The 481358-nt window shown below is 35.8% G+C and overlaps 11 protein-coding genes and 2 long non-coding RNA genes across 16 annotated transcripts; 8 read left to right on the top strand and 5 right to left on the bottom strand.

Annotated features, from left to right (window-relative positions):
* Positions 1–71582: 71582 nt before the first annotated feature.
* Positions 71583–85856, top strand: LOC128549780 (uncharacterized). The gene is made up of 5 exons (XR_008367941.1): positions 71583–71706; positions 73053–73451; positions 74912–75052; positions 75986–76272; positions 81641–85856. It is a non-coding gene; the product is annotated as an uncharacterized LOC128549780 (long non-coding RNA).
* Positions 85857–92191: 6335 nt separating this feature from the next.
* Positions 92192–98344, bottom strand: LOC128549241 (uncharacterized). Its single transcript, XR_008367536.1, has 3 exons — positions 98213–98344; positions 93612–93791; positions 92192–93288 (listed from the first exon to the last, which is right to left on the bottom strand). It is a non-coding gene; the product is annotated as an uncharacterized LOC128549241 (long non-coding RNA).
* A 2191-nt stretch (positions 98345–100535) lies between these two features.
* LOC123540365 (prolyl endopeptidase-like) lies at positions 100536–143114 on the top strand. Its single transcript, XM_045325341.2, has 19 exons — positions 100536–100671; positions 113075–113202; positions 113592–113687; positions 114997–115165; positions 118310–118411; positions 121974–122116; positions 123229–123394; positions 124883–124978; positions 125478–125582; positions 126414–126518; positions 126843–126923; positions 128118–128231; positions 128632–128780; positions 129334–129450; positions 132709–132804; positions 133559–133660; positions 137665–137821; positions 139242–139310; positions 140262–143114. Exons 1-19 carry the CDS (start codon positions 100603–100605, stop codon positions 140343–140345), a joined length of 2148 nt encoding a protein of 715 aa, XP_045181276.2. The 5' UTR covers positions 100536–100602; the 3' UTR covers positions 140346–143114.
* Positions 143115–149061: 5947 nt separating this feature from the next.
* On the bottom strand, positions 149062–435024 carry LOC123540187 (dolichyl-diphosphooligosaccharide--protein glycosyltransferase subunit STT3A-like). The gene is made up of 17 exons (XM_045324998.2): positions 435020–435024; positions 165582–165600; positions 163100–163214; positions 162760–162942; positions 162242–162387; positions 161761–161958; positions 161269–161379; positions 160859–160939; positions 158965–159121; positions 158315–158467; positions 157414–157496; positions 156642–156806; positions 153081–153269; positions 152519–152635; positions 151900–152002; positions 151128–151316; positions 149062–150002 (listed from the first exon to the last, which is right to left on the bottom strand). The coding sequence occupies exons 3-17, from the start codon at positions 163206–163208 to the stop codon at positions 149857–149859; spliced, it is 2130 nt and encodes a 709-aa protein (XP_045180933.2). The 5' UTR covers positions 163209–163214; positions 165582–165600; positions 435020–435024; the 3' UTR covers positions 149062–149856.
* Positions 175640–178831, bottom strand: LOC128549779 (uncharacterized). Its single transcript, XM_053527345.1, has 3 exons — positions 178604–178831; positions 176644–176970; positions 175640–176148 (listed from the first exon to the last, which is right to left on the bottom strand). The coding sequence occupies exons 1-3, from the start codon at positions 178719–178721 to the stop codon at positions 175685–175687; spliced, it is 909 nt and encodes a 302-aa protein (XP_053383320.1). The 5' UTR covers positions 178722–178831; the 3' UTR covers positions 175640–175684.
* On the bottom strand, positions 192249–194994 carry LOC123541212 (uncharacterized). Its single transcript, XM_045326624.2, has 3 exons — positions 194759–194994; positions 192883–193209; positions 192249–192343 (listed from the first exon to the last, which is right to left on the bottom strand). Exons 1-3 carry the CDS (start codon positions 194874–194876, stop codon positions 192249–192251), a joined length of 540 nt encoding a protein of 179 aa, XP_045182559.2. The 5' UTR covers positions 194877–194994.
* LOC128549388 (cytochrome P450 2U1-like) lies at positions 195724–197055 on the top strand. Its single transcript, XM_053526019.1, has one exon. It carries the CDS (start codon positions 195724–195726, stop codon positions 197053–197055), a length of 1332 nt encoding a protein of 443 aa, XP_053381994.1.
* On the top strand, positions 249932–251900 carry LOC123540382 (cytochrome P450 2B19-like). Its single transcript, XM_045325367.2, has one exon. It carries the CDS (start codon positions 250038–250040, stop codon positions 251502–251504), a length of 1467 nt encoding a protein of 488 aa, XP_045181302.2. The 5' UTR covers positions 249932–250037; the 3' UTR covers positions 251505–251900.
* Positions 307850–319524, top strand: LOC123540167 (C-type lectin domain family 10 member A-like). Its single transcript, XM_045324976.2, has 5 exons — positions 307850–307977; positions 309715–309815; positions 315371–315461; positions 318012–318228; positions 319240–319524. The coding sequence occupies exons 1-5, from the start codon at positions 307914–307916 to the stop codon at positions 319271–319273; spliced, it is 507 nt and encodes a 168-aa protein (XP_045180911.2). The 5' UTR covers positions 307850–307913; the 3' UTR covers positions 319274–319524.
* LOC123541286 (cysteine-rich, acidic integral membrane protein-like) lies at positions 344764–370907 on the top strand. Its single transcript, XM_045326702.2, has 8 exons — positions 344764–344880; positions 345692–345755; positions 346477–346866; positions 347471–347564; positions 352828–352947; positions 353574–353660; positions 354866–354934; positions 366268–370907. The coding sequence occupies exons 1-5, from the start codon at positions 344764–344766 to the stop codon at positions 352841–352843; spliced, it is 681 nt and encodes a 226-aa protein (XP_045182637.2). The 3' UTR covers positions 352844–352947; positions 353574–353660; positions 354866–354934; positions 366268–370907.
* LOC123540629 (transmembrane prolyl 4-hydroxylase-like) lies at positions 397832–400540 on the top strand. Its single transcript, XM_053527346.1, has 3 exons — positions 397832–397974; positions 398450–398578; positions 399046–400540. Exons 1-3 carry the CDS (start codon positions 397954–397956, stop codon positions 399193–399195), a joined length of 300 nt encoding a protein of 99 aa, XP_053383321.1. The 5' UTR covers positions 397832–397953; the 3' UTR covers positions 399196–400540.
* LOC123540760 (uncharacterized) lies at positions 403697–426432 on the top strand. 4 transcript variants are annotated; one of them, XM_045326024.2, is made up of 2 exons: positions 403697–403864; positions 424035–426432. In XM_045326024.2, the coding sequence occupies exon 2, from the start codon at positions 424226–424228 to the stop codon at positions 425396–425398; it is 1173 nt and encodes a 390-aa protein (XP_045181959.2). In that variant the 5' UTR covers positions 403697–403864; positions 424035–424225; the 3' UTR covers positions 425399–426432. The 4 variants fall into 4 exon arrangements, with proteins under 4 accessions (XP_045181959.2, XP_045181961.2, XP_045181960.2 ...); XM_045326026.2 differs by lacking the exon at positions 403697–403864 and adding an exon at positions 403981–404129; XM_045326025.2 differs by lacking the exon at positions 403697–403864 and adding an exon at positions 415495–415738.
* A 31364-nt stretch (positions 435025–466388) lies between the features above and the next one.
* Positions 466389–472024, bottom strand: LOC123540171 (piggyBac transposable element-derived protein 4-like). The gene is made up of 2 exons (XM_045324979.2): positions 468903–472024; positions 466389–467740 (listed from the first exon to the last, which is right to left on the bottom strand). Exons 1-2 carry the CDS (start codon positions 469080–469082, stop codon positions 467411–467413), a joined length of 510 nt encoding a protein of 169 aa, XP_045180914.2. The 5' UTR covers positions 469083–472024; the 3' UTR covers positions 466389–467410.
* Positions 472025–481358: the final 9334 nt, after the last annotated feature.

The raw sequence follows: 481358 nt of genomic DNA, 5'->3' as shown, positions 1-481358 counted from the left end.
GTTTTTCTGTTTATTTTGTACGAAACGAGTCATTCTGTTTATTATGTATATTTTGTTTGATACCACTCATTCTGTTTATTATGTATATTTTGTTTGATACCACTCATTCTGTTTATCATGTATATTTTGTTTGATATCAATCATTCTGTTTATCATGTATATTTTGTTGATACCACTCATTCTGTTTATTATGTATATTTTGTTTGATACCAATCATTCTGTTTATCATGTATATTTTGTTTGATACCAATCATTCTGTTTATCATGTATATTTAGTTTGACACCGTTAATTCTGTTTATTATGTCTATTTTGTTTGACACCCGTTCATAGTATGGGCTGAATTTCTAACTAAATTTTTATTTAATTCACAAGCAAGATTTTTCCCATTTCTTCTATCCTTTGGTCCATATTAATTTGATACAAATAATAATAAAAAAAAGATAAACTGAGCGTACAAATCAATTATGATTTAACAACCACGGTTTACGTAATCTACTGTGAACGGATGTCCCTAACTGTGACTTTTTTTGCAACTGTACATGTAATTCTCGCACGCTATTTTTAAATTAATATAATTAAATATTTCAATAAAATAATATATATATCATTTTACAATGGACAAAATGCATATGCAAATGTTTACTTTATTGGGTTTGGTTCATTTTTGAGAAAAAAATTGAACTATCTTGAAATTTACATTGTTGTTTTATTGCGCAACTAATTTTAACTGCTTTATCATAAATGTCAAAGCGAGAGAACAGAACAGAACAGAACAAAAGTTTATTCAGTAATTTGTACATATAGTACCTCATTACATAATATACATTGGCATATAAGATATGATCATGTGACAATGTTGTTGAAAATTTAAAATTTAAAAACAAAATTCAAAAAGGAGAACGGATCGTAAAAGGCCGTAACAGGCTGGCCTTTTTACCCCAAGACACCCCAGAACACCCAAAAAACTGCAACCACCATGACACCCAGCATCAAAATAATCACTTATTTGATACTATATAATATATGATAACTCAAGGGGAACAACCTAAAACCACTTAACTTTAAATAAGGATGTTGCAGTTATTTCTCTTTCAATTGGTGTGATTTGACAGACAAACAAACCTAAAAAAGTACAATGGGAGATCCTGGGGCAAAAAGACCCGCGAATCTTAACGGTCCTAAAATAAAGATGATGATGTTGCGGAGGAACACAAAAACGTTACAGTAACAATATCAGTGATTGCTATTAAATATTAATATGGTAACTATCTGAAAGAATGAACTATGTATAATTCACTATGACAAAAAATAACTAGTTGTTAGTACTGCTGATATTAATATTTCCATGTACGTATAATTGTCAATGCCTTTGATGCAATGTTGAATGAGCACAAATGATCTTAATTTCTTTTTGTTTCCATGGTAACGGCTAAATCTTGCCTTTAAGTAATACTAACATTGTTTTTTTTCTCTCCATATTTTAAAGGATGTTTTGTTTTATATTATCTTACTTGCATTCTCTCCACAGCAGCATATTGAAACATTGTTGTTATTCCACTACCAGTGTTTAGCCAGAGGGGGTTCATGGGTTGCCTCTATATGCGGGTCAATACGTCAGCCATACAAAGTGGGATATTACAATAACTTTATAACTACAGCAGATGTTTTCATGATACATGGTAAAAGGACAGATGGCAATGTGGAGAATGTCAATAATGTCATTTAAATTTGGTCATATGGCAACAAATAGTGCACGAATATGACAGACAGACAGACAGACAGACAGATATTTTATTGAAGACTTGTACATTGTACATTGTCTAAAACAAATAAGTTATATAAATAATATCAACGTGAAACTACACATAGATTTCGTAAAACGTATCAACGTGCAATTATAAACAGTTTGGATAAGACATTATACAAATATAGATGGAAAATGAATAAGTAATTGTATAAACCTTTATAAACATTGTATATGGATATTCGATGGATATGAACAAATTTAAATTTCAACATTTAGAACATTAGAACGTGCACACAATGCTTCTTTCACAAATAAAGCCAAATTAACAAGTTCGGTTCTGTTGGTACTAGTTAACAATTGGATTATCTAAAAACTGATGGTCTAATATGATATAGTCTACTGACATATTTTCGTCTAAATCAGAATAGTATGGGCATATACATATAAAATGATACTCGTCTTCTAAATCATTTGTATTACAATGAAACAATGTCGTTCGTGTCTGGGTATACTATTACCGCTATATCTACCAGTTTGTATTCGTAAATCGAATAAGTACCCGTTGACAAACATCGATTTTCTTCTTTGGTTAGAGACAGTAAAATAGTACAATTGTGACACGTCTCTCTTAGTCTTATTGCTAGTCCGTTTATTTTCTTTATTGGTGTCTGTCTTTCATTTGTAATTTTGTTTTTGAAAGGCAACCATAGAAGTTTATTACGTCGTTTCTGTTTTGTGGAAGACAAATAAAATTTTGTCTTTTCCTAGCCAATTTTAACGTTCTCTGTGATTTATCTCTCTGAAAATAAATGAATATGAATGAAAATATGTACAAACAACTGATCAATACTTTTATCATAGACTAAACTTTATTTATTTAGTATGAACAGCTTAAATGCACAACAAATCAGTAATGAAATCGCAATGTATTGGTTATAAGGGACTAAAAAACTAACCAACTGTAACTCTACTGATTTAAGGAGTCAACCAGCTCTTGGCATGCTTTTTGTGTTGATTTTTTTTTTTTAACAATTTCCGCAAAATTATGTTAAATGTTAAGCGAGCATAAAAAATGTAAAAGTACAATAATTGTATTAGAAATGGCGGGATCATTATAATGATATAAAACTCTCTAAATGTATTCATTGTTAGGCTTTAATGACTGTTTATAAGACGGATAAGACTTCGCAAGTAAGACACAGAACGGTATCCACTTGATTGCGTTGCATAGCGACCCACTCGAAACGGCGTTGCATTAGGTTTTCGGCCGAAATTTTAGAAACAACCCTGAATAATTCTATGAAAATACACACGCTTTGTTTTAAGAGGAAGCTCTTTACATAAAAAGTGTTTGAACAGTTACTTGTTCCCGATAAACACTATATTTGAGGCGATATTGTCAAAAACTGTCAAAAATCTCCTTCACCCTCCGGACTGTACAGAAGTGTTTGAATAAACGGCAAAAATCTCAGCTAAATGAACACATGTGATAAAACATAGACATATTTGCCCTCCAGATGCACCCATTGGTCCGTTATTTAACGGGTAGAAATTCCTTTAAATCATACAATACCGGAAATTTGTAGTATCGGCCATATTTCCCCATCTGATCGGTGTAAAATATACCGCTCAAACAATGTTGGAACCACTTGATCTGATAAAGCTATGGCCAGTGTGATAGGGGTTCTGGATCACAGCACTGTTTACACTTACATGACGAAGATAATAATTTAGTTCTTAGCATGATTTTTTTGTTTCAATAAGAGAAATAACATACCAAAATGAAAATTTTACATATCGCTGGAATGCGAAGAAAATTCGTATTTTTTCAATCCATCTGTATATATATATGTTCTGTTATAACTTCTGCTTGCTTTAGCTAGCTTTTTTAAGATAATTAGATAAACATTATTTAGATATCAACACTAACTATGCGTGGTTATATTTAAATAAAGTATACTGACTTACAAATCATATATTTCGTGTAATATGCGTATTTTTTGAAAGTCGATATAGTATTAATACGTTTCGGAAAAAAATAAGAATGTAAGGGCATTTATTGCAAACTAGACGAAACTTAATTTGCAAACAATTTTCGCTTTAAAAACTAATTTTATTAATTCACATCTCGATTGCAATTATTGGTAATTTATTTGATTAAGACGGACGATTAATTACAAGTATCTGATTTTAAAACGTAATAAAAATGATTTGTAGTAATAATAATAAAAAAAAAACATCAATGTTTCGAACTTTTCAAAGAATATACTGATTTGGAATCGGTCTTGTAACCAATATAGATAAAGTTTTTATTATTTAACTAAAACAGCATGTGACGGGTATTAACATATTTCAGACTTAACCCGATGGACAAGATGATGCTCATAAATAAATTAGTAATTTTCCTACAATGTACTGGATTCCAAAAGTACATAAACAACCATATAAAGCTCGTTTTATCGCTAATTCAAGCTCCTGTACCACCACAAATATGTCCAAGTTATTAACATTATGCCTTAGTGCTGTTAAGACCAACGTAAAAAAATAGTGTGGCAAAGTATACGAAAATTCTAGTAAAAACTTACTAGTATTTTGGTCGGTAAAAGATTCGGGCGAAATCCTGGATAAATTTAGAATTAAAAATTACAAGGTGTCTTCAGTCAGTAAATACGATTTTTCTATTTTGTATACGACTTTACCTCATAATTAATAAATGAAAAACTAACTGCTCTAATTCAAAAGACTTTTGCCAAGGAAAATGCTACTTTTCTCGCTTTCAAATGCCAATATTTATGACAAGAGGGATCATTTTAATTTCAGTATTGTAACCCCACCTCCCCCCCCCCCCCCCCCCCATTTGGATGGGGATGTACCCCAGGCTACATCTTATAGGATATATATTTCTCAGTTATTTCGGTTTGCAAGAGCGTGTAATCGTGTTGAGGATTTCAATGAACGTAACTTACAAATTATTACAAATAAGCTTCTTCAACAGGGCTACCGTTTTGGCAAATCAGATTCATGTTATTCATTGTACACTTTAGACCACGTCGTATGCCAGTTACGTTCAGTTTTAAATGTGGTGATTCATGTTTAGAATTGGTTGATAAATATGTATATCTAGGTCTTATGTTAGACCAATTTTTGGATTTTAGTATAACAGCGGCCCATGTAGCTAAGGCAGCAAGTAGAGCTCTAGGACTTTTAACCGCCAAATTTAAAACATTAGGCGGTATGCCATATGATGTATTTACTCATTTATATCACTCACTGGTGTGGTCGGTTATAGCATATGGGGCGGCAGTCTGGGGCACCCAATCATTTTCATGTATAGATTCTGTTCAAGAGAAGGCTATGTGTCTATTTCTTGGAGTATCAAAGTTTGTCCCCTCTGCTGCAGTGTCTGGGGAAATGGGATGGAAACCCACATCAGTGAGACAAATGGATGTAGTGTCCAATTACTAGTTCAGGTTGTGTAAGATGCCTAGAGAAAGAATAAATCATGTTGTATTTTTCTATTGTTATGGTCAAAGTGAAAACAGATGTAGGATTGGTGCTACAGAGTTAGACAAAATTTAAGGCCAATAGAATGTGAAGATTTATTTAACATTATTCTGCAAATGTCAAAAATTGAATTTGTTGGTAGAATAACAAAAGCTGGTATGAATAATTTTATAAGAAAATGGAAAAATATTGTTAATTCACCTATCGGAGTTAGTAAACGAGGAGGCAATAAATTACGGAACTATAAATTGTTTAAAGCAGAATATGAACCAGAAAATTATTGTAAAATTATACTATCTTGATTACATATACATGTATCTGTTTTAGCTAAATTTAGGTGTGGTGTGGCACCATTACGTATTGAGACCGGAAGGTATGAAAGATTACCTGTTGATGAAATATTATGTCCCTTCTGCAAGGATCAAATAGAAAATGAAAAACATGTTATTATGAAATGCGAGTTATATAGTGACATTAGAGATAATTTGTATAGAAAAGCTAAATATATAAATAAGATATTTTTGGATATGTCAGAAAATGATCAGTTCATATTTATTTTTATCAGTAGAGAAATGACATATTTTACGGCCAAAACCTGCTTTTTTATTCTGAGAAGGAATGAATTTATATATAGATAATGTCTTGTGTATTTTATGTAATATAATATTTTAAAGGTTAGAAAAAACAATGTTAATAGTTCTTCTTGATCATATCTGTGTTTTAAGCTATATATTTAATAATTATAACAGCCTTTGCTTAGATTTTCATGATCAGGTCTTACACTCCTTGTTTTAACTAGTTTTTAACAGACAATATTTGCTGTTTTCTTCAGAATATGTAACAATTACTCTCTGTAAGATTAACATTGTTATTATGTTTCATAAGTGTTAGTATGTAAATACTTAAAAAAAGTAATTATAGTGTACTAGAAAGGAATAACACAATGACCTTTTTATTGTATCTTAAGAACGGATATGCACAATTAGAAGTTATTTGCATAGATGATACTACAGAAATGAATAAATATAAAATGTAATCACCGGTCACTTACTCAACATTTATACAGGTATTATGCACTTACTCGGTCATTTACTCTACATCGGTACACTCGTGTACTTGCTCGGTCACTTAACATCCATACACTCGTATACTCTTTTAGTCATTTAAAATTGTTGAAAAAGACGTTTAACCTGAACACACACATATACACGCACTTACTCAACATCCGTACATATATTCATGTACCCACTCGGGCACTCATTCAACGTCTGTACATTCATACACTTACCTACCCTTGTTACCCGGATAATACAAAATGATGTGATAACTCCAACATGCTATAAAATGGCCGATCAACGATTTTGAAAATTTCACGTTTTTCGGTAAGTTGCTGTGGCTTGATAAGTGATTTTAACCCCCAGATGTTGCAAAAAGAACGAATGGCAATTTGTTTCCATGGAACTCGAACTATTTTACTGTATTTTGTGAATACAATACACAATATGTTAAATAGTTTACAAAAAACATGTACGTTTAGTTTGAAAAATCATAAGAAATATTTAGAATTGTTTTCATGCTTGTAATTCAGTGTATATACGACTCTACCATTTCACTATCTGTCATAGTTTACAGTAAGTTGTTTACTTTTGCCGTTTTAATGTCAAAACCATTTATATTGATCTGTGTATGAAAAATGGATAATAGCCAAAAATGACCATGGATAATGCCCTACATGCGTTGTCTTTGAAAGTGGATAATAGCCATAATTGATTTTTTTCATTGACATCCCCTAACAGATTAGCCAGTTTTGTGTGCGTGGACATGTTTTGATAAATTACTTTGTAACAACATGATGATATGAGCCTGTTAACATTTAAGCTGGTAACAGGCACAGTGTACAACTTGCACCTTCCTGGTATCAAATACACATATGCATATGTATTATTTCCCCCCGCTGTCGCTTTTTTACCCCACGGTCTCCATATTCCATATAAAATACATGTATACATGTATTTGATTGTCCACTACCTTTTATAATCACTAATAGCACAAACCCTGTTCACATTCTGAATACCTAGGTGTACATATTGGTACACCAAGACCTCTCTTACTGACCACGTGAATAATACATTGCGTTGAGCATGCTACAGCAATAAGTTACCACATTTCATGCGTTTACTTATTTAATATACAAAATTCTATCTTAAGAACAGCATATGCAAATATCAAACTAAACGTACACGAAAAATAAACGCAACAATTATATTTCCTCACCATTTCGTTTTAAGAGCATACATCAATACTTATATTCCATATTTCGCTTCCGGTCATCTAAATGGCGCTGCACAAAATGCTCGTGAACCTCGTGCTATTTTACCACGAGGCGAATCAATACAAACTTTGCTGTGTATAATTCAATGCCAATTAGGCGTGACTTTACCGCTATTTTCGGTGTTTACCGCAGTATTGTTATGACCTAAAAGTGCAGACACGCTTCGATGCACGAAGTTGATCTATACATTGCCTCATTTACAAGGAGTATACTCAACACCGATTAAATTCCTTATTCAAATACCAAGGCTAAATATGGCAGAGAGAAATCGAATTTTGGGACTTTTATCCGGTGGAATTTCACAGATAAAATGTTTGAAAATTAACAATTTCGACGTTAGTTGAACGTGTTAACATTGCAGTAACAGCTGGTGACCGTCCACGTTCAGTTGCACCGCGTCTGACAAGCAAAGTTTCAAAGTTTATTGGTAAAGTCAAGGCCCGTTAAGGGCATCTGACAACAACAACATGAAATGTTAAACAGTAACAAAATAATGAAAATGGCAAAAAAAAAAAACAGCAATGATGGCATGATAAATGAGTGTGACAGCAAGAATTATTGCTGATCATTGCATGTTTTCAGTGAAAGTTTGGAAAATAGAATGGTGTATTGCCAGTAACTTTAACAATGGAAACAAAAAACTAAAGGACGAAGCAATTTTCACTGAAATAGACAATTTGGATAAAACATGCAACAAAAGGAAAGGAAGTTTGCCTGCTGTACATGCGAAACCCAAACATCCCTACCCACAAGCACCACATCCCGCATCCCCAATACCAAGTAGTATAGGCGCCACTTTGGGGGTAAACAATCGGGCGCCATCTTGGATGACCTAGTTACTATAATTAGTAACTCATTTGCATATAAGAATTCGTAATAAGTGCGCGTGTGCGGCGGCCATTTTGAATTCTAATGACGTATTTATGAAAATGCTTAGGAATGTCTTGTATACTTATCTAGGGCGTGTTCGCGCACATCGAGGGTCAGCCCTACAGGTCACAATAGCCTAAATAGTTTTCCCTATATATTCTATATAAAACTGACTTTTTTCAAAGAGCTAGCAAACATAGCTAGACCCATTTCAGAGAACAAATCCTTTCCTCATTTTAAAGAGTTATGATAAAACTGATTTAAAATGAAGAGAAAAGTAGGGGTCATGTATCTTCTAAGAGAGATTTCTCTGGTCACATTACTGTAAACTGACATCAAAATCACACTTCTGCGACCCGGAAGTACTACTCATACTAAAATTGAGCTTGACTTCACCGAATACAACCTGCTCTCCCATGTTTCCTACCAAAATGTCAACAATACATCCACAGTGAAATCTAAACAAAAATTAGCCTCAATTTAGACCTCTGTTAAGCGAAAAATTAGTATTCAAATACTTGACAGCCATTACGCGACTAGACCAGATGGCTCACACGCTGGTTCCTTTTAGTTTAATAAGACCGGGAGATAACACGAAAACAAAGCTATTCGCATGCGGTATAAAGAACCTCTAGTATAAAAATCATTCGAAAGAAAATGTATAATATAATTACGTACTGCTGACCAGTCATTAAAACTATACGAGAATACCTATTTATAAAATGAAATTAAAAGACAAACTATTACGCACTCAACGGATGTAAACCCGTCGATATCCCACGCTAAAATGAACCAACACTCTTTATCCGTTTAGAATACAGATTAATACCGTCGTTTCTAAACATAAAATAGCCAATCAGAAGGCAGGGAAACTAACCAATAAAACATCTCCAATAAAGTCGTTTTGACTGATGAAAACGTCGAAATTTTAACCAATCGACGCTCAATATTATTAACGAATGACATCGCGAATTCAGAAAGCGAATCGTATATAAGAGAGTGCACAGCCGTCATCCATTGGAATTCATACGGGTGACATGGAAAACTTTACCGTTAACACTTTCACCGGCGCAGACGAATTTTGCGGGGATCAGGCGTTCTCTTCTGCAAATGACAACGGTAAGTCTGAATACTGATCAGAGAATAAACTATTTTGACAGGCTTAAATCCGTACTATAACGTACAAATACGATGATTTTACATAGCGCGATTTATGAGCGCATTAATATAATGATTACAATTTCTTTAATAAACCCGATACGAAATACAATAGAAATAATTAACTAAATTTTTCATACAACTTACCAGTCCGGATAAATTCGCCTAATGAATCAATGGTTGAATAGAAATATCGTTTCACTACCAACAACCGATCGGAATGCATTATTTTGACAAGCGGTAACGTTTTTCAAATACAGGTTGAGACACGTATCGCTTTACGTCTACTCCACGCTACACATATATCGATTTTTAACAGCGCCGTTAAAGCTTTATACATAATTATAGAAATGATTATAGCAAAATGTCATGAATTTACCCGATACGAAAATGAAACAGAAATACCTAATTTAATCGTTCATACAACTTACCTGTCCGGATGAATTCGCCTAATGAATCAAATCTTTAGATGGTTGAATAGAAATATCGTTTCACTACCAACAGCCAATCGGAATGCAATATTTTGACAAGCGGTAACGTTTTTCCAATACACCTGACAGGTTGAGACACGTATCGCTTTACGTCTACTCCGCGCTATATATTTATCGATTTTAAACAGCGCCGTTAACGCTTTATACATAATTATAGAAATGATTATAGCAAAATGTCTTTAATAAACCCGATACGAAAAATGAAATAGAAATACCTAATTTAATCGTTCATACAGCATAAACCGTGATGTGCGCTTTACTGGATCCTCTATTCGAATGATATTTACCTGTAGAACTCCAGTATATAACGCATCACTACCATCAGCCAATCGGAATGCAGTATTTTGACAAGCGGTAACATTTTCCCAATACACCTGACAGGTTGAGACACGTGTCGCTTTACGTCTACTCCGCGCTATATATTTATCGATTTTAAACAGCGCCGTTAACGCTTTATACATAATTATAGAAATGATTATAGCAAAATGTCTTTAATAAACCCGATACGAAAAATGAAATACAAGCACCTAATTTAATCGTTCATACAGCATAAACCGTGATGTGCGCTTTACCTGAGATCCTTTAACCGAATGATATTTACCTGTAGAACTGGAGTATATAACACTTCGCTACCTACAACCAATCAGGAAGCAGAATTTTGACAAGCAATAGCGCGTAGTTTAACATTTGGCCGCATTATTGAGCGCGTTTTATAATTTCAGTGTATAGCTTTATAAATACTAACGGAATTAAAAAGCTAGGTTATTGAGTTTATTTATTTCCACTAACGGTTTTTAATGCGATAATAGAAAGGAATGTTTACTGTTCTTTAATACAAAGATGAATAACTATTGACACGGCAGTCAATTAAGCACGATGGCTGTCTTACCTTACCTATCTGTTAAAAAACGTAAAGTACAACATTTCTCTATTATGCTTGGAACGGCTTTAGCAGTGTTTGGTATCAAATGAAAGTTTTTGACGAGTACTATTGACAAAATGATTTGTTTTATCACATATCCAAAATGGCAGCGAATGAATTTACATGGCGAAGTATAATAAATAAAGCCAAAGCAACGTTCTGATTAGTTAATATAACTTATAGCATTGCTTTGATTTGCTAGCGATACGGCGCATTTTGATTGGTTTAATTCTCAAAGGAAGGCTAGCTTACGTGTTAAAACTTGTCAATTTTTGCGATATTTTGGTTCAAAGCTGTTCGAAACTGGTATGTTATTTTATCAATTAGTGAAACGATGTTGAAGAAATAAAACACAATAAAGGAATATGTTGTTTTATTTGTGTGCACCACCACACCTACCGACGCTTCATCTTTTCCGTTAAATCAAATTCGAATGTATAGGTTATAAATAACAAAGACATATTGTACTTTCAATCTTTTATTGCCAAAGCTTGTAACACATATACAGACTACATGTATCAACTAAAATAAGACACAATAAATTCATCATTCGACTTCTTGCGATACGCATCAAACGGTTTTAAATGTCCTTCATTTTTCGTCCGGAACATCGGTTCATAATGTAATATACGCAATACAGCCCGCATATGTTTGAATCCGTATCCTGTATTTGACTGAAGTTCATCCAATAACGCTTCTTTAACGCTTGCTCAAAATGAACTTTGTAGTGCTCCGGTCTATTACCTAGTGAATCGAAAAATTCGTCGGGCCCTCTTTTTGGAAAGTAAAAGACCACCCAATGTTTTCCTGATCCCTGGCTCGTGTCTGTATTCGAAATGATGTATTGTCCTCTACGTATTTGAAGTTGGTCCGCGGCGCATATTGTCACAGGGTACTCTTTTAACATTTCCTCGAGTTCGTAGTTATCCATTTTAAAATGTATAGGTGTTCCAATCTATAGTATCTTGGGTCATGCTTTCGCGATATTTCTTACGTCTTGGGCTGTCTAAATCACGACTTAAAGGTGTGTCCATTTTATACCTATGTCGCTTCAGATCACTATGCTTTCGTGACTGTCTTATTTCCGACCTAGCAATATCAACCGCTTGGGCTACGGGTGTCACAAGTTTTACTACGGGAGATCTTCCCCTTTTTGTTCTTGTTTCATTGCTTCCCTGTCTCGTTCCTCTTTTAATTCGGCCATTTTTCTTCGATATGCACCGCTTCCTACAAAAGTAACGGCCCATATGATCAGGCCGTACGTATCCGTCCCTCAGGTCTTTGAAATGTTGTATCCATTTTTCAGGGTCCGGTTTATCCGGGACCCATTGTTCTTGTTTATAATCGTACACTTCTATGGAACCCATTTTGACACGGTGAAAGTTAAAGCACGCCAATCCTTCTTACAACGTTCATTCATCATCATCCGATTCTTGATCGTCATCACTTTCTTTATTATTATCCTCCATTGAATAGTCTCCTTTGGTTTTATGATCGGGCCACAACTCAACAAAAAGGTCTTTTCTAAGGGCAATGGCTTGCCGAATAGATTCTTTGACAGTCATCCCGTGCTGATTTTTAAGTTTCTTAGCCGACTGTATAATCTGCTGCTGAGTAGGGTCGTTTTGTAGCTCATAAAAGTCGATTAGAAATCGGGCATAATTTTGTCTCAGTCTCTTTCTTAGTTCAGGCAGCACGTCATTAGTGGTGTGACGGTACGCGTCTTCAAAAGAGAGCCCTTGTTCCGTATAGTTGTTAACTTTAGCGCTGAATTGTTCTTCAATAGATTGTCTGAGAGGATACTGAAAACGCTTATCCCATATCTCACGGCGTGATCGCTCTTCTATAATCTCAACTTTTCTACGTTTACCTGGAGGTCCCTTGATCAAAGATCGTTTCTTTACAAAGCTTGTGACATTATTTCTATTTTCTGTTTCATCATCACTATCATCATCATCATCATCATCATCATCATCATCATCATCATGGTCATCATAATCCTCCTCCTCATCTTTAGCCTTGTCATCATTTTTGTCAGATAAGTATCCTTCTCCACTGAAATTGTCTTCTTGTTTATATTCATCATTCGTTCGTTTTCTCTTTTCTGGATTGATCGCCTCGAAAATGTTTTCGCGTAACTGGTGTTGTTCTGGGGTGCTCGATTTTAAGTCTATTACCAAATAACCGTGCGGTCTTGATGTCACTCGTTCAAACCGTTTCATAAAGCTGTTACTAGACGAAGGGTAAATTCTTCTGGCCAATGTAGCAACTTGTTGTCTGTCAATAGGATTATTAAATAGCACCAGATACTGCGTATTCAAAGCGATATCCCTACAAGCATTACCTTGAGGGAACAAATTTTGGGTGAGATATACGACAGATATGTTCCTGTGGTGACTGCCCTTGGTATAGAGATCAGCAATTCTTTGGTCGCATTTAGCTTCAGTCATCAAGTCGTCAAAGACCAGCAGGTTCCTTCGATTAACATTTATATATTGGGAATCGTTTAGGTAGTCTGGAATACCGTGTACAAATTCGACCGCGGGAATTTCACGTCGAAGTTCATCATACAATGGTTGCCATTGTCCAAAACACCATATGATACGCTGAGGCTGAGGTCTTACAAGATTTGATGATAACAGTTTTCTTGTCCATTCAGTTTTTCCACTACCACTTGGTCCTGAAACGACCATAGAAAATGGATGTTGAAACGTGATCTCTCTTGAGATGTCCCATGCTTGTAATGGTGGTGAAAAACTGCTGTCAGTGGCTTCGTCATTTCTGTGGACATAACGTTGATGTCTCCGCATGTTGTCGATCCTAGAGAAAGACTGATGACAAACAGGACACTGATGCATTTGTGAAACCGATGTAAGTATCTTTTATCAAAAAGACACTGCTTTATTCTGTTTGCCATTCTTACGCTTTCTTGGGGCAGAGGACAAGGAAGAGGAGGAGGAGGAGGAGGAGAGGAGGAGGAAGTGGAGGAGGAGGAGAAGTAGTGGAGGATAAGGAGGAGTGGAGGAGGAGGAGGAGGAGTGGAGGAGGAGGAGGAGTGAAGGAGGAGGAGTGGAGAAGGAGGAGGAGGAGGAGTGAAGGAGGAGTGGAGGAGGAGTGCAGTTGGAGGAGGAGGAGTGGAGGAGGAAGAGGAGTGAAGGAGGAGGAGGAGGAGGAGGAGTGGTGGAGGAGGAGGAGGAGGAGGAGTAGAGGAGGAGGAGGGAGAGGAGGAGGAGTGGAGGAGGAGGAGGAGTGGAGGAGAGGGGGAGGAGTGGAGGAGAGGAGGAGGAGGAGAGGAGGAGCAGGAGTGGAAGAGGAGGAGTGAAGGAGGAGGAGGAGTGAAGTGGGGGAGGAGGAGTGGAGGAGGAGGAGGAGTGGAGGAGGAGGTGGAGTGAAGGAGGAGGAGGAGTGGTGAAGGAGGAGGAGGAGGAGGAGTGGAGGAGGAGGAGGAGTAGAGGAGGAGGAGGAGTGGATGAGGAGGAGGAGGAATGGTGGTGGAGGAGGAGGAGGAGGGAGAGGATTGATTGGTTAAAATTTCGACGTTTTCATCGGTCAAAACGACTTTATTGGAGATGTTTTATTGGTTAGTTTCCCTGCCTTCTGATTGGCTATTTTATGTTTAGAAACGACGGTATTAATCTGTATTCAAAACGGATAAAGAGTGTTGGTTCATTTTAGCGTGGGATATCGACGGGTTTACATCCGTTGAGTGCGTAATAGTTTGTCTTTTAATTTCATTTTATAAATAGGTATTCTCGTATAGTTTTAATGACTGGTCAGCAGTACGTAATTATATTATACATTTTCTTTCGAATGATTTTTATACTAGAGGTCCTTTATAACGCATGCGTATAGCTTTGTTTTCGTGTTATCTCCCGGTCTTATTAAACTAAAAGGAACCAGCGTGTGAGCCATCTGGTCTAGTCGCGTAATGGCTGTCAAGTATTTGAATACTAATTTTTCGCTTAACAGAGGTCTAAATTGAGGCTAGTTTTTATTTAAATTTCAATGTGGATGTATTGTTGACATTTTGGTAGGAAACATGGGAGAGCAGGTTGTATTCGGTGAAGTCAAGCTCAATTTTAGTATGAGTAGTACTTCCGGGTCACAGAAGTGTGATTTTGATGTCAGTTTACAGTAATGTGACCAGAGAAATCTCTCTTAGAAGATACATGACCCCTACTTTTCTCTTCATTTTAAATCAGTTTTATCATAACTCTTTAAAATGAGGAAAGGATTTGTTCTCTGAAATGGGTCTAGCTATGTTTGCTAGCTCTTTGAAAAAAAGTCAGTTTTATATAGAATATATAGGGAAAACTATTTAGGCTATTGTGACCTGTAGGGCTGACCCTCGATGTGCGCGAACACGCCCTAGATAAGTATACAAGACATTCCTAAGCATTTTCATAAATACGTCATTAGAATTCAAAATGGCCGCCGCACACGCGTTCTTATTATGAATTCTTATATGCAAATGAGTTACTAATTATAGTAACTAGGTCATCCAAGATGGCGCCCGATTGTTTACCCCCAAAGTGGCGCCTATACTACTATACCACACCCGGTGCTCGCAGGCAAGAGACATCCCGCCCACACACCCAAACAAACAAACTTCCCCCTTTATATATATATGTATACAAGTGTGTAATATAAACGGGGAATGAGAGAACTGAAAGAAGTTACTTGAATGTGGACATAATATGTTTACAAAAGATTGATAGTTTTACTAATACTACTTTGTCGGTGCTGTTCATTAACTGTGAAAATTTAACAGCATTTGGATTTTTATAATAGTACTCCTGTAAATATTTCTTTCTTTCAACTGTTAAATTATTGCATTTAAAAAGATAATGAAACTCATCACCCAAAGCATTTTGATTACACAAATTACAAGTTCTAAGGTTTCTATCAATGTAAAAGAATCTTCTTTTTTCAGTAGGTAATTTGTGATTCATGTATCTAAAATTACAAAAAGTATTAGATAAGTCCAAGGACAAAATGCTAAAATATTTTTATTGACAGCTTTGTGACGTCGCAATCCACGTCACATGTTGTAATTGGAAATTCCGGACGACCAATTCACCGTGACACAGTCATAAATTGTTTGCGTAAACGCGGGATTCATTTCTGTCGTCTAACTCGATGTCAGACTCTTGTCATCATCAAGAAAAGCAACGCTGGGCTCTAAATAACTGACGACGTCAGTGGGGAACTTTTGTATTTAGCGACGAATCAAAATCTAATCTCCATCACGCTGACGGATAGGTCAGAAAATACAGACGCCACAACGAACTTTTCGCAAATAACTTTGTGCGTGAGGTATATCCGTACATGGTGGCAGAGTCATAGTATGGGCAACAATAAATTCCACCTTCAAATCCACCCTTGTATAGGCTGTCATACAAAGAAATGGTGGCTATAAGCGTTATTGACTGCACTGACGTTGAAGCATGGAAAGAAATATGATCTCAGACGATATTCATTTTTTGACGATAAAATTTTTTTCTGTTATGTTTACTTTGATTACACATATAAATGTGTATGGCTAAACATCAGTAGGTTATAAATATTGACTATTACAGTACTTGTTGCGTTTCTTTTTCGTGTCAGTTTACACTGTTGACTATTATCCATATAACATTTTGGGCTTTATCTTCGAAATTTCTATGAACAATTTGGTTAGTATCCATCGACTAATACATATGCTTATATATTTGTAAATTGGAATTATCTGATCTAAGATAAAAACTTCCTAACATGTTCATATCATTGTTATATATTGTTTAACCTAAAATTACAAAATAACATTCATTACCGAAAGTCCATTAAATGAGGTTGACAACAGTTTGAATCGCCAAACTCAAAAGCAAAACGTAAACATTGTTAAAGGGTTTTCAAAGTGAATAATATGTCCCATATGGTACAGCTTGTAAACTATTTTGAATCAGTTATAACACTTTAAACGATCAGAATGAGTAATTAGAAAATATTGAAATAAACAATGTCCTTACCAAGTTTGACAGTTCATCCAGTTTGAAGTATTTTGGAACTATCATATCATTTCGTATTATCCGGGTAACAAGGGTGTTACTTGTTCAGGTACTCAACATTAGTGCATTCATGTACTCACTCAACATCCACACACTCATGTACTCATTTGGTCACCTACTTGAGTGTGGAGAACGCGGTCAAACTTTGGACATGTCCAAAACAAAAGTAGTGAGCACGTGGTCGAATCCGGAAGCTGGGAGAATTTAATAAGGACGTAGTAATGTCGTAACTAAAACTTAGTACAGAAGGATATATAGTACAAGCGGGTTATTAATAAAACCCGGCCAGATCCGGATCGGCCGAAACAACGGAAATAGCCGAATCTATATCTTAATTACTGTACTAAGTTTTAGTTATCGGTGTCTACTGCATTCCTTCTACATTGTACAGGTTCTTACTGCGTCCTGCCAGTTTTTAGGACATAGTGGGAACGTGGCTGAGTGTGATGGGGGTATAAATTAGGAGCAGAATCTATCATTTCTACAAAAAAATGTGCTCTAATATCTATACCGGGACATTTTACTGAAATTAAAATATATTAGATAAGGACATATAAAATGTGAGTACTTGATGATTTATCTAATGAGCACATGTATTCGAAACACAATCTTAATATCAATTCTACTAGTTTTAAGACAACAAATATTATCTATTTACCATTTGTAAAGCTATGCCACTGTCAGTTAAGCGGTCCATTGTAAGAATAACACTTGTCAAACAAAAACTAACAAGTACAGCTCACACTTACTGGTAAATCCAGCTTTTAAATGCATTTTCTACATCTTCCTACAAACAAACTGTTCATATATTTCTTAGTTTTAGATAGAGGCTTTTGATACTCTTCTTTACAATAAAACATGTCAAGTAGCTGATCAACCATCAGTTCACACAAAGATTAGGGCTATAATGTGCATTCATGCATCGTCTGCTGCACCTCTCGAACATACTAAAAAAGGTTGCCCATTAGGCCAGGCACATATGGGGAGGGGTCAGGTGTTCTATAACTTCTCTAAAATTCCAAGTCAAGATAACTAAGGCTGACCAGAGGTATAAACTGGAACCTTTCTTCTAGTTTTTGCCTCAAGTACCTGAGTCTCATACCAATAGCTCCTCAAGTGCATTTGCAACCTAGATAAAGGCCGTTGAGGAAAATGTAATTTGTCGAAAGTGCTCTAATGCTCTGCACTGCCTTATGCAAGTTAACTAAAGTTGTCTACAATCTCGTATATGTGTGTGTGTGTGTTTACAGGGGTATCTGACATGTACCTTATTTCGGATTTCTGCTCACTGTTCTAAGTAATATATTTCACAGAATAGTTATTAAGAGTTGTCTGTGAAAGTAACTTTAATTTTTTCAGTCTTACTCTTCTTTGTTACACAGTTAGCATAACATAATCAATGATTATGTGATCAATTTATTATGCAGATATTGTGAATCCGGGTGTATAACAAGGAATGCTGTTTCATTTGATCCTGTTAGCCCATTGCTATAATCTATTCTTGCATTTCGAAGTCCCAGACCGATAGGGGTAGTTGTCATACTTGATGTCACAGGAACTACAATTCTATATAGAAACAAAGTTAATTGACCTTCACATTCTCCATATTACCTACCATCTATAAACAAGGTTTCATAAAGAAGTCTTTATCGCCTCGATAGCCTAGTGGTAGAGCGTCCGCTTCGATTGCGGGAGGTGTGGGTTCGATCCCCGGGTGCGTCATACCAAAGACGTAAAAATGGCACCAGTAGCTCTCTTGCTTTGCACTCAGCATTTAAAGGGAAACTGGCCTCTTCTCTCATACCCTCGTGGCGATGGATTCCATCAGGAATGAGGTGTCGAGAGTGATTAATATAAGTTATAGTACTTCCTTCACAATCAACATAAAATAAATTATGAATAAACTAAAGAAGTCTTTAGAATTTGCGCTTTTGAAGTTACTGAAGAATCCACAATTTGCGAATGACGGATGGACATACAGACGGACAAAATGATGTACAAAAGGAGAAAATAAGATAACAAGCATTTTTTTCAATTTTTCCTCCTATCTATATACAACTTCTCAAGAAAAAATCTCTCCTAGTTTTGAAGAAATGCAGGATGACACTTTTTGTCATAGTTTCTTTCTTGATATTTTGGTGCTTGAAGTTGGAGTTAGCAGAATTTTCGTTTTTGTGTGGGGTTTTATTCACTTTGAGGACAAGGAGAAAACGCTCTTAATCGTTTGCTTGGTGACACGTCTCTCTTACTATTGCTGATCCGTTTTGTTGTTGTTGTTTTTTCATTGGTATCTGTATTTCATTTGTATTTTCAGTTTTGAACGGCGACCATAGAGATTTATTGCGTCGTTTCTGTTTTATGGAGGAGAAATAAAATCTTGTATTTTCCCTGGCCAATTTTAACGGTCTCTGTGTTTTATCTCTCTGGAAAAAAAATGAACGTTTCACCTGGAAGTTGAATGAAAATGTATACAAACAACTAAACAATACTTTTATCTTGGATCAAATTTTATTTATTTAATATGAAGAGCTTAAATGCACAACAAATCAGTAAGGAAATCGCAATGTATTGGTTTTAAAGGACTAAAAGTAACAAACTGTAGCTATACAGATTTAAAGAGTCAACCCGCTTTTGGTATGCTGTTCAGTACCATTCGTGGAGGAGATAAATATCCGTGAACTGGTTCTTGTTTTAACGAACTAATACTATTATTTACTTAATCATACTTAATGATATTGTGCAATGTTCATCCTTGCTTTATGTTTTTGTGCTGATGTCGATGTCCGCAAAAACATGTTAAAAACATGTTAAATGTTAAGCGGGCATAAAAATGTAAAGGTACAATGTATTAGAAATTGCGGGATCATTATAATGACATAAAACTGTCTAAATTTATTCATTGTTAGGCTGTAATGACTGTTTTTAAAGGGGGATGTTGCTAGCGGTTGGTGGTCATAGCATGTGACTTATTATCAGATTATTATGAATCATCGGTTCATATGTTTTATTACCCAGTGACTACTGGAAGCAAATATGATCATCTATTTCCAGCTTGACCATCTGGCCTGCTGTGATTATCTATCAGTCAGAAATATGTATTATATGTATATACTATATAATTGCAATGAAAAACAAAAGTACATTGATATACTAACTGGTCAAAGTAGCCGGTATGTACCCAGCCAGAACGCATGTGATCAAGAACCACACTTCACTAATATGCCAGATATTTATTTTATGCATTTCAAGATCAATTTCTACAGTGACGAATAGTTAGGTTTTTATCAGTTATAGGTGTTCTCATTATTGTTTATTTGATTGTTTATTCATATTTTTTTTTCATTTACCCTGTTTTGAAAATATAATTCAAAATTGACGGGCAGTCCAGTCTGAGTGTACAATGTATTGAAATCATTCTATGTAATATATTGTAAGGAATTTATACTGCAGATTTATTCTAAAATAAGATTCATAAGAGCTCACTTAATTATAAAGATACAAAACGTGCCGTCATAATATTATAAAAGGGAATACCAAGTAATGCTGAATTATTAACATGGACACGGAATCAAATGTCTACCAATCGGCGTGATTCCAGTTCAAATGTTGACCTACCCTGTCTCATCCTCAAAAGTGTACGTCAACTTACGATCTAGTACGAAATATAATTTAACTTAAAAAGTCGTATATACGGAACATTTTCAGACAGTGCACATACCATTTATGATTTGATATTGACCAGCGTATACATATAGTAATCTCATAATTAATTAATATAATTAATCATTGATTACATCAAGCTATTTTTATGAAATGCATCCATAATAAATTGAACTATAACTAACTTGGTGCGTGCATTTTTTTTTCAGTAATTATATACGTTTTGTGACTACACGACCTCAAAGAATTGATAGCGAGACTTGCATTGCAAAAACATTAATACTACACTGGAACAACTGATACGTGTACTACAGCAGCAAAAAAGCATCGTTTTCATAATCTCCTTTTTATCTTGAAAAAAAAAGAAAATACTGATAACACCTAGCCAAACCATAAAACACATGTGATGGTAATTAATATGCAAGATAAATATATTTGGCTGACCACTAACCGAGTATCCAATTTGCAGATGACTATTAATTATTGACATGTTGAAGTGCTATGTTTCCCTGGGAAATGAACATCCCCCTTTAAGACGGATAAGACTTCGCAAGTATGACACAGAACGGTATCCACTTGATTGCGTTGCATAGCGACCCACTCGAAACGGTGTTGCATTAGGTTTTCGGCCGATTTTTCAGAAACAACCCTGAATAATTCTATGAAAATACACACGCTTTGTTTTAAGAGGTAGCCCTTTACATAAAAAGGGTTTTAACGATTACTAGTTCCCGATAAACACTATATTTGAGGCGATATTGTCAAAAACTGTCACAAATCTCCTTCCCCCACCGGACTGTACAGAAGTGTTTGAATAAACGGCAAAAATCTCAGCTAAATGGACACATGTGCTAAAACATAGACATATTTGCGCTCCAGGTGCACCCATCGTTTTCATTTGATCCATAATAGAGCTATCTCTACATAATATTTGCCGAGATGAACTGGTATAACAGATCTAGTTCATGTATAATAATACTGTACTGGTTGGGAACCATTAGCAGGGTCTAATATTAACGTTAATTAGGTCTAGAACGGTATAGATTGAACTGTCTTAGTCTGGACCGTCTTGGATTTAGGCCGTCCTGACCATTCGTGTCACGTGATCCTAAGCTATATAAAGGACCCAGTAGCGGTCACACTTCAATTGCTACATAGTTCTTCGAACGTTGGTTACGCAATTGTTGAAAAATGGCGTGCATGAGTTTCTTGCGTCGTGCTGTCAGTTTTCTTTGTTGTGGGCTTGTCCCTCCAGAGGAAGAGCTTACGGACCTCAGTAAGTCTGTCTATATTGTATATGCAATGTATAGGCTTTAAGGGCTTGAGTAGGTTTTTGCACTATTTTTTATCACATTGTCAATGTCCTCCTGGGTGGATTGAGTAGCTTGGGAGGCTTGATAATCTTTCACTTTACTAACCCCCACGCATGGCCATTATAGTCCAACAGGACTGCTTGCCATTATCAAAGATGATGATGATGATGATGTAATCTTTTTTTCAGCCTTCCCCAGAAATATTTTGAAAAAAATCTCTCCCTTACCCCACCCACCTGTGAAATTGTTCCCGCGCGAAGTGGTCTATCATTGAAGCGAAGCTGACTGGCGTCTTACAGTCTCTGTGTTGTGACAGGGCCGATTTTGCAAGTGATAAGAAAGTTGTGTGTCATTCACCCCCAAGACTGTCCCTCCCAAGACTTTTCCTCCCGAGACTTTTCACCCCCAATTTGGGGGTGAAAAGTCTGGTGTTTTATAGCATATGAAGACTTTTCACCCCCTATTTGTTTTTATTATTAATATGATTATAATGTTGTTGTTTTTATGGAGGGAGGGGGTTGTATAGTTTTGAATAATTTCATATGTATTTTAACTAGGTGAATACATTAAAAAGAATTTTTTATGATGTTTGTTAGTAGAGATGACCATAAACTTCAAACATAAGTTACTTACAAGGTTATCTTTTAATCCATTTGTTTTTTCAATGATTGAAAATGTGACTTTGATGATTAAAGGTACTTTTGATAATAGTTACAAAACTAAAAAAATATTTTAATCCCTTTGTTTGATGTTCAGTGATTGAAAAAAATAAAAGTACATTTGATAATAATAACTACAAAGTAAGATATTTTATTGATGTTAAAATTAGCCTTGTTGTTCAAGGTTTGAAAATTTGCTATCAGCAGTGTTGTGACATTAAAAAAATACATTGCTAAAAGCCACTATCAAATAATTTACATCATAGTATAGAAATATTTAGACATTTGCAAATTTTGTACAATAAATTAGCAATGGTAAAAAATATGATTGAATAAAAAATTGACACATTTGTCTTGTTTGTTATATTGTGAGAAAATAAATTATATAAGTCAATCAAGTGTTTATAGAAGATTAATGATTTGGCTGATTAAAACAAAGTTTGGGATTTTCGGACATTAATTAATTTTGTCCAAATATTATGCTGATTTTGTGTAGGAAATAAGCAATAAATCTATTGTGGAAAAAATGTTATATTAAAATTGTTTGTATCGCACATCGTTTGTTATTGACAACTTAATTGTTAGATTTTGTTATCCTTAATAGGCAAGTGATGCAAAATTTATAAATTAAGTCTATCAACTGTTAATTAATTGGCAGCATTCTCTTGCATGTTTTTATATTAGTATATTTTGTCCTTATAATGATAAACTGTACATGTTCAAGTTATATCAATAAATTGAAATAATAACAAATTCTCGAATATCTAATAAGTCGAAGTGGTTTGATGAATCTTTTTAAATATATAGCAAAAAATAATTTCAAGAAGGAAAGAAATACATTTGTGAAGACGGGTGATTAGCCCAAATATTTTGAAAAATGGGGAATAGAATTAATTTTTAAAACATGCGTATAGGTATAATCGAAAAGAAAAACAAGGGTAAATAATTACTTTGGTAGGCCCCGGGTTCCGTTTACTAAATTCAAATTAAAACCATTTAAAAAAAAAGATTTTTTAAAAACTGCGTAACGATGAAAATTTAAAAAACTTACTTCTTAAAATAATTAAAATTTGGGCGTTTCAAAAAAAAAATGTGTTAGAAAACCTGGGATTGGGATATTGAATAAGAAAGTAGTAACGTAATTCTTTATTTTTCAGAGAATATGGAAAAATTATTATCAATTTATGTAAAATTTAACAATTTACGTTTACTTTTATATAGATTTAAACTTTCCCTTTTATTTGAAAAATTTTTAAATTAATAAAGAAAAAAATTTTCAAATTGTCTTGTGTTTAGTTTCTTAACATATTTTAAAATAAAAAGAGGTAGATATAACAACACGGATCTTTTTTTTTTTATATATTAAATTTTGTATTTTAAATCCTTTAGAAAAGAATTCACTTTCCCCTTTGTTTTCCCGTTGTATAAAGAATTACGAAAAAAATTGTTTAAAACCATATTATTGTGTTGCCCTCGAAAATTGATAATTTGATGATAGGGAAAAATAGGAAGGAATTATGATCTGTAAAAATTTCACTTTTTTGAAATAAATTTAGAAAAGATATTGAAGTTGTGTCTTTTTGAAGCAAAAATTTTTTGGTGAGAGTATAATTTTTTAAAAAACTAGGTCAGTGGGTCAAAATGAAAAAACGATGTCATATAAAAAACGGGGTCATGGGGGAAAGGGGTGAGGTTCGGACCATCAGGGTTCCTCTTGTTTCTTTGTATTTTGTCTAAGTTCGACTCAAAAGCAAATAAATGTTTAAATAAAAATATGTTCTAAGAGGTGAATTATTAATTGCCCCCTCCCAGGTTTGAGTATATGTCTATAATTCTTTGCTAATGTATTATAATTTAACAACATAGTAAATTGATTTGCCACAAATACGAAACCTGCTTGATTAATATACATTTTACTTGATACCCCCCAATTTGGGTTTTGGGTTTACGTAAGCCTTTTCAACAAAGTCTTTACATAAATCGTTTAAACAAAAAGAAGTATTTTCTGTTGAAAAATTTAAAGCCAGTTTTTATAATTTTATTTTCCCTATAAATATACATGGGGATTTTCCTAATTCCCCTAAACAGCCCCCCCCCCCCCCCCCGTTGGTGGAATTTCTCACCCACAGTTTGTTTTGACAAAAATTTAGAGGCAAAAAGTTCGACTGGGGGGCTCTTTGATCCCCCAAAATTTTGGGCATAATTTAATTTTGGAGTACAAGTGTGTCAAATAAACCCCTAATTTTGTGAACTGGCGTTTAATGATTATTCAAAATAAAAAAAGTTATGCATGGAAAACAAAGCTGTTGCGAAATTTTTTTTGGTGGTTTAAATTTCCTTTTTTTAATAGATGAACGTGATTTTTAAACATTGAAAAACCCTTATCGTGAATCATAAGATAAAAAATCAGGGGGGTATGACCCCCGTTTTCGAAAATTAACTTTTGTTTTGTTTAATTTAAACGTAATCCCCATGTATTACTGTAATTTTTTGTATTTAACATTGATGAAAAAAAAAAATGGTCAACGCAAATAAATTGCGTCTCGGAAAATAATGAAAAAAGATTTTAAAACTTCTTTTGAACAAAACCATCTAATTGCTATTTATGTGTTAATGAATCATTTAAGAAAAAAAAAATTAACAAGTACTTGAAAAAAATCACGCTGTTTTACGGCAAATTTAGAGTGTATATTGAAGTTTTTGCCTTGTATGCCTTTCGATTTTGCAAAAATACATAGTTTTTATCCCTTGATAAATTTTGAACTAATTTTTTCCCTGCTTTTAATTTATGCCAAAGTACACCCTAATTTATTTTGTCGAACATTTTTTCCCAATTTAAAAGCAGCATACAGTTTTCTTTTAGACGCTTTTTTTGGAAAAATTAAAGCATGAAAATTTTAAAAGATAAAAGTTCTGTGACTTGCTTCACTGGAACCAAATTGTTTTCTACGTTTTCATGTTTTTGGGCCCCATTTTTGGGGGTGCAACCAGAAGTCTAGAGTATGTTTAGACAGGATATTATTCAAAGTGATCCTCGTATTTTTTTGTTTCGGGGGGTTTCCCCCTCTTTAAAAATAGGTATTAAAATTTCCTTCCCCCCAAGTTTTGAGAAAATACCATATCAAATATTTTACTATAAAGTTTTGCAAAAAAGGGAGAAAAATGTAAAAAGGTTTAAAAAAACCTCAGAGATCAATTGATCTGTCCTGGTTTTTTGGATTTACTTTGCGCAAAAACAGCTGTTTTTTAATTTTTGTAATGGAAACTCTGTGTCCAAGCTTTGGTCAAAAACTTTTCCCCTTCAATATTCGTGTCTGCATTTTATTTTCAGTTTCATAAAGGTTTAAAAGGGTTGTTATAATCATTAATATTTAAACTATTTGTTTCATTTTTATTTTGTTTATATGCCGCTTAACATTTTTCCAAAAAAGATTTGGTTAGTTTTAGTAAATTAGATTTAGTGTCCTTTTTTTTGTAAAAAAGCCTTTTATACTTTGTTTTGTTTTAATGACGTTTATTTTTTTTTCAAGAAATTTTTCTTATTAATTAGCTTTTTCTCAAAATAATGCATTTTTGTTTTATTGTATTCTTTGCGTGTTCATAACTTTCTTTATTTAAACCCATTTTCTCCTCTGTTTTGTATTTATACTTACATTTTATTTAAAATATATACGGGTTACCCAGTTAATCCATTTATATTTTAACATTATTTCCTTCAATAAAAAGGGGTTTTGTTAAATACAACAGCTATGAAGGTTTAAAATATTGACTATTTCTGTAAATAAAAAAAGGTGTTGTTTGAGCAAACCCCTATAAAAGATTTTTAAAATATTGCCTAAATTGAAAAAATGATTTTAAAAATTGAAAAATTTTAGTTTTTTTATTTCAGTTATCGCATACTTAATAAATACGTACTTAATGTATTCGGTACTATAAAAAGGGACCCCTTAAAATTTTTCTTTGTTTCCCCACCCCGACCCAGCGGTAAAATATGGGTGGTGGGTTTGGTAAAAATTTTTTTTTTGAAATTTGTAGGAATCTGCAAAGGGGAATACCAAAACCCCAAAAAAATTTTAAAAAGGTACCCAAATTTAATGATTCAAATTTAATGCCTTTCTGCAAAATGACCCAAATGATTCTTGGAAGCAATTACATTTTTGCTCATGGCAATGCTCAGGTGGTTTTTCGATCGCTGATGTCCGGCGCTGTCGTCCGTCGTCTTCGTCTGTCGTCTGTCGTCCTCGTCTGTCAAATTTGCTTGGTATGCGTGAGGCTGTATTTTTCATTAATCTTATGAATTTGGTCAGAATGATAACCCTTTTGAAATCTGGCCGGTTCGAAAATGGGTCATCCGGGCAAAAAAATAGGGCATAGGTCAAATCAAAGAAAAAACCTTTGTTTTCGATAGAGGCTGTATTTTTATTTAATCTTTATGAAAAATTGGTCAGATGATAACTTTGATGAAATCTAGGGGGAGTTCCAAAAAAGGGTATCTGGGTCAAAAAAATAGGGGCCCCTAGGTCAAAACAAAGAAAAAACCCTTTTGTAGCATAGAGGCTGTATTTTTTTATTTAATCTTCATGATATGGTCAAATGATAAATTTTTATGAAATCTAGGCCGAGTTCGAAAAGGGTCATTTCGGGGGCAAAAACTAGGTAATGGTCAACAAAGAAAACCTTGTGTATGGTAAGTTTTGGGCGGTATTTTTCAATTAATCTTCATGAAATTTTGGGCAGAATGAAACTTGATGAAATCAGCCCAGTTTGAAAATGGGTCTCTCGGGTCAAAAACTAGGTACTAGGTCAATCAAAGAAAAACCTTGGTATGCGATGAGGCTTATTTTTCAACTTCTTTAGAATATTGGTCAGAATGATAACCTTGATGAAAAAAAACTAGGCCGAGTTCGAAAAATGGGGCTCTTGGGTCAAAAACTAGGTACTAGGTCAAATCAAAAAAAATTGTGTATGCGATGAGGCTGTATTTTTCAATTGATCTTTATGAATTTTGGTAGAATGATTGCCTTGATAAAATCTAGCCCAGTTTGAAATGGGTCTCTTGGATCAAAAATAGGTACTAGGTCAAAACAAAAAAAAACCTTGTGTATGCGAAGAGGCGGTTTTTTCAAAGATCTTCATGAATTTTGGTCAGATTTATTACCCTTGATGAAAAACTAGGCCCAGTTCGGGAAAAAAGGGGGGCTCTGGGGTCAAAAACTGGGCCCCTAGGTCATATCCGTAAAAACCCTTTGTAGCGATAGAGGCTGTATTTTTTAATTTATTTCTGAATTTTGGTCAGAATGATTATTGATGAAAAATTTGACCAAGTTCGAAAAAGGGTCATCTCGGGTAAAAACAGGTCCCGGTCAAATCAAAGAAAAACCTTGTTATGAAAAGAGGCTGTATTTTTCAATGATCTATGAATTTAGCCCGAATGATTACCTTGAGAAATTGGCCAGTTCGAAAATGGGTCTTGGGGTAAAAAACTAGGTCACTAGGTCAATCGAAAAAAAAAAAATTTGGTGTATGCAATAAGGGGGTGTATTTTTCAATTGGGAAAACTTCATGAATTTGGTCAGAGTGTTTTCCTTGAGAAATCAAGGGCGATTTTGAAAATTTGGGTTTTCTGAGGTCAAAAAATAGGTATAGGGCAAATTAAAGAAAAATCTTGTGATGCGATAGAGACGTTTTTTTCAATTTATTTTTTTTTGAAATTTGGTCAGGTTTATTGCCCCAATGAAATCTAGGTCGAAATTTTAAAAATGGGATCTGAGGGCAAAAAAAAAGGTCACTTGGGCAAAAAAAAGAAAAAAAATTTGTATGTGATGGGCGTATTTTTCAGTTGTCTTCTGAATTTTTTTCAGAATTTTTTTCCTTGATTAAAAACTGGTCGGTTTGAAAATGGGGATCTGGGTCAAAAACTGGGCATGTTAAGAAAATGCTTTTTTTATCGCAAGGCCAATTTTTTTGGTCCAATCTTAATGAAAATTTGGTCAGTATTTGTTTCCATGAAACCTAGGTCCAAAAAGTTTTTCACTGTTATGGAGTGTTTCTTGGTGAGCGCCAGGGCCATCTTGGCCCTTTGTTTTTATTTTTTCCTTTTTTAACAATAAGGTATTTTTGGTTTCAACTGCAATTTTAAAGATGTGTGGTAGCTCGATGGTGAGCACCTCGGCCTTGCATTATAAATGGGTTTTGAGGAGGTCGCGGTTTTCGTTGTCAAAGTAAAGGGTTCACTTTTTTTGGTGGTGGACGTTTTACGCTAAAAATGGCTTTAAACAATTTTCGTTTTTTTTGTGGTTTCAATTTCTCTTCACCCAAAAGCTTTGCCCAAAAATGAGAGTTCCCTCACGTAAAAATACTACGTAAATCACGTTTAAAAAATAAAATTCACTCAAAAAAAAAATTTTTTTTTCCCGGTGCGAATGGCGTACGAAACTCGGGGACGGGGAAACGCTAAGTGGAATCCCAGCTATGTGTACAAAAAATTAACTCGGAAATAGCAGCAGTGCGTCTCTGCAAATCGATTGGGGTTACGCTGTCTGACGTCAAAAATGTGTGGGTTGTATTTTTAACGATTTTAAATGAATGTACCTTTTTAAACGGTTACCGACTACTCCGGGTCCCCGGGAACTGTTCTTCTGAAGAATGCCGCGTCGAAGCTTTCGGGGTTTGGATCTTGAATTTTTACCCCCAAAATTTGTTTTTTTCCCCCGTTTTTTGTACAAGGGGGGGGGTTTACCCCTGAAAAAAAAATTGATTGGGAACACTGCAATGTCAACATTGTCAACTTCCTCGACAACTTGAAATTTTCTTGTTAACCCGCGAACGATTTGTGTTTCCCTTTTTAAACAGTTTTGGAGATGCAAACTGAATGCTCCCCCATTTTTGATTTGTCTCTCCAAGAGTTTTTTTCCACCGACTGTTCTAATCTTACTTGCGCCAAAGCGATAAAGTAAAATCGGTTTCGTACTCAAACTAATTCGAAATATGATTTTTTTTTCCGTTTTTTTTCGTACCAAATAAAAAAAATATCATTTCGGTTTCGGCGATAAAATTTTTCGGGTCGCGCCGATTTTTTCGAGATAAGTTTACTGATAATCTGTGAAATTAGAGGCTTAGATCTCGAGTCTACTGAAAATTTAAAAACTTGAGATTTTTGTAGAGCTACCCCGCAAACAACACAGGTGTTGAAAGGTTTTACTGGTATCAGGTTGTCTGTTTGTACGGTTGTCTACCCCCTTAGACGCAATCAGTTCTAGGAAAGTGGTAGGCCTATATTTACAAACTATCTTATTTACTTTGTTTCTGAGTTATCAGTGTTGGTAAAGTGGTCCAAAAGACATATTTATATACCATACATCAATATTTCTAGACCTTTTTAGCTCGCCTGAGCCAAAGGCTCATGGTGAGCTTTTGTGACCGCTCAATGTGCGTTGTGTGTCTGTCAACAATTCCTAAAAAATTCTTCTTGAAAACCACTGGGCAGTATTACACCAAACTTCAAAGTAATGATCCTTGGGTGGTCCCCTTTCAAAATTGTTCAAAGAATTGAATTCCAAGCAGAACTCTGGTTGCCATGGCAACCAAAAGGAAAAACTTAAAAAATCTTCTTGTCCAAAACCACAAGGCCTAGGGCTTTGATATTTGGTTTGTAGCATCATTTAGTAGTTCTCTACCAAGATTGTTCAAATTATTCCACTAGGGTCAAATATGGCCCCACCCCTGGGGTCACATGGTTTATATAGACTTGTATAGGAAAAAATTATAAAAATCTTCTCGTCTGAAACCACAAGACCTAGGCCTTTGATATTTGGTATGTAGCATTGCCTTATGATCCTCTACTAAGATTGTTCAAATTATGCCCCAAGGGAGAAGAGGCCCTGCCTTGGGAGTACCAAGTTTTACATAGACTTATACCTATATAGGAAAAACTTTAAAAATCTTTGTTTGGAACTGCAGGTCCTAGGCTTTTGATATTTGGTATGTATTATTGCCAAGTGGTCCTTTACCAAGATTTTTTAAAATTATGTTTCTGAGATGAAAAGAGGCCCCACCCAGGAGGTCCCAAGTTTTACATAGACTTATATAGGAAAAAAAACTTTTAAAATCTTCTTGCCTGAAACTGCAAGGTCAAAGCTTTTGACATTTGGAATGTGGTCCTATACCATAATTGTTCAAATTATTATTATGCCCCTTGGGTGAAAAGAGACCCTGCCCTGGGGGTACCAAGTTTTACATAGACTTATTTAGGAAATTTTTTTTTTTAATCTAATTATCTGAAAGTTCAAGGCTTAAGCCTTTGATATTTGGTATGTAGTATTGCTTACTAGTTCTCTAACAAGATTGTTCAACTAGTGACCTACGTTTTTGTTTTTTAAGATACAGCCTTGAAATTCGGTTGACATATACATTTTTGCACACCAATCTTAAATAACAGCATAGAAATTGGACCACGTCAATAACTTACGATAAAGATTTCAATACTCATCTTTAATGTTGTCAGGGGTGTGGAAATATAATATTTTTCACTTGTCCATGGACAAATGAGACTTAAAAATCTACTTGTTCGCAGTCTAAACTTAATTGCCTGGATTTTCAACATTTTAGCATGCAAATAATTCTCTATTTTGGACAGTAATCTACAAGTAGTAAAAAAAGCAAACATAATAAAATGTAATAGTGTAGCTGTTTCAAAAAATAAGCTTTTGACATTTTAGCTTGTTTGTCCACGAGGCCGTCGAACATTTAACAGAAATACCTAAAAGACTATCATGCCATGCAACATGAAACCTCCTGACTCGTATTAACAAGCTCTTTGTGCTATGACTGTTGCCTTCCATTTCTGTTGGCAGACAGGAGTTGTAACAACCAATTTGTCCAAAACTTTGTGATAATTGTTTGTAAACGTTTCCAGTTTCTGTTTGCTGAGTTATTGTGTGCAAAAATTACGCGAGATTGTGACAGGGAACCGATGAAAACCCAGAGAAAGAGATGCTAAATTTAGATGCAGTAAGATTTTCCCAAAACTGGAGAAATCGAGAGGACTTCAGCGGGTGAAGCATCCGTTTCATACGTTAATGGAGTAGCAGACAAACGGAATGCGTAAACTCACTTGTCCGCTGTCAAAAAGTCCAGAGTCAGACAAGTCGGACATAGGATACCACACCCATGGTTGTTGTGACCTACTGACCTACTTTCTTGTTTTTGAAGCTACAGTAAAATGATTTGGACCACATGTATAATGTTTGATACTGATTTCAATTCTCATCTTGAATAGTCGTTATCCTGACCTACTGACCTACTTTCATGTTTTTAGCTCCACTATTTGGAAAATAGGGGCGTCAGCGACGGCGTGACCCTTCTTGGTTAAAGTTTCTCAGCAACCTTTGTTTTTCTGTCATATCATTGTTACTATTGCTTATATCTTACTGTAACTTCACATAAACATTGTCCAGTGTACAAACAATATATGTGTGTAGGCTGAGCCCATTATACAGAAGGTCAAGGTCACCAAGCTGTTATACTTAGGTTATTTTTAAGGTTAAAGTTTTTCGGCAACCTTTGTTTTTCTGTCATATCTTTGTTAATATTGCTTATATCTTACTGTAACTTCACAATGTCATAAACATTGTCCAGTATACAAAGTGTGTGCAGGGGCTGAGCCCGTAATACCAAAGGTCAAGGTCACCAAGGTGTTATAATTAGGTTATTTTTAAGGTTAAAGTTTTTTGGCAACCTTTGTTTTTCTGTCATATCTTTGTTATTGTCCGTAAGTATTGACCTGGCACTCATGAATATTCTGATATTTCCGTAAATTAATGCTCGGTGTCCAAACTTGAATAGCGGTACAACTATAACATATATATAATTTCTTGATAACGTAATGTCACATGTGCAGGTAGCTATGCAGACAAAGCGTTTAGCTGCCAACCACAGGGTTGTGGGTTCGAGTCCTACGTCTGACCGGATCTCTTTTCTTTTTTTTTTAATTTTATACGCAAACTGACCATTTATTGGATTGAAGATTGAATGTATCGTGATATTTATAGTCCATTTACTGAATGTTATCATATTTAACTGTTGAAGAAAGAGTGGAATAATAATGGTTTTAGAAGGATCTTATACAAAAATACAAAGTACTTGTCACCAGCATTTCCAGAAAATAAAATTACTATAAGAAAAACAATTAAATAAAAATATGATGCTTGAAAAATGTAATAATAAAACAGGTGTCTATAACATTATATTACAGAAAAAATGATTTAATGTGATTTCGAACCTGTGGTAATATGCTTGGAAGTGAAACACCTCACCACTGCTCCACAGTGTAAACGATTAACGTATCTGTTACTTTCTAGATATTTTCAGAATACAAGTATTGCGTAAATCAACGAAAACGTCTGAAAATATTGGTGAAGATTAATGAGTGCCAGGTCAATACATATGGACAATACTATTGCTTATATCTTACTGTAATTTACATAAACATTGTCCAGCATACAAACAAAGTATGTATAGGGACTGGGCCCATTATACTAGGGCTGTGGATTGTCAGACAAGTGGTGATCCGATCTGTGAGTCAGGGCTGACGATTCACAGATCGAACCACAGGTCACAAGCAACAACTTATAATGATGCAAAAATGCAAGCCTGTTATATAAGTACCGTTTTCTTTATGGAATCTAAACTTTACAGTTCTCATAATGCTCAGTTTAATAGTTATTTTTGCCCTGTCCATCCGTCCGTTTGTACGTCACACTTCATTTCCGAGCAATAACTGGAGAACCATTTGACCTAGAACTTTCAAACTTCATAGGGTTGTAGGGCTGCTGGAGTAGACGACCCCTATTGTTTTTGGGGTCACTCCGTCAAAGGTCAAGGTCACAGGGGCCTGAACATTGAAAACCATTTCCGATCAATAACTAGAGAACCACTTGACCCATGATGTTGAAACTTCATAGGATGATTGGTCATGAAGAGTAGATGACCCCTATTGATTTTGGGGTCACTCCATCAAAGGTCAAGGTCACAGGGGCCTGAACATGGAAAACCATTTCCGATCAATAACTAGAGAACCACTTGACCCAGAATGTTGAAACTTCATAGGATGATTGTACATGCAAAGTAGATGACCCCTATCGATTTTGGGGTCACTCCATTAAAGGTCAAGGTCACAGGGGCCTGAACATTGTAAACCATTTCCGGTCAGTAACTTGAGAACCACTTGACCCAGAATGTTGAAACTTAATAGGATGATTGGTCATGCAGAGTAGATGACCCCTAACGATTTTGGGGTCACTCTATGAAAGGTCAAGGTCACAGGGGCCTGAACATTGAAAACCATTTCCGGTCAGTAACTTGAGAACCACTTGACCCAGAATGATGAAACTTCATGGATGATTGGTCATGCAGAGTAGTATGACCCCTAACGATTTTTAGGGTCACTCTGTTAAAGGTCAAGGCCACAGGGGCCTGAACATGGAAAACCATTTCCAATCAATAACTTGAGAACCTCTCGACCCAGAATGTTGAAACTTCATAGGATGATTGTTGGTGCAGAGTAAATGACCCCTATTGTTTTTGGGGTCACTCCGTTAAAGGTCAAGGTCACAGAGGCCTGAACATTGATAACCAGTTCCAATCAATAACTTGAGAACCACTTGACCCAGAATGTTGAAACTTCATAGGATGATTGAACATGCAGAGTAGATGACCCCTATTGATTTTGGGGTCAGTCTATTAAAGGTCAAGGTCACAGTGGCCTGTTCATGTAAAATCATTTTTTAGAAATAACTTGAGAACCACTTGACCTACAATGTTGAAACTTAATAGGATGATTGGACATGCAGAGTAGATGACCCCTATTTATTTTGAGGTCACTTGATCAAAGGTCAAGGTCACAGGAGCCTGAACAGTGACTTGAGAACCACTAGGCTAAGAGTGTTGAAATTTAGCGGGATGACTGGACATGCCAAGTAGATGATCCCTATTGCAGCCAACCATCAGTGTCTCTTTGACTTTCGCTCCTGACCCCAATTGACTTCTTGCATATAGGACTTTGTATTGGGGGAGACATGCGCTTTTTTACAAAAGCATTTTCTAGTTTTGACTTATGTTTAATGTTTTGCTCATTAGCTAAAGTCTGGTTTCACGGGCAGACTTCTGTAATGTTCGGCCATTCTTGCAGATGAACGATATGACATCAGTTAATAATACCACAATATTTAGTAATAGTTTAGCATTTTTTGATAAGAAATTTTTATTTATTGGAAAGAAATTTCTTATTTTTCTTTTTATTGAATTTAATTGCTTAAATGATAAATGTTTATTCATTGTGTTGACATATTTCATATTAATTTTAGTTTGAATGTAAGACCAGTGCTAACTCTACCTAATTAAGACATTTGTTTATATTAGGTTTAGCATCTGACAACACGTAATCGTCTTAGATGTGCAAGAAAATTCATTGAAGACGTTTAATGTAGCTTTAATTTTGTTTTATTGATAGAATTTTACATATTTCATGTATTAATGAAAAGGATCACGATCCAACGATCTTGACAATGACGAATATCTGTACTCGAACTTTTGGCCGAATTTGTGAATATCCAAGTACTTGGATACTAATTACAGCCCTACATTATACCCAAGGTCAAGGTCACCAAGGTTTCATATTTTGGTTATTTTTAAGGTTAAAGTTTTTCGGCAACCTTTGTTTCTCTGTCATATCTTTGTTACTTTTGCTTATATTACTGTAAGTTCACATAATCATTGTCCAGCATACAAACAAAGTATGTGTAGGGGCTTGGCCCATTATACCCAAGGTCAAGGTCAACAAGGAGTTATACTGTGAATTATTTTCATGTTAAATTTTTCTGAAAGCTTTGTTTATAGAGATACCTTTGTACTTCAAAAGATAATGACTTGAAATTTAAAAGTATTTGTTTATAATTATCTGCATGTGTGGCTACGTACCCCATAACTCTAATTTGTTTTTGACAGAATTATGCCCCTTTATTACTTAAACTTTTTTTTTGCAATTTTCGCTTCTGGATACTACTTTAATGCAATATAAGATAAAAACTTGAAATTTAAAATGTATCTTTATCATCATCATCTGTGGTAACAATCCCCATAACTCTGATTTGTATTTTTGACGGAATTATGCCCCTTATGTATACTTAAATTACAAACTTCGTTTTCTGGACATAACTTTGGTACTATATAAGATAATGACTTGAAACTCAAAATATATCTTTGTCATCATCATCAGCATTTGTTGTAACAATCCTAATAACTCAGATTTATCAATTTGATGGAATTATGCCCCTTGGTGATCTCCCTTTTAAAGTAGAGATCTCTTATTCAGAAATATATTCATTTTACTGCCAAATCCCCGAATAGTGGAGCGCTCTGTCTTACGAACAGCTCTTGTTGAAGATACAGCATGGAAATTTGGACCACATGTAGAACTTCTGATACAGATTTCAATTTTCAAATACTATTAACAGTAATCCTGATCTACTGACCTGGGGGGGCCTCCGTGGCCGAGTGGTTAAGGTTGCTGACTTGAATCACTTGCCCCTCATCGATGTGGGTTCGAGCCCCACTCGGGGCGTTGAATTCTTCATGTGAGGAAGCCATCCAGCTGGCTTAAGGAAGGTCGGTGGTTCTACCCAGGTGCCCGCTCGTGTTGAAATAATGCACGGAGGGGCACGTGGGGTCTTCCTCCACCATTAAAGCTGGAAAGTCGCCATATGACCTATCATGTGTCGGTGCGACGTTAAATCCAACAAAACAAACAAATGATCTACTGACCTACTCTTTAGCTCACCAGAGCCAAAGCCTCAGGGTGAGCTATTCTGATAGTCACCGTCCGTCATCCGTAAACCGCTAGGCCAATTTCATCCAAACTTCACAGGAATGTTCCTTCGGTGAAGCTGTACAAATTTGTTCAAAGAATTGAATTCCATGCAGAACTCTGGTTGCTATGGCAACCGAAAGGAAAATCTTAAAAAATATTCTAATCAAAAACCAGAGTCCTAGAGCTTAGATATTTGGTGTGAAGCATCGCCTAGTGGACCTCTACCAATTTTATTCAAATATGACCCTGGGTAAAAATTTACCTAGGGAACTCTAAAAAACATTTTTCTAATTTTGACCCCCCCCCCCCCCCCAGGTAAAATTGACCCGCCTCAAAAAAACCCAAAGGCCTAGATCTTAGATTTTTAATAGTAACTTGCCTAAACTTCTCAAACTTTGTTCAAATCATGACCCTCCACCTCGGGGGTCCGCTTAATTTTACATGGAAAATCTTCAAAAATTTCTAAAAAAAACCAAAAAAGCCTGAGTTTTAGATTTTTCACATGTGCTTCCCTAGGGGACTTCTAAAAAATGTGTTCATATATGACTCCCCAGGTCAAATTACCCCGCCCCAGGGGGTTATTGATTGTACATAGGAAATCTTTAAAATTTGCTAAAAAAAAACGAAGGCCTAGATTTAGATTTTGATACGTAACTTTGCCTAGGGGGTTTCTACAAACTTTTTTCAAATAACCCCCCGGATAAAAGGCCCCCCCCAGGGGTCACTTGATTTACATGGAAATTCTTAAAAAATTTTCTAAAAATAAAACCAGGGCCAAAGGCTTAGATTTTTTAAAACTGTAGTTTTGCCTAGTAGACTTACAAATTTGTTAAAATCATGACCCCCCCCCTTGGGTTACAGATTGTACATAGAAAATCTTCAAAATTTTTAAAAAAAAACCAAAAGGGCTAGAGCTTATATTTTACTGTAGCTTGCCGAGTAGACTTCTACAAAATTTGTTCAAATCTGACCCCCCCCCCCCCAGGGGGTATTGATTGTACATGAAAAACCCCGAATTTTCTAAAAAAAACCAGAAGGCCAAGATTAGATATTTGTTTTTGTGCATTGCCCAGTAACCTCTACAAAATTTGTTAAAATCAGACCCCAGGGCCCAAATTTGGACCCCCCCCCCGGGGGTCACTTGTTTTCACATAAAAAATCTTCAAAAATTTTCTAAAAATAAACTAGAAGGCCTAAAACTTAGATATTTTACATGTAGTTTGCCTAGTGGACCCTACAAATGTTTTAAAAAAAATCTTGACCCCCCCCCCCCCCCCCCCGGGGGTCAAATTGACCGGGCCCGGGGGTTACTTGTTTTGAATGGGGAAAATTTTCAAAAATGCTAAAATAAACCCAAAAGGCCTGATCTTAGATTTTGATCTTTCATGCCTAGAGTAGACTTCTACAAAGTTTGTTCAAACATGCCCCCCCGGGGAAAAATTTGGGCCCCCTGCCCCAGGGTTCTTGAGTACATAGGAAATTTTCCCAAAAAATTTTTAAAAAACAGTTTGCTTTTAAAAAATCAGCTCATAACTCGGTGAGTGATCAGGTCTCATACCCTCTTGTTTGTTTTTGAAGCCGCAAAGAGTTTGGACCCCCGAAACAATTTTAACAATTTAGTACTATCTTTGAAGATCCTTTTCACCATGACCTTCTCCCCTATTTTTTTTTTTGTTTTTGAAGCTTTAGCAAAAAATTTGTTCAGGGAAACATTAAAACTGTTGAGCATAAGGGCCATTTGGCCCTCTTGTCTTCATTTTTTCAATACATTATTTTTAAGAAAAAATTTTGCATTTTTTTTTTTTTTTTTTTTTCCTAGACCGTAATGTTATGACGTTACATGATTTTCCAAATGCAAAAAATTAGCTTTTACTTGAAAAATTGGCATTAATTAGAAAAATTTTTTTGTCAAAAAAATGCGTTAAATTAGCATAGGTCATTAGCTTAGCATCTTCAAAAATATTTAAAATTAAATATTGAACCCGGGAAAACCAAAAAAACCAAAAATTTTGTTTTGTCTATAATCCCTATCTGTTTTCGAGAATACACCCTAAAGCTTTTAATTTTTTCATGTCCCCCATCTGCACCAATTAAACCTTACCTGTAGGCAGTTTTTGAACATGTGATTCGAGATTTTAGACTGTGATTCAATAAATCAAACCCCTAAATTTTGATTTTCAAAACTTATGTAAAATCTTTTAAATTACCTTTTTAAAAAAAAAACCCGCCCCCCCGCAAAGTGTATATTTCGTTTTCACTGACCAAAATATTATCGAGCCAATCAGAAATCTGATAGACGGTTTTAGTCAGTATAACCGGTTCATTACTTCAATCATGAAAAAAAACCCCTTTGATTTAACAAAAATGCAGAAATGTCGACACACAGTTTTGGATAAGTGAAATAAATTGCAATTTTTACCCCCAAAAGAATTAAACGCCATTTCCCTTTTGAAAAGGAAAAATACATGTATTTTATATTAGTATGGTTTTGGACATAAATTGTCCGCAAATTTTTTGAGTATTGTATGCTTAAACATTCAAAAAGATCACTTCCTAGTGCGAAGCACAACACAAATTAACAAAAAAAAAGTTCCTGGTTAAATCTTTCATAAAATTCTGAATTTAAGTCTGCATAAGATAACCTCCTTCTTTACACAATTTTGGGCTCCCCTAATAAATTTAAAAATATAAAAAAACTTGATGATTTTTTCATGAAAACGGCTATTTAGAAACAAAAAAATGCGCGGTTTTAAGTCTCCCTTATTTTTTTACTAAAAAATCTCCTTAAAAAAGCCCGGGTTTGAGGCAAATTCCCTTATTGCCCGTTTGAAAATATGGCATGTAGATAAACTGGGGTCAACTCAAAATTAAAACCCGAATTAAAAAATTTTGCATACTGTGTTTCTGACTATACATTAGGTTTAAAAATCGTCTTGGGGAATTTTTTGTTAGTTCACTTGAACAAAAAATAAGTAAATAAAAAGAAAAAAACAAAAAAAAAAAAATTTTTCAAAAATTTAAAAAGAAAGAAAAATGTGATGCGAAACTCTCTTTTTAAATAACGCATAGGCATTCCTTAAATTTTTTTTTTATCCCCCCCCAAGGGACCCCCATAGTTTTTGAACGGCTGTCCTCTCCACAATCTTCGTGGGTCGTCAGTCTGTCCGAAATTTTCGTGCCCGGGTCCATATCTTTGCATCTTGGTGGTTTTAAATAATTGGCATGATGTGTCCCACAGTAAGACATTTTCGCGCGCAAGTCCGGGCCGTGCCAAAGGCCAAGGTCACACAAAACGTTAAAGGGTCTTTTTTTTCTGATGTGTTTCCCTGTCCGGCCCTATTTTGTCATCCATGGAGGGTTTTTTAAAATAACTTGTATGAATGTGTACCACAGTAAGTGACATGTGGCCGAAGCCCATTCCGTATCAAAAGTAAGGTCAACTTGACGTTAAAGGGTCAATTTATTTGTGCAAATGGGGCTTTCCCGTTCCTTATCTTTGTCTTTTGCATGGATTTTAAAATAACTACGCATGAAGGTGGAAAAATAAGACCAAGTCCGCGCAAACCCGGTCCTGGGGTCAAAGGTCCAAAACTCAAACATGGGCCAAACTACTTCAAATGCCATGGGGGGGTTTGTATCCTATGGAGACAGCTCTTTTTTTTCTGTTTTTTAAAAGAAGCTTACTTCACTTCGTTGAGAACCTAAGTAGATTTCCCCCTCCCGACCACACCGGGAAGTATTTTTATGGATTTAAATGACAAAAAACAAAAAATAAACTTAACACCCCGGCAGGAAATTCTCTTCAACAGGGTCAATGATCTTAACGGAAAGGGCAATAAAAAGAAACTTAACATGAAAAAGTTAGATTCCACCAAAAATATTCTTGTTGCTTTCTTTGCTGATCGTCTGCTAAAATAGAATTTTTAGTTTTCCTATAGTTTTGTGAAATTTCTGTTTTTTTTAATTTTATGGATCATGATTTTCAGGGTTCCACGGCTTAAAAAGTACTTAAAAATGAAGGGCAGCTTGAAAATCCTTGAAAACAAAATTTTTTTAAAAATTGCCCAAAGACCTTGAAAAATACTTAATTTCTTTTTTTGGTTTGTAACAAAAACTCCGAAAATCAAAAAAAAATCTTTTTAAAAATAAAAAAGGGAAGTTTCGAGCAATGGGCAGGCTATAAAATGCCGTAATAAAAAGGTTAATTGTTGGGCGAAAGCGAAGTTTGGGTACGAAGTTTCCCCCTTTTGTAGCGTTTTTCTCCCCCGCTAAAATGGGGTCAATTCGCAGGGCATGAAACGGCTAAATTTAAAAATTGGTAAATATTATTTTTAAAAAAGTCCTTGAAAACATAAAAATGCTTGAAAAATCCCTTTACTTTGACTTGGCCTTGTCGTATGAACCCCGATTTAAAAAAAAGTAATTCATTTTTTTTAGAAAAAATTCCATTGAAAGCCCAAATTTTTTTCCATGCCCCAGAGCATAGTATTTTGGGGAAAAACAAAAAAAAAAAACTTTGGTACATTTTTTTTTTAGACTCCAGATTTCATTAAAATCTTGTAGTCACCATTTTGGATAAAAAGTAGAACAAGCCTGTCTCTTTTTTAAAAGTTCAATTTTAAAAGTTTTATTATTATTAAAATGATATTTAAAGCAAATTTGGTTTATCATATTATCCCATTCGATCTGCAAATTTTTAAAAAGATAGTAAGAGCTTGGAGATACAAGGGGTACAAGGGGTATATAGAAAATTGTTCATTACAAATTTAAATTTTTTTCTGCCAGTAAGTGAAAGGACACATTTAAAGTCCTTTTTTTTCAACTTAATGTTCTTTTTTAGTTTACCTTTCCCCGTTGATGGAAGTTTCGCCGCAAAAAGTGCACCAAAACTGGTCTGCCCGTTCGATTCGGTCAGTTTTGTTTTTCAGGAACATGAATTAAATGGTATGCCCAAAATTTAATGAGCCCATTTTTTTTTTTTTTTTCATCGATTTTTGAACAAAAAAAAAAGAGTTTTGTCATCCTTTCGACCTGTGTTGCCTGGTTAGGGTTTTTTGTTTGGCAGCTTTTCTCCAAAAATACAAAGCTGTTGCTTTGAAACTTGCAACACTTTTCACCATCTAAAAATGACCCGTACGCAAGATACATTACCATCCCCTTTTTGCAAGATTTATGGCCCCTTTTTGTACTTAGAAAAAATCAGTTTTTTGGGTTAAATTTTTGTTTAGGTCGCATTTCTCCTAAACTATCAAAGCTAATTTCTTTGAAACTTGCCCAAAAATTTGTTCATCTCATAAGCGCCCCTTTCGCAAAAAACTTAACTCGTCCTGTTTTTGCAAGATTTTGGCCCCTTTTGGATTTAGAAAATCAGGGGAAGGAAATATTTTTGTTATACAAAAAAAAAATCAAATTAAACGTCTCACCCCCCCCATTGCGGTGCTCGTTATTTTTTCCCTAGGGAAATTTGTTTTTGCCCTGTCCATCCTCAGTAAGTACGTCCCCACTTCTTTTTTTCCCGGGAGCAATAATGGGAAAACCCTTTTACCTGAACCTTCAAACTTCATAGGGGTTTTTAGGGGTGCTGGATAGACACCCCTATTGTTTTTTGGGGTTCACTCCGTCAAAGGTCGGTCACAGGGGCCCCGAACAGAAAACCATTTCCCATCAAAACTAAGAAACCACTTGACCCCAGAATGTTGAAATTTAAGGATTTTTGGCATGAAAATAGATACCCTATCGTTTTGGGGGGCACTCCGTCCGGGCTGGTCCAGGGGGCCCGAACATTTAAAAAAACCCTTTCCGATCAATAATAGGCCCCCGACCCGATGTTGAATTCAAAGGATGTTGTCATGAGATAGATGACCCCCATTGTTTTGGGGGTCTCTCTTTTTAAAGATCAGGGCACGGGGGCCGAAATGAAAAACCCTTCCGATCAAAAATAAGAACCCCTTGCCCCCGAATGGAAAATTCATGGATGATTGGCAGAAGAGTAGATGCCCCTATTGATTTTGGGGGGCATCCGTCAAAGGTCAAGGTCACAGGGGGCCCGAACATTAAAACCCTTTCCCAAACAATAAATAAGAAAAACTTTACCCCCAAAATTGAAACTTCATAGGGTGATTGTACAGCAAGGAAGACCCCTATCATTTGGGGTCACCCCCCATTAAAAGGGCAAGGTCCAGGGGGTAACATTTTAAAAACCCTTTCCCCGGGCAATAACTTAAAAACTTTACCCGAATGTTGAAACTTAAAAAGGAGATTTGGGCTGCAGAGTAGATCCCCTAAAAATTTTGGGGGGTCCTTTTAAAGGTCAAGGTCACAGGGGGCCCCCAAAATTGGAAAACCCTTTCCGGGCATAACTTTAGAACCCTTTACCCAGAATAAAGAAACTTCATAGGATGAGGTCTGCAAATAGAGACCCTAACGATTTTTGGGGCACTCTTTAAAGGTCAAGCCACAAAGGGGCCGAACAAATTTTAAAACCATTTCCAATAATAAATTTAGAACCTCTCGGCCCAAATGTTTTAAACTTATGGTGATTTTCAGCAAGTAAAGACCCCTATGTTTTTGGGGGCACTCTGTTAAAGGCAAGGGCCGGGGGCCGAAAAATTTATAAACCCCCTTTCCCATCAAAACTTGAGAACCCCTTTTACCCAGATTTTAAACTTCATGGTGATTGAACTGCCGAGTAGATGACCCCCATTGATTTTGGGGGGGTCTATTAAAGGTCAAAGGGCACAGTGGGGGTTTTAGTAAAATCATTGTTTTTGGAAATAACCTTGAGAAAAATGTTGAAACTTAAAGGATATTGGCTGCGAGTAATCCCCCATTTATTTTGAGGCACTTGATCAAAGGTCAAATCACAGGGGCCGAACATGACTTTTGAACCCCTAGGCCAAGAGTGTTGAAATTTTTCGGAGACTGGACTGCCAAGTAGGAAAACCTATTGCGCCAACCATCATTTTCTCTTTTCTTTCGCTCCTGCCCCGTTGACTTGGGGTATAGGGCTTTTTCATTGGGGGAGACTCGCTTTTTTCAAAACATTTTTTAGTTTTGTTTTTGTTTGGTTTGGTGTATGTACAAAAACCTTCATTATGTTTGCTTTTAGGTTCAGGTCTGATAGGATGCTGGCTCTCTCTCTCTCTCTCTCTCTCTCAGTATATTACACTAAAAACATATATTCATTTCTTTTTTTTCTACAATCTTTACTATTTTCTATTGGCTGTAAAATCCCTAAAGGTTCTTTATGAAGTTTGTTCTTATCCCCAGGGTGAAGAGGCCCAACCTGGGGGCCCCAAATTTTTTATAACTTATATTAAAAAAACTTTTAAAAAAATCTTTTTGTTTTAAATCACAAAACCGGGGCCTTTGATTTGGTATGTAGCTTGCCCTTTTGGTCCTCTATCAAAATCTTTCCCAAAAAATAAACCCCGGGGAAAAGAGGCCCTTTAAAACCCAGGGGTCCCAAATTTTACATAGCTTTGTATAGAGGAAAAAAACTTTTTAAAAATCCTCTTGCCTGAAATGTAGGCTATTTTAGGAAAGGAAAAGAGTCAATATAATTCCTTTCCCAATCCAAGGTGTTCTTATTACAAAAATGCTTCTTTGTACATTTTGATACAAGCAAAATGTATTTCGCACTATAAAAAACTTCTGGTATTTCAATTTTTTATGGTTTTTAAAAGTTAATTTTTACCATAAATAAGTTGACAAAACATGGGAAACGGTGTTTCAGGGGTAAATCAAAACATTTAAAAAACCTAAACCTTTTGTTGTACAAAAATGTATAATTTTTCTTAAAAAATTTTTTTTTTCTTTTGGGTTTTCAAGGGGTAAACTAAAAAAATCTTGCTTTTTAAAAAACTGCCCAAGGCAAGATTAAACTTTCGGAACAAATTTGAAAAAAAAAATTTAAAATTTAAAATTTTTTGTTTTTGATATTGCAAAAAAACCCTACATTTCGCATTTCGAAAACATTTTTGTTAAAATTTAGGGACTTGGAAAACAATTTCTAACTTTTTTAAGGTTTTCTATCAATAAAATTTTTGGGTCTATCCCTACATTTTTTTTGGTAAAATTTTTTTTTTTACTGCCCATGTCACAAGGTTTTCCGTACATATTTCTCTCGGAAGTTTTAAAAGGAAATTTTTACCTGATTTTTTTTATTTTCTCAAATTTCTTTTTAGAAAATGTATTTTCGAAAAAATCAGATTTTTTTAAACTTTTTATTATCCTCTTAAAAGATTTTTACGAATTTCAGACTATTTTTAAACCCGGGCCTAATATTTTTTGCTTTTATGTTTAATTTTATTTTGTTAAAAAAAATTGTTTTTCCATTATAAAGTTTTTTGGAATACATAATGATTATGTAATGAAAAATTTTCTTGACTAATTTTCCTTAAGATCTTCTTGTTTAGAAATGTTCTTTGGCATATTTCCCTTGCCAAAATAGTTTCTATATAAGCATCGTTTGGAAAAAGAAAAAGAAAAAAAAAATTTAGGAGCAAAGTAAGAAAAAAAAGAAATCTCGCAGGTTTAAAATTTTTTCGGAATACTGTAGTTGTGTAAAAAAGTAAACTTTTCCCCCGCAATGAATACTCATGCTTCATGAAGTATTTTTGAAGTTTGCATGATTCTTTTGCAGGAATTTTGGGAAATCTTCATGAGGAAGGGTAACGAAAATAGACAGTTTTCAACTCTCATGAAATGTAAATCATAATAATTCATGAACAACAAAGGCAAAAAATGCATAAAAAAACAAGCATTATTGTTTACATGAAAAAAATTCTGACCTATGCATTAATTTTTTTTCATGTTTCAAAAAACACTTTTCCCGCAATGCAGAAGTTTTTTTCTAATTTTATTTTCTCATTTTCAGTTCACATGTTTGCCTGAATTTTTTCAGTAAAATTTATGGATGCATAAAAATGCATGAAATCAGCATGGGGATTTTGCATGAAAAGTTCTTGAAAAATTTTCTTAAAAATTCTGAGACTTTTGTAAAAATTCTTAAAAAAAAAAAAAATCATGAAAAATGCATGAAGTTTTTTTTCTTTATTTCATTTTCTTTTTCAGTTTTCCCCTTTTTGGCATGTACTTATGAATTTTTTTTAGTGAAAACATAAGAAAATTTTTGAGCTTATCTTTAACTTTTCATGAAGAATTTTCTTTTTTTTACCTCGATTTTTTTAAAAAAAATGATGAGTTATTGTCCCTTGAGCGGTTTTCGGGGTCGGGGTCCCGGGGTCGGCTCTCGCGGCGTTCCCGGTTAAGTTTTTTGTTTGGTCAGCTTTTCTCCTAAAATCAAAGCAAATTGCTTTGAAACTTGGAATACTTGTTCACCATCATAAGCTGACCCTGTATAGCAAGAAACATAACTCCATCTTGCTTTTTGCAAGATTTATGGCCCCTTTTGTACTTAGAAAATATCAGATTTCTTGGTTAAGTTTTATGTTTAGGTCAACTTTTCTCCCAAACTGTCAAAGCTATTGCTTTGAAACTTGGAATACTTGTTCACCATCATAAGCTGACCCTGTACAGCAAAAAACATAACTCCATCTTGCTTTTTGCAAGATTTTTGCCCCTTTTGGACTAGAAATCAGTTTTCTTGGTTAAGTTTTATGTTTAGTCAGCTTTTATCCTAAACTATCAAAGCTATTGCTTTAAAAACTTGCAACACTTGTTCACCATCATAAGTTGACCCTGTACAGCAAGAAACATAACTCCATCCTGCTTTTGGCAAGATTTATGCCCCTTTTGGACTTAAAAAATATCAGATTTCTTGGTTAAGTTTTATGTTTAGGTCAACTTTTTCTCTTAAACTATCAAAGCTATTGCTTTGAAACTTGCAACACTTGTTCACCATCATAAGCTGACCCTGTACAGCAAGCAGCGTAACCCCATCCTGATTTTTGCAATAATTATTGCCCCTTTTGGACTAGAAAATCATTTTCTTGGTTGAGTATTATGTTTAAGTCACTTTTCTCATAAACTATCAAGCTATTGCTTTAAAACTTGCAACAGTTTTTTCACCATCATAAGTGGACACTGTACATCAAGAAACATAACTCTATCCTGCTTTTTGCAAGAATGATGGCCCTTTTTAGACTTAGAAAATCATTGGTAGGACAATATTTCTATTACACAAAAAAAATCAGATGAGCGTCAGCACCCGCAAGGCGGTGCTCTTGTTTATACGCCCGTTTGAAAAATGGGACGTATTATGGGAACGCCCCTGGCGGGCGGTTGGCCGGGCGGGCGGCGTCCACAGACTTTGTCCGGAGCATATCTTCTACATGCATGAAGGGATTTTGATGAAACTTGGCACAGTTGTTCACCATTATGAGACGGAGTGTCATGCACAAGAACCAGGTCCCTAGGTCTAAGGTCAAGGTCACACTTAGAGGTCAAAGGTCAAATTCAAGAATGACTTTGTCCGGAGCATATTTTCTTCATGCATAGAGGGATTTTGATGAAAGTGGCAAAATTGTTCATCATCATGAGGAGTGTCATGCGCAAGAACCAGGTCCCTAGGTCTAAGGTCAAGGTCACACTTAGAGGTCAAAGGATACAAGAATGAAAACTTTGTCCGGAGCATTTCTTCTTCATGCATAGAGGGATTTTGATATAACTTGGCACAAATGTTCACCACCACGAGACGTAGTGTCATGCGCAAGAACCAGGTCCCTAGGGCTAATGTCAAGGTCACACTTAGAGGCCAAAGGTCAGATACAAGAATGACTTTGTCCGAAGCATTTCTTCTTCATCTTCTTCATGCATAGAGGGATTTTGATATAACTTGGCACAAATGTTCACCACCACGAGACGTAGTGTCTGCGCAAGAACCAGGTCCCTAGGTCAAAGGTCAAGGTCACACTTGGAGGCCAAAGGTCAGATGCAAGAATGACTTTGTCCGAAGCATTTCTTCTTCATGCATGGAGGGATTTTGATGTAACTTGACACAATTATACACCATCATGAGACGAAGTGTCATGCGCAGTTCCCTTCTTTAGAATTACTTTCCTTTGTTGTTACTATAAATAGCTTATATTGTAACTTTTTCATTACTAGTCGTAGGGAAAAATCGAGACCACTTTTCTGTAGTACAACATGCATGCTACATCCAATTTTGAGGTGTATTTTTACCAGTCTGTACCTGGTAAAGATTTTTGTGAGGACTTGCAATTATTTTTTTTTATTTTTTTTTTATTTTTTTTTTTTTTAAGATTAACTTCCCTTAGTTGTTACTATAAATAACTTATATTGTAACTTTTTTATAATTGACCGTAGGGAAAAACCAATACCACTTTTCTGTGGTACAACATAGATGTTACTTTCCAATTTTAGGTGTATTTTAAGGTATCTCTACCTGGTAAGGAGTTTTTTGTGGACTTAGAAAAACAAAACACTTACAGTTATTACTAAACAACCACAAAATTAAAATTCCATTTGCAAATACAGGTGCTAGAGTAAAGAAATTTGCTGTGACGGGCGTATATTGTGACATTCTGGCACACTTGTTATATATAAATTTCAATGTGAAGGTCAATTTGATTTTGACCTAGGTGACCCTATAATATTCTCATTTAGGAGCAACTTTGGTTCTAAGGATTAATTAATTGTGGCCAAGTTTCATTGAAATTCACCCAGTTGTTTCAGAGGTTATGACAAGAATTTTCAATGCATGAAGGAAGCACTGAACAAAAGTGATTCGATAAGCCCACTTACTGTCTCATTTGCACTTCATGTTTTTTCCATGAACACTTCAAGAATAAATATTCTTATAACTTCATGAAGACATTTGTGCTTAAATTCTTGAATATTTCATGAACAATACAAAACATTATAAAAGGACTTCTTTGCCATAGATGATATAGTAATCCATCATATTTTCAGTTACTAAAATTAATAATACCTGTACTAATTAAGTAGTATCCATGCACTTGTTATTAAAAGCTGAGATAATGTATTGAAATTCATGAAACATAAATTTTGAATTTCATGAATATTTATTCATGAACTATTTTTGTAAAAAAAAAAAAAAAAAAAAAAAAAAAATGAACTAGTCAATGTAACCAGTGGTAGGAGTGAAACCTGAGAGATCTGCATGTAATGGGATTCTTTGAACAATATCGGTATAGCTTGATACAAGAAAAAATCCTGTAGGTCAAAGTGTTGTTCAGTTAGTGCCTAGAGATTGTTTTAGTCTCTGCTGAGTCACTGTGACAATGACATTTTCCACACTCAACAAATGAAATGTTGAGTCAAACTGTAAACTGGAGTGGGATTGGGAGCCTAATAAAATGTATAATACAATTGAAAATGGAAGAACAACTTCAAACTGGTTTTTAATTTATTTCCACTGTTAATCCATAGTGAATGAAGGATCTATGTAGATGCTATGTTCTTCCAGTATAAGATATAATACAATTGAAAATGGAAGAACAACTTAAAATATAAAACATTAAGTTAAACAATGTATAATTTACTTTAATATCAAGATTGAAATTTAGATTCTAGTTTTCAGGGTCGTGAAAACTTGAGACGTTTTAGAAGGATTTTATATTTTTGAAATGAAAGATTTATAACAACACCATAATTACTTATCTGATATTTAGTATACGGTACTCATGCACCTTTTAAACCATTCTTAACTGTAGTATGATAAATATTTCCTTCTCATTTGCTGCACAAACATTTAAATGTTCATGAACATTCATGAACTTATTCATTTATTGTAAAAGGTAAACCTAAGTTTTGTGTTTAATGAATGGATAGTTCAGAAACTCACAGATGGGTTCAAGAACTGGTACTGAACTAGAAAAGGGTTTTGAATTTTAGTACTTTTAATGAATCATAAATATGTTCATTGAATATTCATGACTTTTTCTTTAAGAACATAATTATAAAAACTGTTTTAAGAATTTAATATTCTTAAACTGCTCATAAAGTGTTCATCATTTTTTTTCAAGTATTTTTCTTTAATTCTATAGGTATATTGACATTTATGAAAAATCTTGATTCATTCTTAAACTAGTTCATGAATATTTCAAGGATTTTATGAATCTGTCAGTAATGCTTGATATCTTCATGAGGTTTGAGCCTTCCATTTTGTGTCTGCTCTATTTCTCCTAAATCCCTTGAAGGAATTTTATGAAACTTGGGTCAAATGATCACCTCATCAAGACGATGTGCAGAACCCATGACTCAGCCATGATGGCTCAAGGTCAAGGTCACAACTTAGGGTGAAAGGTTTGAGCCTTCCATTTTGTGTCTGCTCTATATCTCCAAAACCCCTTGAAGGATTTTCATCAGACTTTGGTCAAATGATCACCTCATCAAGATGATGTGCCGAACTCATGAGTCAGCAATGCCGGCTCAAGGTCAAGGTCAAAACTGAGGGTCAAAGGTTTGAGCCTTCCATTTTGTGTCTGCTCTGTATCTCCTAATTTCCTTGAAGGATTCATATAAAACTTTGGTCAAATGATCACCTCATTAAAGTGATTTGCAGAACTCATGAGTCGGCAATGCCGGCTCAAGGTCAAGGATTTAGTCTTCCTTTTTGTGTCCTTCCTATCACTCAAACTCCTTGAAGGAATTTTATAAAATTTGGGTCAAATGATCACCTCATCAAAATGATGAATCAGCCATGCTGGCTCAAGGTCAAGGTCACATCTTAGGGTCAAAGGTATGAGCCTTCCATTTTGTGTCCACTCTGTATCCCTAAACCAACTTATCCGACTCATGATTTTTTGCCAGCGGACAAGTGCATTTTTCATTCTGTGTGTCCTTGGACAAGCATACATTTTCAGGTATAAAATGAGAAAACATAAAATATCATTTAGATTGTGTGTTGCTTCAAGTGTATGGAGGTGATAAAGATAATGGGTTCTTTGACTAGGTCTCGTGCACACTGTAACTCGGTGACTAGAATAAAATAGAGAAGATTTAGATACAAGAAGATTTATTTAACGTCGGAAAAGTATAAACATATAACACTAGCTTAAAGCTATTTTCCGACAAACACATGTAAATAAGCTCAACATAAGTAAAACAGCTGTAATAAAATGCAAATATGTTAAAGCACATTAAAGCAAATAAAGCATCTGGCTCTAAGTAGATAAGAAGCAAATCGCAAATTACCACATACATGTTACAGCGCATTAAAACAAATAAAACGAAAAAGTAATTTACCACATAGATTTAGCACATTTAAAGCAACATAAAAAAATTTAGCTGACACTACACAAAAATAAGAAGAGTCACATTTTACAACATGCATTTAAAAAAAAACACACAAAAGAAGAAACCATATACATGCTAAAGGGAACATAAGAACTACTTAGTGTGGCTGAAGAAAAATATATGCATCATCAGCATATAGCATTCTGTAACTAAAACTAAAAAAAGGAAAACAAGGGTTACACACAGAGAACTAAAAGGACATTTAAAGACATCAGAAACGTAAACAACTTAAAAAAAAGTATTATGACAAATTTGTAAGTAGAATTCCAACTGCTGAGACAATAAGTCACTGTCAAAGGAAATATTTGAACCAGTAGTCAGCCAAATTAAAATCAAAAGCACACAGAGATAGCAAGTATGACTAAAACAAGTCGGAACGTTTTAAGAGCCTTTCTCTGAATTCATCTGGCTTTGCACCATTGCGTGCAGGGTTTTTTTTCGGCCGTTTTTATTGCCGTTATTGGGCTATATTCCCAATGCCAAATAGTATGTTTTTTTCCCAAAATGAGTGCAAAAATTCCCAGTCTACATTCTGAAAAAAAAAATCATCAAAATTGCACAAACATTGACCAAATTATGGACAATTTTGTAATGACAGTATGTTCAATAGGTTGTACAATGTGAAACAAGTGTATGAGAAAGTGCTTAAACACATCCTTACTTTATTCTATGGGACTAAATATTTCCCAATCTGGAACATTTACGCGTCAAAATTCCCAATTTTGGGGGTATAAGCTATGTTCCCAAAACAGCAAGAAAAAACCCTGGCATGGGCAGTGTTTCGGGCATGACCTCAAAAGATCCCGAACACTGCTTACGCGATTTCAGACTTTTATAAACGTTAAAAGGCAAATATTTCAACAGCTTATATTTTACCACAGTTACTGTGATATGCTTTTCTTTTCATTGTCCTAAATAAAGAACTCGATCTCCAGTCTATAAATTTTCGCTTTCATGAAGGTTTAATATTACAAATCAGAGCAAGTGAAATTTGACTATGGACAAGTGGATTTTAAGTGTCCGTGGACAAGTGAAAAATGTAAGGATACCCACACCCCTGTCCCGTCAGTCCATGCATCACTCCCCCACCCCACCACACCACACACTTTTCTTCCCTATTTACCGTCTGAAAAATATCATATTTAATAATTAATCATAAATCTAATCCCATTTAAACAATATCAAAAATATTCCATTAGCACCTATATAAAAATCTCTTACACTATACAAGATTTGAAACAAACACATTTCTTCTGAAACAGTGTGTGTGTGTGTGTGAGAGAGGGAGAGAGGGTTGGGGACTACAGAACTTTGAACATCGGTGGTATTAAATAATTTCTTATGTAAAAATAATAATTTTGACTTTTATACTGAGTTATTTTTTAGGGTTTATCCAGATTTGCCAAACATTGCTTGCATAATATTAAAATTATGAAAAAATATTTGACTGTAGTGGGCATACATATAACATCTTAAAATTAATGACAAAGTTTGAAGACAATACCGCTTATAAAGTAATGTTTACAATAATCAGACCATGTACATGTCAACTCATTCATTTCTATAGAATACTAGTCAGTTAGGTGTTTATCCGTCACACAATTTCGTGCAAGTTAGGTTTTTATCCATTCCTCATGTAAACTGAGTTCGGTTTTTATCAAATCAAAGTAAGGTTTTTATCCCTTTTCTCGCTGTCAGTACATTTGAACACGTATTGTGTCAACATGTAGTGGGTTAACAACATAGTGTAAAGGGGCCTATAAAGCAGTATATCTTTGCTTTCAAACAACAAAAAAGTAGAGGCATCAGAAGCATATAAGTATTTAAAGGCCTACCTTCCGTACCCGGGGGAAATGGTTATCACCTTAGCATGATCCATAATATTTTCTAATTGTCACCTAATTATCAAGTAATTAATTGTAGCTTATGATAAGCAGAACTCTAGTATACATTATCAAAAGCAAAAACATACGGCCTTTGCCTACAAACCACCACTATCAGGTATCTAATTACAACAGGAGGTCCATCATGGCCAAATGATTTTATTTTTTGTACAAAACATGGGCGAGTTATGTGAATAATGGAATATAAAACATTGTCAACGAAATAGTAAAAGTTAGAATATTTATTTCAAAATAAAGTGACACATATGAGTTCTAATACAGAATGAAGTTCATTAATAAGTACATTATGTAGGCATACAAAGTATTCAGGAGAATTGTACTGTTTGCATACTTATTCTTCAAAACACAAATATGCATGGCCACATAAATGAAAACTAATTTGATAACTTTTTCATTTGATTTATTCGTTGACTTTTTTTCCAAGAAAGGAGTTCCAGCTTTTAACAGTATCATTGTGAAACTTGAAATTATGTATGGATACTATTGACCTTTATATCACTAACAGATAATAAATACGTTCCTATACTTTATCAGTAAATAAAATATAGATGAGTTCGGATGCGTAGTAATAAAATCCCGAGTACGCAGCACGAGTAATTTAATAAATCGCACCGGAAGGCACGGTGGTGTAGGGGTAGAGCGTCGGACTCCTAACCCATAGGTCGCAGGTTTGAATCCTGTCTGCGGAATTTGACCGCGGCCTTCACAATCCATTCTTTCGGCACGAGTACTGGTCAGCACTCCAGGAAGCAGTCACCGAGAGTAGTTTATATAATGATTTGTAAGAACTTAGCTCTACAACTGATATAAAATAAAGTTTAAGATAAAAAATAATAAATTGCATCCAAACGATTTGCCGTTTTTCATTTACCAATAAAATATAGGAACATATTCATTATCTCGATTCTGAAATGACATTTTTAAAGTCAGTATCTCTTTAAAATTTCAGGAAATATTGTTGAAACCTAATTTTGCCAAAAGCACAATTTAACACAGTTTTGAAAATTTTGTCGCATGGACCCTGTTTCAGCCGGTGATAGTTGAATGTAAATTTTACACATGTGTAAACAACACTAACAATTTGCTAAAATAAAACAACAAAATGTTTCCGAGCAGCTATAACTTTTGTACATATATTACAAATGTTTAAAAAAATAGTGTTATCTTTTGCCTATTAATCATCTGCGTTATGTGTGAGACCTGCAACATTGTATTGTGATGTATATACAAACATATAGGGAAACCATCCAATACTTTATTCTACGATAAAATATACTTAGCTTCTCCACAAGTAATGCGTTCGGTAGGTATGACCTACGACATGAAACTTATGTAAACAAGCGCATCCAATCACAGTCTGTATTTGGAAATTACAATGAAATGATGCGTTCAACATAATTCAGGATATTTCTAAAAAAATGTTTTAGAATCAAAATAATAAAATATTTTCATATATTTTATCACAGAATAAAATATAGGCAATCGTTGGATGCAATTTATTAAATCACTCGTGCTACGTACTATTTACTCATGATTTAATATTATGGGTCCGAACTCCTGCCTATATTTTATTCACTGATAAAATATAGGCAACATATTTATTATCTGATATAAATGTCAATACATGCTTTTCATAACTAAGAAATGCACTGCTAAGGTATAGAATGCATCTATAATTTCATTTGACAATGTTAAATGCTGGAAACTCTTGCAAGTGGTTCTTTTTTCTTAGAGAAATAAGTTACCAAACAATTCGGATAGAGAAATTAGTGTGGCTTCATTAAATTAAATGCGACCACACATATTTGTGTTTGGAAGAACTGAAGTAGACACACAAAACAATTCTCCTGAATATTGTGTACGAGTGACTACATAATGTACTAACTTTTAAATTTCATTCTGGAAGAACTCATATGTGTCACAACTGTTACAAGGACATCCATTTGATTTTGTAATTATTTACTCTTACCCTTACTATTTCATTGACAATATTTTATGATTTTATGATTATTCACCTTACTCACCCATGTTTTGTACAAAAAATAAAATCATTTGGCCATGATGGACCTCCTGTTGTAATTAGATATCTGATAGTGGTGGTTTGTAGGCAAAGGCCATATGTTTTTGCTTTTGATAATGTATACTAGAGTTCTGCTTATCATAAGCTACAATTAATTACTTGATAATTAGGTGATAATTAGAAAATATTATGGATCATGCTAAGGAGATAACCATTTCCCCCGGGTACGGAAGGTAGGCCTTTAAAGATTTTTTGTAGAAGTTTTCATTGAAAAAGTTGCCTTGTTCATCGTTTTTCCACCTGAATACACAAAGGTTGATATATTTAGCATGATGCATTTTGAAATAAATATACACTTGATCAATGGAGATAGATATAACAACAGAAACATTCCTTTATACATCGTAATTACACAGAAAACAAAGTTGTATCGGCTTTACTTCCGCCATGTTGGCACTGAGTTAGGGTCGCTGAACAGAGTTAAGATTATCTGGGTACAATGCGTGTTCTAAGGACCTTGTCCTTAAGGGCAAAAATAACGGGTTAGCGATATAGGACTTCAATATTTGGTTTTTAGCTTTTTATTTGGCCCTCTCCAGAAAGGGTTAAAAATTTTAATTTTCCCCTGGGGTTTCAAATACGTGAAATAAATTTTTATTCGGGGGGGAAAAAAATTTTTCCCGTGGTTTTTGCCCCCGAATGAATCACAAAATTTAATACCAACGAACAAGTAAAATTTCCCCATTCTTTTCATGTTAAAAACTTAAAAATCCACAAAATTCATTTTCCCCAACAAATAGCGTTTTAAACCAAAACCACAAAAATTTTCCCAGGCCCAAAAAATTTAAAAATATTTCACAGTATGGTGCCACCCCCAGGGTCCCCGGGTTTTTGAAAAACTTTTTAAAAGGGAACCTTTTTATTTTTTTTTTTAAAATTTAAAACTCCCTCTAAATATTTATCAAAAAAAAATTTCCCAAAGTTTAAAAGATTTAGGCTTTAGATCATATTGAGGGTTAGTTCAATTTTTATTTTTATTTTTTAAAAAAGGCCTCGGGCCCGATCCTCTAAACTTGACCAAAAGATCCAGGTTGGGGTGAGGACCCCCCACCCCTTTCCTGGCTGCGGAGGGGAAATGACAGATGAAAAGCCATGGAGGTTGTGCCCTTTGGGTGCACCCGGGTCCCCAAGTCGTGGGGGGATGGTTTTTTCTTTTTCTGACCCTACATTTTGAAAACCTTTTCCCAGGGCGTTGAGGTCCATTTAAAGGATGTGGTAAAGGCTGTTTTTAGAAGATTTCCCCCTCTTTCCTTTTGGATTGAGCCACACCCCCATAGAATAGTTCAAAACCAAAAACCCCACAGCCCCACCCTTTTGAGGGGCAAGAGCACCAGGTCCCGTGTTTTTTCGGAGTTGCCCCAACAAAAACTGTTTTTTTTCCCCTTGGGCCCCTTGAAAGGAAAAATTTGGGCGAGGTGGGGAAAAGGGACGGGGACCGGGCCGATATAAGAAAGGGGAAAAGCCCCATTTTCTTTTTCTTATCCAACGATTGAGACCCTTTTTCCCCGTGGCGTTGAGTCGAGTGGGCGGATTTTTGGCAGGCGTGGGGGAGGAGACATCCCCCCTTTTTTCCCCATCTGTGAGTAACCCACAGCCCATAGAGAGCCCCCTAGAACCACAAAACCACCAGGTCCTGTGTTTGTTGGGATTTTGTTTCCAACATTGATTTTTTAGTTTCCCTTTGGGCCCATATAAGGAGCAAGTGATGTTGGGGGGAACAGGAAAACAGGGATTTCTGGCGGGTTAAAAAATGAAGCTGACCTCCAACCCCAGGATGATATTAAAGGTTTGTGTTGGGTATAAAGGGTACGTACAACAAGTATGACAAAGTTTTTTGGGATCAAACCCCCTGTCCCTGAGCTGGTTAAATGTAGGAGCCCTTTTGGCGGGTTTGGACACAATGTACGTGAAAAGGGGCCGACCTATAAAAAGGGGAGATCTTAACACCACGTCCCACGTTAGTGTCTTTTGGAGGACGTTTAAAAAGGGACGTTCCTGTTTCCCACTTTAAAACGGAACACCATTAGTAAATGAATATACTGTGTTTTTTCTAAAACAAAAGGGGTTTAAACCAAGGAAAAAAAAAAAACACAAGGAAGGAACAAAAAAGTGCAAAAGTTCTTCGTCATTGTAATATGCATGTATGTTCCAAAATGTCACCTACTTTATTTTGTTTGAAAACATGTAAAGTATATTTTTTAAATGAATTTAGAGTCTCATGACATTTGACAATTTTTCCCTAACCCCCCTAGGTTTTTTAAAAAGGAAAAACCTTTATTCTTAGCCACAGAGTAAAAGGGGGGAATTCCCTAATTTATAGCAGAAAGTTGGAAAAACCACTAAAATAACCTCACTTTCTTACACAGCAAGTTTGGTTTTGAACACATGTTGGTGGATGTTAAGAGATTCGAACACCATAGCTTTAACTACATAGTTATGGATATTGAGAAGCATTGCTTAAGGCATGGGCAGACAGGCACACTGGTAGAACCTTTCTTACCGCCAAGCAAGGTTTGGAACCTACATTGGTGATGGCCAAGTGAAGGAACTTTGAAGAAAGTGACCCAGAGTAGACAACCTTAACCACTTGACCGTGGATATTGAGGAGAATTGTTTTCCACCATGGGTCCCTTTGGAGAATTTGGGAAAGGAAGTTCCAAAACCACTCTTGAAAGCGTAAAATTTTTCATTTTGGGGAAAAGTCCTTGGGTTGGGTTGCAAAAGGTTGGGGTTTGATTCCCAAAACCACTCTTGCAGCGAAAAAATTTTTCTTGTGGGGAAGCCCTTTATGGTTGGTTGCAAAAGGGTTTTGGGGGTTCTTACCAAGGTCCTCACCTTACGGAACGTTCCCTCATTCCATGAGGGGGTGGTTGGGTTTCCCTGCTTCACAACTCTTTTCAGAGTGGTCTCACCTGAACCATTCAGCCACATTGCTTCAAGCATGGGCAGCACATGGGTCTACTGACCTTACATATGCTAGTTGAGTGTCCCTTCAAAATAAGGTTCAAAACTCCAAAAAACCCCGGGATTTTAAACTGGTATCTATCACGGGTGGATAAATACGAATTCAAAAACCCTTGGGCTACCCCACCAGTACTGGGGAGCATTGTTCGGGCCCTGGACAGACTCCCCCTGAACGCTGACATTCAGTGGGCCAGTCGAAGGTTCCCGTCCCCAAAAAATTAGACCCACATATTTAGGATTTGGATAAATTTAAAGAAAGGCATTCTTGACCTGCAGTAACAATTTTTGGGAGAGCATTTTTTCCCGCATTTAAGGGGAACACTTTTTTTAACAGCGAATTTTCCTGTAGCCAAAACGTATGGCCCCCTTTGCATGGGAAATTTCCCCTCACTTCGGGCCGGGTTTTTGACCTACTATGGTGGGGGGCATTTTTGATTCGAGGTGGGAAAACCTTTGGGGCACCTGCAAGAATGTTGGGGATTTTTGTTTTGGGCATTTGGGGGGTGCCTTGGGGGGAATGCTGGCCCCTGTAGGCAACTGAGGGCATTCTCATACAAGGAGATTTGCATGGGGGGTGAGGTTTTTGAACCAGAAAGGGTTTGGGACAGATGTTTTTGGTGGGGTGGCCCAGGCAAACTCAGCCGCTGTTTTTGGGGGAAATATCAGTTTTTTGAAATTGGTTAGGGTTCCCAAAAATTTGAAAAAATTGTCCTTCCCAGTTTTGGGTTTAAAAGTTATGTGTAAAACAGGCCTAACCCTGCTCCCCAATGTCCATGGCAGGGAAATTTTTGGATGTGATTTCCCAAAAACCCAACTCTTGCAGCGAAAAATTTCTTAAATTTTGAGGGAAGTCCTTTTTTTGGGGTTGCAAAAGGTGGGGTGATTAAAAAAAAACCCCACTCCTGCACGTAAAATTCTTCTGTGGGGAAAGTCCTTTTTTGGGGTTTTCGAAAGGTTTTTGGTTCTACCCAGTGTTTCACCGTACCTGGAATTTTGGGTTTGACTTTAAATTTAACTTTCCTTCCCCCAGGGGTGGGTTTGAAGTTTTTGCTTTTGGGTGGGGAAAATTCTTCATGTGAGGAAGCAATCCACTGGTTGAAAGGGGGTTTGGGTGTTTCTGCCAGGTGCCTACTTGTGCCCTGAGAAAGTGGTCAAATTGGTTTAAAGGGTTTTTGGCCGTTTAAATCCGGGGCCATGGGTTCGAACCCCCACGGGGCCCACGCCCAAAGATTTTCCAAAATGAAAAACCCAAAACCGGGTTTTCCCCAGAAGGGGACCCGAATTTGGGCCTTTAAGCTTAAACCCTAAACAAAAACGACTAAATAAAATTAGTATAAACTAAATTTGGGCAGTGCCCCCTTTAAAACAAGGGAAAATTTTGAACGGGGAAAAATTTCATTAGCGGGATCCGGGACCAAGAAAGGGTTTTGGGAAACCCTACTTTTGGTGAGGGGCCAAATGAAGGAATTTTAAAGGGAAGTAAAACCCAGAAAACCCAACCCTTTAAAAACATTGACCATGGAATTAAAGGAAAAATTGTTTCACCATGGGTAGGAAAATTTGGGAAAGTGATTTCCCAAAAACCCAGTCTTGCCGAAAAAATTTCTTCATGTGGGGAAAGTCCTTTTTTGGGTTTTGGCAAAAATTTTGTGGTGAGTTCCAAAACCACTCTTGCAGCGTAAAATTCTTCATTTTGAGGAAGTCCTTTGGTTGGGTTGCGAAAGGTTGTGGTTCTACCCAGGTGCTCACCGTACCTGGAACTGTTCTCCTCAATTTCCATGACGGGGTGGTTGAGGTTTGCCTGCTTCACAACTCTTTTCAGAGTGGTCTCACCGAACCATTCAGCCACTTTGCTTCAAGCATGGCAGCACAGGGTCTACGCCCCTTCCAAAACTAGTTGAGTGTCCCCCTTCACATAAAATGGTTCAATTTCCAAAAACCGGGTTTTTGGGAGCTGGAAACCATCACGGGTGGATGATACGAAGTCAAAAACCCTTTGGGCTACTCTTTCCATTTCTGGGGAGCATTGTTTCCGGGGCTTTGGACAGACTCCTCGGAAGCTTTGACATTCATGGGCCAGTCAAGGGGCCCTCCTTTTCCCAAAAATTTAAGATCCACAAGGGGAGGAGGGGAGTTTTAAAAAAGGCATTTTTGACCATGAAAAAAACAGATGTTGGAAAAACCCTTGTTTCCCGAAATTTAAGGAACACCTTTTTGGGGAACAGCTGAACTTCTGTAACAAACTGTAGGTTTTTCCTTGCAGGGGAAAATTCCTCACTTCAGGCCGGGTTTTGACCTACTTTGGGGGGGCCCATTTGATTCAGGTCAGCAACCTTGGGAAACTCTGTTTTTAATGAATTTTGGGGATTATTTTTTTGGGGCATTTGTGGAATGGGGCCCTCTGAAAGGCCTAGCTGTATGGCATTCCATACAAGAATTTGCATCGGGGGTGGGGTTTTTGAACCCATTGGTGGGGACAGATAAATTTGGGGTTTTTGGGGCCCGGGCTACTCTTCCGCGATAGGGGGGGAAATATCAGTGTTGTAGGGTTGGGGTTTTTAAAAAACTTTGAATTACTTGCCCTTCCCCCGTGGGGGTTTTAAAGCTTATCCCGTGAATCATGCCTGAAGCATGCCCCCCAATGTCCATGGCGGGGGAAGTTGGATGGGGATTTTCCAAAACCACTTTTTCAGCGAAAAATTTTTTCATTTTGAGGAAGTCCTTTTTTTGGGGTTTTAAAAAAGGGTTGTGGTAAATTCCCAAAAACCACCCGCAGCGTAAAATTTTTCCCATGTAGGAACCTTTTTTTTTTGGGTTTGCGAAAGGTAGTGGTTTCAAACCCGGGTTTGCTCCCCGAAACCGGAAACTTAGTGCCTTTGAATTACTTGCCCTTTCGCCAGTGGGGGTTTGAAGCTTTTGTTTTGGGGTGGGGAATTTTCTTCATGGAGGAAGCTATCCAGTTTGGTTTGCAGGGGGTTTGGGTGTTTCTCCCAAAGGTGCCACTTTGTTTTGAGGCAGGGGCCCCCCCTATTTTTTTAAATTTGTGGGCCACTCAATCCAGGGGGCCATGGGTTCGAACCCCATTTGGGTCACGACCTTTAATTTCCCACATAACCCCCCACTTTTTTTTTCCCGGGAAGGGGACTCAAAGAGGGGGTTCCCATTAAGCTTAAAGTTTTCATCAGAACGAGCAAAATCAAATTATTATAAACTAAACTGGGGCATGCTCCCTGAACCCAATTTGTTTTTTTGAACTGTGAAATCATTAAAAGGATTTCCGGAGCCCAAAAAAAAAGGTTTGGGGAACCTACTTTGGGTTAAAGGCCAAATGAAGGAATTTTAAAGGGAAGTGACCCAGAGAAAAGAAAACCCTTTAAAGGGCACTTGACCAGGGAAAATTGAGGATTTGTTTCACCATGGACTGGAAAATTGGGAATTGATTTCCCAAAAAACTCCCACTCTTCAGCGAAAAAATTTTTCCATGTGAGGAAGTCCTTTTTTTGGGGTTGGGCAAATTTTTTGGGGTTTATTTTCCAAAACCACTCTTGCAGCGAAAAATTCTTCATGTGAGGAACCCCTTTGGGGGGGGGTTGGCAAAAGGGTTTGGGTGGTTTTACCCATTGCTCCCCGACCTGGAACGGGTTCCCCCTCAATTTCCATGACAGGGGGTTGAGGTTTGCCCTGCTTCACCAACTTTTTTCAGAGTGGTTCACCTGAACCATTCACCCAAACATTGCTTCAAAAAGGGCAGCAAAAGGGGCTACTGACCTTCCAAAATGCAAAATTGATGTCCTTTTCCCACTGAATGGACCCTACTCCATAAACAGGTTTTTTTGGGAACCCGGTATCCATCCCCGGTGGATGATACAAAGGGTCAAAAAACCCTTTGGGCTACCCACCAAATGTACTGGGGGCTTTTGCCCCCGGGTTTGGGACAGCCCTCCTCATTGAAGTTTTTTTGCCCTTTCAGGGGGCCCCATTTCTAAGGGCCCTTGCCCCAAAATTAATCCACATAGTGAGGAGGGATGTTTTTAAAGTAGGCATTTTTTGCCCTTTCATTAACAGATGTTGGAGACCCTTTTTTCCCGCTTTTAAAGGGTGAACCCCTTGTTGGAACAGCTGAATTTCCCTGTAGACAAATTTGAAGGGTTTTCCCCTTGCTTTGAAAATTTCCCCTCACTTCAGGCCGGGTTTTTAAACCTCATTTTGGGTGAGGAGCAGTTAATTCGAGGTCAGAAACCTTTGGGGCACTCGAAATGAATTTTGGGGGGATTTTTTTTTGGGGGGTTTTTGGGGGGTCCCTTTGGGGGGAAAAAATGCGGGGCCTCGGGAAGGCTAGCTTTAGGGCATTCTCAAAAAAGGAGTTTTTGCATCAGATGGGGTTTTGAACCAGCATCGGTGGGGACAGATAAATTTGGTGTTTTTGGCCCCCTGGCAACTCCCCCGGATGGGGGGGATACCCGTTTTTGTAGGGTTTTAGGGTTGCTAACTTTGAATTACTTGTCCTTCGCCAGTTTTGGGTTTTGAAGTTTTAAGTGTGAATAAATCCCCTGAAGCAGTGCTCCCCAATGTCCATGGCTGGGGAGTTGGATGTGAGTTCCAAAACCACTCTTGCAGCGTAAAATTCTTCATGTGAGGAAGTCCTTTTGTTGGGTTGCAAAAGGTTGTGGTGATTCCCCAAAACCCACTCCTGCGCGAAAATTTCTTCATGTAAAGGGGCCCCGGGGGTTTGGGGTTGGCAAAAAGGTTTTGTGGTTTTTACCCAGGTTTTTCACCAAACCTGGAACTTGGCTGACTTTAAATTACTTGCCCTTTTCGCCATGTGGGTTTAAATTTTGTTTTGGGTGTGGAATTCTTCATGTGAAGAAGCTATCCAGCGGTTTTGGGGCAGGGGGTTTGGTTTTTTCTCCCAGGTCCCTACTTGTGTCTGAGCATTTCCCTAGGGGTTTAAAGGGTGTCGGCCGCTAAATTTCCAAGGGGGCCAAAAGGGTTCGAACCCCCAACGGGGGGCACGCCCAGATTTCACATAAACACCATTACGGGTTTTTTTCCAGGAAGCGCCCTTTGAGATGGTTCCTTAACTTAAAAAACCCTTTTCATCAAATCGAGTTTAAATAAAATTAGTATAAACAAAACTGGGGCCCAGTGCTCCCTGATATAAAAGGATTTTTGAACTGTGAAATAAATTTAGAAAGGAGCCCCGGAGTCCAAGAAATTTTTTGGGAACCCCCCATTGGTGGGGGCCAAATAAAGGAACTTTGAAGGAAGTAAACCCAGAGTAGAAAAACCTTAACCACTTACCATGGATATTAAGGAAAATTGGGTTTTCACCAGGGGGTACTGGGGGGTTTGGGATGTGAGTTCCAAAACCACTCTTGCAGGAAAAAATTCTTCATGGGGGAAAATTTCCTTTTTTGGGGTTTCAAAAGGGTTTTGGGGGGTTTTCCAAAAACCACTCTTCCCGCGAAAATTTTTTTTCATGAAAATTTCCTTTTGGGGTTGGGGGTTGGGCAAAGGTTGGGGTTTCTACCCAGGCCCACCGTCCCTTTAACTTTTTCCCCCTCAATTTCCAGGGACAGGGGGGTTGGGGTTTTGCCTGCCCCACAACCCTTTTCGAGAGGTCCCCACCTGAACCTTTTCACCCAAACTTTGCTTCAAGCATGGCAGCCCCTGGGCTACTGACCTTCCAAAGCATTTTAAGTGTCCTCTTCACTAAAGGGGGGGCACTTCCAAAAACAGGAAAAATTTGGCTGGTACCCACACGGGGGATAAATACGAATCAAAACCCCCCTTGGCACTCATCCATGTACGGGGGACATTGCCCCGGGGCTTGGAAAACTCCTCAGTAAAAATGTTGAAAATTCATGGGCCGTCAAGGGTCTCCTTTTCCCCCCAAAATTTAAAACCCCAATGAGTGAGGAGGGGAGGTTTTTAAAGTCGGCATTCTTAACCCATGCTGTAACAATGTTGGAGAGCTTTGGGGTTTCTCGCATTTAATTTAAAACACTTTTTGGGAAACAGCTGAACTTCTGTAGACAAACTGTAGGGGTTTTCCTTTTCATGGGGGAAATTCCCCCCCTTCGGGCCCGGGTTTTGACCTCACTTTGGTGAGGGAAATTTTTATTTGAGGTCAAAACCCTTGGGGCCCCCCCTGCTATGAATTTTGGGGGAAATTATTGTTTTGGGCATTTGTGGGTCCTTTGGGGGGAATCCCTGGCCCCCTTTAGGGTACGGGTATGGCTTTCCATACAAAGGAGATTTCATCGGGTGATTTTGAACCAGCATCGTGGGGACAGTTTTTTGGGTTGTTTTTGGCCCTGGCTACTCGGCCCTAAATTAAGGGGGAAATCAGTTTTGAAGGGGTTGGGGTTTTCTAATTTTTAAATTTAAATTTTGCCTTCGCCAGTTGGGTTTGAACTTATTTTGAATCAGGGCCAAAAACAGGGGCCCCCAATGTCCAGGGCTGGGGATTTGGATTTTATTAAAAAAACCCACTTTGCAGCGAAAAAATCTTCATGGGGGGAAGCCCTTTTTTGTTGGGTTGCAAAGGTTGTGGTGGTTCCAAAACCACTCCTGCAGCAAAAAATTCTTCAGGGGAGGAAGCCCTTTTGGGTTTGGGGGTTGCAAAGGTTTGGGTGGTTCTACCCGGGTTTCTCACCCCCCCTGGAATTTTGCTGACTTTTAATTACTTTTCCTTCGCCAGTGTGGGTTTGAAGCTTTGTTTTGGGTTTGGGGGAAATTTCTTCATGTGGGGAAGCTACCCAAACGGGTTTTTGGCAGGGGGTGGGGTTTCTCCAAAGGTGCCTACTTTGTGTCGAGGCAGTGGTCAAAGGGGTTAAGGTTTTGGGGCCCGTAAATTTCCAGGGGGCCCATGGGTTTTCGAATCCCGCTGGGGTCACGCCCAAAGATTTCCTCAAAAGACACCAGTATTTGGTTTTTCCAGGAAGCCGACCCCGAGAGTGGTTCCTTTAAAGCTTAAATTTTTCCATCAAACGGGGCTAAATCAAATTAGGTATAAACTAAACTGAGGCAGTGCTCCCTGATATCAATGGATTTTTGAACTGTGAAATCATTAGCAGGAGTCCGGAGTCCAAGCAAGGTTTGGAACCTACATTGGTAAATGGCAAAACGGGGAATTTTAAAGGGAAAGTGACCCAGAGAAGAAAACCCTTTAACCCCACTTGCCCAAAGGATTTTGAGAATTGTTTAAACCAGGGGAAACTGGAGAATTGGATGTGATTTTTCCAAAAACCCAAACTCTTGCAGCGAAAAAATTCTTCTTGTGGGGAAAAGCCCCTTTTTTTTGGGGTTGCGAAAGGTTGGGGGGATTCCAAAAACCACTTCTTGCAGCGTAAAATTTTTCTTGGTGGGGAAAGCCCTTTTGGGTTTTGGGTTGCAAAGGTTTTTGGTTCCCCCGGGTGTCACCGAAACCTGGAACTTTTTTCTCCCAATTTCCAAGACAGGGGGGTTAGGGTTTTGCCTGCTTCAAAACCTCTTTTCAGAGTGGTCACCCCAAACCCTTTTCGCCACTTTGGGCTTCAAGCATGGGCACCCACAGGGGGTCTACGACCTTCCAAATAAAAAGTTGGTGTCCTTTTCACATAAAAAGGTTCTCCCCCATAAACGGGGGGATTTTTGAGCAAAAAACCTTTACGGGTGGATGAAACGAATCAAAACCCTTGGGCTACTCACCCAAAGTCCCTGTGGACATTCCCCTCTGGGCATGGACAAGCTCCTCAGGGGAACTGCGGCCCATTCTTTGGGCCATCAAAGGGGTCCCGTGCCCAAAAATTAGATCCATTTGAGTGAGGATGGAAAAATTTAAAGTCTGAAATTTTTGGGGGGGGAACCAACCCAGAAACAGATTTTGGGAAAGAGCATTTTTTCTCCGCTTTTTAAGTGAACCTTTTTTTGGAAAAAGCAAAACTTCGTAGAAAAAACGAATGGTTTCCTTGCATAGGAATCCTCACTCAGGCCAGGTTTTTGACCTCACTTTGGTGAGGGGAAATTTTAAATTCGAGGTCAGAAACCCTTGGGGCATTTCGGGCATGAATTTGGGAAAATTACTTTTTTGGGGAAATTTGTGGGTGCCTTGGGGGGAAAGCGGGCCCCTGGGGTTAGGGTAGCGAAAGGGCCCTTTTCTCAAAAAGGAAAAAATTTCCTCAGGGGTGGGGTTTTTTAAAACCCACACTCGGGGGGGACAGATGTTTTTGGTTTTGGTGGCCCGGTTTACTCTCCCCGCGATATTGGGGGATATCTTTGTTGTAGTGGTTGGGGTTGCAAAATTTTGAATTCCCTTTTTTCCTTCGCAAGTGTGGGTTTGAAGCTTTGTGTAACCCATGCCTGAACATGCTCCCCAAGTCCAGGGCTGGGGATTTGGGGATGTGATTCCCAAAAACCCAAATCTTGCAGCGAAAATTCTTAAAAGGAGGAAGTTTTTTGGGTTTGGGGTTTTGCGAAATTTGGGATTTTCCAAAACCACCCCGCAGCGAAAAATTCTTCATGTGAGGAAGTCCTTTGTTGGGTTCAAAAGGGTTGGGGGGTTTTCCTACCCGGGTTGCTCACCGCCCTTTTAATTTTTGCTATTTTAAATTTTAACTTGTCCTTCACCAGTGGGGGGGGTTTTGAAGCTTTGCTTTGGGTGGGGGAACCCAAATTAAGGAAGCAATCCATTTTTTTTTGGGCAGGGGGTTGGGGGTTTTCTGCCAGGTGCCTATTTTGTGTCTGAGGGCAGGGGGTCTAGGGTTAAGGGTCGGCCCCCTAAATCCGGGGGGGCCATGGGTTCAAATCCCGCTAGGGTCACGACCATGACTTCTCATATGACACCGGTATTTTGGTTTTTTCCAAAAAAGCGGACCGAGAGGGGTTCCTTTAAAAGCTTAAATGCTTTCATAAAGAATCGAGCTAAATAAAATTTAGTAAAAAACCCTAAACTGAGGCAGTGCCCCTTTATCAAGGGTTTTTTGAACGTAAAAATCAAAAAGCGGGAAGTCTGCTGTGATTTTTGAATTTTTAAATCTTTTCCGGGAGTGCCTGTGATTTTTGAATGTGAAACCTTTAGCAGGAGTCCGCGGGAAATTTTGAACTGTGAAATCTTTAGCGGGAGTCCCTGTGATCAAAGAAACGTTACATTTTTAAAAGGGAGTCGCAGGGTTTAAAAAAAAGGATGGAAATCAGAAAGCAAAATCACGGGGAAATTTAAAAAACCCGTATTTTTTAAAGCGCTAAATTCTTTTAAAGGGGAACTGTGAAATCAGCAACGCAGCTGCTGTGATCTATAAAAGCTGTGAAACCCAGAAGCACCATTCCACGGGTGTTATTTAAAAAGGGAAAGTTTTCCCTCTTGCATTTTTTGCCCTATTAATATCTTTACAAAATACGTAAAGAGATTTTTTGTTTTTCCACTTTTATGTTTTTCTTTTTTTTACCTGCAGAAAAATTGAGGTTATTAAAAAATTAAAGTAAAACTACAACAGTGAAAACTTTTTCTGGCTGTGAAGAGTTTGAGGCTCAAAAAAATTTGGGGTTCTTTTTTTGTCAGAAATTAAGAACAAGTTTAAAAAGGATCATCAAAAAACTGAATTTAAATTTCCCTTTTTTCTTGTTAATACTTAAATTTTAGGTTTGGCATAATAAAAATCGGGAATATCAAATTTACATTATATTTTGTACCAATACTTTAAAAAAGATTTTTAAAAATTTGTTGCTCCCCCACTGTAATGAAATTTAAATTTTGGGTTTTTAAACACTTCAATTTTACTAAAAAAGGGGAAATTTTTAAATTATTGCCATGAAATTAAATTTTAAATTTAAAACTTCCAGTTGCAGAACTTTTCCCGGCTCAAAAAGAGGTGTTACTTTCACCTGCCATGGCCCTAGCTTACAAACCTTTTCAAGCCCCTTAAAAATTTTTTACAATACTGAAGTGGGGGTAAAACTTTTTTCAAAAAAAATTTCCACTTGCTCAAACAAAAAACATAGCTTAGTTTGAACTTGATATAATTTTGTATAAAACACTTTACTGAACTTTCCCCAATACGGGTTTCCCCTTGATTTTAAAATAGTTCGCTGTACCCCCCTTTAGTAATAAAAAATAAAGTGTTTGGGAAAAATACTTTGCTTTTAAATATCCTCTCAAAGCATTTCTGTACATTTAATAATGCATTTACAGTTTCAGTTGCATGGAGACTTTGCAGGCAACATGTAAATTTTTTAGTTTCAATTTCTACATAAAAAATTAAAACCCCATGAAAATTTTTTCCGTTAAAAATTTTTTATGTAAAATTTTGTTATTATGCTTGATAATTCTTTTTTGTTTGTTACAGTTACGGGTTTTTATCTTGAAACATATTGTAAATATTTTTTAATAAAAAGGGGGAAATGGAGAGATATAGATTCCAAAGCTTCCAATGACGTTTTTTGGGGGGAAGGGAAGGGACTTTTAGACCCATTGCCAGATAAAATAGGAAACAAGGGGCTGGGAAATTTTTACAGTAAAACCCCCTGTAGGAACAACCCTTTTTAAAAGTGTATGTGAATAACTTGCTTTATTCAAACAAATTTTCAAAAGTTTGAAATATTTTGCGGCATTATTTCCCCAATCTGACATTTTTTTTTGAAAAAATTTTTTGTTCTTGAAAAGTAGTTCTTTTGGCAAATTGTTAAAATTACAGATAAAAAAAAACGACTAATGGGGACTAATATTTGGGTTTTGGTAAAACCAAAAAATTTAAAACCAAAAAACAAGAAAAATTTTCCTTTTCCCATTTTAGTTAAAAAGTTAAAACCCCACAATTCATACCCCCCAAAATTTTTTCCCTTTTTTGACAAAAACCATAAAATTTTATGCCCACGAAATTAAATGTTTTCTACAGTAACATCAAAACCAACATTTTCAGTATGACCCCAACAAAGCGTAAAATATTGACCCATTACCAAAACAAAAGACTTTTTAAAAGTTTTTTTAACAAATAATACTGTTAAATATTGCCCAGAATTGGGTGTTTTTAAAGACGAAAGCAAAAAAATTTTTGCAAGGCAACTTACATTTTTAACGCCTTTTAAGGGCATTAGTGTTTTGTAGCGTTTTCTGCTGTAACTTTTTTAAATTATTTCTAAAATTAAATTAATAGGGTTTGGGTATTGCCACAAAAAAGGGGTATTGCGTTTAAAATTGCAAAAATTTTTTATTTTGGAAATTGCAATATCCAGGGATTATTTGTTAAAGTTTTTTAATAAAACAAAAACTTTAACGAATCATAGGTTTTTTTTTCAAATTTTTCCCTTTAAAAATGAGTAAAATGACAATAACAACAACAACGAGTTTTTGCTCGACCCCCTCAAAAAATAAAAAAAAACCACAAAAAAAAAAATTAACGCCTTTTAACCAATATTCAAAAGCGAAAGTTAACGCGTCAAAATATTATTTTTTTTTTATTGTGGGGCACAACTTTCTTTTTGGATAAAATCAAATAACACAGGTTGCTCAATTCACCAAATTATAAACAAGGAAAGGGTATCTGTTTTTACGAATAATAAATTCAATTTTATAAAAAAATTTAAAAAAAAAGATTCGCGACAAAAATACAAAAATTATTTTTATCTAAATTTTCTTATTTTTTTAAATTATGGGGAAATTTGGGGCCCCGTAAAATAGCTGAAACCAGCTGCCCCCCTGCCCCGGGAAATGAAAGGGAAAAAAAAAAAAGAAAAATCGTGCTGGCAAAAAAAGAATGTTTTTTTTTTGTGAATCTTCTTGGTTCACGTTAGTGTTACTTAATGTTATAAAATAACCGGTATTCTAAAATCATATAGCAATATCGTATCGTCGGAAAAAACATCGCAATAAGGTTATAACACACTAAATAGTTGTTGTTCTTTATTCTATATAAAATTGACCTATTTCCAATGACCGCAGCACACATCAGGACCCATTTTAGATTTCTGTAACTTACATTTTCTTGAAGAATATTGTCAGTTCTAACTAAAAATCAAAAGAAAAGTGGGGGTCATGTTTGATGCAAGAAAAATAATTTCAGTCAAACACACAAACTGCAAAATCAGCTAAAATATGAGACCCCAAATTATACTGGTGGTGTATGATCTAAGTTTCCATGAAAAATTTTGTCATGGTGTTATTTCATGATCAAAATGCTATCTTCATGTCAAGCATAGATCTGTCATGTGATTTTACCAAAAAAATTGCAAAGAAAATAAGGAAAATAGCTCTACACAACGAAAAAACTGAGGACTATTTGTATCCGCCATTATGCGACTACCTTTTTTTTTGCGCCATTTTTAGCTCATCTGATTTTTTGAAAAAAAATGATGAGTTATTGTCATCACTTGAGCGGTTGTCGGCGTCGGCGTCGGCGTTGCCTGGTTAAGTTTTATGTTTAGGTCAGCTTTTCTCCTAAACTATCAAAGCTATTGCTTTGAAACTTGGAAGACTTGTTCACCATCATAAGCTGACCCTGTTTAGCAAGAAACATAACTCCATCTTGCTTTTTGCAAGATTTATGGCCCCTTTTGTACTTAGAAAATATCAGATTTCTTGGTTAAGTTTTATGTTTAGGTCAACTTTTCTCCTAAACTATCAAAGCTATTGCTTTGAAACTTGGAATATTTGTTCACCGTCATAAGCAGACCCTGTACATCAAGAAACATAACTCCATCTTGCTTTTTGCAAGAATTATTGCCCCTTTTGGACTTAGAAAATCAGTTTTCTTGGTTAAGTTTTATGTTTAGGTCAGCTTTTATCCTAAACTATCAAAGCTATTGCTTTGAAACTTGCAACACTTGTTCACCATCATAAGCTGACCCTGTACAGCAAGAAACGTAACTCCATCCTGCTTTTTGCAAGATTTATGGCCCCTTTTGGACTTAGAAAATATCAGATTCTTGGTTAAGTTTTATGTTTAGGTCAACTTTTTCTCTTAAACTATCAAAGCTATTGCTTTGAAACTTGCAACACTTGTTCACCATCATAAGCTGACCCTGTACAGCAAGCAACATAACTCCTTCCTGCTTTTTGCAATAATTATTGCCCCTTTTGGACTTAGAAAATCATTTTCTTGGTTGAGTATTATGTTTAAGGCAACTTTTCTCATAAACTATCAAAGCTATTGCTTTAAAACTTGCAACAGTTTTTCACAATCATAAGTGGACACTGTACATCAAGAAACATAACTCTCTCCTGCTTTTTGCAAGAATGATGGCCCTTTTTAGACTTAGAAAATCATGGGTAGGACAATATTTCTATTATACAAAAAAAAATCAGATGAGCGTCAGCACCCGCAAGGCGGTGCTCTTGTTCTATTTAGTGTCTGTATGCCATAACCGGTCTACTGCGGTATATCGCCCACCCCTAATTATTAAACTATTTAGCATAAGATCATTATTCAGAGCATAAGACTTTTTAGGTAACTTACCTCCATAAGTATCAGTAAGAAGCTATAAGATAGATAAGTTACACAGGCTGGAACTTATTTACTTTTTACTTGCATACTTCTTGCCAGAGTGCTGAATGTTTTTCATGTTTTATTCGATTTCAAACTCTAGGTTCCAATTATGTTAAATGAATCTGGGATTAATTTTTAAGAAGTCTTCTGTTTTTTAAGATATTTATAATTAGGTGCACCATGACGTAGTGCATTTGCAACCAGTATGGATCCAGACCAGCCAATGCATTTGAACAAAAAAAGTCTTTCAAAGCCTATTGCAGTTAGAGAAACTGCTAGTGAACTTCATGGATCCTGTCCAGACTGTGTGAAATCACAGGCTGGTCTGGATCCATGCTGGTCGCAAATGCACTATTTTGGTTCTCATTATGCGGCTTGTTATATAAATGATCATCTGTATTGTACTATTACAGGTTCTTCAGAACATCTTGGATTTTATGGATGAGGGGCCATTATTTAAAGGTTTCATGAAGGACTGTGAAGCTGGTGAGTTGAAAGTGAAATTAATTAACAGATTGGTAATAGCAAAATTATGATAAAATGGCCAGTAACATGATATTTGCAATGAAATCTATTATTAGATGGAAATGTTTTACAAAGATAATATATGCTTACTTATTGGCCAGCAAGTAACAATTATTAGAAACACACAATTTGACATGTTTCATAAATATTAAGAAATGATATAGTCAAACCTGTGAACAAAGACCACTCTTCGGAAAAGTGGTCTTTGTTCACAAGTGGTCTTTATTCGGGGGGAAGGGTCACTTCTCAGTAAGCCATTATCATGCTTATACATGCAAGTATTTTTACAGCTTCTTGCTTTCTTTATGTTCTATGTATTAATTTGGCCATTGCAAACTTGCAAATTTTCAATCAAGCAGTAATGATAATGTTTGCTATAATGCGAAAGTCGTGAAAATTCGGTGGATTTCAAATATTTTCATGTCGGAACGATCCAGCTTGGTCATTATTGGGGGACAAATATGACCCTTGGGAATGACTTAGGCAAGTCGTTGGTCACGGTCGCCAGGTGGTCGATATTCACAGCCTTTTTATGAACATTTCTCTACAAGGGGACCAGAGGCCGGTCGTTGTCTACAGGTGGTCGCTATTCACGGGTGGTCACTAGCACAAGTTTGACTGTAATACAAAAAACATCACATATGTCTCGATACTCTATATACCAATTGTGTTCTAGGTCAGAGGTTGTTACAAGATGGACTGGTTGAAAAAAATGTAGATTCAATGAGATGTATGCAGATTGGATAAAAATGTTATATTTACATATTTACAAAAAAAAAAGTTTGTGTCAAAATCGAGCAATATAATGTTTTCTGTGAAATTTGGAATATTTTACTAGTGCCTTGCTGAATGGTTAGTAATGGCAGCTTTGATCTTTGGCCCTTAGAATAATGGCCAGAAACTGGTGAAAACAACTGCAGTGGGTCTTTATTTGAAAGACCTGTAAGTCCTAAAATATTGTTTTGATAGTGTAAATAGTGTTTAAGCTCTGTATAAACATCAGCTAGTGTTTGTTTATAGTCTGTTAAATGCCTAATTCACTTTCAGTAATCCCCTTGCATGAAAAAAGTGATGGGTGGGGTATGAAAACAGTACCTGCTGCAGCATTTATGCTATTAGGTGTCACCCCGGTATAGAAGTACTTCCGGGTCGTTGTATCCTAGAAAGTAGTTCTTTGAAATTTTGAAGTTCCCAGTTAAATGCTATCCCTACCTTGACATGTTAAATTCCAAATGTATTTATTGATACTGTGTACATTTTTTGTCATTTCTGATGTCTTTAACAGTTGTTTTATGTGTGTTTTTCAGGATTATATTTCTGTGCAGAAGGATTAAAAAACTACACCAGACTGGTGGCCATGACAGATGTCAGTGGGAAATTTAAACATGGACTAGATACTTTTAATGTGTAGCAAAAAAGTTCATCGTTGATGGTGGTGTTTTTATGTGATATATTGACTGGGATAGTATTACTCTTCAGAAATACAGAGCTGTCAATGCTGTAATTTTATTGTGAAATTCACAATCCATGTCCAGAAGTGCTTGTTTAACTATACAGCAAAGAAGGAGAAATTGTACTGGGTCGACACCTATATGGCAAATTCAGAAAGTGGAATATCTCAACAACCATAGGGTTTACAGTCATGAAACTTCACACACTAGTAGCTGATAACAATACAAATCAGTGGCTAAAAGGATATTTCCAAGGTTTGTGAAAATTTAATTTTATTTAAATTTTAAAAATTCAGTAGTTGAAATTTCTTTGAAATTTGAGTAGTAGTTGTCTCCTCTTGATTTGTCAGTCTTTTACTATAGTGCAAAGACACTGAACAAGCAGGAAGCTTTAAAAAGGCTATATAAAAAGAAGACACATAGTTTTTCACTTTAATTTTAAGAAAAAAAATATAAATTTAAATTTCTTAAATTTTTTTTTTTTAAATTCTATTTCGCATAGCGTCTCTTTTCCGAAGAATTTGTAAGTATATATTTATATATGTGAACATGTTACATAGTGCCGCAATAGACCATGGATGAACAGTGTCGTATTTATGGAAGCTGTGCATTTTGGACCGGATGGGTTTATAAATGAAGCTGTGGTCGGTTTCATAACGAGTCGTAGAGACTGACTGCTTGTCGGGCCTGGATCTCGAACCGGTCACGGTGTTACTACACATACAGCAGGCGTCTCATATATGATGTAAAGAAATTGCGTGATTGTTCGTTCCCTTGCGTATGAGACGCATAACTAATATTACACGAAATAATTATTTTTCTCATTTCAATCATATTCAATGTGCTACCGGCATTTTGGCATTGAAGGACATTGCTTACCGGTGTGCCGAGTGCATTTGTCGGTATTATTAATGTATAACAAGTTTTCTTTACTCTGACAGGACATTGGTTGTATTACAGGGAATTACACGGAGGTTGCTTCAGTGTGATAAAATAGTTGTTGTTGTTTGTGTATTATTTTATTTATTCATTTGTTTTTTCAGTTTAGAACATATTCCAAGCTTTCAGCTTCAGCCCGCATCGGGCCATCGTCAGATACATTCTGCCTTGAATGGGATGCTTCTATTCTGATTTCCTTTTCAGGTTTACAATGCAGGTCTGTGTTACTAAGAAACTATTTAACCGGGCTGATTTCCTGGGTCAGCCTCGTGCAGTTTCCTTAATATGTATTTGTCCTGGTACCGACTGGAAACATAACTTGACGGTATTTGTATTTAAGTTCTGTTCGATTCATTCTACTTCATTCTTTAGATGGGACTTTTCCTGTTGGGACTTTTATCCATGTTTTTCTGTATGTTGTTTATTCATAGCATTTATGTGTTTCAATTCTTTTAAATGTGCATTTCAGATACTTTGTTGTCTGTGCTGAAAGAGGTTGTCTGGTAATACTTATTTTAATATTCTTTTCACTATTTCAGCTAACATATATGTAGAAAATTATTCAGTTGCAGTGTTTTAATGACAGACTTCCTGTAAAGTTCCTGAACCAATTGATATCAGAATGATAAAGAAATGATAGATAGTACCAATCTGTGAATATTATGTCACTTTTTTCTATAGGTGTTCCTGATCACACTTAGAACTGTACGCACACACTCAGTTGTTTCTCAAAAAAGGCCGACACCGGTTCACGATCTTTCTTTTGTCATTTGCAGGCGATGCATTCCATACATTAGAAGGAATTTAGAATCATACAACCAGTCAGCAGCTACCCATAAACCAGACCAACCTATTAGGTCGAGTGGGCAGAAGCTGTGATTCCCAGTGTAACACGGCAGACTGACGGCTATTTTTCGGTGAGCGATTTACATGTTCCACCGGCACATTTCCCTCTGGTCCTAATGTCTGTAGTCAGAATGTAGTCTTGTCAGTAACTGCTTGACAGTTTCAGGGGTAAACTGAGCTGTGTCTGGCTCCAGTTGGAGTTCTTGACCTTCCGCACTTGCCTGCCTCCAAGATGGCGCAGATCGACTTTGCATTTGACGTTTCAGGCATTGCCCGGCTTAGTCGAAGAAATAATTCATTTTAAGATCGGCTGTGATGTATTGATCTGTTTTACTTCTAATAATTGTCATAAATATAATCACATATTGGTCTTTGCTTGTGGGTTCTGGTCTTTCAATCATTAAAATGTTCATTTTTCTGCAATAATTATTGTAGTGGGTAAATTATGCATATTTTACTAAAAATTGCATATTTTTGAAGTAAATACTCATTTTGATACATCATTTTACAAAATAGATAAGCTTAAAGTTACATAAAACATACTATAAGCATTAACTAGTGATACCACAGTTGATTTCATGAAAATCTGATTGAAATTTTCAGAAGGAAGGCAAATCTTGTAATGTGCCTTTTTTTCTTCAAAATTCTGGTTTCCGAGCCAATTTCTCCGCAAAGTAGGTCTAATGTTTGAAATGTTTCTGCGGTACAAAATTTTCTTTGGGATGACAATGTCTTGTGTAACTTTTCTTGCAAAACCCTAAGTTACAAGATTTTGTGGGAAAAATTTGGCTAAATCGAAAATTTGATAAGATTTAGGTGTCACCCCGGTATAGAAGTACTTCCGGGTCATTGTATCCTAGAAAGTAGTTCTTTGAAATTTTGAAGTTCCCAGTTAAATGCTATCCCTACCTTGACATGTTAAATTCCAAATGTATTTATTGATACTGTGTACATTTTTTGTCATTTCTGATGTTTTTAACAGTTGTTTTATGTGTGTTTTTCAGGATTACATTTCTGTGCGAAAGGATTAAAAAACTACACCAGACTGGTGGCCATGACAGATGTCAGTGGGAAATTTAAACATGGACTAGATACTTTAATGTGTAGCAAAAATGTTCATCGTTGATGGTGGTGTTTTCTGTGATATATTGACTGGGATAGTATTACTCTTCAGAAATACAGAGCTGTCAATGCTGCAATTTTATTGTGAAATTCACAATCCATGTCCAAAAGTGCTTGTTATACTATACAGCAAAGAAGGAGAAATTGTACTGGGCCGACACCATTAGATGTGAGTAGTACTGTTTGTTTAAAGGGGACTACATGCACTCAATATAGGTGGGTTTTTAGCTCCACAATTTGGAGTTTAGGAGTGGGGTGGGTATTCTACTCACCCTGGAGTCGGCGTGACCTTTCTTGGTTGATGTTTTTCGGTAATCTTTGTTTTTATGCCCCCGAAGGGAGGCATATAGTTTTTTAACCGTCTGTCGGTCTGTCCGCAATTTTCGTGTCCGGTCCATATCTTTGTCATCGATGGATGGATTTTCAAATAACTTGGCATGAATGTGTACCACAGTAAGACGACGTGCAGTGCGCAAGACCCAGGTCCGTAGCTCAGAGGTCAAGGTCACACTTAGACGTTAAAGGATAGTGCATTGATGGGCGTGTCCGGTCCATATCTTTGTCATCGATGGATGGATTTTCAAATAACTTGGCATGAATGTGTACCACAATAAGACGACGTGTCACACACAAGACCCAGGTCCGTAGCTCAAAGGTCAAGGTCACACTTAGACGTTAAAGATCATTTTTCATGATAGTGCATTGATGGGCATGTCCGGTCCATATCTTTGTCATTCATGCATGGATTTTAAAATAACTATGCATGAATGTGTGACACAGTAAGACGATGTGTCGCGCGCAAGACCCAGCTCTGTAGGTCAAAGGTCCTAAACTCTAACATCGGCCATAACTATTCATTCAAAGTGCCATCGGGGGCATGTGTCATCCTACGGAGACAGCTCTTGTTCAGTCTTATCTTTGTTACTGTTGCTTATATCTTATTGTAACTTCACATAAACATTGTCCAGTATACAAGCAATGTATGTGTGGGGGCTGAGCCCATTATACCCAAGGTCAAGGTCACCAAGCTGTTATACTCAAGGGTTATTTTTAAGGTTGAAGTTTTTCGGCAACCTTTGTTTTCCTGTCATATCTTTGTTACTATTGCTTATATCTTACTCTAAGTTCACATAAACATTGTCCAGCATACAGAAAAGGTATGTGCAGGGGCTGGGCCCATGATACCCAAGGTCAAGGTCACAAAGTTGTTATACTTGGAATTATTTTCATGTTAAATTTTTTCGAAAGCTTCGTTTATAGACATATCGTTGGTACTTAAAAAGATAATGACTTGAAATTAAAAGTTTTTCTTTATAATCATCACCTACAGACCCCATAACTCTAGTTGTATTTTTGACAGAATTATACCCCTTTGTATTTAAAGGTTGTTTTTTTTTGCAATCTTTGCTTTCTGGATATAACTTGAATGCAATATAAGATAAAAACTTAAAATGTATCTGTACCATCATCATCTGCATGTGTGGTAACAATCCCCATAACTCTGATTTGTATTTTTGACCAAATTATGCCCCTTTCATACTTAAATCTTTTGAAAAACTTAGTTTTCTGGACATAACTTTAATACTATATAAGATAATGATTTGAAACTCAAAATATATCTTTACCATCATCATCTGCATGTGTGGTAACAATCATGACCAGCAGATGACCCTTACTGATTATGAGGTCATTTTGTCAAAGTTCAAGGTCAGATTGGCCAGGAACAGTTAAACGGTTTCTGGACGATAACTTGAGAACGCTTGGGCCAAGGGTCATGAAAGATGAGAGGTTCATCATAACCAGCAGATGACCCCTATTGATTTTACGGTCAAGGTTACAGTGACCCGGAACATTTAAACTGTTTCCAGATGATAACTTGAGAACGCTTGGGCCTAGGATCATGAAACTTGATAGGGAGGTTGGTCATGACCTGTAGATGACCCATATAGATTTTGAGATCTGTAGGCTAAAGGTCAAAGTCACATTGACCCGGAACATTTAAACCCTTTCCGGACGATACCTTGAGAACACTTAGGCCTAGGATCACTAAATTTAATAGGGAGGTTGATCATGACCAGCAGATGACCCCTGTTGATTTTGAGGTCAATAGGTCAAAGGTCAATATGACATTGAACCAGAACAATAGAACTTTTGTTTACAGTGAGCAAATTATTTCTGTTCCTTGTGCAATTACTGAATGCATCAGAGGTGGGGGGGGGGGGGGGGGGGGGGCATTTCGTGTTCGACGAGCTCTTGTTTTCAACTTATCTCTGTAATTACTTGATGATTTGATTCAAACTTGAAATACTTATTCCTCATCATCATCTGACATAAGGGCCATAACTCTGGCACCAATATTTTATGAATTATTCACCCCTTTTCACTTACTTAGATTTTCAGGTTAAAGTTTTGATGCACTTTCACTCTGTCTCTGTTATTACTGAATGGATTTGATTCAAACTTAAAATAGTTGTTCAGGCTATTGTACAATATCTTCATCCACAATTGGAGTTATTAAACACTCCAGTGACAGCTCTAGTTTTCTCAGATGTGCCCAGTTTCACTATCCAGCATTGAAATAGTCGAGCGCGCTGTCTCCTGTGACAGCTCTTGTTATGTCTCCCCCAGGAGACATATTGTTTTTGCCCTGTCCGTCCGTCCGTACGTCACACTTCATTTCCGAGCAATAACTTGAGAACCATTTGACCTAGAACCTTCAAACTTCATAGGATTGTAGGACTGCTGGAGTAGACGACCCCTATTGTTTTTGGGGTCACTCCGTCAAAGGTCAAAGTCACAGGGGCCTGAACATTGAAAACCATTTCCAATCAATAACTAGAGAACCACTTGACCCAGAATGTTGAATCTTCATAGAATGATAGGCCATGAAGAGTAGATGACCCATATTGATTTTGGGGTCACTCCATCAAAGGTCAAGGTCACAGGGGCCTGAACATTGAAAACCATTTCCGATCAATAACTAGAGAACCACTTGACCCAGAATGTTGCAACTTCATAGGATGATTGATCATGAAGAGTAGATGACCCCTATTGATTTTGGGGTCACTTAGTCAAAGGTCAAGGTCACAGGGGCCTGAACATTGAAAACCATTTCCGATCAATAACTAGTGAACCACTTGACCCAGAATGTTGAAACTTCATAGGATGATTGGTCATGAAGAGTAGATGACCCCTATTGATTTTGGGGGTCACTCCATCAAAGGTCTAGGTCACAGGGGCCTGAACATGGAAAACCATTTCCAATCCATAACTAGAGAACCACTTGACCTAGAATGTTGAAACTTCATAGGATGATTGTACATGCAAAGTAGATGACCCCTATCGATTTTGGGGTCACTCCATTAAAGGTCTAGGTCACAGGGGCCTGAACATTGAAAACCATTTCCAATCAATAACTAGTGAACCACTTGACCCAGAATGTTGAAACTTCATAGGATGATTGGTCATGAAGAGTAGATGACCCCTATTGATTTTGGGGGTCACTCCATCAAAGGTCTAGGTCACAGGGGCCTGAACATTGAAAACCATTTCCAATCAATAACTAGAGAACCACTTGACCCAGAATGTTGAATCTTCATAGAATGATAGGCCATGAAGAGTAGATGACCCATATTGATTTTGGGGTCACTCCATCAAAGGTCAAGGTCACAGGGGCCTGAACATTGAAAACCATTTCCGATCAATAACTAGAGAACCACTTGACCCAGAATGTTGCAACTTCATAGGATGATTGATCATGAAGAGTAGATGACCCCTATTGATTTTGGGGTCACTTAGTCAAAGGTCAAGGTCACAGGGGCCTGAACATTGAAAACCATTTCCGATCAATAACTAGTGAACCACTTGACCCAGAATGTTGAAACTTCATAGGATGATTGGTCATGAAGAGTAGATGACCCCTATTGATTTTGGGGGTCACTCCATCAAAGGTCTAGGTCACAGGGGCCTGAACATTGAAAACCATTTCCGGTCAGTAACTTGAGAACCACTTGACCCAGAATGTTGAAACTTAATAGGATAATTGGTCATGCAGAGAAGATGACCCCTAACGATTTTGGGGTCACTCTGTGAAAGGTCAAGGTCACAGGGGCCTGAACATTGAAAACCATTTCCGGTCAGTAACTTGAGAACCACTTGACCCAGAATGATGAAACTTCATAGGATCATTGGTCATGCAGTGTAGATGACCCCTAACGATTTTAGGGTCACTCTGTTAAAGGTCAAGGCCACAGGGGCCTGAACATGGAAAACCATTTCCAATCAATAACTTGAGAACCTCTCGACCCAGAATGTTGAAACTTCATAGGATGATTGTTCATGCAGAGTAAATGACCCGAATTGTTTTTGGGGGTCATCCGTTAAAGGTCAAGGTCACAGAGGCCTGAACATTGATAACCAGTTCCCATCAATAACTTGAGAACCACTTGATCCAGAATGTTGAAACTTCATAGGATGATTGAACAGCAGAGTAGATGACCCCTATTGATTTTGGGGGTCAGTCTATTAAAGGTCAAGGTCACAGTGGCCTGTTCATGTTAAAATCATTTTTTGGAAATAACTTGAGAACCACTTGACCTACATGTTGAAACTTATAGGATGATTGGACATGCAGAGTAGATGACCCCTATTTATTTTGAGGTCACTTGATCAAAGGTCAAGGTCACAGGAGCCTGAACAGTGACTGAGAACCACTAGGCCAAGAGTGTTGAAATTTAGCGGGATGACTGGACATGCCAAGTAGATGATCCCTATTGCAGCCAACCATCAGTGTCTCTTTGACTTTCGCTCCTGACCCCTATTGACTTCTTGCCTATAGGACTTTGCATTGGGGGAGACATGCGCTTTTTTACAAAAGCATTTTCTAGTTTGACTTAGAAATTTTTGGGTAAGATTTTGTTTTGCATGTAAGCTGGTATCTCAGTACCCAGTAATGGGAATGGATTGAAATTTCAAACAATTGTTCACAGTCATGATGTGACATGCACTGTGTAGGTTCTACTCTACTTTGCATTTTACAAAATTATGCCCCTTTTTTGACCTAGTAGTTTTTTGTTAAGTTTTTGTATGTAATCAGGTATCTCAGTATCCACTAATGGGAATGGATTGAAACTTCACACACTTGTTCACTGTCATGATATGACATGCAGAGCACAGGTTTAACCATAACTCTACTTTGTATTTTTACAAAATTATGCCTCTTTTAATGACTTAACAGTTTTTGGTTAAATAAATAGGAAACAAATATATATGTAATAGACATCACAGGAGGCAGTAAAAGTTAAATGTTATACATATATTTGTTTAAATTACACATTTACTCATGAAGTTTTCTAAATGTTTGAGGTACATGTAAACTTTATGCAATTCAGGTTTGTGAGAGGAAGCCCTCCTGCTGGCTTCTAGGTCAGTAGTTGTATTCAATAACAAAAAGCCACAAATATTATGCTGAAAACTAATATCCCACCCACAGTCCAAGAATGAAGTCAGATTGTTAATCTTAGTTCTCTGTATTTCAGCGTATGCAATTTGGAGATCTCAACAGTTATATGCAGTCGGGGATATTGTTAGTTGCATGCAGTCAGGGGATCTTGACAGATGTATGCAGTCAGGGGATCTCGACAGTTGTATGCAGTCAGGAGATCATAACAGTTGTATGCAGTCCGGGAATCCCGACAGTACTTTGCAGTCCAGGGATCTTGACAGTTGTATGCAGTCAGGGGATCACGACAGTTGTATGCAGTCTGGGGATCTTGACAGTACTTTGCAGTTCAGGGATCTTGACAGTTGTATGCAGTCAGGAGATCACGACAGTACTTCGCAGTCCAGGGATCTTGACAGTTGTATGCAGTCAGGAGATCTTGGATCTTTTGTACTGTTGACATTCTCAAGATTCTGTCTTAAAAAAAACTTACTTGGACAGCTTAAAAGCTTCTCTATAACTTGACTCTGACATTCTAAAGTAGAAGACATGTGTATGAATATTTAGTTCCGGCATGCAGTACTTGAGCAGTTGAGTTTTGGAAAGGTGGCAATTTGAATGTTTACAGTGATCTCTGTAAACTATTAATTGGCAAATTGACGGGGATTTTGGTAGTAAATATGTTATCAGTGGTGCAAGACTGGAATTTTGACTCTAAGGTGAAAAAGTGGACTAATCGCATGATAGGCATCTATACCTTTGCGCAGGCTATAAAGAAGTGTCATCTTTTTCATGGGTAGTTTCGAGGACTTTTATAACTTATTTTTTTTTTTTGCAATTTGTGTATTTTTGAATGTGTTGAAGCACAATGAGGAACCTTTGGACTTAACAGCAGTGTCAGAACAGGATAACCGGTTTGGCTGGCCGGTCTGGGACGTCCAATGCCCAGACTGCTGGTGCCGCGAACCCCACTGATGGGACAACTAGTTCGGCTGGCTGGTCCGGGTCCTCACAGACCCAGACAGCTAGTGCCGCAAACCCCATGGATGTCAGCAGGAATGGAGTTCACCATATGGAGTCAGAAGAAACTGAAAATACAAAACTGTTTTGATGACAACTGCACTGACAAGACAACTGGTTCGGCTGGCCAGTCTGGGGTGTCCAATGCCCAGACTTATAGTGCCGAAAACCCCACCGACAGAACAACTGGTTTGGGTCCTTACAGACCCAGACTGCTGGTGCCGCAAACCCCACGAATGTCCGCGGCTCTCATCTGGCAGAAGAAATAGCTACAAATGGTGAGCTGCATAGAAGCAAGCATTTTAGAAAACGAGGATGTGATTCCAATCGTGACCAGGCTGGTGACCTTGATCGTGGTCATTGGGATACGGAGGATTTGATAGACAGGCGGGGAACTGCAAAAAAGGGCATGAATAAAGGACAGGGCGGGTATTCATGGAAGAGGTGCATTTGATAAACAGGGCGGGAGTGATTGTTCTATGAGATATTGTTCTGAAGATCACAGTGGGTGTGATTTTTATCACCCACACCCTAGGAGTTCTGTAGTAGAGGGTGGACAGAGATGATAGGAAGACGTAGAGAGGACAGACAGAGAAGATAGCCGTCGAAGCCACCAGCAACTCGACTGAGACTTTTATAATTATTGTAATAAAACTTGGTAGTTAGAATGTGAATTGATGGAACACAAATGGCTTCTCAGATAATTTTAATTTTAGAGCAAATTTTATTGATAAACTTCATTTTGATGTGATTGTTATTTCAGAAACACACCTAACAGCTGATAAGATAATTGAACTGTCTATGTATTTTATGGATACAATAGAAAAAATATTTACGTAAATGCGCAAACTGGTTCAGGTGGAGTTTGTATTTTTGTAAAAAGGTCTTTTGCAGAACATTTTAGTTTTGAAATTTTAGACATAAGCTATGAGGGAATTTTATGGTTAAGTTTTAAATCTAAAAAAGTTTTGAGAAAATTGTTACTGTTTGTGCTTGCTTTTTGCCACAAATGGGATTTTCTGCATATGTGGAGATCATGATTATTTTGACCAACAGTTAAGTAATATGTATGAGTATCAGAAATTTGGTAAATTTTTTATTCATCAGTAGATCAGGTGTAAGAGATGACCGGCAAAGTTCTGTACCATTTGAATTTGTAGATGATTCTGAGATTTGTACTTGTAGCCCTGTTTTAGTTTTAAATATGTGGAAAACAGACTTCTATAACTTACACTGAATACTGACATGTTTGTTGAGGGATTGCAAATAAGGAAAGCAATGTATATATAGATAAGTTGTACTGATCAAGACATATTCACATTGTTTGATGTTAAAACTGCTATTTTTAATGTTAAAAATAATAGAGCAATGAGATATGATGAAACACCAAGTATAGGTTTTAAATATGAGGCACAGTATTTGCATTTGATGTTTAATTTCTTATAACACCGACAAAGTACCAAAAGCTTTGGGTAAAAGTATTATTAACCCTGTACTGAAAGGATCTACAATCACTACTAAGGATCCATTGTATTACATGGGTATTTCTATCATACCAGTCATACACAAAATTAGTGTTCATTGTTAAATAAGAAACTTACCTCTTTTGTTCAAACAAATTGTATTTTATTTGAAGGCCAAAATGGCTTCAGTAAAATTGGAAGTACCATTGATCATCTATCTACTTTAACAAGTATTGTTGATACACGGCGGAAAATGAAGTTGACATTGTTCATTTATAGACTTAAGGAATACTTACGCCTGTATAAAGAGGCAAATTTTATGGTGTTAATTAGATAGCATTTTTGGGAATAAGTTATTAAATGCCACAAAACGTAAATGTATAGTGTAGTTTTAAGTGGTAACTTTAGATTTTAAGTGTTGTTTGTTGTACATATATCTCCTATAACTCTGTTTACAGTGGCAGTACTCATTTGTACTGTATAAATATTAATCTGTGCTGATGATAATAAATAAACAAATAAATAAATACAATGTCACTGTAAATTTGAAATGAAGAGAGTGTGAAATAAGAAATCATCATTCAGTGTTTTTTTTTAATGGAAGTAAGCTGTGAATATATTTGAACAAAGATCAGTCACTTTTTTGGTTTTGACCTGTCGGAAATAATGTTGGATGACTTTGACTGAAAAAAGATTTTCATATTTTTTAATTTCTTTTACATAAATTTTGAACTGATTAATGTATTGTGAAAATGATACACTTGAGCGAATTATAGGGAATTTTGTCAGTCTTTGAATTTTTGTATGTCAGACTTTGAATTTTTTGTATGTCAGACTTTGAATTTTTGTATGTCAGTCTCTGAATTTTTGTAATATTGCACACCAACTGACAGTCGGTATATACACGGAGGCTTGTTGTGTGCCGAAATAAAAAGATCTAATTATATTCTTTCTACAGTAGATATTGAGTTTACATGAATAGAACATACAGCAAAAATAATGGATTGGCATGCTTGATTTTTTGGTGAATCTGCTTTGAAAATTCACAGCAATTCACCATTTTCCTAATAAGAGTCTGATGTAACATCATATTTTAAGGATTTACTGTGTAAAGAAATGTTGATTTTGACATAACAGTTGTAAAAGTACCAATATTGCATCATGTATTGTACTTAAATTATAACCCAATGTAGTGACTGGCCAATGGCTAAAGCGAACAACTGAAATTCTGGCTGATTTTCCAACACATTTAAGAACTGTTCATGTTAGATGGTCTGTTAATCTTGAGAATGGATTCATTGTTGGCTATACAGACAGAAAGATATTTTATTAAGGTCTTACTTTCATACATAAAAGTATAAAATACATTAATATACAAGGCATAATTATGAGATTCTAATTTTCAGACATGTACATTTACTTATTTTTTTATTTTTATTTTTGTATTTTGATAATTTTCAAAATGAATTAAGAGATGTATTTGAAATTGCAGTGTGTAATTACTGAGGATTAACTTGCCTTGAAATGTGCATGGTAAGTCTACATAAGTATATCTGTCCTTCCAAACAAATATTTACATTTTATTATTGAATCTTGCAAAATATTGCAGAAACATCTGTCCTGTAGATCATTTGATATAATACGCTTTTTAAAACAAGAGTTTGTTCTTTGTTCAGAATTGAACACATTGGCTGTTATAAGATCCATGAATATATGTATTTTTCTTAATGTTTTGATAGGATATTTCTCGTTCTTGGATATACATTGTTGTTTGTTCAATATGTTTAAATGAAAAAATATAAATGACTAAATAAATGTACATAATTTTGATTTTGTTTTATTTCTACCATTCATTTCCATGGCATCAGTTATTTTCCAGTGTGAAGAGCTTTAATCCTTTAACATACAAACCTGTTATTTATCAAAAAGTTTCATTTAAAGTATATGACTGGGTAGCAATATCAGCTAAAACAAATGTAAATTTAGGATGACTTATATTTTTTTCAATACAAAGTGATAACTGTAACCATGGCAGCTTGAAAAAAAAACAAGTTTTTAGATCGACTATACAAAGTATAAGGAGAGCTATCCTATTCGACCCGGTGTCTGCGTCTTTCTGCATCCCCATCTTGGTTAAAGGTTTTTAACACTTTCTCTTTTTTCATCATATCTCTGTATTTACTTGATGGATTTTACTCAAACTTAAAACAGTTATTCCTTATCATCACCCACATCATCTGACATAAGGGGGAATAAATAAAAAAATACTGGTGCAAAAGTTATAGCCCTTAGATTTTCAGGTTAAAGTTTTGCACTTTCACTCTATCTCTGTTATTACCGAAGGGATTTGATTCAAACTTAAAATAATTCTTCATCATCATCACCCACATCATATGACACAAGGTGCTTAACTCGCACAATTTTTCATGAATTATTCCCCCTTTTTACTTAGCATTTCAGGTTAAAGTTTTGATGCACTATCACTCGATCTCTGTTATTACCAAATGGATTTGATTCAAACTTAAAATAGTATTTCAACATCACCACCCACATCACATAACAGAAGGGGCATAACTCTGGCACATTTATTTTCATGAATTATTCCCCCTTTTACTTAGAATTTAAGGTTAAGGGTTTGATGCACTTTCACTCTCTGTTATTACTGAATGGATTTGATTCAAACTTAAAATAATTAATCAACATCATATGACACTTGGTGCATAACTCTGGCACAATTTTTTCATGAATTATTCCCCCTTTTTACTTAAAATTACAGGTTAAAGTTTTGATGCACTTTCACTCTATCTCTGTTATTACTGAATGGATTTGATTCAAACTTAAAATAATTGATCAACATCATATGACACATGGTGCATAACTCTGGCACAATTTTTTCATGAATTATTCCCCCTTTTACTTAGAATTTCAGGTTTAAGTTTTGATGCACTTTCACTCTATCTCTGTTATTACTGAATGGATTTGATTCAAACTTAAAATAGTTGTTCAGCATCATCACCCACATCATATGACACAACTTGCATAACTCTGGCACACATTTTTCATGAATTTTTCCCCCTTTTTACTTAGAATTTTAGGTTAATTTTTATGCATTTTCACTAGGTTAATTTTTATGCATTTTCACTATATCTCGGTTATTATGAAATGCATTTGATTCAAACTTTAAGTAGTTGTTCCACATCATCACCCACGTCATATGACATAACATGCATAACTCACCAATATTAAATGAATTATGCCCCCTTTTTGCTTAGAATATACTTGTATAGTGTTTTGATATACTTAATCTTTACCTCTCTTATTACATAATATTTTTGACATAGACTCGGGCTATTGTGCAATATCTTCATCCACCATGGTAGTCATTAAACACTCCAGTGACAGCACCAGTTTCCTCAGATGTGCCCAGTTTCACTATCCTGCATCGAAATAATCGAGCGCGCTGTCTCCTGTGACAGCACTTGTTTATGCCCCCACTTTGGTGGGGGTATAGATTTGTCCTTGTCCGTCCTGAGAATGTTGTGTCGCACCTAGCTCCAAAAGTATTTGACGTAGAGGCACAAAACTTTACAGGAATGTTGGTCAGCATGTGTAGTTGTGCACCTGGGTTTCGTGTCGGGACTCATTCAGTCTTGTAGGAGTTATGATCCCTGAGTCAGCCTTGTCCGCTCCAGGTCAAGGTCACAACTCGAGGTCAAAGGTTTTAGCCTTCCATTTTGTGTCTGCTCTGTAACTTCTAAGCCCCTTGAAGGGATTTTACAAAACTTCGGTCAAATGATCACCTCATCGAGACATGTGCAGAACTTATGAGTCAGCCATGCCCGCTCAAGGTCAAGGTCACAACTTTGGGTTAATGGTTTGAGCCTTCCATTTTGTGTTCCCTCTGTATCTCCTAAACTCTTGAAGGATTTTCATCAAACTTGGGTCAAATGATCACCTCATCAAGGCAATGTGCAGAACTTGTGAGTCGGTCATATTGGCTCAAGGTCAAGGTCACAACTGGTCAAAGGTTTGAGCCTTCCATTTGTGTCTGCTCTGTATCTCCTAATCCCCTTAAAGGATTCATATGAAACTTTGGTAAAATGATCACCTCATCAAGGCAATTTGCAGAACGCATGGCTGACTCGAGGTCAAAGTCACAAATTCGAGATCAAAGGTTTTGGCCTTCCATTTTGTGTATGCTCTATAACTCCTAAAGCCCTTGAAGGAATTTTATAAAACTTCGGTCAGATGATCACCTCATCAAGACAATGTGCAGAACTTATGAGTCAGCCATGCCGGCTCAAGGTCAAGGTCACAACTGAAGGTCAAAGATTTGAGCCTTCCATTTTGTGTCCACTGTATCCCCTAAACCCCTTGAAGGATTTTCATCAAACTTGGTCAAATGGGCACCTCATCAAGAACTCGTGAGTCAGCCATGTCAACTCAAGGTCAAGGTCAAAGGTTTGAGCTATGTATCTCCTAAACCCCTTGAAGGATTTTCATGAAACTTTGATCAAATGGTCACCACATCAAGATGACTTGCCGAATTCATGAGTCATCCATGTTAGTTCAAAGTCAAGGTCACAGTTCAAGGTCAAAGGTTTACCATTTCACTTTCGTAACAGTGGCTTGGGATTGAGCTGTCTTTCAGACTGCCTTGATTTCAGTTGGTTTCATACTCCAAATAAGCTGACATAAAAGAAATCGAAGCAGATTAAGACTTATGAAGACACGTGTAATAATTTTTTTCTGCAGCCAAAATTTTTAGCTCGTGGTAAGCCATTGTGATCAGACTGTATCTGTTGTGTATTTGTGTGTCCATCATCAACAATTTCTCCAAAAGCACTATATGGATTTCCTTTATCCCCTGCTAAAGTCGGAGGGATATGGTTTTAGCGTTGCCCATCCATTAATTGATGGATTTGTTTCAAGCTTAAAATAGTTATTCCTCATATCCCACATCATAGTTGTAACCACAAACACCCACCCACCCCTTGGCCCCATCACTATACACATTCCAGATTTCTTACTTGATTGTGCTTTCCTTAAAGGACATCTGTTCTTCTAAGTTTAAATGTATATGTTAAATAACGACACTTTGTGCTAAACTACTGGAATACAACATTTTGTTCTAGTTACACTTCAAGCTCACATTTCAAATAACTCTGTATAATTCTGAAAGCTAAGCTTATTACAGTAAACATATTTCATTCAAATAATTTCATTATACATTAGATCTAAGTGTAACATATTTGTATTATGTACATGTAATCAACATTTGTTTTCTGTTAAAGTAATCCTGACTAATGAAATTATTTGCTTCTTAGCAACACTCTTAATTTTTTGCCTGATATATTTCTTTGCCATTCCTCACCACAAACCCATTCGACTGGGGATACCAATTCATCAAATTTGCTTGTTATAAACTTGGTTTGGAAATTCCTCCAGTGGCCTGCTACAAAAGTTGTTCAAATAATTCTCCTTGGTTGCACAAAGGGTCTGCCAGAGATGAAAGTATAAAAATCTTTAAATTACTTGTATGATTTTAAAATAAGTTTACACAAATGGACTGTGTAACACATAGCCTGGCCCATCTTAAAAAAGGATATCTTGCCTTCTGTTCTTAAGTGATGTATAAACTACAAGAACCCTAAGTGAAGTAGAGAGATATTTAGCTTGACTATACAAAGTATGGAGAGCTGTCCTTGATCCAGCGTTGGCGTTCTTCCATATCAGCACTTTGGTTAAAGTATTGATGCACTTTCACTTTATCTCTGTAATTACTTGATGGATTTGTTTCAAACTTAAAATAGTTATTCCTCATCACCCACATCATATGGCACAAGGGCCATAACTCTTAACACTAATATTTCATGAATTATCCCCTTATTTTACATAGAATTTAAGGATAAAGTTTTGATGCACTTTCACTCTATCACTATGACCGTAATTACTTGATGGATTTGATTCAAACTTAAAATGGTTGTTCCACATCATCACCCACATCATATGGCGTAAGGTCCTTAACTCTGGTACCAATATTTCTTGAATTATGCCCCCTTTTACTTAGAATTAACTCCTCAACGGTTGTTCAGAGATTCTGTCAAAATAACATTTTTCATGTATTTAATGCTACAATTTTCTTGTATCATCGTGTTTCGTGCTTTTTATATATTTCACGCCTTTAATGATTTTACATGTTGTTGTACAAAATATTCATTGTGCAAACATTTGACTGTATCATAGATCAGAAACGTAATGCCAGAAAAAAGTCTAATAAATCTACTTTTAAGTTAAAAAGAAAACCTTACAAAATATAATACCAAGTTGAAAACATTTAATAACAGTTTTTAACCAGGTTTTCAACGAAAACCTGAGTTATTAGATTGGGGTAGATGTCGGTCGGGCGGGCGGGCGGCGGCGGCGGTGGCGGCGGCGTCAAACTGGTATTTCCGGTCAATAACTTTTGTTTTGGTAAAGATATTTGAATAAAACTTGGTATGTATGTAGCTTATATCAAGACAAAGGCTGGGATTGATTTTGGGGTTTCTGGGGTCAAGGTCACTGTTACTTAAAATAGAAAAAGGGTTTCCGGTCAATAACTTGTTTCGGTAAAGATATTTGAATAAAACTTGGTATGTATGTTACATAATAATGTAGCTTATATCAAGACAAAGGCTGGGATTGATTTTGGGGTTTCTGGGGTCAAGGTCAAGGTCACTGTTACTTAAAATAGAAAAAGGGTTTCCGGTCAATAACTTAACTTAGGAATGAGCTATTATGATGAAACTTGGTGTATAGAAAACTTATATAAAGTTGTAGCTTGGGATTGATTTTGGGGTTTCTGGGATCAAGGTCAAGGTCATTGTTACTAAAAATAGGGTTAGGTTAGGGTTAGCATATCTTCTACATGCATGGAGGGATTTTGATGAAAGTTGGCACAATTGTTCACCATCATGAGACGGAGTGTCATGCGCAAGAACCAGGTCCCTAGGTCTAAGGTCAAGGTCACACTTAGAGGTCAAAGGATACAAGAATGAAAACTTTGTCCGGAGCATATCTTCTTCATGCATAGAGGGATTTTGATGTTACTTGGCACAATTATACACCATCATGAGACGAAGTGTCTTGCGCAGTTCCCTTCTTTAGAATTACTTCCCTTTGTTGTTACTATAAATAGCTTATATTGTAACTTTTTCATTACAAGACACAAAGAAGTATAAAATACACAGAATGGCAACTGGCTATAATCTCGCCTGAGCTCGTGTCAGAGCGTGATTCGGCGTTATCTTACTAAAAACAAACATCGGCGAGCATGGAGTTACAATTTGTACGTTTAAAACTACATTTAAAATACATGTTACTTCTAAAACAAAATTAGTTTAATGTGAAATGGTCTTAAGACACGAAGTACACGTTTATTTTTGCCATCGAAAGAAGCGTGGTCATACGGTGATAATTATTTTACCGATGAACAAAATGGCGCGTGGAGAAAGCGCCACTTCCGGTAAACGAGATCTCGTTTTTTTGTCACGGGAGGTTGGCGAGATTTGCTCTATATGCCTTTCAAATTGCCAATCTATTTATTTTATAGATCTTTGCTAGACATAGGGAAAAATCGAGACCACTTTTCTGAAGTACAACATGCATGTTACATCCAATTTTGAGGTGTATTTTGACCAATCTCTACCTGGTAAGGATTTCTGTGTGGACTTACAATTTTTTTTTTGTATTTTTTTTTTTTTTTTTTTTTTTTAAAGATTAACTTCCCTTAGTTGTTACTATAAATAACTTATATTGTAACTTTTTTATAATTGACCGTAGGGAAAAACCAAGACCACTTTTCTGTGGTACTACATAGTTGTTACTTTCTAATTTTAGGTGTATTTTAAGGTATCTCTACCTGGTAAGGAGTTTTTTTGTGGACTTAGAAAAACAAAAGAATTACAATAATTACTAAACAACCACAAAATTAAAATTACATCTGCAAATACAGGTGCTAGAGTAAAGAAATTTGCTGTGACGGGCGTATATTGTGACATTCTGGCACTCTTGTTTATTCTTATGAAAAGTGTTGAAAACCTGGTTTCGTGGCATTGCCGCGTTTCTTGTTTATCATTTTATATAAAGCAGCACAAAATATTTGCTGAAAAATTATATCGGGTATATAGGCCGTTGAAACGTCTTTAGAGTACTGATATAATAATTATTTCAAGAAGTCCTTTTAACTGGCTTGACAGAAGTTTTATTACCCAAAATCTTCAAGTGTTTATATTTTACGTTTTCTATTTTTAAAGAGAAGACATTTTGAAAGACCACCATAATTTTCTGGTTCTCGAAAAATAGGAACGAACTTTCTGGACACCTGTAAAATTTGTATTTGCATAGAAACTCCATAACTGTTCTTTTTATTCTTTTTTTCTTTTTTATTAAATTTATCAATTACAAACTAAACTTATAAAGGCATGCATTCTTCATGATTTGTTCCAATTAAATCAACACACATACAAGTCATCCATTTGGGTGTTTCAAACGTCAAGGCAGGAACACTAGATGAAACTGCCATGCGTATTTTAAGAGTCCAAATAATAGTTGGCATATAGAATTTTAAAAATTCATAGATCATTTCTACAAAAGCCCTATTACTTCAAATATATAATTATGTGGTCATGTGATAACTTCAATGTTATACTTAATGTATTCTGTTCTGTGTTCACGACTTTTGTCATAATCTATTTAGGTGCAAATTACACATCATTTGCGCAATTCGAGATTTGTTCAGTAAAATTACAAAATTTACGGACATTACAGGAATTCTCAAAATGCACAGAACAGATCAATTCTAGGACGCTCCGTATTTTCATATTGTATAAAGTATACAACAACTGTGCATTCCAAAATGGATATACTGTTGCTCCAGTTACTGAATATTAATAATATGTCCATGACACTTTTACTGTACTGTATAAAATAAAACCTATTCAAAGCACACATACAGTATATAATAATAGTTAAACATTATATATGGCAAGCTGTTTTTATGTTATCAACGCCTCTTTTTCTCAACTGAACACCTTACTTTCCGCCAAACTATTTGCATAGAATTTCCTCTTCTTAGAGTGACACGCTGTTTTCCGTTAAATCAATCATCCATGGATTCTTGTGGCCACACATATCATATGATTATTATCCTTCCACGTTTGTTTTCTTGCCTCATGCTACAAGTCTCTTATACTTAACTCTTTTCCGAAAGAAGGTGCACCTATAAATTAAATAAATCAACATTAAAATATACTGATGTGTTTTGAAGGGAGGGGTTGAGAGCGCGCTTGTATGAAACAAATAAAAAAGCACAGAGTTTTCATGTAACAAAAAGCACAAAGGCGCCATTGCCTTATAAAGATGTAATTTAGCTATTGACATGCTAAGAGTACAATATTAGTGCTTCTTTTTCTTATCATTCGGAACCCGATAATAACTTTTTATCGCCTTGAAACATAAAATTAGATGCAAACAGATGGCGAAATTTTTATGGGGAAAATTATCAAGAATTTTAAATGAGCAAATAACTACAGAACGCTGTACCTATACTTATGTAGGAGTCGTTGAATAGTATTTACAACAACACTTGAACAGTAGTGCCCCGCTGTGTGTTAATTCATGGAAGTTCATGATGATGATATGCGTTCCTGCTATGATGATATGCTCCCGTTCATTCAGAACACATATGCAAAAGTATGTTCTTCCTCTGCTAAAGCCGTCGTACTGAAATATATCAAACATATATACAATGCATAACTTCTTCAGTAGGTGGTTACAATTTGGGATGTATTCGGGAAGGTGCACATTTTTACATTATAGCTGTTCCGACTTAACATAATCTGTTTAATGGTTTGCGTGCAGTGCTTTTCAAGAATTCTCTTCTTTCAGAAAAATATTTTCTTTTTAACAGCATGTATTGATATCATTTGACTACATTAAAGTTTTATACTTTCTGGTCCTACGTGATCATCGATTTCAACACCTAGCTCACCTAGTTTTAAAATTGAATACTATAGAAGCAGGTGCTATAAGACGTGAGCAGTGTTGCATTTTTCATGTGAATGCTTTCGAATGATCCACTTCTTTAAGAAATTGATACATTTCTACTCAAAGGGGTCCGACACGTGTGGGTCACCTTAATATGGCATAATAAATAGTCCTACGGCACTGGGGGCAAAAACTATCACAGTTACATATCTATTGACCAATGTTTTTGCCCCCAGTGCCTTAGGACTATTTATTATGCCATATTAAGGTGACCCACACGTTTCGACTGTGGTAGTGACTTGGTTAGGTTTAATTTTGATGTGCTCGTCTGTGAAGTTTATATTTTCCGACGGGCAAAGTCAGCGAGTAACTCGCAAGAAAACTGTGGGACATGAATTTCTAAAAGTATAATATAATCAGTAGTTTTTGAAAATTGATGTAGTTATGGTAAGCAGTAGAATTATCTGCTTTGGAGAACATCGAATGACTGTTTGCTGAGAAGTGCGACTCATCAGACGACAAAGTAAAAACTGGCTTGCCGTATTAGCGGGCTTGCCGTCAGTATCGGCCTATTCTGTATTTTCCGCATTTTTCAATTAATTCTGTCTCATTATTTCCATCTAATATCTCCTAAAGATCCTTAAATAAGTCCCTGTGAGTCTCAAAGACGCAGAACACCCATAGTGTCCACATTGATCCGTTTTTCTGTCAAAAGGAACAATTGCTTGCCGTCTTAGCATGTTATTTTTTTCTAAAGAGAACAGTTTTCCCGTTTTCAGACCAAAACTGCTCGTTTATTCATAAAACCTGTTACTTCAGTGTGTAGTAGACACTTTTTGCCTTAGCCTGCGCTATATTTGAGTAAATTGGACTAAGAGGTAAAGAATTTACATTGCTTTAAAGTTTTGAATAGACGAAGTTGTTGTCAATCAGCAGAAACAAGGACGTCAAATAAAATCTGGAAAGTCACTTAGTATATGGGTACATAATTATTATTCTTGCAATGAGACGCTGGTCAGAAAATCGATAGTGTACATTACAAACTCTATTGAAACGTGGGATTACGTTCTTATAATAGCACATATTCAGACTATTATTGATATAACCCGAAGTAACTTCATCATTCACGTGTATTTAATAATTAAGGAAATGAGGGTATCCGTCCCAGACAGCAATCGTCAGGTGTATTCTTGCTGCACCTTCTTCCGTTTCACCCAAAAATATGACAGCACTCCAATTATTTGTCAAAATACATACATATAAATAAATATATAATCAAGCGGACACAACCAATTACCAGTAGCAGAAAAGTGAAACATTATAGAAATTGCGTCAGGGGTGCAGGAACCAAAACCGCATTTGAAGCGATTCTCCTCCTTAACTGTAGGTGCACAGCGTGGTGCGGACGAGAATGACTGCATGGCGTGCTCATTGCGCTGTCACTGGGTTGTCATTGTATTTTTACTACGTCAATGGAGTTTTCACTACGACTTAACTACATTGTGTGCTATGACCATGATGCTACGTTCATGCTCCTTTGTAGAATACCTCATTAGGTTATCAATACGTTCTTTCGGTGCTTAAAATGTATGTGTCACGTTTGCAGCAGGTTCTCACCGTATATGTTTTAGATTCTGAGAATTTAAAATAAATTCTGGATCCAATTCCCCATCACTTCATTTTCAACCAGAAATGGGTATGATCTCACATCCTCAGGAATTACCACATAATCACTGACTCAGCAGCACTGGCAGCTTGTAGTGGACTTCTGGACCTTGTATACCCTTCACGCTGCCTTTGCCTTTTCCATCACGGCCTCTCTATAAGACTGCTCTGTTTCTTCAGGGAGAGGGGGTTGGGGTTGGGGGTGGCTAGTCGTATAATGTATTTGATTGTTGTTGAGTGTGCATGCGGACACAAAATAACTTGCAGAAGGAATGAAAAAGAGGTGCGTGGCGTAGTATTTATAAGTAGCCGGTGAACACAGTGAGAAGCTGATATTAAAGCGAATGATTAAAGCATAGTATGCAGTCTGACTGGTCGTACTAAGAAGGCAGTAAGAACGCATTGGACGTGAAGATGCGTGTAGAAAGAATTAGTGTGAACGTGTAAGACGCCGTTAGAACATGGCGAGGATGTTGTAAGGGCGCAGTATGAACTTTAGAACTGCACATTTTTCGAGTTTGACCCCCTCCCCCCGTTCCCACTGCGTCAAAAGTTTCTAGACGCAGTGTGATCTTCGTTTGAGTGTGATCAGGCAATTAGTGACTGTATATTATATGCTTATGACATTAAATTATAAAACTATTGTTATGGCACAACGTGCTACAATTTGACAAAAACGGAACATGAATGTAAATTTGATTACGCCGATCAAACGGCAATGACTTTTTCCCAAGGAAATCATGATGGTCTGACAGGCCAGGGATATTCACATGATCTATCGCACATATTTTAACTTAGTTAATGAATTATATCGTTTTACTTAGTGTCATTATTTCCCTAACTGTAAATAAATCGAAATGAATACAACAACTTACAAATTCTGTGTTGCGAAAACTAACGCAACACATGTCATTTATTTACTAATACACACTACAGACAAACTTCGTTCGCTCAAACTCTGATAATTCGAATACCATCCTTCACTTGAACCTATCGTCAGGCCCCAACCAAATTCCTTTATAATATATTCTTCGATCACTCAAACTACCGAAAACTCGAATACATTTTGTCAGTCCTGATGGGTGCTAGTTAACGAGTTCGAATGTATTTATAATAATTTACAATTGTTGTAAAGTTCTGCACAGAACTGTTGCCATTTTAAACATTCTTGATATGCCAGTTACCATTATATACTTAATTTTGACTCACATAAATGCATTATGACTTTTCTTCTGCTTTATAGCAAATTTTATCCAAGGGAGACAATTTTTTTCAATTTTGTTGGAAGAGCTGTATTTTTGTTAATATAATATGTTTGAATTTATTCAAACAGGTGATTTTAGTTGATTATACTGATGACTGCGAGTGTCTGTAGAAGTTTTACACATAATATTAGGTATTTCTGAAAATAAATACAATGTACATGCATGGCGGACATCTTGGATTTTTCGGCCATATTGGATTTTTTGGAGTGGGTCTCATCCTATCTATCTATTTATACTGCAACTCTCTGCGAGTATTATGTGCAGCTGCGCGCCTATACATAGAGGATATTACATGAGTGTCTTTTCATATTGAATTTATGAAACGAGTTGAATAAAATTATAAAATGCGAGGCTCTGTCGAGCATTTTGTCAATTTTACAATACAATACAATACAATACAATAAGTTTTATTTTGAGTCGGCAAGAAGGCAACATTACAAAACATAAGCTCTGAAGAGCTTTTGAACCGACTATATAACAAATTGAAACAAGTTTAACAAAGTTATAACAGAGCTATAAAAGATAAATTAATTACCACACTAATTTAAATAGAACTAGATGAGCATGTGTAATAATACAATTGTTAAAATCTGTGTTGAAGCTGCTGATCTAGACATTGCTGTCTAAAAACTGCCATAAGAGAGGAAAATAAGATCTGCAATACAAAAAAAAAAAAAAAAAAAAAAAAAAAAACCCCACAAAAGTGCATTCTTAAGAAATGGTGATAAAAACTGTATCCCCCAAATCAGATTTGGAAAGAACTGATCAGCAACTTCCTCACAGTAGCACATGACGAAACACGATGAAAGAGAGCATGTCACATATACAGACAGTGTACAATACAATAATAAGCGCAGACGCTTACAAGCAAACAGATAGCACATACTAAGCAATCAGCCAAACAAGGTAAGCAAACGATAGCATATTTTTAAACTACAAAAAACATGACAAACTCAAGACATAAAAATAGGCAAAAACAAAAGGAAAAGCAAATTAAAACATCAAAAACGACTAATCAAAGCAACTCAGAAAACAAATTAGGAAAAGCTGGTCTGCGGGACCCACCAGCAGAAAGCCCCAGGCATTATTTACATGCAACACATTTACAACTGTTGCCGTCCCAGAAACCAAGTTGGTTTTTGAACTGATTAAAATCTGTTAGCTGCCTGAAGCTTTCTGGTAGCGAGTTTCACAGAACTGGTGCTGCATAACGGAACGAATTCTTACCATATGTTGTTGTCTTAACTTGTGGGACCTGTAGAATATTGGAATACCTGAAGTTATACTTTGAATCTTTTTTCACTACTAAATCTGACAGAACTGCAGGGGCCATATTATTTAAAATTTTAAAAGTTTCAGTAGCTATTGTTCTAGTCCTTCTTAAGTGTAATGATGGTAACTTGGCCTTAAGTAGTAGGTTTTCATACAAACTATCATAATCATCGTAAACAAATTTCAGAACACGTTCTTGGATCTTTTCAATTTTTTTAGTATTACTAACTGAACAGAAATGCCATGACAACGGACAAAAATTAAAGTTTGAGAGCACAAAGGTATGGAATATTGTTAATCTGTTTAGCTTATTTAATTTTTTCCCAATACGTTTTAAGATATTTTTTTTCCTGAGCAGCCTTTTACAAATATTATTTATATGAGAGTCAAAGTTTAAACTAAAGTCAATGTCAACACCCAGTAATTTCACAATATCTTCGCATTCAATAGTGGATCTGCCGATTTTAAAAACAGGAGCATTATCATGTGTGTTTTTTTTTTACCTACAACAATTGCCTGGAATTTATCCGGGATAGCCTGCATACAGTTAAATCTAAACCAGTCAATTAAAGTATCACTTTCTGTTTGTAAAGTTGTGAGGAGCTCATCATAGTTTGGTGTGTGAAATGAGAGAGTGTTGTCATCAGCATAATTATAGAGGGTACTATTGTTTACAAAGTAGAAAATATCGTTTATAAAAACATTAAAAAGTAAAGGCCCAAGAATGGAACCCTGAGGTACTCCCTTATCTATTTCAGCCCAAATACTTACAATGTTACCAATTTTAATATGTTGTTTCCTATATGAAAGATAACTAGACATTAAGTTTATAGACTGATCAGTTAGACCATAATTATATTTTGAGTTTACTAAGGAGAATGTTATGGGGCAGTCAGTCGAATGCTTTTGACAGGTCCATCAAAATGGCAGACACATATTCATTTGAGTCAAGAGCCATTTTCCAATCCTCAAGAAGTTTAGATTCAATTTTATTCAACGAGTTTAATAAATTCAATATGGAAAGTCACAAATGTAATATTCTTTTTATAGCATGAATCATTTCGATCTGGTGGATGTTTTGTTGGGTGTAATGGTTCCAAATACAGCTAGCATATTCTAGATGTGGCCTGACTAGGGCTTTATAAGCTACTTCACGAACTTTTGGGTTCTTGCATGGGATATTTTGCTGGATGAAATTTAGTGTTCGGGTAGCTTTGGACGTGACTAAATTGATGTGTTTATTCCAATTAAGATCTGAGGATATAGTGACCCCAAGGTACTTTGCATCAGGAACTGTTTCAAAGACTTGGCCATGGAGTGTGTACTTTGATTTGAAAGGTTTTTTTGACCTTGTTATGTTCATAACAGTGCATTTTTGAGGGGTTGAACTCCATGTCCCACTTACTTTCCCATAGATGTAACCTATTTAAGTCTTGCTGGAGGACGTTTTCTTGGGCAGAACTATTTACAGTTAAATAAACAGCAGTGTCATCGGCGAATAAACGAACCTGTGAAATTTTTAGGCAGGTCATTAATGTAGAGTAAGAATAGAAAGGTGGCCTAAGACAGAGCCCTGTAGGACTCCGGACGTTACTGGAACTTCTTGTGACGTTTCACCATTCTCAAGGACAGACTGGCGCCTGCCAATCAAGAAAGACTTGACCCATTGCAACGTGGTGCCTTGAACGCCATGTTGATGAAGTTTGTGCAGAAGTTTCAGATGGTTAACCTTATCAAATGCTTAAGAGAAGTCCAGAAGGATCAAGTCTGTCTGGTGGCCTTGAATCAAGTTTCGGGATAGATCTTCTACAAGTTCGAGTAACTGCGTTTCGCATGACATTTTCTCTCTGAACCCATGCTGTAGGTCATAGGGGACATTGTTAACCTGGAAGTGCTTGGTAATATTAGAGGCTATGATGTGTTCCAGTAACTTACAGAAAATACAAGTTAGGGAAATAGGCGGGTAATTTGCGGGATTGCTTTTGTCGCCCTTCTTAAATAAAGGAGTGACATTGGCCTTGGTCCAGTCAGCTGGGATAGTGCCCGTGTCAAGGGACCTTTGAAAGAGCTTAGTGACTAGTGGTGAGATTTGTTCACTAAGATTTTTAAGAAGGATCGGCTTTAGACCATCGGGACCACATGCTCATTTTTAGTGTTTTGCCCTAAAGTAGTTATGTTCCAAGTTTTGTGCTTTTCCCATTTTCTGAAGTATTTTTACACCATTTTACTGGACAATTAGTGTAGTGTGACCAAAAAAAAAATCAGTGGTAGTGCGCGACCTAAAAAGCAATCTCTTCGTGACACAGAGTAAAGTTTTTGCCGAATTCTACAAGTTTTGAACAATTATGGGGAAATTTGCGTATCCAGAGGTTAAGAGGGACGACACAATTATAGATAGTTACCACGGGAACAAGGTTTTAATCGAGACCTTTATATATATATATTCCAAAACATTGATAGAAGAGTAATTGTCATGTGTTTTCGCACCGAGAAAAAATGATGTGTAATGGTCAAAGTGAACAAACTGCTTTTCCATTCATAACTTTATCATGACATCACAGAACATTAGGGGTTCTAGCTGACCAATCAGAGAGCTGCATTTTAGAGTACCTGCCAGTTTCCACTTGGGTATAACGAGGTATTTTTACAATGAACATATAGTGACTTAAGAAATAAATATCACACAATTTAAGAAATCAAATCAAGATTTTTCACTGCACATGCTCCAAATGATGCTACAAACAACAAAACATTGAAGTTTCATTGAAATATTATTTCGATTTGATACCTTTATTTTAGTTAAAACTTCGAGATTTTATACAGGGAGTCTATGATAAAGTCCGAGTAAAATGTAATCAATACCCAAGTGAAATAAGTATCATTCCACAATGTTTTGGACATGTTAAAGTTATGAATATAGGCTAGTCCTATCAATAAGACCTGACATAACATATTTTAACATTTTGACGTCTATCGGTTATGTCAGGTCTTATCGGATCGCCATGTATAACATGTAGTGAGAAGCGAACACACTTCATGTCGCCTCTAATCTTCAAATTATGAACAACATAACCCAATCCGAAGTGAAAGAACACTACTTACACCGAAAATAATCCTTTTTTCAACTGCACATGTGAATAATTATAAAATAAAAGTTACTTTTCATATATAAATATCGAGTTGTTTCTTTTCACTGTATGTATTGCCGTGTATCTGTTTTATGGTGTGCAACATTGCCGGTCTATTCCGAATGTTGTGTAAACACAGTTAATTTTGAGAATCAATTTTAGACGAAATATTTTCCCTCTGGATCAATTGGCAAACAGTTCACGTGGAAAATTGTTTTCGTCTAAGTCGATTCTAAATATATTATAACCTGCTGAATATGCTTGAAAAATGGCGGAATGTGTATTGAAAACTGTACACAATTGACATATATTGGATATGAGGGCTTTTAAAGGTAAATTTAAACGATATATTACTAGAATATGATAAATAACGGTAGGCTGGACTGTCTTAACCTGCGTATATCGTATATTTTTCGTGTGAGAAAATGCTACATTCTACTGATTCGGGCCCTTTTAGACGTTACAATGCAGATTGAAAATAAAATGTAAAATAATAAAATAATGAATGTTGAAGGTAAAATGAGCATGTACACATCTAATATTTTGGACTACATATAGGCTTACAGGCTATATACCAATAAAAGAAATTGTTCTTTGTTTCATATAAAATTCAGCTACTTCAGACCAATTTTGTTACAGTTTCTAGATTTTCACTCCGTCGTAGACTTATTTTCCACAAGATATCCATACATTTGCTTCAAGAAAACGAAAAGAAAAGGAAGTGTCTAGGGGTACGGATCCGTACCTCTAGAATCTGATTCTAGAGGTACGGATCCGTACCTGTAGACAAGCCTGTTAGGGGTTTTCTAGGGGTACGGACCTCCTTTTTCTAGAGGTTTAGGGTTATTTATATCTTAAATTTTGTTGAAAATGAAATAACAAATAAGTCTTAACCAGTCTTCACTTAAAACTTGGATCTAATTGGTTTACAGATACCAGCGTTTACCCGATTGTTTACCTTCTCTTTCAAAACCTAAATAACAGAAGAGCTCCAAATGAATACACTGTTCCATGCCGATTAGTTTGTTGTCAAATAAACTGTTGATAACAGCTAGATTAATGAATGACTCTATCCCTTAAATGAATTCTATTTGAAATTCAGCAAAAAAATAAAAATAAATAAAAAAGCTAAGCATAATAATATGCACCAATTTATTTTGTTATTTAACAAGGTATAATGATGATCGGCATGGAACTGATTGTTTAATAATCAGTTAGTTACCGACAAATGTCAAGTAAAAGAAACTGTTTGTGAAAACATCCCATGTATCTCGTAACAGCTACCAAATGTGTGAAAAACATAAATACACAAAGGGTTAATTAGAAATTAAAAATGTTTTTTTTTCCCCAACATATTTAAGATTATTTTGTTTAATCTTCATATCTTTTTTCCTGCCAGTTCAAATCCTCGTGATTTATTGGTGTTCCTCGGTTATTTATGTTCCGAAAGAAAATGTAACCAATCGGATGAATGTTGTTATCTGTAGACCATTTAGATTCAAGTTTAAGGTGAATTCTGAGTAAATGTTATTTGTTATTTCATATTCGACAAAATTTGAAATGTAAATTACCCTTAATCTCTAGAAAAACGGAGGTCCGTACCCCTAGAAAACCCCTAACAGGCTTGTCTAGAGGTACTTTTTATCAAGTTTCATAACATTTTCATCTCTATTTTCAAGAAAGATGTAATACCGAACGTGTTAACAATTAAGTTTCATTGTGAAAATTCGAGATTTTAGAGAAATATAGACATTTAAGTGAGGCCACCCCCTACCCATTTTCTGGGCTAAATTTAGGCTCTATGGTCGCTTCATTGTAAATTTTGGTAAAAGTTTCACCTGTATGCATTATTTTTCACTTTGATTCTGAAATATCATTCATTCCCTCATGAATATGATTCAAATGGACGCATTTTGTGCATTTTCACACATTCTGGAGACAAAATATTGGCCTTTCTATTGCAGAAATTGCTGCCGAAATAGGCGCATCTACTCAAAATATGGTCAAAATTCAAAATTTTTCAAATTTAATGATTATTTTGCATTGAAAACATCATTTTATAAAATATACAATCGATTTATGACTATGAAGACTAATTGTGATGTGTTTCAAGAAAAGTCTTATTTCAGCTCTTATAGGCTATATACCAATAAAAGAAATTGTTCTTAGTTTCATATAAAATTCAGCTACTTCAGACCAATTTTGTTACAGTTTCTAGATTTTCACTCCGTCGTAGACCTATTTTCCACAAGATATCCATACATTTGCTTCAAGAAAATGAAAAGAAAAAGGGTTGTTGAATAGTATGCAGTGAAATGCAAGTCAACTGAAGTCAGGTACCCTCATATTGCCTCATTTCAGAAAGCGGTCCGCAGAATAAACACCCTACTTTTGTTTTCAAGTAAACAACTCGAAAACATGTGAGTATTAGCATGAAACGTGTCCTATTTTATGTAAAATTCATTCCATGAGTGAAATAATGCACATTTGGTCCCCGATTTACGCGCAAATGCGCGAAAAATGGAAAAATTAGGATCTATTTATTAGGGACTTCTTTCGACTACACCACGGAAGTACATTTTGGACCGAATTACTGCATTATAACCTACATTGTAACGTTTTGGGTTATGGCCCTTTACAAACATTTAAACTTTTGATCCCACCTACCTAGGATGAAAGAACTATCCAAGACCTACCAGAAAACACCCAAGAAATATACATGTTGACCATCACTTTTGGGCACTTTTTTCTCCCCTAAGCCAGTAACCCTCTGTCCGGCAGTGAATTTTTTTTATTTTTCATGAAAATACCTCACTGATAAAACATGCATATTTCTCAATCAAAATGCATCATTCAATTTCTTTTTGGCCATCAAACATTGTTTACAACTTATAGATATTTAAGAAAATATTAGATTCTAATATGTTCTTTATTGTATAATTTATATCAAATATGATGGAACTGCATGGCGGCAATAGTAGGTATTTGTTAAAACACACCGGAAACGGTAATACGTCTTGCGGCAGAATTCAGTTCGAGCGAAAATCTATACGAATTATTCAGCATAGCGAATAACTAATTCAGTATGTGTATAAATTAATCAAAACATTTGTGCAATGTGACATTTCGTTAAAAACATGTTATTAAGTAAAATATTTCATGAAATTTGAAAGCGCTATTCCTTGATGCGTTCATGGCGCTAAATGTCACGTTGACGTGACGTCAACATAACATGGTTGTGATGATTAAAGCATTGTTAGCCATATTAAAATCATGAAATAAAACAGTTTCAAAATACATCCAACAGATATTCAACCAATGGGAGATCACTTTACTTTGTAAATATTACCTCGGAATTCCCTATACATTTTCAACCAATCAGAAGCTGTGTTGGTTGATTCACTTTGACCTAATGGTTAGATGTACTTTTCTTTAACAGCCTTTTTTTAATTGTTATTATTTTTTAGCTCACCTGTCACAAAGTGACAAGGTGAGCTTTTGTGATCGCGCGGCGTCCGTCGTCCGTCGTCCGTCCGTGCGTGCGTCCGTCCGTCCGTCCGTAAACTTTTGCTTGTGACCACTCTAGAGGTCACATTTTTCATGGGATCTTTATGAAAATTGGTCAGAATGTTCACCTTGATGATATCTAGGTCAAGTTCAAAACTGGGTCACGTGCCGTCAAAAACTAGGTCAGTAGATCTAAAAATAGAAAAACCTTGTGACCTCTCTAGAGGCCATATATTTCACAAGATCTTCATGAAAATTGGTCAGGATGTTCACCTTGATGATATCTAGGTCAAGTTTGAAACTGGGTCCTGTGGGGTCAAAAACTAGGTCAGTAGGTCTAAAAATAGAAAAACCTTGTGACCTCTCTAGAGGCCATATTTTTCATGAGATCTTCATGAATATTGGTCAGAATGTTCACCTTGATAATATCTAGGTCAAGTTCGAAACTGGGTCACGTGCCGTCAAAAACTAGGTCAGTAGGTCTAAAAATAGAAAAACCTTGTGACCTCTCTAGAGGCCATATTTTTCATGAGATCTTCATGAATATTGGTCAGAATGTTCACCTTGATAATATCATGGTCAAGTTCAAGACTGGGTCACGTGGGGTCAAAAAGTAGGTCATTAGGACTAAAAATAGAGAAACCTTGTGACCTCTCTAGAGGCCATATTTCTCAATGGATCTTCATGAAAATTGGTCAGAATGTTCAGCTTGATGATATCTAGGTCAAGTTCGAAACTGGGTCACGTGGGGGTAAAAACTAGGTCAGTAGATCTAAAAATAGAAAAACCTTGTGACCTCTCTAGAGGCCATATTTTTCATGAGATCTTCATGAATATTGGTCAGAATGTTCACCTTGATGATATCTAGGTCAAGTTCGATACTGGGTCATGTGGGATCAAAAACTAGGTCAGTAGGTCTAAAAATAGAAAAACCTTGTGACCTCTCTAGAGGCCATATTTCTCAATGGATCTTCATGAAAATTGGTCAGAATGTTCACCTTGATGATATGTAGGTCAAGTTTGAATCTGGGTCATGTGCCGTCAAAAACTAGGTCAGTAGGTAGAAAAATAGAAAAACCTTGTGACCTCTCTAGAGGCCATATTTTTCAATGGATCTTCATGAAAATTGGTCAGAATGTTTACCTTGATGATATCTAGATCAAGTTCGAAACTGGGTCACGTGGGGTTAAAAACTAGGTCAGTAGATCTAAAAATAGAAAAACCTTGTGACCTCTCTAGAGGCCATATTTTTCATGAGATCTTCATGAATATTGGTCAGAAGGTTCATCTTGATGATATCTAGGTCAGGTTCGAAACTGGGTCACGTGGGGTCAAAAACTAGGTCAGTAGGTCTAAAAATAGAAAAACCTTGTGACCTCTCTAGAGGCCATATTTTTCATGAGATCTTCATGAAAATTGGTGAGACTGTTCATCTTGATGATATCTAGGTCAGGTTCGTAACTGGGTCATGTGCCGTCAAAAACTAGGTCAGTAGGTAGAAAAATAGAAAAACCTTGTGACCTTTCTAGAGGCCATATTTTTCACGAGATCTTCATGAAAATTGGTGAGAATGTTCACCTTGATGATATCTAGGTCAAGTTTAAAAGTGGGTCACGTGCCTTCAAAAACTAGGTCATTAGGTCAAATAATAGAAAAACCTTGTGACCTCTCTAGAGGCCATATTTTTCAATGGATCTTCATGAAAATTGGTCAGAATTTTTTATCTTGATGATATCTAGGTCACATGTGCTGAAAAACTAGGTCACTTTGTCAAATAATAGAAATAATGACGTCATACTCAGTTCAACACTGGGTCATGTGGGGATAGGTGAGCGATTCAGGACCATCATGGTCCTCTTGTTACATAATATTATTATCATGTTTGTCAAGAAATAGCTTTAAGCTAATGTTTTTGTTATATATAGTATCTGACGTTAAATAAAGTTTCTTGTATCTTGTATCTAGAAGGGATTAAATGCCTCCGCTACTATTTTCTATGTAAAAATAACAATTTTTGTTCAGTATTTCTAGCCTTTCACTTCCAGCGAGACTACCCTTGTCTATGGTTTTGCCAAGGCTGCAATAAAAATCTCGGAAAAACTTATTGGTGCACACAAACCCGATGTTGATGGGAGGGTCTTTTCACCCCAAGACACCCCAAAACACCCAAAGACACCCCAAGACACCGAAAAAACAATAATTATTCTATTGTTTAGTATCAAAATATCAAAATAATATGAAATTAGGTGCTACTTAAAAGGCAGAGCTCCCTCAAACCTAACAGAATCTCATTAGGCCAATAGCCGAAGGAATTCTGTTTCTTTGCGTGTGAATGTTTGGCAATAAGGACTTCATGTAAAAAATTAATGTTTCAATTCAAAAGTTAATAGAAATTAGAATTTACTTAATCCTGGAAATGACTATTGTAATTCTTTTAAATGTCATTATTGTCAAATTTTGGTTCTTTCTGAAAGGAAGAATGATTGTGTCCAACGTTTAGTTAAAAATACTGCTATAATAGACGCCTGGTATGGGAAAATTACAATCATTTACATGACTGTACAAAGCTTGTTTTAAACCAAAAAGACCAGCATTTTTAGCTCATCTGATTTTTTGAAAAAAAATGATGAGTTATTGTCATCACTTGAGCGGTTGTCGGCGTCGGCGTCGGCGTTTGCGTCGGCGTTGCCTGGTTAAGTTTTATGTTTAGGTCAGCTTTTCTCCTAAACTATCAAAGCTATTGCTTTGAAACTTGGAATACTTGTTCACCATCATAAGCTGACCCTGTATAGCAAGAAACATAACTCCATCTTGCTTTTTGCAAGATTTATGGCCCTTTTGTACTTAGAAAATATCAGATTTCTTGGTTAAGTTTTATGTTTAGGTCAACTTTTCTCTTAAACTATCAAAGCTATTGCTTTGAAACTTGGAATACTTGTTCACCATCATAAGCAGACCCTGTACATCAAGAAACATAACTCCATCTTGCTTTTTGCAAGAATTATTGCCCCTTTTGGACTTAGAAAATCAGTTTTCTTGGTTAAGTTTTATGTTGAGGTCAGCTTTTATCCTAAACTATCAAAGCTATTGCTTTAAAACTTGCAACACTTGTTCACCATCATAAGCTGACCCTGTACAGCAAGAAACATAACTCCATCCTGCTTTTTGCAAGATTTATGGCCCCTTTTGGACTTAGAAAATATCAGATTTCTTGGTTAAGTTTTATGTTTAGGTCAACTTTTTCTCTTAAACTATCAAAGCTATTGCTTTAAAACTTGCAACTCTTGTTCACCATCATAAGCTGACCCTGTACAGCAAGCAATATAACTCCATCCTGCTTTTTGCAATAATTATTGCCCCTTTTGGACTTAGAAAAATCATTTTCTTGGTTGAATATTATGTTTAAGTCAACTTTTCTCATAAACTATCAAAGCTATTGCTTTAAAACTTGCAACAGTTTTTCACCATCATAAGTGGACACTGTACATCAAGAAACATAACTCTATCCTGCTTTTTGCAAGAATGATGGCCCTTTTTAGACTTAGAAAATCATAGGTAGGACAATATTTCTATTATACAAACAAAATCAGATGAGCGTCAGCACCCGCATGGCGGTGCTCTTGTTTAAAAGTTAATGATCAGGATTTTACCTGAGAAAAACAGTGTTTGCTGAAATTCTCGAAAAACCATGTTTATTTATTGAACTTCTGAGTTAACATTTCTGTGGCTTTTTTATGGTTAATCTTTTAGCACCATAAAATAGGGATGGTAGTAAGAACCTTTTTGATGTTTATTGATAATTCATCAACAACAGTTTTAGTTTTTTTTGATAAACTCTGGTCAGTGATTTTAAAGCATATGGATGAAATATATGTGAACGGAGAGAAGAGCATTATTTGCATTTCACAGTTCAATGCCTGTTATATTTTGATCCTAAAGCTGTTTTTGTTTTTAAAGTTAAGTCTACTGACTACTGCACAGGCACTACATTGGAACCTGACATCAAAACAAACACCTGTTAAATTTCACATGAATGACTTTAGTTATACAATATTTTCAAAACTAATAATAGAAAAAAAAAACTGAAATAAAAAAAGGAATTGAAAAAAAAACCTGGTCCAGGTGAGGTCTGAACTCATGACCTCTGAATTTCAACGCGAACTCGCTAACCACTACACCACTGTGGAGTTATGACATAATCATGACAAACATAAGTATATATAATAAAGTTCGGTAATGGCAGCTTGACGAAAGTCGTTTCAAAATGAAAATATTGTATTTTATTTCTTTTTTCTTCGTAGAAAATGTATTTAGCACTAATTTTTATTATCAAACGCGCATTTACATTTTTATTCAATATTCAAAGCAGTAAGCGAGACGCTTTTGTCAACCATAAACAGTAAGCGTCTACTTACGTCTTTACTGATTAATTACTATGTGCATAGATCACATGAAGAAATCCAAACAACACCGATTCCAAAAAGTACCACGAATTTTCAACTCGATAGTATACACAGTTAGATCTCTCTATTCGTTTTCTTGTTCATACGTCCAATCGTAATGTGACGCTGTCGGCGGCGCTGGTAGCTCTGCTAATAACATATTTTGAAATACATGGTGATAATTTTCGATTATATTTAATCGTAGAAATGGAAACTGTAGAACATAATAATTCAAGGGGAACAATCCAAAAGCTTAAATGTAATAAAGCTTTAGGCATTAATTAAGAAATAATTTGTAGCAAAAGAGTGCTTTAACACTATTTATGTACGATGGGTGGTTATACATTGGGCGTAATAATTTCACGAGGACGCAGCCCGAGCGAAATTATTTGAACGACATATTACCACCTGAGTGTATAAATAATGTTAAAGCATGCTTGTGCTATAAATTATTTCGATTCTAATATGCCCGTAATTTCAAACACTAGATAAAATATAGAGGCGCTCTTTCTTAGTTGCAACAAAAATTTTGACGTCATCACATGTAAACGTGACGTCATTCTAGCGTAAGAGTGTTTTAACAGAGACAAGCCTATTAGAATATGAAATTAGGTGCTACCTAAAGGGCAGAGCTCCCTTGAAAACTCACCAGTGCCCTTAAAAATAAATGGAGTGGTGTTGGAATTATCTGGAATTATGGATTCGTTTGAAAGTTTATGTTCTATTATATCTATTAAAATTATAAATATTAATGATAATTCATGATTTCTGAATGCATGTTTTAGACTGCATCAAGGTTAATTCTTGACATGTGAAAACTCGAAAGATATTCTATATTATAATCAAAAGAAAGTTTGATATAGATTAAAATCTGCACCAAGATAAAGAAAAAAAAAGGTAATTGAATAATTTCTGTTATTCTTATTAAAACGTACTGCATCAAAAATTTTACATATAGGTTATTGTCATACTGGAAACCAGTCACAAATGATAACTCCTTCAAATTGAAAAGCTTGAATCGTGAAAATTTCAAACCTACTAGAATCTCATTAGACCAACAGCCAAAGGAATTCTTTCTCTTTGCGTTGTAAATGTTTGGCAATGAGGACTTAATGTAAACAGACGAAATATACGTAAATGGGGAGGAGAGCATTGTTTGCTTTTCACAGTTCAATGCCTGTATATTTCGATCCTAAAGCTATTTTTTTTAAACTTATGTTTACTGACAACTGCACAGGCACTGCATTGGAACCTGACATCAAAACTATAAACATTTGTTAAATTTTACATGAATGACTTTAGTTATACAATATTTTCAAAACTTATAATACAAAAAAAGAGACTGAAATAAAAAAGGAATTAAAAAAAAAAGTCTGGTCAAGTTGAGGTTCAAACTCACGACCTCTGGATTTCAACGCGAACTCACTAACAACACCACTGTGGAGTTATGACGTCATTGGGACAAATATAAGTATATATAATAAAGTTCAATAATGGCAGCGTGACGAAAGTCGTTTCAAAATAAAATTATTGTATTTTATTTCTTTATCCTTCGTAGAAAATGTATTTAGCACTAATTTCTTATTATCAAACACTTATTTTCATTTTATTCAATATTCAAGCAGTAAGCGAGACGCTTTTGTCAACCGTAAACAGTAAGCGTCTACTGACGTCTTTACTGATTAATTACTATGTACATAGCACACATGAAAAAATCCGAACAACACCTATTCCAAAAAAGACCACGAATTTTCAACTCGGTAGTATACGCAGTTAGATCTCTATTCATTTTCTTTTTCACACGTCTAACTGTAATGTGATGCTGTCGGCGCCGCCGGTAGCTCTGCTATTACATTCAGATCCAGTTATTTCCCTTCTATTCAGAAGTAACTATGTTTGTACAATTTGTTAGTAAATTTAAGCAATAAATTGTTTTTAACTGTAAGGGCATCAGGGATTTGCAGAATGACCATATCCAAGAGAAACAACTCAATATGCATTTTTTATAGTATTAAATTAATGTTGGCTTTACCTCCCTTTAACATTGAAAAAAATTCGTTTCAGCTGATGTTCATAGGTGTATTTCCTTCAACAAAGCTATTCTAAAGGTTTTTTTAACTGTATTAACATGACTTTCAAATATATATTTAATGAATGTTACAAATAAATTTATATTCTAAGTGTCTTGGGGTGTCTTTGGGTGTCCTGGGGTGAAAAGACTTTGTTGTTAAAAGTTGTGCACCCATTGTCTCGGCAATTGAAATTAAAAGTGTGTCTATTGACTTTAAAATCTGTCAACCATTGCACACTAATTGTCTCCAAAACTGGAAATGCATCACAAAGTAAAACCAAGGATGCAGAAAATTTGGATGAAGCCAAAAGAAAAGTGACTCCATATTTCAGGAGAGTTCAATGTTTGGACTACAATAAAAACTTCAATTTTAGTAATATTGCTGTCTTACGTCAATGACGTGGTCAAAAGTCCCCAAGATTTTGAAATTGCCCCAACATTTTTCATACCAAGGGGACATGACTGTGACCCCTCTATTTTTTTATCCTAGGCAGAACCCTGCTAGTCTTGAAGGTGACAAGGTCTGTCGTTAGGAAATCAAAAAATACTAGAAAAATAGAGGGTTGACCATAATGCAGTGACCATAATCATGTGACTGAGACATGTTATGAAAACATTAATATTGCATAGGTAGGCCTACACATATCTACTTTTTGCTTTCATTTTACAAAATAGCCTTTATTCAACTTTTGAAGCATATAACATAGCTCAAAATTGTCTGCAGACAATTCCTCTTTGCAATGAAGCATCAATAAAGCCAATATCTGTCATGAAATTAGTCGTTACTAGGCGGGGAAAATTGCACTATATATTGATATGGACTACATTCAAGTGAACCATAGAGGCATATCTGGTGAATCACTACCTTCCTACCTAATGGTCAGACTCTGCTATTAATTTTTTCCATGGGAATACATTGTAAGAGGACCCGCTTAAAACTTTTGTTGACACGAGGTGCAATTTCCACAAATAGTCTTACAGGCACTAAAAAAAACCAAAATTTTTAGATGTGCATGCATGCTGGGCATTCAATATACTCGAGGTTACGGGTTTTGACCCGTGAAAATCAAGGAAAAAACATGTATTTGACCTGCACTTAAAATGCCCCTTGCATTGGCTGACCCGCAGGAATTTTCTTTGATGCATCTCAAATTTTAATTAAAAGTTTTGTCCCTTGAGATCAGGTCCTTGGTGAATTTCAATATTGGTCGCTGCCACAAGCGGAAATGTATGGCAGTAGGTGGAGCGTCTTATATTAATTATTATTAGCTATATTGACAGATGTCAATCACGTCACTTGCCTGGTGTTCTTGCAGGCCTTTTTAACATGATGCAGTGCCATGCCGCCCTTCATATTGCCTGTTTATGGCACATGCCCTTTTATCAGTATTGCTATGATTCGATCATATTTGTACAGATTACAGAACATGGCTGTAGTATGATCTTATTTGTACCTGTAGGTTCTAGAGCAAACATGGCTGTGATATGATCATATTTGTACAGATTAAAGAGCAAAGCTGTGATATATTAATTTTTATACAGATTAAAGAGCAAAGCTGTGATATATTAATTTTTACACAGATTAAAGAGCATCGCTGTGTTATGATATGATCATTTTCAGAATTTCTTGATAAGAGACTACCAACACAAGTATTGCATTTATTTTTAGATTGGAGACCCTTACCAATGGCTGGAAGACCCTGATAGTGAAGAAACCAAAAAGTTTGTAGATGCCCAAAATGATTTGTCTAGACCATACATTGAGGCATGTCCTATACGCAAACAACTACAGGAGAGGTTTGTTACTGGTACTTCATGTACCTTGCCTAGTATACTGCGGGATGGTGTTAGTTGTCTTAAAATGTTTCCTTTCAGGAATTCATGCCTAAAATTCATTTGAAACATGGTTGCATTTATGCTTTGGGTTGAAAAAGTATCAGTTTGAGATTTTGTGAGAATTCTCAAAGAACTTTTTAAGTTTTAAAATTGAGTGTAAAAGGTGCTTGCGTGCAAGCTGATAAAGATTATAAAGTGTAACTGCACTGATATACAGAGGACTTGATATGAAAGTTAGACACATGTTTGTCTGCTGAAAAAATTGCAAGTATTGCTTTTAATATCTGTCATTTAAAATTCACAGCGATGCATGTGATATAATATTTCTGTAACAAAGAATTGTCTTACAGGATAACTGAGATGTGGGATTATCCAAAATATGGGTGTCCTAAAAAACATGGAAGCTGCTATTACTACTTCTACAATACAGGACTGCAGAATCAGAGGTTAGTGATTTCTTTCTTGCCATTTAGTATTTAGTTAAGATGACAAATTTTATAACCTTGACTATTCAAAGAGTAATGAGAGCTATTCTACTCACCTGAGCATCTGGGTCATAACAGAATTAAGAATGGGGGATACATTTTATCCTAGCATTTGGTTCAAATCTCATCAGAGTGTCAGGGTCACATCTCAGCCAAGCAGCTGTGTCATAATTATATTACCTGAGTATCGGGGTCAAATCTCACCTGAGCATTAGGGTCAAATCTTGGTTAAAGTTCTGCATGCAAAATCATATGACACTTGCCATTGCATGTATTGGACTGAAATTTACACTAGGTTTTCTAGACATCAGACCTGAAAATAACCATGTTTAATAGATAACTCTCCGTTGATTTAATGTGGTGACGACCCCTTCTCGACCTTTTTCATGCAACTAATCATCAAGTTGAGTGGCAGTAACAGCTATATGTATCTGATTGAAACTGCACAATGCTTCCCAGTCATAATTCTACTCAGGTAACTAAGGAAGATAACCCTGGGATGAGTAAAAAAATTAAGCTTTTTTTTTGAGTTAGAAAAATGTGAAATTTTAAAAAGTTTCGCATGGAACTGTCAAGCTGTAATTTCTGCATTTTGAACCTCACACAATTCTTCCTAGTTATCAGATCATCAAACATAATGAAGTTAGGTAACTCTTGATTTGTTTTTATAGGAATTATTGGCCCCTTTTTTTTTGCATAGAAAAATTCTGTAAAAGTTTTTTGCGCAACTTATTGTCAACTTAGTGTCAAGTTGTATCTCACTGAGATTCTCAGTAACAATTACATTTAAATTGTAATGATACAACTTGGTTGTGTAAATCTTGTTTAACTTTAAATGAAAAAGTGTGGCAATTGTTTGAATGATTGAGTGTACTGTCTTATTTACAACTCTTGGTTCCTCTAAGAACACACAATATAACTGGTGGTTAGCGGTGTAGGGTGATATGTTCAACACAGGATCAGTAAATAAGTTTAAGATATTCATCAGGTAAGATTTAGTATTTCTGAAAAGCTGGTTGGAAAAAAATTGGCAAGTTGTTGGAGCTATAGCAAAGAGATTTGGACCACCTGTATAATATTTTAACATATTTCAGTAGTTATCTTGAATAATCTTTACCATGACCTACTCACCTAGATATTTATTTTTGAAGCTTTAGCAAAGAAATTTGTTAAAGCAAGCAACTAAACTCATGTGAGCAATAAAGGGCCATCATGGCCCTCTTGTAATAATAAATAACTATATGTCTTATTTAATTTTTCCCTAATTCAGTGTGTTGTATGTACAAGACTCCCTGGATGGGGAACCAAGGGTTTTCCTTGACCCCAATGAACTGTCTGAGGATGGTACAACGTCTCTACGAGGTACAGCTTTCTCTGAGAATGGCGACTACTATGCTTATGGTCTCAGTGAAAAGGGTTCTGACTGGATAACTATAAAGGTACAGTAACAGTGTCACTTCATTAATTATGATAAAGAAGTGGGAGACAATGTAATTATAGCATGTCTGAAATAGTGACTCATTGCTTAAAAATACATGTACCAGCATGGAGACTGATGCTTTCTTGACAAACAAAAAATATAATTTTGCTAACTTTTCATCATCATGCCAGGAAAGTGGTAAGGCAGAATAAGCCTGCAAAAATAAACTGTAATTGGTGTTAACTGACCAATCGTAAAATGGAGGCCTGTTCTTTAGCTCACCTGTAGCTATTATGATTGCTGAGTGTCTGTCATCTATCATGGTTCTTCTTAACTGTTTTGTTTCAGAGAAAGTCTCCTTCTAAGCCTTTAAGTCATTTTCAACCAAATTTTCAGAATCCTAATCTAGGACATTCGAGCAGAGTTCAGATTTCCATGGAAATGAAATATTTTTAAAAATCTGCTGTTTAGAAACAGCTGGCCTGATTTTGAAATAGTTTCACAGAAATGTTCCTTGGGTAACCCTTTAACAAATTCCTTCATATTAATTTTTTTTGTTAAAAAAACATGCCACCAGGGCCAGGTACAGCTTTTCCTATATATATATAAACTTTGAAAATCAGAAATATTCTTTAAGTTACCCTGTACCAGATTCATTCAGATAATTCTGTTTTGTTTAGAAATAAATCATGGCCACCAGGAGGCAGAGCTAGTCTTCGCTATATGGCCATATGGAAAAATTTGAAACTCTTGTCCTCGGAAACTGCAGGCTCAATTTCAGCTCAATATCACAACACTGTTCCAAAGGTGATCTTCCATCAGATTCCTTCAAATCCCTTTGTTTCATTATAAAACACGACCCCCAGAATGTTGGGCTAGTTACCTTAATGGCTTTATGGAAAACTTTGAAAGTCTTCCCTAATTATCCCTTGACGAAGGCGGAAGGATATTATTTTGGCATTGTTTGTCAGGCTGTCCATTTGTCCATCTGTTCATAATTGAAAATACTTATATCTCAAAAAGTATTTCACCTAGAATCACCAAACCTTATATGATTATTATTGGAAATAAATATCTTCCAAAATATAGTCCCCTCATTCACAAAAACAACCTATTCGGCAGGGGATATAAATTCACTGAATTGGCTTGTTTTTAAAATGATTTTAGAGCAATGTTCCTTAAAGTGACCCTGTACCAAATTTCTTCATTCTGTTTGGTTTTAAAACTTGGCCACCATGGGATAGAGCTCATTCTGCTCTCTATCTATATTGCTGTATGAAAAAATTTCTTATCCTGAAACAGCTGGGCCAACTTAAAAATAATTTGACAGCATTGTTCTTTGGGTGACCCTCTTCCAAATTTATTGAAGCTTCCACTCACATTACCCCTCACCCACCCCCTGGTCAAACTCCCCTTGAATGAAAAAGAACCTTCTTTTTTGATTTCTTGTTATTTTCTTTACCAACCTGTATGTAGTTGAAAATTTAAAAAAAAAATATTCGAAAAACACTGGCTCTGTTTCAAAATAGATTTCACAGATATTTTCTTGCATGACCCTCTACCAGAATTGTTCAAGTAAGCTGTGAAAATCAGGTGAGTGATTTAAGGCCATCATGGTACTCGTGTTTCTATCTTGAAAGAGTGTAGTTTCATTTGTCATTTTGCTGTCAGAAGTGAATATTTTGGTAACATTTGTTAAAAGTTTTATTAATAGCTACTGAGTATATTCACTTTTCTGTAAAATTTTCTTCATGAATTAGAAATTAAAAAAAAGCAACCTACCTACAGCTCACCATAAACACATATTTGTCTTTCTAGCCTGATATTGATAAGATTTGTGTTTTTAATTTCTATAAAATAACCTGCAAATGTAAGTACCTTTCCTTTATAATGATGAGGAAAAGTATTTGATGTAATGTATCAACAAGTCACAAGTATCTGTGTAGTTTTAATAGCTTATATGTAAAATTTCAAATGCTTTTAGATAATGAGGGATGAAACTTAGTTATCATGCCCCCGAAGGGAGGCATATAGTTTTTGAACCGTCTGTCTGTCTGTTGGTCTGTCCGCAATTTTCATGTCCGGTCCATATCTTTGTCATCGATGGATGGATTTTCAAATAACTTGGCATGAATGTGTACCACAGTAAGAGGACGTGCAGTTCGCAAGACCCAGGTCCGTAGCTCAAAGGTCAAGGTCACACTTAGATGTTAAAGGATAGTGCATTGATGGGCGTGTCCGGTCCATATCTTTGTCATCGATGGATAGATTTTCAAATAACTTGGCATGAATGTGTACCACAGTAAGACGACGTGCAGTGCGCAAGACCCAGGTCCGTAGCTCAAAGGTCAAGGTCACACTTAGACGTTAAAGGATAGTGCATTGATGGGCGTGTCCGGTCCATATTTTTGTCATCGATGGATGGATTTTCAAATAACTTGGCATGAATGTTTACCACAGTAAGACGACATGCAGTGCGCAAGACCCAGGTCCGTAGCTCAAAGGTCAAGGTCACACTTAGACGTTAAAGGATAGTGCATTGATCGGCGTGTCCGGTCCATATCTTTGTCATCGATGGATGGATTTTCAAATAACTTGGCATAAATGTGTACCAGAGTAAGACGACCTGTCATGTGCAAGACCCAGGTTTGTAGCTCAAAGGTCAAGGTCACACTTAGATGTTAAAGGATAGTGCATTGATGGGCGTGTCCGCTCTATATCTTTGTCATCGATGGATGGATTTTCAAATAACTTAGCATGAATGTGTACCACAGTAAGACGACGTGTCACACGCAAGACCCAGGTCCGTAGCTCAAAGGTCAAGGTCACACTTAGACGTTAAAGATCATTTTTCATGATAGTGCATTGATGGGCATGTCCAGTCCATATCTTTGTCATTCATGCATGGATTTTAAAATAACTATGCATGAATGTGTGACACAGTAAGACGATGTGTCGCGTGCAAGACCCAGCTCCGTTGGTCAAAGGTCCTTAACTCTAACATCGGCCATAACTATTCATTCAAAGTGCCATCGGGGGCATGTGTCATCCTACGGAGACAGCTCTTGTTTTTCATACTAATACAATGTAACACAGAGTCAACAGTTTTAGCAAAGGTTTACAGATATCTGGAAAAATGACTTAATTTTCATCTATCAAACAGTTTAAAAAAGCACCAAGTGGAGAAGATTTACCAGATGTTTTGAAACGTGTGAAGTTTTCTAGCATGGCATGGACACATGATGATAAAGGACTCTTCTATAATGTAAGTTACCGGTATTCTTTATTACAAGTTAGTCTGTAATATAAATTATAGCCTTAGTTATTTGGTCCACAACCCTCCCATCCTTGAAGGGATTTTAGTATTACTTGGCACAAATGTTCCCCATGATGAGATGATGTGTCATGCGCAAATCCCGGACCCCTAGCTCAAAGGTCAAGGTCACAATTGGAGGTCAAAGGTCAACAGGGCTTTTTTCCTGTCCGGTCCATAACTCTCCCATCCATGAAGAGATTTTAATATTACTTGGCACAAATGTTCCCCATGAGGAGACGATGTGTCATGCGCAACACCCAGTACCCTGGCTTAAAGGTCAAGGTCACACTTTGAGATCAAAGGTCAAGAGGATTTTTTTCCTGTCCGGTCTATAACTTTGTCATGCAAAGCAGGATTTAGATATCAGTTGGCACAAATATTCCCCTGGATGAGACAACATGTCATGCGCAAGAACCAGGTCCCTAGGTCTAAGGTCAAGGTCATATTTAGAGGTCAAAGGTCAAATTCAAGAATGACTTTGTACGGAACATTTCTTCTTCATGCATGGAGGGATTTTGATGTAACTTGGAACAAATGTTCACAACCATGAGGCACCCATGTTTTTAGAATTACTTCCCTTTGTTGTTACTATAAATAGATTTTATTGTTACTTTTTTATTACTGGCGGTAGAGAAAAATCGAGACCACTTTTTTATGGTACAGCATGCATGTTACATCCAATTTCTAGGTGTATTTTGACCTATCTCTACCTGGTAAAGAGTTTCTTGTGGACTTATATTATATAGATTTTTTTTTTTTTTTTTTTTTAAAGATTAATTTCCCTTTGTTGTTACTATAAATAACTTACATGATAACATTTTTATAATCAGCCAAAAAAATTCAATATGAAAACAACTGTGGGTTTTTATATATGCACATTTTAATCCAAGTGTGTTGTTATAACATATTGTATATGTAGTACAATATTGTTTATACATCATTGACAGATATCAGTTCATTATGTTATACTGCAGTAGAGAAAATTAGGTGCCTTCCAGTAGGGGACTTTGTATTGCATGGCAATACTTCATTCACTTGTTTATTCTGTAACACTGTAAGATTCTTTCACTGGTTATAGGTGCAGATGGAAATATCTGGCCTCAAGGGTAACTGTTTAGGCGGTAACAAGGCTCCCTGCCGAGTTACCGCCTAAACAGTTACCCGAGAGCCGGATATTTCCATCTGCACCTATAACCAGTGACAGAATCTTTTTCTTGCATACCGATTTCAAGAAATAATAATAAAAATAAAATCAATCGAACGGCTTTCTTTTTAGAACTATTTCTTATAGCAGTGTATTTAAACAAAGCGCGGGAAACCAATGTCCGTAAACAGGAAAGACGTCATGACGTTTCAAAACAAATAATGTTTAGTTCCGGTTTTGTTTTATCAGTTGCAGCGTAACGTTATGAATTTTTGATAAAATAACGTGATTTGGATTGAGAAATAACTATCAGGAACCAATAGGAACTGTCAAGGTATTGGATTTTTATTCTGTTTTTTAAATAAAATATAAATTACTACATAAATCTTCTACATATATGTAGTTCGTAATACGTCATTTACAGCACGAGAGTCATCTTACACATCCCGGGGTGTAAGATGGATTTTTCCAGCATCGATAAAAATACTGGAAATCCCCGTCTGGTATGCAAGAAAAGTTATTCTATAATGTAAGCTTAGTTATTCTATGACACAAGCTATTCTATAATATGTAATAACCTTAGTTATTCTATAATGCAAGTTATATTATAAAACCTTGCTTCTTCTGTAACATAAGTTATTCTACATTTAATTATTCTACATTGCTAGTTATTCTTCTGTAAAATAAATTATTCTACATTGAATTATTCTATATTGTAAGTTATTTTGTGACATATCTTTTCAATAAAATAAGTTGTTTGATAACATGAACTGTTCTATAACGTGAGTTTCTCTCTCGTGTAAGCTTTTTTTTTTATAACTTGAGCTTTTCTGTGATGTGAATTATTCAATATTGTAAGCTTTTTAATAACATGAACTGTTCTGTACTGTGAGTTATTCTATAGTGTAAATTTTAAAAACATGAGCTCTTCTGTAATGTGAGTTATTCTATAGTGTAAGCTTTTTAATAACATGAGCTGTTCTATACTGCGAGTTATTCTATAGTGTAAGCTTTTTAATAACATGAGCTGTTCTATACTGCGAGTTATTCTATAGTGTAAGCTTTTTAATAACATGAGCTGTTCTATACTGCGAGTTATTCTATAGTGTAAGATTTTTAATAACATGAGCTGTTCTATACTGCAAGTTATTCTATAGTGTAAGCTTTTTAATAACATGAGCTGTTCTATACTGCGAGTTATTCTATAGTGTAAGCTTTTATTATATATAACACAATTTTTTATGTGGGAGGAGTATTTTGAGTTACCCATTGTCCTTCCATCTGTACGTTTGAACTAGTTTTGCATGTTTCCCAAGAAGTATTTGGCCAAGAGTCATCAGACCTCACAGGATTGTCATTCAGCATGAGAAGCTGTGCAATTTGTGTCTTGTTAGGGAATTCACTCAGTCAGACCAGTGTTATGGCCCTTTACTAAGTCAAAGATATTCATAAGAATGGCCTAAACATTTGTGTTGCATGTATCTCAAAAAGTATTTGACCTAGGATTATGAAATATTGTAGGAATATTATTCAGCCTGTGAAGTTGTGCACCAGGGGTTTTGTTTGAGATTTCACTCAGGCAAGCATTATGGACCTTGACTTAGTCAAAAATATTGTGTAACATTATAGGAATGTTATATAGAATGTGAAGTTGTGCACCGGTTTGGGATATCATTTAAGCAGACCAGAGTTATGATCCTTGATTTTGTGAAAAATACACATAAAGTGCTTAAAAGTTTGTGTTGTATATATCATAAAAGATATTTGTCCTAGACTCGTGAAAGCATGTAGGAATATTATTCAGCGGTGAATTTGTGCACATGAGTTTTGTGTTGGATTTCACTCTACAGTACCAGAGTTATGGCCCTTGCCGTAGTCAAAAATATGCATTAAGGACATAAAAGTTTGTGCCACATGTATCTCAAAAAGTGTCATGAAACCATGCACATTCAATTGACAAGAAAGGGCACAAGTGTCCTATGGACACACTGGTACTTTATGAGTTATAACATGAACTGTTCCATAACACAAGTTTTCCTGAGTAACATGAGCTATTTCAGTAATGTGAATTAGTGTCCAGTTGGCTTATGGAAGGTCAGTGGTTCTACCCAAGTACCTGCTTGTGATGAAATAATGCATGGAGGGGCACATGGGGTCTTCCTCCACCATCAAAAGCTGGTTAGTCAAAATATGACCTATAGTTGTATCTGTATGATGTTAAACCCCCTTTTTCTCATTTTTACCTAAAACCAAGAATTTAGACCATTGTGCCAAAAAATAGAGAATACTTCTTTTTTTTTTTTTTGAGATTTAAGACCCGATTGTGGACATATCGGAGCTTGAGTTTATATATATTTTTTTTTTTAGAGTTACCCAGAACAAGATGGAAAGTCTGATGGTACAGAGACAACTTCAAATTTGAATCAAAAGCTGCTCTACCATAGGCTAGGCACTGACCAATCAGAGGACATCTTAGTGGCTGAATTCCCAGATAATCCAAAATGGATGATGTAAGTTAAATAGCAGTGACAGAATTTTTTTAAATAAAACAGTTGGTCATGTAATGATCCCCCCAAAATAAATCTATATTAAATGGTAGTGCTTTTTGTACGCCCAAAGGGACATACTATGTTAGGACGCTAGCAATTTTGTGTTTGCTCGGTAACTCTTGAACTCCTTGAAGGATTTTGAAGATACTTAACACAAATGTTCGCCACATCGAGACAACATGCAGAGCTTATGTTTTGGATTGCTAACTTCAAGGTCAGGGTCTTATTTAAGGGTCAGATGTCATATGACTTTGTTTTATGTCCGCTCTGTAACTCTTGAACTGCTTGAAGGATTTTAAAGAAACTCCTTGAAGGATTTCGAAGATACTGGACACAAATGATCACCAAATCGAGACGACATGCAGAGCGCATGTTTTGGATGGCTTGCTTCAAGGTCAAGGTCACACTTAGGGGTCAAAGGTCATACCTTGGGTATATATTTAATTTATTTTGTCAAAAGGCAATGCCATTTCATAGATTCTGCCAGTCACACTCTTCGAAGCTTTCAAACCCATTCAGCTACCAGTTTTTGACAAGTTAGTCTTGATATAAATTTCATGAAATATAAAGTTCATATGCATTGTTTTGCTTACAATTTAAATTTTGTAATGTAGACTTACAAGACGAGCTATTATTGTAGAACAGTTGTAGAAAACATTTGTGTTTGCCATGACATACAGTATAGTTTGATTATGGATGATTTAATGTTTGGGGCCTCCAAGGCCGAGTGGTTAAGGTGGCTGACTTCATATCTCTTGCCCCTCACTGATGTGGGTTCGAGCGTCACTCGGGGCGTTGAACTCTTCATGTGAGGAAGTCAACCAGCTGGCTTACGGAAGGTCTGTGGTTTTACCCAGATGCCCGCTCGTGATGAAATAATGCATGGAGGGGCACCTGGGGTCTTCCTCCACCATCAAAGCCGGAAAGTCATAATTGTGTTGGTGCAACGTTAAACCCAACAAAAATAAATAGAAGTAATGTTGCACAGACTTTATACTTAACTAATAACTAATTAATAACTGACAAGATAATATTAAGATATTTTTATAGCCATAAATTTCTATTTTTTACAGTGGAGCAGAGGTCACTGATTGCGGACATTATCTTATTTTAGAAATAAGGGAGGGCTGCGACCCGGTGAATCGACTTTACTTCACCGATCTGCGTACATTACCTCAGGGAATCAATGGAATTCTGCCATATGTTAAGGTCGTAGATAACTTTGATGCAGAATATGAGGTATATTTATTTATAGTTTTGAAAAACTGAAAAGATAACTCCTGTTGGTTATTAAGCGCACTATCTATTGATGGTGAAACATTCATAATTGAATGATTGAGAGCTATTACAACTCAATTTGTATAATGTATAACTTACAACAAAGAATAAATGGTTAATGCCATCTGTATATCATAAAATTAGAAATTTTCACAAGGAATTTATTTTTGGTATATTGAATAATGTCTATACTGTATAGCGGGTTAATTCTGCGGGTTTTTATTTCTGCTAAATTTGCGAGTCGAGGCTGTCATGCAGAAATATACTCCGCACATTTAAACTATCAGCAGAATTTTTTGACGAAGAAATAAACTTTGATATTTTGCTTAATATAATGAACTGTTATCTTTATCTCACGAGTTTTTTCGTCTGCTATCAAGTTATTCACACCGTATCGATTGTGGTTGATTGCTTTTGTTATTGTATCAATCTGTTGTCTATGAATGAATGGTTACCGTTTTGGGTGTGTAATCTTTACAAGTGTATATCATAAAACCCTCTAGGTTTATGAAAAGTTTAACAAACTAATTAATTTGTGTTGTTACTGTTGTAACTGAATGGACAGTGAACGGACTATGTACTAGATTTTGCATTTGTATATATTTGAAATAAATTATAGTTTTCTACCAGCAGTGTAGCATTTTATGAAAATGTCTTTCAAAATGAATTACCGGTACTAGACCTCCTATTTTTAGCTCTGGTTTTTGATCATGCACAGTAATGAAAAGAGAATTTCAAATCAGATTTAAACATAAATCAGCTGCTCCAACTTCACTGTCTTAGATTCCGACCTAGATAATACCGCTAAGACAAAACTAACGAGAACGATATGCATTTGAGTGATTAATTATGACGTAGTAAATGCGGTATCTATTTCCCATGCACAGAATTTACTTCCAGATTATGCCACAAAAATTAATTCCTGCTTTTCTTGAAGGTTGCAGAAATAAAAAACGTAGAAATAAACTAGGCCCATTTTAGGACAAAACCACAGAATTTTTTGCCCGCAGAATTAACCAGCTATACGGTATTAAATTTTGCAAAACTTAAAACCGTACTTGCGCAAGTACAATTATTCTTAAAGTAAATAACCTTACATTTTACAAGCTGGCCGTTTTATCTTGAATTCTCTCCTTTGCGAGCAGTTCTGACTTAAGATATGTCAAACTTGTCTCAGGAAAATATCTGGTTGTAAAGTAACTGCCAAAAACAAGTTTTCTTGTCACCTGGTGTAGCGTAAATTGATTATCTGAGATAATTGAGAAGTTGCTAGTTGCAGAATCCTACTATGCTGATCATTGTATAATTAAAAAAAATGTATAGCAGTACAGATACTTGCAGTAAAGGTTAGGCAGATCACTTGCAGTTTACTTTGCTTTTATTAAAAGTAGTTGCAATTTTTATGAAGAGTGTAAATGAGCATCTTATATTCCTTCAAACATTTTTCAGTACATCACCAATGAAGGAAGCTTGTTTACATTCAAGACAAACCTGAAGTCACCGAACTACAAACTGATCAACATTGACTTTAGCAACTTTGAAATGGTAAGATGAAAAAAAATCATAATTTTTTAACCAGATTTTTCAAAATTGAACTCCTAGTTGATTTGGTGTTCAGTTGTTGAGTGGACACATCATTTCTGCTCAATAACCTCTGTTTGGATTAGATTTTTTAAGTACCTTGTTTGAGTGTGGTCTAGTGGTTGCTTTGTTGAACCTTTTTGAATGTGCACATTTTGAAGGCTAGAAGTTATATGGAATTTTCAGATTTAGTTTGGTGCAGGGAGACCCCAGGTGCTTAAACTGGTATTTATGTGGCACAGTTGTGAACCTTGGTAGAACCACTATTTGCAAACCGGCTTCACACAAAAGAATTTGACCCCTTGAAGACTCAGTAAACACCACTGAATAGTATACCATGAGGATTGAAGTTGGCCAATTTAATTACCCTGCCAGTATAATTTTGTCCTCTCAAAATGTCCATTATTTAATTTTTCAAGCATAGAGTAAGTGGAATTTTTATGTTTTTTTTTTAACATTGCAGGAAAATTGGAGAACACTGGTTGAAGAACATGATAAAGATGTTTTAGAATGGTCAGCTGTTGTCAGTGGCAACAAGCTTGTATTGTGTTACCTTCAGGATGTTAAGGTATGTTAACATGTTACTGTGCTCATATTTATTTTTCACTCACTGTGTACTCCAGCGTGTATGAGAGTGTGTTAAATACTGGTTTAAAGCAGTATTTTGGCATTTGTATGAAGTGTCCAGAGAGGTAAAACAAAAGTTATAAAGTAGTTTAGAGACAACTGCGTTTTTTTTTTCACTGAATGATGATAAAAAAGAAGGATGAATTGAAACATAATATAGAATTCAGTCTTAAATGGGTTTTACAATATATCTCTAACTTTTGACAAGGTTTTTCACTAAGTATAAAACAATAAAGGACTTGACCAGTATTATTTTGATAACATGGTTACATCAGGCTACAAGTTAATCACTCTTGACATTCTCATGGGTGATCTGGTGGCCTAGTGATAACATGCTTGACGGTCAATCCAGAGGTCCTGGATTTAAAACCTGTTCCATGGTCTTGAGGGTCTCAAATCTCACTAAGAGGCCAATGCTGGTTCTTCTTTTGGTGCTGTGTAAGAACTGGACTTGCTGGTTATGATTGAGCTAGATTAAGTTAGCTGGACATGCATGTATCTAACATTGCTCTCTGTGTCTCACTGTTCTGGAGGTCTTGTCTCAAACTGTCCTTCTGGTGGTCAGATCATTCTGTTTCTTCACTGGTAGAGGATGAATTCCATGCCTATGACTTGCTGCGTTTGTTTATATGTATGTGTGTAAATCACCTCTAAACACGCTTATCATGTAATGGGTGCTGTATAAATTTGGTATGATATTAAATGAATATTACATTAGTTAGAAATACATAATTTATATAAATTGTCACCATAATGTTTGTTCATGTTTTAGAATCAACTATACGTTCATAATTTATCAGATGGTAAACTCATTGCTCAACTACCTCTTGATGTAGGAACAATTGTCGGGTACTCTGGCAAGAAAAAAGACTCACAGGTTTGTATATTTGCTTATTGCATAAAACCCATAGAATTTCTATTTAATGTATGGAAATAGAGTAATACGCAAAAGCATAATGGCAACTTGTAATATGTGAACAATAACAGGAGTTACAATAATGATTCTTACTGAATCTGAGATTTGAATGATATGATTTTAGAAGATAGAAGTGATTCTTTCGCCCCTAACCCCTCCACCACCTCTCACCCCTTATCTTCTTAACTTTGGCAGTAATATAGGCTTCTGTAATTAATGTACTTTAATTATTAAAATCTTAACTTGCCAAGGACTTCATAGTTATATTATATGGTATATTTTCAGATATTTTATCAGTTTATGTCGTTTTTGACACCAGGAATTATCTACAGCTGTGATATGACAACAGATTCTCTAGATCCAAAGGTACACAGTTTGGACACAATTTGTCTACTTTGTGCAAAGTAGATAATTTGGTATTTTTGAAATATATGTATTCAGTTGAAAGTAGTGTGCACATTTTGTAAAGAAGAACAGTAGATGAGCATTCATCGTTTTCAGATTTATTTTTCTTGCTTTTCACAGTACTAGATTTAGTTAAGAATCAGGAACTGCGGCAGTCGGTCGGCGTCCAAAGCATGTCCACTCTAAGTTGAACAGTTTTCATGTGATCTTCACCAAACTTGCAGCCCGCCCGCTTAGCTCAGTAGGTAAGAGCGTTGGTCTACGGATCCTGGGGTTGCAAGTTCGATCCTCGGGCGGGGCGTATGTTCTCCATGACTATTTGATAAACGACATTGTGTCTGAAATCATTAGTCCTCCACCTCTGATTCATGTGGGGAAGTTGGCAGTTACTTGCGGGGAACAGGTTTGTACTGGTACAGAATCCAGGAACACTGGTTAGGTTAACTGCCCGCCGTTACATGACTGAAATACTGTTGAAAAACGATGTTAAACCCAAAACAAAAAACAAAACCAAACTTGATGACGATGTTTGTGGGTATAATATCTTGGCAAAGTTTGATAACCACCCAAGCTGCCCCAGGCACTCTTGGATTATGGTCCTTGAATTACTCGAAAAATTTCAAATTTAGCCTTGTCCACTCTCTAAGTCGAACAGTTTTCGTCCGATCTTGACCAAGCTTGCCGACAATTTTTGTGGGCATAATGTCTCGGCCAGGCTCGATAACCACCCAAATTCCGGGCATTCTTGGATTATGGCCCTTGAATTAGGCTAAGTTTGATGAGGGGCATATTTTGTGACAGTTGGCACTCTTGTTTAGGTTTTGAAAACTTAAAATAGACTTCTATACTTTATTGGGGGCCTCACTGACTTTGAACAATTTCCTCTTGACTTTGTGAGTTCGAATCCATTCAGGATGTAGAATTCTTGCATGTAAGGAAGCTATCAAGCTGGCTTACAGAAGGTTGCTGGTTCTACCCAGGTGCCCACCTGTGCCTCAGATAATGCATGAAGGGGTACCTCGGTTCTTCCTCCATGATGAAAAGCTGGAAATCTCATATAACTGTGTTGGTGTGATGTTTAACCTGGCACACAAAAAAATCACCTGTTAAACTTCCGCATTCAAACAAGGATTACATGGTTAAACCATTTTCCAGATTTTCCGTGATATCAAAGTGAAGAATTTTGATTTCAACCAGTTTACAACAGAGCAAGTGTTCTACCCCAGTAAGGATGGCACCAAAATTCCAATGTTTCTTGTCCATAGAAAAGTAAGTATTTCTTGCTGTTTAGTAATGATTCTACAGGTAAAAAAGGATCCATAGAAAAGTAAGTATTTCTGTTTCTTGTTGGTTGGTTATTATACATTACAATTACATATTGTACTGGTGAAAAGGAGCCGTCATGGTCAGCTTAGTAGATAGACTGTAAGAGCATGAATTCAGAAGTGATGAGTTTGGTGGATGAGTTAGGTGTATGTTCTTTTCCTTTACTTGACAACAATGTCTGAAATTATTGACCTCTACCACTGACTCATATGAGGAAGTTGGCAGTTACTTGCAGGGAACAAAATAGTACTGCTAGAGAATCTGGGAACACTGATAAGATGAACTAAGCAAGGTTATATTACTCCATGTATGTTGTGAATTTAGTCATGTTTTACCTTTTCAGGATTTACCTAAAGATGGGTCCAATCCAGTAATGTTGTATGGCTACGGAGGATTTAATATCTCTATAAGTCCAAGTTTCTCTGTTTCCCGGCTTGTATTCCTACAAAACCTAGGTGGTGTATATGCTGTGGCAAATATAAGAGGCGGTGGGTAAGTGTTCCCATGTAAAAAATGTATATACTGTGGCTAATATAAGAGGCGGCGGGGAAGTGTTTCAATGTAAACAATGTATATGCTGTGGCTAATATAAGAGATATTGAATAGATAATTAACATTTATAATGCATATTAGCAAGTGCTTATTTATTCAGCCTGCCCGCTTAGCTAAAATAGGGAGAGGGCAGATCTATGGATTGCGGGGTCATGAGTTCGATCCCCAGGTGTAGCGTATGTTCTCCATGACGATTTGATAGAAGACATTGGGACTGAAATCATTTGTCCTCCACCTCTGATTCATGTGGAGAAGTTGGCAGTTACTTGCAGAGAACAGGTTTGTACTGGTGTAAAATCCAGAAACACTGGTTAGGTTAACTGCCCACCATTACATAACTGAAATACTGTTGAAAAACAGCCTAAAACCCAAAATAAAACAACATATTCATTAATTTCCAAAATTAGACACTGTTGTATTTGTTTGCTTAGTAAAACACTGTAAAACACTGTCAGTATTTTTACTTTAACTAAGACATTAATTTCTGTTACAGAGAGTATGGTGAAACTTGGCATAAAGCTGGTATGTTGGGGAACAAACAGAATGTGTTTGATGACTTCCAAGCGGCAGCAGAATATCTTGTTCAGAACAAATACACGAGTCATAATAAGTATGTTATTATGTCTCCTTTGCCCTGTCCGTCCGTTTGTACGTCACACTTCATTTCCAAGCAATAACTGGAGAACCATTTGACCTAGAACCTTTAAACTTCATAGGGTTGTAGGGCTGCAAGAGTAGATGACCCCTATTGATTTTGGGGTTACTCCGTCAAAGGTCAAGGTCACAGGGGCCTGAACATTGAAAACCATTTCCGATCAATAACTAGAGAACCACTTGACCCAGAATGTTGAAACTTCATAGGATGATTGGTCATGAAGAGTAGATGACCCCTATTGATTTTGGGGTCTCTCCCCTGTCCATCTGTCTGTCCTTCCGTCCGTCCGTACGTCACACTTCATTTCCGAGCAGTACCTGGAGAACCATTTGACCTAGAACCTTCAAACTTCATAGGGTTGTAGGGCTGCTAGAGTAGATGACCCCTATTGATTTTGGGGTCACTCCGTCAAAGGTCAAGGTCACAGGGGCCTGAACAATGAAAACTATTTCTGATCAATAACTAGGGAACCACTTGACCCAGAATGTTGAAACTTCATAGGAAATTGGTCATGAAGAGTAGATGACCCCTATTGATTTTGGGGTCACTCCATCAAAGGTCAAGGTCACAGGGGCCTGAACATTGAAAACCATTTCCGATCAATAACTAGAGAACCACTTGACCCAGAATGTTGAAACTTCATAGAATGATTGGTCATGAAGAGTAGATGACCCCTATTGATTTTGGGGTCACTCCGTCAAAGGTCAAGGTCACAGGGGCCTGAACATTGAAAACCATTTCCAAAACAGTAACTAGTGAACCACTTGACCCAGAATATTGAAACTTAATAGGATGATTGTACATGCAAAGTAGATGACCCCTATCGATTTTGGGGTCACTCCGTTAAAGGTCAAGGTCACAGGGGCCTGAACATTGAAAACCATTTCCGATTAATAACTAGAGAACCACTTGACCCAGAATGTTGAAACTCTATAGGATGATTGTACATGCAAAGTAGATGACCCCTATCGATTTTGGGGTCACTCCATTAAAGGTCAAGGTCACAGGGGCCTGAACATTGAAAATCATTTCCGATCAGTAACTAGAGAACCACTTGACCCAGAATGTTGAAACTTCATAGGATGATTGTACATGCAAAGTAGATGACCCCTATCGATTTTGGGGTCACTCCGTTAAAGGTCAAGGTCACAGGGGCCTGAACATTGAAAACCATTTCCAATCAGTAACTTGAGTACCACTTGACCCAGAATCTTGAAACTTCATAGGATAATTGTACATGCACAGTAGATGACCCCTATCGATTTTGGGGTCACTCCGTTAAAGGTCAAGGTCACAGGGGCCTGAACATTGAAAACCTTTTCCAATCAGTAACTTGAGAACCACTTGACCCAGAATGTTGAAACTTAATTGGGTGATTGTTCATGCAGAGTAGATGACCCCTAACGATTTTGGGGTCACTCTGTTAAAGGTCAAGGTCACAGGGGCCCAAACATTGAAAACCATTTCCAATCAATAACTAGAGAACCACTTGACCAAGATTGTTGAAACTTAATAGTATGATTGATCATGAAGAGTAGATGACCCCTATTGATTTTGGGGTCTCTCCATCAAAGGTCAAGGTCACAGGGGCCTGAACATTGAAAACCATTTCCGATCAATAACTAGAGAACCACTTGACCCAGAATGTTGAAACTTCATAGGATGATTGGTCATGAAGAGTAGATGACCCCTATCGATTTTGGGGTCACTCCGTCAAAGGTCAAGGTCACAGGGGCCTGAACATTGAAAACCATTTCTGATCAATAACTAGAGAACCACTTGACCCAGAATGTTGAAACTTCAGAGGATGATTGTACATGCAAAGTAGATGACCCCTATCGATTTCGGTGTCACTCCGTTAAAGGTCAAGGTCACAGGGGCCTGAACATTGAAAACCATTTCCAATAGTAACTAGAGAACCACTTGACCCAGAATGTTGAAACTTCAGAGGATGATTGTACATGCAGAAGTAAATGACCCCTTCATTGTTTTTGGTAAGGTCACGCCCGAACATTGAAAACCATTTCCGATCATAACTAGAGAACCACTTGACCCAGAATATTGAAAACTTTTCAATAGGATTTGAATTGGTCAATGACAGAGTAGAATGGAACCCCTATCGATTTCTGGGGTGACCACTTTTGGGTCAAAGGTCAAGGTCACAGGGGCCTGAACATGAAAACCATTTCCAATCAAAACTTGAGAACTCTCGACCGAATGTGAAAATTCATAAGATATTGTCATGCAGATAAGACCCTTGTTTGGTCACCTAAAGGTCAAGTCACAGGGGCTGTGATAACTTCGATCATAACTTGAGAACATGACCGATTGAACTTATGGAGGAAACGTAGATGACCCCTATTGATTTTGGGTCAGTCTATTAAAGGTCAAGGTCACAGGGGCCTGGTCATGTAAAATCATTTTTTGGAATTAACTTGAGAACCACTAGACCTAGAATGTTGAAACTTAATAGGATGATTGGACATGCAGAGTAGATGACCCCTATTTATTTTGAGATCACTTGATCAAAGGTCAAGGTCACAGGAGCCTGAACAGTGACTTGAGAACCACTAGGCCAAGAGTGTTGAAATTTAGCGGGATGACTGGACATGCCAAGTAGATGATCCCTATTGCAGCCAACCATCAGTGTCTCTTTGACTTTCGCTCCTGACCCCTATTGACTTCTTGCCTATAGGACTTCGCATTGGGGGAGACATGGGCTTTTTTACAAAAGCAATTTCGAGTTACAGTTTACTTTCTTATCAAGGTGTGAATGGGAAGGAAGACTAAGTGCATATAGATAAAGAAGCACTTCACCCCTGGTAATGTAGTTAAAACAATATGAGAAGTTTTTGTCTAGTGGTTAAGTGTTATCCACTCATCTTAAAGGACATGGGTTTTAGCCACATTGGTGTCCTGAGTTCACCTCCTGGTACAACACCAGCACAGTTGTTCCCTAGGTAGCACCCACAAGCATGGTTAAAATATATTAAAAAATATTTTAGTGTTATATACAAACTAAGATGATATCATGTAATAGTTCCATATGTGAGACAGGATTTCTTCACTATGTGAATAGTGCTATAGACATGCCAGCTTGGAAAATATCCAATTTTCAGTATTTATTACCATTTCACAGTACCTGGAACTACATCCTGTACTACCTGTATAATACTTATAATAATAATACCACCTGTTACTGTATGTTTGTAGGATAACCATCAATGGAGGTTCCAACGGAGGCTTGTTAGTTGGTGCATGTATAAACCAGAAACCTCAGCTGTTTGGGTGTGCTATAGCTCAAGTTGGGTAAGTATGGAGATATTTTGGGCTGATATGGCAACAGATCTAAACCCCAAAATAATTATGCCATATTACAATAACGGTAGATTTTAATAAGTTTTGGTTGTTTTGGGTATGTTGCACATGTGACCGAGTATGTTAAACTTCAGGAATGTCAATGGAATAATGTAGAGAAGTGTTTTGAATGTATTTGGACTGTTCTAAATAAATCCTGGTGCAGGGAGAGGAGTCACTTTATAAATATGCATCAACAAAACAGAATGGTAGCTCCCCTTGAATTTCCTAAGGGTAGAAAACAATAATACAAATACTGTTCTTTTTGTCGCCTCTGGCAATAATTTTAGAATGGTGAGTAGTATTACAAATTTCAAAAGGAATGTAGCTGGGCTAACAGTGACAGTATAAACTGTGGAATCTAGCTGGTAAAGGTACCCGTTTGAATACTAGTTAAAAAATTTCTTAGTGCTTTTATGCAGTACAGTAAAGTTTTATGCAGTACAGTTGGTTTATAGAATTTTTTTTCTTAGGTTGATTGTGAAACAAGTTCAACAACTTGTATTATTTAAATCGCTGTCATCAACTCATTCCTGATGGCATCCATGGCCACTAGAGTATGGAAGAAAAGAAGCCAGTTTCCCTTTAAATGCTGAGCCCCAGTCAGTGGAGCTACTAGTAATGTTTAGAAGCAAACCCACAACCTCTTGCACTTCAAGCATGATCCTTAGCTCTAAGCTACCTGTTTCTTACTTTCCTGTTTTAGTGTGATGGACATGTTGAAATTCCACAAATTCACTATAGGACATGCCTGGATTACAGACTTTGGCTGTTCAGAGAAAGAGGAAGAATTTAAATGGTTGATCAAGTAAGAGACAAATCTATTACTAAAATAAGTATAGATTTTGGATATTTTGACATGTACAAAGATTATGGTAGGGAACTTTTAGCTTGTCTATTTGAAGAATAATGAGAGTTATTCTACTTACTAGGGCATCATTAAAATTAAATAAAAAGTTTTTCATACAAGGTATATGTCAGTTCCCATTAAAACTTGACAAAAGACATCCTAGTGAGCAACCCTGCTGAAATAACCATGATAGATAACTCTTGGATGAATATTATACAAACTACAGCCCTTTTTCATCATAGAAAATTCTGTTCAGTTTTGGATGCAACTGCTATCAAGTTTTATTACATGTTTCTGTGAGTTACAAAAATATTAGAGTGAAATATATCTGGTATTTTCACAGTGAAAAAATTTCAAAAATATTTTTCACTGCTAAGAAATGATAAAATGAGTAGATCTAGGCAAAACACGAAATAAACATGTTGTAAGGGGGGATATACTGGTTTCAGGTTGTCTGTCTGTCTGTCCGTCCGTCCATCCGTCCATCTGTCCGTAGACACAATCTTGTCCGCACCATCTTTGTTTTTTGTTACTTTACTATATACATAGACACAATCTTGTGCGTACCATCTCTCCTCATCCCCTTGACACAATTTAATGAGACTTCACACAAGTGATCAGTAACAACAGAAGTTGTGCATGGGTCATGTTAGGTTCTTTCAACAACAAAAATTGCAGAGTTATGGGACTTTGTTTCTTGTTAACATACAGGGCTTCCGCTGGGAATTTAAAAGTTGGAGCCACTTTGGAGCCAATCTATTTTTTTGAAGCCGTGGTCTGTTGTTTATGCATAAAAATGGGATATGTATATAAAATAAACAACATAACACTTGTTACACTTACTATCCATTTAAGGTCATATCTTTTGTGTTTTATATTTTTCTTATGACAATATATTAAATAACAAATTTACTGTAAGTCTTTTTATCAGGGGATGGTACAATAATTTCAAGTTTAGCAATGCTCATAATAAACAACACAAATCTCATATTTCATACGTATTTCAACTTTCAACAGACTCTTTTAAACGGAAAGATGTGCATTCAGGGGCCTTCATGGCCAAGCGGTTAAAGTGGCTGTCTTCAAATCACCTACCCCTCATCGATGTGGGTTCTACTTTATCCGCAGAACTTAACATTTTATGATATTTCTAATCAAGAAAACTTGCAAGACAAAAATAATGACTGCAATCATAAATCAAACAGTATGTATTTATTAATCATAAGCATGTTATATAAACAAACAGAATTATGTTTGGTTTGTTTGTTTTTCATTTGAATTCATAGGAAATTTCTTCTAGTGCAAATCTGAATACATTTTCATAAATGTCATTATACTTTCATAATATTACTGAACATACCATCGATACTCATGTAAAATGTGCAGATTTATGACCTCCAGGACATACCTGGAATTGTGAGCACGTAGTATTCACAGGTTTACACGATTTTCAACTTAAAATAAGTTTATTTACGATTTTTGCCATTACGATAAAGGGAAACTACTCTCAGCACTAATTGTCTACACTAAAATTTCAGATTGCCGTTACATTCCGTAAAAGATCGAGTGTTTGTTTGTTGTTGTTTTTGTCCTTAAAAAAATTCAATTTCATGTAACTTTAACATTATTTTGATGAAAGAAATATAAAAATCATAGATATAACCATACTAAGTAATTAAAGATCGAGTATCATCTCCAACCGAGATCAAACTGTGAACAACAAAACTGACACCTCGCTAAAATCATAATTAAAAAAAAAACGGTTTTACTCAAAATATGGCGGCAATTGAAAGAAAAGTTTGAAATTAATTAAAAATATCGTATAACTATCGCAATTGCTGTTAATTTTATCTGATAAGGTTAATCTCGTAAAACGCCGGGAAAACAGCCATTTAAAACAAATGGGTCACCGCTTGCTGATCAATAAAATTGGTTGGGTCATCGATAATTGGATCAGTTAGAATAAACATCAGTGGATACTTAAAAAATTTCCATTGAAAACGTGCTTTCTTTAATAATTAATCTCATCGTCTCCCCGCTCCAATTAACTCGCACGTGCGTGTCACAACATTATGTAATATATACACCTGTCAAAACATGCGTCATCGCATCAGCTGATTACTTGCTATCATTTTTTTTCTTTGCAAGAGAATATCCGAGACGCGCGAAACGGGAACCACGCTTCTGGAACAAATACACAATAACTCCGTGGGAAAAAAATGAAAATATATGTGGAGCCATAATGTTTCGCCACTCGAGATTTTTTGGAGCCACTTTAGTCAAAGTTTGAGCCGGTGGCTCCAAATGCGATAGGCAGCGGACGCCTTGAGATACTATGTACATACAGTCTGCATATGCAATCTTGGGCGCGCCTAATCTTCCGAACCCTTGCACACAATTTAATGAAACTTCACACAAGTGGTCAGTACCAACCCTAGTTGTGCATGGTGCATGTTATGTTCTTTTAGATATATATTCTGCATAGTTATGGGACTTTGTTTTTTGTTACTATACTGTATACATACAGTCTATATACGTACAGTCCACATAATTATGCAATCTTGTGTGCGTCAGATTGCAATGTACTGTGTCAGTGCATGCGGGGGGTACATTAATCACCTTCAGTGATAGCTCTAGTTTGTTTTACATGTATTAAAGATCAAAATATCTTTCACTCTTGAACACCTGTCACCATATCCTTATTTTCATCCGACCTGCTGAAATAACAAAGTTACATAACTCTTTATTGAATTTAATGTAAAATATGAATCTTTTCTTACCTAAAAATTTGGTTAATTTTTTTGTGCTATGAACTACCAGAATCAAGGTTTATCTCAGTAAAATCTACATTGTTTATGTATTTGATTGAACTTCACAGTAATACACCAGTCACATATACGGCGCGGATAGCTACGTCTTGCCATGGATAGAAACGTAGTAATCCGTATCGATCCGTACCTGAGCCGTACCTTAAAGTAGAAATCCGTATCAGTCCGTACCAATCTGTATGGCTCAGGAACGGATCGATACGGATTACTATGTTTCTATCCATGTCTAGACGTAGCTATCCGCGCCGTATGTGTGACTGGGGTATAACCAAGGCTACTGAAACTAGTTAGATAACTCCTAGTGGAGTTTAATGTTAATGAAAAGAACAGAACAGAACAGAACAGGTTTCTATTAATAATAATTGACTTGAACATAAGCAGTTCCTCATTGTCAACTATTAACCTTTTTCAGCTTAGAAGATTTGCCTAAAATTTGTTAGCAACTGACTATCAAGATGTATTTTTGTAACTACTATATATATTATATATATATTAGATTGAAACTTTACACAAGATATCTTCCTCCTTCTATGCTTATTTACATCCAAGTTGGAGATCTCTTTGTTGAAATTGATTCAAATTATGAAGTTTCACATGCAAGTTGTTGTCGTTGCCATAATTAAACTTTAATAATGTAACTTTGTTACAAAAAGTCTTGCCATGTTATGGCCTGTGTTTGACTTAGAAATTATCAAGTAGTTATGGACAGCTCTTGTTGAAGACAATCAGGACTGAAACTTAAATGGAGATTAATTTGATGTAGACTTAATTACGAAGTCTCCTGATATATTTGTCTGCAGATTGTTTGGTTTTGTCTTTGTCATTGAAAGCAAATAAAGATAACCATTACTGAGCCACACTCAAAAGCTTATTAAAGTTGTCAACCCATCAAATCTCTTTTCATGTGTTCCGAGAGTCTGAAATTCATTGAAATATATTATACATTCCTCTACAGCTTCTGTAACCTGGGAATAAGCAAATCCTGATCTGACTATGCTTTGGTGTTTTCTTCAACATGACGATGCATTTCTATTGGTAAAATTGCCAACAAGCTGAACAATTATTACAAATGAAGTAGGCCTAACTGTTGAATATGATGATAAGAGTTGTCTCCCATAATTCCTTTCTTCACAGGTACTCTCCATTGCACAACATCCATGAACCAGAGGGAGATAATCAGTATCCTGCCACTCTCTTACTGACTGCTGATCACGACGACAGAGTTGTCCCCCTTCATTCACTCAAATTTATTGCACAGCTTCAACATGTTGCTGGCAGACATGAAAAACAGGTTTGCAATATAAATCATGCAGCTTTCTTTGCTTTTGAGTTACTGTCATCAGTATGTTTCCTTTGAGAACAGATCTAGCAAATGGTACATTTTTAGCTCACCTGGGCACAAAGTGTTTTGGATGAGCTATTGTGATCACTCATCGTACATCGTCCATCCGTCTGTCATCCATCCAGACTGTTCTTCAGACGACATCTCCAAAACCATAAGGTGGAAGTTGATGAGATTTTGCCTGGATGTTCCTTTACTAACATTGTTTGAACTTTTTTATTCCATGCAGAACCCTCATGCCATGGAAATGGAAAAGAAAATCTTAAAAATCTTCCTTTCAAAAACCACTGGTCAGATTTCAAAATAAGTAAGCAATTCTCTGAAGAACTTGTTCAAATTGTGGCATATAGGTCAAAATTGGCTATGTCCTAGTGCCATTTATTTTATTTAGACATATAAAAAAATATTTAAAAGTGTCAGACACCACTGGTCCAATTTTAAAATGATTTCCTGTATTTGGGGGCAAGAGGGGTGGGAGAGGTAGGGGTCAAGAGGAAGCTTGAGGCAGCATGGACCCATTTGTGTCAGGTGAGCAATATAGGTTACTGAGCCATCTTGTTTCATATTACTATAAAAAAAATCTGTAAGACTTAACTTTTTCTCAGAAACCACATTGTCAGATTTCAAAATAAGTAAGCAGTTCTCTTTGAACTTTCTTCAAATCATGCCCTTTAAGTCAAAGTTGGCTATGTCCTAGGGTTATTTGTTTTATTTAAAGATACATAAAAAAATATCAGACACCACTTGTCCATATAATTAATTTTATGTATTTAGGGAGGGCCAAGGGGCAACATGTACACATCCAAGTCAGGTGAGCAGTATACTGTAAAATTATTTAATTTCGTTGGCATGAAATTTCGTGGTTTAGGTCAGAATGGCAAATTCGTGGGGATATGAATTCGTGGATTACAACTTTTGAACATAAAATGAATGGGAATTCCACTTATTCATTGAGATTAAATTTCGTGGATTGACTCAACCACGCAATCCACGAAAATTAATCTCCCACAAATATTAATGATTTCACAGTAGGCTGTAGTTCCATCTTTGCTCTGTTGTTTCATATTATTTTTTAGTATGGCAAAGAGTTTTGCAAAATATATTTCCTTACATGTACAGGACACTACAAAGATGTTAGCGAGACTTCTCAAAAATGCCTAAAAATTCTTTATGTTATCATTGTGAAAATATCATTTCTCAGTTTTAAGAAAATTTGACAACAATCTGTGTTCATGAGAAAGTTGTAAATACAACAGTATTTCCTCACAAATATATCTGCTATAGCTGTAATTGTTGATATATTGGTATACATGTAGTTATATATAGCCCGAACATTTTTGTAGTTAACTGCTGTGTTATTTTGTTTCAGACCAATCCTTTGCTTATCCGGGTAGATACAAAGTCTGGACATGGTGCCGGAAAGCCAACAGCAAAAATTGTAAGTTCTGATCTTCTTTTATGATTTGTAATTCATTTCAGTATTTTTACAGCCCAAATATGTTTCTTTGATAATCATTCAGTGATAGCATTCTGTTCCTAGTAATATTTAAGCTGGAGCACTCGTGGGACAACAATACCAACTTTGTAAAGCTTATATACTTGTACATCACCACATGATCATACAATAAATTATTATTCTACTTGATCACCCCTTCAAACAGTTAATGGGTCTGTCCAAATTGGAGGATGGACAAGTTCATTACAGGAATTTTTGCATGGTAAGGGTTAATATATAAATAGAGATAAAGCAGACAAGTGTGAGAGGTTTTTTTTTTGTTTTACATAAACATATCTTTAGGAAAAGAAATTAACTTGGAAAAAAGTAAATTGGGCTCGGTTGCTTTTCTATTCAAGCAAGAAATAAAACCCTTATTACAAAAATGTATTCGCACGTAACGTGTACCTATTATTGTTATTATGTTATAATATCTTGTAATTCGTAAGACTACTAGGAGATGTGTTTCGACCCTTACTAGTCATTTGACGAGGCAAATAAATGGGGTAACCTTTCAGTAGGGCCTGAAAAAAAAATTACTTGATTGTGTCTGTGGAGAACTCGTATTATGAGGAGACAAGCAAATCTGCTTTACAAATAACAGCCATTAGCAGCCAAATCTTGTCACATTAGAAATTCATAAATTCGAAAGCATTGGACTCTGATTCAAGAAAAAAATCTGTGAAAATGAGATAGGACAAAACTGTATCTTTAATAAAGGAATTGTACGTAGAATTTCATTTGCATATGGAATACAGTGATGTAGAATGTTGGCCCCTGTATTTCATGCCATATGAAAACAACTAAATTGCAGTCTATTTTGTAGAAACCACTTACATGTATGTCTTCATGTTTTCATTATGTTGCCATAATTAAGGTGTATTTATACTACAGATTGAGGAGCTGAGTGATATATACAGTTTTATCTACCAGAGTATAGGACTGAAGTGGACAGATGGACAACAGAACAAGCTTTAACTAATTCCCTCAAAAACATCATCAGTTTGAATTTATAATCTTTAAAGGGGCATGCCTACAAATCAACATCAAAATACTAGTAATTAATTTTTCAAAAAGAGACAGCAGTAAATTAATAATCAAAAATCATAATTCAGTATTATCATTATATTTTTTATGGTCATCATGTGAAGGCCTGTATTCCATCTATTTTACAGCACTTATAACTAAGTTTGGTGACTACTGTTTAAGGGACTTCCCTGCATACAACTGTGTTTTATAAATACCTATATACATGACATTGTACTCTCAAGATCTCACTAAATCCCATCTTTTATTTATTTATTTTTTTTTTTGCTTTTTTTTACCTTTACTAACAACTTAACCACTTGCAAAATTTTGAAAAGTTTGGCATAAATCTGAAGGCTTGTCCCTTTAAACAGAAAAGTAATCAGAAGACAAATACCAAATGCGATAACTTTTTATTCTGTTCAGTTTGAAAATGAAGAATATTACCAAGTCCACGTTGAAGTATAAGGACAATAAATATTTATTTAGAATATCTTTTTCATGATTTCTACTGCCAGCATCATTCAAAATGAAATTCTGGCATTTGTTGTCAGAACAAAATAATTATGTCTCCCCAGGAGACATATTGTTTTTGCCCTGTCCGTCCGTCCGTCCTTCGGTCCGTCCGTACGTCACACTTCATTTCCGAGCAATAACTGGAGAACCATTTGACCTAGAACCTTCAAACTTCATAGGGTTGTAGGGCTGCTGGAGTAGACGACCCCTATTGTTTTTGGGGTCACTCCGTCAAAGGTCAAGGTCACAGGGGCCTGAACATTAAAAACCATTTCCGATCAATAACTAGAGAACCACTTGACCCAGACTGTTGAAACTTCATAGGATAATTGGTCATGAAGAGTAGATGACCCCTATTGATTTTGGGGTCACTCCATCAAAGGTCAAGGTCACAGGGGCCTGAACATGGAAAACCATTTCCAATCAATAACTAGAGAACCACTTGACCCAGACTGTTGAAACTTCATAGGATGATATGTCATGAAGAGTAGATGACCCCTATTGATTTTGGGGTCACTCCATCAAAGGTCAAGGTCACTGGGGCCTGAACATGGAAAACCATTTCCGATCAATAACTAGAGAACCACTTGACCCAGAATGTTGAAACTTCATAGGATGATTGTGCATGCAAAGTAGATGACCCCTATCGATTTTGGGGTCACTCCATTAAAGGTCAAGGTCACAGGGGCCTGAACATTGAAAACCATTTCCAGTCAGTAACTTGAGAACCACTTGACCCAGAATGTTGAAACTTCATAGGATGATTGGTCATAAAGAGTAGATGACCCCTATCGATTTTGGAGTCACTCTGTGAAAGGTCAAGGTCACGGGCCCGAACATTGAAAACCATATCAGGTCAGTTACTCGAGAACCACTTGACCCAGAATGATGAAACTTCATAGGATGATTGGTCATGAAGAGTAGATGAACCCTAACAATTTTAGGGTCACTCTGTTAAAGGTCAAGCCCACAGGGGCCTGAACATGGAAAACCATTTCCGATCAATAACTTGAGAACCTCTCGACCCAGAATGTTGAAAATTCATATGATGATTGTTCATGCAGAGTAAATGACCCTTATTGTTTTTGGGGTCACTCCGTTAAAGGTCAAGGTCACAGGGGCCTGAACATTGATAACTAGTTCCGATCAGTAACTTGAGAACCACTTGACCCAGAATGTTGAAACTTCATAGGATGATTGAACATGCAGAGTAGATGACCCCTATTGATTTTGGGGTCAGTCTATCAAAGGTCAAGGTCACAGTGGCCTGTTCATGTAAAATCATTTTTATGCCCCCGAAGGGAGGCATATAGTTTTTGAACCGTCTGTCGGTCTGTCAGTCTGTCTGTCAGTCTGTCCGCAATTTTCGTGTCCGGTCCATATCTTTGTCATCGATGTATGGAATTTCAAATAACTTGGCATGAATGTGTACCACAGTAAGACGACGTGTCGCGCGCAAGACCCAGGTCCGTAGCTCAAAGGTCAAGGTCACACTTAGACATTAAAGGATAGTGCATTGATGGGCGTGTCCGGTCCATATCTTTGTCATCGATGGATGGATTTTCAAATAACTTGGCATGAATGTGTACCACAGTAAGACGACGTGTCGCGCGCAAGACCCAGGTCCGTAGCTCAAAGGTCAAGGTCACACTTAGACATTAAAGGATAGTGCATTGATGGGCATGTCCGGTCCATATCTTTGTCATCGATGGATGGATTTTCAAATAACTTGGCATGAATGTGTACCACAGTAAGACGACGTGTCGCGTGCAAGACCCAGGTCCGTAGCTCAAAGGTCAAGGTCACACTTAGACGTTAAAGGATAGTGCATTGATGGGCGTGTCCGGTCCATATCTTTGTCATCAATGGATGGATTTTCAAATAACTTGGCATGAATGTGTACCACAGTAAGACGACGTGTCGTGCGCAAGACCCAGGTCTGTAGCTCAAAGGTCAAGGTCACACTTAGACGTTAAAGGTCATTTTTCATGATAGTGCATTGATGGGCGTGTCCTGTCCATATCTTTGTCATTCATGCATGGATTTTAAAATAACTACGCATGAATGTGTGACACAGTAAGACGACATGTCGCGTGCAAGACCCAGCTCCGTAGGTCAAAGGTCCTAAACTCTAACATCGGCCATAACTATTCATTCAAAGTGCCATCGGGGGCATGTGTCATCCTATGGAGACAGCTCTTGTTTTGAAATAACTTGAGAACCACTTGTCCTACAATGTTGAAACTTAATAGGATGATTGGACATGCAGAGTAGATGACCCCTTTTTATTTTGAGGTCACTTGACCAAAGGTCAAGGTCACAGGAGCCTGAACAGTGACTTGAGAACCACTAGGCCACGAGTGTTGAAATTTAGCGGGTTGACTGGACATGCCAAGTAGATGATCCCTATTGCAGCCAACCAACCATCAGTGTCTCTTTGACTTTCGCTCCTGACCGCTATTGACTTCTTGCCTATAGGACTTTGCATTGGGGGAGACATGCGCTTTTTTACAAAAGCATTTTCTAGTTTTGATAGAGAAGAAAAAGTCTGCTCTCTTATTCAAGTACAGAGTGCATACCTACAGATTATGGGGTCAGGAGTTCAATCCTGTGTAAGTGACATCATATAAATATTGCATAATATATAATTTTAAATACTGGAAAATCATTGTTTTTCTTATGTTCATGAAGAAACTAGAAACAAGTACACTGTAATAATGTTATCCAAGGGAAATCATATTCTGGCTTATTTTACAAATAAATGGTATTTGTGTTGTCGTGGCAACGGAAGTTCCAAAGCGTCCATGCATCATGAAAAAAAAGGTGTGTAGATAAATGACCAGTGATGAAACAAAAAATATATGGTTAAGTGTGTGGTGTGGGAGACATATTGATTTACTCCTGTCTGTCTGTCCGTCTGTCACAAAGCTTGTCCGCACTCTAAGTTGAACATTTTTCATCCGATCTTCACCAAACTTGAATAAAATGTGTTTGCCAATAAATCCTTGACCAAGTTCGATAACTAGCCAAATTGGCTTAGGGAATTCGAAATTATGACCCTTGAATTACCAGAAAACACTCCGATCTTGGGACACATAAAGGACCCAAAAAGTAGTATAGGAGTCCTTTTAGCCCCGTTTGTCTGCGCTCTAAGTCCAGTCTTCACCAAACTTGAACAAAATGTGTTTGTCCGTAAGTCATCGGCCAAGTTCGATAACTAGCCAAATCGGCCCAGGCACTTTGGAATTATGGCCCTTGAATTACCGAAAATCGGCATTTTTACTTTTTGTCTGCGCTGTATGTCAAACAATTCTCATCCGATCTACACCAAACTTGAACCAAATGTTTTTGACAATAACTCCTCGGCCAAAGATGATAACTAGCCAAATCGCCCAAGTCACTTCAGAATTATAGCCCTTGAATTACCCAAAATTAGCCTTTTTACTCTTCAAAGGTATATTTGTAGTGAGTAAACAGTATATAAAGACTGACTTACTAATTTAGATTAGGCAGTTGTGGGAGACATGCACTTTTATCAAAAGCAGCTATAGTTTTAGTTTTTTCAGTAAATTCATTATAAACTGTTCCTAAATATTCAAACATAGGATGTTTAGTACCGGGTATGTGATTTACAAAATTTGTTGCATTTACTACTTGAAAAAATAAACACGCTGTGCCTGGCGACGTCATACTACTTCCATGACATTCTTAACATGACTGTCATGTCTAAAAATGCCCTAGGTGACTTAAAATCATTGTAATTCTTGAAATAGAGAAGATAGTTACTTCAAATTTTCAGATTTCAAAGGTAAAAGAATATACTTTATGAATATTTTGTCATCTCAATTTTGATTTTTGGCGCTAATACAGTTTTCTCATGGAATGGCTCATATTATACTGATTGCGAAGTTGCAAGGGTATGAGCAAACAACTTTGAGGTATCCAGGGTTTTGAGCTATCCAAACAGAATATATTAAAAAAATTGCTGGAGGTCACGTGAATTGCTGGCGTCAATCCTGGTGCTCGAGCTAATGATGCTTAAGTAAGACTTAGTGGTGTTTCTCTGTACTTTACATAAACAGACTAGTGCTGTTACAGGATTCAATCCAATTTAGGTTAACTAACTATCAAGACTCCACAACTGCCAGATGCTAGATAAAAATTGCATGAATTCATATTGAAACATTATCAGTTGGTGTATTTAATTTTCAATACAAAAAATTATACAAGTACAGTTTCAAACAAGAGCTGTCACTATTGGTGACAAATGCCCCTGAAGCATGCCCAAGAATGCTACAGTTGTCTGCGCAAAAAAAACCCACATCATTTCATGACCTTGACCTAAGAGACCCGGGTCGTAAGTGTGACACCCTCAATATGGTTAACATTTGTGTCAAATTATTTTCAAATCCCTTGATAAATGGCAGAGTTATTGACCAGACAAGGAATACCTTTGACTTCTAAGTGTGACCTTGACCTTGTAGCTAGGGGTCTGGGTCTTGCACATGTCATGTCATCTCAATATAGGGAAGATTTATGCCAAGTAATTTCAAAATTCCTTCATCAGTGGCAGAGTTATGCCCAGGACACGAAATAGACCCTGTTAACCTTTAACCTCTAAGTGTGACCTTGACCTTAGAGCTAGGGGTCTGGATCTTGCACATGATGCATCGTCTCATTGTGGGGAACATTTATGCCAAGTAATTTCAAAATTCCTTCATCAATGGCAGGGTTATGCACGGGACATGAAATAGACCCTGTTAACCTTTGACTTCCAAGTGTGACTGACCTTAGATCTAGAGATCTGGGTCTTGCGCCTGATACGTCGTCTCATTATGGTAAACATTTATGCCAAGTTATTTCAAAATTCCTTCATGTATGGTAGAGTTATGGACCGGACATGAAACAGACCCTGTTAACCTTTGACCTCTAAGTGTGACCTTGACCTTGGAGCTAGGGGTCTGGGTCTTACGCTTGACATGTCTCATTATGGTGAACATTTATGCAAAGTTATTTCAAAATCCCTTTATGGATGGCAGTTACAGCCTGGACAAGAATATACACAAACACATGGACGGACACACGGACAGACAGTGCAGTTTTAATATGCCAACCTTCGATGAGTTTGATATTGGGTCATCTGGGGTCAAAAACTAGGTCACCAGGTCAAATCAAAGGAAAAGTATGTTAACACTCTAGAGGTCACAGTTTTAGCCAAATCTTAATGAAACTTGGTCAGAAGGTTGCCCTCAATAAAATCTTGGACAAGTTTGATATTGGGTCATCTAGGGTCAAAAACTAGGTCACCAGGTCAAATCAAAACGAAAAGTTTGTTAACACTGTAGAGGCCACATTTATGACTATATCTTCAAGCAACTTGGTCAGAATGTTAATCTTGATGATCTTTAGGTCAAGTTCAAATCTGGGTCAGGTTGGTTCGAAAACTAGGTCACCAGGTCAAATCAAAGGAAAAGGTAGTTAACACTCTATAAGCCACATTTATGACCTTATCTTAATGAAAGTTGGTCAAAATGTCAATCTTGATGGTCTTTAGGTCAGTTTTGAATCTGGGTCGGGTGGGGTCAAAAACTAGGTCACCGGGTCAAATCAAAAGAAAAGCTTGTTAACACTCTAGAGGCCACATTTATGACTGTATCTTCATAAAACTTGGTCAGAATGTTAACCTTGATGATCTTTAGGTCAAGTTTAAATCTGGGTCAGGTGGGGTCAGACACTAGGTCACCAGGTTAAATCTGAGGAAAAGCTAGTTAACACTCTAGAGGTCACATTTATGACCATATCTTAATGAAACTTGGTCGGAATGTTAATCTTGATGATCTTTAGGTCAATAGGTCAGACAAGCGATACAGGGCCTTCATGGCCCTCTTGTTTTGAACAAATATCTGTATCATTTTTAGCTCATCTGATTTTTTGAAAAAAAATTAGTTATTGTCATCCCTTGAGCGGTTGTCGGTGTTGCCTGGTTAAGTTTTATGTTTAGGTCAGCTTTTCTCCTACACTATCAAAGCTATTGCTTTGAAACTTGGAATACTTGTTCACCATCATAAGCTGACCCTGTATAGCAAGAAACATAACTCCATCTTGCTTTTTGCAAGATTTATGGCCCCTTTTGTACTTAGAAAATATCAGATTTCTTGGTTAAGTTTTATGTTTAGGTCAACTTTTCTCCTAAACTATCAAAGCTATTGCTTTGAAACTTGGAATACTTGTGTACCATCATAAGCTGACCCTGTATAGCAAGAAACATAACTCCATCCTGCTTTTTGCAAGATTTATGGCCCCTTTTGGACTTAGAAAATATCAGATTTCTTGGTTAAGTTTTATGTTTAGGTCAAATTTTTCTCTTAAACTATCAAAGCTATTGCTTTGAAACTTGCCACACTTGTTCACCATCATAAGCTGACCCTGTACAGCAAGCAACATAACTCCATCCTGCTTTTTGCAATAATTATTGCCCTTTTTGGACTTAGAAAATCATTTTCTTGGTTGAGTATTATGTTTAAGGCAACTTTTCTCATAAACTATCAAAGCTATTGCTTTAAAACTTGCAACAGTTTTTCACCATCATAAGTGGACACTGTACATCAAGAAACATAACTCTATCCTGCTTTTTGCAAGAATGATGGCCCTTTTTAGACTAAGAAAATCATGGATAGGACAATATTTCTATTATACAAAAAAAATCAGATGAGCGTCAGCACCCGAAAGGCGGTGCTCTTGTTTTGTCCTCACGTTTATTTGGCGGCATATAGCACTGCCGCTGTCCATTTGTACGTCCTGAAATCTATTCTGTCCAATTTCTCCCACACAGCCTAATTTGCTTCAAACTTCCATAGATGAACAAGCTTGATGTGCAGACTATTTTTTATTGCAGTTATGGCCCTTTCATAGTTTTGGTATGTAGTATATGAAGAAAAATCTTGTGTGTCCTGAAATAAACTCCTCAATCACAATGTACAGAAGTACATAACCAATGTCATTGGGAAGCAAATCGACTGTTCATTTATGTCCATTGTAAACCAGTCACACTATCAGCCCACCCACAGGTACTAGACACATTATCAAATATTTTACTTAATATCTTTATATACATATACAGGCCTATTAAGTAACGTATTTGATTATGTGTCTAGAACCTGTGAGCCCACCTCTATAGTCATAGTTGGGGCTTTTTTCTCTGCTAGGGTACTAAACTTTTGGCCAGTTTTGTATCTTTCTGAACTTGCCTGTAGTATTTTCTCTGGTAGAATTATTCAGAAAATAAACTATTCTCAAGTTGCCTGCAAAAATCTGGGAAAATACTGAAGGTCGTGGTTCCACTAAACATGCCAAAGATGGATCTTAAGTTATTGGGGGAGCCCCTGTGACTAAGTGGTTAAAACTGCTGACATTGGATCATTTGTCCAACACTAACATGTGGATTGAAACCTCACTTGGGGCATAAAAATCTCTTGCGAGGAAACTATCCAGCTGGCTTAGGAAATGTGGAAGGTTCTATCTAGATCCCCTTCTGTACTGTAAAATATGGCTGTCGGAGCAACTGGGATCTTCTTCCATCATCAAAACCATATAACCTAAAATTATGTTGATACAACTTCACATGTAAATTATTTAACTCTAGTTTCAACGTCTAGAACAGGCTAGTAAACTAGATTACCAGAATAAACCAACAGTATTGAACCTTATTTAGTAGTAATGCTCCAGATTTCAGACTCGCGCATGAACAGAATTATTTTAAGATTATATCACATTTTTGAAGTTTTAAAGATGTAAAAATCAAGAAAATAGAAATTTTACTGAACTTGAAGGGCAAATTCATGAAATACTTGTAAAATCTAAGCCGTTCAAAACTGTGCATATTTATGTATAGCGAGTCAGGTTTTTAACACACAATTTGCTTCATTTAGGAAAATCTTTCCTGCACAAACAAATGTTAAATCTGGACCTTTTAAAACAGAACCTGAAGCTTTTGTTTCCACTCTAATTCAGTCAAAAAGATAGACCATAGCAGGGTTTAAAACTGCTATCTTCCAGTTGAGCGACAACTCTCTTTCTTAACTACAACCCTTCACTTTGTGGAGCAGTTTCAGTTGACTGAGTCTGATTTTAAAGACAAATAACAAGACAGGCATACATTTTAAACATTTTATTGAAATAATTTTTGGTGACTGAAAATCAATATAAATGGATACATGATGTTTTCAAAAGTAAGATCTTCAAACAAAGTTAATATGTCGGACGTATTATTGTATAAAAAGTTATTAAAGCTACAACTATGTGACCTTTCTCAATACTTCTTTGACATTTAACTCACTGTAAACAGTCGATCTTGTGTAAGCTATATAATTATGCACAACAGAATTCCGATGTAAGCCTAGGAATTACTTTGTAAGTATTTATAATGTTAATATGTGCTCTCAATTTGAACAAGAAATTAAACACTTCTGTCTACATGTAGCATATATTTGATCAGATTTTAACACGAGCCAAGAGTCGCTGTTTACCATATCAGTTGTAAAAATTAATGAAGACATCCAACAGTGTCTTCTTACAAAATACTATGAAGTAGAATTATAAAATATTCCATGCAAAATGACCTTGCCCTTCCTCCTATTTTTGTATTTTTGGCTTTAAGTAAAATTACCTATCTGAACAAAAACCATCTATGCTGTAAAGTTATCCATTTTATTCAGTAACCTTCATATTGTAACTAGGTAAAACCATTTACAGTAGAATGATACAATCTTTGCTGTACTTTGGTTTAAACTTAACAGTAAAGTATCTGCCAAATATCATCTTTTTCTTTCCTCATTACTTCCAGTGAACTCTAGTTTTATCACAAAAATTGCAAAATGGAGAGCAAGGTTGTTTTGACATGAAAACTATCTCGTAAAACACAAATATATACTGTAACAAAAAAGTAATTTTACAATCCTCTGTTATCTAAATCTTTAACTTTGTAAATACGGACGAGCCAATGTTCTGTAGTGTAAGCCTCTTCCAACACATCAAGCTCAAAATCTTTGTTTCCTATCTCAGCATTTCTTACTCTGTCATAGCCTGTTGGTTTTCCTAGAAGATATAACATATTCTGGTACATACTAAAAACTGAATTGTTTATTTGTATATTATGGTGGTTTAACATTGACTAAAACTTAGCTTATGCGGAAATTGTCAAAAATGTTTCGTGATTTTATCCAAAATCTTCATGGTTGCATTTTATGCTTCTGAAGTATTTCAACAACATGGTGGCTACAAAAAGTCTCCCCATTCTTGGACAGTGTTGTTATATTTTCTAGTCCTTTGAGATCATATATCATACAGTCCATTCTGTGTATCTGTGTAATAGAATTCTGCTTAAGCTAGTGCTAGCTGGTGCAAGGCATACTGCACACATCATTGCCTCTAGTGAACAGACTTGGTCAAATCGAGTCTGATTTTATTTTGCTTAGTTTCATTCTATGCTTCCAAAGGATCTTCTTACAGATTTTATTTCCTTAAATACTTTATTTGCTGAACATCTGCTTCAAAATATAAGTAATTTTAATTCATCTATGGAAGTTTATTCATTGTAACACATTTTAAAAATACATGATTAAATAGTATTCTAACACGACCAGCAAATAATCTACATACATGTAGAACAAAATCTATCTCGGGTTATTCTGCAATAAACCACTCCCGTGCAATGATGTCATCCAATCCAGGTGTGTAGCACGGTCGTAAAAAGTAGTTACCAAGTATTGTACTAGTGTTTCGTGTTAGAATCGAAATAACAAGTTCCCAAGTGTGATTTAGCATAGAATAACCCGAGTTTTTCGTTCTTATGCGAAATAATATATCACTCAGGCCTATGGCCTTCGTGATATATTCTTACGCATAAGAACTCACAACTCGGGTTATTCTACGATAAACCACATTTGGGAATTTGTTATTTCTTAAATATCTGACAGTATCAAATATAACCAAAGCAGTTAATGACAGTTTTTCAATTTAAACAAAGGAATTATTTACAGTATCAGCATCTTCTTTAACCTTTAGTCTCCTGCTGGCAAGTGATTATGCCACTGTGACAAGTGCAAGCCATTATCAGCCTGCATGCCCTTTGAATAAGGTGGTACTGCCAAAATTGAACAATGGGCCAGTTCAATTCAGGGTAAAGGTTCAATATTTAGTTTGACAATTTACATCACTTACCTTGTTCAGTATAGACCTGACCAAATCTGTAGTAGCACATCTTGTACATTAAACAGTTGAGCAGTATAGGCGAGCCGTCTTTGTCGACACGGAATTCACCCTGGGGCGTGTAATAGTCGTTTTCCTTGATATGACTACCTCGATCTGTAGACCCTCCAATACGCACCATCCATAAAAACTTGTTTATATCTGGAATAGAGACACCAATAGGGCTATTGTAAAATTGAGGAATGTTTCATAACCATATGCCTAACATGATAGGTAAATCTTAAACATTCACTGTTAGCTCAGACAGTCACGTGCACAGGTAAGGTAGTAATCGTTTATTCCAACCAATTGTTGTGATAGCTTTTATATGTAAATAATGCTGTCACATCCAAAACAATTAACCTATGGTGAAAGAGGTTTTTCTCATTCATTAATTTAATTCATCCTATAAATGTATGCCATTCTACAATACCAAATAAATTGTAATACAATAGATTGGATAATATTTATGGAGATATTTCTTGTACAATATAATCTTCTGAGAAATCGGAAAATAATATCTGAACATTTTTATTGATCAATAGCAAAATGAGTAAAACCAAGCGAACAATTCACAATTTCTCAACTTCCACTGCGCACGAGACTACACGTTTTTATACTACCAAACTCGAATTTTCAGGTCTTTAACCCACAGCTATGTAACATATCTGGTATTTACAGCAAGTTATAATTATACGTAATAAATTATGTATGCCTTACAATTACACAGAAAAGTATGACCTACCATCTGAGGAGTATCCTGTGAGTCCTCCAAATATAACCAGTACATAGTTAACATCTAATTCTCGCATTATCTCATATGCTTTTTCCTCTGTTGATGACATAGCCTGAAAACATATAATGATTTTTCTAAGAAAGGGTCTAAAACATCTAATATTGTTTCTAGTTATTTGAAATAATGAGTGAAATAATGAGTGTTGAACACTTATGGTGAGTTAGAGAATAAGGAAAGCAATCAAAAGGAGAAAAACTGGAATTCTAACTCATATTGTCCAAATACTAAAATGTTCAATAATGTAAAAATGATCAAATTCAATTTTATTTCTAATGAGGAATACTGACTACCTTGTGGAATTTAGTAAGAAAAATGTTAAACATATTATTGTTCATTTGTTTTGTTGGCTTTAAACCACACCATATCAATCTTGGTCATATGTCAACTTTTAAGCTTTTAACGGAGGGGGAAGTCACCCGGTGCCGCTTGGGAATTTATTTTAGTCACAGGCAGGTACCTTGGCAGAGCCACCGACTTTCTTAAAGCCAGCTGGTTGAACCTAAAAAAGGTTGACCTGTCTAACCACAATGAAATTTAAATATAATGTACTTTTCACAAGGCAACTTACCTGTCCCACTCGAGATATATGTGTATTATTCCATGTATTATTGTCTACCAGTATAGTTCTGTTGGCCATGGCTGTAATCTGATATCCGTAATCCCACCATGACATCACTTTTGCATCCTAGTTTGTAAAGAATAAAGCTAGAAATCAAGTTAACTACCCCCAAATTCTATAAAGGGTGACAATAAATGTATTAAATTTAAAAACAAAAAACATCTTCTTTTTATCTATGTTCCATGGAGGCAAATAATCCTGCTGACCACTCTAAGTCCTTTTTTTAAACAGCCACAGAGGTAGAACCACAACTTTTCAGAAGCCAGATGGATGCTTTTGTAACATAAAAGAATCTGCATGCCGCAGTGAGCTGCAAAATATTCTAGGTAAATAACCTAACTTACTCTGGCATTGAACACCAACTGCATTTAGTAAAATATATTTCAGTAGACAAGCATGCAATTCACAAGTTACCAACATCAAAAGTTTCAATTTATATTGGCATATGAAAAGCGGTTCATTCCTAATAGTACATTTTTGTGTATTCTTTTATATTTTATACAAGGCATACCTCTGCGGTATTGTGTCTGAGCCAGTAGTATGCTTCCCTGAAATCATCAAAGATAATCCTGCCGCCGTCACCAGCTCGTGCTGATAGCACGATGGAAGGACTGGAGTAAGCCTCGGAAGTTACCCATGTACAATGGAAAGTATAGGTTATAAGGAAAGCAGTCATCATAAAAACAACACCTGTTGCTATCTGAAATAAACAGTCAGGAAAATGTTAGGTGGAAAAATTTATGGAAGTATCTCACAATGAGTCAATCAACAATATTAAGACCCAATAAACATACAAGAGGACCATGACTGTCCTGAATCGCTCACCTATCCCCACATGACCCAGTGTTGAACTGAGTATGACGTCGTTATTTCTATTATTTGACATAGTGACCTAGTTTTTGAGCACATGTGACCTAGATATCATCAAAATAAAAAATTCTGACCAATTTTCATGAAGATCAATTGAAAAGTATGACCTCTAGAAAGGTCACAAGGTTTTTCTATTATTTGACCTAATGACCTAGTTTTTGAAGGCATGTGACTCACTTTTTAACTTGACCTCGATATCATCAAGGTGAACATTTTCACCAAATTTCATGAAGATCTCATGAAAAATATGGCCTCTAGAGAGGTCACAAGGTTTTTATTTTTCGACCTACTGACCTAGTTTTTGACTGCACGTGACCCAGTTATGAACTTGACCTAGATATCATCAAGCTGAACACTCTCACCAATTTTCATGAAGATCCATTGAGAAATATGGCCTCTAGAGACGTCACAAGGTTTTTCTATTTTTAGACCTACTGACCTAGTTTTTGACCGCACGTGACCCAGTTTCGAACTTGATCTAGATATCATCAAGATGAACATTCTGATTAATTTTCATGAAGATCTCTTGAAAAATATGGCCTCTAGAGAGGTCACAAGGTTTTTCTATTTATAGATCTACTGACCTAGTTATTGACCGCACATGATCCAGTTTCGAACTTGACCTAGATATCATCAAGGTGACCACTCTGACTAATTTTCATAAAGATCCCATGAAAAATATGGCCTCTAGAGAGGTCACAAAGTTTTTCTATTTTCAGACCTACTGACCTAGTTTTTGACCGCACATGACCCAGTTTCGAACTTGCCCTAGATATCATCAAGGTGAACATTCTGACCAATATTCATGAAGATCCATTGAGAAATATGGCCTCTAGCGAGGTCACAAGGTTTTTCTATTTTTAGACCTACTGACCTAGTTTTTGACCGCACGTAACCCAGTTTCGAACTTGACCTAGATATCAACAAGGTGAACATTCTGACCAATTTTCATGAAGATCCATAAAAAGAAATATGGTCTCTAGAGAGGTCACAAGGTTTTTCTATTTTTAGACCTACTGACCTAGTTTTTGATCCCACGTGACCCAGTTTCGAACCTGACCTAGATATCATCAAGGTGAACATTCTGACCAATTTTCATGAAGATCTCATGAAAAATATGGCCTCTAGAGAGGTCACAAGGTTTTTCTATTTTTAGACCTACTGACCTAGTTTTTGACCGCACATGACCCAGTTTCGAACTTGACCTAGATATCATCAAGATGAACATTCTGACCAACTTTCATAAAGATCCCATGAAAAATGTGACCTCTAGAGTGGTCACAAGCAAAAGTTTACGCATGGATGCTGCGCGATCACAAAAGCTCACCTTGTCACTTCGTGACCGGTGAGTTAATAATTTCCTACTGATTCTATCTATAAAATCTGAAATTCCAAGAACTTGCATTCCCAGAAAAAAACACTGTTTTGGTTTAGCACTTTTTTCCAACAGATTAAGTTATGCTATGGTAGGCAGTGAACTTAACCAGTATTCCTAGCTTCTATACAAGTATATTTTATATGAATTTGATCTCCACACAGGCAAAATGCCAACCTATTTATATGAATCAGTGGGTGGAGGAGCAATGATTTCAGACATGAAGTCTTTCATCTAAACATCATGCAGGGTTCTAGCCAGGATTTTCTGAAGGCATGTTGCAGAAGGATATTTTTTGACGAACAAAGGGGCGGGTGCGGGAGGGGTATCCCCTCCCGCTGGGGGGTATGGGGGTTACCCCAGAAAATTTTGTGTTACTACAACTCGTTTTGGTGCATTCTGGTGCATTTCAGAGTGAAAAACATAGTGGTATTTTCAGTGATTAATAAGCATTATAAATTTACATGCACAACAAGAACAAATAAAGATATCGGGTCATAAAAAATCCTATGGAGTTTATTTGCTGAATGACAATTAAAAGTTTATCAATTTTAAGTTGCTAAAAATGTTCATTTACTATTTATTGTACATAAAACAACACAATTTTAGCACTGCACACAGATCTATTTGTTTAAAGTTTATGTCTTCTATTCCTGTGGAGTTTATTTGCTGAAAACTTATCCATTTTTAAGTTTTTGAAAATGTCCATTGTTTGTTGTACATAAAACAACACAATCTGAGACTGTCATCCAGGGAAACGCTGGTTTCCATTTTAGATCAATGCCTGATTTCCTTTGGCCATTCGGCGTGGCTTGGGGGGATTCTAAAATTGTGACCGGGGCCTCAGTGGCCGAGTGGTTAAGGTCGCTGACTTCAAATCACTTGCCCCTCATCAATGTGGGTTCGAGCCTCACTCTTCATGTGAGGAAGCCATCCAGCTGGCTTACGGAAGGTCGGTGGTTCTACCAAAGTGTCCGTTCGTGATGAAATAATGCACGGAGGGTATTTCAAACTTTTCTCTACAAGTTCTATTTTGAAAGTGACGACAGAAAACATTAATTCTTGCATTGTCTTTTCGATATTCCGCCCGAGAAAACACATTTCATACATGTGAAAAACATTAATATTACGGTGATAATAATAAATTGTTCAAAAGCATTTTACTGTGTTACACAATTTTTGACTTAATTCCTTCCATTGTCTTTCATTGATTGCGAAAAATATTCGGACGATAATTGTTGAATCATCTGTCATTATATCTTATGACATGTATAATCTTTAAACTTGCGAAAACAGTCACTTTCATGTACACATCACAAGATACCGCCTGTCAAAGGATTTAAAGGCGGAGCTACGATGAAATTTACGTCACACGTTCCACATAGGCAGCCGGCTATCTTAACTGGCATCGCTTTACTTAAACTATCGGGTAAGCACGTGGAAGCTTTTCGAATACACTATCGGATTAATCGGGGTGTTTATTGGGATGATTTTATGACATGTCGCTTCTTCAATTAAGGGATGACGGGGAAATAAGGGATGTCGAATATACAACTCAAAGTCTGAAGGCATGTCGCACGCGACAGGCGATAATAGCCTGGCGAGAACCCTGTCATGGAGAACTAAGCCTTGCATGTGGATCCAAATTGCGACCCTATAAGGTAGGTCCTTGCGCTGCCTGTCAAGCTACGTAGGAGGGTTCTACAAAATAGCAGTTTTTGATGAAACAGTGAAAGTTCATTGCAACAAATTAAAATAAATTGACTAGCATCTTAATATGATTTTAATAGTTAATTTTGTCAATAAAAGTAACAAATAAAATATTACCTCATGTTTTAATGGGTAGCTTTGATCGGCTCTCTTTGGTTTCTTATCTTTCTTGTTAGGATTGTCAATGTTCTTCATGTAAGTTGACAGAACACCTGAGATACCAATAGCTGACAAGATACACATCACAGGGGCCAGTACCAACATCAGACGTACCATCACACCCTAGAATATGGATAATACATGTAAAATGATACAACTTGCATAAGTACACTTATAACATACCAGCATGAAAATTTAATTAAATTTGGGAAAAAAATGTTTCTAGCCATCAACTCGTGAAAATCAAACGAATTTTCCTCCTTTATATAATTTGAACTCAAGGAATCAAGTATAATGTCTGTTTTCCTTTCTTTTACTTAAATTTCATACCAGTATTCTTATTTATACTATATAGAGAGAAAATCCTCAAATGTGCTTTTGTACAACATTTCATGCACTGGTCAACAACTTGGTATAAATACTGAACTTTTACTGGCTTCTCAGTTATCTCACAAGCAATAATTGGACTGCAACAACCTCTTTAACCTTTACCCTACTAATTTTCTAAATCTGATCCATCATTCACTTTGGGCATTACCACTTGTTTATCAAAGGGGTATTCACTGAAAATTTACTAACTGAATAGTGAACAGTGCAAACCATGATCTGCAATGGTGGTAAGGCAGAATCACTTGCCTCCAGCAGGCTAAAGGTTAGAGGTAACTGCACTTTTTATTTAACATTTTTATGTAATAATCAGTAAGTAAGCAACAAGAAGGTAGACACTTACAGCAAAGTAGATACTTGTTACACCATACATTATAATGAAGATGTTGGCATCTGTTAACTTCTTAAAACAGAAGTAAAGTCCAGCTGAAAATAGAAATTAATTCTATCTTACTAACGTATTAAACAGCAGAAGATGTATGCATGCACATTTTACCTTTTAGAAGTCAAATGTCTGTTAGGAATAGAAACACATCTTATATCATTTCTGTATGAATTTAGGACATTTACATTAACAATACATATAAATACTGATTATTGTACATATTTCTAATAAAATAGAAACACGCATTCTAAAACTCTTTAATAATAGTCAAGTCTGTTTAAAATGTTGGGTTTAAAGTTTCACTAACACTGTTTAAATCATACAGCAACTTCCAATAGTTTATGGTGGTGAAGGAGCATAGGTGACTCTTCAGTAGTTAATTTAGGCATTAACAAGTACCTTAGTAGATCCAATTAACTTCCAATAATCCACCTGAATAGCTTCCTTTCATAACAAGCTGAGCAAGGTCAAATTACAGAGTTCATGCACAAGATGTTCGAGTTTAAAGCACTTATCCATTCAGCCACAGACAGAGGACCCTCTAAACAATTATGTATTTTGATTTGCTTTTGTTGGGTTTAATGTCACAGCAACAAAATTACAGATCATACAGCAATTCTCCGGCTTTTGATGGCTGAAAAAAACCCGAAGTGCTCCTCAAGACATTTCAAAACAGGCTGGAACCTAGGTAGAACCACCAACCTTCCATGAAGTATTTTATACTGAAGCCAAATTTAGAATCCACAGCAGTGAGAGTCAAGTGATTTGAAGTCAGCAATCTTGCCTTCTTGGTAGCTAAGCCCTTCCTAAAAATTATGATATGCAGAAAGTTGGAACAAATTTAATAGAGAAACAATACCTGGGAACAGGAAGACGAGCAGTTGAAGATCAAAGTAGAAGGATGACCAGGTTGTAGGTTGATGTTCTGATACAGAGGCAATGATTGGGATATTGTTCTTGGCATATGAAGGGTCAAGAAGAGAGTAGAAACGTCCAGTCCATGGTGCAATTTCTGTTCACTGGTTAAGGCTATATAATTTATTTTTAAAATTTTTCATGCTGTTGAAAAATCTTTCAGAATTTCCTAAATAATTTCATCAGTTGCTGTTTCATTATAGAAGTGTAATTATAAAGTCTTCTCCTGCCAAAAGATTCTTAAAACTGCAATAACAATTTTTCCAACAGGCATTAAATGCAAAATGTTTTATCCTGAAGGGAGTAACAGAAATTATCTCTCAGAAACCAGGGTAGGCCCTGTAGATTATAACTATGGACAAATTTATAGCTTTGGCATAAAGAAGGAATTCTGAAATTATCCACACATAGCTGATTTTAGTAAATGCTATGCTTTTGGCTATTTCCTATCTGTTGAAAAAAAAACCCAACCAACTTTGCACAGCAGTAAAAATATCTGTAAGGAGACAGAAATGTGTTTCTTCTTTTTTCTGTTTAAAGTTTCTTTGTTTCTCTGATGTGTATTACAACCTGAAATTTAACTTGGAAGGATACTGCCAAGTGCAGTTGCTATGGCAACAGCAAGCGTTCCTATGGAGCCAACAAAAAGGACAATGCTCCTGAACAGAAGGTTAAACTGTTCCCCAGTCAGCTTGGATCTCACGTAGTCAACAAATGTGTGAATCTGGCACAGTCCAAACACTCCAAGGGCCTGAAACAGTAAAATCACTCCAAACTTACAATAATGCAATATTTTCAGAACCACAAGAAAACTACATTTAACCATGTTTTTTTTATGTAGAGACTGTGTTACACTTAAAAATGTTTTTACATGAACTATCAAACAACAAAACCTATGGTAAACAAGAGCACAGCCTAGCAGGTTCAGACGCTCATCTGACTTTTTTTTTTGTCTCTGTATAATAGAAATATTGTCATACCCATGATTTTCTAAGTCCAAAAGGGGCCATAATTCTTGCAAAAAAGCAATGCAGAATTACGGTACTTGCTGTGGAGAGTCAGCTTTTAATGGCGAATAACTACTCTAAGTTTTAAAGCAATAGCTTTGACCGTTGAGAAAAGTTTACCTAAACGCAAAATTTAACCAAGAAATCTGATATTTTCTAAGTCTAAAAGGGGCCATAATTCTTGCAAAAATCAGGATGGAGTTATGTTTCTTGCTGTTCAGAGTCAGCTTTTGATGGCGAACAAGTGTTGCAAGTTTTAAAGCAGTAGCTTTGATAATTTAGGAGAAAAGCTGACCTAAACACAAAACTTAACCAAGAAATCTGATTTTCTAAGTCCAAAAGGGGCCATAAATCTTGCAAAAAGCAGGATGGAATTATGTTTCTTGCTGTACAGTGTCAGCTTTTGATAGTGAATAGGAGTTGCAAGTTTGAAAATGATAGCTTTGATAGTTTAGGAGAAAAGTTGACCTACACATAACACTTAGCCAAGAAATCTGATATTTCCTAAGTCCAAAAGGGGCCATAATTCTTGAAATAAGCAGGATGAAGTTATGTTTTTGCTGTACAGAGTCAGCTATTGATGGTGAACAAATGTTGCAAGTTTCAAAGCAATAGCTTTGACAGTTTAGGAGAAAAGCTGACCTAAACATAAAACTTAACCAAGCAACGCCAATCAAGTGATGACAATAACTCATTCCCCACCCCCCCCAAAAAATCAGATAAGCTAAAAAGAGCATTTTATGACAGTTTGCATATTTATCACAGTCTGACATTGATTACAGTGAGATTTATCATATCTGTAACTGGTTATTCCTTTTCCTCCCATAAAGGACAAACCCCAAACATAATTTAGTTGGGTTTCAAGTCACGCTATCACACTGCAGGCCAGGCCTTGACCTTTCAACTTGCCAGTTCCAAGGTGGTGCCTATCAAGGCAATATAATGAAGGATTCTCTGGGAAAATGGAAGTGCCTTCTTTCTCACTTTTAGGGGATGGGGTCAGCATCACCATCTTCAGTAATCACCTCACTCTTAGAAAGTATACTCGTGATCTGACAGTGTCTTTTGGAGTGATAAATTGGACTCGTAATAGAAGTAATATTTTCTATAAAAATGTTACATTTGAAATTTATAGAAGCAACTGTTTCTATAATGACTATAATGAATAAATTGCCTTGTGTTTTTCATTAACCAGTGTTCTAGGAGTTTCAACTTAGATATGTAAAACTATATGATCTATATATTTTTAATTAATTTTTAGAAGAAACGGTTTATCTTAATGGGAAAAAAACATACGAGAGTCAGGTTATGAAAGAAAAAATCCCTGCCCACTGAAATGAGGCAAGTGATTAAAAGCTGGCAGTTACAAATGTCCATTTTTCCTCCTCCCCACTCCCACACATACCTCTAGGCAAGGTATAGTTCTGTATTAATATTTTCCATAAACCAATGTAATATAATCTGGTTCCCACTTTACTTACAGCCATATGTTCACTAGATTGTACAGGCTGGAAACCAACAAAGGAGATCTGCATAGATAGGATGGTTCCTAGACAGTACACCTAAAATAATACAAATGCAACATTTATAAATCACTCCAAAAATATGCCATACATACAACAACCAAATGAATGTTTAGCAAACATGTTTAAAGAAAGAAATATATTTCATCATTCATCAATACTTCTTGGTAAACGCATTCTTATCTTTCTGAATTTTTAATTGTTCATGAAGATGAGGCAGACATGTGTAATAGAAAAATAACTGATTGTTTCTCATAAATTACATCTTCCTCACTGCCACATAAACTAAGTATCTATTATGCAGGAGAAATGTTCAACACTGGGAAGTACACAATCAGTGCCAATCAATCCAGTTGTATTATACTGACCGTTGAGTAAGCGACGTAGATTCTGTGAGAGAAACGTCCAGTCAGCATGAGGGCCAGAACGTGGAGCGGGATCAAGTTGATAAGAAACACGTAACCTCCCCATGAGGAAACCTGAAACATACAATTATATATATACACACATCTATCAGTGATACTGTGCTTTATCGGACTTTCTTTCAATTCCACAAAAAACTTAATAAGGAAAATTATGTATGTATATACCATTGTGTTGTCAATTGGTAAAATATACAAACAATGGTCTTGTGTATTAGGTGCCGGCTTGGAAAGTCAAAAGCTGTCAGTTTGAATTCTACCAGGGACACATATCTTCAGAGGACACAAGAAGTGGTTCTGTCTAAACAGAATGTTTGGATGCAGTTCATGTAAGCCTAATTTTCTATATGAACTAAAATAAATAACCACATCGTAAAGTAAACTAAATCAAAAGCAAATGTTTAGTAAACAGCTCGTAGTGTAGCAGAAAATACACACCATATAGAAGTATGCCAGCGAGCAGAGGGAAGCCCAGAAGATTGAGCCAGTTTTTACAGACTTGATCCACAACATGTACGTGAGCAGCATACAGAAGATAGCAATACCCTCGTTGTCATAGGAACCAGCAACAGAACGTGAAATATAACCAGGGACAATAGCAATCATGGCTGCTGCGATCAGGCCTGCTCCAGCATCCTGAAAGTTAAATAGAAATATTAACATTAACCATTGCTACATAAACCACTTAGTTTCTCAACTTATAATAAAAGGTCTATGCTATAACCTGTGAAATAACAGTAACAGATATGTCACAAAATCCGGGAATTCCGTTTTCAGTTTTGAAAAAAACTGTCCTGTATATCATTCAAAATAACAATGTTTACACATAGGATAAATTTAAAACATTATCATTAAAGATATTTCTTAAGCGTATAAGTCTTTTTCACCAAAACAAGAAAATAAATAATAAATATCTCACCTTGAGTTCCTTTGTCAGTTGGTAGGTGACAAGCACTGTGAAACTAGAGAACAGTGGAGCAAGGAATACACACACATTTCTGATTTCAATGGTTATGTTCAGTAACCATGCAGCGTGGTATAATATAGCTGATGTTACCATCAAACCTGTAATATACATCAAATAAAGCTTTGAAAGTTGAACAAAAAAAACCTGTTTAGAGGGCTTTCTTTTGAACTTGAAAATAAAAATTCAATCAAAAGTGTCAAAAGGAGTTTTTATAAAAGAAAACTCAATCATGACAAATCAAATGGTATCTTCTTAGGTAACTAGTTCTTCTTTGAGAAATTCAAATATATTTTTATCAAGGAAAATACTTATGTTCAGGGAACTTTGGCATCACGTAAGAGAATGGCCCTTCTCTCATCTGGCCTAACAAACCTGAGAAACAGCCACACAAAGTTTGTCCTGTAATAGCAGGGGAAAGCAGTTTGACCAATAATTCAATGTAATTCACATAAATACAAAATGTAATTTACCTGGATAAATAGTACCACCAATGATACGTCCCAGTGGGTACCAAGCTCTGTCATCAAACCAGTTATGGAAACTGTAGAATCCCTCTTCTGTTAAGAACCTTGTGGTTCGATAGTTAAAGTAGGGATCAAACTCGTGAATAACACTTTCAAACCTCAGCACAGAAAACAAACGTGTTGAAAATGCTGAAATATAAAACACTTTCAATTTCACTCATTGTACAAAAAAAAGCAAAAACCAGTCTGGCATAACATTAAACTTATTTTTTATTTCCAGTAATTTCGCTCACAGCCACTCCATTACCTAGATATTTACAGAAAGCACTGAAGTTAACAAACTTACACAATACTGATGCAATTGTAAGTATCATCATCTTCAACAGGGTGTCCTGCTTATCTGAGCTCATCTTCAAGAACCACTGAGGTCCAAAACCTGACGTAGTAGACTTCATCTTGACCTGAAAGAAAAACAAGTATAGGTATATATATTACAATTACATAGTATTATATGTCACAAGGATATAATCTAAAATCATAACATGGAGTACATCACAGAACTACATCTCCATCTGAGAGGGTCTGTTCATGACAGGTAATGTAACATGCAACACCCTCTCACCTGGCAGTGCATTGGTTTAAGTTAGCAACCTTAAGCCAGGGTCAATCTGAGACATTTGTAACAATTTCATGAAAGTGCAAAACTTTTTTATGTGATTCTTAAAATTAGGCTGTATTCTTACCTATGAACAATAAAGACCTGCACTTGAAAAATTACAGTCTAAACTGAAAAGCATGTCTTTTTCCCATCTAAAAGCTCTAAGTTATAGCGTCCAAGCTGAAAAATATTCAGTGGACATTCTCAGACTTGGCTATTTTTGAAGAGATTCAAAACCAGGCTAATTATAATACAAAAATTTACCAAAAATGGCAATAACAGCAACGTTATGACAACTAGTCTAATCAAAACTTTTTCCAGCAATTACCTTATACACTGGTAATACAGTACCTAATATGTATGTATATTGATTACTGAACCTCTACACTCCTGGTCTAGATGTCTGGTTAATATCTGACCCCAGCCACTTGTATTACAGGTACATTTTGTAATTTCTGTTTCTTGTACAAAGGTACACCCTTCAGAAAAGTTATTTTTCTTTATATATGAACTGTGCTCACAAAATGCTTTTCTTTACAAGACTTAGTGTACACTATGTGTATATATACAAGTGTCTGACAGGTGCAGGCTAGTTGAAGAGACAGATATTTAGATACAATGGAATCTGGGTGCTAGACACTAGCTCTTTGGTTCTCACTAGGATTTTCAAAGTGGTAGTCTTGGACTCCCTTCCTGGAAAAAGTTGGAGTCCCAGTATGAAAAACTGGAGTCCTTATATATTTTTGCCATTCGTTAGATAAAGTCATAGTCATTCTGAAGTGCTTTCATTTGCCAAGGCCATAGTTAATAAAACTTACATCTGAGTATGGTCTTAAATGTGATACATATATATGATAAATTTAAGCTAGATTCCCAAGTGCTGAATCAGTAGCTGCACATTTCAAACTGGTCTCAGGAAAGTTTTATAATCTAAAAATATTGGGTGGACAAAACCTTGGGTGGATGAGGGTCTTAACCAACAGTATGACTGGCTTGCAGCTGCAAGAGAGTCATCATGACTGTCACTATGCTCATCTTAAATTTCTTAACAGAGATTTTTTTTCAGACTGCTGTTAATCTAAATGTCATATCGGAACTTTTTTTTTTACTTTAGATTTACTTTCAGTTCCACATGTACCAGAAAACGTTCCCAATGGATTTTAATTGGAGATTTCCTAACAGAAATATGCAGAATAAGTTTGAACGTGACAGAGACAGCGATAGTCAAAAGTTATCAGGTTGTCCCAAAACATCCTATTAATTGGACTAGCAGTTATAATTATTGGAAAACGATCATCTCTGATTGGTTGAGAGCGTAAAACAGGCACAGGCAAAACTGTTTCTTTTGTGTAATCGGTAAGCTATGTGTTCTACAAATTTTTTAACGTGTCCCGGGACGTGCAGTTGAATATTTTGGGTCCTTTTCTAAAAAGTATTTGTACAAATATGTAGAATTAAGAGTTTCTGAGAACACTGAGACCCTCTTTTACATGCCCATTGATCTGTATAGCACTGATACATGCAAGAATTGCCTAGGTTTCTGACCACTAGTCACTACACCTCTGGTTGGATGGGTAACACTGAAAGAGTTTCTGAAAAATCCCGAGGCATCTGCAGGGGACCAAACCCAGGATCTCTGGACTGGAAAGCCAGTGTGCAAAAAACTGTCACTGAGCTAATCCGTCCACTAGTCTAAATAATGAGACCTAGGGTAGACCTATTTAACATTTTGATATTTTACGTTGTCTACCTCGGAGGCGGATATCAACAAGTCAAAAAAAATAGAACAATATTCAACTCTCGAGTACAATTATTTGGACTAATCCGTCCACCTATTATCAAGATACTTTTCATTTTCTTGAAGCAAATTTATGGATATCTTATGGAAAATAGGTCTATGACGAGTGAAAATCTAAAATCGTCGCAAAATTGATCTGACATAGCTTGCATTTATATCAAAAAAGGAGTTATTTCTTTTACTAGTATGTATAGCCCATCGTTATTATCTCCCTTAGCTGCATTACCTGCCACATCATCAATGCAAATGTGTCATTTTGCAAAGAAATCAGACATTTTCCAAAATGTCAACGTACTGTTTTTATCCAAAATGATATTATGAAACTTTTTGCAATAATTTTAGAATAATCATAACAATAAATGGTATAAAAACCTTGATTTTCCAGCGTTTTTGATCTTCGCCGGTCCTATGTGTCAACTCTTATCAAACTGCTTTGTAAGGAGGATTTTGATTGGCCCTCTTACACGGAGCTAACAATATCACCCGTTCCCAGGCTTTTGTACCGTTCTCAATCCGGAAACATTTTAAGATTATCTAGATTTTTCCGAAAAAAAAACAAAAAAACCGAATATAACAAGAATAAAGCGGCTAGTTAAAACATATTAAAACATTTGATATACAAAAATTAAGGGCAATATAGAAACTTTAACTGCGTACGAAGAAGAAACTTAAAGAAATGAAACAAACCATCTGATCGTATAGTAATATTTCTTGGACCTCAAACCAAAGAGCTATAAAAACAAATAGCTGTGTATTTTATACTTCTTTGCTCAAACATACAGTCCCTCCACCCTCCCCAACCTGATGTTCTACAAAATAGTGAATGGTTTGGTTGCTGTACCACTCCCTCCCTATGTCAGCCCCTCATCCCGACTAACAAGACATATATGCATCCCCACTCCTATACTCAGATCCTCACTCACTGTAATTACTATAAGTACTCTTTCTTTCCAGCCACCATAGTGCTTTGGAACTCCCTTCCAGTAAAACTTGTGCAAGACCCCGCCCTGAACCAGTTTAAGCAGGGTGTGACCAAACTTGCACACACGGCTTAACATGATAGACCTGTTTTTAAACTGCTTTTATCTGTAAATCCTTCTTGTTTTTAACACTATCAACTGTATTCATATTTGCAATACACATCGTCTACTACTTTCACCCTCCTATCCATTCTACTTTTAAATTTCTTGTACAGGCACGCAGCTGCACATAATACTCGCAAAGAGGAGTGCTGCAGTATAAATAGATAGATAGATGCCTCCCCTACATCAAAACCAAACACCAAAAACTGCTCCTCAAGCATTCCAAACAAAACTCAGCATCCATGCCACCTTTAAAATACCAAAACGACTCCGATTAAACTTCAAAAGCAACAGCTCTTAATAAGCAAATGTCGGTATTTATCCCAAAATCACCATTAAACTTGCAAGTTGAACTCCCAAGACATAAAATCATCTGATCAAAAACAATACCAATAACCACCTGAAGACAGTCAACCTACCCAAGAATGCCAAGTATCCATGAAAATGCCAATGGCATAGATAAGCTCCTTTCAAATCAAAACCCTCAAAAGGCATGTGGGCCAGACAAAATCAAGCCCATCATTCTTAAACACTCTCAAAGGAAATATCACCAATCCTTGAAATCATCTTCCAGGAATCCATTGATTAAGGATCTATACCTTCCCAGTGGAAAAAATGCAAATGTAACCCCATCTGCAAGAAAAGTGTCAGGTCAGACCAAACCAACCATAGGCCCATATTCCTTACATGTGTACTTTGCAAAACCATATAGGTATTCTATATGATCTTCAACATGGTTAAATAAAGTTTAAGAGAGGCGTTCCTGCGAAATCCAGCTGCTCCAACTTACAGACTATCTTGTTCACAGCATCGCTTCTGGCAGCCAAACTGATCCCATTCTTCCTAGCTTTAGTAAGGCATTTGACAATTAAATCATCTCAAATTACTCCACACTCTCCAGAAGAATGTTCTTGGGCCGCTTTTATTTCTCATTTATATCAGTCATCTTCCTTCGGCTCTCTTTAAATCCCAAGATCGACTCTTTGCCGATGATACTGCGGTTTACATTACTATTAACTCACTCTCAGATTTCCATCCTTGACAAGATGCAGATTTGGGAGAAGCAGTGGGACTGTCTGTCTGTCTGTCTGTCTGTCTGTACCTCATGCAAAATATCTTGGACTAGTTCTTTCTTTGGACCTCAAATGAACCAGTCACATATCAAAAATCATAACAAAAGCCAATAAAACTTTTGGATTCATTAAGCGAAACATTATCAACAACCACGAAAAAGAAACAGATCTGGCATACAATCAAATTTATCACTTCTGACAAAAGATAATAGGTAAGGGTAGATTTCTCGGAAGCACAGAGCACCACAAATACAGTCTAGAAGGAGCCACGCATTTGCAAAGTTGGCCCACAACAAAATGAAGCTGTAACGGTAAAAATATTATAGACGGGTTACTTAAAAAAATCCAACAAGTACATTTTGATTTTATACAAATAATAGAAAAAGGGGGAAGGAAGGGTTAGGGGTGTTGAAGGGGAAAGTGGAACAAGGATAAATATTCAGAAGGGAATACTACGTTCCTTAATCACAGTTACCCTACAACGTAAACCGCATCAGCACAGACAGAATTTACGCTGCCTTTGCGACCAGTGCATATGCACTGTTCGCTATTCAGTCAGTAAATTTTCAGTGAACACCCCTTCAAATAATAAATGGTATTGTCCAAATTGAATGATGGACCCGTCATTTTTAGAAATTTAGCAGGTTAAAGGTAAGGTGTACATTTCGACCAATATATGGTTGACAACATTTCGAGAATTCAAGAAAATCGAACGATGGCATTACGTAAATTTACTAATTTTAAGGCGTTGATGCTATTTTGAAATTTACCAAAGATAAACTAAAATGTCTAGGATTTACAAACTAGCGAAAAACGTTATGACGGAAGAAAATGCCAACAAAAACAAAAAATATCGTTTCCATGCCTTATCGTAAAATGGTTATGATATTAACCATTTTCTATCAAAAATAAACAATCCTGTTTTTTTTTCTTTTATAAATCGCATCCATACATTTTCTAAAAACACGCAATAATATGTGTATTTATGTGACTTTTCAAAATGGGATGTGGTAGTTTGATGAATAAAATTATAACTTTGTTAAGATCAATGCTTTTGAAATTTTGATATGAAAAGTATTTTTGTAATTTTCAAGATATCGGCCAAACAGCGAGTGGCGGGTTAGCTGTTTGGTTCATTATATTTGAGCTGCGCCATGCATGGCCAACATTCCAATACACTGACCAGTAGTTTGGCAAAAGTAGTCTCCCTTGAATATACACGGATCGCGGACCCGATAACGTTTATCGATAAGCAATTTTACTATAGATTTGTATAGGAAAATATATTTCAAACATTAAAAACGTATTTTTATCGTTATTTAACAAAATTTTATAACCTCGTGAAGTGATCTTCATTTTTTGCCCTTTATTTCAATATATTTTTTATCGATGTGATACAAAAACTTATTGCTTCCATTTTTGTTTGAAGTTGATGACAATGGTTTCTATGTTTTTCTATATAGAAAGTTTGAAAAGATCGGTTATGTCAGGTTTTAAAAGGCTATAAAAACATTTTCTATCAAAATGATATTATTTTATAACCTCGTGAAGTATTCTCCATTGTCTGAACATTGTCTGGGTATTTTTTATTTTAAAATTGAATTATGACAAATTGCTTCCATTTTAATTTGAAAATGAAGTAATCGCAATCTTGAGCACGCTTTTCACAAATATTTACTTAACGGTACGACGGCAAAAGGCAATGCTTATCAATGTGTTGCATATCTTTTTGAGCATTTTATTTATTTATTTATTTATTTATTATTTATTTATTTATTTATTTATTTATTTCTTATGATTAAAAGTAAAACTTTTTTGAATTGGCAGACTTTAAGTCACATCTTTAATTGGAAATAAATTGGTCTTAAAATGTCCGCCTTAAATTAAAAAGGCAATTAGAATTAATTCCATGTAATTGCTTTACAAACTGTGTGCCGGTATAATTTTGGACGATATTTCAATAAACTGTTCAATAATTGAAACATTTCGCGAAAATTTTGTTATGTATGGGCCTAAAATATTACATAGAGCCATGACTTCTTTTCGTTCACAGATCACTGCGTGAATGAAGAAGTATAAATTACAAATTAATGAATGATGGTCATATTAACTGTGGTGATAATTTGATTTATTTACCCGTGCGAACATTTCAGTAGAAGATGAAAAAGGTACACTTTACGAAACTTATTGTTCAAATTGAAAAAACAAAAAAACAAACAGATGTATATTTATCAAATACAATAATCACTTTCACCTGAATATGACCTTTTTCATTATCATGATATTAGCAGAAATATTTTATGAAAACAAAGACATTTTTATAACTATATTATTATTCTACATTCTATAAAGGAAAATTAATTCCTATACTCCACAAATCTTCATGGTCCACGGGGACCCCTGTTGTGAAAAATTGCCCATCAGTTAGCGACTATTACATAATCGCTGATAAGCAGCAGATAAGACGGGGGTTTTAGATTGGATTATCGTGGTTGACACCTCTTCACAAATGTTTTATGGTCTTTTTGCGAAATATTGTGAAACAATGAAGTTTTATTGTAATACAATAATTTTTAATAGCAAATAGATACTTTAGATTAATTGTAAAATGTAAGATAGTATGTGTTTTAGACAATTATAAAATGTGTTTTTTTTTTAACAAATGTATGTATAATATAAATGTGCACAAACATGACTCAAATGAAATGTTGAACTTATATAGTAGTGGATCTAGGCATTTAAAAACACACATGACACTAGAAATTGCCAAAATTTATATATGTGTTTAATTCAGTTTAGGTTGTATTGTCCAGCTGTTCGAAACTATTCTGAAACAAACTGCTTAACCGTCACCTAAAGTTCTGTCATAATTTTCTACACCCATCTAAAATTTTATGCAAAAAAGTATAATAAGTAAAAAATAAGTACATCTATGTTCAATTTGCCGATAAATAATTTAATAAATAAATATCTGTTAATGGCAGAACATCTCTACTTTATGTCTCAGTTGATTATTTTTATTACAGAAGTATTTTGGGGGTAATTAGCATAGCCTTGGGTGTTTAACTTATCTCCATCCGGTGTATTCGCAAAGGTCCATAAAACATCACGCGTAAAACACTTACAGTCAATATGCAGTAATTGTCAAAATCGAAATTTTCATGGCGATAAATCAAAAAAAAAAAAAAAAATAACCCGAGAACATAATTTTACAACATTACGTTTCACAGCAAAAAGAGGAAATGCTTTCAAAAGGGATTTGAAAGAAAAGGAATCGTTTAGTGTGATGTTTTATGTATATCCTTTACCACTGAAAAGTGGCATTTTTTATTTTTAAATTTTTGGTCCATGCATTCAACGAAACTTATAACTCCACTCAGCATATACAGGACAGAAAATCAACATTACATACGCATGATAAACAAGTATTTTTACTGTAAAATCGTACATTTTACTTATCGTTTAATATAATAGAATCATTTATAACTCGTAAAACAATGTCGGTATCTAGCAAAGTCCATAAAATACAATTAATTACAGTGGCTTAAAGATGTGTTATATTCTGCTTTAATTAGCATACTTCAATAATTCTGTCTAACCAAGATGCGTTGCTCGAAAATGTAGAGCCGAGTTTACCTATAAATGCCAAACAGCAGGTTTATCGATATTTTAGTGTAAAGGGAAACAACTACAACGGCGCACAAGGCAAAAAATCAATACCGACAGGAGTTGTGGTTCTCGTATATTTCACGCTCAAAGTTGGGGATGACAAAAGCAACATAGTGGGTTTGCGACCAGCAAGGATCCAGACCAGCCTGCGCATCCAGTCTGGTCAGGATCCATGCTGTTCAAGGCCTATTGCAATTAGAAAACCGTTAGCGAACAGCATGGATCCTGACCAGACTGCGCGGATGTTGGTTTTCTCATGGCGCAGCTCATTTCATTTTGCCAGGAGGGTATAGAAAATAATGATCTCTTTAGCACACAGTCTGGTTTTCCAAAATATTTGAGAAAAGTGCTTAGGTTTACAGGAATAGCACTAACTAAGTTTTACAACTGTAGCACATTTTGCGCTGTATGTCATCCTTGGCAGTAATTTCTAAATATAAAGAAATTGTTAAATCCGCTCTATTTCATACAGGATCATACTTTAGTTTAGCACTGTCACATTGTTCAAACAAGGTTTAAATATTCGAAAACGTCCGTTCACTAACAGTTTTATGTCACTGAAGTACATATTCGTGTCCATCATACAGCGAGAAAGGAACATTTTAACCTAAAGTGGTAACATTCTCATTTTAAATGGTTTGAAGTGATACGTAACACCAAGAACTCCTCGGCTTTCTGACAGATAATTATCATTCACAGGATACAATCTAAACTTTCTGACAACTAGCTAGAAACACTTCATCACTTGCAACTGCAAAAGTTTCACACAAACAAGACCTTGGTCTTAAGGAAAATAGGATAAATTCCTTTGGAACAATAACTCTTTCCATATTTTCGCTTGGAAGCTATCCGGGCGAAATTCGTCCGGTTCCTTCCAAACATGTGGATCTTTCAAGAAAGATGAAAGGTTCACTAAAACGGTGAAATTCTTTAAGAAAAGGAATAAATGAAAGATAGTATCTACTTGCAGAGAGTGTGGCATGCCTAGCGGGCATACACAAGCAATTCGGAGACCTTCTAATACTACAGCATCCATATACGGTAAACGATTTCTGTCGCTGATTTGAGGATCCTCTGATCACAAGATGGTGTTTATTTCCGTTGCCATTTTATCTTGAATATGTGGCTGCCTGGTCAAATGTAGTAATATCCGCATAACTGATCCGGTGGTTTCACTTCCAGCCGTCAGAAGTTGATACGCTGTAAATTCTCTTAATCGTAAGTGTTCTGCTGCCCTCCTATACAATTTTCATTAGTCCTTTCAAGGTACATTCGAACAAAGCTTTTGCGTTCCGATTTTGTGATTTCGCTTTTCCTCGCAAAACGCTTATCAAAAAAATTAAGCTGATTTTCTAGAGTGACGTCAATAAATTGTAATACAAGAAAAAGTAATAAAGACAAATATCAAACAGGGAATGCCACGTACCAAAAAACGCAGCCTCCCCAAAACGAAACCCACAGCACGCAGACGTGCACATCACACACACACAAACACACACTCGCACACAAAGCCAACACGCGAGGACAAAACGAACAAACAAAGGAACACAGTGGGAAACCGCCTAGGAATGTCAGTGGCAAAACCACCACTGTGGAGCTTAAACCGGTTTATGATGCGCACCCAACCTCACTCTTACCCCCACCATGTTCCAAATACACGGGACAGTGTAAATACTTTCCACGTTTCATCATTAGTAAATATAATCCCTTTATTCATGTACATTGGAGAACTGGGTCTTCTTTTAAACAATGACCCCTGCTTTCATTAATTCCTTCATTGTGGATCGTCTACCAATATATAGCGCAAATATATCTCCGTATCTTTTCCTAACTTCAGTGAGTTTGTCTAAAACATCCGACGACATAAATGAAGACATATTTCCTACGAAAGGGAACAAAGCTGGTCCGGGTGGGACTTCATTCTGACGCCTTTGTTACCAAATATATCAAGAAAAATGTGTACAGAAACACTAAACAGGCACATAATATGGAATATACATGTATGAAATCCATGATTTCTTTCCGGGTCCAGGTACAATATATACCAGCTGATACACTAGGGAGCATTCGATCATTCAACAAGTTCTGCTGGAGTGACCAGTATAATACAGACAACATAACAGGTTGACGATTCAGGCGCTTCCTAAAGTGATATGACCGCTTACCTATTCAATCAATCTTTTTTCTGTACAGAAGAATTTACGCCGCTGTTTGATGCCCTGCTGTTTAATCGGATGTTTTGATTTTGATGCGTATGCGCTTTTTTTTGCGTGTGGCAAAAAAGACTGCTTAACAATAAGTACCTACATAAAATTATCATTGTACATGTATTACGAATTGTATTGTCACAATACAGCATGCATTGTTTTAAGACAGGTTTGGTCCGTCCACATGCAATCCCAAATCCAGATCCACCCACAAAATTCCCGTAATGTGCATGTACCTTCTCAGAAAAGTTGTGCAGTTTTCTGAAAACATTATTGTAATAAATCATTGTTTCCAAGGAAACTTCAGGCTATTGAGATAAAGTTTTCAGAAAAGCTCGAAATATCAAGAAAATACCGAAGTAGCTATATAACAGATGTGGGCATTTACGCAAAACAATATCGTGGTACTAATGTAAATTATCGCAATAATATTTCCGGGAAACCTATGACTGATGAGATGATCTTTAAAGAAAACTTCGTTTTATCAAGAAAACTTTTTAAGTATCGCGATAGCTACCTAGCTATCTCGTGGCAGAAATATGTAACCATAATGTAAGCATGTGTACGCGGTAAACATATTCGTAAAAACATAGGAAAAGTAAAACACGTTGACAATGAGGTCTTAGTACATCGCTGGTCCTGTTTGATATTTATCCTTTTCTGTTTAGATTCAGAATAAAGGTTATGTATTTGTTGACGTAAATTGCTATCACGTTTGGACAAAGGTCTTCTTTTTAAGCTTATTGTGCCAATTTGCAGACGGATGTAAAGTTCATCTTGAAATCAGATTAGAGATATCGCAATTGTACATGGCTTAATATATAGATCTACATGAATAATTGTTCTCAAGACTTTTTACTTGATTTTGATGATTTTGATGCAGTAGGGCGGTGAGCAAAGTGTAGTTCAATTTTCTATTAAAAATTAAACACTAATAAACAAAGCTTTCAGTTTCTTTTCGCCATACAAATAAAACTTTGCTATTTCATTACCTCTCATGAACAGTCTCAGTCAAAGCGAGTCTGTATTATGTTGCTTGGTTGCTTCTTATTCTCCCAGAGAACCTTTTCACAGATTTCTTCATTCTTTATAATTATGAATAAAAGAATTGTCATGCATCAAAGTGGAGGTATAAACATTCTTTACAATTCTTTGTAATTGTTCTCATTTTTTCATGTTCAACTTTCTGGTCCTTTGGGATCATTGAGTTCATTAAATGTGTCTGTACAGTAAAATATAGTTCCACTTAAGGTAGTAGACCGGTAATGACAATCGGCACTTTCCGTTTGATTACGTATTTTCGGCACGCAATATCGGCATTTTCCGCGTTTCACGAAAGCCAATGTTCCCTTAGCCGAAGGATGTCGAAATAACTTAAAAATAATACGTAATCAAACGGAAATTGCCGATTGTCATTACATTCCCACTACCTTAAATTGCTGTCAGGGGACGGTACGGGCGAGGCATATTTCGTTACCATTAATGGGCAGAATCAAATCGAGTTTTCTATTATTGTGCTTGGTTGCGTTCTATGCTTCCTACAGATCGTTTTACAGAATTTATTTACCCTTTTATTATGTCTTTGCTTTCAACTAAAACCTAGAGTATTTTTACAATCCCGCTACGTAAACATTCATTCATTTCGAATGAAATATTGTTCTTCTACGTAGGCAAAATCCATATTACGCGAATTCTATGAAACAAATACCCTACATTTATTTTTTTGCATTTTGGGTTTAAACTAGAATCTAGTAAAATAAGGATAATTTTACTTACTCCGAATTTGGCCCGTCCTGAAATGCGATATTGCCAAGGGACAAATTTTAATTGTCCACCTAAATCAACCAATCAGATGTCCAAGTTTTGAGATAACTCTCTAAGCTAAGCTTAATTTCAATTTGTAAAATAAAAAAGCTTATTACAGATCAGCACCACACCAGTTTAGTATGTAAGGATTTGAAATATAGTACATGTATATTAGTATAACAATGAAAATGGTCATTTTAAATACGTTGATTTTCAATAAAGACCTCCTGTTATCTGATGGAAAAAAAGACTTTAAACGACTGATTTCAGATATTCTACAGGATGTTGTGTATATTGATTAGGTTAAAATTCATTCCACAAAGTCATCTATGTTACAAGCAAATACAAATGTATGTATCATAACAAATACTGTGAAATCATTTAAATTCGCTGACATGAAATTTCGCGCAAACGTGAAAAAGGACTGTTTCGCGCGGGCTTTTATTCGCGCATTTTCAATTTTAGTAATGAAAAGATATAATTAAAAAATAATAATAATAGCGCGGTCCTAGCGCGAAATACGCGAAAATTCGTCCTACGCGAATAAAAATGATTTCACAGTATAGGTTCATGATAAGAAAAGAAAAGAGAAGTACGTGCATCTCGTTTATTGTGCTTAATTCCAAAGAATAAGCAGTTTACAAAGCACTGAGTAAAGCGCCGGTAAACGTTGTATAATATCCTCCGTAGAGTGAATCGTCAGCGCAGCAATGTAACCGGACCCAAACTTCATCACCTGCAGCTATTTGTGTTACAGCTGTAACGGAGCCTCGATCGTGATATCCGTTGTCGCCATGTCCATAGGCTCTACCGAGGATAGCGCCATTTTTCACCAAATCTGCGGCGAATAAACTAGTCGTTTGACCACTAAAACTTAGAACTGATGTCGAAAATATATACAGTCCAGCTGTCGGAGCGATGAACACACCATGCTGAGGATGGAAGCCATTGTTTAGGTTGAGCAAAACTGTTTCGAAGTGTATGTTCTGACCAACACCTATGTGAGCAATTTCGCCATGAGTATTGACTGCATGGAATGCGACAGCTTCTCCTTGACTGACAGTTTGGCGACTACTTGGCAACGTCATTCTTGTGTCGATATCTGTAGGATAAATCAAATCAAATCATATTCTATTTATAAACTTGTATTACATTTATTATACAATTGTTATATTATGCACGTTTATGAGCGATTGGTTGTTTGATATTACACATTTTTTCGCTGCCGAAACACGGGGAAACTGGCTGGTTTAGTTTACTACAAAATGTTGAATATTCAGTGTGCGATATAATAGAAATCTGGAAATAGTAATATAATGAAAATGTGTCTGACGAATGATGCAAACGCAAAGGCAGTGTACTAAATATTCTTTTTACCCCTGCGCCTCCGAGTATATTGAATGGACTGTCATAATTCCGAATAAAGAATATAGAGAGATGATATTGAATTCTAGACAATGCCTGAAGTTCGATTTAAAGTCTATGCATACCAGAAAAAGGCTAACATTTCAAAATGAATTTTCTGTTAAGATGTGCATTAAGTAAATTGTGCAATTGTATATATTGGGTAATGTGATAAATAACAATTATTATGTACTTTTCTTGTTGTATGAAAAACTAGAAACATTCCGTTTAGACTGATGTCCTTGTCTATGTAGACTGCTACTGACATTGACCTCGGGAGCAATTGTTGTTTCTTTCTTGGCAGTGGCTTCCACATATTTTCCATTTCTCCTTTTTGTAGTTTCTACCTGTTCGTTGGTCTTAAGTTTCCGAACAATATCTTCAAAATCTAAAATCCGTCGGTTCATTTCGTCAATTATACGACCTTTCTCTGTCAATTCCTCTCGGAGATTTTCTGTGAGATCTGCGTAGAATTGGACTTTATCGTCCATTTCTGTCAGTTTTACTGTCGACTCTAAATCTGTAATATATGCAATATAAAAGTGTGTACTGGTCTGAAACCAATGACCGACAAATATGATTGCTGAATGCTACAGGTATATAAAACTGAAAAAACAACAACAACAACAACAAAAAACAAAACAATCGTACTTATTGTTGTAGTCTTTTTTAAGTATTGAACATAACGTTTTGCTTTTATTACCTTCATGTGGTATGCATACAATAATCTAGTTAATATCATTATTTTTTAAAGATATCTAGAAGTCATCTTTCATTTAAACATCCTATCTTTAGATAATTACTTCAAATATATATATTATATATACTGTAAAATCATTTAATTTCGTGGGCATGGTATTTCGTGGTTTTGGTCAAAACAGCAATTTCGTTGGGATATGAATTCGTGGATTTCAACTTTTGAACATAAAATGAATGGGAATTTTACTTGTTCGTTGGGATTAAATTTCGTGGATTGACTCAACCACGAAATCCACGAAAATTAATCCCCCACGAATATTAATGATTTCACAGTAATCTACATCAGATATAAACATCACTAAACATACAAATTAAGACTTCGTATAGTATAATTAAATGTCACATAGTAACAGTTGATTGTTTAAAACTGTCAGTTTTTTTCAGAGGTAGTATACATTCTATAAATGTATACAGTGTTACTATTTTAAAACCTAATACACAGTACTGCTAATTCACTTAAACTTACTAATTATATGTTACATAAACTGTATGTCTTTCAATAATATATTGTATCTAATATATCTTTAACAGCATTAGACGATAGATATTTCCAGTGTCTCACCTCAATATAATTGTATTCTATAATGTATGATAGGAAAACATACGCACTAACGGTGATAAGGTCGAACTTATTACAACCCCAATTTAAGATGGAGGCATTTAGAAAAAAACAACCTGTGAAGACGGATATAAAGCCTTTGTGTGACACGTAAAAATGTAAACCGATCTTAGACCTGAAGGGAAGCATTCTGACCAGACTTTATATAGATCAAGTAGAGTGTTAACAACAACTGACTTGACATAGTGATCTAGTTTTCGAGCAAACATGACAAAATTTCAGTCCCATAAAAGATTTTTCTTAAAGACCAACAGTCTAATCAAGCCTTATTTCCACTGGAATAAAACTGTGACCTCTAGTGTGCAAACAGTGAACTAGTTAACGACAGACAACGACGGACAACAGACAAGGACCTTCTAAAGCTTATCTTGCGCACTTTGGGCGCACGTTTGAAAGGACTGTCGCTTGTCGCTTTGTAATGTTGCAAGAATAATATTGAAAAAAAATCTGAATTTGAAGATCCTTTGCATAAAAAGCAAACTAATAGCCATCATGGTATGTAAGGACACGTTTAACATCACACGCCCAAAGCATCGTTTCAAGCGAAATGCAGTTATACAATACATGTCCCTATTACTCTACAATTCACATACTTAAAACTTATTACTTTATGTGCATTTGAAATCAATTTAGCAGACTATTGGAAAGATTATGTAAGTGACACCGCGTAAATACACGATCATGCTATGCCAGACCGATATGTAAACATCAGATGCATTGTCTGAACATTATTTTTTTTTGATTTGTGAAAAATATAATTCTATGTTCTACTCACCTTTTCTTTCCAGCTTTTCTACTCTGTCTAGCAGCTGTTTCAGCAGTGCCTCGTCTGCTCGGCAGTCGATAATCAGAACATGTAGCACAAGACAAAGTCCGATGGTTAATGTATTCATTTTGCGACCAACTGTTTGAATTAAAAATATCTGTTGAAAAATAGCTCAACTGACTTTGTTCAGCTGGTAATAAACTTTGTTCAGCTGGTAATAAACGTCATTTTAGATAAGATGATAAGAAAGTTTTACATGATTTAGTTATTTGAACTGATTCTGTCAGCTTATCGGAACATTTCATAGTTGATAGGCCAAACATATTCATAATGATCGTTTTTAAATCAAAATCAAACAGCTCATATATGTACGGCAAAAAGGAAACTGTATGCAGAACACGACAAAGGGTATGCCTGAAAAGTCATCGCTGTAAATAAAAGAATGCAGACAGATTGTCTCAGTCAACGAAAAGAATATAACCTCCGTAACTGCAGATACACTACCAGTTGCTGATTTTAGATGTATAATCATGTTGGCTGCTTCATCTCGTTGATTTTTTTTCTGAGTTAAAGTGATATTTACACATGTCGTTTCATGAAGGAGAGTCTCTCTTTCATCTGGTTTAAAATTTTACCCTAATATGCTCCTCGAAAGCCATGTACGCTATCATTTATAAGAACATTATTTTTACAGACTATTTATGCTGTCAACTATTACATATTCTTACTTTATCAGCCCTCTGTATTGTTTTCTGTATGTCAAAAGTAACCTCGAGATACTTTCGAGTTACTCTTGCCTATCTACCTATACTCAGCTCGAAGCTCTTGCAGGACGAGTGTATGAACGGAAGATCTGTGCGAAACAGTATGCATTATTCGACACATTTAGATCATATTGCGACTTTCCAGCTGAGAGAGCGGACGAAGACCCCCAGGCACCCCTTGAAGCATTATTCAAACACGGGCGGGCACCTGGGTAGAACCATCGCTCTTCCGTAAGCCAGCTGGATGACTTCCTCACATGGAGAATTCAACGCCCCGAGTGAGGCACGAACCCACGTTGGTGAGTGGAAAGTGATTTGAAGTCAGCGACATTAATAACTCGGCCACGGAGGCCCCTGTATACATTACTAGATCAAATAAAATGGACTAAACAAAATAAAAATAGAAACTATAGAAAAACTCAACACACATGTAACAGCACAATGGACTTTATATCAAGAAGGTACAACATTATGTTTCTACAATTGGTTTTTAAATTGGGTTGAACATATACGCATGCGGTTTCAAACAATGGATTTTATATCAAGAAGGTACAACCTTATGTTTCTGCAATTGGTTTTTAAACATTTACTTGAATAAAAGCACTGTGCACGAAAGACAAAACTTATGCATGTAAAATGGTGATCCACGTTGTGATTAGTTTTTATTCAGTGTGTGTTAAAAGTGTATCTAGTCACTGGCTTTATATCTATGTAATAACTAGGAAAGTTATATTCTTGTTTCGTTCCTTAAATACGGCTGGATATTATTAGTTCTCATAATCAGTCATATTTTCTCGCGAGATACATTTGGATGTACATAATGCATAAATCAGAAATGTCTGTTCTCATTGCTGTTATATAAAACATTGTAAGTAATATCATTTGAAAAAAAAAATATATCCGATTTATTCAGGACAGCATGTTAGCTGAACAGATTGATATAAACACTTTTATTATTTAATATTTAATTGGTGAACACTATTGACCTTGCGACAATGACCTATCAGTAAGTAAAATGTATATAAGTACTTAAAGGCACTGACCTCCAGATTTGGCTAAAAATAATCTTTCTTCCAAATTGAAGTTTGGTCATATTATGAACATTAGAATATGAGTTTTTGTTTCTAAAATAATTTAAAAAATCCTAATCAAGAAAAAAAAGATGACCGCGTCGGGAATTGAACCCCAGACCGTCGCGGCAATAAAGACATTTTCCCGTCGTCTTAACCAATAAAGCTATAGCGGAATTAGAGAGTTATAATTACAAAATATAGATATTCATAATCGAGACAGTTTACCTGAAGTTAAGCGTTACAAACGCTTTTGGATTTTCATCGTAAAAAGTAGTAAAACAAGCAAATTCTCACGTGTTTCCCTAACATAAAGTTTGTCAGTAATTAAAATGTAAATCCTTCTTAAGAAATACAGCATTTATTTCCAGATATCTAAAACTGTTTTTTTTTGTTGTTGTTGTCGAACGATCTGGAGGCTAGTCCCTTTGATAAATATATTTTGTTCACTAATGTTAACATAAAAATGGCACTCATATCGATGTGCACAACTATCACATTATCCTAAATGATTAGTACTTTTATTACTAAGTTTATCTGTTAACTCGAAACAGACGAGTGTCTAAAATAAAGCGGGAAGATTGTTATAAAACCTATAAGACTCTGTTTCAAGTTTGTTACGTGTACTTCATGGGTAGAATGGTTTGAACATATACGCATGCGGTTTCAAACAAAGCTATGTGATTTAGCTGAGCATCTAAAGGTGTTAGGACAGATAATACAGAGTTCCAACTTCCAACAGACATTTGGTAAACAACCATTATACATGACTCTTAATGTAACATTTCGATACATCTCTCTGAGGGAACTTCATCGAAAAAGGTTATTAAAAGTACATGAAGAGAGTTTGGAGCATAGAACACAACCAAGCAAAATAAAAGCAGACTCGGTTTGACTGAGTCTGTTCATGTAGGTGAGTCAGTTGTAGTGGTTCCAGAGTATCATGTAATTTTAATATTACCTTATTTTATTTCCTCATGGCTTTTACTTTCTTAGATTAGGTAACTTAGACTAAAGAATTTTGTCTATAGCATATTTATACTGCTGAAATTCAACAATAGCAGCATAGTGAAGACTCCTGAGAAATTTCCTTGCAATAAATGCATAATTGACAATGCCAGAGGAAAATGAAAATGTAGAATCTAAACAATATTCGCAAAATTTTAAACACATCTTGCGCCGCCATAGTCAGTGATAGTATGAAGCTATTATATTACCAACTAAGAACATTTAATCACGAACATGAATAGATCTACTTCCTGTTTCTTACTGTATTATACTTTAGTCGATGGTCGTACTACCTCATGATATGAATTGTAGTTATTTGAGCATGGAGAACATAGGTTTTATGTGTAATTGTTATGTATTGCGACTTTAAACACAGCCATTCATTTCGTGTTCAAATGAGCAAAAGCGTGTATCGTTTTTCTAAAAATGACGTTCAAATACGTTTTTTTTTTCGCAAGTAATAAGCGTACAAAATTGAAGTAAGAAGGAAAATGGATATAAGTCTGTATTGTGTTCACATAGTGGTATTTACAGATTAGGTCTTGAATCTAAGTTTAAGATTACATTGCAATGCTATGTAATTCTAATTGGTAATAATTACTAATATTTCCTAAGAATGTTTATCACAATTCAAAGAAATAAAAATAATTGAGAATGGACCGTAGGTGTTGCGTAAAAACTAAAGAAAATAATACTCAATACTGTGATAATCAAATAATTTTCTTAGGAAAACAATTCAATGTATGATCAAATATTTCCAACTCATCAAAGTACGTAATTATTTTAAACTGTCACATTGTTCAATATATGGTCCAAATGTTAAAACACACGTTTAGTATGAAACTGTGCTACATATAAATGAAGTTTCAAATTAACGTGGTATCAATCTCATTTTAAATGGTACTGGGTGATATGTAACACCAAAAACTCCTCGGCTTTCTGGTAGAAAACCATCATTCTCGGGACACAGCTTGAACTTCCTTACAATACTAGCTACGTAAAGAAATACTTCATTTTTTAAAGAGTTTCACCTAAACAAGACCTTGGTCCAACGAAAATGGGATAAACTCCTTTGGAACAACAACATTTCCTATCTTCGCTTAAAAGCGATCCGGGCGAAATTCGTCCGGTTCCTTCAAACATGTGGATTTTTTAAGCTTGACGAAGGTTTGCCAAAACGCTGCAGTGTTTTGGGGATGAGGAATCCATGAAACATTAACATTTCTGAGACAGTGTGTGGCATCCCTAACGGGCTACACAAGCGATTCGGAGACCCTCTAACATTACAGAATGCGTATAGGGTAAACGCTTTCTGTCGCAATGGTAAGTCCATTGACCCTTTAAATGTCATCCATTTCAGTAGCCATTTTATCTTGGATGTGCGGTTTTCGGATCAAATGTAGTAGTATCCACCTAACTGATCCTGCGGTGGTTTCACTTCCGGCCGCTAAAAGCTGATATACTGAAATTCTTATGTTCTCTTGATCAAAGCTGTTCTGTAGCCCTCCTATTTGGTTTTCATGTACCTTTTCATAAAACATTTGAACAAAGTTTCTTGTTTCTGAATTTCGGTTTTCCCTCCCCTTCGCAATACACTTATCAATAAAAATTGTCTGGTTTTCGAAAAATGTATCAATCAATTTTAATTTAGGAAAGTATGAGAGAAAAGGAAAACAACTGAGAATGGCCTCGTAAATAAAGAATTTGTTAGCCGACTCTCTCAGGCGTGTAAGGAAATTGTCAATTTCAAGGTCATCAGTATCGTACCTGTGACTACAAACTAGTTTTAAAACCACGTTAGAAATGCCTATATTAAGATATTTCTCAATATCGACAGCGCCGACCTTCATGCCAATCTTATTTATAAACTCAGTTATTTCAGAGTTAATAACTTCGTCTAAATATCTACTGTTTATACCAAATCCAATTTCATGAAATGCTTTTTGTGCAAACCCACGCTGTTCTTTCCAGGTTTCATCGTTAGTAAATATAATCCCTTTATCAACAGTAAGAGGAGAAACGGGTCTTCTTTTGAATAATGACCCCTGCTTTTTGAAAGCATCATTGATTGTTTCAAATCCATTAAGAAATATTGTCAGTCGTCCACCGATATACAGTGCAAAAAACATCACGTATCTTTTCCTTAGTTCACTGATTCTGCCCAAAACATCCGACGACATAAGTGAAGGCATATTTCCTATAATAGGGAATAAAGGTGGTCCAGGTGGGACTCCATTCTGACGTCTTGTTGCCAAATATATCAAGAAAAATGTAAAAATAAACACAAAACAGGTAGATAATGTGCAATCCACATACAATAAATCCATAGTTTCTTTATAAACGTAACCGATATATACACTGGAGAGAGCACCGACACACTGGAGAGAGTATTGGCATAAATCTGCAGTTACTGTTGCGGAACAACTAATGTACAGTAAAAACCGTCAGTACCCGACATAAATATCTACATATACCGCAGTAAAGCAAATAGCGCGCCTTCTGTGTTATTGCACAAAATCGTTATTTCTCGTTTCGTATTTCAATCGTTTGTGTCAATTATGTCTCGGAATGTGTCTTACTGAAGCTAGGGGTCGTGGGCAGTGTTGCATTTTCCATTACTGCTCATGAACAGACTCAATCAAACCGAGTCTGCAATTTTCACTGTTTGCCTTGACCTCGGTGCTTCCGAGGGATCTGCTTTCCAGATTTTATTTACTTTACAACAGCGGGTGTTAAGTGCTGTGTGGCGGCCGTAAAAAGTCGCCATGACTTCATCTCAGTGTTGTTATATTTTCAGGTCCTTCGGGATCATTGATTTCAACTCATTTAGATTTAAAGGGGTTGAATACTTCTTAACCCGGGTGCTAGAGGGCGTGGCAGTGTTTGCTTTTTTCCCATTATGCTCTTTGAACGACTAAAATCAAACCGATCTGCTTTTTCACAGTTTGCCTTGATCTCGGTGCTTCCGAGGATCTACTTTCCAGATTTTATTTACGAAAAATGATTCTCGAAGACTTCCAACATTTCACCTTAGCAGAAACGTGACATGCGTTTGTCATACTTTTAAATCAAACTAATAGAAGGAAGGAGAAACTGTCCAACCAATATAATCATGATACCTAACAAAATAAAACAATAACTGCTAATGTATGCATATGTACATATGCGCTTGTTTACCCCGTTCCGTCAACGTATGTTTACCAACACTGTGCGATATTATAGATCCGCCACAACATAGTTAAGAGGTTGTGTAATATGCATACAGATACTAAACAGGAAAATGGCGCGAAGAAAATAGTAGTTCCATAATGGCGGATTCAGATAGTCCTCAGTTGTTTTGCTTTGTATAGCTAATTTCCTTATTTTCTTTGCAATTATTTGCTAAAATCACATGACAGAACTATGCTTGACATGTAGATAGCATTTTCATAATGAAATGATAACATGACAAATTTTGTCATGGGAAATTAGATTATACACCACAACTACGATTTGGGATCTCATGTTTTCGCTGATATTGCTGTTTGTGTGTTTGACAAACAATATTTTTCTTCCGCCAGTCATGACCCCTAATTGTCTTCTGAATTTTATTTCAGCACTGATAATATTTGTTAAGAAAATGTAAGTTATAGAAATTTAAAATGGGTCCTGATGTGCTGAAGCCATTAAAATATGTCAATTTTGTATGGAATAAAGAAGAACAGCTATTTAATTGTTGTAACTGCCAGTTTTTATTATTACACGACTCTATATAAATTGACGGTTAAGAGGTTGTGTAAAAAGGCTGGTCTATATCTAATAAATGTTACTAGGCTAGCAAGTCAATAATTGAAAAAAAAAAACACTCTAAAATTAATTTCTTTCAGCAAGACATTCAGAATACCACATCGTAACTCTGCATTGAGACATTAACGCACTTTAAAATACAAACCTTCCCTGTTATTGTTGCTGTAGTTTTTCTTTTCCATTTTTTGTTGGGTTTAAACTGTTATATTTGTTAATTCAATAATCATATATATATACGGGATGGCCAATATAAACGTTAGCTAGCTCTACAGCTTTATTTCAGTTATGTGCCAGTATCATGTCCGGTAGTAGTTGTGATTCTTTAAAAAATCATCATTAAACTAGAAAAAATTTTCACGCAAGTCACTACTTAACAAAAGTTTTCACGAAAAGTTCCGCGAAAACCACTAAGAAGTTAAAATTTTTATGAAAAGTAAGGCGTAAAAAATAGTTTGTTTCCGGTATCCTGACCTACCCAAAGTTTTAGCCCGACACTAAATGTTTTATGGCCTTGTAGATTGTTTTGGTAAAAAAATGTTGCAAAACTGTACTTCTGATACTTTACACTGGTCAGTGACTTTAAAGATCAATTCACTGATGCTCTAAAGCCATAACTCTCTTATTTGTATTCATATGTTGACACAAAAATAGTTCTCGAAAATTAACGACCTATCTACCCTATTTTTTTGAGCATGTTACAGGAAACAAATATTGTTTTACGCCTAAACAATACCAAGTTTCTACTTTTTCTCTAGTTTTTAGTTTTCATGTCAACAAAACCTAATTATTTTCGCGAAAGTTTTCATGAACAGTTAAGTGGTGGCAGTTTTATAATAAATACGATATTTTGACAAATTTTATCGCTCGTTTAAAGGTAGCGAGAATGTGGTGTATATAAACACAATAGCCTTAACTAGATTTAAATGAATCAATTTTTTTTCAAAATGTAAATATTAGCTTAAGGCAAATTTACTGATTGCTTTCAACATATCTTTTGCCATATGTGTTCGATACTCTGCAACGGCCCTTACTCGTATTTGATTGATTCATTTTTTAAGGATTTTTTTTGCATAAAAACATTCAAATTCGCTGAAGAAGTTATCATTTTCTTTGAAGAATTTCAAAGGCCGAAACGGTAGATCAGAATATTTGTATGTATCAAATCATGTATGGTTATATGCAAATCATACACATAAAAATGTAGTGAATAATAAAAATATGCCAAACAAGGACAAAATTGTGAACAGGAAAAAGAAAAGGAAAAAGAAGTCTTTTTTCTTTAGACGTAAATCTTGTGAAGTACGATGAACATCTTACTGTTAAGACACTAATCGTTACAATGTTACAATACTTAAATGTAACTACTGGTATAAAAAGGGTCACTATAATTTTTCTTTTCAAATGTATGGCCATGTTCCACATATATTCAGAAGGTAAATACGAGTAAATACGAGTACAATTCAATGAGAGCTTGAAAGCTCCTGCACAGCTATTGAAACAAAATTGAAAGGTTTGATTCTGTGATTTACCAGCGATATTATTTATTTACGATAATCATTCATGCAGTAATTAAGTCACAATAAGATCTTGGTTCCTTTCGAAAACTGGCTAGATTCCATCGTTGGTTCTAGAGGTACTGCCCCTGAAAGCGGCAAAATTTTCTATTTTGGCCCTTTCAGCCATGCAGAGGTTTCATTTATGCTTTTGATTTGAAACAAACTTGCACATAATGATTATCTTGATGATCTCTAGGCCTTGATCGAAACCGGGTTATGTCGGGTCAAAAACTAGCTCATCAGGTCAAATCAAAGGAAAAGCTTGTTAACACTTTTCAGGCCACATTTATGACCCTATCTTCATGAAACTTGGCCAAGTTTGAAACTGGATCATATGGGGTCAGAAACTAGGTCACCCAGTCAAATCAAAGGAAAAGCTTGTTAACACTCTTCAGGCCACATTTACGACCCTATCTTCGTGAAACTTCATGTTTATCTTGATGATTCCTAGGCTAAGTTTGAAACTGGGTCATATGGGGTCAAAAAGTAGGACACCCAGTCAAATCAAAGGAAAAGCTTGTTAATACTCTTGCTCATTTGATGTGCATAAAACTTGGTCAGAATGTTTGTCTGCATGAATTATCGTATGGATTTTTATCTGGGTCATGTGGGGTCAAAAACTAGGTCACAAGATCAAATCAAAGAATAAGCTTGTTTACACCCTAGGGGTTTGGTCAGAATGTTTGTTATCGTCCAAGACGAATTCAATGTGGGTCACGTGGGGTCAAAATAAGTCACTGAGTCAAATCATAGGAAAAGCTTGTATACACTCTAGAAGCCACTTTTTTGGTCCAATCTTAATGAAAACTGGTCAGAACATTTGTCTCCATGAAATCACTAGGTAAAGCATGTTTACACTGTTATGATATGTTACACAGGTGAGCGACCTAGGGCCATCTTGGCCCTCTTGTTTTCAGTATCTCCTCTTTTCTTCCAATATAAATCTAATATACTATTTTATTTTTCTTAGTACAATTAAATCAAAATAATCTTTAAAACTCTGCTAACTTCGGCGAAATCATTTCAGTGTAGAACTCAGATTTTAATGTTTAGATTATATTCAATTTAAGAAAATGCGACAAAATCGACACCGCATTACCGTTGCCCTGAATAATGTAACTCTACCCCTATCCCGGATGAAAAATGCGTAATTCAATAGATTTTCTTATGTCTGGTGATAAAAACAAACACATTTTGAGTTTTTTTACAACTGTACAATGATTTCATTCAACATTAAGATTGAAATGATTTATTTCGCATGTTAATGGTAATACATGAACAGTCCTGTATCGATGCACATTTACAAAAATAAATAAGAAAACGACAGAATATAATTAAAATATTTTATTTGAATTATCTCAACCTTTTAATTTTAACAATTACCTGTACAGAATTCCATCACAGGCCGCTATTTCCGTGACGTATTATCTGAGCGTAAAACAATGAAATTTTATGCATGTAATAGCATAAAGGCAAACAAATAGAATACAACTTTAGAAAATTAAAAAAAAATGTTTGAATAAAATTTATTAATTTAATTAACTTTACTACAAATTTTACGTTGGGAAATATTTTGATTGTTGGGGGAGTGTCGGGCACCCCGTTTCGAATAAAGTGCATCCTCTGTGAATACCCGCGGGGAAACAGAGTATATTTGTTATACGGAGGCTTGTTTTCTTCTGGAAAAGGTTAATTTTTTAGTAACTTTGGGTAGAACAGAAACCCCCATCCTTTTGCAACGAGTTTTTGCTCTCCAGATATGTGTGTAAAGAAGTTATCCCGTATTCATAGAACGTAATAGAAACTATTCCATTGTTATTCTTTTTCCCAACAGTAGAAACCTATCAAACACCACCAATATAATGTATGATAAACATTTCTGCTAAAACTGTTAAATATTCACGAGATAAAAAAAAAATGTTTGTTTTGGGTTTAGCACTGTTTCTTAATGTTTACGGGGGGAAAGTTAACCTAGGCCAGTGTTCTGGATTCTGTATTCTAACAATCTTCCAACTTCACCAAATAAATCAATGTTGGAGGACGAATGATTTCGACACGTGCCTTTTTTCAAGTCGCCATGCCCTACCCGGGGATCGAACTCACGATTCATAATTCTGCGCTCCTTCTATTGAGCTCTGCAGGTGGGGTAAAAGAAAGAAAATAGCGGTTGTGACTGAGACTCTCTGTAATTCAGCAGCGGTAGATTGTTAAACATGTGTTTAGGATTTGTACGAGCACGTGTGTATGTGTAAGGTTTCACTTTTTATTTTAGTAAGCGGCTTAGGTGTTAAAATTCAGAATGTAATAATTTTCAACATTCATCGGAAGTTTATAAAGATACGCTAACACGTATATGTAACCTAGAGATAGTATCTCTTATATCATGGTTCGGAAATTATAGAAGAAATGTTTTTTTTCAAATAGCGCCTGTGGTATAAAATACAAAAGGAATGAAAATAAACTCTGACCTTTAAACCGAAATTTCTGCCCTCAATATATATGAACCATTTGCATAGAGCAGGTATTTACTGGCAAACCTAATCTTATGGTCATCTTATGGGATGTGCGGTCGTGCGTGCTTGCGTGTGCGCCTGGGAATTTTTAAAGGGTTAATAAAAAGAAAAACAAGATTCAAAACAACCTTTAAATTTCCTGGCGGGGCGGCTAAGTCAATTTGGGTTTAAAACGTCTTGAATATCAAACTTTTAAATTTTGAATTGTATTAAAATTAAACTATAATATTTTACAATTATTCATAATCGTTTCATTTCCCGTTAAGGTATATGGTACCGGAAACGCAATATTTTCCCTACACTGACGCCTGAATTTCTATCGGTGCGTGAGTAATTCAGTGTGGGGGTGTTGTTGTATTTTTTTCTATTTTGTGCAGTTTTTTGTCAATCCTGTTCAGGCTATTTAACAAAATTTATGATATTTACATTAATTTATACGTTTTAGATGAGTATGTAATTAAAAAAGGTTATTATCTTTGCTCGGGAAAAAATGGCACTCTTCTTCAGCGGTAAATATTGCCATCCTAAAAGTCGCGCAATATTTTTGCTGAAGAACTCGTGCATATTCCGATACAAAGCTAATAACTATAATAATCATGTTTCAAGTGTTGAAAACTCCGAAAATTACATTTTTGCATATGCATATTTTTCACTTAGCTGTGTATTACAACGGAAAACTTGTTTATTGGTATTTTGAATAAGAAAAAAGATGAAAAATTAATTCATTATCATAAAGAAATATATCTACAAAAAAATAAACAGATTTAGTATTTTACCGCAAAGTTGTCGACTGGCGGTATGGTAAAAATATCCTGCATTGAAACCATTTTCGCACGGTCGCCAGTTTTAAAGTTTTAAAAAGCCTCTTTTAAAAAGAAACCCTCTTTTTCACGTACCAAGATTCGTTTTCCAAGTTGAAGTGAGCCCTGATGAATAAGAGTGTAAAACACTAAGATTTGAAAAGAGATAATCAGAAAACACGTAAACTAAGTATGTTGGTTTTAAAGGGGGAGGGGTAGCGGTAAGTAATTATTAACGCCGAAAAATGAATTCGGTAACAATAATTTTTACCTAAATCAATAGAAAATAAAATTTTCATCCTCATGTTATCTTTTCTCAATTTCTTTCGTTTGGTTTTACATGAGAAAAGATTAAAGCAAAAATTTTTCTTCGAAACTCAACGTCAATTGTCGCTCTGACGCACTTTAACGTTAATATCGACTTTTACGTTAAAATATCTCTTCATTATTTCACCATTTTAAAGACACTTTTTAATGAAAATATGATGGCAAAAGCAAACGATTCCGTAGATTGGGAAAAGAACATTTTAGAAAAGCGTCTGTGGCGTGAATCGCGGTTCATCAAAAATGGATGTCAATGGTCGTTTTTTAAGGTTTGCAGAGAAAAAAAGTTACAGAAAAAGAAAAAAAAGAAAATACGCGTCTATGAGGGAATATGCTGAAATTTTATATTAACGAAAAATTTTGAACGAAACCCAATAACTTCAAATTAGGGGCCCTTCCCTTAAAAATAACGTTCTGTATTTAACTTACAGTGATGTAAAGTCTTCTTTAAAACATATTAATATAACGCACTGTTTTTAAAAAGGGTTGGCATAATATTGTTTCAAGACCCTTTTTACGTTAATTCGAAGGTTTTGATGCAGTTTCGCGGTTGAGCAAAGTGTGTTTGCAGATGCGAATTTTCCCATGCAAAAAATGAACACGATAAACAAATCTAATGAAACAAAACTCAATCAAACCGAATTGTCCATTGTCACTTCAGGCCCACTGCCTCAAACGGGTTTAAGAGGAACGAGACGGGCGGGCATATTTCGTTCCAATAATGGGCAGAATCAAACCGGTCTTTTATTATTTTGGCTTGGTTTGCGTTTCTTGCTTTTTCGGACTTTAACAGAATTATTTACCCTTTTATTGTCTTTGCTTTCAAAGCTAAAATAGTTTATTTTATTTGGAAAAACTATTCTTATACAGAAACATTCATTCATTTCGAATTAAAAATGTATTCCTTTTGTAGGCCAAACTTATAATACACGAGTTCTATGAAACAAATATTGTACATGTATTTTTCCCTATTTTAAAATTTTAACTAGAAATGAGGATTTTTAAATTTTACTATCTAAAGCCGAGTTTGGAAATCCCATCTTGATATGCGATCGGGACTTGCATTGTTCTATTCATATTGTCCCCATAATCAACGATCCCTTCCCAGTTTCGAGATCATTCTCCAAGTTAAGCTTAATATTAATTGTAATTAGAATAGATTTTAAAAGATTAGTCTACACCAGTATGTAGGAATTGGAAATGTAGTACATTAGGGATAATAATGAAAACTGGTCATTTTTAATACGTTGATTGAATGAGGACCTGGTATTATATAAAAAAAACTTAAACAATTTATTTCAGATATTCCACAAAGGTGTTGTATTATTTTATTTAGGTAAAAAAAATTTAATTCCCTTAAAGTCATCTTGTTAATACCAAACCATTTTAGGTTCATGTAAAAAAGAACAGAGAGTTACGTGCCCTCTGTTTATTGTGCTCAATCCAAAAGAAAAAGGCATTTACAAAGCACGAGTAAAGCGCCGTAAACGTTGTATAATAATGTCCGTTAATGGGAAACGTCGGCGGGAACATTCAACCGGACCAAAACTTCATACCTGCAGCGCTTGTGTTACAGCAGTGACGGAGCCTTGATCGTTGGGTATCGATGTTTGCCATGTCCAACGTCTACCAAGGATATGGCCATTTTTCAAACCAAAAATTTCGGCCGAATAAATTTAGTATTCTGACCTTTAAAAACTTAGAACTGATGTCGAAAATATATACAGTCCACTGTCGGAGCGAATGAACAAAGCCATGCCTGTGGATGGAAGCCATGTTTAGGTTTAGCAAAACTGTTTCGAAGTTTAAAAATTCTGACCAACACCTATGGAGCTATTCGCCCTGTCTATTTACTGCATGGAATGCGACAGCTTCTCCTTGACTGATGGCTTGACGACTACTCGGCAACGTCATTCTTGTGTTGATATCTGTAGGATAAATCAGTTCATATTTTATTTATAAAATGGTATTACATTTATTATACAATGATTATACTCTGCATGTTTATGTTTTTGATTTGATATTACATGTTATTTTAATGCCAAAATACGGGGAAACTGGCATGTTTAGTTTACCACTAATGTTGAAAATTCCCGTGTGCGTTAATAGGTGAGAACAACTTCAGTTTTTACTCAAAACAACTTTTCCTGATGATAAAATAAAATTTGGAAATGTATATAATGAAAATATGTGTCTGACGGGGAAAGATCAAACGCAAAGGCAGTGTACAAATTTTTCTTTTACTCCTGCGCCTCCGAGTACATTGAATTGAATGTCATGGTTTCGAATAAAGATTTTATAACATTGAATTCATGAGTTGCAGACGATGCCTGAAGGTCGATTTAAAGTCTATGCATACCAGTAAAAGGATAACATTTTCAAAATGAATTTTCTATTAAGAAGTGCATTAAGTGAATTGTGTAATTGTATATATTGGGTAATGTGACAAATAACAATTGTTATGTACTTTTCCTGTTGTATGAAAAACTAGAAACAATCCGTTTAGACTGATTTCCTTGTCTATGCATACTGCTACTGACATTGACCTCGGGAGCAATTGTTGTTTCTTTCTTGGCAGTGGCTTCCACATATTCTCCATTTCTCGTTTTGGTAGTTTCGACCTGTTCGTTGGTCTTAAGTTTCCGAACAATATCATCAAAATCTAAAATCCGTCGGTTCATTTCGTCAATTATACGACCTTTCTCTGTCAATTCCTCCCGGAGATTTTCTGTGAGATCTGCGTAGAATTGAACTTTATCGTCCATTTCTGACAGTCTTACCGTCGACTCTAAATCTGTAATATATGCAATATAAAAGTGGGTACTGGTCTAACACCACTGGCCGACTATAATACGATTGCTGAATGCTACAGGTATATAAAATTGAAATAACATTTTGCTTTTATTACCTACGAGTGTTAATATCATTATATAAAGATATCCAGTAGTCATCTTTAACTTAAATATATATCTTTAGATAATTACTTCAAATATATATAATCCTCATCAAATGTATTTGACTTCACTAAACATACAAATTAAGTTTGCGTATAGAGCTACATTCATAATTAGATGTCATGCAGTAACAGTTGATTGTTACAAAACTGCCAGTTGTTAGTGATAGTAGACATTTATACTGTAATTATGCATACATCTGTACAGTGTTACTATTTTAAACCTAATGCATAGTACTGTTAATTTACAAAAACTTACTAATTTCATGTTTACATAAACTATATGTCTCTCAATAAAAAATTTGTATCTAATATACCTTTAACAGGATAAACAGTACTTAGCGAATTGGACGATAGATACACCTCGATATAATTTTATTTTATAATGTGTGGTAGGAAAACATGCGCACTAACGGTGATAAGGTCGGGCTTATTACATTCCCAATTTTGAGATAGATGCATTCTGAAAAAACTGTTAAGACGGAAATAAAGCCTTTAGTCTGTGACACGTAAAAATGTAAAATTTCATAGGCCAGATTTTATTTAGATCCAATAGAGTGTTACTGACTTGACATAGTGATCTGGTTTTTAGCAAATATGACGCAGTTGCAGTCTCATACAAGATTTACTTAAAGACCAACAGTCTGATCATGTTTCATCTCAATGGCCTCTAAATTGCTAACAGTGAACCAGTTCACGACAGACAACGACGGACGACAGGCACAAGGATATTTCTAAAGCTTATCTTATCTTCATCGTTCTCCTTAAATTCGCAAATGTCCTAAAGAATGAACCGGAGCATTCGTGACATTTAAGGATTTTTGAAATGAATGTCGCTTTGTAATGTTGCAATAATGATACTGAAATAAAGAAGATCCTTTAGAAGAATAGAAAGCAAACTAAGGACGCGTTTAACGCCACACGCCCAAAGCATCGGTTTAAGCGAAATGCTGTTACACAATACTGTAAAAGCAGAAATTATCGCGAGGGTTTAATTTTCGCTATATTCGCGAGGTCTTACATCTCTCGAAAATTAATCCTCGCGTAAATATTCACCATTAGTATAATTCAAATTCGAGTTGGATACAATTTTTACAATTTCGCGAATATTAAACCTCGCGAACATACTCATAATTTCAAATTCGCGAAATTTTGACCAAGCGAAAATATCTCCTTTACAGTACATGCCCCAAGTATACTATAATTCACATAGTAAAACCTTATTACTTTAGGTATATTTGAAATTTAGAAGACTATTGGAATGTTATGCAAGTTACGCCTCACAAATACACGATGACACTAGGCCAGACCTACATGTAAACATCAGATGCATTGTATTGAAACAGTACCTTTTTGATTTGTGGAAAATATAATTTTTTGTTCTACTAACCTTTTCTTTCCAGCTTTTCTATTCTGTCTAGCAGTTGTTTCAGTAGTGCATCGTCTGCTCGGCAGTCGATAATCAAAAGATGCAGTACAAAACAAAGTCCGATTTTTAATGTATCCATTTTGCGACTAACTGTTTGAATTCAAAATATCTGTTGAAAGATAAATTTTCTTTAGCTGGTTATAAACGTCATTTTAGATCAGATGATAAGAAAGTTTTACATAGTTTAGTTATTTGAGCTGTTTCTGTCAGCTTATCGAAAAATGTCGAAAACTGGTTCATAGGCCACAGATAATGATCGTTTTTAAATCAAAGTCAAACAGCTCATATATGCGAAGCAAAAAGGAAATTGTATGCAGAACACGGCAAAGGTTGTGCCTGAAATGTCATCGTTGTAAATAAAAGTATGCAGAAAGATCGTCTCAGTCAGCGAAGAGAATATAATCCCCATAACTGACTTGCAGATTAACTACCAGCTGTTGATTTTAGATGTATAATCATGTTGGTTGCTTTATTTCGTTGATTTTGTTCTGAGTTAAAGTGATATTTACACATGTCGTTTTATGAAGGAGAGTCTCTTTTTTCATCTACGCTATCATTTATAAGAACACTCGTTTTAAAGACTATTTATGCTGTCAACTATTACATATTTTTACTTTATCAGCCGTCCGTATTGTTTTCTATATGTCAAAGTAACCCCGAGATACTTTGATACTTTCATATTTCCTATTTACCTGTACACAGTTCGAAGCCCCTGCATGACAAGTGTATGAAAGGAAGGTCCTTGTGATACTGTATGCATTATTCTGTTGTGTTTAACGTCACACGGACACAGTTTCAGTCATATGGCGACTTTCTAGCTGAGAGGGTGGACGAAGACCCCCAGGCGCCCTCCAAGCATTATTCCATCATGGGCGGGCACCTGAGAAGTCCCGCCTGGACCACCTTTGTTCCCTATTGTAGGAAATATGCCTTCACTCATGTCGTCGGATGTTTTAGGCAGAATCAGTGAACTAAGGAAAAGATACGGTGATGTTTTTGCACTGTATATCGGTGGACGACTGACAATATTTCTTAATGGATTTGAAACAATCAATGATGCTTTCAAGAAGCAGGGGTCGTTGTTCAAAAGAAGACCCGTTTCTCCTCTTTCTGATGATAAAGGGATTATATTTACTAACGATGAAACCTGGAAAGAACAACGTGGGTTTGCACAAAAAGCGTTGCATGAAATTGGATTTGGTGTAAACAGTAGATATTTAGACGAAGTTATTAACTCTGAAATTACTGAGTTTATAAAAAAGATTAGTTTGAAGGACAGTGCTATTGATATTAAAAAGTATCTTAATGTAGGCATTTCTAACGTGATTTTAAAACTAGTTTGTAGTCACAGGTACGATACTGATGACCTCGAAATTGACAATTTCCTTACACGCTTGAGAGTGTCGGCTAACAAATTCTTTATTCGGGAGGCCATTCTCAGCTGTTTTCCTTTTCTCTCACGTTTTCCTAAATTGAAGTTAACTATAATAAGATTTTTCGAAAACCAGACAATTTTTATTGATAAGTGTATTGCGAAGGGGAGGGAAAACCGAAATTCAGAAACAAGAAACTTTGTTCAAATGTTTTATGAAAAGGTACATGAAAACTTAATAGGAGGGCTACAGAACAGTTTTGATCACGAGAACATAAGTATTTCAGTATATCAGCTTTTAGCGGCTGGAAGTGAAACCACCGCAGGATCAGTTATGTGGATACTGCTACATTTGATCCGAAATCCGCACATCCAAGATAAAATGGCTGCTGAAATGGATGACATTTTAGGATCAGATGGGCTTACCATTAGCGACAGAAAGCGTTTACCCTATACGCATTCTGTAATGTTAGAGGGTCTCCGAATCGCTTGTGTAGCCCCGCTAGGCATCCCACACACTGTCGCAGAAGATGTAATGTTTCATGGATTTCTCATCCCGAAACACTGCAGCGTTTTGGCAAACCTTTCGTCAAGCTTAAAAGATCCACATGTTTGGAAGGAACCGGACGAATTTCGCCCGGATCGCTTTTTAAGCGAAGATAGGGAAAGTGTTATTGTTCCAAAGGAGTTTATCCCATTTTCGTTGGGACCAAGGTCTTGTTTAGGTGAAACTCTTGCAAGAAATGAAGTATTTCTTTACGTAGCTAGTATTGTAAGGAAGTTCAAGCTGTGTCCCGAGAATGATGGTTTTCTACCAGAAAGCCGAGGAGTTTTTGGTGTTACATATCACCCAGTACCATTTAAAATGAGATTGATACCACGTTAACTTGAAACTTCATGATTTAATAGACATGTATAAGTAGCACAATTTCGTAACGTGCGTTGTAACATTTGAACCATATATTGAAAAATGTGACAGTTTAAGATAATTACGTACTATGCCAAGTTTGAAATATTTGACCATACACTGAATTGTTTTCCTTAGAAAATTATTTGATTATCACAGTATTTAGTATTATTTTCTTTTGTTTTTACGCATCACCTTAGGTCCAGTCTTCATTATTTTTACTTCTATGAATTGTGATAAACATTCTTAAAAAACATTAGTTATTATTACCAATTAGAATTACATAGCTTTGCAATGTATACTTGAAATTAGATTCAAGACCTATGATTATCTGTAAATACCATTATGTGAACACAATACAGACTTATATCCATTTTCCGTCTTACTTCAATTTTGTACGCTTATTTCTTGCCAAAAAAGACGTATTTGTATGTTATTTTTAGAAAAACGATTCACGTTTTTGCTCATTTGAATACGTAATGAATGGCTGGGTTAACAGTCGCAATACATAGCAGTTACACATACAATCTATGTACTCTATACTCAGAAAACTACAAACTTATCATGCGGCAGTACGACCATCGACTAAAGTATAATACAGTAAAAAACAGGAAGTAGTTCTGCTCATGTTTGTGATTGAATGTTCTTAGTTGGTACTATGATGTACTATGATAGCTTAATACTATGACGGCGCAAGATTTGTTTAAAATCTTACGAATGTTTAGATTCTACATTTTCATTTTGCTCTGGCATTGCCAAATATACATTTATTACATGGAAATATTTCAGGAGTCTTCACTATTCAGCTAATGATGACTCAGCAAAATTTCAACAGTATAAATATGCTATAGACACAATTCTTTAGACTAAGTTACCTAATCTGAGAATTTAGAGTCATGAGCAAATAAAATAAGATAATATTGAAATAACATGATACTCTGGAACCACTACAATTGACTCACCTACATGAACAGTCTGAGTCAAACCGAGTCTGCTTTTATTTTGCTTGGTTGTGTTCTATGCTCCAAACTCTCTTCTTGTACTTTTAATAACCTTTTTCGATGAAGTTCCCTCAGAGAGATGTATCGAAATGTTACACTAAAGGTCCTGTTTAATGGTTGTTTACCTTTAGAATGTCTTTCTAGTTTGAAGCTGGAACTCTGTATTATTTGTCCCAACACCTTAATGCTCAGCTACATTACATAACTGTGTTTCAAATCGCATGAGCATTTTTATGTTTAAATATATTTTCAGTAACCATTCTGCCCGCGAAGTACATGTAAAAAACATGAAACTTGAACACAGACTGCAGCGTCTTAAAGGTTTTATAACAATCTCCCCGCTTTATTTTAGATGCTCATCTGTCTCAGGTCTACAGATAAACCTAGTAATGGAAGTATTAATCCTTTAGCCCGCCCGTTTAGCTCAATAGGGAGAGTGCAGATCTACGGATCGTGGGATCGCGAGTTCTAGCCCTGGGCGACGCGTATGTTCTCCGTGACGATTTGATTTGAGGTATTGTGCCTCAAATCATTCGTCTTCCACCGCTGATTCATGTGGAGAAATTGGCAGTTACTTGCGGAGAACATGTTTGCACTGGTACAGAATCCAGGAACACTGGTTAGGTACCCGCCGTTATATAACTGAAATACTGTTGAAAAACGGCGTTAAACCCAACACAAACAAACAAACTAACCCTTTAGGACAATGTGACAGCTGAGCACATTGATATGAATGCCATTTGTATGTTTACGTTAATGAAGAAAATATATTTATTAAGTACTAATTTACATTTTACTTACTGATAGGTCATTGTCGCAAGGACAATAGTGTTCACTAATTAAATAATAATAGCAAAAGAGTGTTTTAACACTATTTATGCACGATGGGTGGTAATATGTTGGGTACAATTATTTGTACGACGTATTACCGAGAGAGCTGATGAAGTAAAACTATGTAATAGTTGACAGCATAAATAGTCTTTAAAACAAATGTGCTTTTAAATGATCGCATAGATGAAAAAAGAGACTCTCCTTCATAACGACATGTGTAAATATCACTTTAACTCAGAACAAAATCAACGAATTGAAGCAACCAGCATGATTATACATCTAAAATCAGCAACTGGTAATTAATCAGCAAGTCAGTTATGGTGATTATATTCTCTTCGCTGACTGAGACGATCTTTCTGCATTCTTTTATTTACAACGATTACTTTTCAGGCATACCCTTTGTCGTGTTCTGCATTCAGTTTCCTTTTTGCCGTACATATATGAGCTGTTTGACTTTGATTTAAAAACGATCATTATGCTTGGCATATGAACCAGTTTTAGAAATGTTTCGATAAGCTGACAGAAACAGCTCATATAACCAAACCATGTGAAACTTCCTTATCATCATATCTTAAATGACGTTTATAACCAGCTGGACAAATTCAGTTTAGCTATTTTTCAACAGATATTTTAATTCAAACAGTTGGTCGCAAAATGAATACATTAACAAGCACTTCTGAAACAGCTGTTAGACAGAGTAGAAAAGCTGGAAAGAAAAGGTGAGCAGAACATGAAATAATATTTCACACAAATTCAAAAGGTACTGTTTCAAGACATGCATCAGATATTTACATATAGGTCTGGCCTAATGTGATCGTGTATTTATGCGGCGTAACTTTCATAACATTCCAATATAAATCTGCTAAATTTCAATGCACATAAAGTTATTTTACAAGTTTTTACTATGTGAATTGTAGTATAATTGGGGCATGTGTTGTATAGCTGCATTTCTGTTGAACCGATGCTTGTGGCGTTTGGTGTTAAACGTGTCCTTACAGAACAAGATGGCTATACATTTGCTTTTTATTCTTCCAAAGGATCTTCAAATTCTGATTTATTTTCAGTATCATTCTTGCAACATTACAAAGCGACATTCATTTCAAAAATCCTTAAAATGCCATGAATGCTACAGCTCTTTCGATATGACATTGCTAATTTAGACGAGAACGAGGAAGATAGATATTTCAACGGCTTATTATGCACCCAATGTCATTAAGAGGATATAAATTTGTTCTTTTCTGTCTGTCCATCCGTCCGGTTTAGAGGAATTTTGTGTTACTTGTATCTCCAAACGTATTTGACCTAAAGTCATGAAACTTCATAGGAATATATCTCAACATCAGACATCGCGCACCTTAGTTTTTATTTTAGCTCAACAGAGCATAAATTGCGTTAGATAAGCTTTAGAGATCTCCTTGTGTCTGTCGTCCGTCGTTGTCTGCCTTTAACTAGTTCACTGTTAGCACTCTAGAGCTCAGAGAAAGGTGATCAGACTGTTGGTCTTTAAAAAATCTTGTATGAGACTGAAAATGTGTCATCTTTGCTATGTCAATCAAGTCAGTGATTAATCTTGTTAACACTCTACTGGATCTATATAAAATCTGGTCAGAATGTTTGCCTTTATAAAATTTTACATTTTTACGTGTCACAGACTAAAAGCAAAATGTTATTTCAATTTTATATACGTGTAGCATTCAGCAATCATATTATGGTCAGCCGGTGGTGTTAGACCAGTACATACTTCTATATTGCATATGTTACAGATTTAGAGTGGTCAGTGAGACTGTCAGAAATGGACGATAAAGTCCGATACTAAGCAGAACTCACAGAAAATCTCCGAGAGGAGCTGACAGAAAAGTCGTATAATTGACGAAATGAACCGACGGATTTTAGGTTTTGAAGATATTGTTCGGAAACTTGAGACCAACGAACAGGTCGAAACGACCAAAACGAGAAATGGAGAATATATGAAAGCCACTGTCAAGAAAGAAGCAACAATTGCTCCAGCGGCCAATGTCAGTAGCAGTCTGCATAGACAAGGAAATCAGTCTAAACGGAATGTTTCTAGTTTTTCATACAACAAGAAAAGTACACAACATTTGATCGTTTATCACATTACCCAATATATACAATTGCACAATTTACTTAATGCGCTTCTTAATAGAAAAATCATTTTGTAAATGTTATCCTTTTACTGGTATGCATAGACTTTAAATTCAGGCATCGTCTACAACTCATGAATTCAATATTACCTATCTAAAATCTTTATTCGAAATAATGACAGTCAATTCAATGTACTCGGAGGCGCAGGAGTAAAAAGAATATTTAGTACACTGCCTTTGCGTTTGCATCATTCGTCAGACACATTTTCATTATATTACTATTTCCAAATTTATTTTATCATCAGGAAAAGGTTATGTTTTGAGTAAAACTGAAGTTGTTCTCACCTATTATTTGGCACACTGAATATTCAACATAAGTGGTAAACTAAACCTGCCAGTTTCCCCGTGTTTCGGCATTGAAATAACGTGTAATATCAAACCAAAAACGTAAACGTGCAGAGTATAATAATTGTATAATAAATCGAGGGCTGAGCGCGCAACTATTGTATCATGTTCTTTATCTATATACAGTTACAATAGTTTCAGCCCACGAAATACAATTTTATAAATAGAATATGATTTGATTTATCCTATAGATTTCAATATAAGAATGACGTTGTCAAGAAGTCACTAAACTGTCAGTCAAGGAGAAGCTGTCGCATTCCATGCAGTAAATAAACAGGACGAAATTGCTCACATAGGTATTGGTCAGAATATTCACTTCGAAACAGTTTTGCTCAACCTAAACAATGGCTTCCATCCACAGCATGGCGTGTTCATCGCTCCGACAGCTGGACTGTATATATTTTCGACATCAGTTCTAAGTTATAAAGGTCAGAATACTAATTTATTCGCCGCAGATTTGGTGAAAAATGGCGCTATCCTTGGTAGAGCGTATGGACATGGCGACATCGGATATCACGATCAAGGCTCCGTCACTGCTGTAACACAAGTCGCTGCAGGTGATGAAGTTTGGGTCCGGTTGCAATGTTGCGCCGACGATTCACTTTACGGACATTATTATACAACGTTTACCGGCGCTTTACTCAGTGCTTTGTAAACTGCTTTTTCTTTGAAATTGAGCACAATAAACGAGATGCACGTAACTCTCTGTTCTTTTCTTATCATGAACCTAGATGTGTTATGATAGTAACATAGATGACTTTATGGAATTATATTTTTTTTACCTAAATCAATATATACAACATCCTGTGGAATATCTGAAATAAGTTGTTTAAAGGTTTTTTTTCTATTAGATAATACCAGGTCCTCATTCAAATCAACGTATTTAAAATGACCAGTTTCATTATTATACTAACGTACTACATTTCCAATTCCTACATACTGGTGTAGTACTGATCTGTAAGAATCTATTCTAATTTCAAATTAATATTAAGCTTAACTTGGAGAATGATCTCGAAACTCGGACATGTGATTCGTTGATTATGGGGACAATATGAATTGGAACAATGCTGTACCGATCGCATATCAAGATGGGATTTCCAAACTCGGCTTTAGATAGTAAAATTATCCTCATTTTCCTAGTTTAAAATTGAAATAGGGAAAAGTACATGTACGATATTTGTTTCATAGAACAAATAGAACTCGCGTATTATAGATTTTGCCTACAAAAGGAATACATTTTATTCGAAAATGAATGAATGTTTCTGTAGTAAGATAGTTTTTCCAAATAAAATAATCTATTTTTAGCTTTGAAAGCAAAGACATAATAAAAGGGTAAATAATTCTGTAAAACGATCTGTAGGAAGCATAGAACGCAACCAAGCACAATAATAGAAGACTCGATTTGATTCTGTCCATTAATGGTAACGCAATATGCCCCGCCAGTCTCGTCCCCTAAGACAGGTTTGAGGCAGTGGGCCTGAAGTGACAATGGACAATTCGGTTTGATTGAGTCTGTTCATAAGATTTTGTTTATCGGTGTTCATTTTTGCATAGAAAATTCGCATCTGCAAACACACTTTGCTCACCGCGATACTGCATCAAAACCTTCCGAATTTAACGTAGAATGTCTTGAGAACAAGTATTTATGCACCTAAGCCTTTAAAAACAAGTGCGGTATATCTAATATGAGTTCAAGAGAGACTTTACATCACTGTAAGTTTAATACATAACGTTATTTTAAGGTGGAATGCGCCTAATTTGAAGTTATTGGGTTTCGTTTCAAAATTTTCATTAATATAAAATTCAGCATATTCCTCATAGACTGCGTATTTTACTTTTTTTATTTTTCTGTAACTTTTTTCTCTGCAAACCTTCAAAAACGACCATTGACATCCATTTTTGATGAACCGCGATTTCACGTCCATCAGACGGTTTTCGTAAATCGTTCTGTTCATTCTACAGGAATCGATTTGCTTGTTGCTCATCATATTTTCATTTAAAAGTGTCTTTAAAATGGTGTATAATTGATGGAGATCATTTTAACGTAAAAGTCAATATTAACGTTAAAGTGGCGTCAGAGCGACAAATATGATGTTGAGTTTCGAAGAAAAAGTTTGCTTTAATGTTTTCTCATGTAAAATCCAAACGATAGAATTTGAGAAAAGACTAACATGATGATGAAAATTTTATTTTCTATCGATTTATGGAATAAAATTATTGGTTCACCGAATTCATTTTCGCGTAATATTACATTAAGCTACCCCTACCCCTAAATCACAACATAGCTTAGTTTACGTGTTTTTCTGATATATCTCTTTTCAAATCTTAGTGTTTTACACTCTTATTCATCAGAGGCTCACTTCAGACTTGGAACGAATCTTGGTACGTGAGAAAGAGGGTTTTCTTTTTAAAAGAGGCTTTTATAACTTTAAAACTGGCGACCGGTGCGAAATGGTTTCAATGCAGATATTTTTACATACGCCAGTGCGACAACTTTGCGTAAAATACTGATCATGTTATTTTTTAAAATTTTGTAGATATATTTCTTTATGATAATGATTAATTTTTCATCTTTTTCTTATTCAAAATACCAATAAACAAGTTTTCCGTTGTAATACACAGCTAAAGTGAAAAAAATATGCATATGCAATTGTATACTTCGGAGTTTTCACACTTGAAACATAATTATTATAGGTTATTAGTTTTGTATCGGGAAATATGCACGAGTTCTTCAGCGAAAATATTGCGCGACTTTAGGAGCGCAATATCTATCCGCTGAAGAACGAGTGCATATTTTCCGATGCAAAGATAATAACCTTTTTATTACATACTCATCTACACGTATAAATATAATGTAAATATCGTAAATTTGTTCAATAGCCTGAACAGGATTGACAAAACTGCACAAAATAGAAAAAATAGTGCAACAACACACACTGAATTACGTCACGCACCCGATATGAAATTCAGGCGTCAGTGTATGGAAAAATATTGATGTTTCCGGTACCAGTATAACTTAACGGGCAATAGAAACGAGAATGTAATAATTGTAAAATATTATAGTTTAATATTATACAAGTTCAAATATTTAAAAGTTTGTTATTTCAAGACGTATGACCATTGACTTAGCCGCCCCGCCACGGGAGTAAAGGTTGTTTGAATCTTGTTTTTCTTTTTATTATCCCTAACATTCCCTAAGCGCACACGCAAGCACGCACGCACGCACATCCCATAAGATGACCATAAGATTAGTTGCCACGGGTTTGCCCGGTAAATTACCTGCTCTATGCAAATGTTCATATATATTGACGGCAGAATTCGGTTTTAAAGGTCAGAGTTTATTTTTCATTCTTTTGAATAATACCACAGGCGCTATTTGAAATAAATCATATCTTCTATAATTTCCGTAATCATGATATAAGAGATACTATCTCTAGGTTACATATACGTGTTAGCGTATCTTTATAAACTTCCGATGAATGTTGAAAATTATTACATTCTGAATTTTGACACCTAAGACGCTTACTTTAAATAAAAAGTGAAAAATTACACAACACACTGCTCGTATTATTTCAACCTTCCCTCTTTTTACAGAGATTACACGCAGAAGTATTGTTCAAGAACAAATCATTCGAGATAAAAAAATTCAGCTGGCAAATATATTCTTGAAATGGATCTCAGTGACAACGTACACCTGAACAAAAAAACAAGGAAAATTAAACGCAATGACATTGAAAGATCCTTTTCTAAAAATAGAATCGTCAGGAATAAGCTGCCTACGGGTACACAAATGGAGAACGGCAAGCTGCCGCTATAAGAAAGGTTATACCAACAGACGGCAATTTGCTTGTATGGGGATTAGGAAATGATAGCCCATTTTGGTACGACAGTACTCAAGGTAAAGTCATCTTTATTGAACCTACAGGCTTTTGGTTTAAGAAAATTACGGATAAATACCCTTATCTGGAAGCGTACCCAGTAAATTATACAACTGAAACCGAGAGATCTTTTGATAAATATATCAACAACCGAGACATTTGGTCAGATCTCGATATTCGATCACAATTACCTCTCGTTGTAAAACAAACGCCTTGGAGTGTGATAATTGTTGACGCACCGCCAGGTTACAAAGGTGGACCCGGCAGATACCAGTCTATCTACACATCATCATTACTCGCACGGAATGGTACTCACATTTTTGTTGACGACTACGAGAGAAAAGTTGAAAAACAGTTTTCACTGAAAATGCTTGGCACTCCAATCGAAGTGGTGAAACGTCCACCCAAGGGCGTAGTTTTTGCAAGTGAACAAGCTCATTTTATACATACCAGTGCCTAGATTGTCCTCTTACGCAAGGTGTTAAGAAGCTAAAACATTTCAACTTCAAGAGATGATAATATGTCACGGTTCTTTGCGCTGTAAACGAACCCCATCCTTAAACAAGAAATCTGTCACAATCTGTCACTCTAAATAATTTTAATATCAGTTCAAATGCAACTGGCTCACTTGTTACATTTTTAATTCATCTTTTGTTTATTCTGACATGATATAAACCATGCAACACAATTTGAAGACAAGTTCTACATAGAAATTTCAAAAAAGGTACCGCTGTCTTCACTATTCTGCCACCATTACTGTTGTCGCGTGATAAATATACTTTTCACTATAAAAACATATCGTTACTTTTAGATGAATTTTGTGACGGTATTCTTTACGAACTTTCTTGAAAGTAGTAATGTCCGAAATAAAATAAAAATAAAAAAGCGTAAATATAACAAATTTTGATCTTGATATTCAAAATTAACCATATTCTACGAACTCCGTATAACATAGTCAGTGCGCGCTACGGTTCTATTTTCTTTTCAGCTGATCGAAAATACAGTTTAAATTTGTTCTGGCAGCCATAAATTTTAACAAATACTGTGGTCACGTCCATTAACATATGTTACACGAATTTCACCCGCGTGCCGACAAGTTGATATCATTTTGACTTGTGATAACTTTGGTACACATTTGGTTATTTTTCTAACTGATGTAGACTTTTTATTTCACTTGAATAACCAAATATATTTCGTTTTGATTGTTGTAAAAATAATGTCTAAAGAGTGCGCAAAAACGTGCATTTTAAGCTGCTTACATGCAATTCTGTTGTTACAACTTTTATGTACGTATATACGTCAGCTTAAATATAATGGTATAGTCTTTTACATGCAGAAAAAAATGTTTGTAACATATAACCAACAGGCCGAACTTTTCTGTTGCTTGCATGATAATCGTCAAACTACCTTGGTATGGCGAAGTTTGAAATTGTAAACCAGCCGGTTACGGTTCAAATAAATAAAAAAGGAAGCTTCAGCTGAATTATACGGTGGTATGTTAAGGACATATGTTATCTCGTACGCACGACATCTTATCTCGAGCGATCAACATATTATCTCGTGCGCACAACGTCTTATCTCGAGCGATCAACATATCATCTTGAGCGATCAACATATTATCTTGAGCGATCAACATCTTATCTTGAGCGATCAGCATATTATCTTGAGCGATCAACATCTTATCTCGAGCGATCAACATATTATCTTGAGCGATCAACATCTTATCTCGAGCGATCAACATATTATCTTGAGCGATCAACATCTTATCTCGAGCGATTAACATCTTATTTCGTGCGCACGACATCTTATCTTGAGCGATCAACATCTTATCTCGAGCGATCAACATATTATCTTCAGCGATCAACATATTATCTCGAGCGACCAACATCTTATCTCGAGCGATCAACATCTTATCTTGAGCGATCAACATATCATCTTGAGCGATCAACATCTTATATCGCGCGATCAACATCTTATCTCGAGCGATCAACATATTAAATTGAGCGATCAACATCTTATCTTGAGCGATCAACATCTTATATCGAGCGATTAACATATTATCTTGAGCGATCAACATATTATCTTGAGCGATCATCACCTTATCTCGAGCGATCAACATCTTATTTCATGCGCACGACATCTTATCTTGAGCGATCAACATCTTATCTCGAGCGATCAACATATTATCTTGAGCGATCAACATCTTATCTCGAGCGATCAACATCTTATCTCGAACGATCAACATATTATCTTGAGCGATCAACATCTTATCTCGAGCGATCAACATATTATCTTGAGCGATCAACATCTTATCTCGAGCGATCAAGATATTATCTTGAGCGATCAACATCTTATCTTGTGCGATCAACATCTTATCTCGAGCGCACGACATCGTATTTATATATATTAAGGCCCTTTGTGTGTGCATTTAGGTAATCAGTAAAACATACGGACAAGTTGTTAATTAGGGTCCCGCGTATTCCGCTGTTATTTAAACTTCCCACAAGTACATGTACAGGTTTATCACATCATTTGGGAAAGCAATGCATATAATTGGTCATCCTATCTTCAAAATCAAATGAACATAACCAATGATGCATACTGCATGTTAGAACAGCAACAAATTTCAGTTCTACTGATAAATTCGCGCAGAAAAGTTACATGTATGAATTAAGGGAAAACAAGGAAAATCGTTTAATATATGGGCGAAGTATGGAAGTCCTGGAGGGACAATTGATTTCCGTACTTCCCACTTCTGTCTTCTAACTTTTGCACTTCTCACTTCCAACTTCTTGACTTCCTACTTCCTACTTCTAACTTCCGCACTTCTGACTTCTAACTTCCACACTTCTGACTTCTAACTTCCACATTTCTGACTTCCAACTTCTTGACTTTCGGCTTCTGATTTCAAACTTCCACACTTCTTACTTCCGACTTCTTGACTTCTTACTTCCTTCTTCTAACTTCCGCACTTCTGACTTCTAACTTCCGCACTTCTAACTTCCAGACTTTCGACTTCTGATTTCCAACTTCCACACTTCTTACTTCCGACGTTTTGACTTCTTACTTCTCTCTTCTAACTTCCGCACTTCTGACTTCTAACTTCCGCACTTCTGACTTCTAACTTCCTGCCTTTCGACTTCTGATTTCCAACTTCCACACTTCTTACTTCCGACTTCTTGACTTCTTACTTCCCTCTTCTAACTATCGCACTTCTGACTTCTAACTTCCACACTTCTGACTTCTAACTTCCTGACTTCCGACTTCCAACTTCCGCACTTCTGACTGCCAACTTTCCTTTTTTGGAAGTCGGAAGTAAGAATTGTGGAAGTTGGAAGTCGGAAGTATGAAGTCAGGAAGCTGGAAGTCAGAAGTGCGGAAGTTAGAAGTCAAAAGTGCGAAAGTTTGAAGAAGGAAGTAAGAAGTCAAAAGTCAGAAGTAAGAAGTGTGGAAGTTGGAAATCAGAAGTCGAATGTCGGGAAGTTGGAAGTCAGAAGTACGGAAGTTAGAAGTCAGAAGTGTGGAAGTTAGAAGTAGGAAGTCAGGAAGTTGGAAGTGAGAAGTGCAAAAGTTAGAAGTCAGAAGTGGGAAGTACGGGGATCAATTGTCCCTCCAGGGCTTCCATAGCGAAGCCTACATACTATTTTTTTCGTCAAGGATTCAAATTTATTTCTTTGCATCATCACTGATTTTTTGCTGCCTTTTTTTATCAGTTTCCGTATTTAAATGTCTAACCCTGCAAACATGTGAAACGGTTATAAGTATAATCTAAATAAAAACAAAAACGGTGGCAGCCGTATGTTTTTACTAATGATCTGAATTCACACAAAGGTCCTTAATAGATATTGATAAGATGACCGAGAAAAGATGTTGATCGCTCGAGATAATATGTTGATCGCTCAAGATAATATGTTGATCGCTCAAGATAATATATTGATCGCTCAAGATAAGATGTCGTGCGCACGAGATAAGATGTTGATCGCTCAAGATAAGATGTTGATCGCTCAAGATAATATGTTGATCGCTCGAGATAAGATGTTGATCGCTTAAGATAAGATGTCGTGCGCACGAAATAAGATGTTGATCGCTCAAGATAATATGTTAATCGCTCGAGATAAGATGTTGATCGCTCAAGATAATATGTTGATCGCTCGAGATAAGATGTTGATCGCTCAAGATAAGATGTCGTGCGCACGAGATAAGATGTTGATCGCTCAAGATAAGATGTCGTGCGCACGAAATAAGATGTTGGTCGCTCAAGATAATATGTTAATCGCTCGAGATAAGATGTTGATCGCTCAAGATAAGATGTCGTGCGTACGATAAGATGTTGATCGCTCAAGATAAGATGTCGTGTGCACGAAATAAGATGTTGATCGCTCAAGATAATATGTTGATCGCTCGAGATAAGATGTTGATCGCTCAAGATAATATGTTAATCGCTCGATATAAGATGTTGATCGCTCCAAGATAAGATGTCGTGCGCACGAGATAAGATGTTGATCGCTGAAGATAAGATGTCGTGCGTACGAAATAAGATGTTGATCGCTCAAGATAAGATGTCGTGCGTACGAGATAAGATGTTGATCGCTCAAGATAATTTAATCCTAAAAAATAATTGCATGTCCTAAACATACCACCGTAGAATTACAGTTGTTATCAAATTATAAAAAATAGGGTCAATACCTCTTTATAAGACATTGGAAGAATTATCATAGAGTCTGCTTTTCAGCGCTATGAAGCTACCCGCCCACAGTTTGGCTGAAATATTTCAACCAAGTTTGGCAGAGAATGTACATATTGTAAAATAATCAGTTAGGTTAGACAGTACACCAGCTACACACCTGTCAAGTTGATATATGATGCATGTTTGTAATTGTTTATTATATCAAATACACACGTTTTATACGTCAAATTGTCAGACAGTACATATGTATGATGGTTAGAAAATTACTATATATAATGATGTTTTTAGATATCTCGTGGAGAAGTGGAGAAGGGTCTAGAGAGACCAGGTACATGAGACCTAGGAATGGGTCTCGCGGATATTAAGTTAGGCTTTAGATATGACATTTGTTAAGGCTTAAGAAGTTACGAAATAAAGTATGAAAGTATGTACGAAATATTCCATTGTGCAAATAAACATCAAAAACGTTCAGACTCGTTTCGTGTTCGTGTTGTGCTATGTGACACAACTCTATTCAATTTTTGGAGCCGCAGACAGGATGTCGAATTTCAAGATGGGTTGTTGCGACAATACCAAGCGAAGTACTACTGCCAACGACGACACGCTGCCAAGACGAATGAAGAGAAACTGTAAGTTACCATCTTACCTATCTTCTTGTATAATTTTGCAAGTTAGTCTTTTCTTTTATTAAATTTTTGTTTCTATTTTTGAACAAAATTTCAAGGTAAATTTATTTTGATCGATTGTTAGACATGAAAAGAAATTCAAATTTATAAAATGATAAAACCTAACTCTTAATAAACAAAATTCTTAAAAAAAAGTAAAATAATAGAAAAAAACAACGTAAAAAGTAAGAAACAATGCATTGAGGAAAATACTCAAGAGACTGAATTAAGAAATTCAAATGTGAAAATATTTGTTTTTCGAAAATTTTACTTGTCATAGTATGTTTATTTTACTTGTTCCATATGATATTTGTTTCCCTTATGGCCACATTTAAACAGTTTTGAGCATTCCTGCATTGACAAATTGTTTAAATGAAGGAAGATGGATTGTCCTATGAAACTTGTGTTGTATTCATAGATATGCGCAAAACGAGTTGTAAATAGTTTCTGTTGAGGTTATGGTTAACATTTCATCACTAATATATGTGAAAATACAAGGAACGGCTGAAAACTAGTTAAATACGTGGAATTCGTGTTTAAGATGTTTTATGCATGATAATGCATTGTTGGGTTAAATTGTCATTGCTGAATAAATGTGTACATGGTTATCTTTCTAACCATATGATTACTTCAGGTCTCAGTAAATTATAAGGTTGGTCTGTTGTGCTGGAAATATTTTGAAGCCTGATATGGCAAAGAAGAATATGTTTATTACGTAAAAATGACTTGATATTGTCGCTGGAACATGTGGATTCCAGTAAGGTTGAATTTATATATATTGTGAGATACTAAGAGTTACTTAATATTGTCTTTGTGAGACTGGAAGTTGAGATCCCAGTTGTTTTGTAAGATGTATACTATTATAAAGACACAGATACTGTCTTCCGAAATATTTAATCGGAGTCTTACTATCATAGCGTGAAATAGATGCATATATTGCATTATGAGGTATGGGTGTGTACCGGTTATTTCAAGTTCAACAGCTTTTAATTTTGTTTTATGAGACCTGATGTAGTATTTTTTGTCAAAGAGTTGCAAAAACAGTCGAACGTGCTGTTACTTTTAGGTTACCCTTTCAAGTTTTTGCAGAGTATTGTGTCGGAAAATTTATTTTTCTCGCGGACGACATAATATTTCTGTTGAATCATGTAGAAAGGTTACATTGAGTAAATATAATCATGGAAGAAATCATGATCATGCAGTTATTCTGTTATATATGGGTGTTGGTCGTTTGTGTTATGTCTATTCGTATTTAGATATGACTGGGCGCTTTATTTTGTAGTTTATTTTGTAGCTTTCGTATGAATTCTTAAATATTATATAATTAGATTGTTTATGTAAGAACATATTTTGCTTTTTGCTATGAACATATTTTGGCTGATATCTTTATTTTTCGAATAATGTAAAACGTAGGACATAGCTTGCAAAACAAAGTACAAAGAAGTAAGGTTCTCGGTAACATAACGGTTTATTCGAAGTACAGATACCACTTATGAAAAGAAAGTACGAACGAACTGCCTTGAATAAAATACGAACTGTCGGAAATAAAATACCAACAAACTGTCAAATTAACATGGGAAAAAGTGTATTCCAAGTCAACATTATAAGTCTTGTCGTATTGTGGACTGTCATTATGTAATAGCCAAAGGGAAACTAATTATACCTAACGGTTACATATCGAGAAGTACCTGTCAAAGCAAAATGATGACATTTGCATTTTGTATTATGACAATTTGTAAACATGCAGACTTGATTTTATCTGTCATAAACTGTCATTTATGACAAATGGGAACAATGAATAACAAAGTATTTTCGGAGGTCATCGGAATATTGGACATGACTTTAATAAAACAGTAATATTATAACTTGGAGAACTCTAGAAAATGCATCTGAAATATTGAACATTTCGTTTATGAAACAATAATATTATAACTTGGAGAACTCTAGATAATTTCAGAAGTTAGCAAATGAAATAAGATGGATGAACATCATAAACTTGGATAGTGCGGTACAACGTTACGGCCTATGACGGGAGATTTTTAGCTACTGAGACTGATGTGATGCGTTACGCTGTATAAGAATGTCGGAACCAAAGGACAAATGTGTAGAAAGATGGCGAAACCAAGCGACAATGGCGAAAGTGGACTACAAGCTGTGAGCCTGTGAAGTTTGGCGAAGAAAATGGTCCAGTTGGGAAATTACAGAACACTAAAAAAAACTAATTATCTTCTCTCTCTTTCTACTTATCAATACATAATTCATACACTTTGGTCATTACATATCGATTTTACTATTTATTTAAGATCTGTTGTCAAATATCAAAATATTTCGAAAGTAAGATTAATATGCTGAATAAAACCTTTGTATAAATAAGTGAAATTTAAATATCATGATAAATATTTTTACACGCGACAATAATTACAGGCAATTTAGCAATGTTATTAAACGAAATTGTTATCTTTCCTAACTCTTATATAGCATATTTTCTAAAAGATGCTCACCTGTGTTTTGCTTTATTTTACAGATACCGGTTTTGTGAAATATGGATGTAACACGGGTTAAAGAAAAAGTCTTGGAGGAAGAAAGGAGAAGTGCCACTACAAAGGCCGATATAAAATAAAAAAAAAGACTTTTATGAAATGTAAAAATTGTTTAGTTTTAAATACTATTCTCCTTTGTTCTTGTTTATCATTAATTGTATAAATGACTTAAGATTTTTTCTTTAACACTGTTCTTTAATATCATTCCTTCAGATAGTATTCTAATGTTCTTGATCATATTAAATATCATTCTACATGTCATACTGTAAGGCGAGAGATAGTACTTCAAGTCTAAAAAAAAATTAAATTTGTAACTCAAATTTTTTCTTTCGGTGGGTAACGAGTGTAAAATAATCAGTTGGGTTAGACAGTACACCAGCTACACACCTGTCAAATTGATATATGATGCATGTTTGTAATTGTTTATTATATCAAACCCACACGTTTTATACGTCAAATTGTCAGACAGTACATATATATAATGTTACAGAACGACTATATAATGATGTCTAAGATATCTCGAGGCAGAAGGGTCTAGAAGAGACCAGGTGCATGAGACCTAGGAAATGGGACTCATAGATACTAAGATTAAGTTAGGCTTTAGATATGACATTTGTTAAGACTTAAGAAGTTACAAAATAAATTATGAAAGTTATGTACGAAATATTCCACTGTGCAAATAAATATCAAAATCGTTCAGACTCGTGTTTGTGTTGTGCTACGCTACAATATGCCACTGAAAAAATGGATGAAAATAAAAGTTAGATATTGCTAAAAATGCAAGAAGAATGTAAAACTTGTGCATTATTTCAAAAGCGTTGAAACGGTGTACTACCTTTAGCACAACACTTTTGTATACTTGTTATTATATCAATAGGTTTGTGCCACTAGTCACTTTCAGAGTACTCACTTTTTTATCAATATTTAAGAAAAAATATTGTTCGCCTTAAATGTGTTTGTAGTCCCTTTAAATGATAAAAGTAATTTAAAAACATTTCTTTTATTATTGAAATTATTTATTATTAAAAACATTATTTTCAGTAAAGTGAAACTCATCACCTTGTAGGCTTATGCTTTGTGAACTTCTATTTTCTTTCTTTCTAATTTGTTGAAATTAACTGATTTACTTTTCATTGCTTTAAAAATACTTTTTAGATATATCTAGACACAGTGTTTATTAAATTTAACATAGATCGGTAAATTATGATGCGCCAATACTCAACAGTCTCCGTTTGAGAAACACTAGTTTTCTGATTTTGATTTAATAATATTTTATTACTCTTTGATATAAAGTCATTACAATAACAACTTCAGCATATATAATCAGAGGGCAAAAGGGTCGGACAACAAATACTGACTGTCCTTACCTTTAGCTGTAGATAGAAAAAAACGAACACAAAAATAACATCATATAAACTCGAGCAATAATAAACTACAGGTGAAGGATATACAAGAATTTACAAGAGAAAATAGAATAATAAAAACACTGGTTCACGACGAAAAACAAAACAACAACAACAAAAGTTCGATGTTATGGCATGCGTCTCTCTGTCTGTCTGCGACTGTCACGAGATGTTATATATATATAGTAGAGAGAATTTATACGCATTAAATCACCACCACAATATACCAGACCAATTACGGCAAAGCGCCTAGTAGTACAAACGAACATGTACATGCCACAGCAAGTCCACTAACCCATAAGATTAGTTTCGGTGCTGCTTTATATACGAGCCCGAATTGTACTACACATTCGTACTGGTTCAACATTTGCATATATATACTCAAATCTCTGTTTTCATGTCTCATAAATCAGCAGTGACATTTTAGTCTTTTTTTTAACTGATTGGGACCAGAGAAGCTATATTTTCTCTCTCTGAAAGTTAACTGGATCTCAAGGATACATTGAATATATATATAGATAATTTGCATTAAGGGATATAATATATATTATTTTGAACAATGGTGGATAAATTTAGTCAAGCATTAGTTTATGGTGTTTAATCTGTTATTGATACTATATATGATTTAAACCTTTCTGTATGTTTTATAAACTTTTGCACTTCGTTGAATATCAGTGTATTTTCCTCCATTTTAAAATCTTCTTTATCAAATAACAATGCGTTAGTACTTATGGGATGATAGGGGGCGTGGCTATAAACAGCTGATGTCCGATTGCATTTGAAAAGAAATGTTCAGCATCCACATTCACACTATGGTGAATTTCTCAAATGACTTTTAAAATTTAAAAAAAAATCACCATTCAAAGCACTACATCTATTTCTAAGTCTGGCGTGATAAACAGACAATGTCCTTACACCAGATAAATAAGAACAAAGGAACTTGTGGATGGTTAAATTTTTCTTTGAGAATAGTTTTAAAAGCGTTAAAAGAGGACGGTTTTCGAATATTATTATTATCTAGGTTGTTCCAAGCAGAAATAGCAGATGGTATAAATGATTTGAAAATATTTCTGTTCTTCTTGCAACTGTTACATAATTATTATCTGTCTTAAATTATATGGAGTAGTTACGGGAACTTCATTTGGAAAGAGAGTATTAAGATAGTCTGGTAAATCAGCCATTTTTTTCCGCTAGTTATCTGAACTGCTGTTAGGCGGATATTGCAATATGTTATTACATCATTCGCGTCTTTGAATATGTTATTACATCACCCATGTCTTTGCAAACCCGCCCGCTTAGCTCAGTAGGGAGAGCGTTGGTCTACGGATCGCGGGGTGGCGAATTCGATCCGCGGGTGGGGCGTATGTTCTCCGTGACGATTTGATAAAAAGACACTGTGTCTGAAATCATTGGCAGTTGGCAGTTACTTGCGGAGAACAGGTTTGTACCGGTACATAATCCAAGAACACTGGTTTGGCTAACTGCCCACCGTTACATGACTGAAATACTGTTGAAAACGGCGTTAAACCCGAAACAATCAAACCTCTTTGAAGTGTTAAATGTTACCGTTTAGTTTTAGTTTATACTAATTTGTTTTAGCTCGATTGTGATGAAAGCTTTAAGCTTATTGTAACCACTTTCGAGTCCGCTTCCTGGAAAAACCAGTACTGGTGTCATATGAGAAGTCATGGTCGTGACCCCTGTGGGGCTCAAACGCACGACCCCTGGACTGAGCGGCCGACACCTTATCCACTAGACCACCGCTCCCACTTATGTTACCGTTTAAAGAGTTATGTCTTTTTAGAAATTGTGTAATGAATACACACAAAAAACGTAACATAGAATAGTAGTAACAGTACTTCGTGTATCTAAAAGTGTCAACTAAAATCATACTAACATTATATTGATTGTTTTAATTTGAAATAACAACTTAGAAACAAGTTTCAGGTGAAACGTTTTATACAATCATTTTCATTTGATAGGACGTGTTATATTAGAACGTATCATGTACTACAACAAAAACATTCTACTTAAAGTTTTTGACAATATCTATCGGTTATTATAATATATGAGAATAAACTATTATTGAGTTAGTGTTAATTATTACTTTCAAATACATATAAGTTAAAATAATTTCCTTACTTTTTGGGTTCTGTATAAAATGATTGATCTAAGGATATTTTTCCCATCAAGAGACATTGATATGATTTTAACCAAAGATAACACAATTTTGTTCGATTCAGTTCAAAATGGTCTGTGTAAGGGTAAAAATTCTCCAAATATAACCAGATATTGCACATTGTAAAACGCTTGTCTCCACACACTTCCTTCTTTAAATGGAAGGAGTTTATGGCATGCATTGTCATAACTCATTCAACTGACAGGGGCGTAGTGTGCACAGTTAAGATGTTACTCAAGGGAAGAGCGTGGGGGAGAAGAATCCCTTCTCCGGCGAAGTCCGGGGAACCTCCCCCGTAGAAATTTTAGAGCAAACCAAGAGAACGGGTGGCTTCTGACGACTTTTTTCATTAAAACTCTGCCTCCTCAGTTTTGAACAAAATAGTCACAAACGGCTCGGAATGTAAAGAAAGGTCTATATAAGTTGATGTACGTTACAATTCGGGGTCGGGGAGAGGGGTGGGGACTAGCATTTTGGAAGGACTTGGACTAGGCTGTTATTTATTCGGGACGAAATTTGTTATTCACAAATTAAGCAACATGAGCTCTTTTTCCAAACTTATTTGTTGTATACAAAATTTGCATTCACTATACATTTTACTATGGAAAGACAAAAGCGTTAAACATCGCAGTAATAATATCAATGACGGTCCTTTCCATGAGATTGCACGCGTTATCTGACGTCCTTCACCAAAAACGTGAACAAAATGGCCTCGTCCTAAACATTCTTTCAAAATATGACGCCAAAACTTTTAAAAAGAACATTTAATAATAGCTTTAACTAATTTTTCTGACGTCAAAGATCACAATTGAATGATACGACTGCATAAATTATCACTGGAGTTAAACATATTTTAAATAAAAACCAGGAACTGTATTTTATCGGAAGGCGAATTATAGTTGAACGTTGGCGGGTCTTTTTCTTGACATTTATTTTAATTTTCTGATACTCCTGCATACACATGGAAAGCAAATCAGTTATTTTTGTAGCAAGCTGTCGTAAAATTGAATGCTAATTTTGTGCGTTTATATGGGTATGAACCACACTGGAAGGCTTCTTGCCAATCAATCAAAAGAATCGCTAGCGCGATTCATGAGTTTGCAAAAAGTCCCAGAAAATAGCATTCAATTCTTAAATTAAGTACACATGTGTGCATACACAACGGAATATATGCAAATTACCGTGCAATAAATACTCCAAAATGCCTAGGAACTGATTAGACTGCTGAGGACAAACTTTGACTCATGCACAATTTCAAAACAGTAAAATAATGATGAAGCTATTTCAATAGATTCTTATTTCATTCTTCAAATACAAATATTTTTAAAATTACAAATGTCGTCTACACATTTCCTTCATTAGCGTTTTGTGAACTTAATTTTTATATTTCAGTCTAAGCATCTGTCACAAATCTTTTGTCTCTGTATCATTTTTTACTTGATTTCCATGAATGTAGAGATACAATTCACGGAAATTTTATGTTTTGAAAATCAATGTTCATGGCAAGGACGATTGTTTTATTAAAACGCAACATGCAATTTGTAAACATTCAACAGATGGCTAAAATAACCTTGGTCTAGAAATCAATATAATGATTACAATATTTTTCTTAAACTGCAATTTTTAAAAGAGAATTTACCGTAAATGCTGTTTACGAGCATTTATTACATATGTGTATCTTAGGTTCAAAGAAATCGAGGTATTACCGTATTTCAAAGGTAATGATGTGTAGGATGTGTAATTATTTCATGCGTTAAATAATTTTTATTGATATATTTTTTCGGCCATAAATTTTGGGAAATGTGTGTCTGGACATAAGAAGAAGGTGACTGGTGTTGAAACTTGGTTTCTCTATACTCCCCCTTCCCAGGACGGAGTGAAGTAGGGTTGAGTAGGTGCCTCGCAGTATAATGACCTGGAAAGTATATTCATAACGTGGAAATTAATGAATTGACTTGTTTATATGACTGATGTTGAGTGTTATACTATAGCAATGTGGATAAAAAAGCCTAAATGTTAATTTATGAATTTGTTCTTTTTGCTATCGTTTATTCTCTTTGATTATGGGATAGATAATTCATTTCTTTTTTTTAGCGTAGCGAATTAGGAAATAATTAACAAATAATCTAGGCCTTCGAGTGGTTTATCGTCACGGCTAATTTATCAGTGTTCAGACTTCAGATGTGTAGGAATTGAGGCCGAGTGGCTAAATACTGAAGCATCTGAACCGTGGTAAATTAGACAATAAATCACAACATTTCCTTCTTCGTTTTACCGGAAATCAAATCGAGCCATGTTAGAACGCTTTAGAATTCATAGTTGTTACAGACACAGTTGTTTATCCTTCTAAATTTTACTAGTGATGGACAATTGCCATTAAGCAAATTGTTCTTATGGTCAATAGCAGCTATAGTATATAAGTATCTGAAATCATAAGTGTATTTAGAATTTTAAATATATTTAGATTTATGTTGAAATTTTACTCTTTATTTAAAATTTCAACACAGATTTGTACTATACTTCCCTTCGGAAGATTTACAGACATATTGTGTATTTAGATTTAAATAAGTATTTACAATTACCAGTGCAACTGGAGCAAATAAAAAAAAATATTAGAAATTGTGATAGAAATTTTGATAAAAGAGCAACAACAGTCTGCCTTCACAAAACATTATAACAAAGTCACGGACCAAGACAACAGCAAACTCATAAGCTATGACATTGTTCCTACCCCCATACCTACTCTTGATCAGTTTTTTTATTGCTTCTATGGAGTTTTTAGCCTTTTTTTATTTATTTTTTTATTTTTGGATCTTAAATAATACTCAGCCGAGTAACCGAGTATGCCACGCTACGCGCATGACTGATAACACATTTTATTGATAAACGTCAACTACGAGCAAACCACGGAGTTCGAGGAGGCCTAACTAAACTAAAGGAACCAGCGTGGGAGCCTTCTGGTCTAGTCGCGTAATGGCTGCCAGGTATTTGAACACTAATTTTTCACTTGGCATGGCAACAGAGGTCTAAATTGAAGCTAGTTTCTGTTTAAATTTCATTGTGGGTGTATTTGTGACATTTTGGTAGGAAAAATGGGAGAGCAGGTTGTATTTGGTGAAGTCAAGCTCAATTTTAGTATGAGTAGTACTTCCAGGTCACAGCAGTGTGATTTTGATGTCGGTTTACAGTAAGCAAATGTGACCAGAAAAATCTCTCTTAGAAGATACATGATCCCTACTTTTCTCTTCATTTTATATCAGTTTTATCATAACTCTTTAAAATGAGGTAAGGATTTGTTCTCTGAAATGGGTCTAGTTATGTTTGGTAGCTCTTTAAAAAAGGTCAGTTTTATATAGAATATATAGGGAAAACTATTTAGCTTATTTATGACCTATAAGAAAATGTGGGCAAAAGTTGAGATTTGTCCAGCTATTGATATAAATGAACTAGTTTGGTCTGATTTTGGTAAAAAATGAGAATTTCATTGAAATTTTGCTGCAAAAATTGATAAAAACCCCCAAAAAACACATTTTTACTGTTTTGGGGGTATTTTTTTTTTTAAATGCAAATTTGCACTCTAAATTATGCCCATCTATACCTTTCAGAGGGGACATTTGGTATATTTCAAAGCGTTAATGTGTAATTTGCTTGCAAATTATGGTGAAAATTTATGAAATAGGGCAAAAACCAGCTCTGGCTAGAAGAACTGGTAAAAAATTATGTCGCGACATCAATTTTGAAGGAAAATTGGCGCAGGGACCCGCGTTACTGAAAATGCCATAAAACCTGGAAAACTGATTTAATCAAGCTGAAACTTAGTATTTTTCATGCAGATATATTACTGGTACTATACAAATGAAATTGAGACTATTACAGAAAAAAAGTTTTTCTTATAAGAAAATGTGGGCAAAAATTGAGATTTTTCCAGATATTGATATAAATGAACTAGTTTGGTCAGATTTTGGTAAAAAATGAGAATTTTATTGAAATTTTGCTGCAAAAATTGATAAAACCCCCAAAAACACATTTTCACTGTTTTGGGGGTATTTTTTTTTAATGCAAATTTGCACTCTAAATTATGCCAATCTTTACCTTTCAGAGGGGACATTTGGTATATTTCAAAGTGTTAATATGGTGAAAATTTATGCAACAGGACAAAAACCAGCTCTGGCTAGAAGAACTGATTAAAAATTATGTCGCGACATCAATTTTGAAGGAAAATTGGCACAGGGACCCGCGTTACTGAAAATGCCATAAAACCTGGAAAACTGATTTAATCAAGCTGAAACTTAGTATTTTTCATGCAGATATATTACTGTTACTATACAAATGAAATTGAGACTATTACAGAAAAAAGTTTTTCTTATAGGCCTAACTAAACTAAAGGAACCAGCATGGGAGCCATCTGGTCTAGTCGCGTAATGGCTGCCAGGTATTTGAACACTAATTTTTCACTTGGCATGGCAACAGAGGTCTAAATTGAAGCTAGTTTCTGTTTAAATTTCATTGTGGGTGTATTTGTGACATTTTGGTAGGAAAAATGGGAGAGCAGGTTGTATTTGGTGAAGTCAAACTCAATTTTAGTATGAGTAGTACTTCCAGGTCACAGCAGTGTGATTTTGATGTCAGTTTACAGTAAGCAAATGTGACCAGAAAAATCTCTCTTAGAAGATACATGACCCCTACTTTTCTCTTCATTTTTATATCAGTTTTATCATAACTCTTTAAAATGAGGTAAGGATTTGTTCTCTGAAATGGGTCTAGTTATGTTTGGTAGCTCTTTAAAAAAGGTCAGTTTTATATAGAATATATAGGGAAAACTATTTAGCTTATTATGACCTAGGATCAGCGCATGCATATAGACGCGTAACGTAAAGGGTACGATGGCAAACATGACAGTACGATAGAATGTCACCACTGTACTGTCGCCCTTCGCCATCATCTGCTATACCGTCACGTCTCACCATCGTACTGTTGCGCTCCGCCATCGTACTGTCGCGCACGCATAATCTGAAGTCCTTCAGCAAAAATATGGACGAAATGGCCTCATCCAAAATATCTTTAAAAATTGGACGCCAAAACTTTCAAAAAGATTAATTATTTGATTATAGCTTAAGCGCCGCTGGAAAAGAAATTAATTGAAAACCGGCAAATATTTAATGAATGCCGTCAAGAATGTACATTAAAATCCTTGGTAACGTAAATTAGAATCGAAATAATATATCTCATTTAGTGATTTGCTCTTGAATAAAATTATTGTTCGTTCAGATGCGTATTATTAGGCCTATATCACTTTGCGCCCTCGTGATATAATTCCTTCGCATCTGAACTCCAAACAATGATGGATTCAACGACAAATCACTTAATGAGATATTATTATTTCTTAGATTGCCAGCGCGATTCATGAATTTGCAAGAAGTCCCAAATGTGGTTTAGCTCTAATATCTTTACCTTTATAAATGTACAGAAAATAGTATTCAAGTCTTAAATAAAGTACAGATGTGCGCGTACGTAATACAACGGAATATATGCAAATCACCTTGCAGTAAATACTCTAAAATGCATAGGAACTGATCAGACTGCTGAGAACAAACTTTCACTTATGCACAATTTCTTTTTTTCAAGTAAATTTACGGTAAATTCTCTTTTAATTACTGCAGTTCACTGGCACCAGATCAGAAAGAAAATCCCTCCGTACGTGTTATACCCTACCCCTAGGTATTCTATAAGAACCATGGTCATGAACGGGAAAGTGCACTAACCCGTTTCAATCGTACATTTCTCAACTTAAACGCGCAGTTCGGTGAATGGGTACCTAATATATTGAACAAGCGATAATTTATCTTCCATCGTGCACCAGTCACATTGTCCCAATATTCCATATTGCTGAGATTATCAACATATTTTATGCTTTCGTCAACGTTACAGAAAAAACTTGCTTGAACTTCCCTAATGAACATCCGGTCTAGAGATCACGGCAGTGTGCACATGTTTGGCGGAACGTAAACAAACAAAAACAGATTTTAAAAAAATCACAATTTTACACTAAAACTCGAAATGATGAATGAAATTCATCTTGTATATGATCTTTAATTTGAAATCGTACATTGGTCTGCATCTGTTCTGTTTATTTTATTCATTTTGCACATTTTGCTGCATTTTCACATTTTAGCGAACACGTGTAGTAAAATGACGATTGACATACATTTTCACAACAGCCAATCAGAATGGTTTGTAATCTAGAACGGAACTTCACCAGGGAAGTTCAAGCAAGTTTTTTGTGTAATGTTGAAATTACTATAAACTACGCGTTGTTTTTCTAAGATAAGATGTATTGAAAAAATGTGACCGGTACACAATGGAAGATAAATTACCACTTGTTTGATATCCATAGTACACATTTACCCCACTGCGTGTTTTAGGTATGAAATGCGCGATTGAAACGGGTCAGTATATTTTCCCGTTCACGACCATGGTTCTAATAGAATACCTAGGGGGAGGGTATAACACGTACGGAGGGATTTTCTTTCTGATCTGGTGCCAGTGCTGCAGTTATAGGAAAATGTTGTAAGCATTAAATTGAATTCTACAACAAGGTAGGCCTAATTACTAAAAGTTATTGCTTGCCATCTGTTGCATGTTTATACTTGCTATGAACATTTCTTTTCAAAACTTACAATATCCGTGAAATGTATCTCTACATTCTTGGAAACAATCAAGCAGATAATGATACAAAGACAAAAGTCTTGTGGCAGCTGTTTAGGTTGAAATATAAAAAAAACGATAATAAAGGAAATGTGTAGACGATATTAGTAGTTAAATATTTGCTGGTTATGAGTATTTATTACATATGTGTATTCTAGGTTTAAAGAAATCGAGGTATAACCGTATTCCAAAGGTATTGAGGTGTAGGATGTATAATTATTACAGTACGTGCGTTAAATAATTTTGATTGATGTATTTTTTCTGCAATAAATTTTGGAAAAATGGGTGTCAGGGCATCAGAAGATGGTGGCAGGTGTTGAAACTTGGTTTCTTTATACTACCAACACCCACGACGGAGTGGAGTAGTTACTCCTTATTTTTGTTGTACCTAAATAAACTTAATACATATATGAGATATTTAGTTCTGCAGATAATACCGGTGTATGTACGTGGATAATACCATGTAACATATGTTATGTTGTTATAATGTTGAAAATATCGTTAGTAAACAAAGGTACCGTAAATAACATAACTATATCCTCGTAATATCTTATCTCTGGATGAACGTATCTAGTATATATTAATTTATATCATTTAAATGTTTTTGAAGTGATTCTAAGCATTATATAATTATATTCTGAGAATTATTTATATATAGCGAAGATCAATACCTCTAGTCACGTTTTTATTTATTTTAATATTTGCCCAAATCAGAACTATATTAACGATATAGTTTAATTCCTAATTTATGTTCTGCGGTGACTCTCGAACGTTTATCTGAAAAAAAGTCCAAAATTTGTCGAACAGGATGTATGTTTGAGCATTTGACACTCGGTACTCTCAGTTTTTGTAAATGTAACATTCTACGCGGCATAAAGAATTTAACATGAATGTGACGAATGACGGATTACATGCTGTGGAATGGTACATACGCGGTATTAAAGCACTTTATATGAGCTACCCAGGGTATTGAATGCATTATATGTGTCGCGAGAGATAATGAGTCGCACGACATGTTAAAGTCCCTTATATGAAATACCTTATATGAGTCGTGCGAGGTATTAAAATTCATTACATGAGCCGTTCGAGATAATGAGTCGTGTGAGGTATTAAAATTCATTACCTGAGCCGTTCGAGATAATGAGTCGTGCAAGGTATTAAAATTCATTACACGAGCCGTTCGAGATAATGAGTCGTGCAAGGTATTAAAATTCATTACATGAGCCGTTCGAGATAATGAGTCGTGCGAGGTATTAAAATTCATTACATGAGCCGTTCGAGATAATGAGTCGTGCGAGGTATTAAAATTCATTACATGAGCCGTTCGAGATAATGAGTCGTGCAAGGTATTAAAATTCATTACATGAGCCGTTCGAGATAATGAGTCGTATGAAGTATTAAATTCCCTTATATGAGTCGTACAGGCGCTAATAATACTGTGACTAAAATATGGAAGTTGATCTGACATTAGGCGTATTCAAACACTAGACGCCCGTGTGGAGTAAAGTACTTAAAACTTACGTACGTGAGGTTGTGAATAGAAGTCTGAATTCCAGGGGATGTGGGGGGGGGGGGGGGGGGGGGGGGGGGGGGGGCGGAGGACATGCGGTGGTATGCTGTAAAGATTAAGTAATTGAAATATCTTGCTGTAACAAACAAGGACAAATTTTGAACCGATATCTATGTCCTGAAGGAATTTTTGACCGGTAAGTCGGCTTTTGCTTCTTATTTCACAAAATAAACGTGCCAGTGTAGACTGGCTCCCGTCCCTATGTTTGTTCTGTCATATTTCTTGTATATAAGTTTCCTCATTAACGGAGGAAGTAACACTCCAGCAGGCTAAATTGACACTTTTATTGCCCTTGACTCCGAACATAGACCTGTATGTAGCTATTAGATAAAATGAGCTATTTTAGAGGCTAAAATGTTGGCAGTATCAAAAAACAAATAACCAGGGAATCGGGTGTGGCGCAAAGCAACATTGTCTTTATGGCCGGATAACTATACTGACGAAACACTTTTATGGAAAGGTTTGGGCTCGGGTTCAATGTTCATAAATAATTGTCTAAGACTTGAATTTTGACATAACTTTGCCCCTTTCCCTTGTAAATAGGACACTTCTCTGTATACTAAAAGCTCTTTCTTGTAGATATGCCAATTTACCAAAACTTATCGTTCTACTTCAACTACCCACAAATTCTGGCCATTTTATTTTACAGAAATACTTTTTTGATAGAGTGAAAACATTTAGTTTGACTGTAAACAAACGTTTGTCAAAAGGGTTTGTTGTTCGGATATTCCTGTCATTTCAAGTGATGAATATTTACTGTTTATTTTAGGTGTCATAAATATAATTGCTGGATCTTCTATAATATCAACATAGATATTTAGCATTTAGTTTACTCATAAGTGGCAATGGCACTTTGTTTAAGTACACTCATTCTTTATTTATGCGGATAATGAGCTCACATAGTGCTACAGGTGAATTATTTTGTGATCTCCCATCATCAGTCCATCTATACGCGTATTTATTTAAAGCAACATTTCCTACATCGCAAACGAATATATACGAATGAGTCCTAATAAAAGCATTATTTCTTTCCAACCTATTTAATACAGATGGAGTCTTTTATGAAAAATCAAACTCACTTTGATAATATTTGATAACATGATTTATTAAAACCACTCCTATAGCTTGACCCTGAGGCTGGCATTAATAGCTATAAATTCATCTGCACGCTACACAATTGTCTAAAATCTACCATTGTGTAATCTTTAATTATAACAATGTTTTAATTATCGGCCTAACCGTAAATTTCTTTTTATATTTCGAGTCAAATTTATTTCGAAGATGAATAAACAATATTGAATATAGACAAATCATAGGTGTTTAGTAAATGTGCACGATCTATTTTTGATAAACAATCAACTGTTGCATTCCAAGTGAATATTTATAAATAGGTTTGATTGAAATCGCTCCAGCTATTTTCGAGTCGGTAAGATTCATGAAAAACACACACACACACACGCACGCACGCACGCACGCACGCACGTACACACACACACACACAAACCTTAGTCATGTCAAGCATAAGTATCTTCATAGAAATATTGTAATCCAAAGGTCAGGTATGGAGCTGTTCAAATATCAGGCTTAGAAATTCTATTTAGTTACGAAATGGTTCTGTCTCGTGATTTTGTTTAGATGCAGATTCACTCTTTTTCTTGGTCTCCTACGCCTGGATGGGTACAATTTCCTCCTTTGTAAGTAAGTAAAAAAGCAAGTATATAATTTATCATTGTGACATGTGCACTACATAACAAAATGTAAATCAAATTAAATAAGAATGTAAAGCAAACAAGCCCAATGGACATATAAGTCACCAAGTCATAGTATAAAGTGGAATTTCAAATCAACAAGAGTGTGATTACAGCGATATACTCAATGATATTTAAGTATTAATGTATGTCACAGATAGATTTCGAAACCGTTACATGATATGTCATTCTGTACATTGATACCCGTTATTAGGGGGCGTACACAGACAATTTTCTGAAAACAAAAAATATTTCAACAGTATATTTGCCATTGTGTTTATGAGAAAAGTTAGTTTTTGTTCTGGCCTCATATCAACATAAACATTGACAACAGTTACACTGATACACATGATTATGTATAGTTTATATTCAGACAAAAATGTTTTTCAACCTCGACCACATAGTGTGCGTCATGACATGGCTGGAACAATCGGCAAAAGTTAGCGGAAGAGAGGATTTTTCTAACAGTATAAACAAAGATGTATTGATGGTAATGAGAGATTCTTAAAGGCATTACATTATTCAGACTAGAAAAGACGGTTGCGAAGCTGGTTCAGCGAAAATCATTTTATCGGAGAAGTTGATAAGGTATGAAAGACATTGGATTCCTGCATGGTGTTTTTAGGGATAAATGGTTGTATTTTATTGATACTGATTGAATATCAAGTTCCACTGTAATTAAAATCAGCACAAATGAAAATAACGCTCGATGTTTGTTTTAGTAAACTGATATTACATTTATTCGAAGACTTTATACAAATGAATTTTATAGGTAGATAAAATTATTTATGTCATTGTTGTACATTTGGGCCAATCGGTCCCATTCTTAATTATGTTAATTTATGTACTACGGTAAAAGCCAATCAGGGAATTCCTTTTATCACATGATACCGTTGAACCAATCGGGAAACGGCATCTTCCTTCTTCGTCAACATTTAATTTTATTTTGGCTAATTTCTGGTTTTATCTTAAGTGTTTCGGTTGAATTGTTATGGTAATATAATACACAACATATTTGTTAACAGTTACACTCTGGTTTACTGCAGTACGGATGTTTGTTTGTTTGTTTGTTTTGGGTTTAACGCCGTTTTTCAACAGTATTTCAGTCATGTAACGGCGGGCAGTTAACCTAACCAGTGTTCCTGGGTTCTGTACCAGTACAAACCTGTTCTCCGCAAGTAACTGCCAACTTCCCCACATGAATTATCAGAGGTGGAGGACTAATGATTTCAGACACAATGTCGTTTATCAAATAGTCACGGAGAACATACGCCCCGCCCGAGGATCGAACTCGCGACCCCGCGATCCGTAGACCAACGCTCTTACCTACTGAGCTAAGCGGGCGGGCTTGCAGTACGGATGGGATATACTTGTAAATTCCGATGTTTTTCTGTACACGGCATTGGACTGTAAACTTCGTTAAATAATTCAGAATGGCGGTTTACATCGAGAGTTTGTGTCATTTTTTTGTGACATTTCCATTTAAAACTGTCGTCGTCGTCATTGGTAAAATATTCTTGTTATCCTGGAGCTAACGTCAAAACACTACGGAATAATTTGTCGGACATTGATAATTGTCTCCGGACGTTGTGGTTCTCGTGATTGAAACAACGATTTTTCTCGAACAGAGGCAGACCTCAACACTGTTACTTCGTCAATTGTGAATCTTGCGGACAGGTCGATATTTCTTGAACACGTCAAAAGAGTGCTGATCTGCTATATTTTCCATTGACAACCTTCTGAAACAGGCCGCTGCCAAGTAGACACTTCTCGGTGTAATCACCGGGTTGATGACTCAAGTTATCTGTTATCGGCACGGATTCAAGAACTTCGGTATACTCGGGTTACTTTTTGGCGTATAAAAGGATTTTGGCGCAAACGGCCCAGTCCACTGACTTCTAAGCAGACGGTGTACACCTGTCAGATGGAGGCCAACGGCAGTTATATTCTAACATCCATGCTGCAATGGTTAACACATTAAACAGAGGACTGCAGACTTAGATGAACATGATACGTAACTTTTTTACTCATAGCATTCTATGCTTCAGATTTGAAAAGAGTATCTCAATATTGTTCAGCAGTTAATGTAAATGGCATTCTTTATGAGTTACATTTGCCCAAATTTTATTCTATATACCCTACTGCTTTGTTTGCTAACAAGGTCAATAATTAATAAGTCTATATCAAACTGTGCAATATGTTGCCGTGCTAACGATAACACTTCATGATTTTTCTTTGTTTGTTTTAGTCTTGTTATAGTGACATGTGCATTAAATCAAACTGTGTACCTTATAACCTTTTCCTGATGTAAATTTTCATTCAGTAAAGTGATAATTCTCTGTTATTTTAATTTTTATGAAATTTATTGTTGTATCCAATGGCAGGTTTAATTGGCGGCGCAGTCTGACATTTTAAATGGTATGGTAAATGATGCAAACAGCTCTGACCTTCAATTCAATATAAAGATTGTGGTGTAGCATGAATGATTTTTCTTTTGCCTGATCAGTTTCAAACTTGGCATTTTAAAGATAAATAAGATAAAACTGCTTTTTGACAAAGTTAAAATTTTTTGCTAGTTTAGACTGACTTTAATTCCTCGAGTTATTAGTAACTTTGATCCACTTGTTTTTAGTTCCGGACTATGTTCTGATGTTCCAGACGATGTTCCAGACTTTGTTCTGATGTATTATAATTGTAACAAAATAATTATAATATATATATTTTAACAGTAAGTTTTCACAGTGTGTTAATACGTTACAGACTCATTTTAGATTTCCGTACGAGTTACGATATTCGACATTATGTCTCTGATGTTTCCAGTCTATGTTCTGATGTTTTCCAGACTATTTTCTGATATTGTCCAGACTATGTTCTGAAGTTCATGAATATTTGATTATGTAACAGACTACTTTGTTTTCCAGATTTTTGTTCTGTTGGTAAAGATTATGTTCTGATATTCCAGACTTTGTTCTTATGTTCCAGTCTATGTTCTGATGAACCAGACTATGTACTAACTTATGATATAAACATGAAATAGAACTATTAAGATTCGCAGTGTTTTAAGATTATTATGTGTCACAGACTATGTTCTGAAGTTTATGAGCCCCATGTGGTTCTGGAACTTATGTTCCTATATTCCAGACTTATGTTATGATGTTCCATACTTTGTTCTGAGGTTCCATTCTTGTTATGATGTTCCAGACTTTGTTCTAACTGATGTTTCGGTTCCAGACTGATGTTCTGATGTTTCAGGCTATGTTCTGAGGTTCCAGACTATGTTCTGGGATTCCAGACTATGTTCTGAGGTTCCAGACTATGCTCTAAGGTCCCAGACTATGTTCTGAGGTTCCAGATTTTGTTCTGACGTATGATATATACATGAAATAGTATTATTAAGTTTCACAGTGTTTTGATATTATTATGTTTGTCTTACAGATATTTTCCAGACTATGTTCTACAGTTCATAAATATTTTTTATGTTAAAGACTACTTTGCTGTTAGGTTTTCAGACTTATGATGTTCTAGACTTTGTTCTGATGTTCTAGACTGATGTTCTGATGTTCCGGACTATGTTCTGAGGTTCAAGACTATGTTCTGAGGTTTCGGACTATGATCCGAGGTTTCGGACTATGTTCCGAGGTTCCAGACTATGTTCTGAGGTTCAAGACTATGTTCTGAGGTTCCGGACTATGATCCGAGGTTCCGGACTATGTTTGGAGGTTCCAGACTTTGTTCTGAGGTTCCGGACTGTGTCGAGGTTCCAGTTTTTTCTGAGGTTCCAGACTTTGTTCTGACGTATGATATATACATGAAATAGTATTATTAAGTTTCACAGTGTTTTGATATTATTATGTTTGTCTTACAGATGTTTTCCAGACTATGTTCTGCAGTTCATAAATATTTTCTTATGTTAAAGACTACTTTGTTGTTATTTTTCAGACTTATGTTACGATGTTTTAGACTTTGTTCTGATGTTCCAGACTGTTGTTCTGATGTTCAGACTATGTTCTGAGGTTCCGCACTATGATCCGAGGTTCTGGACTATGTTCCGAAGTTCCAGACTATGTTCTGAGGTTCCAGTCTATGTTCTGAGGTTCCGGACTATGTTCCGAGGTTCCAGACTGTGTTCTGGGGTTCAAGACTTTGTTCTGAGGCTCCAGACTATGTTCTGAGGTTCCATACTATGCTCTGGCGTACGTAATTTTTCTCAGTGTTCTAATATTATTATGTTCTTCTTACAGATGGAACGCCAAACACGCTCTGCTACCACGAGACAGATACTCATTTATAATACCAGACGGTACACCAGCATGTTGTGCCTGAAACAAACAACGAGGTATCGTCGAAGGTTTACTAAAATACGTTTTCAGACTATTCAAACAGTGAGGAGGAACAAGACAATTAAGTTCATGTCGTAAATTCACATGTAAGTCAGCTTGCCGGAAATATGCTTGGTAGCCATACATACTTCGTCGAATCGGTTCCCACCCCGAGGACGCTCTCAATTTCGCAGTCCCTAAATAACCAAAACCAAATTCAGAACAACAAGTTCATCGACTTTGCATTTCTGCTACCAAACATGGCTTTACCTCATGCAGAAAAACAAAACAACCTGCACACCCTTTCCCTAATAATTCTTTTTAAGGAAATCGTCCCTTTTAGCCCGGGTCCAGCAGCTCATTCCGTCATTCTATAAACATCTTCCGTAGACCTACCTAGTTCCTTAACATATCTGCTGGTCACACAACAGGCGATGTTTATGCCGAGAGCCACGATGCCCTCGGTCCCCGTTTCTGGGTTCTGCAGAGGATCATATTACTCTGGCATTGTGCCTTCACTTGCGACGAATAAGCCTTTTCCACACACATACAACAATTATTTAACACAACAACCACACCCAACATCAATCGTATTCAAAAACAGTAGCATAGTTGGCAAACCTACAATTTCCATACGGGTAAATGTTTTGTCAAGATACATAAGGGGATTATCGGGTCACGACTACTTAATTAATACAAGGTTTCACCATAGGTTTTCATCTTGGTTACACTGGTCCTCATCGTCCTTCTTCATGCTCAAACCTCAAATCTTTTAAATACCCGAATATTTTTCAACTAAAACTACAAACAGATTTATAAATGTGCTAATTTCATAAAAGATCCTTTTTCGGAAAGACCTTTTCCTACCCTTCACGATAGTACTTCACCGTTCAAAACACCGGTATCTGTGCCCATTACGGGCCTTACAGATATATTTAAACACAATCTCAACTTGGAAGGGTCCTTTATTACGATTTCGTTGCGGCCATCCAGTTCCTTCAACTTTCATCCGACAACTTTGGCCTATGGCATGCAATTCTCCAATACACAAATTCCACGATTCGGCCGTTGGCCATCACAGACTCACACAAAATACGTACGTTAAAACATCACGATCCTGTATAACAGCTATTTAGTCGAGTGTGATTTTCAGAGATCACATTCTGTCTTGACGGGTATATCAAGCAACCGTTTCTAGTGGTATTTAAAGGCTTACCACTAATTTGAGTTTTCTTTTTTCATTGAGTGTCTGAGGTAGCAAAGCGTTACATATATCAAAAGTGTTCGTTTTTAGTTTATCATCATGGCTGTCACAGTGATAGAATTAAGCACCGTTAGATCTATCTGATAAATACGTCGAATGAACAGTCTCGCTATGTACCGCGGGAGTTATACATGTACTGCTCGATTGTCTGAGGCGACGAGCTTATTTTCTTGAATTTTATTTGCTCGACTGACTGAAGCAGCGGGCCAGGATTTTTCTTATTACTTGACTGACTGAGGCAAAAAATTTCTAATGTTTTAGTCTGTTTTGTTGTTGTTTGTATATATTACTCGACTGACTAAGGCGGAGAAGTTAAAACATATTCAAAGATCAATTTTAAACAACAAGTTTAGATGTTAAATTGTTTGCAAAGTGTCTTTTTAGCTCGACTGACTGAGGCGGCGAGCTTTATCGTCTTTTCCCATTGCTCGACGAGCTCGATCTTATGAGACACAAGGTGTGCATCGATTAATGAACACAGGCAGTCAGTACTGCTCAACTGTCTGAGGCGACGAGCTTACTTTCTTCAATTTTTATTTGCTCGACTGATTGAAGCAGTGAGCCTGAAATGTTTCTTATTACTTGACTGACTGAGGCAGCAAGCTAATGTTTAAGTCTGTTTTTGTTGTCGTTTCTATAAATTACTCGACTGCCTGAGGCGGCGAGCTTAGAACAAATTCAAAGTGTCAATTTTAAACAAAAAGTTTAGATGTTATATTGTTTGCAAAGTGTCCTTTGTGCTCGACTGATTGAGGCGGCGAGCTTTATCGTCTTTTCCCATTGCTCGACGAGCTGGATCTTATGAGACACAAGGTGTGCATCGATCAGTAAACATAGACAGTCCGTACTGCTCGATTGTCTGAGACGACGAGCTTACTTTCTTCGTTTTTTATTTGCTCGACTGACTGAAGCAGCGAGCCAGAATTTTTTATTTCTTATTACTTGACTGACATAGGCAGCAAGCTGAATTTTTTTAGTTTTTTTTGTTTTTTTTTAAATTACTCGGGGGGCTAAAAGGGCGGCTTAAAGTTATAAAAAGTGTAAATTTTTAAAGCAGCCACTTTTAAAATTTTATTTTTTTGAAAAAGTGTCTTTTTAGCTCGTACGGGCTGAGGCTGGGGAAATTTTTAGTCTTTTATCCTGGTTTGGCGGGTGGGGGCTTAAAAAAAACTTTAATGGCGTCTAAAAATTTTTAGGCGAGCAGTCAGAAAGCTAAATTTTTCCCCTTTTAATACTGAATTTGGGTTTTTTTTAAAATTTGGTTTGGGTCTAGGGGAAAGTCATTTGAACGAAATGGTTCCCCCTTTTTGTATCTATACGTTTCTTACCTTTTTTTGTAAATTTTTTAAAGGGACGCCCGAGTCTTTTTATTTAATGTTTTTTTTAAATTTTTCTGCCCCAACCTTTTTTTTTTCGGAAATGAAAATTCTGTTTAGGGGGGCCAATCTTTTGGCAAATCCCCTTTCCCCAAACATCTTTAATTTTTTAAGGGTTTTTTCCATAAACACTCTTTTAAAAATTTATTCGTTGTTGCTTGTAGCAAAACGGCGTTAAAAAATAAGTTTTTAAATTTTTCGGTAGCGCTTAAAAAAGGGTTAAATCTATTTGTATAGGGGAACGGCTTGAAAAAATTCCTGCAAAATATTAAAAGAGAGTGGGAAAAAATTTTTTTCGTTTTGACATTTAAATTTACATAAAATTTTACAAAAATTTTTTTTGAGGATTATATTTTTTTGTCGCCTTTAGCGAGAGAAAGACGATGTTATACATGCGGGTTTTTTTTAAAAACGTTGTTTAGAGTAAATTTGGGGGCTCGTTTTTTGAAGGAAGATTTGTTTTTTGTTTATTTGTTGGGGGGTTTTTTTGGTGGCTTTACTTTTATTGTACTTTAATTTTTGATTTGCCCCGGCTATTTTGGTTGTTTGGTTTTTTAATTGGGGTTTTGTTTTAAAGTTGTTACTTTTTTGTTGAGGGTTTGGGAATTGGTTTTTTGGGGTTTTTAAGTTTTTGTTTGGGGGGTTGTTTGTTTGGGGGTTTTGTGGTTCTTTTGGGGGTTTGGGGGGTTTGTTGTTTTTCTCCCGTTTGGGGGGGTTCGTTCTTTTTTTTGCTTGGGGGTTTTGCATTTTTGGGTTTGGGGGGTTTGAAGGGGGGGGGTAGTTTGGGGGGCGAGCATAGTTTTGGGGAAAAAAAAATTTTTGCGAAAATTTTGTATATCATTTTAAAAGGGACGGGACGTGAAGTGGTTGCACATTTGGGTTTTCAAGCGAGCGAAATGGGGGGCAAACCTTTAAAAAAATGGCGGAAAATTTTACTGACGCTTCGCGTGTTGTTTTTTTTTTTTTATCAGGTAAGTGTGTTTCTATGGTATTCTGATTTTCCGGGAAATTTTGCTTGCACTTTTCCATGTTACGCCCACATTGGTTTTGTTTTTCAGCGTCTTTAGACATCAAATTCCGAAGTATTGAAGTTATAAAATGGTCATGTAAATGTTTTGATATTTGAAAATGCGCGTTTTTTTGCCTTTTTTTCCCTTCTAATGAAAAAAACTACCCTGTTTTGGGGCCCCTTAAACGTGACAAAAAAAAACTCATTGTGAAGAATCTATAAATTTTGGTTTGCTTGTTTTCGGGGTAGTGCTATCCCCAAATAAATCTTTTTTCAAGCTTTTTTTTGTTGCACACTTGCACTTCAGAAATTTTCGGACGAAAATTTTTTCTGGAAAATAGTGCCCAATTTCCCCGGAAAATGTTTTTTGCGAATTTCGGGGAAATTTTTTTTTTCCGGTTTTTTTTTTAAAATTTTTCATGCATAGGGCCCTTTAAAAATTTTAAATAAATTTGTTTTATAAAAAAAAATGCCATGTTTCAGTGAAACTTGGTGGGGGAGTACTGCGCGAAAAAAAACTGAATGCTCTAATTTTATAAAATTTCGTTAAAATTTCAATAAAACGAAAATTTTTAATAAAAATTTTAAAAAAAAATACTTTAAAATGCCCTTTTTGATATTTTAGGTTGAAGCCCTGCATTCATCTTTCCCAAGATATAAAAAGACCCTTAAAAGGTTAAAAAAGCAAAAACCAACAAGTGCAAAAAAAAGACCAATGAAGAGGTACGGAGGTGAAAAGTTTAAAAAAGAGGTGTACTTTTTCAACCCCCCAAAATTTTAAAAGGGTTCAGACCCAAATTTCCAAGGGGACAAACTTTTTCCCCACCCGAACTTGATTTTTAGGTGAACAAAACCACGTTTAAGACGTTATCAGAAATAACCGTTAGGAAAGTTTTTGGGCAAAAATTCGGATTTTACTCAGAAAAAAAAGCAAAAAAAAACGTAGGGTGAAATGTTAACTTTTTTTGTTAGATGATTGAATATTTGACATAAAAATTTTTTTTCTTACTGGAAGCCTAGGGAAACCCCTTTTTTAAAAAATTTTGGGGAATTGAAGGGGTTTTTCGAAGTATATATTTTTGGAAACTTCTACCATCTTTAAATAAACTTTAATTTTTATTTTGGCCTAGGGTGTTGTTTTTAATTTTTTTAAAAATTTTAAAGAAAAACCCCCTATTTCTAGATCTAGATTAAGAGCTCGTTTTGGGAAAAGTTTTGAAACGTGTCGGTTTGTTTGAATTTATTTTTAAATTACTAAAGATTTCCTTTATTCTTTAAAATTACTTTCTATCCGTACGCCAAATTCCATGCTTTATTCTACGTTTTTCCGGAAATAAATGATATTACCCCTTTGTTTCCCGGGTTTATCAAAACGAAGTTTTAACTTAATGTTTAAACCCTAACCAGTTATTCCTGGTTTCCCGTACCAGTCCCAAAACTTGTTCTCCAAAAATTTAACTGACAACTTTTCCATTTATATCAGGGGTTTGAAGGAAAAATTAAATTTTGGGGCAAAATTTGTCTTTTATCAAATCGCACAGAGAAAAGAGCCCCCCCCGGGGAAACCTAACTCATACTCCGCGAGGGGTTAGATCTGCGATTCCCTAAAAAAGAAACGGGGGTTTTTTTACCCTATTCTTTTAGCACAAAAATTGTTGGAACCCAAAAGTTCAAAAAATATAGAAAAACGTTATGTTAAGAATTGCTGCAGGACGAAAAAATTAAAATGCCTTTATTGCGAAATTTTTTTGGCCCGGGGCCCTTTGGGGAAAAACCAGCATAGGGGCTTTGGACCAGGGGGGGACCAGTCAGCCAAAAGCATCGGCGCATTTTGGTAAGGACCCATGCTGTTGTTTTTAAAAGGGACTTTTGGGTTTAAAGAAAAAACGTAACGACCGCAGGGGGGCCTTCCCAAAACTCCCAAGACGCGCGGGGTGGTTTTATCCAGCTGGTCGCAAAGCCATAGTACGGTTTTCTCGTGGCTTTGGCTCACTTTAATTTTCCCAATAGACAAAACAAAAAAAAAGCGTCAAAACAAACGTGTATAATTTTAATTTGTTCATTTCCCTTATTTTATATAAATTTTGCTTTTACATCGCAATTTTTGCAAAATTTAAACCGTTTTACTTTTTTATTGAAGAGACCCGGGGGAAAGGTTTGAAAAAGGGAAAGGAAGTTTTACCTAAATCTGGAACTTTTACAAAAAATTAAATGATGTCCCCGAGGAGTTCACCCAGTTGGGTTTCCCATTAAAAAGGGTTGGTCTAGATTTTTTACCATCACTTAGACTTGGTATTTGGGGAGATGTTGAGGAACTCAAAAAAAGTAAAGGGTATACAAGTTATAACTTTATAAAAAAATTACTAGCAATTTAATATACTAAAAATTTTTTTTTAATCTAAAAACGGTATTATTTTGGTATGTTGCGTACGCCCATTTTGATTTTTAGGCAATAAAACCATCAAAAAATAGCGTTTTTCAAATTTTATGAAATTTTTTTATTTAACATTTTTTAAAAAAAATTGTCCATCACACAATTTTTTCACATTTTTTAGTTGCTATTCGTTTTTTGCTGTTTAATCGCAGTTTTTTTTCCCCGAATTGAAGGGCTGCCGCAAAAAGAATTAAACCTTTCCCCGGGTCTTGGCGTGTAGGAAAAAAAAAAACTACTGTTGGCCCCTTGCTTGCGAAAAGGGGGAACAGTGCCATCAAAAATGAATTTGATTTAAATTAAAAAGGGGAATATTTAAGAATCAAAAAAAATTTTTTGGAAGGGGGCTTTTCACTTTTTTTATAAAATCGAGTGGCTGTGCCCTCGTGAAAATTAACAGCCCACGGTAAAAAGGGCCCTTCGTTTAAAAATAGTAAAAAAGCATGTTTTGGGTTTAAAAATTTTTTTTTAAAATTGTTCGGTGTGATAAAATCAATTTTTCATTAAATTTAAAACACCCAAGATGATTTTTTGAGGGTTTTGTCCCAAAAGGTTTTTAAAATCCCGTTCTTGTGTTCAATTTTCCTTAATCGAATTTTCTTAAGGGTGTTAAAGATTATATTTTTTTTGGTCCCCAATTTAAGTTTTTCCAAACAAAAAACCGCGTAGTTACGGGAAACTTCGCTCCACTTGGTAAACCTTGAGTTTTGTCTTGCGGTATTCTTCCTTCTTTTTGAAAAACTATTCAATTTCAATCAGAAACGACGAAGTTAAGCAGTGTTTAAATTGAGGGGAATGCAGTGTTACGGGGGAAACTGGGAAAAAACATTTTTAAAAACATTTTATCTCAGTTCGGGCTCCCCTAAAATTTTTTTGGGTTTTAAACGTTTTTGTTTTTAAAAGGGGTTGGTTTTCCCATGTATTTTTTAATTTTCCCTATTTTTTTCGTAATTGTTTTAAAATTTAAAGTTCCGAGGCATTTTTTCGGAAAAAAAATTGGGGAATTTTGGGTTGCATGTCCTTAAGAGGGTTTTTTGCATGCATTTGTTTCCTGCCCGTATTGTGATCGTGAAACATTGCCCAAATTAGGGGGCAAAAGGGATTGTGCGGTGAATAAACAACAACAAAAATTTTGAAATTTTAGTCTTTTTAAATGAACTAAAACCCGTTTTACATCAAGTTTATTTCTTCAAACTGAGTATGTTTTTGTACATGTATCATGGAAATGAAAGCATAATGTAGGCATTTATGTTATTAGTAAATGGTGTTAAAATAATAGGGTTTTTTTTTTTTCTATAAAATTGGGATGCTCTACTTATGTTTTTAGGGAAAAGAAAACTTTTTTTTTAACCAATGACTTTTAATGTATTCCAAATGTTTCAGGGGAAAAGCATACAAAAATTCCCAAAAGGGAAAAAAAACAACAAACAAAACAAAAAGGAAACAGTTCGGGGGCTGAGGGGCGAAACTTTTGTTTCTTTTTTCCTTTATTATATACAGTTACTTTTGTTTCACGCTCGCCCACGGTTTTTTTTTCTAAACCACATTAGGTTTCTTGATCAGGGGGAGTAGACTTAATAAAGGAGATTTTAAAAAGGGGGATAACAAAACAAAAGGGGTTACCCAAAAGAGTAAAGCAACCGCTCGGCGGTTCTTTAAAAAATTTAGTCAGTCAACATTATTTTTTCAATTTGAAAATAGTACGTTTTGCCAAAGAAATTTTTTTTTTTCACCCTGTTTTTTGATAACTAGGAACACAAATTTACTTAATTTTTAAAACCTGAAAAGGAGCGCTGTGTTAAGTTTAAATTTAAATACCTTTTGTGTCCCTTTAAGTGAGATTTGGGCTACGGGGGTTAACGCAAAAGTCTAAAGGGAACAGAAATAAAAAAGGGTTTTCTTTTAAGAGTTTTTTTTCTTAGTTATTTCATTTAATTTGGGGATTTTGGTTAAATTAATTTATTTTTAAAAAAAATTTCAATAATTGTTATGGAAATTCTTGCCGAAATTTTCGCAAAACCCCGGTTTGCCGGGCCGGGGTAAGCAGATTTTTTTGTGAATATTCAAAGCCAAAAAAATTTGTAAACAACACTAAATTTAACTTTTTAAAACAAAATTAAAATAAGGGATAATTAGGGAGTATCCTTTTTAATGTTAAAAGGGGGTCATTTTTTTTTTACAAATTTTACGTTCAGGTGATTAAAAGCTTGTTTTATTACACAAAAGTAGAAGTATGGTTTATTTTTTTACATTTTTGAATTTTTTAAACCAAAAAAAGTTTAAACCACTCTCTAAATCTGAATTACGTATTCACCCTTCAACTTAAAAACAAAATTAAAAATTTTTAAAAATTAAAAAATTTTAGTTCCCTTTTTGCTTAGTGCCCTTTTTAAAAAAGGAAAAAAAAAAAAATGGCAGATTTTTTTTGACAATCCCAACATAAAAAATTTTTTAAATTATCAATTAAATCAAAGTGGGGAATTTTCTTTTATTTGTTATATTTAACAATTGAAAAATTGATGGGACATTTGTTTCTTTTCATTTGGGGTGTATTAAACCTTTTAAATTTTGTTTTTAAAATTTACATGTAAGTTGTTTTTGGGACTTTAAATATAAATTTTTTGGGTTACATTTTGTTGCATTCCCTTGACAAACATATAATTTGATTTTGTGTTTCCCTCACTGTAATTTGTAGTCATTGTTAAATTTTTGTTTATTTTAAATTTTGCAAACTGACTTTTGTAAAAAAAAATGTTTGTAATATATTTTGGCCGTGCCACGGGGGAAAAAACCCAAAACTTTAATGGTTTAAAAAAGCATGGATAAAAACCCGCCTGCGCGAGGATAAATCCCTGTCCGCTTTTTCAAAGCTTTTGGGCAACTAGTAAAACCCGGGTTCCCAAACCGCTTTTTTCCTAGACAGCCCGTGGGTTGGCGGCTGGTCTGGATCCTTGCTTCTCTCAAACGAAATGTGTTGGTTTTTTCTTTGGGTGGCTCATATGATCTATTGGTTTTTAATTAAAAGTAAAGAAATTAAGTGTGTGTTGTTTTATTATCCCCCCCCCCCCCCCCCCCACACACACACACACATTTTAAAAGCACCCAAGATTTTTTCCAAAAATTTCCCGGGGGGAGCATTCGCGATTTAAATTTCACAAAATTCAATTATTTGAAAGTATAAAAATTCCAAAAAATGCAAAAATTTCGTTGTAAAGGAAAAATTTGGGCAAAAAAACCAAAGATTCTTCAAAATTTCCCCCAAAAAAAAAAAAACCATGAAAATGAAAGTATAAGTTTAAAAATTTTAAAAAAAATTTCAGATGTTTTCGGGAGCCTTTTGTCACTTAATTTCCTTCCGGAAAAATAAATAAATAAATAAAAAATCTACATTTTAAAAAAAAAACAAAAAGGGTTTTAAACATTCAGCCTTTTACTCCAATTTATCAATTATACTTCAGTCTTTGCTTTCTTTTACTAGACCGCTTTTAGTTTTAAATTTTTAAAGGGGGTTTTTTCCCAAAGGAAAGACTTTCCACAAACTGGGGAAAAATGCTTGGGTTTCCATGTACTTTCATTTGCTGTTTCAATAGCCTGGAAGCCCTTTAAAAATTTTTTAAATTTTTCACTGGGGCCGTCATTTTTCGCATGAAGATTCTTGTTGCTTTTAAAACATTTTTTCGTGCCCCGCCAAGTTTGGGTTTGTTGCGAATTTTTGCGCACTTTTGAACACTTAAAAAGGTTGGGTTTTTTCCCGGGATAGAAATATGACTTCAAAACTCCTTTTTGACATCAACGCATGTTGAACAAGTATTCGGGATCTTCAATATGCAATTTTTAATTCTTTTTTCTTTTTTTTTAAACCTGGTTTGGCGAAGCCTTTTCCACAAATAGGCAAAGGGTTTTTTACATTCCTATGTATCTGCTTTGTTTTATTAAGGAATACCTATTGTGGGAAAATCCTTTCCCGACGAATTTCAGTGGTTTTTTTGTCGTCCATGTGACGACAAAAGTCGCTTTAGCCCAAACTTTGAGGGGGAACCCTTTTTTCCCCAAAAAGCCAAAATTCTTTTTTTTTAAAAAATTTTATCCCGTCTGAATTTGCCCTTGTTTCCTGGAAAAAAAAATTTGGGTTTTGAAAATTTTTACTTGGGGGTAACGGGGTTTTGTTTTGGTTAATTTGAAAAAAAAGTTTTCCAATTGTGCGTTTTTTTATATTTTTTTATTTTAAAAATTAAAATTTTTAAAAAAAATTTTTTGTTTAAAATTAATTTCAGGATCAATTTGGGAAAGGAAACTTTTGAAGGGGGCTAAAAATTTTCATCAAAAAATCGGTCTTGGGTATATACTATTTCAAATTCACACATAGCAAAAACCTAAATTTCCCAAATTTTAATGATTTTCCCTTTGTGTTTGAACCAAAAGTAAAAAACCCGAAAAAAAAAAACTTCAGGGAAAATGGGAAATCGCACCTAGTTTTGCACGATTGGGAAAATTTTTAAAATTTTAAAAAAAAATAAAGAAGGGGTTTTCCCCTTCCTTTTCCCCTTTAAGTTTTTTTTCTTCCCTTTTTTTTTTTCCCCGCTGACTCTTAAATAAATCCGTTTTTTCTTATATCTTTTTTTTAATTAATTTGGGAAGGGGCTGGGTTTTAAAAGAAACGTAAAACAAAAAAGGGTTTAAAACCTTGATTACTTTTCAGATTATGTTTTTATTTTAAAAAAAAAGTGTTTGTAACGGGGGGAATGGGGTAAACTGCTTTAATTTTATGTTTTTTTTGTATTGTAATTTTTAATTAAAAATTTTTGGGGATGCAAGAAAGGACGTTTGAAAAAGTTTTAATATGTCGCGTGAGTGGAACGGGTGCTCTATCTACCATTTTTTAAAAGTGGCGGGAAAAAACGCTTCAAAAATTTAACTCTCGTTGGTTTTTTTATTTTTGGGGAAAAAAGATTTATAAATATATTACTTTTTTCCTTGCGTTAGTTCTTTCAGCTGTAAATGCTTTTAAATACATTTCGTTTTTCTTTTTTGGATTTATACATTTTTCAGTTTTGGGGAAAAGAGCAAATTTGACCCAAAAAAAGAAAAAAATTTTTTAAAGGTTATTGCTCCCATCGGGGGATAGAGCACTGTAATTTACAAATTTGGACTGGGGCAAGATGGTTTTTTATTTCCCTTTTTTATATTTTTAAAAAAGTGCAGAGCTCTTAAAAAACCGTTATGAAAGTCCTTTTACTCATTTTGAAATTTAAAAGGAAAGGGCTGGATTTAGTTTTGGGATCTTTAAACTGAAACAATATATAGGCCTAAATTTCAACTTTCAAGATTTTTTTAGAGGGGAGGGACTTAGTTGCATTATTTTTGGGGACGGCGGATACCCGGGTATATGACTTTTTCGTGTCAACTGGGTGGCCTTCCTCACCCTGAAAAAACGAGGGTTTTAAAAAATGGTTTAGGGGAAAGGGGTTCAAATTTAGAAGGGTTTGGTTTATTTGCCCCAAAGGGTTTTACCATGCGGGCCGGGATTGTTTAGGGTTAATACGTTATAGGGCTAAAAAGGCTATTTTAAACCCCGGCACTTTTGGTTCCCACTTATTTGCAGATGGGTATTCGTAAACCCAAACGTAGTTTTGTGTTAAAACAAAAGGAAAATTTTTAAGGGTTTAAATTTCTCAGAAACCGCAATTTTTTATTGTAGCAATGAACAAAAATCTAAAAACTTTTTTTTGTTGTAAAATATTTTAATTTGCCAAATACAACAGCTTTTCATTCGCTTTAGTAGATTTTTCCCTGTTTTGTTACAGTTTGCAAATTTAAAGGTTTTACATAATATAAGCATTTTAACAAAACCTAATGACATTGTCTTTTCAACTAAAAATTCTCAGTAATAACTGTATTTTTTTCACAAAACGGGAAATTTTTAAAATTATGGGAAAATTTTTTAAAGAAAATGTACTTGTCGTAAAACCCGTTCTCGTTTACACAAAACAATCAATGTTATATTCGTCTCTTTTTAGCTTTAGTTTGGTTGATTGTTTCGGCGTCCCTCGGCCCTCTTCCTGCGTCAATTTTTTGTACTTAAAATTTTTTTTTTCCTTGAAAAATTTTCTGGTTTCATTTTTTACCAAAAATGGTCAGTTGAATTTTTTGGGGTAGATCTCATCAAGTTTGATCAAATGGGTTTAATTTTTTCCCCCTTTTTGTGCGTACTGTCAGCTAGGCAAAGGTTTAAAAACGGCCCTTAAACCCAAACAAACAAAAATCGCTGGGGCAAAAAAAAAATAGGAAAAACAAATTTTTTGGAACTTCTCATTTAACCCCTTTTTAGATTTTTTTCAAACATTTTGTCTGTAGCTAAATTTTAAATCCTCTCCCAACTGGTTTTAGTTTTTTTGAAAAGATTGGCCCCCTTTTTGGGGTTAACCTTTGCTAAAATTAGAAATTCCCCTTTAAAAGAAATTTTTTCCCACGAAAAAAACTCAATGGGGTCTTCTTCAAAATTTTTTGTAGCATCTTTTTAAGAAACTTCACCAAATTTTTTCTGTTTGGGGGACTTGGTCTGTTTGGGGTTCAAAAAGAAATACCTTTAAAGACACTATGGACCCTTTTATGGATATTCCCCAAAATTGGGGCTAGAAACCGGAAAAAGGTTTCCCTTTTTCCCAAAAATTTTTTGTTTAAGGGCACTTTGCCCCCCTTTTGGGGAACTAGGCTACAAATAGGGAAAAACTTTCGGTATGAATCGTGGATGGATCTTTTCAGAGATGGCCGGGGGGGCTTTATTAGGGGCGGGCTCTAAATTTTTTTCAAACGGAGATGTTTTTCTCATTATGGGGTAAATCAAAAAAACCTTTAATGACTACTTTTAATGAACCCCTCAATTGGTTTTCATCTTCTCGGGGGGTTTGATCATTTATTGCCCCTCATTTTTTTTTAAATTTTGGGTTGGGGGGGGGGAAGGCTGGCCCTTTAAGGGGCCCCTAGACCTAAAGCTAAAATTTCCTTTTTAAAAGACTTTCTTTCAAACCCTTGAAGGATTCTTCATCAAACTTTTTTTTTACCCCCTTTTTTTTCCTTTAATTTTAAATTTAATTTTGTGTGGCCTCTTTTAGGGGCTCTAGAGTTTTCAAAATAGAGATACCTTTTCCCAAAATTTATCTCTAATCCGAATTTGGGCTTCATAAACCTTTTTCTTATAAGGTCTTTTACCCGTTATGTCTTATATCAAATCTATTCAAAAAGGGAAAACTTTTGGGGGTTTTAGGGGCATAGGTTGAAAAAAAAAATTTAATTTAGATGATTTCTTTCCCTTGGGTATGGGCTTTGGTGCGTGACAGCAAAATGATAATAAAATAAAGAACAGGTTAAAAGGGTTTTCACCAAACCCAGTTAGAAACAAAGTCAGATGGCTAAGGTTTTCTTTAGTTTAAAAAACTTGGGGCCCCTTTTTGGGGCCCCTTGGTTAAAAATTTTACATTAAATTTTGACAAATTAAAATTTTAAAGGCCCCCAAAAATATTACATGCAAATAATTTTGTCTCGGTCATTTAAAAATTTATACTTTAAAACTTATTGTATATACATTTTATTCCTTTTTTTTCTGCATGTTGTTCTCAAAATTTTTGTGGCTTTCATTTCAAATTAATCTGATTTCTTTAAAAAGAATTAAAAGCTTTTTTTTTGCAATGAAAATTGCAGTCACAGCCACTGTTTTAAAATTGGTACAGTTAAAATCATGTGATACTTTAATTGTTTTGTGGCAATTTTATTTTGATTCACACCAACCATTTGTAATTAAAATTTAATAAATTAAAAATTCCCAAGAAACCTAATTTTTCTTCTCACAAAAAAACCCCCAAACGTTTTTTTTATTTCCTTTCAGTTTCCCTTATGTACGTAAATTTATTTAGCGAGGTTTTATTTTCAGCATTGCATTCCTTGTTTGGGTATTTGTCATTGTTTTTTTTAAATATTTAAATTTTCAAATTTTTTCTGTTGTCAAAAGGGTTGGAAAATTTAAAAAGGATTTTTGGGTTTTGGAAGTTGGGATATTGTACTGCCAGTTCTGTTGTCTTACGAATATGTTCAGCCCAAAAATTTTCATAGCTAAAAAAAAATGATCAAAAAAAAAAAATAAGTTTTTGCGCCCTTTCTGTAAAAATAAAAAAAATGTTTTTTTGTTTTTGGGGTTTTTTTCTGCTGCTCTTTAAAAGACAATAAATACTATCACAAAATTTTCTTCTCGGAAACATTTTTTGCAAAAACCGTTTTTATATTCAGGGGGTATTTCTTTAAAAATTCAGCTTCGTTTTACGGGTTAAGTTTCTATCCCAAATTCCAAACAAAAAGGTCTGTTGCAAATCCTGCATGTATTTTCTTGCCTACGCTTTAAATTGGGCAAAGCTAAGTGTTTTGGGATAAGTAAAAAAATGAAAAATTAACCCGTATAAGAATCTCACTATGGCTACCTATGCAGGGGTGGGAGATAGGATTCTAAGTAAAATTTTAAACATGTTCAACTAGCCTATCCCCCATATTTTGTTTTGTCACATGCATGTAATGTGGGATTTTTTGGTTAAAATGGAGTTAGAGCAATTCTGGTTAAGTTAAATGGAGATAGAGCACTCCTTTACAAAGTTAAAGATGATTTAAATGATGTTGTTTATGTGTTTGTTGGTTTAGGAATTTAAATTTTTAAAAAATTTTCGTGCTTTAAGGTTTCCCGGGATAGAGTACTTTAAACGTTTCTGTTACATTCAAACAGAGGACTGGGGGCAAAGATTACGCAGGATTTTCTCTATGACGTCAAATTTACGGGTTTTTTTGCTTAAAAAACGATAAAGGGTCGGGAGACCCAAAAAAAATCTTTTTAAAAAATTTATTTTTTTTAAAAAAATGGAGTTAGGGGCCCCTATAAGAATAGGCGGGCGTTTTATTTTTTTTTAAAAACCCTTTTTTTTTTAATGCCCCAAAAGGGCGAAATTTTTGTTTCAACCCTGGGTATTGGGTTTAAAAATGCGGGCAGTTTTTTTTTCAAAAGGGAGCCTGGTTCAAAACGAATTAAGGGATGTTTTTACTTGTTAGGAGCATTTTAAAAAACAGTTTGAAAAAAAAATTCATGGTTTATAATACAAAAAAAATTCCATTCTAAAAAAAAATTTATATTAACGCTTTTCCCCCCCTTTAAAAATTTTTTTAATTTAATTGGTCCCTCAGTTAATTTTTGGGCAGTACCAAATTAAAATGTTGGTGTGCTTTCCAAAAGATACGGGGTGAATAGCGAACGGTGCAGATCTTGATAAGACTGCACATATGTGCAGGCTTATTATGATCAACACTGGTCGCAAAGGCAGAACCAATCGTGTCCAGCAAGCTAAGGGTTAAGCAAGAAAAAAAGAGGTCAGTGTCTTTAATGAACAGCAATAGAAAGCATCATATATAGAAAGACCGTCCATTATGCTGTTCTTTAAACCGGCACCTCTAAGGATTTATATTTAATGGGTAGTTATGATTTATCAATGTCATCCCTTGATGGATGGCTTGTCAACAAATCTGCTTGAAAGACTTACAACATGAACAGAAGCTTCATTATAGACTAAGAATAATTCATGAAATACCTAATAACTACACTTGCACTCACTCAGCTACCATCCTACCTAAAATAACTGCTGCGTTTATAGGTAATAACAATAGCCAGTAACAAAATGCACGTTACTTCTGCTTTGTTGCAAATGGCGTTGTCTAACAAAGAGAGATAACTACGATGTCATTGCTGCCAAATTTTGTAGGCTATATACTAAAAAGAAAAAAAAAGTTATTCTTTGTTTCATATAAAATTCAGCATCTTCAGATCAATTTTAATAAAGTTGATAGATCTGCACTCCGTTGTAGACCTATTTTCAACAGGATACACATCTTTTTTACAAGAAATCGAAAAGAAAAAGGGGTGTCAAATAGTATGCAGTGAAATGCAAGTCAACTGGTTAGGTAACCTTATATTGCCGCATAACACATGCCCTACTTTCGTTTTCAAGTAAACAACTTGAATATATGCAAAAAAGTGTCTTCTTATGTAAAATACATTTCAAGTGTGAAATAATGCCCACTTACGCGCATATGCTTTAAAATGGAAAACAATTAGGGTCTATTTATTAGGGACTTTTCCGACACCATGGAAGCACATTTTTTACCAAATTAAATAATAAGGGTAACTATATTTTATTTACTTTCGGCAATTCATACATTTATTTCTCAGAACCTTCAGTAAAACATTCTGCGCAGTTCCATGACGAAATCTTATGTGAATGTCGAGAAATTTACGTTTTACTGATACCTCCCTATGTCCGCTTCTCGGCAAAAAAATGTCACCTTATGTGCAAGATTTACTTTATTTTCCAGTGTTTTACAAGAGTCTAGAAAATGTTTGAACGCGCAGAAGGTAAAATGATCACAGCTTCATTTAAAATGTCACGGATTTAACAAGTCCATTGTGACTTCATGCCTTTATCAGTACAGTAATACGGAATTTGACCAGCCCCAGATTTGAATCATCACCTCAAGTGCGAATGTTTGGTCCAAAATCATAGAAAGCTAAAAAATAAACCTCTATTTAGTGCTCAAACGTATTTATACGTGACTGGAAATAGAATTATTACATTCCAGTCTGTCTGCTGCCACTTCGAGAAAATTACATGATTTGCCTCTTCAGCGAGTTGCACAATAAACATTTTCCGAGAGTTGGACACTATTTTTCCAGAAAAAAGTTTGCGTCCGAAATTGCTTGAAGTGCAAGTATGCAACAAAAAAGAGCTTGAACAAGATTTATTTGGGTATAGCACTACCCCTGAAAACATGCAGAACCAAACTTTTATAGAGTTCTTCACAATGAGTTGTTTTGTCACGTTTAAGGGTCCCAAAACAGGCTAGTTTGATCATTAGAATGAAAAAATAGGCAAGAAACGACGCATTTCAAATATCAAAACATCGACATGACCATTTTATAGCTTCAATAACTTCGAGAATTCGATGTCTACGACGCTGAAACACAAAACCGAGTGTGACGTAGACATGGAACTAGTGCACGCACATACCCGCAGAGTTCAGAATACCATAGAAACACACTTACCTGATAAAAAAGCAAGCGAACACGCGAAGCTGTCAGTAAATATCCGCCATATTGTAAGTTTGCGACCATTTCGCTCGCTTGAACCAAGTGTGCAACCACTTCACGTCCTGCCCCTGATATACCTGCGTACATGTGATAAAGTTTGACGAAAAGCGGTGCAAATTTAGTTATACTTGTAGACAGAATGTTTATGGTGTGTGTTTGATCTAGGTGTAAATAGTACGTCACCATGCTTAAGTATATAATGTATATACAGTGAAAAATATACAGAAAAACTACAAAAAAATACACACACGAAAATATATAGGGAAACAATTAAGTGCTAGTTTCCAAGGTAAAGATTAGCCATAGTCAGGCGGTGCACACTACCTCCCTAACCGTTGGTAACGCCTCCCACCGGCCACCATCAATTCCTGACACACTCAAGCACTGTCCCTGTGTCTCTGGGCGGCATCCCAGGTCACTTGTTCCCTGGTCTTTCGTGGCGGTATTTTTCGCCCAGATATGTGAAAATATATATTTGTTACGGTATTGTTCGGCAAAATAAATATTACCCTTTTTCAGTCAACACTTAGTTCACTCTTATATTTTCCCATACATAGTCCTCAGGGTCAGTGCTTCGTTGTGAACAGATACACATAAATGAATTTTATAGGTAGGTAAAATTATTTATGTCGTTGTTGTACATTTGGGCCAATCGGTCCCATTCTGAATTATTTTTGATTTATGTACTACGGTAAAAGCCAATCAGGGAATTCCTTTTATCACATGATACCGTTGAACCAATCGGGAAACGGCAATTTCCTTCTTCGTCAGCATTCAAGAGTGAATAGCACGCTTCTTTCTTTAATTCTATTTTGGCTAATTTCTGGTTTTATCTTACCACCACCTCCCATTCCACCTCCTCTTTCAAGTGACAATTGTCTAACTCTGAAAGATTTCTCTTAATATGTAAATTCGTCTACTTTTCTTGATATGCTTTCGGTGGTTTTATCCGCCCTAATATGTGAAAATATGAATTTGTTAAGGTATTTTTCGGCGGTATTTTTCGCCAAGATATGTGAAAATATATATTTGTTAAGGTACTGGGCGGTATTTTTCGCCCAGATATGTGAAAATATATATTTGTTAAGGTATTGTTCGGCAAAATAAATATTGCCCTTTTTCAGTCAACACTTAGTTCACTCTTATATTTTCCCATACATAGTCCTCAGGGTCAGTGCTTCGTTGTGAACAGATGCACATAAACAATATGATACCTATACTTTTGGAAGTTAGCAATGTAACCTACAATGTCCTGAAGAAAAAGAAAATGCTAATAATTTCATCATATTTCCAACGGTTAATTGTAACTTATACACTACTCTAATTCGTTCTGATTTAACAATGTTATTTGAGATGTAATTTTCAATACATTGAAATTTAGTATAGTTCGTAATATCTGTGACACGTTTGCTTACCCGGGTGTATTTCCATTCGCCACATGATTGACACGAACGACAGAAATAAGAAAAAAAACGATTTTGTACAATAACACAGAAGGCGCGCTATTTGCCTTTACTGTCGTATATACGGTTGATATTGATGTCACACACTGACGGTTTTTACTGTTGCGGAATGTTTTACGATATAACGTAAAATATTAGTTGTTCCGCAACAGTAACTGCAAATATATGTCAATACTCTCTCCAGTGTATATATCGGCTACGTTTATAGAGAAACTATGGATTTATTGTATGTGGATTGCACATTATCTACCTGCTTTGTGTTTATCTTTACATTTTTCTTGATATATTTGGCAACAAGACGTCAGAATGGAGTCCCACCTGGACCACCTTTATTCCCTATTATAGGAAATATGCCTTCACTTATGTCGTCGGATGTTTTGGGCAGAATCAGTGAACTAAGGAAAAGATACGGTGATGTTTTTGCACTGTATATCGGTGGACGACTGACAATATTTCTTAATGGATTTGAAACAATCAATGATGCTTTCAAAAAGCAGGGATCGTTGTTCAAAAGAAGACCCGTTTCTCCTCTTTCTAATGATAAAGGGATTATATTCACTAACGATGAAACCTGGAAAGAACAACGTGGGTTTGCACAAAAAGCGTTGCATGAAATTGGATTTGGTGTAAACAGTAGATATTTAGACGAAGTTATTAACTCTGAAATTACTGAGTTTATAAAAAAGATTAGATTGAAGGACAGTGCTATTGATATTAAAAAATATCTTAATGTAGGCATTTCTAACGTGGTTTTAAAACTAGTTTGTAGTCACAGGTACGATACTGATGACCTCGAAATTGACAATTTCCTTACACGCTTGAGAGTGTCGGCTAACAAATTCTTTATTCGGGAGGCCATTCTCAGCTGTTTTCCTTTTCTCTCACGTTTTCCTAAATTGAAGTTAACTATAACAGGATTTTTCGAACACCAGACAATTTTTATTGATAAGTGTGTTGCGAAGGGGAAGGAAAATGTAATTTCAGAAACAAGAAACTTTGTTCAAATGTATTATGAAAAGGTACATGAAAACCTAATAGGAGGGCTACAGAACAGTTTTGATCACGAGAACATAAGTATTTCAGTATATCAGCTTTTATCGGCCGGAAGTGAAACCACCGCAGGATCAGTTATGTGGATACTGCTACATTTGATCCGAAATCCGCACATCCAAGATAAAATGGCTGCTGAAATGGATGACATTTTAGGATCAGGTGGGCTTACCATTAGCGACAGAAAGCGTTTACCCTATACGCATTCTGTAATGTTAGAGGGTCTCCGAATCGCTTGTGTAGCCCCGCTAGGCATCCCACACACTGTCTCAGAAGATGTTATGTTTCATGGATTCCTCATCCCGAAACACTGCAGCGTTTTGGCAAACCTTTCGTCAAGCTTAAAAGATCCACATGTTTGGAAGGAACCGGACGAATTTCGCCCGGATCGCTTTTTAAGCGAAGATAGGGAAAGTGTTATTGTTCCAAAGGAGTTTATCCCATTTTCGTTGGGACCAAGGTCTTGTTTAGGTGAAACTCTTGCAAGAAATGAAGTATTTCTTTACGTAGCTAGTATTGTAAGGAAGTTCAAGCTGTGTCCAGAGAATGATGATTGTCTACCAGAAATCCGAGGAGTTTTTGGTGTTACATATCACCCAGTACCATTTAAAATGAGATTGATACCACGTTAACTTGAAACTTCATGATTTGATAGACATGTATAAGCAGCACAGTTTCGTAACGTGCGTTTTAACATTTGAACCATATATTGAAAATGTGACAGTTTAAGATAATTACGTACTATGCCAAGTTTGAAATATTTGACCATACACTGAATTGTTTTCCTTAGAAAATTATTTGATTATCACAGTATTTAGTATTATTTTCTTTTGTTTTTACGCATCACCTAAGGTCCAGTCTTCATTATTTTTACTTCTATGAATTGTGATAAACATTCTTAAAAAAACATTAGTTATTATTACCAATTAGAATTACATAGCTTTGCAATGTATACTTGAAATTAGATTCAAGACCTATGATTATCTGTAAATACCATTATGTGAACACAATACAGACTTATATCCATTTTCCGTCTTACTTCAATTTTGTACGCTTATTTCTTGCCAAAAAAGACGTATTTGTACGTTATTTTTAGAAAAACGATACACGTTTTTGCTCATTTGAATACGTAATGAATGGCTGGGTTAACAGTCGCAATACATAGCAGTTACACATACAATCTATGTACTCCATACTCAGAAACTACAAACTTATCATGCGGCAGTACGACCATCGACTAAAGTATAATACAGTAAAAAACAGGAAGTAGTTCTGCTCATGTTTTTGATTGAATGTTCTTAGTTGGTACTATAATAGCTTAATACTATGACGGCGCAAGATTTGTTTAAAATCTTACGAATGTTTAGATTCTACATTTTCATTTTGCTCTGGCATTGCCAAATATACATTTATTACATGGAAATATTTCAGGAGTCTTCACTATTCAGCTAATGATGACTCAGCAAAATTTCAACAATATAAATATGCTTTAGACACAATTCTTTAAACTAAGTTACCTAATCTAAGAAAGTAAAAGCCATGAGGAAATAAAATAAGATAATATTGAAATAACATGATACTCTGGAACCACTACAATTGACTCACCTACATGAACAGTCTCAGTCAAACCGAGTCTGCTTTTATTTTGCTTGGTTGTGTTCTATGCTCCAAACTCTCTTCTATGCTCCAAACTCTCTTCTATGTTTGTGTATAGGGCGGCTTGACACATAAAGTATGTGCTCTTCACCACTGTACCTATGAGTCGTGCAACATCAAGCTGTAAAAATGAAATGAATGAACTGGCACGCAGAAAAGTGCCATTCAAATATTCCACATGACATTGCAAACACAACCAGCCGTGTCCAACTGTATAAAAACAGTTTGGTTAATTCCGAAAGACACGCATCAACACATCCCGACATGCACCAACAGTAGCCCGATGAACTCCCCGGAAACAATACCAGATAAATTCCCTTGCGAAGAATTAATGGCAAGTTAAGGCCTTTACGCGCGCGCAACGCTCCTTGCCTATCCGGCCCGAATCCGAAGCAACCCCCAAGCAAAACTGTTCACATGTCTTCTTCAAAGTTAATATCTTCCATGAAAAAGTGATTATGGAGATTTTTGTAAACCATTTGTTTTAAATCATATTCATTATTCAGTTTGTGTAAGGACCTGGCTGGATCCTTATTGAAGGTGGCTACCAGTTCAACGTGTAATCACTATGAGGGGTCATTATTTGCAGTAAGTTCTATTTGGGTTTTGTTTAAATTCATTAAATCTATAGAAAACCTCTTTGGAACTAAGACTTTTTAAAAAAAAAATATGCAATAACAGAACAGAACTTATAAAAATAATAATAGTCCCTTTTGAAGCCTGTCTTAGTCCATTTAAAAGGTTTTTTGTAATCTTCTCCCAAATCCGTATGTTTGTAAAAGACGTCTTCAGCAAAAAGTCAGACAGTAGAGTATACATTCTGGCAGGTAAATTATAAAGTGAAGGAACAAAAGAGGTCCTTAATACTTGTGCCCAGCCTTAAATTGAGGGACACATGAGAATTCTTGTGCGGAAGATACCATCCAGAAGATCTTGCTGGATGTGGTCGCCCAGGAACAATCCTCCATCTTTGCAGCTTCCTCGGTTCTAAGTGTAAGCGGCGGAGACTTTGTCAGATGCCTTGAAAAAGTCTACGATATGACTTGATTTTATTTACGTAAAAAGTCGCCCCGACTTCATCTCAGTGTTGTTATATTTTCTGGTCCTTCGGGATCATTGATTTCAACTCATTTAGATTTGAAGATTGAATACTGCTTAAGCCGGTGCTAGGGGGCGTGGGCAGTGTTGCATTTTCCATTACTGCCCATGAACAGACTCAATCAAACCGAGTCTGCAATTTTCACTGTTTGCCTTGTTCTCGATGCTTCCGAGGGATCTAAATTCCAGATTTTATTTACTTCACAACAGCGGGTGTTAAGTGCTGTGTGGCGGCCGTAAAAAGTCGCCCCGACTTCATCTCAGTGTTGTTATATTTTCTGGTCCTTCGGGATCATTGATTTCAACTCATTTAGATTTGAAGATTGAATACTGCTTAAGCCGGTGCTAGGGGGCGTGGGCAGTGTTGCATTTTCCATTACTGCCCATGAACAGACTCAATCAAACCGAGTCTGCAATTTTCACTGTTTGCCTTGTTCTCGATGCTTCCGAGGGATCTAAATTCCAGATTTTGAACATAAAACGTTCCTCGTCATCATAGTTATATACAGCACGCAGTAATAAATTACCTTTTATCTTTTATATATACACACAGTGTGATATAAGTACAAAAGCAAATATCTAAATAAACAGACTGACATCGTCTTTCTTTAAGAAATATAAAACTTAAATAATTTTAAATAGATCATTATTTATTTGATAAAGTTAACGCATTGGTAACTAAGTTGTTAATTGAGATATGCGGTGGTCGAGTGTATAGCTGTTGGTCCCTCAACCCGGGAGGTCGTGAATTTGAAACCTGTGCGCACATAAAAATACTACTTGGTGCCCAGGACGCGGACTTAAACTTCATACTTAAAATAAAATACACTATTCACTTTGCATATTAACATCACCAGTAGCCAGGACATTCTATTTCTTGTTTACTACTTCTGCACTATGCATTACAGTACTGAAATTAAATTGTGGTTTATCTGATTTTGTGCAAATAATACTTCAGTAACCTGCTCTGATCAAGATAAAAATATTTTAGCATGAGCATAAATTTGATAAACATAGTTTGCCTAATAAAAATAAAAATATGAGAACAATTTCATAATATTTGTCACAGATTTGCATCTAAAAGCGGTTGATAAGATTTTGGTCAAGTAACTTGGCATCCGTTTATGTTTACTGAGTGCTTGATAAATGTTAGATTTTCACTAGAGGTATTGATAAGTTTGATTTCTACCAAGACAAAATTATTCTAACATAAGTATTATTTTCATTAACATACTTGGACAAAGAAATTATACGAATATAAAAATTACTGCTTATATTCGTCAAAAGTTTGCACTGACATTTACATGTATTGCAGAAATCCAGTTCTTAAAATAATTATTACCTCCCTTAATTTGTGTTTCTAGGATGCGCAACCAAGATAGACTGAAAATAAATTAAGGCCGAAGCCACTCCAGTTTAAAAACTTGCATTTTGATTCAGATTGTTAAAATATCCCATTATTTATCAAATACAATGTAAAAATAGAAATTACATCGGAATGAAAAGATGTTTTGGAGGGTTATATGGCGACATTCCAGCTTTTGATGGTGGAGAAAGACAATCCCTTCCCCCCCCCCCCCCCCCCCCCCCCACCACCACCCAACCACTCGTGTATCATTTCACCATCATTAAAGCCATTTGTTTGGATTCCTTATATGAAGAGTTCTACACACCAAGTGAGGCTCAAACCTACATAGGTGAGGTGCAACTGAAAAGAAATACGTACCATATTAAATGAGACTTATTATAAATTTTTATAAAAATCAATAAAATATACATTTCTAATAGTACATGTATTAAAATGGTTTCCGTATCAGTACTGATCGAAAAGTTGATAATTGCATGATACTATAATAACATTACAGGTTCGGAAAGATCAGTATATGACCGACGGCTTCGTTTTGTATCGTCTTCTTAGGGAAGATGAAAACCCATTAGCCAAAGGTATAAAAGCAAAACTGCCTCTCGATGAAAGTATTCCGTGGTCATCTGTGTGAAGTTAGCAGAATAGCAGAATGGCAGAATGACTCTAGCAGAATAGCAGAACAGCAGAATAACTCCAGCAGAATAGCAGAACAGCAGAATAACTCCAGCAGAATAGCAGAATAGCAGAACAGCGGAATAACTCCAGCAGAATAGCAAAATAACTCTAGCAGAATAGCAGAACAGCAGAATAACTCAAGCAGAATAGCAGAACAGCAGAATAACTCCAGCAGAATAACTCCAGCAGAATAGCAGAATGGCAGAATAACTCCAGCAGAATAGCAGAACAGCAGAATAACTCCAGCAGAATAGCAGAACAGCAGAATAACTCCAGCAGAATAGCAGAATAGCAGAATGGCAGAATAACTGTAGCAGAATAACAGAACAGCAGATTAACTCAAGCAGAATAGCAGAACAGCAGAATAACTCCAGCAGAATAGCAGAATAACTCCAGCAGAATAGTAGAACAGCAGAATAACTCCAGCAGAATAGCAGAATGGCAGAATAACTCCAGCAGAATAGCAGAACAGCAGAATAACTCCAGCAGAACAGCAGAATAACTCCAGCAGAATAGCAGAATAGCAGAATAACTCCAGCAGAATAGCAGAACAGCAGAATAACTCAAGCATAATAGCAGAACAGCAGAATAACTCCAGCAGAATAGCAGAATAGCAGAACAGCAGAATAAATCCAGCAGAATAGCAGAATGGCAGAATAACTCCAGCAGAATAGCAGAACAGCAGAATAACTCCTGCAGAATAGCAGAATAGCAGAATAACTCCAGCAGAATAGCAGAATAGCAGAATGGCAGAATAACTCCAGCAGAATAGCAGAACAGCAGAATAACTCCAGCAGAATAGCAGAACAGCAGAATAACACCAGAAGAATAGCAGAATAGCAGAACAACAGAATAACTCCAGCAGAATAGCAGAACAGCAGAATAACTCCAGCAGAATAGCAGAATGGCAGAATAACTCCAGCAGAATGGCAGAATAACTCCAGCAGAATAGCAGAACAGCAGATTACCTCAAGCAGAATAGCAGATTAGCAGAATGGCAGAATAACTCCAGCAGAATAGCAGAATAGCAGAATAACTCCAGCAGAATAGCAGAACAGCAGAATAACTCCAGCAGAATGGCAGAATAACTCCAGCAGAATAGCAGAACAGCAGATTACCTCCAGCAGAATAGCAGATTAGCAGAATGGCAGAATAACTCCAGCAGAATAGCAGAATAGCAGAATAACTCCAGCAGAATAGGAGAACAGCAGAATAACTCCAGCAGAATAGCAGAACAGCGGAATAACTCCAGCAGAATAGCAGAATGGCAGAATAACTCTAGCAGAATAGCAGAACAGCAGAATAACTCCAGCAGAATAACAGAATAGCAGAATGGCAGAATAACTCCAGCAGAATAGCAGAATTGCAACGGTTTCAATTTTAATCAAACTTGCACGCAACTTGTATTGGCATAATATCTCGGTTCCTTTCGAAAACTGGCCAGATCCCATCATAGGTATCAGAGTTATGGCCCCTTAAAGAGCAAAAGTTTGCTATTTTTGGCTTGTGAACACGATAGATACTTTAATAAAACTTGCACACATCTTGTATTGGCATAATATCTCGGTTCTTTTTTGAAAACTGGCCAGATCCCATTATGGGTTTCAGAGTAAAAGCTCCTTATAGGTCCAAAATTTGCTATTTTGGCCATTGAAGCCATATAGAGAGATTTCATGTATGGTTTAATTTGATACAAACTTGCAAAATATCTTCCTCAATAAAAAATGTTGTATTCCATGATGAATCTGTCAGATTCAGTTACAGGTTCTGGTGTTACTTTATATCTGATTACCTCCCCTGATTTTATTCAAAATGGATTTATCTCAGTAAGTACTTATAGGACTCATTTGAAATTTCATTATTATCATTAGTTGGACTGAGCCAATCAGGGTAGATAACTGTAGACTGAATTTATGTAAAATTACCTCCCTTTATTTCAAACTTAAATGGGTATATCTCCCTAACTAGTGAAGATACTGATCTGAAATTCAATTTATGCCATCAGATGGACGTGGACAATCAGTGAATATACATATTGACTGAATTTATAACAAATTACCTCATTTTTTATGTAAATGAATATACCTAGCAGCTTTTAATGCAATTGGTTTGAAACGTTATTTATGTCTTCCATGGTAAGAAATTTCTACTTTTACTTACTTTTATAATATATTGTTGTAAATGCTTGTACTCTGTATCTTCTACATGCATAGACCAATGCATGATTACTTCCCTGATTTTAATAAAATGGATTTATGTCAGTAAGTATTTATAGGACTCGTTTGAAATTTCATTATTGTCATTAGTTGGACTGAGACAGTCAGGGTAGATGACTATGGACTGATTGTATGTCAAATTACCACCCTTTGTTTCAAATTAAAATGGGTATATATCCGTAACTAATGAAGATACTGATCTGAAATTTCATTTATGCCACCACATGGACTTGGACAATCAGTTTAGATACATATTGACTGGCTTTATGACAAATTACCTCTCTTTACGTTTTATGTAAATGGATATACGATAGCAGCTATAACTAGATTGGTTTAAATGTTATTGAAGTCTGCCAGGGTAGGGAATGAGTCATGCTAGTACAAAAATGCAGCATTTTAGCCTAGGACCCTCAAACTTGGTATGGAGATTGGCCTTGGCTATCACGCGACCCTTAGGTCAAAAGGGACTGTTACAAGAAAATGTGTATCCTGATGATATTTAATGTGTATGCCTATGTGATATATGTCACAACCTAATCTTATCATAAAAAGAAATTGTACTCAGGTAGGCAATATAGGGCCATCATGGCCCTCTTGTTTATTATAATGTTATTTAAATTCCAGTAGTTTCTATAGCAACAGAATTTGTTATGTCTCAATATCTGTTGAATATATCTCATTGTGTATGTATTAAGGAAAATGGTAGGGTGTTACAGACTGCTCTTAAATGTGATCCTCAGATGTAAAATGTCATTTCAAATGTGACTGTATCTGTTTAATATATAAGTGGGTTGGATAATTTATATGATTAGCTTTTTATGTCTCCAACCACACAGTGGTGTGGGACACATATTGATTTACTCCTGTCTGTCTGTGTCTGTGTCTATCTGTCAGTCACAAATCTTGTCTGCACTCTATGTCAAACATTTCTCATCCGATCTTTACTACAATTAAATAAAATCTCTTTGACCATAAGACCTCGGCAATTTTGACTAAACTTATTTTACATTGTATTCAGAATCTTTTGGTGTCATTTTCATATATATTGTTGTAATATATTTCGACACACTGATGAGCAAACTAATTTGTGAATTAAATTTTACAATGTATATATTTCTATATTTAATTATGTTAATATTATGTTGACCTGAAATGTACATTATGCAATACAGAATCATAGTTTGCCTTTCATGAATGTGTCTGTGGTTTCCCTGCTCAGGGGAGATTAACAACATTGTTATTTATATGTTGTGCTGATTGACATTAAAGGTCTACAGATGATTGGTTATATTTGACAATTACGGAATCCTGTTGGGGCCATTTATAATGTCGCCGTCGCGTTTGTGGGGTCGACACACGATAACGCGAAGTGACATAGCGACATTACGAAGTGACACGCGACAATCGCAAACGACGGCGACAATCCCAACGACAATGTCGCGATATTCCACTTTAAATGTCGCCTTTCAAAAGCACGATATATCGCGATGTCACTTCGCATTGTCGAGCGTCGTATCGCATTGTCGCTATGTCACTTCGTAATGTCGCGATGTCACTCGCGTTGTCGTGTGTCGACCCTGCAAACGCGACGGCGACATTATCAAACGACATGCGATAATCACAAACGACGCTCGACAACGCGAAGCGACATTTCCAAATGTCGTATCGTATGTCGCGTGTCGCGGGTTTGGGTGAGGTCGACGCGCGACAATTCCAACGATACACGACACGCGAAGTAACACTCGACAATACGAAGCGACATTTTCATAATGTCGTATCGCATGTCGCCCGTCTACCGGTGAAAGGGTAAGATAAAAAGCTGTATTTCCGTACTTTTCCGTACGTAAAATGTCCATGTTTTTCATTAACTTCAAATAATTGTAGAATGTTACAAACACAAGATATTTTAATGAAATAACTTTTATAAATTAAATTCAAACATTGTGTAAACGGATATGTAACTTGTATAATTTTACCGCCGACGGTTTCGTCAAAGACCGTCTCAAAATGTATCATTTTTCGTGAAAATATGCATACTTCTTCATATATTAAATAGAGGGGTGGTCCTTGTCTGAGAAGCCATATCTTCATAACCCGATGTCTGATTTTAATAAATGATACCTTGTTGCAAAGGGCAAGCCAGTACCTAAAGAAATGAGGCCACGTCAGGTTCGAACCCGGTCGGCTAGGGTTCAAGGTCAAATTCTGGTAATATGAACTTGTCAGAGCAGTCAAGACAGTCCTGGAAACCCAAGCACTACCTTCACTGAGTCCAATGACACCATTGGAGCAATTCTCATGGCTCCCCGGGTCGGACCAGCTTAGTCTTGGCCAGCACCCTACCGTATATAACAAGTTTAATCATTTTCTGATACCTGTCCTGAGGTCTGATGGCATCATATGGACTTGTAAGTAGCTTAAATGTAAAGCCAAAACATCTACGAACATATTCATATAATTATTGTATAGGTAGGTACCTGGGGTGTAGAGACGCGAACAAGGGTCAAAATCTACCATAGTGTCATTATCAACTGAAATTCAGTATAAATTACGATAATAATAATTAAAAAAAAATAGGACGGGTATCAGAAAATGATCAAACTTGTAATATGCGGTAGGGTGCTGGCGAAGGCTAAGCTGACCCGAACCGGGGAGCCATGAGAATTGCTCCAATGGTGTTATTGGACTCAGTGAAGGTAGTGCTTGGGTTTTCAGGACTGTCTTGACTGCTCTGACAAGTTCATATTTTGAGAATATTACCGGAATTTGACCTTGAACCCTAGCCAACCGGGTTCGAACCTGACGTGGCCTCTTTTCTCTAGGTACTGGCTTGCCCTTTGCAACAAGGTATCATTTATTAAAATCGGACATCAGGTTATGAAGATATGGCTCCTCAGACAAGGACCACCCCTCTATTTAATATATGAAGAAGTATGCATATTTTCACGAAACCGTCGGCGGTAAAAATATACAATTATATATCCGTTTAGACAATGTTTGAATTTAATTTATAAAAGTTATTTCATTAAAATATCTTGTGTTTGGAACATTCTACAATTATTTGAAGTTAATGAAAAACATGGACATTTTACGTACGGAAAAGTACGGAAATACAGCTTTTTATCTTACCCTTTCACCGGTAGACGGGCGACATGCGAGAAGCCATTATGAAAATGTCGCTTCGTATTGTCGAGTGTCACTTCGCGTGTCGTGTATCGTTTGGAATTGTCGCGCGTCGACTCTCACCAGAACCCGCGACACGCGACATACGATACGACATTTGGAAAATGTCGCTTCGCGTTGTCGAGCGTCGTTTGTGATTATCGCATGTCGTTTGATAATGTCGCCGTCGCGTTTGCAGGGTCGATACACGACAACGCGAAGTGACATCGCGACATTACGAAGTGACATAGCGACAATGCGATACGACGCTCGACAACGCGAAGTGGCATCGCGATATATCGTGCTTTTGAAAGGCGACATTTCAAAGTGGATATTGCGACACTGTCGTTTGGGATTGTCGCCGTCGTTTGCGATTGTCGGGTGTCACTTCGTAATGTCGCTATGTCACTCCGCGTTGTCGTGTGTCGACTCCACAAACGCGACTGCGACATTATAAATGGCCCCAACAGGATTCCGTAGACAATAGAGTGTCAGTCTCAGATGTAATGTGAAGATATTTCTAACTCTAATCTCATATACAAGTAACTCATAAATGTGTTGAAGCATACTTAAATATTTTTTATGTCTTTTTGTTTTATATATTTGTATTGTCTGTATGTATGCCGATTAGAAGTAATTAAATAAATGCACATGTTGTTTTCAATGTTGTTGGTTTTCCTTCTTATTCATTTTCCGTACGTCTTATTACCCTGAAAATACAACTGAACAGTTTGCAGCTCTAAGTGAAAGACGCTGTCCTTCACTTGGGCACATTTTGAGAGATTTTGTCACATACATATATCTATGTAACATTCTGTTTCTGAATTTAATTATTTATAGAGACTGAAAATTCGGTCAGTTTGTGACATTTTTAACACGTTGTTTCCCGCCAATTTAACAGGAACACAGTATTCACAATTTGATAAAACTATATGGAGAGGTGAGCAGATTTTCTAAAAGTACTTTTAAAGCTTCAACAAACAGGGGCGTAGCGTGATCAGTTTAGATGTTACTCAAGGGAAGAGTGTGGGGTAGAGGAATCCCCTCCTCCGGCTGGATCTGGGGAGCCTCCCCCGTGGAAACTTATGAGCAAACCTAGAGAAAGCAGGGTGGCTTCTGGTGACTTTCCTCACCAAAACTATGCTTCCTCAGTTTTGAACAAAATATTCACAAACGGCTCGGAATGTAAAGAAAGGTCTATGTAAGTTGATGAACGATACAAATCGGGGTCGGTGAGAGGGGTGGGGCTGGCATTTTGGAAGGACTTGAACTAGGCTGTTTATTTATTCAGGACGAAATTTGTTATTCACAAATTAAGCAACATGAGCTCTTTCTCCAAACTTATTTGTTGTATACAAAATTTGCATTCACTATACATTTTACTATGGAAAGTCAAAAGCGTTAAACATTGGAGTAATAGTATCAATGACGGTCCTTTCCGCGAGATTGCACGCGTAATCTGACGTCCTTCACCAAAAATATGAACAAAATGGCCTCGTTCCAAACATTCTTTCAAAATTGGACGCCAAAATATTCAAAAAGAACATTTAATTATAGCTTTAACTAATTTTTCTGACGTCAAAGATCACAACTGAATGATATGACTGGAGTTAAACATATTTTAAATAAAAACCAGGAACTGTATTTTTATCAGAAGGCGAATTGTAGTTGAACGTGGGTGGGTCTTTTTTACTGTGACTAAAAGATCGATATCTTGACATTTATTTTGATTTTCTGATACTCCTGGAAAGCAAATCAGTTATTTTTGTAGCAAGCTGTCGTAAAATTGAATGGTATTTTTGTGCGTTTATATGGGCATGAACCACACTGGAAGGCTTCTTGCCAGTCAATCAAAAGATTCACTAGCGCGATTCATGAATTTGCAAGAAGTCCAAGAAAATAGCATTCAATTCTTAAATAAAGTACACATGTGTGCATACGTGTTACAATGGAATATATGCAAATCACCTTGCAATGAATACTATAAACTGCCTAGGAACTGATTAGACTGCTGAGGACAAACTTTGACTTATGCACAATTTCAAAACAGAAATAAAATGATGAAGCTATTTTAATAGATTCCTATTTCATTCTTCAAGTTCAAATATTTAATTACTAATGTCGTCTACACATTTCCTTTATTATCGCTTCATGAACTTGGATTTTATATTTCAGCCTAAACATCTGTCACAAGACTTTTGTCTCTGTATCATTATTTACTTGATTTCCAAGGATGTAGAGATACATGTTTTTGAAAATCAATGTTCATGGCAAGGACGATTGTTATATTAAAATGCAACATGCAACTTGTAAACATTGTAAACATGCAACAGATGGCTAAAATAACCTTGGTCTAGAAATCAATATAATGCTTACAACATTATTCTTTAACTGCAATATTTAAAAGAGAATTTACCGTAAATGCTGGTTATGAGCATTTATTACATATGTGTATCCTAGGTTTAAAGAAATCGAGGTATTACCGTATTTCAAAGGTATTGAGGTGTAGGATGTATAATTATTTCATGCGTTAAATAATTTTGATTGATGTATTTTACTGGCAATACATTTTGGGAAATGGGTGTCAGGGTATAAGAAGGTGACTGATGTTGAAACTTTATTTCTCTATAGTCCCCTTTCCCACGACTGGGTGAAGTAGGGATGAGTCTCTTAGCATAATGACCAAGAACGTATAAGGTAGAAATGAATGAATTGATAGTTTATATGACTGATGTTGAGTGTTATACTATGGCAATGCGGATAACAAAGCCTAAATGTTAATATATGAATTTGTTCTTTTTGCTCCCGTTCATTCTCTTTGATTATGGGATAGATAATTTAGTTTTGTTTGAGCGTAGCGAAATAGGAAATAATTAACAAATAATCAAGGCCTTCGAGTGGTTTATCGTCTAATTTCCCACGGTTCAGAGTTCAGATGCGTAGGAATTGAACCACGAAGGCGTTAGCCCGAGTGGTTAAATACTGAAGCATCTTAACCGTGGTAAATTAAACAATAAATCACAACATTTCCGTCTTTGTTTAACTGGAAATCAAATCGAGCCATGTTAGAATACTTGGGAATTCATAGATGTTACAGAAACAGTTGTTATTTTACTAGTAATGGACAATTGCCATTAAGAAGATTGTTCTTATGGTCAATAGTAGCTATAGTATATATGCATCTGAAATCATATGTGTATTTAGAATTTTAAATACATTTAGATTTAAATAAGTATTTACAATAACAAGTGCAAGTGGAGCAAGAAAAAAACAAAATTTAGAAATTTTGATAGAAATTTTGATAAAAGAGCAACAACAGTCTGCCGTCACAAAAAATTATAACAAAGTCAAGGTCCAAGACAACAGCATACTCATATGCTATGACATTGTCCATACCTCCATACCTCCATACCAACTCCTGATCAGTTTTTTATTGCTTCTATGGAGTTTTTAACCTTTTTAGTTTTTATTTTTGGATCTTAAATGATACTCAGCTGAGTAACCGAGTATGCCACGCTACGCGCATGACAAAGGTCTATTGGCTTTAAATTAAATTCAATGCTTCTATTAATCATGATAAGTAATTCAAACGTCAATATTATTTGATGAACGCTAATGGTCAACGTACGCCATTAAACAGGAATGATTGTACTGTATGAATTGAACGTCGTTTTGCGATCTTGCTGCTGACGTGCATAGGGGATTCGTCTTGAAATTCAATGATTTTATTAAGCATTTTTCTCTTTTTAATATGATAATTGTTCTGCCATTCTGCTGGAGTTATTCTACTGGAGTTATTTTAATGGAGTTATTCTGCTGGAGTTTGTCTGCTGTTCTACAGGAGTTATTTTACTAATTTATTCTGCTGGAGTTATTCTGTCATTCTGCTGGAATTATTTTCTGCCATTCTGCTGGAGTTATTCTGCTTTCTCTTATTCTGCTGTTCTGCCATTCTGCTATTCTGCTAGAGTTATTCTGCCATTCTGCTATTCTGCTAGATTTATTCTGCTGTTCTGTTATTCTGCTATTCTGCTTGAGTTATTCTGCCATTCTGCTATTCTGCTGGAGTTATTCTGCCATTCTACTATTCTGCTGGAGTTATTCTGCTGTTCTGCTATTCTGCTGGAGTTATTCTGCCATTCTGCTATTCTGCTGGAGTTATGCTGCTGTTCTGCTGTTCTGCTATTCTGCTGGAGTTATTCTGCTATTCTGCTAACTTCACACAGATTCCGTGGTCACATGTTCGAAACGGATCAAGAAAGAATTCCCAATGGATATCAACTACTGCTTCTATAGAGGCTGTTGAAAAATTTGTACGATTAAGAAGGAAGAAACGCGGGAGTCGATCAGTGTGCAGAGTTGTCAAGATAAATAGGAAAAAACTTGAAAATTATGCAAATAAATGTGAACTGAGTGTAGAACAGGATTTACCACTACATCAAGAGACATTTTGCGGCAATGGATTCTGGGAAAAAGTCGTTCCTTTTGAGAAGAAAACTGGAAAAATATTAGATTTAACTAAAATGGAGGTTTTAGATACATATTTTCCGAAACAACCCAATGATCCAAAATTTAACGAACGAGCATTTTTTGCATTTGAATAATTCGTTGTTTATGTTGTCATGTGTTCAGTGTTTTATCATACTCGTAATGTTACTCTACTTGGTCGGTATAAATGTTGCTCATTTCAGTAACTTGACTCAACAACACAAAGTCAGCTATAATTTTGTTTGGATGCGTTCTGTATGCTTCCTAAGAATACCTTCAGTTGTTTAAAGCATGTATAAATAATTGAATCACAGAACTACATACTGGTAGTAAAAAAGCTAGACAGCAAGGACAAGTAAAATATAGACAAATAAAGAAACACAGCGGGTGCTGCCTTTGAACATTTCGTGGTAAAACAAGAATTTAATTCGGCGCATACAAAACCTCACGCTAAAAGTTATAGGGCAGTGTAATTAAAAATTACTACCTCCAGATAAATAGGCTTATGGTACCAAGGTGTACGAAACATTTTATAAACAGCAAAAATGCTTGTGTAAAAATATATATATGAACCAATTAAGTATACAATCAATGCCTTTGAAGAAGACACAGCAACTAAAGAAATACTTCGACATTGTTTATAGACATGCATTACGTGAGTTTGTTCTATTTACATTGCAGCATGTTCAGAAATAATGATCAATTACACAACAGAGAGAAAAACATCCATCAAATTGTTCACTCAATTACTTTATAACTGGTTTAGAGAAACACGTTTTGAAGTTATCTCAATAGTAAAATAATAGTATATGTATTTTATCCTCATTTTTACTGCTGTTTACGTTCGTTGTAGCACACATATCCGTTTGAATATAAATAAAGATGATGTTGGGTTTAACGTCACATGGACATAATTATTGGTCATATAGCGACTTTCTTTCTTTAATGGTGGAGTAATACCTCCGGGGGTGCCCCTCCGTGCATTTCGGGCAACCGGGTAGAACCACCGAGGCTCGAACCCACACTGGTGGGTAGTAATTCAAAGTCAGCGACCATAACCACTCAGCCACAGAGGCCCCTTTGACTTTTAAAAGGAAACGTAGAGCAGAATACGGTAGTACTGATACTCGAAGATATCTACACACACCATTATTTGGATGATTGTATCTCCCGCTATCAATATAACGGCGGCAATAGACTCCTTAAAAGGTGTGTACAAATTGTAGCATTGCCTAAGCATTTTAAACATATTAAATTACATTTTGTCTCGTAATGTTTTACACGGTTATCTTTTTTTAACAAATATTATTAAACAGCGAGAAATGCATGTTTGATAAAGTAAAACACTATACAGCTGCTGGAATGGATTCACTCTGCATATAATGCACAACTTTATATGTTGGCAAACATTCCTGTAACGTTTTGCAAGTTTGAGTTTCTTTTCAAATCTGTAAGTCCAAATTTATTGGCCTGGTAAATGGAATATTCACCATTTTAATAATTTTTTCAATTTTAGTTTAAATTTGGGGCATACAATTGGTACTACTGTGTACAAGCAGAGGTAAAATACGAGTTATATATATATATATATATATATATATATATATATATATATATATATATATATATATATATACTGGTTTTACCGTAAATTCGGGCAGTCGTCCTAGGACTATAGTTATGGGAAGACGTGTTTCTAGGTGTCAAAACATAACTTCACTGTTTCAGTCAAATGTATATTTTATCGATTTACTGATATATACCTATATACACCATCAGAGTCGCAAACATAATGTTTTCTTATCAGGCAGATCACGTGGGCAGTGTATATAGTATATTCTATCCCGGCAGTTTTCATAGGAAGATACATCGTTTGACGTTACTGGCAGTTTTGGAAATCATAGTAGGCAGAATACATAATGTACATATATATAAGCAATACAGGCAGAAAACATAATGTACGTATATATAAGTAATATGGGCAGAACACATAATGTACATATATATAAGCAATATAGGCAGAGCATATAAAGCAGTCATATGGGCAGTATCGTGTATTTATTTTAGTACCCAAACGATAAGAACAAAACAACCAATTCTGTTACATTTTACGAGTCTTCCATTCATACATAGAAGTAATAGCGACAATTATGCGGATATATGCATGGCGGAACAATAAACGTCATCTGATTAAGTTTGAGAACATACCAACAGACCAGCAATATGGAAAACGAAAAAATGCAATGGAGCACCTTGACTTAACCATAAAAGAACGCCGAGCCCTGTTGCACTATTTTCCCCTCCACATTAAATCTACATACATTTGCAATAACAAATTAATGGTACTCCTTGCAGTACTTCCTAGTCCATCACATGCGCATGACGTATTATATTCGTTTTCTTTTCTTCTTCATCGCTATTTTCTCTGTTTTATCAACCGCATTAGAAAAGAGAGAAAAATGCAGCAAAATCTGGAAACGCCTTTTGCACGTATTCAAAACTTCCTGTTACATATTAAATATAAAACGTAAGAAAGAGAACTAATATCATTCCCACCTAGTTGGAAACACAGTACCTTTTAGACGGTTTAAAAAGTACTGGCAACTGAATGCAGTCAGCCCATCCTAGTCAACTGATACCCATCGATGCAAAAGGTTCGCGATTTTTTTCACGTTTGCCCTTTCGCAAGCTAATATACCAGCGAGTCTCCCCAAAACCATATCTCTGTCTTTTGAAACTATTTTGACGCTACGGTGCATTAGTATTTATAACACTTAATGTATAAGCATATGATTTCCATCTGCCAGGTTTCATTTTATCAGCAAAAGACCACCACGAAGGACGTGAAATTGCTGGACACACGTTTTCCAGAATGTCCCCTGTAAATTGCCGCGCATTATCTCCTTAATGAAGAAATACTTAAATAGTTCATGGAATTATAAGATATCATCAGAAAACAATGAAAGCATCTTGTCATCTCACAGGTGTGCCTTTAATCATCTTTACCTGACTGTATTGGTGCCGTGGCCGAGAGGTTATAGCAATTGACTGCGAATCAGGCGGACCGAGTTCGATCTCCGGTCAAGGCGTGGTGTGCTGGGGGTGACACACTTTACTACCACAATGCCTAAGTCCACCCAGCTGTAATGGGAATTGGTAGGACAACCACTGGGACTCTCCCGTGACGCTGTTTACTCTGGAATGGGTTCGTCGAGCCCGATTATTATAAGGATACAGTCATTTAGATAACCCCCCATCTTCCCTATATTTTTTTTTCAAAGTTTCTGCAGCGTTATCTTAAGGTCTAAAAGTAAAGTTTAAGCAATTTAATTTTTCAGGCCTCATATTTTCCTTTTCATTTAACAAAAGCCTTAGTTTCTCTGGAATCACACAACTGGCAAGAGAAACGAGATAGGTTTTTCATCTTTGCATTAATAAGACCCAGCATGCCAATTTTGACCGATTTTGTCGTCAAATGAAGTAATAGAGTCGATTGATATCACCGACAAAACTTCCAAATCTTGTTTTCAGAAGCAAGTAAAAGCCTTGTTCTGTAAACAAGTTTCTCTTTCCTTGATGTAGCTACGCCAGTCAAATTTCAACCAGCGAATGAAAAGGCATTTAAGAGCGTGATTATTCATTTAACTTGTTCGCAACACCTCACATATCAAAGATATTAGCAAAATTCCGTAGCGCGAGGACCGCGAAGTCGCGAGTTCGATCCTCGGGCGGCGGTCATTTTGTTCAGTGGCGATTTGAAAGGAACATTGATCTTGGAATTCAGACCACACTTCGAATCAGTGGGAAGTGCAGCTACTCGCGGCGTCCCTGTAAAGAATTCATGAACGCTGGTTAGGTAAATTGCCTGTCGTTACATGGCTGAAAACTGTTGAAAAAAAACGGCGTTAAGGTGGAATGCGCCCCAAATTTTTTTTCCGAATTTCGTCCGAAATTTATGCGATACAAAATTCAGGATATATTGCGATAAGGTTCCGATTTTACTTTGTCGCCATATTGTGTTGAGTTTTTGCTATTGTGTCACAAAAATGGCCCCTGACGTCACTTTTGGCAACGCCCATTTCCGAATGATCTCGGCATTTTTTCCTTCCTGCGACTCTAAGTCATAAAAATGAAAAATCAACATAAATTTCACTTTGCATTAGAAAAATGCTACTCAGTGAGACAAAATTAGCGAAAATAGATTGACGCTTACGACGTAAGGGACGATATGTGACGTCAAGAACGGAAAATCTCACATCAAGGTGTTGCTATAAAAGTTTGCCTTAAATCCAGTTTATAAAAAATCGGCTCGATAAAAAAGTATAACTTGGGTATGTTGTTTTCACACCCCCCCCCCCCCGGTTATGGGGACGTCTAGCAGACATATATAAACTTAGGGGCAACCGACTTTTATTTTTCCAATTGACGAATTTACCCCTACCCATTAAGAAAATAAGAAGGGACAGAAGGGACAACAGACAGGAGAAGCAGAAAAGCATGAATCTAGCTCTTCATTTGGTCTTTTGGTGTCCGGTGTGTAGCACCAGTACGCAGGAGACTACCCTGGGCTTCTGACCAGTAGCTAATTCAGTCTTTTAGATTTAAAAATCTGTTCCAGATTTAAAAATGGACGTCACGTGACCATCTTACATATACCTGAAAGAAAAAAAACAAGAATACCCTGAAGGTCCTGTAACGCTCACCAGAGACATAGAAAAATGTAGTAAAGATCAAACAATTAAAATATTTGATAAAGTGTTTGAGAATAATTATCTGTAAAAGGATTCTGGGAAGGCAGAGAATACCGGAAACAAAAATAGTAATAGCAGACTCCGTTGGATTGAGTCAGTTCACGAGAGGGTAAGAAATATGCTATAACCTCTACGCCCACTAGGGTCCAAAGAAACTCGTAAAGTAGAGAAGATTCAAAATACACCTAAATTTGGATGTTACCGTGCATGTTGTACACTGAAAGTGGTCTCATTTTCCCTATGGCCAGTAATAAAAAAGTTACAATATAATCTTTTATAGTAACACAAAGGGACATAATTCTAAAAAAATGTGTGCCATCATAGTGGTGAACATTTCTGCCAAGTTACATTCAAAATCCCTCGCATGAAGAAGAAATGCTCCAGACAAAGCATCTGGAATCGACCTTTAACCTCTAAGTAATACCTTACCTTACACCTAGAGCCAGGGCTTTGCGCACAAAACATCTTGTCTCATCACAGGAAATGTTTGTGCCAATGATTATTCAATCCTGTTGGCCCCATGACAAAAGTTATACACCGACAGGAAAAAAATCCTATTACCTTCTGATCTCAAAGTGTGACCTGTGACCTTTAGCTAGGTTCTAGGTGTTGCGCATGGACATGTGTAATCTGGGGACATTTATGCAGTAATATTGAATCCCTTGATGGATGACAAAGTTCTGGAACGGACAGGAAAAAACCTATTGACCTTTGGCATCCAATTGTGACCTTGACCTTTGAGCTAGGGGTCCGATTTTGTGCATGACATGTGCCTCATCAGTAGGCACATTGTGCTAAGTATATAAAATCCCTTCATGGATGGCAGAGTTATGGGACCGGACAGTAAAAAACGCCCTAGTGACAGTTGTCCCCAATGGGTGACCTGACCTTTGAGCAAGGCTCCGGCATTGTGCGACAGGTTGTCTCATCATGGGGAACATCGGTGCGAAGTAATATTGAAATCCCGTATGAATGACAGAGTTATGGATCGGGGACAGGAAAAGACCCTTTCATGCCAGGTACAATTTGACTGCTAAGTGTTGGACCTTACTTTGAGCTAGGGGTCATTGAACGTTGTGCAGAAGACACCTCGTCTTATTATGAGGTTACAATTGTGCCAATTGATAGTAAAATCCCTTCATATGTGATGGGAGAATTATGGACCGGACAGGAAAAAAGCCCTGGTGACCTTTGACCTCAAAATGGGACCTGGACATTGAGCTAGGGGTGCAGGTTTTTGCGCATGACACGCGTCTATCATGGGGAACATTTTGTGACAAGTCACATTAAATCCCCTTCATGGATGAAAAGAGTTATGACCGGACCGAAACAGACCGGTTATTTGGCCTGTTAACATTGAATGCTAAGTGTGACCTTGACTTTGAGCTAGGGGTCTCAAAGTTGTGCCTGACATATCATCTATTATGAGGTGACCAATTGTTGCCAATGATATTAAAATCCTTCAGGGATGGGAGAGTTATGGACCGGACAGGAAAAAAGCCCGTTGAACCTTTGACCTCCAATTGTGACCCTTGACTTTAAGTAGGGGGTGGGTTTGCGCATGACACATCGTCTCATCATGGGGAACAGGTGTTCCAAGTAATATTAAAACCTTCAGGGATAAAGGTTATGGAACGGACACGAAATGCGACGGACGGAATGACAGAATGGGCCTGAAAAGCGAATTCCTAGAGTCCCCGAAACTGGTTTTCAACCAGTAGGGGACTAAATAAAATCTTGAACAAGAGCTGTCTCCATAGGATGACACATGCCCCGATGGCACTTTAAAGAATAGTTATGGCCGATGTTCGATTAGGACCTTTGCCCCCTACGGAGCGGGGTCTTGCGCGCGACATGAGTCTATGTGCACACCATTTATGCGGTAGTTTTTTAAAATCCATGCATGAATGACAAAGATATGGACCGGACACGCCCATCAATGCCCTTCATGCAAAAAAGGGACCTTTAACATCTAAGTGTGACCGGGACCTTTGAGCTACGGACCTGGGTCTTGCATGACACGTCGTCTTAATGTGGTACACATTTCATGCCAAGTTGATTTGAAAAATCCATCCACCGATGACAAGATATGGACGGGACCGCCACCCTCAATGCACTATCCCTTAATGTCTAAGTGTGACCTGACCTTGAGATACGACCTGGTCTTGCGCGCGACACGTCTTTCGTCTTACTGGGGTACAATCATGCCAAGTTATTTGGAAAAATCCACCACCGATGACAAGATTTGGACCGGACAGCCCATCAATGCACTATCCCTTAATGTATAAGGGTGACCTTGACCTTTGAGTCAGGTCAGGACTGGGTCTTGCGCGCGCACGTCGTATTACTGTGGTACACATTCATGACCAAGATTTTGAAAATCCATCCATCGATGACAAAGAATGGACGGACACGGAACCATCCAATGACAATAACCTTTAATGTTAAGTGTGACCTTGACCTTGAGCTACGGACCTGCGGGTCTTGCGCGCGAAACGTCGTCTTACTGTGGTACAGTCAGCCAAGTTATTTGAAAATCCATCCACGATGACAAGTATGGACAGGACACGGAAAAATGCGGATAGACCGACAGACTGACAGACCGACAGACAGACGGTTCAAAAACTATATGCCTCCCTTCGGGGGCATAAAAAGTTATTTTCTCTTATTCATGGATGTAGGTCATCATGGTAAATAATATTCCAAGTTTCAAAGTAATATTTCTAATGGTTTAGGAATAAAATGGACTCATGCTCTACAAATTTCTCGACCAAATTTAAGGACTTTTCAAGTTGACTTTTATTTTCAAGTACTTTACATTTAAATCTAGGGTTACATTTTGCCATTTACTTGCCAGAAATCATTGCCCTTACATGGTTACTACATTAGATTGAAAAAAATATGAATAATGATAAAGATATAAGCAGTGAGAGGCTAAGTTATAAAAAAAAAAAAAAAAAAAAAAAAAAAAAAAAATAACATGTACATTTCTTACAAAATACACAATCGTTGATCTTACTGGAAAACTGCCAAGAAAAATTTTAGTTTTTTTTTGTCTCATTTTTGAGAGAAAATGTAACGTAAATTTGGACAGTTATGGATTTTCAAGGCCATATTCAGCATTACAAGGCATTTTTGACAAATCCAAGGACCATTTCTGCTTTTTTTTTTCAAGGCAAGACTGAATTTAAGTACTTTCAAGTTTGAAACCTTAATTCAAGAACTCTTTCAAGATGTATGACCCGGGATGGGTACGAAAATCGGAACGTAGGTGAGGATGGTTCTCCCCTATTCTTTGAAATAATCCAGTAAAAACTTGTATCTTCCTAGGCAGGACCATATTAAATCACACTTGATCGTGTGCAGAATCTATGACTAACAATACCGACTTCTGGTAAACGGTATAACTGATACAGTTTATTGTTCCAGGTGTAAGGTTCGATCTTCATGTTTTAAAACATAATACAAGTCCACTCCCTCACTTATATCCAACGTATTAATTGTACAGCACTCTTTCTTCTACTCACAGAGCCGACAACTACAGGTTCAATACAGGGCCCACAAATACAGGTTTGAACATTTACATGAAAGCAGCATCCAAGATGTACAGATTTGCTTTTACCCGTTGGTAGAAGATATAGGTTGTAATACAAGAAGTCAAGGGAACACACTTTATTTCCGAAGGAAACTCTACAAAAATGTTTTACAAGATTTAAACAATGTACCTGTAATCATATTCTGGGATCATGTTAGAAAAATATTATAAACATTTTGTAAAGAAAAGAAAAACATCGTTTAACTTTAGTATAAGCTCATGATTGTTTAGTTTTGCAATTACATAAATAAATGTAGGAAACATACAATTTCGAGTGTTAACAGAAAAGTTGACCATTACATATTTAATTGTTTTACTTACATAATCTTTTGAATGAAGGCCTCCCCATACAAACGTTAAAGTTGACACACTAAATTTCTTCAGAGAAAAAAAAAAAACACTATATTCCCCCCCCCCCCCCCCTAAGTACTGTAGTTAATTGAGTCTGGTCTTACTTCATGCAATAAGATAATATTATTAGATTGTAACACTCCAATCATAATTTCAGTTCTTTAAAACAGGCTGGTAAATACATGGTCCTTACATTCAAAAAGTTCAGTCATGTGACCTAACCATATATCAAAGAATATGCTTTAACCTGGGGACCAAGGTGGTCAAGATCTCTCACCAGTGTTAAACCCAAATAGAAACTGCAGCAAAGGTGACAGGCACCCAGTAGAAAGACTTTTTCAAATCTCTGAACTAGATATATCGTGAAAAGCGGTTTTAATAATTGACCCATTCGACCTAGTTTGAACCCTGGATGACCAATATTGACTTTAAAAATACATGTCATATATACAGCTCAGACCATTATCACTTTCCAATGCCACCATATATAGGGTTTCACCTTGAGAAAAAGTGAAAATTAGGTAGATTTAAAAATACTGCATTTTTTCAAATGCAGGAATATGTACTGGTACAAACTACCCACAGATAGCAAAATACTTTTAAAAAATTAAAATACTTGGACATGTGTAATTCAATGTCACTTTTGAAATCTAGATTAGAAGAGAGTCCATTGACATGTCAACAGATTTTTCAGTGCGGAAGTAGGAATAAACAGTAAAATGTTTAGATACTTTTTAACTAAGTGTGAAAGGGGCATAATTTGTCAGCATTCAAAACAGAGACATGGGAATGTATTTTGATGTAGGACTCTGATGTATAACTACTGTGAATTCAAATCAATGCTTGCCGTAACAGAGATATAGACTTCAGCTAAAAATATTCCTAAGTTCATGGGACATAATTCTGTCAATATGCAAATCAGAGTTATGGAGATTGTTTTTGTTGATGAGAACTTTGATGGTAAATAACTATTTCAAGTTTCAAGTCAATAGCTCTGACAGTAACATAGATAATTCACTATAAAAAAATTTTAAGTTAAAAAGGGGCATAATTCTGTAAAAATGCAAATCAGGAGTTATGGGGATGGTTATATTATGAAAGACATAGAACTATTTTAAGTTATCAAGCCATAGCCTTGCTAATAACAGGAATATATGAAATAATAAAAACATTACCTAAAATTCTAAGTTAAAAGGGTCATAATTCTGTCAAACTGCAAATCAGATTTATGGCGATGTTTTACTGATGCAGACTTTGTAATAATATAATTTTAAGTTTCAAGTCAATACGGTTGAATACTAACAGACATAACTGAATTTATCAAATCTTTAAACCAACAGCAATGCAACAAAAGAGACAGTAAAAGCTTCCTTTTTTTCGAAAGGTACCTAAAAAGCCGTAAGTCCACCCATAACCATTTTCACACATGGAGAAAATCTGCCATATATATATGTATACGTATATGTTGTAGGACCAAATGGATCTAGGCAGATCCAGAATTTGTTACAATAGTATAGTTAACCTTGGGACCCTGTCAAGACAATGTAAAAGGTGAATTATGACGATCTTGAGAAAAAACATAATTTTAAGATAACAAGAGGACTAGTGGCCTGAAACTGGTCACCTGAGTACAGCCTGAAAGGAGAAAAGTCTAAATTCTTTGGAAAATAAATTTAGGAGGTCAAGGCAAGGAGCTTCAGGCAAACTTTGTGAAGATCCATCATTGGTTCATGTGAAGAAGCGTTTGAAGGTTTGTCTATTTTTAGCCTATGGTGGTCCCAAAGGGGGGGGGGGGGGGGCAAAACAAAATTAATTTAAAAAACTTGAAAGCGGATCTACAAAAATCATTCCAGGTGAAGTTTTCATCCAAATCATTCAACATTTCATCGAGAATAAGTCTTAAAGGTTTTTCTATTTCAAGCCCTAAGGGCTGAACAAATCTTTGCAACAAACTTGAGAGACCAATGCAAGATGCTTCAGCCAAATTTGGTGAAGATTCATCCAAGTGGTTCATGAAAAGAAGTGGTTTGATGAGTTTTCTATTTCAAACTTGGTGGCCCCTATAATGGGCCAAAACAAAATTCGGCCAAACAAAGTTCAATAACAGTTTAAAGAAAAAGTCCTTTGCAGGGTTATTCTATTTATAGCCTAGCAGCCCCACTCAAAGGGGCTAAACAAAACTTTTGAACAAATTTGGTAACGGGACAATGAAAGGATGCTTCAGACCAAAATTTGGTGAAAATCATTAATCAATTCATGAGACGACAGTTTGAAGAATTTCTTTTTAGCTCTGGTTGCCCCTTAAAGCGGCAAAACAAGTATACTTAAAAAGCGTAAAAGAGGCCCATCCAAGGATCAATTTCTGGATAGTTTCAACTAAAGAAATCAGCTGTTCTCAAGTAGTTTAAAGAAATTGTGAACAGATGCACAAAGGGCAAGAAGATGAAAAGTTCGATACACAAGCCTTAGGATTGTTCAGACAAAATTGGTGAAGATCAATCAATGTGGTCCAGGAGAAGTGTTTTAAAAAAATTTTGTAGCCCCTAAAGGGGGCAACAAAGTCTTGAAGAAAATAGAGAGTGGCCTTTTAAAAAGCCTGCTTTAGCCAAATTTGGTGAGATCCATCGTGTCGTTAGGGAGTACTAGTCGTTTAAAAGTTTCTTTTCTTTTTTGCGTAGCCGCCCCTAAGGAGCCAACAAAATTCAAGCAACATGAGAGAAGACCCCTGAACATGCTTCATAACAAACTTGGTGAGATCCATCAAAGGTTCATGAATAGAGTCGTTTCAACCTTATTTCTATTTCAGCTCTGAGGCCCCCTAAAAGGGGCCAAACAAAATGCTTTAACTGACAGAGGTCTTGCAACGGATGCTTAGGGCCAAATTTGGTGAAAATATTAAAGAGGTTATGAGAAAAAATAGTTTTAAAGGTTTCTCTGGGGCCCAAAAAGGGGCCAAATTTAATTCTTTGAAAAAAAATTGAAAGAGGACATCCAAGGATAATTCCTGTGAGTTATGTAATGATGTCAAGTGGTTCAAGAGATGTTTTTAGAAAATTTTCTGACAGATGACAAGACGGACAAAACGCGGTCAAATAGCTAACCTTGTCACTTTGTGGAAGGTGTGCCAAAAATGTAAAACAATGTCTGGACTGCATTCAAAAACAATCATGATTTTATTGCTATGCTATACAATACAATAGATTACGGCATTGTAGAACCTGAGACGACCCGGTTATCATCCCTACGATGTTCAGTCTTCCATAATTAATTTTAATCAATTTACATAACCAGTTGCTATGTTGGATCGGTGGTCGTTCTCAGGTCAAATTTCTCCAATGTCAAATTCATAATGTCTGAAGAATTTGTCTACAGGTTACTTCCATTACACAAACTTGAATATAAAGAGATAAATTTTAACCAAGTTAGATAACAGTGCATTCAAGTTCTGTTGATTAACCAAAGTTATATAAGATACAGTAATTAATTAAAATAGTCACATGACTTACACAAAAAAAGAAAAAACGAAGCATGAAAATGCAACGATAGACAACCGTAACTATGAAATAGTGCATAATGGCATCGGGCAAAGCAACCTAGAAAGTAAACTGATTGGTTTTCCATTGGTATAGCAAATAGTCACTTTGACTTTATAATATGTGACGAATCATTTTCACTTAAAAGAAGCAAATTTCATAAATTTACATAACAGTTTATTTTTGGCAGAATTCATAGCCTTGTGTTGTTCGATGCTTGTTATTAAAAACCGAGGGATAGTTTTAAAATTCCTACACATATGAACTTCAAACCCACTATATATTCTGACAAATGACAGTAATGTACGTGCTATTCTTAAGCAAATAATATCAAAATTTTCAAAACTACATTACAAATTGACCAATTAAATGCATGTGGATGAAAATTACTCTGAATTATGGATTTCAAAATAAACACAAACAATATGATAAAAGTCTCAATCAATGTGTCAAAATGTGTATGTATCGGAATTCCTATCATTTCAGTAGTTTCACCTGTGCACCTGAACGGTCGATAGAAAAACTATAGAACTCCCAGGTAAAAAGTAGTTTATCAACAAGTAAACGTTGCAAAAAAGTCCATCCCAAAACCATCTGTAACTTTCAATCAAAGGCCTGCTTTCCTGAAATAATGTTAGATCTTGTTCGGATTTGAAACACCACTTCTGACATTTAAGGTGTCGGCCCGGTTACAATTTCTCCTTCTTGCTGTATAGTAAAACAAGCTCTTTGGAAATGGATTGTGGACTTTCACAACAAAACTGCAGCATGACAGCTCGGTATTTGAAGAGTAATACTATCCAGTCAATATATCACAGAAAAACACACCATCAAAACTTTTTATGACTTTTTTGCTACAACATCAAAGATCAGTCCATGTTTAAATTTTCCACTGACATCTGTTCATGGACACCAGTCTGGTGTAGTTTTTTAAATCTTCCGCACAGGAAATGTAATCCTGAAAAACACACATAAAACAACTGTTAAAGACATCAGAAATGACAAAAAATGTACACAGTATCAATAAATACATTCTCCGGTGGTGGCTGTTCTACATCTGCATCAGTATCTGTTTCTGTTTCAGGACTCTGTTCTGAAGTCTGGATCCCCATCAGTATCATCCATCTCCTCATCTAAGTAAAAAGGAGAATCATCAATGATCATGTTATTTAATGGAATCACACATGTTTTAACCTTAAAAGCTTTTCTTGTGTTAAGTATGTAAAAACCATGCGACCCCAGGTTGTGGCCATTGTGACCCAAGGGGCTATGGTTCATGCAAACACTGTAGAGGTCTGTTAATTTATATGCCAATTGCAGTAGCTGAAAGCCCTAGGACTTGTTGCTATTAAGACTTTTCCAGCTTTTCTATATCCTATGCAAGTCTATGTAAATAACTTAAGCAGGGGACATTATTGACCATATGCAGGCTCTCCAGCCAGTCATTTAAAAAAAGCTAGGAAAAAAATAGGAAAAAGGTAGTCAAAAAACTAGAAGAAAACTAGGAAAAAAGTAGGAAATTTGACAAAAAGTAGGAGCTTTGAAGAATAATCTTTAGATATTTGGACATAAGGAAATAAAAGGAACATTCAGACAGGTCACATATCATTTTTTAACATACCAGAGACATTCCTTTGCATTTAAACTACTCTTTACAACCTATGTGGGCCATGACTGCTCCCACCTTGGACGACTTGAATACTGAGGCAATGAAGATTGGAATTTTAAAACATTTTGGGGTGGGTGGGGGAGTGGGTGTCCCTCCTCGCAGAGAAAATTTAAATTTACAGTACTAAAAAATGTATTTTCACTACTTCTGGTATGAAAAACTAGGAATACCAGGAGGTTTTATGGAAAAGTAGGAAAAAGTAGGAGCACTTTCAAAAAACTAGGAACAAATCTAGGAAAAACTAGGAAAAACTAGGAACACTGGAGAGCATGCATATGTTCCCGATTTGAACAACACAACATTTAAAATAAAATCTCATAGCTTGCAGTTTCAGAACAGCTTTTGGAACAAAAGGCGAGGATGGCCTGAATGCTCACCTGATCACCTTGTTTCAGGTAAATAACTTTCATGCATCAAAAAGATTAATTCTAACATCATCAATAGGAAGGTACACAGTTTTGTATTTCAGAACTACAGACCTAGTTATTAACAATGTGACCCAGTTTCAACTTGATCGGGATCATCAATTTACGTTGGACACCAATTTCATGAGACTCTTAAAAAGGATGGCCTTAAAAGAGGGACACAGTTTTCCTATTTCAGACCTACTGACCTAGTTTTTTGACTCCATATGACCAGTCTTATTCTAAGATTTAGGCACATTCTGACCAACTTTCATCAGATCTATTTAAAATATGGCCTCTAGGAGCTTGGTCACAATGTTTTTTCTATTTTTAGAGCTACTGACTTAGTTCTTGGCCACAAGTGACCCAGATTCAAACTTGACCTAGATATCTGACCAATGTTCATGAGAATCAGATGACAAAATGTGACCTCTAAAGGGGCACAGCTTTCTATTTTTAGACCTGATGACCTTAACTTTGCCGAATATTACCAGTTTAAACTTGACCTAGATATCATCAAAGGAAATATTCTGACCAATTTTCATGACGATCCATTGAAAATATGTTAATCTGAGTGCGTCTCATACATTTTTCTATTTTTAGACTTTCTACTGACATAGATTTGGGCCGCAGGTTACCCAGTTTCAAATTGGACTAGATATTACAAGATGAAGATATTCTGACCAATTTTCAAGACAGATCATGGAAAATTATGGCTTAGAGTGGTCACAAGGTTTTGCTATTTTTAGACCTAAGTACTGCCTAGTTTTTGGCAAAGTGCCCCAGTTCAAAATTGTCTAAGATATCACAAGCTGAACATTCTTGACCAACCTTCATGCGAATCAAATGGAAAAATGTGACCTTTAGACTGGTCACCAAAGTTTTCTATTTTAACCTACTGACCTAGTTTTGACTGCACATGCCCAATTTCGATCATGACCTAAATTTTATCAAGACAAACATTCTCACCAACTTTCATGAAAATCCGATGAAAAAGAGAGAGATCACAAACAAATTTACGCGCGCACGAACGAATGCACGGAAGACCGACGCAGCACGATCACAAAAGCTCACCTTGTCACTTTGTGACAGGTGAGCTAAAAAGTTAATGGACTAATGCATGGACAGCAGGGACCAAAGTATTGCAAAGTGAATTGTCACATACATGTAGTGTTGGGATTGAGGAACTAAGTCTTTTTGTTGTATAAAAGTATATTGCAACCCACTGTGACTATTGTATCACTCAGCATTAGGTCAATTAATTTTAGAACAGAACTTGACTCATTTTTTAAGAACAGACTTTGTGTACCCCTTGTTTGTGTCGAAATGAGGAACAATTAAAATTCAAACTGAAACCAAACAATAGGCTAATCTTTTATGTCACCAATCCAAAATGACTAATTCCTCAATCTAATATATCAAATGACAAGAGAGCTAAAATCATTTTAATTACCTGTATCTGGCTGTCTGTATGAAACTGCAAGCAACGATCTTTTTGTCCTTGTAGGCCGGCTTTCAGACACTGAAGAAACAAAATTAAGAAGATATCAATAAATAATACAATCACCTCTTCTGGAAATGTTTACTAGTAACAAGTGCTCTATGACAAGTATATAAAAATAATAAAAACAGATCCATTCCAAAGTATGCAACAAAAATGCGTACAGTGAGTACCAAACTCTTTTACTTCTTACGAGACAGCCACTTTTATGTTTCAATAATCGTAACCTATAACTGATTTCAGGAACTGTATTGGCTACTGCCCCTCAGGCAAGCAAACTAATCTGTACGGCAAAAACGCTCATTTGCTATTGTACACTTTTGTTGGCACAAAGTACAAAAATAAAAAAGTCCAAAAAAGCAATAAAACATTTGCCTATAAATGGTGATTAAGGCATGTTTCATGTTTAACTGGAAAAGACTTGCGCTAAAGGTCCAATAACTAAGGAAGTGAACATTTTTAATTTCTTTAAAAAGCACAGAAAAAATTTCATTTATTGGAAATGAAAGTTGGTATGTAGAAATTCGAAATAAATCGCAGGATATTACAATTATTTTTCTCTGAAGTATGAGAAAGTTAAAAAAGACTGGAGGGTCATTCTGCGATTCATTGAAATTTCAACATAATACACATACATTCGTTGAGTTCCAAAGACCTTCTGTAAATTTGGACCTGCAATCTTCATTAATTTAGTGTCTTGCAGAAGTCTATGCACTGGCTATGAAAAAAATTGCCAACTCACTTTCCCTTAGTAATGGACCTTTAAAGAGTTATTTTAGCAGTTTGGTTATGATAGAAATCACACCTTTTAAGGACAAGTTTTGCCAACCGGGAGATATAAACACCAATTTCATACTCTTCAAATAGAGTTATTAAAATAACAAACCTTCCCAGGAAAAAAACATTCAAGCTTGCTTGGTAAAGCTTACAACCAATTGTATCGAGTTCGACAATAGGAACCCCTTGGGGCAGACGTCAACCCAGGCATCATGATTTTTGAACAAATCTTTTAGAGGTCCACCTAGGCCAATAGACAATTGCTACAATAAAATATCTAAGTTCTAGGCCTTTGGTTAACATTTATTGTTTTGAAGATTTTCCTGTAGAAATCATGTAAATCAAAGATGCCTATGGGGTCAGTTTTCAAATCAACAAGATTTTTAAGAGAAATCATGCAAAGATGAGGTGTATGTAAGGATGCTTCTCAGGCAAAATTTGGTGAAGATCCATCAAGCAATTCATGAGAAGTCATTTAAAGGTTTTTTCTATTTTAAGCTCTAGCGGCCCCTAAAAGGGACAACTGAAAGTCTTTGAGAAAATTGAAAGAGGGTCTATGTAAGGGATTGTTCAGACAAATTTGGTGAAGGTCCATCGAGCAGTTCATGAGATTTTTTCAATTGAAACCTTTGAAGCATTTGGTAAGGGACCCATCTAAGGAACAATCATGTTGAAGTTGGTGAATGAATGAAATTGGCCAAGTGGTATAGGAGAAGATGTCATTTGAAGCAATTGTGGACCACAGATGCCAGACACAGGGTGATCACTAAAGTTCGTTTTGTGCTCACGGTGAGCTAAACTCAATAAGTATTTAACTGTAAGTATCTGTGCACAAAACCTTTCCTTTTTCTTGACCCTAAATGTTGACGAAATAACTGGTGACTGCTCAACATCGTCAACCATTTTCTTTTCGTGCGTTCCATAAGCTGTTGAAATAAAAACACATAGTTATGGAAACTTGGTCTATGTCCTTAATGTACAATTGCTAAAGTTTCATCATTTTTTGATATTATTCAGATACTTTTAAAATTATGGGTAATGTCCATAATTATAAACGATCTACAAAAATATGCAATACAAAACTGATGATCAGAGACCTTGAAAGGTTCTTAAGCACTTTTCACTGTATGAAGAGCCACGACAGACTCTAACTCAGAGTTAAGTCTTGTTCAACAAAGTATTCAATTTGAATTTCCTATAATTTGTTTGGCAATACTTTATATTTCTAAAAGAGCAACATGAATTTAGTGCCCCCCCCAAAGATGTTATCACTAAGAAAAATTCCATGACAAATATGTTTTTTTTTATTCAAAAGAACTGCCAACATTCAACGTTTTTTATTACACCTTTCTATCATTCAAAATTTTTCTTTTCCATCTATCAGAAAACAATGTTACGCTGCTTGATGAAATCAACTTAATCATTACTATGTCATCGTGGCGTATTGTTGAATAAAAAGTAAAACTTTCTATTGGCCACAAAACCCTGTTCACTTTGTATAGGTGAGCTAAAAATAATATCTGACTACTTAAGAGGTGTGCGAATTAATTATCTTACTGTGTGTTGAACACTGCACTGGAACCTACAGAACTTTTAATTCATTAATCTAAGGAATCCTCTTCCTCAATTTCAAAGAGGAGAGACTTGATCACAATATCTCCTTTGTCAAAGGCCACGAAGCTGATAAAGTACAAGTACAATTATGCGAAATAAACAAAAACGCCACAAAGAAAGCAAACAGTTCTCAATAAACTCATTGGTACAATGGAACCTACTAATCTTAACTATTTCGAATCCGGAAAACCTGTCTAAACTGGAACAGAATCTCACGTCCCATATTTCATTCCTCTTAATTTACTACAATATACCTCTGCAATTGGAACCCTTGCTACTCGAAAACCGCACCCAGTTGTTTTGGTCCGGTTATACAAATTAGTTGAAAATTGTACCTGCGGATCCAAACAAAGAGATGACCCAAAAATTTGACTATAACCAAAGAATACGGTGCAAAGTCTGTCATAAAAATACTGTGAAACATGAAAAACTGTGCATACATTATGGTAAAATATGTAAGTTGGTGAATTTGTGGTGATTCAACAAAGTATGAAAATGCGAGGAGAGTTGTCGAGGCATTGCCAGCTAATTATTTCAAAATTGTGAGCTTTCACCAAAAATTAATACATAGTCGGGTTTGAGATTTCAAACTTTCCTTTATGTGTACATCGGACCATTTTTGTGTGCTCGTCATCACTTCTAGAGTACTTGCAAATTAATCACATGTATGGCTAGATGTTTCATGAAAAATCCATCATTTACACGTAAACCAATAAGCTTCACTGTGTTTATTATGATTAAGAAATACCATTAGATGATCGAAGCTTAAAAATAAGATACACATTTGATAGGTTACCTTGTCATTTAATCTGTTTTTAAAAACATCACAGCAGTTAAAATGCTTACTTTGGACTGATTAAAAAATGAACATTTGAAGATAAAATCAATAATATGTTGAAAAAACTAGAAGTTTGCTAAAGTGTTGTGATTTGTAAAAACTTGTACGTGTACGGTAAAATGACACTAGTCCGATAATAAAATTGTCAGTTAGACGTCATTTTACAAGGTTGGAACATGTATGGAGTCGACAACATGTACAGAACTGACTTGGTATTTTACTGTATACTGAAGTAGAGTTACATCCTCACCCCTTCCCCATTTGTCCTCCTTGGGATATAAAATGGTGCGCCCTTAGTTCTTTGTTCCGAAAGGGATTTTACCTCTCCGCCTAATATAAGAAATTGGGAAACCCACCTTGTTTCTATTTTGAATACGGCGACATGAGCATGCAAATAAATATTTGCTTACCGACCGACATTATGTAAGTAAAAAACTTATTCAACCACACTAAAAGTGAGCACCTACTGAAATAAGATCAGAAGACTTGCTGGCAAAATAAATCAAAGAACAAAGAACCACCCCCCCACCAAAAAAAAAGAAAAAGAAAAAAAAAAGAAAAAAGAAAAGAAAAAAAACATTGATATTATGCATATGCAAGAACTTCAATAATATATGTTTTATGTTTCATAAATTGTGTGCTAAAATCCGCATTGAATTTGGCTATATTTTTTTAAGGTCAAAGTTGAACTGTTATTATTGGAGGCCAGTTGAAACCCCTGCATATAGCCAATGGCAAATCTAGTTTGTTATATAAAATTGTATATATAACAAGTGAGAAATGGAGAAAAAAAGGCAGGAATTCCATGCCAATTGACCTATATAATGATACAGTTTAAATTGATAAGAATTTAAAATTCGGAAAATCACAAGTTCATCTACAAGTTCGCATTTTCATACGACTCAGCGTTACGTACTGAACAGAACATGGCAGTGCAATTATGAATAAAACAAGAGTGGTTCGTAAAACCGCGTGCTTGACTTCCTCAGTGCTGGATAGTATATTTATTTTTCTAAGTAGAAACAAGGGCAGATAACTCCATAAATATAGGTCACAAGGTCATGAGCTTGGTCAGTATGGACTCCTCTTGTGACGGTGAATACACTATTCCAAGTTTCAAATTGATAGCTTTGATAGTCTTTGAGAAAACGACTCGCCCAAAAAACTTAACTAACGTAGACGCAGACGATCAAGTGACGACAATACCTCGACATTTTGTCTTCGAAAGTCGAGCTAATTATATATGGCTATAAATGCGATTCCTTAGTTTTGCTTTTGTTTAGAGTACACCTACAAGTTGACTCAGAAGTTGAAAATCTCAACACAATATATCATAAGTTCAAAATTGTACCTGTACGTCTAACTACAGGTACATGTAACGACCCATATGAATCTCCAATTTCATATATGAAAAATGTATAAAAATCTTTTGTTAAGAGAAATCTCTCAAGAATGAGTTTTAAGAGTTACCTCAGGCCTAATCAAATTACTTATGTATATAGCTATTTTAGGTATAATACAAGCAACTTCTTGCGCCTATATATAAAGATATATATATTATACACCTGGAAACTCCGTATTTCTGGGCAGATTCTTTGTTTCATTATATATAAAATCTGCCAAGGATTTCCTGTGGTAGAACAAAAGATATGCCCACCTTTTACGGAATGAATGAAGTCAAAGGATAGATCTGCCGAAAGTACGCTAGTATTATCCTATACAAAATATTTTTAATGTATGTAATGACTTTGGCATAAACTTTTGTTTTTTGATATACATGTTTGAAAGCATTTTTATATGTAAGTATTAGCACAGGGGCTTGAGTTCATCCGTGAAATTTATGAATGTACATGTATAAGTTAGCTCTATGCAGAGATCGAGGATCGCGTGAAAGGATCCAGGTAGGCAACTTTGAGGCTAGTTTAGATTTTTCAAAGCATTTCAAGGGTAAATGACGCTGAATTTGGTCCATTCATACACATTTCAGGAGAAAAGAGTAACGTTTTTACTTACTTACTTTTCTGATACTATTTTTTATGTATAAACTTCACACTTTTGATAAAACTATCATAGAATGTTCTGGTATTCGGCCATTCCGTGTCCAACTTCCGGTCTGTCGGAGAAAATGGATCGCGTAGTAACTGAATATAAAGAGTCTTTGTATCCCATAATATCGAATTGTCGGAGAAAATGGATCGCCTAGCAACTGAATATTTTTTTGTTTTTGCTGGGTTTTACGCCGTTTTTAAAACCAGTATTCAGTCAGTTTTTTTTGGTTTTTTTTAAACAGCAGCATTAACAAACCAAGCGTTCCTGGAGTCTGTAACCAGTTACTGACCCTGTTCTCTGCAAATAACTGCCAACTTCCCCACATGAATCAGAGGTGGAGGACGAATGGTTCCTCATCAAATCTCGCAACATTGCGGTCCGTAGACCGAGCGCTCTACCTACTGAGCTAAGCGGGCGGGTTGCAACTGAATAAGAGTCTTTGTATCCCACAATATCGTCTAGTAAGAACAAACACGTTTACAGCATGTAGAAAACTGATACAGCGCATTTATACATGTCAATATGGTACGGGAAAGACATTTCTACGGCCGTAAGTAGTTATTCTGCTGCCTAATTCTATCAGTTTGTAATTGTAATGGACCTCCACGTATTTACGTCATATCATTTGAATTTGGCCTGTTTTCAGATTGGTAGTATTAAAAAAATTAATAATATTTCAGCCACCATTATTGATTGCATTCTCGCATACCAGAGGTCTACCGTGGTTCCCCGGATGAAACCTTGGCACATTTCGCAGATATTTGTGTTTGCTTACTTTACAGGTAAAACATTTAGCCAATCAGCGTCGTTTCGCGACAAAATGTAGCGAACCATAAAATCGTACAGGAAAGTGTGATCCCGCTCCCTTTCATATGATGCCAAATAACGAGGAATATTTCATATTTCTTCAGGTAAATTCAAAAAAAAAACATTGACTACTGATAATAAATCATTATAATCGCAATCATGGAATTCGTGGTATCGCTCGTTAGCAAACTACATTTATAACATATTGTTTGAAATTGCAATTCGCGTGCCCAAATATTGATTGGCTTGAAACTTTCATGGTAGTAATTCCGAGTGCGCTGCTCACCAAAATAAACGACAGAAATATAAATCAGAGGTTGTTTGGGATTTGACGAAACTTGATGGATGAGAATGTATTGATTGATACAAATTCTTTATTGCTATTCATTTTTTCTAAAAAGTTTTTCACCTCAAAATTCTAAAGCCGGAAGCTGGAAACAGGGGTATAGCGGAATGCATGACGGCGATTTGATAGTGCATGAAAATAATTAAAAACGAAGGAATTGGGTCTATTTATTGCAGAGATGTAGTCAGCACATATAAGAGAAAATGTTTATTTTACTATTTGAATATAATTTTAATGGTATTTTATCTGTGGGTCGAATGTATCAGCTGGTCGGTAAAAAATGACTCTAAAATTACAGTGATGACTGCCAACATGTACAATTCATACATAGTATATTAGGGTGGGTTAGGGGTATTATAAACATATATATAATTGTAGAGCTTCAAGCGCTGTGGTATTAGAAATAATTAACATAATTGTACAATGTTTGTCCTTGGTTATTCTGTTAATATAAAAAAAACAACAGGTATTAACACTGGCCACAGGTTTATACATAATTCATCTTCAATGATCGCGTAATAGAAAACCTTGTAATCTGAACACCTTTGCAATTCGAACAATTTTATCTGGTAGAAAACAGTTCGGATTAGACAGCTCCCATGTATCGTCAACAAAGACGACTTAAAATCAGGTAGGAAATCTTCCCAGTATATTCACCAAATATAAAGGTTGTCAATTTTAAACTCAAATGTTACATTGCCTTACTTCTAAAGGGTAAGGTAAGGTGTTGACAGGACACTTGACAAGGAACATCAAGCATTCAGTAAGGGGAACTGAGTAAATGTGATGAAAACATTAAATGCCGCTTTTGTTGGACCAATACAGACAGTTACAACAACTAACTCAAGAAAAAATTACCATCAATCTGAATTGTTACAAGCTTTCCTGGGTAGTTGGCTACATCACCATTTTCTGTAGCAGAAGAAGTTTGGAGACCTTTTCCTTATTTCCACAGTAGCTTCTTGAAGCCTGTAGGAAATCTTTTACGTGTGTGATAAAATGGCTAGAAAGGCCACTGTACCTCCCACTGATTGAGGTCAAGACCTGCACATAAGTAAACCAAAAGATTTAAAACCCAAGCCAGGAATCGCAAACAAGAGGGCAATAATGTCTCAGCATCACTCACCTGTCTCATGGCTCTGTCTACATTAAAGGACTGAAAATCCAGATCATCAAATTGCGATTCAAAAAAAAATAATCTATCAAGTTTTTAAGTGTTAAAGATGGATCTAGGTCATTGAAATTTGATGTAAATATACAAGTTTTCTAAAGAGAAAAAAGAAGAACGCTGCAAAATCTTGTTTTTCTTACTTTTCAAGTCCGAAAACTTTATCCGGACTACGGGGTAAATTCACGGTGGTATATCTGTTAACCCCCCCCCCCCATAGCAATGTGATATAGAAAGCGGAGTAGTGGTCGAGTGGGATAGGTGGTTTGGTAAATATGGAAACTTTGAAGATGCGGGTTCGAATCCCGGCCTCGGAAAAAACTTTTGTCTTCTTTTAGAACAGGGGTAGACACATAAAACGATATTTGTATGTGTTATGGAATGACTTAACTTTGATTTAGCAAAGTTGAAATTACTCAAAATCTGGATTCAGTACACTTCAAAATAAGGATGAAAGGGTAAAACAAGCGGTTATGAGAAGGAGTTATTTTAAAGGGTTTTTTTTTTAAATTTTTGCTCTGGTGGTTTTTTTAATTTGACCCCCGTGACTAGTTTTTAACCCCAGATGACCAATATCGAACTTGTCAGAATTTCATGAGGGTTAAATTTGAGCCAGGTTTCATTAGAATGAGTCAAAGTGCGACGCTAGAGTGTTAACAAAGCTTTTCCTTGATCTGACCCTGTGACCTAGTTTTTGTACCCTGATGACCCAATCTCGAACTTCCGATATTTCAATGAGGGTAACATTCCTCCAGGATCCAAAATTTCATTAGCAGGAGTCAAAATTGGGACCTCTAAAGTGTGAACAAGATTCTCCTTTGATTTGGACCCCGGGGCCTAGGTTTTGACCACAGATGACCCAAGATCGAACTGTCCGAGATAGATTTCAATGAGGGTAACATTCTGACCAGTTTTCATTAAGAATGGGTCAAATTCTGAACAATTTTCATTAAGAAGGGTAAAAATTGTGGACCTCTAGAGTGTAACAAGCTTTTCCTAGAATAGGACCTAGTGATCTAGTTTTAGCCTCATGTGACCCAGATTCAAACTTGAATACAGATTATCAAGATTTATCATTCTGACACAGGTTTCATGAAGATACGGTCAAAATTGTGGCTCTAGAGTGGGTTAACAAGCTTTTCCTTTGATTTGACCCAGTGACCTAGTTTTTTGACCCCAGATGACCCATTATCGAACTCATCCGAGATTTCAATGAGGGGGAAACATTCTGACAAGTTTCGTTAATTAAGGATTGGGTCAAAATTTGGACCTCTAGTGTGTAACAGTCACAATTGTTGACGACGGACGACGGAACAAGTGTGATCCTAAAGCCTCACCTGAGCACAAAGTGCTCAGGTGAGCTAAAAAGGAGAAAATAAATATGTTTTCAAAGCAAATATCTTTGACAGCATTAAAGATATTGACCATAATAATAAACTTTTAACTAAAAGCAACACCGACAGTGATGCAGATGCAGGGATCACTTTTGGCCGCGATTTCGCGATATTCTCGCATTATTTTGGTGAAAATCGCATAAATTTTGCTCAAATGCGCTTAAAAATCGCATCGCGTGGCCGTAGATCTTTTGCAGACATTGCAACTTATGCTGCCATGCGGGTCTTGCCCGTGACTTAAGTTTCGTATGACGTTCTTTATGCGCTGAATTTCACTTTATCTCCATAGAGCGTCCAAGATTATGGACTACAAGACAAAAATAATCTGTTTTCGCGATTGTTTCAAAAAATACCACTGAAAACAGAAAGTAAGCATTGAAGGCCCAACTTTCTGCCTCCATTCAGCGCGGATGAATAGTGATGAGAATAACAAGATGGGGAGAACCCCCGGTGAAGTCCCTTCATTTAAAAAACGCTTGAACACCGAATTCCAAACGAAATGGTGGTTGAGGGTAGGGATTATAAATAAGTTTGACGTTAAAAGTTGACCTAAATGGAAGTGTATCAAGTCCAAAAGATTATAAACATATGAACTTCAACTTCGAGCCCAAAGCAGCTTTGAAGTAAAATATTAGGGGAAAAGGCATGTGGACCCAAGACTGGTTACAACTTTCATCAACCTATTAGCAATTACGTGGACTGAATTTTAGCGTTGTAAAAGGTGTCTCTGAAAGGAACTGTTTTGTTTATTTACAAGATAATGTTCTTACAAATAAACAGATGGTTGCGGTCAGTGTAATAAAAAGCTGTCTGCCGAGAAGGGCCCATTATAAAAAGAAAAAAAATACCATTCATTTTGCAAAAAATCTCATTGATCCAGGGCAAATGGGATATTAATTATAAGAGTGTCATGCCAAAAGTATCCCTATGGAGATGATGGGAAGAGTACAAGTCCTCTTCAAAAGTCGAGCATATCGGTGACTGAGACCATCAAACTTTTTTTGAAATATTTGTAATAGTTGCCTAAAAAATCAATTTTTGCCAAAAAAGTCAAAGTATTTCATTACTGCTAAGGATAATAAGACGGCATTCTGGCGATATATGTAACCAGGCTATAAAATCAGCCAAATTTCTTTCTAAAATTTTAATGATAACTAACGATTTTAATAAGTTCAATTTCATGTTTTTTGAATTAAGTAAGAATTATTCAAAATTGATTTTTAATTTGTAACATTTATTTGCTGGGCCATGTGTTACTTAGGTTTCGAAGTGGAGGCCTTGAGAAACAAAAATCCAAACAACACAAATCATAGAAGGAAAGAGTTGTTTGACATTGAAAAGTGAACCAGATGTAAAAACAATTGTATATACTTTACGAACAAGTGGTCAGTTATAATGATATAAACATTGAATTCCGGGAAAAGGGCTGGGGTGCCCTAAGGGTCCATCCGGGCCAGTAACACGCCTTAAAAAAAAAACTCACCATTTTCAAAGAACTGTTAAAACATGTTGTTTTGAGGCATTTGCAAGAGCGTGCGAGTGGTGAATTTTCACGGTCCACAAGGGGAACATCGTTTTCAGCAATTTGGTTTATCTTTTTTTCTTTACAAATGGAATTCAATTTTCAAAGGGAGACAAACTTTTTCGCAAAGATTACTTAAAATAATCGGGGAAAAAGTTGTTTCCTTTGAAAATGAATGCCATTTGTACTTTAAAATAATTGGGAAAGTGTCTCCCCTTGAAATGCATGCATTGTAAAGCAAATAAAGATAAAAACAATGCTGAAAACTGTGTTCCACCTTGTTATGCGAAAATTTCACCACTCGCACGCTATGCAAAGCATCAAACGAAATGTGTAACAGTTCTTTGAAAATGGTGAGGAGTTTTAAAGGCGTTTTTTAACGTGTCCGGAAGTGGGACCCCTTTAGGCAGCCCTTTCCGGGAATTCATGTTTAAGCAGTATACGACACTTGTTTCGAAAGTAATTACATGTTTTACATGTTGTTCAATTTAATGGTCAAACAACTCTTTTTTCTATGATTTGGGTTGTTGAGTTTGTTTCTGCAAGGCCTCCATCGAAAACCTTAACTTATTCTTTTACTGCTTAAACATATCAGAAATTTTTATTGTATCACTCTCTAAAACTAGTTGAGATCAAACAGATTTTGCTTTTTAGAACTTTGCATTAGGTGCTATTGTTAACAAACACCTTGGCTTCCTGGCTGATTAAGTGTGAAGCCCAAGCATGGGTCTTAAGTAACTTTTAATTCTTAAGTAAATGATTTCACCTTTTTGTACAATAATTTTCATTGGTTTAAATTATAAAATTACTTTTTTAATCATGGCTAATATGGGTACCCTAGAGATTGTCCTTGGAAAACTTCTAATTGTTTTCCACTACAAAATCAGTCTTCTTGTAATTTCGAACAGCACAATGCAAACTAATTGACAGGATAAAATACACTTTTGGGTTGTTGGTTGTGTTTATCTTTAACTGTATTTTTGAACAAGAACTTTGATAACATTTGGAATACGGGACTATACTAGAATCTTGGAATACATTACATTAAACTACCATTGGTGTCCATCATAAATACAAGAATTAATTACTGAACTGAAACATGGAGTTTTATCATTTGTGCAACCATACAGGGCAATGACCCACTCCAAAATATAGGTGACTGATCGTTTCGAGTGGTCAGTTACCAATGAGCATAATTTTCCCCGCAAACCACCTGGACGCCCCCGCCCACCGAACCGACGGGTCACATATATCTGATCTACGATTCATTCCGGGAAAAGTTGGAAGAATCTGCAGATATACATATATACAGAGAGAGAGAATTGCCTAGATATATATATATATATATAGTAGACCGAGCAGAGAGGAGAGGAGAGAAGATGAAGATGTTTTGTTATACAACAGTAAATTGGGCAGAATATAATATATATTAAGAGAGAGAGAGAATATGCCCAGGAGAGAAGAGAGGAGAGGTCCAGACTCAAAAACTTCTTAATACTCTCATATTACGATCTTCTCGAATCATACTCACTATAAAGATCCACTGTGTAAAGTCCCACAAGATGATTCTAGTACAGAAACTTACTGCCGTTTTTTTAATTTAAATACCTAAAAAAAATAACTATCTTTAAACATTTCTTGTCCAATGTTATAATCATGTGTAAGTATTTACCAACTGAAAGATTCAATAGAAACATTACCTTCCTATTGCATCCACTGTGGAACCACATTGGAAAAGCAGCAACAGGCAGGCCCTTGCTCTACAGGTTAACCCTAACTGAAACCCAACGTTGTCTAAAAACTAGTACAATCTCCTATGATAAAGAACAATTAGACAAGACAATCAGATTGTAGTTACATATAAAATCTTAGAAGTCCTACATGTCGCTTAATAGTGCTTTGGGGGCATAGGCATCACTTGATCAAAGGGAAGCCGGCTTTTTAATTCAGGTTTTCGTCATAGTTTGATTGGTTGATTTAAAGTCATATTCTGTAAAAAAAATTTCATAGAGGATAATGGTTGGTTTAGTGAAACCATCGAAATATATCAATGAGTGAGCACCAAAAGGATATTTCACGAGTGGCACTAGCCACGAGTGAAAATAAACTTTGGGGTTCACGAGGTGAACTATATTCGATCTTAACTTAAAACAAACATTTTTCTGGTTATTTCCGGCCTAAAAGCATTTGAAGTTTCTGAAAAAACGCGGCTAAACAAAACCAGAAGAATGAAAATTATAATTGCTAATTTTCACCGGTAGTTTTCAGATATAATCTACTGTTATATTACGTATCCAACGAAAAGCATGAAATAATTATTATCTTTAAAATAACAACATCTTTAAAGATCAGGCCCAATCCTTATTGTTACTCGGGGCTACTCACCATTTTCCAAGCCATATCACCATCCCTGTCCCAGTCACGCCTATCGCCAGGCCTAGATCGTCCCTCCCATCAACAGCAACATAACAGGTCTCAGCTGTGTCCCATTAACACCATCTACATTGTCAGTTCCAGCTACGTCCCCATCACCAGATACACTCACAGTCCCAGATGGTCCCCATCCCCATCTTACATTTCAGTTTAGCTACGTCCCCATAACAGCTACATCACCAGGTCCCAGCTTGTTAACCATCACCTGCCTTTGATAATCAGTACCAGTACGTCCCAAACACCAGCACATCGTCAGTTCTTGCTATGTCCCCTCACAAGCTACAAATCTTGTCCCTGATACGCCCACTTCACCAGCTACATCACCATACCTAGTAAGGTTCTACCATCAGCTAAGCTGCCATTACCAGCAAACATTCCCATCACCAACCAGATTCAGCACATCACCATTATCAGATACGTCTCCATCACCGGCTAGGACGTAATTCTGGCTTCGTCGTTTAGATCAGCTAGGTCACATCACCAGATTTATAGGCCCATAACCAGCTAAGCCACAATACAGATTGGTCTCCATCATCAACATGCATCACTGCTTTGTTGCATTCCCAGCTACGCCGTCCTCACCAGTACTTCACCATCACCAGCTCGTTGTCAATCCAGCTGGACTGCAGATATAAAAAAGAATTATGTTCTTGTTACCTGATAGAACAAAATAAGCCAGGCGTTAGATAAAATCCTACCCTTATATGACACTTTGTACCACCCATATATAAGTTCATAGATAAGGGCAGATAGTGATCTGCCTGTCTTCTTAGGGCATCTGCCTACATTGAGACTACAGGAATCATCCTCTGCCTTAAGTAAGGTCTCAATGATTTAATCTTTAAGGCATTTCAAAATATATATATACCTTCTCCAGATTTTTGTTATCAAAAATAGAAATATATGTCTATAATAGCAACTAGCATTAAAAGTTATTAAAACACCTCATTCTGAATAAGTATTCCTATATAACTCACTATTGGCCTTAAAAAGTCAGACGAACAATGTGTTAAACAAATTCCCGTGGATTACTTAATTTAGCTGCTCCAGCCTTACTCTATTGATAGATGCCTTGTTCATTTTTGGGCAAACTGAGTAACTTCTGAGAAGCTTTAGAAGAGATTGGAAGCAAGTCCTAATAAAATGGTCTTATGTTTCAGCACAATTTTTGAATGCAAGTGTACTATTTGAACAAGAATTTCTCAAAATATCTTATTTGTTCTAGTTAATAATTCAGCTCGTAAGGTAGTCAACTGACACCTTGCTTTGATCACATCTCTTTATATGGCCCTGGAAAAGTCTTAATTGGCGTCTGTCCAGCTTCAACAGTGAGCAGAAAATTGGACAGCACTTCTTCAATGCCAAGTTAGAACTAAGGTATCATACATATGCATAAATAGAAGGCATATTTATGAGATTTAAGTGGTGACAGTCGTATATTTCACGAGAAATCACCTAATCAGGATTGACAATACATTGCAATTTTTAGGTGTTTAAATCATTAATTATAAAGAGTCAAAAGGTTTTTTTAAAAATCAGAGGACGTGGCCTAGTTAGATTTTTGGAAAATTGGATTGGCTATTTATCTGTTAGTATTTTTTCAACCTTTTTCAGCAAAATGATTGGCATTTTCATGAGCACTCTTAACACATAGGATGGCTGTTCCTTTAATTCCCAGAAATCAGTCATAAATTTGAAAGTAATTAACATCAAGAAACCAAAGAACGTCAGCATTTTGACCAACTTTCATCAAGATTCAATATAACATGTGGACTGTATAGATGTCACAAGGTTTTCCTATTATTTGACCAAGTGACCTAGTTTTTGACCCCACATGAGGCTCATTGAGCCAATATCCAACTTGACCTAGATATCAATATTTTGACCAACTTTCATCAATATCCAATGAAAATTGCGGCCTCTAAAGATACTTTGTGCCAAGTTATTTCAAAATCTCTGAAGGCAAGGCCAAGTTATACTCCTCAGACAAGATTTATTTGTCACATTTGTGATCTTTGACCCGTATGTGTGACTTGACCTTTGAGATATGAACCTGGGTCTTGCATATGACAAACCGCCTGTGCCTAGAACATTTGTTCCAAGTTGTTTTAAATCCCTCTTCACATAACCAAAGTACTCAGACTAATATGCATTATATGCATTGCAACAAATTACACAAATAAAGGAGGCAAACAATATCATCAAAGTATTATAGCAGACAGAAATTACAAAATGTTATTCCTAGTCTTACAGCATAAATGATTTCTGTACTGGTAGACTTAAAGTAACCATAGAAGTAGATAAGATCTTCACAGAGGAGGAAAATGAGAATGGCGATTCACCAGGGCCCTCTGTACATTTTGGGGGATTGGGGCCGGGGCCCTTGGAGGGGGGAATTTCGCGTCGTTTTCAAGGGAGTGGGGAATTCATTCTGGAGATATGACCTTAAATTAAGGTCAGTTGAGTATTACAGATATCAAACTAATGTGAATATATCTGAAGTATTGTACAGAACATAATCTGTTGAAAACAGGCAACTTTTATTTTCTTTTATTAAATCAGTTAGGTGACATCCAATTGAGGTTCACATGTCGTCATTAACGGAAGCACTAGCAGTATCCACGGACATTGTCTCAGCAGCAGCCGGAGCAGGGCTTCCCTTCATTGTATCTACCTGATTGTGCATGTCTGGCCCTGATGAAACAGCGGTGTCCGTGACAGTAGTTTGTTTTTTGAGAGCATGCTGCTTAAAAAGCAAATCTGTTTTTGCGCATTTCACCCCAGTTGCATCCGTGATCTTTTTACTGTATGATGTGCATTATGCAACATTTTTTTTCAAAGGGAAGTAACTTTGCATACACGCATCCGGGGAACTGAAAAACGAGCGTATTATACAGATCAGTAAAACCAGGGGTTCCACTAGACCTGAAAACCCAAGAGTCCCGGGACCCTTGGGTCCAAATTTTGAAGGGTCCTTTTTCAAAATACAAGAGTCCTGCCCCAACACATCGATACAATTGACTATATTTTCTTATAAAGTAATACTACGTAATTAATAGCTATACTACAACCAAGAACATGTTACAGCATAATAACAATTTCTGTTTCAGGTCATATAATCTCATATTGTGAATAAATTTTTATCAAAATTAATTTTAATTTGATGAGGTTTTTCTTCAGTATTTTTGTTTGTTAGCAGAAAAGTGCTTATTTTTTTTTTAAAAACACTCTGTAAAAATGTATCCAAAAACGTACTATCCGGATACTGGTACACTTTTGGAATGTCGTCTGAAATGTTGTTTTTTGCCAGTTACTTGGTCCACTAAGGTAAACCAGAGATAGTTCCTCAAATGATGATGCTACTTTTCATTAAAAATTGCATTGAAAGTCAAGTTTTTTTAGTGAATTTTGGAAAAATTGCATATGTCATCGGGTGTAATTAGAATCGTGAATGGACATTCTAAACTTATTTTTACTTTCCAAATTCATTTAAATTTGTGGATTTTCTCGTTGAAGTTAAGGTACAATCATTAAACAATGATCTAATTTAAAGTTTGCATGAAGAAATCTTGCAGGACACTTTTCACATGCTCGGTAATCAGCTGGTCACTTAATTACGATAATTTAATAATTGGCGCCTTTTTTGACAGTATGCAGACTCAATACGGGTAACGCTTTATCAATTAATGTTAACACTTCATTGATTCTCATTACCTATGTGCACTCGCCGTGACATAACTTGCTGATAAAGAAAAATCAGCGTGGCATGTCCACAGGATAAAGGGCGGGAATTTAGCAGAAGATCAAAGGCAGGAGGGCATGACCGCGAGTGTTTATTTTGAATACACGTGTTAATCGTGGACATAGTTTTACTTTAGGAAATGACTGATAAGAGAAAGGATTATCAAAGGAAAATGTCTCCGGGTCCCGAGTGACGCACAGGCAATTATCATGCCGGGTCCTTTGAGCGTCTTTTGAAAATCTCCCGGACCCGGGCTCCTAAGACTATCTTTCGACTGTTGGCGGTAAACAGTACAAAACTCAGTGAGTCACCTTATGGCAGCTACGAGTGTTCAGGTGAAAAATCTTGACAAGTTGTTTAGACTTATTTTAGAAATTATAATCATTTTAGCCGGTAAAACAGAAAGAGTTGTATCTTGTATGTAGGTACCTGGAATAATTTTGAGAGATATTTTAGAGTAACTAGAACTTACCTTATTTTTTGAATTCCTATTTATTTTCTTTAGTGAGTTATCTTATCATTTGAATTGTGATAAAACTGCTTTAAAAGTCATTTCCTTTTAGGCTGCAGGCAACGAGACACAAAATTGTACACATATGTGTTGATCAAGATAATACAACCAACCAAGCACACATTATACACTCCCATGCCTCGTTAAATTCTTATCCGAAATTGTTTGCAGTTCACAACTGACACTCTTGTTCGCCAATTTATTCATCCATTTTTCAGCATTTGAATCGCTATTTATCATTGCACAAATTGTTTACACTATCAAAATGTCTGTTAAAGGTAAGTCTCATCCTTTTAATTGGTCTGAGTTTCCGTGTTTTCTCATTATTTTCATTGACAACTGCGTTGAGTTTCTGACAGGAAACACTTGCATTTTACACAGTACCGAATAAGCGAAAGTATCGTTGTAATCTATGAAGACGTACACCCCGCTCAGTTATACTTGGTTATTACATGGACATGTTAGATGCTTTTTTGTCAAAATGTGAAAGAAAAAATGTTATCTATAACTCTGATGTAAAACGAAATGGCGTCATTTAAAAATCTAACGGAAGTGACTTCTCCGTATTGGCCCTCTCTTTTGAACCAATCAAAATGCTTGAATTCCGTATTGGCCCTGTTTTTCTCGTATTGGCCCTGTTTTTCTCATATTGGCTTAGTTATGTTTTGTATTAGATCTGTCTGTTTCATATGATGTTTGCAATTGGTCTAATACAGTGTGTAATATTGTAGAGTTGAATAATAATTCTTGATATAAGCTTAAAATATGGGCCCACAGTCATTATTTATCTTGATATTCATATGCTTTTTATGTTCATTGTTTTTTTACTATCCTGTATCTAGTCGATTGTTTTCCATTCGCATATTAACTCTTAATGTATGAATCGCTCTGTATCGTTGTCACATTTATAATATTTAAACAGGTACTTTTTTATTCCAATAAGCGTCCAAGATACCAGTTTAGATAGATGAACACGTAGGTGTCTTGGAACCTTATCTCTCTTTTATTTAAAAGTGCCCGTCGAAATCTACATATAGTAATTCTATTTGTATAGTACGGTGTTCCTTTGGGGCCATCGCAGTTTCGCGTTGTCGTCCTAAGGGCGAAATCGCAAAAACACGATACTTTTACGCGAAAACGCGATACTTTGACGCGAAAACACGATGCTGCAAAGCAAAAACACGATGCAAAAAATATCGCGTTTTCGCGCTGTTAATATCGTGTTTTCGCGATTTCGTCCTCGATCTGCCATCGTCTTTTCGTGTTTTCGCCTTCGTGACAAGTAGGGCGAAAACGCGAAAGCACGATATTGATAGCGGGAAAACGCGATATTTTCGTATCGTGTTTTCGCGATCTTCTATCGTGTTTTCGCGTTTTCGCGCTCTCAACTGCAAAGGCGGAACCGCGAAAACACGATGTTTTAATAACGTAATTTCGCCTTCAAACGCTTGCAAGACATTTCGAGAGACCGTAAATTCGAGAGATGCGATCTTAGGATATTTGGAGTTTTCTTTTTCGTATCGGCAATAGATACACTTTTCCAGTCACAAATGTAACTTAACATATTATTTATTTGGTATTAAAATGCGCATATACATTTATAGCCAAACTATTTTAACATAGATGAAGTATTTTCAAAGATGTTCTGTTCAGTAGGACATGTGACCTTTTCAGAGAAAATTGTAACATGAAGTATGTATACAAAGTAAAACACAAGATATTAGATAACATTTTTGCAAACAGAAAACTTTCTACTTTGCAGATTTTATTAAAACTTCTCATCACCGTTTGGAATTATGTACGAGTACATATAAATTGGAATATATAGCCAACTAAAATGAATATTTCTATGTGCTTTGTTAGATATTATGATATATGTCTAAAAATTCTGCCATTATTATTGGAATTATTTCAGTTGTCAACATTTTAACAATTACATTTTAAGACAATTTCATTTATTATACGCATGAACACCAATAATTCATACATAGATTTTCGATCATTCTGTGTGACGAGTCTAGGCTATATTTTATGTTATCCAGAACAATGACGTTACTTCATTACTTTCGGTTTATAAAATTGTGCAGAACTAGTTTATGTAGAACCATGCTTAAAATTTCATTTGCATATTCAAATGTTATAATTTCATTCAAACATTACAAAAACAAATAACTCTGCCAGTACCCCGATATCTTTCCAAATAAGATCTGGACTTCTAACTGAATTAAAGTCACTTATTTATAAAACAATGCAATTTTACAACGGTACACAGGCATTGTCTTGGAATTGAAAATATGTCTCAAAATTCAAATTTTGCTGCACTTCTGATTGATTAGCAATAGATTGAACTAGCTAGGACTACGCAAACAACAATCAAATAAACAACGAAAAGGCCGAGAAGAATGTTTTACCAATAAAACAGGAACAATAAAAACAATTAGTCCTATTTCAAATGTGTTTTTACTGAAAAAGTAATCACATAAAATATACAAAGATATATACACGTTTTTACCATTTTTTTTCAGAACGTTTGGATACTCTCTAATTATATACACACCAATACATTTTAAATTTGAAAATGATGTTGTTGTTGTTTTTTTTTTTTTTTTTTTTTTTAACTTTTCTTATATAGAACTTCTTTGGTCCAAACCTTTAAATAATGCTCGACAGAATTTTATTAAAGACTTGTACATGGTATATCATCATGCATATTTTAAACAACATCTGCCCCAGTCTGAAATTGCTTCTTTAGCTCCCGCTAGTTGTCACAGGATATTTTTTCATTTCAAGGACAATCTATCGCAGATTCCATCTGTACTAAATGACATATAAACGTACATATATATAGACAGACAGACTGACTGACAGACAAAACGACAGACAAAACGACACACAATATATGGATAAAATATAGAGAGAGCATTTTATGACACTGGACTTATTCTCAACTGACCACGAAACTCAAGCCGACGTGCGATTTACATTTTTTTTTTGCAAATAAAGTATTGATGCGATTTGGGTGGTTATTCTATTTCTACCAGTGATGTGAAAATGTTAAAGAAGCAAGTTTTATTTCGCATAATAGCAAAACATTCAATATTTTATATTGTTGTAAATCTGAATGCAAGCATTTTTCTTTATATAGCGCCGTATGGAAACTATAACTGACACTCGGCATGCAGAACTTTACCAGTTTCTTTTTCCGACCTTGTAGCTATTTGAGAAGCGGTATGACTTTAATTTACAACAATGTAAAAGTGTGCTATTGTGTTTCTCGCCAATCCAAATGAATGTTGTTTTTTTTTTTTTGTTTGTTGGTGTTTTTTTTTTTGGGGGGGGGGGGGGGGGGGGGGGGCTGAGATATTGACGACGACATCTTTAAGTTGATAATTTGATTTGTTATTCTGTTAGTATGTTACCATTTTTTAAGTGCAGATGCGGCTAAACATTGCCGTTTTATACACTTAGTGCGTGTTTTTCAACAAGAGCATCGCCTAGCTCCACACAGTATTTATATATATTCACTTATAAAAAAGAGGAATACATTTAGAGACATTTCCTTGCTCTAAATAAAATACTTGTAAACTGGTACGTGAATATATCCTTCAGACTGCCTTATAATTATAAAACAGATTTCATGTAAAAACACATTCAATAAAGTCTTAGCAAGTTCTACCTTATTTTACTGATGTAAAGGTAGACAGGCGAGAAGGCATATACACGGATAATATTGAATAACAGTTATTTTTTTATTGAAAAAAAAAAAAACAAAAGCTAAATCACCTTCAAAAAGAAATGATCAACTCAACCCCGATTTCATCATTCTATTACATGTTATACATATTATCTTTATCAGTAAACTCTAAATGGATTAATAACTACACTGCTACATATTTTAACCTCCATCTATATCAAAGAATAGGGTTCGAAAAAAGGATTAGATTCGGGTTGAAATGTCCAAGGAGGGGTCGAAATGTCCAAAGAGGTGGGGTTGAAATGTATCGGGGTCGAATGTACGGTCTCTCGAAATGTCTTGTAACCGTTTGCGCGAGTCCAACCGAAATTTCGATATTAAAACATCGTGTTTTCGCGCTTTCGCCTTTGCAGATGAGATGGCGAAAACGCGAAAACACGATAGAAGATCGCGAAAACACGATACAAAAATATCGCGTTTTCGCGCTATCAATATCGTGTTTTCGCGTTTTCGCCCGAGTTGTCACGAAGGCGAAAACACGAAAAGACGATGGCAGATCGAGGGCGAAAACGCGATTACACGATATTAATAACGCAAAAACGCAATACTTTTTGCTTCGTGTTTTCGCGTAAAGCATCGTGCCTTCGCGTCAAAATATCGCAATTTCGTGTAAAAATATCGTGTTTTCGCGATTTCGCCCTTATGACGACAACGCGAAACTTCGATGGCACCAACGGAACACCGTAGTAGTATAGCATTTGAAATGGCCGTAAAGAAAGAAAACATACATACAACTAGTTCAAAATGAACCGGACACTATTCAAATACAAGAACATGTTTTGACATTTTCAAGCCAAAAATTACGGCCAGATTGTGCCTACAACTAGATTTTTTCCCAGTTACATTTTGCCTTAAAGCATTCAATTTTGAATGCAAGTGTTAATTATCTAACAATGCACGTTCTGGTCACAATGCAGTTATTAAGCAAAACAATCATTTGCATAAGTCTTCGTTGTAGATAAAAGAGAATGCAAGTATAAGAAAAATATGAACGTTATTATAGTTTTTGAAATACATTAAAAGAAATTTTCATGTATTTCAAAGAGGTTTCGACAGTACTCAACTTAGGCAGTTGTTAGGTTATGTTCACATACCGCTAAGTTCCTACGACATAGTTTAAATCAATATTTATTAATGACCATTATCAAAAATTGACCGAAACCTTTCTAATGCTATGCGGCAAAGTGTCGTATAGGTTTTAACAGCTTCCTAAAATATTTGTACCAACAATGCAATGTTTGCGAAACGGAATTGCATAAGTAGATGGATTTTCCTAAATAAAAAGCAAAAGAAATTAATTACCTGATTCATTTTTATTTTCATCAAATAAATCTACATTAAATGACGTTTCACTTTCTCATATTTAATAATGTTATGCAGATAAGGCATGTCAAACGCAACTTATCTCTCAGTACTTAATGAGTTCAATAGAACAGATAACATGGTGTTTTTAATTATGGACAGTACACATGAGTACTGTTGTAGATTAGCCAGAACCAAGTTCTGCTTTTTTTAAAAAAAAGCTACAGAATTCTTTTGATAGTTTATCACTTTTTAAACCTATACCAAAATGTATTACAGTAGATCTAGTGTATACATTGTACTTGAAAGGGGCTAGCTAGAACCATTTGCAGAAAGTTGATACAGGTCCATATAGTCATGCTACAGACCAGGTCTTGTGTACACCCATTGAGTGTTTATGAAAATAAGGTGTTTACTCTCCTTTTTTAGCTCTGATGGCCGGAGAAGGATTAAGCCAAACCATTTGAACAAACTTAAGGATGCTGCGACCATTTTTGAAGAAAATACATCAACGTTTAACGAAAGGGAGGTTTACTTTTATTTAACGGTACAGCGGCCCCGAAAGAGGCCAATCCCATCATTTGAACAATCTTAAAGGAGGTCCATGCCAGAATACTATATACCTAGATAGGTGTAATTGTGACCAGTAGTTTCAGAGAAACTGTTTAGGTGTTCACGCAGAACGATGGATGACGGGCTCCAGACAGACCATCTTTATACTAACAATATTAAGATGAGATAATGTAACAAAATCAAATCTGTGCATTTCTCTCATTCTTATTGCCATGCAATAACGTAAATAGTATACTTGATCGCCTTTGAGTTGTTCCTGTTCATAAAAATGCGACAATGCGTGAAATGACATGCTATTTTATCATGTTTAACCTCTTTACCTGTTTCTTCGTTGAGGCAAATTGATCAAGAAGCTGATAATATTCATATGCGTACACATCCATTTTACGACACTGCTTCTTTAATTCAAAGCCAACGCAACGTTTTCTTAGACCTTATATTGATTCTGAATCCGATCATAAACGAAACTTTCTAAAATCATCTTTCATTAATAAAGGGATCGAGTTTATTGATTTACCTAGTATTTTTAGACCAATCTATAGTTAACTCTATTCCTAAATATTTCAAGAATTCAGAAACACCAATTATCTGTTACAAATATAATATACCAGTTAGAAACGATATATTTAATAACAATAAAATTGTCTCGGATATAGACATAGAGTTTAATGTTCCAGACAGTTGTAACTGTAAAGAATCTAAATACTGTTACCAACCAGCCGGTCATATAATACCGGGTAATTTTAAGATTTTTAATGATAAAAGAATTAGAAATATTTTCTCCAAAGGTCCAAAATATAGAATTCCCTCGTCAATTAACTTTAAAAAATGTCTCTCTGAAATAACTCAGTCTATTGAGGACTATATTAAAAACTGGTGTCGGAAAGAAAATGCAGATCAGAACGCTCTCACTGAATGGAAAAAGAATACTTTTAAAATCATAAAAACTCGAGTTAAATTTTATGAATCAAACCCGTCCTTATTACCCCATAAACCCCTTTTTACTTCGATGTTTAAGGAAAGCTTTATCCAAGGTACACACGAATTTTGTTTTTACTCCTGCAGACAAAGCTTCAAATAATAATATTATTATATGACGCATTTACTACACAGAAATATTACAAAATGAACTGAAATATACAAAAACTTACCAGTTATCACTACCAGATGAGAAGAGAATGATACTGTAAAAGGTCATGTAAATCAATGTATAAATTTTAATGTCGCACTTGACGACAGTCAGATGAAGCTCCCTACTCTTTATTGGATCCCTAAACTTCACAAACTCCATATAAAGCTCGATTCATTGCAAATTAGATTACCTTAATTTTATGTTTTACTTAATTAATTTGGTATTTTTTCGCTAATGTTAGAGCCTTTCTCCTCTTACATTGTGCTTCTAATTTGTTGAAAAATAGAGTAAGAGCGAGATTGGCTTGCCCTAAACGCGTTTAAACCCCTTGTTTCCTATATATAGGTTACTGACCGTTTCAAGGCAGTGGTCCTATTTTCAACTGGTTTTCTGTCTGTCTTGTATTTTCTGTTGCATATGTTGTCTTGTTTTTTGTAAGCGTTGTTTTTTACCTCCTTCTCTTTGCTCCCCCTGTCGCCCCCTACTTTCCTCTTGCATTTGCGCTCCCCCGTTTTGGCGTCCCCCCACCCTTTACTATGAGTTGGGTTTCGTGCCACCCACCTTTATTTTGGCTGCCGGGGTCCAGGGGCGGTGCACAATTGTTTTATTCTGCTTGTATGTGTGCTTGTGTGTCTAAAGCAGTGCCCTGCAGTGTTCTTATATCTTACTTGTCTGCTTTTTTATGTTAGTTAGTTGGGTGTGGTTGTGGTTTATCTTTGATACATGAGTGTCTGCGCTATTGTGGTTTACGTTATGGTGTAACTGTGATTAATGAACGTGGCATTCCATTTGTATATTTATCCTTGTTCAACTTTCCCCTTCGACCTCCTCCCCCAACCCCTTTATACCCCTTACCACTTCCTCCCCCTCTATCTATATTTGGCATAAATTTATTTGTACTTGTCAGATTTTTTAATCAACCCGTCTATAATATTTTTTCATTACAGCTTCTTCTTGGTGTGGGCCTACTTTGCAAATGCGTTGCTCTGAGACTGTGTTTTTAGTGCTCCTTGCTTCCGAGAAATCTACCCTTATCTATTATCTTTTATTGTGTGCCTTCAAGTAAAAGGCGATTCCGAATTTCCGACTTTCGCGTCTTGGATACGTTAAAGGCAATATTCCAACACTACACTTACTCTTATTAAATTGTCTAATTGCATAAAATAATACGAAAACGCAAAAGAACAACAGGAATTCGTTAAAACATGACGATGCTGCAATGGGATCCGTCACTGATTCACGCCTTGTGTCTACTTTTAGTCGAATTCTTAAACAACGTGAAAAGCATGTAATGTGAAAAGTCAGTCCGCGACACTTTTTCTTATTCCTTGACAGATTAAACTTGGAATAGATGATCATTAAGATCAGACAAAGTTTTGCGCATAAAACATAGCTGAAAGGTCAAGATCACACGCGAAAGTTTTAGAGAAAAAATGAGACAACACAGCTTATCCAGAATAAATGAACCGCGCCATGAGAAAACAACCATAGTGCATTTGCGACCAGCATGGATCCAGACCAGCCTGCGCGGATGCTGTTATCTTTCAAAGCCTTTTGCAATTAGAGAAACCATTAGCGAACAGCATTGATCCTGACCAGACAGCGCGGATACGCAGGCTGGTCTGGATCCATGCTGGTCGCAAACGCACTATGTTGGTAATCTCATGGCGCGGCTCAAATGATGTTCACGATCAGACGTGTTGCGCACTAAATATAGGCTGACAGGACATGGTGCAGCATGTCCGGTTTCTAACTGCTCAAAACGAGGAGATGAGTAGTCACGGGCAAAGCTCATGTCTATAGCTCTAGCTGGAAGGCCGAGGTCACACTACACTGAAAAAATAAGATAATATGTATACCAGAGATAATATCAAATAAAATGAAGTGCTATATATAACTTTAACTTAAGTGGTGTTTACAAGGTGATTTGTTCATGGCATAACTTACTATGGTAGAGCCGGCTTAACTTATTTTGGTAGTGCCTATCAGCAATGCCCGTATGTCCATTGAGATGCAAAATAAGCTAGGCATTCAAAGAGTTTTAAACGTCGAGTCAGTAGTGCTGCTTTAAACACTATTTAAGTTTATTTCGACGCATTCATGAAATTAAATTGGCTACCCAGCTGTGCTGGACTTAGACAGACTTAATTCTATGGATGCATCGAAATAAACATTAAAACTTGCTTAGTATCCATTTATACCACTTTACTACTAGGCAGCCCGTCCGCTTAGCTCAACAGGGAGAGCTCAGGTCTACGGATGGCGGGGTCATGAGTTATATTCCCGAGCGGGGCGCATGTTCTCCGTGATGATTTGATTAAAGACATTGTGTCTGAAATCATTCGTCCTCCACCTCTGATGCATGTGGGGAAGTTGTCAGTTAATTGAGAACTGATTTGTACTGGTACAGTATCCAGGAACACTGGTTAGATTAACTTCCCGCCATTATATAACAAATACTGTTGAAAATCGGCGCTAAACCAAAAAACAAACAAACAAACACTACTACGAAGGGGTTATCTGTAGTCACAGTTAAGGCAACCTGCGTGTACAAATCTGGTTTGTGCTCTCCACAATTGGGGGAAATAAAGATATCTATCTATCGAGAGCCATAATGTCAGGACTGATTTTATCATCAAACTGGTGTTGCATAGCAATTGTCAGCAGTTTGTTAATAGGTAAGTCATTCTGTATACCTTTCTGTCCGCGAAAACGTTTAATTTTAACTATATATTTTACACATTTAGACTTAACACGTGTAAAAACACAGACGGTAACATTTCAGAGCCGTATAATTACGAAATATGTTGGAGTTCAATACGTGCTATTTTGAGTCAGAAGACCTTCAGCATACTTTAAATGCATTCATGTACTTCATTCCGACATGGAAATAGTTTTTAACCACGAGCGAAATCTTACAATGACTTTTGTATTTCCATTTTTTCACATGTTTCAATTGACCTATTTATGTCTAAAAATCTGAAACGACACAATTGTCAAATAACGGCATGTTTTGGAATAGCAAACGTTCTAACGTCGAATCAGACGCACGCTTTCAACGGGCTGCATCATGTGACACGTGACAATGTGACGTACATAAACAATCATGACCGACGCAACCACGTGACAATGTAACGCACATAAACAATCATGGCCGACGCAACATTGTTGCGCTTTTGTGGTCAAACGACTCATAGACATTTAAATGCATAAACCGTTTGATAGAAATGAAAGACTTCACGAAAAACTATCTTAACTCATTAAAAATATGGAACATTATAACTCTGCTGACATCTATTCGCACAACCTACATGTTTGGTATACGACTACATTTTGAACTTGTACAGATAAAGTTAAATGCTGACATTTCATTAAGAGTGAAATTTTAATGTTCTCTAAATCCGTACTGGTATGAAATCTGAACCTTTTTTAAGTATCATGCAAATACTAGGGTGACCAAAAATCGCATTTTAGCAATTACAGTTTTAAGTTTTATATAAGTAATATATTATCAAATATTATCAAAGAAACAATAAGAAACATTACCGTGATAGAGATAAATCCCTATCAGAAATACATTACAAAATCTTGTAATTATCTCTTATCTAAATCCTGAGTATTTCTTTTGAATGTAATTGAATTCCAGTGTCCCATTTATTGGGACATTTTAACAATCTGAAGCAATGACTGTTTCACTGTGCTTGCCCGTTTTTCAAACAAACAATAACAGTCAACTACCAATATTTTCAGGAAACCAAGAGTTCCTTACCAAGGCACACAACTCTGCATACACCTGTTACTTCTTGTCATGTTCCGTGGGTGCTATTTGGTTTTCAGGTCTAGATTTTCTCTCGCAGCAGGGGTACTCTTTATTTAAACAAAGTGCTATTTTGCCCTCTAGAAATGCATTGTAGAGTCTACAATACGTTTAAAACTGTTCGAATCTTTATACATTTGTAGTTCTACCTAATATGGTTAAGACAAAATGAAAAGCTGCCAATCTATGATACTGTAGGAATTTATATTTCGAGGGCTTAACGGAAACTGTCCTAATTTGTTCCATATATTTAATGAGTTACGACAGTTGTTCGTGAAATCTTTCATTCTATCAAACGGTTCTTCCTATTCAAACATTTCTTTTTTACAAATGTAATAAAATCTATCTTATCCTCTCGAACGAATGTTCATAAAATAGTTCTGATGCTTTGGAGCTCTTACTTGCTTAGGCACACTGTTTACAAAAAACACTTTCAAGCGGATATCATATATGTATCAAATGGTCAGCGGATACATTCTATTTCATATCCAAAACTCGACTTTAAAGATATAATTTGTATTATTTGTTATTTCTTATACGACATTGCATTGTGAGTTAACCAGTAATACAATTTAAGACCAGTATAATGCTTGCATAGGTTTACACACAACTCGAGCAGAATGTTCAGATGGATGGACTCGTTTCCATGATTCTTGTTATTTCTTTGGACACCATGGCATGACATTCCTGGAATCCACGGTGGGTTTAAGCTGCTTATCATTTGAGTGTCAAACGGGTGCTCTAGAAATACTAGACTGGCATCAGTCGTTAGAGTCATTAAATGTAAAGCACCTGGCCATAAAATCAATCCTCTCTGTTACCACTTTCTGAAAAAATTTACAGTAACTCTTGCCTCTGTCTCTGTTGAGATGAGCCTAGAGAGAAAATGTTTTTCTGAGAAAATATCGGTGTCAGTATGAAGAAATTAATATTATTACAGATTATTTTATCTCAACAGACTTTGTAAGTCTATAGAAATACTAGTAAGTTGTGATGTTGAATTATTGTTCAATATTGTAGTTCGTTTTCCTTACTGCCTGTAAATTATGCATCATATATTCTGTGTAAAATAACGTCTACATTGCACCTTTATTTTCACTTACGCCTAAAAATTTGTTTGTTGCAGGTATCCCGATCTACCCTAAATTTTTGGTCCGACCCTATATGTTTTTATGGCCTTGGAATTTTTTTTTCAACTTTTAAACAAAAAGTTGCAAAACTGCACTTTTTACGCTTTAAACATTGCCAGTGATACTAGTATAAGAAATAAACTAACTGATTCTCTAAAGGCATAACCCCCTTATTTGTATTCATTTTTTGACACAAAAATAATTTCCGAAAAGTCTCACTTAATAAAAATGATAATAATAATAATAAATCTAACCTACCTATCCCATTTTTGGCATGTTACCGGAAACAGAATGTTTTAGGTTGTATTGCCTACAGTACCGTGAGAATCACCTTGTTATCCAGTAAAATGTAGAATTCTCTGACGAAGCTACATAGATACATGGTTCTATCTAGGTTAAAACGTTTAAACTTTGCTATGAGTTTTGGAGTTTGACTTCAAGCCCTTTTTAGTCGCTCTGCGTTTTTGCAATGATAATAACAAACATATTATATATTGTACCATGTCCACACCCTATAAACGACTGTATCCCCCGCTTCCTCTTGCGAGTGAACAAAACAATAAAATGACACGGAAAATGTAAGAATTGTCATTTAATTTATTATCTGGCTTTACACTGTATGTGTATTTAAGTTAAACGATAAGTCTAACATAAATATGTGTATTTGACGATATAATAGATGAAACTGACAGGTAATGTTTCACTGATCACACTCACTGCATGAAAATTCTCTCGACCAAGTCACGAAATTGATGAATATCACGCCAAATTGATTTGTAATCCAATTATCCATGATGTTTTCTGTAATAAGTATGCATACTCCATGAATGTATGTAAATAAAATGTTTTGTTTCTGCTGCTTTTTTGAATGAAATTATTTTTTCTCTAGTCGGTGAAAAAAACATTTACTGTATGCCGACTTGCCAATTTTGATATTTGATCTGAATTCATATTTGTGAGTGATACTGTATTCCATCTTGCGAGTACAAAAATCGGTTTATGTCCTTAAAAGGCGTAAATGAAATAAAAACTATGCATACTAAAATTGTTTCTTTTGATCAGTAGTCATGTTTATAATGTCATTAAATGTCGAACCCGACACCACCCCCATGCGATGCTTGTACTAATCCATTGGGGGTGGTTGGATTCCAGTGTCTGTGACTCGCTATCCTACTTGATTAAATACCTAATTGAATGCTTCAGCATCGTTTACATGCAAGTGCTCAGAGTTGGCTTTACACACATATACTATCATAAAATACGAATTAGAAACTGAATGTATACACAAGGTCCCTACCATGTCTTGAAAGAAATTAACCGTCAATTCCCTATGGAAATCACACGAAGAAATGTTACCTTACGATTTCAAAATATCAATGAGATGAGACAGGAGAAGACTATAGGTTGACCCCGTCTGTCTGTCCGTCTGCAAGAAAATGATCCTCTGATTTAAAACAAAAACAAACAAAACTATTTTACCCGCAAGTATCCTGCGAATGAACGTATAAATAGAAAAGGATAACGGATACATTATCGGAAAAGTCGATTAAGTCCTTATTAGTAATTCAAAGTTAACTTCATGGTAAATCAGTCAACTAGATACAAAAGCAGTACAAAATAGTTGAATGGCCTAATGGTTTAACTACCCGATTCCCCGTTTCCATATAATAAAATAAACATGTTATCGTTACAAATACAGCCGTCATGTTTACTGACTGTCAAGATTTACCACTATTTCTCATGTTAGAAATAGTTTGCATTTGATAGTGATAACGCACACACGCCAGGAATCTGTCCTTGCGGATTTGGTCGTTTTCATTGCTTTTTACAGTTTACAGTTTACAGTTTATTAATCAAGTCAAGGCCCATAGGGGCTTCTGACAACAACTGTAACAATAACAAGTCATAGTAACAAAATCAGATTGGCTTGTAAAACCTGACAAATCGTTGCAGAAGTAACTGATGATGTGGAAGATGAGAACTAACTATTTATCTAAAAGCAGACATAATTTTCTTACAGAAAACAGCCAGTTTTCACAAAGTATTCTTATTGTAATTGTTCATAAGGTCAGAAAATCTGAGAGTATTTGGATATTTAAAATGATATTCATCTATATATTAAATATTCAGATGAATATTATGTTGATAGAAAAAAAAATATATTACATTTTTTTTCTATCAACATTGAAATATATATTTGTAATAAAAAGAAATTCATCTCTTAAATATGTTACTGTTACACAAATGACAAGTTCTTTGTTCTCCTGCATTGTTTTCAAATCTACATTTTTCTATTGGCAACATATGATTCATGCATCTGAATTTACAAAGTGAAATGCTAAGAATGCTAAGGTCAAAAGGTAAAAGCTTGAAATATTTTTCAAATACAAATTCGTGTTTATATATTCTATAATTTAAACATTTGCTTGAGTTATCAACTGAATAGTTCCAGTTTTGTATAAACTGATCTTTAATTCTAGTGTTAACAACATTTTTGAAGGAGTTACAAGAGCGAATCTTCTGATCTAACGAATAATTAGATATACCAAGAGAATCCAAACTTTCTTTAAAATAACATAACCAGTTAAATTTCTTGTTTGCCTCTAAGACAGTGAGAGAAGTTCTGTACAAAATATTACAAATTTTATTTTCCTTGGAGCTTATTAACTTACTCCAAAAAGTTAACGCTCTACATTTAATACAATTTGAAATCGGTAAAATACCAAGATCACCATACAACATGTTTTTAGGGGTACTCTGCTTCAAATTTAAAATAAGTTTTATATATTTCAACTGAAATCTATCAACAATATCTAAATTTTCAACCCCTCCCCCATACCTCTGAGCCGTACAAGACAATAGGAGTAACCATGGTATCGAAAAGGTGCAACTGCAAATAAATAGGTAAAAACAAATTCCTGGATTTACTAATAACTGCAAACATAGCTTTGCGTGCTTGATCAGATAAATGAGCCTTAGTTCCACCGAACTTGCCATTGAATGAAAATTGAATACCTAGGTATCAGAAGTAGTCAACAATTTCTAAAATATTACCACCCTCAAATTGAAATACTGGAACATTACGCATACCTCTCTTATTTTTCCAAAATATGACAATTTTAGCCCCTATGAGGTGCAATACTCTGACATAGCATTAAGAGCTGACTGGAGGCCATTTGGGGTCTCTGCTAAGGTGACTGTGTCATCAGCATATAATAGCAAATATAACTTGAAGAAGAAAACTTCAAAATTGTTATCACTTAACATATGACCAGCATTTTCAGATAATAACTGAAGACCATGAAATTTACTAGACATAAAGCTATTAATCATTCCAGAATTAAGAAAACAGAAGAGGAGAGAGATGTTCACCTTGTCTTTCTCATGTATCACAAAAATTCAGATAGAGTATTGTTTGATTTTACACAAGACTTCGCTTTATCATACATGTTGAGAATAATTTTAAAACATTTACCATCAATATTGTAACTTAATTTTTTTTTGCCACAGAGCAATACGATTGACTGAGTTGAGAGAATTTCGGTAATCCACAAAAGCACAGTACAGTTTTTTATTGTTGACAAAATACATATCTATTAACAATTTTAAAGAAAATATATGATCAACAGGGCTATAATGTTTTCTAAATCCAGCCTGTTTTTCACACAATATGGTATTGAACTCAAAATTGTTTAACCTAGTGTTTTATAAAGATGTGAACAACTTTCCAAAACAGCTTAATATAGTTATGCCCCTGTAATTGTCAGGGTCATTAATGCTACCCTTGTTCTTGAACAAAGGTAAAATAACACCATTACTCCAGATATCGGGAAAAATACCCGACAACGACGGACGGCGGACACAGCGTAATCACAAAAGCTCTTCTAAAGCACTTATTGCTCAGGTGCAATAAACCCTCATTTTTTCCTCTAATGGCACTTCTGCTTGTAAAATGGGGACTTATTTCATTCGCAGAATGTATTTTCAGTAAAATAAGACAAGGTTCATGTTAAAGTTCATGTGTTTATGGCAAATACAAAGACAAAACTAAAATAAAGCTGTTTACTGTGCGACGCTGTGAAGAAAGCGATACACAAAGGATTAGTGGATTCAATCTGGCGCCGTTTCACCCCATTTACTGTTCATATTTTCACACCTTATTAATTGCAGTTGCGATTATATATTAGTTTAAATGGTTTGAAATTCTAGAAAATATAGTCTTGTATGCGACACATCGTCGCATTACGGCCTCATGATGGTGAACATTTGTGCCCAGATATTTCAAAATCCATTAATGCATAAAGAAGTTATGGCACTGACACGAAAACCAGACCATGTTTCACCTTTAAGTGTAACTTTAAAAAGTAAAAGGAATGTAATAAGATGAACATTAACTACATATAGCCGATGTTTGTATGAAAACTTTGAGAGAGGTAGGTGCAATCGCATTGAAGTAATTGCACGACCAAATATATGAGGACACATATACAAACATACCGAACAGACAGACCGCATGGTGACTGCTTTATACAACCCTCCTTCAAACATTGTTTGCGGGTTCTAAATATGAAGAAATACTACAGGAGCATAGGAAACGCCAAATGTTTTTTAAAAAAGTCACTCACAAACAGGCATACAGTCTTTCTACCAAACTCGCAAGCACTTGTACAGAAATTAAGCAAGCAAGCATACAGTCATGAAATAACACTGAATCTTCTTTCCTTTACGGTTATAAACAAATTCGAGAATTTATCAATGATTTTATTTCATTTTACCAAACCAGTATTGTTTCTTTATCCATGAAACAGTGGAATTTACATATAGGTCATTCTTCAAGCAAGAAAATAAGTACTTTTGACGCCGACAATGTATAATTACTGGACAAAATCAGTGATCAATCGGGTTTTTGTTATAATTCTACCTGTCATCAGACTAGCACATTATATACTGAAACAAGTCATGTTTAGCTTCTAATAAAATGTAAATATATATACCTTTAAAGCAAACCAGTCACTTTAAAATGCTGTTTTTCAACTTTTAGCTGTCAGTTTATTGTTTTGATCACTCGCAAGAGGAAGAGGGGAAATACAGTCGTTTATAGGGCGTGATGTCTGTATATTGCAGCGTTTCTGTACACATTACAATGCTCATCTTGTAATCATAGAAGATGACGTAGAAAATAAATTCATCGCAAGCGTTCTTGAACAACTTAACAGTGAGTATTTGATTTGATTACTAATTCCCAATATGCATTTAATTAAATACCTTTACATTTTGATAATTTCAGTTTTCAAGCAAAATTTAGCTATAACTGAATAGAAGTCATTTGTTAACCTTGTGTAGGTCTAATGTCTATAATTTCAAAGTAAAGGGCTTCGTTTACTATATCAACTGAGAACACACCGATAATCCCACTCGACTTGGTACCTAAAATAGTTTCATGATGCTATGTATTTGCCTGTGCAAATCGTAAGATATTTATTACTTTATGTTAATTGTTCTGATATTTAGTTTTAACTTCACGAAAATTATTCCGATGTTTAATTCAAACTTCACAATCATTGTTACGATGATTAATTCTGACTTCTGATTATATTATGACCATAGTTTTGATGATTAATTGTAACTTTACTAGTATTGATACAGTCATTATTTGTAACTAAATGGCCAATGTTCCAATTACGAATTGTTCTTTCACCGCCATTTTTTACGATTATGAGTTCGTCTTCGTGACCACTGTTATCATAAATTATTCTTACTTTGATTAATTCTTACGTTAATTAATTGTATGTAACTTTACGTTAATTCATACGATGATTCAAGATACTTCACGACCATTGTTATGATGATTAACTGCCGCATGTTGGGCAATGTCAAATTCATTTCAATGCCTTCTATTTTTTGGAAGTACTAACGTATTTCCTTCTTTCTGATTTTGTCTGCTTCATTTAAGAATGAAAGTTTTGGATATATTCATATCTAAAGTCCGTTCTTATTTTGTTTGCTTCACTCAAGAATGAAAGCTTTGGAAACTTTAATAGTTTAGGTCTGTCGTAGACTTTTAGAACGTTTCTTAATGCGCCTTCATTGGTACTTTAGCAAAAATCGTAATGAATCTTTTCACGAATTCGCCTCCTACATCTACCGAATTTTCAGCACATTAAAACAACATCAACAACAAACAAACAAACTACAGTAAGTCTGTCATGAAATGTCAAAATCTGCTTCGTTGCTGTCGTAACTCCTACTGTATTTAATATGAAATACGACAGTTTTCCGTTCAACCCTGAATATTCCTTCATTGTGAAATGATTCTTTGGAAGCTTTACGGCGCATCCAAACAAAATAGAAGGAGACTCGATATGAATAACTAAGAGGTAATAAAATGTTTAACATACCTTAAGCTCCCCTGTCTCCTCTGTGTAGATCTTTATTAAACTTTAAACGAAGACTATTGTCTCCATAGTAGTAATAGCCAATAAGTTAACAGTGGACAGGAGCGAAAGTCAGACACTGTTGGCTGGCTTAGTGACTGAAATGCAATAGGGGTTATCTACTAATACTCGACATGTCCAATTATCCGTTCTAGGTCACATGGTTCTCATGTTTTGGACCGGAAATGGTTGACCTCTGGCAGAATGGCCCCAAGATCAAAAGGGGTCATCTACTCGGCATGTCTAATAATCGTATGAAATTCAAACATTCTGGGTCAAGTAGTTCAAGTGATCGGACCGGTTTTCCATGTTCAAGCCCCTGTGACATAGAGCTTTGATCGACCGACCCCATAAAAACACTAGAGGTCATCAATTATGTAAGCACTATCACCCTATGAAGTTCCTAGATCAAATGATTCTCCAGTTATTTATCAGAAACTGTTTTCCATGCTCAGGCCCCGTGACCTTGAACTGTAATCAAATGAACCCAAAATTGATAGGGGCTAACTACTCTGCATTTCCAATTATCCTGTGCAGTTTCTTCATTCTGTGACAAGTGGTTCTCAATTTATTGTTCTGACCCCTGTGACATTGACCTTTCATCGAGTGAGTCAAAGTCTTTAGGGATCATAAACTTAGTAAGCCCTATCACCCTATTGAAGTTTGAAGGTTCTGGGTCAGAAGGTTCTCCAGTTATTGATCGGATACTGTTTTCCATGTTCTGGTCCTTGTAACCTTGATCTTCAATCTACTTCGTAAGCACCATCTTTCTATGAAGTTCGAAGGTTCTAAGTCGAACGATTCTCCAGATATTGGTTGGAAAAGAAGTGAGACGGACTTTCGGAATGACGGACGGACGTGTGCAGGCCCCTATTGTCGAGAACGATTGGGGTCAGACATATCACCTTATGGAGTTTGAAGGTTCTAGGTCAAATAGTTCTTGGGTTATTGATCGTAAACAGTTTTCCATGTTCTGGTCCATGTTACCAAACTTACCTTTACTTTTGATCTGGTGACCCAACATCAGTAGGGTCACCTACTCTGCATGACCAATCATCTTATGAAGTTTCAATATTCTTGGTCAAGTGATTCTCAAGTTATTGATTGGAAACCTGTTTCCATGTTCTGGCACCTGTGACCTTGACCTTTGATCAAGTTACCCAGAATACAATAGGGTATCATCATCTACTCTGTAAGCCACATCGCCCTTTAAAGTTTGAAGGTTCTGGGTAGAATGGTTCTCCAATTAATGATAGGAAATGAAGTATGGCGGATGGACAGGGCAAAATCCATTGTCACTCCCAGTTGAAACATGTAAGTCTGCTTTTCAGGTAACCACCATTGGATTGGACTTACTGACGAAATAGTTGAAGGGACATGGAAGTGGTATAGTACATATAAGGTGGCGAATTATACAGATTGGTATCCAGGACAACCAAATGATGGCGGCAGTGCTAACTGTGCGAATATCTACAGTGTCGCACCATACGCCTATCAATGGGTAGATGACGTGTGCACGTATACATACAGGCCCATTTGCGAGAGAGGGTGAGCTAGTTGTTTCATCAAATATTGTCGAGTTTTTTTTTCAAGGTTAAGCGAAGAACAGTGTATTATCTATTAAAAGTACGGTTTGAGCTCGATTCCCGACCGAGGCGTATGTTCCCCGTGATGATTTGATAGAAGACATTGCGCCTGAAATCATTCACCTAACGCTAACTCATGTGGAGAAAATGGCAGTTACATTACTTTAATACTGTTGAAGAACGGCGTTAAATAAATTTATTCAAAACTTTTAATTACATCTTGAAACTTTCAAACAATTTACATTTATAAAAGATAGCAGGTTTTCGACCAAATAAGCATGAAAGGTTATACACTCTTACTGATTTTAAAGCAGCATGCCTCCAGATCGTTCGACAACAACAAAACCTTTTTTTAGATGTCTTGAAATAAATGCTATATTTCTTAAGACGGCTTTAAAACTTAATTACTGACAAACTTTCTGTTACGGAAACACTTGAGAATTTGCTGTTTTTACTACTTTTTACGATGAAAATTGAAAAGCGTTTGTCACGCTTTTACTCCAGGTAAACTGTCTCAATTATAAATATCTATATTTTGAAGTCATTATTCACTACTTCAGCTATAACGCTATTGGTTACGACGACGGGAAAATGTCTTTATTGCCGCGACGGTCCGAGGTTCGATTCCCGACGCGGTTATCTTTTTTTCTTGATTTGGAACTTTTAAAATATGTTAGAAACAAAATTCATATTCAATGTTCATAATATGATCAAACTTCAATTTGAAAGAAAGATTATTTTTAGCCAAATATGGAGGCATGCTGCTTTAACGTGTAGAGATATCAACATGTCCTCTGTTGCCTGTCGTTTGTAGCGGTTCTCGTATCGGATGGCCTCGGTAGCTCAATTGGTAGAGCGTTGGCACGGTAAGCCGAAGGTCCGAGATAATGAGCTACAGTAAACAAATAAAACTAATGTAGTTTTTCTTTATTTTGATTAAACAAATTTTGATTTTTTTCTGATTTTTTTTCAGGTTAAACACAGAGAATGTAATCGTGGGCAAGTAGAACGGCTTCAAATGTTTTGCTGCAGTAAATATATCATCTGTTAATAACTAAATGTATATCTAAGCAACTGTTTAAGTTTCATTAACATGTGGAAATAAATTAGCTTGACACAAACATGTTTTCTGGACATATTTTAGTAGCTGTCCAAATTTACATAGAGATAAAATATAAATGAAGAAGGCTGCGAATGTCTTGTATTATTTGCAGAACATTTTGTATCCTTGATGAAGCATTTTAAACAGGACACTGATTTTATTGACCAGGCTTCATGTAACTGTTACATTTGGAGAGTAAATAAGGTGTTTTGTATATGGTGTGATCTTGTGGCCTAGGTTTTACACCAGGTAACACTATTTCAAACTGAACCAAGATTTCATGAGGACATACATTTTGAACAGGTCTGAAGAAGATCATATAGCACACGTTGCTTTTGCAGGGTTTTCTAAGTTGTCCCATAATGGATCTAGTGACATAACTTTTTTGCAAAATGACCACGTTTTAAACAATTTACATACATTTCATCAAACTTATCATTCTCATCAGGGTTCATGTTGATTAGGTAAATCATTTGAAATGTGGGGTTGCCGTGGCCGAGTGGTTAAGGTTGCTAACTACAAATCACTTACCCCCCCCCCCCCCCCCCCCTCTCCCACACACACCGATGTAGGTTCGAGCCTCACTCAGAGCGTTGAATTTCTCATCTGAGGAAGCCATTCCGCTGGCTTACAGAAGTTCGGTGGTTTTTCCCAAGAACCCGTCCGAGATGAAATAATGTACCGAGAGGTACCTGGAGTCTTCCTCCTCCATCAAAGCTGGAAAGCCGCCATGTGAATAAAATCTGGAAAGTAGATCCTTCGGAAGCACCGAGAACAAGTGAAAATTGCAGACTCAGATTGTGTTGGTGTGACGTTAACTCCCTTCTCTCCATAAATATGAAAAACAAAAATGAAATGTTGATCGTTAACTAACACGTTTTGTCTGACTTACATTCAAATTTGACATATATTTCACAAAGCAAACAAGAAAGCCCTGAAGTTCCTGTATTGCTCACCTGACCTAGTTCTTAACCTTGATAACCTTGTATGTTATTTGGACTAACTTTCACAGAGACAATCATTTGATAATGTTTTAAGTAAATCAGGCAGATCATTAACTATTTTTTTCCAACGAGTTTTCCTAGTGACATAGTGTTTGACCTCAGATATCCCATTTTTGAACTTGACCTAGATTTCATAAATGCAATTGTTATGTCAGACTTACAATTATAAATTTGAAAAAAAGGCTTTTAAAATTCTATGATCTGAGCTAATGACCAAGTAGTCCAGTTATAAAATCTTAGATTTAAACAGATAAACATTTTAACCTATTCTCATGAAGATCAGGTAAACTAGAAGTGTGTCTAAAGGACACAGATGCCCCAACACACTGTGCAATCCTTTAAATAGCAAAGACTTTTATTTAGAAAGGGTCATAGTTCTAGAAAAAATACCCACAGAAGAAGTCTATTACTGATGCTCATTTTCACATGAAGGTCTTTCAATTGAGACACTTTCAGGCATATCCTTTCAAAAGTATTTTCAAGGTTTGACACACAAGACTTATCTCTATATTCCACATATCAAAACTATCAAAGGGTCATAACTGCGGTAAAAATAATCACAGAAAAAAAACTTGAAGCAAATCAGGCTTATAGTGTGAGAGGAGTTGGACACACATGATTTTTCTCTATATTCTGTATAGTAAAAATATCCAAGGATCATAACTGCGGTAAAAATAGTAACAAAAAAAAAATTCCTTTATGGTCATCTGCACATCAAAGATGTTCATCTGTGGAAGTTTGAAGCAAATCCGCCTAAAACTGGGGAGGAGTTGAACACACACTATTTGGGGACGTAAGTGCGGACGTGCGTATGTTCGGACAGCAGTACCGCTATATGGCCCCACATACATGTTTGGGGGCATAAAATATTAACAAGTTCTTTCTATGATGTGCCCGATTGACCTAGTTTTTAACCTAGATAATCCAGTATCGAACATGACCCAGATTTCATATAGACAAACATCGTGACAAAATTATATAAAAGTCAAGAAGAATATGTTACCTCTGTTGTGTTAATTAGGTCTTACTATGACACGATCTAGATAGTAACCTTTTCTAAGACCACCTGACAGATCTCAAAGAGACAACAATTCTGGCAGAGTTTCATGAAGATCTAGTAGTAAATAATGCCGAGAATGTGAACTATGTTTTCTATTATCTGATCTAGTGTCCAAGTTTAAGACCTCGGGATGCAAAGTTTTGATATTGACCTAGATTTTATACAGACAAACATTCTTAAAATAATTTATGATGATCAAGTGAAAATGAGGCCTCCGAGTGTAAACACCGTCTTTCCGTGAAGGTCAAATAGAAAAATGTGGCCTCTATAGTGTTTACAAATTTTCTCATGATTTCAGCTGGTGATCTAGTTTTCGATCTCCGGTTAGTCAGTTTTAAACTTGACGAAAATTTTAAAGAGATAAACATTCTGAGAAAGTTTTAAGATGGTCATCTACTCTGTAAGTCCTATCATCCAATGAAGTTTGAAGGTTCTAAGTCAAATGGTTCTCAAGTTACTGACTGGAAAAGGTTTTCCATGTTCTGTCTGCTGTGACCTTGACCTTTAATAGAGTGACCCCCCAAAAAATAGGGGTATTCTACTCTGCATGTTCAATCATCCTATGAAGTTTCAAAATTCTGGGTCAAGTGATTCTCAAGTTATTGGTCGGAAATGGGTTTCCATGTTCAGGTCCCTGTGACCTTGATTTTTGATGGAGTGACCCCGAAACAATTTTGGTCGTCTTTCACCCTATGAAGTTTGAAGGTTCTGGGTATTGATCGGAAATGAAGTGTGACGGACGGACAGGGTAAAAACAATGTCTCCCCAAGTGGGTGGTGAGACATAAATATGCCATACTGAGTGTAAAAAAGTTTTTCCTATATTTTGACCTAAATTTCATGACTAACACTAAGCTGATTTAGTTATTCTGTTATTTGAACTAGTGACCTACCTTATAGACCTCAGATAATTCAGTTTTGAACTCGTTAATGCGTTTACTGAAAAAACAAGAGATCAGAGTGATCTTGGCGCCCACCATTGAGCCATTTTTGATTGTTCCAAATTTCAAGACTAGCTCAAGGTCAAAATCAAGGTCAAATTTCATTTCAGTACATATCACCGTGCATGTGGTCCATGCATGTGGTCCAAATTTGAAAGCTGTAGCTTGAGAAATGTGAAAGTAGGTCACAAGATCAATTTCAAGGTCAAAGTTCATTTTGGTATAAAAAACTATGCATGTGGTCCAAATTTGAAGCCTGTAACTTGAGAAATGTGAAAGTAGGTCACTAGGTCAATCTCAAGATCAAAGTTCATGTCGGTACACAAAACTATGCATGTGGTCCAAATCTGAAGGCTGTAGATTGAGAAATGTGAAAGTAGGTCACTAGGTCAATGTCAGGGTCAAAGTTTTTTTCGCTACACAAAACTATGCATGTGGTCCAAATTTAAAGGCTGTAGCTTGAAAATATGCAAGTAGGTCACTAGGTCAATGTCAAGGTCAAAGTTTTTTCGGTACACAAAACTATGCATGTGGTCCAAATTTGAAGGCTGTAGCTTGAAAAATGTGAAAGTAGGTCACTAGGTCAAAATCAAGGTCAAATTTCATTTCGAAACAAAAAACTATGCATGTGGTCCAAATTTGAAGGCTGTAGCTTGAGAAATGAGAAAGTAGGTCACTAGGTCAAAACAAGGTCAAATTTCATTTCGGAACACAAAACTATGCATGTGGTCCAAATTTGAAGCCTGTATCTACAAAAATGTAAAAGTAGGTCACTAGGTCAATGTCAAGGTCAAAGTTTTTTCTGGTGCACAAAATTATGCATGTGGTCCAAATTTGAAGGCTGTAGCTTGAGAAATGTGAAAGTAGGTCAGCTAGGTCAATGTCAAGGTCAAAGTTTTTTTCGGTACACAAAACTATGCATGTGGTCCAAATTTGAAGGCTGTAGCTTGAGAAATGTGAAAGTATGTCACTAGGTCAAAAATTAAGGTCAAATTTCATTTCGGAACACAAAATTACGCATGTGGTCCAAATTTGAAGCCTGTACCTTCAAAAATGTAAAAGTAAGTCACTAGGTCAATGTCAAGGTCAAAGTTTTTTCTGGTGCACAAAATTATGCATGTGGTCCAAATTTGAAGTCTGTAGCTACAGGAATGTGAAAGTAGGTCACTAGGTTAAGATCAAGGTCAACTCATGTCAATGTTCATCTTGCCACTCAAAACTATACATGTGGTCCAAATCTGAATGCTGTAGATTATTGACAAGAAGATTTTAAAAGCTTTTCCCTATATAAGTCTATATGAACCATGTGACCCCCAGGGCGGGGCCATATTTGACCCTAGGGGGATAATTTGAACAAACTTGATAAACAACCACGAGATGATGCTACATAACAATTATCAAAGCCCTAGGTTTTGTGGTTTGGACAAGAAGGACAAGTTTTTCCCTATATAAGTCTATGTAAATCATGTGACCCCCAGGATGGGGCCATATTTGACCCTAGGGGGATAATTTGAACAACCTTAGTAGAAGACCACTAGATGATGTCACATACAAAATATCAAAGCCCTAGGTCCTGTGGTATTGGACAAGAGGTTTTTCAAAGTTTTTCCCTATGTAAGTCTATATAAACCATGTGACCCCCAGGGCGGGGCCATATTTGACCCTAGGGGGATAATTTGAACAATCTCAGTAGAAAACCACTAAATGATGTCACACGCAAAATATCAAAGCCCTAGGTCTTGTGGTTTTGGACAAGAGGTTTTTCAAAGTTTTTCCTTATATAAGTCTATATAAACTATGTGACCCCGGGGCTCGGCCATATTTGACCCCAGGGATATAATTTGAATCATCTTGGTAGAGGACCACTAGATGATGCTTCATACCAAATATCAAAGCCCTAGGCCCTGTGGTTTTGGACAAGAAGATTTTCAAAGTTTTTCCCTATATAAATCTATGTAAATTATAAAAATAAACAAAGGGCCATAACTCACTCATAAATTGTTGAACCATTCTGATTTTCAGGGGGACACAACTAGGGTACCAATACATCATTCTGACAAAGTTTGGTCAAAATCCCCCGAGTAGTTTCTGAGGAGATGCGATAACGAGAAATTGTTAACGGATGGACGGACGGACCACGGACGCAGAGTGATTTTTTAATAAAAACGTAACATTAAGGCCTCTACTAAAACAAGAGCTCACAGAACACGAAATGCCCCCTCAATGCATTCAGTAATTGCACAAGGAACAGAAATTATTTGGTCACTGTACACAAAGATATACAGTTCTAGGTCAATGTGACCTTGACCTTTGACCTATTGACCTAAAAGATAGGGGACATCTGCTGGTCATGATTAACCTCTCTATCTATCAACTTTCATGATCCTAGGCCCAAGCGTTCTTCAGTTATTTTCCAGAAATTAACTGTTCCGGGTCACTGTGACCTTGACATTTGATCTACTGACTTAAAAAAAATAGGGGTCATCTCTTGGTCATGACCAACCTCCTTATCAACTTTCATGATCTTGGGCCTAAGTGTTCTCCAGTTATCACCCAGAAACAGTTTAACTGCTTTGGGACACTGTGACCTTGATCTCTGACCTACTGACCTCAAAATCAATAGGGGTCATCTGCCAGTCATGATCAACCTCCCTATTAAGTTTTGTGATCCTTGGCCCAAGGGTTTTCAAGTTATTTTCCAGAAACTGTTTAACTGTTCTGGGTCACTGTGATCTTGACTTTTAACATATTGACCTCATAATCAATAGGGGTCATCCGCTGGTCATGATCAACCCCCCTATCAACTTTCAACTTTCATGATCCTAAGCTTAAGCGTACGTACTTGAGTTATCATCCGGAGAACATTTAACTGTTCCGGGTCACTGTGACCTTGACATTTGACCAACTCAACTAAAAATCAATACGAGTCATCTGATGGTCATGACCAACCTACCTACCAACTTTCACGATCCTAGGCTCAAGCGTTCTTGAGTTATCATCTGGAAACTGTTTAACTATTCTGGGTCAATGTGACCTTGACCTTTGACCTATTGACCTCAAAATCAATAGCGGTCATGACCAATCTCCCTATCAACTTTCATGATCCTAAGCCCACACTCATGTCACTGTACATGGTTTTATGACTTAAGGTTAAGCCTTTCTTAAGATGTTTGCAACACAAACTTTTAAGAACTTTGTGTATTTTTTTACTTAGTGAAGGACCGTAATTCTGGTCTAGTAGTAAAACCCCAGAGAACACACGGTGCAAATTTTCATAGGCTATAAAACAATTGTGTAATCTGTTATGACTCTAGGTCAAGAATATTTTGACATACATGCAGCACAAACTTTTATTTTTGACTTAGTCAATAACTTGCCTTGCTCACATGCTGGATAATATTCCTACATGATTTCATGACTCTCATGATTTTTTAAAAGATATATGCAAAAAAAAGCACTTTGTATATTTTTTTCACCAAGTCAAGGTCCGTAACTCAAATCTGGCTGAGTGAAATTCTGAACAGAACACCAGGTTCGCAAATTCACATGTTATATAATACTCTCCCGTTTTAAGACTCCAAGTCAAATACTTTCGAGATAAATGTGACGCAAACTTGCATACAATTTATGCATATTTTTGACAATCAAGGGCAGTAACTCTGGTCTGACTGAGATTCAAATTAAAAAGCCCTGGTGCACTGCTTCCCTGCTGAATATCAATCATGCGAGGATTGATGACCCTGGGTCAAATACTTTTTTAATATATGTACGACACAAATTGGGATGGACGGACGGACAAGGGTAATTCTACGTACCCCCCTCCCCCACCCCACAAAAAAATCTTTGGGGCACAAAAACTATCGAAGATGACCAAGCAAGAATGCTACAGACTATGTTTGGTGAAGACTGACCAAGTGGTTCATTCGGAATCATTTAAAGGTTTTTAAATTTTAGCTCTGTGGCGCCTAAAACGGGTCAAGCAAGTGCACAGAAGATACACATCAAAATTGGTGTAATTCTGACCAGTAGTTTTAGAAAGTTGTGCCTTTAATGAAACAGCGGCATACACCTTTGTTAGTAAGGACATGCATATGGATAAGGTGAAAACAGAAACAAAACAAAAGTGCCAGACTGTCACAAAAGACGCCCGTCTAAATTTTCAGTTACGTAAATTCAAGGGTCATAATCCAAGAGTGCCTGAGGCGATTTTAGTGGTTATCGAACTCGGCCGAGATATTATACTCAAAAACATTGTCAAGTTTGGTGAAGATTAGATGAAAATTATTCTACTTATAGGGCGGACAAGTCTAAATTCGCAGTTTTTCGAGTAATTCAAGGGCCATAATCCAAGTGTGCCTAAGGCGATTTTGGGTGGTTATCAAACATGGCTGAGATATTATGCCAACAAACATTTTCAGCAAGTTTGGTGAAGATTATGCCACATTAGCGGACAAGGTAAATTGGCAGTCTTTCGAGTAATACGAGGGCCATAATGCAAGAATGCCTAGAGTGATTTGGGTGGTTATCGATCTTGGCTGAGATATTATGCCAACAAACATTGTCAGCAAGTTTGATGAAGATCAGATGAAAACTGTTCGACTGAAGAGAGCGGACATGCTTTTGGACGCCGACCGACGGGTCTTCACATAATATGCCCCGCTCTTTCAGAGACGGGCGTATAATGAAATGCATACCTAATATTGCCTTCTATGTTATGTACCAATTTTCATGACCGAGAGTGTCACTCAAGAGTCATTCACCACTTTATCCCCAGATTTGAATATGAACAAACTTGGGAAAGGACGATCAAATAATGTAATGGGTCATGTTTGATTTACATCAGTCAAGCAGTTGAAGAAAAGGTGTTTTTTTTTGTAATTGGGCCCATAAAAGCTGTGAAGCAGAACCATTTGACAAAGATAAGTCTATAATTCTAGAAAAGATAAACTCCATTATGTGGTTCAGTAATTATAGGTGTATCTGTTTCTAGATCTAGAGGTACTTAAGCCAGTATACAAGAAACATGTAAACAAAATTTCCGGGGACATTCATTGAGCAGCTTATGAATATGTCATTCAGTTAAGCTCTTGTTTCCCTTAATTGCAAACAAGCGGAAACATAAACAAGAGGACCATGATGGTCCTGAATCGCTCACCTCTTCCCACATGACCCAGTTTTGAGTATGACGTTGTTTTTTCTATTATTTGATAAGTGACCTAGTTTTTGAGCTGATGTGACCCAGTCTTGAACTTGATCTAGATATTATCAAGATAAAAATTCTGACCAATTTTCATGAAGATCCATTGAAAAATATGGTCTCTAGCGAGGTCACAAGGTTTTTCTATTATTTGACCTATTGACCTAGTTTTCAAAGGTACGTGACCCTGTTTTGAACTTTACCTAGATATCATCAAGGTGAACATTCTCACTAATTTTCATGAAGATCTCATGAAAAATATGGCCTCTAGAGAGGTCACAAGGTTTTTCTATTTTTATACCTACTGGCCTAGTTTTTGACCGCAAGTGACCCAGTTTCGAAAGTGATCTAGATGTCATCAAGGTGAACATTCAGATCAATTTTCATGAAGATCCATTGAAAAATATGGCCTCTAGAGAGGTCAAAAGATTTTTCTAATTTTAGATCTACTGACCTAGTTTTTGACCGCAGTTGACCCAGATTCAAACTTGACCTAGATATCATCAAGATGAACATTCAGACCAACTTTCATACAGATCCCATGAAAAGTATGGCCTCTAGAGAGGCCACAAGGTTTTTTTATTATTTGACCTTCTGACCTAGTTTTTTAAGGCACGTGACGCAGTTTCAAACTTGACCCGTCATCATCAAGGTGAACATTCTGAACAATTTTCATGAAGATCCATTCAAGGGTATGGCCTCTAGAGAGGTCACAAGGTTTTTCTATTTCAAGACCTACTGACCTAGTTTTTGATCGCAGTTGACCCAGTTTCAAATCGGACCTATATATCATCAAGATAAACATTCAGACCAAATTTCATACAGATCCTATGAAAAATATGGCCTCTAGAGAGGTCACAACGTTTCTTTCATTATTTGACCTACTGACCTACTTTTTAAAGGCACGTGACCCACTTTCGAACTTGACCTAGATATCATCAAGATGAACATTCTGACCAATTTTTATGGAGATCCATTCATAAGTATGGCCTCTAGAGAGGTCACAAGGTTTTTCTATTTTTAGACCTACTTACCTAGTTTTTGACCGCACATGACCCTGTTTCAAACCTGACCTAGATATCATCAAGATGAACATTCAGACCAACCTTCATACAGATCCCATGAAAAATATGGCCTTTAGAGATGTCACAAGGTTTTTCTATCATTTGACCTACTGACCTAGTTTTTGAAGGCACGTGACCCACTTTCGAACTTGACCTAGATATCATTAAGATGAACATTCAAACCAAATTTCATACAGATCCCATGAAAAATATGGCCTCTAGAGAGGTCACAAGGTTTTTCTATTATTTGACCTACTGACCTAGTTTTTATCGGCACGTTACCCAGTTTCGAACCTGACCTAGATATCATCAAGGTGAACATTCTGACCAACTTTCATAAAGATCCCATGAAAAATGTGACCTCTAGAGTGGTCACAAGCAAAAGTTTATGGACTGACGCACGCACGCACACACGGACGGACGAACGACGGACACCGCGCGATCACAACAGCTCACCTTGTCACTTCGTGACAGGTGAGCTAAAAAGATAACTTACAAGTTTCGTGGAGATATATCAAGCTGTTCATGAAAATGTCTAGTCAAGTAAAGTGAAACCACTTCAGCATGACAGACACTTAAGTAAATCGAGGACAATGACAATGGAAGTCGGACTATCTATACAAACTTAAAGGTTTTCAGAGAATCAGCATTTTGTGATATCTTGACTACTTCTTGCCACTGAAAAGTTGAAGTTGAAATAAAAATATCTCAATAATATCACCATGGTCCTTTATCATCATACAAAGTTTTATTAAATTCTTGTTTTTTAATACATCAGATTTCATGGAAAGTCAGGCAAGGGGTAGAGCAGAGGAGTTGGGGGATTTAGGGTTAGGGTCGGCAAACCTAACAGTTCACTGGTCAAGACATAGTAAACAAACAAACAGAAGTAATTTCTACAACTTTTATTTCAACACACAAGAAGATGTATGTACTATACAAGGGTTAAAAGTTATTAAATGATTAATTTTCTGAAAACACACAAGATGTTATTTACAGTGCTTTTTTTTGTTTGGTTTTGTTACCGGATACAGAGTATACACTGCCCAGTAAATCTATATTTCTATATTTGGTGAGGGCGAGGCTCGAGTCTAATATGAAATTCAAATCCAGCGTATATTCTGTTTCTGGTTACACACAATTAAACCATGTAACAACTACCTTAACTTTCAGTATTCTGCTAATTGGCCATTACTACAAAATCAACAAGATCAAAAACAGGATGTGGAATTACTAACACAATTATCTGATAACAGCATATTGCTATCATAGAAAAGTTATGTCAAAATCAAGCAGAAGGTATTGTAATTCTTATTCTTCATAGTATAGAGACCGTACCATAGCTCTTCGCATACTTTGATTTTTCAAACTAAAGTGATTTTTACAAGTGCGCCGGTTACGATAAAAATGTAAACAACGGACTCTGTCTATGAAACTTTGAAATGAATGAATGACAGTCGATCTCAGTCATAATACCGATTGACAGTGAATGCTAATGACTCCATGTGTTGCAGAAAGGTATTTAGTTTGTAACTTTAATTTCCCATCAATTGAAATCCTCTCAAAACTGGTAAAATAATTACTTATATTTGGACAAATCTCATCGTCTTTGCCGTTCGGCAGCTGCAAAAAGGGCAAATATAAAAGATTCAGTGTAAGTAATATTTCACTGGTACTGCCAGTTAGTAAGTTCATACTCTGAACAACACGTCAGAGAAATTTGGGCAGATCTGACCAATTATGACGTTGGCAGCATTAGATTATATTTTTTCTTTACACAAAAATTGCCGTTAGGTAACAAAGCGAATACGCCGATAATCCGGAGTTCACCGATTATTGTTCCAGTTCACGCAATGTAATCCAGCAATTAAACTGCATAGCTATTAGCTACTGCTGTTATAGGGAAGTGGTAGAGTGTCTGCCTTAGGGGTGAGAGGTCCCGGGTTCAAGTCCCAGTTAGAGCTTAACTCTATTTAGATTCTGCTAAAGCATAGTTTTGCTGTTAATAGACTGTTCCAGATGTTCTAAATTTTTAGCACACAGTATCATCGATCAGTATTTAGCAATCCAGATCAAAGTTGAATGTTAAATCAAATGCACCCAATTAGAAAATATTGACTATATTATGTCCCTTTGATGTTTATGCTCTCCATGTTCAAGAAGAGTTACATTTCCTTGATCACAAAATTTTCGTTATCATGAAAATATTAAATGCTCATAACTCCGCACTTCTGGTTAAAATATTGTCTATATTTCTGTTTTTGAGAAATATATGGACATTTCTCTTCATTTCAAAGCTTTTTAACTTCAAACCTATGATTTGAAAAACTTAGGTACTATCTCTACATAGTACCATTTAAAATCATTATCTATCTCAAAACTACTTTACGATAATTGATTGTTTTTCAATATACACAGCTAAAGTTACTTACTTTAACATAAAATGTTACGTTCTTAAGCTTCATACTAGAACAGAAATCAAGAATGGTATAACGTATAAATTTACATGGTGGCATATTTCTGCTATGAGACAGATTGGCAGTTATCATGATAATATTGTAAATTTTCCAGAAAATGTGTGCATGTTTTCTGAAAACATTTCAGCAATAAATAATATTTTCTAGGTATTTCATTATTTTATTTTTAAAATGTTTTAGCACCAAATTTGGCGTTTATGCTTGAAACTGCCACAAGATGTTTTGAAACTGTCACGATAACCTCCTTTATCGTGGTTTTCTTTTTACAGAAAACATTATTCAATAAATTATTTCCTCTAGATACGTTTATCCGCAATAATATTTCAAGGAAACTTCACTTTACCAGATAATTGTTTCTAGTATCGTGATAGCTACCTACCTATATCGTGGCAGAAATATGACACCATACATGCATTTAAAACCTTTACTAATACAATATAAAACTAGACCCTAATTAATAGCAACATGTATATACAAAGCGTATCTCCTATATATAGATCACAACTAGAACTGTCACAGGAGTGACTCATACCCCCACCATACGGTCTTGTCACAGAAGAATGGCAACCATAAGAAATCTTAAAAATACTTTTGAGTACTTCATCCTGGGCTTCCACATATAAGTAATACTAGTATAATACTAGTAAAGTAATACTAGTAAATATATTAAATCTCTAATATTAGAGATACACTAAAAGTGAATACAAAAAAGTGTCTTACCGACCCATGTTACCACAGAAAAATGTTTTTACTTTTTACATAGGACTTACAATAAAAAAGTTAGAAAAATACCTAAAATATTGAAAATCTAAAAATAGGATTTCTGAAAATAGACTAATTCCTGGAATTTAAGGGGAAGAAACCCAGTACAAAAGTTAAAAAAAGGTTACTTCCCTTTGGCTCTAAGCCAATCAGAATGAGATATAGTGAAAATACATCAAAATTAACCTTAAATTCTAGGTAAAAGGAGACACAATTCAGGAAAAATTAGTGTCAGAGTTATGCACCTTGTGTCACATGATGTGGGTGATGAGGTGGAACATCTATTTTAAGTCTGACTCAAATCCATTCAGTAGTAACTGAGATATAGTGAAAATACATCAAAATTAACCTTAAATTCTAAGTAAAAAGGGGCATAATTCATGAAAAATTGGTATCAGAGTTATGCACCTTGTGTCACATGATGTGGGTGACGAGGTGGAACATCTATTTTAAGTTTGAATCAAATCCATTTTGTAATAATTGAGATATAGTGAAAATACATCAAAATCAACCTTAAATTTAAAGTAAAAGGGGACATAACTCATAAAAAATTTATGTCAGAGTTAAGCACCTTATGTCACATCATCTGGGTGATGAGGTGGAACAACTACTTTAAGTTTGAATCAAATCCATTTAGTAATAACTGAGATATAGTGAAAATACAACAAAATTAACCTTAAATTCTAAGTAAAAGGGGACATAATTCATGAACACTTGGTGTCAGAGTTATGCACCTTGTGTCACATGATGTGGGCACATGATCTGGAAGATGAGGTGGAACATCTATTTTAAGTCTGAATCAAATCCATTCAGTAGTAACTGAGATATAGTGAAAATACATCAAAATCAGCCTTAAATTCTAAGTAAAAAGGGGCATAATTCATAAAAAAAAAATTGTGTCAGAGTTATGCACCTTGTGTCATATGATGTGGGTGATGAGGTGGAACATCTATTTTAAGTTTGAATCAAATCCATTTAGTAATAACTGAGATATAGTGAAAATACAACAAAATTAACCTTAAATTCTAAGTAAAAGGGGACATAATTCATGAACACTTGGTGTCAGAGTTATGCACCTTGTGTCACATGATGTGGGCACATGATCTGGAAGATGAGGTGGAACATCTATTTTAAGTTTGAATCAAATCCATTCAGTAGTAACTGAGATATAGTGAAAATACATCAAAATCAGCCTTAAATTCTAAGTAAAAAGGGGCATAATTCATAAAAAAAAATGGTGTCAGAGTTATGCACCTTGTGTCACATGATGTGGGTGATGAGGTGGAACATCTATTTTAAGTCTGAATCAAATCCATTTAGTAATAACTGAGATATAGTGAAAATACAACAAAATTAACCTTAAATTCTAAGTAAAAGGGGACATAATTCATGAAAACTTGGTGTCAAGAGTTATGCACCTTGTGTCACATGATGTGGGTGATATGGTGGAACATGTATTTTAAGTTATAATCAAATCCATTTGATAATAACTGAGATAATAGATTTCGGGACGCGACGCGACAAAACTTACTCCTATATACCCCCCTCAAACATGTTTGGTGGGGGTATAATAAATAGCATAATCACAATTTCTACAATAATACTATAACATAACTACAACTTTTGGAATTTTGAAACTAGAACCATTTATATTTTCTTTCTCGTAAAGCAATTAAACTATCCATTTACTAAGATATTTTAAGATTTTGTTAACACGCTATAAATACAGTACATAATATTTAAAAATGCTGCAGCACTGACTGCATATGCAAAATGAGTAATTTCATATGTAGTCACTATAACAAAAACAAGAGGGCCATGAAGGCCCTGTATCGCTCACCTGACCTACAGACCTAAAGATCATTAAGATTAGCATTCTGACCAAGTTTCATTAAGATATGGTCATAAATGTGGCCTCTAAAGTGTTAACTAGCCATACCTTTGATTTGACCCCGTGACCTAGTTTTTGACCCAACATGACCCAGATTCGAACTTGACCTAAAGATCATCAAGTTTAACATTCTGACTAAGTTTCATGAATATACAGTCATAAATGTGGCCTCTAGAGTGTTAACAAGGTTTTCCTTTGATATGACCTAGTGACCTAGTTTTTGACCCCAACTGACCCAGATTTAAACTTGACCTAAAGATCATCAAGATTAACATTCTGACAAAGTTTCATTAAGATATGATCATAAATGTGGCCTCTAAAGTGTTAACTAGCTTTTCCTTTGATTTGACCTGGTGACCTAGTTTTTGACCCGACATGACCCTGATTCAAACTTGCCCTAAAGATCATCAAGATTAACATTCTGACTAAGTTTCATGAAGATACAGTCATAAATATGGCCTCTACAGTGTTAACAAGCTTTTCCTTTGATCTGACCTAGTGACCTAGTTTTTGACCCCACCTGACCCAGATTTACACTTGACCTTAAAATCATCAAGATTAACATTCTGACCAAGTTTCATTATGAAATGGTCATAAATGTGGCCTCTACAGTGTAAACTAGCTTTTCCTTTGATTTGACCTGGTGACCTAGTTTTTGATCCTACATGATCCAGATTCAAACTTGACCTTAAGATCATCAAGATTAACATTCTGGTCAAGTTTCATTAAGATTGGGCCAAAATTGTGACCTCTAGAGTGTTAACAAGCTTTTCCTTTGATTTGACCTGGTGACCTAGTTTTTGACCCCAATGACCCAATATCGAATTCGTCCAAGATTTTATTGAGGGTAACATTCTGACCAAGTTTCATTAAGATTGGGCCAAAAATGTGACCTCTAGTGTTAACAAGCTTTTCCTTTGATTTGACCTGATGACCTAGTTTTTGACCCCAGATGACCCAATATCGAACTCGTCCAAGATTTTATTGAGGGTAACATTCTGACCAAGTTTCATTAAGATTAGGCCAAAAATGTGACCTCTAGAGTGTTAACAAGCTTTTCCTTTGATTTGACCTGATGACCTAGTCTTTGATCCCAGATGACCCAATATCGAACTCGTCCAAGATTTTATTGAGGGTAACATTCTGACCAAGATTCATTAAGATTGGGCCAAAAATGTGACCTCTAGAGTGTTAACAGTCAAATTGTTGACGACGGACGGACGGACGACGGACACAGGGCGATCACTAAAGCTCACCTTTGAGCACTTTGTGCTCAGGTGAGCTAATAAAAGAAATATCAAGTTTATCAGATACTGTGTGTACATTTAAGCTAGAAGAACAATTTAAATATAAGATATCACAATGCCCCTCACCAATGTAGGATGGTCCAAGCAGGAATGGCTTCCATCTAACAAATTTAACTGAAATTATCATTTCTTAACAATGTTCTGAATATGTTTAATTTGTGAAAAGTTCTTAAAACCAAGATATTTGAATACAACATTAAATCCATTCATTTCTAGGACAGTTTGATACAACTGTTTTCTTCGTTCTTAGGAAGAATCAACATTAACCACAGATCTATATCATTTTACAAACAAAAACAAATTATTTAATTTTATTAGAGGTTATAACAGGCAAAACACGTTATTAAAAGCAAAGTTTAATTATGTATAATCTGCACCCTGTGAAGGTATTGTTTTAATTAACAAATTCAGATGAGTCCTTTGTCTAAATTAAACCATAGGCTTAAAACAAAGTGTAAGTATTTATATGTATGTTGGTATTTGTCACAGGGTCAAGTATACACTGCCCGTAGTTTACGTTTTCTGTATGTTTATGTTCTGTATGTCCCATATTGTCCTCCGTAGTCGTATTATTGTAATTAATCCGTAATTGTCTTCCGTAGTCTAGCTGTCATATTTAGGAATTATTCTTCATCCAATACACCTCATATAAACGATATCCTGAAAAATCTGTGTTTAAACCAACTCAAATAATTGTGTTTTTGGGTTTCATACTGAATTCAATTAGTATGACAATTAAACTAACACCAGAAAGGATTTCCAATTTGATTGAGCTTTGTCTTAAAATACTTAGTCAGGAAGTTATTACAATTCGGGACCTTGCAAAAGTTATTGGGAAGATGGTAGCTAGTGAACCTGGGGTGGATTATGCTCCATTATTTTATAAAGATCTTGAACATGAAAAAGATAAAAAAAACTTCAAATGTACAAAGGCAAGTTTGATCAAACAATAAAATTGTCAGATAATAGCAAGGAAATAATATATAAGTGGATAGATTTCCTCCCATCTGCACAGAAACCTAATAAGAAGTGCCCCAAGTATTATTCTATATAGTGACTCAAGTAAAAAGGGGGTGGGGTGGTGTAAATTCTACAAACAATACTGACACTCAAGGTTTTTGGGATGAATCTGAAAAAGAGGAACATATTAATATTTTAGAGCTAAAGGCAGCCATTTTAACTATACAAGCTTTGGCTGCAGATGTGAGTAATGCCCATGTTAGGATATATATGGATAATACTGTTGCAATTTCTTACATTAACAAATTTGGAGGCAAACCAGTAATTATGCACAAATTAGCAAAAGACATTTGGTGGCGGTGTAAAGACAGGAATATTTGGCTTAGTGCTGCACATATTCCTGGAAAAGACAACTGTGAAGCAGACAAATTGTCTAGACAAGTTAATGAAGATATGGAATGGAAGCTTAATACTGAGTATTTTAAAATGTTAGAACAGAAAGTAGGGAATATTAATGTTGATCTGTTTGCTTCCAGATTGAATCATCAAATACCAAAATATGTCGCTTGTAAACCTGATGCAAACGCAATAGCAACTGATGCATTTACATTGACATGGAATGAAAAAATATCTTATCTATTTCCTTCTTTCAGTATGATCAGTCACTGTATCCAGAAAATAATTCTGGACAAAGTGGAAAAAGCATTGCTGATTGCTCCATTATGGCCGACGCAGGTATGGTTCAGCGAACTGTTACAACAAATTTGTGCTCAATCATACATTCTACCAAAACATCGAACACTAATACTGCCTCAAGATCAAACAAGACAGCATCACATTCAGAAGATGCGGCTTGGTGCTTTCGTATTGTCCGGGAACAGCTTAAAGATAAAGGATTATCAGAGGACACTGTCCAGATTATCTTACAGTCATGGAAAAAATCAACTGCAAAACAGTATGGGTCTTATTTCAGAAAATGGTTGCTTTTTTCAAGTTAAAAAACATTGATACATTTAATCCATCTTCGGTAAAAGTGTTGGAATTTTTGACAGAATTATTCAATTAAGGATTAGGTTATAGTGCAATCAATACAGCGAAATCTGCTATTTCTCGAAACCTAGATTTATGAGAGGATTGTTTACAATAAGTCCAGCTTTGCCAAAATATGATCATATTTGGGATGTTAATAAAGTATTGCAATATATTTCATCATTACCGAACTGTACAGAAATGACTTTACTTCTCAAAAATTAACAACATTGTTCATGTTGTTATCTGGACAGAGGTGCCAAACAATCCATTTGTTGAAATTGTCTGATTTACATATTTGTAAGGAACAGGTTGTTTGTCAAGTGTCGGAATTAGTTAAACAATCTAAACCTGGATTACATGTTAAGCCGATGCAAATACAATGTACTTAGATATTCAGCTGACCCAAAGTTATGTCTAGTAAAACCTTGGAATATTATCTGACTGTTACATCTAAGGTTAGAGGGTCTGAACATAAATTGTTTATTTCAACAGTTAAACCTTTTAAAGCAGTCACAATATGTACAATTTCTAGATGGGTGAAACAGTTAATGAAAGAATCTGGTATTGATGTGGATAACTTTGGTGTACATAGTTGTCGAGAAGCCTCCACATCAGCAGCAGCAATTAAAGGAGTTCAATTAGATTCAATAATAAAAGCTGCAGGTTGGAGTTCTGCAAAAACTTTTGCTCTGTATTACAACAAAACTATTGAAAAATCTTATTCTGATGTAATTCTTAGTGGGACATAGTTTTAGAACACACCATAAGAATGCTCAAGAATTGATAAATACAGGTATAATAAACTTTAGATTATACCTAATGAAGGGAGTTAACTCTTATCCTATAGAAGAGAATCTTTATTAGCAGTTGTCTCCCTTAATCAGTTGTTACATTGTTGAGGTTATAAATAACTTTGTTTCAGTAAGCTCTGTTGATAATTGATATATACATGTACTATCTACCTATTACTGCTAATGTCTATGCATTGATGAGTTGTGTACAGTTATACATGTACATTACTATAGTAGTGTAATACAATTAGTTTTGGATAAACCAAAGTTTGGTGGTTTTTTGTTAAATAATACAAGGGTAAATAAAGAATGGAGAAAAATGGTTTTACATTTTTCTTTTAGGAAAAATGATAAACTGATTGCTCAGCTCTGAAATCTCATGGAAAATCTGGTCACGTGGTAGTTCAATAAAATTGGAAAATTAATCGAGACTTGTTTAAGATTTATTAAGATTTTATTGAACTACCAGCGACTTAGATTTTACATGCCCACCCTTAGTGCAGTAATTCCCAAGCCTGTGCAATACAGTTTATCATTTAGACAGTAGCTCTGACGAATGACATTGACCTTCACACTTCCGTTCTCTCATGTAAAATCTAAGTCACTGGTAGTCCAATAAAATCTTAATCAATCTTCAACAAGTCTCGATTAATTTTCCAATCAAACCTTGAAATAATTCCTGTGTATTCTTTTCTACATTTTAATGTAATTCTCATGATTGGAAGGACCAATTATGTAATAGCTATGTTGCCACAGCTTGAAAAAAAGGTACCCCATATGCAAAATCTTAAAAGTTATAATTAGTTTTGTTTTTTTCTTGAAAAAGAAGGGACCTATATAAATGGGTCCCACATTTACCACTCGTGATTATGGATAGCACCGAAAATGCTATTTGCGAATAAAATTTTTCTAGTTTTATTTATTCTGGACAGTTTTATAAATACATTGGTGATTAGTTAGTTTAAACTTTTTCAACCAGCGTTAATTATGTTAATTATTTTAATTTCCTATATATTTATAAAAAAAAGTACGGTTTCTCTAGTCTCCTGAGACTAAACTTCAGCGCTATTTTGAAGACGAACACCTGCTGGCAAATTTAAAACGTGTATTCCTGTTCCATTCTGCAAGAACTGTTTTGCACTTCTTTACATCTAGAAACAGGTACATGTCTATAAAAAAATATCTAAGAAATGATTCTTGTTGAAAATATTGGGATCATCTTTGATAGATAGTATGGAGTAAACGAATATATTTTAATTTTAGGAGTTTTCACGACCCATTTTTTCTCGATAAAATATGGCAGAGAAAAAATCCTACTGGAAGTCGTACAGGGAAATACGCAATGAACATGCACTAGTGTCAGTGTATTGTCAGCTTCTGGTTACAGAATGGCAACATACTGGATATAATTAACAAGATATTTCTTTTACAAGAGATCACAGAGTGATCTTGGCGCCCACCAATGTGCCATTTTTGAGTGTTCCAAATTTCAAGACTTACTGACTAGCTCAAGGTCAAATTTCATTTCTGTACACAACACTTTGCATGTGGTCCAAATTCGAAAGCTGTAGCTTGAGAAATGTGAAAGTAGGTCACAAGATCAATTTCAAGGACGAAATGTGAAAGTAGGTCACTAGGTCAAAATCAAGGTCAAATTACACTTAAGAACACAAATTTATGCATGTGGTCCAAATTTAAAGCCTGTACCTTCAAAAATGTGAAAGTAGGTCACTAGGTCAATGTCTAGGTCAAAGTTTGTTTCGGTACACAATCCTATGCATGTGGTCTAAATTTGAAGCCTGTAGCTACAGAAATGTGAAAGTAGGTCACTAGGTCAATCTTAAGGTCAAAGTTCATTTCGGTACACAAAACTATGCATGTGGTCCAAATTTGAAGGCTGTAGCTCGAGAAATGTGAAAGTAGGTCACTAGGTCAAAATCAACGTCAAATTTTATTTCGGAACACAGAACTATGCATGTGTTCCAAATTTGAAGCCTGTACCTTCAAAAATGTGAAAGTAGGTCACTAGGTCAATGTAAAGGTCAAAGTTTGTTTCGGTACACAAAACTATGCATGTGGTCCAAATTTGAAGGCTGTAGCTTGAGAAATGTGAAAGTAGGTCAGTAGGTCAAAATCAAGGTCAAATTCCAATTCGGAACACAAAACTATGCATGTGGTCCAAATTTGAAGCTTGTACCTTCAAAAATGTGAAAGTAGGTCACTAGGTCAAAGTCAAGGTCAAAGTTTTTTTCCAGTGCACAAAACTATGCAAGTGGTCCAAATTTAAAGGCTGTAGCTACAGAAATGTGAAAGTAGGTCACTAGGTCAAAATCAAGGTCAACTCATGTCAAGGTTCATCTTGCCACTCAAAACCATACATGTGGTCCAAATTTGAATGTTGTAGGTTATTGACAAGAAGATTTTAAAATCTTTTCCCTATATAAGTCTATATGAACCATGTGACCCCCCAGGGCGGGGCCATATTTGACTCTAGGGGGATAATTTGAACAAACTTGGTAGAGAACCACTAGATGATGCTACATTACAAATGCCAAAGCCCTAGGCTTTGTGGTTTGGACAAGAAAATTTTCAATGTTTTTCCCTATGTAAGTCTATGTAAACCATGTGACCCCCGGGGCGGAGCCATATTTGACCCTAGGGGGATAATTTGAACAATCTTAGTAGAAGACCGCTAGATGATATCATATACAAAATATCAAAGCCCTAGGCCCTGTGGTTTTGAACAAGAGGTTTTTCAAAGTTTTTCCCTATATAAGTCTATATAAACCATGTGACCCCCGGGGCGGGGCCATATTAGACCCCAAGGAAATATTCTGAATCATCTTGGTAGAGGACCTCTTGATGATGCTTCATACCAAATATCAAAGCCCTAGGCTCTGTGGTTTTGGACAAGAAGATTTTCAAAGTTTTTCCCCATATAAATCTATGTAAATTATAGAAATAAACAAAGGGCCATAACTAACTAAACAAGAGGACCATGATGGTCCTGAATCGCTCACCTCTTCCCACATGACCCAGTTTTGAGTACGACGTCGTTTTTTCTATTATTTGACATAGTGACCAAGTTTTTGAGCTCATGTGACCCAGTTTTGAACTTGACCTAGATATTATCAAGATAAAAATTCTGACCAATTTTCATGAAGATCCACTGAAAAATATGGTCTCTAGGTCACAAGATTTTTCTATTATTTGACCTATTGACCTAGTTTTCGAAGGTACGTGACCCTGTTTTGAACTTGACCTAGATATCATCAAGGTGAACATTCTCACTAATTTTCATGAAGATCTCTTTAAAAATATGGCCTCTAGAGAGGTCACAAGGTTTTTTTATTTTTATACCTACTGGCCTAGTTTTTGACCGCACGTGACCCAGTTTTCGAAAATGACCTAGATATCATCAAGGTGAACATTCAGATCAATTTTCATGAAGATCCATTGAAAAATATGGCCTCTAGAGAGGTCAAAATATTTTAATAATTTTAGACCTACTGACCTAGTTTTTGACCGCAGCTGACCCAGTTTCAAACTTGACCTAGATATCATCAAGATGAACATTCAGACCAACTTTCATACAGATCCCATGAAAAGTATGGCCTCTAGAGAGGTCACAAGGTTTTTTTATTATTTGACCTACTGACCTAGTTTTTTAAGGCACGTGACCCAGTTTCAAACTTGACCTAGATATCATCAAGGTTAACATTCTGACCAATTTTTATTCAGATCCATTCACAAGTATGGCCTCTAGAGAGGTCACAAGGATTTTCTATTTTTAGACCTACTGACCTAGTTTTTGACCGCACATGACCCTGTTTCGAACTTGACCTAGATATCATCAAGATGAACATTCAGACCAATTTTCATACAGATCCCATAAAAAATATGGCCTTTAGAGAGGTCACAAGGTTTTTCTATTATTTGACCTACTGACCTAGTTTTTGAAGGCACGTGACCCACTTTCGAACTTGACCTAGATATCATCAAGATGAACATTCAGACCAACTTTCATACAGATCCCATGAAATATATGGCGTCTAGAGAGGTCACAAGGTTTTTCTATTTTTAGACCTACTGACCTAGTTTTTGACCGCACGTGACCCAGTTTCGAATTTGACCTAGATATCATCAAGATGAACATTCAGACCAACTTTCATACAGATCCCATGAAAAATATGGCCTTTAGAGAGGACACAAGGTTTTTCTATTATTTGACCTACTGACTTAGTTTTTGAAGGCACGTGACCCAGTTTCGAACTTGACCTAGATATCATCAAGGTGAACATTCTGACCAATTTTCATGAAGATCTTGTGAAATATATGGCCTCTAGAGAGGTCACAAGGTTTTTCTATTTTTAGACCTACTGACCTAGTTTTTGAAGGCACGTGACCCAGTTTCGAACTTAACCTAGATATCATCAAGGTGAACATTCTGACCAATTTTCATGAAGATCTCGTGAAATATATGGCCTCTAGAGAGGTCACAAGGTTTTTCTATTTTTAGACCTACTGACCTAGTTTTTGACGGCACGTGACCCAGTTTCGAACTTGACCTAGATATCATCAAGATGAACATTCTGACCAACTTTCATAAAGATCCCATGAAAAATGTGACCTCTAGAGTGGTCACAAGCAAAAGTTTACGGACGCACGCACGCACGCACGGACGGACGGACGACGGACACCGCGCGATCACAAAAGCTCACCTTGTCACTTTGTGACAGGTGAGCTAAAAATTGTTGAACCAGTCTGATTTTCAGGGGGACACAACTAGGGTACCAAAACATCATTCTGACAAAGTTTGGTCAAAATCCCCCAGGTAGTTTCTGAGAAGATGCGATAACGAGAAATTGTTAACGGACGGAAGGACGGACGGACGGACGACGGACCACGGACGCAGAGTGATTTGAATAGCCCACCATCTGATGATGGTGGGCTAAAAATAGCATCAGACCTCACAATGGTATGGATTTTTTGTCTGTCTGACAGAACATTGGTTATAGATTTACTCATAGCAGATACTGATAATACGCTGGTTACACACTGGCAATATATCCATCTTAGCTGTTTTCACAACAACAAAATATTACAATACACCTAATATAAAAATGGCTCAGTATTGTTTTTTCCCTCCAAAATTATTTTCAGTTTTAAACAGTTTTTCAGCATTGATGGGCACATTGTAAAGGTACTTTTTCATTATTTTACAGTTATTTGTTTTCATTGTAACACAGAATCTGTCCTCAACAACTGTTTGTGCTAAACAGAAACAGAAAATTTAAAAGTTATGTATTTTCACTACCCTGTAAAACAAAACACGCTGTTTTACCATAACCTTGGTCAAATTTCCTTTGATTTCAATATTATATTATTAATAATTGAAATATTGCAAATCTTAATTTGTAATAAAATTGACTCACAAGCAAATGAAGATTTTAAGTTTCAGGCTGTACTGCACATTAATATTCATATTAAAGATAAATATAAAAGAACCAATATACTGGCACTAAACTGGAAACAAACTTACCATACACTGACAATGCTATGTCAATACAATGGTAATAAAGTCATGCCTCAAAATTGACTTTCAGGATGTCCTCTGCTTTTTTGGCTCACAAGAGCACAAAGTGCTCATGCTGAACTATTGTGACCACTTGATGTTCTTCAGTGACTAAGATAGTGGGCCAATTATTAAACAAACCTTTATAGGAGTGGTCCTTGGGTTTTCCTGTCCAAATTTGTTAGCCCCCCTTGACATAATTATGTCTATTCAATTTTACCTCAGTAGTGGGAGCGTTGGTCTACAGATCGCGGGGTCGTGAGTTAGATCCCCAGGCGGGGCGTAAGTTCTCCGTGACGATTTGCTAAAAGACATTGTGTGTGAAATCATTCGTCCTTCACCTTTGATAATTCATTTGGGGAAGTTGGCAGTTACTTGCAGAGAACCGTAAGTACTGGTATAGAATCCAGGAACACTGGTTAAGTTAACTGCCCGCCGTTACATGACTGAAATACTGTTGAAAAACAGCGTAAAACCCAAAACAAAACAAAAAAAAACAAACAATTTTACCAGTGTGTTGCCATACATTGCCAGTTTAGTACCAGCAATTTTCATTTTCAGTAAAGTTTTTGTTGCCAGTTATTTGCCAGATTGTTAGAAAACCTAACAATAATCTGGTTTTAATCTGACAATATTCTGGAAAATTCTAAATCAATCCTATTGTCAGATTATTGGGTATCTGTTATAAGATATTTTTAGTGCCTGTGTGATGTCAGTTTGTTGGCAGTGTGAAATTAGTTGTTTTACAATTAAATGCATAAGTTTTTAAACTTTTTTTAAATCAAATAATCTTCTCATGATCATTATGCACTGCAACATTCAGTTTGCTGTCAAGATTATTTTTACTCTGTGTTAGGATTATTACCATTCTGTTGTCAGATTCTGCATTGAGTGGGTAATACACTGGTATCAGTTACCAATAACTGGCAATAGCAAACCAATAATATGCCAATAGACTGACATTATACTGGCAACAAACTGATGATACACTGACAATGCAATGGTATTACAATGACAATAATGAAATTTTTTGTAAGGGTTTTAAATTCAGACAATCTGCATGATTTTAAAAGTAAATCGCTGTGGTGTAGTAGAGGAACATTAATAAAAGAGATTAGGTTGTTTGAATAAAAACTGTATGTCAGGCAGGTATTTGAAAAGCAAACAAGTCAGTTTATAAGGAAGACCTAAATTTATACCTTCAAAAATTGTAAGCATTTATATATGGCATGTTTTTGCAGCTTGTGATATCAGAATATTCACTGCATTGGAGAAGCCTAAGAAGAGATGCAAGACCATAAACGTCTCCTGAAATTAATTCTATCGAAGTCAAGGATGGATACGATAGAAGAAAATAAGCTGCCAGAAAATGTAAATTTTCCACTGCGGTCAGTCGAGGACATGGACAATTTGGAGGAGGTGCTTGGAGACTCGCAAGTGGCGGCTTCATTGGTAATGAAAAAAATTGTTGTTTTTGTAAAAACAAAACAAAAAAACAGTTACCTTAATTGTTGCGACAGATAAGCATTTGTTATTAAACCCAAGTATGAAACATATTCAGCTAAAGAATTTATTTCATGTTTGTAACTGATTACCATTTGAGCTTAAAGCTGCTTTCCAGTCTAATTAAATTTTGTTATAGAAATAATTCTACATGTAATATATATATATATATATATATATATATATATATATATAGTTTTATAAAGCTGTAGTTTTGGGCAGAAGTGTAAGTTCTGTACTCACGTTCTCGGCAGCTGACCGTAAAAGTGGGCAGATCACTGTCTGCCCTGATATACGGTGCCTTTTTTCGAATCTACCTGTCCGCAAACACAAAAATATTTGGTCAAATCATCTGCCTAAAGTGTCCAGGTGCGGAATGTAGGCAGAAAATTGTTGTCTCCCTTCGGCATTGCGTGTTAATATTACGATGAGCAGGAAATGGACTTAATTGTGCAAGAATATCCGAATAGAAAACCGCCATAGTAGTAAGTTTGCAGATTAAGTTGTGCAATGTTTACCACAGTTTAATAATTAATTTTCACGTTATTCATTTCATTTTATGAGATATTATCGCATTTTGAAAGCAAAGATCAATTCGTCAAGCGGAGAATTGTTTTATAATCAACCAAAACTGGATCTGATCAGTAAGCATGCCATTTTACCATTTTTGGCATTTGTCACCCCATCTAAGTTCTAGCGATAGTTTCATTTCGTACCGAGTTATGCTGGTTATACCAATTACCGTGAATTTTATTTTCAGTGGACTCTACATGAGAAAAAATATTGTATGAAAGAACAAATTCTGTTTCATCATGGAGATGGAGGTAAAATAAGGTTGTAGATAAGAATGTGGGACTTTATGTACCAGTCCACTTATGTACCACTTTATGAGACTTTATGTACCACATATAAAATAAAATAAAATTTAAAAAAAATCCAGCATTAATTGATCTCTATGAATTGTTCCTTATTCCAATTTTGTGAAATGCATTGTTAAACTGTTTAATCACTTTAAATATTTAATTTAAGTCAATTTAAAATGTTGGCCCATATTGTTGATTTAATCAACAATTTCACAGTAAATTACAACCAAATTATCACCTATTATCACCTATGCACAATAGGTATATAGATAGAAAGTGTAGCTACTATATAATATATGTGGTACATTAAGTCTCAAAGTGGTACATAAAGTACCTGGTACATAAATGAACTGGTACATAAAGGGTCGCACCCGTAGATAAAGCCCAGTTTACCTCGGCCCATCCAGACCATCGGAAATTGCCTATTTCATGCATGCAGAAACACCCGCTAATGCCCTGCCCGGCCAGACCATCGGAAATTGCCGATTTCGAGCATACGGAAACACCGAAAATGTACGGAAATCAATACACTGAACTTGAATGTTATAACTAAGCCTTAGGCTCCCACGTTTACACGAGTCGGTGTCTTGTTTTACTCATAAAGGTTTACAAAATTTCTCTCCGATTAAAGGAAACGATTTAAGCTTTCAATTCAATCCACTTGTCTATATTATGTTTAAAGGGGGCGTATCGGAGACAAGAGTTGTAGCGGATGATGGGGACACAGCTGGGAAATGCGATGTAGCTGGTGATGGGGACATAGCAAGAACTGACGATGTAGCTGGTGTTTGGGACGTAGCTGGTACTGATTATAAGGCAGGTGATGGTGACACAGCTGGGACCTGTGATGTAGCTGGTTATGGGGACGTAGCTGGAACTGACAATGTAGATGGTGATGGGGACACAGCTGGGACTTGTGATGTAGCTGGTGATGGGGACGTAGCTGGAACTGACAATGTAGATGGTGATGGGGACACAGCTGAGACCTGTGATGTTGCTGGTAATGGGGACGTAGCTAGGCCTGGTGATGATGCTGGTGGCGGGGACAGGGATGGTGATATGGCTTGGAATGGTGAGTAGCCCGAGTCAACAATAAGGATGGGCCTGATCTTAAAGAATGTTGTTATTTTAAAGATAATAAATTATTTCATGCTTTTCGTTGGGTTACTGTAATATAACGGTAGATTATATCCTGATAAACTACCGGTGAAAATTATCAAATTATAATTTTCATTCTTCCAGTTTTTGTTTAGCCGCGTTTTTCAGAAACTTATGCTTTTAGCATGAAATAAACAGAAAAATTGTTTGTTTTAGTGAAAGATCGAATATATTTCACCTCGTGAACACCAAAAGTTGTTATTTTCACTCGTGGCTGCGCCACACGTGAAAATACCCTTTTGGTGCTCACTCAGTGAAATATATTTCGATCTTTCACTAAAACAAACAATTATCCTCTATGAAATTTTTATTTGACAGAATATGACTTTAAATCACAAATCAAACTATGACGAAAACCTGAATTAAAAAGCATGCTTCCCTTTGATCAAGTGAATGCATAATGCCCAAAGCACTATGTAAGCGACATGTAGGACTTCTGAATAATTTTATATGTAACTACAGCTGATTGTCTTGTTCTTAATTGTTCCTTTATGATAGGAGATTGTACTATGTTTTAGATCAACTTTGGGGTTCAGTTAGGGTTATACCTGTAGAGCAAGGCATGCCTGTTGCTGCTTTTCCAATGTGTTCCACAGTGTTGGCAATAGGAAGGTAATGTTTCTATTGAATCTTTCAGTTGGTAAATACTACACATGATTTATAACATTGGACAAGAAATTTTAAAGATGAGTTATTTTTTAAGGTATTTAAATTAAAAAAAACCAGTAAAGTTCCTGTACTAGAATCATCTTTGGGACTTTTACACAGTGATCTTTAATAGTGAGATGATTCGAGAAGAGAGATATGAGAGGTATTAAGAAAGTTTTGAGTCTGGCACTCTCTCTCTCTCTCTCTCTCTCTCTTCTGCCCAGATTTACTGTTGTATAACAAAACCATCTGCATACTTTCTCTCTCTCTCTCTCTCTCTCTCCTCTCTCTCTCTCCTCTCTCTCTCTCTCTCTCTCTTCTCTGCCAACTTTTACAGAATGAATCGTAGATCAAAGGATATATCTGCCCAGAAATGCGGTAGTATTATCCTATACAGTAATGAATACATTTGACTTTGTTTGGCAAAAATGATTTTTCAGGCAAACTATTTACAAATATTTAAAAAAAAGTTTGAAATGGTCTCAAGGTCACCTATTATAGCTCGACTTTTGAAGAGGAGCTTCTTGTACTCTTCCCATCATCTGCATCACTGTCGGTGTTGCTTTTAGTTAAAAGTTCTTTATTATGGTCAGTATCTTTAATGCTGTCAAAGATGTTTGCTTTGAAAACATATTTATTTTCTCACTTTTTAGCTCACCTGAGCACTTTGTGCTCAAGGTGAGCTTTTAGGACCACACTGTGTCCGACGTCCGTCGCCAACATTTTGACTGTTAACACACTAGAGGTCACAATTTTGACCCAATCTTAACGAAACTTGGTCAGAATGTTACCCTCACTGAAATCTCGGACGAGTTCGATAATGGGTCATCTGGGATCAAAAACTAGGTCACTGGGTCAAATCAAAGGAAAAGCTTGTTAACACTCTAGAGGCCACAATTTTGACCTTATCTTCATGAAACATGGTCAGAATGATAATATTGATAATCTGTAGTTCAAGTTTGAATCTGGGTCACATGAGGCTAAAAACTAGATCACTAGGTCATATTCTAGGAAAAGCTTGTTAACACTCTAGAGGTCACAATTCTATGATAGTTTTATCAAAAGTGTGAAGTTTATACATAAAAAATAGTATCAGAAAAGTAAGTAAGTAAAAACGTTACTCTTTTCTCCTTGAAATGGTGTATGATGGACCAAAATTCAACGTCATTTACCCTTGAAATAGCCATTTGAAAAATCTAAACTAGCCTCAAAGTTGCCAACCTGGATCTCTTTCAGAGATCTACGATCTCTTCAAGAGAGCTAACTTATACATGTACATTCATAATTTTACTGATTGAACCTCAAGCCCCTGTGCTAATACTTACATATAAAAATGCTTTCAAACATGTATATCACACAAGAGGACCATGATGGTCCTGAATCGCTCACCCCTTCCCACATGACCCAGTTTTGAGTATGACGTCGTTTTTTCTATTATTTGACATAGTGACCTAGTTTTTGAGCTCATGTGACCCAGTTTTGAACTTGACCTAGTTATTATCAAGATAAAAATTCTGACCAATTTTCATGAAGATCCATTGAAAAATATGGCCTCTAGAGAGGTCACAATGTTTTTTTATTGTTTGACCTACTGACCTAGTTTTTTAAGGCACGTGACCCAGTTTCAAATTTGACCTAGATATCATCAAGGTGAACATTCTCACTAATTTTCATGGAGATCCATTCAATAGTATGGCCTCTAGAGCGGTCACAAGGTTTTTCTATTTTTAGACCTACTGACCTAGTTTTTCACCCTACATGACCCTGTTTCGAACTTGGCCTAGATATCATCAAGATGAACATTCAGACCAATTTTCATACAGATCCCATGAAAAATATGGCCTTTAGAGAGGTCACAAGGTTTTTCTATTATTTGACCTACTGACCTAGTTTTTGAAGGCACGTGATCCACCTTCGAACTTGAACTAGATATCATCAAGATGAACATTCAGACCAACTTTCATACAGATCCCATAAAAAATATGGCCTCTAGAGAGGTCACAAGGTTTTTCTATTATTTGACCTACTGACCTAGTTTTTGATGGCACATGACTCACTTTCAAACTTGACCTAGAGATCATCAAGGTGAACATTCTGACCAATTTTCATGAAGATCTCATGAAATATATGGCCTCTAGAGAAGTCACAAGGTTTTTCTATTTTTAGACCTACTGACCTAGTTTTTGACCGCACGTGACCAAGTTTCGAACTTGACCTAGATATCATCAAGACGAACATTCAGACCAACTTTCATACAGATCCCATGAAAAATATGGCATTTAGAGAGGTCACAAGGTTTTTCTATTTTTAGACCTACTGACCTAGTTTTTGAAGGCATGTGACCAAGTTTCGAACTTGACCTAGATATCTTCAAGGTGAACATTCTGACCAATTTTCATGAGTCTTGTGAAATATATGGCCTCTAGAGAGGTCACAAAGTTTTTCTATTTTTAGACATACTGACCTAGTTTTTGATGGCACGTGACCCAGTTTCGAACTTGACCTAGATATCATCAAGATGAACATTCTGACCAACTTTCATAAAGATCCCATGAAAAATGTGACCTCTAGAGTGGTCACAAGCAAAAGTTTACGGACGGATGCACGCACGGACACACTGACAGACGACGGACACCGCGCGATCACAAAAGCTCACCTTGTCACTTTGTGACAGGTGAGCTAAAAACAAAAGTTTATGCCAAAGTCATTACATACATTAAAAATATTTTGTATAGGATAATACTAGCGTACTTTCGGGCAGATATATCCTTTGATCTTCAGTTCATTCCGTAAAAGTGGGCAGATGCTTTTGTTCTACCACAGGAAATCTGGGCAGATTTTATATATAATGAAACAAAAGAATCTGCCCAGAAATACGGAGTTTCAGGTGTATAATATATATATATGTATATTATAGGCGCAAGAATGTTGCTTGTATTATACATAAAATAGCTATATACATAAGTAATTTGATTTAGGCATGATGGTAACTTTAAAACTCATTCTTGAGAGATTTCTTTAAAAAGATTTTTATACATTTTTCATATAATGAAGAGTGAGATTTCATATGGGTCGTACGTGTACCTGTAGTTAGACGTACAGGTACAATTTTGAACTTGTGATATGTTGTGTTGAGATTTTCAACTTCTGAGTCAACTTGTAGGTGTACTCTAAACAAAAGCAAAACTAAGGAATAGCATTTATAGCCATATATAATTAGCTCGACTTTCGAAGACAAAATGTCGAGGTATTGTCGTCACTTGATCGTCTGCGTCTGCGTTAGTTAAGTTTTTTGGGCGAGTCGTTTTCTCAAAGACTATCAAAGCTATCAATTTGAAACTTGGAATAGTTATTCACCGTCACAAGAGGAGTCCATACTGACCAAGCTCATGACCTTGTGACCTATATTTATGGAGTTATCTGCCCTTGTTTCTACTTAGAAAAATAAATATACTATCCAGCACTGAGAAAGTCAAGCGCGCGGTTTTACGAACCGCTCTTGTTTTATTCATAATTGCACTGCCATGTTCTGTTCAGTACGCTGAGTCGTATGAAAATGCGAACTTGTAGATGAACTTGTGATTTTCCGAATTTTAAATTCTTATCAATTAAACTGTATCATTATATAGTCAATTGGCATGGAATTCATGCCTTTTTTCTCCATTTTCTCACATTGTTATATATACAAAGTTAATATAAACAACTAGATTTGCCATTGGCTATATGCAGGGTTTTCACTGGCCTCCAAGAAATAACAGTCAACTTTTGAACCTTAAAAAAATAATAGCCAAATTCAATGCGGATTTTAGCACACAATTTATGAAACATAAAACATATATTATTGAAGTTCTTGCATATGCATAATATCAATGTTTTTTTTCTTTTCTTTTTTCTTTTTCTTTTCTTTTTCTTTTTTTTTGGTGGGGGGGTGGTTCTTTGTTCTTTGATTTATTTTGCCAGCAAGTCTTCTGATCTTATTTCAGTAGGTGCTCACTTTTAGTGTGTTTAATTAAGTTTTTTACTTACAATAATGTCGGTAGGTAAGCAAATTATTTATTTGCATGCTCATGTCGGCCGTATTTGCTAAAAATAGAAACAAGGTGGGTTTCCCAATTATTTATATTAGGAGGAGAGGTAAAATCCTTTCGGACACAAAGACTAACGGCGCACCATTTTTAATATCCCAAGAGGACAAATGGGGAAAGGGGTGAGGGATGTAAACTCTAACTTCAGTATACAGTAAAATACAGAAGTAAGTTCTGTACATGTTGTCGACTCCATACATGTTCCAACCTTGTAAAATGACGTCTAACTGACAATTTAATTATCGGACTAGTGTCATTTTACCGTACACGTACAAGTTTTTACAAATCACAACACTTTAGCAAACTTCTATTTTTTCAACATAATTCATTGATTTTATCTTCAAATGTGTCATTTTTTAAATCAGTCAAAGTAAGCATTTAACTGCTGTGAATGTTTTAAAAACATATATAAATGAAAAGGTAACCTATCAAATTATCTTATTTTTAAAGCTTCGATCACGAATGGTATTTCTAATCATATAAAAAACAGTGAAGTTATTGGCGTACGTGTAAATGATGGATTTTTCAATGAAAACATCTAGCCATACATGTGATTATTTGAAAAGTACGCTAGAAGTGATGACGAGCCACACAAAAAATGGTCCAGATGTACACATAAAGTTTGAAATCTCAAACTCCAGAATATGTATTAATTTTTTGTGAAAAGTCTCACAATTGTGAAATTATTAGCTGGCAATGCCTCGACACTCTCGCATTTTTCATACTTTTGTTAATCACACAAATTCACCAACTTACATATTTTACAATAATGTATGCACAGCTTTCATGGTTTCACCAGTATTTTATGACACTTTGCACCTTATTCTTTGGTTATAGTCAAAATTTTTGGGTCATCTCTTTGTTTGGATCCGACAGGTAAAATTTTCAACTAATTTGTATGAAACGGGACCAAAAAAACTGTGCGGTTTTCGGAGTAGCAAGGGTTCAAATTGCAGAGGTATATTGTATTAAATTAAGAGGAATGAAATATGGGACTGTGAGATTCGTTCAGTTTAGACAGGTTTCCGGATTAGAAGAGTTAAGATTAGCTAGGTTCCATTGTACCAATGAGTTATTGAGAACTGTTGCTTCTTGTGCGTTTTTGTTTTATTTTACGCATTATTGTACTTGTACTTTATCAGATTCGGTGGCCTTTGACAAAGGAGATATTGATGATCAAGGTCTCTTTGAAATTGAGGAAGAGGATTCCTTAGATGATGAATTAAACAGTTCTGTAGGTTCCAGTGCAGTGTTAACACAAAGTAAGATGAATTAAGTCTCACCCTCTTAAGTAGTCAAATATGTATTTTTAGCTCACCTATCACAAAGTGACAGGGTTTTGTGGCCAATAGAAAGTTTTACTTTATTCAAAAATAAGCCCGATGACATAAGTAATGATTAAGTCTGATTTCAGGGAAGCAATGCGTAAACATTGTTTATGATAGAATGGAAAGAAAAATTTTGAATGATAGAAAGGTGTAATAAAAAACTTTGAATGTTGGCAGTTCTTTTGAATAAAAAAAAACATATTTTGTCATGGAATTTTTCTTAGTGATAACATCTTTGGCACTAAATTCATGTTGCTTTTAGAAATATAAAGTATTGCCAAACAAATTATAGGAAATTCAAATTGAATACTTTGTTGAACAAGACTTAACTCTGAGTTAGAGTCTGTCGTGGCTCTTCATACAGTGAAAAGTGCTTATAGAACCTTTCAAGGTCTTCTGATCACAGTTTTGTATTGCATATTTTTGTAGATCAGTTTATAATTATGGAACATTACCCAGAATTTTAAAAGTATCTGAATAATATCAAAAAATGATGAAACTGTAGCAATTGTCATTAAGGAAATAGACCAAGTTCCATAACTATGTTTTTATTTCAACAGCTTATGGAACGCCAGAAAAGAAAATGGTTGACGATGTTGAGCAGTCTCCAGTTATTTCATCAACAGTAGGGTCAAGAAAAAGGAAAGGTTTGTGCAACAGATATTATAGTTAAATATCTTATTGATTTTTAGCTCACCGTGAGCACAAAACGAACTTTAGTGATCACCCTGTGTCTGGCATCTGTGGTCCACAATTGCTTCAAATGACATCTTCTCCTATACCACTTGGCCAATTTCAACCAAACTTCACATGATTGTTCCTTAGATGGTCCCTTACCAAAATTGCTCAAAGGTGTTTCAATTGAAAAAAATTCTCATGAACTGCTCGATGGATCTTCACCAAATTTTGTCTGAAGCATCCTTACATAGACCTCTTTCAAATTTGCTCAAAGAATTTCAGTTGGTCCCTTTTAGGGGCCGCTAGAGCTTAAAATAGAAAAAACCTTTAAATGACTTCTCATGAATTGCTTGATGGATCTTCACCAAATTTTGCCTGAAGCATCCTTACATACACCTCATCTTTGCATTGATTTCTCTTAAAAAATTTTGTTGATTTACATGAATTTCTACAGGAAAATCTTCAAAAAAATAAAATGTTAACCAGAAGGCCTAGAACTTAGATATTTTATATGTAGCATTGTCTAGTGGACCTCTAAAAGATTTGTTCAAATCATGACGCCTAGGGTTGACCCTGCCCCAGGGGTTCCTTGGTTTGTTGTAAAGCCTTTACCAAGCAAGCTTGAATGTTTTTTTCCTGGGAAGGTTTGTTATTTTAATAACTCTATTTGAAGAGTATGAAATTGGTGTTTATATCTCCCGGTTGGCAAAACTTGTCCTTAAAAGGTGTGATTTCTATCATAACCAAACTGCTAAAATAACTCTTTAAGCGCAAGTATTTTCCAGTTCAACATGATACATGCCTTAATCACCATTTATAGGCAAATGTTTTATTGCTTTTTTGGACTTTTTTATTTTTGTACTTTGTGCCAACAAAAGTGTACAATATGCAAATGAGCAGTTTGCGTACAGATAGTTGCTTGCCTGGAGGGGCAAGTAGCCAATACAGTTAACTGAAATCAATTATAGGTTACGATTATTGAAACATAAAAGTGGCTGTCTCGTAAGAAGTAAAAGAGTTTGGTACTCACTGTACGCATTTTTGTTGCATACTTTGGAATGGATCTGTTTTTATTATTTTTATATACTTGTCATAGAGCACTTGTTACTAGTAAACATTTCTAGAAGAGGTGATTGTATTATTTATTGATATCTTCTTAATTTTGTTTCTTCAGTGTCTGAAAGCCGGCCTACAAGGACAAAAAGATCGTTGCTTGCAGTTTCATACAGACAGCCAGATACAGGTAATGAAAATGATTTTAGCTCTCTTGTCATTTGACTATATTGAGATTGAGGAATTAGTCATTTTGGATTGGTGACAATAAAAGATTAAAGCTATTGTTTGGTTTCAGTTGAATTTTATTGTTCCTCATTTACTATCACAAACAAAGGGGACGCTACACAAAGTTCTGTTCTTAAAATTAATTGAGCAAGTTCTGTTCTAAAATTAATTGACCTAATGCTGAGTGATATAATAGTCAACAAGTGTTGCCAAATAATGAATTTATACAACAAAAAGACTTAGTTCCTCAATCCCAACACTACATGTATGTGACAATTTCAACTTTGTAATTACTTTTTGTCCTTCTGTCCATGCATTAGTCCATTAACTTTTTAGCTCACCTGTCACAAAGTGACAAGGTGAGCTTTTGTGATCGTGCTGCGTCGGTCTTCCGTGCATCCGTTCGTGCGCGCGTAAATTTGTTTGTGACCTCTCTAGAGGTGACATTTTTCATCGGATTTTCATGAAAGTTGGTGAGAATGTTCGTCTTGATAAAATTTAGGTCATGATCGAAATTGGGTCATGTGCAGCCAAAAACTAGGTCAGTAGGTTTAAAAATAGAAAAACTTTGTGACCAGTCTAAAGGTCACATTTTTCATTTGATTCGCATGAAGGTTGGTCAGAATGTTCAGCTTGATGATATCTAGGTCAAGTTTGAAACTGGGTCACTTGTGGCCAAAAACTAGGCTAGTACTTAGGTCTAAAAATAGCAAAACCTTGTGACCACTCTAGAGGCCATAATTTTCAATGGATCTTCTTGAAAATTGGTCAGAATATTCATCTTGTAATATCTATGTCAAATTTGAAACTGGGTAACATGCGGCCAAAATCTATGTCAGTAGGTCTAAAAATAGAAAAATGTTGAGACCACTCAAGATGACATGATTTTCAATGGATCTTCATGAAAATTGGTCAGAATATTCCCTTGATGATATCTAGGTCAAGTTTTAAACTGGGTAATATTCGGCCAAAGTTAAGGTCATCAGGTCTAAAAATAGAAAAGCCTTGTGGCCCCTTTAGAGGTCACATTTTTCATCTGATTCTCATGAACATTGGTCAGATATCTAGGTCAAGTTTGAATCTGGGTCACTTGTGGCCAAGAACTAAGTCAGTAGCTCTAAAAATAGAAAAAACCTTGTGACCGCTCTAGAGGCCATAATTTTAAATAGATCTTGATGAAAGTTGGTCAGAATGTTGCCTAGATCTAGAATAAGACTGGGTCATATGGAGTCAAAAACTAGGTCAGTAGGTCTGAAAATAGGAAAACCTTGTGTCCTCTATTAAGGCCATCCTTTTTAAGAGATCTTCATGAAAATTGGTGTCCAAATGTTCAACTTGATGATATAGATCAAGTTTGAAACTGGGTCACATGTGTTAAATAACTAGGTCTGTAGGTCTGAAAATACAAAAACTGTGTGCCTTCTCTAATTGATGTATTTTAGAATTAATCTTTTTGATGCATGAAAGTTTATTTACCTGAAACAAGGTGATACAGGTGAGCGATTCAGGGCCATCTTCGCCCTTTTGTTCAAAAATCTGTTCTGAAACTGCAAGCTATGAGATTTTATTTTAAATGTTGTGTTGTTCAAATCGGGAACATATGCAGGCTCTCCAGCATTCCTAGTTTTTCCTAGATTTTCCTAGTTTTTTGAAAGTGCTCCTACTTTTTCCTACTTTTCCATAAAACCTCCTAGTATTCCTAGTTTTTCATACCAGAAGTAGTGAAAATGCATTTTTTAGTACTGTAAAATTAAAATTTTCTCTGCGAGGAGGGACACCCACTCCCCCACCCACCCCAAAATGTATTAAAATTCCAATCTTCAAAATTGTCTCAGTATTCAAGCGCGTATGGCCACATAGGTTTGTAAAGAGTAGTTTAAATGCAAAAGGAATGTCTCGGTATGTTAAAAAATGATATGTGAACCTGTCTGAAGGTCCTTTTATGTCCTTATGTCCAAATATCTAAAGATTAAGTTCTTAAAAGCTCCTACTTTTTTGTCAAATTTCCTACTTTTTTCCTAGTTTTCTCCTAGTTTTTTGACTACCTTTTTCCTATTTTTTTCCTAGCTTTTTTTAAATGACTGGCTGGAGAGCCTGCATATGGTCAATAATGTCCCCTGCTTAAGTTATTTACATAGACTTGCATAGGATATAGAAAAGCTGGAAAAGTCTTAATAGCAACAAGTCCTAGGGCTTTCAGCTACTGCAATTGGCATATAAATTAACAGACCTCTACACCCAGCAAACACACGACATCGCAAAGACGTCTTTTTATAGTTGTTTTGGGGTCGCGACGTCGGTGACCAGAATCCGACGTTGTTCCAACGACTTTACACCGACCAAAGCCCGACGTCGCTATCCCGACGTTGTTCCAACGGCTTTACAGCGGCCAAAATCCGACGTCGCTATTCCGACGTTGTTCTAACGGCTTTACAGCGACCAAAATCCGACATCGCTATTCCGACGTTGCAAAAACGTTGGAACGACGTCATAAGATCTACTGTAACTTTAAAATATTTCAAGCTGCAAAAATAATTTCATTGCGTGAATACTTTATTGCATTTTTGTCGTTTAGCGTTTATTCGTGAGGTTAGTTACATTAACTCGAAAGAGTTCCGTCCCTTGATTTCCAACATGTGTTCGAAATTGACCAATCAAAACAGGTCTGACTCACGTGCCTTTTTGCTCTCGTTCATGTTGCTGATCGGAGTTTTGAAAACTTGTGGAAGTATTTAAAAAGCGCCCTGTGTAGATTATATGTCAAATCATGGCTTCTCCACCTGTAGGTATGTTGATAGTTTTTACAGCAGTTATTTTTTGTCATGACGTTTTTAAAACTGTTGAAGTTATTGTTTTAACTTATATTGTCATATATTTTCGCGGTATTACATTTGTATAATCCGTTGTAGTTTCTATTTTTAGAACTGATAAGACAGTGATCGGCTAGACGTCCATGTTTTTTTGTAAACAGTGATGTTTTTCTAACTGCATAAATATTCTTAAAACACAGATTCTATCAATATTTTTTTTTATCAATTCTGATCAAAATTCTATCAAGCCACCAAAAGTCTGTATATGAAAAAAGTCCCTGCCCATCCCCCCTTCTGCATAATAGCATGCAATGCATTCACACCCCATCCACCATGCAACAAGAAAATTTAACAGAAGTGCCAGTGTGAACGGGTGGTTCCATTATCTAAAGGCAACAGAAATATAGCAGGAACTATGCTTACTTGTTGCTGTCACCATATTGACTAACATAAAATCAACAGTTTTAACATTTTGTTTGTAGTCAAAGCCATTACGTGACGTCACATCTTTTAGAGATTTCCTGAAAGAAATCGTGCAAAATAAGTTTAGACATGTTGAGACAGCGACAGTCAAGTTATCACACTGTCCCGAAACATACTGTTACGTTGTATTTGGACATCTCCGTATAATATAATTTATTATACTGCTTCACATTCGTTAGATGCCTGATGATTCTCTTCAGAAGTAACATAATAGTCCAACTTATTTGATGCGATCCTAGGAAATGTTGGGATAATTTTTTCATATGGGCAGTATCCCCACTTGCGTCAAACACTCGGAAGACCAAAATAGTTGAAGCAATTTCCGATGAAATTTTCATCGCTGCCAACGCTTTACATGCTATAGGTTTAAATGCCGATTATTTTCAAACATTAGTCATAAATTCAAATAAGCTTACATGTATTGAACAGGGATTCAATTTCTCAATGATTTATGCCAAAATTATCAAATATTATCCAAAATTACTAATTTTCTGGTGATTTAAATGTATGTATGTACTGTACACGATTAAAGTTTACCGTGTCTCTACATGCAAATATGCGAAAACGAAACCAATAACTTTACATGACTGTGTACTGTGATTTATATTTCATTATTTTGGTCCTTCAAAGTTTTGACGTTTAGATTGCCTGTCACAAATATAAAACAATCTGAACGGCGAATTATTTTGACTAGTAACATATATGCCTCGTGCAGAAAACCTAGAATCTGTTTTACAAAAACTTTGGTATGTATGAATTTAGTCAGGCATAAGTTTTCATTAACCTTTACCCTGCTAAATTTCTAAAATGAACTGATCCATCGTTCAGTTTGGACAGTACCATCTATTTTTTCCAAGGGGTGTTCACTGAAAATTTACTGACTGAATAGCAAACAGTGCAGACCATGATCTGCCTGCACAGATGTGCAGGCTGATCTTGGTCTGCACTGGTCGCAAAGGCAGAATCACTTGTTGCTAGTAGGCTAAAGGTTAACGGTAAACTATTTGTGAAACTGATTCAAGGTTGTTTACATCTAAAATGCAAGACAGTAAATTCTCAAAATTTGTTTTATGCATGCCAGGGTGTACTACTGTTGTGTGTGCTTAAAATGTAGATTATTACAAAGTAGCTCTAATTTGAAATTTTTTTTGCTGTTGACAGGTTTCCATGTTGTCTGCTGTTGGAAGAACATCTCTGAGGGACTGTGAATAGAATCTTTATCTTCTGCTTATATACAACACTTACTCATGGGCCAGTGGCACAATTTCTAGCTGTACAAGGATATCATGGTGTTTGATAAGTAAGTAATATTGGAATAAAGTTTCCATACAGATATTACCTGTTTTTTACTTCCTGTTGAATAAAATATGCGTGAACTTAACTGAAACTCATCTGAATCGCGTTTCACAAGCATTTTTGTGCATGTTTTAAATTTAGAAGAATACTTTAAAAGAATGAAAAATAATGATTATGCAAGAGTTGTATTTGTCTTGTGTCAAGTTTTTGTTGAGCCCACTTGCAGTGAGCTCGATATAGTCGCCACTTTCGGTGTATGTGCGTGTGTCTGTCTGATTTTGTCCAGACCATAACTTATACATGCCTGAACCAATCTTGTTTATATTTGGCATGAACGTTTACCTAAGTGAGAAGGTGTGTCATGCGTAAACCCAATGTTCCTGTCTCAAAGGTCAAGGTCACAGTTAAGAGGTCAAAGGTCATACTGAAGTTTGTCTGGGGCAGTTCTTCTTCATGCATGGTGGGATTTTGATGTAACTTGGCATGAATGTTCACCATTATGAGACGGAGTGTCATGCGCAAGAACCAGGTCCCTAGGTCCAAGGTCCACTTGACAGCTGGCGGGCTCAACATTCTGCTCCTTGGCATACTTGTCTTATTGATTTAATTTTAAGTGATATAGATTCAAATTGTACCTTTTCTTATTAACTTTTTATCACCAAATTCATTCTGTTTCACAGGTTGATGACAATGAAACTAATGACCATGTTAACATCAGAGGAAAAGTAAACTGGGAGAAGAAAGGACACCATTGTTTTCGATCTTGAAGGGAAAATATTTAAGAAATGATATTTGATCATACTCACGTGAGAATGGTGTTAGTAAGAATAGAAATTCTAGCATTTGAATGAACCCGTCCAATGTATTCAGGGCTCCAAAAATTTTGAAAACTCAATATGTCCGAAATGAATTTACGACATCGGCGCTATCCCACCCACTGTATTACCGTATAAACTTTGTGATGAAGTAAAGAAATTAGTATGTCATGCATTAACAAGAGCTGTCTCCATAGGATGACATATGCCCCCGATGGCACTTTGAATGAGTAGTTATGGCCGATGTTAGAGTTTAGGACCTTTGACCTACGGAGCTTGGTCTTGCGCGCGACACGTCGTCTTATTGTGTCACACATTCATGCGTAGTTATTTTAAAATCCATGCATGAATGACAAAGGTATGGACCGGACAGGCCCATCAATGCACTATCATGAAAAATGACCTTTAACGTCTTAGTGTGACCTTGACCTTTGAGCTACGGACCTGGGTCTTGCGCGCGACACGTCGTCTTACTGTGGTACACATTCATGCCAAGTTATTTGAAAATCCATCCATCGATGACAAAGATATGGACCGGACACGCCCATCAATGCACTATCCTTTAATGTCTAAGTTAGACCTTGACCTTTGAGCTACGGACCTGGGTCTTGCGCCCGACACGTCGTCTTACTGTGGTACACATTCATGCCAAGTTATTTGAAAATCCATCCATCGATGACAAAGATATGGACCGGACACGCCCATCAATGCACTATCCTTTAATGTCTAAGTGTGACCTTGACCTTTGAGCTACGGACCTGGGTCTTGCGCCCGACACGTCGTCTTACTGTGGTACACATTCATGCCAAGTTATTTGAAAATCCATCCATCGATGACAAAGATATGGACCGGACACGAAAATTGCGGACAGACTGACAGATTGACAGACCGACAGACCGACAGACGGACAGACGGTTCAAAAACTATATGCCTCCCTTCGGGGGCATAAAAATGATACACCGTCAGTTACAATCTAATAAAAACAGTCAGTCAGTGTTATATGTGATGGTTACTTTGCTTTTTTTTCTGAGAAAATACTTGCAAGGATGAAACTGCCAATGCATTGTTTTCTTGGTACTGTGTACCTAACTAGTCGAAAAGCCAACGCATGTAACTTTGGTACCATATACGCGGCAGGTACTTTGTAATGTTTCCTCATTATTCGACGGATTTTTTATAAAATTTTAGGTTGCCTATCTCCAATTTGTGTGATTTTTATAACGACTGTCTGTTGCTTAATAAATTTATTCTTTTGATGTAAGGAGAAATGCAACCTCTAGCCTAGTACTTGTATAACTGCAGGATAAACAAGAGCTGTCTCCATAGGATGACACATGCCCCCGATGGCACTTTGAATGAATATATAGTTATGGCCGATGTTAGAGTTTAGGACCTTTGACCTATGGAACTGGGTCTTGCGAGCGACACGTTGTCTTACTGTGTCACACATTCATACGTAGTTATTTTAAAATCCATGCATGAATGACAAAGATATGGACCGGACACACCCATCAATGCACTATCATGAAAAATGACCTTTAACGTCTAAGTGTGACCTTGACCTTTGAGCTACGGACCTGGGTCTTGCGTGCGACACGTCGTCTTACTGTGGTACACATTCATGCCAAGTTATTTGAAAATCCTTTCATGGATGACATAGATATGGACCAGACACGCCCATCAATGCACTATGTTTTAACGTCTAAGTGTGACCTTGACCTTTGAGCTACGGACCTGGGTCTTGCGCGCGACACGTCGTCTTACTGTGGTACACATTCATGCCAAGTTATTTGAAAATCCATCCATCGATGACAAAGATATGGACCGGACACGCCCATCAATGCACTATCCTTTAATGTCTAAGTGTGACCTTGACCTTTGAGCTACGGACCTGGGTCTTGCGCGCGACCATCATCGTCTTACTGTGGTACACATTCATGCCAAGTAATTTGAAAATCCATCCATCGATGACAAAGATATGGACCGGACACGCCCATCAATGCACTATCCTTTAATGTCTCAGTGTGACCTTGACCTTTGAGCTACGGACCTGGGTCTTGCGCGCGACACGTCGTCTTACTGTGGTACACATTCATGCCAAGTTATTTGAAAATCCATCCATCGATGACAAAGATATGGACCGGACACGAAAATTGCGGACAGACTGACAGACCGACAGACGGTTCAAAAACTATATGCCTCCCTTCGGGGGCATAAAAAGTAAAGCCTGCAACTATTTGTTTTGATACTCAGTGTTTTTAGTCAGTATTGTAGTTGAACATCTTGACACATGTGTGTCTATTATGAAACTTGTTATTTGTCATAAAATAGAAATAGCAATAGTCTAGATACAGCAGAGGAGTGAATATTGTTTTGATAATACTACTCACTATTTCCTTACCATACATTTAACTTTATACATAATTCTAATATGTGTGATCATCTTCTAGTTTTTTAACAAAACGTTTAAGTTTACATTTGTGTTAAAATGTATATTTTCAGCCTGCATGTACATAGGACGAGGAAGGGGAGCTAGGAATGGGAGAAGTGCCTGTGACTGATATGCACTGTCAGATAGAAATCCAGTTCAAAAGGAAATCTGAAATAGTGAAATAGCAGAAATCATGACTTACATACTGTATAATCTGCTCTAAAACACAAACATTTGAATTTAAAATGTGTTAAATGCAAAACAGTTTTACTTACAAAATGAATCTTTCAGTAAATTCTAAATGCAGCTGAAAAGTGATATACATGAAATGTGTCAAAACAGTGCAAGTTAAGTTTGATTTTTTTGTTGTAGACAAAACTGAAGAACTTGTATCCAATTCATTTTCTGGATGCACAGTGTTACTGGTTTTTTCAGATAATTTACAATTCTACAAGGTGAAAAAATTTCAAATAGTATCTCAAGAAAAAAAGTTTTATGCACAATGAATTGTTTTTCAAAAAATTGCAGTTGTTTGTTCATTGTTTTGCCAGTCCATTACACTTAAACTTTACTTTATTTACTCTTAATATTTTTGTGAATGGATTAGATTACTTATTCACAAGGCAAAATCAAGAATTTGTCGGTAAAGGTTAATGTTGTCTCAAGCTAAGTGATGGGCAGACTTTATCCATTGTAGTGATTTTGAGATAATTAAAATAATTTGTCACATAAATCAATATTAAATGACCTGGCTGAAGTTTATATGAAACAAATTGTATTTGTTCAGATTGTTCTACATAGAACTTTTTTGCAAGATTTTTTATTAAAATCATTTCGGAAACTGCATAAAAGATGCCGCAATTGGACCTTTATAACTTTACTATTTGAACAATAAGAATATCTATCCTACTCTATACGGCATCAGCTTTGCGTCACACCTTGGTTAAGTTTTTGGTACCAGTTTACATTTTGGCAAAACCTTTGGGGATAAAGGTTTGAAACTTTCAACACTTGTTATCATCACCATATCCAATTTCAGGCAAGTGCACATAACTCCATCAAGGACTTTTGCTGAATTAGGGTACCTTTTATTTCCTACTAGTTCATATTTTGTGTAAACTGTTTGACATATGACTTTGAAACTTTTATCACTTGATTATTATTATACCATAGTCTGTATCTGTAGGTAAGAGTACATAACTCTTACAAGTATTTTGGCTAAATTATGACTCTTTTTTGACTTGGAAATTGGTACAATTTCATACCAGTCCATGTTTTGTAAAAACTGTTTGATGTGTGGCTTTGAAACTTTGAAAACCTGTTTATTATATGATCGCCATCTGTAAGTAAGTGTTCATAACTCTATCAACTATTTTGGCTGAATTATGGCCTTTTTTGTACTTAGAAATTGGTTCAGTTTGCGTACAAGTACGTGTTTGCCAAAACTATTTGACATATGGCTTTGAAACTTTGAACACTTACTTACTATCATGATTTCCATCTGTAGCCAAGAGCAGATAACTCTGTCAACGAGTTTGGATAAATTATGGTCTTTTTTGGAGTTGGAAATTGGTTCAGTCAAACTTATTGGAATGATTAAGCAAGATATTCCATTAAATAACAATAAATCTTGTGCAGAATGTAGTATACTAAATTTGAAATATTGCAGAAAACTGACATTCCTGTTGCATTTTTACCAATATCTAAATTTTATTCTCAACCGTTTTAAATCACATTTCTGTGTCAAATACACATTCTCTGCTAAACTTTTTGAAACGAAGATGTTGAAAAATTTCACCCAAACTGTGGGTGAGTAACTTTAAGATTTTAGCTAGGCTGTACAAACTATATGCAGAGCTATCCTACTTGTTTTCTGTCAGCATCTAAGATCAGTTTTCACAGACCGAAGTGTGGTATCGAACCAGTATTTCTTGAATTATTTAAAGGAATTTTAGGCAGTTTCACTCATTAATGGCTATCATTCAATGCATTTTGTTGAAACATAAAGTAATTGTGTAGGGATAACGCATGTTTTTCGTGTTACAACATCTCCAGAATCCCAAGGGATTGGTTGGTACCCAAGCCCGGTACCAATTATTCCCGAGGGATTCTGTAGATGTTATTACACGAAAATAACGCTATTCTGGCATAAAACGCGTAAAAAACCAAGTAAATGAATATATTGTCCCTCAACGTCATTAAATTCCCATAAAATGCGCGGTAAAGTTTGTTTTTTCACGTTGACGTCATTTCCTTTTGAATTATCTGTTTTGGGACCGTAATACGTTTATGCTTTGCCACGGAACGCGCATAAATAAAAAGTGTTACAACAGCATGTGAGCGCGAGAATCTCTCTGTTAACACACGTTTTCTCTCCTGTTAAAACACCCCTGAAAAGTGACAATAACAGCAGTTTGATGCTAGAATTCAAGATAATGTTTCTTCACTTAGTATCAAGTTTTGAAATAGTTAAACATACTGCTTCTATGACAGCTCTTGTTTTTATATGCTATGACACTTTATTACATTCAAGCAAAATGGTTGCCCATTTCCACTAGTGTTTATTGTTGTATTCATTGATGAAATATTTTGTTAAAAAGCTATTGCATAGTCGATTGACTGTTGCTGTTCATAAACAGCTCTTTTTACAGATTACATGCATCAACAAAATTTATTTTTGATTGAATGGTATATGTACTTTTTAATAAAAACATTTCAGTTGAATCATATTTAGTATGTTTTCTTACTAAACCCAGCATGTTAAGATACGTCTTGTGACTATTCTATTATTCAGTACACTTTTGTTTAAAACCATAGACTGTTGGGGTTTTTTTTGTGCTTTTAGACGAAACAACATTGAGAAAAGATGTCATTCAAACGTAAAAAGGACATCTTTCCATAGTTGTGAAAAATATGTCTTCCCAACACTGCAAAAGACGTCAAAATACCTTTCACAATCAAAGCAAAAACTACGTCTTTCAAACGTTGTGAAAAAGACGTCTTTCAAAGGTGGCAAAAAAGACGTCAACGCACCTTTCATTATCAACCAAAAAACAACGTTGTGAAAAAGACGTCTTTCCAACGTTGTGAAAAAGACGTCAACACACCTTTCATTATCAACCAAAAAACAACGTCTTTCCAACTTTGTGGAAAAGACGTCTTTCTAACGTTGCAAAAAAGACGTTTTTCCAACGTTGTGAGAAAGACGTCAACGCACCTTTCATTATCAACCAAAAAACAACGTTGTTACAACGTCAGGAAAAGACGTCATAACAACGTTGTAACAACGTGGTGTGTTCGCTGGGCAGTGTTTGCATGAACCATAGCCCCTTGGGTCACAATGGCCACAACCTGGGGTCGCATGGTTTTTACATACTTAACACAAGAAAAGCTTTTAAGGTTAAAACATGTGTGATTCCATTAAATAACATGATCATTGATGATTCTCCTTTTTACTTAGATGAGGAGATGGATGATACTGATGGGGATCCAGACTTCAGAACAGAGCCTGAAACAGAAACAGATACTGATGCAGATGTAGAACAGCCACCACCAGAGAAAAGGAAAAGGAGGTGGACAGATGAAGAAAAACAGTTGTTCAGATGCTTTTTCAAAACGTACATTCATGATAAAATTATGCCTCCTGGGAAAGTAATTCAGACGGCCACAAAACAACTTAAATGCAGAAGTGTGTTTCAAATCCGAACAAGAATTCATAACATTATTTCAGGAAAGCAGGCCTTTGATTGAAAGTTACAGATGTTTTGGGATGGACTTTTTGAACGTTTACTTGTTTGATGAAACCTAGCTTTTTACCTAGGGAGTTCTATATCTATAGACCGTTCAGGTGAACAGGTGAAACTACTGAAATGATAGGAATTCCTATACAATACACATTTTGACACAATGTTCTTGAGACTTTATCATATTGTTTGTGTTATTTTGAAATCCATAATGCAGAGTAATTTTTCATCCAACATGCATGTTAATTGGTCAATTTGTAATGTAGTTTTGAAAATTTGATATTATTTGCTTAAGAAATAGCAAGTACATTACTGTCATTTATCGAGGAATTTATAGTGGTTTGAAGTTCAGATGTGTAGGAATTTAAAACATAATGCCCTCGTGGTTTTAATAACAAGCATCTGAACAACAAAAGGCTATGAATTCTGCAAAAATAACGGTTAGGTATTTATGAATTTGCTTCTTTTAAGTGAAAAATGATTCGCACATATTATAAAGTCAAAGGAACTAGTTGTCTATACCATGTGAAAAACAAGCAGTTACTTTCTAGGTTGCTTTGCCTGATGTCATTATGCACTATTTCTAGTTACGGTTGTATATCGTTGCATTTATCATGCTCGTTTTTTCTTTTTTGTGTAAGTCATGTTGAGCTATGTTAGAATTAATTACATGTATCTTATATAACTTTGTTTTAATCAACAAAACTTTAATGACACTGTTATCTAACTTTTAAAATTTATCTCTTTATATTCAAGTTGTGTAATGGAAGTAACCTGTAGGACAAAATTCTTAAGACATTATGAATTTGACATTTGGAGAAATTTGACCTGAGAACGATCCAACAACGATCCAACATAGCAAAACTGGTTATGTAAAATTGATTAAAATTAATTATGGAAGACTGAAAATCGTAGGGATGATACACGGGTCGGCTCAGGTTTCTACAATGCCGTAATCTATTGTATTGTATAGCAGTAGCAAATAAAAGCATGATTGTTTTGAAATGCAGTCAGAACAATTGTTTACATTTTTGGCACACCTGTCACAAAGTGACAAGGTGAGCTATTTTGACAGCGTTTTGTCCGTCTTGTGTCATCTGTCAAAAATTTCTAAAAACATCTTCTTGAAAACCACTGGACATCATTACATTAAACTTCACAGGAATTATCCTTGGATGGTCCTCTTTCAATTTTTTTTCAAAGAATTAAATTTGGCCCCTTTTTTGGGCCACCAGAGAAACCTTTAAACTATTTTTTCTCATGAACCGCTTTATGGATTTTCACCAAATTTGGCCCGAAGCATCCTTGCAAGGACCTCTGTCAGTTAAAGAATTTTGTTTGGCCCCTTTTAGGGGCCCTCAGAGCTGAAAATAGAAATAAGGTTTGAAACGACTTCTTCTCATGAACCATTTGATGGATCTTCACCAATTTTGTTCTGAAGCATTATTTCAAGGTCTTCTCTCATGTTGTTGAATTTTGTTTGGCTCCTTTTAGGGGCGGCTAGAGCAAAAAAGAAAAAGAAAAACCTTTAAACGACTAGTACTCCTTAACTACACGATGGATCTTCACCAAATTTGGCTTAAAGCATGCTTTTAAAAGGCCACTCTCTATTTTCTTCAAAGAATTTGTTTGGCCCCCTTTAGGGGCTACAAAATTTTTTTAAAACACTTCTCCTGGACCACTTGATGGATCTTCACCAAATTTGGTCTGAACAATCCTAAGGCTTGTGTAATCACTTTTCATCTGTCTTGCCCCTGTGTGTGCATCTGTAAACAATTTCTTTAAACTACTCGCGAACATCTGATTTAATTTAGTTGAAACTTCACAGAAATGATCCTTGGATGGTCCTCTTTCAAGCTTTTTAAAGTAGACTTGTTTGGCCGCTTTAAGGGGCCACCAGAGCTAAAAAAGAAAATTCTTCAAACGATGTCTTCTCATGAATTGATTAATTGATTTTCACCAAATTTGGTCTGAAGCATCCTTTCATGGTCCTTTACCAAATTTGTTCAAAAGATTTTGTTTAGCCCCTTTGAGGGGCTGCTAGGCTATAAATAGAATAACCTTCAAAGGACTTTTTCTTTTAAACTGTTGATTGAACTTTGTTTGGCCGAATTTTGTTTGGCCCATTATAGGGGCCACCAAAGTTGAAAATAGAAAACTCATCAAACCACTTCTTTTCATGAACCACTTGATGAATCTTCACCAAATTTGGCCTGAAGCATACTTGCATTGGTCTCTCAAGTTTGTTCAAAGAATTTTGTTCAAAGAATGTTGAATGAATTTTGATGAAACTTCACAGGAATGATTTTTGTATGATCCTCTTTCAAGTTTGTTTAAATGAATTTGTTTGCCCCCCCCCCCCCCCACACCCACTTTGGGACCACCAGAGCTAAAAATAGACAAACCTTCAAACAACTTCTTCACATGAACCAATTGATGGATCTTCACAAAGTTTGGCCTGAAGCATCCTTGCATGGACCTCCTAAATTATTTTCCAAAGAATTTAGCTTTTCTCCTTTCAGGGGCTGTAACTCAGGTGACCAGTTCAGGGCCATCTAGGCCCTCTTGTATATCTTAAAATTAATGTTTTTTTCTCAAGATCTCATAATTCACCTTTTTACATTGCTTGACAGGGGTCCCAATGGTTAACTATACTATTGTAACAAATTCTGGATCTGCCTAGATTCCAGTTTGGTCTACAACATATACGTATACATATATATATGGGCAGATTTCTCATGTGTGAATGGTTATGGTGACTTACTGCATTTTTAGGTATACCTTTCGAAAAAAAGGAAAGCTTTTACTGTCTCTTTTTTGTTGGCATTGCTGTTGGTTAAAGATTTTGATAAAGTCAGTTATGTCTGTTATTATCAAACGTATTGACTTGAAACTTAAAATTATATTATTATCAAAGTCGGCATCAGTAGAAACAATCGCCATAAATCTGATTTGCAGTTTGACAGAATTATGCCCCTTTTAACTTAGAAATTTTAGGTTAAAGTTTTTATTATGTCAGATATTCCTGTTATTATCAATGCTACTGGCTTGAAACTTAAAATAGTTACTATGTCTTCATAATAGAAACAATCCCCATAACTTGAAATAGTTATTTACCATCAAAGTTCTCATCAACAAAAACAATCTCCATAACTCTGATTTGCATATTGACAGAATTATGTCCCATGAACTTAGGAATATTTTTAGATGAAGTCATATATCTCTGTTACTGTCAAAGCAATTGATTTGAAATTCACAGTAGTTGTATACTATCAGAGTCTACATCAATAAATACAATTCCCATGTCTCTGTTTGAATGTTGACAAATGATGCCCCTTTCAACACTTAGTTAAAAGTATATAAACATTTTACTGTTATTCATAATTCAGCACTGAGAAAAGTCTGTTGACATGTCTATGGACAGCTCTTCTTAGATCTATATGTCAAGTGACATTGAATACACATTGTCAAGTATTTTTAATTTTTTAAAAGTATTTTTGCTATCTGTGGGTATTTCTGTGACCAGTACATATTCCTGCATTTGAAAAAATGCAGTTATTTTTATCTACCTAATTTCACTTTTCTCAAGGTTTGAAACCCTATATATGTGCATTGGGAAAGTGATAATTGGCTGAGCTGTATAGATGACATTTAGTTTTAGTTCAAATATTGGTCATCCAGGGTTCAAAAACTAGGTCAATGGGTCAAGTATTAAAACCCTTTTCACGTATATCTAGTTCATAGATGTGAAAAAGTCTTTCTACTGTGGTTCACTGTCACCTTTGCTGCATTTTCTATTTGGGTTAACACTGGTGAGAGATCTTGGACCATCTTGGTCCCCAGGTTAAAGCATATTCTTTGATATATGGTAGTAGGTCACATGACTAGAAACTTTATGATGTAAGGACACATGTATTTACCAGCCCTGTTTTAAAGAACTGAAATTATGATTGGAGTGTTACAAATCTAATAATATTATCTTATTGCATGAAGTAAGACCAGACTAATTAACTACAGTACTTTGGAATATAGTTCTCTGAAGAAAATTTAGTGTGTCAACTTTAACGTTGTATGAGCATTCATTCAAAAGATTATGTAAGTAAAAACATTAAATATGTAATGGTCAACTTTTCTGTTAACACTCGAAATTGTATGTTTCCTACATTTATTATGTAATGGCAAACTAACATCATGAGCCTTATACTAAAGTTAAACGAGTGTTTTCTTTCTTTAACAAAATGTTTATAAATATTTTTCTAACATGATCCCAAAATCTAATTACAAGGTACATTGTTTAAATCTTGTAACAAAACATTTTTGTAGAGCTTCCTTTCGGAAATAAAGTGTTGTTCCACCATTTGACTTCTTGTATTACAACCTATACTTCTACCAACTGGTAAAAGCAAATCTGTACATCTTGGATGCTGCTTTCATGTAAATGTTCAAACCTGTATTTGTGGGCCCTGTATTGAACCTGTAGTTGTCGGCTCTGTGAGTAGAAGAAAGAGTGCTGTACATTAATACGTTGGAGTAATAAGTGAGGGATTGGACTTGTAGAGTATGTTTTAACATGAAGGATCGAACCTTACACGCTTGAACAAATAAACTGTATCAGTTAATACCAGTTACCATAAGTCGGTATTGTATATGTCATAGATTCTGCACACGATCAAGTGTGATTTATATGGTCTGCCTAGGAAGATAAAAGTTTTAGCTGGATTATTCAAAGAATAGGGAGAACCATCCTCACCTACGTTAAGATTTTCGTACCAGTCCCAGGGTTCATACAGTCTTGAAAGAGTTCTTGAATTAAGGTTTCAAACTTGAAAGTACTTAAATTCAGTCTTGCCTTGAAAAAAACACATTCTTTGGTGATCATTTTTTTGGTTCATTTTATCTGTGATACTGTGAGCCTTCAATTGTATGCATTATTAATCATTAAAGTCTTTAATATTCAAGATAGTGATATAATTTATCTGACTTTTTGTCATCTCATCTCACATACTGTGCTGGTTGGACCAGATCTTCTAATGTTAAAACTTTCCTTACTTAAATCTAGCTGAGTGTAAAGACCAAATAATTGTATTCAACAGCTGAATATCGTTTATTTTTTGACATGTCAATATCCTCCTTAGTGAAATATTGGAATGTAAAGTCAGTCTGCCAGAGGCCTTATTATTTAGAACATTTAAAACTTGAAAGGTCATCATAAACCATGAATTTGATCGATATGTGAATTTGGTTACTCGTGGAAATAATCTTTTTTACCCATGTCCCACGTGTTCAATCTGTTTTATTTAATAAACTGCCTGTAGTTACTCTCATGTAACCTTGACGAAATAAAGAAATACTAACCCTGAAGAAATAAAGAAATATTGTATTGTATTTAAATGTTTTGAGATTAGAAAAGTCTTTGGAGTTGAATGCACACTTAAATGTTTGGAGTTGAATATACTTAATAAAAGCTTGGAGTTGAATATACTTTATAAAAGCTTGGAGTTACTTTATAAAAGCTTGGAGTTGAATATACTTAATAAAAGCTTGGAGTTGAATATACTTTATAAAGGTTTGGAGTTGAATATACTTAATAAAAGCTTGGGGTTGAATATACTTAATAAAAGTTTGGAGTTAAATATACTTAATAAAAGCTTGGAGTTGAATATACTTTATAAAAGCTTGGAGTTGAATATACTTTATAAAAGCTTGGAGTTGAATATACTTAATAAAAGCTTGGAGTTGAATAAACTTAAATGCTTGGATTTGAAGACACTAAAAAGCTTGGAGTTGAATACTGAGAAATGCTTGGAAGTTGAACACACTTGAAAGCTTGGAGTTGAACTCGCACTAAAGGCTTGGAGTTTCAATCCAAAACACATGTATCCCAACTTTGATTGGAATACAACTTCTCGATGATGGGACAGGCTTCATAATTAAGAAATTAAGGAAACGGAAGAATACTCAAACAGATATGTCTGAAATTAAAAGGCAAAGAATTTCAGACCTGATGAGAGGAAAGTCCTTGTGTATTTTCGTTGATGACATAGGTGAGGAGTCCTGTGATACTGCTTTAAATCAACAGTGTATAGGTGAAATTTCTGGTGCTAGTAATGATGGTTTTGTTAATGCTTTTGAAAAGCTTGTTTTGCCAGGCCCTAATTATGTTTGTTCTTGTTGTACACAAACCTTTTTTGAATATTCTATAAAAGATTTTTAAAAGCTGACAAAAGAAAAGAAAACCTTAGTGTCAAAGTTTGTGACTGGTGTGAAAAGTGTTGGTGGTATTGAATGGATATGCCAAACTTGTTTTTGGACCTGCACATCTTGGGAAAATTCCAAAGTTCTGGGTAAAGAATGGAATTCAGTTTCCAACAAAACCGAAAGAACTTGAACTTTCAAATCGTGAAGAAAGATTAGTTTCCCCAAAGTTAACTTCAATGCAGTTGCGACAAATGCCCAGGGATGGGCAGATTAATCAAAAGGGCAATATTGGTAATGTTCCTATAGATGTAAACGGGACTATCAAATCACTTCCAAGAATGATAGATGAAAATGAAACAATAATGTTAAAATTAAAGCGCAAGTTGTCATATAAACACCATGTTGCATTTGAAAATATCAGACCAAACAAAGTGTTTGAAGCAGCTAAATAGTTGGTAGGAAATAGGTCCTTGTTTAAAAACGATGGAATTGTTATTAATGAAACATGGCTTCAACACCCGCAGGTTGTACCAAGCATTTCAGATCAGATAATTGATGAACATGATACAGGTGATAATAATTCAAGTGATAATTGGACTGAAGGTGACAGTTTTCTAGACAGACCTACAGGTAATCTTGATACCTGTTTACAATCTGTTGATTTCCGAGAATTTAATCAGGTATTATCTGTTGTGCCAGGTGAGAAAAATTCACCAATTGGCCTTTTCCAAGACTTTCACTCAAAGGTTCTTTCTTTCCCAAAGGGGTGACTTTCACTGCTGGTGAGATTCTTACGCCTGGTTTTGTTGACTAATTGACTACGCAGAATGATGGTTATAAAGTCCTTCGGACACTACGTGGTTCACCACCATACTGGGAATCTGCGAAATGAGATGTTGTTGCCATGATCCGTCAGCTTGGAATCCCTACATGGTTTTGTTCATTTTCAGCCGCAGAAACCAAGTGGGTACCTTTGTTAAAATCACTTGCTAAACTTGTCCATGGTCATGAAATGTCGATAAATGAAATAAACAATCTTTCTTGGCTAGACAAATGCCACTTGATAAAATCTGACCCTATGACATGTGCTCGGTACTTTGATCGTCGCGTTCAAATTTTTATTAAGCATGTTCTGAAACACCACTCTCAGCCAGCTGGTGAGATACTGGATTATTTCTGTCATGTCGAGTTTCAGCAACGTGGGTCTCCACACATCCATATGGTAATATGGGTTAAAGATGTCCCTGTGCATGGAGTTTCTTCTGATGCTTCAATTGCTGCCTTTGTCGATAAATATGTCATATGTTATAGAGATGATACAATACCTACATTAGTAAATTACCAGCAAAAAGTCATTTATAGTCATGTGACACCAATAAATCATGACAGGGAAGAGCATTGTCGTGAAAAGATTATGCTGTACACTCATTGGCGGGACGATACAAAGAATATGATTGAAGGGTTCTTTACCTTTGTGGAAAGTTATTTAGCAAAAGAAAGTGAGATCTGTTCAAACATAACTCAGAATGAAAAAGACAATGCAGATTTTTATGAAAGCATTTTAACAGAACTCAATGAGGAACAGATCGAGATGGCTATTCATCCAGAAGCACAACATCAGGAGTTGACAGATAGAGAGCACGGTTCATCTAGATCAGCTGCGCTTGAGTGTTTTGATCCTGGTTAAGGTGCAAATGAGCAGGAAGACTATGACCTTGGAGTTGATTTGGGGTAAGTAGAAGGCGTGTTTGCAATGAGGTTTTACCTTATCGAGAAATAAACAATGAGCAATATTTGAGAAATGTGAGAAATTTGAATAGTGAGCAGAAACGCTTCTTTTACCATGTTCTTCACAAGGTGAAGACAAAATCTCTACCATTTTATACTTTCCTATCTGGAGGTGCAGGTTGTGGAAAGTCTGTCCTTATTTTTTTTTTTTTTTTTTTGATTTAACGTCGCACCGACACATGATAGGTCAGACACATGATAGGTCATATGGCGACTTTCAAGCTTTAACGGTGGAAGAAGACCCCAGGTGCCCCTCCGTGCATTATTTAATCAAGAGCGGGCACCTGTGCAGAACCACCGACCTTCCGTAATCCAGCTTGATGGCTTCCTCACATGCAGAATTCAATGCCCCGAGTGAGGCTCGAACCCACATCGATGAGGGGCAAGTGATTTGAAGTCAGCGACCTTAACCATTCGGCCACGGAGGCCCCGTCTATGCTTATAAGAGCTGTTTATCAAGCACTTTTGAAATATTTTAACCATGTGCCATATGAAGACCCGGGAACTCTTAAGTTATTGTTGTGTGCCCCCACTGGGAAAGCTGCCCACAATGTTGGAGGAAGCACAATTCACTCTGCCTTTTGCATTCCAGCAAGTCAAGGTTTTCAGTTTAAACCTCTTGATATGCAGCAGTTGAACACAATGCGTTTGCATGATTTGAAAGTTGTCAAAATTGATGAAATATCTATGGTGGGTAGACGAATGTTTAACTTGAGGTTGCAGGAAGTAAAGGGTTGCACTAAGCCATTTGGAGATGTCAGTATACTTGCAGTTGGTGATCTATATCAGTTGAAGCCTTGATTCATGGGCGTTTTCTCAGGTGTACAAACCACCACAACTTCAGAGTATTGGCATGAATTTATGGGTAGATTTGTTTGATTTCTTTGAATTATAAGAAGTAATGAGGCAGAAAGATGACCATGCATTTACTATGCTTCTGAATAGATTGAGGGAAGGGAAACATACAGATGAGGATTTCGAGATACTGAATAAGAGAGTTGTTCGGAATTCAGAAGTAAGCAGGGACATCATTAAACATTTTCCTCATCTGACATCTGTACTGCAGACGAGCTGATGTAAACCTTCACAATTCAGCAGTGCTTTCAGATATACCTATGTCAGATGTAATAGAAATAGAAGCCATTGATACTGTGTCTGGTAATCTAAGTGAATCATTACATGAGAAGATTTTGAAGATCCCACAAGATCCAAATAAAACAATGGGCGTAAAACTTGTACTTGGAATAGGTATGACATGTGAGCTGTGTTTAAATGTTGATACCTCTGATGCTCTTGTTCAGAAATTTGATTTTAGAGTAATGAACTCATGCAGGTGTAGTATTGTTTGGGTGGAGTTTGAAGACAAATCAATTGGGAAGAGCTGGCGCGACAAGTACAGACATTTGTATCAGGAGGAAATATGTAGGTCTTGGACGCCAATTATGGAGACTTGTAGATAGTTTACATTCAGTATTATAAAACATACCTAATAGTTCGACGTCAATTTCCAATTTACTTGTCTGCTGGTAAAACAATTCACAAGGCTCAAGGATCAACTCTTAAAAGTGCTGTACTGCATTTTGGGACAAGAAAGATAGACCATGTACACTATGTTGGCATAAGTAGAGTAACCAGTCTCTCTGGAGTTCTTATTCTTGAACTTAATTCAGACAAGATAAGTGTGTCTATAGAAGTTGAGGAAGAAATGGAAAGACTTTGATTACAAAGACAGATGAGAGAACTTTTGCCAGCCTTGGAAAATTCAGATCCTGACAATTTCAAAATATGTTTTCAGAATTGTAGATCCCTGAGGAAGCATATTGATGATATCAGACAGGAGTATAACATCCTCAGTAATGATCTGATAGGTTTTGTAGAAACAAGACTTGAAGGTATTTTATCTGAATACAGTATTGATGGGTTCAATGTTTTGGGTTCCAACCCTGACCAGTCAACACATGGAATTGCAATTTATTACAAAGAGACTGTAAATATTCTCAAATTTTCGTTCAATACATAATTCGGTATTGAATGTGCTCTAATTTACTTAAGCAACTCCATTATTGTTGGTTTTGTTTACTGTCCGCCAAAATATGCCACCCTAGCTAAATACTCCAAGTTCTTGTCTGCTATTGTACCTTGCATTTCTGGGCAGATGAAACCTGTATTGATTGGGGATTTTAATTATGAATTTACAGAAAATGTGTCTCTTTCACAACAATTTTCAGATGTGCTTAGTGTTAGACAGCTTGTAAATTCTGTTACAACAGACTACAACTCGTGCCCTGATCATATTTATACAAACATGCCTGACACATGCTTGAAGTCCTTATTACTCTGATCACAAACCGTTATATTTAACATTTTCAGTTTCTCAATTACTTGCTGAAAACTGTGGGCAAAATGCACTTCAATCAGTGTAGTTGATCAGTTTCTAAACTTTAGCCTATGGGTAACAGCATACATGGCATAAGGAAATTAAGTTTATGTTGATCATACTAGAAAAAAAATGTTTGCAGAAGAGGCTTTAACTCTGAAGAAGATGAAAGTTTTGCATTTTGTTTTATGTTTGCCAAAAACACGACCAAATAGTATTGTTCGTTCTGAATGATTTACTAACTATAAAAAATCCTGTTTCTGTTTTAATGATTAATGATGACTTTGATGCTTGCTTCTTGCTGAATGCCAGATTATTACACTGCACATGTATCAACTCTGAACTGTGTGTGTTTCTTTTTTAATCTCGGAAAAGTCTATTTCCTCGCATTGGTGAAAGGCCTATTAGATAAACGACTTAAGTTTTCTATTAAGTAAAAACAGATTTAATTAAATATGACTAACTATATGTATAAAATACATGAAATTAACTGTACAGTATAGTTAGTGAATATAACACCAGTTATCTGTTATCTGTTAGTTTGTAAGATGTTGTAGTTGCAGTCACATGCTATGTCGTATTTAGTATTTCTTAGATCCAAATGATTTTAATTTGTATTTTGGATTTGTTCACTCCTGTAATGCTGTACTTTTCCTATTACGTTGATTTTTGTAAGCATTGTAAAACCAGTAAAACAGGAATATTTTACAGGAATAGAACTACTGGTTTACTTCTGATTGTATTTCTTATGGCTTTAAGTGCATTTTCCATGTTCTCTAATATCAAGTGAATACTGCTGACACATTTGCAATTTCATTTGAATGGTTGAGGGAGAACCAGTATGTCAAGTCTGTTCAGAGAACATCTTTGTTCGTAGTTTTAAATCTTAACTTTCATTCATTGGAAAATGGAAATGGTATTTTTTGCGCTGAAAAAGTTATTTTTCAAGTACATTTCAGATGTCTACAGCAAGTAAAGGTGCAGGGCCTTACAGCAAGGTTGTGAAAGTTAAAACTGTTGCAGTGGAGGCTGAGCCCAGACAGTACACGGGCATGCAGAAGAAATAATTCAGACAAAGTCGTTCTTGTATCTGATCTTTGGCCTGTAAGTGTGACCTTGACCTTAGACCTAGGGACCTGATTCTTGCGCAAGACACTGCATCTCGTGATGGTGAACATTTGTGCCCAGTTATACCAAAATCCCTCCATGCATGAAGAAGAAATGCTCCGGACAAAGTTTTCATTCTTGTATCCTTTAACCTCTTAAGTATGACCTTGACCTTTGACCTAGGGACTTGGTTCTTGCGCATGACACTCTGTCTTATGATGGTGAACAACTGTGCCAAGTTACAGCAAAATCCCTCCATGCATGAAGAAGATATGCTCCGCACAAAGTCATTCTTGAATTTGACCTTTGATCTCTAAGTGGGATCTTGACCTTTGACCTAGGGACCTGGTTCTTGCGCATGACACTCCGTCTCATGATGGTGAACAATTGTGACAAGTTTCATCAAAATCCCTCCATGCAGGAAGAAGATATGCTCTGGACAAAGTCATTCTTGAATTTGGCCTTTAATCTCTAATTGTGACCTTGACCTTAGACCTAGGGACCTGGTTCTTGCGCATGACACTCCGTCGCATGATGATGAACAATTGTGCCAAGTTTCATCAAAATCCCTCCATGCATAAAGAAGATATGCTCCGGACAAAGTTTGTGGACGCCGCCCGCCCAGGGCGTTCCCACATTCCCATAATACGTCCCGTTTTTCAAACGGGCGTATAAAAAGGTATTCTAATACAGAATACAGTTACATTTTTGACTTTAGAATTAAAGACACATAACAAATGACCATATTCTCTCATCAGCTTTTGTTTTGGCTAACAACATTTATAAAATGCTACATTTAATCATGCACAGATTTAAACAACAAAGAAGAAGAATTCTTAAAAATAATTTTCAACACGCAAATTCGATGAATTGGTATCCCCCGCCGAAAGGGTCTGTGGTGAGGAATGGCAAAAAAATATATCCGGCAAAAAGTTAAAGATGTTAATAAGAAGCAAATAATTTCATTAGTCAAAATCAATTTAACAGAAAAGAAATGTTTAATTAAAGAGTACATAATAAATGTATGATACTTTGATACTGACTAAAGAATTTATTTTGAATGGGATATGCTTACTGTAATAAGCTTAGCTTCTAAAATTAAATGCAGTTAATTGAAATGCAAGGTGGGGGAATGGTACAACTTGCATGTTGATAAGTATCCAAGGAAGGTTTGAAAATAATCTAAAATAAGGCATGAATTTTTTTTTATATTTTTTCTTAGTGGAGGTGGGGCGTGTGACCAAGGCAAGTTGGTGACCACGTGTGGGTGAACAACTTCACATGTTAATAATAAATGTTTAGGGAAAAGAAACGAAAGAAATTCAATGAAATTCTGCCAAAAGGTAAGTTTGTTATGTAGAAATATGTCGATTTTTAGACAATTAAAGGGCAATAACTCTGAAGTTTCAAAAGAAATCCCTACGGAGCTGTGTGTGTGCACAACCATATTATAGGCCTCTTAATTCTGTTTAAGTTTCATAGTTCTAGGTCAAATATATCAAAAGTTACGATGCAGAAATTGCCATATTTAAAGTACCCTATAGTTAACACTAGAAACTTCTAAGGGCCATAACTCTGGAGTTACTTGGGCAATCTGACTGAAACTTGATGGGCCCCATACCCTCATAGTGGTGAACATGTATATGACGTTTGTTTGAAAAAAAATCTAAAAGTCTCTGGTGTTACTAAGGCAATCTGACTGAAACTTGGCGGGCCGCAAAAACTCATAGTGGTGAACATGTGTAAGAAGTAATATATAAATATTCCCAACCATTTCATAGATATGGCTCCGGACGGACGGACAACGCCAAACCTATATCCCTCCGACTTTCGTCGGCGGATAATAAATTGCCATTTTCTAACACTGATTTTACTCATACCAATCTAGGCAATCAAAACGCATCAGACATCAGAATAAAGTTATTTCTCATAAAAAATAGTGTATGTATTTAATATGAAGATGTAATAAAATGAAAATAAGTGAATATTTTAACTATTGTAGACAGAAACTATTGTGCTGAAAATGAGATCATTTTTGGAAAACATGTACTTTATGAAATTTTGAATTTTGAAACAATTTTGTAGACATAGATCTTGGAATGATCTTCTGAATGGGTCTGATGCAAGGACAGCATTTGATAAATTAGGCCTTGCTGCTACCTATATGACGCCTAGTATTGAGAATGCCTTAAATGCTGTAAAAATGGCATCATTTCAACAGTTAGTTTTCCATTAGGTAATGTTTCTGATTATGAAGCAACTGATGTTAATCAAGGTGATAATGTTTATACAAGCTGTGCTGGATCACATGTGCAATATCACAATTCTTTAGAATCCGTTTCTCCAGATGACTGTTACAGTGCTGATGTTGACTGGCAATCTTTAACATTAGGAGAAAGTGGTAGTGCTTTATGGAAACCTATTGATAGCCTCAACTATGATCAAAGACAGGTGTACACATATGTTGAGTCTCATTTTACAGCTGGAGAACCTACTCATACAAAATAGTTTTTGTTGTTTGTTACTGGTGGTGCTGGTACGGGGAAAAGCTTCTTGACACTGTGTATTGTTAAGTGGCTATGTATGTGTACATCTACAGCCAGTGGTGTTGACCCAGTATGTTTGTGTGCACCAACTGGAATTGCAGCTAATATTGGTGGTGTGACAATGCACAGTGCTTTTCAAATGCCAGTTTTTCATCATCACAATTATTCTTATCATGAACTGAGTACACAATCCATGAAAAAGCTCAAAAAGAAATTTCATGAAATTCATACTGTTATCACAGATGAAATAAGTATGGTAAGTGTTGTTCACCTGAATCACATACATAATCGCTTAACGGCTATTAAACAAGTTGACAAGCCGTTTGGAGGGTTAAATGTCATAGCTGTTGGAGATTTTTTCCAACTGAATCCTGTAAAAGGGCAATTTGTGTTTGAGGATAATTAACTATGGCCTATGTCTGACACGTTTATTCTAAGCGAGAATGTTCGCCAGAAAAATGATAATCGGCATGCGTCGTTATTGAACAGAATTAGGATTGGAGCATACACTGAAGCAGATGTTGCACTTTTAAAAACTCGAATTGTTAATTCTGATTCCTTGCCTAACCCAACTCGAGATGAAGTGAATACACACAATAGGAAAATACAGGAAATGTTAGGTTCTGATATCATTTTTTTCTGCAAAACATTACTTTTCTACGAATGATATTTGTACAGCTACTTGGGATGTTCCCCAGGAATACATTCCTGTTGATGATTGTGATGCAGGTGGCCTATTGCATCACTTGTATATGTTTGTTGGTACTAAAGTTGTGTTGAAAAGAAATTTAAATGTTGGAATTGGATTAGTCAATGGCACTCTTGGAAATGTTGTTCAGTTGCCATGTGAAGAAACTGATAACTGTGTTTGTGTTAACGTTCATAACTTGCGTGCTGACTGTGGGCTTGAAAGTAATATTATATGTGTATGAACAGTTTTGTTTGTTCTGTTTTGTTGGATTTAACGTCGCACCGACACATGATAGGTCATATGGCGACTTTCCAGCTTTAATGGTGGAGGAAGACCCCAGGTGCCCCTTCGTGCATTATTTCAACACGAGCGGGCACCTGGGTAGAACCACCGACCTTCCGTAAGCCAGCTGGATGGCTTCCTCACATGAAGAATTCAACGCCCCGAGTGAGGCTCGAACCCACATCGATGAGGGGCAAGTGATTTGAAGTCAGCGACCTTAACCACTCGGCCACGGAGGCCCCGTGTATGAACAGGAGTTTCTGTATAATGGCCGATACACAATTGTTCGTGTAAACTACCCACTTACACCATGTTGGGCAACAACTATTCACAAAGTTCAAGGTCTTACTCTTGATGAAGCTGCAGTGGCTGTCGGTGGTACATTATTTCAGAAAGGTCAAGGTTATGTTGCTTTGATTAGAGTTACCTGTCTACAGAACCTGTACATTTTAGCAGAAAGTGATGCAAGAATCTCATGCAAGGAAAAAGTTCTGAGTGAATATCTTAATATATACATGAGAAAGAAATGAAAATTTTAGTTTAATTTATGTATGTGGGTATTTTGTATATATATTTACTTTCAAACTATTTAGTCTGTAAGGTTTATGATATTATCTTTAAATTGTACAACGATTTTATACATGGTATATAGACATATGAGAGATGTTATACCAATATTGTTTCTTTTTATACCCCAGCAAACAAAGTGTGAAGAGATATATCAGAATCACCCTGTTTTACTACGTGTCCTTGTTTCTAATTTTATTGGCTGAACTACTAAAAGAATGCCCAGCAGATGACTCCTACTGATTTTGAGGTCAGTTTGGTATGTGACACATACCCTATTACCCTAAATGTTTGGTACATGTAATAAACATTTCCTTAGACTTGCACTATCAGTATAGACTGGGTTGCCACTTACTGTGAAAATGTCGAGAAAAAATGCTTTTTCTCCAAGGTTAGTTAATTGAGAGGGGAATCTTGCTAATGATCAGTTATAAAATGAAATTTTAGAAAAGTCAGTCAAAAAGCAATTCCAGGTTGATGTTTGAAATGTTTAGTGGCTATGGCAATTAATCTTTAAGCAGCATAAAAATAGTATTGACAGGAGTCTATTTGGAGCAAGTCAAATCAGTTATTGCTTCTGACTAATACCATCATCATAAATTTACGCTCTTATATTTTTGGTTTGCTAATGCAAGTTTGTTATATCAGAAACAAAATACATACAAAAGTGTGGATTGAACAACTTTAAGAGGAGAGTCTAAAAATATGGTGATATTTGTCAGTGAAAAGTTAGGTTTTTCAGCCAGGAAAAGTCTAGGGATTTCTTTTTCATAACTAAATGGCAACCCTGATAGACATTCCCTATTACTTTAAATGATAGGTAAAAAAATTTCCTTAGACTTGCACTATCAGCCAGTCCACTTCATTAGCTCAGTAGGTAAGAGCGTTGCTCTACGAATCGCAGGGTCCTAAGTTTGATCCTCAAGCAGGGCATATGTTCTTCGTGATAATTTGATAAACGACATTGTGCCTGAAATCATTAGTCCACCTCTGTCTAATCCATTTGGGAAAGTCGGCAGTTACTTGAGGAAAACTGGTTTGTACTGGTACAAAAGCCAGAAACACTGGTTAGGTTCACTGCCCGTTGATACATGATTGAAATACTGTTGAAAAACAACGTTAAAGCCAAAACAAACAAACACCAATTGCACTATCAGTATAGACATAAGTTATTGCTCTAAATGTTTGATAGATGTGATAAACATTTCCTTACAGTTGCACTGTTATCAGTTCAGACATACAGTATTGCCGTAATTGTTTATGTAGGCAAAGTTCACCTTGGTTTTCTGCACATACTGTTTTGACTGTAGAACTTGTAAAAAAAGTTAATATTGACACTCAAACTTCCAATTCAATATGTCTTTATCTGTTAAGTTGGTATTCCTAGACATGCAATTATTTAGTTGCCTGGTAACTCTTGCATAATTTGTACTTTGTATAAATATCATTTGTTACTGCTTTATCAGTACAACAAATCATTTACATTGAAAACACAAACAACTGAAGTGGTCAAGCTTATATCTGTTGCAGATGGATGACCAAATTAAATTAAAAGATGCATTACAACTAACAGTGAATGAACCAAAATCAATTGATGTTAAACTATTTGAAAAACACGAATGCAAAACATACAAGGACGGCAAAATTGTCTGTGAAGTTATAGTGGGAGATGACACAGATTGCACAAGACTACTTATATATGAGCAGCACAACTTGCAGATGTTCAGAAAAGATGGTGGTCTCATCATTAGTGACTTCATAGTTAAGACTGGGTTTGTATTGTTTAAATTATAATTTCATGCATTTTAAAGCTAAAGCAAGTACTTACTACTTTTTATGCCCCCGAAGGGAGGCATATAGTTTTTGAACCGTCTGTCGGTCTGTCAGTCTGTCAGTTTGTCTGCAATTTTCGTGTCCGGTCCATATCTTTGTCATCCATGGATGGATTTTCAAATAACTTGGCATGAATGTGTACCACAGTAAGACGACGTGTCGCGCGAAAGACCCAGGTCCGTAGCTCAAAGGTCAAGGTCACACTTAGACATTAAAGGTCATTTTTCATCATAGTGCATTCGTGTCCAGTCCATATCTTTGTCATCCATGGATGGATCTTCAAATAACTTGGCATGAATGTGTACCACAGTAAGACAACGTGTCGCGCGCAAGACCCAGGTCCGTAGCTCAAAGGTCAAGGTCACACTTAGACGTTAAAGGTCATTTTTCATCATAGTGCATTCGTGTCCGGTCCATATCGTTGTCATCCATGGATGGATTTTTAAATAACTTGGCATGAATGTGTACCACAGTAAGACAACGTGTCGCGCGCAAGACCCAGGTCCGTAGCTCAAAGGTCAAGGTCACACTTAAAGGTCATATTTCATGACAGTGCATTGATGGGCGTGTCCGGTCCATATCTTTGTCATTCATGCATGGATTTTAAAATTATTGGGCATGAATGTGTACCACAGTAAGACGACGTGTCGCGCGCAAGACCCAGGTCCGTAGGTCAAAGGTCCTAAACTCTAACATCGGCCATAACTATTCATTCAAATTGCCATTGGGGGCATGTGTCATCCTATGGAGACAGCTCTTGTTCTGTCCATTATTTATGTTGGTCACACTTGTGTTTGTAAGATATCTTGAAAAGATATTTAATTACTTTTATTTAAACTTCACCTATTCATAAAGGCTACTGGAATTTGCAGATAAAGTGCAGTATGAAAGAAAGCTATCTAATTAAGTTTTTATAGATCCTGCTTGAATATTCAACATAAGTTTGGGACAAAAGGTTTTTGACTTAAGTGTGAGCATTGTCTGTGCGGGCATATATGTTCCAACAATAACTTTGCCATGCATGTCAAACAATCTTATTTATATTTGACATAAATGATAACCTTAATGAATCAAGAATCATGTGGACACCTATGGTATCTATCTCAAATGTCAACATTACACTTTGAAATCTAAGGTCATGTCAAATCTTGTCCAGACATAACTTTGACATGCATTGAGGAACCTTGTATATTTGCCATGAATGTTTCACTTGATGATAAACACTAAATAGTGTTATCTACAAAACCATAGTGCCTATCTCAAAGGTCAAGATCACAGTCTGGGTTCAACGCTTGTGTATGTTATTGTTTAAATAGGAGGATAAACCACAGAAGGTGGAAGTCAAGGGGAAGGAGACGACTACAAAAACAGTTACTGTGGAAGACAGAACGGGAAAGTCACGAGTCACCCTATGGAGGGACGTCACCAAAAAAGATGTAAGGGCGGGTGATCATGTTAAAATCACTGATGTTGTGTTGAATGTATACAACAGCCAGACTTCTTTGTCCAAGACACAGAGGACAACAATAGAGGTATGTGGGTTGTCAATTAATACTTGTGTACTTGCTGATTACTGAATCGCCTAAGGATTGCATTGTCATTACTATGTGACTTCAAGTGTTTGTGGGACCAATCAAACAAGTCTCCATCTGATTTGACAAATAAGTATTAATCTGCACTATTGTTAAATGCAGCTCCGGCCACTCTTGGAAATATTCCACAGAAAAGGTACCTTCATAAAGGTTGTGTTTATTTTCTATTTTAAAAACATGACAGTCTCTGAAGATCTCCCAATTCCACTAGTGTTCATGGCATTCCAAAATGGTAGAAAAAGGGCCTGTATATCTATGATGCATACTTGCAGTTTGGTGTACAAGTGGTCTGCTTGAAGGCACTGTGAGACAGGCAGGTCATGTGTAATACTGGTATATTCATCTTCAAAATGTTTTAGTTAAAATATAAACATTTATGAGGAATCTGAACACAAAATCACTTGCTTCACACTACACTGAATCGATAATGAATTTAAGTTAATCTATTGGCAGAAGTACACAGCTCCGGCAATTACCGTGAAGAAAACCATTGAAGCAGTTGGCGTTCACGATGGTAGAGCAGAGATGCTGACGACAGATGGCGAGAAAAGAAGTATAAAATACACAGAATGGCAACTGGCTGTAATCTCGCGTGAGCTCGTGTCAGAGCGTGATTCGGCGTTATCTTACTAAAAACAAACATCGGCGAGCATGGAGTTACAATTTGTACCTTTAAAACTACATTTAATATACATGTTAGCTTCTAAAACAAAATTAGTTTAATGTGAAATGGTCATAAGACACGAAGTACACGTTTTTTTTTGCCATCGAAAGAAGCGTGGTCATACGGCGATAATTATTTTACCGATGAATAATTGCTTTCGCATACAAAATGGCGCGTGGAGAAAGCGCCACTTTCGGTAAACGAGATCTCGTTTTTTTGTCACGGGAGGTTGGCGAGATTTGCTCTATATGCCTGTCAAGTTGCCAATCTATTTATTTTTATAGCTCTTTGTATAGACGCAGAAATGTTGATGGGGGCCCTGAGTCCTGAAGGAGAGGCTTTAGACATAGAGTCATGTACACCAAAGGCTCCAGTTGAGTTTAGATTAACACAGCAGGGGAGCCATGTTGTTAGCTTAGAAAAACTGTGATGTTCATAAATGTAGGGAATGGGATGCAAGACAGTATTCTCGAATAATTTTAGTCAGTCTAATTGTCTATGACAAATGTTAACCACATGGAGACAACCTGCCGAGCACATGGTGTCCTGGATGGCTCGCTTCAAGGTCAAGGTCACACTTAGGGGATCAAAGGTGATATGACTGTTCCATGCGTTTTTTGGTTGATCTGCAATTGCAGTGCTGTTCTTATTTGGCAGATCTATTTTTGTTTTGTTCAGTTACAGTAATTTTCTATAATTACTTCTCTTTTATATTACTATAAATAGCTTATTTTGCAACTTAAAGTATAAATGGCTTATTTTCCAACTTTCATTATTGATCACAGGGAAAAACTTTCTTGAGTACAAGGACATTGGTACATCCAATTTCAGGTGTATTTTGACAGATCTGTTTAGGCCTAAAAAATCCCTCGTTTCCAGTAACAAGCTAAAAAAAATCGGGGTTGGTAGGTCTGGAAATTTTTTTTATTAAAGGAGACTTTTTGGAAAGTATTTTTGTGTCAAAAAACAAACAAACATGAGGGTTATGCTTTTAGAGCATCAATAAGTTGATTTCTAACATCTTTGGTCATGTTTAAAGCATAAAAAGTGCAGTTTTGCAATTTTTTTTTTTTTTTTTTTTGGTCAAAAAATTAAGATTTTTGTTTCAAGGCCATAAAAACATTTAGGGTCAGGGCAAACATTTAGGGTAGGTAGGGAAACTGGAGACAAACATTTTTTTACGCCTTATGTCAAGGTTGTTTTTTTCCCTATGGATTGTTTAAATTACTTCCTTTTGTTGTTCCTGCCCTTTCGGCTTCAGATTAATTTAGTGACATGATAGCTGTTGGTAGTTTTGATAGAGTTGTTCTTGTGTGTTTTTAGTTTACTATCTTACAGATAGGCAATGTTGTTTTTATGTTGAAATCATCTGGTAGTATTTAGAATGTGACAGACTTTTCACAGTCTGAAATAAAAAAGATAGCAGGCTTTAAATATTTGATCAAAATGATAGCCATTCTATTTCCATGGCAACAAAAACATGGCAGAATTATTAAAACTTTTGGTAATAGTTGAACTATGTATACTTATTTTTTGTAAATTAATTTCACTAGTGTTTTACTGCTAATGAAAAATTGACCACTTTTTGCTCACCTGAGATGAGTTATTGTGATCGTTCAATATCCGGCATCTGTCATTAATCGTCTGTCAACATTTAGCTTGTGTGTGCGGTAGAGACTTATATTTTCATCTGATCTTCATGGAAATTGGTCAGAATGATAACCTTGATCACATCTAGATCAAGTTCGAAAATGGGTCACCCATAAGTATGAACTTGACATTAAATTTAGCCATCCAAAACCTGCGCTCTGCACATCCTTTCAATGAGTGAACATTTGTGTCAGGTTTCTCTGAAATCCATCAAGGGGTTCAAGAGTTACAGAGCGGAAGGGAAATTGCTAACCAACAGACAGACAGACGGACACCGAGGCGATAACATAATACGTCCCTGTGGGCGTATAAAAAAGAATCGAGATCTTATGGTGATACAAGTTGTGTGCAAGTTTGGTTCTAATGAAATCATAAATGAAGCTGCTATTGTGCAGACAAGGTCAAAATAGCCAATTTTGGCCCTTTCAGGCGCCATAACTCCGGAACCCATTATGGGATCTGGCCGGTTCAAGAATGGAACCAAGATCTTTTGATGACACAAGTTTTGTGCAAGTTTGATTAAATTCAAATCATAAATGAAGCTGTTATTGTGCAGACAAGGTCAAAATAGCTAATTCCGGCCCTACCAGGGACCATAACTCTGGAACCCATTATGGGATCCGGCCGGTTCAAGAAAGGAACCAAGATCTTATGGTGACACAAGTTGTGTGCAAGTTTGGTAAAAATCAAATCATAAATGAAGCTGCTATTGTGCAGACAAGGTCAAAGTAGCTAATTTTGACCCCTTCAGGGACCATAACTCTGGAACCCATAGATTCTGAGACAAAAATAAAGTTTTGGTCAAAATGGCCAATATGTGAGCGAACAGATTTAAAGCATTTACCATGTTAACTGAGTGTAATATTTAATTCCTTTTTCAGAGCCATTGCAGGAGAAAGAGCCTCTGCCACTGCAGGAGAAAGAGCCACTGCCATTGCAGGAAAAAGAGCAACTGCCTCTGCAGGAAGAAGGAAAACCCCTCAGTCAAGAAGAAAACTTTGTGGGAAGAAATAACAAAAGCATTTCAATCCATGGGCTAAAATTACACAATTAAACAGGTTGAAGGACGCTGGAAAACACTTGTAGCAGCATATCGTCGGGTAAAAGACCACAACAAATCCACTGGTAAACAAAAAAAAAACATTTGAATTTGAAGAAGCCTTGGACGATATATTAGCAGACAGGCACGACACAACACCAACATACACAATGGCATCTTTCAGAGGTACTTCAAGCCCCTCATCATCTGCTAGTACTGCCAGTACTTCCAACTCTTCACCAACTTCATCACTGGCCAAAACTGATCGTCAAACTGAAGAAGAAGAGGACTCTGATTCAGGTGAACCGCCCCAAAATAAAGGTGTTGGTGCACTTAAAAGAAAACGCCAAAGCTCTGCTATGCAAATAATGCAATACCTTAAAGAGTATGAAGAACATGAAGAGGAGAGAGAACAAGAGCTGTCTCCATAGGATGACATATGCCCCCAATGGCAATTTGAATGAATAGTTATGGCCGATGTTAGAGTTTAGGACCTTTGACCTACGGAGCTGGGTCTTGCGCGCGACACGTCGTCTTACTGTGTCACACATTCATGCGTAGTTATTTTAAAATCCATGCATGAATGACAAAGATATGGACCGGACACACCCATCAATGCACTATCATGAAAAATGACCTTTAACGTCTAAGTGTGACCTTGACCTTTGAGCTACGGACCTGGGTCTTACGCAAGACACGTCATCTTACTGTGGTACACATTCATGCCAAGTTATTTGAAAATCCATCCATGGATGACAAAGATATGAACCGGACATGCCCATCAATGCACTATCCTTTAACGTCTAAGTGTGACCTTGACCTTTGAGCTATGTACCTGGGTCTTGCGCGCAACACGTCGTCTTACTGTGGTACATATTCATGCCAAGTTATTTGAAAATCCATCCATGGTTGACAAAGATATGGACCGGACACGCCCATCAATGCACTATCCTTTAATGTCTAAGTGTGACCTTGACCTTTGAGCTACGGACCTGGGTCTTGCGCACGTTACGTCGTCTTACTGTGGTACACATTTATGCCAAGTTATTTGAAAATCCATCCATCGATGACAAAGATATGGACTGGACACGCCCATCAATGCACTATCCTTTAATGTCTAAGTGTGACCTTGACCTTTGAGGTACGGACCTGGGTCTTGCGCGCGACAAGTCTTCTTACTGTGGTACACATTCATGCCAAGTTATTTGAAAATCCATCCATCGATGACAAAGATATGGACTGGACACGAAAATTGCGGACAGACTGACAGACCGACAGACCGACAGACGGTTCAAAAACTATATGCCTCCCTTCGGGGGCATAAAAAGTGCACCTAGAACTAGCCAAAGAGATGCACACTGAGAAAGTTTCTCTCTTCAAGAGTCTTATTGATATTATGAAAAAACAAGAGCGCCGCAATGCGGGGCAATATACGCCCAAAGGCTTACATCATAGGATTGGAGCAAAATTTTAAGAACTTGACTGTTGTAGCCCCAAAGGACTGGAACAACAAAAGGAAAACTTCAAAAAACAAATCTAAGTCCACAAAAAAAAAAATCAAAGTCTACAAAAATCCTTATCAGGTAAAAATACACCTTAAAATTGGAGGTACCATCCATGTTGTACCACAGAAAAGTGGTCTTGGTTTTTCCCTAGGGCCAATAATAAAAAAGTTTCAAAATAAGCTATTTATAGTAACATAAAAGGGAAGTAATTCAAAAAAAATTATTGTAAGTACAAAAAAGAGATCTGCCAAAAAAAAACAAGACCACTGCACTGCAGAGCAATATACACAAAGCAGTCATATATGACCTTTGACCCTTAAGTGTGACCTTGACCTTGAAGCGAGTCATCCGGAACATGCGCTCTGCACATCGTTACAATGTGGTGAACATTTCTGCCAAGTTTCTTTGAAATCCTTCCAACAGTTTAAGAGTTACAGAGCGGACACGAAACAAACTGATATGACTTTTGGCCCCTAAGTGTGACCTTGACCTTAAAGCAAGTCATCCGGAACATGCGCTCTGCACGTCGTCTTGGTGTGGTGAACATTTGTGTCAAGTTTCTTTGAAATCCTTCAAGGGGTTCAAGACTTACAGAGCGGACACAAAACAAACTGTTATGACCTTTGACTCCTAAGTGTGACCTTGACCTTGAAGTGAGACATCCAAAACATGTGGTCTGCACATCATCTCGGTATGGTGAACATTTGTGTAAAGTTTACTTGAAATCCTTCACGGGGTTCAAGAGTTACAGAGCGGACAAGAAATTGCTAACGGACAGACGGACGGACGGACAGACGGACATCAGCGTCATAACATAATACGTCCCTTCGAGCGTATAACAACAGTAAGAAACAAGAGCTGTCTCCATAGGATGACACATGCCCCCAATGGCACTTTGAATGAATAGTTATGGCCGATGTTAGAGTTTAGGACCTTTGAGCTACGGACCTGGGTCTTGCGCGCGACACGTTGTCTTACTGTGGTACACATTCATGCCAAGTTATTTGAAAATCAATCCATGGATGACAAAGATATGGACCGGACACGCCCATCAATGCACTATCCTTTAACGTCTAAGTGTGACCTTGACCTTTGAGCTACGGACCTGGGTCTTGCGCGCGACACGTCGTCTTACTGTGGTACACATTCATGCGTAGTTATTTGAAAATCCATCCATCGATGACAAAGATATGGACCGGACACGCCCATCAATGCACTATCCTTTAACGTCTAAGTGTGACCTTGACCTTTGAGCTAAGACCTGGGTCTTGCGCGCGACACGTCGTCTTACTGTGGTACACATTCATGCCAAGTTATTTGAAAATCCATCCATCGATGACAAAGATATGGACCGGACACGAAAATTGCGGACAGACTGACAGACCGACAGACGGACAGACGGTTCAAAAACTATATGCCTCCCTTCGGGGGCATAAAAACACTATAAACAAACAATATGTGTGCAGAGTGATATAAAGAAATGTGATTTTTTGTAAATCCACACAGGTTTATGTTATGGTTCATTCTAACACACCGCATGGCGTCAGCAATGTAAACATATGGGAATTCAACGATACTTTATTCTACAATAAGGTATACCTGGCCATGGATGTAATTTGGCAAAAAGTAGTGTGCATTATATTGCTGTGAAATGCGATTTATGGTGTGGTAAGAATCGAAATAACAAACATGTTCCTTTGCAATATCGGGAATTCAAGTAAAGGCAGTCGTTTTGATGTGAATAATTAAACCTCTCGTGCTCCGCACTCATGGTTTAATTACTACACATTGCAACGCCTGCCAGTACTTGAATTCCTGATAATGTACAGGAATTTGTTTATTATTTCTTAAACATCACAATGTGTACTGCATTGTACATGATTGTTATTGCTGTGAAACTGTTTTTTATACATTAAGTGTCTTTTGATGATTTTAAATTTGGCTCATATTTGATCTTTTCTTGGTCATAAAATAAGTTTATTTCTTGAGCTCCCTCATATTTTATAAGTGTATTGTACATTTTCAGAAACAGACTCAACACCATCCAGTTGTGAAACAATTTGTTTTTCGGATGTAAAAGTAGAATATGCACCACTTGCTCAAGCCACTGGATATTTTACAGCATGAGCACTATGATGAAATGTATTGTATTCATCCCTGAAGATGTTTTGCACATGCTTACTTTAGCAAGTAGCAGTTTGTTACAGATCTGAGTAATGTCTTAAAAGAGAAGCTGTTCTTAGTTTGTTTTTATGCCCCTGAAGGGAGGCATATTAATTTTCAACTGTCCGTTCGTCCGTCTTTCCGCGCCCATAAAATGGTACTTAAGTGACCATTTCTCTAGAACAACAGAGAGAACAATAGGGTAGCCACATGAAAGGGTTTTGTGAGAACGTCCGTCCGTTCGTTTCTCGCACTACATCAAGCAGTTGCATGAAAGCACTTTACTCGAGAACCACTGCACCAAGTACATTCAATGCTTTCAACCAAATTCATGGAACGGGGGCATTGTGTGCTTTTCAACACATTTTTTGTTTAAACAATTTTTTTACATTGACCTTACAGAGTCAAGTTGTTAAACAGTTGTTAACCAGTTGTTTTTATGATTTTGTTTTTACGATTGAATAATTTGTTTATTTATGATGACAGCTAGTCATAGTAACAGATAGTCTCCGAGTGACACTGTGATATTTGATTGTGCTATGGCCCCATTTTCACAAAAATACTTAAGTAATTACTAATTATCATGCTTTATTTATTTCAACACTTAAATGTACATTGTATGTGTATGAATGAAATGTTTTTAGTGTTCCTGAATCAGACTTAGCCTATATTTTCATATTAGGTACAGAATTTAAGTATGTTTGGATGAAAAGATGGTTCAAAAGCAGTAAAAGATTGAATTTTACACTGTAAAACTTATTCTTTTCAAAATCAAAATTTATCATTGTTACAATACAAACTAAATGTGTAAGTATTGTCTTACTCATAACTGAACTTAGAAGATCAAACTCTGCTAAGTAATAAGTTAAATATTTTCGTGAAATACAGACATGGACTTTCGCGCTAATGGCTCAGAGTTTATATGCGATATTTCATGATCGTGATTGTGACTTTGGTGTTAATGATACAGAGTTAATATGCAGTTTGTGTTCAGAGCATACAAAATGGTAACAGATAGTACCATTGCAAATTGATCAATTTTGTTATAAGCTTGACTTTTCATGTTTGCATTTTCAGATAATTATCCTTATAAATATATATTAATACTTTTACTTTGATTTATATTGTATTTCTATGACATGGAAAAATTGCAAAGTTATTTGGGACACAATTATTGCCAGTAATTTACTGACAAGCATAAGAACAGTCAAGAATGCTGTCTTGCAATATCTTCATTAATTCCCCCAATGAGTGGTGGGGGAATAATAGATTTGCTCTTGTCCGTGCGTCCGTCCTTCCGAAGTTCATGACTTCGACCTTGACCTACTTTCATGTGACTTCGACCTTGACCTACTTTCATGTCTTTTAAGATAAAGCTTGAAATTTTGATGACATGTACAGTTTTGCACAATAATCTTAAAACCTACTTTCAGCGAACTACTGACCTTTCTTAACCTTTAAACATCTGTTTGATATTTGAAACATAAAGCTCATATTACTCAAGTGAGCAATCCAGGGTCATCATGACCCCCTTGATTTTAATTTGAATTGTCTGCTTTAAGCTTAGTAGGGAGAGAGCAGATCTACAGATCACAGGGTTGTTAGGTCGATCCCTGGGCAAGGTGTATGTTCTCGTTGAGGATTTGATTAAAGACATTGTGTTTAAAACAGTTCATCCTCTACCTCTGATTCATATGAAGAAGTTGGCAGATACTTGGCAGATACGTGCTGAGAACAGGTTAGTACTGGTACTGAATCCAGGAACCCTGAATAGGTTAACTGCCCGCCTTTACTGACTCAAACATAATGAACTTTATTTCAATTAAGTTAGTAAAGCTAAAGTATGTATAACAAAGTCACTTCAATTTTTGTCTGCTGGAAAAAGAACCCAGTTGCCCCTCTGAGTATGGGCACTTACTGGTAGAAACAATGCGATGTTCTACAAACTACACAAGACAATTTCAATGGTATTTTACTGGAAACCAGTGGCTTTTCCAATGGTTTCCAATGAAATACCAGACAATTTTACTGCTGGATTCCAGTGGTATTCCACTGAAATCCAGTGGCCTTTCCACTGAATACCAGTGGTAAAACCAGTGGCTTTCCACTGGTTTCCAATGAAATACCGGACAATTTTACCGCTGGATTCCAGTGGTATTCTACTGGAAATCAGTGGCTTTTCCACTGGATTCCAGTGTTAAAACCAGTGGTTGTCCACTGGATTCGGTTGAAAAACCGGACAATTTACCAGTGGATTCCAGTGGAATTCAGCTGAAAGACCAGACAGTGGCATTCCACTGGTTTTCCAATGAAATACCGGACAATTTTACCGCTGGATTCCAGTGGTATTCCACTGAAATCCAGTGGCCTTTCCACTGAATACCAGTGGTAAAACCAGTGGCTTTCCACTGGTTTCCAATGAAATACCGGACAATTTTACTGCTGGATTCCAGTGGTATTCTACTGGAATTCAGTGGCTTTTCCACTGGATTCCAGTGTTAAAACCAGTGGTTGTCCACTGGATTCGGTTGAAATACCGGACAATTTACTGGTGGATTCCAGTGGAATTCAGCTGAAAGACCAGACAGTGGCATTCCACTGGTTTCCAATGAAATACCGGACAATTTTACCGCTGGATTCCACTGGTATTCTACTTAAATTCAGTGGCTTTTCCACTGGTAAAAAGAGAAAAGAAAACAAATATCCACTATGGTCAGATCATAAAGGAACTGATTATCAGTAGCATTTTAGAATTAACATAAAAAACGTGCTTATCAAAGAGAAGAAAGATGAAGGTGGATTTTGTAATAATAATAATAATAATAATACGCGATTCATGGTGAGCAGGCAATAAACTATTCTGCAGCCATAATAATTTTTCATTAGTTTAAAAGATCTTTCTTTTAAAATATCAAAACAGGCTCTAGCACTATCTCTAATCAATAATGGGATGGAAAATATTTCCTCTGTCTGCTTTTGTTTTGACAAAATACCTAAATTTGGATTTATAAACAGGCTTTATTCAACAAGTCAACTCTAATGTCATAGTTCATGCCGCAGTCCAAAATTACATGGCTTTCATCTTCTTTACTTTCACAAAAATGACATTTTCTGACCTTCATAACATCCCGTTTCAATTCTCAGTGGTGTCAACCCACAGCGGAATTCACTAAAGGCTGAACTATGACTATTTGGAAGTATAATTTTATAATGCTGTTATACACCAAATTCAGCTTTAAAAACTGAATAAGCGCATAACTTATTTCTACCTATACCTTTGGTGTTATTAGCTTGGTTCAATTTGGACTTCCAATCGTTGACATACATGCACATAGACCTTAATTTAAAGGTCCAATACTAAGGAAAGTGAACATTTTAATTTCTTTTAAAAAGCACAGAAACTATTTCATTTTATTGGAAAATGAAAGTTGGTATGTAGAAATTCGAAATAAATCGCAGTATATGTACAATTATTTTTCTATGAAGTATGAAGAAAGTTAAAAAGACCTGGGGGTCATTCTGTCGATTCATTGAAATTTCAACATAATACACATACATTTCTTTGAGTTCCAAAGACCTTCTGTAAATTTTGACCTGCCAATCTTCATTATTTAGTGTCTTGCAGAAATCTATGCACCGGCTATGAAAAAAATTGCCAACTCACTTTCTCTTAGTAATGGACCTTTAACTGTTGCTAGAAATGCATGTTTAGGTATTGAAATATTAATATCACAAAAATCATTCACATCTAGACTAATCAAACATAATTTAACACTATGAAATTTGTTCTTACATCTATTACTTAACTTAACATTTGCCCATTGTGTCTTATGTTTATTAATTCTGTTATCAGGATATGAAGAAATAAGAGCCCAGAAATCACAAACAGATTTCCATTGTCGTACAGCCGGGGAATCCCATCCCATTTCACCATTTAAAGCTACATTTTAGGTGTATCTCCCGACTCCAAGGAAGAAATGCATTGCTTAATTTTGTACATTATGATTAATAATACATTTCCCCCATATGCTTGGTACAACACCATTATTAAAACATACATTAAACAATGAATGCATAAATAATGCTGATGCATCATTTTGTAGAACCTTTGAAGGAATAGTGTCTATACAAGAGGAGTTTCCTTTTTTATTTCATTAATGACTTTTTTACTTCAAAAACAGAAATACTACGGTTAAATACATGTAATTTCTACTTTCATTATGACATATTAGAATCAAAAATAATATATAGCAGAGTTGTGTTTTAATTCATTGTAACACTAAACCCGTTACACGTCATATAGAAGTGTTTACTTGAACTGTGCTGTCGTGAAAATATTCCACCGGCGTTTAACCTTTCCGTCCTGCTTAGATATATTCGAACGTTGTCCTGCTATATGTTGTTTTTACAAAGTACTTACTTACATATTTGATACAAATGCTAAATTTTTGTCTTGAACTTTCTGACAAAGGTGAACAGCAAATGGCAATACATATACAATACTCATTATTTCTTGTTCTTCTACTTTCTAACTCGAGGGCCTTCGTGGCTGCTGGCTTACGGAAGGTCGGTGGTTATACCCAGATGCCCACTCGTGATGAAATGATGCATGGAGGGGCATCAGGAGTATTCCTCCACTATCAAAGCTGGGAAGTCGCCCTATAATTATGTCCATGCGATGTTAAACCCAACAACAAAACAAACTTTCTAACTGAAATGAATTGTAAAACATGCATAATATAGACATGATCAACAATTAGGTAAAATGTGCCGTATTATCGGTAAAATTATCCCCCTTGAAATCACCTGGCTGTGCGATATCGATTTATATCTGGTTGATATTTTTCAATAGAAACAAAGAAGGAAAAAAAGTTTGAACAAATATTGTTTTAATTAGAATGAACACACAATATGTGCTTGGTTCAGTGTAAGATCTAAATAGATAAAGTGTGACGAGTGCATTCTAATTTGACAATTCAAAATAAAGTAGCCTTACATGTTTTATATTTTAAGTTTCAACCCGGAAAAACATATAACATATATTTTTTCACTGTGAAAATATCATATAATCAAAAATAAATGATAACACAGTTTTTGTCCAGAGGGATAATGAATGTTCAAATACTACAGTTCTCTCTATATTCTATTTCATAGACGGTGTCATCAAAATGATAACATTAAGATTTTTTTACATACTCAGCGTCAGTTCGAGCTTTGCATTACCTTGTTATTGTATTGAAACAACAGTAAGGTGTATAATATTTACTAAAGACTTTTATCATTTTGATGATATCTATAGGTTGATTTATAGTATCCATTCTTGTCTTGCAGGTTTATTACTGTATTATATTACCTAAATGAACCAGAGGAAGGTGGTGAGACGGCATTTCCACTTGCTGATATGTCTGAGGAATTAGTTGAGGTAAATAGTTTTTATAGTTTTCAACTTGCTTGATTTTAGCTGATGTTTAATGCTCAGTGGTTTTCGTATATAAATCTACTTTATATATTTACACATGCCTATTTTCAACAGTTTCTAATTAGATACTATAATCAACAGTTTACTTACCAGGTTCACGGTCTTACTCTTGACCCCTTCGTTTCCTTCCTGGTCTGAGGTTACTTGTCTTTTCTATCATTAAATACTAGTTTCTCGGGTGGTTAAACTATAGTATAGTCGTGAATATTGTGTATGCTTCGGCGATAGTCTGTTACAGAATCTTTTAGTTTTTATTCTCCGTACTTATTTGTCTAACTGTTGTAATAAATTATATAATGGACAAATTTGTTGATGTTCCAGTAACGAAAAATATTTTTGTCGTTAATATGATTGCTTTCACAGTATTATGGGGATATCATCATTTCATACATACCAACATATTTGATACTGTTTATAGGAGAAATACGTGAATTTAGACGAACAGGAATGGTATAATCTAAGCCATTATTGTCATAATTCTTCCCTTGTTGTCAAGCCGAAGCGTGGAACTGCCATCATGTGGTATAGCCATTTCGTTGACGAGCAGGTTTGATATTCTAGGATTTATATTGCAAAAGATATATATATATATATCTTGAACAAAAATACTTCTAATAAAAATGAGGGTGTCCAAATTCTGCAGCATGTTTAGTTAGAGGCAAAATATTTTTGTAAGTTTCGACACAATGTTTATGTCAACGGCGACATTCCATCTTCAATTTCGACATTATTTTGGGCATGCAAATGCACATTTGGATTGTAAAATGACGCGGTTACAGTTACGAGGAGCAGCAGATTTTATATAAGCAACATTGACCGCGGAGGCCTAGCGTCAACCCTCGGCACAAAAGCGTAACAAAGACATTGGGTCGTTAGATTAATTATTTTTTAGCCAAATATCATAAAAAAATTTAATGTACATATAATTAATTAGTGTTACCATATAACGGTTTGTTTTTAATTGAATTATGTATATTTTAAAGAATTAACTATAGCTTGTATTTTGAATTTCAGACGGGTTATCTGGGCAAAGTTGATAGACTTTCTCATCACGGTGGATGTGATCTTAAAAAGGGATCCAAATGGATTGCCAACAACTGGATTTCTGGGACTACTTATGAGGGCAGATTTACACCCAGTGTGTTTTACAACGATGCTCAATAATTCTGAAGTCTTATTTTTTGGTGACGTTGAAGACAGATACAGCTCGTATTTGTTCTTCAGCATAAAAGTGTAGGATTTGAAATATATTTGGCCTGTTTCATAAATATTTTGAATGTATCGTGATCGAAACACATTAAAACGGACATTTCATGTATAGGCTGTTTTAAAAATTTTCTAATATTATATGATTCACTTAGATATACACAGTGGTGTAAAGAATGTTAAAGGTGTTAAATCACATCTCGGTATCATTTACTAACTTTTCTCCCTTACCCTACACTTTCATAAAGATTTATTTAAGGGGCATGGGTGTGGTGAGGCGGGGGGTGGGGGAGGATTAATGACATTGTATTACCAACACACGCTCAGTCAGTGCACGCATTTTTTTACAAAATGATTTACAGTAAGATGCCACAGAGAGAAAGTGAGACTGAAAACAGAAGAAGTTAGATAACCATACAAGAATAGGAAAGTCAGGTTAAAAAAAACTTTGCTGCAATTAATTGCATGTATGTTGGGATACTGCTTCCTTGAAACATTCGATAGCCTAGTGGTAGAGCGTCCGCTTCGAGTGCGGGAGGTCGTGGGTTCGATCCTCGGCCGCGTCATACCAAAATAGAAAAAGTGGAAACTTCACAGGTCGCTTAACACGACAAAAACTAAAATGTTGCAGGCTCGGTTTGCTTGAGCCTGTTCATGGACGGTAGACGTGAAAAATGGTACCAGTAGCTCCCTTGCTTGGCGCTCAGCATTAAAAGGGAAACTGGCCTCTTCTCTCATACCCTCGTTGCGATGGATTCCATCAGGAATGAGGTGTCGAGAGTGATTAATATAAGTTGTAGAACTTCCTTCACAATCGACCTAAAATAAATTATGACTGTATAAACTTGAAACATTCGAGCGTGGACAGGAGGGTATTTGGATTTTTTTTTATAATAACTGGAAACTGTATCGATTTGCTTGTGGGCTAGATGTTCGGGAATGTTCTTCTGGGTTTCTCAAAATAAACATACACAGGAAAAGCTACTAGTGAATGGCCGATTTTGTAGAACATTACTAATTTTGCATAAGTTGGACTACATGTATTCCCCCACTGATATTAACCAAGATAATTTTTCATTTTAAATGACTTTGTTAAAAAATGTTTGTACTTTCGATATGGCTGCCTCTTACACAAAAACAAAGATGCGAATGGCGTTATAGTTCAGGTAATATGTATATTATAATGATTTCAGAAATATAGTCTTCATTGCAAGCGTGAAAATCTCTGATTTTGTTTTAAACTATTATTGATGCTTTTTTATAGAATTTATATTTGAATAAATTGTTGCTTTATAAAAAGGGACGTTTGTCGCGTTATGTCTTGTTCTTTTTTAGTTTGTTTGACATGGTTGAAACCTATTAAAGGTGGTTACTTAACCATGTAATTCTAGATTCGATGGATTTGTATAAATACTGATTTAGGATTCAGAGTGAGTGATTTCTGACGTCATCGCATACTGTATACTGAACTCGCGACCTCTGGAAAGTAAGTCGTAAAGGGCGTTAAGGGGGTTAATTGTATGTACATACACGATATATGCATACACGGCAGTCAGTTCCAATAAAAAAAACCTTAAAATTCTTTTGCAGCTCCGTGGTTACTACCGATGCGCGAGATCATGTCAAAGTGCAAAATCACGAAATGTTCGCAATTTGGCGCTTCACCATCGTGACTGGCGCATCGCGTATCGTCTGCGCATTAGGCGAAAGCTCGAGATCACTATGGCAAAGAACGAAATTACAAAAATGTCATGATTTTGCGCTCCGCCATCATGGTTTCGCACTTTATCGTCGTGATTTTGCACTTTGCTGTCATTCGAAGACGATTAGCGAAGCACAAAAATAACGAGTCTTTTTCGATTTTGCGCTTCGCCATTGTGGTCTCGCTCTTCGCTTGTCGCTAGAGTAAGCGATGCACAAATTGCGAGACCACGATGGCAAAGCGCGATATGACGGTGCAAACTGTGAAATAATTTCGCCCTTTGCAATCGAGATCTCGCGCTTCGTCATCATACCTTAACATCGTGTTTTCGCCATCATAACTTAACGCTTTGGGTAAATGTTTAGGGTAAATCTGCTTCCTTTCTTCTAACAGCGTGAATTATGTTAAGAGACCTTCGGTCTGCACTTCGTTCCACTCCATTATCAAGATATTGTTTAATCTTACAATATTGTCTTTATCAACTACAAACATACAAAATGAGAAATAAATTTGAAATCAAACCGGTTAAGCTTAAAATTATTACCACATTAGATTTCAGTCCTATCTTAATGTGTGCAAAATTGAAGTAAACACACATGCTTGGGCGAACGATCTCGTTTAACGAAACGGTGCAAACTATAACACTTCAAACTTTCTGTTAACAGTTCGTAAAATTGCACAAAAAATATCGCTTCGTGGTATGTGTTGCATTCGGAATGACTTAACATTCACTAAAATACAGCATATAAATAATAAAATTCGTGACTTTGCAAACTCCTGTGTTATGTTGACTTTATGATAGAACAGTTCGATTGTGCGATACGATGACACAAACGTACTGTTGTGAGCCGACTTACCTTAGCAAACAGCACAGCCCGTTCCATACTGAGCTGGCGTCGTACCGTATCAAGATGGCATCATGCAACAGTGTTATGTCATCGTACTGAGGCGGACTGTCATCGTGCCCTATCGAGATGACATCGTACTGTATCGGGCTGCCATCGTATTGTAGAGGGATGGCATCGTATTGTAGTGAGATGACATTGTATCGTATCGAGCTAACATCGTACTGTAGTGGGGCTTCCGCGACAATTCGTCAAAAGACACTTCGCCGAATAAGACAGTTTGCCGAATGCGACAGCCGAATTTGATATTTTGCCGAATACGACAGTTGGTCTACTGTATTTTCTAAAATTGGTCGAAACTTATTTAAAAGACAAAGAAAGTACACAAGAGATTTCAAGATTTATTTAGATCATGGGTAATTACTGTGATCAGAACAATAACACCATAGCAAACAAGTAACTAAACATGCAAAACTGTCATAACAAATTGTCTTTCGACGAGTTGTCGTGCACCGTGTAGTGGGTTGGCATCGTATTGTAGACGGATGGCATTGTACTGAAGCGAACGATGGGCATCGTATTGTGGCGGGATGACATCATATTGTGACGGGATTGCACTGTATTATAGTGTGGCATTGGTCTGCTGATGCGTCAAGTGTGGTGTGATGTGTGTTGTGTGCTTGTCACCTTCCGCTTTCAGCCTCCACCGCTGGCTAGGCTTCTGGTGAACAAGGAGCCGAATGCGTAAGTCTTCCCTGCCAGTGCATAGCCTCTCTGCAGACAAGCCCTTTTGCAGTGCCTCCCAGTTGACGCCACACGGTAACTGAGCACCTTGCGGCCTCAAGCAGAACTGCAGGGGACTCGGAGGAGGTCTGCCCCAAGACATGTGGCATGCCAGGCCCACCGGTGTGTGGACACGCCCTGATGCCTATTAACAGACCACCAGCTATGGGACAAATAGCCCCTGAGTTCCCAGGGTAGGGTATGAACTCGGAACTACGGGTGAGGTAACCCCGACAGAAACCTAGAGAGTTGAAGACAGAGGTGCTGGGCCATTGGCACTCTCTTAACGAACCACAGCACCATGCAATATCGCTATGACTACACAGCCATCCGGTATTCAACAATGTGGTGCTGAATCTCTGAGGTCCTCAAGGGGGATTCAGTACCGGTCTCTGTGCCTCGACAGAGTCCACTCACAACTACTGGGGGTCCTTCCTTCAATCCAAAACATGCAAAGAGAAGAAGGAGGAACATACCAAGAAGAAGAACCAATCCTTTCTGGTTGATGCATTGGAATGCGGTGTCTTCAGCAGCTAACGAGAAGAAAAAGACATTGTATTATAGCGGGATGGCATCATACTGGAGCAGGATTGCGTCGTACTTTCGAGTGGTATGGTCGGCATATATTTGGAGTTTACAAAACATGCAAATGCACATGATCCCCACAGCTGTTGAACAGTTATTTTTGCATTTGCTTTAAGGCAGATCTAAAAAAAATTCCAATCAATCAACGCATTTACAAAATAAGACATTTCTAATATTGCAGATAAAAGTTTGTCTACCGTTTCATGTTTGACTATAACAAACATGTAATTTCTCCGCTCATGAAATAGGACAACAAGATTTTCAGACAACGGGCGTGCCAGGAGAGGCAATCGTAAGGACCCAATAAACGAGTTAGAGTTATTTCCCTTCCAACGTTTTTTTTTTTCAACTGATCCAAAGGGCAGTAACTCAACATGTATCTTTATTCTGTCCAATAGGTCGTGTAAGCTCCCATTCCGTCTCTAACAGTGCGACTAAAGGCTTAATCAGATCGGACCAATGGCTGTGTATAACCATTACGGACATTTCTATGACACTGGTAGTGTTTTGATTTTGAACAAAAGATCGAAACAATGGTTGCAAGAGTGAAATCTTGTTGTTTACCATTTATTAGATTGTACACAATAGCTTGGCTAAATGTTAAGATAATTACTGCCATATAATGCGATTTTTCGTTCATAGATATTTTAACTACTGATAATTGTTGTTTGAAAGTGCTTACAAGGTGGAAAATGTATCCAAAACAGAAACGGTAAGCATCGATATTTTTCTTTATAATTGCTTATTATAATGCCGAAAGCGTCTTGGGTAAAGTTAAATAGTGTCGGCTATTTTACCGAGACAATTGGAAAAGCTTGGAAATATAACAATAATTACAATAATGATAAATACAGCACATGAAGCTACTTTTATCTGGATATATACTTACTCATGTCTGATTTATATTATAAACTTATTTAACGAAGCTCAAAGGATATCATATTTTTCATAAAATTGTGCCCAAAGAAGGCGTTGAGGTAAGATGTTTTAATCATTACGAAACGCGTTTTAATCAATAGTTTATTCAAATAAATTTGTTTCATCAAAATGGTAAAAGGAAATCAGTTGGTATTAGTTTTGTCTTTTGTCTTCTAAAGAAATGGCTTTGAAATGAAATGGATTTAATCAAATAATTACGCACAAGGTACATTACGAACATGCAATTCAAAGTGCAAATGGAGCTTCACGTTCATTGCAATACAGACAAAATATATATAACTTCATGTGCGTTACAAATACCGTGACAAAATAATATTTCACGTGCATTGCAAACACAGTCGCTATGGAAATCACGTGCATTGTAAATACAGTCACAATGGAACTTCACGTGTGACTTTGTTCATATAATGTTTTACCAGTTAAGTAAAAAAGGCATTTCGTTTGTCTATTTGATAAGCAGATACGCGAACATACCGATGTCTGTATACTATATATATGCTGAAAGGAACTCTCGCAAAAGTCAAATTTTGGAACTTCAGTTAAAACTTGTTCACCTTTTAATAAGCATTTTAACTCTTGATATTCCTTCGTTTCAATGATGAGTGCTTTTTTAATGTCTCAATGTTATACCTTGGTACACTATTGTAAAATATTTACTTATGACAGGAATGATATGACAGGAGCAAATGATGAATGCTTACCTGAGAGCCCTTAATGATTTCGACCACAAACATTTACATGTTTTATCTATTATAAAGCATGTTTCCCTTTTGAAAAGATATATAGAATTCAATGCATTAATCAAATTTATATTCGCATTGATCTCTTTTTCATTTGAGTGGATTAAATATTTTCATTTTCTTGCCAAACATTGGTCGGAGTTCAGGTCAAGAGCGAACTATTATATAAATGTTTGACACTGTTTCGCGATCACCGCTAATCTTAAGGTAAGACAGTTTCTCACGTAGCTTTATACAAAGAAAATAATATGTAAATAACTTATTTAGAAATAAATCAAAATTATGTGGTCATACCACAGAATTGACCACAGAAGGTTCTTCATACCGTACACCGGTGCATCACACTGGCCATAGTTTTATCAGATCAAGTGGTTCCAACGTTGTTTGAGCGGTGAATTTTACGCCAATCAGATGGAGAAATATGGCCGATACTACAAATTTCCTGTATTGTAAGTATGATTTAAAGGAATTTCTACCTGTTAAATAATGAATCAAATGAAAACGATGGGTGCACCTGGAGCGCAAATGTGTCTATGTTTTAGCACATATGTCCATTTAGCTGAGATCTGTACCGTTTATTCAAACACTTCTGTACAGTCCGGCGGGGGAAGGAGATTTTTTTTTATAGTTTTTGAAAATGTCGCCTCAAATATAGTGTTTATCGGGAACAAGTAACTGTTCAAACACTTTTCATGTAAAGGGCTACCTCTTAAAACAATGGGTGTGTATTTTCATAGAATTATTCAGCGTAGTTTCTGAAAAATCGGCCGAAAACCTAATGCAACGCCGTTTCGAGTGGGTCGCTATGCAACGCAATCAAGTGGATACCGTTCTGTGTCTTACTTGCGAAGTCTTATCCGTCTTAAAAACAGTCATTAAAGCCTAACAATGAATAAATTTAGAGAGTTTTATATCATTATAATGATCCCGCCATCTATATTATATTGTACTTTACATTTTTATACTCGCTTAACATTTAACATATTTTTGCGGACATTAGTCAAAAAACATCAACACAAAAACATAAAGCAAGAATGAACATCGAACAATATCATTAAGTAAATAATAGTAATAGTTCGTAAAAACAAGAACCAGTTCACGGATATTTATCCATGATAAAAGTACTGATCAGTTGTTTGTTCATATTTTCATTCATATTCCTGTGGTAGCGTTCATTAATTTTCAGAGAGATAAATCACAGAGAACGTTAAAATTGGCCAGGGAAAAGACAATATTTCTTTTGCCCTCCATAAAACATTCTAGCATAAAACTGCTGTTATTGCCACTTTTCGGGGATGTTTTAACAGGATAGAAAACGTGTGTTAACACAGAGATTCTCGCGCTCATGTGCTGTTATAACACCTTTTTATATATGCGCGTTCCGTGGCAAAGCGTAAACGTATTACGGCCCCAAAACGGATAATTGAAAAAGAAATGACGTCAACGTGAATAAACAACGTAGACTTTACCGCGCATGGAAATTTCATGGAAATTTCAATGACGTTGAGGGACAATATATTCATTTACCTGGTTTTCACGCGTTTTATGCTAGAATAGCGTTAGTGCATGTTCTTTTCGTGTTATAACATCTTCAGAATCCCTCGGGAATCGTTGGTACCCGATGGCTCGGGTACCAACCAGTCCCTCGGGATTCTGCAGATGTTATAACACGAAAAAACATGCATTATCCCTACAGAAACGATGTAATAAACCTCTATGGTCGCCATTCAAAAATGAAAATACAAGTGAAATACAGACACCAATGAAAGAAAAAAACGGACCAGCAATACCACAGTTGTACTATTTAACTGTCTCTAACCAAATAACAAAAGCGACGTTTGCCAACGGGTACTTATTGGAATTGATAAGGGTTAAGATATTGTGAAATAATTTATCTTTTGCTGCAGAATGTTGTCTCAGGATAGCCTTGTCGCTTGCAATCTCTAAAAATCTGTCTCTTCCTCTGTTAATTCTTCAAACATTTCGTCACATAAGACTCTCTCTTTAATACCTTATTGTGGACAGGTTTTTTTTCTTGATATTTTTGGTGCTTGAAGTTCGAGTTAGCAGTCTTTTCGGTTTCTTTTTTTGTGTGTGTTGTTTTTTATTATTATTATTATTATTCACTTTGAGAACATGAAGAAAACTCTTAATAGTTTGCTTGATGACACATCTTTAGTATTGCTGGTCCGGTTATTTTCTTTCATTGGTGTCTGTATTTCATTTGTATTTTCATTTTTGAACTGCGACCATAGAGGTTTATTACGTCGCTTCTGTTTTATGGAGGACAAATAAAATACTGTCTTTTCCCTGGCCAATTTTAACGTTCTCTGTGATTTATCTCTCTGAAAATAAGTGAACGCTACACCAGGAATATGAATGAAAATATATACAAACAACTGATCAATACTTTTATCATGGACCGAATTTTATTTAATTTGTATGAACAGCTCAAATGCACAACAAATCAGTAATGAAATCGCAATGTATTGGTTTTATGGGATTAAAAAGTAACCAGCTGTAACTATACTGATTTAAAGAGTCAACCCGATTTTGGTATGCTGTTCAGTAACATTCGTGGAGGAGATAAATATCCGTGAACTGGTTCTTGTTTTTACGCACTATTACTATTATTTACTTAATGATATTGTTCGATGTTCATCCTTGCTTTATGTTTTTGTGTTGATGTTTTTTGACAATGTCCTAAAAATATGTTAAATGTTAAGCTAACATAAAAATGTAAAAGTACAATATATAAGAAATGGCGGGATCATTAAAATGATATAAAACTCTCTAAACTTATTCATTGTTAGGCTTTAATGACTGTTTTTAAGACGGATAAGACTTCGCAAGCAAGACACAGAACGGTATCCACTTGATTGCGTTGCATAGCGACCCACTCGAAACGGCGTTGCATTAGGTTTTCGGCCGATTTTTCAGAAACTACGCTGAATAATTCTATGAAAATACACACCCATTGTTTTAAGAGGTAGCCCTTTACATGAAAAGTGTTTGAACAGTTACTTGTTCCCGATAAACACTATATTTGAGGCGACATTTTCAAAAACTGTAAAAAAATCTCCTTCCCCCGCCGGACTGTACAGAAGTGTTTGAATAAACGGCACAAATCTCAGCTAAATGGACATACGTGCTAAAACATAGACACATTTGCGCTCCAGGTGCACCTATCGTTTTCATTTGATTCGTTATTTAACAGGTAGAAATTCCTTTAAATCATACTTACAATACAGGAAATTTGTAGTATCGGCCATATTTCTCCATCTGATTGGCGTAAAATTCACCGCTCAAACAACGTTGGAACCACTTGATCTGATAAAGCTATGGCCAGTGTGTGCATATCCTAGTATACTAGCATATCTTTTTTTTATAATTGAGTTCCACTCGAGACATTTTGTCATCAAACTCTTTTAAAAAGCCATTTTAATATCTGTTGGAAAAAATGGTCTGTTGGCAGATTTCTTCTTGGTATATTTCTATGTTGTTTTACATATTTTATGTTGTTCCCTTTTCACGTCTTTAGGTCGTCTAAATTCATGTTTAATCAAATCAGAATGTATTTCTACAACTTAAGTCGTTAAAGCCAGGTGTCTGTTTGCATGTGGTCTTTAGAAAAGGTTCGACTGTACTTTCAATCGGTAACGCTTTGTTGTTACGTAAGCTAAGGGAAAGCGTACAGTGCAGCCTAGCTAAAGCGAACATCTAGGAAGACATGTTTACAAGGTTGTTAATGTGGAGTTAAATTTAACATTTATACCCAATGAGAAGAAAACGTTCGGTCTGTGTAGAGGGGTATTTGTTCCTTAGAGGTGTCCTTAATAGAGGTTGTACTGTATAATCTCCTATTTTCTTTTAAATACTTTTAAGAAAAACTCTACATATAACCATTACAACAAAAATCAATTATTTTGTTCAAATAGAATCAAATAGTATCTAAATGGCTCATTATGAGTATCAAATTTAAAGACGTCGGGGATAAAATTGATAATTACGGTTACAAAGGCTTCTTGATAAAAAAATATAAAGGCTCAGAGTTGTGAAAAGGAGAAGAAATAATAATAAGCTGAACATCGATCTAGCTGATAAAATGATTTTAAAATGAACTTAAATGAATAGCCGATTACGGAATTCGATAAAACTAGGGTTAAGTTACTGATTAGTGCATTGAGTTATAGTGAACTCATTATGTAATTGATACAAATTAGGAAAGAAAATCAATTTTAGTCCATTCAACTCTGTAAAGAATTCAGCGCATGGTAATAAAGGATAAAAGATAGAACATGAGAAAAAGCATATTTCACGCATCGTTCTGTTTGAAATCCAAAAGAGAGTGTGGCAACATAGATTTTTGTCATCATGTGAAATATGAATTACTATCAGGGTTCTCCCAAGAAAAAAATTAAGTGATAGCTGGAAGCGCGCGGTAGCCAAACTGGTGTTTTGTGAGGGGTTTAAGAGGGTTGACTTTTTATCAAGTTAACCACATATACTTTTAAGTGAAACATTTGTATCTTTATCACTTTTAATTATAAGCAGTAATAAGTACAATCTACAAAAGTGTTATAATCAAACTTTTTTATTAAACACAAATTTGTCCTTATACTGATCACATTACTACAGTAACTGTGTGTAGCAATCATACATTATGTAATAAATTACTTTCATTACATCACTTTCATCTCATTGTCACAGTTCACAGTTATTTGCAAGGCACTGAAGTTTATATTACACATCTTCTTGGCTTCTCCTTATGCCACAACTGTACAGAATGTTCAAATTGAAAGTCTTCCAACTTAGGTCCTTGAATGGCAATTATTAACAGACAGTTCAGTGTTGTATTGATCAGTCTTGACCTATGTGTTGTTTTTATTCTCTTCAGTAAAGAAAGCCCTCTTTCACAGTCTGAAAGTAGAAAATGACAATGGCATTACTAGTAACAGAATGAAACAAACATCAACTGCAAAGCAAGAAACATTTTGTTGTAGAGCTAATACAAGAATTAATCTTATCTCTGACTGAAAGATACCATTCATTTTTTTTAATGCTGTATTTTTTAAAAAAAAAAATAGTGTTGTGTAGTACCTGCGGTGGATGCAGGAACCAGAAGCCCAACTGTAGCAATGGTTACAAGCTGTGGATACGACTCTACCAAATCTTTACATATGAACTCCATGATTTCATGGGCTTTCTTCTGCTGCAGGGACTCACAGTTGGCTATCACATGTTTAAGGTGTCTCCACTCTTCTAGTGCTTTTGTCTCTCAAGGCTGAGATGATCACTTAGAGTCTGAAATATTAAAACATTAACAAATAACTTTAACTATATAAGTATGTATGTTATAGACACTTTAGAGAAAGTTACAGAACAGCATTGAAGGAGTCATTAATGAAATGCTAATGAAATAAAATGTAAAGACTTATTTCAATTTTTTTGTTCAGTGTGACTCTGTAAAATATTATTCAGTTACCTCAATGTCACCATTTCCATGTGGTTCAAGGTCGTCACTGTCCTCTGGGAAGGTAGTGGCATCAAAAGCAGCAAAACTGCTCAGAAGTGGTAGATCAGGGAATCTGTCTCTCAGGTTCATTATCACATTGCCAAGGAACTTGTCATGGACCTGAAAAATAAATATAAGATATAAAAATACCAAGGTTAAATAGTATCTTCTATTATTTTATGATCATAATTACATTGTGCATTAAATGTACTAGAGTACAAAAGTATTTTGTGCATTAAATGTACTTGAATACAAAATCATATGTACAGTTTTAGCTCACTTTATTTGTAAAAATTTTGTTTGTAAGCTATTAACTGACAAGGTTTTGGGCAAAACACAATGAGAACTTACCGAGCTTCTCAGATTGTCTGTACTGTCTTCCCGTATTCTGAACCCACTCTCTTGTAGTTTCTATGTGTAACTGCCTAGAGACTGGAATTTGGTCCGGGACTGTTCTTCAGTTGCTGGAGCACGGCTACTGTCCCCTCAACAAGTGGTCCCACGGTTGTATAGGCCATATCTCCGGTCTACAGAAGAAAATACATATACAAATAGACAGCTGCAAATAGACATATTCACATATTATTTTAGGCAAATTGTGTACAGACCAATTAAGCTCTCTCTAAGTAAATCAGCTTTTCATATTGAAGAGTAAATTAGCTTTTAATGCTGATTGAAGATGTCTGACGATCTTTTGCTTTAACACTTGCTTTGCACTTCAACAGCTGTAACTAAAACTCAAGATGACTTAGATCCTTTGCCTGAACACTTGGTTTACATTTCACCACTTTTAACTACAATATACATTTAAACAAACAAGAGCTGTCCGTAAGACAGCCAAGCTCGACTATTCGAAATATTGTCCCAGAAGCAGGAAAATATTACCCAAAAAGGTTAAATATCAAAAGAGTTTTAAGTTCAAAAGGGGGAATAATTTAACCAAAATGCATATCAGTTATGGGACTTGCTGCTATCAACTAGTTTTATAACCCCGAAGGCACATGTGAAGTTTCAATTCAATATCTGCATTAGTTTTGGAGATAGAAACTTGCATGTAAAACTTTAACCAGAGTTTTCAAAGTCCAAAAGGGGGCATAATTTGCCCAAAATACATGCCAGAGTTATGGGACTTGATCCAGTGAGGTTAGTTATTGATCTAGAAAAAGAAAAAATAAGTTTCAAATCTATATGCCTTTTAGAAAAAGCTGTATGTATTTGCATGCAAAACTTTAACCAGAATTTGCTAAGTCCAAAAGGGGGCATAATTTGGCCAAAATGAAGGTCAGAGTTATGGGACTTGCTGCTATCAACTAGTTTTATAACCCCGAAGACACATGTGAAGTTTCAAATCAATATCTGCATTAGTTTTGGAAATAATAACTTGCATGTAAAACTTTAACCAAAATTTTCTAAGTCTAAAAGGGGGCATAATTTGCTCAAAAAACATGTCAGAGTTATGGATCTTGACCCAGTGAGGTTGGTAATTGATCTAGAAAGGGAAAAAGTAAGTTTCAAATCTATATGCCTTTTAGAAATAGCTGTATGTACTTGCACGCAAAACTTTAACCAGAATTTTCTAAGTCCAAAAGGGGGCATAATTTGGCCAAAATGAAAGTCAGAGTTATGGGACTTGCTGTCTATTTTACCTACTATGCTTATTGAACAGTTATAGGAATTTTCATCAATTATTCATTTCTTTCATGCAAATCCCTTTGACTAGGTATAAAAACGAACATTTCTTTTCACAATAGTTTTAATCATTCTTTTTGATGCTCGCAGAATCATGAGAATGTATGTTATACCTTTTAAGAATTCGTGTATAAAAATCGAAAAAAAAAAATGAATACACGCATAACAACAAAAGGTTTATTTCACAATTTTTGTTCGAAAGGGATATCTTCAATGTTGTGTTGTCCGAAAGTATTGACCTGACACTCATGAACATTCTGTATGTTTCCGTAAATTAATTTTCGGTGTTCGAACCCAGATAATGATATAACTATTGAACAATTTCTTAATTATCACCATAATGCGCATGTGCAGATAAAGCTGTGCAGAGAAAGCGTTCAACTCCAAAGAATTTTCGGTTCAAGTCTTTTTTTCTGACCATATCATTTTTTTTCATTTCATCTGTAAACTTAATAGACGGGGAAATGGTCACTCTTATCATGATTTATCGTTCATTTATTGAAATAAATGCTCTAGTATATGACATGCGCTAACGTCCTTGATTAACAACATGACGTCGACGTACGGAAACAAGGCGCTAATGTCCTTGATTAACAACATGACACCGACGTACGGAAACATGGCGCTAACGTCCTTGATTAACAACACGACGTCGAAGTGCAGTAACCTTACTTTAAATCAAACAATTCGCTATCACCCTTTCTCTACATTATGTACAGAACTATTTTAAGTTCGTTTTACTTTTCGCCATTAAACGACGTAAGAAACGATCTAAATTTCACTTCGTTTTTTCTTTTTCAATGCACTGTTACCCTTGATCAACAACATGACGTCGTCGTATGAAACCTTTCAAGTTCAACTTATTTTTCGAATCAATGCGCTATCGCCTTGATCTTTTTTGATGAATTATACACGTACACGCTTACTGTCCAGGGGTCAAATACTACACAGAGTGGAGATCATATCATGCTATTTCATTGTGCCCCCATGTGATAACACTAATCCACGTCAAATCAAGCACTGCCTAAACGCGATCATTCTGTTTAATTTTCTAACAGAAACGTAACTATTTCAACGACAAATAACATGTTTTTAATCCTCGGTTTAAATATTTATGTGCGGTTATCACGTCGAAAAGATAAGCTGTTTGCAGGCTGTCCATTTTAACGACTTCAGTGGTTAGTTTTAGAAACTTGGTAAAGGAATGCGGGAATTTTATTCTGTTTCTTATGCAAGTGCATTTTCTCATACAATAACGTTGTGGTATTTGGAAATCCTTGTGTGGTACTTATTTTGATATTAATAATAACTGACACACAAAGATTTGTCGTTCACATAAAGTTAAAGCAGTAATTTTTTGTATATGGAAGAATGATATACCGTTCTTTCTATGGCTAATTTACAAAGATATGATAAGTAAATATTAGTTTTATACTTACCGATTTACCTCGATTGTGGAGGAAGGTAACTTTAAAAATCACTCAGGAGTCCGATTCCCGGTGTCCTGTGAGGAGATATTTAGTCGTTCCGCCTCCCCCCCCCCCCCCCCCCCCGCCCGGGTCGCGTTCCAATCAACATCCTCATGGATAAGCAGCCATTATTTTGTCAACTAGACTGCCACTCTGTTTCTTTCCTTTGTTTGTGTATGCCTAAATCTACACTGTTCAAAGGTTTATGCCAGGAGATCCTTTTGCGACAAAATATCTCTTGTGTATGTAACATATATACAAATTGAAAATTCATGACATTTTTCTTCTTATTCATTATACCAAATTTATTATAGCGCCATTCAAAGGATAAACACGTTACAAAGCACATTTCGTATACGTACACATATACAGACAAGGGTAGCCACTCATGGACGCCAAATTATCAGAAGGACAGAGCGACACAAAGCCCCTAGAACAGATAGTTAGAGATAGTTCAAATACAGACTAGTTCAGCTAACTTAGTATGTCTCTTTGTAAAAAAAAGAAAGTCTGGTTCCTTGATGTTCCCAATGTAAAGCTAAGATACACACAGGGCTCTCATTCGTAAAAAGTACCAGTACTGGCCTCTTACTTTGGCTGGAGACGCTCAAGAGCATCTCAGAAATGTCAAGTGTCTGGACGGGGATTTGAACCACGGGTCTTTGGATTCACGGTGACGAGTGTTTCCACTCGGCTGCCGTGCATTAATCTTGTCCATCCTCGCTATATACATGATGAGAAATAGTTGCTTGTTGCTTCAAATATCAGATCAAGGTCGACAAAGATAAAAGACAGTCATTCAAACAGACCCTGTGTAACTTTCGACAAATATGAATTTGATGATATATTTTAATAACTTACGTGAAATGATTGTATCAACAGTCAGCTGAAGTTAAAACTGTCTCTAGCAACTGTAACAGAGAATGGAAATTCTTGAGCGCTGTTTAACGTAGATGTTACAATCAAAGACATTGCAACTGTTACAAAACATTATACAATACGAAATATTTACAGAGCATGGAATGATTAATAGACAGTAGAACGTTCTAAATACGTAGCAGCATGTATTTCAATTGATATTCCCAACAGCAAAGTAATTGGTTTGGCAACAAGATATTCCTATATAGGGTAGGGAATTAATCCCTCTCTATAGTAACAGTTGAAAAAACAAAGTGAGAGTGTGTTGTCATAACTGAACGGAATATCTTTTCGATGTAAAATTCACGAAACACAGTATAGCTTTTGCTCTGTAAAGAAACTAATGATAAAGAATGTTCATACTCATAGACTGATAATGCTGTAACGACTTTCAGATGGCTTTGTTAATGACAAATATACTTTTAGCCTATATTCATCTTTTAAAATGAGCATAATACCTTTGTTTATGTGGGTGCCACATTTTTTTATAAACATAGAAATACTAATTTCTTGTCAAATTCTATTTCTCATACATTTCTCAGTGGTTTGAATATTTTTTTTTTTTTTTTGTGGTTTGAATATTAATTGTATAAATATGACTAAACTCCTTGTTTTTATTACCTCCCTTTAAGCTCTATCTTTTAAAGTTCTTTTCTAACCATGTAATTATAGATAGCATAAATTTGGACAGCTGCTTTATCTGTTTTAACATAAAATTAAAAGCCATGGTATGGAACTTTAAGCTAGACGTGCTTTGAAACAATCATTTTTCAAGTTTGAAAAAAATTGATAGCCAGCTCAGTTTAGAGTAAAATAGCTTTCTTTCAATATAATTCAGTCGTAAATATCTATTTGATATGTTCATTTACATTTTAACAATGTTTATTTAAACGAGAAAACAGATATATCGAAGGGGCTACAATTTGTTTCAAAGTGGCCTTATCTTAAACCTCGACCATCGTTGCTAATTAATACCAAGGTAGTTTAACCACCAATTGTCAATTTATTTTAACTGAATTTTAATACTCTAATTGGGAAAACTTTAGATTGCGTGCTAGAGCACACGAAGAAAAGCGTTAATACTTAATCTTAGCTTACATCAACCAATATTTTATTGATTCGTTAAATAGACTTAAATATTTTGCGGCGGCCTAAGTAGCGCTATGGCTTAAACGGTGTCCGATAAAAAAAACTATAACACTGTGTTATTCACTACCGAAAATATGGAATATTATTAAACAAATGTGTTCTATATATCTAAATGCTTATGACGATGTATTTTCTGTCACCAGATAATATGGAATAACTTTATTCAAGTAAGTATAGGGCAAGAAAATATAAAACAGTGTTTGCTTTCAAAGATAGAAAAATCGAGTGATTTATTTACCAAACGGGTTGAATAAATATTTACATTGATTTCCACTTTGAATATTTCATTTGTTTAGCATTATTTGCAACATTTTATCAAATGTTTATACATTGCTTGACTACTTGACAACAAATAATAGTTTTGCTACCTAAGCTTATAAATAAATCATGTAAGTGTGTGTAAAAGCGGAAAGGGTTGTTCCCACATAAGATAATGGTAAACTTTTTTCTCTAAATAAAAATCAAGCAAAGCAGAGTCTGAATGTTCATTTTCTCGCTCTGAAGAAATTTTCTTCATTTTTCAGTGAGTTTGAAATAGGAGTTTTATGCTTTGTTGTTAATAGAGGGTTTACCGTATCAAACAATTATTGTATGTTGGTGAGGTGAATATCCAAGTTTATCAACCGGAGCAAGTGATATTCACCGAAGACTATAGACCAGTTGAATACACTTGGATATTAACCATATGATCATGCAGAAAGTATTTTATTTTATGACTACAATGTAAAAAGAGTAGTGCGGTAAAAGTAACGCTAGATAGATCATAAAAACACTGCAGAGTCCATTTGAAAAAAAATCTGTATTGAGTTGGAGGCTCAGTAATCTCCCAATCCCTGTAGTTTCCGACTCCGAGCCAGCAGCTGAGGGGTATAAAGTATGTAAGTATACCCGAATCACATAGGAAACAAAACTGAACACTGTCCAGTAGGGAAATGTGTGGCCTATGTATCAAGAAAATATTAACGACAATAAATGCTAACTTGACGCAGATAATGTTATAGTCTACACTGTTAGCGTCAAGTAGGTCTCTCATAGAGGTTAACTAGCTCAAAATATCTTCTAAATGTCGTTATTTTATTAAGTGTATGTCATTATGGTATGTTCTAGTATACTGAAACTTTTCCTTGAGAGTGTTGAAAATATAAGGAACGACAACTCTATGTATTTGGTGTCCCTGAAGCAAAGCATTCTGGTCTATGGTAAAGGGATGTACATATCAATAATCATGTTTGTGTCTAAGCTATGTAGGACATCAAATAATGTATTTAACTGATTTTTCATCTTGCGAAACAATTCTTTACGTAAAATTCGAACTTCAAGTCTTAGAGGTAAATGTTCAGACTTTGAAAAGGCTGCTAATAATATTTTATTTTAAACATACGTATTAATATACAGTTTAATATATACTTCTTTTCAATTTATTGAATACCATTTTAACATTTTATAACATTTTAAATGTGTTTGAACCTTGAAGACAGCGTGCATTCAGGCGTTGTTATTTTCTGTATTGACAAATTAATGCACTAAAACCAATGATGGACGCATTTTTCATTGAACTTACTAAATTTGAAAATAAATAATAAAAATCCATTTTGAATTGATTGAAAGATAGCCAGATCTATTTATCTAGTATAGTACTCTATTCCACACGTATTGAATATACATCAAGTTAAACTGTTTTGAATACAAACGCCTTTATCATTGTGAGCTATTGATCTTTATGGTGTTATTGTAGATATATAAATTTTCGCGGTTGATTCTGTTTCGGTTTATTGCCGACCAAAATTAATTCAAATTTAACGGATACTCATAATAGTCGTAAAATGGGGATTCCAACTTTATTTCAGTGTATTTCGAGGTCAATTTTGGCCATAATAGTCAGACGTAAATTAATTTAAGTGTATTTTAAGTATATTCCGGATGAGTCTTGGCAAAAACAATTAGATATAGCACCTCTTTTAGATAATTTAGAATTTTACATTTGTTAAAATATTTTTAAACGAGACAGCATGAAAAAATTGTAATTTGCAAATTAAAAAAAAGTGGATGTTAAATATATAAAAAAAAATAAAGCTTACAGTTACCTTGATTCAGTTTTAGTATAATAGCAGTAATTCGGTCAAAAATAAAAGAGAAATAAACAAATAATTAGTCCCATTTTCCCATTTTAACGCATTATGCACGCATTGACATAACTTAAGCTGAGGAATATTCTGCAGACTGCAGTATGCGGGTCACTGAATAGAGTTGACCACATTCCCATTTCTTTTTTAATTTCTGCAGCAAATGTGTAGATGTTTTGTGGATAATATGTCTATAAGTGAGTGTAGATCTATAGATAGTATACCAATATGGTCAAGAAATGACCTAATTTTGTAACAAAACAAAGAAAAATATTTTCTTTTATTGGTATGTAACATTTTGAGTAAATCTAGAATAAATGTAGAAGAAAACCTTGCACTTCTACAGTTAGCTTTCCATGTGTATTGGACTCCCCAAGCACAGCTAAATTTTAGTGTGTTCAGCACGATATTTTAGCCACATGTATATCCCTTCTAAAATAGACACATGTCGGCAGAATGCAAACCTATGTCGATTGAACGCAGATCCAAATAGATCGAATGCAAGTCTACGTCAGCTGAATACAGATCCATGTCGATTGAATACAGATCTATGTCGGTTGAATGCATACCAATGTCGGCTGAAAGCAGGTCTATGTCGGTTGAATGCATACCAATGTCGGCTGAAAGCAGGTCTATGTCGATTGAATGCATACCAATGTCGGCTGAAAGCAGGTCTATGTCGATTGAATGCATACCAGTGTCGGCTGAAAGCAGGTCTATGTCGATTGAATGTATACCAATGTCGGCTGAAAGCAGGTCTATGTCGGTTGAATGCATACCAGTGTCGGCTGAAATCAGGTCTATGTCGATTGAATGCATACCAATGTCGGCTGAAAGCAGGTCTATGTCGATTGAATGCATACCAATGTCGGCTGAAAGCAGGTCTATGTCGATTGTATATTAGTCGAATGCAGATCTATGTCGATTGAATGCAGATCTATGTCGGTTGAATGCAGTTCTTTATAAGCCTAAAGTAAAACTGTGTCGGTCGAATGTAGATTTATGTCGACCCGATATGCTGGTCTATGTCGGTCGAAAACAGATCTGTGTCGATTGAATATACTAGCCGAATGTAAATCTATATTTTTTGAATATTGATCTATGTCAGCTGAATGCAGGTTTACATCGGTCGAATTTATATCTATGTCGATTGCATACAGATCTATATCGAATGCATAAATATCTATATCGATTGCATACAGATCTATGTCGATTGCATACAGATCTATGTCGATTGCATACAGATCTATGTCGGTTGAATGCAGATCTATGTCGATTGCATACAGATCTATGTCGATTGCATACAGATCTATGTCGATTGCATAAATATCTATATCGATTGCATACAGATCTATGTCGATTGATCTATGTCGATTGCATACAGATCTATGTCGGTTGAATGCAGATCTTTGTCACTTGAATGCAGATTTCTTTCAGGACAGATCTAAAAGACAGATCTATATCATTCGAATGCAGAAGTATGTCGGTCAAATGCAGGCCTATGCCGATTGAATTCAAATTTAAGTCTCAGGTCTTAAAGCAGCTCAAGATAAAAACACTCGAGTTTGAAATGTAAGGTGTTTTCGTGAATACCAAAGTAAAAAAAATAGAAATTTTATGAAAAGTCAACGTCCGCTTTATTGAACTAAACATAAAATATTGTTCTATCCTAGAGTTGAATGATTGTTGAAAATTGTTTGTTTAATAACACTTAATACTATCAGTGTAAAGATCTTAGGTTATGCCACTTCTTATAATCTTTTACACATAATTGAAATAAAGAAAATAATTTTTTTCTATTCTTCTAAACTACTTTTACATGTCAATGTACTTGTAAACTTATTTCAAATTAAATAATGGTTTCTTTTTGGATTGTGTATGTATTTACACTATAAAACTTTTGTCCTATAAGACATTTTATAAATACATTATTTTTTCTGACATAATATCTTCACCACGAAGATAAATACGCGGTTTTACATTCGGCAAGAAAAATCCGTTGAAGATGTGTTGAAATACAGAAAGTTTCTCGCAGTTCAGAATTTATTCATGTTGGGAACTAAAACAAGCTTATATCAATGTAAGTTTTTCTTATAACATTTTGGGCTTGTTCTAGAAGATTAAGTATAACAAAAAGGGTTTTGCAAGTTTCATCATAAGAAACAGGGGTTTGGTCGTCTGAAAACCGAGGACTGATATTAAGCCTCTAACATTAAGTGTTGTAAATTAGTATTTATCATTTGGCAAAAAGAAATTTATATATTTAATTTAACATTTAGTGCATGACATATAGAAATAAGTATTTGGATTAAGCATTTGGCAATTAGTTTTACACACTGACTTTCCATATGGCACATAACAAATGGTATTTAGCATTCAGCAAGAAATATTTGGATTTAGCATTTGGCAATTACCATGGTCTAGAGCATTGATATATCTTCTTCCCAGCCATGGTGCATCAACTTTCCATGTAGTACATTTACCGTTTGGTATTTAACATTCGGCAAGAAGTATTTAATTTAGCATTTGGCAAATTACACTGCGCACCGATCTTCCATATGGCACTCTGTATCTAACATTCGGAAAGAAATATTTTGATTTGGCACCTGGCAATTAGCATGGTGCACGGACCTTCCATATGGTACTCGGTATCTAGCATTCAGAAAGAAATGTTTTGATTTGGCACCTGGAAATTAGCATGGTGCACCGACCTTCCATATGGCACTCGGTATCTAGCATTCAGAAAGAAATGTTTTGATTTGGCACCTGGAAATTAGCATGGTGCACAGACCTTCCATATTGCACTCGGTATCTTGCATTCAGAAAGAAAGGTTTTGATTTGGCACCTGGCAATTAGCATGGTGCACCGACCTTCAATACGGCACTCGGTATCTAGCATTCAGAAAGAAAGGTTTTGATTTAGCACCTGGCAATTAGCATGGTCACCGACCTTCCATATGAAACACAGTGTTTGTACAGAAGGCCGTTATTACGTCTTCTCATAAAAGACACCAATACTGGAGATGCAATGCAATAAGACATTCTGAATATGTATCAGAAGTCGGCAAAAAAAGTTACACCTTTGTATCCAGCAGTTTATCATCAAACGGCACTTGTTTTAACCTTACCTTAACCTGTTGCAATTAATGTTGTGGTAAAAGATGCATACTGAAATCGCACAGGATGGCAGATAGAATACACAATGAATTCAACGTTGAGGCATGCCGTTTCAAGCAATGGACGAAAGAAGTGAACAAATCTGTCTATAGTATTTGGCCAGTCTGACCGCATTTTTAAATACAATGCAAGATAATCATTATTTTAAAAAAGGAATCACTCTATGATAAAACTGTTCCGTTTCAAAGAAACAAATGATAATTGTGTGATTTCAGCATCATCTTTATATAAAAAAAAAAAATGACACAGCAGGTGATTAAATTGTCTTTTGTATAAAAGAGTTATCTGCAAAAATATATTACAGATAATAAGATTAAAGAATGTTTAAAAACCACAGGTCGACTGTGGGAAGTATCAGGTGCATTAAGTATTAGAATTAGGTGATTTGAATAGAACTGGATTAAAGAGATAATCTAGTGGATTCAGAACTGCGTACACCTGCCCGCAGTGGCATAGCTGATATTCTTAGATACGTAGAGGATGACAGGGGCAGCATTTTTTACGAAATAGATCCGCGCAGATGTGTGTATAAAATATGCCTATTCAAGGCTGAGCACTACTAAATCCGACTGTTCTTTGTTTCTATAAACTACTTTTATTTAATCCCGCTTTTTCGACATTTTCTAGCATATTAGTATCAGATTTTCTAAAACTTATATTCCCGTAAAGAACTGTATCGCTATTATAGAAAAAGCAAAATGAATTTTACTTTTTATATAAGAAAGCTATAATCCTCTGAATTTACTCCTTTTCACTTCTTTTAGTGAGTTCATATGCCGCCATTCTTATCAAGCATGCGAAGGGTACATGCCGATTTCTATAGATACTGAAACGCAGAAAACACGATTTTAATGAGAACCGATACACAAGGAAAGGAAGAAAGATTATAACTTTACAAGTGACTAGACCAGCGTAGGCTTACATTTGATTTTGTGGAAATCAGCCTTAATAAAATGCTAAAATGATGTTCTAATAAATTAATAATCAAAACTTACATATGCCTGTCTTACGTTTCTTTCTGATTGACCGTTTAATGTCAGAAATACAGCTATAAAAGCAGCGTGGGTGATTTTCCTGCCAAAGATTTAACAATAAAAATGTATTAATGTTCAATAAATTATTTTTATAACCTTTAAAAGTTAAGTTTCTTATGCATGCATGCATGATATCCAAAATAGGATTTTAGAAGAGCTTACATTTAATAGCGGTCTGTCTTTTACATTAACTTTTAAGACTATAAAACTGTTTTTATTGTAATTGGGTTTTAAACGGGTGATTCTCCTGTCATTGTGCCTGTTTTTATCATTTATCAATTAACAGGCTATAGAAAAGCTAATATCTTGAAATATAAGAAATACTTCCAGACTGAACATGTTAAGGATTGCAGACCCTTGCACGAAAATCCCCTTCAAATATTACTATTTCTGCAATACAAACATCAGAAATAAAACATAATAGTTATAGGTTATTAGCTTTGTATCGGGAAATATGCACGAGTTCTTCAGTGGAAATATTGCGCGACTTTAGGAGCGCAATATTCTTCCGCTGAAGAACGAGTGCATATTTCCCGATGCAAAGATAATAACCTTTTTATTACATACGCATCTAACGTATAAATATTACGTAAATATCATAAATATGTTCAATAGCCTGAATAGGATTGACAATACTGAACTAAATAGAAAAAATAGTGCAACGGCAAACACTGAATTACGTCATGCACCCGAGATGAAATTCAGGCGTCAGTGTATGGAAAAATATTGACGTTTCCGGTACCAGTGTAACTTAACGGGGAATAGAAATGAGTATGTAATAGTAAAACATGTTGTCAAAATGTTCATTATGCAGCACATCCAAAAGAAAAGTTTTGCGGGGTTTGATGTGCCATATAAAAAGTACAAATAATGAGGCTTTTAACTAAGATAAAACGCATTTGTAGTATTTTGTACCAAATTTTGGCTGTTTCGCTACGTGAATATGATATTGCTTCTTTGTTACGTTATTCCCGATGCCCCTCTGGGCATTAGTTAAGACATGTATATGCCACTTCCGGTTTTGTCAGATGGACGGTTTTCTAACAGGAAGTAATTCTATATCCTAAATCGGGTTTCAGACCATTGTTGTTGAGTGTCCAATTATTTTAATTCAGCGACCTTAACCATTCAGACATGTAGGTCCACTACACATTTTAAAACGGTGCAGAAATACTTCATACTAGCGTCTATGGCCATGCATAACTTTTCTCCAGAATTAAAAACTTTAAATGTTTATCAAAACGTGCTCTGTATGTTTAGTGCAAATAAAACAGAGTAATATAGTGATGATATGCACTAATACTTTTGCATGAGTAACTATAAAAATGGTTTTCAAATACACGTATTATAAACTACCAGCTTTATGCATAGAATAAAACATATATTTACTGAATGTACACTATTATATGCTTGATTTAGCGTTTATGGGTGGACTTTTGTACAGATGGACCTCCCGGATGGATCTTTCGATATTTACCAGTCCGACTACAATTGCACTTAATTTTAAACCTATTTGAACAATGAAACTATATGCAATTAAGATAAATTTCAAAAGTGATATACAAAGCTAAAACAGTTGTACTACAACACCCTGTTTGTTGACGTATTATATACGCATCTAAAACAAAAGCAGAATAGTTTGGCGTTTGCTTTGGTTGAAAAAATAACAATGGATTTAATAGAAAATATTTCGTTCTATATCACTGCCCATTATGGAAATATACCCGTATGTACATAGCTTTTTGTCCTAAACGTCAGGATCGAAAAAATGACAGTGGGGTCTAAATGACTTTGTATAACTGTCAATTCAATTGTTTATTTCAATTTCTAGTGTCATCTTACAATAACAGTTCGTTGAATTTATTTGGCAATACAGAAACTAGTGTTTTTAATGACCCACTGCAGTAATTAGCTGGTTTAAAATGAAATAACTACGTCTACAGTGTCATGTTCCACAATACCAGCTCTCTTATGTCACAATCATAGTTGTTAATAGAAGCGGAAAACAAGATTATGTATACCGAATAATTTCCTGTAATAGGAAAAAACAACATTACTTATGTTTTTGTGTAAGAGCTACTCAATTTGTTTGTCATGAAATATACAGCAGCATTTTTTCTACATTTCAGACTGCCTAAACGATAGAGGATATGATGGATGGAATACGAGTTTTATGAAAAGCAGTGTCATTAGTATGATTTGAAACACTGTCGACACAATATATACCAAGTATATTAAGATTAAGGAGGTATACAACAAGCTTACTTGAAAAAAGTGGTGCCATAGTGAATGAATTATTGCTTTAGTTAGATGACTGACAATGCTAAAATACACAACGGCTGTGAGCAATGAGGACGGTATTGTCTCACCGGCACACCACCCGGAATATACACGAACTATAGACGTTTCCGCTGGAAGCAAAGGGACGACTAAGATGGCAATAAAAAGAAGAGCAGGTATTGCGAAGAAAATTTTGTCACGTGACACACGAAACGATGACTCCGCCCATTTGCCACCGATTGCCCAACCAGGTTCTCCACAAAATATGACTACAAATAGTAACGTATCACAAGCGAGAAAGGAGAATATTCATTTCATAAATCAGCCAATGAAACGCAAGGAAATTCGGACTCCGTATGTATCTCATGTAAATAGAATAAGTGATGTTGCTACACCGTATGTGTTACACACGCAAATTACAAATATTAATCCAGAGGCAAATTTTGCCAGAGAAAATTCTAAACTATCAAAGTATTCAGGTAATGTAGTGGAATACAAACACGAGCCTGAACTTCATCATGAAGCAACATTTTCAAGCCTCCAGAAGATTCCCACTAGTACATCACCGGCTCAAGACAGAAGACCTCGAGGCCGACATGGTAGGAAAAGCAATAGCTTCAATGAACATGACATGCGCGGAAACGCAGATATAAGGGAATTGACAATTCAAAGCAATCAGATGGGACTTTACCAAAGAACTGAGAGAAAAAGAGATAAATCTCGAGAGAAAGGCAATGAATCGTTTTCAATAAGAAAGAAAATTGAACAGTTTCGTAGGTGGCATGAAGAACAATATAGGGAAAAGATAAAAAAGTTGAAACAGGAAGTGGACCATCAGTTTGAAGCAGAACATAATAGAGTTAGCCGACAAGTAGGAACTCTAAGAGAAACACCAACTTCAAAAAATGATATGTCCGTCAATGTAGAAAACGAGAAGGTTCCATCTGAAGTATCACATGAAAAAATGGAACAAGATAAGATAACTCCAAATCCTTTGTCAGTAACTAATGAAAGTACCTCAAAAGCTAGAAGTAGTTCGGCTAGGACATGGAAAACATGGAGAAATGTAAATGATTCATACGCGTATAATGATGTACAAAAGTATATCAAAGAAAATGAATTAATGGATGAGGAAAAATCTGTGTGGATTAAAAAATGGATAATCGAAGTGAACAAAGCTATGAAAGATCAACATCATGAAAGTATATTGTGATAAAAGTAGTTATATATGTAGTAAAATAGGAAATATTTAATGAGTGTTACTCCAGCATGGCGGGGGCAGCTGGACAGAATTAAAGTAATTGTCCATGTTGACAACCAAATGCCAAAAGTCAGAATGACTTAAAATGATATTTTTAGATGTAGATTCTGTTCACACCAGTTTCCATCAGTAAATATGTTAATTTTATGAATATAGTGCTTATAATGGTTATACAATTGTAAGGTTCACTTTCCTAATTATTCTATCGACATGTTAGCTACTACACTGCTACAAATGATAAAAATTCTTTATTTGCTTAGGAAACATAAAAGAATAACTGGTTACCATTTTGACGAGGGTTATATCAATAATGAACAATGTCTAAATTTTTGGTATGGCAGGAAAAGTGATCACTAATTCGGTGCCAGTTATTAAATTAACGATGTTTTATGATTCAAAGCATCCCTGAAGCAATCCGTTGCTACTTCTCGAAGCACAAATTCACTGTTAGTTTTCAAAACATGTATTTACTGGAAAAAGTATTTAGTGTTCTTGGAAGCAATAACATCCTTTCACTTTCACTTCATCATTCTTTTATAGGAAAGTAAGTAAGCAAGCAAGTGCTAAGGTTATAAAAGTCCTTCTTTTCGCACATTTGGAAGGACCCTTTATACCATTGAATTATTCATGCGCACTGTATAATAAAATTAAACCGCAAGGACTGAATATTTATGAAGGTTCGTAGAAACAATGGTATCAATTTAATGCGCATGTCTTCAAATGATTCATTTCACTCCAGTGTTAGTTGAAAGATTCCTGTACTAAACCAAAAGAATATTTAGTCGATGTCCTAGATATGAAAGTGCTTCATTTTTTGTACAATTTTATAATATTCCATTTACCTCCAATATGTTTGTTTTGGATATTTAAAACTATCCCATTTTTATGATTCACAACTATTTGAATTGCAATGTGTTTTATGTCACTGTTATAGCGAAACTGTGATAGAACTTGTTCAGTATTACAATACAAAGTTTATCATTGTATATTATGATGTTTGTCTTTTCTATGGTGTTGTAATTTAATCACGGATGTACCGTCAGAATAACCCTTACCCTGCTTAATTACTATAAAGAACTGGTCCATATTCGAATTTGGCCAGTACGTGTACCATTAACTGTCAAAAGGAGTGCTTACCAAAAAGACACTGACTGAATGGCGAAAAGTGCAGATCACGATCAGACTGCACGGATATGCAGGCTGATCATGATCTACACTGGTCGCATAGGCAGAATCAGTCGTGTCCAGCATGATAAAGGTGCCATTAAATTAGTTTTCTTCCAAACATAAATGATATAACGTAAGCAGACATTTGAAACCTATCCTTTGCCAGTGTATCGAACCGGTATCAAACCTGAAATTTTGTGCAATCACGATTATTTGCTCCAATTAAGCTACCACTTCAAGAATCTAACAAATGTCGTCCATTTAACAATATTAATTATTGTGTTTGTTATTGATCCTCCTTCATGGCAAGCGTAAGGATATATTTCGACGGCATTCTGACCACATTAGTAGGGACATACTCCTTTGAACCCCTATCCTTCACCGGATGAGAGGTACAAGATAATAATTAGGCAGACGACCTGTTATGGTAAAAGAAGCATTGTTCTATTCTATTTATGATTATTGTCAGGTTGTTCTAATTGGAATTCCAAAGCACCTGTTGTAAAATTCTAAGGCGATTTTCTGTGACACTAAGTAATTAAACATCGATTAATAGCAGAGTCTATCCATTTAAATGCCTTTGATTTTGAGCCATTTAAAGACTTTCACTTCAGTTGATTTATAGGATTATCAGGTCAGACGAAGTATAATGTCAGTTATTTATAGTAGAGTTTCGTTCAGTTGATAAGTTCGTAATGTATACATTTCTGTTTTAATACAAAATCAGCCGTTCGCAAAGTGTACATGTCTTGGGAAATTTTAGTATAAGCATTCTGAGCATTTGTAAAAAAAGTCACGTCAGTTGTTCAGGATCACTGTCGTTGGTTCCGATACGTGCGCTGTGTACCGTGTTGTGTTGACTATAATCCCTTTAGCACAGTAAGTTCAGTCAAGGGCACTTGGGGTCTTCCTCCACCAACAAAGCTGCTAAGTCAACATTTTACCTATAAATGAGTCGGTGCGACGTTAAACCCAACATAACAAACAAATCAGTCAGGAGCTTTTCATCATTCAAGCTTGAGCGCAACGCTAAAATACCCGGTATGCGAACTTGACAGGAAGTTAGTTCGTGGTACGATCTTACACAGTTTGTGTTATACATGTTATGATCAATTAGACCCATGTATATGATGGACTCAATTACTGTTCTGTATCAACCTCCATGTTTGTCTGCGGATGTCACGGTAGGTGGAATCTCTCCTATATTCTTTCGGGCATAAACAATACAGGTTTGGCAAATTCCAGTGATTTCTGTTTGACAAAAGAAAATACGCATGGTGTTGTAGCTGTTAAATTCTTGCTTGTCAAGAAATGAAAAAAAAAAGATCTTTCTACAATTTCGAATTGTTATATTAATTCCGCACAAATTAAACAACACTATTAGCGGTATAATATGTAAAAGTGTTAACTGTTTAGACACATGTATTCTACGGGAGGTGAATACGGTTGGTTTGTAAATAACCTACCGGAGTTATTTCCCATTGTTAGATATTCTATGTAAAAGAACAGGAGTCACGCAAGGTAGTTTAGCAGATTTCGTAGTCAGTAGCCCCTATCATAGTGCAACATAAGAAATACTTCAAGATTTGTGACAGTGTTCCATTGCTGCATGTGTTTACATGAACCATAACCAGTAATTTATTTTCTGCATACTACGCTTACATATTGAAAAGCGCATTTCTGTAAAAGTGCTTTAGAAAAGAAGAGTCCTATTTTAGATTTGAATTAATCTCTCAATGACTAGTAACTTAACTCCACGTCGAAACGCATAAATTACAAGAGCCGTATAAATATGAAACAGTGTTCATTTAAAAAGAGTCTCTTTAGCTTAATATTGCAAGACAGCAAGGTAAAAATCCCTCCATGGTACACGAAAACTTTGGTCTTTTGTGGTGTTCAAGCAAAACTCCTAAGTCTATCTATCGAAATACCGAATCGTCGAAACTGCCTAGAATATGTGACAGAATATAAACGATTTCCTGATTTAATAGAATTTCAGGTTCGGCATGTATCCACAATGTGGATGAAAGTAGCAATCTGGGAAAATATAAAGTAAAACCAAAAGGACCAGGTCAGTCTCTCCTAATGCCGTTTGAGACTAAACACTAGCGTCAGGCAAATGTTGACATCCTTCACATACAAATGGCAGTGCGTAGATTAAGCGTCTCTCTGCCATTTTAATACTAACACTTGGCCAATTGCTCTAATGTGTTGCCTATTGCCCGACCAGCTCAGTCAGTTGAGCATCAGACTGTCTGAACCCTTGATATTCGAAGGTTGTGGTTCGACTTGACGGCCTGGTTTCTCTGCTCATTTAGTGGTGTATCTTAATATAGCAGGACGACAGCGTTTGATTTAAAGCCGCACTTTGTTCAGTTATCTATCAGTTCACTTTTATCTCCGATTCGTCTCGGAATGAATCCCAAATACATTTTGGCTTAAGCGCCGCTTTTCAACAGTACATTTGAGCCGTGCCATGGGAAAACCAACATAGTGGCTTCGCGACCAGCATGGATCCAGACCAGCCTGCGCATCCGCGCAGTCTAGTCAGGATCCATGCTGTTCGCTTTCAAAACCTATTGCAATTAGAGAAACTGTTTGTGAACATCATGGATGCGCAGTCTGGTCTGGATCCATGCTGAACGCAAAGCCACTATGTTGGTTTTCTCATGGCACGGCTTATTTGTATTTCAGTGATGAAATGTTCATTATGTAGTTGAACAAATCAGTTGTACTGGATTGTATAACAGTACCAACATGTTCGTAACAATCAACATCTCCACATGAATCAGAGGTAGAGGATGAAATGACATCTGATACGGTGTATTTTATCAAATCACCAGGGAGAACGATATGCCGTGCCCGTGGATCGAACTCAAGCGTACTATTGAGCTAAGCTGGTCAGTTGTATAATATTTGTACACGTACATGTATCTCACATATCATAAATTCCAAAATAAAGAACGTGCTTTTAAAGGGTTCATTTAATTGTTGCCATGGTTCCCTTTTTTGACAATATTTAGATTCGCAATGCCATAACTTTTTCCCTGTCAATCCCAGTTTCACTATTTTACCCAGTTCGTATAAACTTAAACGATCAGTTCAGATCCGTTTCCATTATATCAAATGATGAAGATTGAAACACTACATATAATGGGGAAAAATAATCAGTGAAAATTACAACATCCGTATACACCGTTAAAAGTATCACCCACGAAACCTATAAAACTGAAATCTCCATATTTGCAGATGAAACGTAAAAGTAATCCATATGCAATAGTAAGTACTTCGCACACGTAGAGAAATATATTGAATTAAAGTTAAAAGTAAAGCAATTTTTTAGTTTAAATATTGTAAAGTTATAAGCACAAAATATCAAGTTAAAATCACTGTAGATAAAAGCACCCAGCATGCAGTTAAATCCGCATAAACGTTTAGTACAGTATGCAAAGTTAAATATATAGAGTCAACAGCGACTCATATAGTTGAAAGCACAACATAAACCACATATCAAGTTAAAAGTACCACACGATCAGATGAAATTGTAAGGAATTTTATCAATTTGAGCAGAAAAACACTGTGATATAATAACGTTAATTTCTTCTACTACTAAGGCCATGCTAAGTCAATTTGTATTTCTTCGGAATGACCATCAAAAATTTCATCAACAAAGTCCCATTCAGAATATTTTTACAGAACCAATTTTGTTATCTTTCATAGAAAATTCAAATTACAAGCTCTAGCCCTAGCACAGCTCAAAATCCATTATTGTTTATTACAAAACAACAAACTCCAAGTTTAACATACTTCGGTTTTTCGCATCTTATTAGAAATCCTCTATAATGTCAGGTTGATACAAAAACGACAACACAGAAAGGAATAAAGTGGCATTGGGAGGCTATTGTTTGGTTCAGATGATGCCTGCAATCCAAGGTGACAATAGGTTTCTAGCTTTTACGGCGGATAAAGATTAAATGTACATCATTCTCCAAACTTAATTTAACGAGCACACAACTGGTCATAGCCTTATCAGATCAAGTGGTTCCAACGTTGTTTGAGCGGTGAATTTTACTCAGAACAAATGGTGAAATATGACCGATTGTATAAATTTCCGATCTTGTAAGTATGATTTAAAGGAATTTCTACCGGTTATATAACGAATTGAATGAAAACGATGGGTGCACCTGGAGCGCAAATGTCTCCGTTTCTTAGCACATTTGTCCATTTGGCTGAGATTTGTGCCGTTTATTCAAACACTTCTGTACAGTCCGGCGGGGGAAGGAAATTTGTGTCAGTTATCATATATAGTGCTTATCGGGAACAAGAAACTATTAAAAGACTTCTTATCTAAAGGGCTACCTCTTAAAAACAAATCATGTGTATTTTCATAGAATTATTCGGGTTTGCATCAGAAAAATCGTCCGAAAACCTAACGCAACGCAGTTTCGAGTGGGTCGCTACGCAACGCAATCAAGTGGATATCGTTCTGTGTTTTACTTTGTCGCGATTCCTTCCGATGCGGTACCCATCTGGGTCCCATATGGGTGCAAAACTGACCAATTACCAAAATTCGTATTAAAAGGATGATAACTGATGAAAATTTACACTGCTGAACCGAGCAGAAAATAAACACATGGCAAACATATTGTATTTGCTCCAAGGGCTATAGACAAGGGCCTCATATGGGCCCGATGTGGGCAAAGAATTACGTATGGGTCCCATATGGGACAAATATTAATCTGCCCACATGGGCTTACCCGTATACAGTCCGTAAAGGGCACATATGAGCTTGCTTGCTGGGAAATAAAACAAAATTTTACTTGTCCATGAAACAAAAATGCTAAAATAGGATTGAATGTTCGCCATTCAAAAATGAAAATGAACGGACTAGCATGTATACTAGAACATGTACAATATTTTATCTTAAGGTTAGGTTAGGTTTAATATAGGTTTAATAGTGTACATGTATATTCAATGCGTGCGTATACTGAATGCGGGATATTTAATGCCGACCGTTATTTAGTCGGTAAAAACATGCTCTATTCTATTAATCAAACGTGCCATTTTATTATTGTCTTCAGTTAGCATTTACCGTACATGTAATCCAACAACAATCTGACTAAAGTACTTGATCTTCTAAACGAAAATCTGAGAATGACCCTTCCACATTCGTCTTCTGTATATTTTGGATTTCCGATATTGCTATTTTTATTTTCGCAAATCTATTTTTATTTGAACCAATCAGACGACTTGTTTCAACAAGCATTTGGCTGAACCATCAAAATAGCATCGAATGTCAAAGAGTAAGAAAATGTGCAGTTAGTCTGAACCTAGGACCCCTCGCTTACAGGGCAAGTGCCCTGCTGACTGAGCTAACCGGCTGTCTGACATTTTACTTGACCAAGTCCGTACCATGACATATGATTTTTCTCAAAACACGAGGGCGTAGTCGCGATGTGATCGTCATAAGAATTGTAAATATGAAAAACCCAGGCTAAATATAGATTTTTCAAACTTCTACATTCACATATAAAATGTTGTAAGTAAGGCTCTGACTGGTTAGTGGAAGGGTCGTCAGAACGAGGCTATCAATAGCACGTCTTCAGATTCGACAGAGTCCATCTCATACTACTGGAGGTTACTCCCATCGCCTTAGAGCTAGGAGACGAGGGAGGAAATCTACTGGCCACACGGGAACAAAAAAGAAGCCAATGCAACCTTTCAAGGTTATGCATTGGAATGCAGAAGGACTCCTCAATAAGAAAATGGACTTAGAGAACATCTTGTTTGATAAGGACATTCAGGTCTGCTGCATCCAAGAGACTCACCTTAGCGAGGACAAATTCTTTAAGGTTAGAGGCTACCAGTGCTTCCGTTGTGACAGGTTGGGTAGGAGCAAGGGAGGAATCCTAATACTGGTGAAAACAACATAGCAGCAACGCAGATCACCGTGCACATGGATGACTCCGAGTATCAGCTGTTATGCATAAAACTAAGAGATGTGGAGTTAAATGTTGTCAACCGCTACTCCCCAAATGACAAACCTCTATCCCTTGACACGATCCCAGTGCAGGACTTAAACTTTCTAGTCATTGGCGACTTCAACAGCCACTCACAGACCTGGGGATATGACCACATAGACAGGCGTGGAGAAGATGTAGAGTCCTGACCAGATGTCACAACTTGTTGCTGATCAACAACCCCGACGACCAGGACACTTTCTATTCCAGACTTGGGCACACCACTTCTACTCCTGATCTTGGTTTCTGCACTGAAGACATCCACAAGAATATTTCAAGAGAAGTAGGCCAGCAACTAGGCGGTAGTGTTCACTGTCCTGTTTACCTCACCTTGCAGTATAGGACAATACAGAAACCAAGCTTACCTCGTTGGAACTACAAAAAGCTGATTGGATAAGATACAGAGAGCTTACAGATGAAACCTGCAGATAGATTCGCACTGAAGGCAGGGACATCAACAAAGTCACAAAGGATTTCAATGCAGCCGTACTCTAGGCAGCCAAAAAATGTATTCCTAGAGGTTCCAGGAGAGATTACAAACCATACTGGAACAAGGAGGAGTTGTCAGAAGCCAGGCGAGAGGCTGAAACACAACCGTCCCAAACCAACAACATAAAACTCCAAAAGGCAAGGGCCAAGTTTCTGAGAGCCAAGATCCAGGCCAGAAGAGAAAGCTGGAAAGAAAAAACTGCCTCATTCAATTTAGAAAGAGACAGTAAAAAGCTCTGGAAACTTACACGGCAATTGAATGATGAAGGCAGATGCGAAAGAGGCACTACATCTGTAGAAGAATATGGTTCTCTGCTGACTGGAAAACAGGCTGCAAATAAGTTTGCTGAAAACTGCGAAAGTAAGCAACATCACATTCAACAGAGGATGGCAAAGAGAAGTTAGAAGATGCTGACCCATATTGGAAGTTTCGCTACAAAAAAAAACCTTCACGATGTCTTCAACCCGAGCTGGAAGGAGGGAAAATTTCCACAGGTCCAGAGGAAGGCGATCATGGCACCTGTTCTAAAACGTGGAAAGGACAAGAAGAAAATAGCCAACTATCGCCCTATAAGTCTCACTAGCACAGTGGGGAAGACCACGGAAAGCATTATAAACCAACGCATGAAGTGGTACTTGGAAGCTAACAATATCCTGGCCCACCAACAGGCTTTCTTCCGGTCATTCCGATCAACAGAGGATAAAACAACATACCTTGCACAAGAAATCGAAAATGCTTTCAGGTAAAAAGGATTACTCTAGTAACATAGGTAGACCTTCAGAGAGTTTTTGACAAGGTATGGGTGGATGGTCTTCTAGTGAAACTTCAGAGGAATGGTGTTGAAGGCACCATGTACAGATGGATAAAGTCCTATCTCTTCATCCGAAGGGCTAGAGTGAACCTTGATGGAACCTCTAGTCAGAAGTTTCTGCAGAGACATGGGGTTCCCCAAGGAGGAATAACCTACTCTTTTTCTTCTCTTCATCAACGATCTGGTGGCTGAACTTCCAAGAGGAGTCAAAGCTGCTCTCTACGCGGATGATTTGGTGCCTAGAAGAAGAAGAAGAAGAAGAAGAAGAAGAAGAAGAACGAATAAAAACGAATCTAACAGGGGATGTAACGGAGCAAGGGCATATGGAGAATTTTGGAACTTCGTCAATTCGCTCAGAAAGGTCCTTTTTAATGTTCTCTGAAAGTGTCAGTATATGGCACGGATGTGATATATTTCCATATTTGAGAGCTGCAGACCTAGACATTTCAGAAATATTTTCAAAATGATTTTCGTGTAATAAATGCTGATATTCTACAGAAGCGTGAAAGGGTCATCGGACGCTTATACGTTTTATTACGTAACAGGCCCGGGAAGGATATTAGACTATGGAGTGATTTTATATGTGTAACTATGTTAAGAGGTCATTTCAGGATTAATTAAAAGACGTTATGTTTGGTCTTAAAAAGCACATTCAGTACAACTTGCATTTGGATACCTCTGAAGAAAATGACAAAATCTGGTTTCTTATCAAAACAGGTCTCTTAATACAACATAATCTTTTCTTCAACAACAACACAAGTTTGACTGTGTTTACAATTGACACTATTGGCTAACCACTATCTTTCTCCCCTTCCCAAATAATAAACAGTTATATATATGATTGCGCAGATGCTTTGCATCTATATCTATCCCCTGGTTACTACTTAAAGATATGTTTGAAGTCATATCAAGATTCCACGTTTTGAACAATCGTTCAATTAACGTTTTGCGTTTTGATAAAGTTTATTAGGTCAGTGAGCGATAAAAAATTATCTTCTTAATGCATATTAAAAAAAACCTCTCGGATACGACACTAATATGGATTTCAGTTCTATCTTAAGGATGTACGAGCGTTTTTTTTTCAGGATATTCGCCATTTTGAAAAATGCTTCTTCGAATATTGCTTTCGAACAAAAGTCTTGCTCAAAATTAATGCCAAATAATTAAAATATGGATAATAATGTATCATTTAAGCAAATAGATGCTCCTTTTTGCGAAAAAAATTTTTTCACCCTTTTTTTTGGCTGGCATTTGCCTAAAATTGACGTAAGATTTGCAATGGGGTAGGGGTAAGTAATTTCAAATGTCTATTAAAGTAGATCAGGTTTGGTTCTGATATTTTCCTGACTGATACATATAATAATAAGCTATAAAAAATAAAAGTTTTCATGATAGCACTTTATATTATCTAGAAATTTAAAACTAAAAGAATAAAAAATATCAAAATTTACCAGTTTTTAACAGTTTTTTCTTAATAACTCTCTTAGATGCACGGTGACCCCAACTTTTTTCTTTCCATTTTGAAGCATTTTTTGTGTGTCATTAAAGCTGCAAAATATTTTGAAAATCTTAACGTCAGATTTTTTTTGTAGATCTAAATACGTTTTTTCCATTGAAAAGAAAGTGGGTGGGGTAATTATGTCAAAATGTAAAAATGAAAGAGACCTGTTAGTGACATTTATGCTTAAATAATACTGACATCTCCTTGCATTCATATTAACCAGTAAGACCTGAAATCCCTATATTATTAAGTGGGATATCATATGTTTATAAAGTACATTGTACCACCATTTTTTCAATTTTACAAAATTTCAGAAATGCTTAAACAGTGGGTGAAGAAAATACCCTATAAAATTAAAACGGGTTCGGTGACCTGTGTTTTTTCATCTTGTTTGTCTTGGAAACTAATGTTTTTCAAGCTCACAGATTGTGAAAAAAATTCTTAACGTTAGAAAAAAATCGTTCCTACATCCTTAACATAATCGTATTTTGTCTAAAATTCCAAAATGAAATAGGAACTTACCAGACCCCTTAAAGGAACCAAATGGATATTTGGTGACTTTAATACCCCGAAACTATCCTGGGACTCTGATCACATACCTGTTCTTAAGTCCAACTGTAACTGTCCCCAAACATATGATAAGCTACTTGAAGTCTTTGATGATCACAGCCTCACACAAATGGTTAATTCCCCCACCCAAAATGAAAATGTTTTGGACTGGTTCTTAACAACCAACCCAACACGGGTCAGTAACGTTACCGTTCAAGCAGGTATCTCTGATCATAACCTTGTCATCACTCAAGCCCGACTTAAACCGAAAATAATCAGACAGGCCCCCAGAGAAATCCCATTATTTAGAAAAGCCAAATGGAATGATTTTAAGAACTTCATAAATAGGTCTAAGGTCAATATCCTCCAAAATGCAGAGGCTCTATCAGTGGAAGACCTCTGGACCAAGTTCAGTCAACTAATCCAAGAAGGTATTTCCAAATATGTTCCAATTAAGAAATTAGGCACCAAAAAGCTTCTCCCCTGGGTCACCCAAGACATAAAAGATTAATTAGAAAGAGAGACATCCTCTTTCAAAGGGTCAAAGAACACAAAGGTCAAAATCAGTACACTAGGAAATTCAAAACCATCAAACACCTTATACAATCTAAGATAAAGAAAGCATATGGGGCATACATAGAAAACCTTTTGGATATACATCAAGCAGATGACACTGACACCACTAAATTTAATACCAAAAAGTTCTACATCATCATAAAAAATGCCGGACAAGACAGCCAAGGTATTTCCCAACTAAAAGATCAGTCCAGTCTGTTTTCTCCGGCATCTCCCCACTATCATTGTCCCAGCTGTCCAAAAATGCTTTAAGGAACCCAAAAATACCCAGTGATGCCGAACATAAAAATAGTCCCAAATGGTGTCCTGAAACTACTCAAAAACCTCAAAGTGGATAAGGCTGCCAACCCAGATAAGATTAAGCCCATTGTGCTTAAGGAACTCCGCCATGAGATCCTTGATATAGTATCACTGCTATTCCAAAAGTCCCTAAACTCTGGTCAACTCCCTTCTGAGTGGACGAAGGCAAACGTCGCCCCTCTGTATAAGAAAGGTGATACTAACGATCCAGCTAACTATAGGCCCATATCATTAACATGTGTTCTATGTGAACTCCTGGAGCACGTCATAGCATGTAGCCTATCCACACACTTCACAAAACATAACATACTCTATAAAATGCAGCACGAGTTTCGTGAAAGACGGTCCTGTGAAACCCAGCTCATTGAGTTAGTAGACAATCTAGCGAAAAATCTTTCCATAGGTAAACAGACCGATCTTATCCTGCTTGATTTTAGTAAAGCCTTTGACAAGGTCAATCACTTAAAACTATTATACAAGCTCCAAGAACACGGTGTGTATGACCAAATCGTGGCTTGGATACAGTCATTCCTTATAGGCAGATCCCAATCAGTAGTAGTTGAGGGCATTACAAGTGATAAAGTCCCCGTCACGGTGTCCCACAGCGATCTGTTCTAGGGCCCCTCCTCTTCCTACTATATATTAATGACCTCCCGACATGGTCTCATCCCAGGTGCGTCTGTTCGCAGATGACACAGCCATCTATCTCGCGGAAACTTCCCACTCTGATTGTCAAAGGCTATAAAATGATCTAAGTTAGAGAAATGAGAATCTTTATGGGACATGGAATTTAACCCTAGTAAATGTCAGATCCTCCATATAACACGTAACAGGAAACCCATTGAATTCCCCTATAAACTTCATGGCCAAATATTGTTCCCAGTCAAAGATGCCAAATACCCTGGAGTCGGCATCAGTCACGATCTTAGATGGAACACACATATCTCCAGAATCACAACAAATGCAAACAGAAAACTAGGTTTCATCAAACGAAACATCAAAACAAAACATGAAAGCATCAAAACTCTAGCATACAAAACATTGGTCAGACTGCAGCTTGAATATGCCTCATGTGCATGGTCACCACATGCACAGGTCAACATTCACAAGCTGGAAATGGTCCAGCGATGCACAATCAGATGGGTCAAGAATGATTATTCCCGTTATTCCAGCGTAACACAAATGCAAAATACCCTTGACTGGCGCACACTTGAGAACAGATGTCTAGACTCTAAGCTTGTCAAGGTCTATAAGATATACATACCATGGCCTTGTAGCCATCTCCCTCCCCAGTTACGTACAAGCCCCTACCAGGTTTACTAGGCACATGCATCCCTTAAGGCTTCGTCAAGCCCATGTCTGTTCAGATTACTTGAAATATGCCTCCTCCCCCCCCCCCCCCCCACCAACACACACACACACACACACTACAGTCTTGTGGAATGGGTTACCACCAAATATTGCAACCATGCATGACTTTGAGTCCTTCAAGCAGGCAGTAGCCCAGCTCAGTTACTAAGTAAACTGCAATTGTTTTTATCCTTTTACTCTATCCTTTTTAACATTTTAACAACAAAGAACTGTCTTTCAGTTTTTATTCTTTTATTCTGTTCTAATCACCGACACCCTGCCCATAATACTCGTGAGAGGTGTGAGGCAGTATAAAAAGATAGATAGGAAGAAATAATTCATTAATTTTCCAATAGGCCCTTTCCAATCAAGGGATAAGGTCAGTAATTCGGTCTAAAAAGTGCTTCCGTGGTGTAGCAAGAAAGAAGTCCATAATAAATAGATCCTAATTTTCCCATTTTTTGCGCAAATTCGTGTAGAACGAGTGCTTAATCGCCGTTTTTCACTACTAGAATACATTCTGCATGAAATGAGACGGTTTTCATGTTCATACACCCCACATGGCAAGTTTTGCAGATCGAAACCGGAAGTAGGTGTTTATTGCGCGGACGAGAGTAAATATGAGCCATTTTTAGGGTAGCAGACCACAACTGACTGGCATTTCACTAGGAACTACATAACCCCCTATTTTCTTTTCATTTTTTCGTTAATTTGTGATAGAACTTTCATGAAAAATAGGTGTAGGAAAAAGTGATGTTCTCAAAAGATACGTGAAGACGACCTGAAGTTGTCGTTTTTTATATGAAACAAAGAAGGATTTGAATATGACGTTAACTGTAACTGTAGTTTTAGTGGCTTTCAACTAATTGCAAATTCTCCTTTATTTAGAAGTCGCATTAGTCATGAAGCGCTTTTCCGCTTTAACGTGATAAACTTATTTCTAAAGCAATTTCTTGTCCTGGTAAGTGAATGTTTATATTGGCTACAGCATAAATGAACTTACTTTGTTATTTCGTAAGTCTCGCAGTGTTCGAATTGTCTTTTACAGTCCCTTCAAAGGAGTCGGCACATGATTGTAGTTAATGCTTATATTGAGTCCTAGGCGATACTTAGTAAAAAATCTAATATAACTACTCAAGACAAGTTTTTACCCGCAAAGCTATGTTTTCAATATTTTTAATGGCAGGAAAAAATATTATCAGCGGTTTTCCCATTAAACATTGTTCAGTTATTCAATGAATCACTTTAAAATTACCTCACATTTCTCATATATTTATCTGTTTTTCGACAATTCGACATCATACCGAACAATACACAGAGTGAATGCGAAGTCTAACAACATCGCGTAACAACATATCAAGCTATAAGCAGTCAGTAAAATCAGTGTATTGTTCGGTATGATGTCGAATTGTCAAAAAACAGATAAATATATGAGCATAGGTTGAGGTAATTTTAAAAGTTGATTCATTTGAATAACTGAATGCAATGTTTGAATGGGAAAATAGCTGATAATATTTTTTTCCTGGCCATGTAAAGAAAGTAGTTGAAAACATAGCTTCTGCGGGGTAAAAACCCTTGTCTATGGAGTAGTTATATTAGTATGATTTTTTACATAAGTATCGCTCTAGGACTCAAATATAAGCCATTAAACTTAATCCAATCATGTGCTGGACCCCTTTGGTCCGTCCCAGACAAAAATTATAACTGTGACCAGGGAAATTGCTCTCTATATATGGGCCTTTTAACTACCTCGCTAAAAAAACTCCAATTTTTCTAACACACTTCATTGCATCCATTGTTTCTATGAATTATAGGGCTATGCATTGCCACCCACGAAAACACACAACTTTAATCCATGTCCCCTGAGGCTGAGGATTAATATTGATTATTTACATAAAAAAGTAAAGTAAAGTAAAAAGTAAAATATTTGGCTCATGGTCATACAGAAAATAGTGCATCAATTTGATCAGTACAATCTCTCTCAGGAAGCTTCGGTAAAAGCCAAAACTGGCCAGAACAAGTTTCGGCAAGCCTGTTTTGTAATCATTTACATTGAAAATGACACTTGACATGTGTTTTCTGTTTATTGTTGTCTCATTCTGTTGTGAAATAATGCCAGATGGCAAATTAGAAAATAATAACTGGTCCACAAGTTTTTTTGGTCTGTTTTTTTTTTTTTTTTTTTTTTTAGAAAGCGTGAGAAAATACTCCAAATTCGTTAAATCGTGATCAGACCTTGAATTCGTGAGAATCACGATTCAAGCGTCAGACTTTACAGGTATGTAGGTTCCGAAATCCATCAAGTTAATGTTGCTATAAATGGTTTTTGTTCCGTAAACAGCTAATTGTAATTACTTCCCCTTAAACCGCATCATTGAAAGGCATGATAATGTAAGCGTCTGTTGATCATAAACTTGCCATCAACAATTGTAAGTATTATTATAGAAAATCAGTAAATGTGATGCTTAAAGTATGCCAAAATTGATGCTTTGTTTGTCAGACAAACCTTAAAACTACAGGTTAACAGCTCAAATTACCGCATCTACAATGCCTGAGTCAAGTTAAAACCAAAAGTAAAATTATAGAAAAACTAACAATATTAACAGCGTCAGTGACTGGAATCTGCATGACTGTTTCAGATAACAATGTAAGTGATAATGGAACACCTGACACAGTCATGCCTGTTGTATTGCAAGCTCAATCAGGGATAAATATTAGCTTGTAGAGGAATTGCTTTTCTGAAATTAAAAAAATTCCCAATTTGGGTGCAAGGTTCCCACGCTATCCGGGAAAATGGGAAAAGTCTGTGAATTTCAAAAATTGACTCCGGGAATTATCCCATTTTGCTAAGGAAGTAATTCTTGATTCGAAATGGCGGACATGGATGTCATTTCAATTTCCTTTTTCGAAAATGCCGATGTTTTTGTGGTTGATGAGCCTATATAGGTAGCTATGCTTGAATTTTTTAACAGTAATTTTAGGCTATCGGTCATTTTTGTGTCGATTTCTAAGAAGCCCTGTGAAATTCCGATTATTTTTCGAGAACAATTGTGAAAATCGTGATTAGTGACACGCTTGAATTCAGTGATCAAACATCAACTTGACTGAAAATAATTTAATTGCTAGAAGTGTATCAAAGATTATATAAATAATGTAGGTGGCACCAGAGGTGTAGTTATTATGAAGGAGTTGATTAATTCTTCACAACATGCTAGACAAGTAAATGATTCATAGTTTCCTTGAGAAACAAAAGCTTGAGGACAGTAAGGAAACAAAATGAAAAAAAAATGAAAAAAGAAAATTTGCAGAGCCTGTATTTATTAAGTAGAAATTTTTAAGCAATATCGGTCCATCATGGCCCTCTTTTCTTATATTTTTACACTGAATCTAGAAAAATTGACGGGAACGTACAACCCAGTATGTCGTACAGAGGTCCTTGAAAATCGCAACAAGGTCCTGGAAAAGTCCTTAAATTTCATAGACGAAAAAGTGTGGGAACCCTGTGGGTGTTTTGTGACGCATTTTCCCCAATTGTAATGGCCCCGGTCCCATTCCCAAAATAGTGGGGGAAAAACACTATGTTAACATGTAAATTAAAACTAGTGCTACAGATTTATAATAAGAAGACTTACAAAACAGCATACTAACAACTTTATCAATTAATGGATTAGTGACAGAAACATAATTAATGAAGCAAATAAAGATCACTTTGACTGTAATTTATAAACATATTAATCTTTCAGTTCTTTATACTTTTGTGATATATTAAAGTAGTTGTGGCCTTTACTAAGTTAAATAATATCCATTTTTAATAAAGTAGCGGCCCCGGTATTTGAAAGTGTTAATAATTATTTATCACCTTTACAGTCAATGACACAGCCAAAACTGATTTCAGCATATAAAGCTGAGAATTCCATCTTGTAGCATTAGCAGCTTGTAGACATTCCTTTTCTGACAGAATTTCCGATGCAAGTGCAGATTTTCTAACATGACTGATAATTACTAGAGGCCTTTGAAATCAGGTTTTTTAAATGGTTTCAACATTCACCCAGACCATCTTTAACAACAAGCTGTAATGAATGTGCAAAACAGCTACAATGCTTGGGCAAATGATCGTAAGTTTCAAAGTCAGTTTCACAAGTCTCTCTTTCTCACAGAGGGAATTAAATGTCTTTTCTTCATTAGGTTGATAAAGCCTGGCATTGAAACGTTCAAAGCTTTGACCATGTTAGCTGTATTGTCAGTGACAGTATTTGGCGATGATCTCCTCATATTCTTGGTAAATCTTTTCCGCAGTATATCTGACTTTAAACATAGAGCAGGCCAACATGACAGATTTTAATTGCTAGTGTTAAATGAAATGGCCTGGGTGACACCAAGGAAAGCTCCCATTTGCCGATTGGTCCAGAGATCTTATGTTCAACACACACTCTGTGCAGATTTAAGTAGTCTTTTGATCTGACTTTGAACATCTGTACATTTTTCTTGGATGAAATTTAATGTCAAGATATTTTCGACTGGGCATGTATTTGCCTTTTCCGTTAGGTATTTGAAATACTGACTTTAAAGCACCAAGAGTGGAATAAGAGTATCTGTTATCATTGTTTGTCTAGGATCTGATGAAGAGTATTTGTTGGTTCCTGCCCAAAAATCTGTAATCTGCTTTTGGTCTGCTGCTGGTGTATCACACTTGTTTGATGTATCTGCTTAGAGATTACGTTACGATGCTGTCTCTGAAAATACAAAAAATCTAATTTTAAATTAAATAAAATAAAATAGTTTTATGATACATAATTTTTGTCTTTTTCAAAATTTATGATATATGGTCTTTTCCAAGTTTTAGGAGTTACTAAGAGAAAGGACTGAAATTCAGTATTCTCTGTTTCCTGTAACATGAATGCTTTGAGATGAAAATAAACATTGGCTGAATTTAATTCAATTTTTGGTATAAAGCAGGTACAGGGGTGTGGAAAAGTGAGACATAACAAGAGCTGTCTGTAAGACAACACACTCGACTTTTTTCAGTGCTTGACTCTGAATTAGAGGTTTGCGAGTAAAAGCTTTATTAAACTTTAAGAAATAATTCTAAGTTAAAAAGGTGCATAACTCTGTCAAAATTCAAATCGGAGTTATGTGGATTGTTTCTCCTGGTTTAGACTTTAATAGTAAAAGCTATTTTTAGCTCACCTGAGCACAAAGTGCTCATGGTGAGCTATTGTGATCTTGCTGTGTCCGTCGTGCGTGCGTGCGTTTGTCAAGTCGTCCGTCCGCCGTCAACATTTGTGTTTAAACAACATCTCCTCCAAAGCCAATGAATGGATTCTGATGAAACTTGGCCATGATGTTCCTTGGGTGGTCCTCTACCAAAGTTGTTCAAATGTTCCGCTTGGTTGCACTTCAAACGACATCTGCTCCTACACTGATGGTTCGATTTTGAAATAATTTCACACAAATGGTCCTTATGTCACCCTCTACCAGGCTTTTGTTTACACATACACAAAAAAGGCGCGTAGTGCATTCACTTTTTGTTATTATCGCATCAATATTTTTAGCACCGCTTAAGAAGTAATATAGTTTGAATTCTATAACGATTTTAATAAGATATCGACAGGAATGTAGGCAAAATTCTATAAAAACGGTCAAATTTAAATTTAGTTCTTTGTAAAATTTCAAACATTGCGATCTTAATTATTTATTTCTTTCTAAGGGTATATAAATGATAAATTCTATGGGCATAAAGTTAAGACTTTTGACCAGAAAGTACAAAAAGCAGAATAAAAAAATCTTAAATAATGAAAAAGCGTCAGCAATTTAAATACATGGCGTAAAACGATTTTTGGCAAACAGATTTATGTTAGTGCGGCAAAATAGCTCACAAAGGTAGGATATCCACAATTATCGTTTGACACATTTATCTGTCAATTTATACAGGATATTGAATTCGCTTTAACAAATTGAAGAAGAAACTTTTTATTGATTAATTTAAAGAACCGAGGCGGTACGATCAAACAGCGAAAACATGACGTAATTCCATGACAATCTCGGGCAACTATACCGCTTTGATCTCCTCTTCAGATGCCATGATACCGACACACTTCTTTTAGCTCTTCGAAGGGGGTGTTAATTGATGATGAAAACAAGGACAATGACTAAGTTTATCAACAAAATAATTACCGATAATCGTTTACGCTTTTTATTTCGCTTTCAACATTGGGTGGATTATGATTATTGTGTCCATAATTTTGGGACACTTTACAAAATAATCATTTTCGGGAAATAAGTCTTGAGAAAGTGAAAAAAACTAGTCCTAACACTTTTGGAAAATACGGTAGGGGCTAGACTTTGATTATTAATACTATCGATGCAGTCATTATGGAGAGCAACTAGATGGTGGAGATCACAGGCAATCGGCGTGTGACTTTGACCGATTGCCTGTGGTGGAGATTACAAAAATACAGTGAAAAAAAATGTCTGCTGTGAAAAGGAAATTTAAGAAGAACAAATATGATTGATTACAAAGGAAACATAGTGTACATGAGAATATAATTTGTCTACTATGTGTTAAATTATATTTGAAATTTGCTTGTACATAATACTGCTTTCATAACAGTGACAGTAATGCGGCAATTGACAGGCGAGTGGTGGGAAATTTAATTATCTGTGAAAATATATTATAAACTGACTTAATTGTTGATTTCAAAATGTCTTTAATCAGATATCGTTTTGAAATGCATTTGTTCGAAGTGAGAAAATCTCAGTTTTCGAATTTCAAGAAATTGACAAGAGCGTAAATGTGTTGAAATATTACAGGCTAGATAGTTTAAATATTTTAATTTTGTTACGCCAGAACAAAGAGCTATAAAAATCTTATACTTCTTTTGCCATGACAATGGCATAATAAATGTCTGATGTCGTAAAACCCAATCTTGTTTCTGTTCTTAGTAACATGACCAATACGTGCAAGTAGCTTGAAGCTAAAAAATCATCACTTTTGCTTGCATACTGCCATAACCATTGTAAAAACCTTCTAAAACTCATAAAAAGTTATTATCTATTGAATTAAGCATCAAACACTTGTTGAAAATAGTAAAGGGTAAGGCAGTGGTTCCAATTCTTTTCATACACAGATCGTCCCAGAACCACATGGGGCTTGTACATTTAAGGGCAGATGTAGTCATGGCCAACATTCCAATACACTGACCAGTAGTTTCAGCAAAAGTAGTCTCCCTTGAATATACACGGATCGCGGACCCGATAACGTTTATCGATAAACAGTTTTACTATAGATTTGTAGAGGAAAATATATTTCAAACATTAAAAACGTAATTTTATCGTTATTTAACAAAATTTTATAACCTCATGAAGTAATCTTCATTTTTTGCCCTTTATTTCAATATTTTTTTTATCGATGTGATACAAAAACTTATTGCTTCCATTTTTGTTTCAAGTTGATGACTATGGTTTCTATGTATTTCTATATAGAAATTTTGAAAAGGTCGGTTATGTCAGGTTTTAAAAGGCTATAAAAACATTTTCTTATCAAAATGACATTATTTTATAGCCTATCATGAAAACACTTTTGATATATATTAGAGAAAAAAAGTATAGACATGAAAGATACTCAAAGACTTGGTGTACTTTGCCTTATGTGCAAATTAAGTCTGTGCCCATATTGTGTGTGCATGAATAGGGCTAGGGGTTTATATATTGCAAGCATACATTTAACAGAGCATCTTCAGAGATTATCTACAAGCAATAGGTATTAATAAATAGACTTTATTACTGAGACAACAAACATTTAAAAAACTAAAATATAATATAATTATTTACCTACCTACCTACCCACTGTAAAAATACTGGGTCGGTAAAGGTCAAACAAACTTAATTTTAATTTAGGCCTCAGAGATTATCTACAAGCAATAGGTATTAATAAATAGACTTTATTACTGAGACAACAAACATTTAAAAAACTAAAATATAATATAATTATTTACCTACCTACCTACCCACTGTAAAAATACTGGGTCGGTAAAGGTCAAACAAACTTAATTTTAATTTAGGCCCCAAGATTGTTCAAATTATACCGATTCATCAAAAAACATGGCTGCTGGAGGGCGTGGTCACTTTTCCCTATATGTATATTGTGGAAACTTTAAAAGTCTTCTTGTATGAAACTGCGTGCCCGATTTTAGAATAATTTTGCACAAAGGTCCTTTTGTGACCCTCTACCAAGATTGTTCAGTTATTTTGAATCGTCAAAAAACATGGCCGCCAGAGGGCGTGGTCTCTTTTCCCTATATGTATTCAGTGGAAACTTTAAAAATCTTCTTGTGTGAAACTGCTGGCCCGATTTTAGAAAAATTTTACACGAATGGTCCTTAAGTGACCCTCTACCAAGATTGTTCAAATTATTTTGATATCGTCAAAAAACATGGCCGCCAGAGGACGTGGTCACTTTTCCCTATATGTATATAGTGGAAACGTTAAAAATCTTCTTGTGTGAAACTGCAAGCCCAATTTTAAAATAATTTTTCACAAATGGTCCTTTTGTGACCCTCTACCAAGATTGTTCAAAATAGTTTGATTTCGTCAAAAAATATGGCCGCCAGGGGCAACTGGGGGAAGGCATATTGTTTTTGCCCTGTCCGTCTGTCCGTCCGTGACCCCTATTGCTTTTGGGGTCACTCCGTCAAAGGTCAAGGTCACAGGGACCAGAACATGGAAAACCATTTCCGATCAATAACTTGAAAATGACTTGACCCAGAATGTTGAAACTTCATAGGATGATTAGTCATGCAGAGGGGATGACCTCTAATGATTTTTTGGTCACTGCGTTAAAGTTCAAGGTCACAGGGGCCTGAACAAGGAAAACCATTTCCAGTCTGTAACCACTTGACCCAGAATGTTGAAATTCATAGGATGATCGGTCATGCAGAGGGGATGACCCCTATCGATTTTGGGGTCACTCTATTGAAGGTCAAGGTCACAGGGACCTGAACATGGAAAACCATTTCCGATCAATAACTTGAAAAAGACTTGACCCAGAATGTTGAAACTTCATAGGATGATTAGTCATGCAGAGGGGATGACCTCTAATGATTTTTTGGTCACTGCGTTAAAGGTCAAGGTCACAGGGGCCTGAACAAGGAAAACCATTTCCAGTCTGTAACCACTTGACCCAGAATGTTGAAATTCATAGGATGATCGGTCATGCAGAGGGGATGACCCCTATCGATTTTGGGGTCACTCTATTGAAGGTCAAGGTCACAGGGGCCTGAACATGGAAAACCATTTCCGGTCAATAACTTGAGAATCACTTTACCCAGAATGTTGAAACTTAATAGGATGGTTGGTCATGCAGAGCAGATGATTCCGATTGATTTTGGGGTCACTCTATTAAAGGTCAAGGTCACAGGAGTCTGAACATGGAAAGTCATTTTCAATCAGTAACTTGAGAACCACTTGTCCCAGGATGTTGAAACTTCATGGGATGATTGGTCATGTAGAGTAGATGAACCCTTACGATGTTTGGGTCACTGTTAAAGGTCAAGGTCACAGGGGCCTGAACATGAAAAACCATTTCCGATCAATAGAGAACCACATGACCCAAAATGTTGAAACTTCATAGTGTGATTGGACATGCAGAGTAGATGACCCCTAGAGATTTTGGGTTCACTCTGTTAAATGTTAAGGTCACAGGGGCCTGAACATGGAAAATCGTTTCAGGTCAGTAACTCGGGAACCACCCAACCCAGCATGTTGAAACTTCATAGGATGATTGATCATGCAGAGGAAATGACCCCAAATGATTCCTAATGATTTTAGGGTCACTTTATTAAAGGTCAAGGTCACAGGGGCCTGAACATGGAAAACCATTTCCAGTCAGCAACTTGAGAACCACTTGACTCAGAATGTTGAATCTTCATAGGATGATTGGACATGTAGGGTAAATGACCCCTATTGATTTTGGGGTCACTATTAAAGGTCAAGGTTGCAGCGGATAGAAAATGGAAATCCATTTCCGGTTTATAACTTGAGAACCATTTGAACTAGAACCTTCAAACTTCATAGGGAGATAGGAATTACAGAGAAGGTGACCCCTTTTGTTTTTTGGGGTCACTCCTCAAAGGTCAAGGTCACAGGGGTCTGAACATAGAAAACTCTTTCCAGTCAATAACTTGAGAACCACATGAACCAGAATGTTGAAACTTAATAGGATGATTGTACATGCAGAGTAGATGACCCCTAATGATTTTGGGGTCACTCTGTTAAAGGTCAAAGTCACAGGGGCCCGAACATGGACAATTGTATCCAATTCATAACTTGAGAACCACTAGGCCCAGAATGTTGAAACTTAGTGGGATGATTGGATATGCCTAGCAGGTGATCCCTGTTGCAACCAACCATCAGTGTCTCTTTGACTTTCGTCCTGTCCCCTATTGACGTCTTGCATATACGACTATGCATTGGGGAGACATGCGCTTTTTTGCAAAAGCATCTTCTAGTTTTACACAAATGGTCCTTTTGTGACCCTCTACCAAGATTTTTCAGATTATTTTGATTTGTCAAAAAACATGGCCGCCAGAGGGCGTGGTCACTTTTCTTCTCTGAATCAATAATAGCTAGAACCTTGATATTTGGCGTGTGATATCAGATTTGTAATGTCTACCATAACTGTTCAAATTGTTGCTGTAGGTTCAAAAGTGTGTGTGACATATCTATAATATAGGCTAACATAGAAGAAAGCTAACTCTTTACTTCTACAAACACACTTGAAGCCGTGTACATAGGTGAGCGCTTTAGGGTCAATGACCCTCTTGTTTAAAGTTTCAAGTTAAAAGATTTGATCAATAGTAACAGACTGAGAGATATTTGACTGTAACCAAAAAATTCTAAGTTAAAAAGGGGCATAACTCTGTTCAAAATTTAAAGAGTTATGGGGATTGTTTCTCCTGGTGTAGAGTTTGATAGTAAATAACTATTTTATGTTTCAAGTCTATAGCTTTGATACTGTAACAGAGATATTTGACTTTTTAAAAATCTTCCACCAACAGCGAAGCTGATGCCAGGATTGCTGAGTACAAGCTCTACTTTTTCTTCGAAAAGTAGGGGTGTCACGATACGCCTGAAGCGTACCACGATATATTGCAATACATTGTCGTTGTATTGCAATATGTACCACAGTATATTACTTTGTGAACTAGAGCTGTGACTTGAGATTCTTTTAATACTGTAAAACCTTTATACACCTCCGTACTCTTCAAATAAGTTGTAGAAAGTAAAGATAAGCTAAAACAAAATATATTGTATCACTCTCAAAGTTTTTGACTAGAAATATATGAGGTTTCAAGACTAGAAACAGAAACTAGAAAGTAATTAACATAAGAAATGTATATGTGTGCAGAACTGTTTAAAGTCAGTTACATTCTGAAAGTTACTGCATGTACAATTATAGTGCACTGCTTGAAGATGATTAGTTCTTCTTTAAAAAAATCTTATGTTTATTTTCTACAACTTATTTGAAGAGTATGGATGTGTGTCCTACTTTCAGTTTCACTCTCGGATGAAGGCCGGTCGATATACGTTTTCAAGTTAGTTGTCCCGCCGCTGTATTTTACGGTACCATTGAACAACCAACAGATTGCAATAGCATTAACAATTTTCTTTGTCTTCAGGTCGGATTTTAACCTGAAATGAGACCTAAGATTTTTCTTTTTGTCTTTTTGTTTGAGACAATTTTAAAGCCGGCACTTCTGTTTGCCATATTGTTTATATCTAATCATTGTCATAGAAAGATTGAATACATGTGGTAATCAACTGCTGTAAGTGCCTGCATGACCCGGAACGCTAAATCTATTTGCTTAAGTTTTTTGAACTAATGTTTCAATTGATCGAACCGTGAAAAAGTGGCAGTTTGCGGAAAGCGTTTGACAAAGAAAAAATGCGAGGAATACCGTAGGAAACCGGTATGTTGTTATGTATCGTGGTGCAATACAGTTTTGGCAACATATTGCAATATACCAGTTTATCTTGACACCCCTATCGAAAAGTTGAGCTAAAAACCTCTTGCCCGCAGTCAAAATTCACTCCTCAGGATTTTATTTTAGGCCAGTGTTCCTACCAGGACTGTTCAATAAATACGCGGAAATGTGCTCTCATTTCTTTATTTCTAGTCCTATTTTGCTGAAATTTGAAAATATGACGGATATAAACATAATAAATGCGAATATTTAAATTACGGGTATCAGAACATGCATAATACATATTTATCGTCTTCTAGGCAACGTCATTTCTTAAAAAGCGGCCTTTAACATCATTAAGGTGCTGTCATACCACAAACATTTAATCAATACAACTCCTGTTTACCATTGGTTCAATGTTTATCGCAATTAAATGCATTTTCTACACCTTCCAACCAATAAATAAATATTGTTTATATGATATTCCTGTAATATTGATGAAATGGGACACTGAACCGTGATGCCGTATCAAGGAGCTCTTTGACTGATAAAACGTATCTGAACGTCATTTGTCATGTCTGTACCACAAGTCGTCAGGGATATTCTGCTGACCACTTTTAAACGTTCTGTTCCACTAATAAAATTTTGTTTTCTTCAGGGCATTCTTTAGCAGTATATCATTTGTCTCTTTTCTTGATTTTCGATTCAAAGCACAAAGTGTTATCTCATGACTCCATTCAACACTGACTTTCAAGCGATGACCAACACAATATGCCTGCCAAACATTTGAATGAGGTCACATTTATATTTTGATGTTATTGGCGTAGTGCTTACACTTCATATTTACCCAGTTAAAGAAAAGGTAGCTTGAAAAATATGCCAGTGGCAAATAATGTTTTAGTGCAGTTTCAATCCATTCCCGTAAGTAGATACTGAGATACCAGCTTACATATAAAACCTTAATCAAAAATTTCTATGTTGACAAAGGGCCATAATTTTGTGAAAAAGCAAAATAGAGTTATGGAACCTGTGCAGTGTAAGTCAGTTTATCACAGTAAGTGTATGAAGCTTCAATCCATTCCCACAAGTGGTTACTGAAATACCAGCTTACATACAAAAACTTAACCAAATTGGGACACAGATGCAGATGTGGTTGCCGACGCATTGACGAGTCCAATAGCTCTACCTATTCTTTGAATAGTCGAGCTAAAAATGCATTTGTCGGCCGGCAAATAGTCCCGGGTCTGACATTTCGGATATAGGAATTCCACACCCCTGAGGTATTATACATGTATCACTTCAATTTTAGCATAGTATTTTTCATTTTCAATAAGCACAAAATTAAGTAAATTGCACTTACCCATGTATGTGTCACAAAGTTTGAAGTTACATTTAGACTGGTAATGATTTCCCTTGAGCAGTGCTTGCATTTGGCTTTAAAAGTCCCAGATATCTAGCTTTTTTCCATTGGTAGAACAAAATGTTTCTAAGACTTAAAGTCCTAGTTTCCATATATCTACCACTGATTGTACAGTTATGATTTACATCTGTTTGATACAAATATCAACATGACTTGAGCATATATCACTCAATGTGATTGCTCTGCTAAGTAAAATAAATACTTGGCCATTTCCTATCATTGTAAGACGGTTGTTTTTTTTGCTAGAAGTATTTCAGCTGTACAACTGATTTTTCATTCCCTCACCTATTTGTTTGCACCTGATAGGACTTGATAATGGGTCAAATCACTTAAATGGTTTGATAATCTTCTGCAAAAATAGAGTGACCAAATAATGTCAAAGACCACCAGTTGCTAGAGAGAAACAGTTATATAAGGACAAAAGGGGCCAGGTCATAGGGATTAAGGATATCCATATTATTCTATTGTTGTTTTCTCACTGCTGTGAAATGCAACATTGTGCTAAATATTTGTATTTCAAAACTCACTATTTCAGAATAACATTTCAGCAAATTTTACACTTAAAGCCCTGAAATGGGCAAGCACTCTGCACTTTTACATAATATTAGGTATTTATAAAACAAAAAATATTTTTATGGCCCCGAAGGGAGGCATATAGTTTTTGAACCGTCTGTCTGTCGGTCTGTCAGTCTGTCGATCTGTCCGCAATTTTCATGTCCGGTCCATATCTTTGTCATCGATGGATGGATTTTCAAATAACTTGGCATGAATGTGTACCACAGTAAGACGACGTGCAATGCACAAGACCCAGGTCCGTAGCTCAAAGGTCAAGGTCACACTTAGACATTAAAGGATAGTGCATTGATGGGCGTGTCCGGTCCATATCTTTGTCACTGATGGATGGATTTTCAAATAACTTGCCATGAATGTGTACCACAGTAAGACGACGTGCAGTGCACAAGACCCAGGTCCGTAGCTCAAAGGTCAAGGTCACACTTAGACATTAAAGATCATTTTTCATGATAGTGCATTGATGGGCATGTCCGGTCCATATCTTTGTCATTCATGCATGGATTTTAAAATTATTGGGCATGAATGTGAACCACAGTAAGACGCCGTGTCGCGCGCAAGACCCAGGTCCGTAGGTCAAAGGTCCTAAACTCTAACATCGGCCATAACTATTCATTCAAAGATCGGGGGCATGTGTCATCCTACGGAGACAGCTCTTGTTTTGATGTAAAATTTCCATACTGTTATGTAGACCGTTTACAGAACACATAATATTTTACACAACAATCGTATTAATTGTTTTCTAGCAATGTTTGACAAAATTAAGAATAAAAAAGAGGGGCTGAAAAATGGGCGATGAAATGACCAATTTGAAATCGTCAAGAGGGATGAAATGACGAAAATAGGGTCGAGTTGTATGACCTGACTGTAAATCATGCTATTGTCTGTTCATGCGAAAGGAATTAAGCATGATACTTTTTTAGCCAATCAACAAATATGAACAGATGACGTCATATGTGTATGATCAAGGGAAGAAAGTCTGTCAGGATTTCTTGCATTTGGACAGCAATAAAAAATGCTTTTAAAAGCAACAAAAATAAAAACACTCCTTTTAGCTCACCTGAACTGAAGGTTCAGGGTGAGCTATAAGTATAGGGAGGATGGTCTGGCGTGCGTTGTCCGTCGGCCACATTTTTACTTAAACATCTTCTCATCTGAAACTACTGATCAGAATAACATGAGATATGGTCTAGCATCCTGGTGAGGCCCTCTGTCAATTTTGTTCAAATGGGGGCATTTGGCCCCTTTTAGGGGCCGCTAGAGCTAAAAATAGAAAAAAACCTTTAAACAACTTCTCAGGAACTGCTTGATGGATCTTCATCAAACTTGGTCTGTAGCATCATGATAAGGTCCTCTTTCAAATTTATTCAAATTGGGGCCACTTGGCCTCTTGTAGGGGCCACTAGAGCTAAAAATAGAAAAACCTTTAAACAACTTCTTCTCATAAACCGCTTGATGGATCTTCATCAAACTTGGTCTGTAGCATTGTTATATGGTCCTCTCCCAATTTTGTTCAAATGGGGGTACTTGGCCCCTTTTAGGGGCAGCTAGAGCTAAAATAAAATATATTTTAACAACTTCTTAACATGAACTGCTGGATTGATCTTCATCAAACTTAGTCTTTAGCATCATTATATGGTCCTCTATCAGATTTGTTCAAATGGGGGCACTTGGCCCCTTTTAGGGGCCGCTAGAGCTAAAAATAGAAATACCTTTAACGACTTCTTCTCATGAACCGCTTGATGGATCGGCCGATGGATCTTCATCACACTTGCATAAAGTGTTTGAAACGTTTGTTATCTGTCACACAAATTTATGTAATCTACTATCTGCTAATACTACCTCTGAAATTTGTTTTCAACACCTTGAGCATATTGTGTTTCCTTTTCAAACTTGCATACACTATAACCTGTTTTTAAGCTCTGCAATTCAGGAGCTATCTTGGGTCATTATTGCCCATATGTTAAACACTTGGACATGAAAATGAATTCCTTGTATATAATTATTTTCTATATTTATGTTTCCTTTAACATCTAGTTTGTTGACAATAATCTAATTACTTTTAATTGCTTTCCTTTCAGTTTTTCCCATCAGTTAACATTAATCACACACAATGTACTGTAGACCTGTCTTCTAATACATTCCTGTATTTGAATTTAAAAGTGGCCAAGTATTGCATAAACATTAAAAAGAAGCTGTCACAGGGAGAAATTTGCTTGAATCAAAATGTTCTAAGAACTTTCTTTGTTTATAGGTACTTAATTCTACTGTAAAGTTAGCTAAACTATTGCAACACTATTCTCTTTTGCAGGCTGCAGAAATGGCTATTTCTTTCCTGTTTGACAACTTAGTTACCGTGGTGTTGTATCAAAAGAAGTTGTTATGGGTCAAGAGTTATGTCATTACAGAATCAGGCTCAGAAAAAGTCTGGAATGGTTGACTTACGTGACGAAGCAGTGACAAAGTCGTCATAAAATCTAGTTATGAATTGCTGACCATAAAAAGTGAAAATGCAACAAAACTGTTGTTTACACATGTAACTTTATCGGTCAGTTCTGACACCATCATCAAATCAGAATGAAGTGGTGCTTGCATCAGTCAGTCAAAACACAACATTAAGAAATGATAAAGTTATTGCAATGGACAACAGAACTACATTTAGAAATAATAAAATTATTGCAGTGGACAACAGAACTTAAGAAGCAGCTGCCATTTATACTGGAGATGATGTAGGGAAAATTGTAATGAAGAAAGTTGTAGCAGAAAGCATTGTTAGTCAGTCAAAAGTTGAACATACAGGAACAAAAGAGAATGAGCTGATTTTGGAATATGGAACATTGAATGAGATGTACCTGGTATAATTGCAAGGAGTGATTTGGGAAAGGTTACTCAGAGTTGTAAAAATGACAATAGAATTTTCCCCAAAATAAATTAGTTGACAGAACACTTGAAAGGTTCAGCTTATATTGTAGGCATAGTAGAAAGTGGGACTGAAGAATGGCATGTTGTTACTGAGAATGCCAAGTTGAACTAGATGGCTCTGAGCTACAGGCAAGACTTCACCTGTACAAGGACTCAGTATAACTTTGCCACTATGGCTTGAAAATTCAAATGCTTTAGAATTGTTTAAATCTCAAAATGCTGTTCAAATTAAAGACTGTTAGAGGAAACCATGTTTGAAAACATGTTGGAAATGGGTATTTTGAAAAACAAATCAAAGTTGAAATAATGAGTGAAGTTTACATTGTTGACCATTTGATATAAACACAGAATTAGTGCTAGAGACATAATCCTGTAAGATTTACATATTTTTTAACAATTTATACCTACAATGGTTGTACAAACTTTACATGAAATTTAAAACATCAGTTGGAGCAGATCTAACTAAGGAAGAAACAGTGGTAAAGCAAGAACAAACATTAGTGGAAAAAGATGCAAATAAGAGCTTATGTATGATGGCTGATATGGTCCTCTTGATAGTTAATCACCATCAGAAAATATCCTGTTATGATCTTGTTCATAAAATAACAGGCAGTAACTTCGAAAAGCACTGAAATAAGAACAAAATTTAGATATATGCTTTTGAAAGATAGTAGATTAAAGAGAGTATCTAAAAGTCTGATATGCATTAAGAAGGAAGTTTGATGCAGAAAGAGATTAAAAAGTATTATTTAGACAACATTTTGCCATCTCTGTCAGTGAAAATCTCGAAAATATGCGATATAAACCATAGGATTTTCTGACTTAAAACATTCATTATTGATCAATAAAAGTGGAGTGGGAGGTATTTGGTCTGCTCACTGGCCACATCATACAGAAAAAGTGAAAAAATAGTACTTGTAGTTTCCTTGTCCTTGTTTGGAGCTTAGAATTAAGAGAATAGTGCAAGGACTGGTCAGCCCGGTGTCAGTACATTTTCGATTGGGTGGGGTATCATGTCAAGTGTCTACGACTTGACGTTCTTCTGAGACAACAGTATAAAGTTGAAAATTCCTCTCACTGCTACAAGTAGACACCGTAGATTATATGACAAAAAATTGTTGAAAAAGACACTGAACCAGAACACATCCATAAATTCCATTTAAATGGAAATACAAGAAACTAGAAAATAATTCAGATGTACAAACTGTTTACTTATTGTTTGTCGGCAGAAGATATCTTCAAGAAGGAGTGCTGTGCTGTAACTTCAACATTCATCTTGAATATAAGTTAGATTTATATGGAACATTGAAGAAAATGTAGTAAGTGAAAAGAACTAATGCTGTAGTAACCATGGTAACACCATTGATATTCTCCTCTCGTTTAAAAGGTGGTAAGTTAGTAGATACATAGAAAAAATTTGTTTGTTTCAGTTTATAATCAAAATATCTTTCACAGACTGAACATTGTATACAAACTTCAACTAGTAGCAAAGATGTACATAAGTGCACAACCCAGTGTTCACAATTGAAAGATAAGTTGAATTGTGGAACAAACAGATTTATTTATATTCAGTGTCTTTTCAATGGTTTTTATACCAATTTTGACTAGCATAGTGTTTATTAAAATACAAAAGTTTGCCAAAAATATGTACATAGAAGGATTTATTAAAGTTTTATTTAAAACTTCAAAGCAATACTGTTGATGTTTTTATGCCATTGATTTATGAAGGGTGTGTTTTTTAGGTGAAAATGTGGTCAGTAAACCACTGAAAAGCATGTAGAATAACAACAGTTGGAACAATGTAACTTGAAGTCTCCAGTAACATGCAAATATGTTAAACATGCAGCAACATGTACTTATAATATTAATAAGTTCTAATTCAAATGTATCTAGATATTAAATACTGCTTTTTGTACAGCTCGAGTTACCTTGTTGCAGCTGTTATTTTTAGAATTATGTCATAATATAGTTAAACTTGTTCATACAGTTTTGTTTTTAAAAACAGGTTGGCATGGTAAATACAACATTTTTGAGATATTTTATTCTTAAGTCTGTGTATATCATTTACAGTTCTATTCCTCAAAACAAACTTTAGATTGTTGCTTTACTTATGATGCTACTGAAGTTATATTCAGAAACTAAGGAGCCCAGAATAAGGACCTAGAATTCCTCTCTTTTCATATATAAAATCTGCCCCAGTCCTGTTAGTTTTCAGTTTAAGAGTTGGAAACATTATAAGATTCCACATGTAATACCTTAAAAGCTATGGACATGCTGAAAAACTGCCTTGTATTTGTAGTCCTCTGAATTGTTTGTAAATGTGTACATGGTTTAACTTTAAAAATGACTGCTTGGAAGGCTGTTCACCACAAGACAACAGCATGCATACAAACATTAGAAGTGGAATCTCCTGGACAATTTGACCAGGATTTTTTGTATAGTAAGAGTTATTGTAAATACATTAGAAAACTGTTAAATTTTGACAGATTTTCAGTACTTGTCACATTTGAATGATTTATTTGATTTGAAGAAAGAGAATGGCACAACTAATTTATTATCAAAGTGCCAACTCTTTGTGTAGAGGTTATAGACTGGCATGAGCCTAGAGAGAAAATGTTTTTCAGAGAAAATATCAGTGTTTGTATGAAGAAATTGATGTTATTACAGATTATTTGATCTCAGCAGTTTGTAAGTCTAAGGTTATCATGCCAACCTGAATATTGATATACCTTTTAGCCTTGAAAGTTTTGAAATAATGATATAGCATGGATTTGTAAAATAGACATACTTGGTTTCATTATATACCCTGCATGTGTTTGTCTACAAAAAATGATCGGAATATGTATAACTAACTTATTTAATTTAAACTATATGAAAATGATTTTTATAACAATGTGTAAAGGGATAAAGCCTTGTTGATTGGTAGGCTTACCTTTTGGTCAGTATGTAGTTTTATACACCTGCCAGACCCCCTCCTCATACACCTGCCAGACCCCCTCCTCCTCATACACCTGGCAGACCCCCTCCTCATACACCTGCCAGACCCCCTCCTCATACACCTGGCAGACTCCCTCCTCATACACCTGCCAGACCCCCTCCTCATTCCATCTAAAACTTTTAGTACATATTTAAACCATACCATTTAAAACACAAGACAGTGAGCTTTTAAGCCATTTTTTCTGGAGTGTAACCATTTTATGACAAAAATTATTTTCATTATGAGATTTTCCCCTATTTTAGTGGTAAAAAGGAGGTTTTCCCCATCTAACTGACCCTGCCACATCGTCCCTCCTTGTCATTTCTGATTTTTTTTTCAGGCCGGTAAAATAAACTGCATACAGACCTTAACATATTTCTATATTTATCCAGTATATTACAGTAAAACTTGTGTACATTAAGACCACTCTTGTAGTTAATATTTGTAAAAGTATAAAAAAGACTGCAAAGATTTAAAAAAGAAAGTTATGAAACTAATGGCCTTTAGAGACAAGTGGTTGTATACATAGGTACTAGTTTGCACAAGATTTACTGTATAGAAATATTAAGTAAGGCGTAAAAAAAAATGGTTGTTTCCGGAATCCCAACCTACATGTACCCTAAATTTTTGGCAAACCCTAAATGTTTCTATGGCCTTGGAGAATATTTTTTTCAACCTTTTAACAAAAAGTTGCAAAACTGCATTTTTTATGCTTTTAACATGGTCAGTGATGTTAGAAATCAACTTACTGATGCTCTAAAGGCATTACCCCCTTATTTGCATTCATTTTTTTTGACACAAAAATAACTTCCGAAAAGTCTCCCTTAATAAAAAAAAAAATCCCCCCCCCCAAAGAATCCCCAACCCCACCCCGCCAAAAATATTTTCCGACCTACCTACCCTAATTTTTTTGAGCATGTTACTGGAAACAAAGATTTTTTTTTTAGGCCTAATAGATATTGTTTAATTGATTTAAGCAGGTTTTAATTAATTTCTTTTTAAATGTCAAGTGTTCAAAGATTATAAGAATATTAGATTGTGAAGTAGTGTCTGTTGAATAGTAGATTTATGGTGATATAATGTACAGGGGAGCATATACAAAACCATCTGTGTTTGTAAAATTGGCCAGATATAACTTTAAATTTTGGTATTTTTTGTAAACTGAGCTGAGACATCCAACTGTAAATTATTCAGTAATTAATTAATCTGAATAACAACTTTGTTGGTGTAGGATTATTATACCCCCACAAAACGAAGTTTGGGTGGGGAGGTATATAGGAGTGTCAGAGCTTGGTGGTCGGTCGGTCCGTTGGTTTTCATGGTTTCCGGATGATAACTCATGAAAGGCTTGACCAATTTAAATAATTTTTGGTACACAGGTGTAGCATCAGAAAATACAGGTCAAGTTCGACTTTGGGGTCAGTAGGTCAAAGGTCAAGGTCACTGACCCTGAACAGTTAAACGGTTTCCAAATGATAACTTGAGAACCCTTGGGCCTAGGATAATAAATTTTAGTACACAGGTGTAAGATCATGAAATACAGGTCAAGATCGACTTTGAGGTCAAAGGACAAGGTCACAGTGACTTGAAACAGTTAAATGGTTTCCGGATGTTAACTTGAGAACGCTTGGGTCTAGGATCATAAGTTTTTGTACACAGGTGTTACATGAAAAAATACAGGTCAGTTTAACTTTGAGGTTAGTAGATCAAAGGTCAAGGTCACAGTAACATGAGACATTTAAACGGTTTCCAGATGATAACTTTAGAACGCTTTGGTCTATGATCATGAAGATTGATAGGGAGGTTGGTTATGACCAGCAGATGACCTCTAATGATTTTGAGGTCAGTAGATCACAGGTCAAGGTCACAGTGACCCGGAACATTTAAACGGTTTTCGGACAATAACTTCAGAATGCTTGGGACTTAAAGATCACGAAACTTAATAGGGAGGTTGGTCATGACCAGCAGATGACCTCTGTTGATTTCGAGTTCCAAAGGTCAGAGTGACCTGGAACATTTAAACCTTTTCCGAAGAATAACTTGAGAATGCTTGGGCCGAGGATCATGAAACTTCATAGGGAGGTTGATCATGACCAGCAGATGACCTCTATTGATTTTGAGGTCAGTAGGTCAAAGGTCAAGCAAGTTCGGCTTTGACAATGGCATAGTTCTGTGACAAGCCATATTGTGGGGGTATTATTTGTCACTCTTGTGACAACTCTAGTTTAAATTTACATGGTAAATGTGAGAGTATTTTGTGTTAAAAAGTTTTATAGTTCCTTAAGTTATTGTAAGAAGAGTTGCATTACAATAGCTATGATTCATTTAGTATGGAAACTTGAATACTTTGAACGAGGGAAGTCGTGTTTGAACATAACATATATCTTTCTCGGATGGAGCTTCCTTTATTTTCACCTTTTGTGACTTCCATGAGGATTCCTTGTGATTATCAAAGTGTTGATTTTTGTAAATGACAGGGACCAATTTCTAGACTGAATTTGTTTCACAGTCGTTTAATGTCAAGTTAGTGTTTATATTGAAGTTCAGTCGAGATTTGCTTCTAAAAACACGCCTCAGTATTCAGGATGTGAGTTCTTCTCAAATGCACATGAAGTTACGTTATGTTTGAAATTGCGAGGGAAACAATGATGGGATATATTTTATAATCTAAAGTAAAAATTCTTTATAATTATTATCTCTTCTTATTCTCATCTATGAGCCTCATCTTAACATCTGGGAATATCCTTGTCTTTGGATCTTTTCTTAATCTTTAATAAGATCCTTGTATTTGTGGTTTCTTCAACAGAAATCCATGGTATGTTTTAATATTGTCTACCTTGGAATTAGTGTCTATGTGTGTGGTATTCTTGTCTTGCAGCTTAAGCTTAATAATATGTGGTTCAAAAATATAATGAAGGCACCATTGTTCAGTTCAGTAATCTCAAGACTGTAGAATAGTGCACAACGATGCATCCAGTTAAAAGATCTCTCCAAACTCTTTCCATTCTCTGGTTATGGACACTCTTTCCTGTCAGATATCTTCCGCTATTTTTTCTCCATATATTAGCATGAAAGTAGCAACTTAGATGTGTTCTGTCCCATGGTTGCACCTTACTCTGGAAGGAATATAATGATTATGATCTGGAATTGGAACATTCCAGTCAATGTCATGGTGAATGCCTATAATCACTGTCTCCATTACTTGTCTATAGTGGTAAGACCTCTGCCTCTATTCTGCAAGATACCTGCTGGATATAGCTGCAAAGGCTACTTTCCCTTTTCACTACTTAGTCTGTGTTCATTCCAACCTATAGACAATTCTAAATCTTTTTGGAATCAGCGTTCAAAAAGTAAAGAAGACACCATACTTCAGTTGAGGTATCTGGATTTAACAGACTTTCAGTCTCAAGATGGTAAAATAATGCATAATACACATTGGTGCATCAGATTCTTGTAAAAAGGTCTCTCCAAAATCATTCTATTCTCTGGTTTAGGACACTCTTTCCTGTTAGATAACTTCCCCTTCTTTATTCTCTGTATGTGACAATAAATGTTGCAACTTCGACGTTTTCTGTCCAATGGTTGTACCTTACTGTGGAAGGAACTCCGTACATATCCATTGCGTCGGGGAAAACTTTCAGTACAGTTGCGGATCAGATGTTGGTCGATACAGTCATAAATACCATCAGCCTGCTAAATCTGTCTATGCCGCCATGTATGACAAAACCCAATCTCCAAAAGATCTGTTTTAAACTCATTGAAAGAAATACTGTCAAACACTGTAACCTATTAGTAAAAATTCAAAATACTATTGCTATTTAATTAACCCCTTCATCAATGTGGGTTCGAGCCTCACTCGGGGCATTGAATTCTTCATGTGAGGAAGCCATCCAGCTGGCTTATGGAAGGTTGGTGGTTCTACCCAGGTGCCTGCTCATGATGAAATAATGCACCAAGGGGCACTTGGGGTCTTCCTCCACCATCAAAGCTGGAAAGTTGCCATATGACCTATAATTGTGTTAGTTCGATGTTAAATCCAGCAAAGTATATAAATAAAATGTTTATTTAACTCTCACATTAGTCTCATTATACTGACAAAAATTGATTGGCAAGAGTTTGTTTGCTCACTTACCGAGTGTACATCCATTTGTTGTCCATTCACACTTTTTTCCAACGACATCTCCTCTGAAACCATGTGGTGGTAAGTTGATGAAGGGTGCCCTAGATGTTGCTGTTCTGCTTGGTTCCACTTGGTTCTGCTAGAGGTAAAAACAGAAAAATCTTTGAACAACTTCTCTGCTTAAACTGCTAGACATTTTTAATTCACCTGAAGTAATTTTCATAACAAAATGCAGAAATATTGTTCAATGAGCATAAAAATCTTCTGGAGTCATGTGGCATGTGAATAGGAGAATGAACATTGTACACTTTAAATTTCTCTGCATGTCACCTTTCATATATTTTGAGTTGGGATAACATGTGTTCTCTACTTTGGTCTGAAAGACAATGTAATCAGTTTGTAAGAAAGACAAAGATTTCAAGTTTTCACTTCAAAATTACTTATTTAAAGAGTATCAGTGGTTTGTATAGCAAGGAGATGGCTGCTTTGGCCTTATACACATGGTTCCTTAATGTTTTGTTTGATGGGAAATATCTTTGATTTGTTGGCTGAGGAGGTGGCCTACACACTGATTTAATGCAGGCAGAAATTTGACTTTCTATTACTCCTGGGTCCATTACACCCACAAGCTTTTTTTTTTATCGGCTACTCCTGGATCAGTAGTCGGCACAACCTGTCCAAGTCCAACAGGATGGCAGGAATGTTCCCACCTGTCTGGCAAACATGTAATAATACATCTTTCATGAGCAATGTCTTCACCAGATTGCAGTCCACACATTAAGTCTTCAGTCCAATATCGCCTTTCATCTGGTGATGATGAATCTGTGATCTTATACAAAGGAAACTTTACATTCTCTCATCACTTTAGCTGGACAGTTCAGTTTCTTTGATTCAGCCGGAAGAAACTTCTTGCCTTTTGTTTAAATAATTCTGTATGATCATTGGTCACCTGTACACAGCAAAGATGTCTCTTTTTTTATACGTCTTTATGATGTCTTTTTTGTATTTCAATATGCTATCTAAATTTGATACCTAATTTAAAGGATATGGGGCATTACATCCATAAAGCGTCTTTTATAATAATATATACAAAAAGAGTCACAAATATATAGGAGTAACATCGTATAGAAGCAACTCCCATTGTAACTGAGGAAAATGCTGACATGATTGGACAATAAATAATATTGGACATTAAATACTGATATTGTCTGACTAAGCTTCTTTAACTTTGGTGAAGAGATCTGGAAGGAAATGATCATGTTAAAGTTTCCGTAGTACTCCCACACAAACGCAGATGCACACAAGACGAACACTATGACAATACCTAGACTTTGTTTGAACTGAAAAAATGAAAAATCTTCAATCATACCTGAATAATGTCACTTAGCAAGTGAAAAAATTCTTTGTGAACTTCGATATTGTGCCCAAGGAATGAGGCAACAACATCTAGTTCATTATTATTCAAATTCAACATTTGTGAGACTGTCGCTACATGTTTCCTGAAGCCTGTGGAGGTCAGTGTCTCCAGTTGCTTGGCACCACATATTGCTGAAAATTTCCTCACGACATCAGTAGCTCTTATTGGAGTTTCTGTATCACTAGGCCGAGAAAACATATAAATATTCTCAGAGTCGATGTTTCTGCAGGATCTGTGTTTGAGAAGGACATCAATTTGCTTTTTGATGTTTTCTTGGAGAAGAATCGCCACACGCCTGCCTCGTTTACTCTTAACCTCCACTCTGTTGATAATTTCGGAAAGCTTTCTTTCTAAGGGAGACAGAGATATTCAGGTACTTCTGTATGCATAGTTTTTCCATGCTGTACACCATCAAGGTATTGCTGAACTTCTAATCGTTCTGCCTCTCCAGCTCTTCTTTAGTTGAATAGCATACTTAGGGCCAATGTGATTTCACAAAGTTCCCTCCACTGATCCTGTGTAATCTCAGACATACCCATGATGTTATTTGCTTGTCCTTAAAGGTAAACTGATAATGCTTTCAAGCCCTCTGCAAGGGGGATTTGCATGGGCTTGTTGTACTTCTTAATTAATCCCACATGTAATGGTGGGTTATAGGAATGGTCTCCTTCCGTTCTTGCGTCCTTCTGTAACATTTTGTGTCCGCTCTGTATCTCCTAAACCTCTTGAAGGATTTCCATGAAACTTGGGTCAAATGATCACCTCATCAAGATGATGTGCAGAACCCAAGAGTCAGCCATGTTGACTCAAGGTCAAGGTCACAGCTGAAGGTCAAAGGTTTCGTGTCTGCTGTGTATTTCCTAAACCCCTTGAAGGATAATCATGAAACTTGGGTCAAATGATCACATCATCAAGACAATGTGCAGAACCTATGAGTCAACCATGTTGACTCAAGGTTAAGGTCATAACTAAAGGTCAAAGGTTTGAGCCTTCCATATCGTGTCTGCTCTGTATCTCCTAAACCCCTTGAAGGATAATCATGAAACTTTGGTCAAATGATCACCTCATCAAAATGATATGCAAAACCCATGAGTCAGCCATATCAGCTCAAGGTCAAGGTCACAACTCAAGGTCAAAGGTTTAAGCCTTCCATTTCTTGTCTGCACTGTATCTTCTAAACCCCTTGAAGGATAATCATGAAACTTGGGTTAAATGATCATTTCATGAAGACGATATGCAGAACTCATGAGTCAGCCATGATGGCTCAAGGTCAGGGTCACAACTCAAGGTCAAAGGTTTGAGCTTCACATTTTGTGTCCGCCGGAAGAACCCAAGAGTCAGCCATGTTGACTCAAGGTCAAGGTCACAGCTGAAGGTCAAAGGTTTCGTGTCTGCTGTGTATCTCCTAAACCCCTTGAAGGATAATCATGAAACTTGGATCAAATGATCACCTCATCAATACTATGTTCAGAGCCCATGTGACTCATGTCGACTTAAGGTCAAGGTCAGAATTCAATGTCAAAAGTTTGAGCCTTTCATTTCGTGCCCTCTCTGTATCTCCTAAACTCCTTGAAAGATAATCATGAAACTTGGATCAAATGATCCCCTCATCAAGACGATATGCAGAAGCTATGAGTCAGCCATGATGGCTCAAGGTCAAGGTCACAACTCAATGTTTGAGCCACTATCCATAACAGTGGTGGGGGATATAGCTGTCTTTCAGACTGGCTTGTTCAAATGGTTTCCAAGGCTGCATGGCCTACATTGATCTTCCAATCCTCCTTGTACATCTCAATAAGGCGGTCAGCCTTGTCTTCAAGATCTTTTTCCACCTGTACCCATGGCTCTCAGCCTCACTCTCCTGGCAACTTTATGCAAAGAATGTCCTATTTTATTGGCAAGGGAAGGAATTTCAAACAACATGCTTGATTCATCATACCCACAAAGATTTTTGACAGCTGTGATACAAACTGAAAACTTTAGTGTATCAGTGCAATCTCTTAATGTCTGAACAGAACAGTCCACAACCCTTGCTTCTAACAAGAAACGAGCCAACTCTCTCATCTTTTGTTTGACATAGTTAAACTGATGCAGATTATCTGCATGTTTAATGAACTGCCTTTGGCTAAAGGTCACAGTGTCATTATTCGTACAGGCAAAAATGGATACTGCATCATTTACCATCTTGTCTAAGATTTTCTCTCTAAATTCTTGTTTTGCAACTGTGGATACAGGTAATAAAGATGCACTTTCTACTTGGTGTGACATTTTTATCTAATTTTGTCCCTTTCTATTTGGGTGAGCTGCCTTCACATGTCCCCAACCGCCTCGGTGGCCTAGTGGTAGGGCGTCCGCTTCGAGTGCGGGAGGTCGTTGGTTCGATCCTCGGCCGCGTCACACCAAAGACGTAAAAAATGGTACTAGCAGCTTCCTTGCTTGGCACACAGCATTAAGGGGATAATGCTAGGACTGGTCAGCCAGGTGTCAGTATAATGTGACTGGGTGGGGTATCATGCCACGTGTCTACGGCGTGATATTCTAGTGAGGCAGCACTATAAAGTTGGGCATTGTGCTTACTGCTACAAGTAGACACCATCGTTTATAAATATGACTGAAAAATTATTGAAAAAGACGTTTAACCCGAACACACACAAACACACACACATAAGCTAGAGCGCAGATATGTCCATTTACATTCTTTACACTGAACATACTGTGTACCTTTAGTAACAATCTGAGGATGCTTGCATTGTATTATTTCACCTTCTCCCTTTTCATACACTCTAATATTATGGGCAAAATCACCTTGATTAGTAATGTCTTTCCATGCCTGTTTTCTGTTTTTGGAACCTTTGTCATACGCTTATGCAATTTGGACTGCCAGTTCTGTTTTATGAATGGTCTCTAAGTGTAAAAGAGTGAGCATTGAAAAGTTGAACATTGACACCAGATAAACTAAGTACTGTTTTCAACCATCTGGCTATGGTACTACTTGTATCTTTTTTAAAAGACACATATGACACAAATAACTGTCTAGATTTCCTCAAGGATACAGTTGCTTTAACATAGAACTTCAGTGTATGTACAACGGACAATGACTTCACAGAATATTTTTCTAATTTTACTATATAATTATTCGAAACGGATGAGCGAGGAATAAAGTCACTACATCAGACACAAATTTTACAAAATCTAAATTCATTTACACCATTGTCTGGGCTTGTGGTGCAGAAGAAAGAGGAATTAAGGCAGTTAGTTTAAGTGTCAACATTTTCAACGATAACTATTTCAGCGGGTATAAAGTTTTTAGAAATGTAAGTACCAAAGTCACGTCCCAAGTAAATTTATACCTACATTTCAGTGGATGAATATTTAAAATTAACAGTTGCACAAGCATAAAGTCCATTATCAAGTAACTTTTTCATCAGCGGCACACTTGTAAAAAAGTTACCGAAAAAATATGTCTGTGTGTAAGCCAAAGATGGTCCGTAATTAAAGTTTCATAACAACACTAAAGCCTAGTCCATTTTCACCATTGTAAGTGTTTTGTCCCAAGTAAACCTCAAATTTTGACAGATACGCACTATTTGAATCACACAACATCCATATCTTTATTCCACGTTTTATCGGCTCAGCAGGCATATACTGTCTGAATGATAGCTTCCCTGTAAACTTTATCATGGCATCATCTACCGCTTCTTGCTGAGAAAGATTGTAAGATATAAGGAATGTTTCTGACACATGTTGAAGCACAGGTCTCACTTGATACAGGTGGTCAAAATTCTGGCTACAACGAGGAGGTTCTGCAGCTCGGTCAGGTTCTGAAAGTCATTATGTTTTGTATTGCTGAGTTACCAGCTAACGGATTCGATGACCAATACATGTCCAGTTCTGGCAAAGCGTTGATACCCATTAGAACATTGTTTCCAATGAAAGCCTTCATTTCATTTTCATTTGTTTCGGCCCACTTGTCATCTGGTTGGTCCTGCATTTCCTTCCAGCGAGCGTAATTGTTTGTGTGCCATGCCATATCTGCGAACATTGCTGGATGGAACAGTAGATAGAAGAAGTCCAAAGCAGAGGCGGTCAGAACATCGAAGTTATCTGGCAGTCTTGGACCTGTCTGTCCCCGGAAATCAGCAGTCTGTAAAGAAAAAAATGATAATGTATGTTTATTTCGAAAAATATGTATGTTTATTTCGGTTCTGAATTTTTTTTTATTGTTACTTTCATATTTAGAGAAGTATCAGAAGCATTTTATAGGCAAACAAGAAAGCAGTCGATCATCCATATGACGAGTGGTGGTTGTAAAGCTGTTGTAAATGCCTATAAGTAAGAGAGGGTAGCTAAGACAGTATTGGGGACAACACTCAAAATTTCAGTACTTTTAAGTGTATTATCAAGTGTGCCATTGTGAGGTGATGAAGAACCATCTACTATGTAGTGTTGGACGATTAGTACTCAGTGTCCAAGTAGTTCAAAAGTTGCATATATATGGGTAGGGGTGCAATTTAGATACAGTCAAACCAGTATTGCGATATATTGTGATACAGTCAACCTGTATTGAAATACATATTGCAATATGTACTGATGTTATGAAAAATACAATAATACTGAAGCCGCTGTTAATACTTCTAATGCATTCAGTGTTCAACAGACAGAACAGTTCAAAGGTGTTGCACTCTAAACAAACTGTATTTAATACTTTTTATGTATTAAGTAAACATGCTTTTCACTGTTAGTATCCAAACAGGTAAAGAATAAGAAATATACATGTCTGCAATGCTTAAAATGTGTGATGAAATATTACAGAAATATCGCGGTACATGGATATTGTACAGCGGTACGTATCGGCCAGACACTGTATCGCAATAAACCGGTATACAGTATATTGTTGCACCCCTATATATGGGGTGCCGCTTTACTATTTAATTGAATTTTGTAGGTTCACCCATTTGATATCACCTATTTCATTATATCTATGTAAGTGCGACCTTGACCATGGAGCTAGGTAAGGATCTGAGTGTTGTGCTCTGCACATTGATTCAGGATGATGAACAATGGTGGCAAGGTATTTAAAAAAATTCCTTTCCCGCATAAAAAGGTAATGGTACAGACATGAAAAGGGGCCTATTTTTTCAACATTTCTTTTCTAAGTGTTACCTTGAGCTTAAAGGTCTGTTATTTTAGATGTATTATTAAATTTTATCTGTTTTAAGTCGGAAAACTGATTTTATCAGGTAATCTACTACAAGACTGCTTAATATGTAGCACATTAAATTTTGGTGTGCTACATAAAACTTAACGTTGTCTGATTCCATTTCCTCATCTCTGAGAGTCGGAGGCTGCAGATCACCAGTACTGTCTGTAGACTGTTGAGCATTTCTGGCCATTGGTGGCTGCACAGCGACTGTAGACGTTTCTGCTTCTGAAAGAGAAAAGCTCGACAGTACCATCTGGAAGATGTATTTGATCTTTAACAGCATGCAAATGCGGTCATATTTAGTATAAATGGGCTGTAGCTGGCAGGGCTTTATCTCCCTATATATCCATCTCTGGTAAAAAGTACCATTCCCAATGGCAAATAGTTTTTTTTTCCCCAATTGACTAAAACATTTCCCAGTTGGCTAGAAAAATTTCTTATTTCATGATGCAACAAGTGAAGGAGCAGTCTTCTAGACAGCTATATCCTCTGCCGCTTGTGTACTGGACTTTGATGTGGTTAGGCTGGTAGGTAGGGTCTGTGTATGAAATTAAGATAAAGTGGTAAAGATGTGGTACAGAATTTGTTGCATCTATATATAGACAAATTTTGTATATCTGTTGTGCTTGCTCTCTCTGCTTCCACTTCTGCTGTGGTCCCTGTATCTCATGCAGACCCTGCAGTTTTTATTCTAGTTATTACTGATGATATATTTGTTCAGCAAACACCAACTTAATTATTTGTGGAATGTGTTAGTTGTCAAATGTGGCATATTGAGTAAGATATTAATGACAAAAAATACCAAACATATCACACCATTGCTGAGGAATTTTCAAAGATGGTAAAATAATGCATAATACAAATTGGTGCATCTGGTAAAAAGGTCTGTCTTATAGACAATTCTAAATCTCATTGGATATGGGGGTCCAAAAATGTAATGAAGCCATACTTAAGTTGAGTTATCTTGATTTAACAGAGTTTCAGTCTCAAGATGGTAAAATAATGCAAAATACACGTTGGTGCATCTGGTAAAAAGATCTCTTCAAACTCTTTCTATTCTCTGGTTATTGGCACATTTTCCTGTCAGGTAAGTTCCCCTTCTCTCTGTAAGTGACCATGAATGTTGCAACTTCTACAGTTTTCTAGCTGTTCCATGGTTGCACCTTACTCTGGATGGAACTGTGTACATTTGCTTTGCGTCTAGCAACGATTTCAGTTGCTTTGATATAGTCATAGATACCACCAGCCTGCTGAATCCGTCTTTGCCGCCATGTAGAGCTAAAAACAGAAAAACCTTTAAACAACTTCTTCTCATGAACCACTTGATGGATCTTTATTATGCCCCCCTTCGAAGGAGGGGTATTTTTTTTTGCAGATGTCTGTTGGTCTGTCGGTTGGCTGGTCTGTCGGTCGGTATGTAGACCAATCTGTTTCTGGATGGTAACTCAAGAACGCTTAGGCTTAGGATCATTGAAGGTTGATAGGGAGGTTGGTCATCACCAGCAGATGACCCCTATTGATTTTGAGATATGTATGTCAAAGGTTAAGCTCACAGTGACCCTGAACAGTTAAGTGGTTTCCGAAGGATAACTCAAGAACGCTTGGGCCTAGGATCATGAAAGTTGATAGGAAGGTTGATCATGACCAGCAGATGACCCCTATTGATTTTGAGATCAGTATTTCAAAGATCAAGGTCACAGTGACCCAGAACAGTTAAACGTTGGTCATCACCAGCAGATGACCACTATTGATTTCGAGATCAGTAAGTCAAAGGTCAAGGTCACAGTGATCTGGAACAGTAAAACCGGGCAATAACTCAACAACGCTTGGGCCTAGGATCAGGAAAATTGATAGGGAGATTGGTCATGCCCAGCAGATGACCCTTGTTGATTTTGAGATCATTAGGTCAGAATTCAAGGTCACATTGGCCAGAAACAGTTAAATGGTTTCTGGACGATAGCTTGAGAACGCTTGGGCCAAGGGTCATGAAAGATGCTAAAGAGGTTCATCATGACTAGCATATGACTGCTATTGATTTTGAGGTCAGTAGGTCAAAGGTCAAGATTACATTGACCCAGAACATTTAAACCGTTTCCAGACAGTTACTTGAGAACGCTTGGGCCCAGGATCATGAAACTTGATAGGGAGGTTGGTCATAACCAGTAGATAACCCCTATAGATTTTCAGTTCAGTAGGCCAAAGGTCAAGGTCTCATTGACCCGGAACAGTTAAACCCTTTTCGGACGGTACGTTGAGGACGCTTGGGCCTAGGATCACGAAACTTAATAGGGAGGTTTATCATGACCAGCAGATGATCTTGAGGTCGGTAGGTCAAAGGTCAAGGTCACATTGAACCAGAACAGTTTTGTTCAGTGAGCATATAATTTCTGTTCCTTGTGCAATTACTGAATGCATCAAGGGGGGCATATCATGTTCCACAAGCTCTTGTCAAACTTGGTCTGTAGCATTATTATAAGGTCCTCTTTCAAGTTCATTCAAATGGGGTCACTTGGCCCATTTTAGGGACCACTAGAGCTAAAAATAGAAATAGAAAAACTTTTAAACAACCTATTCTCATGAACTGCTTAATGAATCTCATCAAACTTGGTCTGTAGCATCATTATGAGGTCCTTTCCCAAGTTTATTCAAATGGGGGCACTTAAATAGAAAGCTTTGAAACAATTTCTTCTCATGAACCGCTTGATTTGGTTTATAGCATTGTTATATGGTCTTATCCCAGATTTGTTCAAATGGGGGAACCCCACCCCTTTTGGTGGCCACTAGAGCTGAAAATAGAAAAAGCTTTAAATGACTTCTCTTATAATTTGTCACAACAATATTTTATTTAACCTTAACAAAATTTCATACTTTTTATGCCCCCGAAGGGAGGCATATTAGTTTTCAACTGTCCATCCGTTCGTTCGTTCATCACAACGTTAACTTTTTGCATGAAGGCACTTTATTCGTGAACCACTGCAACCAGGACCTTCAAACTTCACCTGCTGATAGTACTTATTGAGTACACGACCCCTACTGACTTTGGGGTCACCAGGTCAAAGGTCAAGGTCACAGGGGCCAATGTTAACTTTTTGACCTTTACCAAGGTATTATGCTTATGCAAAGTCAGAAGGAAGCTCTCACTACTAATCTAGGAACATAAGATTAGGACTATACCACATTACATAATTGTACATGTATTGATAAGCCTACCAGAATGTTAATCCAATTACATAGTCAGAGTCTTCACCATCTGTGAACTTGAGCACACGCTTCAATTTCCGCTTTGCCAAGCTGACTTTAAATAATGGACTCTTCCAAATAAAGTTTTGGAACAATCTATTATAGATTTAAGGGATTTAAAGATGGAAATGATCAACTGAGCAGCCAGCAGTATAGAGCATGGTAAGAATGCACAGATGTGCAGACTTGTCTAGCTCTATAGTGGATGCAAAGTCTTTACGATTTGGTTCCAGCATGCTATGGGTTAAAGACCAGTCCATCAAATATAAAATAAGGCATGTAGAATCTCTTCCCCTTACTTTTTCGAAATATAAAATTCTTACATTATCTTTGAAATTTTGACACTTCTTGGTACCTAAAACAAATCACCAACGAACCATGCATTCATATAACCATAATCATCTAACATATACTTATGCAATTTTTCAGAATCTCCTTATCAAGTCCTGCCAATCTCGGTTCTCCAGATTCTCCCTTCTCTCCTAGGACTTTATCCAACCCTGGAGCTCCATTCAGTTCTGGGTTACCCTTCATGCCTGGTAAACCATCCAGTTCAGTAATTCCTGTAACATAAAATGACATGAAAATGTAATTTTTAAGTCGAAAAAAGGGGCATAATCTTGTAAAAAAGCAAAATAGAGTTATAGAACCTGTGCAGCAAAAGTCAGTTTATCACAGTAAATAGTTGTGTGAAGTTTCAATCTATTCCCACAAAAGGTTTCTAAGATACCAGCTTACATACAAAACATTAACCAAATCGAGATGCTAACGTGTCCAATAGCTCTGCTATTCTATGAATAGTCGAGAAAAAGGAGAAAATTTATGAACACATAACAAAATGATCAATTGCTTGCAGGGATGGGAACAATCACAACCAAAATTTAATTAATTATAATTACCCTTTTACAGATAAATATTGATGGAGCCAAAATGTTTCAATGTTGAAAATGAATGTCCCAGACCTAGTGTCTTTCTCATTACTATGTTATTGAACATGACGAAGATGAAACTGAAAGTATGTTTGAACATCTTTCAGTTGAAATTCTGGAAAAGGAGGATATGTTCTAAGTATTCTGCAGTACTTTTGGTGAATGCAGTACTTTTGGTGAAGAAGTACAAGTGAAATTCAAATATTTATACAAGTCTCAAAGACTTGAAACTGTTGAAAATAGACTTAAAGTTCAACTTCCTGTTGATGGAAAAGAAGAGGATGGTTTCCATTCAAGGGAAAGGTCTAGAAGGTGTGATTTTCAGGGATAAACTAGATGATTTTATTTTGATTAAGTTTGGCTGTAGTAGTATTTTATAGTTTAAAACAAGAGCACCACCTGTGGGTGCCAACGCTTGGCTGTAGGTGCTTGAAGTTGTTTTAAGGAATTTTTTAAGTTGAAAAGGGGCATTATTCTGTAAATAAAGAAGATAGAGTTACATAACTTGTCATAGTAATGTGGGTTGTCATGATAAAGAAGTGGTGGGAGTTTGAAAGAAAGATATCAAGTAATGGCAGAGATATTTGAAAATGTCAAAGTTTTTGCACGACGACGCAGACGCCGACGAGGGGCAATGACAGTATCTTGACTTTTCTTCGAAAACAGCCCAGTGAAAAAAGGGCAAGGTTTTAGTATTTGGTAATTAAGAAAGTATTATCATGAAAGGGTCTGTGCATACTTTTCTCACAGCTTAATGTTTACAGGTATGAGTGGTCATGCATGAACCCAAGTCTCTGAAAATGGTGTGAGTAAAGAATTACACCAAATCCTTGCACATGTACTTACTGGTAAAACTTCTTCAAAAAGTTTTTGTGGACAAATGTCTGGTACAGCTGACTCTGGCCACACTTGGGTAGCATCTGTATCTTTATTGGCAATGGTTTTAGTTCCTACATCTGGCACAGCCATTGTTTCATCTGAAAGCAAATTAAATTCAACCCATTACTGCATAGACAAACAGCCTTATCAGCTATCTATTATGCATGCTTATGACAGGTAATAAATAATCAATAATCAATACAGTCTTATCAGTTTTATCTGCACTGTGTGTGTAGGGGTAATTAGTGGAATTTGATAAATTTGACACCTCTGTCAGAAATCCTATTTTTTTTTTTTTTTTTTTTTTTTTTTTTTTTTTTTTTATCAATCAAATTTGATTTATAAGAGACTGTATACAAATTAAAAGCATCTATACATATTTAAGAACATAATTTTATTAAGAATCTAAAATTCTATTAAAATTTAACACAAAAACTGTCCGTAAGACAGCGTTATCGAACTTTCTTACTGCTTGACTATGAATTGCAAGTGAAAATTTTATGATACACTGTGGTCAAGACATTCTAACATAAAAAGTGGCATAACTCTGTCAAATTTTAAATCAGAGTTATGGAGATTATTCCTCCTGGTGAAGATTTTTATAGTATATGACCATTTATAGTTTCAAGTCAAACGCTTTGATAGTAGCAGAGACTTAATCAAAACTTTAACCAAAAATTTTAAGTAAAAAAGGGGGATAGCTCTATCAAAATTTGAATCAGAGTTATGTGGATACATAACAGGAGATATTCTGGAGTTAATTTTGACAATTATAACTATTCCAAGCTTCAAGTCAATATCCTTGATAGCAACAGAGATATTTGATGATATAAAAAAACAACAAAACATTTAAATCAAATTAATCCCAGTTTAAAAGGGGGCTTTTAAATCAAATTAATCCCAGTTTAAAAGGGGCATAACTCTGTCAAAATTCAAATCAGAGTTATGTGTATTTTTTTTTTCTGGTTAACCCTCATAGTAAATAACTATTTTAAGTTCCAAGTAAAAGCTAACAATAGCTTAAAGACCTTAAAATTTGATCACAGAATAAAAACATCGGTAAGACTAATTTTCCATTGATTATCAGGAAGTAAGATACAACATATTGACATTTGCGAATAGAACCCCCTTTTTTTTCCAAACGTCACTTAAATAGCACTTCTTTGAACAAAGTCTATGAAAAACAAATACAATTGAAACAGTTTAGTAAATTTTCCATCAGTGTATTAAACATTTTTAGAGCAGTAGATCATACTTTCTATATTATACGCATACTTGTATTTTTCTCTTCCTTTTTTTCTTTTAAAGGAATTTAACATCATCTCTATTTACAATAAAATATAAAAACAAACTATATTAGTGGTATAAACAATTTTTCCTAAGTTTTAAAATTTCTGAACAGGATTTGGCAGTGTATTTAACCATATTTTCATTTGACAGAAGGAAGCATATTTTTTCAGTATCAGAAAACCTGTTGAAACTTGGACATATACTAGTAGCTTTGTCAAACAACACCTGGCGTACATCATTATACAAATAACAATGTAAGAGAACATGTTTCTCATCTTCTACTTCTATCTTACATATTGGGCAAACCCTATCACTGATATCAAGTCTCTCATATCTCCCGGTTTCAGTGCGAATTGGTGCGACACCCATTCTAAATTTAGCTAAAGCTGCCCTTTGACAATATGGTAAAACCATGTTAACATATCTTTCACTATCAAAATCAAATTTAAAATTTTGATATACACGCAACTTATTTTTACTTTTTCCATCTTTCCCTAAAATACTGTGTACAGACATTACCCAGTCATCTATGTAACAGTCCATGGCAGAAGTTGTAAGATTTTGGATAAGTCTTTTTTTAATTACTGGAAAGCTAAAGTCACAATAGTCAGCACTATTAAGTTTGTGAAATACACTTTTATCTCTAAAATACCAGTTTCTACCATTTCTATTTGCTGTACTACAACAAAATTTTGCGATTTTAAAATTATTACAATATTTTCTATTCATTGGACAGTTTTCCTGTCAATGACGTATGAAATGTTGCTAATAAAACTGGCTTTTTAATGATGTTTTTCTATTTTTAGCTCGCCTGTCACATAGTGACAAGGTGAGCTTTTGTGATCACCCTTCGTCCGTCGTCTGTGCGTCCGTCCGTGCGTGCGTGCGTGCGTGCATCAACAATTTCTTGTCTGCACGATAGTGGTTTCATTTGTGATTTTATTTTAACCAAACTTGCCCACAACTTGTATCACCATATGATCTCGGTTCCTTTCTTGAACCGGCCAGATCCCATTATGGGTTCCAGAGTTATGGCCCCTGAAAGGGCCAAAATTAGCTATTTTGACCTTGTCTGCACAATAGCAGCTTTATTTATGATTTGATTTTTACCAAACTGGCACACAACTTGTATCACCATAAGATCTTGGTTCCTTTCTTGAACCGGCCAGATTCCATTATGGGTTCCAGAGTTATGGCCCCTGAAAAGGGCCAGAATTAGCTTATGGGTTCCAGAGTGATGGCCCCTGAAAGGGCCAGAATTAGCTATTTTCACCTTGTCTTCACAATAGCAGCTTCAATTATGATTTGAATTTGATCAAACTTGTACAAAACTTGTGTCACCATAAGATGTTGGTTTCTTTCTTGAACCGGCCAGATCCCTTAATGGGTTCCAGAGTTATGGGCCCTGAAAGGGCCAGAATTAGCTATTTTGACCTTGCTGCACAATAGCAGCTTCATTTATGATTTGATTTTACCCAAACTTGCACACAACTTGTATCACCACAAGATATTGGTTCCTTTCTTGAACAGGCCAGATCCCATCATGGGTTCTGTAGTTATGGACCCTGATAGGGGGGTGGGGCTTGTTTTCCCTATGTGGCTATATAGAAAACTTTGAAAATCTTCTCAAAAGCTACTGGTCAGTTTTCAAAATGATTTTACACAAATGTGCCTTGGATGACCTTCTGCCAAATTCCTTGAGATAATTTTGATTCTTCGAAAAAACATGGTGGCCCGCAGGAGACACTCATTATCCCTATATGGCCATAATATAGAAAACATTAAAATTAAATCTTCTTGTTGAAACTTCTGGCCTGATTTGAGAATGATTTTATTTAAAGTTACTTTAAGAAAATTTCAACTATATTTTCTCATAATTCTTTTCATTGATCTTGATTATGATCTTTTGACCTTGAAGACTTGTCCTTAAGTGCAATGATAACAGGTGAGTGATATAGGGCCATCATGGCCCTCTTGTTTCTGTCTGGTACAGTTTTTTTTCAAAATGTTAGGGGAAAATGAAACAAATACAAAATTTACAAAGAAAAATTGCTTTTAATTTATTTCTTTTGCATAAAATATTAATTAATAAGTTAAATAATTATATACATATGAATATAAATCATATTCCAACAATATGTGTAATTTACAAAAATATTTAGTGACAAATGAACTTTCAACAGCTATTTAGAAAATGCTAGTGCGCTGATAAAATTTCTTGAAAGTGAAGCAATATTACAGCAATCTAATAAATCTGACACCTATGTTAAAATCTTACTATTATAACATTTTCTATGCGTTGGAAAGGTGTCATGTGAATATAAAAAATGTTTTTAATAAATCTGGCTTTTAAATATTTTTTTCACTTCTTTCTATCTGGTTTAGTTCTTTCAAAGTAATGTGCTAAAGTTGAAGAATTAAAATTTTTACACTAAACTGAGATTTTTACTTCATTATTTTTGATGAAATATTAATTTATAATAAAAAGCACAACATATATATATATATATATATATATATATATATATATATATATATATATATATATATATATATATATATATATATATGTACATAAGTATGATTAAAACATCATAAATTATATTATATCTAAATTAAAAACTACTTTGATCTGATTTTTTGATGTTCAATTGACACTAAAACGTGTCCACAAATGCTGTTGGTTCTTGAATTTAGAATTGCTATACAAAATAAAATCACATGTTATAATCCATATCACACATTATAATCCATATCACAAGTTGTGAAACCTGGCATGACAGCTATCACGGCACAAATGCACCTTGCACACTGTGCAACCATACACAGTTTCTTTCCTCACACCTCCCATGTGTTTTAGATGGTAACGACACCTTCCTTTTGATGTAAAGGTCCTTTCTAGGGTGTCCATAGGTCCTTTTAATGGTGCCCACTTATAAATTAGTGACCACACCTTGATTTATGAGCACAAAAACAATACACCTAGCTCAATTACATACAAACAGATAGATTGTGTAATCAGCTTTTGATTCAGCAGCCACATTGTTCCCTTGTATTCCATACTGCCCCCAATATCTGTACATTTCTCAGATATATAGTCAATCTTACATGTCTCATGATCCTTGGTAATGCAGTCATTACAGCCAAGTGTCTTGTGTTCCTGACAATAGAATATGAATTCTTCATTGTTGTGACTGATACATTTGTCAGAACATGCTTTAGATGTTGTTGAAGTTTTGTATTCCCTCGTTTTCATTTTATCTTTGTCAGGCAGTTGATGGTGCTGTAAAGCCTGGGTTTGTTGATGAAATTTGAAACAATTTTTGCAAAGATATTCCTTGCAGTCAACACAATAACCATTGGCAACTTCATGTTGACCATCATTGGAGCAAAGATCACAATCATAGTCAGAACCATTGAACCTTCTGACACAAAAGACTGAAAATGAGGAAGTTTATGTCCAAAATTAGCTATTTTGACCTTGTCTGCACAATAGCAGCTTTATTTATGATTTGATTTTTACCAAACTGGCACACAACTTGTATCACCATAAGATCTTGGTTCCCTTCTTTAAGTGGCGAGATTCCTTTACGGGTTCCAGAGTTATGGCCCCTGAAAGGGCCAGAATTAGCTATTTTGACCTTGTCTGCACAATAGCAGCTTCATTTATGATTTGAATTTAATCAAACTTGCACACAACTTGTGTCACCATAAGATCTTGATTCCTTAGTTGAACCGGCCAGATCCCATAATGGATCCCAGAGTTATGGCCCCTGAAAGGGCCAAAATTAGCTATTTTGACCTTGTCTGCACAATAGCAGCTTCATTTATGATTCGATTTTAACCAAACTTGCACTAAACTTGTATCACCACAAGATCTTGGTTCCTTTCTTAAACTGGCCAGATTTCATCATGGGTTCCAGAGTTAGGCCCCTTAAAGGTCTAAAATTGGCTATTTTGGCTTTTGCAGCCATATAGAGACTTCATTTATGGTTTTATTTGATACAAACTTCCAAAATAACTTCAACAGCAATAATTCTTGGATTCCATGACAAATCAGATCCAAGCATAGGTTCAGAGCTATTTTATATTTGATTACCTCCCCTGATTGTAATCAAAATGGATTTATATCAGTAAGTACTTATAGGAATTATTTGAAATTTCATTATAGTCATTAGTTGGACTGAGCCAATCAGGGTAGATAACTATGGACTGATTTTATGTCAAATTACCTCCCTTTATTTCAAATTAAAATGGGTATATCTCCTTAACTAATGAAGATCCTGATCTGAAATTTCATTTATGTCAACAGATTTATTTGGCAGATCCTTCTTTTGTTCATTTATAATATTTTTTTTTTAATTACTTCCCTTTTACGTTACTATAAATAGCTTATTTTTAGTAACATTTTTATTATTGGCCGTAGGGAAAAACCGGGACCTTTTTTCTGTGGTACAACATGGATGGTACATCCAATTTTTAGGTGTATTTTGACATATCTGTACCTTGTAAGAATTTTTTTTTCTTTTTGGTTAAATTTCTTCCCTTTGTTGTAACTGTCCTTTGGACTTAGATATTTTTTCTGAGGACCTTCTTGTCCTCAAGTGCAGTGATAACAGGTGAGCGATATAGGGCCATCATGGCCCTCTTGTTCATACTTTTATTTTCTCCCAACTGTTTGTACTTATACATAAAACAAAAATATTTACAGTAAAATAAAAAAAAAAAAAAGACCAACAAAAACACACACACAAGCTGTTGGCACATATATCTCCAGGAATTATATTTCTGCTTGTTAAAATCAAGGAGCCTACAATATTTCTTTTTAAATCACACCAGGAGTGACCTACATCACATCAGCAGTACATTCATGTCAAAGATCAAAGGGGTACTCTGTTTGAAGTTTAAGAATTTTGATTGACAGTTAGAAGGGGTTCATCTGGGTGTGAACACTGTATTGCAAATATTAGGAATCTTATGAGTTTCTTTCTTTTCTTTCGCCAGTTAGGGTTATTGGAATAATAGGATGTTTTAACTTTTATAAGTTTTTAGGGTAAGAAAATTTTGTTTGTCTAATATTTTGACACGTTTATTTGACTTGTGAAATATCAGTGTAATTTTATCCTCGGGGCAGATTGAAAAGATGATGCAGTGAAAAAAAAGATTGAAACTGAAATTAATATTTGTTTGTATAATTGTTTGAGGAATTATGATTGTAATAAATTCACGATTGTTACATATACGCAACTGACAGAATAATAGCATCTTATGATCAGTCAAATAGTTGATTCTAACTATCTTTGTGATGTGTGACAAATCCATTTAAACAAGAATATAGTATGTTTCCCCTCGATTTTTCTCACTTTTTTGTTGGTAAACAATTGCTTCACATACTTCACATACTATCCGAAGTTACAGGAACAGAAAATTTTCCAAGTTCCCGGTATTTCAATGCAAACAAGTGCTCTTCCTTGACCAAAATGTTTGGTAAAATGGCGGAACAACTCCCGTCGTCGGAATCAGGTCCTGAATACATGTAGCCCTATTCAGCAGGTTAAGTAAATTAAGGGGCCTTCGTGGCCGAGTGGTTAGAGTCGTTGACTTCATACCATTTGCCCCTCATCGATGTGGGTTCGAAACCTCATTTGGGGCGTAGAATTCTTCACGTGAGGAAGCCATCCAGCTGGCTTACGGAAGGTCGGTGGTTCTACCCAGGTGCCCGCTCGTGATGAAATTGTGCACGGAGGGGCACCTGGGGTCTTCCTCCACCATTAAAGCTGGAAAGTCGCCATATGACCTAAAATTGTGTCGGTGCGACGTTAAACCCAACAAAATAAATAAAATAAGTAAATTAATTCATGGAAAATAGACCTATTATTACCCGACAGTCAATTGCATCTCGCACAATCGATTATCGCCGACCTGGAAAAATTAACGACGATTATTCGATTGTCGGTGACCATCGCGAAATCACTACTATTTACCTTGTAACATTATTGAACAATATTTTACAACTTAAGGGGCACAAATTTGAAAAATCGCTGCAAATGGGGGGGAAAAAAAACAAAAAAAAAATTTTTCTCGAAAATCACATTAAAACCTACACCATGCATTGGAAATGACCAAAGAAAATCGGTACCCATAGTGATGGGTTTAAACATAAAACATTTTACATCAAAAAGAGTGTAAATAATTGGCAGTTATTTTACAAGATGGCATCC

The sequence above is a fragment of the Mercenaria mercenaria genome, chromosome 16, assembly GCF_021730395.1.
Source record: "Mercenaria mercenaria strain notata chromosome 16, MADL_Memer_1, whole genome shotgun sequence".
NCBI classification, from domain to species: Eukaryota; Metazoa; Mollusca; class Bivalvia; order Venerida; family Veneridae; genus Mercenaria; species Mercenaria mercenaria.
This window is presented reverse-complemented; position numbering and strand designations above follow the sequence as displayed.

Bases quoted from the DNA above. Each gene is read 5' to 3' on its own strand.
- LOC123541212 (XM_045326624.2), bottom strand. From the start codon at position 194,876: ATGGATACATTAAAAATCGGACTTTGTTTTGTACTGCATCTTTTGATT. The intron at 193,210-194,758 runs GTTAGTAGAACA...CATATATTACAG, and splicing joins AGAAAAGCTGGAAAGAAAAG to ATTTAGAGTCGACGGTAAGA. The intron at 192,344-192,882 runs GTACATAACAAT...TTTATCCTACAG, and splicing joins TTTTTCATACAACAGGAAAA to ATATCAACACAAGAATGACG.
- LOC123541286 (XM_045326702.2), top strand. From the start codon at position 344,764: ATGGATACGATAGAAGAAAATAAGCTGCCAGAAAATGTAAATTTTCCA. The intron at 345,756-346,476 runs GTAAAATAAGGT...TTATGTTTAAAG, and splicing joins GTTTCATCATGGAGATGGAG to GGGGCGTATCGGAGACAAGA. The intron at 346,867-347,470 runs GTGAGTAGCCCG...ACTATGTTTTAG, and splicing joins TGGTGATATGGCTTGGAATG to ATCAACTTTGGGGTTCAGTT.
- LOC123540382 (XM_045325367.2), top strand. From the start codon at position 250,038: ATGGATTTATTGTATGTGGATTGCACATTATCTACCTGCTTTGTGTTT.
- LOC123540365 (XM_045325341.2), top strand. From the start codon at position 100,603: ATGGGGAAATTTGCGTATCCAGAGGTTAAGAGGGACGACACAATTATA. The intron at 115,166-118,309 runs GTACAGTAACAG...TCTATCAAACAG, and splicing joins CTGACTGGATAACTATAAAG to TTTAAAAAAGCACCAAGTGG. The intron at 128,781-129,333 runs GTAAGTGTTCCC...TTTCTGTTACAG, and splicing joins GCAAATATAAGAGGCGGTGG to AGAGTATGGTGAAACTTGGC.
- LOC123540629 (XM_053527346.1), top strand. From the start codon at position 397,954: ATGTCTGAGGAATTAGTTGAG. The intron at 397,975-398,449 runs GTAAATAGTTTT...TACTGTTTATAG, and splicing joins TGTCTGAGGAATTAGTTGAG to GAGAAATACGTGAATTTAGA. The intron at 398,579-399,045 runs GTTTGATATTCT...TTTGAATTTCAG, and splicing joins GCCATTTCGTTGACGAGCAG to ACGGGTTATCTGGGCAAAGT.
- LOC123540760 (XM_045326024.2), top strand. From the start codon at position 424,226: ATGCTAAAATACACAACGGCTGTGAGCAATGAGGACGGTATTGTCTCA.
- LOC123540167 (XM_045324976.2), top strand. From the start codon at position 307,914: ATGTCAGGACTGATTTTATCATCAAACTGGTGTTGCATAGCAATTGTC. The intron at 315,462-318,011 runs GTGAGTATTTGA...TCTGCTTTTCAG, and splicing joins CGTTCTTGAACAACTTAACA to GTAACCACCATTGGATTGGA. The intron at 318,229-319,239 runs GTGAGCTAGTTG...ATTTTTTTTCAG, and splicing joins AGGCCCATTTGCGAGAGAGG to GTTAAACACAGAGAATGTAA.
- LOC128549779 (XM_053527345.1), bottom strand. From the start codon at position 178,721: ATGAATACATTAACCATCGGACTTTGTCTTGTGCTACATGTTCTGATT. The intron at 176,971-178,603 runs GTGAGTAGAACA...CATATATTACAG, and splicing joins AGAAAAGCTGGAAAGAAAAG to ATTTAGAGTCGACAGTAAAA. The intron at 176,149-176,643 runs GTACATAATAAT...TTTATCCTACAG, and splicing joins TTTTTCATACAACAAGAAAA to ATATCGACACAAGAATGACG.
- LOC128549388 (XM_053526019.1), top strand. From the start codon at position 195,724: ATGCCTTCACTCATGTCGTCGGATGTTTTAGGCAGAATCAGTGAACTA.
- LOC123540187 (XM_045324998.2), bottom strand. From the start codon at position 163,208: ATGAAGTCTACTACGTCAGGTTTTGGACCTCAGTGGTTCTTGAAGATG. The intron at 162,388-162,759 runs GTAAATTACATT...TGTATATTACAG, and splicing joins TGGTGGTACTATTTATCCAG to GTTTGATGGTAACATCAGCT. The intron at 156,807-157,413 runs GTAAGTGTCTAC...TCCATATTCTAG, and splicing joins TAACAAGTATCTACTTTGCT to GGTGTGATGGTACGTCTGAT.
- LOC123540171 (XM_045324979.2), bottom strand. From the start codon at position 469,082: ATGCTGTTAAAGATCAAATACATCTTCCAGATGGTACTGTCGAGCTTT. The intron at 467,741-468,902 runs GTTAAGTTTTAT...TTTTCTTTACAG, and splicing joins AGGAAATGGAATCAGACAAC to ACTGCTGATTTCCGGGGACA.